The sequence below is a fragment of the Gopherus flavomarginatus genome, chromosome 1, assembly GCF_025201925.1.
Source record: "Gopherus flavomarginatus isolate rGopFla2 chromosome 1, rGopFla2.mat.asm, whole genome shotgun sequence".
NCBI lineage: Eukaryota > Metazoa > Chordata > Testudines > Testudinidae > Gopherus > Gopherus flavomarginatus.
The window spans coordinates 20,899,147-21,475,862 of record NC_066617.1 but is presented as its reverse complement, the minus strand read 5'-3'; the positions used below and the strand labels follow the sequence as shown (position 1 = coordinate 21,475,862).

The 576,716-nt window shown below is 41.6% G+C and overlaps 2 protein-coding genes across 4 annotated transcripts in view; both read right to left on the bottom strand.

Moving 5' to 3' along the window:
• The window catches only part of PCLO (piccolo presynaptic cytomatrix protein), a 544,942-nt gene extending 532,348 nt beyond the window's left edge, over positions 1–12,594 (bottom strand). Inside the window, exons 1-2 of the mRNA XM_050937044.1 lie at positions 12,356–12,594; positions 4,347–5,541 (exon numbers count right to left, since the gene is read on the bottom strand). Coding sequence (XP_050793001.1) covers positions 4,347–5,541; positions 12,356–12,594 — 1,434 coding nt within the window. The remainder of the gene's footprint in view (positions 1–4,346; positions 5,542–12,355) is intronic.
• Positions 12,595–189,714: 177,120 nt separating this feature from the next.
• On the bottom strand, positions 189,715–466,460 carry SEMA3E (semaphorin 3E). Of its 3 annotated transcripts, XM_050936862.1 has the most exons (18): positions 466,367–466,460; positions 417,200–417,993; positions 295,786–295,946; positions 288,785–288,844; positions 284,308–284,427; positions 241,933–242,026; positions 226,582–226,701; positions 224,524–224,666; positions 222,406–222,520; positions 221,953–222,022; positions 220,827–220,971; positions 212,206–212,428; positions 209,722–209,813; positions 207,261–207,302; positions 204,223–204,389; positions 196,216–196,283; positions 193,511–193,650; positions 189,715–190,833 (listed from the first exon to the last, which is right to left on the bottom strand). In XM_050936862.1, exons 2-18 carry the CDS (start codon positions 417,312–417,314, stop codon positions 190,381–190,383), a joined length of 2,328 nt encoding a protein of 775 aa, XP_050792819.1. In that variant the 5' UTR covers positions 417,315–417,993; positions 466,367–466,460; the 3' UTR covers positions 189,715–190,380. The 3 variants fall into 3 exon arrangements, with proteins under 3 accessions (XP_050792819.1, XP_050792821.1, XP_050792820.1); XM_050936864.1 differs by lacking the exon at positions 417,200–417,993 and having other exon boundaries at positions 466,367–466,453; XM_050936863.1 differs by lacking the exons at positions 417,200–417,993; positions 466,367–466,460 and adding an exon at positions 416,824–416,900.
• Positions 466,461–576,716: the final 110,256 nt, after the last annotated feature.

Genomic DNA, 576,716 nt, shown 5'->3' with positions numbered 1-576,716 from the left:
TTATGGTGGGCTTTCAGTCTCAAATGTGCTGCATAAAACAGAAGACAGCAATACCTTGTCCAAAGACTTGCAATGTAAGTTAGTTCAGTCACATGGTGCAAATGATGACCTGATCTCCTAGCAGAACAGTATCACTTTTGGGTCTTGGTTACAAAGTTCTCTATATTGAACTGAGGTGGACAGGCTTCATATAGGATGTGAATTTTAAGTAGCAATTTAAATGAAGAGAGAGTGAACTTTTGTACTTTCTTCCATGCTGTCCTGATTCATGCAATGCTCTTTTGGAGCTACTCTGCACGGCCACTACCCTGTCCTTATTCAACCCTCCTCTTCAGGAGCCACTTCTGTTGTGATGCCCAGAAGAAATTTGCCAACTAGAAATATAGAAATTTACAGACTGCCATACTGGATCAGACTAGTGGTTCAATCTCCCATCACTGACGGTGCCCAGAACCTGATACTCCAGACGAAGGTGCAAGAACCCCTGCAGAAGGCAGTTATAGTAGTTTACAAAGGAATAGTCATGGAACTAAACAATGAATATCCTCTGTTACATGCTGCAGCTCTTCCCCCTATCTTTTGTTCATCTGTCTCTTTTTCATTTAGAATTGTCATTTTGGGAGACAGGGACTGTGCCTGAATAAGAGAGAGTTCCAAATGAAAGAGGTATGAATGGAAGACACAGACATGAAGGGATATACAAAATGCACAGTAGGACAATGTAGTAGGAACATTGACTTGTAAGAGTGAGTAGGAGGAAATGAGAGCTTATGCAAGGAAAACTAAAGAGTCTTGAAGAGGAGCATGAGAAGCTTAACTGTTACGCAGCAGATGAGAAGAAGTCAAAAAAAGGATTTCATTAGGTAAATGGTGTAATCAGAGTGGTGAGAGGGAAGATTATTTTAGAAGCATTCTGGATGGACTGGAGAGGAACAAGGACAAACCAGGAAAAGAAAGTTTTCACAGTAGTCACAGCAACAGACAACCAAGGAACAAAGTATTGTTTTCAAGCAGTATGGTGAAAAGAATGTCTGAGATGTGGTATAGGAAGAAGCAGCAAGATTTGGCAACAGCTTGGGTACTGGATGAAAAGGGGGATAAGATGATTTTGAGCTATAAAATGGAGGGGAGAAGGGCTCAGAGAGAAAAAATCAGCACTTCAGGTTTTGTTATATTCCATTTCAGATGGTCACAGAACATCCAGAATGCGATTTCAGTAAGACTGGAGATGAGAGGCTGAGCAGAAGAGGGGAGGAAGATATGGGAGTCATCAGCATAGAGCTACTAGCTGACTAGATTTCAAGCACTTCTTCATTTATTGAAATGATTGCACTGTGAAATAAATGCCTTACCCATGTTTATTTCAAAGTATGATATGAAATTCAAATTTCCTTTTACATATGTATGCAATCAGATGGTCTTAAAGGCAGCTTTATTTATTGTCTCAATGCATTGAATTTCATACCCAGGCATAGTACCTACTTTAAAAGTTAGTGGAAAATCAAAGATTTTTCAAATACTTACAGCTCTCTCTAAACCAGTTTGGTTCAAATATATTGAAGGCTCTTGATTATCTTCATGGAAATCTGATATTTTAAACATAAGCCAACTTTTGAGCTATCAGAATCCCACTAAAGAACACACAAGAAAGAAAGAAAGAAAGAAAGAAAGAAAGAAAAAGCCAATGCTCTAATAACTGAACACAAAATGGGCCACCGAAATTTTATCAATTGGGAGTGCCGAACAAGCAGGAGAAACTTCACCTAAAGTGGTTTTTCTCTTTCCCCTCCGTACAAGAAAGCTGCAAAGGCTTGAAAACAAAGGTTTATAAGAATTTCATCTTCGAATACAGCTAACATCAATACTACAGAGATAAGGTGGGTGAGGTAATATCTTTTATTGGACCAACACCTGTTACTGAGAGAGACGAACTTCTGACCTTACACAGAGCTCTTCTTCAGGTCTGAGGAACTTACTCAGAGCGTCACAGCCAAATACAAGATGGAATAGTTTGTTTAGCATAAGTAGTTAGCACAGATTTCAATGGACCGTTCAAGGTGAAGTGGATGATCAAAAAGTGAAGTTGGTCCAATAAAGATATTAACTCACCCATCTTATCTTTCTAATATCCTGGGACCAACAAGGCTACAACAACACTGCATATAACATCACGACTGTCAGACTATAATATAGAGGTCAGCAACCTTTCAGAAGTGGTGTGCCAATCTTCATTTATTCACTCGGATTTAAAGTTTTGCGTGCCGGTAATACATTTTAACGTTTTTAGAAGGTCTCTTTCTATAAGTCTATAATATATAACTAAACTATTGTTGTATGTAAGGTAAATAAGGTTTTTAAAATGTTTAAGAAGCTTCATTTAAAATTATATTAAAATGCAGAACCCCCTGGACCAGTGGCCAGGACCCTGGTGTGTGAGTGCCACTGAAAATCAGCTCACATGCTGCCTTCAGCACACATGCCATAGGTTGCCTACCCGCTATAATATTTCCCATGGATGCTTAATGGTTTTTATTTCTAAACACACTGAGATCAATTCTCTTGAGATCAATTATTCCAAACCTGGACAATCATCCAATTATTTTCCTGTAATTTGATGCAGCACAAGGTCCCACCCAGCTTGCCAAACTCAAGGACGTGGGAGTGTGGCAGCAGAGGTTCAGGATACCAGTGTTTCTCCTTTGACCCCCATTCAAGAACACTCCTGCCTAAAAAGTCCCATGTAACATTCCTCAGTAGCAGTATTCTCTGGTCACTCCCCTTGAATGTGTCCTGCAACTGGCCCTGGAACCCACAGACTGTAAAACACAATTCACACCTCTACTAATCTTAGAATCTGCAAGCATCAATTCCGATGCAACCTTTGATATCCCAGGAATGGACTCAAATGGGCTCTGAACTCAAGTTTGTATCCTCTGCATAGAGGTGCAGAGAGTTACCACTGCATAACTACAATAAACCTTTATTTCCTTTCATTATTAAAAAGACTGCAAACCAATAAATAATGAAGGTTGACAGATGCAAACAATGTGCCATTTGTCACCAGGTACCATCCAAAAATGCCACTAATAAAAGATGTGCATGTAAATGAGATGTATCAATTATCAATGTTCTTTCTTATTGTTTATTGTAGTCTTTAGACAAAGCTAAGCACAACTGGTGACTTTCTCCAAATTCATGTTCAAGTTCTAGTTGTTACCCAGTTCAGGCTTCTTTCCATTAGCTTTCCTGCTCATCTCAACCAAAAACCGCAGTCCTCTCTAACTTCCTCTCTGGTTGCTTCATGACTGGTTTGTTGGGTTTTTCTTTGGTACTAGTTCTACTGTGCTCAAATTTCTGGGTTATGCCAAGAATGCAGGCATTGAAAATAACAAACCCAAACTGCAAAGCAATTTTGGGAAATTAGAGTAATGGAGGTTTAAAAGCAACAAGAAGGGTCCAGATACTAATGTGAATTCTCATGGAAAGGAGGCAAACAGCACAAATGTAGTATTGGAGTAGTTAATCAAGCCACCATACACATCAAATTAAAACAAGTTCATTTTAAAAAAATAATGTTTTAATATTATTTTTATGTACCCAGTACTACAATTACAGGAGTGGAGAAAAGTCTGAGAGATCCTTCTGTGAATTAAAGAATGGTCCACCTTATTGAAAAAAAAAAAAACCTGAAACCATCAAATTAAAAATCATCAACCAGATTCTTAACTGGTCTATACACCTGTGTAGCTCCAAAACTGTGCCAAATCTAGACCAATTGAGGAGCTGACCCTATATCCATTTCAAGCACAAATTTCCACATTTGTGTGACTACCTGCTCCAGATATTAAAATAGAAAGAATTTTTTACAATTCTAATTTATTTTTTCACCATCTGGACTACTTGTTTACTTTTGCACCTCCCTCAGCAGAGATACTAAACACAGGCTAGTCACTTTTATTGCTTAGTCATTTCCTATATCAGTTTATGTTTCTGGTTCACAGACATCAGCACAAGACTATGGCATCTGGGCTGCAAACACAGCAGAGGAGTGTTTAAATTCAAACAAAGGTAATTGTTTTAAAAAATGTTCATATTAGATTTTATTATTTATATTGCAGTCATGCTTAGCAGCCCCAGTCACAGACCAGGACCCCACTGTGTTAGACACTGTACGTACACGGAACTGTCATTTCCCTCCAAATGAAACATGAATTGTTTGCCTAAACAACCCTGACCTTCTCCCTCTTAACTTGCTATAATGGACCTACACAATGGATTACAAGCCATAGTGAATTTTAGCCCAATTTGGGAGTTTAGGATGAAAATCAATGTTAGACACTACTCACCTCTGTTATATGCGGATTGGGATTAAAGCCACACAGGCTGCAGACCACGGTTTGACACTGTGTGCATGTATTGTAATTGGCCTGTTCTGGAGTATGCAGAAGCAGTTCAGTGCTAGTGCAAAGAGGACAGAAAGTTTTCTTTGGGCCTGATTCACCAGGTGTGGCTGCAGTTACTTGTTGCTGTGAAGGTTTACCAGGCCCTGGTTGCTGGCCTGATAGTTTTGTAGGTCCTGGTTGTTGTGACGGTAGCTTTGCAGGCCCTGCTGGCTGCGGAGATGGTTTTGCAGGTCCTGGCTGCTGAGATGGTTGCTTAGCAGGTCCTGCTTGCTGAGGGGATGGCTTCCCGGGTCCAGGCTGCTGAGATGGTTGTTTAGTAGGCCCAGCTTGTTGAGGCGATGGCTTTGCAGGACCTGCTTGCTGTCCTGGTTGCTGAGATGGTTGTTTTGTAGGACCTGGCTGCTGTGCTGATGGCTTTGCGGGAGCTGGTGCATGGGATGGTCCTCTAGCAGCATCTGGTAGCTGTGGTAATGTTTTGGTTGGGCCTGGTTGCTGTGGCGAAGGTTTTGCAGGACTCTGTTGTTGAGGTACCTGCTTTGTGGGTTCTGATTGCTGGGGCTGAGTTCTCTGTGGCCCTCGTTGTTGAGATGGTTGTTTTGCTTGTTCTGATAGAGGGCCTGTTGGCTGACCAGGCCCCGGTTTCGGAGCTTGCTTAGATGCCCCTGGTTGCTGCTGTTGGGATGGCAGTCTGGAAGGTCCTGCTTGCTGGGGTGCAGATTTGACAGGCTCTTTTTGCTGAACTGTTGGCTTTGGAGATTGTTGCTGAGTTGGATGCTTTGCAAGTCCCTTTTGCTCCTCAGGCTTTCCCTGGTCCTTCTGAACTGCTTTTTGTTTCCTGTTGGCTTCTTCCTGGGCTGCATCTGAGTCTGATATCAAATCAAAAGGATTGAACTTGTTTACAACTGAAGTGACTGCACTTAATGGATTGGCCTCAGAGAGGAAGCTAGGCATCATACTTGGCTTCTGATCTTCTTTAAAATCAGTCCTGGATTTAGATTCTCTCAGACTAGTGGAAGAAGGGCTCCTTCCAGGTGACCGTTGTTCTGTCTTCAACACATCTACTGTTCTGCTTTTGCTTAAACTGGATGGAGACTTACTTGGCTGCCTTGCATAGTGGTTTATATCAAGCTCAGGGTATCTGTGGGGAGAGAAATATAGTAAAATAAAAATAGTGAAAGACTAACTATAAATTAGTTGCAATTATTGAACTGTTCGGAAGAAAATGTAAAGAAAAAATAAGGTAGGAAAAGTTAAAGATTATGGCCCCTGAATCTTCGACTGCTTAACTTCAAGCATGTGAATAATCCTCAATGGGACTATTCAGATGAGTAAAATTACTCATGTGCTTTAGTGTTTGCAGGATCAGGGCTTATTACAAGGATTATCATATTTTTTTTGTTCCAGAAACATTTATCTGAATATTTAGTAGATGTCTGATTTAGTATTTAGAAACTAATCTAACAGAACCATCTTTATCCAGAGAATTTTCTTTCAGAAGTCTGAAGCACTACAAAATTAAGCTGTGATTTTTCCACTTCATCTAAACCCAGATGACTAACTGTTCACAGTATCTCTTGGGGTGTACAATTCAAACATGGAGACAAAAAGAACAGTAAAAGAGAGAGGTGTTCCATGATCAGCAGATCAAACCATGTCCATCCAGGAAAAAATACTCATGTTACAAAATGCTTATATAATTGTGCTCTGGCTATTTGTACCTACTTTTAATGGTGTATTTACAACGGAATATGCAGCAGTGATTCAGGCATCTAAAATCTCGGTAGATCAAAATGTAGAGATGTCTTTTATTATAGTATTTACACTGACATTCATGAATAATAAAGAAAAAGTATCTCTTCGTTCAGGCGAAGCACAAGCTAGCTAAGAGAACCACTTCTTTTTAGCTTTTTCATTAATAGCACTGAAACTATCCCTCTTTCCCCCACCTAAAAGAAAAAACAACAGAATTTATCTGACAACAAAAATATATCTGTCTTATTCTGCAGGGGTTTTAACTTTGACAGGTCTCATTTTCCTTTGTTTTATAATATAGAAGGTTAAGCTAGGGAAAGAAGGGAGCCAAATCCAGAGAATACCTCTAGGTGTAGTATGGTGTTTTAATTGTTGGTCTGTTGGTTTGTACCTGGAGGGGATGATATTCTATTCAGTGCTATTGTATTTTAGCTAAAGGGTGACGGTGATGTTCTGTTTTGTGCAATCATTTAGTCTTTCCTGAAGGATATGATATTCTCTCCTGCGCCCCCATTGTGATCAGTTTTCAGACATCTCAAATTAAATACAGTTCCACATTTCCAAACACGTTATTTCTTAATGTACATTCATGAAAATCAGGCAGTCATTAATTAGCCTATTAAAGAATCTGAGGTCCATGACTACAATAAAAACAAACTAGCAGTAGGATGATTTTTAATTAAGGGTTACATCAGAACACTGCCATAGTTATAAATAGTAGTAACATGCTACACTGGATTTCAAACAGCTAATGTTACTATAAACACACTACTTTAATTCATGAATATTTTGAGCTTTCATTAAATCCCTGATAACCATGAACCACTCTAAGAAAATCTTTATGTTAGCCATTTTGGTTCTCAAGATTCTAGCAATTCGCAATTTCACATCAGTCCTGACTTGTCCTTTTTAAAAAGTTAATTGCAATTATCCAAAACAAGGATGTAGGGAACAGGATTCCCATGTATGGCTAATTGCTTTTATTGTCATCACATTAACTAGGGTTGCCAGTTTTGGTTGGATGTATTCCTGGAGATTTCATCACATGACATAATAATTAAAGATTAATCTTTAATTCCTGGAGACTCCAGGCCTATCTTGGAAGGTTGGCAACCCTAACATTAACTCTGACTTGCAAGCTGCTTTCAGTGCTACACTTTTCATTTTTTCCCCTCAGGATAGCCACATGGATAACTGGGAGCTTTATTACATTAATGCATGTCCCACTGAAGTCAATAAGAGTTGTTTCATTGACTTCAATGAGTACTTGAGTGGGCCCTTACTTACCAGGAAGAAATGTATATCCAGCATGGCTCAACCATAAACTGAGTCCACACAATGTTTGCAAATGTACTATAAAGCTGCCAGTCAGGCCTATCTGGTTTTAGTTCCATGCCACTTTGTGGTACAAATTAGATTCATCCAAAGATGTAGTGCTTGCTTAGCGAAAATGTATCAGCTTTTGTACTAGAAAAGGCTGAATATGATTCTGGTTTTAATGCTTGCAACTGTTCAAGAACTTTGAAAGTTTAGGTTCAAAATAGCAAGACCCTAAGAGAAAAAATGGGGGCATGACCATTAACAATGTATGGACATAAATACTGCCTAATGGCTGAAAATATTGAATACCAATGCTTTGAGAAACAGAATTCAAAGTTCAGGTCAGGAAATACGAGGTTAATTACAATTCCTCATTTATGAAGTCAGACGAAATTAAGATTTAAAAAAAAAAATCAACTAATGATGATGTTTCCAGGGCTAACTAATTGTGAACTTTTTTAAGTGGTGTACTCATGAGAGAAGCAGTCAGCCTTTGCCACTCTTATCTCTGGAACATGGATCTCTTAGAACAAGGAATACGGTAACAAAATTGGCTCAGATTTCCAATGCCCTACCCAATTTTCAGTGTACCAAAATCTTGTTACCCAGATTATTAGTGTTTTGCATAGTTAACTATTTTTAAAATAAGACAAAAAACATGAATTGAACAATTAATGCTTGATGCTGCCAGACTGCATGTTCAGTGTGCAGACCAGATTTGGTTTGCCATTCTCCATAAATCAATGTTTCTATATGAAGGAAACAGACTGTACCTAAAATGTGGAAGAAAATGACTTCAGAGGACAAATTTATTGAAGACTTTTACTTCTCTAGTAATAAACCTGGATTTAGGCTTTTTATTTTTGGGCAGATGATTGTAGGAGCACAGTTTTTCTAATCTTTTCTACATCCATGTGACAACTGAGTTTTAAGAACAATCCGTTATTGTAGTCACATATTGCATTTATAGTTGTTGATACTTCTGTAAATCGCAGAACTTAATCTTCATTTTTGTCTGGCAGGGAATTTCCTGTTGCCAAACATTTTTAAATGGGGAGAGGAACTCCTTCATTTTTAAAGGGAGGCTGTTTTTGAGTTGTTAGGCCAAAAACAAACTTCCTTTCTTCACTCCCCAATGCCTTGATTCTTTTGTTTCTCTTCCTCATTTAGGCCCTGATTCAACAAAGCACTCAGTTTCAATTATGTAATTAATAAGGCCTGATCCAAAGCCCATGGAAATCAATTGGAGTTTTACTATTGATATCAGCAGACTTTGGCTCAGGTCTTTAATAGCCTGAAAACCTTCACGATAAAATTAGTTCAACCAAACTGTTTATACCATCAATTAAAATTAATTCTTTTAAAGCCAAAAATAAATTAACAACAATGAACACTAATTAAATGATCCTTCATATTTACAGAAAATACATGTATACAAAAGCAGATATTTCCTGCTGGTCAGTGTTTACTTTCTTAGAGTCAGTATAATCACAGTATTGACAAAAGACTGTATTTATTCTGGAAGAATAAAGGCAATATTTAGGAAGTGTGGGTCTCAGACTGGGCTACTTTTATAGCATATACTCTCAAAATACAACAGCACTTTTTTTTGCCAGTGACAAGCAGTGGCTAAACTATTTAATCACATACATAAAATCACATAAAATTTAATCACATGCATCTGACGAAGTGGGTATTCACCCACGAAAGCTCATGCTCCAAAACGTCTGTTAGTCTATAAGGTGCCACAGGATTCTTTGCTGCTGTTACAGATCCAGACTAACATGGCTACCCCTCTGATAAAAATTAAGTTTACCTAAAAACGAAGTGGCTGTGCTAGAAAGAGGTTTGATCATCTAGTCCTTTCCGATGATATGGAACAGATCCTCTGCTCATATAAACTGGCATAGTGCTACTAACATTCTATGGAGCTAAACTAATATCCACTAGCTGAGGATATGGTTCTTTGTGATTCAGTCACAGTCTGCAGACTACTAACTAAAAGTTGTCTGATTTTCTTCAGAGATGCTGGGCACCTGACTCTCCCATTGAAATTAACCTGTGCTACAGTTGTTCAACACCTCTGAAAAATCAGGTCAATTTTATTTAGGTAGCTCATTTTAAGTACTCAGATTTGGAAAAATATGGTCTTAGTGCTTATAATAAAATGGTTAAAGTGTCATAACATGCATTACTTGCTCTTATACCAGCTGCTGCATTTCCAATTACTTGAAAGCACGAAGCCTCTGAAAATAGACATAACTACAGCACTTATTTTATGCAAATGAAGGGGCAACTCTGTATCCTACTTCTTATATTGCTTGCTATTAAAAAGTCAGTAGTTTCCAAGATGTGTCATACAATGGTATATGGAATATCAGTTTCCTGTTACATTTAGTTCAGTTCACTGTACACTGAAAACGAAACTCATTTTTATAAAACAAAAATTTAAAAGCCAGTGCAGTAAGGGCACCACCTGAATCATTTCAAAATGAAACTGGAATAAGCCAGCTATGAACGTATTGTTGGGAACAATTCTGCACTGGAAAATAGATGGACTGGATGACTTAAAAGCTCTTTCCCATATCTAATTTCTTTGCTCACATAGTATTACTCTTCAAAGCAACAGACTCTGAAAAAGCAAAGAAGTTTGAAGCTAAGGAATCTCAGGATCACTAATCTAGTCACTTGCTTAAGTCAAAGTCATTGTGTGCCTGATCCAAAGAACATGGTAGTCAACTGAAGGACTCCCACTGAGATCCATAGACTTTGGATTAGGCCCTCAAAAATCTGGCTTCCCACCTTTGCCAGAGAATCCCAGCAGCAGCAAAGAGCAAGTAAAGCTACTGAGCAAGAATGGATACTTGATAATACCGACAGGCATGCAGATATTGTGGTGATGAGCACCAGTGCAAAATTCTGAGATAGTGTAGATGAGAACATAAATCATCTTTTTACTCAGCATAGCAAAGCACACTGTACTATTATAAATGTCAATTTTACCAAATACAGACAGGCTTTATTTTAATGAAAAGTGAAGTTAAGTTATACAGCTATAACAATCATCTAATTATTCCAGTTATCCCAAAACATAATTTTAGGGTAACAACTGTCTGCAGATATAAAGATGTGGCCAAATAAAATCATTTTTAGACATCCCAACAATGTAATGAGAATGTTTATCTTCCTTTCCCTAGATATGGGAAAGAGCTTTTAAGTCATCCAGTCCATCTATTTTCCAGTGCAGAATTGTTCCCAACAATACATTCATAGCTGGCTTATTCCAGTTTCATTCTGAAATGATTCAGGTGGTGCCCTTACTGCACTGGCTTTTAGATTTTTGTTTTATAAAAATGAGTTTCATTTTCAGTGTACAGTGAACTGAACTAAATGTAACAGGAAACTGATATTCCATATACCATTGTATGACACATCTTGGAGACTACTGACTTCCTTTAACTGGCAAGTTAACTTGAAAACAAACTTTTAAAACCTGTGTGTCTTTGTGGTATCCCAAACTGCTACGCAAAAGGAAATTTTGAGCTTGATTATGCACCCCTAGAGAAATCCCTATTGGTTTCAGTGGGAGCCAGGGCAGGCCCCAAATTAGCTATAGACTCATATTCCACATAAACTTTCATTATTTGTTCATTCTTAACAAGCATGAAGAGATATAGGATGAAACCTCAGTTTCAAGCAAAATGGAGACAAATTCATCCCAGGTGTAATTCCACTGACCTCTGTGGAGTTCCTCTAAGGGTGGATTTGGTCCAATCCTACTTTTTTGTGTTCTCTTAGCATTCACTTAAACAAGCCTGACGTTATTTAAACTGAATTGGCATTTATCTGGGATCAGGTCAGTACACCACAAGAACCTGTGGAACAGGCAGTCAAAGGATGTTCCTTTTTGAAGCCTGGTTGAGACAAACACCACACCCAGCCCCTGGAAATTGTAGGCTCCAAACTAGCCATACCTGTATTGTGTCCTGAGAAACGGGCAACTTCAGGACCCTGGACAAGGGAAAGGGAAACCTCTATCTTCGCCTGACCATAATGTGAGTTAACGGTACTACTGTATTACCAGCACACAAAGGTAACTAATACTCCCTGTGGGGGCAAGCAGTGGATTGTGGACAGGAGGGAGAATAAGGAAGTAAATTGTCTTAGCTTTTAGATATACATGAATAGGTGAAGTCAACCCCACACAAGATACAGAATCGCTATTTGACAATACAGCCCATGCTCCCTGTTGGTCTTCACCTTCCCCCCTCCATGAGAAAAGACATAAGGGAGGACTATATAGGTGAAAACACAGAGCCTTTGGTCTTTGATTTTCTATATAAATCAATGGTGACTCGCCGAGGCAGATTAAGGACTTTCAGATAAAATAATGCCCTAGAGTTTGGGAAGATTCAGAGAGACTCCATCGGTTCAGTAGCAGCCGCTACAGAACTGCTCGGTGTGGGCAAAGCTCTCCTGGCTCCTATTCTAGCTGGGGGGGAAGCATCCCAAGCCCCTTTACACCCAAAAAAAGAACAAAAACAAAAAACCCACCCAATTGTTCTTATCTGCAAACCACCCGCTCCCTTGCCACCGAAGCTAGCCAGCCCCTGGGTCTGGTCCAGGAAAGGGGGTGGGGGAGAGGAGGCAGCCCACTGGAAGGGAGGACGATTATTCGTGATGATTAGAAATCCTCGCCGTGGAGGGAGCAGACGCTCCACCCCAGGGTCCCTACTCATGCTACCTCCCCATCCACACCCCGTCTGCACCATGCACCGCCTGCTCCTGATGCAATGCACCCGGCTCGCAGGGCTCGGGCAGCGGGAGCAGCCCCACACCCGCCGGGAAGGGGGCCGGAAGAGAGCGGTTTCTCGCCGTGCCTTTGCAGGGGAGGGGACTCCGCGCTGGTCGTGCCGGGGAGGTTTCCTTTGGGCAGCTCCTGCGCCCTTGACATGACAGCGGCGATCTGTCTCCGCTCCTCCTCGCTGAGCCGGCTCAGATCCGCCTCCACGCCGGCTGCCAGCCCTTGCCCTCCGCCGTCCCCGGCCGCGGCGGCCGCCACCCCGTCGGGCAGCCCGGCCAGCGCCTCTCCTCCCTCCAGGCTCGCTTCGTTGCCCATGGCTGGCGGGCTGGCTCCCTACAGGCGAGCTCTCGCCGCTCCTAGGCGGGCTGGGCGGCTCCGGCCCCTGCTCGCCTCGGCTCTGCCCCGATGGGGAGCGGGGCAGCTAGTCCTGGGCGGCGGGCGCCGCTGCCTGCATGGCTCCGGGGCGCTGCTGCTGCTGCTGCTGCTGCTGCCGGGGCGACAGAGAGCGCGGGCACCCGGGCGCTGCCAGCCTCGCTCTGCTGCCGCCGCCTCCCGCCGAGCGCATGCGCCGTGCGGAGCGCAGGTGGCTTCCTCCCCTCCCCGCGCACACATCAGCGGCCCCTCCTCGCCAGGGCATTTAAAGGAGACGCGGAGTACCAGTGCAGACACCCCCCCCACACACACACACACACAGGAGGCACCCACGCACCCCACCCCACCTCATTACCAGGCATAAGTGCCGCAAAAAAGCTGCAACTGAAGCCTGGATCCAGCCACTTTGCCCCCCTCCCCTCCAAAAACCCCTGATTCATAGACAGACAAGTGTAAATGAGATGCTCCAAATACATCCCAAGCCACAGACCTGGAGGTAGCTCCAGCCCCGGTATACGGGTGCTGCCACACCCACTGGCTTGAAGAGGTTTTTCCATCCTATATAGAGTTTACCGTTTGGTTCAATGGCTCTAGCACCCCATTATAAAAAATTGTCCCAGTGCCTCTGAGTGCAGCAGCTCAAAATCCCAAATCCACCCTTAGGGGTTCTGCCAAAGTTTGGCCCCATCTTAGAAATTCTCTGCTGAGAAAGGGTTCAAATGTTGCAGCTCCTACTGTACTTTCAACACCTGGACCCTATAGCACCCCAGCTTTTTTTGCAGAGCTGTTACAGTAGGTTACGTCAGGGTCTAGTTTTCATGGTGCTCTATGAATGGCTAATTCCTCCCTCCAAATTCTTCAACATAAAGAAAGGAGGGGCAAAAACTTGGCTGGATAGAGCTGCTGACTCCATATCATAATGGCACTTTTGCATGATGAGTTACAGTCTGGGTTTATTTTACTTTATTTTGATGCACTGGGGAAGCTAGACTTTCTCACCCTTATGGCATTTTAGGGTCTGAACCCCCAAAAAATGGCAGGATTTAGCTTTTACCTTTTTCCTCCAAAGCAGAAGTTTGTGCACTGCACCTTAAAAAAGCTCAGTGCAAAACATCAGAAGAAGCAGAGTAGAAGCCATGACAGGGAAGAATAAAGGTGTGCCATAAGTGCAAGGGATACCTATCTGTCCAATGTGGTGGACTGGGGTAAGGCGTGGTGGTTGCATACAGAAGCAAATATAACTGATAGGAAAGCAAAGAGTGAAATCGGTTTTGCCCCCTTGAATCCAATGAGAATTTTGCTGCTGACTTCAATGCGGCCTTGATTTCACCCTAAGTATTCATGAATCTAAAAAATTACATGAATAGTTGTGGAAACTGGCTTTCTTCAAAACGTTGTGACATGTACCTTCACTTATGAATGGCAACTGTCCATCTTAAAAGATGATGGTGTAAGTGCCAAAGCCACTCAGTTACTGTGTGTCATAATGCAGCATCATGAGTGGCTAACAAGTCTAATTCTCAAGCAAAAGTCCTTGCCATGGATAATGCAGGAGTAAATTTCAGGGCCAGAGGATGAAGCCAGCACATTACTTGAGCCTGATGCCTGTTGTGCTTTTCTCTTCATACTCTTCACTTTCTTCTTTCTCAACCACTTCTCTTCAGGGTCTTTGACTCCTTTGTGCAGCACAGCCCTTCATTGCAACCTATTGCTACATCTTTCCAGCCTGTTGATGTTGAAAGTTGCCAAGTCCTTTTTGCAAATGTCCTTAAACCTGAGCTTAGGTTGGCCCAGTGGCCTTGGAGCATCCATAAGTTCTCTATTCAGGAGCTCCATTAGAATGTATCCATCTTCCATCTAGTACAGATGACCAACCCAATGGAGACATTTGTGGCTGAGAATAGAGATTAAAATAGGTAATTTCACTTTCTCAAGTACTTTGGTGTCAGGGTCTTTGTCTTCCACTTGATATTTAGAATATGGCAGAGACAATGGTGTTTAGCCTTCTCTCATGCCTGTTGTAGATAGTCCACGTCTCACCATTGTACATCAGCATGCTCAAAACACATGTCTGGTAGACTCATATCTTGGTGTTCAGTGTCAGTTTCCTGTTATCCCACACACACTTGGTCAATTGGTCAAATATGGTGACTGCCTTTCCAATGCAAGAATTAAGTTAATCATATAGAGAGGGTATCTGATACCAATGATCCTAGATAACAGAACTTGTGCATAACTTTTAATGTAGTGCTAGCTATTAAACTTTGTGTGTAGCCAACACACCTTTACCATATTGTCTTCTTCAAAATTTCTTCTTCTTCCTTGGTCTTTTGTGTGGCTAATATTAATATGTGGGCAACAACTTTGTTTGGTACAATGGAATTTCCAAGCACACAGTCTGTGTCACAGTCTATACTGTGACCACTGCAAGTATGGAGAACATCCTGTAGGCGTTTTCTACAGATTACAATTAAATCCAGTTGGTGCCAGGTCATGAGTGTCTCCATAAAACCTTTTGGCAGTGACTGCTTTGGAAGTATGTGTTGGTAATGCACAGCCCTTGGGCGCAGAACTTCAGTAATCTTTGCCCATTGTCATTCATTTTTCCTTCTCCATGGTGGCCAATGCATAGTGGCCAGGTCTTGTAATCTGAGCCAACTTTAGCTTGCAGTCTTCCAGTAGCAGTGGTAGCTTACTAATGACACAGCTGAGTTGCTGAGAAAGTCCTTCTCTTCAGAGACAGAACGAAGTGTTGGGGTATATAAAGTGATGTTGTTAGCAAAGTCTCCTGTGGTAGATATTCTTAGTAATATAATATATTCTGATGTTGCAACGGGACATTTAACCATGTGTGCTAATGAGTTTTTGATTGGTAAACCCAGCTGATGTTCACGGTGGTCTTGTTTACTTTTTCCATTTCCAGAGAAAGCTATAATGCACCTCATAGAAACAGCCCATGCCAGTGAGACTGGTTTCAGAGACAATGGCTACATCAATGTCAAGCTTCCTCAGCTCCTTCATCAACAATGATGGTGGACTTTCTAGGGTGGTTGACCTCCTCTAGATCCTTTGACACACCAGTGCTCATTGTCCATCCTTTCCAACAAGCAAGTTTGAAGAGGGCAACCGTTGTACCTGAATGTTCATTGTGTATCCCTAGGCAGAAAAAAGATAAGGAGGTTTGCCTCAGGACCAAAGCCCACCCTCTTGGCAGTACTGACTAAGCCCAAAGGCTTGGAAACCAACATGTTCAGAAGCCAGAAAAGCTGCAGGAGATATTGGAGGGCAAACCCAAGTTGCTTTGCCAATGACATAACATTTTATCCACCACAGGTTTAATTCAGTGTTTTCTCCCTTCTTTGTTTACCTAAGAAGTAGCTTTATATATATTATTTTTTCCATCCTATGGGTATCTGACATATCCTCCTCATTCTAAGTGGTGGGGTTCTCGGTTTAGCTGCTGAGCACTCAACCTGTGGCAGGTTGTACTGCGTTACATGGTGGTACCAGTAGCAGGCCTTATGTGCCTGCCCTGACTTTCCTTTACTTATGAACCATACATCAACAGAAATCTGGCCCAGAAGTCCTATGGTATGTCTACTTTCTCCTACACTTTGTCCCATAATTTCCACACATCTTTTTTTGTGCTAACAGTTTCTTATGCTTTCTGAAAGTAACACTAACTCACCGGTTTTGCTCTTACTGACAGTGTCACAAGATAATGAGGCACAACACTCTGTTGTTGCAAATACATAACAGCTATTAAATGAATCAGCTTTTTTATCAAAAGTTATCATTTCCATCATTGTTAGTCAGTGGCTGGTATGAGACAAGTGAGTGGTCGTTGGCTAAATACCATTCTTGACAAAGGCAAAAGGAGCCTTGTCATTGACATGAATGAGTGTTTCATTGAGCCCCTACTGGACACATAGCCACATATTGAAAAACTCCATCATGGTTGAATGCTAATTGGCACCTTTACCAGTGAACAGAAAAACTAGGATTTAAATAGACTATAGATAAAATATTTATTTGCTGATATGGTTCTATAAGTAAGCATGGCAATTAACAGGCAGAAATATAAAAACATGTTGCTAGCTCCAAGGTGTTATCTAAAGAGTAGTTATGAATAAAGATTGTACCTTGAGTGCTAAAATTGACACTCAAAATTAATTCACTTACTAGTAACATTGCAACATTCCAGAGGCCTCGTTAATATAAAAGTACCCTACTAAATTTAAGTAAAAACAATACCATAAATGCTTGTTGGAGCGGGAAAAGGTAACAATAAGAGTATCACTAAAAAGGGAGGAAGGAGCAGAAGGAGAGTACAGCAGAACCAGGGCACTTGGTGAAGAAAAGAACACTCCTGAGGCTTGGTAATATGCCTGGCTATATATAAAAATGAAAAACAAAGGAGAAGAAAAGCCGATATATTAATCAGTTGGACTCCTGGAGGTTGTGCTGGGCCACAGAAAAGAAGGCTAAGTTAAAGGGTATGAAGTAGAAGAAAAAACATACACATAATACTTCATGAATAGTATTCATATTATTTGTATCTTCAAAATGCTGTACAAATACGTATTTAAATTCACAAAAGCCTTATCAGTATTTCTATGCCCATTTTGCAGATACAGAAACTGTGGCAAAAAATTAAGTGACTTTCCCTACGCTACTCAGTAAGTATGAGCGTCTACATGAAAACTCAGGAATTTCTGGCTTCCGTTCAATGTCCTAAGCCATGTTGCCGCCATATATTTTGTTTCTCAGAACTGTTATCTTCGTTTTGTTGCTGTTGCATGCTATTCTTAAAGTGACAAAGGAAGAATCAGAATTGTGGAAGATGTAATGTGCAAACTGGTTGCAATTAATGACTGGATGAAATGTCAACCAAGAATTTTCTATTTAGACCAGGAACTTGATAAAAACCAATGGAAACAAAGCACCTTACTCCCAAAAGAAGGCTTTGACTTACTTCAGAAACCTACATTAGCATAAAATCAAAAGGTATACAAGAGATAACTATTAGGATAAATGGAGGACCAGAGACACTTGAATGAAAGCTGTGAAGTCACCTAGAAAGCTACGACTGAAAGAAGTCATTGACACATTTTATAGAAATCAGCAATACGTGCTACCATATGCAAGATTTTTAGGAGAAGACTTGCAGTCACAGAAGAATGCCAGGGAGTTGAAGAACCAGAAAACCACTAAGGTGCCATGGGAAAGACAGTGCAGAACCATGAACTTCGAGAACAAAACTTCTGAGGAATGAATCTAGATAAGTAGAAGTTGAAGACTTGAGAGCAATGAAGCCAGACTGGACACTTCAGAAGCAAGTTAAGTTGGTGAGAATGCCAGACTGGAACGCTGCAGAAGAAGAAAGAAAACTGAGTTAATCATATTTGTCTTATATATTTTAAAAATAGCATATAACCCTAATCTTCTACATAGCTGGGAAAATGAATTAAGCAATGTCACAAAAATGAGGAGAATTGAATAAACAAGGGGTAAAAAATGAAAATATTTAATGTACATTTGGTAAGTGCTTTATCGAACACAGAACTAGTGAAGGAATTGTGGCTTGTGTTATAAGCCTGGGAAGCATATTCAGACAGAAAAGGAAAACGGAATGTTTTAGGGCCTGATACTACAGTTTTGTATTCAGGCAAAATTCCCATTCATCTCTACGGAGTGATAGGCTTGTAATGGCTTCAGGACTGAGCCCTTGATTTGTGCATGCTGTAACTTCTTACTAAGAGAACTTTTTTTGAGTTATCTATGTGGAGAGGTGGAAAGATGGCATGGAAATATTTAGACAGAGAAAGACTACAGACTTCAACATTTTGACTGCTTCTAAAGAAACAATGACTTGCACACATATCTATCTATCCTAGCCTGGAACTTCTGAACCGGGAGGAACAAGACCAAAGGAAGGCTTAAAAGTATCATTTACACTAAGATTACTATATTTTGTGTTTTTCAGCATTGGATACAATTAAGCAGTTGTCACTCAGGCAATTCTGCAAGACTGAGTCCATGAGTAGTGAAATAAAAACACTTACCTGTCATTGCCGTGCAGAGTATATCTCATTTCCCTGGGATAATCCAACTGCTCATACTGATATTAACAGACATTAGTTCCACATCTCAGTAAGTCACTTATCAAGCTGTTCATGTGATGGTGCTTTTTCAGCTAGCAGTTGCATTCAGGACAAGCCAAAAGGCTGATGGTCACCATCCATGCAGAGAATCTGGAGTCTGAAAGGTGAAGCTAAGAAATCTGTGCCCATCTGAGTTGCTTCTTATAGCACATTGCAAAATAGTTCTTTGGACTAACATGCTGGAGTATTTTCTAGCCACAGATCAAAGTGCTTTTCAAAAGTGGGTTTGTTTTATTGTCCCAACTTTTCCAAATTGGGAAAATAAGAAATAGGGATGTTAAGTCAATTGCCCAAGTATTCCAAATGTGTCAATGGCACACCAGGAAATAGGACTGCCTCCCTGTTTTATGAACAATTCACTGGACCACACAAAATAAAAGGGAGCATGCTGTATCAGACATATTCGTTTTAATATAACTGGGAAAATGTCAAAACCTATTTAACCAAAGCATACTGAACAGAGTCCATTCAATATTATGAAAAGATGTAATTTTTAATGGATGAAATAAAATAACATTGATTCCATCATCTGGAAAAATGATATGTGACACGAGAGGAGGAGACATTTTCAAACCTGCCACATAAACGGTGACTACTAAAGCACCTCATCCACTTATAAACCAGAGGTTTGCATGTGCATACACAGAGAGGTCACACAGAGAGGTCACTTATGTATCCAAGTCCTTGGCAAAGTACTTGACAAATGCCCAAACCACAGGGACATACTTGCTTGGCAGGATAAATGAAGATATCCATATATTTTGGGCTAAATCATTGCTTGCTCTAAAACAGGCTCACAGGGGAGTTTAGGGGAGTTATAATTCCTCCCATGAATACCAGTTCTGTGTTAAGGTACTCAGATCTCAGCTCCAGGTGTCAAAGGGAACATAGGAGCTAAATGAAGAGTGCCCTCCACAAACAGAGTGAGCTGTGGTTACCTCCTACACACTGGCTAGCCATGTGATGGGAGTAAGTTGCAACTTGTAGAGGGCCAAAGTAAATTACACATCCCCAGGTTGAAATAACATCTCCCTGGGACAAAACAGCTATATATCATCCTTTACTCAGGATTGTGCATAATATACATGTTTTAGCTCTTTGTGAGCACAGGTTGAGAAGCTGAAGGGATGCTAAGCCATTGCTCCTCTCTCTGGAGGTTCCTGCAAAGTTCTAGTCTACCTAAATTTAGGCAAAATGGCTTGAAAATTTAGCACAGGAAGACTAAGACCCTTAGATATCTGTGCCAGTTTAAATATAAATTCAAACAGTGAACACAGTTTTCTTTGTCCAGACCTAGTTACATAGAGATCAGATAGAGATAATCAAGAGAGTAAAGAACCTACCACAACCCTAGTCACATCACTGCACCCTATTTTTTTAGCTAAATCATTGTTTTGCACAGCCACAGCAGCTATATAAATCCACTTTCCAACAATCTAATCACAATAGCCCATCAGCTGCCTACAGCGTAGCAATAATATTGTACCCGTTCACCTTATGGACACCCCTAGTGGATGAGTCATATTTGTGGTCAATGGATTGAATACACAAATAACAATCTTTTCCTATTCTTCCATTACGGATGCAAAATCCCTCATCTTCCAACATCCATTCTGAGCCTCTGTCAATGGAAATACTGTAACTAGTAATCTCCCTGCTTTTCTCCTATTGCTTGAGCTTATCCAATTGTCTCAACTGAGTATTATCCAGTGCCTGTTGCTGACATCATCACCGAGTGCTCTCTGCTGATTTGCTTCTCTGCTAAGCACTCACAGTTGAATTCACTGCAAAACAGCAGCAACTGCAATCAGTTAGGAAGAAGCTTGGGAAAGGTTGGAATGCCTGTGAATATTTCAGAGTGCCAAATCAAACAGATCGCAACAAAACAAATAGGCCAAATCCTGATGCCCTTTATTTCACCTAAATCAACAGGAGTTTGCCTCAGTAGAAAAAAAATTGAGGACCTAAGATGTCTCTCTAAAGATTATTATTATTCTTTACATGGTAGGATTTTCAACCATCCTATTTCCCCATTGGATGCTTTTGAAAATCCACTTCAGTGTCCAGAATGTATTAGGGGCTTTACAGATAAATAAGAACATGAAATCTCCTTGATGAGAAGCGTAGAATGTAAATAGAGGAAATAGGAAGATGGGTCTTGTGGTTATGGCTCAGAATTGGCATTCGGGAGATCTGTGTGTTATAGCTGGATTTTCAAAAGAGCTCAGTCCCCTCTATCAGGGCCAGACATTCAAGAGCGCCCAGGTCCTTTCAAATAAATGACAAGAGGTTGGGAAGTGTTCAGTACTTGGGGTGATGGGGAGCACTTTTAAAAATCTGGCCAGATGCAAGAAAACGGGGGCTGCTGAGCACCCTGGGAAATCTGGTCACACATTTAGGTCACTAAATGTGAATGGTGATATAGAAAATCTTACCTCCATTGTGGATGCTAAGCTCTTCTGGGAAATGTAATTCTAGATGTGTCTGTGTTCCATTTTCCCATTTGAACGATGGGGATAATTTTTCTTCCTCTGACCCTGTGTCTGTCTTTTCTACTTAGGTTTGGCACAGATCAACTGTTACCATGTGTACAAAATGCACATAGCACAATAGGGTCCCAGTCTTGGTTGGGACCTTAAGTGCTATTTTAGTACCAATTCTTACTTACATTACATTTTATATTAATTATTCATTATTACAGAAAAAATGGGTAGGGCAATGTGACAGTATTTCTGCAGAAAAGCTGCCTTCAAGCTTCTTTGGAGATCCTGGTAGGGAACATAACAGGACTGTACAAAATTGAGAGGTTTCTCTGCACTGGGGTTGGTGTAACCCATTACTGCAGTTGGGGTTATATAGGTTCACATCCCTCTGACCTTTTATTTTAAGTTTCAGAGTTTGAACACAAAAGCTCAGCCAAGAGTTGCCTGTTTTTTAGTGGAAGCCATGTGAAACCAACAGTTTTCATGTGGGGTCCCATTAAAACAATGTACTGAGCCAAATTCACTTGAAACATGGCCAACTCACCTGAAAAGAGCACCAACATCAATCAGCCTTTAGGTACATTACAGTGCATGCTCCTTTCAGTTGTGCGTAGCGCACATACTTGCATAGTCCCTCAGCACAGGTATAAATAACAAGCTTAGATGAGTATAAGACATAGATAGGTGTGGGTACACACTCATGTACGTATCCTACACAGCTCTCTACTCACCCAAGCCATGTAGGGTGCTATTTTTAATCCACGTAACACCCCACTGTCTCACCACTGCTGGTGCCTTTCTCACCCATAGTGGGGAACTCCAGGAGCAGGGAATGGCTCCAGCTGCCTCCCTCCCCCCTTCCAGAGCTTTCCTTATCGGAGTGAAAGGCTTCAGCATCAGGGAGCTGATGAAACCTTTCCCCTGCTGCCGCCCCTCTGCCAGAGCCTTTCACTTCTTCTTAGAATATGCACAACGTGCCTCAGGTGGCATGTGACCAGGATTCATCATCAAGTTTGGGCCGCTGGTTGCAGCATTAGCTTCCCCAGTTTGGGCTGGGTACTGACAAGGAGTGCAGTGTGATTGCTGATCCATGCTGCCTTTCACTGACACACACAGCTACATACCGCAGTGTGGATGCAACCTGCTTTTCACTCTGGCGTGTAGCTACATGTACCCTACATGCTGCCAGCAACCGTGTGTATAGTATAGATGTTGCCTTAGTTAAATTTAGTCCAAATCATTGAGAAAGTTTTTAACAGAACTTTTTTTGCAAAGCTCTTAGCTGTGACAGATCTGAACTTCCAAGTCTGGATGCAAACTTATGGGCTGTTTGGATACAAGATTTTGGCTTAGGCCCCCATTTCTGCAGTAAACACAACATTATATTCCCTTCTCCTCAGTTGGCTAAACCACTGTTATATGCAGTCCACTCCACTTAAGTGGTGCATTGTGGAGACAGCACATTACACCTGTACTACATAATCTGCACTGGCTGGAAGTTGATTTGCTAGTGAAATTTAAGATGTTCATTTTGATCTATAAAGCCCTAAATAATGTGGATCCTGGCTTCTTGCAAGTTACTTCTCTGCTTATGTAATACTGTAACAGGGATGGTCCTTATTCAGGAAAGCATCTCTACTTAGGAAGGGTCCTTAAGCACATGCTTGTACTTAATTACTTTCCCGAATCAGAGCCTACCATTATTATTGTCCAGGGCACAGAGCAATTTAGTAACAGAACTAGAACCCAGGAGCTTTCGCTCTCAATCTCCTGTTTCAAATAATATAAATGCATTTCTCTTTCTCTCTCTCTTTTATCATCATCATCATGTACTGTAACTAATAGTGATATACTTAAAATATGGTTAGAGTCTAATAACTATATTTCACCACAAGGGCTGCATGCCCAGTTATTTAGTCTTATCAAATTTATGCAGTGATATTTTTGTGTATGTTATGATCTCCTCTCCAGAAGGGGGATTTCTGATAAATACACCTCTATCTCAATATAATGTGACCTGATATAACAAAAAATCGGATATAACGCGGTAAAGCAGTGCTCCAGGGGGGCGGGGCTGCGCACTCTGGCGGATCAAAGCAAGTTAAGTATAACGTAGTTTCGCCTACAATGCGGTAAGATTTTTTGGCTCCCGAGAACAGTGTTATATCAAGGTAAAGGTGTAATATACATAAAGTAACTTCATGAAATACTCTTTTATAGTACACTAAATCATGCACTAAGTCAATCCTCACTATAATGTAATATATTACTATTAATTGGGTGCCACTTTTTGTATCCTGGTATTTTCTAGATTCACTAAAACTCACATTGACTTAAACAAGGCAGGATTTAACCCAGAGACTTTGCTGTGCATGTGTAGCATTTTTGTGACTGCATATACACGCATATGCAGATTGCACTTCAACAAGGAGGACAGGAAAAGAACTGTGCTAAACTTGCTGATTTTGGTTCATGTAGACCACTAAGAATTTCTACAACAAACACTATAAACTGTTCCAAGTCCACTTAAAACTCACCTACTTGGGATCCATCAAACTTTTTTGTCCATTTCAGTATATATCCATTACATTTAGTTTTAAGACATGGATTCATTCCTAACATGGCAAAGACAGAACTCTCACCACAGTCCAGTCAGCCTTGTTAAGCTATAAGCAATTGCATATAGAATTACAGAATCATAGAATAATAGGATTTGAAGGGACCACTAGGGTCATCTAGTCTAATATTCTGCCAAAATTCAGAATTTGTTGTGTCTAAACCATCCAATACAAATGGCTATCCAGCCTCCTTTTGAAAAACTCCAGTGAAGAAGCTTCTACAATCTCTCAAAGGAGCCAGTTCCATTGTCCTATTGTTCTTACAGTTAGGAAGTTTTTCCTGAGATTTAATCTAAAGCTGCTATGCTGCAGTTTGAACCCATTGCCTCTTGTCCTGCCCTTTATGGCAAAATGAGAACAACTTTTCTCCATCATTCTTATAGAAGCCTTTTATGTATCTGAAGATGACTATTATATCCCCCTTTAATCTCCTCTTTTCCAAGCTAAGCATACCCAGTTCCTTCAGCCTTTGCACATATGGCTTGCATTCCATCCCTTTGATCATCTTTGTTGCTTGCCTCTAGATCCTCTACAGTTTCTCTACATCCTTTCTATATACTGGTGACCAAAATGGGACACTGAAGCCTAACCAGTGCCAAGTAGAGTGGTACTATCACTCCCATGACTGGCATGCTATGCCTGTTAACACAACCCAAAATTGCATTTACTTTTTTTTTTTTTTTTTGCAACAGCATCACATTGCTGACTCATGTTGAGGTTGTGATCCACCACAACTCCCATATCCTTCTGCCAAGCCAGTTTTCCTCTATTCTGTATTTGTGCATTCGGGTTTTCTTTCCTAAGTGAAGTATCTGACATTTGTTCTTTGCTGAATTTCATTTTGTTGTGTATTGCCCAGTTTTCAATTTATCAAGATCCCTCTGAATTTTAGCTCTATCCACCAAAGTATTGGAAACATCCCCTTGCTTTGTGTCATCTACAGACTTGATCAGTATGCTCTCTATACCTACATCCAGATCATTAATAAAAATGTTAAACAACACCGGACTCACAACAGATCCTTATGGAACCCCACTTGAGACCTCCCTCCAGTCTGACATTTTTATGTTTAGCCATATTAAAATGCATATTGATTGTTGGTGCCCAGTTTACCAAGCAACCTAGATTCATTATTTACCTCTCCCCCCAGTTTTTGCATCATCTGCAAACTTGATCAGCGATAATTTTATGTTTTCTTCCAGGTCATTAATAAAAATGTTAAATACCATACGGCCAAGGACAAAATACCTCATTGGAAACACACTCGCTCAATGACAGTTTCCCATTTACAAACACACTTGAGACCTATCAGTTAGCCAGATTTTAATCCATTTAATGTGTGCCATGTTAATTTTACATTGTTCTAGTTATTTTAATCAAAATATCATGCAGTATCAAGTCAAAGTATATTAACACTATTACAATTATCAACAAACCTTGGAATCTCACCAAAAAAAAGAAATATAGAGAAAGATCTATTTTCTAGAAAACTATGTTGATTCATTAATTATATTTACTCTGTTTTAATTCTTTATTAATCAAGTCCCATACCAGCCACTCCATTATCTTGCCAGGGATCAATGTCAGATTGACAGGCCTACACTTATCCAGAAAATTTTTTTTTACCCTTTTAAAAAAAGTGGCACAACATTAGCTTTCTTGCAGTTTTCTGGCACTTTGCTAGCACCCCAAGATGTATTGAAAATTAACATTAAAAGTCCATTGAGCTCCTCAGCCAGATTTTTAAAACTCTTGGATGTTAGTTATCCAGACATGCTGATTTAAAAATGTTTGACTTTAATAGCTTCTGTTTAGCATCCTCCAGAGATACTAGTGGGATGGAAAGTGAATGGGAGTTAGGTGCCTAGCTCCCATTTCTGCCTTCCCCTGAGAAAAAAATTAAATAAAATATTGTAAGTACCTTAAGATTTGGAGCGTGGGGATGGGTTATGAACAATTTTTAGTTTGCAGAAGAACCTCACTACTTAATTGACACACCTGAGGCTAAATGAAGTGCTTCTTTACTAGACATTTTTGAAGTTTCCAGCAATGTTTTTACATCAGCTAAATAAATAACTTCTAGCAATGACACATGCTGTACTTCCCACACCTCACAGTGCTGTACACAACAGCTCACTTAGTTATTTTTTATTAAGAGCATCTTTTAAAAAAAGATTTTATGATCTTTCTCACCTGCACCATACCGGCACTGTAAAATTTTGCTGTTTGCTGATCAGCCTACTGACATGGTGTGCGTCACTGATCCACTTGCACAGCGCATCACACACCACTTACGATCTCAACAGCACATTTGATTTGTTACTTCTCCTGACAATGGTGTTGAGATTTTGAAAAGTATTTAGTAGTTTTGGGTGCTTTAAGGGGCCAGATTTTCAGAAAGTGGGTGCTCAGCACTGTCTCAAAATCAGGCTCGTTTCAGGGAAATCAGGTTAGGCATCCAAAATCACCCTTTCACTCTGGTTTCCCTTAACCAGAATGCATTGTTTCTACACATAGCAAAGATATCCTGAACTAATCTCTTCATAGTGCAAAATTGCATGTCATTACTGTGGACATGTGGGTACCCATGTAGGCCTCCTGCTCTCCAACTCGCCACAGAGCTGCTGACATCTCTGGCAGGGCATGGATTCTGCGGGTGCATCCCTCAGGAGAGCAATATTGACTGCTGGAAGGACAGAACTTGACACAATCCCAGAAGCTCATCATGCAGTTAAATTCCTCGAACACTAGTACTTACTTGTCTTTGGGTACTAGGGAGATGAGGTTATCCATTTATTCACTAATGTTTTGGATAGACACTAATGAAAAATGCTGCATAAGTGAAATGTTTAATTATGAATTACTATTACCTATTATTATTATTATTAACTTAATTTATAAGTCACTATCTCTAAAGAGATAATATATAGTACATCCATTTATGCTTAGGTTTAGTGAATTACATATTGTTACAGAAAAGAAAAGGATCCAAAACACATATAATCTTTATTGCCACATATGAGTTGTCTGCTACTATTCCTATCACAGTTTATGTTTTCAAGGAATAAGCTCTTGCTAATGGCACATTATTTTCAGTGCGTTATTTGGTAAAAACATTTATAATAGTTCTTAATATTGCTGGGAAATCTTACAGGATCAAAAATATTGCTATTGCAGAACTCTGTTAAAAATTCCTAGAATTAAGAATTAATTATTTACTAATGAACTGTTGGGCTAGTAAGATTTAATATTTCTAATACATTATGCCTGCATTCATAATTTCAAATGAGAAAGGTCCAGTTTAACATATAAAGTTGTAACTAATAAAATGCATACCTTAGATTTCAGCTATCCTTGCGATCTTCATGTTTTTGTCAGGGTAGCTAGCTGCTCGCAGTAGCAGTAGGAAGAATAACAAGAGCTTGTCTTGCTGTGAATGTCCAGTGCAGAGAGGTTAGTCTGAGATATATTGGGCTCTCTAATCTCTTCATATCCTCCTTGGAACAACTGAGTGCTTTGTGTAACCCTTAATATTGAACAGGGATTGCGATTTCAGTGATCCCAATTCAAGGTAGCAAGAAAAAAATATTGAATCCACACAGTTCTTTATAATGTAACCCTCTTATGTAAGGTTCATGAAATTCAAGCTATATTTTACAAAAGCAAGCAATTATTTTTAGTGCAAGCGTGCACTATAGATGTATTCACTTTGATGGTTTCCTTGCTTGCTTTATTATCTAAAGCTCACAAAAAATCCATTTTAGTTTAATCTGCAAAAGCAACAGTAATACACTTAATGTACATATATGCACACAGGCATACACAGAGATTAAGACCGTATTTGACCCATATCCAAAAAGCTTTGGCACATGACCTATCCTCACACACACAAGCACATCTCTGGATGGCTGCCAGCGCCTACCATCCTTACCTCCTCAATTGGAGTCACACGCTTTCCTCTCCCCGCTTACTGTCACATCACTCAAGTGAACTGAGAGGTACGGGGAGGAAGGCCTGGAAGCTTTATTTAAGCTAATGTTTTTCTAACAATTGGTTAAAAAAATTATTCACACCCAATTTTTGTCCCCTGTCTTGCCACTTCCATACGTAGACAGTAACTCTTTACCAAGTGAGTTTGCAAATCTTATTTGGCAATGAGCAAAATAATTTGTTCATAATATTTCCCCTTGTTATGGTTGCTGATTTCTGCATGTTTTGGAATTCACTAAGGAGGGAGACATTTTATTAGGGCATTAATTGTCCTGGGTTGTTGATTTTTTTGCACACCATGGAAAGTAAACAAAAGGAATGAAATCTAAGGGCAGATCCTCAACTGATGTAAATTGACATCACTCCATTAACTTGACCAGAGCCAGGCCTATTTACTTCCACTGAGGATTGTGCCCTATGTATATGTCTAGGCTTCACTGTGGTATCTAAAGCATCTTACAATTTTTGAAAGAATCAGTAAGGATCTCAGATTCTCTTTCTTCCCCACCCCCACTCATTTCCTCCTTCCTGTTATCTGTAACACTTTTTAGAGGCTTACTAATAATTTGTTTCTACGTTTATTTTGCTCTGTCCATTTTTCAAGTATTGAAGTTATCCTGTGTTTTCAGCAGAGCAGAATTAAGTATGTCTGTTTGTATTTTAATGACTCATATTGAACCTCCTCCTGCAAAGCCATAATGGGTATTTTTGAATGGGGCCCAAAGCAAAATCTTGGAGTGGGTTATCACCTCCTGCTACAAATCTTTGAAATCCCCCATATCCAAAATAAGATAAACAAAGAGGCAGATAAACAAAAAAAAATTGCCATCATTGTGACACTGTAATCAAGTATCAGCTCCGGCCAAGGCCATAGGCGTTAGCTAAGAACTGACAAACTCAGAGCTAGAAACCAAATCAGTTCATCTGTATGTTAGTTTTGTTCAAAATAGGTATTATTCTTATAAGATTGTATTCAGTCTTCAGAGCCTATGAAATGCTTGTAAGTTACTGCCCACATTAACTTTACGTGTAATGTCTGTATTCATTGCAACAAGGTAAAATATAAGGGTTTTTTTGTCATTGTAAAAATGCTTGTGAACTCAGATGGGAAGGGTGACTCCTCTCCCTCTGCCCGGCCCATCCAGGAGGACTATCAGAAAGTGGTCCATTGTGGGACAACAGCTTTGTTGATTGTCCCATCCACATATGGATAAATACGTGCAGAAGGCCTCATCCCATTGGTTTGAGCGCTGGAAAAGGAAAATAAAAATAGCCAGCATGAAGATTTTTCAGCTCTTTGCTGTTTGTACTCTCACAGGATTAGCGATTCTGAGCTAAAGAAGAGATCCCCAGGGTTCCCCTGGGTCTGCTCAGAAAGATATTTTGAATTGACAGAATGCTACATACACTTCTGTGCCTTTCAGGATATAGATCATAACTCATTTATGTGTTTGTGTTTACTCCCTTTAACCTGTAAATAACTCAATTTTTCTTAGTTAATAAAGCTTTGCTTCGTTTATTAGAAGATTGGCTACAGATGTTGTCTTTGGTGTGAGATGTAAGGTACAAATTGATCTGGAGTAAGTGACTGCTCTCCTCAGACTAGGAGCAACCTGAATACTTTGTGAGATTTTTGGTGTAAGTGACCTTTTATCACTAAGGCCATGGCTACACTGGCGCTTTACAGCGCTGCAACTTTCGCACTCAGGGGTGTGAAAAAACACCCCCCTGAGCGCTGCAAGATACAGCGCTGTAAAGCCTCAGTGTAAACAGTGCCGCAGTGCTGGAAGCACGGCTCCCAGCGCTGCAAACTACACCCGTAGAGGATGTGGAGTACGTGCAGTGCTGGGAGAGCTCTCTCCCTGCGCTGGCACTGCGACCACATGCGAAACTTTAAAGCACTGCCGCGGCAGCGCTTTGAAGTGCAAGTGTAGCCATACCCTAAGTCCAGTTTGTCTGGGTGGCAAGAGAGGCTGGAAAGCCTAAGGGGACTTTAGGAGGAAGGGAGAGATAGCTCAGTGGTTTGAGCATTGGCCTGCTAAACCCAGAATTGAGAGTTCAATCCTTGAGGGGTGCACTTAGGGATCTGGGGCAAAAATCAGTACTTAGTCCTGCTAGTGAAGGCAGGAGGCTGGACTCGATGACCTTTCAGGGTCCCTTCCAGTTCTAGGAGGTAGGCATATATCTTATTTTAAGAGGGCTCAGAGACTCCATGGTAAGATTGTTATAGTGATCCAGGACTTCACGTTTGTTATTGGGATAGTGAAATCTAATTATAGAGCATACCCACCAGTTTGGGGTGTCTGCCCTGGTTTTCTGACAGTCTGCCCTGCGGTAGGCACTCCTGGTTGTGAGTCACTCCAGACAGTTTGACAATCACCATATCCAGAGAAGGGTAGAGTAGGATTCAGATGAGGCAGTTTCTAATCTTGGCTCTGCCCCATATGACCATAGGCCAGTCACTTAGCATCAGATTTTTAAACATATTTAGGCATCTATTAGGATTTTCAAAAGTGCCAAGGCACCTGTCTGCACCTAACTAAATGCTATTAAAAATCTAAATGTAACTAAATGCTATTAAAAATCTAACCCTTAGTTCTTTATCTGTAAAAATGAAAATAATAAGAATTTACACAGATGTTGCAAAGATAATATTCACTAATGTAAATGAGTCACTTAGATACCATGATGATGAAGCCTATAAATAAATCTAGTAGGTTATGTTGTTTTCCATGCTCGGATGCATGTCTAGTCAATATGCTAAGTCCTTGGAGGCTATTTGGCCCATTGTGCCATAAAGATAGCATTTTATCATTTTAAATTTTGACAATGATCTTTCAGCACTTGCTATGGTCACAGGGAGGGCAGAGGATATTAATACAGCTGTACACACATCTGAAACACTGGGAGTAATGGCATTGTTCTCTACAAGCTGCAGCCCTGCCAAATCCTTCACTCCGGGTTTCTTAGCAATACCATGTCTCGACACACTTCAGAAACGGAGCAATTGTTTGGAAAATGTTGTGGAAAGGTCATCATTATACTGGATAGGTGATTAATTAGCTGTGTGTATGTGTCAGCATCAGTTGGTGTAATCAGCATCATTTGAGTTAGAAAGCTGGATCTTTGTACCACACTTTTCAGTCCCACCAATCAGTTTGTTACATCTAAGTTTATGTTGGAAATAGCAACTTGGAATTGTTTTTCCAGGAATTGTTCTGCAATTTTTACAGTGTGTTGAAGAGTTTTTGTCTATGTATTTTCCTGACTTCAGGTTTTGGATCAATACTGTAGCTCAAGTGAAAGGGCAGTCATCTTGGCATGTTCAAATTGTTTTTGGTAAGCTATCGTGTCTACTGTCACAATTTGCAGAGTATAGGCAGTTTCCCTTAGGTCTATATCTTCTGACTGTAATAGCAGTGACAGTACATTTACACGACTAAGGCTCTTTGACTGCAAGAACACACGAAAAAAATACACACTGAAGCATTTTCTATTTTCAGACCAAGAAGCTTCTTTACTAACTTCAGTATTTTTAATTTTAAGAACGATCTGAGTTTGTGCTTTCAGCATGTTCACATAATAGAAGCAGTCGGCCATCATATTGAGATAATAGGCATAGCAGCCATCATTTTTTCAAGCTGAGATAGAATTCATAATAAATGAAGATGAAAGTCCTCAGTCTACGACTGTGTCCAAAAAAGCATAGAGCTGTTTTTTTTTAAATAATGTTGCATACTTAGCAGTATCATTTCATGCTAGATATATGTAGCACAGTATATAAATACAGAATGATTGGCATCTGTTCTATCAGCCTAATTTAGACACCGGAGTAAACAAACACCATCATATGCCTGGCCTCAACATTTTAACTCTTTCAAACTCTTTTAATAAATTAACTTCAAAATTTCAGCCTCTCCCCCAGCAGCATTTTGGGCCTTAGTTTCATAGAAAGCTAAAATCCTTTTATTTATTCTCACTTTGGTAGGTCGTGCCTTGGACCTCTCTGACATTACTTAGGGTACAATCTGGATTGATGGACATCTATGTGCCCTCAATTCACCAATTTGGGGTGCCTCTTACACTGCTTCGCTATGACAGCAACCATGCCTGGTCTGCTCACAAAGAGCCTCAAGCATGTCAATCACTCCTATCTACATTGTATGTGTGCTATAGCCAGCCACTCATGAATTACATTGCAGGGTAACACCAGTAAATTCCCAGTCCCAGACTTTCCCCAGAAAGTCTTGTCTTGTACTGCCCAGCACCCTCCTGGATGATACAAGCTCATATAAAGGCTGTAATTTCATTAATAGAAAATGATATGCACAAACCTTGTTATCTCAAATGGAGTTTCCCAGACACTTTAATCCAACCACACACTGGTTTAGATAAAACAATAAAGCAAGTTTATTAACTACAGAAAGATAGATTTTAAGTGTTTACAAGTAACGAGGCATAAAAGTCAGAATTGGTTACAAAGTAAATACAAGCTAAATGCATCCAATATCTAACTTAACAAGCTAAGTGAATTCAAAGCAAAGGTTTCTCTCACCACATGCTTTAGCAGTTCTACTGGCTGGAATCATTTCAGCCAGGACCCCTTTCTCTGTTCAGAATTAATTTTCTTGCCCTTCAGGTGTTGTTGATGCCGTGAGTAGAGATGATGGGAGAGATGATTTGGGGCATCTGTTCCCCATTTTTATATCTTTTCCGCACTCACACATTTCTAAACTTGGACTATATCTCAATAATGTTATACAGTAGAATCCTGTGACTTTACATACAGTGTTGCCACATGTATTTTACCGGGACATTAGGATCATAATAATGATCAGCACATTAGGAGTTTTCAAATGATACCTCACAAGGCATCACTCACTCACTCACTCATGCCCGTCACCCCAAATCGGGGTATGGGCCGCCAACCACAGATCTCCAGAGTCCTCTATCCTGGGCCATTCGCTCTAGCTGGTTCCAGGTATAGCCCATTTTTTTGCTATCAGCCTGAAGGTCACGTCGCCAGGTGTTTCTTGGACGGCCTCTTTTCTGCTTGCCTTGGGGGTTCCACCGCGGTGCCTGTCTGGTGGTGATAGTTGGCTGCTTACGTAGTGTATGTCCTATCCAACCCCACCTTCTCCTTCTGATTTCTTCCTCTGCTGGGAGTTGACAGGTCCTCTCCAAGAGGTTGATGTTACTGATGGCGTCTGGCCAGCGGATCTGAAAAATCCTTCTGAGGCAGCTATTAATGAAGGTCTGGATCTTCCTGATGGTTGTTTTGGTTGTCCTCCAGGTTTCAGCTCTATACAATAGGACTGATTTCACATTGGAGTTGAACAGTCGAAATTTTATTGCCAAAGACAGCTCTCTGGAGCTCCAGATGTTCTTGAGCTGTAAGAAGGCTGCTCTTGCCTTACCAATCCTTACTTTGATGTCTGCGTCTGTGCCACCCTGCTGGTCGATGATTCTACCTAGGTAGGTGAAGGACTTCACTTCTTCCAGGGGGCTTCCATTCAGTGTAACTGGGTCATTGCTGATGGAGTTAATCCTAAGGATCTTGGTCTTGTCCTTGTGAATGTTGAGGCCAACCTGTGATGACGTGGCTGCCACTACGTTGGTCTTCTCTTGCATCTACTGTTTACTGTGCGAAAGGAGCGCAAGGTTGTCAGCAAAGTCCAGGTCATCAAGCTGGGTCCACAACATCCACTGGATTCCGTTCCTACGCTCATAAGTGGATGTCTTCATAATCCAATCGATGACGAGGAGAAAGAGAAGTGGTGACAACAAGCATCCTTGCCTGACTCCAGTTTGCACCTGGAAGCTGTTAGTAAGCTGCCCTCCATGGATCACTCTACAGTGTATACCATCATATGAGTTCTTGATCAGGTTGACCACCTTTGCTGGGATGCCGTAGTGCCGAAGGAGCTTCCAGAGGGTCTCTCGATCCACGCTATCAAACACTTTCTCATAATCAACAAAGTTGATGTACAACGAGGAGTTCCACTCCATAGACTGCTCGACTATGATGCGAAGCGTTGCTATCTGGTCCATGCATGATCTATTCTGCCAGAAACCTGCCTGTTCATCTCGTAGCTGGGATCGACGGCATCCTTCATTCTCTCTAAGAGGACTTGGTTGAAGACCTTCCCTGGCACCGACAGGAGTGTGATTCATCTATAATTGGCACAGTTGCTAAGATCTCCTTTCTTGGGGATTTTGATGAGATATCCCTCTTTCCAGTCTACCGGAATCACTACTTCTTCCCATATCTTCTCAAAGAGGGGATACAGCATTTCCACTGAAGCATCCAGGTCTGCTTTCAGGGCCCCTGCTGGGATGTCATCAGGTCCAGCCACCTTCCTATTCTTCATCATGGTGATGGCTTTTCTGATCTCATCTCTGGTTGGTTTATTGCAATTAATTGGGAGGTCCTCGTTGGCTGGGTTGATATCTGGTGGATTTGGTGGTGCTGGTCTGTTCAGGAGTTCTTCAAAGTGCTCCGCCCATCTGCTCATCTGTTGTTCTATTCCTGTTATAGACTTTCCCTGCTTGTCTTTAACGGGACGTTCTGGCTTGCTGAACTTTCCAGACAGTCGCTTGGTAGTATCATACGGCTGTTTCATATTACCGCTGTATGCTGCCTGCTCCGTTTCTGCTGCCAGTTCATCCACATACTCTCTCTTGTCCTTCCTGATATTCCTCTTCACTGCTCTATGGGCTTCAGCATACTCTTTTTGAGCTTTGGCCTTTGCTGCTCTAGTCCTGCTGTTATTGACTGCTGCCTTCTTCTTCTTTCTGTCTTCTATCTTGATCAAGGTCTCTGCTGTGATCCACTCTATCTGCTGGTGTTTCTTAATGCCAAGCACTTCCTGGCATACTGACCTAAGTGTCTCTCTCACTTTCTGCCATCTGTTTAGTACACTGTCTTCCTCTTCCTCAGACCGATCCTGTAATACTGAAAACTTATTCTTCAGCGTCATTCCAAAATCTTCCTTGGTCTTATGGTCCTTCAGAAGGCTGACGTTGTACTTCACTCTTCTGTCTGACGCGTCTATCCAGTTCTTTTTCAGCTTCAGCTTCAATTTGGCCACCACTAAGTGATGGTCGGACGCCGCGTCTGCTCCTCTTCTAACTCTAACCTCCTGCAAGGATCTTCTAAACTTCTTGCTAATGCAGATATGATCAATCTGATTTTCTGTCATGCCTGCTGGTGATACCCAGGTACTCTTGTGGATCCGCTTGTGAGGAAAGATGCTACCTCCTATGACCAGGTTGTTAAGTGCACACAGATCCACAAATCTCTCTCCATTCTCACTCATCTCTCCCAGAGCGTGGGTCCCCATGACTTGTTCGTATCCTGTGTTGTCAGGTCCAATTTTGGCATTAAAGTCTCCCATAAGGATGATGATGTCTTTGTCTAGGAGAATCTCTAATATTTTCTGGAGTCTGTTGTAAAAATAATCTTTGTCCTCCTCTTCACTGTCATTAGTTGGAGCGCAGCACTGAACAACATTCATCTTAATCCTCTTCATTTTAGTTCTGAAGGATGCTGTGATGATCCTGGGACCATGTGCCTCCCAACCAATCAGTGCTCTCTGTGCCTGCTTGGACAACATGAAGCCTACTCCCTGTGTGGGGGGTGCGTCGCTCTCTTCATGTCCTGAATACAGCAACAGCTCTCCTGTCAACAGTCGTCTCTGCCCCGCTTGCGTCCATCTTGTCTCGCTAATGCCTAATAGGGTCAGGTTGTTGCTCCTCATCTCTGCTGCAACCTGCGCCGTCTTTCCTGACTCGTACATAGTCCTCACGTTCCATGTGCCTATGGTAATCCTCCTGGTTGCAAGAAGGGTAATCGGCTTAGTGGCTTCCTTACGGCTTTTACCACCCAGTGTCATGCATCTTCAAATTGAAGACCCTTCTTTTTCCAGGGTAAAAGTCTGTTGTCTCTATTGTTGGCGTTTCTGTAGCAGGTTGATTTTTTACGAGGTGGAGTTGCTAGCCCCATGCCCAACCCTCCTCCTTTATCCTGACTTGGGACAGGCAGATGGCCCCAAAGGACCTCTTTGGTGGAGTTCTCACAAGGCATACTTTGTACAAAATCTGTCTGGGCAAAAATCACATTGGCAAAGCTAGAGCCTCCCCTGAGATAGTGCTCGGGGTGTGCTATAGATTGCTGGGATCCGATTCGGATATAGACAGAGACGTCTTTAATGTTTTTAATGAAGTAAACACTAATGGGAATTGTGTGATCAAGTGAGACTTTAACTTCTCAAATATAGTCTGGAGGACAAGTGCTAGTAATAATAATAGGGCTCAGATTTTTCTGGATGCAATAGCTGATGGATTCCTTCATCAAGTAGTTGAAGAACCAACAAGAGGGGATGCCATTTTTTATTTGGTTTTGGTGAGTAGTGAGGACCTCATAAAAGAAATGGTGGTAGGGGACAACCTTGGTTTGAGTGATCATGAGCTAATTCAGTTCAAACTAGATGGAAGGATAAACAAAAACAGATCTGGGACTAGGGTTTTTGATTTCAAAAGGGCTAACTTTAAAGAATTAAGGCAATTAGTTAGGGAAGTGGATTGGACTGAAGAACTTGTGGATTTAAAGGTGGAGGAGGCCTGGAATTATTTCAAGTCAAAGTTGCAGAAACTATTAGAAGCCTGCATCCCAAGAAAGGGGGAAAAATTCATAGGCAGGAGTTGTAGACCAAGCTGGATGGGCAAGCATCTCAGAGAGGTGATTAAGAAAAAGCAGACAGTCTACAAGGAGTGAAAAATGGGAGGCATTAGCAAGGAAAGCTACCTTATTGAGGTCAGAACATGTAGGGATGAAGTGAGAAAGGCCAAAAGCCATGTAGAGTTGGACCTTGCAAAGGGAATTAAAACCAATAGTAAAAGGTTCTATAGTCATATAAATAAGAAGAAAACAAAGAGAGAAGAAGTGGGACCGCTAAACACTGAGGATGGAGTGGAGGTTAAGGATAATCTAGGCATGGCCCAATATCTAAACAAATACCTTGCCTCAGTCTTTAATGAGGAGCTTAGAGATAATGGTAGGATGACAAATGGGAATGAGGATATGGAGGTAGATATTACCACATCCGAGGTAGAAGCCAAATTCGAACAGCTTAATGGGACTAAATCGGGGGGCTCAGATAATCTTCATCCAAGAATATTAAAGGAACTGGCACATGAAATTGGAAGCCCATTAGCAAGAATTTTTAATGACTCAGTAAACTCAGGGGTTGTACCGTCACTCACTCACTCACTCATCTACCGTATGACTGGAGAATTGCTAACATAGTTCCTATTTTTAAGAAAGGAAAAAAAAGTGATCAGAGTAACTAAAGGCCTGTTAGTTTGACATCTGTAGTATGCAAGGTCTTGAAAAAAATTTTAAAGGAGAAAGTAGTTAAGGACATAGAGGTCAATGGTAATTGGGACAAAATACAACATGGTTTTACAAAAGGTAGATCACGCCAAACCAACCTGATCTCCTTCTTTGAGAAGGTAACAGATTATTTTAGACAAAGGAAATGCAGTGGATCTAATTTACCTCGATTTCAGTAAGGCATTTGATATGGTTCCACGCAGGGAATTATTAGTTAAATTGGAAAAGATGGGAATCAATATGAAAATTGAAAGGTGGATAAGGAACTGGTTAAAGGGGAGACTACAACGGGTCATAGTGAAAGGTGAACTGTCAGGCTGGAAGGAGGTTACTAGTGAAGTTCCTCAGGGATCGGTTTTGGGACCAATCTTATTTAATCTTTTTATTACTGACCTTGGCACAAAAGGTGAGAATGTGCTAATAAAGTTTGCGGATGACACAAAGCTTCAGCTCCTCATGTGCCACTGGCTACCTAGACTCCCCTTTTAAATTGAGGATCTCTCAGCAGCTGCTCCCTAACCCCATCTCAGACTTCCTCGAACTTCCATTTCCTATTCCAGTTGAAGCCTTCAGGGCTCTGCGAGGAGTAGTCTTCAAAGGAAAAGTGCAGGGAGGCTTCTGAGCAGGAATTTATCCATTGGCTTATGCTTCATCATTGCTTCTGGAAATACTGTTAGTTCACTTCTGTGAAAGATCAAGAAGAGGGAACACAAGTCCTGTTTTGCAGGCCTCAATTATTTTGTTCTAGCTGCTCATTATTGATGGAATGAGAGGTTTTCTAACACCCAATATATTTCTTATTGGGGAGGTTCTCTCCATCAGATCATAAATATTTTATGACAGGTCAAAACTGATTTACAATCTCTCTTCAAAATGCCAGCCTTGACAATAGCTTGGCCCTTCCATTTAAAAGTGTGTCCTCTCCCTGCCAAATTGTGTGTTAATAGAAAGGGCTGGCGTTTTCCAAATTTTAATTTTGCAAACAAGTTACTCAACATTTCAAATTTCAAAAAAGTTTAGAAGAAAATTTGTCAATTTAAACAATAAGTAATTTTTTCCCATTTTTTTTAAATCTTTGTTCAACAAGATCTAATTATTAACATTAATATGAATCAGCAAGAGAGCATGTGCACCACTCCATTCTACCAGATAGAGTCAGAAACGCTCAGCTGTGTGTCACACATACTATGTTACTTCATAATTCATTGGTTATATGGTATCTAAAAGGGATAGGGACTCTACATTCATAGTTGTTTTGTGCAGTGTCTTTTAAACTGATGACATTATACAGATTAGATAATGGGTGAGATCCTGATCTTACTGACATTAAGTGTAATTTTGCCATTTACTTCCATGAGCCCAGAATTCAGTCCAATAGCTCTGTGCACTTAATGCAGCCCTTCCTCTTGCTTCACTTTTTGAGAACATTTAAGGCATACGTGTGCAGCATGCAAAAGTGAAACTGTCCTTCACAGCAGCATGCAGCTATACGTACCCTTCATGCCACAAGTATAGACAAGGTCTCAGTGATTGATCTCTGATGGTAAACAAAGTGCTATGTTTTCCACTATAGGAATCTGCTCTTCCTATATCACGATTAACCATCTCAGTGTGTATATTTATTGGCAATTTTTTTTCCTGCTTTAAGGGTGAGTGATGGCAGGGGGGAGGTGGCAGAGCCGAGTGAGTGGTGGGTGAAGCCTCAGGGGAAGATATGGAGCAGGCAGAGGTGGAGCAAGGGCAGGTCTCCGGGGAAGAAGGCAGAAGGGGGCGGGAAGAGGTGGAGTGAGGGCGAGGTCTCAGAGAAGAGCAGGGGAGGAGTCTGGGCAGAGCCTTGAGGGAGGGGAGAACTGGGGGCAAAGCCATGGTGCCCCCCCACACTTCTAGGGTGCTTCCAGCTCTCCTGAATGGGTGGAGTGTTTGTATGTATAAACACACCACTCTCTACCTTTAAGAAGGCTCCCAATTAACTATGAAAAAGGAATACTTACCATGCTGATCTGTAGTAACATAACAAGTTTTACTAAATATAGTCAAACCCCCAGTAAAAGTAGTGAGCTTCTCACCTGCTAACTGGATTGACGTAGTTTTAAAAAGATACATTGGTACGGAGCATCTGACAGCCCATCCATTTTGGGCCTGACCCAATGCCTACTGAAATCAATGGCAAGACTCCCAAGCCATATATTATCAAACTAATATCATTTAGTCAGCTTTCGCATACAACTACCTTGGTTTCCATGGAGTTCCCAATGTAGCAAAACAGTAAATCATAGTAATAGTAATAAATTATACAGTGTCACCATCAAATCATTCCAGGTAAGGGGAAAAAATCAAAACTATCCCCTCAAACAGACAAAGGCCCAGAGCCTGCTAGTTGCTCCACAGCCTCAGCCCCCATGGGAATTCAGCAACTCGCAGGAGATACTCAGCACCTTGCAATCAGGGCTGGCTCTACAGTTTTTGCCGCCCCAAGCAGCGCAATGACTGATGCCGCGGCGGGGGCAGTCCGTGTGCCCTTAGGATGGCAGGTGTGTTTCCACCGCGGCGGCAATTTGGCAGCAGCTTCTGTGTTTAGCTGAAGCTGCTGCAGACAGCTAAACATAGAAGCTCCTTCCGAATTGCCGCCACCTCGGAAACGCGCCTGCCGCCCTAAGGGCACACGGACTGCCCCCGCCACCCGGGGTGGCAATTCGGCACGCTGTTTGAGGGCAAAACAACAGGGACTGCTGCCCCTTGCAGATTGGTGCCCCAAGCACCAGCTTGGAATGCTGTTGCCTGGAGCCAGCCCTGCTTGCAATGCTGAGCTGTGGATCAACTTCTGCCTTCATCTACAGCCATGCAGCCCCACTGAAGGCAGTGGAGTTGCACAGGTGGAAATGAGTACCAAACCCATTAATATTTGCTCCCCTTAAGCTTGGGCTTTACTTTTTACATCTACTGACTGATAAATCACGGAGCTTCCACACTGCCTCATCACATGCCACCTATAAACTAGAGGTTTCCAGAAACGTGAGCAGAGTCAGACCGAGAAGAATGGTCATGCAGTTAGTACAAATGTTGTTCCTTCTCTCCAACCATGTGCCTACTGAGCTTCACAAAAGGATTTCTCCCTTTCCCCTGCTTCCCAATGCCCTGGACATAAATACAACTTATTATGATACAGACATGAATAAAGACTTCCTCCAATGTTTAAATCTGTCCTGTCATGGCAAATAATATATTTCCTCTCCCTACTTTGGGCAGATCCTTTTATCACTGGCTGCCACATTCAATAATCTTTCCTGAACATTTTAAGCAGATCAGTGGGAAATTATGACTCTAATATACAAATCAGGGTAAGATCTGTTAATTGCATGGTTTCCCCCATTTTACTATAAAATCAGGCTGCAAGGAGTCCAAGGATTTGTTCACCCAAATAGAGAAAGATTAACTTGTTATGAAAAAAAGAATGAATGCCAGCACTGGATGGCAAGTGCTCCAGAAAATATATTACTCCCTTTGCATACAGAGACATGGCTATTTCTAAACTCAAAGCAATTAATTGGTTTATGGTTCCAAATGATAGGAAAAGCAATTCCATTTCTAGGGCAGTAGGGTCACTCTCTAGAACACTGTGTTCAGTTTCTTAGTACAAAAGAGAGGAACAATTAAGGGAAAACCTAGAGAAAAGGACACATCTATACTCTGAAGAAAACAGCACTGTGGATCTGAGGCACTCTCTGGAGGTTTGTCTGTATTGCTAGAATTTTTTTGTTCTCAATTCTCTGCATGTACTTTCATTTGATGAAAGGTAACAAAATACTATAAACTGTAATCACTGGATGCAATATACTGGCAGCAAAATTGCTGATAGTTATGCATTGCTGTAGAAAGCCATCTAATGTGCTCTTACTTCTGCAACAATCAAGGCACAATAGCATGAAAAATGTTATAGTGTTCTAGACAGAGAAAATGAAGTCCACAGGAAACACTGAAGAATGAAGGTTATTTTAAAAGGAGACTTACTCTTTCTATTCCAAACACCATTTAAAGGTCATATCCATTTAGTTAAATTAATCTCTGTCTTCTTAAAGGCACAAGTATGAAATGAACATAGAGAAAAAGCAGGAATTTAATAAATATGAACTCCATTTTTATAAAGGAGCAAGGCCAATCAGAGTGGGGTGGGGGGAGCAGGCGGGCCATTTGGCCTGGTTCTCAAGTTCAAAGGGGGCCTCAAATTTAGACACTCGTTAATTTTTTGGCATTTGCTAAGTTTCACAACTTGTTTTTATGTGCATTCCTATCAGACCAAAATGTGAAGAACTCTCAGCTTAGAGCTGCAAATTTAAGCAAATAAGAGATGTGATTTGGTAAAAGACAATTTTTTTTGTTAACCAATATAGATTTTGTCATATTAAAGAGTTTAAAATGTTCATAAATATTAATAAAAATATATCGGTTCTGATGGCACAAGATTAGATCATGATGAATGTGTCCTCTCACATCAGCTGATTATATAAACAAACCACTACTAGTGGCTGGTGCTGGATCATCTGCGTGTTGAAAGGTAGGGAATTGTTACATTTTAGTAATTGTTACATTACAGTTTTACATCTAGTTGACTAAGGAATTATTTATGTGTGAGAATTACTCATTATTATCTTCATATGGTAGCTAAAAGAGGTGACTGGTTGGTTGGTTGACACCTAGTTTGGTAGCTTGGCCATCATCATAGGCTTTCATAGTCTATAGGCCCAGATTCAAGGTGAAAATCTGTGAGGACAATCTTGTACAGTGAGTTTCATGAGGACACATGCTTGAAATTTGTACGTTATCCCTCTGTCTGTATTTACTATATATATATATATATATATATAGTAGTGGTTTGTTCTGTATAAATAAGTTATCTACACTTAATCTTCTACTGTAAACATGTACACATATGCTGAATGGTACACAAATGCTGAAAAGACTTAAAACAGAGAACACCAAATGAAACAGACAGTTTATTATCCTTATCAATGAATCAAAACTCAAGCACGCAAGGTATAATAAAACAGGCTGAGCTGAAGACAAAGGGATGACTTTATATATATATAAAGGATAATAAACTGTCTGTTTCATTTGGTGTTCTCTGTTTTAAGTCTTTTCAGCATTTGTGTACCATTCAGCATATGTGTACATGTTTACAGTAGAAGATTAAGTGTAGATAACTTATTTATACAGAACAAACCACTACTATATATATATATATATATATATATAGTAAATACAGACAGAGGGATAACGTACAAATTTCAAGCATGTGTCCTCATGAAACTCACTGTACAAGATTGTCCTCACAGATTTTCACCTTGAATCTACATCTTCCTGTTTCTGTTGAATTTCTTGATCCTACACAAGATCTTCTGCTGCATTTGTTACTGTTGGCACATCTCCTTTTTGACTACTGTCTTCATGTTCAGGTATTGGCATTGAAATATCACCTGTCGCAGTTGTGAAGTTTTTATTATCTGTAGCATTGTTTGTTTGTATTATCTGTAGCATTGTTTGTTTGTATTATCTGTAGCATTGTTTTACAGTGGTTTGAGAAATGAAGTTATTGGCTTTGAGCTCTTAGCTGCTGCTTCACTCAGTTGTTATTGCTGTCTCTTGTTTGCACCACTTTCAAATCTCCTCTTCATAGTGATCAGTCTGGTCAATATGTAGTCTATCCACACTTGAAATATTCTGTATAAATATATATATATATATATATATATATATATATATATATATATATATTTCTATATATATAAAGTCATCCCTTTGTCTTCAGCTCAGCCTGTTTTATTATACCTTGCGTGCTTGAGTTTTGATTCATTGATAAGGATAATAAACTGTCTGTTTCATTTGGTGTTCTCTGTTTTAAGACTTTTCAGCATTTGTGTACCATTCAGCATATGTGTACATGTTTACAGTAGAAGATTAAGTGTAGATAACTTATTTATACAGAATATTTCAAGTGTGGATAGGCTACATATTGACCAGACTGATCACTATGAAGAGGAGATTTGAAAGTGGTGCAAACAAGAGACAGCAATAACAACTGAGTGAAGCAGCAGCTAAGAGCTCAAAGCCAATAACTTCATTTCTCAAACCACTGTAAAACAATGCTACAGATAATACAAACAAACAATGCTACAGATAATAAAAACTTCACAACTGCGACAGGTGATATTTCAATGCCAATACCTGAACATGAAGACAGTAGTCAAAAAGGAGATGTGCCAACAGTAACAAATGCAGCAGAAGATCTTGTGTAGGATCAAGAAATTCAACAGAAACAGGAAGATGTAGATCTTACGCAGCAAGTGAAATTCATGAGTACTATAGCTTTGACTATGACTGATATTGGAATTATTGACAAGAGCAATGTTGCCCAAATGAAATTTTTCTTCAAATTAGTTGTTTTGAAATTCCAAGTAACATTCCACAAGATGTTAATAATCATGACTTCCCTACTCATCTGCTGACAAAAACTCTTCCAAATGCTGAAACCTGCACAAGAGACTGGTTATGCTGGAGTATGGAAATACAATATCTGTACTGTGCACTTTGCTTCATTTTGAACAAAAGTTCTGCAAATGCATCAGTTCTCTCTGATCAATCAGGATGGCCCATCAGCAGAGGTTGGAGGAAGTTGAAACACCGAATACCATCACATGAGAGTTCAAGGTCACACAAAGAAAACTATGTTGCATGGAAATTAACATTAAAAAGGTTGCAGAGCAGTTTTTAAACTAAGAGATGGGGGAAAGCCGATTGCTGCAGAGAAGCACGTGGATCGGACAGAGACTTCTCTTAGAGAAGAGTATATTAATAGAGATTCTCTACGTTTTAGTCAGGAGAAGAGGATGGAAGAGGATAAAGTATGGGCCAGACCAGATTAGAAACATTTACATAAAAAAGAATCTGACACATCAGAAAAGGGCAGACAAATAAACAGTGACAAGTTTTTAAAGTGCTTGTACGCAAATGCTAGAGGCCTAAATAATAAGAGGGGTGAACTAGAGTGCGTTGTGTTAAAGGAGGATATTGATATAATAGGCATCACAGAAACCTGGTAGAGTGAGGACAATCAATGGGACACAATCATTCCGGGGTGCAAAATGTATCGGAAGGACAGAACAGGTCCTGCCGGAGGCGAGGGGGAAGTGGCACTATATATGAAAGAAAATGTAGAATCAATTGAAGTAAAAATCTTAAATGAATCTACATGTTCCATAGAATCTCTATGGATAGTAATTCCATGCTCTCATAAGAATATAACAGTAGGGATCTGTTATCAACCACCTGACCAGGACAGTGATAGTGACTACAAAATGCTAATGGAGATTAGAGTGGCTACCAAAATAAAGAACTCAGTAACAGTGGGGGATTTCAATTATCTCCATATTGGCTGGGTACCTCAGGACAAAACGCAGAGACAAAATTTCTCAATACTTTAAATGACTGCTTCTTGGAGCAGCTAGTACAGGGACCCACAAGGGGAGAGGCAATTCTCGATTTAGTCCTGAGTGGAGGCAGAATCTGGTCCAAGAAGTAACTATAACAGGACTGCTTGGAAACAGTGACCATAATATAACAGTATTTAACATTCGTGTGATGGGAAGAACACCTCAGCAGCCCAACACTGTAGCATTTAATTTCAGAAAGGGGAACTATGCAAAAATGAGGAGGTTAGTTAAACAGAAATTAAAAGGTACAGTGACTAGAGTGAAATCCTTGCAAGCTGCATGGACACTTTTCAAAGACACCATAATAGAGGCCCAATTAAAACATACACCCCAACTTAAAAAACACCAGTAAAAACTAAAAAAGAGTCACCATGGCTTAAACAACCATGTAAAAGAAGCAGTGAGAGATAAAAAGGCATCTTTTAAAAAGTGGAAGTCAAATCCTAGTGAGGTAAATAGAAAGGAGCATAAACACTGTCAAAGTAAGTGTAAAAATGTAATAAGAAAAGCCAAAAATGAGTTTGAAGAGAAGCTAGCCAAAAACTCAAAAGGTAATAACAAAATGTTTTTTTAAGTACATCAGAAGCAGGAAGCCTGCTAAACAACCAGTGGGAACCTTAGACAATCAAGATACAAAAGGAGCACTTAAAGAAGATAAAGTCATTGTGGAGAAACTAAATGAATTCTTTGCTTCAGTCTTCACAGCTGAGGATGTTAGGGAGATTCCCAAACCTGAGCCATCCTTTGTAGGTGACAAAGCTAAGGAATTGTCACAGATTGAAGTGTTGTTAGAGTAGGTTTTGGAATTGATAAACTTAACAGTAATATGTCACTGGGACCAGATGGCATTTACCCAAGAGTTCTTAAAGAACTCAAATGTGAAATTGCAGAAATATTAACTATGTTTGTAACTTGTCCTTTAAATCGGCTTCTGTACCCAATGACTGGAAGACAGCTAATCTAACGCCAATATTTAAAAAGGGCTCTAGCGGTGATCCCAGCATTACAGACCAGTAAGTCTAACGTCAGTACCAGACAAATTAGTTGAAACAATAGTAAAGAATAAAATTGTCAGACACATATAAGAATATAAATTGTTGGGCAAAAGTCAACATGGTTTCTGTAAAGGGAAATCATGTCTTACTAATCTATTAGAGTTCTTTGAAGGGGTCAAACATGTGGACAAGGGGGATCCAGTGGAGATAATGTATTTAGATTTCCAGAAAGCTTTTGACAAGGTCCCTCACCAAAGGCTCTTACGTAAATTAAGTTGTTATGGGATAAGAGGGAAGATCCTTTCATGGATTGAGAACTGGTTAAAAGACAGGGAACAAAGGGTAGAAATAAATGGTAAATTTTCAGAATGGAGAGGGGTAACAATGAGTAGGAATAAATGGTAAATTTTTAGAATGGAGAGGGGTTCCCCAAGGGTCAGTCCTAGGACCAATCCTATTCAACTTTTTCATAAATGATCTGGAGAAAGGGGTAAACAGTGAGGTGGCAAAGTTTGCAGATGATACTAAACTGCTCAAGATAGTTAAGACCAAAGCACAATGTGAACTTCAAAGAGATCTTACAAAACTAAGTGACTGGGCAACAAAATGGCAAATGAAATTTAATGTGGATAAATGTAAAGTAATGCACATTGGAAAAAATAACCCCAACTATACATACAATATGATGAGGGCTAATTTAGCTACAACTAATCAGGAAAGAGAACTTGGAGTCACCATGGATAGTTCTCTGAAGACATCCATGCAGTGTGCGGCAGCAGTCAAAAAAACGAACAGGATGTTAGGAATAATTAAAATGGGGATAGAGAATAAGATGGGGAATATCCTATTGCCCTTATATAAATCGATGGTACGCTCACATCTTGAATACTGTGTACAGATGTGGTCTCCTCATCTCAAAAAAGATATACTGGCATTAGAAAAGGTTCAGAGAAGGGCAACTAAAATGGTTAGAGGTTTGGAATGGGTCCCATATGAGGAGAGATTAAAGAGGTTAGGACTTTTCAACTTGGAAAAAAGGAGACTAAGGGTGGATATGATAGAGGTATATAAAATCATAAGAGGTGTGGAGAATGTGAATAAGGAAATGTTATTTACTTGTTCCCATAATATAAGAACTAGGGGCCACCAAATGAAATTAATGGGCATCAGGTTTAAAACAAATAAAAGGAAGTTCTTCTTCATCCAGTGCACTCCTTGGAACTCCTTGCCTGAGGAGGTTGTGAAGGCTAGGACTATAACAGGGTTTAAAAGAGAACTAGATAAATTCATGGAGGTTAAGTCCATTAATGGCTATTAGCCATTAGGGTAAGAAATGGTGTCCCTAGCCTCTGTTTGTCAGAGGGTGGAGATGGATGGCAGGAGAGAGATCTCTTGATCATTATCTGTTAGGTTCACTCCCTCTGGGGCACCTGGCATTGGCCACTGTCAGCAGACAGGATACTGGGCTGGATGGACCTTTGGTCTGACCCAGTATGGCCATTCTTATGTTCTTACATAAATCAGCAGGTAGGGTAGCATCAGCTGAAGATCAGATGAGAATTTACTGTTGACTGAACTCTCTACAGAAACTAATAACTGGAAAAATCTTCCTGAGCACATCCTGAATGTCATCCTTTCTTTCTGAGCGGGGATTGGCTCTCTTTTTTTCCAGCCAATGTATCAGTGATCGTGCTCCTCAGCAAATATGACCGACTTTTACCAGAGCATGTTAAACATGTTCAAGAATCTCAAGAGAGTAAAAAGTGCATGCAAGTCCATTATCTCTCCACACGCATACAAAACGAGTTTATTGATCTAGGTGGCTCATTTGTACAAACAACAATTCTTGAGATTTGAAATGCCAACTATTTTTCAATCATTGTTGATGCCATTCCAGATGTTCTCACAAGGAACAGACTACTATGGTTATTTGATATGTTAAGATATGTTAAGTTCAAAATTTTCAACTGAAGAAAGATTTTGTTTGGTAATTTCACGACAAAAACTGGAAAAGAAATTGCTGGTCAAATACTAGCAGTTCTAGAAGGTTTTAAGTTAGATTTTTCAAGTCTGCATTGGTCAAGCCTATGACAATGGATCTAATATGGCTGGGAAGTACAAAGGTGTACAAGCAGTTCTGCTTGAGCATAATCCAAACTATTTTCTCCAGCTGTGGAAACCACACACTAAACCTTGTAGGTGCTGACTATGCTGAATTATGCAAGGAGGCAATTACTTACTTTGGAACCTTTCAGCAAACCTACAATCTCTTCGGTAGCAGTCCACAAAGGTGGGAAATTCTGACACATTATCTTCTTGTTTCACTGCACGGGATATCCAAAACTAGATGGTCTGCATGGATTGATGGTGTTCAAGCAGTTGCACAGCATTTTAATTCAGTGAGACAGGCTTTAAATGAACCTGAATCTCTATCTCACTGCACAAGCTCAAACTGAGCTTCAGTCTATTCAGAAGCACATGTCTAAATTTGAATACATTCTGATGTCTTCTTTGTGGATGAAGCTACTTATAATGATCCACCAAACTAATCTGGTAATTGAAGCATGCAATGCTACACTTGATGTTGAGAGGGATAACATTGAAAGTCTTATCAATAACATTCAACAGATTCATGAACAATGGGATGTGACCCTGACTGAGTCCAAATTAGTAGCATGGAATATGGGCATTTCATCTGAGTTCTCCTCCAATTGCAACTTACCTACTGAATCCAATGCCGAGCAGCATTAAATGGTCAATGTGTTCCTTGTCATCATTGACTCTATTCAATCAGGTCTTACATGTCGATTTGAGTATACACTTTTTCGATTTTGTTGGCAATTCAACAGACTGAATAATGAAGATCTACTTTCTGCAGCTGAACAATTTCAGCAACAGTACAACAAAGAAATCTCAAAAGATCACAGTGACGAGATCATCTTCCTCAAACGAATATATTCCATGAACTTCAAACTGGATTGCAAGACAAAGGAATTGCTTCAAGAAATACTTGAACTTGGACTCTCTGGGGTATTTCCTAATATCACAATTGCATTGCATATTTTTGTCAGTTTGCCTGCATCAGTGGCTTCAGGTGAATGCACCTTCAACGTGTTAAAGCAGGTAAAGAACTATCACCGTTCAACTATGGGACAAGAGCGTTTACATGGGCTTGCCACGCTTAATATCAACTGTGACATTGCATGAAAGCTAGATTTTTCTTCAATAATTAGTGCATTTTCACAGCAGAGCATTTGTTAAATAAAAAAATATTCAAATTATGTCTCACTTTTTGATGCGCTATTTTGTTTTCATGTGTTGTTATTTTTTATTTTTATTATGGCTAGGGGCCTCAAAAGCAGGAAGTGGCCTGGGCTTCTCTGGACCCCTGAGAGGGCCTGTAAAGGAGATTTTCTGAAGCTACATTCCAGCCATAGCAAACTATTTTTCTGCTATTTCAGGGTACAGAAAAATACGTCTATCAAGATTTTCATCATCCAAGGAAAGATTATTTCAATCATACATTTACTTTTTGCCTGGAGTATCTATTCTTTTTTCTTCTTCTTGTAAAGAAGTCAATTCTGACAAATTTGATGCACTTTTTCTAGGAGTTTAGTGTACAAAAGAATATGGGCATATCATCCACTTTACAGTTATTGTGAAGTCGTTTAAGCAATAAGGCAGGATATAGATACTGAATGTGGCTAAATTAGGTACATTTATACTCACCTGCATACATCTATCCTTGACACTTGGCCATGTTATCTGTTTCTGCCTTGCTGTATTCTTTCTCTCAGGCTGATTCCTCACAACATCTTATCCTTGTAAAATGAAATATTTGCATGCTGCACTTCTCAGCTTCTCATTCTGGAACACTACTGACTCAACAAGGTCCAAATTCTGTTCTGATGGGGAAAAAAGAATACATAAATGTTTGATTTATTTAAATGTATCTGAACTATCACACCATCCACTACTTCAAGGTATGTCAATGTGATGTTCTGTTCCTTTAAATGTTCAGGGGGCTCTGTATTCTCCCCCATGTCCAGTGCAAAGTCTCATTTTTCTGTTAGTTTCAGTTTTGGAGAAAGAACAATAAAATGAGCAAATCAGACAGCTGTGGTCCATCAGTTCCCACTGCATATTTCTGTCTAACTGCTAGCTCCAGAAATATAACATTTAATGATGAGGAATTTCCATCCCATGGATGTCCAGTCTTGCCTGACCAAGAAGAAGAAAAGCAAGCAAATAATACTATAAAAAATATTAAGCTTGCCTTGAGGCACTGGGTGACAGACTGCTGTTTTTGCTTCTGGGACAGTATGAACCAGCCAGCTAGAGAGAGTCAAGTAGAAAAATAAAGATAGAACAAAGGAATAGGATGCAGCCCAGAGCTTGTGCAAACAAAGAAGCAGTGAGTGTAAGTAGGCAGCCATATTGACTGACCACATACAAACAGATGGAAACAGCCTTAGCCTGCACTGAGGGTCTGCAGCCAGCAGAGAGGAGCCCAAGTACAGACAAAGAGGTATGTAAGCACACAGCCAGCAGAGGGTGATTGAGTGCAGATAGCACACAGTTCAGAAAAAAAGAAAAAGAAAAAAATATTCCGGGTGGAACAGGTGTCCAGGAGGCATGAAGTCCAAAAGGAAGAGAGAGAAATGACACCTTTTGTGGGTTACATTGGTCTGTTTGTGGGTTACATTTGGTGTATCTCAAATGTTTTGAGTAATCTGTAACCTTTGTCATTTGTAACCATTCCAACCTTGCTGACAGTGATGGATCCAAAGGTACATGGACTGTTGTGTGACCTACTGTCTCTAAATGTGCCTGGAACTGCAGTGTAAGCCACAAATACTGCAGGAGTGCAGGAACATTTTTCTCCTATCCCAGCAATCATAGCAAAATGATATCCGTTCCATCAGTGATATCAGGGAGGTAGAGAATCAGTAGCAAAATTTGCTGCTGCTTTAAGGAAGCTCTGAGCACTGTCAGTCTGGACAACTATTAAGTGATGCCTGTGTAGTCTCTGAATACACAATGTCCAGATCTGGAAGAAGTTATTGATCGTATCAGCACTTACATTCAAAAAGGCTGTTGAAGCAGGTTTTGCAATGGAGATTCTCTGGAATTTAGTGTGAGCTGAGTTTACCTCCTATATCAGCGAGACAGAGGACCACAGGAAGGTAAGGGATTTCCACATGGCTTTTGTGTGCAAACTATGCACTTTCAGTAGGACTGCTGGGCATGTCAGATTATTTGCAGAGAGTGCCAGAAAAAAGGACACATCACGGTGAACTGTCACACAGTTCAATTACCAGCAATAGAGTAACCGTACATCCAAGAAGGCTCCTATCCAGACTGAACTAAGAAAAGACAGAAGACAGGAATACATAATATGGAAAAAGACAAGAGCGCTAGTGAGATTGACCAAGATCAACTACTACACATGTTAACAGAGCAGGCATCTGGGATACACCTTTTACTGAAATAGTTCCTACAAGAATGGAGCTTGATGCTGGAGCTGCCATTTCACTGATTTCTGTATCTACCCATCACCAGACTTTGTCACAAGGTCACCTGGAAGACAGGGGTGGCTCTAGACATTTCGCTGCCCCAAGCACGGCAGCATGCCGCGGGGGGTGCTCTGCCGGTTGTCGGTCCTGCAGCTCCAGTGGACCTCCCGCAGGTGTGCCTGCAGAGGGTCCGCTGGTCCCACGGCTTTGGTGGACCTCCTGCAGGCCTGCCTGCAGAGGGTCCGCTGGTCCCGCGGCTCCACCGAAGCCGCTGGGACCAGCGGACCCTCTGCAGGCACGCTTGCGGGAGGTCCACCAGAGCCATGGGACCAGCAGACCCTCCGCAGGCACGCCGCCAAAGGCTGCCTGCCTGCCGCCCTCCCGGTGAGCGGCAGAGCATCCCCCGCGGCATGCCGCCCCAAGCACACACTTGGCATGCTGGGGCCTGGAGCTGCCCCTGCTGGAAGAAACCTCCATAGTTTTAAAGACTTACATCACTGAAAAGTTAGTCCCAAAAGGGATACTTTAGGTGAAATTTCAACTCGATGGGCAATCAATTCTTTTACCATTGTATGTGATTGAAGGGGAGTATCTAAGATTATTTGGCAGATTTTGGCTTGAGAAGCTCAAGGTGAATTGGACTGACATGAAGGCAATCACAAAGCACCTTGAAATCTTCAACAAATACTGGACTGGCACTATGAAGTTTCTGAACAAGAGGTTAGACAGATGAGCAACATGTCAATGAAGCTCACTGTTAAGACTGACAGTTTGATAGCTGAAATATTGCAAGCCCAGAGTTGTACCTTATGCACAGAAGCCTCTGGTAGAAGTTGATTTGGATCGTTTAGTGAACATTGGAATCTTGTCATCAGTTTCACACACAGTGAGAGCATTATACCCATCATACCAGTGATCAAGAAGGGTGGCTCAGTCTGAATTTGTGGATATTTCAATGTGACACAAATCCAGTTTTATGTGCATATCAGTATCCACTACCGCTTACTGAATATTTGTTTGCTACTCTTAGTGGTGGATAGTGTTTCAGTAAATTGGATTTGCTCAATGCATACCTACAAATGGAGGTTGACCCGTCATCTTGTAAATATCTCAAACACCACAAAAGGCTCATTTTGTTACAAGAGATTGCCTTTTGGTATCACATCAGCACCTGCTCTGTTCCAAAAAGCCACGGATGAGATTCTGAAGGGACTGATTGGAGTTCAAAGCTATTTGGATGGCATCTGTGTTACAGAAAAGGATCAAGAGGATCATCTTTGAAATTTGGACACAGACTTCCGAAGTTTGGAAGATCATGGTCTGAGATTACACGGAGACAAATGTGAATTTTTCAAACCTTCAACTGAATACCTTGTTCTTGTGTTATGAGAAGGAGTAAACAACATTGCCTTATTTACTTTCTCCATACCAGTCAGTCAACAGTGAGATGATTTTATAGACCTCAATCATATCCCCCCTTAGTTGTCTCTTTTCCAAGTTGAAAAGTCCCAGTTTTATTAATCTCTCCTCATACAGAAGCCGTTCCATACCCCTTTTCTGTTTCTGTTACCCTTTTCTGAACCCATTCCAATATATTTTTTGAGATGGGGTGACTACATCTGCATGCAGTATTCAAGATGTAGGCATATCATGGATATATAGAGAGGTAATATGATATTTTCTATCTTATCTTCTATCCCTTTCTTAATGATTCCCAACATTTTGCTTGCTTTTTTGACTGCCACTGCACATTAAGTAGATGTTTTCAGAGAACTATCCACAATGACTCCAAGATCTCTTTTTTGAGTGGTAACAGCTAACTTACACCCCATAATTTTATATGTACAGTTGGGATTATGTTTTCCAATGTGCATTACTTTGCGTTTATCAACACTGAATTTCATCTGCCATTTTGTTGCCCAGTCACCAATTTTTAGACATCCTTAGCTCTTCGCAGTCTGCCTGAGATTTAACTATCTTGAGTAATTTTGTATCATCTGCAAATTTTGCCACCTCACTGTTTACCCCTTTTTTCCAGATCATTTATGAATATGTTTAATAGGACTGGTCCCAGTACAGACCCTTGACCACTATTTACCTCTCCATTCTGAAAACTGACCATTTATTCCTACCCTTTCTTTTGTTTCCTATCTTTTAACCAGTTAGCAATCCATAAGAGGATCTTCTCTGTTACCGCATGACAGCTTACTTTGCTTATAAGCCTTTGATGAGGGACCTTATCAAAAGCTTTCTGAAAATCTACACGATATCCATTGGATCTCCCTTGTCCACATGCTTGTTGACCCCCTCAGAGAATTCTAGTAGATTGATGAGGCATGATTTCTCTTTACAAAACCATGTTGACTCTTCCCCAACAAGTTACGTTGACCTATGTGTCTGACAATTTTGTTCTTTACTATAATTTCAACCAGTTTGGCTGGTAATGAAGTCAAGATTACTGGCCTGTAATTACCAGGATCACCTCTGGAGTCCTTTTTAAAAACTGGTGTCACATTAGCTATCCTCCAGTCATTTCATATTAGTGGAACACTTTGTACAAACACACACCTAAGCATCCCTTAAAAGATAACAAGTGTATTTGGAGTCATCAGCAGAAATTGGACAATTTCTTGCTTGTCTACAGGAACATCCCACATGTTACTACCCATAGTCGCCTGCAACTAATTTCTTGAAGTGATATTTGCGTTTCTGTTTAGGCCTGCTACATCCTGATATTGCCTCACATGCAGCTAAATCGCAAACCTATGCAAACTGATCAATGACGTGAGACTTGTCATCCTACTTTGCAAGTCAGAGACGTAGTCTTTGGACTTGCAACTACGGTTCTGGAGTGAACTTGGTAGCTTCAGAACACAAAATGCATGGGACTTGTTTTGTTTGCAATGAAATTATCCCATGGTATATTATGGAAACAATAGTTGAACCAGTTGCAGCCTTGACTAGTACCCAAGTTAGGGAGATTTAAGTAGGACTTTGAGTTCCTCCAGTATAACCTCTTTTTGTTAAACCTCGTAATTTTGATGATTTGGCGGAAGAATCTTTAGTACCAAATCCAACTGATTCCTTACCACTAACTGTTCCTGTTGTTCAGGACATGGCTGAACTACCATTACCACATTATCCCCAGAAAGTGCAAAAACCATTTGTGCACCTGAACTTATAAACTGTCAGTTAGTGAGTTGCTATTCCAGGGCAGAATAATCCATTGCAACTGAAAAGTTTGCAGTAGTACACCCACAACTTGAAGTTAGGTTATATAGTGTTTCATGTTAACAGTGTACATGATAATGTACGGGTGTTTGGAAAGTTTTTTAAAGTAAGATGGAGGAATGTGAAGTCCTCGCCATTTAAATGTTTAGCAGGCTCTGTACTCTTTCCCCTTCCCATTGCAAAGCATCAGTTTTGTATTAGTTTCAGTTTTGCAGCCAGAACAAGAAAATGAGCACAGCAGACGGCTGTGTGTCCATTAGCTCTCTCTGCCTCCCTGTCTGTCTGTCTCCCCTGCGGGCTCCAGAATATAATAGTCAAGATTTTCATTGTAAGGGGTAAGAACTTCTCTATAAAATCCCCCATAATATACATTTTCATTTATGAAGTATCCATAAAACTAACCTGCAGCTAATTCACAAGACAGATATTCCTGCAACATCCAGTGGCTACCGAGAATACCATATTAGTCACAACACAACTTTTCCCAGTACAAATATGCCACACGAGAAAGACATTCTATCTCTTGGTGTTCTGAAACAGCTCATCACAGCAGTTTCTGAATGCCTTAGAGAGGTACCAATCAAACCGTCTGATCTGTCTTCTCTTCTCTCTTTCAAGCAGTTAGCTAAAAGGAAGATTTAATAAATGTTTCTCAACTTTCAACTGGCAAAATTAATATTTTGCTCATTATATATTTTGTAGGATATATGAATATAGTACCCAACACGGCTCTGTGAGGACTTTAATTTAGAAATTACTGCTACTGTTCACTTGAATTATGTTACATTTGCATATCTCCCTTAGGTCCTATTTCTATCACAGGAGGCATCTTAATCATATAGGTACAACAAGACAATGTTTTCACTTTCTGCAGTAGCAAATATGAGGTTTTGACAGGAGCCAGCGTGGTAAAAACAACACCCAGCTAAATATCCAGCCAGTGCCTGTCCCCGAAAGCAGCTGGCAATGAAGAACATGTGGAGTTGCACCCAATAGTGGATTTGGTGAAAGAAGAGGATTTATTTTTACTAACACAATTCATACTCCCTAAACCAACTCCGCTCCAGCTTTCCCACCTTTGTCCACTCCTTTGTCAGTCTCTTGAACAACTCATCTTTGCACCTCGTTCCATGAGGTCCTCTCTTCATGGACTGACCTTACTTAGTCCATCCAGAAGTTTATCCTTTTCCATTTCTAAGACTTGCCTTAAAAACCCACTTTTGCTGTGCTACCCATAGTGAATCTTGTTGATTTGTCCAGAAAAATCTCTTTTTGTGGTTCCTTTATCCTGAATGGTGTCTGCCCATCCTCAGGGCAGGGACTGTCCATTCTTGTATGCCTGGGAAGTGCTTAGCCCTTCCATCTTCAGTGTGAATCTTATCATGTTGAAGCATCAACCTCAATTAGTAATTTTCATTGTAAAGCTAAATTGCAGAGCTGAGGAAACTGGAAGGTAGGAAAAACACATACCTAATGAGGTTCTTAGATACATAAGCACATAGTATCAACCAAGTACAGTTTTCATTATTAAAATGTCAGCATTTGCCAACATTTAGCACTTCTGGAAGGTATTATATTGATAGCAGTGGAGAACAAAATTCTCTCTTTGGGATAGAAATGATCCAGTCTGGCCGCTGCCACTTCAGTTGTCTCTACACTGTCCCACCAATGTGCCTCAACAATGAAGGGATCACAAACAACAGAGGGGTTGTCTCCACATTGGATGCAAACCTCTATCACCCAACTAAAACTGCACTTGTTTACACTGGCACTTTACAGTGCTGAAACCTTCTCGCTCAGGAGTGTGAAAAAACACTCCCCCCCCCCACAAGCACTGCAAGTTTCAGCACTGTAACGTGACAATATAGACAGTGCACCAGCGCTTCGATCTGCGCTCCCAATGCTGGTAGCTACGCCCCTTGTGGAGGTGGTTTTTTTACGAGCTTTTCCATTGACTTCAGTGGCACCAGGATTTCACCCTACGTAATTTAGGTGACAAGTAACTCATAAAAACAACAAGTAGCAGACAACTAATGTAACTGAACTGTTTGCCAATGTAATTTAGTTTAATTTACAGATTAAACTAAGTTATCTACCAACAATTGCTAGTAATGTATTTGCAGAAATTGTGACTCCAGATCTGTTTGCAAACAGAGATTGGTTCACAATGATTCATGAACCAGAAAAAGCGCTAAATTCACAATGAATGTTATTTGCAAGTTTTGACCAGCTCTAATTAGGGATAAGATCTGTTTTGCAAACTGCTTTTGGCTCACAGAATTTTAGATCTAGGCGTACAGCTTTGGAAAGTACTTCTGAAGCAATTCTTGTATCAGTACTTCATAACAATCAGTCTGGGTACAATTGCTCAGTACTTCTTCAAAACTATGCAATCTGACATTTTGCTTCAGAAGCTTTACACACTTCTGTGTTGAGGAAATAATTATACAGCTGCAATAGCTAACCTTTTATGTGCTACAGACATAAGTATTTGCTAGGGGATGTCAGTTATTCATATAAGTAAATCCTTGATTTATTGGACTTGGTAAGAAACCTGAAAAGAGGATAGAATAATAGAATCTTCAGCTGGATATTGTATTTGTAATGGACTGGCTAGGTACTATGTCACTGACAAAGACCTGGAATTTGTGTGTGTAAAGCAATCTTCTTCTTTTGCACCTAAGCTTTAATCCTAGATAGTTTCTTGCTGAGAGTTTTCCATTAGGAAAAATCAAACAACAGTGAAACATCAATTATCCCAACAGGCAGAACCTGAACACAGATGTCAGAATCTGCTGAGCCGGATTCCCCAATTACAGACAAATTAGAGGGGTGGGGAAGTTTACATTGTGAGTGGCCAGACAGCTGCAGTTCAGAACAGAAAGACTTCTACACAGCAGTCTATGTACATTGAGTCTTTTTCTAAAGGAGAACCTTTCATTGTTCAAGCCATGTGGGGGTGGGAGTTATCATTTTAGTTTTAACCAAAGTTAATAGAAACTTTTTTTGGGGGAGGGATAGCTCAAGTGGTTTGAGCATTGGCCTGCTAAACCCATGGTTGTGCAGTTCAATCCTTGAGGAAGCCATTTAGGGATTGGTCCTGCTTTGAGCAGGGGATTGGACTAGATGACCTCCTGATATTGTATGATTCTATGAAAGGCTTCAATTAATCAGAATACCATACAGTTTCACAGGGAACCAGGACAATGGGTGGGGGGAGGACCTAGCATAACTTTCACAAACTTTTGATTCATTTTTTACAAACCTGGGGTGAAATCCTGGCCCAGCTGAAGTCAATGGCAAAATTCCTACTCCCTTAATAGGGCCAGGATTTTACCTCTTTGCTTTTTACTATGGCTGTGCCACTAGAATAAGCTATGAAACAAAAAGCAGATACGGCTTTTGTATAAGGCCTGTTCAGGGCAATAAAATTAAGTCTACTCACAGGACTGCAGGCTAGGAACTTGCTGCTTTATTTAACTGCATCACAACAGGGGAGGAAAAACTCCCACTCACTAAACAGGAAGTAAGGGAAGGATGGAGTGCATGGCTCCAACCCATAATACTCTGAATACTCCAGTTAACCCCTTGATAATCATGTAAGTGGAGGAAAGGAATAGCAAGAAAACATGTTGTGGAACAAAGTTTAAGATAAAGTTTGGAAAAGACACACCCATTGCAGCAAAATACTTAATCAGACAAGATGAACCATGATTACCTTGTAGATTGAAGAGCACAACAAAAATTGCAGGCAAAGTATGAAGCAGCCAATACAGACAGTTCACCCAACTTGTGAATTTTTCCAGGTGCATAGTCACCCTGCAGAATAGGAAACAAGGCCTGTTATAAAAACAGGTCTCCTAACTTTCAGTTTTCTGCATACATAAAAGTTGGAAGGAAATATTTGCAAACTAACCATTGGAATAAGACTGAAGTGTTTTCCTTGCATGAAAATAAAGCGTGTTCTTGTTAATTCATTTTTAAATATATTTATGCAGTGCATTCTGGGTTACTGCATTTGGTTTCTATCTATAATATTTACAATATCTATGTTAGGTAGGGTTACCAGCTAGCTGTTTTTCTAACTGGCCTGGCCAGTTCTTTTATTCCATGTGCCTTCCTCCCCATCTCCCCCCGACACACTTGTAAGCTGCTCTCACGCATGGGGTTGACATTGGTGGCTAGATAGCAATCTTGTAAGTATCACATGCAGGTCACAGGGCTGGGAGCACTGCTTTTGTGACACCTGGGTCCTGCTCTGTGTGCTAGGCCCTCAATGTGCTGAAACTGTGGTGGCTAAGGTTCTTGCTCCCCTTGGCACCAGGGACTGGGCAATGGGATGGATGGATCCAAGGCTTAGCAGCAGGGAGGGGTAAGGATCAAAGACCAGGGTGGAGAAAGAGGTCCTCCTGGGGACCTGGGAGGGGACAGTAGTGGGACTCCCTTGAGGGCTAAAGCTTCTTGGAGGGGATGGGTATAGTGGTTCATGGACCAGGCTAGTAAGGGTGGGGGCACCTGAGAAGGGAAGAGGAGGGTCAGACTGGTGAAGGAGGGGGAGTCTGAAAGGAAACAAGGTGGGTCAGGCTGGTGCGGAGGTGCAGTGGCTATTTTTTCTGAGTCTTGGAGATGGCAACCCTAAATTTAGGTACAGACATATCTAGGGTTAGGGCTAGGGATCGGGTAACAATAAAACAATTTTACCTATGACAAGGTATCTCAGAACTCTATGAAAGAGGAAACTAATGAGTTCTGAACCACTAAAATTAAACTCTGACTGGTACTGGAACATTCAACATGTATTTTTCTTCATTATCATTTTAAAGAAGGAATGGAAACAAAAAGCTTTTAACTTATTACTGCCTCAAGACTGAAAGGGATTCCAATTTCCATGGCTCCTGAGAAACTGATGCCCAAGTACTATGAATTACTTAAAGGACAACGGGGCAAGAATTTCAGACAGTATTAAAAAAATTAATGGGATGTTGATTTTTAGAGGCGCAAGAGTGGGAACATGGTGAAGCTCTGAATGAAACTTGTGGTTAAAATGACACTCAATTTTGATTTATCCATTGGATGTACATTTTAGCAGCACATCTTCCAAAGAATGGAACAGAGGTGCTGCCTATAAACATGGTAGAAAAAAGAAAAAAACAAACACTTCTTCACATACCATTCTGCCAGCTCTGGCAATTCCCTCACACAAATGTGAGAGAGTCAAATACTATATTGGGCTTTTAAAAGGGCTGGATCTTTACATGCAACATTTTTTGCCTGGAAATCTAGACCTGGAAGGGATCTTTAGAGGTCATCAAGTCCAGGCCTCTGCAGTGCACTGCACTGCCCAGTATAATATGTGACTCTCTCACATTTGTAAACCCAGTAAACCTAGACCACCCAACAAGTGTTTGTCTGACCTATTCTGAAAAACCTCCACTAATGGGGATTCCACAACTTCCCTTGGAATCCTATTGCAGAGTTTAATAATCCTTATAGTGAGAAAGCTTTTCCTAGTATCTAATCTAGTTCACTCTGATGGCAGATTACATCCATTACTTCTTGTCCTAACTTCAGTGCACCTTCACCATCCTCTTTGTAACAGTTCTTAACACACTTTAAGACTATCAGCCCACCCCACAGTCTTCTTTTCTCAAGACTTAACATACCTGTCTTTTGGTTTTTTTTTGTAACTTTTCCTCATAGGTCAGGTTTTCTAAACTTCTTATTTTTGTTCATCTCTTCAAAGTGTGGCACCCAGAATTGGATACAGTACTCCAGCTGAGCCCTCACCAGCTCCGAGAAGAGTGAGACAATTACCTCCCTCGTATTACATATGATAATCCTGTTAATATATCTCAGAATATTAGCCTTTTTTGCAACTGCATTGCAAAGTTTATAAGCATACTCTCTACTCCCTTATCCAAGCCATTAATGAAGATATTGAATAGTACTGGACCCCAGCCAGACCCCTGTGGTACTCCACTAGATATGGAGTGACTGTGATGGACTGCCTCCTGCTCTGGGGTTCGACTGAGCCCGCCTGTTCCACCAGCCTGGGCTCCCTCACCCTGTCCAGATGCGTGTGCACATCCATACGTGCTGTGACAAAGTTCCTCCTCTACCTTGGTGGGTCCTGCGCTTATTTGGCAGATTTGCTCACCTCAGTGATCTTCCCCACAATCTGGGTCAACTTCTTCTGTGTCTGAACAGGAGTTGGGAGGTTTGGGGGAAACCTGGGCCCGCCCTCTACTCCAGGTTCCAGCCCAGGGCCATGTGGATTGCAGCTGTCTATAGTGCCTCCTGTAACAGCTGCATGACAGCTACAGCTCCCTGGGCTACTTCCCCATGGCCTCCTCCAAACACCTTCTTTATCCTCACCACAGGACCTTCCTCCTGGTATCTGATAACGCTTGTACTCCTTAGTCCTCCAGCTGAACACCCTCTAACTCTCACTCTCAGCTCCTTGCGCCTCTTGCTCCCTGCAACTCAAAGCACTTCCTCTCCTCTAGCTTCCCCCTCCCTGACTGGAGTGAGCTCCTTTTTAAACCCAGGTGCCCTGATTAGCCTGCCCTGATTGGCTGCAGGTGTTCTAATCAGCTTGTCTGCCTTAACTGGTTCTAGCAGGTTCCTGATTACTCTAGTGCAGCCCCTGCTCTGGTCACTCAGGGAACAGAAAACTACTCACCCAGTGACCAGTATATTTGCCCTCTACCAGACTCCTGTACCCCACTGGTTTGGGTCTGTCAAAGTACACACACACACACACACACACACACACACACACACACACACACACACACACACACACACACACACACACACACCCAGAGGATTCAGGGGGCCTGAGGCAAAGCAATTTCAGGGTCCCCTTCCATAAAAAAAAGTTGCAATACTATAGAATACTATATTCTCATGAGGGCCGCAACCATCATTTTATAAGGATACCAATGAATGTATAAAGCTTGCCCGTTTTTAATATAATTTTAGTCTAGAATAGTTTAGCATAAGTATTTAATATGTGTATGCTTGAAGTGTGCATCTGCATATGCATTTTATTGTATCTTTCTTATGTAAAACTTAAAAGCAAACTTAAGATCTGCTGTCAGCGATTTGCTGCAAATTGGCCATTTGTAACACATCACTTCACTCAGAATCATTTGTTTGAATGCTCTTTAGCTTACAATAAGGGATTTATGTCAGGAATTGTGTTTTGTTTAGGATTTTAGGATACTGTATTAGGGATTATTAGTTACAGTAATAAAAAAATACTTTGCTTTGAAAAATAATATTGCCTGTGTCAATTACTTTATTGAAAGGTTATATCCGTGTCCTTTAATGTTTCCTTAACAACCCTAGAAACTTATACCTCAGGAAGAATAGACGGGTGGGTGGAGGAATAGGCAGACTATTATAGCAGTATCCCCAAATCCATTTTTCGGAGTAACAAGCTGACAGAATAAGAATGAATCAAAATCTTCACTCAGAAATCCAGATGTTTAAGTAAAATTCTACGTACATAATACATTTAAAAAACCTGAACCCCATTTTTTTTGTAAATTCAATTTTTGTTATTTACTTTTTTATTGAATTATTTTTCTTTTTCACATCTCTGAAATTCCTGCTTACAAATGGGACTGGATACAATAGCCATGCTATTCAGATTTACAGCAGATTTATGTCTGCATATTTGGGATGAGGTTCAGATAAGCATCTTGGGCCTACCTCACAGTCCCTACATAATATTTTGAAGTCAATGGAAGTTCTTATTTAAGGATTTCAGAATTGATTTGCTTCTTACTGCATTCTTCAGAGCAATATGATGCAGCTGTGTATTTTTATTTAGTCTTTTTTCAAATTAGTGGCCAAATTTTGCACTCAGTGACCTACATGCATCCCACATTGCTGGCCCAGGAGAGTTGGCTTACTATGAAGAGCATTTTATGTTCCATCCACCTAAGGCCTGGGGCAGTGGCTGACATCCCCAGGAGCTCTGGATGATGTTGTCTGAAGCACAATGCTTCTCACAGCCAAAGGTGCACCAGTGCAGCTTCATAGCACACTATGCTAGGCCTGCGCCTAATATATATAATCTGCCCTCCCTCCCCTGGGTAAGCAGCTTTAAATTGTAGAAGAGAACAATGGATGCGACTCTGAGATAAGTACCCTTGTTTTTTCAAACTAAATGCTACAGAGGAGATGTTGACTGCAACTAAGGAATTATCATTATGATGTTTGGGAATATTTTCAATATAGCTCCAAGATTAATCTGACATTCACAGGAGCAGCGTTAGCAGATATAGAGTCCTCTGAGTTAGCAGATATAGAAAAGATATAGAAAAGAAAAAAACTAACTGTCTGCAGCGTGTGTGTTTGTTTGTGTTTGGGGGTTATTTGCTGTGTGCTGAGCTTGTGTTTGTCAGTCTGTTTGTTTGTTTTGGTTGTTTGAAGGACTGTGTGCTGTAGCTGGCAGTTGGAGGCTGAGCTTCAAAGGAAGGTTTGAAAGCTAGAAGCCTCTCGTAATTGGCTGAGCCTTAACCATTGGCGGGGCATTCACTCAGGCCAGGGCTTTATAAAGCCGCGCACAAGAGACCAGGGGCTGCTAACAGGGAGTTTCGCAAGGGAGTTTGGAAGAGGAGTAGGAAGGGAGCGGGGTCCCTTGTTGGCCCTATCCGTGACCCATTAGTCCCTTGAAAACCTATAAACCAAACTACATCCAAAACCTTCTCTTTAAGACAGAGCACCAGAGCATGGATGCTTCTACTCAGATTCTTGTGTGGTTTTGCAAAGACTGTAACTTGCAATTTCCACTTACTGATATCCAGGCTGGGGCGGGAATCCAATGTGAAAGGTACCTACTGGTGGAATCTCTCAGGCAGCAGGTGGGAGAGCTACAGGAGGAGGTGGCTATGTTGAGGAGCATCTGTATCCACGAGCAATTCCTGGACAGTGTCCATGTGGAGACAGCTGAGGTAGCTGTCCCAGTTCACAGGACTGCTGACACACCACTGGTGGAGGAGGAGATGGCTCAGGGTGGGCACTGGCAGCTGGTTAGTTCTGGCAGCAGGCAGTGCTCCACCCCTGCTGCAAACCCTCCTGCCATGGTAACAGGTAACCGTTATGCTCTTCTTGATATAGGAGAGAAGGAATCACCCCCTACAGGAAAGGAGGAGAAGCCTAGTAGCCCAAAGGCTGGGAGGTCTGCTGCCACCACTGAAAATAGGAAACATAGGGTAATGGTAGTCAGAGACTCTCTGCTGAGGGGGATGGAGGCGCCCATCTGTCGCCCTGACATTTCATCTCGGGAGGTATGTATGCTGCCTGCCGGGGGCCCGTATCCGAAATGTTACAGAGGTATTGTCGAGGATTATCCGGCCTTCTGACTACTAACCCATGCTACTCATCCATGTGGGCACAAATGATACTGCGAGGTGTGATGCTGAGTGGATCAAGAGTGACTACAGGGCTCTGGGAGTACGGGTGAAGGAGTTTGGAGTGCAGGTGGTATTCTCTTGGATTCTTCCTGTCAAAGGTAGAGGCTCGGGCAGAGACAGATGCATCATGGAGGTGAATGCCTGGCTGCGAAGATGGTGTCGCCAGGAGGGCTTTGGCTTCCTTGACCACGGGATGCTATTCGAGGAAGGACTGCTAGGCAGAGACGGCGTTCACCTTTCGAGGAGGGGAAAGACCCTATTTGCACACAGACTGGCTAACCTAGTGAGGAGGGCTTTAAATTAGGTTCGACAGGGACAGGTCAGCAAAGCCCACAGGTAAGTGGGGAACATGAAGACCTGGGAGATGGGTTGGAAATAAGAGGGAGCATGGGCTATAATGGCAAACAGACAGGAGGGTCAGGGCAAAACTGGGAGGCAAGATCAAACCAGTATCTTAGATGCCTATATACAAATGCAAGATGTATGGGTAATAAGCAGGAAGAACTGGAAGTGCTAATAAATAAATACAACTATGACATTGTTGGCATCACTGAAACTTGATGGGACAATACACGATTGGAATGTTGGTGTGGATGGGTATAGTTTGCTCAGGAAGGATAGACAGGGAAAAAAGGGAGGAGGTGTTGCCTTATATATTAAAAATGTACACACTTGGACTGAGGTGGAGATGGACATAGGAGACGGAAGTGTTGAGAGTCTCTGGGTTAGGCTAAAAGGGGTAAAAAGAATGGGTGATGTCGTGCTTGGAATCTACTACAGGCCACCTAACCAAGTGGATGAGGTGGATGAGGCTTTTTTTAAACAACTAACAAAATCATCCAAAGCCCAAGATTTGGTGGTGATGGGGGACTTCAACTTTCCAGATATATGTTGGGAAAACAACACCGCGGGGCACAGACTATCCAATAAGTTCCTGGACTGCATTGCAGACAACTTTTTATTTCAGAAGGTTGAAAAAGCTGCTGGGGGGAAGCTGTTCTAGAATTGATTTTAACAAATAGGGAGGAACTCCCTGAGAATTTGAAGGTAGAAGGAAGCTTGGGTGAAAGTGATCATGAAATCATAGAGTTTGCAATTCTAAGGAAGGGTAGAAGGGAGTACAGCAAAATAGAGACAATGGATTTCAAGAAGGCGGATACTGGTAAGCTCAGAGAGCTGATAGGTAAGGTCCCATGGTAATCAAGACTGAGGGGGAAAAACAACTGAGGAGAGTTGGCAGTTTTTCAAAGGGACACTATTAAGGTCCCAAAAGCAAGCTATTCCGATGGGTAGGAATGACAGAAAATGTGGCAAAAGACCACCTTGGCTTAACCACAAGATCTTGCGTGACCTACAAAATAAAAAGGAGTCATATAAAAAATAGAAACTAGGTCAGATTACAAAGGATGAATATAGGCAAATAACAGAAGAATGCAGGGGCAAGATTAGAAAGGCAAAGGCACAAAATGTGCTCAAACTAGCTATGGGAATAAAGGGAAACATGAAGACTTTTTATCAAAACATTAGAAGCAAGAGGAAGGCCAAGGACAGGGTAGGCCCACTGCTCAGTGAGGAGGGAGAAACAGTAACAGGAAACTTGGAAATGGCAGAGATGCTTAATGACTTCTTTGTTTCGGTCTTCACTGAGAAGTCTGAAGGAATGTCTAACATAGTGAATGCTTATGGGAAGGGGATAGGTTTAGAAGATAAAATAAAAAAAGAGCAAGTTAAAAATCACTTAGAAAAGTTAAATCCCTGCAAGTCACCAGGGCCTGATGAAATGCATCCTAGAATACTCAAGGAGTTGATAGAGCAGGTATCTGAGCCTCTAGCTATTATCTTTGGAAAGTCATGGGAGACGGGAGAGATTCCAGAAGACTGGAAAAGAGCAAATATAGTGCCCATCTATAAAAAGGGAAATAAAAACAATCCAGGAAACTACAGACCAGTTAGTTTAACTTCTGTGCCATGGAAGATAATGGAGCAAGTAATTAAAGAAATCATCTGCAAACACTTGGTGGTAAGGTGATAGGGAATAGCCAGCATGGATTTGTAAAGAACAAATAGTGTCAAACCAATCTGATAGCTTTCTTTGATAGGATAACGAGCCTTGTGCATAAGGGAGAAGCGGTGGATGGGGTATACCTAGACTTTAGTAAGGCATTTGATACGGTCTCGCATGATATCCTTATCGATAAACTAGGCAAATACAATTTAGATGCGGCTACTATAAGGTGGGTGCATAACTGGCTGGATAACCATACTCAGAGAGTAGTTATTATTGGCTCCCAATCCTGCTGGAAAGGTATAACAAGTGGGGGTTCCGCAGGGGTCTGTTTTGGGACCGGCTCTGTTCAATATCTTCATCAACGACTTAGATGTTGGTATAGAAAGTACACTTATTAAGTTTGCAGATGATACCAAACTGGGAGGGATTGCAACTGCTTTGGAGGACAGGGTCAAAATTCAAAATGATCTGAACAAATTGGAGAAATGGTCTGAGGTAAACTGGATGAAGTTCAATAAAGACAAATGCAAAGTGCTCCACTTAGGAAGGAACAATCAGTTTCACACATACAGAATGGGAAGAGATTGTCTAGGAAGGAGTATGGCAGAAAGAGGTCTAGGAGTCATAGTGGACCACAAGCTAAATATGAGTCAACAGTGTGATACTGTTGCAAAAAAAGGAAACGTGATTCTGAGATGCATTAACAGGTGTGTTGTAAACAAGACACGAGAAGTCATTCTTCCTCTCTACTCTGCGCTGGTTAGGCCTCAACTGGAGTATTGTGTCCAGTTCTGGGCACCGCATTTCAAGAAAGATGTGGAGAAATTGGAGAGGGTCCAGAGAAGAGCAACAAGAATTATTAAAGGTCTTGAGAACATGACCTATGAAGGAAAGCTGAAAGAATTGGGTTTATTTAGTCTGGAAAAGAGAAGACTGAGAGGGGACATGATAGCAGTTTTCAGGTATCCAACAGGGTGTCATCAGGAGGAGGGAGAAAACTTGTTCACCTTAGGCTCTAATGATACAACAAGAAGGAATGGGCTTAAACTGCAGCAAGGGAGATTTAGGTTGGACATTAGGAAAAAGTTCCTAACTGTCAGGGTAGTTAAACACTGGAATAAATTGCCTAGGGAGGTTGTGGAATCTCCATCTTTTGAGATATTTAAGAGTAGGTTAGATAAATGTCTATCAGGGATGGTCTAGACAGTATTTGGTCCTGCCATGAGGGCAGGGGACTGGACTCGACCTCTCGAGGTCCCTTCCAATCCCAGAGTCTATGAATCTATGAACTGAGTTAACAGATATAGAAAAGAACTGTTTGCACAGAGTAAGAGGAGGAATAAAGCTAACAGAAATGAGCAGTACAGCTAAAGTGATAAACCTCTTTTAGCTGCTCAGAACCTTCCATACAAAACCAATCAGTGTAATTTATTGCTACATTCACCATTTGAGGATTTATCGTAAAATATCTTGCATTCACTTCACTTTCAAATGTCAGCTTTCAGAGAAAGCCAGTTTTCTAGGGCAGCTGCTCAAATATCAAGGATTAGCCACTATTTTTAATCACTGTCTTTTTACAGAAACGATTATAGTACTGTGAAATTGTTTACAATGGAAAGAAACCATTAAAAGAATCAGATTATGCTATAGCAAATGAATGATTTGCAGGAGGGAAACAGTCAAATACTGTTTAATAATTAGTTAACACCTTATTATTTTCCAAAATGGCATATGTACATTGGTGTCTACGTAGAAGTGAGGCTGCGCCATTATTCAGTTGCTTTGATGCTTTCTCTTTTCTTCTTGTTGGTGTTGGCCTTGGCCTTTTCTAAGAAATTGAAATGGGCCTGGAGAGTTTGTACAGGAACTCCACGCTTAATGTTGTAGTTATGTTCCTGAAAAATGCGACTTTAAGCGAAATGATGTTAAGTGAATCCAATTTCCCCATAAGAATTAATGTAAATGGGGGGGAGGGGAGGGGAGTTAGGTTCCAGGGAATTTTTTTTCACCAGACAAAAGACTATATAATATATCTATATATACACACACAGTATAAGTCTTAAGCAATTTAATAGTGGTACAGCTATGATGATTGTGAGGCTTGGTTGAGGTGGTGAAGTCAGCGGGTGGGACACTTCCCAGGGAATGCCTTACTGCTAAATGATGAACTAGCAATTGGCCAAGCGCTCAAGTGTTAACTCTTTGTTAATGTAGCCACACACTCCACAAGGTAGCACGAATGGAGGGAGGGGAGACCGCATGGCAGACAGAGACACACACGTGTGTGAGAGAGAGATGCGCATTGCTCCTTTAAGTATGCTGACCCCACTCTAAGTACGCTGCCTTTTTAAATAGATCATCAAGCTGAGACAGCAGCTGCTGCCAGGAAACTCCCTCCATTCTGAACCCTGTCTTGTCCCCCCGGCTCTATGTAAGATGGGGTAAGCGGGGGGGGAGGGGCAGGAGCAGGGGGAGGGGGGACATCCTGACATTAGCTACCCTCTTCTCCCCCCCTCCCCCGCAGAGCAAGCAAGAGGCTCTGGGGAGCAGCTCCAAGGCAGAGGGCAGGAGCAGCACATTGCAGTGCGGGGAGGGACAGCTGAACTGCCAGCAACTGATAGCCTGCTGGGCAGCTGTCGCCCAGGGAACTTAGGGGAGCGGGGAGCTGATAGGAGGAGCTGATGGGGGGCTGCTGGTCCACCTTGGTTCCAAGCCCCCACCAGCTAGCTGCATTGGGCTGCTCTTCCTGCAAGCAGTGGAGAAAGCAGGTGCCTGCCAAACAACATTATAAGGGAGCATTGCACAACTTTTAATGAGCATGTTCCCTAATTGATCAGCAACGTAAGAGTGAAACAATGTTAACCGGGATAGCTTTAAGTGAGGAGTTACTGTATAATAAGTTAGGCCCCAGGCCTGCAACAGGATCCATACAGGCAGACCCCAAGCTTCAGTGGGCTAGGAATTGTTGCTTTGTATGTATATATACAGGACCTAAATTTAATATCAAACATTGGCTCATATGACAAATCTCTCCCACTTAACTATTTTTGTAGTCAGCTTTAGATATTCAGGATGTGCTTCTAGCTCCCAGGGTCATAAAGACACCCTTCCAAAACTGAACTAAGTGTAAAGGGATGCTGTGACGTCTTCCTCAATCTGCAGGCATCTTAGAAACATATTAATATTCCTCCATAATTACTCTTATTGGAGTGTAACTCAAAAGCCTAACAACACTTTTATGCAAGTTATAGTTCATCACTGATCATTTCAGCAGATAGAATAGGGAACGGGATGGCAGTGTAGCCCACCAATGGCTGGAAATTAGGAGTTGTTGCATGGGATGAAATGCAGAGGGAAGAACAGAAGAGACACAGACAAGGAAGTTGCAGAGAAACAGAGAAAGAAAGATGTGCAAGAAAGAGAAACATAGGTGGTCCAAAAAGACACTAAGTGAATCTGACTGTGATAAGGCACTGAACAAATAATCAATAGTGATAACTAACAGTTTAGTTACAAACAAGTAAGTAAAGATCCTACCCTTGGTTTTTGTGCAAACATACCATTACTATTATCAAGAAACCAATGATGGCTTGAAGGGAAGATGGAGTCCTAAAATATATAAACTCAGTCCATTGATCATAATTAGAAACTGAGTGACTTTGACACCCTGGCCTGGCTCAATGAGGTCTGGATACTGATTCAGGCTTTGGGAGCTTCCAAAATACAAATATATAATAATAAAGTGAAAGCTGGGAACTTTGCACTTATGATACTCCATATTGCACTTATGATACTCCATTGCCACTTACAAAAGAGCCAAATAATGATTGTTTAGAAGGAACTGTACCCTTTCGATTCAGTGGTACAGATCCCCAGGTTAAAAGGCCAAGTCCCACTGCCAACAATAGCAGGTAAGTAGCACACAATCTTACGTACATTTTGGAAGCTTCATTTGCATTTCATATCAGCCTTCCAATCCTTACTTTAGGTCAAATTTAATGGCAGTTTTGTCTGAGTAAAGACGAAGGGAATGGAATATCAACCTCAAAGTTTGGCCTAGTGTTTAATATATGAATCTGATCTCAAATGTAAGTAGGACTTGCAGGCTATATCGTTGCTCTATTTCAGGGGTCAGCAACCTTTCAGAAGTGGTGTGCCAAGTCTTCATTTATTCATTCTAATTTAAGGTTTCGCGTGCCAGTAATACATTTCAACATTTTTAGAAGGTCTCTTTCTATAAGTCTATAATATATAACTAAACTATTGTTGTATGTAAAGTAAATAATATTTTTAAAATGTTTAAGAAGCTTAATTTAAAATTTAATTAAAATGCACAGCTGGACCGGTTGCCAAGACCTGGGCAGTGTTAGTGCCAGTGAAAATCAGCTCACGTGCCACCTTTGGCACCCGTGCCATAGGTTGCCTACCCTTGCTCTATTTCTTTTTCCTATTTAACCTAGAACATTGCACCCCAGATCTTACTACACTAAAATAAATATCTTGCATTCACTTCAAGGGGTGGGGGACATAAAGAAACAGAGCAAAGTATATTTGCCATCTCAGTCTGGTCCAGACATTCCTTCCACAATGAATCTAATGTGCTGTGCTTTGTCAAGGCACTGACAAAGAGACTTGAACCTTAAAGCAGTGGCAGTAGTTTAGCTAAATTATACTAAGCATATTGATTTATGCTTCTATCTGAAATCCTTGGGACCTTTTGAACCTGCATTTGAAAGCTCGGCTGTACAGAATGCATTAGATGCCAAAGAACAATCAAATTTTGCACTTGCTCAGGGGTCCAAGTGAATTACAAAATTAAAAAGATTGGTTTTAAAGGAACAGAACAATCCAAACTATAAATAGGCTGTATTTTCCAGATAGATGACTGAAACCAGGAGTTTACTGTGAGAAATAACTTCCATATATATGTATCAACAGACATCTATGTGCTAAGTCACATACACAGGAGTGTGCTTATAACCTGGGCTTCTAAACATCACTTGCCATATACACACATGGAAAATTTTCAAAGGCACAAGGGCAAGTTAGGCACCCAGCTCCCATAAAAGTCAATGCAAATCTCCCATATATGTATTGTATCCGGTAAATAAGATCGGACTGTTGAGAAAATGAAATTATTATGTGTATAATATATGCTATTTTTATGCTCCTTTCTGTGTGCAGTTTCACCAGTTTTGCATAGGTTTGTTTATGCCATATTTTTGTTTGCTTAGTTCTCTATGTTCTTTATGTGTTTGTTTTCTGTATTGTCTTTATTCTCTCCTCTCATATCATTGTGGACCATGTCTTGTGGACCATGTCTGGTGTGGGTCAGAGCTGAGAATGCCAAATTCAGACTGATGAAAACCAGGGCAGTTATCTCCTAAAACTAGTGGTTATTCTAACATTAGAGTTCCCCCAGTCAGTAACAAAAGTGACTCATGTATCACCACACTGGTTAGCAAGAAGCCAAAACACAGCCTCCTTAAGCAGTCCAGCCTCTAACAACATCCAGACATCTGGTCTTTTATGATGAGAGATTACTGAAAACCAGATTCATCATATATAACCTTCTTCTAATCCCAAAGGATTAGCCACCTCCCCAGGTCAATATATAATTCAGATTTTACCCCAAAAATCACACTTGTAGCAAATTCTTTACTAACTAACTAAAAACTAAAGGTTTATTAATCTAAAAGGAAAATATAATAATTATTAATTTGTTAAGGGAATAATATACATTAAAGTTGATTTCAGAGTTTACAAATCAGGATAATAGCCGTGATGTTAAACTGCTAGGTTGTAAAAAGTCTCTCTCTGGTTCGCTCATTAGATTGGGGGTCATCAGTCCATTGTTCAAAGCTCATCATGTCCAGAGATGTAGAGCAGGAATGAAGACAAAGATATGATGTCACAGTGTCCTTTTATATTTTCAGCCCAAGTGTATGGAAAGTTACTGGTAAAAGATGGAGTCTTAGATCACATGTCCTTACATACCTTGCTAAATCATGGGGCAGCCATTGTCTCAGTACACTTTGAAATGTCTTCGGGAGGGGTTCACTGGGTGATTTGAAGAACTTGTGGCACCTTAGAGACTAACAAATTTATTATAGCATAAGCTTTCGTGGGCTACAGCTCACTTCGTCGGATGCATGTAGTGGGAAATACAGAAGTACACACACACACACACACACACACACACACACAGAGTATATATATCTTTCTTCTGTATTTTCCACTACATGCATCCGATTAAGTGAGCTGTAGCCCACAAAAGCTTATGCTACAATAAATTTGTTAGTCTCTAAGGTGCCACAAGTACTCCTATTCTTTTTGTGAATACAAACTAACAAGACTACTACTCTGAAACCTGAGTGATTTGAGTCTCTTCAATGGCCCATCGGTGCATGGATGGCCCATCAATGCAGGGATGGTGATGTAGATGTAAATTTGTCTTGTGGGTGTAACCCAAGAACAAAACATATTTGAGATACAGACTATATTCATAACTTCAATTATGATACGTAGATTTAAACAGACACATCAAACACAACATATTATAGCTTTCCCATTGATACCTTACATCAGTGGTTTTCAAACTTTTCTCCTGGGGACCCAGTTGAAGAAAATTGTTGATGCCCATGGCCCAATGGAGCTGAGGATGAGGGGTGAGGGGTTTGGGGTGTGGGAGGGGCTCAGGGCTGAGGCATAGGGTTGGGGTGTGGGGTTGAGGGCTACGGGGTAGGGGCAGAGAGGTTCAGGGTGTGGGAGAGGGCTCTGGGCTGGGGCAGGGGGTTGGGTTGCAGGAGGGGTCAGGGCTCTGGGCTGGGACCAGGGATGAAGGGTTTGGGGTGCAGGAGGGGCTCTGGGTTTGGGGGTGCTCAGGGCTGGGGCAGGGAGTTGAAGTCTGGAAGGGGGTTAAGGTTCTGGGCTGGGGGTGCAGGCTGTAGGGTGCAGGAGGGTGTTCTAAGTTGTGGGGGCTCAGGGCTGAGGATTGGGGCATGGACTTACCTGCATCAGCTCCCAGTCAGCAGTGCAGCCGGTTGCAGAAGCAGACTTCTTGCCTGTTCTGTCCCCACGGATCGCGCTGCACCTGAAGTGGCCAGCAGCAAATCCGGCTCCTAGGCAGAGGCACGCAAGCGGCTCCGCATGGATCTCGCCTGCAGGCACCTCCCACCAGAGTGCGCAGCTGGTGCTCGGGGTGGGGACAGCGTGCGGAGCCCCATAGCCCTCCTGCCTAGAAGCTGGACCAACTGCTGGTTGCTCCTGGGGCATAGCACGGTGTTAGAACAGGTAGGCACTAGCCTGGCTTAGCCGGGCAGCACTGCTGATGGGACTTTTAATGTCCTGGTCGGTAGTGCTCACCAGAGCGACCTAGTGCCTTACATGCCATGACCCAGTACTGGGTTGAGACCGGAACTTTGAAAAACGCTGCTTTACATGACATTTTGTACAAGATTTATTACAATTTTGGTGACTATTAGTGTAACTAGCTATTTTCCTTTTTGTACAGTATCGCAATTATTTTAGATGATTAATATCAGATGTGTAAGTCTTACACACACATATACACAGATGATTACTGCCTAAACAATCTTTAATTAGCAGAGAGTAGCTTCTACTGAAAATGTCAGCATTTATTCAGCTATTACCACAGAGTTCTCTCTCAGATACAAGAGAACGATATGGTATTTTAAATGTCACTGTGTAATAAGTGTAGGCAAATATTGATTTTTAATTATGACCACTAGAGGCATTACATTTTGTACTGATACATTGCCGTGTTTTGTATATAGATTTTTGAATTATTTATACATGTGGCATAGTTTTAATATATTTTAAAGACTTTTTATTCTAAGAACACTGTAGACTACAAATTGGGTTTTCTGAAAAAATAAATTTTACAAAAATAAGGTGAAACAGTATGGTCTAGAATAAGAGCCTGAAAATATCAGTTTTGGCTTTCCCACTGACTCACTTTATAGCCATAGACAAGTTACTCACCCTCTCCATATCTCAATATGACCAACTTTATAGTAAGCATAACACTCACCTACCTCAGGGGCATGGGAATCTGAGTGCATTTTGGTAAAACTGTTGAAGGGCCTGATCCAAAGCCACACTAAGGTAATGGGAGTATTTCCATTGATTTAAATGATCATTCAAATTAAGCTTGACATGCTGAGCATTAAGTTTTCATTACATAATAAATAAATAAATAAATAAAAGGGAAAGATGTATTTGATTTTTAGCATTCCCCCATAATGCATGTACCCTAAACATTACAATATCTTGCTAATGCATGGCAACCAGAAGGTGACTAATTTTCAGTGTAGAAGCCTGTAGGAAGTAAGTATGAAGCACAAAGAGAAAGCAAACAAACACACAAACAAACAAGTTGCAAAAACCACAGTGAAATTTTTAAATCATTTTGTGTAATCAATGGTATTATTAATGGAGGTAAGTAATTTTATTTTCTAAAGGGAGAGCTCCAACCTGATAGTGTCTTTTTAAGTTCAATAATATTCAATAATATTTAACTCTAAAAAAGAAAAACTAAATGTTCTCGTCTTTCACAGATGTTTATAACTACTGGCTTAAAGACTGGTGGTAAATGTAGACAAGTAAACTAAATCCAGATATACTGAACAAATTGCAATCAGAGCTTATGATGCTTGATTATAGTCCAACCTCAATTATCCAAGAGTCTGGAGGGATGTTGAATAAGTTTAGATAATCAATGTTTTCGATAACAAGAGGGAATTTTCAATGTGATTAATAAGATGTCTGGAGACATGACTTTGTTTTGGTTACAAGAGAATTTCAGATAACTGAGATTCAGACAATCAAGGCTGAGAAATGCATGCCAGTTAATATTAAAAATACACATTTCTTCCATAATTCTTTATTAAACTGCATTACCTTAGTGGAAATGAGTAAGATCCTTGTGGGAAAAAGATTTAAACCCCCAAATGAAAGTTGATAGGCTCTAGATTGGTAAAAATAGACTCAAAAAAATGCCAGCAACAGTGAAGCACTGAGCAGATCTACAAAACAAAGTAAACTGGACTGGAGGATCCAATTGTCTTTTTGTCCTGATTATGTATTATTCAATTTCTGTAACTATTCAAGTGGTAATTACTTCGCCCGTCATCAGGCTTTTCGAAAACAGAGCTCCTAAACATTTCCTGGTCCCAAAATAATAGTCTTTTCAGCTAATAAAATATTAAGTCTTTTGTTCCAGAAAGTTTTTCTTAAAGGCATCCTTTTTCAAGTTCCCAAAGAAATCCGACTTTTCAGAATTACAATATTGATGCAGACAGTAAAGGCAAATTGCCCCGATTTGTAAAATGCCTGTTCAGCTATTGTTGATTTTGTATACTGTGGAACTGTGATCAGTGATGACTCTTAACTGAAAAATGCCTGTGTGTAAAGATGTTTCCAACAAGAAGAAATAATATCTTGTTAAGCTCTGAAACATTTCACCAGCTTTGGTAATGACTCACTGATGCATCTGGCATGAATTTAAGCACCTTTGAACCTTTTATGCACTGAGAATGTTGACACAGACTTCATTCTTTCTGGAGATGAAGACTTGAATACCATTCATTAGGGATTATGATGAGGAAGAAGAGATGCAACTACCAGAAAATGTAAACACCACATGAAATTTATCAGGCATAATGCATGCAAATGCAGCATTTGTCATTGAAAACATAACATCTGAACATATTTGCCGACATGACACGTTTTGTCAAAAAGGATGATGTTTGGAGGGACTGGATGGCTCAAGGAATTATACAGATGGTAGATATTATCACCTCTATATCACCAATTCAAAACTATACCAAGTTGTGAGTAACTAAATTTATTGCCATCTTATGGCTGTTTATTAGCCTACGTTAAGTGCAGCTCCTGCTGCACTGGTTTTCAAAGTATGGGTCATGACCCGGTACTGGATCATGAAATATTAGTCATTGGGTCACTTGCAAATTTAAAATGTCATGATCTCTTGGAATGTCTTTCATTAGAGTTTTAAAATAACATAACATTTAAATATTGGATATTTTATTTATTTCTGGTAAGTATTCATTTAAAGAGAGTTGGTGCTACACACTATATGTGTACACAACATAGCTGTTTTGAATGTAATCACTGAATGGGACAGCTGTGAAGATTCAAGTTGCAAGGCTTAATCAACAAACCTTTATCCTGAAAAAAATGGATCATTCCATAATACGAAAAAGTTCAGAAACAATCAAATCATCTACATCTAAAATGAAAATACAAGTGTAAGTACATCATTTTCAACAGAAAGTTCTAATATTATAGACAGACTTCTGCCATATCAACCTCATCTCAACCAGCTACGAAATTATTGACAAAGCAGTGTAGTGATGCTTTTTAAAAAAATATGATTTCATCAATTGTGCTAATGCAAGCCAATATCAAAATCCACAGTGTGTTATTTGCTGTGAGGTGTTTGTAAACAAAAGTTAAAAACAATTAAAGTTAAAAAAAGACATCTAGAAACAAAACATGGGGATGTCATTGATACCCCTTTTTGAAAATTTTCCAAGGAAGCAATGGAAATTAAAAGTTATCAGCATGAGTTCTTAGTTGGCCAGCTACTTCGAATGATAAGGCACAACAAGCAACATATTTCGTAGCATACCATGTAGCAAAAGTAGTTGACGAAAAACTTATTCTTCCAGCCAGGGGTGGCTCTAGGTATTTTGCCACCCCAAGCATGGCAGGCAGGCTGCCTTTGGCGGCTTGTCTGGGGGAGGTCCCCGGTCCCGCGGATTCAGATTACATAGTTATAGTTATTACATAGTTATAGTCAGCCAGGGATTTTGCTATCCAACAGAGTATTGATATTTCAGACTGTGCAACACTGTTACTTTATGTAAGGTATGTATGGCAAGATTTCCTGTGTTGTCCGACTTTATCTGTGCTCCTGTTGTATTTTGTTGGTAATCAAAGCATCGCATGACTGCATAGTTGGAAAATACAAATTAGACTGGGCTAATTGCAAAGGAATTACATGTGATGGTGCAGCATATGTGATGTGGAGCAATAGCAAAGTTGTGACAAAAAATATCTGAGGCAGCTGACTATGATGTTGTTTGGAATCACTGTTGTATTTGCTGTGAAGCTTTGGCATCCAAGGGTATTTCCCCTGAGTTTATGGCGATACTGAAGGAAGTAATGAAAATTGTTAATTTCATTAAAGGAAGTTCACCAAACAGCAGGCTTTTTGAAGCGGAGCACACTCATTTCACAATGAAGTATGGTGACTGTCATGGGGCAGGATGTTTACAAGGGTGTACAAATTCCAGAATGAGCTTCATATTTTTCTGGTAGAGAAAGTAATTTGGCAAATTTGTTTGAAGATGATGGTTAATAAAGTTGTCATATCTAGCTGACATTTTCTCAATTTTAAACAAAATGAATTTGAAATTACAAGGATGAGACACTGATTTGTTTCGACATCATGAACAGATAGAAGCATTGCAAAAGTCATTAGCACTGTGGCAAGCACAACTGAAAAGTAATCGTCCGAGCTACATGTTCCCAGTACTGTTACAACACACAGAGGAGAACAGCATCAGTGAAGAAAAAGTGAATGAAATGGAAAGTGTCATGTAGTTACATCTCGCTGCTTTGTCTGACAATTTTAGTCGCTACTTCCCTGCAAATGGGTTTCAAAGTTTGAAGGAAAAGTGCTGGATGAAAGATCCTTTAGCTTCTGAAAATCCTGGATCAATAATGGAGCTAAACTTGATGCCTGAAGAAGAAAAAAAACTGCTGCAACTAACCTGTGATAGCACACTCAAAACACAACATAAGTTATTGGGTGGGACAGATAGCTCAGTGGTTTGAGCATGGGCCAGCTAAACCCAGGGTTGTGAACTCAATCCCTGAGGGGGCCATTTGGGGAACTGGGGTAAAAATCTGGGCATTAGTCCTACTTTGAGCATCAGGTTGAATTAAATGACTTCCTGAGGTCCCTTCCAACCCTATGATTCTATTAAATTTGTTATCATTTTGGATAAGTGTTTTCAAAGACTATCCACTGTTTAGTAAGATTAGTGTTCTGTTGTTGCTATGATTCACAACACTCTGCATGTCAAAGTCGAAAATCCCAATTCACACATGGTTAAAACCAAAAGAAAGAAACCAACTCAACAGTGCTGCTCTCTGATGGCCCAGCTCTGACGGCAGTGCTGCTGTCAAAAGCAGAGGCGAGCTGCTGCTGGTGACGCTGTTCTCCACTCAGCCTTAAGGGCCGGGCGGCCAGAGAGCAGCAGCTGTTGGTCGGGCACCTGGAGGCTGGGGAGGGCATAAACTACTTCAGATACAAAGAAGGGGGGTGCGATCAAAGAAATTTGAGAACCACTGCTAATGCCCACATTAGAAACAACACCGTAGTTGACAGTGTCATCAGAAAGACAAATGATTGAATGGACCTGGAAATGAAACACACTAGCAAGGATCTGTGTGACAAGACTGCACTTCCTGTACTGTACATATATTGTGGATAAACAGTGAAATTAAGTTCCCAGCATTATCGGTATGAAACTTCTCATGAGCATTCAGCTAAATTAGTATTCAGGAATAATGATAATCAAAAATATTGCTAGAGGTGACATATTCTCTTTCATCCCAAAACCCCTTAATCCCCGCAAAAACCAAACATGACTAAGATTTGTTATAAATAATTCTGTATACATTGATAGGATCTTTTCTTGCAGAATAAAAATGCATTGGTCTATATGGTAAAGATCCATGACAGGAAAAGAAGCTAAATGAACCCCCACAGTCATAGAGACAGCTGATGCCTATTTTCCTCACATGTTGTTGTTATATTATTTGTTATGTGAAAATACTATGCTTTTATAGATTCCAAGGTCGGAAGGAACCACTGTGATCATCTAGTCTGACCTCCTGTATAATGCAGGCCATAAAACTTCCCCAAAACAATTCCTTTTAAACTACATCATATGTTAAGAAAAAAAGCCAATCCTAATTTAAATATTACCAGTGATGGAGATTCCATCACCACCTTTGGTAAACTGCTCGAATGGTTATTTACCCTATTAAAAATGTACACCTCATTTCCAGTCTGAAATTGTCTAACTTCAACTTTCAGGCTCTGGATCCTCTTATATCTTTCTCTACTAGATTGAAAAGCCCATTATTAAATATTTTTCCAGTGTAGGTACTGATAGATTGTAATCAAGTCACCATTAAAGCTTCTCTTTTTTAAGCTAAATAGATTGAGCTGCTTGAATCTATCCCTATAAGGCATATTTTCTAATCCTTTAATCATTCTTATGGCTCTCCTCTGAACTCTCTCCAATTAATCAAAATCCTTCCTGAATTAGCAACACCAGAACTGGACATCATATTCCAACAGCAGTTGCACTAGTGCCAAATGCAGAAGTAAAATAACTTCTCTACTCCTACTCAAGATTCCCATTTATGCATCCCAGGGTCACATTAGCACCAGAACTCATGTTCAGTTCATGATCCACCATGACCTCTGAATCTTTTTCAGAGTTACTGTTTCCCAGGATAGAGCACCCCCATATGGCCAACATTCTTTGTTCCCAGATGTATACATTTACATTTAGCGTGTTAAAACAAATTGTTTGCTTGCTCGCAGTTTGCAAGCAATCCAAATTGCTCTAAATATTTACCATATTTACCACTCCCCCACTTTTTGTGTCATCGGCCAACTTCATAATTGATGATGTTTATGTTTTCATCCAGGTCGTTGATGAAAATATTAAATAGTGTATGATCCAGAAGCAATGACTTCAGGACTTCACTGGATGACAATTCCCTGTTTACAGTTACATTTTGACACCTTATCAATTCACCGGTTTTTAATTCATTTAATGTGTGCCATGCTAATTTTAAATTGTTCTAGTATTTTAATCAAAATATCATGCAACACTAAGACATATGTCTTAGAAAACTCTAAGTATACATCAACATTATTATCTTTATCAACCAAACTTATATCATAAAAATATATCAAGTTAGTTTGTGAGGATTCGTTTTCCATAAACACATGTTGATTTTTATTAACTACACTGCTCTCCTTTAGTTCTTTATTAATTTAGCCCCATATCAGCCACTTCATTATCTTATCCAGTCTAACAGGCCTATAATTACCTGGATCATCCCATTTACCCTTTTAAAAAATTGGCACATTAGCTTTCTTCCAGTCTTCTGGAACTTTCTTAACACTCCAAAATTTATTGAAAATCAACATTAACAGTCCATTGAGCTCCTCACCCAGCTTTTTTTAAAAACTCTTGTATGTAAGTTATCTGGACCTGCTGACTTAAAAATATCTAACTTTAGTAGCTTCAACATCCATCAGAGATACTAGTGGAATGGAGAGAGCATTATCACCATATGATGAGACTAAATCATCTGCTTTTTCCACAAATACAGAACAAAAATATATATGGAATATTTCTGCCTTTTCTGCATTATTATTGATATTTCTGCCATTTCTGTCCAGTAATGGACCAATAGCATTGTCAGGATTCTTTTTGTTTCTAAGATTTTTTTTGTTAAATTCCTTATTGTGCTTAACTCTGCTGGCCATAGATTTCTCCTTGTGTCCCTTGGCTTCCCTTACGAATTTTCTACAATTCGTATCTCCTGATTTACATTCATTGCTATCAACTTCTCTTTTCTTCCATTTTTATTTATTGTTATTTTTTACACCTGCCCTACACACACCCCCAACCAGAGTCTGTATTTTAACCGACACAGCCTTCTCTTTCAATTGTGCCTTTTGGGGTAGAAGATGTTCTTAAATGATTCCCAATTATCATTCACATTTTTTTGTTTGAATTCTTCCTTCCAGCTGATTTGGCCAATACTTGTTTTCAGCTTGGTGGAGCTGGCCTCATTAAAGCACAAGCATATGTATTACGGTCTGGACTTTATCTTGTTTGCGCATTATAAATGTGATCGAGTCATGATCACTTGTAGCTAAGCTACCATTAATGTTTAGTTCTGTGATCACTTCCTCTTTATAAGTTAGAATAATGTCCAACATAGAATTCCCCGTGTTGACTGCAATAAATGATTGTCTATTACGTTAAGAAATTCTAAAGTCAATGGGCCTGATTCTGATCTCATTTACATCAGGAGTAACTTCATCATGCCCATTACCTCCTCTCTTTAGCATCAATAGTCTCTATAGTCATCATTGTTAGACTTCAGTACCTCAAGTTTGGTACCTACAACCATATTAAGGCACAATAATAAAGTGGCCTGATAGCCAGAGAATCAATTACAATTAAAGTCAATGGGAGCTCTAGCTGCTCAGTACTTCACAAAAAATCAAACCACTTATTTGCATGCTTTAAACAGCGTTTTATCTGCTGAACCTTATCTATCGATCTTAGTAATAATGAGGTCCCTAGTGCACTTCATAGAGTCTCTGCCTCTTTTCTAGTTTTGGGTTATAGAATTTCTGTTTTTGATAGGATTTTAAGTGCTCTACAGATGCCCCCTGGGTTATGCAAACCCAACTTACACAAATCTGCACTTACGGAAAAAGTTCCGTAAGCTAGAAATAGGGGTTTTTTTGCATGTAATGGTCAGGTATATGTTTCCAACTTACGCAAAATTTGAGTTACACAAGGTGTTCCGAAATGCTTGTGTAAGTCGGGAAGCATCTGTATTTTTAAAATTTTGCTAGATTTTCATTATAATCAACAATATATACATTATATTGAATGACTAAAAAAACCCAAGTTATCAGAGTGACACTGCATTACTAAAATCACAAAGCTTTCCTTCCTCACAGTATTGAAGCCGACAAAGAAAATAGCAGCAAAAGTGACCAAAGAGGAAAATGCCAGTAACTGACACAGTACATTATTTTGGAAGGGGAAAAAAAGATTTATATTACTGAAAAGACATTCCATCAGTGAAAACAAAATCAAATACACCCACTAATCTTTAAAGGCCTTCAACTGTGTTCCTTTCTCTCTTTCCCTTTGGCAAGGTAGCACATCTTTGAAGGAGGGAAAGTATAAAGTTCTAGTGACTCCAAAACAATTTTTTTTAATTGAGTATTTTATGTCTCTCGCTCCAAGGGAACCTAGCAGTACTTAGGATATGAATTTTTTTGAATAAAGACTCATCACAGACCCTGGGCCATAGAAGTACAACAATGCCTTTCTCACTGATCAATGTTAGCATTCAAAAAGCCTTTACTATATAAAAAACGGCTAAAGCCATTGACACTCTTCTGTTGGTCGTCCATAGAATGGCAATGCTCTGACTACAGGAAAAAAAATGCCAATATCCCAAAGTACTTGGTACACTCTCTATTATTTAGGAGATCACTCTTGCTGAGAAGAATGGTAGATAACTGAGTTGAAATGAAGAGAGCGCACTAAACATCAAAGTTAGGGAAAAGAAGGATCAGAAGCTAGGAAGTTAGTAGGTAATAAACTGAAAGGGAAAGAAAGAGCCAGATGTAGCAGACTTCGAAGTTAGAATCACTGGGAACATTCAAGGGCGTGATTCTCACTGGCAAGGCCACCTAATACACCTTTGATGGCATAAAGGGGCCTCCATGTAAATGAAAGTCAGAATCTTAAACAGAGGTAGCAGGAGATAAAGAGGTTCTGGATCATGGTAAATTTCTTAGAGAGGGAATAGGGATTTTAGTAAAAGGAAGGCAGGAGCAAAGCAGGCATATGGAAGACAGACCCAGTTTAAGAATTGCTGAGCAGGCCACAAAACAAGTATTTTCCTTCACCGCTACTGAAATTAACCTATGCTTCCCACACACAACCCGTTAACATAATTTTAAAAGTGTTCAACTGGGCCTATACTAGACATGAAGTGGTGTTTTAAACTAGGTTCCCAAACTCAGTTTAAAAAAGCATTATTTTTCCTAGTATAAACAGACCCAGTGAATAGGGTGACACCAGACCTAAACTGGGTGGTACAGTCCCGAAATGCAGAGTTCAAGTCCCAGTCCCGGAATGAATGACTCCAGGACAGCGTATGTCCCAGATTCCCTGTGGCTCCTCTCCATGCCTGATCGAGGCTCAGGAGTGGTGCCAGCCTATTCCTGGTGTGTGGGGGGCAAGATGGTCCTTAGCTCCCTTTCCCATGAGGTCCTGCCCCTGCTCCTTCTCTTCCCTCTCAAGAGCCCTCACCCCCCCCCACCTCAGCCAGGCAGGAAGCCAGAGCCAGGCAGTGGAAGAGCATTCAAGGAGTCCGGACCGCTGTGAGGAGCCCTGGAGTCTCAGACCCTCCACTTGCCTTGGGCGGTGCTCTCCAGGAGGCAAGGACACTGGCCAGGGGCTGATCTCGGGCACCCCAGTTAGCTGTGCAAGTCAGATGGAGGGTCAGGGACTCCCCACAGTGGTCCAGGCTCTCTGGCAGGCTCTTACCATGGACTGGCTCTGACTTCCAGCCTGGCCAGGGAACGGGGCCTCAGAGGAAAAGGAGGGGCAGGGCTCCTGCATGTGTCCCGCTTCTGCCTTTTGAAAAGGTGGCCATCCTACCAGAAAGCTTAATGCATTTGCACAAGATGAGAGAAAACCAGTCTCAGGAGCAAGATTAGAGCTCAATGGCTCCTGGTCCTATAATTATTAGTCTCTACACCATGCTCTCTCCTAAATATTTGAATATTTGGCATCACTGATTTTTGCTTTAATCAGACTCTAGTTACAAAACCAACCACCACAACCAGCTGCCAAATAAAATCTGAAAGATAAGACATTTAGATGCTGAATAAACAGAACAGTCTATGTAGACAGCCTTTTCATTCACCTAGGTAGAAATATAGACTGACACACTAAACATGGAGGTTTCAAAACAATGGAATTTCATATAAACTAAATCCATCCCATAAGTAGGAGCCGTTGAGCTTGTAAATCTCATTCTTCTTGAACAGCAATAGCATCGTTTCTTCCAGGAAAGAAGATCAGTTTCAGTGCAATGAGCTGATATGCCTTTAGTCATATTTGGCCAAATCCTTTAGTCATCATTTAGGAGCTAAGCATGTCTGGCCAGCAGTGCTGGGTTTGCCAACTTACACCCAAACACTTTGACACTCTTGCTATAGATCAGTATGTAAACTATATTTCATTACAATGTGCAGTAACACTAAGTTGCAGTTAGGGAGGGAGGCTGGTCCAATGGCTAGGGTACTAGCTTGAGATTCTTAAGATCTAAGTTCAATTTCCTGCTCTTCTGTGATCTTGGACAAGTCACTTCACCATGCTGCCCTACCTCACACGGATATTGTGAAAATTGGTACATTAAAGATTTTGAGCACTGGCGCTGGCTTTTTCTTCTAGAGGAGTCCCTCTCTTACTTTTCTTGTGTATAAAAATAGCCATAATGGATTTTATTTCAGCTTACACAGAGTAGGATACAGCAGCAGAAGATATTACTTTCTGTGTCTTAGAAATTTTTCATCAAAAAGGTCTATCGTATTGTTCGAGAAATAGCAAGTGGACATGTAACTGCATTACACTGCATAAGGACTGAGTGATGAGTGAACACTAACATTCTCATCTTGTTATTTAATTCTATTAGGTGGGTTTTTGTTTTTCTATTTAATAGAATTAAATAACCGTCCTGTTGAGTCTGTTTTCCAGAGTCTGCTCTAAACCAAGCTTAAGTATCTGGCCTGTATGCTGTTATCCACGCCGTCTGTCACAAATCCTCAGAAGTTTTGAGAGAGTCTGGCAATACGTAAGAGCAGTATAAATTAATCCAAGATGTATTCTGTTCTTCTACTCATATGGCAACACGAACCCTGGGCAAACAGATGGTTGAGGATTTCTCTGGGAGATTAAATGCTTCAATCTGAATGTTTCTAAAGCTGTAATTTAACATGCTACTTAGAGCCAGTTTTTGTAAACACTGAAGTGTCAGGGGACAGAAGCCAAATCATTGTGCTGTTGTATTAAAGCCCAATTCATTAATATTTAAAATGCAAACTATTTACCCGGAAAATGTTTTTAAAATTTAGTTACTTATTACACTGGCTAGTTACTAAGTTTCCTGAGACGTGTACTGCCTGCTTCTTGGCAGCTATCAAAAGGAAATGGCCAATGGGAGCTGCTGGAAGTGGCGGCCAGTACGTCCCTCGGCCTCTGCTGCTTCCAGCAGCTCCCATTGGCCTGAAGCGGCAAACCGCGGCCAGTAGGAGCTGCGATTGGCCGGACCTACGGACGGGGCAGGTAAACAAACCAGCCCGGCCTGCCAAGGACTTTCCCTGCGCAAGCAGTGTCCCAAGTTTGGGAAATACTGCTTTAACAGATTCATTTATGTCAAAACACAATTTTTATAATTAGATCTAAAAGGAAATCTCCAAAGGTTTATTAATTATAATTAGTATATTTCACTGATTTAATGCCCTTAAGAGCTGGTATAGAACAAAAAGCCTCTGGATAATAATAGTTCATGAGCAAAAGAAGTTGAGTAATAAAACACTCATTTCCATGAAAACTCCCCAGATATTCTGAACTATTCTGAGAGGGGACAGGGTAAATCAGAACCACACAAATTAAAGTCTAAGGCTAGAGCAATTGGCATGAGTGTGCATCACCGCAAAGCAGGTAAATAGACACGGGTCATGCACATCAGAGCTATATAAACATATTATATAAATATAAAGACAACAACATGGAAATATTTTCCAGATTAAAAAATACACACGAGTATAAAACTCACATTATGGGTCAAACCCTGAACCATCATCTGCTTCAATCCTTACTTTGGAATTACTCTTAAGTTTTCACAAATTATAAGAGAACAGAAGTTGGCCTTTTTAGTGTAAATTACATCAATAACACATTTGGCTGGGAACGTAAAATAGTAAAAAGAACATTAGTCCTCAAACACAAGCATTGTCAGTTACACTTTATAATACAGTGTCTGTCATTAAATGGTGGTTACACTCCCATTATAATGTAACTGCATTGTGGTTATGCTTTTTAAACTAGTGATCACTTACTCAGAGCTGGAAGGTTTGGAGAAGAAGCTTTGTTCAAGGAGACACTTGTCTGGGAATCTGGAGATCTGAGTTCTGTGTCGATTTACACTATAAATAGGGGCAGGGACTCATTGTATGTTTGTCTAGTATAATGGAGCTCCAATTTTTGTTGAGGGCTAAAAACCCGACCGTAATACAAATTGTAAATACTAATGCTAAGTTAAATGGCATCAGAGAACAACTTTTTGCCCTCCTTTAAGCTTCATACCCAACACAGAAATTTTTACAATTCAACTATTAGGCTAATTAGGAAATGGCTAAGACAAACGTGTTTCACCTAGCAAGGGACATAAAAGGTAGTAAAAACAGGTTCTTTAAACACACTGGGAGGAAGAGAAAGATAAAGGAAACTTTAGGTCCTCTATTTATCAGGAAAGGAGTGCTAATAACTGATGACATCAAGACGACTGTGGTGTTCAACACCTATTTTCTTCAGCCATCACTTAAAAGGTTAATGGTGACCAGGTACTCAAAACCATTAATATTAACAAGGCGGAGGGAATACATGTCAAAATGGGGAAGGAACCAGTTAAAGAATATTTAGATATGTTGATGAAATTCATCCTAGGGTACATAAGGAACTAACTGAAGCAATCTCAGAACTGTTAGCAATTATCTTCCAGAACTCACGTAGTCGGGGTGTGGGGGGGGGAAGGTTCCAGAGGAGCGGAGAAGGGCAAACACAGTAGCTATCTTTAAAAAGGGAACAAAGAGGACCCAGGAATTATAGACCAGTCAGCCTAGCTTCAATATCTGGAAAGATACAAAATATTAAACAATCATTTTGTAAGTATCTACAGGATAATAGGGTTATAAGGAATAGACAATATGGATTTGTTAAAAAACGAGTCATGCCATACCAACCTAATTTTCTTCTTTGTCAGGGTTACTGACCTAGTAGATGGAGGGAAGCAGGAGACATGATATATCTTGATTTTTAGTAAGGCTTTTGTTACAGTTCCACGATACTTTCGTAAGCAAGGTAGAGAAATGTGGTCTAGATGAAATTACTGTAGGGTTGGTGCTAAACTGGTTGAAGGACCACACTCAAAGAGCAGCTATCAATGGTTTGTGTACCTGCTGCTTCCAGCAGCTCCCATTGGCCTGGAACAGTGAACTGCGGCAACTGGGAGCTGCAATCGGCCAAATCTGTGGAAAGGGCAGGAATACAAATCGGACCGGCCTGCCAGGGGCTTTCCCTGCACAAGCGTCAGAACAAGTTTGGGAACCACTGTAATAGAGTCAACACGTTTTTTGTAAAGGAAAAGTATGCCTCACCAATCTACTAGAATTCTTTGAGGGAGTCAACAAGGATGTGGACAAGGGGGAATCCAGTAGATATAGTGTACTTAGATTTTCAGAAAGACTTTGACAAGGTCCCTCACTAAAGGCTCTTAAGCAAAGTAAGCTGTCATGGGATAAGAGGGAATAAATGGTCAGTTTTCAGAACGGAGAGAGGTAAATAGTGGTGTCCCCCAGGGGTATGTACAGGGACCAGTCCCATTCAACATATTCATAAATGATCTGGAAAAAGGGATAAACAGTGAGGTGGCAAAATTTGCAGATGATACAAATCTACTTGAGACACTTAAGTCCCAGGCAGACTTCGAAGCGCTATAAAAGGATCTCTCAAAACTGGGTGACTGGGCAACAAAATGGCAGATGAAATTCAATGTTGATAAATGCAAAGTAATGCAACATTGGAAAACATCATCCCAACTATACATATAAAATGATGGGGTGTAAATTAGCTGTTACCACTCAAGAAAGAGATCTTGGAGTCATTGTGGATAGTTCTCTGAAAACATCCACTCAATGTGCAGCAGCAGTCTAAAAAGTGAATAGAATGTTGGGAATCATTAAGAAAGGGATAGATAATACGATAGAAAATAGCATATTGCCTCTATATAAAGCCAGGGCACACTTACATCTTGAATACTGCATGCAGATGTGGTCGCCCATCTCAAGAAAGATGTATGGGAATTTGAAAAGGTTCAGAATAGGGCAATCAGCATGATGTTAGCTCCAAGATTATCCATTAGTCAAGCTGGTTTGTATGGCAGGCTACTGTTGCTGTGTGTGCGCTATTAACAAGAATGGGGAAAGAAGTCAAAGCAAAATCAATGTGACGATTCGGGAGGAACCTGCCCTTAAGCAATAACATGAGTCTCCTCATTCTGGGTTGACATAGCCAAATTTGTCTAAGTAAGGTACATGGCCCCATTATCTCATTATCTGAACACTTCACAGTCTCAAATTTCTCCTCACAACATTCTCATAAGTAGGGAAGTACTATTTATCCCCATTTTATAGATGGGAAACTGAAGCAGAAAGACTAAGTGACTTGCTCAAGGCCCCCCAAGAAGTCTGTGGCAGAATAGTGAATTGAAACTGGGTGTTCAATTCCAAAGGTAGCACTCAGACCACTGGACCATCCTTGTTCATCTGCACATTATGAAAACAAGAATCAATCTGGGAGCCTTGGGATCTGTATGCAGCAGGAACACTAGTACTTAAGGCAGTGGTTCTCAACCTATTTACTACTGTACACTGCATATGCAGCTCTCTCTGTGTTATGTGGCCAACATCCACACAATATATATATCATATATATATATATACACACACACACTCACTTCCTGTATGGCCCTGAGGATATCAGCAGCTGTGTGCAAGCTGCCCCACGGGCCATAGATTGAGAACCACTGACTTAAGGCAAAAAAAGAGCCATCCCCCAGACAGACAGGAGGAGCTGTTTTTGAGGGTTCTCAGAGTAGCCAGCACTGAAAGTCACCTTGTTAACCCTCTGCCTCCAGCATGTGGGAGACTTCCTTGTCTTACTTGAGTGTCAGCTCCCTGACACCACCAGCCTGTTAGCCACCCCAGCACTCTCCCTTGGGTTATGCCAGCCCTCACTTTGCCTTGCAGTTTAACAATTGGTGCACTCCAGTCCCCAAGACCCTTTGAGGAGTTCCCCTGTAGAACAGACCTTTATCCACTGAACACTCAGAGAAAACCTAGTCTGCAGTCCCCAAGGGAACTGAATACACACCAACTTGTATGATTCAGCTCAAGCTCAGCACTTTGTTTACTATCACAGCACCTAGATATATTTATAGTGAAAACATGGATAAATTTATTATCAAATATTCAAGTGATAGTGAGTAAGCATATTGGAAATAAATGGTGACATATTAAACACATTCATAACGCGTTGCCTAGAGACTAAAGTTAACTGACCGGTTATATTGCCCCCAAAATCCTCTGCAGCTTTTCAACCAAGGTCAGCTGAGATCCTGTTTTCATGAATTTAAATACACTTCCTATTTACATCCTGGGGAGCATGGGGGAGGTGTCTCCTTTGCCTTCTACTTATATCCTGAAAGTTCATTGTCTGTACCCAGAGGCACAATAACCCCACATGAATTGTTCCTATGTGCTGCTGACCTGTTGACTTTGCATTTCTTCACTGACTTTGTAGCCATTGTGTTAGCTTACAGTGCTGAACTGACACCCCAATAGAGAGACAGGTGAATCAACATCTTGTGTGTGACAGAAAACCTGTTTCTTCACCTCTATTAGTGACATACTTTGATGCAGAATCTAAGAACATAGTTTCAGTATATTATATACACACACACACAATTCTTTCCAGTGGTGGTTTTCAACCTGTAGTCCACAGACCATATCTAAGGGGCCTGAGAAAGGTTGTCGTTACCATAGAACAGTGGTTTTCAGCTGTGGCCCATTGACCCCTGGGGGTACACAGACTATCTCAGATTTCCAAAGAGGTCCACACCTCTGTTCAAAGTTTGTAGGGGTCCGCAAATGAAAAAAGTTGAAAATCACAGCCTTACACATATGTTTCACAATGATATTTATGACGATTGTGACCCTGGCTTTCAGTTAAAACCTCAAATGACATTCTTTGGTGAACAAGAATGCACATATCATAATCAGGATGTTCTTGTAAACCCGTTGCCAGTTGGCATTAGGAGTTTTTGGGTCACACTGCAGTCAGATTAAGTCTCCTTACATAGCTAGCCAAATCCTCCCAACTCAGAGCTGATTTTTTATTATGTGTAGGGCTACATTTATGTCATGGAGGTCATGAAAGTCATGGAATCTGTGACTTCCAGAGACCCCCATGACATTCTCTGCTTCAGCCCCAGGGGCTGCAGGACTTTGGAGCTGACAGCCAGTGGGAACTGGCGACAGCAGAGACAAGTGACAAGGGGCCCCCTGCAAAGTTCCAGCCACAGGTGACAGACTCCCGAGGGGCCCTTCTTAGAGTTCCAGTGACAGGTGACAGCCTTGCACTGGGGGAGGGGGACATGTCGGACAAGCAGGTGGGCTGTCCTATTTTCTCTTCAGGAAATATGGTCATCCTGCAGCTCCCACCATGGAGCCACAGCAGCAAAAGTCCCAGACAGGTCACAGCTTCTGTGAATTTTTGTTTATTGCCCGTGACCGTCCATGACTTTTACAAAAAATAACCATGACAAAATCTTAACCTTAATTATGTGTAGCACACTGTGCTTGAAGTTGATAGATTGTATATAATTTACAGCTATTAAGTGCTGATTTTATGGCACTGCACTCTGGGTACACTGGTTTCATTGTAAAACTGCTTTCTTGTGTTAATGTATGTTACATTCTGGATTGCACAAAATGGAGAATTGATGGTAACCTGTTTCATCAATGGTTGCTGTGTCATTGCTAGGTACATTCTCTACTTGTGATTAACTAGGAGTTTAATCACTAAACAAAACAGAGGCTTCTGTAATGCCTTTGAATTGTAGCCATGCTTGGATATGTGGCTGACTGCAAAAATACCAGACTTTTGTAAGACATTGCTAAGAAGAAAATGCTGCAAATTTTTCATTCTGAAGTGGTTTTATTTATTGAAGTTAGTGGGCTTCAGGAGAAGGATTTGCAGGGCCACTCCCCTGCAAGGGTTACACTGCGTGCCTATTGCATTCCTCATGCCTAAAGGGCCCTGCAGTTTCAACAGGATACAGAATTCACTTTACATTCTAAACTGCTGCATGATATTAATAGATGCTGTTTTCCATTCCATGGAGTAAATGCATTTAGCGGTAGATGAATTGATGTGCGTGTATGTGCAGAGAGAGAGAGAGAGAATATTATGATATGCTTTGTGAACCTCTGAGTTGCTTTGTCATGAAAATCACTATGCAATTACTTAGATTGTAAGCTCTTAAAGACAGTGACTGTCTTTATTATCAGAGGGGTAGCCGTGTTAGTCTGGATCTGTAAAAAGCGACAAAGAGTCCTGTGGCACTTTATAGACTAACAGAAGTACTGGAGCATAAGCTTTTGTGGGTCAATACCCACTTCATCAGACACATTCAAACTCTATCCCAAGCAGTGCTTTGACCCTGAAAAGGTCGATGTGCCAGAGACTCCATGAAGTCCACTAAGGACTTCATTATAGCTATTTCATTTGTCTGCCAGGCACTCAGACACTATGGTGATGGACAGTATAAAACACAAAGACAGATACAACACAGAATAATTTCATTTGTAATGTATACAAATCCTACCTAGGTTTGGGTTTACATTCTCAGCAGAAAGCATATTGCTCAGTATTCATTTAAACATTATTCCCCTTCCCTTTTAAATTAGTTTCACAGTAGTTTTAAATTCGACAGTATTGCAGGTTTTATGTTTCCACAGGGATTTTCCACCTCACTATATATTTAATTATCACCTTATTTAAGCAGTTTTATCATTTACAATCTTGGATCCTGAGAAATAACACATTGTTTTCTAAGGTGTTTTTCTGTGCTATTTATAATCCTTTATTTTCATTTTGCCCCAAAATATAGTTTAGTTAATTTTTAATTAAAATACTTTTTTTGGGGGGGAGAAGAGCTGGTATGTTGCCAGAAGGTATAAACCTAGAGAACTAAAACATAGTAGGAGAATACAGTGCACTGCATAAGTCAAATAGTTATAATAATAATAATAATAATTGTAAAGGAAATGATCCTCAGCGGTGTATATGTGCAAAGCTCCATCACAATCAATAGAGTTACACCAATTTACACCAGTTGAGGAAGCAGCCAGAAACATACTATAGGTTTTTACAGTACCTTCCAGATTTTTAGGTCTGCCCTTTACTCCATGCTCATCAGTTTATCTGTCCAATGTGAAGGAGACAGCAGTAATGGAAACAACACCAATGTGTACTGGAAGAAAAGGTGTTACCTTTGGTGCAGACAGCGTAAATATAAAGTGTATTATTACAGAACAGATGGCTATGGCTACATTTTAGTGGTGAATAAAGTGATGTTTGTATGTGTCTCTGTATATCTCTACAGAGACAATTCTGGGCTCATTGACTCACACTGAAAATTCACCAGTGCAAGATGCTGCATAGTGATTATACACTAGGCAATCAGCATGCCTCCAAATCTGCCAGTTGAATGAACATTATGTATATATGTATGTGGTAGGATACAGAGTAAGAGAGAAGCTTGGATTTGGAGGGTGGTTTACTAACAGTGGGCAAAATGACTGCTACCAAACCCAGAGCACTGCTGTGGTTTGCTATCCCCGAAGTCAGATTGGACCATAGGCAGAAAATCAGGGTGCTGGGTTGGCAGGTTGGCTGTTTGCATGTGGTGTCAAACCTAAATTATCAAAACCCCAGCAAGTACGGCTTTCAGTTATCTGAAGGACAGATATATTTGAATGCAAATTTGGGGTGCTTTAAACTCTGTAGGAATAGAACTAGAGATGAAGAGACTTGTAAACTGCTCATGCTGTTGCAGAAATAAGGGTTTTAAACTATGCAGGACAGAAGCTGCGCAAAGCTGGTCAGCCTTGATCTCACCGCTACCACAGCCTGTGGACCTGGCCAGCTGACACTCACGTCTGTCACTAGACAAAGAGGATCTAGTGAGCAGGGACACCATGATGAAGTCTTGATATTTAATCATGTCCAAAGAAGGGAGCCTAACACCTTGGAATCAGTAGAGTTGGGCCTTGAGCTGCAAAGCTCAGAGACTGAAAGCTGGATTTTACCAAAGTTTGCAGATAGAGGGTTTTAGTTTATGCCAAATTTCAGAAGGAGGAGGTTGTTCTAACAGAAAGAAAACAAATCAGATCACTAATGGAAACTGGCTGCCATTAAGAGTCTCATACAGATTATAGTACAATCAGGCAAAATAAGATCATCTGGATTCACATTAATGGCTATTTTTTCTTTTCCTTCCTTATGTTCTTAGTCTCTTCCGTCTTTATTTTTTCTCTTTTCTGTTTTCCTATCTTCTAACCCATTTTTATTTTACTAAAGTAGGCTAATATTCTAACCAGCAACACATATAAAGAAAACCATGCTATTAATAAGACAGGTGAGAGGGAAAACAACACTGGAGACTGTGCTCCACTTCACCTTGTGCTGCGATGCTGTCAAATCACACGGTATGTGCGGGTATCTGGATAGCAGATCACCATGAGTGCTTCACGAAGGAATGCTGATGATTTGGCAAGTAGCACTTGGCCCTCCTTAGTCAGTGCTGGAGCTACCACTTTCAGATGACTTGTCAAACCAACATACTGACCACCTGTGGTCACTACAAATCTCACAATAATTCTTGTAAGAATAGTTATATTAACCCCAATACTCGCAATTAATTCCAGCTCTGATGCTTGCATTCTGTCTACCCAAACAGCTTCTGCAGCTTCAGTTGGGTACTCTGTCCAGTTTTATTCTTACACTTTTGCATAATGTCACCATGTGCCGATAAAAAGTAGTTGTGTTTTGCATGTTCTGTATGAACTGTCCCTGCCTTCTTCATCAGGGATTCTGCTGCAGCCTGTAGTTTTGCAGGTTCCATGACTTAGTGATCCAAATGGATTGGCTGCAAGCAGGGACATGAGGAAAAATCCTGTCCTCAGGGGTCCTCTAGGCACCAGCAAAGCAAGCACCTGCTTGGAGCAGCCCATTTGCAGGGGCAGCAGGGAAGCTGAGAACCAACAGGGTCTCTGGGAGCTGTAGTTCCTTGGTTAGCGCCCTGCCTATGGAGCCAGCCCTGGAGCAGGGAAAGAACTACATTTCCCAGCATTCCCTTGGCCACTACCAACTGGAAAGGAAGGAGGGGGACCTCATGCGACAGCGGGCTGTGAGTGCTGTGAATGGTAGAGATATCATATTTTAACATTAAAAAAAAACAGGACACTCCACGGGGAGGGAGGGCAGCCCTACCCTGCCACCATCCACTCCCTCCGACTGCCCCTCACAGAAACCCCAACTCATCCAACCCCCCCCCTGCTCCCTGATCACCCCCTCTGGGACCCCTGCCCCTAACTGCCCCCCCAGGACCCCACCCCCTATCTAAGCGCTGTTGGTCCTTGTCCCCTGATTGCCCCCAACTTCCCCCCAGGACACCCCCTACCTGTCCCCTGACAACCCCCTGGGACTCCCATGCCTATCCAACTGCTGCCTGTCCCCTGACTGCCCCCTCGAACTCTGACCCATCTAACCCCCCCTTCTCCATGTCCCTCGACTCCCCCCCAAACCTCCGCCCCATCCAGCCCCCCCGCTCCCTGTCCCTTGACTGCCCCCCTGGAACACCCTACCCCTTCTCCACCCCCCTGGCCCCCTTACGTGCCACTCAGACCAGCTTATCTGGCTCCGCGCAACTCCAGACACGCTGCTGCATACATGCTGCCGTGCTCCCCCGCGGAGCCCACAGCCCTCTCCCCCACACACACCAAGCACCTGCCTTCCAGATTTGAACACCTCAAAATTCAGGGGTGCTCAAGCTCAATTTGGGCAGCTGTTACTTCATTTTTCCCAAATCAAATATACTGATCCACTGTAATTTGCTGTAGAAAAAGTAGGATAAAATTGAGCAAGAAATGCTTCTCAGTGGCTATTAGGACTGGAATTGCTATTTTCAACAGCCATTCCCTTTTTTTTTGTTTGTTTGTTTAAAAGGAAGACAGTGATATTGCATTGGCAAAGAAAGAGTGGAACAAAAGAATAATAAAGGCACTTCAGCTTTTTCATTTATGTAGGACAGTCTTATAATATGCATCCAGATATCCTCCAATCACACAAGCTGAAAATTGTTCCACGTTACTGCAGCTGTGTAACCATATGGGAACCAATCCTGTCTATGTTCTGTGCACATCCAAAATTCCTGCTGAATAACCCACCCTGGGAGCAAGTTACCAGTGACCCAGGGCTGAGGCGGAAGGAGGGTGCAGGTGGGGGCAGGGGGAAAGCCCAGGGCTGGGGCAGAAGGAGGTGTGTGTGTGGGGGGGCACTGGTGGGGAAGAAGGAGGGAGCCCAGGGCTGAGGCGGCAGGGGAGTGGGGAGAGGGCACTGGTGGGGGGGGAAAGGGGGAAGCCCAGCACTGGGGCGGCAGGGGCGTGGGGAGAGCCCAGGGCTGGGGCAGCAGGGGGAGGCCGGGGGGAGCCCAGGGCTGGGACAGGGAGCAGGCAAAATTTTTTTTGCTTGAGGCGGCAAAAAACGTAGAGCCGGCCCTGCCTGTCCTGACAGGAGAATCCATTTCTACAGACCTGCAGAGATGATACTGGCAGCATCCGGCACTTTGGAGGTGGGACATTGGTTTCCTTTTGCAAGAGGAAGGAAGACATGCTGATGAGACTAAAGAGATCATTTATCCAAAGAATAGTTAGGAAATAACAGAAATGATGGAAGTGAACAGGAATTATGGAGTGAGAAGGGACTAAAACAGCATGAGACAGAATATAAAAATAAAACTGCAAAGGAAGAGATGGAATAACAAAATGGGTAGACGCCCAATTACTGGGGTCTAAAGCATCTAAATTACTCAAAACTGTGATCAGTGAGGCACATGTTGACTATTTGTCCTGGAAGGGACATAGAATGTATTAAATAAGACTACTTAACCCATCCTTTCAACAGCTGAAACTGAAAAGGTATCTCTAGTGTTCTGCTGTAGATGCTTCTCTAAGAAAGGTTTCAGAGTGGTAGCCGTGTTAGTCTGTATCAGCAAAAAGAACAAGGAGTACTTAATTGATTAGTCTTGTTAAGAGTTGGTATGGCAACACCCATTTTTTCATGTTCTCTGTGTGTATATATGTCTTCCTACTGTATTTTCCACTGCATGTATCCGATGAAGTGGGTTTTAGCCCACAGAAGTTTATGCCCAAATAAATTTGTTAGTCTCTAAGGTCCCACAAGTACTCCTCCTCCTTTTTTCTCTAAGAAAGACTGCCAATTATAGACCTGTACACAGCACCATCTAGTGAGTATGGAAGGAACTGCTGTCAGTGTCCCCATTCAGATATGCTGTACTGAACCCGCGCTTTTCTTCCTTTTCAGAAAGGAGAAGGTAAGTGAAAGATGAGTGAGCTAAAAATAACATTTGCTATCTTCAACCCACAAGCACATTTTGGAGATCACCCAAGTCCTACTGAAGTATGAATTTAAGAGCATTTAAAAGATTATGACTTTACTAAGTGTAGTTCTCTTGTTCCAAGTCACCTCTGACAGCAATGTGGCCCTCAGGGTGTTTACAGGATATATCTAGGTATTCTATCTTGATCTAACATGGGCAAACTGCTACTTCTGACTGCCTGTGTTTCTCTTTCATTATTGTTATGGCTTAATTGCACCTATAGGTGTGGATGAGGCAATTTAAATCCAGAAAATGGATAAGATTTTTCTGTTTAATGTAGTTGTGTTTAGAAGACGCCACATTACTTACTTGTTTGTGTGTGTGTCCTAGTACCATGTGTGTCATCTTTGTGTTAATATGGTACTACCGTAATATTTTATTATAACACTTGTATTAGTAAAATAATAAATAATGAAACATTTTTTCTAAACATGCATGAATCATGTTTATTAAGGTAGTGTTCAAAGAGCAACCAAGAATTGCCCATTGTGCTAGGTGGTCTCCAAACACACAGTAGGAGGCAGTCCTTGCCCCAAAGAACACACTGAAATTCTTACTCTTCAATAACTAAAATTGGTTCTCAGCCCAGATGAGGGCTGGCTTACAAGACTTTTAAAGCTGGACTGCTATTCCATGAATGACATAAACGATTCTGTTTTTCAGCCAGATAGCCACTGCCAGCGGCAGACTCAAAAAAAAACCAGTTTACTTGTAAATAAATAATACACTACATTTATATTTTGTTTTTGACCCATAGATCCCGAAATGGCAGATACCCATTTTACTGAGCAGTGAATTGATTTGCCGCAAAGCTACACAACAAATCAATAGCACACTAGGAAACAGAACCCAAGAAAGGCTTCCTAGCACATTAATCAGAAATGCTAAAAAATATATTTCATTCTCTATAATATTGAGAAGCATCTCTCAAGAAAGCCTTGCACAAATTACATTGCAAATAGGACTACGCAAAATGACTGTTTCAACCATATGGGGCTCCCAAAGCTGGGCCAAACAGCTTCATGGACTCTGGAGTGCCTGCAAATCTGCACATGTGGCATTTTATCAAGCAGAGCACTGCAGCCACCTTTGGCAACATTCTATTGTCCACCTGCTGAAACTGATAGAAATATATATACACCATATAATGTTATGTTGGTATTGTGTGCTTAATGAATATTAATATATGTAATATGATTAATACATTATATATACACTATTAGCCCAGCATGTACTGGTCAATATCCCCAGTCTGTTTTATCTTTTTAGATTATAAACTCTTTGGGGCAAAGGGTCTCTCTTTCTCCCCTTATGCGTTTATACAGCACCCTAGCACACTGGGCCCTCAGCTGATTTTGAATGATACAGCAATACAAATGATAATCTATCTTTTCATTAACAAAGTAAAAAAAAAATTCTTAAATTCAACTGTTATTGCATTTGGTTATTTCAATGGCTTCATGGAGATTGGGGCAGAAAATTCAGATACACTGGCCTGTCATTTTAACACAGTACCAGCCATATACACTGGCCAATTCTCTGTATTAGCCTACACTGCAGTTCTTAATCACTACAACTTTCTTCACAGAGCTTGTTTATGCATTCCCATCAGTCATGACTTTCAACATACCTCTGATATCAATGTAACAAACTCATGGCCACCTAGGACTGCACATTTCTACTATGCTGCACATCCAAGACAGGAGACAGACCTCAGATCCTCCAGCTCCAGAAGGGTAGGAGTTGGCTGAACTAACAGTGACTCTCAAGTTCTAGCACAATAGGGCCTATGACACACAGTCCAGCTGTTCTTAGTCTATCCAGTAGAGGACAGAAAGATACATACACAGCCAGTTCATTGCAGTATTAATGGTTTTTAACTTTAATTTAGACAAATCACTCATTTTTAAAACCATAGTCTTACATATCCAACCCTTATACTGTAAGTTCCCCACTACACTCAATCTCCGTTGGCCCCCAGTTCTTTCTCATGCCTCTCTTTCAACCTAGCATCCACTAACTCCCCATAATGCATTCCTCTTCCCATTCTGAATCACTCCCCTGACTTCTGAAGAGTTAGTCAAAGTGCATGCCCTGTGCTAGACAGCTATGTCTTCTCTACTTTTCCTGGTGCCATCCCTCCATCCTTCCGCATTGACTGAGAGCAGAAAGGGAATGCATCCAGAAGGGAGAGAGGCAGAAAAACATCAGCGGCTTGCTGCAGACAGAATGTGGGACCGGCTTCAAGCATCCTGCTTCTGGGAAGAAGAAAAGGGGCAGGAAGGCTGTATTGTTGTTAGCATTTTCACCCAGCTCAATGCTGACAGTCTGGCACTCCCAGGTCTGCTTCCCTCTCACCAGCTCTGCTGGTGAGCATAGTGGAAGAACAAATTTTCTCATAGGTGAATCTTTCACTCCTTTCTAACATTCCGGGCTGGTCTTCACTACTGGGGTAAATCGACCTAAATCACGCTACTCCAGCTATGTATATAACATGGCTGGAGTCGACATAGTTGACATTGCCGGTGTCTTCACTGCCCTGCTTTGACAGGAGATGTTCTTCGGTTGACTTCCCTTACTCTTCTCGGGGAGCTGGAGTACCAGGGTTGACCAGAGAGCACTCTGCCATCGATTTAGCTGGTCTTCACTAGACCCTTGCCAAGGAGGCTTAGAACAAGCCAATTTCCATTTGTTTTAAGCGGACTTGGCTTGTAAGTTCTTTGAGTTGCTTGTTCTGGGGATTTTCTGGCTCTCTAAGTGGTTTGTGGCTTCTTGTTTTGGGCTTCCTGCTTTAAGTGGCTTATTGATTGTTGCTTGTTTTGGGCTTCCAAAGGAGTGGCTGCTGCCTTTTTTTAAAATTTTATTTCCCGCCGGAAACCATGATTGGCTCCTGGGTGCACAATCTCTCTAACCAAAGGAAAGGATCTGGAGGAGACTGATAGTCCCCAGGGCCAATGGGGAGAGGCCAACGCTCCAGGTCAGCCTGACTGACAGGACAGTACAGGCCAATGAGGGAATAGATTCAGGAACCAAGAGCCTGGGGAGTAGGAGAACTGAATCCTCTTACTCCATGAGCATTGGATGATCCCCCTCTTAGCATCAAGCTCCATGTACCCACTTTCTCCTCCATGCCCTCCTTTGACATGCATGTCTTCATCCAAACCCTGATCTTCCCACCATTCCTCTGACTTCCCTCCCAAAAAAATTAGGGAACTAACCAGACACTGTGCCTTACTTTGATGTTCAAGTATGTGGCTTTCTATTGCCTTCTTTCCATCTCCCCGCATTGGTATGTTACCCACCTATTGCAAACTCTTTGGGCTTGCGAGCAGGGGTCGGTTCTTATTACCCTTCCAAAGAGCCTGGCATGTTGTTGATTCTGTACTGACAACTTTCATGTGCCTTAGCATCTATGACTGGAGGACTGCACGCGGTGCAGAGGAAGGCTCAGAGTTCCCTTTCTGCTGTACTAAGGGAGGTTTAGTCCTTTCATAACCATTTCTTTCAAAGAAATCTAATCTGAGGAAAACTCTGATTAGTGCCTTTGGCAGGTTTCTAAATACTTAGTGCTCCTAGAGTGGCTGTGGGGGCGGAGCAGAGAGAGGAACGAGGTTGGGAGCCTGGACGGAGGAGCTGGAGAGGTGCGACGTGAGCGGTGGGGAACCTGAGGGGTGGGGCAGAGCGGACACTAGAAGAGGTAGAGGGACGGGGGAAGTGGAACCAGGAGCCAGGGAGTGGCCGGCCAGCCCGGGGAGAGCTCAAGTCACCTCTTACTGAGCTGCTTGTTTTGGGATGGCTTGGACTTGTTTTTGAAAGGCAAGGTCGCATATTTATCTCGTGACACTTGGCAAATTTTAGTGAAGAGAAGCACTCTGTGTGTGACTAGCTTACTACATTTCTGAAAGATGCCATGTTCAACAGGAGGCAACAGAGCAGAGGCAGCTGGAATTTTTTGTGAATAATGTGTGCAAACTAAAAAAAATAATAATGATAATCAGCAAAACACCCCAGTTCCTAATTCCAAACACATTCATGCCACTATGATAATCCATAGAGTCCTCAGCCCCCTTCAGAGCAGACTCTGTAAAGAACAAACAACAGAACCTCTTTAAGATGATTTATGTCAGGCCTCCTCAGCCATTCAAGAAGAATTTCTATATAGGATTGTCAGTTTAAGAAGAAAAAAAATCTGCCTGGATTTATGTACTACTTAAAAAAAAAGACCATAGGCTAAATACACCCTTCATAGTTTTCACATATTAGTGCTATTTAGTGGAGCCAGGCTTTCATGAAAGAGAGAATAAGCTGTATCTAAGGCCAATGCAGTAGAGGTTACGTTTAATCTCCAATCCTACTGTGCACTATTTATCCTATTTAAATACTATCTTCATACATTTGCTTTAAAAAGAGATTTTTCAACAGAGAGAAAAGTAAAGTGGCAAAATAATGACATATTAAAACATTGGTTCCAGGGCGGACTTAAAATTAGGTATTTGTAATACAATACAATAAAACAAAGCTAGCTGGGGTATAGTTGTGTGTGGCAGGGAAGGAAGGGTTTCAATTTAATTGAATGAATTTAGTACTTAAGAAATCAAGAGATTTATAACATTAGCTAAACCATCGTGCAAAAGGAGTGCTGCATCAATTCTCTTACATAGTTCTGCTTACCAGTAGCCCGTTAATCATGCCTAGAGGTGGGTGAATGGTGGTGTTGGCGCAGAGTGAGGCATCTGCACTTGTCTTGGGCAAATATAAATGTGAGTCAGAATTCCCAATGTTCACTTTATGTGCTATCTCTTCATGAACTTTCATACGAACAATGCTGGTTCACAGCTATGTCAACTGAAAGCAAATTGAGAACATAGCAACCATCCATTTAACCAAGGAAAAGAAATTCATTTTGTGATGAAATATTAATTTCAGGTGAATGACATTCATTCTATTTAGGTTTAGTTCTGTGCTCATAAACATGGTATCTGACTGTTTTTCGCTTATGTCTTCTAATCAGAGAAGTAGAACATCATAATGTGACTGACGACCAATCACACAGCTCGAATAGCAAACATTTACAGCAATGCTAAGTACGAACAGCTCATGACAATTCCAAGGCTGAAATTTATTCACATAAATTATTCCAGTAATTGGACTTAAGATCAAGACCAGAACTCCAATGCACTATGGAAACAGAAAAAATAAATAATTATGTAATTGTTATTTGTTCACAGAATTCGCTAACAGAAACTATCTAACAATATTTTCCTCAGCAAATAATTCGATCAGTTCTAAAGAATACTAAGGGCAGGTCTATACTACACTTTGGTATAACTACTTCACTCCAGAGTGTGAAAAATGCACACCCCAAGTAATGTAGTTATACCAAGCTTAACCACCCCCCACATGTAGACAGCTCTATTTCTGTGGGAAAGCTTCTGCACCGACATAGCTACCGCCTCTCACAAAGGCTTAGAGCACCTTCTTCAGAAGCACTCCAGCAGCACACTTACATCAGTGCAGCTGTGCCAATGCAAGTTTGTACTGTTGACCTACTCTAACATTATGACTGAACTTCTATTCAGTAATAAGTCAGCAGACTCTAAGCACACATTCATAACAAATAGTGTTCTTTTTAGAAGAGGCATTCTTACATAAGAAGGATTGCCATATTTCAGGTTTCCAAAAGGACCTGGGACGAGAGGAGGTACAGTTGGGAGTGCTGGAGGGGGTACCTGCAGCAGAGGCACTTACTGGAGGTGAGGGAGCCTGTCACAGTGGCAGGGTGGTTGGCACAAGCCCAACACGCATTGATAGCCATTAATCAGCACCTCCCAGAAGGACCCTATTCCCAGGGCTGAGAGCTGGGGCCCAGGTGGGTGGGAGCCAACAGCTGTGTCTTGCAGGGGAAGGATCAATCCAGAAGGGGACTAGTCAGGACTTTGAGCTGCAGCTTGTCTGCTTTGCAAAACCCCTGGACATTTCCTGTTATTTGAAAAAGAGAGAAAAAGGAAGCTCAGAAAAGAGGCAATGTACATGGAAAACAGACAATGGAAAACCAGATGAATGGTAACCCTATACATAAGAATTCCTTATCTTGCAATTTCTTGCTAAGGCACTTGGTAACTTGAGTACTTGACCCCAGAAGGTGCTGAGCACTCAGGCCTTGATACAGCAAAACACATAAGCATATGCATAACTTTAACCATATGAGAGACACAAGGTGGGTGAGGTATATCATTCATAGGATCAACTCCTGTTGGTGAAAGAGAAAAGCTTTGGAGCTTCAAAGAGCTCTTCTTCAGGTTTGGGTAAGGTAATCAGTCTCACAGCTAAATACAAGAGGGAACAGATTGTTAAACATAAGGAGTTCACACACATTGCAAGAAACTATTCAAAATGAAGTGGGCAATTAATACTTCTGCAGTCATGTGACAAAGTTAGTGGGTTACAAATTGTTGTAGTGAGACATAAAACCCATGTCTCTATTGACTTCATGATTTTTGGTATTTAGCAGAGTTATGAATTTAAACTCTCAGTCTCACCTTTTGAAGGTGTTGTGCAGAATTCCTTTGAGGACAAGGTCTGAGGGGTCAGATATGGAGTGATTGTTTTGCAAAAAGGGTTCATCCATGGGTGTGATAGGGCATTCTGTTTTTTTTTTTCTTCATTTTTCTTTGTGAGTTCATTCGAGAGTGTAGGGATTGTTTAATTTCATCCACATAGTTGTTGTTGGGGCATTTGATGCATGGGATGTGCATGATGTATATGACCCATGGATTCTGAAAGGTGTGTTGTCGGAAGTACCGATCATCATAGCAGTGGAGAGATGGCTGCAGGTTTTGCATCTGTTTTTCTGGCAAGGTGTTGTGTCAGTTTGAGTTGGTGGCTGGAGCTTGCTTCTGATGATGAGCTTGACAAGGTGAGGGGGTTGTTTGACAGACAGAAGAAGGGTCTCAGGAAAGATTTCTTTCAGGATGTGGTCCTCATCAACGATGACTATTTGATGATACCCCATATGGGTTCCAGTGTGGGATGGTAGGTAACAACTAGGAGTGTGCAATCAGTGATTCCTCACTCCCACCACCCTCCACCCCCGACCTGAAGAAGAGCTTGAAATCTTCTCTTTTGCACCAACAGAAGTTGGTCCAATAAAATGTATTAACTAACCCACTCTGTCTCTCTAATATCCTGGGCCCAACACTGCTACAACAACACTTAAAGCACATGAGCAGTCATTATTTTAGGGCCAAAGTGCTCAGCCGCCATAACAACTAGGAGTTGCAAAGGTAAAGCCTGATTCTCCAAGAATTAAGTTAATGGAGATACTGCTTAGCATTTTGTAGGATGGGCAGGAGAATATCTAGCATCAGTGAACAGGGTAGAGAAGTCAAATTGCTATATTGCAATAAAAGCAACAAACTGCAAAGCCATCTGTGTATATTTTGCTAACCCACTCAGACATCCCACCTTATTTTCCATTTTAGGTTTGACTAAAAGGGCAAACGCTCCAGATTCATATCCTCACTCCTCTTTGTATTGAATTTAAGCAGGACTATTTTACATACAGATATAGGCACTGTCTACATATGTTAGGGGCAAGAAAATTGACTATCAGGCAAATCCAACAGATATATGATAGCTATAAGCATCTTCAGGTAGCAATATATCATCACAGCTGAAGTTTACATATATACAAATAAAGCTATGCTCTACTGCCATATCTTAGGTCCAGGATACATTTTATATGTTCTCTCATGGTTTGAATATCATGGAGATGAACAGCACAAACTACATAGGGGGATGTAGCCAAGCAGCCTCTGCAATTGGAGTAAAGGAAGTTTATTTTCAGAACACTGTCCTAGTTTTCACATAACCAATAGTTACACATCGGAAGATGGTCCAGGAAAATATCTCCATTTCAAGAAGTACTCAACCACATGGGAAAAGTTTGACCTAAATAAAACCTTTGTTGCCAGATACAGTGAGCTGAAATATTCCAAAAAATTGACCAAAATGTAATTGAATTTTAAATTTCAATGAACAAGCAAAATTTTGCAATTCCCTTCTCCTGCTACCGTGACCCCTTTTTTCCAGTGATCATATCTAATAATGCAAACTTTGCCCCAATAAATGTGGACCTCAAAGGCAAATTTCTTCAATCACATAGCCCTAACCCACCAAGCCTCTGGAACCACTGCCATCCCTGGCACTGTCTCGGTTCACCTACAAGGGTGAACTTTAAACACTGTTCCAAACATGTCATGTAGAATCTTTTAAAAGCACCAGCTCTTGTGCCAAAGCCACAAACTGTGCACTTAGAAATGGCATTTGAAAAAAGGCAACAGAGTCAAGTGAAATGCTGTTAAATTTGCATAAATAACCTACAATTTTTAAACTAAAAATATTTCTTAAGCTTTCCTTACGACATGCATTTAGATGCTTTTAACCGTCTAGTGCCGATCTTTTTCTTCACTCCCACTGGGAGTATAAAAGCATTTAGGTTGTTGGAGGAGTGGTACAGATAAAGGTAAGAAGGCTATTTTAGTTTCTTTCAAAAATATAATCAAGTCATCCCATTCGTAAGACTGATTTTGCACTGATTACTTCTAACTGGATGAAATATCTGCTGGTGCCGGTATTATATTGTATGTTACCACCTACAAGCCATGTAGGAAGCAGAAAGTATTTCTTGCTCCACTTACAGCCTACATGGAGTAAAAATGTGTCACTCTTCATATACCAGCAGTAATGTGGGGGAAGGAAGCCACCTTTAATAAAATGATGAGACATGAGCAACAGAGATGCACCCAAACCAAAACCTCAGATCAGAACACTCCTGAAATCTAGTGAAGTTGCAGTGGATTCCCCTCTGTAAATTGGATTCATCCAAAACCCTGGATGCAGCCACCACCCAAACTTGGTAGAAGGTCAAGATCCAGCTCAAGATGCAAACTTTAAGCCTGACACTGCAAATGCACATGTGAGTAAGGTGTCCTGGGGGAAAAATGATATGTGATCATGGAAGTAAAAAGTGAATCAAAATGTGTATTCACAATGGGAAGAAAACAAATCAAGCATTTCCTAAATGTTGTGTACTTTGCAACCTAATTACCTCTTCTGATATAGGGTTTTATTTAACAAATATATAAAATTAATATGTTAGCAAATGCCAAATGCATTCCTGTTTTTTTCTGTTAATACGCCATCCATAAGTGCACACATGTATAATGATAACAGATGGCAGTCATTTGCCTGGCGTATTATGATGTGCAAGTTGGGCCTGATCCAGAGCCCTCTGAAGTCAAAGAAAAGAATGATGATAACTTCACTGGGCTTTGGATTAGGCCCTCATTGAGTGTTCCGGTTGTTTACAGTACATAGAAATATTTCTTCATAGAACATCATTTCCACTGCCATTTAGGAACATAAGAACGACCATACTGGGTCAGACCAAAGGTCCATTGATTTCATTTGGTGACCCCTAGTTCTTTTGTTATGAGGAGGAGTAAAAAACAACACTTCCTTATTTAACTTTCTCCACATCAGTCATTATTTTATTGACCTCAATCATATCTCCCCTTGTCTCTTTTCCATGGTGAAAAGTCACAGTCTTATTAATCTTTCCTCAGATGGAAACCATTCCATACCCCTAATCATTTCTGTTGAGAAGAACCAGAAGAACCAGAAAAAAGAACAATGGGAAAGATAATGTGACAGTGAATAATTTGAATGGAACCTATTTAATCATGTACAACAAGCTGAAATTGGGACATTTTCCCAAATTACATACTCAGAAACAAAGTGGGGAAATATGGTCTACATGAAATAACTATAAGGTGAGTGCAAAACTGGTTGAAAGACCATATCTAAAGAGTAATTATCAATAGTTCACTGTCAAACTGGGAGGACATATCTAGTGGAGGGTTTTATAATATTCATTAATGACTTGGATGATGGAGCGGAGAGTCTGCTTCTAAAATATGCAGACAAAATAAAACAAGGGATTGCAAGAATTGTGATGGATAGGATTAGAATTCAGAATGATCTTGATAAATTGGAAAACTGGTCTGAAATCAACGAGATTAAATTGAATAAACACAAATGCAAAGTACTACACTTTGAAAGGAAAATCAAATGCACAACTACAAAATGGGGAAAAACTTGCTAGGCAGTAGTACTGCTGAAAAAGATCCTGGGGTTACAGAGGATAGCAAATTGAATGAGTCAACAGTGTGACTTGCAGCACAAAAGGCAAACAACAGACTAGATGACCATGATGGTCCCTTCTGGCCTTAAACTCTAGGAGTCATTCTGGGATGTATTAACAGAAGTGTTGTATGTAAGACACTGGAAGTAACTGTTCCACTTTACTCATAAGGCCTTACCTGCAGCATTATGTCCAGGTTTAGGCACTAGACTTCAAGAATCAGAACAAATTGGCGAGAGTTCAGAAGAAAGCAACAAAAACGTTCAAAGATTTAGAAAACACGACCTATGAGGAAAGGCTGAAATTGGGCATGTTTAATCTAGAGAAGAGAAGGCTAAGGGGGGACATAAAATAACAATCTTTAAAAACATAAATAGTTGTTATAAAGAGGTCGGTGATCAATTGTTCTCCATGTCAACTGAGAGTAGGGCAAGAAGTAATCAACCTAGATTGAAGCAAGGGAGATTCAGGTTAGCTATTAGGAAGTCTTCTGTCAGGATAGTTAAGCACTGGAACAGGTTACCTAGGGAGGTTGTGAAATCCCAGTCACCAGCAGTTTTTAAGAACAGGTTGGACAAACATACTCAGGGCCGCCCAGAGAATTCAGGGGGCCTGGGGTCTTCGGCGGCAGGGGCCCCCACTGCCAAATTGCCACTGAAGACCCGGCACTTTGGCAGCAGGTTCCAGAGCGGAAGGACCCCCCGCCACGGGTCTTTGGGGCACTTGGGCAGCTGGTTCGGAGCGGAAGTACCCCTCGCTGCCAAATTGCCGCCAAAGACCCGGCACTTTGGCAGCGGGTCCCGGAGTGGAAGGACCTCCCGCTGCAGAAGACCTGGAGCGGAAGAAGCTCCAGGGGCTCCAGAGCGAGTGAAGGACCCTGCTCCAGGGGCCCTGAAAAACTCTCGTGGGGGCCCCTGCAGGGTCTGGGGCAAATTGCCCCACTTGCCCCCCTCTCTAGGCAGCCCTGAATATACTTGGTCCTGCCTCAGCACAGGGGGATGGACTGGATAACTGCTTGAGGTCTCTTCCAGCCCTACATTTCCATGATTCTATGTTGGTATTGGATAAGTCTGCACAAGTCTGAGTCTTCTTGACCCCAGGACCACTTGTTGAAATGCCTCCCCTCTCAGTCATATTCATGCAGAAGCTCCCTGCTCCCATAACATCCCTGTGGCAATTACAGCAGTTGCTTATGCTGAAAAGTAACATTAACAAGGCATTTAATGTGTTGTTAACTTCCTTAATGCAATTTAGCAGCTAGAAACCAGGAGGAGGAGCCATTCAGCAATGACCAATCAGCTCTCTGCAGAAAACCAGAAGGGCTGCACAGACCACAGCATGGGAACTTGTTTCCTAAGCAAATACATTTTCTGAATGTTATGTCTTTGATGCTGTTAATTGTATGACTCACATCCTAGTTCTTGAGCCGTAAGGATACAATATTCATATTTGATTAGAAATTTGATTGGGAGTGCAATCTCCCTACTTAAAAAAATTGGCCTGTGTTCTTGGCATTGACCTCTTGATGGGCAAATTAGACTTGTTTCTTTGCCAGCTGCCAAGAAATAACATAGCTGCCATATTTTTCCCAGTTCCACAATCAAGGGAATTGTGTGCACTAAACTGCGTCTGCAAAGTAGTGGGTACAAATATTCTGTGCCAGTATAGGATACTTAAATCCTAAATTCAAAGGTAAATTATCTTTATACAAGTACACTTAATTGCTTTAAAATCTCCAGTGACATTTGAGTATGAGTCATTAAAAAAAAAAAGCTTAATTTCTGCATAATGAAAATGCTTATACAGATTTTATCTAGCGCTTTGTGACCAGTTTACAATCAATCAAAGACAGGGAAGTGGAAGTACCCTCTAGTGCAGAGGTTCTCAAACTGTTGTCCACAAACTCCATTCAGGTGGTCCGGGGATAGTTCCGTCTAAGGTGCGCGCCTGGGCAGCCGCACACAAGAGAATGAAGGGCCACCCACCTAATTAGTGAAGCTGTGCAGGCGTGGCTCCATTAATTAGGTGCCTGGACCTTGGAGAAGATGCACATGTAAGGTGAGGTGGTGGTCTTGGGGGGCATAGGGGTAGGTGGGAGGGGGCAATGGGGTGAGAAGAGGGAGTGGAGGGGATTTGGGATGTGCAGGGCTGCGATGGCCAGAGAAAGAGGTGACTTTCCCCTGCTCCAGGGCTGTGGCTTCCAGGGAGAGACAACTCTCCTTCCCAGCCTCAGCTCTGTGGCTTCTGTGGTGGGAGAGAGGGCCACCTCTCCTTCCCAGCCCTAGCTCAGGGGCTGCCACGGCAGGGGAGAGAGGGCACATCCATCACATTAGAAAGGTAAGCACTTGTATTAAAATATGAGTTGTGTGCTTTTATTTGTAGAACAAAAAAACTGTTAATCCTTGGTTTTTTTATATAGCGCTTTTATCCAAAGCGCTTTACAATAGTTAGCTAACGGTACAAACAACATTTAGAAAGATCATTAAGTGGTCTGCCGAGACCCTCAGGAATTTTCAAGTGGTCCATGAAAAATAAAAGTTTGAGAACCACTGCTCTAGTGGATAAAATTCATATGTTCCTTTGGAGAGAACTAATTTTTCATCACAATGCAGCACTGCCTAGTGGTGACTCAAGTCTTCTTACAATTGATTCACTTTCTATTATAAACTGTCAAATGCTGGGTTATATGTTTTTAATTGTGCTTATTTTTTTAGATGCTGCCTACCCTAGCAGATAGCCAGATGTGTCAATATTTATTGATTCCCCATTCAGTGTATTCATACTACTATAAGTAATATTTGATATTTGGAGAACTAGGAACAAATAGGCTGTGTATGATATTTATACAAAAGGCATCCTTCCTACACCTTTAGGAAATACGTTATTAAAATTAAAACATGTTTTCATCTCATTTCCAAGAACAAACCAATTGGATTTTTGTTCAGCTAAATTGATCCAACCACAGTTGCTACACAGCTATACCTCAAGCAATATTGCAAACAAGTTTGGTGTTTTCTATTTACTCAACAGAAAGATGAAATATTATGATGAAAAAATATTTCACCTTTTATGGCCAAGCTTCTAATAAAATTGTCAAAGTCTCTTCCCAGGGTTTTATGACTGTGACTGTGAGTTTAAGGAACATTACTATAAAACTCACATTATAAAGACAAGGGATGAAGGTCCAATGAGGCCATGTCCATCATGAGTTGGCTTTCTGGATAATCATTCATTTGCCTGAAAAATCATGGTGATGGTGGGGCTCATGGTCAGGAGGAAGACAAACCCCAGCTGTGTGAAAACCTGAAACATCTACTTGAGTCATATGTAGCCTGTTGTTAGCTCTGTGCTCATTAGTAATAATTCAGTTGTCCAGGAGAGCTCCCCTAACAGAGTTCTGATAGCCAACTATCTTACATCACTGACATTTTATACACACACATTATTCTAAGGCCCTGAAAATATTCTGTACATGCTTAACTTTAGGCATGAGGGTAATTCCACTGAAGTCATGCTCTTAGAGTTAAGCCATGCATTAGTGTTTGTAGGACAGCAGCCAAAACATGTCAATCATTGATTTCAAATTGTGGGCAAAAAAGTCAATTTTTTTTTAATAAACAAGATTAGCGTCGTCTTCTGCTTGTGGGTTGTCTAATGATCATGGTTTTCTCAACATTAATTCATCACTCAATTATTTGCCAAATACTTCTAAGAATAATTGTTGGCCTGTAGATGAAATACTCATAACTAACCACTTGTGAATAATCTGTTTCAATTCTCAACCTGTGTTGATTGCACACAGACCACAAGGTACATCTTTCACCGATTGGCTTATGACTAAGGCTATGATCATGTCACGGGGTCACGGAATCCATTGACCTCCGTGACATTTTTGTCCTGCGGCTCCCAGCCCCCGCCCTGGTGGGGGGACCCCGTGGCTGCCCAGCGGTGGGAGGCAGCAGAGGGCTGGCGGACCCCACAGCTCTCTAGCCACAGCAGGCGGGTGGAGGACCCCATGCAACTGTCCAGCCATGGCGGAGGGAGAGGGGCTGCAACTGTCCAGCTGCGGCTGCCCAGCTACAGCGAGTCGTGGGGGACTGCCGCAGCTACCAGCTGCCTGGGGGAGAAGGAACGCACTGCAGTGATGGGGGACCCAGGAGCCCCAGCAGCATGGGTGCAGAACCCTCCTACCCCTTTTGTTAGGGATATTTTTAGTGAAAGTCAGAGACAGGCCAGGGGCTTCCATGAATTTTTGTTTATTGCCCGTGACCTGTCCACAACTTTTACTAAAAATATCTGTGACAAAATCTTAGCCTTATTCATGACGACAGTATGATTACTTGCAACTGGGGAATTTGAAATTCACTTTACACAAACATTCTACAATAAAAATTGGATGGTTACACAAAGGGTCATGAAATTAGCTGAAGCAAATAATTTCAATATAACGGAGTGAATATTTTTCAAAATGATTGTGTTTTTGCCTACCTACTTCTAGCAGCACATGAACAAATTCTCTTCTGTTTAGGATTGTATCCTAAGTCCATCAGTGTGGTATTAGAGCACCAAACAAAACATGCTAGACAATTATTTGAGAAGGCGGCCTAAGTAGTTCGTTATCTAATTGTGCTCTAATAAACTGCCACTTCTGAGTACATACTTTAATTTTACATGTTTTTTGTGAAAGAAAAATAAATACTTTAAAAGTGTAGAAAATAAACAGTTTAGACCAAAAGTATAATACAAAATTCAAGGGACAGAAATCTGACACAAACGTATCTTCATGCTCCCCAGGGGGGCAGAATGACTAACTTTCATACCAATCCACTTAGAAACAGTAAGGAAGTCCAAAAATTGTTTCAGAAGCAGGAGAAAATGACTTCAATTGTGCAGCAGCTGGTGATTTAGAGGCAACATGAATCATCCTTTGAGATAGCCAAAAACTGGAGATGAACCTAAACTGCAAAATGTAGTTCTAGATTTTGCAAAACCTCAGGCTCCACGGATGATCTACAGTGTTACTTTGGTCCCTTCTCTATCAGAAACCAAACAGTCAGATATTCGGTTATAAACTCAGGTCAGGAGGCTTTCCTGTAACAACACTGGAAAACCCACGGCAAATACAGAGAACAGCTGCTACTCCATTGTTTCCTGCCAATCCAATCGAACCCAGACGCAGCACAGAAGTTATCTTTAATGCAAGGATGAAGCCAATGAGAGAAACAACACAGAAAACTAAATCCAATACACCAGGGAGAGAATACTATTAATTTATTTTGCTGTTATCTTAATTTCTCTTCTTCCTCTGATGTCGTTTCCTAATCTCCACATATAAATCCTCAGCACCTTCCTATGAGGCAAAACATTCTTAAATTGAGCACAGCCTTTCCCTTTGCACATTAGGAGAAGCTCCAGAAGTGAGTTAAAGGGGAAAATCTATTCATTCTTCAGCGTCTGCCTGCCCTTTGGAATGTTACACACTTAGTGGTATATATTTCATTCTTCATGTATGACAGAAAGTAAACTGTGTTACAAATGATTATCCTGCTTCAGTTCACCCCTTAAGGGAAGGACAAATTCAGTGGTAAATTGGTGCAATTTATACTTTCTTCCAAACCTGTATGTTAAACTCCTTCTAGACTTACCCCCACTTAATACAGTGTAATGTAAACTTCACTTTATACATGACTTCTGAATTTTATGCTATGAGCCCAATTCTCTTTTCACTGAGCCCACCATAAATCCTTTGATTTAACTGGAACCACCACAATTCACGTCAGTGTAACAGATCAGAATCAAGTGCAACAAATCTGACTGCACAGGAGTCCAAGCTGGTATAACTGACATATCAAGCAGCCAAATTCAGAGATGAGTCTGGTTATATCTACTCTAGACTTTTGTACCGAGTTAATCCATTAACTCCAGGGTATTTAACTAAATGCTAGTGTGGAACCCATCATAGATGTTTGATTTAGGCTACAAACAATTGTTCTTTACCTTGTTCTTTTACTCTAGGACAGTGTTTCTCAAACTTGGGATGCCAATTGTTTAGGGAAAGCCTCTGGCGAGCCAGGCTGGTTTGTTTACCTGCCGCGTCCGCAGGTCCGGACGATTGCGGCTCCCACTGGCCACGGTTCACTGCTCCAGGCCAATGGGAGCTGCTGGAAGTGGCGCGGGCTGAGGGTCGTACTGGCCGCCACTTCCAGCAGCTCCCATTGGCCTAAAGCAGCAAACCACAACCAGTGGGAGCTGCACCAGGGGCTTTTCCTAAACAAGTGGCATCCCAAGTTTGGGAAACACTGCTCTAGAGTAAAAAAGTCTAATGAAGGCAAACTTTACAAGAGTGTAAATTGGTGTAACATACCCTTTTTTCCAGTCCCTTCAGCATGCCCATGACACCTTCCCTGATCCCCTCATTAGCCTTCTTAGACTGTGAAAGTAGAATGAATTATATTGTGAAAATAGAAAGGATTAAAGAAATGCTGTCTGTACCTTTAAGCAAAACTGTTGGAATGCTGCAATCCAGGTGTCAGGAATACAGACATTAACATAGAACAATTGCCCTGTTTAAGGGCAATTGGTGAAGTATTAGCCTTAGATCGATAAGAGTTAGTAAGGAAGTAGGATATGCATGCTGTGCCCCAGGTGAATTTTACTGTTTTGCTTTCTTTGTCCCTTTGTCTAATTCCTGCTCTTTTATCTGTATAAATAAGATTGTTTGGGTCTTGCATGGCCACTCACATTATCTGGGTGTTATTGGCGGAGCGCTGCGCTAATAAAACAGAGTGGTCTGACAAATTGTGAGTCCTGATTCTAACTTTGACAATTTGGAGGTTCCACCGAGATGGCAACCATCTTCACTGGGGCTGTGTGATTCCTGACCGTTTTTGTAGGATGACCGGGGCAGCCGGCACCTGGGCATTTAGCCCGAGCGGTCCTCCACTAGAGCGGAAAGGTGCACAGCCACTGTGAGGTCTATGCCATCGAACCTGTTGGTTCCCACTCTGTTCTGGTAGGGATCCCAGGATCTGTCATCAGGAATCTGGTCAGGTAATTATTTCTGTGTTTTGTCCAGACTGAGGACTGTCCTGTCTCTTTGTCTATCCGTCCTCTATGTGGAGTCTTTAAGTCTGGGTGCCATCTCTGTCCGGGGATTGGCCGACCAAAGGGTTCCTGTCCCCACGGTCTGAGTGAGTGGAATCTGCACAATCGCAGCCGCACCGCACGTTGGGTAAAACCCCTGGTGTGAAAGCAAGGGCAGTTGAGGCAGTAGCCTGTGGGCTCCTTTTGTGTGTTGCACAGGGCATCGCTCTGACGAATTCGAATTTCCTTCTTGTGTGATTGCTGTGTGAAGTCCTCCTGTATGGGTAACCAGACGTCTAAGTCGGGACAGTTCCCTAAATGAACGCCGGCTCATTTTATGTAGTTAGGATGGGTCCAGACTCCTGTAAAAAGGGTCCAGACTCCCGTAAATTTCTGGAAAAATGGTCTAGGCTAACTTAGGGCGATCCCAAAACTCAGTGGCCACTGTTAAAATCTTGGAATAAAGACTGAGTGGACATCTTAAAGGACAAACTCGGCCAACCTAAAACTAAATTGGCTAAAGGAGAGGTTAATTGTTTCATGCAGTGGTGGGAAGAGGCAAATCGTAGGTGGACAAAATCAAAACTCGCCTCTCTCAAATATTCAAATAATAAGTTAAAAGCTTTATTAAAAGGCTCCTCTCCCACCACCAGACTGAGCGCTCCCCTTTACCCCGTTCTCCAGCCCCCTTCATACTCCCCTTTACCCTGGATCGATCCAACTCCCTTCATACTCCCATCTCATTGTAAAAAGGACAAAAAGCCCCTTGTTCTGTTCCCCTTTGTTGTCTGCCTCAAAAACTGATTCTTCAGTGTTCCACTACCAATTCAGCAAGGAGAGTGGGCTCCTCAACTAGTCCCCACCCTTCCTGGTCCCTTTCCTTGAACATTTCTTTCAAAATTGTGAAATGACCACAATATCACTCACAAACGGTTCATTGGAAAAAAAAAAGCAGGATCGGGCCCAAACAAGCAGGCAAGCAACAGATAAACTGAAAAACAGGTTGAAAGCCCTAAGGGAATAGTGTCAGGAGTAAGAAAAGCAGTAAGCGCAGGCATGAACCCCTGGAACAATACTTAAAATGGTGAAATCTAAGGTGAATAAAGGTGTAATTTTGGGACATAAACAAGTGATTTAAAAAAAGAGTGAAAAGCTAACTCTACAGAGGCTGAAGAGAATTAAGCAGTTAAACTTTGTGGAAAATGTTAAAAAGGACTATGTTAAAGAGAAAGAATTCTTGGTTTCTTTGCAGCCATTCTGAAGGGAAAATGGACCCTTTTTCCAGAAGAATGCCTGTAAATAATCCAAATATATATACAGCTATGTAAAAACAAAGCAGTGTAAAGAAATGTTAAGGAAAAGAAAATGTGTATGTATCTATTTGTCTGTGAAAATATGTAACGTTCTAAGAATCTAAACCAACACATCTGGTTTGTAAAACTCCTGTTTTCTAGGTGTGAGATAAATTGGTTTTGTTTTTGTTTTTAATGCCGCTAAAAATTCATTTGACACTTTAATTCAAAGTTCCAAAACTGACAGACCTTTTTGCAAGACCCAGGTAATTAGTGCTGGTTGGCTTTGGGATTTAGCATTTAACCCTTAAGGGGTAACTTGATTCTTTACAAAAATTAAAATGTTTCTAAATAAAGACCAAGTCATGGCTGCAATAGGGCAGTCAAAATCAGGAGAATAGGGAGAGATTCTGAAGTCTTTTTGTTTGTTTGGGTTTTTTTTTGTAACAATAGCAGATAAAAGCTGTAATGAAAGAATAAGAAATTAACAGTGACCCTCTGAAGCAACAGCAGAGGTGAGGTGTGCAAAACAAAAAGAAGCAATGTTAAAAACACTGAGCCTTAAAATAGCTCTGTGAAATCAGACTGTCACTTTGATAAGGGTACATGAAAACTCTAAGAACAAAAGAAACAGTTACACCTTATGTAAAAATTAATATGGCTAATGTTTTTAAAAAGTTATAGTATAGAAAGAACGTGCATTTTCCCTAGGACATGTGCAGTGTATATTGTAGAAAGGGGTAAAAAAAAATGCAAATGAAACAGTGCTGCTGAATTAAAATCCTATCAGGGTTCCAAAAAGAGCCGCAATAGGCTGTTTTCTCTTTTTCAGACCCCCTGTGTGTTAAGATAGTCTCTGAGCTCTGCTGATGACTTTGAATCCAAAAGCCAAGCCTGTGCTGATGCAAATTACCTAACTGATAAAGAAAGGTGAGAACCGCCAGCACAAAAGAAGCTGCAAATAAAGAACACACCTGGTCAGCAAACAAACTGCCTACATAAAAGGCATGGTATAACAAGATACCTTTAATAGATTTGATGCTAATATTATTGTTAATATTAAACATTAAAATAAATTTAATGTTAGTAAGTACCCCTGTAACAACTTATAGTGTGTATGATTTTTGGAAAAAATCCTTTAAAGTAATATGGTAATGATGCTTCTCAGCTATTACCTGTGAATAAACTTCAAGCTTAACACAGCAGGAAAAACATTACAAACTTGGTCTGCTATATAAGAGGAAAAACTTGAGGTACACCACCTCATGAATTTAATAACTAAACAGTGGAATAATTTCCGCATAACCCTTAAAAAGTAGAAGCCATTAAAACCTGGCCTGCCTATAAAACAAACAACAACAACAAAAAACCACAAGAAAATATGGGGGTAATTCCTCTGTTTTGCCTGCAATCAGCAAGGGTATTTGTAAAAGAAAGAAATCCTTTAAGTAATAATCAATGCCACCCCAAAAGGGGTAGAAAAAATGTTATTTTTGTCTTTCAGATAATCCAAAGTACTGTATAATGGGCTATGTGTATGTGTTAATTCTTGGGGAAAAGTGTTTAAAAAGTGTTAGCAACCCACCAGAAGACAAATGTAAATGTAATGTAATGTACTGTGTTTACCAAAAATCACATTTACTATTCGCCACAAAACAACAACAAAAGAAGCTTAAGGAAATCAAGGCTCAGGTGATCTTCAGTGGGATTCTGCCAGTTCCTAGAGAAGGGTAACAAAGGTGTGTGATGCAGTAGGGACTGTCTGTGTGGGGAGTGGGAGAGCAGGGGAGGACTTTAGGGGATGGACGATGCCAGGGCCTGTAACCTGAGCTAGGTAAGGGAGGGGAAAGGTCAACACCTTTCCCCGGGAAGGGGACAAAGGAAGGGGGTGGCAGGAGGGAAGCAGTTTGAGTTTGGGCTTGGGGCTGGGTGGGCGAAATTCAGGGGATCCTAGCTAGGATCCAAGCACCCTGAAAGCCCAGAAGGACTTGGTGGAGGGGTCCTGACTGTGCCTGCAAGCTCTGCTGTAACCTGTGTTCCTGTTGTCCAATAAACCTTCTGTTTTACTGGCTGGCCGAGAGTCACTGTGGGTCCCAGGGGAAGGGGTGCAGGGCCGGACTCCCCCACACTCCGTGACAACTGGTGGCAGAGGTGGGATGATACTGCACCCCGTGGACGGCGCTTCCTGCAGTAAGTAACTGGGGAGCAGTAAAACGAAGGGGTGGTTAACCCCTGGAAGTGTGTGCCCAGTGAGAAGGACTTTGCAGTAACAGGGTCCCCGGGGGATTGCAGCGAGCGGTCCCAGGGGCGGAGGAGTCTGCAGCTCGACCCTGGCAGAGAGGTGGTGACCTCAAGAAGGGCTGGTGCACTAGGGGTCCCCCTGGAAACCGTGGGGAGCGGCGAGCACCCCGGCCTGTGAGTGGCCAGCAGGAAGATGTATGCCAAGCGGCGCAAGTCTGACCTGGTGAAGCTGTGCAAGCAGAGGGGGCTGCACCCAGGGAGGCTCAGCAAGGACCAGCTGATTGCTCAGCTGGAGGAGGGAGACCGCATGAATGAACAGAGCCCTGTCTCTGAGGGAAGCAGCCGGGCAGATGCAGCGCAGGCACCAGTGTCTGTCCCCGCTGGGAGTGGTCAGCCGGCGGATGAGGGCTTCCCGAGACCCCCCCTTCCTGTGCCTAGGGGAAGGGCGGGGAGGAGCCCAGTGTATACCGAGGGCACCGTGACACCCCCGGCCAGCAGAGGATCCTCCCGGCGAAGCCCACCCCCCAGCAGGGGGTCCTCCCGGCGAAGCTCACCCCCCAGCAGGGGGTCCTCCCGGCAACGCTTGGCATCCGTGAAGCGGATGTGGCTGGAATATGAAAGGGAGAAGCTCGAGTTAAAGAGGCAAAAGCTGAAGAAGAAGGCGAAACAGCGTAAACATGAGGAAAACCAGCGTAAACATGAGGAGAACCAGCGCCAGCGTGAGTGGGAGAAGGAGAAACAGCGTAAACATGAGCTGGACCTGGCCCGGCTGAGAAGCAGTGGGGCCCCGGCTGCGGTGAGTGAGAGGGGACCCAAGCCTACAAAAAGCTTTAATAAGCACTTGCTGCCCCGGCGTAAGGAGGGGGAGGACATAGATACCTTCCTGACGGCCTTTAAGAATGCCTGCAAGCTGCACAGGGTTGACCCTGCAGACAGGATCGCAGTTCTCTCCCCCTTACTGGACTCCACAGCCGTGGAGGTGTACAGCCGACTAAAAGGGGCGGAGGCAGGGGACTACGAACTGTTCAAACAGGCCCTGCTCCGCGAGTTTGGGCTGACTTCTGAGATGTACCGGAAAAAGTTCCGGAGCCAGCGTAAAACCCGTAAGGTCACATACCTACAACTGGTCAACTGGGCGCAGGGGTATGCCCGCAAGTGGACAGCTGGGGCCCAAACTAAAGAGGACCCGCTTAACCTATTCATACTGGAGCACCTGTACAAGCAGTGCTTGTCCGACCTGAGGCTGTGGTTAATGGACCAGAAGCCGGAGAACCCACAGCACGCAGGCCAGCTGGCCGACCAATTTGTGGACAGTCGGGCAGGGAATGGCAGGGAGAAGTCTCGAAGGAGCAAGCCTGCCTCAACGCAGAGAGAGAGTCACCATGTGACCTCCCAAAGGGGGCCTATGGAAAACCCCCCTGTCATAAACAGATAGCTAAGGGTTAATGTCTCTTTCACCTGAAAAAAAAGTAACCTGAAGCACCTGACCAGAGGACCAATCAGGAAACCGGATTTTTTCAACTCTGGGTGGAGGGAAGATTGTGTCTGAGTCTTTGTCTTCTGCCTGTCCCTCTCAGCTTTTGGAAGGATTTTCTATTTCCTGCTTTCTAATCTTCTGTTTCCAAGTTGTAAGTACAAAATTTAGTAAGGCAGTAAGGTTTCTATTGTTTTTCTTTTGTATTTACATGAATATAGTTGCTGAAGTGCTTTAATTTGTATTCTTTTTGAATAAGGCTGTTTATTCATATTTCTTTTAAGCAATTGACCCTGTATTTGTCACCTTAATACAGAGAGACCATTTTTATGTATTTTTCTTTCTTTTTATATAAAGCTTTCTTTTTAAGACCTGTTGGAGTTTTTCTTTACTGGGAAACTTCAGGGAAATTGAGTCTGTACTCACCAGGGAATTGGTGGGAGGAAGAAGTCAGAGGGAGATCTGTGTGTGTTAGATTTATTCGCCTGACTTTGCATTCCCTCTGGGTGAAGAGGGAGGTAATTCTGTTTTCCAGGACTGGGAACGGGGAGGGGGAGTCCCTCTGTTTAGACTCACGGAGTTTGCTTCTGTGTAGCTCTCCAGGAGCACCTGGAGGGGGGAAGGGAAAAAGGATTATTTCCCTTTGTTGTGAGACTCAAGGGATTTGGGTCTTGGGGTCCCCAGAAAAGGGTTTTGGGGGGACCAGAGTGCCCCAAAACACTCTAATTTTTTGGGTGGTGGCAGCCGTACCACGTCCAAGCTGGTAACTAAGCTTGGAGGTTTTCATGCTAACCCCCATATTTTGGATGCTAAGGTCCAAATCTGGGACTAAGTTATGACACCCCCCAAAAGGGGAACATCCAGCGGCAGGTCCCTCCGACCCACTCAAGGGGACCCACAAGACATGGGCTGCTATCGCTGTGGCCAACGAGGTCACATACGGGCCCAGTGCCCCAAGCTCAGGGACAGACCAAGCAGACCCAACCCGCAGAGGTGGACTGGGTAAAAACCCAATCGGAGGAGGGGCTACATTCCCAGGAAAGGGGGGCTGGCAACAAACCACTTGTGGATGCTCCAGGCTCCGGGTTTTTGGTTTACCGGGTGGGCGTGGGGCTGCCCCTCCGGAAAGAGTGCATTGTTTCCCTGGGGGTAGATGGGAGGAAGGTCACTGGGTACTGGGACACGGGCGCAGAGGTGACGCTGGCCCGGCCCGAGGTGGTGGCCTCAGATCGGATGGTGCCCGACACCTACCTGACCCTGATGGGCGTGGGCGGGACCCCATTCAAGGTGCCCGTGGCAAGGGTACACCTGAAATGGGGGGCCAAGGAGGGCCCCAAGGATGTGGGGGTACACCAATATTTGCCCACGGACATGTTAATGGAAGGGGACCTCAAGGACTGGCCTAGTAACACCCAGAGTGCCCTGGTCGTGACTCGTAGTCAGAGTCGGCAAAGGGCACTGCACCCCGACAACAGGAAAGGTACTCGACCCGAGGTGCAGGACCCTAACCCAGGAAGCGGGGAACGCCCAGGGGCACGGTCCAGAGAGGCTGTGGCCTCAGACCCAACCAGCAAGAGAGAGCCGTTCCCCATCCCTGTCCCAGCTGCTGAGTTCCAGGCCAAGTTGCAGAAAAATCTCTCCTTGCGGAAGCACAGGGACCGGGCTGACCTTAGTGCGGTACAGACCATGAGGAGAGGTTGCAAGAAGAGGTTCCTGTACCGAGAATGGGCTCCCCCAGGGGAAGTAGAGTCATGGGGGATCAGAAGGCAGCTGGTGGTTCCCCAAAGTTTCGTCACAAGCTGCTGTACCTGGCCCATGACCTCCCTCTCGCAGGGCACCAGGAAATCCGACGCACCAGGCAGAGGCTGCTACAAAACTTTTACTGGCCTGGGGTCTTTACCCATGTCCGACAGTACTGCCAATCCTGTGACCCCTGCCAGAGGGTGGGGAAGGCCCGGGACAAGGAGAAAGCGGCTTTAAGGCCTTTACCCATCATAGGAAAACCTTTCCAGAAGGTGGCCATGGACATAGTGGGACCCCTCAGCAAGATGACCCGGTCAGGAAAGAAATACATCCTGGTGGTGGTGGATTTTGCCACTCGCTACCCCGAGGCGGTGGCCTTGTCCTCTATCGAAGCAGACACAGTGGCAGATGCGCTGCTAACAATTTTCAGCCGGGTGCGGTTCCCCAAGGAGGTCTTAACGGACCAAGGGTCCAACTTCATGTCGGCCCTGCTCCGGTCCTTATGGCAGAAATGTGGGGTCCAGCACAACTGGGCCTCAGCGTATCACCCCCAGTCCAACGGGCTGGTAGAAAGGTTCAACAGGACGCTAAAGATAATGCTAAAAATATTTATGAACCAGCACCCGCAGGATTGGGACAAGTACTTACCTCACCAGCTGTTCGCGTACAGGGAGGTACCCCAGGAATCTACCGGGTTTTCACCTTTCAAACTGTTGTATGGAAGGCGGGTAAGGGGGCCCCTAGACCTGATAAGGAACGAATGGGAGGGGAAGGCCGATCCCGAGGGAGAGTCAGTGGTGGAGTATGTCCTAAACTTCCGGGAAAGACTGGCCGAGCTCATGGGCCTGGCCAGGGAGAATCTGGCCCGAGCCCAGAGGAGGCAGAAGGTCTGGTATAACCGCACGGCACGGGCCCGTGCCTTCGCTACCGGGGATCAGGTAATGGTTCTCATCCCCGTAAGGAAAAACAAACTCCAGGCCGCCTGGGAAGGGCCCTTCAAGGTTATCAAGCAACTGAATGAGGTAAACTATGTGGTGAAGCTGTCAAACCGGGCACATCACCGTCGGGTGTACCATGTGAACATAATGAAACCATACTATGACAGGGGGAATGTGGTGTTGGCCGTGTGTGGACATTGGGAGGGGCAGGGAAATGACCCCTTTGTAAATCTATTCCCTGGGACAAAAGCTGGTTCCCCCCTGGAGGCAATTCCCCTCTCTAATCAGCTGACCCCGGGACAGCATGCTAAAATCAGGGGGGTGCTGCATCTATACCGACAGCTGTTTTCCAACCAGCCTGGACGCACTAATTTGACTGTCCACCGGGTGGAGACCGGGTCACATCCCCCTATAAGATGCTCCCCTTTTCGGGTCACTGGTAAAACTGCCCAGAATCTTAAAAGAGAGGTCAGTGACATGCTGGCTTTGGGGTAATCCAGCCGTCTTCCAGCCCTTGGGCCTCGCCAGTGGTGCTGGTCCCCAAGAAGGATGGGTCAATCCGGTTCTGTGTGGACTATCAAAAGCTCAATGCCATCACCGTATCTGATGCCTACCCTATGCCCAGGCCTGACGAGCTCCTAGACAAGCTGGGAGGTGCTCGGTACCTCACCACTATGAATCTTACCAAAGGCTACTGGCAAGTGCCGCTGGACGCAGATGCCAGGCTGAAATCGGCCTTTATCACCCCTCTGGGGCTCTATGAGTTTCTGACCCTGCCCTTCGGCCTCAAGGGAGCACCGGCCACCTTCCAGCGCCTGGTGAATCAGCTACTGAGGGGAATGGAGAGTTTTGCCGTGGCGTATATTGACGACATCTGCGTCTTCAGCCAAACCTGGGAGAACCACATGTCCTAGGTTAAACAAGTCCTGGACTGACTCCGAAAGGCTGGGTTAACAGTAAAGGCTAAAAAGTGCAAGGTGGGAATGGCTGAAGTATCTTACCTGGGCCATCGGGTGGGGAGCAGCTGCCTGAAGCCGGAACCAGCCAAGGTGAAGGTGATCAAAGACTGGCCAGCTCCCCAAACCAAAAAGCAGGTCCAGGCCTTTATTGGGATGGCGGGGTACTATCGAAGGTTCGTGCCCCACTTTAGTGCCATAGCCAGCCCCATCACTAAACTGTGCAAAAAGGGGAAGCCAAACAAGGTAATCTGAACTAAGCAGTGCCAGAAGGCTTTCCGGGCGCTAAAGAAGGCTCTGGTTAGCGGCCCAGTTCTGGCAAACCCAAATTTTAACAAACCCTTTATGGTGTTCACTGATGCCTCAAACACGGGACTGGGGGCGGTGTTAATGCAGGAGGATGAAAAGGGGAAAAAACACCCCATCGTGTACCTGAGTAAGAAGCTGCTACCCCGAAAACAAAGCTACGCAGCCATCGAAAAGGAATGCCTGGCCATGGTGTGGGCCCTTAAAAAGCTAGAGCCATATCTCTTTGGGCAACACTTCACCGTGTACACCGACCACTCTCCCCTGACCTGGCTGCACCAGATGAAAGGAGCCAACGCCAAGCTCCTAAGGTGGAGCCTGCTCCTGCAGGACTATGACATGGACGTGGTCCATGTGAAGGGAAGTGCCATCCTGACAGCGGATGCGTTGTCCCGGAGAGGGGACCCTGAACTTCCCCAGGTCACTGGGCAAAGTGACCCTGCTCAGTTCAGTCTCGAAGGGGGGAGAGATGTGATGCAGTAGGGACTGTTTGTGTGGGAAGTGGGAGAGCAGGGGAGGACTTTAGGAGATGGACGATGCCAGGGCCTGTAACCTGAGCTAGGTAAGGGAGGGGAAAGGTCAACACCTTTGCCCAGGAAGGGGACAAAGGAAGGGGGTGGCAGGAGGGAAGCAGTTTGAGTTTGGGCTTGGGGCTGGGTGGGCGAAATTCAGGGGATCCTAGCTAGGATCCAAGCACCCTGAAAGCCCAGAAGGACTCGGTGGAGGGGTCCTGACTGTGCCTGCAAGCTCTGCTGTAACCTGTGTTCCTGTTGTCCAATAAACCTTCTGTTTTACTGGCTGGCCAAGAGTCACTTTGGGTCCCAGGAAGAGGGGTGCAGGGCCAGACTCCCCCACACTCCGTGACAAGGTGTGACAAGATTATGGTGATCAACAGATGGCTCAGGCAGTGGTGCTATAAGGAGGGCTTTGGGATGTACTGCCACTGGGAAGCATTTATGGACAGAAGACTGTTCTCTCGGGATGGACTTCACCTGAGTAAGGAGGGAAATAGACTTCTAGAATGGATGCTTTCCCAACTGATTAAGAGAGCTTTAAACTGGAATTTGGGGGAGATGGTTGGGAGATGTCCAGGTGATCTCCACGCCGGAATTTAACCTTGAAAGTGAAGAAAACAAAGTAAGAGGGGATACAGCCGTGGACAGAAGAATTGACATAAGGAGGAAGGGTAGTGTAGATACCAGTCTAACAGGTGATGCTGGTGGTAGAATGTCTGTGCTTAACCGGGTAAAGAAAGTCAGTGAAGCCAAAAACGGCAAAAATTAAGATGTCTGTACACTAATGCGAGGAGCCTAGGCAACAAAATGGAGGAACTAGAGCTACTGGTGCAGGAAGTGAAACCGGCTATTATAGGGATAACAGAAACATGGTGGAATAGTAGTCATGACTGGAGTACAGGTATTGAAGGCTATGTGCTGTTTAGGAAAGACAGAAATAAAGGCAAAGGTGGTGGAGTAGCATTGTATATCAATGATGAGGTTAACTGAAAAGAAATAAGAAGTGATGGAATGGATAAGACAGAGTCTGTCTGGGCAAAAATCACACTGGGAAAGAAAGCTACTAGAGCCTCCCCTGAGATAGTGCTTGGGATGTGCTACAGACCGCCGGGATCTGATTTGGATATGGATAGAGACCTCTTTAATGTCTTTAATGAAGTAAAGACTAATGGGAATTGTGTGCTCATGGGAGACTTTAACTTCCCAGATATAGACTGGAGGACAAGTGCTAGTAGTAATAATAGGGCTCGGATTTTTCTGGATGTGATAGCTGATGGATTTCTTCACCAAGTAGTTGAAGAACCAACAAGAGGGAATGCCATTTTAGATTTGGTTTTGGTGAGTAGTGAGGACCTCATAGAAGAAATGGTTGTAGGGGACAACCTTGGTTCGAGTGATCATGAGCTAATTCAGTTCAAACTAGTGGAAGGATAAACAAAAATAGATCTGGGACTAGGATTTTTGACTTCTCAAGAGCTAACTTTAAAGAATTAAGGAAATTAGTTAGGGAAGTGGATTGGATTGAAGAACTGTGGATCTAAATGCGGAGGAGGCCTGGATTTACTTTAGGTCGAAGCTGCAGAAACTATCAGAAGCCTGCATCACAAGAAAGGGGAAAAAAACCATAGGCAGGAGTTGTAGACCAAGCTGGATGAGCAAGTATCTCAGAGAAGTGATTAAGAAAAAGCAGAAAGCCTACAAGGAGTGGAAGAAGGGTGGGATTAGCAAGGAAAGCTACCTTAATGAGGTCAGAACACGTAGGGATAAAGTGAGAAAGGCTAAAAGCCATGTAGAGTTGGACCTTGCAAAGGGAATTAAAACCAATAGTAAAAGGTTCTATAGCCATATAAATAAAAAGAAAACAAAGAGAGAAGAAGTGGGACCGCTAAACACTGAGGATGGAATGGAGGTTAAGGATAACCTAGGCATGGCCCAATATCTAAATAAATACTTTGCCTCAGTCTTTAATAAGGCTAATGAGGAGCTTAGGGATAATGGAAAGATGACAAATGGGAATGAGGATATAGAGGTGGACATTACCACATCTGAGGTAGAAGCCAAACTGGAACAGCTTAATGGGATAAAATCGGAGGGCCCAGATAATCTTCATCCAAGAATATTAAAGGAACTGGCACACGAAATTGCAAGTCCATTAGCAAGAATTTTTAATGAATTGGTAAACTCAGGGGTTGTACCGTACGACTGGAGAATTGCTAATATAGTTCCTATTTTTAAGCTAGGGAAAAAAAGTGATCCGAGTAACTATAGGCCTGTTAGTTTGACATCTGTAGTATGTAAGGTCTTGGAAAAAATTTTGAAGGAGAAAGTAGTTAAGGACATTGAGGTCAATGGTAATTGGGACAAATTACAACATGGTTTTACTAAAGGTAGGTCGTGCCAAACCAACCTGATCTCCTTCTTTGAGAAGGTGACAGATTATTTAGACAACGGAAATGCAGTAGATCTAATTTACCTCAATTTCAGTAAGGCATTTGACATGGTTCGACATGGGGAATTATTAATTAAATTAGAAAAGATGGGGATCAATATGGAAATTGAAAGGTGGATAAGGAACTGGTTAAAGAGGAGACTCCAATGGGTCGTACTGAAGGGTGAACTGTCAGGCTGGAAGGAGGTTGCTAGTTGAGTCCCTCAAGGATCAGTTTTGGGACCAATCTTATTTAACCTTTTTATTACTGACCTTGGCACAAAAGCGGGAATGTGCTAATAAAGTTTGCGGATGACACAAAGCTGGGAGGTACTGCTAACACAGAGAAGGACCGGGATATCATACAGGAAGATCTGGATGACCTTGTAAACTGGAGTAATAGTAATAGGATGAAATTTAATAGTGAAAAGCACAGGGTCATGCATTTAGGGATTAATAATAAGAATTTTAGTTATAAATTGGGGACACACCAGTTGGAAGCAACAGAGGAGGAGAAGGACCTTGGAGTATTGGTTGACCACAGGATGACTATGAGCCGCCAATGTGATATGGCCGTTAAAAAAGCTAATGCGGTTTTAGGATGCATCAGGCGAGGTATTTCCAGTGAAGATAAGGAGGTGTTAGTACCGTTATATAAGGCACTGGTGAGACCTCATCTGGAATACTGTGTGCAGTTCTGGTCTCCCATGTTTAAGAAGGATGAATTCAAACTGGAACAGGTTCAGAGACGGGCTACTAGGATGATCCGAGGAATGGAAAACCTGTCTTATGAAAGGAGACTCAAAGAGCTTGGCTTGTTTAGCCTAACCAAAAGAAGGTGGAGGGGGGATATGCTTGCTCTTTATAAATATATCAGAGGGATTAATATTAGGGAGGGAGAGGAATTATTTAAGCTTAGTACCAATGTAGATACAAGAACAAACGGGTATAACTGGACACTAGGAAGTTTAGACTTGAAATTAGCCGAAGGTTTCTAACCATTAGAGGAGTGAAGTTCTGGAACAGCCTTCCAAGGGGAGTAGTGGGGGCAAAAGACATATCTGGCTTTAAGACTAAGCTTGATAAGTTTATGGAAGGGATGGTATGATGGGATAGCTTAATTTTGGCAATTGATCTTTGATTATCAGCAGGTAAGTATGCCCAGTGGTCTGTGATGGGATGTTAGATGGGATGGGATCTGAGTTACTGCAGAGTATTCTTTTCATGAGTGCTGGCTGGTGAGTCTTGCCCACATGCTCAGGGTTTAGCTGATCACCATATTTGGGGTCGGGAAGGAATTTTCCTCCGGGGCAGATTGGCAGAGGCCCTGGAGGTTTTTCGCCTTTTCTCTGCAGTGTGGGGCATGGGTCGCTTGCTGGTGGATTCTCTGCTGCTTGAGGTCTTCAAACCACAATTTGAAGACTTCAATAACTCGGGTTATAGGTTAGGGGTTTGTTATAGAAGTGGATGGCTAGGATTCTGTGGCCTGCTTTGTGCAGGAGGTCAGACTAGATGATCGTATTGGTCCCTTCTGACCTTAAAGTCTATGAGTCTAAAAGAGTCTCAGCTTACTGTAAGCACTGATTTAGCTGAGTTCTCTATCAAACTTGGCACTGAATGGCAAACAGTTACCAATCATCTGTTAAAAGGTAAAAAGGTAACATAGTTCCTAAAAAAAAAAGAAATGTGGAAAACTAGATCATTCATATTATACACACAAATGGGAACATGTTAAGAATTGCCACTACAGAAAAACATAACAGCTTACCATTGGTATAACATATTTTCTGGATGGTCTCCCACAACTACTGGCAAACTAATGTTACTACTCCTAATTGTGTTTTTGGTTTTAAATTATATGTGTTTAATTGAAATGTTTAAAATGTGCTGGTGGATAAAACAAATGTGTTCAAAGCTAAAGCCACAGGCCCAAATCACCTCCCAGTATTTTCTATTACGTGGACTAAATAAGTGACACTGGTGATTAATAATCTTAGTGTCAAAAGGGGGATATGTAGGAGCAGGATTTTATAATGTCCCATAAGAATTAAAGTGTAATTTGATTTTATCCTGCTAGACACTTTTTTTAAATAGCAGAAAGAAATGACCCCCTGGGACTATAAGATTCTGTTTTCCCATATGCATTACAAATTGGGCACCTCTCTTAACTCTTTGTTTTAAGATTTAGTTAGTAAGAGACAGGATTCTCTATTGTAGCCATGTTAAGTAAATTAGAGAAACATTAAAGGCCTGGGTCTCAATGTAAATTGTCTTGGTTATCAATTGTAAAACTTAGCAAGGTTTAATTTGCAATGCCTTTTTTTTTTTGCTCAATATTAAATACTACTGTTTGTATTCTCAATCTATTTGTGTGAATTAGGAATGTATGCATCAGGAAAAGACAAGGTGTGAAGGCCATTGTTATAGCCAGAGTCAAGGAAGAAGTAGTAAAGAGACTTAAAGAACATCAAAGAATCATCAGGCACTGCTTACTACCCCGACGGCTGTTAAACTGTCTGGCATCTCAGAGTGGATACATGCTTCGCCGTGTAAAAATGCACCACCCCCAGTGAAACAATCATCACCTCAGGACCACGCAGAGTCAATTTTGACTCCAGAAGATGACGTAGAGGAACAGCCTGCAATACCTTACAATCTATGCTCTCGTAAGGGTTGTCGGAAGCAGACAACTACATAAAGCAAGGCCCAAGAAGAAGCAGTAGTGAGCCTAGCGCCTGCTGCCTGGTGGACATAAAACTGTGACTGCAGTTCCCTCAGTTGAGGTTGTCAGAACCAGAAGGGCCCTGCCTCCAACATGCGCCTCTGGTGGTGCCTGTTCCTCGGCTGTTGGTGTCTTAAAGTTTGGGGAGTCCACAATGACAATTCTTTTATCCAGCAGCAAGTGTGGATAGCTCAGACCCTTATTATTTCTAAATGCTAGGTCTGCAGCCACATCCCAGTCCACTCTCAAACTGGTGTTCCTGTCCTGGCTACTCATTCAATTCCCCAGACCTCACTGGAGGACCTTGTCCGTTTAACACAATATAGAACAGTAATGACACCTGGACAGAGGCTATTGGCAGTTCCTTTATCCCACTTGGGGGAGTAATACACCAGGCAAAAAGGCTCCTGAGGTTACAAGCAGTAGTTGAAATATTGGCAAATGAAACCGGAGAAAGTTTAAAAACCCTGGCCAAAGAAACAGGGGCGATCCGACAGGTGGCCCTCCAAAACCGTCAGGCATTAGACATAGTGCTGGCAGCCAAAGGAGGGACCCGTGCTCTCACTGGAAAAGAATGTTGTGTGTTTATACCTGACAATACCAATGAGGTAATAGATTGCGCTAGCCACTTACAACAAATCACATATCTTCCCCATGAAGAGCCGAGTTCTTTATGGAAGTGGCTAAGTAACCTGTTCAATTTCTCTGGCATAGGAAACTGGTTGTTTCAGGGAGCCCTAACTATCCTGTTTGGAATCTTAGTGATTTTTGTATGCTTTCAGTTAATCTCCTGTTGTATCCAGAATTGTGTCACCCAGGTGATTGCCCTAAAACAGACTGCTAATATGATGATTTTGAATATCACTGACGAACAAAGAGATAAGGAACGGTTAATTTGTGGAACCCAGTAATTGTTGGTCATGGCGTACGCCTGACCAAAAGGAGGGATTGTGAAAGTAGAATGAATTATATTGTGAAAATAGAAAGGATTAAAGAAATGCTGTCTGTACCTTTAAGCAAAACTGTTGGAATGCTGCAATCCAGGTGTCAGGAATACAGACATTAACATAGAACAATTGCATCGTTTAAGGGCAATTGGTGAAGTATTAGCCTTAGATCGATAAGAGTTAGTAAGGAAGTAGGATATGCATGCTGTGCCCCAGGTGAATTTTACTGTTTTGCTTTCTTTGTCCCTTTGACTGTTTGGGTCTTGCATGGCCAGTCACATTATCTGGGTGTTATTGGCGGAGCGCTGCGCTAATAAAACAGAGTGGTCTGACAAATCGTGAGTCCTGATTCTAACTTTGACAAGACTTACACCAACATGTAATAGGCCCCTCTTACACTTCACTTTCTGAATTTCTCCCACTAAGCCTAAGGAAGTCTAAAATTCCCTACAATGATGCCCACTTCTTCCACCTTGCCAACAAGAAAGGAGTTCACAATTAAGAATAACTCAAACAAAATCATTTAAGTCAGCCCTCCATCTGGTTCTGGATGTGTCTGTTTTGCTGATCACAAGCTCTCTGCTGTTCATGTTAAAAAACTATAAAACTGTGATGTGTCTATGGGCTTGTTTACACTTACATTTTATAGGGATCTAACTTGCTGGCTCAGGGAGGTGAAAAATCACGCCCGAGTACAGCAAGTCTGAGCGCTTTAAAGCACTATTGTAGACAGGCTCCGAGCACTAGGACCCATGCTCCCAGAGCTTGGAGCTAATCCCCTCATGGAGGTGGATTACCAGCTGCACTGAGAGAGCTCTCTGCCAGTGCACTCACGTGTGTCCACACTTGCACTTCAAAGCTTCAAACCCGCGGAGGGTTCCCACAGAAACTTTATTTTGAATTTTCCAGTGTAGACATACCCTAAACTAGTGTAACTCATATGCTGAGTGGCCAGAACAGAAAAGCCTGGCAAAAATGCAATTAACTTGAGACCCTAACGACAGTCTATGCAAGGAATTTATATCGGTATATCTACATCTTTCAAGAGTGTGAAAAATCCATAGCTATATCAACCTAACTCCCAGTGTAGACACCACTAGGTCAACAGAAGAATTCTTCTGTCAACCTAGCTACTATCTCTCAGGGAGGTGGATTACTTACTCTGACAGGAGAACTCCTCCAGTTGTCATAGGCACTGTCTACACTGAAGCGCTACCTTGGCACAGCTGCAGCTTTTTAAGTGTAGGTATATCCTAAAACTGTGTAAATAGACGCCCTGCTTTAACTGACATTATTCTAAGCCCACAAGAGCCAGGAAAGTTAGTATTCAGCTGGAAATGCTGTCCTTAAGTCACCTGGCATTGCTTCTCAGTGATTTAAGAACAGATGGCAAATGTTAACTCTGAATTTTTTCTTTGTGTTTGTGGGTTTGCATCAGACCCTGTAATACATAAGTAATTTTTTATAACTAGTTTTAAACATATTTCAATGCAAGAGTGAGCTTTGATCTGCTTTCAGGACATTTTCATCTTTTGTATGGTAGCACTTGTACAAAATGTAAATTGATGTTACGTAAGGTTGGATATGGTAACGGTGATTACTGTAGACAGTTATGAAATGTGAACAAAGGAAAGTGAAAGTGTGGATTAGAAAGTAGGGCTGGATGAGACACCTCAGGCTCTAACACTAGGGAATGGCAAATTTGTGTTTGGATTATACAAGCATCCAATACTGCAGGCGCTTACCCAAGGCATGTGAAAATGGAGAAGAGGAAAAGAAAGGTGGCTTAAAGTAAAGCCCTTACTGATTTTAGAAGCCTCAATTTTTGGATGACAAATTTGATATACCTTAAAAGGGCCTGATTTGCAGAAAGTGGGTGCTTAGAGCTTTCTAAAAATCAAGTCCTTTGAGGCAGCTCAAGTTAGGCACCCAACAACGGAAGCACCCAGACTCACTAGTCATTTTGGAACTGTAGGCCAACTTATCCAAACACCTTCAGGCAGAGTCTGTGGTGATTAGCACCCTAGAAGTAAGAGACAGAGAGATTTTAGAACCTTTAACAAAAACATGTGCACTTGGATCTCAGGGTGATAGGGTTGCCAACTTTCTAATTGCAAAAAACCAAACACCCTTGTCCCACACCCTGCTCCCACGTCTTTGAGGCCCCACCTATGCTCTGCAGCTCTGCCCCCATCCCTCCAAACCCCCTCCCTCCATCACTTGCTCTGCCCCACCTTCGTACACTCGCTAATTTTTACTGGACTGGTGCAGGAAGGGGTGAGAGCTCTGGCTAGAGGTGTGGGTTCTGGGGTGGGACCTGGGATGATTGGTTTGGGGTGCAGGAGGGTGGAACCAAGGGGTTTGGAGTGTGGGAGGGGGCTCCAGGATGAGACAGGTGGTTGGTGTGTGGGAGGGGGTACAGGCTCTGCGCTGGGGCCAGGGATGAAGGGTTTGGGCTTCAGGAGGGGGCTCTGGGTTTGGGCCAAGAGGTTTGGAGTGCAGGATGGGGCTCCAGGCTGGGGAAGGAAGTTAGGGAGCAGGCTCTGGGATGTAATTTGGGTGCACTAGGGGGCTTGGAGGTGAGGAAAGAGGTTGGTGTGTGGGAGGGGGTGAGGGCCAATGGGTGCTGCAGAGCTGTTGCTCAGGGTGGGGGTAGCACGTGGAGCCCCCAGGGGTGCCCCTCTGCCTAGGAGCCAGACATTCTGGCTGCATCCTAGGAGCTGAATGAAGCCGGGCAGGGAGCCTGCCAGCCCTGCTATGCCAGCAATTGGACTTTTAATGGCCTGGTCAGCGGGGCTGACCAGAGCTGCCAGTGTCCCTTTTTGACTGGGTGTTCTGGTCAAAATACAGACACCTGGCAACCCTACAGGGTGGCCAGATGTTCAGGGAAGACTCCCCCATATCTCCAAACACCTTTAATAATTAGATTTTAAGGTCAGAAGGCACATGAGTGGTGCTGGGGGGGTGGGGTGCAGAGGCTATAGTAACTCCAAAATTTTCCTTTGGCTTCTCCTCCTCATAGCCACCTCTCCCAGTGCTGGATGTCCGGCAAGGCACCACCACTTTCCAGTCACCCAGCTCCCGCCACCATGGCAGTCCCCGCTTCTTTGGGAAGCCGATCCAGGCCTGGCAGGATGCTGCAGGAGCTTGTCCAATGCTAGAGGTGGCCATGCCCAAGTGAGACTCCGATGAGCTGGACTGGGGGGACATGGAATCTGTCTGTGCTGGTACCTCTGCTCAGAAGTGGGAGCTGCGGCTGCTGCTGTACTGAACAAACGTTCAGGCTCCTGAGTGCTCGGCTTAAAGACACAGCACACTGACACACTCAGGAACACACAGAGTCTCCCCCCACACACACCACACACACACTTTTATTATTGTTTTTATCTTGCTACTTCCTGTCAAAATGCACAATGCACCTATATTCGCTATACTTTTATTCTTTCAAAGTTCAGTAAGGATTACAGTAGTATTATACTGTTTTTTTGTCTGTGCATGTCATACTTCTATTTCTTTCTTATGCTTAAATTTAATTCTTCGAGTAGTGAGTTCTAAAATGCCTAAGCTGTCCTGGCTGGAGCATTCATCATTACTTTTATTACTATATGTGCTTTGTCATTCATTATTTAAAGTGGTACAATCAAACAATAGTATCCTTCTAGAATGTAAATTCAGCTTGTACTCATTTTAGCAGTGCCAGTTTAAAACAAACAACCCATTAGCTAAACACATAACTTTAGATACTTGTGTAGACGAAGGTTGTTTATTTTCAAATTGTATTTTAATTATATCTGGAAAATAACTTAAAATTCATACAAAAATAAATGTGCTTCTAAGTCTGATACTAATATAATGATGGAGTCAAATGTTAATGAGTCACATACATGATTGCGATCAGTAAACATAAATGCCAAAATAAGAAAAATAAATCATTCTTAATAAAAGAGAAAAAATGTAATTATATATATTAAAATTAAGTAAATGCAGTTTTAGTGGAGTGAAAAACAATTGACTAAAATACAGTAGATAATGGAAGTAACACAGAGTATGTCTGTTAGGGTAAGTAAGCAGATTTTATTTCTCTCTTCTAAAGATAGTGTACAAAGTATCAAACTTGTGTTTCTGATATGTATGTTAAGGTTCCAAAACTGATACCTCAAGGGTTGGGACTGGGAATATCTTGCTGTATTATCTCCTGATTGTTCTAAACTTAAAATATGGCTTTAATTGGTATTTGTATATTTTTCTCTCTTTCTTTTTACAGGCCGTCCTCGACTTTACATCCTTCAACTTACGATGAACAGCACTTACAACATTTCTGAATTGACCTCCTAATTCGATTTACAACAATTGGTTTCAACCTTAGAACACTTGGTCCCACAATGGTTACGATATTTCGATTTACGATGCAATTTTCAGGAACCAATTGTGTCATAAGTCCAAGGACTGCCGGTATAGGAATTAAATACAGTGCTCCTGTCAGCTAATTTCCAACCTGTCTGCAAAAAACCCTAGAGTTTTGAGGTGCCTAAGTAGCCCCAGGAATCAGAGTTAAAGTTGCCCCCTTTATCAAAATATGAAATGGCACTCCTGCTTCCTCCCTGACCGCTTCTAATCCCCAGCACGCGGCTCCCTGCCATGTGCCTGCTGCAACTGTATATGTTCTAGCCCAGGCTTAGGTTTGCAAACTGACTGGGGTTTAGGAGCAGTGCAGACCCAGCATCCATCCCTCTTCCCACCCACTGTCTCCTCCAGCTGCTGCAAAGGATGGGGGACAGAGCGGAAGGTGTCCAGGTAACACTTCCTACGGCACTTGTGTTCAGTTAACCTTCTCTAGCACTGAGGCCCCCTGCTCCAGAATGACTGCACTGTGAGTTGTATTATGGCTCTGAGTCTGCAAACCTTTCAGATATCCTACTTTGCCATGTGTAAATGGTTAAGTTTAAAATGTACATTCTCCGATTTAAAGTAATTAGCTATTAGTAGTATTTAACCAGTAATTTTCTTCCACAAGTTTGTATTTGTTTATTGGCATTATTTATTTATTTATTGGCTTAGTTTTTTTCCCCTATTGATTTTATGTGAATACATTTTGCACCAGTGAGCTGCCATAGATGAAGTTTAAAATCGATCTGTCTGTATGTATTTTTATTCTCCTTTTGAGGATAACATAGATAAAACACACATTTAAATGTGTATTGTTAAAAATAAATAATTATTATGTGCACCAACAAGATGTATAGCACAGCCCTCTCCCTTCCCCCATTTTCTGTCTAACCTACCTCAACACCCCCACCAGAAATAGGCTGAATCAATCTCTAAACATACATTAGTTACAGATGATCTAATGGTCCATTATTTTATATTTCTTCAAATGTTTTGGCTCTGTTTACATGTTCATCATTTGGAGCATTGCTTCTATGAGTAATTTTGATAAAAAATAGCATAATGATGCAGAATATGAATCTTTTTATTAGCCTATCTAGTTAAGACTATTTTATACTTTACAATTCTTCCATGTATGTTAAACAACATGCATTATAAAAAAAACTCTAATGAATTACTTAACTATTATTTTTTATCTTGGCTCCTGGGCCTTGATCTTGGTCAGATCATGAATCTGCAGGAATTAGTAAAGTCGCATGCTTAACTCAAGTCATAAATGCCATGAAAGTGATGGAAATCCCTCAAGTTTAGCTTGAGCACTGTAATGCAGGAGATAGAGCAGAATAAATGTAAATCATAATCCCTGCCTATTTACAAATGTTTTCTGGGTTAGCCAGCCTTAATTATTAGGAAATAATTTCCTATCTAAAAGCTCAAGTGAACTTCCAATACTAGAAAGAGAAAGCAGTAAACTACATTAAATTAAATAAAAGGGTCCATGTTTAGACTTATGTAGCAGGAAAATGCAGAGTCTGCCAAAGACTCTCTAATTCATCTCCTGGGATCATCATGTCTACATACTACATAGATCACAGCGTAGTGTGCAATGTGGGATGTGTTAGTGATGCATATAGTGAACTTGCAGGTCTTGTGTTTGTGACAGGTTCAGTCATAGAGATCACTTTGGGACTGTCACTTGACGTGTGGAAATTACTTCTGAGCCCATTTTTCCTGCCAGCCTGGGACTCCAGAACCCTGCCTTGTTAAGCCAGAAATGCTAGCTTGTTGCTACACAGACCCAGGGTCTGGTCCATGTCGCCAAAGCTGAAGACTTAACTGGAAACAGCACAGCAGGTTACCGGTCTCCAGCACCAAGACACCCAGTACCCAATGGGATCCAAACCCCACCTAAATCCGTTTTACTCTGTATAAAGCTTATACAGGGTAAATTCATTAATTTGGAGCATTGTTTCTATAAGTAATTTTGATAAAAAATTGTCCAACTTCTATAACACTGATAGATATGCACATCTGTTTGCTCCCCCAGGTATTAATCACTTAGTCTCGGTTTATTAACAAACAAAAGTGATTCTATTAAGTACAAAAAGTAGGATTTAAGTAGTTTCAAGTAATAACAGACAGAACAAAGTAAGTGACCAAGCAAAATAAAGCAAAAACACGCAAGTCTAAGCCTACTACATTAAAAAACTGATTAAAGGTAATATCTCACCCTCAGAGATGTTCCCTAAGCTTCTTTCACAGACTAGACTCCTTCCTCGTCTGGGCCCAATCCTTTCCCCTGATACAGTCATTGTTAGTTCTAGTAGACATCTCAAGTGGTAAGCAGGGGTTCTCTCATAACTGGCAGCCCCTTTTGGCCTGCTCCACCTCCTTTTAGAAGTTTGGAGCAAGGCGGGAATCTTTTGTCTCTCTGGGTCCCCACCCTTCCTTCATTATCAGGTGTCATGGTCACATGTCACTGTAAGATCCCTAGTTTCCATTTCCCATGGGCTGGCCTACACAAGAAGGCTTTCAAGTAACTAAGGCCATTTACAATTGATTGTTTCTGGAGCACCCTTAATGGCCTCCTCTTAATATGTTTACATCAGTGATACAAGTTTATATCTTATTCTCAGTCCTGTGGCACCTTATAGATTAACAGACGTTTTGGAGCATGAGCTGACGAAGTGGGTATTCACCCACGAAAGCTCATGCTCCAAAACGTCTGTTAGTCTATAAGGTGCCACAGGACTTTTTGCTGCTTTTACAGATCCAGACTAACACGGCTACTCCTCTGATACTATCTTATTCTCCTAACTCCAGATATAGAAACAAAAAGCATGAACACACTTAGTAGATTACAAGCTTTCTAATGACACCTTACAAGGGATATATAGCGTAAAGCATATTCCAGTTATGTCATATGCATAAAGTATATGGAGTGCAACGTCACAGTGTGTACCAATGGCTTCTACTGGAATCAGAACCACTTAACTCTGTATCATAGATCCTTTACTGCTAACAGAGATGTCTCCCTTAGCTCAGGTGGTAGATGCTTGTGTTTTTGGAGCAGGGGGATCCAAGATCTATTGACACTGTCTCTGCGGCATTTCAAATAACTATGGTGTGGAAGATAGTAACCACCATGAAGTTCCTAGATGGCCTGAATTTGTTATGCCCATATACTATGTTACCTTTAACATTTGGGTAATTTTGTATAACTCATGATAATTTTCCAGCAGGGACACAAAAAATCTGCACACCTAACCTTACCAGAATCATGATTATGATGTGGAAGAAAATAAAGGTGTCTGCTAAAACTCACTGAAAAAAGCAAAAAATAGCTCATCTCAGATAAGCAAAAACATTACAAGGATAAATTAGGGAACATCATATATTGTTATGAGATTATTACAGCCCCTAGACACTGAACTAGTTAAAGGTGGAGACCTCAGAATTTTAATTTTGCTTTTGTCACCTTAAATTAGGTTCTTACCCATGTTTTTCATGTGTTGCATAGGGATTTTGCTGTGCAACTCTCAATAAAGCCCAAATGATTATCTTACTCATGTGACTTCAACAGAGCTCCTTAGGCCGTGAGTCAGGAAAGCACTTGAGCACATACTTAAGTGCCATTCATTTCTATGGGCATGTCTACACTTATCGGGGATCGATGCTGCAGCAACCCATAAACCAGGGGTCGATTTAGCGGGGCTAATGAAGACCCGCTAAATCAACTGCGGATTGCTCTCCCATCGACTCTGGTATTTACTGGAACAAGAAGCGTAAGGTAAGTCTCCGTCGACCCAGCGTGGTGTAGACACTGCAGAAAGTCGACCTAAGGTACGTCGACTCCAGCTATGTTGTTCACACAGCTGGAGTTGCCTAACTTAGGTCGACTTACCTCTATAGTGTATACAAGGTCTATGGGTCACAAGCCTGTGCTTAAATGCTTTTTTCGGAATACAGGTGCTTTCCTGAAGCAGGACCTTCATGAGCAAGATAAGTATGATTTGGCCCTCTACCTTTAAGGGCAGCTGGTTGGGAAGGGCAAAAATCGCCCTGTGCTGCCTTAAAAACAGAGTCTATTAGGGATGGACTCCATCAACAGGGTCTGACACAAACAGCAATCGATAATCTGCCAGAGTGCATTAGTAGGATTTTGAGTTATGTTGTGATGTGTGCAGTACAGCCAAGGTTATGATCTAGCCCTTACTCTTAATTTAATGTAGTTTTTTAGAAATAAGCTTCCTATTACAAGCAAGAAAACAAAATAAACAAGATAATTTTATAGTTGAGCTCTATTTTTCATTCCCCCCTGAGGAGCCTCATTTCAATCCAAGATGTGGTCTGAATTTAGATATTAAAACAATTGTAACTGTAGCAATAATCTCTGCCAAAAATATTAGTAAGAGTGTAAAAAAGGTTTCAAAGACAGTCAAAATATTTTTACTCTTCTTTACTATTTTTTTTGCCATATTCCCTTGACAGAGCCCTAAGAACACATTTAATTGGCAGGTAATTGTGAAACAAGTTCATAAAGGTGGAGTTCATGGTAGGAATCTTAGCTGACAGATCATTAGATAGATTACCACAATTCTTTATATTAGAGTACCAATTAGATGTTGCAACTGAAGTCAAGGCCCCATTTATAGCAGGTGCTGCACAAACACATAGTCGGAGTTAAAGGCCAGATGGGATCACCAAATCATCCAGTCTGACCTGCTGTATATCACAGGACAGCACCACCATCCAGTACCCATGTACTAAATCCAACAACCAAGTGAGGGACAGTTCTTCCCCTGAAGAGCTAATAGACTAAAATGATGAGAGAAAGAATGGAGGAGTGGAATTGTCTTGCCCAAAATCAGAGTAAAAGTGAGTGGGCAGAGCCTGGATTAGAACCCCTGGCTCTTGATTTTCAAGGTCACTGGCCTATGCATTAAACCTCATGAATAAACCCTCCCATTAATTGTGAAATGTAACCAGTAATAAATTGTTTTGACTCCTTGGCACAGGCACTTGGGTGCTTTCACGGCTGGGAATGGATGTCACCTGAAATAATCCATCTGTCCGTGTCAGATCACCAGTACCACACTCAGACTCCTCCTGCTGCAGCCCTCAGTTTACAGCCAGTGGCTAAACTCAAATGCAACAGTGAACAATTTATACAGAAACCCTCCACTGTCAGTTCGAGTTCCAATTCCCTTAGCTCTGGTGACATGAGCAACACATCAGTTTTCTTTGTCGTTATCCCACACAGACGCCCATCTTTTGGAGATTTTAAAGAAGTCTCCATGCTCCTCCTGAGTCACTGTTATTGTAACTCTTGCCTACGTGTTCATGAGTCACGGGAACACAGCATGAAATCAAGAGAGCAGAGTACTTTGGGGATAGTGGAGGCGTGTGAGAACGTGCAAGGGAAATAATGACTCTCCAAGCAGATTCTTGATGTGAAAATATCCCTGCATAGGTACCTACTTCAGGATAGCCTATTTGCACAGAGAAAAACCTCCATGCATTCATTTGGTGAGGGAGGGGAAATTCAGAAATGCATTCAAATTAAATTTGTTCCAGACTGATCAAAATCACCTGGCACAACTGCTCTCTGCAATGTACAATAGGAAAATTGTGATCAGGAAAATAAACAAGTATGATGAAGTGATGCTACTGACCTAGACAGCATAGGAGAGTATATCACAGAAAACAATCGGTCATTGATGGGGATAGACCAAATGACCTAACAATCATTTTCCGTGTTTAATTTTTATTAAACAAATATCAGAGGACGAAGGGATGTGATACAGATTTTTTTTTGGTATGGAGGGAAGTGAGATGGTGGGGTAATGCCCTTCAGAATGTGACCCCCTATTGTGTCATTTTAATTCATCATGCAGGATACTGTAATGAAGTGACTACTCATGATGGATGCAATCTGAACTGTTCAACTGTGTGTCATGCGCCTCACAATGCAAAACAGCTAAATGAGACTCTGCGTGAGCGTATTTTTTAAGCTTTTTGAGCAGGAGGATCTGAATTCTATCCTTCCTGACACCACACACACCGACTTTCTATTGTGCCAGGGGAATAGGGGGTGCTCCCCCCGGCTCTGTCCCAGGCCCCTCCTCCATCCCGCCCCTACTCCCAAGACCCCACCCTGCCTCTTCCCGACCCATTCTTTCCCTTCCCCTGAGCACACCTGGCCCTTGCTCCTCCCCTCTCCCCCTCAGCGCCTCCCTGCATGCCACGGAACAGCTGATCCTCAGGGGGTGGGAAGTCCTGGGAGGGGAGGGGAAGTTGCTGACCAGTGGGCAGGAAGTGCTGGGGGGAGAGGAAGGACCTGATAGGGAGGCTGCTGGTGGGTGCTAAGCACCCACCATTTTTTTCCAGGGGTGCTCCAGCCCTGAAGCACCTGTAGAGTCAGCAGGTATGGCTGCCATAGTGATGTCCTAGGTTGTCATGGATTTAAAATGATACATTTGGGTTGTACTGGTAAAATGTGGCAGCTTTTCATGCAGCCTCAAAAGCTGATTGACATGATTAATTTTGCAATGCAAATGAGATGGGAGAAATTGTCCTCACTGGCCAGTTTCTCAGGGGAAAAAATATTCACATTTTACTCATTCTGGATTTCTTCTCACCTCTGCCAACTTCACTATACAGACAGGGCACTGGAATATCTTAAAGTCACTTAATCAATGTTGCCAACTCTTACAATTTTATCACAAGCATTGTAATATTTCTTAAACACCCAGCAACCGGAGTCAAGTGATTGTGACACTCTTAACTGTCCTTTAAAAAATATTTCTAGCACTCATATAATGAAGAAAAGCTTGCACATTTGAAACTAATGGCTCAAAAACCACAAGGCCAATTAAAAACCCCCAATGGTTATTTTTTGTTTTTAAAATCTCATGATTTTGGTGAGGGGGGAGATAAATTAAAGATTTTTGAAAAGTTTGCACTGGCAATACTGTAAAAGATTAACTCTGCAGACCTCAGCTTCATCTCAGACTATTTCTGAGCATCCAGAACTGTCTATAACATTTCACTGCAGCACACAGGGCTAAATCATACAGACAAGAATAAAGCACAACCAGTCTTCCCTCAAGGGACTGTCTCAAAGTATCAACAGCAGCAAAATCATCAACTAATTTGGGAACATCCCACAATTATAGCCTGCAAGTTGCTTCATAGTAATACAAACACGAAGTTAAAATCAGAACCATCAGAAAAATTCGTACTTCAGCTTTACAATACTCAGACTTCTTTGTGCATCTTACCTATTGGATCTCTTCCAAGATGATCATGTAAACTGTGTGTGTCTGGGTGACATTAATCTGTCAAGTGGATTTTCTGTGACAGCACGTAGTAAAGTTCAAAAGATATCATTTTTCTTGAATCAAGCTGATCATATTTATTGAAAGTATAAATGGTGAAAACTAATATAATCTCTCTATATATTCCCCTCACCCACTAATAAATTTTCACTAGTGGAATGACAGGAACAAAGAGACATAGATATTTCTGAATATAAACTTCATAGGCTTAATTATTTACAGTTTTGCTTTGATTACCAGAATAATGCCCAAGTAATAATGCAGCCCAGATTCTGCAACTGGCCTTGTTCAGACTACCTGGGATTAAAGAAGCAAGCAGGCAGAATTTAAATGGACCAAACAAGTTGATGCGGTTTTTGTACAGTAGAATAAAATGAATGCTAAAGAGACGTGTTTCCCACTTATAGGCTGCTTTTTCCTCAGTGTGTCTGTAATAACCAGTATGCTGTAACTGCTTTATTAGGATCTACAGACAGTACTGGTCTTGCATAATTATATAAGAAGAGTGAGAGAACTGCTTAGAGAGGTGCCTATTCCTTCAATCATTTCCCCCCAAAAGCTCAGCCAACCTTATCCATTCTCACTTCTTTTACCCTCATCGTTTTTATATTTAATAAAAGAAAAATATATGCTTCATTGCTCCTGCTCCCAGTCTCAGGACTGTGCACTATGAGACGGCACAATGTGCAAAGGCAAGACTTGCATGTCCCAGGACCAGGTCTTTCTGGGGACGAGGTTTAACGTGGAAGGCCTAATTGCATTCACCTTTGAGACAAAAGATGCCAAGGCGGCTAGTCTCAGAGTAGGTGACAAGAAGCATTTGACAGGGCAGCACGCACAAAGGCTGTAAAAACATCAAAAGCACTTCATACACTTATGAATTTGCATTAGGAATGGTTCCTGCTATGAGTGTCACTCATGAATATCCCTTATCTACCTGACTAGAGTCTAAACTAGGCATTTTCTTTACAGCCTAAAACCCACAAAAGGGTAGTTTGGCTTAACTGCAGTTCCATACTCATTAACTTTAGTTTGATGTGTACTAATCAGGAAGCTATATATACACATGTACAATTTTCTTGATGAACTGTTTTTGGCTCTCCTAGTTGGCAGCCCTCTCAAACACTTTACATGAGTTACTCAGAGACTAAACTTCTCAGCAGCTTATGCCTCCTAATTCTGCAGTCTTAATTGCATATTCCATCAAGACTTTCAAGGTCATCTCTGTCCCACAGCATTGGCCCCGGAGTGACAAGTCTTGCATTCACACTTTCCCTTGCCTTCTCACAATCCAAAGCCTGAGTCTGAGAGCAGTACCAACACAGTATAGAATTTCTTAATAAATAAATAAATAAATAAATAGAAAACTGGTGTTGAGAATATCTACTGATAAAAGGTAAAATCTCCAAGGGCATGTGTAATTACAGTATGTAACGTATTATTTTGTTTTGGGTTTACTGTGGACTTTTCTCTAGAAGCCTGCTGTCTGCAAAGCCAGCTGCCATTTTGCCAGGTAGAGTTGCTGAAGCATGTTATTAAGGAGACATACACTTCGCTTTCTCCTAGAGATTTGTTTTGTATTCCTTCTCAGTTGTTTTCCTTCTTCTAGGATGAAAGTCACTACTTGTCTGTATGGAAAAGTGTAACTTTGATTCTTGGATTTGCCAGGAACACACAGACTTGAGAGGGGAAACGGAAGGCCTGTACAAAGATGACATTTTACAACATTACTTGCTAGTGGCTGCCAATGAGAACTGCAGAAGGATTAGCAGCAGAAAAGGCTTCTAGCCTTTAAAATAAAACTGGTTTCCTGTCACAATGTATAGGAGCTGCTGGAGAGAGAGAGAAGGTGTCTAACTGTTGAAGAATATTTTGTGCAAATGCTACTGTGTACTGATTCTAGGAAGATTCTGCCACCATTCAGTTCCAAATCTCATTCCAAATATTTCTGGAAATTCAGCACACCCAAGGAGAATTCCTTCCTTTTCCCTCAACATTTATTTATAAGTAATGAGGACATTTTTAAATAAAATGGTTTCTGCTTAACTGACTTTCATGAACAAACATATGCAGACACAGCTACCAACACAAAAATAAAAGACAAAACACAGACAAGTAGTAGTAAAGTAGGGTGAATGCCTATATTTTAAAGAAATAAAGATTAGCTGATTGACAGCACAAAACTTACTTTTAAAGGGACACCACCCCATCATATTTTATTGCGGTGCAATGTTATACATTTGGTTTACAGTGTATAATACTTTGTACAGCTAGTACTGTACTGTAATGCTTGAAAACATTTTCTGCGATCAAAGTGGCTCTGAATAGTTCTGTCTTGGTAACGTATCACAGGACATTTAGGCACCACCTAATGGACAGTCATAGCGGGTCAGAAAAATAACCTGAGAAACCACAGAACAGCCAGAAACCGTGGCTGAACTAAAATAGAGAGAGTGCTTTGTTCTCTGGTGTGCACTTAAGTTGTTTTTATTGAATGGGCTGCCAGCTTGATGCACAGTTGTCTGAAGGAGCTCCAGCCATTAGTGCAGCTCCCTGTGCACTAGGTAAACAGCACACAGTAATGCCAACACCTCACCCACATTAGGAAGGCACAACCAGCAGTCCAGGGTTAGGTGCATTATAGCAAATTCATCTTGGGGACACACTGGTCAGATTCAAAGCCTGCTGAAATCAGTAGAAAGACTTCTACTGACTCCAATGAGGTGTGGATCAGACTTACGGCGATTCAAACACTGGACTGGATTTGGTAAGTGAGGGGATACAGCCTCAGAACAGTATAATACAATTTGAGTAGGCAAGGCTAAACAATGTACATTTACCTAGTTATAGCTTTCACTTTAAAAAGGAGCATGCACAGTTTGTACCAAAATACAAAGTGAAAGGTGCATTAAGAACACTTAGAAATATTTAAACACAAACACCTAAGTTGGATAAAAGGATATTTAAGTAGAATAGACAGCACTAACTTTAGCTAACTCCACTCATCTCAGTACAGAGGACTCCATCTGAAAACTGAAATATGTTGTAACCCATCACCCAAGTTAAGGGCACCAGTCCCCATCAGACTGCTACTTGACTGCCTCTAGAAACAGAGGACAGAATCTGTGCATCATCCAAGCGTTCTAATAAATCAAGATTAGATCTGCATCTGTTCTTCATTTTGCAGGGTTTGCAGGTCTAGCCTGGTCATTTCTTACCATCATCTGCACTAATTGTTGCCCATCAACACCTAATGTCCTGTCACTCATACCAATAATTAACTTCTTAGCTCAAAGTCATGTTGATAACTGTAGCAACATAGATTATGGTGATTTGAGAGAAATGCCAGGGGAAGAAACACTGACCTCAGAAAGTTATTTGTATGATGGTTCTTTGTATTCAGTAATCATTAGCTCAGTGCTCAGGGTGATTGGTTGTCGTGTCCCGCACCTTATCTGTTCTCTTCAACCTTATTACTTATATAAAATGTGGTTCCATTTCAACCTTCACTGCTTTCCCTGAACACACAGGAAGGCTTGTCATTTTAAAATACAGCACTTCAGTCCAGTAGCTGAATCTGATAAGAACTGATACGAGCTTTTTTGTTTATGGCTTGTCCAGAGTGGCTCTAGTCCATCAACCTCATGAAGAAACTTGCACAAATACAGACAGATATCATCTTCCTTTCCAAATGCAAACGGATGGACATCATACCAAATGGACTAAAGTTAAAAAATCCACTGCTATCTACATACCACACAGACCACAGTGAGAGACTATGCCATACTCTATCAAAAAAACTGAGGAACCACCTGATCAGCATCCTATACAGCAAACAGGAAAACATCAAAAAAGAGCTCTCCAACCTGGAGACTCTCATTAATAACCAAACTTCTATACAAACGGACTTCACTAGAATAAGACAGGAGATCTACATTACTCACTTCACCTCTCTACAAAGGAAAAAGGACTGTAAGCTGTCTAAACTCCTACCTGCCACATGGGGCCACAACCGTGGTACCCCTAACTCACCCAGCAATATCGTCAATCTATCCAACTACACACTCAGCCCAGAAGAAAAGTCTGTCCTATCTCTGGGACTCTCTTTCTGCCCTGCCACCCCCACCAACATGACACAGTTCTGTGGCAATCTGGAAGCCTACTTTCGCCATCTCCGACTCAAAGAATACTTCCAGGACAACACTGAACAGTGCACTGATACACAGGTGCCATCCCACCAACAGCACAAGAAGAAGAAGTCCACATGGACTCCTCCTGAGGGTCAAAATGACAGTCTGGACCTATACATTGAATGCTTCCGCGGGCGTGCACAGGCAGAAATCGTGGAACAACAACATCGCTTGCCTCACAACCTAAGTCGTGCAGAACGCAATGCCATCCACAGCCTCAGAAACCACCCTGACATTATCATCAAAGAGGCTGATAAAGGAGGTGCCGTTGTCATCATGAACAGCTCTGACTACCAAAAGGAGGCCGCCAGACAACTCTCCAATACCAAATTCTACAAGCCACTTCCCTCAGATCCCACTGAGGAATACACTAAGAAACTACAGCATCTACTCAGGACACTCCCTACATTAACACCAGAAGAAATCAACATACCCCTAGAGCCCTGACCAGGGTTATTCTATCTACTACCCAAGATCCACAAACCCGGAAATCCTGGACGCCCCATCATCTCGGGCACTGGCACTCTCACTGAAGGACTGTCTGGATATATGGACTGTCTACTCAGACCCTATGCCACCAGCACTCCCAGCTATCTCCGTGACACCACTGATTTCCTGAGGAAACTACAATGCATTGGTCACCTCCCAGAAAACACCATCCTAGCCACCATGGATGTAGAGGCTCTCTACACGAACATCCCACACACAGATGGAATACAAGCTGTCAGGAACACTATCCCTGATGATGTCACAGCACAACTGGCTGCTGAGCTCTGTGCCTTTATACTTACACACAACTATTTCAAATTTGATGACAATATATATCTCCAGATCAGTGGCACTGCTACGGGCACCCGCATGGCCCCACAATATGCCAATATCTTTATGGCCGACCTGGAACAACACTTCCTCAGCTCTCGTCCACTCATGCCCCTTCTCTACCTGCGCTACATTGATGACATCTTCATCATCTGGACCCATGGGAAGGAGACGCTGGAAAAATTCCACCACGATTTCAACAGCTTCCACCCCACCATCAACCTCAGCCTGGACCAATCTACGCGGGAGGTCCACTTTCTTGACACCACGGTGCAGATAAGTGATGGTCACATTAACACCACCCTATATCGAAAACCTACCGACTGCTATGCCTACCTTCATGCCTCCAGCTTCCATCCCGGACACATCACACGATCCATTGTCTACAGCCAAGCACTGAGGTACAACCGCATATGCTCTAACCCCTCAGACAGAGACCAACACCTACAAAATCTCCACCAAGCATTCTCAAAACTACAATACCCGCACGAGGAAATAAGGAAACAGATCAACAGAGCCAGACGTGTACCCAGAAGCCTCCTACTGCAAGACAAACCCAAGAAAGAAACCAACAGGACTCCACTGGCCATCACATACAGCCCCCAGCTAAAACCCCTCCAACGCATCATCAAGGATCTACAACCCATCCTGGACAATGATCCCACACTTTCACAGGCCTTGGGTGGCAGGCCAGTCCTTGCCCACAGACAACCTGCCAACCTGAAACATATTCTCACCAGTAACTGCACACCGCACCATAATAACTCTAGCTCAGGAACCAATCCATGCAACAAACCTCGATGCCAACTCTGCCCACATATCTACACCAGCGACACCATCACAGGACCTAACCAGATCAGCCACACCATCACTGGTTCATTCACCTGCACATCCACCAATGTAATATACGACATCATATGCCAGCAATGCCCCTCTGCTATGTACATCGACCAAACTGGACAGTCTCTACGGAAAAGAATAAATGGACACAAATCAGACATTAGGAATGGCAATATACAAAAACCTGTAGGAGAACACTTCAACCTCCCTGGCCACACTATAGCAGACCTTAAGGTGGCCATCCTGCAGCAAAAAAAACTTCAGGACCAGACTTCAAAGAGAAACTGCTGAGCTTCAGTTCATCTGCAAATTTGACATCATCAGCTCAGGATTGAACAAAGACTGTGAATGGCTTGCCAATTACAGAACCAGTTTCTCCTCTCTTGGTCTTCACACCTCAACTGCTAGAACAGGGCCTCATCCTCCCTGATTGAACTGACCTCGTTATCTCTAGCTTGCTTGCTAGCATATATATACCTGCCCCTGGAAATTTCCACTACATGCATCTGAAGAAGTGGGTATTCACCCACGAAAGCTCATGCTCCAAAACGTCTGTTAGTCTATAAGGTGCCACAGGAGTCTTTGCTGTTTCTAATCCAGTTGCTACTACTGCAACCCTAGGAAAGGCCTTGAATGTTTATTTGTAAGGATTTTGTCCTGCCACTAGCTGCATGGAGAACAAATTCTTGCTGATAGATAGAATCCATGTGGGAAGATAACACAAAAGAGGTGCAAACACAGCCTAAGTAAATTCGATTTTCAGTTGGTCTGAATATTTATGCAGTTTTTGGAGGTTTTTGATCAGCTCTAGTGATTAATATTTGAAATGATTTTTTGTCACATTAACACAGTAAATTTAAATTCTGCTCTGATCTAAGTACACACACGTTTATACAAGGGGAGAATTCGCCTAATTTCTGCTGTCCAGTAAATCAGTGTAAATGGACTAACTCCACTGATGTTTATGATATAACTCTGGATTTACAGCAGTCTGAGAGCAAAATTTGTCCTTAGTTTTTGATTGTAAAGCACCATATAGCATTTGGATCAGTAAGAGAGACCAGCATAATCTGAAAGCCTGAGCACAGGAACCAGAAATTCCTGAATTCCAATCTTGGTTCTGACTCCCAATGGGCAAATCATTTAGGACCCAACTTTTAAAAACAGCCACTAATTAAAAAAGTGCTGAACACTCATATCACCAGTTAAAGTAAATTGAGAACTGTAAAGATTAATTATTTATTAATTAATCTGCAAAGAGCTTTGAACATGAAAAGTATTCTATAAATGCAGAGGTTATTTGATGTGTAGCAATTCACTAACAGATCTGTATAAAATATAAACCAGCCTGAATATTAAGCTAAATGTTGCAATGAGCTTGATTTTCAAAAATGTAAAGTTTAATTTAAAAGAAAAAGTTCCTTTGGTATCTCTACAATTCCAGCCCAGATAATGGCTGATGTGACGCTGGCTGACTAGGTCATGCTAGAATGTATTTATGTCAGTCCAGAGCCACAGGCCAGTTTACTTGCTGCTAGGTTAGACCAAGGTAGCTGCCAAATGTGCAAGAGTATTGGGTGTTTAAACTTCATGAAAACTAAAGGATGGTTACTTGTATTGTTCTCACTTACCTGTATAATGCAATAGCAAACATTTACATTGTGTATTCTCCTGTAACCAAATTACTCATCAAAGAAATCTTATGAAGTGCTAATGAAGGACTTAAGGACTTTAACAGAAAATGCCAATTTCAAAGCAAGTGACCATTATGCATATGGTAGGAGGTCAAAAGTCTAAGTGCCTTCTTCACCCATCATCATCAAAGTAACAACCCACATGAATAAAGAGATTCTCTGCTTGTCTTCTGTGAGAAGATATAAATATGAATTCAAAGAAAGGTCCCTCATCTCTGGACAGTCTGGATTCTAATAGGGCATAAAAACTGAAGGAGTAGATGGAGACCCCCAGAGTTATTTTGTATAGCCCTCAAAGACTTTTGTGAAACTGACAGTTTATTAGATCACTGCCAACACTTGGAGTTACAAACTGTGATTTATCTGTTAATATATTTTATCTTCTTTAATCGCTCAATAACTTTTTTTTCATAGATTCATAGACTTAAGGTCAGAAGGGACCATTATGGTCATCTAGTCTGACCTCCTGCACAACACTGGCCACAGAATCTCACCCACCCACTCCTGTAACAAGTCCCTAACCTATGTCTGAGTTACTGAAGTCCTCAAATCGTGGTTTAAAGACCTCAAGGTGTAGAGAATCCTCTTTTTCTTAGCTCACAAACCTATAGTTAACTACAGAACTGGCTTCCAGCACTGTCTTTGGTGTAAGCAGCAAAGAATCCTGTGGCACCTTATAGACTAACAGACGTTTTGGAGCATGAGCTTTCGTGGGTGAATATCCACTTCCTCAGATGCATGTAATGGAAATTTCCAGGATTCTTTGCTGCTTTTACAGCTCCAGACTAACACGGCTACCCCTCTGGTCTTTGGTGTAAGATCTGAAGTACCAGTTGATCTGGGGTAAGTGGCTAGTCCTTTGGGACTGGGAGCAGCCTGATGTGGTGTGTCTTTTGGTTTATGCGACCATTATCACTAAGCTCATTTTGTCTGGATGGCAAGATAGGCTGGAGAGCCTAAGGGCACATGGTAAGACTGGTATAGTGATCCAGGAGTTCAAATTTATTACTGGCTTGGTGAAATGTAATTATAGAGCATACCATCGGTTTGGAGTGTTGGTCCTTCTTTTCTGACAGTCTACCCTGAGATAGGCACTCACAGTCGTGAGCCAATCCCGATAACGTAACAGGTGGAAATACTGAAAAATGGAAAGAGTCTATTTTTGCATTATTTTCAATCAAATAAAAATCAAGAAGTACAAGAAATAATGGTCTGTCTTAATGAGATTGCCTATCTGAATTCAAGACCAAACCAGTGTGGATAAATCTGGAGATGCTGTGAAGTTTGGATGATTATCCATAATGACATGAAATATGTAGTGGTTTCATCACCATTAAAAATAATGAAGTTGCGAAGAGCGTATCAGGTTGTGGATCTCTCCCTCTCCCACCCCCCAATTAACTTTTTGGTATGTACAATGCTTTGTGTACATTACTGAAAATTCCTCAACACGTTAAAACAAAGGATTGGGGTTTTTTTTGAGGGAGTAGGGATAGGAGCAAAGGCTGATTCTGCAAGTGGATCCATGTTCTGGTGCCAAAATTCAATGAAGTCAATAGGACATTCAGGGGCACAAAGGTCTGTCCATATAAATAGAGCCCTGCATGAATACAAAATTTGTTTCTGCATCCATCTGTGATCTGCATTTTACTTTTTGCATTTCTCACAGTTGAGAATAGTCTAGTCAGTTTCTAATTAATTTCACTTTCCATTTCCCCTGCACTAAGCAAATTGATGGAATGCGTGGGTTGCAAACACTGCAATGAAGTATTACATTTTAAAATATACTGCAGAATATTCATAGAAAGTACATTTTGAATTAATAATTGTCAGTTTTCAGACCAGAAACCTGATCCTCCAAGTTACTCTCCTTCAATCTAGGGCATGGCCAACCCCAAACACTGAAAAATCATTAGTCAAGTCCCGCACAAAAATAATGGAATTGTCTTAAAATCATGAGATGTTTAAAAATAGAATTATTTTATGTGCCCTGTGTTTTTTGAGTCTTAAGGTTCACATTTCAAGTTTCTCCAAAACCATAAGGGTGAGAAACTTTTAAAAAATGAAAGTTGAGACTCTTACATAATCACACATCACCTCAGGAGCTGGGATTTTAAGAAAAAATACTAAATACTGTGACAGTTGGCAACACTGCATTGAATCTGTGTATATAGTATGAATGTGAAATACTCATGATGAACTTCTCATAGATAAATTCTACACACAGGAATTAGTCTCCAAATAATTCAGAAAAATGACTAAATTCAAAATAGTGATCTGTTCAGGAACAGAAAATAGGTAAACTTCAAATACTTTCTTGCTACAAATTATTCACAGAGCTGTGAATAGATTCACAGTGCAAACTTGCCTAGAGTTTTTAGGTCTGTGCTTGTGTTTTAAAATGCTGTTGAGCGACTGGTAAAGAAATATATCTAATTCCTTCATGACTTGAGAATTATTGCAGACTCTCTCTCACTAGTTGGATCAGCATATCTTAATCTGAGTCATAATCTATCATCCATATAAGTATATATTACAGAATAGTTTATTTTAAATATGACACTTATTCCACACAGTGAAGTACGGCCTCCTAGCCCAGAAGAGAGAGATCAAGAAAGAAATAAGGGCGGGGCACAGAAACAGAAAAGGAGAATGAGGGACACAGAGTTAAGTGCCCTGGGCACCCACCTTACCCTTCCTCCCTTTACCTGACACAGTGAGAACAAGAATGGGAAGCCTAGAGCCCGCATCTTCCCCCCTTATGTCCTGTTGGTGACACAACTATTATATTATTAAACCAAACGTTCTTCAAACTGGCTCCACCTCCTCCCAAACGCCTGAGAAAAAGAAGGGAACTTACAATAAACCCAAATCGCCAAGTTACAGAGGCAACAACTCTTCAAAGTGACCAAACCAAAACAAGAGGTTTCCATTCTGAGCATCCTCCTCTGATTGCAACTGTATCAGTGTTGTCCTGGGAGTGAGATGACCCTTTATACAAATCAGTCCCAATTAAAACCACCACCTCCAACTCCACCCCAAGACCTACTGATAGCCAATACAAATCACAGGGCAATGGTGTCATACACTCTTTAATAGGCAGCTGGTCACATTCAGCAGTAGCTTCCAGACAGACTCAATGTGTGGTCCCATGTAGAGGACATTACAATAGCAAAGGATTCCTCTGAGAAAAAAAGGTCTCACTCTTCTCACCAGCACAGGGGAAGAAAGCACACTTGGCCACAGCTACTGCCTCAACTTCCAGGAATTGCTCGGGCTCTGATAAAACTTCCATATGGCAAACTCGTGGCTATTTCACCTCAATTGTCCCTCAATCTAGTCCTTCCAATTTAGAGAGGCTCTGAAAGGCACCAGATACCTTTGGCTTGCAAATATCCCAGCACACAAGAGATTGGAAGATGGCAGCTGGCCCAAAAGACACTACTGTAGCAGCTGGGATTGTGCTCTGGGTTATGAGAGAGAAAAGTATGAAGCCTTTTAGAGGCAAAAACACCTAGAATGTGTAGTGCAAGGACACAATACTTATCAATGCCTTTTAAGCAGTCTCTGTTTGTACAATGGATCACTCCTGAACTCAGGGAAAGAAGGACCAAGCAGAGCCACTGAAACAAAGGGTTAGCTCAAAGGAGTTCCAGATTTATCATGTCAATTGTCTGCATTCTAATATGCAGAAAGACATAAAGTTGCACCCTGTATTAAATAAGGAAGGAAAATCCAAAACTCTTTCTTACCTGGTGGAAGTAGCTCCTCTATTAGGGAACTGCTGCCAATATGAAGGATCTTTATTCTCACTAGAGAGCAAGCCAAGGTCTAGTTAGAACTAAGAGAAGCCCTCTTGAATCATGTGAGTGCTCTGGGAGCACTCCTGATTTATAGCCTCACACGGCCCCACACAGTGGTAGAAATGCAGTTCTGCAGTCTCATGTATGCAACTGCCTCAGCGAGGACAAACTTCCAACTACAGCTGTGCCACTGTAGTACTTCTGGTGAAGACAGATGTTCTAACCCAACAGGAGAGAGCTCTCACATCACTTCAATTACTCCAGTGGTTCTCAAAGTAGGGCCACCGCTTGTTCAGGGAAAGCCCCTGGAAGGCTGGGTCAATTTTGTTTACCGGCCATATCTGCAGGTTCAGCCGATCGCGGCGCCCACTGGCCATGGTTCGCTGCTCCAGGCCAATGGGGGCTGCAGAAAGTGGCAGGGGACGCCCTTCCTGCAGCCCCCATTAGCCTGGAGAGGCGAACCATGGCCAGTGAGAGCCGCGATTGGCCGAACCTGCGGATGTGGCTGGTAAACAAAACTGACTCAGCCTGCCAGGGGCTTTCCCTGAACAAGCAGTGGCCCTACTTTGAGAACCACTGAATTACTCCATCTCCCATGAGAGGTAGTAGCTATGTCAGCAGGAGAAGCTCTCCTACTGACATAGGGCTGTCCACACCAGCATTTAGGTCAGTATAATGTACATGGTTCAGGAGTGTGGATTATTCACACCCCTGAGCAACATAGATTACACCAAAGTAAGTTCTAGTGTAGACAAGGTCTCAGTAATTCTTTTGCCCTCCTCACAGCAATCTCTCCACATTCTTCTGTTCCTGATTAATTGCTCCAGGCCTTGTTTTGCTTTTGTTTGTCTTGTCTTGTCTCTCTCAGATTATGGCCACTTCCAAAAAAGGAACTGTGTCTGTTTATGTTTGTAAAATGTGGTATAAAGGGTTTTGAATAATTACACTGCTCTACAGTCAAAATGCTTCTGAAATAAATATAGTCCAACTTTACTAACTCTGGGTCACTGAGAACGAAAATGATGCTTAAAATTGTTGATTGGCTCTAGTTTTCAAGATATGCTATTGGGTCAGTATATACGACCCTTGACTTGGGAATGGCGGAGGATGAGTTATAAAGGGAAGGGATCTCAGTTTAAACCAGAAATGACTAAAATACATCTTTGACTGGATCTATGAATAAATCTATGACTGGGTTTAGACAGTACTTGCTTTTTAGGCAAAACAATGAATGATGCAATCTGAAGTTGGTATTGTGTCATACATGATATGAATTGCATCATGTTATGCCTAGATGTCATGGATGATGCAATCATAACAAAGCTTACATCACTCTGCTGAACAAATTGCCCTATATCAGCTCTAGAAATCATACAGTGTCATGCTTTCTTCTTTGTCAGTGTTTGATTTTGCAAAGGGACACATTTCAGTTTGGCCAAAGTGAGCAGAGATGCCTCGTACTTGTGTGAACAGTGCAGATAACTTCTGCTATGTTTGTGGTGAAGTGACTTTTGCATCACAAAAGCGCAGTATAACCATTATGGTTAAGAAAGCCTATCACCTTGATTTTGGCTGCAAAATTGGAGATCAGGACAAGAGGTGGGCCCCACACATATGCTGCAACACTTGTACAAGAAATCTTTGCCAGTGGTTGAACAGGAAAAGGAAATCTATGGCTTTTGCAGTGCCAATGATTTGGAGAGAGCCAACAGATCATACCAGCAATTGTTACTTCTGCATGGTGCCTCCAGTTGGGAAAGGTGTGTCAAAGAAGAAAAAGTGGACTGCGCATTATCCAAACATTCCATTAGCTATACGCCCAGTACCCCACGGAGAAGGACTGCCGGTTCCTGATGCACCAGAATCATTCTCACTTGAGTCAGACGAGGAAGAGGAAGAGGATGAAACTTCTGGTCCTGAACCATCAGTGTCACAGGACCCACATTTTCTCCCATCCTCCTCCTCTGAACCACACCTCATAACGCAAGGTGAACTGAATGACCTTGTCAGGGATTTGGAACTACCTAAGAGTAAGGCAGAGCTGTTGGGCTCCAGACTATAGCAGTGGAATCTCCTGGCAGGCTATCAGGGCAAATGGAGCCCATCAATGCTTGCAGACTATTGCTGGACAGTGACAAGAGATGCTCCATTTAATGAATACAAGAAACTAACCAAGAAGCGCAGAGTAGACACTGTATAAGACTAAACTATGTAAATAATAGCTTTTTGCCTTTTGTTTCATAATAAATTTTATTTATATAACCCTTTTGCTGATTTTTAAAGTGTTACATAAACAGGACAGGTGAAATATTATCATGTAAAGCAACCATAAACACATGAAAAGACCTAGGTTTGCAATTTATGATTAAAACTCTACTATCTACACAATATACATAGACATAAAATGTAAAATCTTAAATATCTTAGAAACAGTAGCCAATCAGTTGTTTTAATTGTCATATTTGAATTCAGCACATCAAAATACATAATAAATAGCACATTTTATCTCTGAAGCAGACGACTTCTCAAAAATTGTAGACCAGTGTTATATCCTCGTAGTTCCGATGCAAGAACTAGAGCAGCCAGCTCTTATTCAGGCTGCTCAACCATCGTCAATGTTCTAGGGACCCTTATTTACTTACCCTGGCTCAGCCCTAGCCAATCCTCATACAGTTCTAACATGCACCAGAGAACACAAATCAAATGTACATTTTAATGCAGAGACACTATCTTCCCTCAGTTAATTGATGTATTGGCTTCATTTGCAATCTCTCTGCTGTAACTGCCAGGTTAGGTGCCCAAGCCCCAGATTTTGACCCTTAAAAATGCACTCAGCTACCACCTAATCCTGTAGGCACCAACATTCCTGGTAGCAGGAAAATAAAAAGCTGCCTAAATCCTGACACCACCAAGCTGCTCAGTACCTAGTACCCAAACTAGGCATTCCCCACGTCAACCTTGCATGTGAGGTTCAATCCAGTAGGCATATTCTTAGATGGCCTCAGAGCACACTTACAGGATCCCCCTCCCCCATAAAAAAAGCAGCAGAGGAGGAGGTGGTGCCACCAATACTACTCCCTTATACTCCCCCAAGGTGGGAAACCCAGTTTCTAATCTCTACTCTGCCTGGTTCAGAGTAAGGACCTGAATCCAGTTTTCCCACTTCTGAGGTGCCTGCCCTAACTTCTAAACTAGATGGCAATAGCCAGTTCCTCTCAATCTCTCTTGTTGATGCTGTTCCACTTTGAATCAACAAATGATATTAACTGGGTCAGAGACAGTTAATGAGGGGTGTGTGACAGTCAGGTTCCAGTTGCTGCTCTGATGAGTATTTATTTATTTAACAATAAACACTGGAACAACTTCAACAGGAGAGAGTCTCACCCTAGAATACCCTACAAACCAGTGATTAAGGCACTGGCCTGAGAGGAGCAACCATGGAATATGAACCTAGGACTTCCACAGCCTAAGTGAGTCATCTAACCATTGGTCTACCTGGGGTGGGGAAACCTCTTCCTTCTCTTTTTTTTGCGGGGATCCCAGGCAGATGGAGGTGCCTAACTCCCTACAGTTTGGGCCACACCATCTTATCATTTCCTATTGACTAGCCTAGGCATCTCCTTGCTCAGCTTGCTGGCTTCCACAGCTCAGCTTGCTGTGAATTCCATTCTTAGGTGCCTTAATCTCCCCACGCATTGTACAGGGAGCCTGGGTGGCAGGAACCTAACTCAGGGCTGTGGATTCCACTGGGCAGCCTGCCACCCAAAGTTAGGCATTGCAACATGAGACTAAGGGCTTGTGTACAAGAACAATGGACCATGGCGAAGACCGTGTTGTCAGGAACCAAGACCTGCAGCTCAGCCTGGAACTAGCTAGCTCAAACTCCAGGCAGACTAATGAACACGGGTGAGCTACAGCAGAACCGACTGACTAGCCAATCCACCTGACTGGCTGAGGGGAACCAGCCGGCATGCTCTTAAGCCCAGCAGCAGATTCATTGCTTATGCTTGAAGCTGCCTTTGCTCCTGTGACTGCCTCGTTCCCAATCTGCTCTAGCCCTGCTCCCTGGCCTGGTTCTTGACTCTGGCTCTGACTTTTGGTTCTTGACTTTGGCTCTAATCTCCTGGTTCCCGACTGCCACAACTCTGACCACTAGGCATTACCATCCATACCCATTTATGACAGATGTAAGTCTAACCTGCATTAATCTACCATGGTCTAACTCTCTGTTGCACCCTGCCAATGCACATTAACAGTTTGTTAATGGGCTTTGAGGAAGCCATGTTTCAAAGATGACTCTAGAGCAGCGTTTCCCAAACTTGGGACGCCGCTCGTGTAGGGAAAGCCACTGGCTGTCCGGGCCGGTTTGTTTACCTGCCGCATCCCGCAGGTCTGGCCGATTGCTGCTCCCACTGGCTGCAGTTCGCTGCTCTAGGCCAATGGAAGCAGTGGCCAGTATGTCCCTCAGCCCGCACCGCTTCCAGCAGCTCCCATTGGCCTGGAGCAGTGAACTATGGCCAGTGGGAGCCGCGATCACCTGGACCTGCGGACGGGGCAGGTAAACAAATCAGCCTCGCCCGCCAGGGGCTTTCTCTGCGCAAGCAGTGTCCCCAGTTTGGGAAACTGCTCAAGAGCAAAGTGCTGTACCAAACCGTTAAGGCGCATCATTAGCGTGTACATAGGCAGTTAGCGCATGGGAGGTTAGTGCAGGGAAGAGTCACTGCCCAGCTTGCTGTTGTCTAACTGGGTGTGTAGACAACCCCCAAGTCCCCTTTGCAGATCTAACCCATACTCTATAATGTGAAAATGCATGTACTTTTTCATACTCAGGCAAAAGCATGCACAATACATTTTGTAGTGTGCATATATGCAAGCAGAGCCAGACAGGACTCCCATCTCCAACAAACAGTGTAAAGAAACTCAAGCTCCTTTTTCCAAGCTGTCTGGCAGTGGAGAGAGAGGCTACCCTCCAGGATATTGTTGTTGTATGTACAGTTAGAGGCCTTAAATGCTGAAAGCAAGAAATAGGTAAAACTAAAATACATAGTCATGCAGCTGGAATGCAGTTTTCCTGTTACCATGGGCAACAAGACTCCATCTATCTAATGGGTTGTTTTGTTACAAAAAGAAAAAAAAGCTTGTGTTGATCTGTACAGCATCTGCCCTCCCCCATCACTAATCTTCTGACTATGAAAGAAGAAGACTTTGAGAATGGGGAATCTCAGGGCTATTACAAGGATTATTCAATGTGTATTCCCTCCAGTTCTTGGCATCATCCCTTTCCCCAAAAATGGACACTTGTATTCTTCTTCTGGTATTTTAGCACCTTTCCCTACTATAGTGAATTGTCACGGACTGTTTAAATGGCTGGTATATTTTCCCATTATACTGTTTCTCCAAGAGAGACTGTAACGGGAGCAGAGAATGGCATAATATTAATTCCTTTGCATTACAAGCATGTGAACAAGAACAGAAAAGCATATAACACCTTCCAATTGTCTCGATAACGTGAAGGGTAGAATAAGGCTAAAAATAGCGTGAAATGTCTCATGACAGTTTGAGGAGTAGAATGGAAATGGAAAATTATGCATTATACTTCATGCCCCTCTCCAAGGCCAGCACACTCATTATTGTGAGGAGGAGATATAGACATGAAGGATCAATTGCAAACTCATTTGCACTTACTTTCTGTTCCTCTGATTGTGCACCAGTGTGGGCTACCAGTAAAATCCACATGTGACGTTACACTCCATATTCTTGATGGAAATATGTTTATGATATGGATATGACATAACTGAGATGTACTTTAGGCAAGATGGCTCATGTAAGGTATCATTGGAAAGGTTATGATTTTCTGAATGTGTTTATCCAATTTGTAAGCATGTATCATTTTGGTATCTGAAGCTGGGAATATTGACCACGCCTCTGTATTTCAAATGTGCTGTGCTGGATGAAGCCAAACAATGTCAGTGGATTATTGAAGAAATGCACACAAGCATAAGGATTACCCCAGGAAGTGTCCAATAGAAACCTCTCAGAGACAGCTCTACACAATGGGAACTGTTTGACCCAAGTCACAGCAAAAAAGCTTTCCAGCAAGTGAGGGGAAAACATAAAAGAGGGACAATGACAACATGAGGGAACCTCACTCTCCCTACAACATACCTGAAATCATCTGAGGAACAAAGACTGAACTGTGGGAAGTGACAGCCCCCCGCTGGAAGTATTTTTAGCCTGTGTAAGAAAATCTGGGAAAGCCAAGGCAACTTAACTTGTGCCTTAAGAATCTGCCAGCCTGTTCATCACTCAGGGTGAGAATTTGCTAATTCGTATCCTACCTATCTAGTGTGCTACGCTCAGTTTGCGGCTTTTGTTTATTTATTAAGGCAATCTGCTTTATTCTGTTTGCTATCCCTTTAACCACTTAAAATCTACTTTTTGTAGTTAATAAACTTAATTTGTTTATTAAATCCAGTTTATGTAATTTCTAATGGGGGGGAGAAGTCGTGCACATCTCTCTTTACATTGAGGAATTTTTATGAGCTTGTCCTGTGCAGATTTTTCTATACAGTGCAAAACAGTATTATTTTGAGTTTATCTCTCAAAAGGGATGTGCACATGAGTGCTAGGGGAGTCCTCTCACACAGAGCTCACTGACTTCCGTGGCCCTACCTGTGTGTGTGTGAACTGCAAGAGGCTGGAGAGCCTAATTCAACAAAGCAGGGAGAGGGAACCCCAGGGGTGAAAGTAACTTAAAGGACTTGCTGGTACTCCAGAGTCCTGTGGAAGGGGAGGGGCCTCAACTGGAAGAGGCGTGGCCTCTATCGGAAGAGGTGGGGCCTTTAAATCCCAGGGCTTTTAAATCAAGATTTAAAGGGCTCAGAGATTCAGCTGAAGCTAGGAGCTGGGCCCTTTAAATCTCCCCCAGAGCTACCAGCCACAGAGGCAGCTGAGAGCCCTGGGGTTTGGGCAGAGGTGAAAGTAATTTACATTTCTTACACATATGGTCCAATCGCAAGCAACCCACCTCTCCTATGTACTTCATGGATCCCTCCCATTGCATAACATAAATAGAGAAAATAAAGCTAATATTACTACTAACAGTACTGTCTATAATAAAACTTTACTATTGGAATAAGCCTGAAAAAGTGAAAACTCACTGCCACATTTTTCTCTGTATCATCCCTCCTCCTCCAGCCAGGCTGCGGACACTAGGCTCCATGCTTTCTCCCTGTTTGGCACTGAGCAGCAGCTGCAGGGGCTTCCCTCTAGCTTGCAGCAGGGAGCAGGGAGACTGACTGATGGAGGGAGAAGCCTGCCTCCTGCATAAGAACAGTTTAAACTCAGCTGTTCCCTGCGCGGTTCAGTAACATTTCAAAGAGGATCTGCAAGCAGTTTGGACATCACAACCATGATCCTCTGCTGGGGAGGGAATGGGATAGATTTGAACTTGGAAATGGTTCCTGATTTTGATTGTGTTTTTTGTGTATAGGAGATCCCCTCAACCCTGGGGCAGAAAAGAACTGTCCCTGTCATGGTCACCCCTCCCCCCCAACAACTGGGAGTGAAATTAACAAGGATGCCAGAAATGGCTTCTAACCCTGGGGGCTGAATTGCACAGAGAACAGCTGAGTTTAAACTGTTCTTATGCAGGCAGCAGCAGCAGGCATCTCAGCCAGTGTCCCTACTGCAAGCTAGAGCCTAGAGGAGAACCCCTGCTGGGGTGAGGGAGGAATGCAGGGCCTTGTCTGCAGCCTGGCTGGAGGAGGGGGAGGGAGGAGACGAGAAACCAATGTCACAGTGATTTTTCCCCTTCCACCTGCTTTTATTAGCTCTGGATTTAAGCTGTGCAGCTAAATGCTTGTATTTGTTTTGTATATTAGTATTGGAGAGAGATCACCTCATCCCCGGGGGCAGACAAGGACTGCCCCTGTCATGGTCGAATACACCCTTCCCACTGCCCCCAGCTACTGTGAGTGAAATTAACAGGGATGCCAGAAACCGCTCCTAACTCCAAGGGCTGAACCACACAGGGAACAGCTGAGTTTAAACTATTCTTATGCAGGGGGCAGGCTTCTCCCCCCCTCAACCAGTCTCCTTTTCTTACTGGTCCTCTGTACCAGCTTACTTTCACCTCTGGGGAACCCAGATTGGTTGAGCAGATGAGGCTCAGTGAAATTCCAGTACATCAGGTGGCATTCCACCCATCATACCCCACCAATATTAATTGCATTTCTTTTCCCTTCACTTCTATAATAAAAACCACATCAACAGCCATGCAAGTCTGAATGTCATCACATTCTCCACCAGGGATGATGAAGGTGGGGCTCTTACAAAGTCTTAGGGTATGCCTACACTGGAGCTGGAGGGATCGTTTCCAGCTTAGGGAGACATATCTGCACTAGCTCTAATTAGGCAAACACACTAAAAATAGAAGTGTAGCTATGGCAGCATGAGTGGTGGGGAGGAGCTAGTTGCCCCAGATATGATCCCATCCAAGACTCTAGGTACATACTTGCACTGGAATGTCTACTTAAGCTGGAAATTACACCTTCAGCTTTAGAGTAGATGTACCCAAAGAGAAAGTTTGTAGTGAACATATTTTTAATGATTTTGATGTGTGGAAGCTGAGACCAGTATTTGAGAGTGGGCACTCACTCATGCAAGGTCTTGCAAGCTACGCTAACTAACAAACTCAAGCCACAACATTCAGATTGATTTTATGAGGTAAACAGAGTTTCAAGTTTTCAGAGGTTTGAATTCAGGGTTATGGTTCCCCTCATTATAGAAGTTTGAAAAATTTGAATCTGGGTTTGGGTTCAGGATTCTAACACCCCAAAAGCATGGAATATGTGGAACAATGGATTTGGTTGGCCTTGTCTCTAATAATGACTAGTAGGGAGTTTTGATTCTGTAATTTCTTTCTTATCTTCGAGGATTATCCGGTCTTCTGACTACTACCCCATGCTACTCATCCATGTGGGCACAAATGATACTGCGAGGTGTGACACTGAGCGGATCAAGAGTGACTACAGGGCTCTGGGAGTACGGGTGAAGAAGTTTGGAACGCAGGTGGTATTCTCTTTCATTCTTCCTGTCAAATGTAGGGGCCTGGGCAGAGACAGATGCATCATGGAGATGAATGCCTGGCTGCGAAGATGGTGTCGCCAGGAGGGCTTTGGCTTCCTTGACCACGGGATGCTATTCGAGGAAGGACTGCTAGGCAGAGATGGCGTTCACCTTTCGAGGAGGGCTTTAAACTAGGTTCGACGGGGACAGGTGAGCAAAGCTCACAGGTAAGTGGGGAACATGAAGACCTGGGAGATGGGTCAGAAACAAGAGGCAGCGTGGGCTATAATGGCAGAGAGAAAGGAGGGTCAGGGCAAAACTGGGGGCAAGATCAAACCAGTATCTTAGATGCCTATATACAAATGCGTGAAGTATGGGTAATAAACAGGAAGAACTGGAAGTGCTAATAAATAAATACAACTATGACATTGTTGGCATCACTGAAACTTGGTGGGATAATACACATGATTGGAATGTTGGTGTGGATGGGTATAGTTTGGTCAGGAAGTATAGACAGGGGAAAAAGGGACGAGGTGTTGCCTTATATATTAAAAATGTACACACTTGGACTGAGGTGGAGATGGACATAGGAGACGGAAATGTTGAGAGTCTCTGGGTTAGGATAAAAGGGGTAAAAAACAAGGGTGATGTCATGCTAGGAATCTACTACAGGCCACCTAACCAGGCGGATGAGGTGGATGAGGCTTTTTTTAAACAACTAACACAATCATCCAAAGCCCAAGATTTGGTGGTGATGGGGGACTTCAACTATCCAGATATATGTTGGGAAAATAACACCGCGGGGCACAGACTATTCAATAAGTTCCTGGACTGCATTGCAGACAACTTTTTATTTCAGAAGGTTGAAAAAGCTACTAGGGGGGAAGCTGTTCTAGACTTGATTTTAACAAATAGGGAGGAACTCATTGAAAATTTGAAAGTAGAAGGAAGCTTGGGTGAAAGTGATCATGAAATCATAGAGTTTGCGATTCTAAGGAAGGGTAGAAGGGAGTACAGCAAAATAGAGACAATGGATTTCAGGAAGAGGATTTTGGTAAGCTCAGAGGGCTGATAGGTAAGGTCCCATGGGAATCAAGACTGAGGGGAAAAACAACTGAGGAGAGCTGGCAGTTTTTCAAAGGGACACTATTAAGGGCCCAAAAGCAAGCTCTACTGATGGGTAGGAAAGACAGAAAATGTGGCAAAAGACCACCTTGGCTTAACCACGAGATCTTGCATGACCTACAAAATAAAAAGGAGTCATATAAAAAATGGAAACTAGGTCAGATTACAAAGGATGAATATAGGCAAATAATACAGGAATGCAGGGGCAAGATTAGAAAGGCAAAGGCACAAAATGAGCTCAAACCAGCTATGGGAATAAAGGGAAACAAGAAGACTTTTTATCAATACATTAGAAGTAAGAGGAAGACCAAGGACAGGGTAGGCCCACTGCTCAATAAGGAAGGAGAAACAGTAACAGGAAACTTGGAAATGGCAGAGATGCTTAATGACTTCTTTGTTTCGGTCTTCACTGAGAAGTCTGAAGGAATGTCTAACATAGTGAATGCTTATGGGAAGGGGGTAGGTTTAGAAGATAAAATAAAAAAAGAGCAAGTTAAAAATCACTTAGAAAAGTTAAATGCCTGCAAGTCACCAGGGCCTGATGAAATGCATCTTAGAATACTCAAGGAGTAATAGAGGAGGTATCTGAGCCTCTAGCTATTATCTTTGGAAAGTCATGGGAGATGGGAGAGATTCCAGAAGACTGGAAAAGGGCAAATATAGTGCCCATCTATAAAAAGGGAAATAAAAACAACCCAGGAAACTACAGACCAGTTAGTTTAACTTCTGTGCCAGGGAAGATCATGGAGCAAGTAATTAAAGAAATCATCTGCAAACACTTGGAAGGTGGTAAGGTGATAGGGAATAGCCAGCATGGATTTGTAAAGAACAAACCATGTCAAACCAATCTGAGAGCTTTCTTTGATAGGATAACGAGTCTTGTGGATAAGGGAGAAGCGGTGGATGTGGTATGCCTAGACTTTAGTAAGGCATTTGATACAGTCTTGCATGATATCCTTATTGATAAACTAGGCAAATACAATTTAGATGGGGCTACTATAAGGTGGATGCATAACTAGCTGGATAACCGTACTCAGAGAGTAGTTATTAATGGCTCCCAATCCTGCTGGAAAGGTATAATAAGTGGGGTTCTGCAGGGGTCTGTTTTGGAACCAGCTCTGTTCAATATCTTCATCAACGACTTAGATATTGGCATAGAAAGTACGCTTACAAAGTTTGCAGATGATACCAAACTGGGAGGGTTTGCAACTGCTTTGGAAGACAGGGTCAAAATTCAAAATGATCTGGACAAATTGGAGAAATGGTCTGAGGTAAACCGGATGAAATTCAATAAAGACAAATGCAAAGTGCTCCATTTAGGAAGGAACAATCAGTTTCACACATAATGGGAAGAGACTGTCTAGGAAGGAGTATGGCAGAAAGAGATCTAGGGGTCATAGTGGACCACAAGCTAAATATGAGTCAACAGTGTGATACTGTTGCAAAAAAAGCAAACGTGATTCTGGGATGCATTAACAGGCATGTTGTAAACAAGACACGAGTTCCACTCTACTCTGCGCTGGTTAGGCCTCAGCTGGAGTATTGTGTCCAGTTCTGGGCACCGCATTTCAAGAAAGATGTGGAGAAATTGGAGAGGGTCCAGAGAAGAGCAACAAGAATGATTAAAGGTCTTGAGAATATGACCTATGAAGGAAGGCTGAAAGAATTGGGTTTATTTAGTTTGGAAAAGAGAAGACTGAGAGGGGACATGATAGCAGTTTTCAGGTATCTAAAAGGATATCATCAGGAGGAGGGAGAAAACTTGTTCACCTTAGCCTCTAATGATAGAACAAGAAGCAATGGGCTTAAACTGCAGCAAGGGAGATTTAGTTTGGACATTAGGAAAAAGTTCCTAACTGTCAGGGTAGTTGAACACTGGAATAAATTGCTTAGGGAGGTTGTGGAATCTCCATCTCTGGAGATATTTAAGAGTAGGTTAGATAAATGTCTATTACGGATGGTCTAGACAGTATTTGGTCCTGCCATGATGGCAGGGGACTGGACTCGATGACTTCTCGAGGTCCCTTCCAGTCCTAGAGTCTATGAGTCTTTGAGTCTATGATTCTTTTTGTTTCTGACAGAGCAATGAGTCATGGGTCATGAGAGCCATGAGTCATGAGAGCAATGAGTCATTCCCAACAGCACTTTAAGGCCCTGATTCAGGAAAGCACTAAGCAGTGCTTGAGTCCCATTGACTTCAAAATTGAACATATTCTTAAGTGCTTTCCTGAAATATGACTCTAATAATCTCACAAGCTACCTAGAAAAATAGAACATTAATAATTTTCTCTCTTCATTTTCTCAGTCCTACATTTATTGATAATATGATTTTGTAATTCTGTAATACCTACTGCTTTATGTCCTTAAAGTGCTTTACAAATATTAATTAAGCCTGTGAAGAAGGTAGGTGTTACTAATTATTTGTATCGAAAAACATGTAGGCATCCCAGTCATGAATCTGGGCCCTTGTGCTGGGCACTGTATAAGCACCATAAGAAAAAAAGAAGCTGATTTCAATCTAAATAAGGAAGATATACCTATTTTCCAATGCAGAACTGAAGCATAAAAATTAGGTGATTTGCTCAATTTCAGGAGATGAATCAGAAAGAGAAACCAATAGGACTCAAGATAGACTTAGGAGAAACAGTTTTAAATCAGAAGGATCAGACAAATGGTACCCAAGAGTCCTAAAAGAGTTGGCTGATGCAATCTTTAGCCTTTGATGTGAATTTTTAATAAATCTTGCCATACCAGGAAAATTGCAGAAGATTAATGCTAAAGTTGTGTACCAATATTCAAAGGGCAATTAGTATGACATGGGTAACTATATGCCAGTCAGACTATAATCCTCAGCAAAATAATGGAAAAGCTGACATGAGATTCAACTGATAAAGAATTAAAGGATAGAAATATAATTAATGGCAGTCAACATGGTTTTGTGGAAAACAGATCTTTTCAAACAAACCTGATTTCATTCTTTGATGAGATTACAATTGTGATTGATGAAGGTAATTGCATAGATGTACTATACTGAGGCTATGTCTGCACTGCACTATTGAATTTACTCTATATAAGCTTTATACAGAGTAAAATGGATTTATTTGGGGTTTGGCTCCCATTGGGAACTGGGTGCTGGAGACAGGTAACCCGCTGAGTTGTTTCCAGTTAAGTATGCAGTTTGGGGGCATGGACCAGATCCTGGGTCTGTGTTGCAGCAGGTGAGCGTGTCTGGCTCAACAAGACAGGGTTCTGGAAGTCCCAAGCTGGCAGGGAAAACAGACTCAGAAGTAATTTCACACATCAGGTGAAAGTCCCAAGGGGGTCTCTGTGACTGAGCCCGTCACACACACCCATAGTGGACTGATGGGGATGCCCCAGCTCCACCAGCAAGGCCCTGCCCGTCAAAAGGTGTTTTTATTGTTTTGGTGAATATATTGTATCTGACAACCATTTAAAAAGAGGGCACAGTAAAGGAGAAGATATATCAATATTTGTTTTGATTCTTCATTGAATTTTATTATTTGCATTCTTCTGTATACAGGATAATTTATTCTAGTGCTGATGTATTTCTGATATAGTTCACTTTTCTGAAAGGATGTCCATTTCCATTTCTTCTACCAACACGGCTCATTTGACAGGACTCCCTGATGTCTGTACGTGTTCTCATACCTTATTGAAGGCATCCAGACATTCCATTTACTCCCTCTTGTAGTCACGTGAATGAGTTCCAGGTTATGCTTGGTGTATTCATAAATTGTTGCTGCTCCTCTAGGTAGAGTCAGTGATTGACTGGTTGCTATGGGAAATAGAGTGAAGGAAAGAATAGTAATTCAGAGAACTGTTAAGATAAACTGAAGCGACAAACAAAAACCCATAAAGGAAAGCAAAGAAATTTTAAATTAAAATTCCACCTTCAAGTTAAATAAGAGTAAAACTCCTTTCTTCTTAAGTTGAAATTCCCTTATTCATTCAGGCATCAAGAAGATGGCGGCTGTATAACAACAGAGGATGAAGGCAATAGACTGAAGCTTCTAGGATTTCTGTTTGTTTAACATTTGCAGCATAAAAAAGCTCAAGTTTTGCCTGCTGAAACCAAACGATGCTGAGGCTACAAAGGATGGTGTAGCTAGTGTTTCACTGACACCATTACATGACAGCAGGTAAACAGCTCAAAAACAACCAGCTTAGCTGACCTCATCAAAAACAAAAGGAAGAGTTAAATACTTGTAGCCCTCGAATTCTGGAGCAGTCTGTGGACCAGCCTGGTTTCCAGCATAAGTTACAGCAGCCCAAACTCTGCTGTTATTTATGCCTGGCACCCCTAGGCCCTTGAGGAGCTACTCTAGAAATTGGAAAGATCTGAAGTGCAGATTCACCATAGCTCACATCTCTCTTTTTTCCTACCCACAAATCCTAAATCAGTTTCATTTCTAGACCTTATCAGCTTGCCACCCATGATTCTTCCTGTGCAATGGGAATTCACAGGCAGCAGTTAAGCTGGCTTTGCAGTTGTTTTTTAGAGAGCAGGGGCCGGAACAGTATTAATGATAAATTAAAAGGCAGCACCATACTCATTTGCTAAATCTAAAAATGCAACAGTTCGTACACACAAATTAGCACCTACCACTTATATATATAAAAATACTTTCTGGTATTATAATTAGAACTATTTTTATATAATTAGCAAGGCTGACGGATCCACAGTTTGGTGTGTGAAGTTACTTTTTTCGGTCAACTTTTCAGTGCAGATGAAAGCAGTCAGGAAAGGACAGACGTCTCCAGCAAAATCACTAGGAGAACCAAACCATTCCCACGGGTTTGTCACAAACTGTGACAAACTCAGGCAGCTCCAGGCCCCAGCACGCCAAGCGTGTGCTTGGGGCGGCAAGCCACGGGGGGCGCTCTGCCGGCGCCGCGAGGGTGGCAGGCAGGCTGCCTCTGAGTTTGCCTGCGGAGGGTCCACTGGTCCCATGGCTTCGGCAGGACCAGCGTACCGTCCACAGGCAAGCGGCGGAAGGCAGCCTGCCTGCCATTCTTGGGGTAGCAAAATTCCTAGAGCTGCGCCTGCACAAACTATTACTTGTGGCTTTCAAGTCACTTTTTCAGCACCTCAGTAATTTTTTTTTCTTTGTAAAACAGGGACAGGTACAGAGACCACAATTCTTTAGGCTTCAAGTGAACATGTGCAGGGCACTGCTATTTAAAATAGAAACATAGGAGTTCCATTAACAATGATACTGAAAGCTGTTTGCTGCCATTTTACAGGGTTCACAAATTGTTTCCCAGTGGATTTCTCCCTTTAGAACAGGGGTCTCAAACTCAGTTTACCATAGGGCCAGTGCCAGTCCTCAAATCCTTCTAGCAGGCCAATAATGTCACTCATGCCACCCAGAACCTGCCCCCCGAAACTCCGCCTCCCACCTGCCTAAGGCTCTGGGAGGGAGTTTGGGTGGGGGAGAAGGTCTGGGGATTGGGGTGCAGGCTCTGGTATTGAGTTGGGGTGCAGGCTGGGGGTGCAGGAGGAGGGGGTAGGAGTGCAGACTCTGAGAGAGAGGGATGCAGGCTCTGGGAGGGAGTTTGGGGGCTGGGATGTATGGGGAGGAGATGCAGGCTCTGGGAGGGAATTTGGGGGTGGGAGAGGGTATGTGGGAAGGGGGTGGGAGTGAGTGCAGACGCTGGGAGGGGGGAAGCGGGGTGCGGTGCTTACCTGGGACTCCAAGGCAGGGCAGACTGTGGGGCCTCCATGCACTGCTGCCCCCACGCACCACCCCCACAGCTTCCCATTGGCCACAGGGGCTGTCATAACATTTTTCCCAGATTTGGACCTTAGCATCCAAAATATGGGTGTTAGCATGAAAACCTCCAAGCTTAGTTACCAGCTTGGACCTGGTAAAGCTGCCAACACCCAAAAAATTAGAGTGTTTTGGGGCACTCTGGTCCCCCCAAAAACCTTCCCTGGGGACCCCAAGACCCAAATTCCTTGAGTCTCACAACAAAGGGGAATAAACCATTTCCCTTCCCCCTCCTCCTTCCAGGTGTTCCCTCCCTGGGTTCCTGGAGAGATACACAGAAGCAAGCTCCGTGAATCTAAACAGAGGGATTCCACCCTCCCTATTTCCAGTCCTGGAAACACAAGTACTTCCCTCTTCACCCAGAGGGTATGCAAAGTCAGGCTTAGTAAATCTAACACAAAGAGATTTTCCCCCTGACTTCTTCCTCCCACCAATTCCCTGGTGAGTTGCAGACTTAATTCCCTGGAATTCCCACTAAAGAAAAACTCCAACAGGTCTAAAAAGGAAAGCTTTATAAGAAGAAAGAAAAATACATAAAAATGGTCTCTCTGTATTAAGGTGACAAATACAGGGTCAATTGCTTAAAAGAAATATGAATAAACAGCCTTATCCACAAAGAATACTATTTAACACATTCCAGCAACTACACACATGTAAATACAAAAGAAAACAATATAAACCTATCTTTGTACTTACAACTTGGAAACAGAAGATTAGAAAGCTGGAGATAGAAAAATCACTCTCATAGCCGAGAGGGTCAGACCCAAGACAAAGAACAAAGAACTCACACACAAACTTCCCTCCACCCAGATTTGAAAAAGTCTTGTTTCCTGATTCGTCCTCTGGTCAGGTGTTTCAGGTTACTGGTGTTACCCCTTTACAGGTAAAGAACATTAACCCTTAGCTATCTGTTTATGACAGGGGCGCTTGGGGGCAGCTTCCCTGGGGCCACAGGGAGGGGCCGGCAGACACGTGGAGTGAGCAGGCAGATGCCGCTCTGCTCAAACACACCGCCAGGGCCCCGGGCCATTTTAAATCGCCTGGGGGAGGGGAGCACCCAGGGGTGGCAAGTGGGGCCAAGGGAGAGACCCGGCCCCAAAACTGCTGGGGTCTCATGGACCACATTAGGGAAGTTCACGGGCCCCAGATGGCCCGTGGGCCGTGAAATCGAGACTCTTGCTTTAGAAGTTACACAAAGCAACACTCATTTATCTGCATTAACCTGCTTCTGAATTATATTGAGCTTAGCTTGCGTAATTTGTTTTATTTGCTCAGTAATCTGCTTTGTGCTGTCTGTTATTTCTTATATTCACTTAAAATTCACTTTTTGTAGTTAATAAACTTATTTCTTGTTTATAATATAACCCCATTTGTACACTTCACAATGGAGGGGAGGGGTAAGAGGCTGTGAACAGCTTCCTCCACACTGAGGAAGGAGGCAGATTTTGTAATATATGTTTGGGTCTGCACTCCAAGGGAGGTGGACACCTGAGTGCTGGGGCAAATCCCTTAAGCTGAGCCTTTCTAGAACTGATCTCAGTGTCTGTTTCATTCTGCAGATGGGTTTGGACCTGCCAGTGAGTGTGCTGCAGGAGGTGTAATAGCTTGGCTCAGCAAGATTGGTAAAAATGGGGCCCAAGCTGGCATAACAGGCAGGCTCAGCAGTATCTCAGCGTGCTAAGGGGGCAATCCATCACAACTATAACCCCCAGATCCTCTTCAGCAGTACTACCACCTAGCCAGGTATTTCCCATTTTGTAGGTTTGCACTTGTCTTTACTGAATTTCATCTTTTTTGTTTGTTTGTTATTTTGATTGGGGCTTATATCTAGAAGGGGTGTGTCATAAACAGATAAGTAAGAGTTAATAGAACAGAAGTACTTCATATCTCTTTTGCCTGGAAAGGGTTAACAAGATCAGTGAGCCTGGCTGTCACCTGACCAGAGGACCAATCAGGGGACAGGATACTTTCAAATCTTGAGAGAGGGAAGTTTTTGTGTGTGCTGTTAGTGTTTGGTTGTTGTTCACTCTGGGTTCTGAGAGGGATCAGACGTGCAACCAGGTTTCTCTCCAATCTCTCCGATACAGGCTCTTATAAGTTCAGACTAGTGAGTACTAGGTAGATAAAGCGAGTTAGGCTTATGTTTGTTTTCTTTATTTGCAAAAGTGTATTTGGTTGGAAGGAGTTCAACTGTGTATTTGGCTGGAAGGAGTTCAAATTTGTATTTTGCTGAAAGGATTTTAATTTGCACTTGTATACTTAGGCTGGGAGGGTATTCCCAGTGTCTATAGCTGAAAGACCCTGTACTTATTCCATTTTAAATTTACAAGATAATTTTTACTGTTTTTCTTTCTTTAATTAAAAGCTTTTCTTGTTTAAGAACCTGATTGTTTTTTTATTCTGGTGTCAGATCCCAGGGGACGGGGTCTGGATCCACCAGGGAATTGGTGGGGAGAAAGGTTAATTTTCTCTCTGTGTTAGGATTACTTTCTCTCTCTGGGAGAGGGAGAGAGAAGGAGGTGGGAAAGTGAATTTTCCTCTCTGTGTTAAGATTCAAGGCATTTGAATCACAGTGATCTTCCAGGATAACCCACGGAGGGGAAGCCTGGGAGAGGCAATGGTGAGGGAAAGGGTTTAGTTTCCCTGAGTTAAGATCCAGAGGGACTGGGTATTGGGGGTCCCCGGACAAGATTTTGGGGAGACCAGAGTGTACCAGGCACTGGAATTCCTGGTTGGTGGCAGCGCTACAAGTACTAAGCTGGTAATTGAGCTTAGAGGAATTCATGCTGGTACCCCATCTGTTGGACGCTAAGGTTCAGAGTGGGGATTTATACCATGACAGGGTGTCCAGTGATGTGAGTGTCATTCTTATGATAGAAAGCCTTTGTTGAAGAGGCAAGTTCTTCTTTGAGTGCTTGCTCATGTCCATTCCATGTTAGGCGCATGCGCACTGCGTGCACCATTGCCGGAGATTTTTCCTTTAGTGGTATCCATCAGGCTGGCTCTAGTGTCCTTTGGATCTGCATGCTCATGTGCTGGGATAAGGGGAATTGCTGGCCACACACCTTTTTACCTTCTTGCTTCCGCAAGGTTTTCCTACCTCCAGCATGGATGAAGGGAATGCGCTGTGGCTCTGGCTTCCCTGTAGTGGTTTGGGGTTTCTAGGAAGTGTTGCCCGCAGCCCTATCCCCAGGTTTGTAAATCCCAGGCCCATTGGTACTCAGTTTAATTCTGTACTGGACCAGCTCAGGGAGTGGTTCCTTGGTGGTTAATAGTTTAATGAAATTGCAGCCTTCACCTGTAACATACTCTGGTGTGCATGTGTCACCATTCCAGTGTCTGCCTCGATATCACACATTCCCTCTATCCACTTCTGGCAATCATGCTTCAGCAGCTGTGGGCAATGGATCAGAAATGTTTCTGTCACCTAGCTGAATGCCTCTGATGTGAGTATAAGGGGCAGCAGCTTAGAGCACAGACTAAGCACGCTAACCTGCTGACTTAAGTCTGAGCAAAGTAGTGATGCCATTTGTTACCTGAAATTGGGTCAGCTAATAAGCTTAGGGAGGACTAATGACCCACCAGAGTTTGGCAGAAAGCAGCAGGTTTATTATATTGATAGCTAAGCTCAAAAGAAGGGCAGGGGAAGAGTGTCACACTCACACTTGCATACTTACGCTCCCAGGACAGGCATGGCACTGGGGATTTCAGGATCCTTCAAGGTAAGTGTTCCACAGCACAGTGATGGATGGTGCGATGAAGGTAAGTCTTCCTGGGGCATGATGGAATGCAATGCAGCAAACCACTGGCCAGGCGGTCCAAGCGAAGGGCCTCCACAGGAGGTACAAGCTTGTGAGTGCACTTTTCAGCACATGGCCCCTTCCCCTTTTAAGGACCTGCTCCTCATGGCCTGCGACTAGAGATGGCTTGGCTGTGTCTGGTTGGTCACACTCCACCTCAGCCAGTGTCCATGCAGTGTCCATGCATTGGGTGTATGAGTGCTGCCTAATTAGAGACCCAGACACCTTGTCTATCAAGGAGCTCTTCTGATCTTCCAGCTGTTTAAGCAGCCCATTCATCCACAAGCATTCCAGGAGGGACGGGTGGGGGAAAGCCACTTCACAGGTATTCAAAGAGGGAGAGGAGATGGGGAGCGGAGTGTAACAGACCTTTTGAGCATACAGGTTATACAGAGCATACCGATCACTGCTGCTCCTAGAACACCACTGACATATTTTTTTAAGTTTCTGAAGTCCTCTGCAATAAGCTCCTAAGGGATATTGTATAATCCCCCATATAAGAAGTCTTTCAGAACAGGATAGATGAAAACTTGTCAGGGATGGGCTAGGAACACATGGTCCTACCTCAGCAGAGGGGCCTAGATTGGATGACCTCTTGAGGTCCCTTCCAGCACTACATCTCTGTGATTCTATGGTTTTATATAGTTGTCTTAAAAGTAGCCTGGACATCTATCACCTTCTGGACTGCAATCCAGATTAGTGAGAGGTTGTATCACCACCTGCTCTGTAACCTGGGGTGCCTCACAAGGTTGCTGCTGTAGGTCCCAATCTGGGCCCCTCACAAACAGCATGCAGGTCATACCCTGAGTGTTGTTTATAGCTGCAGCTTGTCAGCAACACTCCAGTCAGCTCTCTGGTTTCCACCAGTCTTTGTTACCACATGCAGGGTGCCTAGAACACACTCCCAGTCCCAAATTTTCCCTCAAAATATGATCTCTGCACTGTCCAGCCCTCCTCTGGACAGTTCAGATATTAGAGATACATTGGCCCCGTAAGAGATCAATGTACAACACTCTGCTTCCCTAATTGTTGTTACCAAACAATTCATTTTAAGCACAACACTGGACTAGTTTTTATTAAAATATAAAACAAGTTTATTTAACTATATAGAGATAGATTTTAAGTGAGTACAAGTCTAAGGCACTAAAGTCAGAAAGGGTTACAAGATTAATAAAGATAAAATGCTTTCTAGTAACGAAACTTAAACTAGACTTGCTTCAAGGTAAAATCCTTACCACATGTTCCCAGCAATTCTCAGTCACAAAATCCAACAAGCTGGTTCTTTTGCTGTCTTAGATGAAAGAGGGAGAGATGGACAGGGCCATGCTTATATTATCTTCAATCTCCACCTCATCCTCAGTGCTTAGCAGTCTCACTTGTTTCCTTTTTATTTCTCATGATCCACTTGCTTCTTGTCCTGAGGGAACAGTGGTTTTGGGAGGAGGATGTGGTGTGGATATGCGGTACTTCCCTAGGTTGTTTACAGGAGGAAGGTCACATGCTATTCATCCTAGCTGAGAGACCACTTATTTGAGGAGGAGTCCTGGGACTATTACCTTGACTGTTTGTGTGAAGTGACTTCTAGGTGACTCTGGAAGGTTGAAAGGATGCCTGCTGGCTTCTCTGGCAACCTAGTATCCATTAAGAGAGACTTAATTCCACTCAGGATTTTCCTCAGTGCAGCAGGAGTCATTCTGAACATGAGATTTCTCCTACCCACCCAATGATGGTGCAGTTGTGGCTGCCTGAAGCAGTGGTGCAGAAACTAGGGATGCAGAAGCAACCCCTGGTTTGCAGTACAGGGACACTGTGCACTTGCCCGCCTCCCTGCTCCTGGAGCTGTGACCTGGCACACAGGGTCACAGTGATGCTCAGGTTTGGCCTATCCACCCATCTGTAGATTGAGATGGGACAAATTTGTTCCGTGTTGTGACCAAACGCGCCCCCTTTCAACACTCCCGCTATAAAAATTATTCCAGTGCACCTGGCCTGAAATGCTCCTTACACTTTAACATGAGACCAATATGTAAATGTGTAAATAGGGCTTAAACTGGGTATTCATAAAATGGCTTTCTGAATCTTCAGCATAACAGACAAGCTTCTTGACCTACCTTTTCCCAGACGCAAAACCTTGCTGAATTTCCCTAATGAGGCCCGGTCATGTACCAGTTAGACCTTCCAGTCTAGCCCAAACAATTGCTAGATATTTCCACTCCACTACATAAACTATAACTATTAATGTGTCATAGGGCCTACTTTATACAGTGCCTCACACAACCAAATGCTGGTCCTGCATATAGGGTCCAAAGGGTATAGATTCCCCACAGTCTTGCACCCCATGAAGTCATTTAGATCTCTGCAAAATGGATATAATACATTGCCATTCTGTACTGGTAGCATATTACACTTATGCACAGAAACATATGATTGCAAAGCAGTGGAGAATCATGCCCAGATCATCTGGCATCACAAAGTAGCTAGTACATATGATGAGTGCAAAACGTTGATTGCTAAAAACCAATTCAGGGAGTTTTGGAAAGGAAAATGAAATGACGCAGAAAACGAAAATCATTGCAACAGATGCATTTTCAAATGTAATAAAGGGGGGGAATTTAGTTCTAGGCTAACGCAGCACTTCATTACTGATACTCTGAGGCACCCATGTATGCATGCCTTGCTGCAGTAGGTGTTAAGCATCCTGGGCTAAATGTCTGCAATGTGTACCCAATGACACACACACAAAATTAGACATGTATTAGTTATTATGAGCAGGTAGGACATATGGTGCTCAGCCGCTGAGCAGCATGAATGCTTCTGTAGTGCTAGATCATAAATATCTAAAAGAATTGAACTGCATTTCAGAAATGAAACTCAAAAGCAGTTAGGCAGTAAATGAATTCTTCCCCTTATGGGGATTTTTGCATTTTTTTTCCAAATATTTTCAAGAGATCCATAAAAGACACCCATTCTATGCCCAGAAATCCAATTAAATACAAAATAGTGTATTAATATATTCTGTTATCATGTGGTGTATTTTAAAAAGGGACAAGGCTTAGATCTATGATTTAGCCTTGATAATCCCCAACGTCAGCTTTTCCAGAACTGGTTCACAGTTTGAGGTTATGTAAAAGTACATTTTCAGCCACTTTGCTGCTTAAATCTATTCGAATGAAAATGTCTCTTCTAAGAATATTAAGCTCTGTAGTGTATTGTTCCAGGATTGTTTCAGGCTGCTAGTGCTTAACCCCAATCTGAAAAAGAGTTAGTAGGCTGTGCTAAGAAGCAAAGGCTTCAATCTGTTTCAAGGTAGTGAGTGTGTGTGTGTGTGTGTGTGTGTGTGTGTGTGTGTGTGTGTGTGTTTTCCCCTTAATATTATTTTTAAATACAAACCCTTCAGATAACCGACTTTCTACTAGAAATGAAGGGAATCTACAAATTCTGCAATTGCTAGAAAAAAACCCTCATTAGACTAGCAAGTCATTTTGGAGTGCTAAAATTCTAAAGGTGGAACATGCAAAAAAACCCCAAACCAAAAAATATAAAAACACCTAGGGTGAAATCTTGGCCCTTTTGAAGCTAATGGGAACTTTATCATTGACTTCCATGGGGCCAGGATTTCTTTCTTAGGGTCCAAAATAGAGATTTGTTTTGATGGTACAATTAAGAGCTACAAATCGTTAATATAGATAGAAATTGTAGAAGACTATGAACTTAAAGCTAGTACAGTAATGCAAATCCCAGAAAGCAGCCACTAGGGGGCATAGAGCCTACTGTAAGTATTGCATGATGCTGTTCTCTGGGAGTCCATGTAATTGGTACATAACTGGTCCATTCAAAAGTATATCCATAGAGACCACCATTATGGGTTGTCACCAGAGATTGAACCCAGGACCTCTAGTACTAAAAGTATGACTCAGCACTATCTGAGTTTACAGCTGTAGCAGATTTATAAGCTCTGTGGATGAGACGCTAGAAAAGTACCATGTAATATACACTGGACAGTGGGTTACATGTACTGTATACAGTGGCCAATCTGCCTCTAGTAATGAGAGGAAACTGAGGATAACACCATGGCACAGAACACTCAGACATTTGTTAATTTACATGCCATAAAATGCGTTGGCTGAAAAGACTAACCATCTCAATGTTGGCACAAGAACCAAACACTTAAACAGAGCAGGGCTAAGTTTCAATCTCCGTTGTCGAAGAAGAACTTTCAGTACTGGAGTGCGTGTTCCATTCCATGGGAGTTGGTGAGTCTGCAGGATATCACAGAGGGGTCAGCTAGTCTAGATCAAAGGGACAACTGTTATTTATTAGTTCTTTTTCAGGCTGTAATTCTGGTATGGAGGTCGCGGAAGTCACAGATTCTGTGACTTTCCGTGACCTCTGTGACTTTCGCAGCTGTAATGGCTGGTGCGGATGATCCCGGGGCCAGCTGCTCGGACACCCCATGGGCCAGACGCACTGGGCACTGCTCGAGTGGGCACTGGCTGCTGCTCAGGTGGTCCTGGGGCAGCTGGCTCGGAGAAGCACCTGAGCAGTGGTCTCGGGGACAGCCTGAGGGAGTGCCTGAGCAGTGGTCCTGCTTGGGCTGTTGGCCCTGGCGAAGCACTCGAGCAGCGGTCCTGGCGATGGCCCTGGGGAGCACCTCAGCAGTCAGCCCCCGCGGCCAGTGCATGGGCTAGCTGTCAGCCCCCAGGCCCAGCTGTCAGCCCCTGGGCCCTCACAGCAGCAGTGTCCCAGGGCCCCCCAGAGCAGCAGCACTCAGGGCCCTAGGAGCTGCTAAGTTTTAGTCAGGGGTATATATATTAAAAGTCATGGACAGGTCACAGGCCATGAATTTTTGTTTATTGCCTGTGACCTATCCATGACTGTTACTAAATCTTAGCCTTAGTTATGATCCAAACTAGTATCATTTTATTAGCAGTTTAAATTATACCCAGTGCTTAGTGAATTTAAAATGAAATACATCACCTGTTAGACAACAGGTATTCCAGACCAGGAGTAACTGTTCCTCTAATTATTTGATCCTTACATGTGAGTGTTATTCTTGGGTAAAGACACCAAGCATTAGATGCCCCAGAGGCTCTGATAATTGGAGTGTCAATAGTGCTTGCCCTAGAGGTTGATAGCGTGATCAGGGCTACCAGATTTCCAAGCAGCCCTGCTCAGGCCTCAGATGAGTTTAGTTACAGTAACTTTTGGTGTTATAGGAATCAGGGCTGCCCAGAGGATTAAGGGGGCCTGAGGCAAAGCAATTTCAGGGGTCTCTTCCATAAGAAAAAGTTGCAATACTATAGAATACTATATTTTCATGGGGGCCCCTGCAGGGCCAGGGTCAAACTACCCCACTTGCCCGCCCCCCACCCACCCCGGGCGGCCCTGATAGGAATCCCTGGTGAAGCTAACAACCCATCATCAGTTCTCCAATTAGCCTCCATGAAAGGGCAAATGAGGCCATGTAGTTCACAGCTCAGCCTTCACTGACTAATTGTGGTGGACTCCTCAGGTGCATTATTGTTTTCATTAACCTCTGTGAAATAATTTGCTTCTATAAAAGCTTAGCACCATAATTCAAAGTCACCAAGCAAAATTTTATACCATTTGTTCCCCCTACCACTTTAAAGTTCAAAAATACTCAATTCCAATATTAAGTCACTGTGGAAATAAATGATCAAACAATGTCACGCAAGGGAGAAATAGCACTTCAGTTCTTCTGCCAATGTATCTTAACCTGGATGTCACTGAGCACAGACTACCATAGAATCAGAAATGTAGCACCAAAGGAACCGCAAGTGATCATCGAATCCATCCCCCTGCACTGAGGCAGGATTAAGTATACCTTAGCTGTCATTTTAACATATCTTTGCTCCATCTCTAAGAAGAAGTATCAATGTTTGTGGTTAAACTGTGTCTTTGGGGGACAGATGGCTGAAGTACTCACCCATGGGTAGGCTACACACCTTCTTTCTTTAGGTCACTAGTTCAAACTCAGCCCAGGTTAGAGGAGACCAATAAGCGGACATGCCAGTTGCCATCTATTTAGTAACTCATGTGTAATAAGTTTAGTATTTTCAGTAGGCGGATGTCCACAGGATAAAAATCTGTAGCACATATTTGCACCCTTGTTTTCAGTCAGCGAGAAATGCCATGTGTGGCATGAAACAAATGTAAGGAAAGGAGGCTGTATCTATACTCTGTGTACCGCTTCACAAAGTATACAGGAAACAATAACTTTGCTTGTAATATTAAGATGTTCAAGATGGGTCAAATCCTGCCCCAGCCTTGACAGCCACACAAGGTCCTCTCATATCGGTATGGTTCTTATGCACAAAGACCTGTGAGTCAAAATGTAGGGGGGCCCTTCTGTATGGTGTAGAATTCAACTCTGTGATAGCTGCATCCAGCACACATGCTCACAGGCAGGGGCTGGAAAATCTTCTGTTGCATGGGTCCTCCCCACGACAGAAGGTTGTAGAGCAGTTTTACTACCTTCCTCTTGGGCATCACCAGTTACCTGGGCTGGAAATGGAATTGCCCCCTCCTGCCCCTCTCTAACTGCTGACTGTTACAGGTATTGAGACCTTCACCTCCTATTGTAAGAACACGAGCATAAAGAGGATTTGTTTCAGTTTTTACAGCACTCAGGCAATATACCAGAAAACAGCACAAAGAGCAAACGGCTCAGAAATAAGCCTCCCATTCTTCACAATGCTACGATCCACACCAGTGCCCATTACTGTGTATCCTCAGCACATTCATGTAGGCAGACAGCCAACTCTCAGTTTGAAAGCATCAGAAGTTTGTGTCTCCAGTGAAAACAGAGACATGGGGCCTGACCCCGCTCCTTTTGAAGTCCATGGTGAAACTCTATTGATTTTCAATTGAGCAGGCCCTGGCTCACTTGCAACACTTTTCCTGATGAGGTGAAAGTCCCTCACGCACTAAAAAAAAATCCCCTGCACCCCAAACTTCACTGCCAGACATGAACTCTGTTACTAATCAGACCTGAAGCCAGTTTACTGTCTGTATAACAGGAGCAGACTTCACTGCCCAGATTATAAGAGAGTTCAGTTCTAGTTAGTACACAAAGGGCGGCCAGCGCATCCCTCGGCCCGTGCCACTTCCCACAGCCCCCATTGGCTTGAAGCGGCAAACCACGGCCAGTGGGAACCACGATCAGCTGAATCTATGGACACGGTAGGTAAACAAACTGGCCCGGGCTGCCAGGAGTTTCCCTGAACAAGCGGCGGACCGGCTTTGAGAACCACTGCTCTAGTAGATCTCTGTATTTGGAATACAATAACTCCTTGCTTAACATTGTAGTTATGTTCCCGAAAAAATGAGACTTTAAGCGAAATGATGTTAAGCGAATCCAATTTCCCCATAAGAATTAAGGTTAGGGTCCAGCGAAATTTTTTTCAACAGACAAAAACCTATAGATTATACAGATATAATCTATAATAACATTTTAAACAAACAATTTAATACTGTTCACAGCTATGATAATTATGAAGCTTGATTGAAGTGGTGAAGTTATAGGGTGGAAGAGGGAGGGATATTTCCCAGGGAATGCCTTAGTGCTAAATGAGGAACTAGCACTTGGCTGAGCCCTGAAGGGTTAACACACACCTTGTGTGTGGGAGAGAGAGAGATGCACATTGCCCCTTTTAGTAAGCTGACCCACTCTTAGGTGCATTGTCTTTTTAAGTGGATCAGGAAGTTGAGACAGCAGCTGCTGCCCCAGGCTCTCTCTCCCTCCGTGTACCTTCCCTGCTCTATATGGAGAAGGGTTAAGAGAGGTGCAGAAGCAGGGTACACCTTGACATTAGCCCCTCTCTTCCCCTGCTGCACAGCGAGCAGAAGTCTCTGGGAGCAGCTCCAAGGCAGAGGGCAGGAGCAACCCATGGCAGTGGAGGGAGGGACAGCTGACCTGCCCGGCAATTGCTAGCCTGCTGGGTGGCTGCGGCACAAGGAACTTAGGGGAGCAGGGGGCTGATAGGGGGAGCTGATAGGTGGGCTGCCGGTCCACCCTGGTTACAAGCCCCCACCAGCTAGCTGCAATGGGCTGCTCTTCCTGCAAGCAGTGGAGAAAGCAGGCAGCTGCCAAACATTAGATGGGATCGTTGCACAACTTTAAATGAGCATGTTCCTGAATTGATCAGCAACGTAACAACATTAACTGGGATGGTGAGGAGTTACTGTATTCCACTTAATAAATGTTCTCTGTGACTCTCTCTGAAACAGCTAGACCTGTGTATTATAGGAAGTTATTGTAAATGGTATTTTGCAGCCAATGTGTTACAATGATTTCAATGAGGTTTCTGTTTGTTTGCTTGTCTTGCTAGATCTAATAATGCAAGTCCCTGATCTTTTTCTGATTAAAAAAGAAGAAAGAAAAGAAAAAAAATAATTCCTTGGAGAACTATGAAGGTATAGTTTAGCTTTCTGGAAATCATATAGTCTGGGATTTGCAAAGATGCTGAAGAGAGTCAGGTACCCAAATCAGCACCTAACTCCATTAGCCACCATGAAAATCACCACCATAAAATTATTTTTATTTAAAATCCACCTCTGGCAAAGCCAAGTATATCCTCAGAATGAGCCCAATGGGAGTAGCTTACCTTTTGGCTGCTGCTCTCTTTTACAAAAGATGATCTTCCGGTGTCATGTATTTCATGTAGAATGCTCTCTTTCTAACGCACACAATTTGATCTCTCTTTAGGAAGTGACTGATCACAGGATGTTCCCCCTCTATTTGCTTTATAGTACTTCTAATATCTTGGGGGTTCGTGGGTTGTTCAAATTCCACACCAGGTTTGGATTCACAGCCAGAACCGCAGAGGAGTGTAAGTATCAGAGGGGTAGTCGTGTTAGTCTGGATCTGTAAAAGCAGCAAAGAATCCTGTGGCACCTTATAGACTAACAGACGTTTTGGAGCATGAGCTTTCGTGGGTGAATACCCACTTCTTCAGATGCAGAGGAGAATAAAACAGTCAAGCAGTAGCCATGAAGGTTGTGGAAATCATGTGGATGCACCAAGAAAATGACCTGAAAGTTGTTATGATCTAATGATTGTTTAGATGTATGGCAATTAGCACTTACACATCACAGTGTCAGGGCCCTGTCCCTGGTGTTCCTCTTCCAGGACCTCACTAGGCCCTGGACTAGGCCCCAACTCTCACATGGGCCTCTGCTCTGCAATGCGCTGGTGTTTCAGCAGTGCACATCAGTCCAGTCTTAAGAAGCTCAGCCCTCTTGCTGAGCCCCAGATAGTCTGCTCCACCCAAGGATTTTCAATAAACAAACACAAATCATCCCAGGATGTAGTCAAACTGTCTTCCCTCAGAGCTTCTGTAAAACTGGGGGTCCATCTATGCCCACTGGCAAAGGTATAATCCCATCACAAGTGGATCTGCAGTAGGTCTTCCCTGCTGAACATAAGAACATGAGAACGGCCGTACCGGGTCAGACCAAAAAGTCCATCTAGCCCAGTATCTGTCTACCGACTGTGGCCAATGCCAGGTGCCCCAGAGGGAGTGAACCTAACAGGCAATGATCAAGTGATCTCTGTCCTGCCATCCATCTCCATCCTCTGACAAACAGAGGCTAGGGACACCATTCTTTACCCATCCTGGCTAATAGCCATTTACGGACTTAACAACCATGAATTTATCCAGTTCTCTTTTAAACGCTGTTATAGTCCTAGCCTTCACAACCTCCTCAGGTAAGGAGTCCCACAAGTTGACTGGGCGCTGCGTGAAGAAGAACTTCCTTTTATTTGTTTTAAACCTGTTGCCTATTAATTTCATTTGGTGACCCCTAGTTCTTGTATTATGGGAATAAATAAATAACTTTTCCTTATCCACTTCCTCCACATCACTCATGATTTTATATGCCTCTATCATATCCCTTCTTAGTCTCCTCTTTTCCACGCTGAAGAGTCCTAGCCTCTTTAATCTTTCCTCATATGGGACCCTCTCCAAACCCGTGATCATTTTAGTTGCCTTTTTCTAAATCTTTTCTAGTGCCAGTATATCTTTTTTGAGGTGAGGAGACCACATCTGTACACAGTATTCGAGATGTGGGCGTACCATTAATTTATATAAGGGCAATAATATATTCTCAGTCTTCTTCTCTATACCCTTTTTAATGATTCCTAACATCCTGTTTGCTTTTTTGACCGCCTCTGCACACTGCATGGACATCTTCAGAGACCTGTCCACGATGACTTCAAGGTCTTTTTCCTGACTCGTTGTAGCTAAATTATCCGTCATCATATTGTATGTATAGTTGGGGTTATTTTTTCCAATGTGCATTACTTTACATTTATCCACATTAAATTTCATTTGCCATTTTGTTGCCCAGTCACTTAGTTTTGTGAGATCTTTTTGAAGTTCTTCACAGTCTGCTTTGGTCTTAACTATCTTGAGCAGTTTAGTATCGTCTGCAAACTTTGCCACCTCACGTTAACCCCTTTCTCCAGATCATGTATGAATAAATTGAATAGGATTGGTCCTAGGACTGATCCTTGGGGAACACCACTAGTTACCCCTCTCCATTCTGAGAATTTACCATTAATTCCTACTCTTTGTTCCCTGTCTTTTAACCAGTTCTCAATCCATGAAAGGACCTTCCCTTTTATCCCATGACAGCTTAATTTATGTAACAGCCTTTGGTGAGGGAACTTGTCAAAGGCTTTCTGGAAATCTAAGTGTACTATGTCCACTGGATCCCCCTTGTCCACGTTTGTAGACCCCTTCAAAGAACTCTAATAGATTAGTAAGACACAATTGCCCTTTACAGAAACGACGTTGACTATTGCTCAACAGTTTATGTTTTTCTATGTGTCTGACAATTTTATTCTCAACTATTGTTTCGACTAATTGTCCGATACTGATGTTAGACTTACTGGTCTGTAATTGCCGGGATCACCTCTAGAACCCTTTTTAAATATTGGCGTTACATTAGCTAACTTCCAGTCATTGGGTACCAAAGCCGATTTAAAGGACAGGTTACAAATCTTAGTTAATATTTCTGCAACTTCACATTTGAGTTCTTTCAGAACTCTTGGGTGAATGCCATCTGCTCCCAATGACTTGTTAATGTTGAGTTTGTCAATTAATTCCAAAACATCCTCTACTGACACTTCAATCTGTGACAGTTCCTCAGATTTGTCACCTACAAAATCCAGCTCAGGTTTGGGAATCTCCCTAACATCCTCAGTCATGAAGACTGAAGCAAAGAATCCATTTAGTTTCTCCGCAATGACTTTATCATCTTTAAGCGCTCCTTTTGTATCTCAATTGTCCAGGGGCCCCACTGGTTGTTTAGCAGGCTTCCTGTTTCTGATGTACTTAAAAAATATTTTATTACCTTTGGAGTTTTTGGCTAGCCGTTCTTCAAACTTCTCTTTGGCTTTTCTTATTATACTCTCGTACTTAATTTGGCAGTGTTTATGCTCCTTTCTATTTGCCTCACTAGGATTTGACCTCCACTTTTTAAAGAAAGTCTTTCTATCTCTCAGTGGGGAGCAAGCGGCTGAGTTCTTGCCTTTAGCCAGCCCTTACTCCAGGAGCTCAACACAGCTCACCTCACTAGTCTATCAGCAACTGAGCTGGGTTTCTCCCTTTTAAGCTCCTCCCTCCACTTTTGACATCTCTCACTGGTGCAGAGAGACAGGGCCCAAACTAGCTAGTTAACTCTGTTTTGCCAAGAGTGGAGTTGTTATACCCCATCCTAAGCACTCTATAAATATACAAATAGGCTTAATTAGATTATTAAATACATTCATGCAACATTTGGAAGAGGTGATACTCTGGGGTTTGGAACCCTTCCCAAATTTATTCCAGTCAGCAGTTTCCTACACTGAAGGTGGATTTGAGCTCTCATTGTTAAATTGGAGGTGGCGGAGGGGTTTGAGTACTTTCAGGTGTGAAGAAAACCTTCAGAATATGAATCAATGGAATGTTCTCTTAGTCTACAGCCAGAAGCAATAACTTTGAGTTAAAACACATAATGCATCCAGCAAAATGGGCTAACATTTCTCAAAACTGATGTGAGGTCTTAGGAAAGATGGCTCTTAATGTATACATAAACGGAAAGAAATTAAATAGAACAGTTAGCAAATATAGCCCTTTTTCAGCTGTAGTATTTAAAATAATGTTCAATAACACTATCAATAGTAGTGAAGTCTCCATTTGGAGCAGCCAGACTTCACAGCGAAAGGAACATTTTGCTTTGCCATAACTTGCTGAGCGCTGTAAATAAGAATATTTGCCTAAACAGCTTATTCATTATGGACATAATCCCAAAAGCTGCTCCAAACAGGCTGCCTTTGCTACTATGCAAAGCTCCATTGAACTCAGTGAGGCTCTGTAGCAAGGAGCTCTCATGTCCTCACAACAAATCAGCCAGAGACCTCTTCTGAGTGCAATCACCAGTGCCTTCTATTTATAGTGTCAGTTCCCACCACTTTCTATTTACAGGCTGCTGCCACATGCAACCTGGCAGACAAATAGCTTCTCCAGCCAGCAAGGATGCACAGCCCTTAGCTCTTTCTTGCTCTGCCTGCCTGCCCTATATAGCCCCCTGGCTAATAAGGCCCACAGGTGCTTCCCTTCTATCCAAATAGGCATGGCATACTCAGTCAGGTCCAATCAATGCTTCCTAATTGGAGCTGGGCTAACAGAGGGCTGGCTCAGGACCTCCTGGCCAGCACCCTGTTACATGCTCCCTGTAGATAAAAGGGAGCCCTGCTTGCAATACTAGTGCATATTGGAGCCTTAAAGCACTGGGCTTTAAGGTCCCAAACCTGCTGCTGGGTTCACATTGGCTGACCCCTGCACCTACGAACAGCCCCATTGACTTTAGAGACTTATGAATACATAAGGAAACAGAGGGTTAATGTTCTGTACATCTTTATATAACAATGTTTTGCAATCTCAGCTATAGTATTATATGCTGCATTGGTCTGGAGAGGCAATAATGTCTTCGCAGGCCACAGACTGTAACAGTGGTCCACGTGGACACAAGGGTTTGTGTGTGTGGGTCTAGTTGAAGGATTGGAGCCTGAGACACACTGATTAACTCTTTGTTTTAAACAATCATAGCTAGTAGTATTTGTACTTGATGCATCGTGATCCTGTCAGCTGTTCCAGTTTTGCAACATTACAGTATTATTCAGGCAAAGTATTTTATCAAAGAAAAAAAAATCATTTGCCAGTCACAGCTTGATTTGCACCAATTACCTGAGGTAATGAACAGGAATCCACCCTGTGGCTCTTTAAAATCTCAAAAGAAAACAGCAGTTTGGTGAATGGAAATGGATTCACAGGGCTGATGGGAATAACACACATCCTGCTAGGTCACCAATATAAAAAAGCTCACTTCCAATGCCTCTTATCTGGACAGTGCAGCTTTCAAGAGTATGTGTAACTTCTGGACCTAGAGACATGAGGTGGCATAAATAACTCCAACTTCGCTGCTCCTAGGTAGGCTGAGGGTATTCATGGATTTCCCCCCACCCCCCAAAAGAAACGGGTTCACTACTTTTTTCAAGGACAGAAAATTGATTTTTTCCCCAAAATTAATACTAATAAAAATGCAGCTCCACCAGTATATTAATTATGCTGGAAAATAATCTGTGTGTCATTTCAAAATGTGGTTACTGACTCATCTGTTCAACCAAATGAAGATCCACACATTTGTGCATATGTGCATGTGTTGTTTCTTTCACAATTCTGAGCTACATAAAAGAGACGTTTCTTTGCTACAAAAAAGTTAGGCAGAGTCTTAAGACCGATGTTGAGGTATACAAGACAGACGTCCCATAACAAAAACTTTTAGAGCAATAATAATTATTATTTGTATTGGAGTGGTGCCTAGAAGCCCTAAGATCAGGGCAACATCACGCTAGGAGCTGTACATACACATAGTGGGAGACAGCACCTGTTCCAAAGAGATTACTCTCTAAGTGCCTCTTGCAACAAATTGCAGGACCAGGGGCTCAGATGACAAGACAGAAAACCAGCAGGAGGGGAACAGAGACACAGAGCTGTGAAGTGACCTGTCAAGGTAACACAGCAGGTCAACATCAGAGCCCAGGCCTAATGACTCCTCAGGGCTGGAACATACTAGCGCTTACTTCGGTATAATTTAATTTGGACGGGGGGTGGAAAGTCACCCTCCCGAGCGACATAAGTTACACCGACCTAAGCGCCGGTGTGGACAGCGCTGTCAGCAGGAGACACTCTCCCACCAACATAGCTACGGCCGCTCAGGGAAGTGGAGTAATTATGCCAATGGGAGAGCTCTCTACAGTCAGCATAAAGCATCTGCACTAGCATCACTACAGCGGTGTGAATGTAGCAATTCTAGTGTAGACTAGCTCTCTAGTTCCGTGTCCACTAACTCATGTTACCTCTCAGTGAACTGCTACAGATTATAATCCGCCAGCCTTTTGTCACAAAATTCTGCCCTCAGAAACGTTCAATCCACACCAGAAATTGATGGGAGATAATATATCCATTGGATGATTAGTGAAAATAAATACTGCTCCACATGCTCTGAAATAAATAACAGGAAGCCATACAGATTATATCACCCAAATACTGTACTGTACTTCATTATATAATTAGACCACTTCATGCACATACAAAATACATCAAATCCATAATGAAAAGAAACACACAACGCCACCCTGTATATACACAAAGAAGCATTTTAAATAACGTTGCCTACTATAAAAGCACCTCTGTGCAGAAAAATGCATATCTAACTCAAATGCATTATTATCACACTTGCTCTTCTTCTGCAGTCGTCATAATATTTTTAAAGGAGATCTTGGTTTTAAGAATTGTTAAGGTCACTATTAATGATGAAAGTTTAAAGATCCTCAAACTGGCCCTGCACAAGCTAAGAATTTAAGATGATTCTCCAAATGTAACTAACATTGGGAAAGAAAACTATCAAAAATATATTGTGTTGAAACAGAAATTCTGGTTTGTGGATCATCTGATTTCCATCTATAATCTCGGACAATTCCATATACACATAATTGAGTTAGTTCCCTCAAAGTGACAGAGGATCTGTTATTTCTGTCACTACATGGTACTGCATCTGGCATGAGCCCTTAGCACTCAGCTGCATGACAACAAATTAATGAAAATGCCAACATCACCCTTAAAGAGCTGTGGATTCTATGATACCCCTGGAGTGGAGCAAACACATTCGATCATGATTCAGTTCAGAACAAGACTTGGGGAGATGTAGCATCCCTGGACTGGCTGTGTTTAGTTCTTCTGAGAGCTAGAGAGCTTGGGAGAACTCCAAAGGCTGTCCATGTCCAGTGGCCCTGAATAAAGAATCCCCATTATATTCCTGCAACACAAATTTATCTCTGCCGTGACAGACACCATGCATCTTCCCCAACCCCCAATCATTGAATTCCTTTAGAGATTATTTTTCAATTGGAAAACCCGAATGCCTTTATGTCTAGTAATGCCTGGAGGAGGAGAGAATTTATATTTCCTTTAGCCGAGGGGATCTCTCCTATTAGTATTCTTCATTTCTTTACCCACTACTCTTAAATGTCGAGCATCCTATAGGGTGACCAGACAGCAAGTGTGAAAAATTGGGACAGTAGGTTGGGGGTCATAGGAGCCTATATAAGAAAAGGTCCCAAATATTGGGACTGTCCCTATAAAATTGGGACATCTGGTCACCCTAGCAACCTACTACCTGCCTGCTGCAGGAGAACTTCTGTGGGGTTGCAATAGCATACCACTAGAGGGAGTCAGATGGTATGTATATGTCAGTCAGATTTTGCTTAGCTAATTAAGAGGAGGTAAGTAATAGGTAGGGATGCCTATGGGTATATATGTTCTCCTCCCCTACTTCGTAGACTTCAGTGCTCCAATTCTGTGTGAAGCTGTAGCAATATATATGATACTAACTGAAGTAAAGCCCCTCCAGCCCCAAACTGGCATTGCAGAATGAATTCATCTGATGCTTTCTGCACTGGGTGTTCACACCATACGCAGCATCAGCAACAGAGTGTGGCTACAAGATGTTCCCTCTCCGGAGATGCTCTTTCCATAATGTTCTCTGTTTCTCCTGGGCAAGGGAGCAGAGAGCTCTGATCTCCTCATGCCTTTGCCACTGGATCACTAAGCCAGTCCCTCCAACTATGTGCCATGCAAACTCTTAGATAAATTGCAGCCTACTTAAAATAACTAGATGCTAGAGAGGTTTATCTATCTGTGTGACTGATATAATATGAAATCTTGCTTCTCCTTTTGCTTCTGTTTACTGGCAAGTTGCACACAGCATCCCTCTGAGCACCAAGACACTCTCTGTTCCCAGCAAGTGATGCTTTTGAAGAGATAAGATCCTAGTTAAGCTCACTCCGATTCTAGCTTTAGACTCTGATCCCAGCAACTGCCTTCTCTCAGACACAGTGTTTTGTCAGTTCCACATACAGAGTATCTTAGAGACACTGGAGTGCACAGCAGTGACCTCCACTCCAGTATTAGGTTAATAACAGGATTGCTAGGTTAACAACAAATCTGTGTGCCCCAGATCGTTAATCCCGGACACCGTTTCTTGATTAGAAGTTGAAGGTGGAATGAGAGTTGTATATGAACCTGTTCACTGGAACAGCCCTGAAATATATGTTTAGTTACCTCAAAATTGTGAGACAGACCAATTTTATAGACTTGGGGCTATTCATTATGGTTGGGATCACGTTCTGACTGAAGCAGTTGATTTATCTAGTGGTGCAACACATTTGGGATGTAATCATTCACACACTAGAACCCATCTAAGCAGATGGGAAAGGATCCTGCAGAACTCACACTCAGCTAGAATTTTCCAGCTGTGCTATTTGTGATTCATATTTTTATATCACAACGGTAGCTTATATTTTCAGGTGTTTTTAGTTCCAATTCATATGTTCACATCCAATTTCTCATGTGACTCTTTGTGCTAAAATGTGTTATGTTTTTCAGAAAAATATGAAAATTAAACATAAATTAAAGCTTTGTATATTTTTAGTGATACTCTGAAAATTCTAGGTGGTAAGTGATTTCTTATTCTTTTGATCTCACATCCCTAGTGTTCACAAGTTCAGCAAAATAACTGTGCTAAGAAGAGATTCCATATCAGGTAAATCAGACCATGCAACTATACAAATACAGGTTGTTTTCACTACCTGTCTCTTTCACCAGTATTTACTACACCAAAAGCATATTACATTGAATGCCTTAATATGTTGCTCATTTCTTTAAACTCTGTTCCCCAGTACAAGTGATTTCTAACCTTGTATTTGAAATATTTGAGATTTCAGCACATGCAGCAGAAAGGCTGTAAAACTAACAGATAGGCTGCAAATCAGGAGAATGTGGATAACACTCAAGTACTGTATGCACATTTCTGGAGAAAATGTTTAACACCAATATAAGGAAATGCTCTCTTTTTCCACAAGAGGGCATTCTTATAAATCTTATATCTACTGAGCCAACTGTCCATTACCATAACCATGATTTACACTCTTGTCTTACAGCAAATTACACTGAAGAACTTCATTCTGTTTTTGTTCTCTGCATGCATTTGACTTACATCAGGTTACAAGGCAGTACTATTTAGTTGTGATAGTAGTACACTGTGCTTCACAAATTACTGGTAAACACAAGCAATGATGGGAAGTAAATAAGATTCCCTTTTAACGTCTTTAGAAATAAGAGTACACCACACTAACAAAACTTGTGGCTCTTACAAATACAGACAAACAGGCCACAAGTGAAAGCTAAGATCTTGCAATGTGCTGTTTTTAGAAGCACTAGGACATTTGTGAAAGCAACGGAAATTATACATCACATTTTTCTTCGCTCGTCAATGCTTAGCTATCTGAGTTTACTTTAGTATTCCCTTAATATGCAAGACTATACAGCAGAAGCATGGTCCACATGGGAAATTGACGAAAGCACTCAAAGTACAATGATTGTTATGTTCTCCTTAAATGGAAAACACTGAATGCAAATGACCTATTTAGAAACAGCTAGTATAAGCTATAACTTAACAACACTTTTCTGTTTTCAGTCCCATTATTTAATATATATATAAACCTGTTTCATTTACCAAACCCAAGACTGATTTCTCCCTATTCCTTAGGTCCAAATAAAAATTCTCCCAGAAAGAATGGATGGATTTTGTCCATCAAGAGTCAACTATGTTCCTGGGGAGGCGGTAATGCTCTGGCCTAATGCGTGCCTTCTTCTCCTGTGGGTTGGCGTATTTCCACTTGGACGGGGACATTTTCAGCTTTTTCCTCCTCTTATCCGTGCACCATACCTTTTCGCAATACTCCTCGACCCTCTGGAAGTTGCTGTACCCTATTAGCTGCAGAAATTCCTTGTACCATGGCTTCGATCCCTGAGGAATGCTGCTTTGTGCTGGGCATGGCATTTTATGAGGTATGTCCTCCTCATAGTCTTTGTTGAACATTTCATCCACGCGCCCTTCCTCTACCACCTCCAGGGTGATTTTTCTCACTGTATGAACAATGCTGTGTTCCACAGTCTGACAAAAATAAGTCCCTGCATCCAGCCTGTGCAACCTTAAGAATAAGAGGCCAAGGTCCATTTTGACGATTCTGTCATCTGTCTTCACCTGAGAAACGAGTCAATGATACACTGTATTATCAAGTATCAGAGGGGTAGCCGTGTTAGTCTGGATCTGTAAAAGCAGCAAAGAATCCTGTGGCACCTTATAGACTAACAGATGTTTTCGAGCATGAGCTGACGAAGTGGGTATTCACCCACGAAAGCTCATGCTCCAAAACGTCTGTTAGTCTGTAAGGTGCCACAGGATTCTTTGCTGTATTATCAATGCAGTCACAGTGAGTACAAGATTGTAGTACTACATTAGGAATATTGGTGCAATCATTTTTAAATGTACCGTAGGGACTTGGCTACAAATTCAGCAGTGAGTATTTAGACACAAATCTAAGATGCTGTAACATGCCCTTTTCAAGCACATACAGTGTTACATTTATGGCAGGAGGGAGGAGATTATGTGATGAGAGTGCCAGCATAGGACATCGGAAACCTGGGTTCAATTTACTGGCCTGCTATAGGCCTTCTGAGTGAGAATTGGCACGTCACTTAGTCTCTCTTGCCTTGGTTCCCTATGGGGAAAATGGCACTTCTCTACACTACAGAGGTATTGTGAGGATAAATACATTGTAACAAGGACCATATAAGTAACTAAGATAGATAGCACTGATCACATCCTGTAAGGCCGATATCTGATGGTGGAATACATTTTTGAACTAGTATCAGAGGGGTATCCAGAATCCAGAAAACACCATCCTAGCCACCATGGATGTAGAGGCTCTTTACACAAACATCCCTCACACAGATGGAATACAAGCAGTCAGGAACAGTATCCCTGATGATGCCACAGCACAACTGGCTGCTGAGCTCTGTGCCTTTATCCTCACACACAACTATTTCAAATTTGATGACAATATATATCTCCAGATCAGTGGCACCGCTATAGGCACCCGCATGGTCCCAAAATATGCCAATATTTTTATGGCCGACCTGGAACAACACTCCTCAGCTCTCGTCCATTCACTCCCCTTCTCTACCTAAGCTACATTGATGACATCTTCATCATCTGGACACATGGGAAGGAGACTCTGGAAAAATTCCACTATGATTTCAACAGCTTCCACCCCACCATCAACCTCAGCCTGGACCAATTTACACAGGAGGTCCACTTCCTAGACACCATGGTGCAAATAAGTGATGGTCACATTACCACCACCCTATACCGAAAACCTACCGACCGCTATGCCTACCTTCATGCCTCCAGCTTCCATCCTGGGCACATCACACGATCCATTGTCTACAGTCAAGCACTGAGGTACAACCGCATCTGCTCTAACCCCTCAGACAGAGACCAACACCTACAAAATCTCCACCAAGCATTCTCAAAACTACAATACCCGCATGAGGAAATAAGGAAACAGATCAACAGAGCCAGACGTGTACCCAGAAGCCTCCTACTGCAAGACAAACCCAAGAAAGAAACCAACAGGACTCCACTGGCCATTACATACAGTCCCCAGCTAAAACCTATCCAACGCATCATCAGGGATCTACAACCCATCCTGGACAATGACCTCACACTTTCACAGGCCTTGGGTGGCAGGCCAGTCCTCGCCCACAGACAACCTGCCAACCTGAAACATATTCTCACCAGTAACTGCACACCGCACCATAGTAACTCTAGCTCAGGAACCAATCCATGCAACAAACCTCGATGCCAATTCTGCCCACATATCTACACCAGCGACACCATCACAGGACCTAACCAGATCAGCCATACCATCACCGGTTCATTCACCTGCACGTCCACCAATGTAATATATGCCATCATATGCCAGCAATGCCCCTCTGCTATGTACATCGGCCAAACTGGACAGTCTCTACGGAAAAGGATAAATGGACACAAATCAGATATTAGGAATGGCAATATACAAAAACCTGTAAGAGAACACTTCAACCTCCCTGGCCACACTGTAGCAGACCTTAAGGTGGCCATCCTGCAGCAAAAAAACTTCAGGACCAGACTTCAAAGAGAAACTGCTGAGCTTCAGTTCATCTGCAAATTTGACACCATCAGCTCAGGATTAAACAAAGACTGTGAATGGCTTGCCAACTACAGAACCAGTTTCTCCTCCCTTGGTTTTCACACCTCAACTGCTAGAACAGGGCCTCATCCTCCCTGATTGAACTAACCTCATTATCTCTAGCTTGCTTGCATGTATATACCTGCCCCTGGAAATTTCCACTACATGCATCTGACGAAGTGGGTATTCACCCACGAAAGCTCATGCTCCAAAAGGTCTGTTAGTCTATAAGGTGCCACAGGATTCTTTGCCATTTTTGAACTACTATACAAAAGAATGACAAGAACTAATAGTTGTAAGTTGAAGCTAGAGAATTCAAATAAGATGCAAATTGTTAACAGTGATAGACATTCATCATTGGAATCATTTGCAAAGGGATGTGGTAGAGTCTCCATTAAGAGTGTAAGAGTGTAAGTGTAAGAAGCAGTGGGAGGCTAAGCCTCTCCAAAAAAGGCTGGCCATGCAGGAGGGCAAATGCTGTGGATGTGGCATGGGTCACCTCCGTTTGAGGCACACTGACCCACCACCTTTGGAGTGCTGGAAGCAAAGCTCCTCAGAATTAAGGGAAGGCTCATTTACCTGTAAGATCCCAAATATGACTGACCCTTTTTATAAACATGGTATAACTAGAATTACATGGGAAATTACCTCCTCCTTCCTGGCTTCATGGGCTCGCTGCACAAACCAGATCACTTTAGCTTGTAAAGTTCTAGGGGTACATTCCAGAAGAGTGCTGTTGTACTCTATTCCATATACTATCCGTTCTTCAGTCTTCTCCAGGGCTTCTCCTGTGAAGGAAAGTAAGATTCTTATTTATTTGCCAGCTGTGTAACTAAAATAAATGCTATCCTTTTCATTAAGCATGTTTCCTTTGATCTTTTTAAGGACTTCTTTGATCCATAGCCCTCCAGGTAATGACTGAAATTTAGTATCTACTATTGGCCTTATCCTGTGAACTGTGGAGCATCCTCTGCTCCCACTCTCTACAGGAATGGAAGGCATGGCTCACCTCAGCATCTAACAGAAGCCAGCCCTAAGCCTGCCAAAGTACTGCATGACGGGTGGTTGTGATTGTGCATGTGTCTATAGGGCTTGACCCTGCAAAGTGCTAAGCAAAGCACATATAAATGTGTTTAATTTGAAGTCAATGACACCAATAAGACTATTTACATGCTTGACAGTAAGCATGGGATAAATTATTTTTCAGGTTCGGGAACAGATTTCTTAGGATGTTACATGATCAAACCCTCAAAACCCATGAACATCTAAACTGTTTTGCATGGTGTGTCCAGAATTTGTATAGCTTAGAGCTGGTTGGGAACTTTTTGATGATGGGCTTTTTTTTTCTTTTTTAACCAAAAATGTTGATTCATCAAAACCAAACTGTTCACGAAACAAGGTCATGAGGAATAGAAACTTATGTTGTTTTTATTAAATGAAAGCTGGAATTTTGCCATAATCACATGACTTTTTCATCTTGTCATAGTGGTTCTTACTTGGACATAAAGATGGCAGCTGCACCTCTTGATATCCACAGTCAAGAGATTGAGAAGGATGAATAAAGTGTCCGCTAGCAAGGCATATTTAGGATCCCGGGCAGTGGGAGATATTTTTAAGGACTTGGATTCTCTAGTCCTAGGTGTGAATACACAAAGTGTTTCAGACATTGGCCTTGGCTGCAAACTCGTCTTATGAGCCCCATCAGTCTTGTCTGAGGCCTCTTTTTGGGTGAATAGGATACCAGCAGACATGAATTGTGCTCTGGCTCACAATAATCAGTGCATGGGCTAAAGGCTAAGGAAAGTCATGATCCTGCAGCACTTTCCTCTATTTGTTGCCTCATTCAAGAGGCAAATCCATCTGCTATTATGAGTGACAGCTGTGGTAAGAGAAACCTGGTCGGGTTTGATTAATGTTCTGTCAAGGAAAAAGCTTCCAATTGTCAAAATGTTTCATTTCAACATTTTCAAACAAAAAATTCTGATTCAAAGCAACTTTGTGTTTCAAAATACAGGCTAATTAGACTGAAAGGGGGAATCAAAATCAAAAGAAAACATTCCAAAATTATCAAAACAAACTGTTTCAGTTGATCCAAAATGCAAAACAAAAACACAATTTTTCAGATTGCAAACATTTTTGAGATGTCATTTTTCCCCTTAATTCAAGACAGGAAAACATTTAGAACTCTCAAAAATATTCATGGGATGGAAAAACCATTCCCAGCCCAGCTCTACTGCAGATCTCTACGACACATGCATAGAAAGTACAAGTGTCTAGCTTTGCCACCCAAATGTTACTAAAAAATTCATTTGAATGTGACTAATCAAGAGTCAGTTGCAGGCTCCTACATATAGTGAAATACATGGCAGAACAGACAAAGCAGGTGCTATAGTGAAACAAGGCAGCAGTCTTTCTAGTTCATTTTCTTATAGTACTATAAGAGGAGTGGAGTGCAGGGAAAATATTTTCCTGACACAAACTCATGATCAGTTTCTGTGAATTAATAACCATTATGATTTCTCTTTATCTCTTTATTTTCATTTGCTATGCTCTATTGTGAGGTTCCCAGTGTAGTTCGCAATCAAATCTACGATCTTCATTGCATGCAGTTTTGCAATTAAGTGTCACGGCGGACTATAGATGCCCTCTATTTTTTTCCAGCAGAAATCCCCATGGAATATATTATGCTATGCTGCTGGAAATGGATGGTATTAAATGACCCAGGGCAAATTTAACAAATATTTCATCTTGAAATATTTCCCTTTCAAATTCTAATCCATCCTGCAGAAAAATACAATTTCAGCAAAAAATTCTCTGGAGAAACATCTGTCACAGAGAATCCCCTGATTTTTGATTCTTTTTCTTTAAATTTATTGGGCCTGATCTGGCAAGGATCTCAGCACATCCTGGCAGCTGCTACCTACCTAAGTTTTTATACTGCACACAGTAGCACTGGTTGAAATTAATGGGATGTGAGGCCATTGAGCAAATTGCAGGACTCGTGCTGTGGTTCAGGAGAGCATTTAAGTATGAATGCAAGCCTATCCCTATTTAGGACAGCACTTAAGCATACTCCTAAGTCTCACTGAATCCAATGGGACTTAAGCACAGTACATGGTTAAGCACTGTCTTGAAAAGGAAAGCGTTCCTGCATTGGGATCTTGGTCCTCACAGTGTTCTTCTAATGTCTAGGGTGTAAATCAGGAATAATTCCACTGAAATCAAGAGAGTTACATCAGTATAAAAACTGTGTAACTGAGGTCAGACTCAGCCCTTGATGTTTCCCCTGCGTAAAATCCATGCTGTTTGCTCTAGGCATTCACTAGCATTCTGCTGTACTGTGTGTGGATTACCAATGAACTGCTGGCCAAAGCACTGCTGAGCTGCATTTCCATGTCGAACGTCTTGTCTGCGGAAACGTCTGGGGGGAAAAAATGGAATTGTTTTAAGAAATATATTTAACTTTTGGACTGTTGACCTTTTACACTTAAGTTGGATGCACTAGAAATTCAGAGAACTCGATCTTACTACTGAAACATTGGCTGCACTATCACTGTGTGGAATGAGGTTCATACATCAGTACTGTTTTTCATCACTTAAACTGAAGGTGCACAGATGCCTGAAGGAGGAGACTGTCTGTAGAAGTCTTATATGTCTAAAGGAAAGTCTCAGATATGTGCATTTGACTCAATCTATAGATACTGAAACCAGATATTCTAGACCAATTCGATGCTAGTTTAGGGGAAAGAAGACTGGAGGAGGCTGTAAGCTTTCTTTGTGTTCACCATTCTGATCCCTGGCAAAATCTGGAGCAGCATGAAAGCTGCTGTATATTGCAAACATTCTCCTCCTTTAACCATGCCCTGTACCCCAGAGCTGTAGAGGGCCTGTGATAGAAGCTGTTATAGCAACTCAACAGTAACTGAGCATTCCCATAGGCAGGGGAATTCCTAAGTGGTTGAATTTACTGGCTGCAAGATTGCTTTGAACTTTTACGCACGCACACACACACATAACACTATTTAGTAGAAAAGTTCTTTTGAGTCTTTCACAGTTTATAATCTGTGTGGAGGTTTTTTTTAATTCTTAGCTCTTGTATAACTCCTCTCATCGGAGGAACTTAAAACACTCTACAAACATTACTTTAGCCTCCCAATGCCCCTACATCATTAGTATTATCATTCTCATTTTACCAAAGGGGAAACTAGCCTATCTATTGAGTCACTACCAAAGCTGAGCCACGAATCCAAGAATCATTGCTCTAATCACTAGACAATACTCTCTCGGTTTTTGAAAAGAAGTTATTTACAAAACTATGGAAAATAAATGCAAATACCAAACTCTCCAACGAATACCAACAAGAATGATGTTTTTATTTTGAACACTTTGTTCTCTGACCATAACCATTAATAAGATTAAAGCTAGTTGCTAAGAAAGAAAATATCAGGAAGCTGAGTTTACCACCTTGAAAGTTGCAGTGTTTTGAATCCTAAAATTTACAGTTAGAACTCAGGATAATTTTCCTGTGTTTGCATAAAGAATAATTATACAGAACTATCAGTTTTGCATATGCAAGGCTGAACAGCTGATTAAAAGGACAATATGGTGAACCTCCTAGAGCACAATTATTTTCGTATGAATGTGTACCTACTATATACAATGTATAACAGAAATTAGCCAAGCTTAATGACTTTGTCCTTATTTAAATAATATCAGTAATTAACATAGCTCTTCCTGCCACCAGGACACAGGGGATCAAATCCTCAGTGGATGTAAATTAGCACAGGCACACGGACTTCATTAGAGCTCTGCTGCTATACACCAGCTGAGGATCTGGCCAATGGAATACCATACGTGTTGAAATTTTAAGTAGGGATGAGGAGGTGTTAGGGAGGTTGCTTTACGATGATGGACTTTAGGTAGGAGTTCTCATCCTATCATCACACACGGAAGAACCTGCTGTTGGAAGGTCTCAGAATTAACATCACATTAAGATATATGGGGCAGATCAACTATTGTTCCAGCCTCTCTGCAGACTCTTGGAAGACATCTTATCACTAATTATACTGGGTTTACATTTTCAAGTTCTTCTTCACAGTCATGAGGAATAGAAACTTATGTTGTTTTTATTAAATGAAAGCTGGAATTTTGCCATAATCACATGACTTTTTCATCTTGTCATAGTGGTTCTTACTTGGACATAAAGATGGCAGCTGCACCTCTTGATATCCACAGTCAAGAGATTGAGAAGGATGAATAAAGTGTCTGCTAGCAAGGCATATTTAGGATCCCGGGCAGTGGGAGATATTTTTAAGGACTTGGATTCTCTAGTCCTAGGTGTGAATACACAAAGTGTTTCAGACATTGGCCTTGGCTGCAAACTCATCTTATGAGCCCCATCAGTCTTGTCTGAGGCCTCTTTTTGGGTGAATAGGATACCAGCAGACATGAATTGTGCTCTGGCTCACAATAATCAGTGCATGGGCTAAAGGCTAAGGAAAGTCATGATCCTGCAGCACTTTCCTCTATTTGTTGCCTCATTCAAGAGGCAAATCCATCTGTTTGGTGACATTTTGCTATTATGAGTGACAGCTGTGGTAAGAGAAACCTGACTGAAAGGCTAGGAAAATGGTTCCGAAAAAAAAATGAACATGTTAAGATTAATTTCATTGGTTGATTGGTTCATTGGCTCCGATTCTTGTGTTATGTGAAGGACTAAATAATATTTCCTTATTCACTTTCTCCACACCATTCATGATTTTGTAGACTTCTGTCATATCCCTCCGTAGATGCCTTCTCTCCAAGCTGAATAGTCCCTGTATTTTTTGATGTGGAAGCTGTTCCAGAGCCTTAATCATTTTAATTACCCTTCTCTGTACCTTTTCCAATTCTAATATACCTTTTTTTGAGATGGGGCAACCAGAACTGCATACAGGATTGAAGGTGTGGGTGTACCATGGATTTATATAGTGGCATTATGATATTTTTTGTCTTATTATCTATCCATTTCCTAATGGTTCCTAACATTGTTAGCTTTTTTACAGCCATTGAATATTGTGCAGATGTTTTCAGAAAACTATCCATGATGACGTCAAGACCTCTTTCTTGAATGGTAACGGTTACTTTAGACCCCATCATTCTGTATGTATAGCTGGGATTATGTTTCCCATGTGTATTAATCTGCATTTATCAACAATGAATTTTGTGGCCCAGTCCCCTTGTTTTGTGGTATCCCCATGTAACTCTTTGCATTTACTTTGGACTTAACTATCTTGAGAAATTTTGTATCATCTGCAAACTTCGCCACCTGACTGCTTACCTCTTTTTCCAGATTATTTATTAATATGTTGAACAACAGAGGTCCCAGTATAAATCCCTGGGGACATCGTTATTTATCTTTTCCATTGTGAAAACTGACCATTTATTCCTACTCTTTGTTTGCTGTCTTTTTACCAATTATTGATCCATGATAAGACCTCCCCTCTTATCCCATAACTGCTTAGTTTTCTTAAGAGTCATTAGTGGTGGACCTTGTCAAAAGCTTTCTGAAAGTTCAAGAAGACTATCCATGTGATCACCCTTGCCAACATGCTTGTTGACCTCCTCAAAGAATTCTAATAGATTGGTGAGGCATGATTTCCCTTTACAAAAGCTATGTTGACTCCTTCCCAACAAATCATGTTCTTCTATGTGTTTGATAATTCTGTTCTTTACTGTAGTTTCAACCAATTTGTCTGGTGCTGAAGTTAGGCTTACTGGTCTGTAATTGCCAGGATCACCTTTGAGACCTTTTTTAAAAATTGCATCATGGTAGCCATCCTCATTAGGTCTCATTAGGTGGGTCTTCAATGGCTCAGCCCTCTGGCTAATTCACACTGTTGTAAAATGGATACATCCCTTCTTGGGTATTCAAGTCCAAAACAAATATGAAGTGAAGTCATCCAATTCCCTGGCTCAAGATGGAGTCAGCCTCTGCTTCCTGAGGATGCCTTCTCTCTTCTGCCCCTCTTGGGCTCCTTTAAGTCCAGACCTCTGCTTGGGCTTCCATGGGAAACTTATCCCCTTCTTAGAGTCCCACCAGAACTCTAAGTTAATCCTCACCAGGATCTCCAGCCATGTCTCTGGGCCTCTTTAAATCCCTTTTCTTGATCTTTTATATGAGTCATGTCTCCTTTTTGGGGCTTAGGCCACTCCAGCATTGGCTGGTGGGGGGACCTGGGCCTGCCCACTATTCTGGGTCCCAGACCAGGGACCGTATATACAACAGCCATGTACTGCTTCCTTCACTTTGCAGCTGTTATTCCCTGGGCCTTTTCACACATAGCCCCCTTTTCTTCACCCTGACCTCAGGGCTGAAGTTTTCAAATCCTCTTCCTCCTGGCTGCATGCAAGTACCACTCGAGTCCTTCTTCTGATTCTCTTCTTGATTGCCTGTGACCAATAACAAATACTCTTTCTTGCCCCTCTGGTCCAGCCAGGAACTGACCTGTTCAAGCCCTGCAACTCCTTTTATATAAGCCTGCCACACTCCAATTGGCTGTTTCCCTTAAGCCTTTCTAGCCTATCCTGGAAGACCCACCTTCAGTGCTCCCTTTCCTGGAAGGGAATGTGGTAGGACCATAAGGCCTCCAGCAGGGGGCCTCAAAAGGCTCGGTACACACTATCATAATTACGTACCACGGTTAGTAGTTCTTCAATTTCATATTTGAATTCCTTCAGAATATTGGGTGAATATCATCTAGTCCTTGTGACATACTACTGTTCAATTTATCAATTTGTTCCAAAACCTGCCCTACAGACATCTCCCTCTGGGACAGTTCCTCAGATTTGTCACCTAAAAAGAATGGTTCAGGTGCAGGAATCTCCCTCGCATCCTTTGGGCCTGCCTAATTATACTCTTATACTTGACATCCCAAAGTTTATGCTCCTTTCTATTTTCCTCAGTAGGATTTTACTTCCAATTTTTAAAGGATGCCTTGGTTATACATTTAATTTGAGCCTCTATTATCATGCTTTTAAAAAGTGTCCATGCAGTTTGCAGGCATTTCACTCTTGTGACTGCTCCTTTTAATTTCCATTTAACTAGCTTCCTCATTTTTGTGTTGTTTCCCCTTTCTGAAGTTAAATACTACTGTGGTGGGCTTCGTTGGTGTCCTTCTTACCCACCACAACAAGGATGTTAAATTTAGTCATATTATGGGCACTATTACTGAGAAGTTCAGCTATGATCACCTCTTGGACCAGATCTGTTGCTCTATTTAGGATTAAATCAAGAATCGCCTTTTCCCCTAGTGGGTTCCAGGACTAGCTGTTCTAAGAAGCAGAAATTAATGGTGTCTAGAGATTTTACTTGTGCATCCTGTCCTGAAGTGACATGTACCGAGTGAATAATGGGGATAGTTGAAATACCCCATTATTACTGAAATTTTTTATTTTTATAGGAGGACTAATCTCCACGAGCATTTCTCAATCACCATCGCCATCCTGGTCATGGAATTTATATCTAGAGAGATTCTATTGTACAGTTTGATTCATGTAAGATTGTTACAAATTTGATTCCATGTTTTCTTTCACATATAATGCCTCTCCCCCATCAGCATGATCTATTCTATCATTACTATATATTTTGTTCCCTTGAGTGTCACCATTCCACCAGGTTTCTGTGATGCCTATTATATCAATATCCTTATTTAGTACCAGCCACTCATGTTCACTCCTCTTAGTATTTAATACCATGCTGATTTTGGGGTTAGCACTTAGGTCCTTATTCTATAAATCACTTAAACATCAATTTAACTTTAAACATACGCTTAATCCCATTTTAGGACTTAAACACTTGCTTACAGTTAATCACATGTTTAAGCGTTTTCCACAGGCATGGACTTAAAAACAACTCTGCACTCTAGTACAATGTTGAATTGGAGTTACCATGTAGTTATCATGGTTGTGGGATTAGAACTCAGGACATTTATCTCTATAAACCTGGCTGAGTGCCTGTATCACCAAACAATACCTGTGGTCTTTATTTCTTGAAAACATCGAGGTCTGCTGAATTAGCAGGCTGCACTCTCTGCTAGTGCTGATAGCACTGGAGCTCCAAGAACAGAAGTATTGAGCAGCCAAAACAACCTGGCAGCAGTAACGACATTCTTTAGCAACCTACTTAACAACATGTAGTAGCCTGCAGATTTTCTATTTTATGTTTGTTTAAACACTTTTCACGTCTTACGCTCATTAAGTTTTAAAGGAAATAGTAGCTGATCTAAAGGAGGGGTGGAATTAACTACCCAGATGTGGTTCTGCTTGAGTTGCACTTTTAAGTATGACTGATTTTAAGATTTCAAACCCAACCCAAATATATTGTGTTCACTTCCATACAATTAGGGCTAAATTCAAGCTTCTGGGTTAGCATTAGGACCAAATCAAGGCAGGGGAGTGCGGCTTGGAAATGGTGGCAAGTGGTATGATGTCATTGGGGCTGCCGGAAAGAAACCAATGATTCCAGATGTGTTAGGTCATGAGTGTTTATAGGTAGTTTTTGCTGTGCCTTTGGTTACTCCCTAAGTTAGCTTGCCAGCCACAAGGCAGGGAGAAGTTGGAGAACAGAGACATGGCTAACCCTAACTCAAACACACATCTTCTGAGGTGTTGAGTGCTGGGCTGCTCAACATCTCTGTGTGAGTCCAGAATGCAGGCAGCCACAACAGACCTGCATCTTACCTAGAAGCACTGAAAGGTGGTGGTGGTGGTGCAGTATGAGGGGCTCCATTCGCTCTACGGAGACCTACTTTTTCCATCAGGCTCAGTCTCTCCACCCTGAACCAGGTGGATAGCAAAGCAAAGTTGTTACTATCGGATCAGTGACCTCCCGCATGTAAAGTAAGTTTGTGGTCTCAAGTCCAGTTAATAGTGGACATCACAAAGCCCCCATTACCATAGCTAGCTCTTAACAGCAGAGAAGCCAAGGAGTGAATGGAGAGATTGAACTACTCTCTTCTCTCCAGAAACAAACCCTCCAGAATCTTGTTGAGGTGCATTAGCAAGACAGCATGAGGCTATCTGCACCACACAGTTCCTAGTTAAATAGATTAATCAGGACTCTCCAGGGCATTTACATGATTAGACAAGTATCTAATTTGCAATATAATTATGATCATCCAATTCCTGCTTATGCTGTAGGGAACAATGCTTACTGACCCAGAATATAACGGATGATGTATCTGTTCCACCAGTACTTTCCAGGACTGTAACAATCTGCGCCAGATTCTTCTCATTATAGGCAAGTGAGTGGTCTCCATTTACGCCATTGGGACTGCTTCCATGAGTTATGCATGGAGGATCTGATACAATGTGTAGACATGTCATGGATTCTACTTAGCTTAACTTGGATCTTGCAAAGACAGAATGTTCTGATAGGTTCTTTCTTTAGCTGAATCTTTGGCTGTCTTGCTCACGTATGGTTTCTATGAGGCAGTCTATCCAGAAGACTGTGCTACCCAATTCTCTTCCCATTACCTTTTCAAAAGTTACAGAAGCATTCATTTTGCCTAGCTACAGTTAGCAATGGGTTTGAGACTACCAAGCTTCCAGAGTTATGGGAGGACAAGAATGAGGTATCGTGGGTGAAGCAAAAAAACAAACAAAAAACCATAGACCTGTGTTGTTTTTTAAGAGAGCATTGGTGGATTTGGAGACATCATGAACTGCCTCTGGAGTAATCATCATCACTTTTTTTTAAGCAGAATCTCAGTACAAAAGGAACACATCTTTGCATTAATTCAAAGTAAGCCTGTTGAAAATGGCCAAGTTGTAGTTCTAATGAATATGAACATGTTTTTGCAGAAGAAGTAATTAAAAGTAAATCATGGAAAGGACTGTATCATAAATAATATGCCCTTTTGCTGACTTCTGCAATAATCATTACAATGTATTGATAGAGAGCTAGGCACTGTCTGAATATGTCTTGCAATGATATTTGGCTGTTAATATATTTGCTTTCTTTCTTTTTATAGGCTGTTGAATTGTATAGTTCACCATATAATACAATCTAAATAAATTATTGCACATTGTAGAGAATGAAGTCGTGTCTTCAAGCTGTAGCATTGGGAACATCAGACATTTGTTTAACACTCAGTGTGTCTAGCTCCTAAGAAGTGTGTGCACTTAACATCTGTGCATGTCAGCATGTTCATTTATATCCTTCAGTATTTCCAAAGGCTGGGTTAATAAATCATTGGCTAAAGTATATCATTGTTCAGTTATTTATACGAGGGGGAGAAGGGAAATCATTTCTGTTGCAATAGGAAGTCTTTAGATAATTATTATGCAAAGAGGATTTTGAAGCAAAATACAGTTCTCACCTCTTTGCCTGCATTCCTGTGGGATAGTATCTAGAACAGGATATCCCATCCCAAGCACAATAAGGATCTCTTGCTAGGCAGCAGTCAGCGCAGGCTGTGCCATACATGTCACACTGATGGAACTTCACTTGTGCTACGGCAGACTCAGATCCAACATACAGTTGTTGCTGTAGAAAATGTAGCACACACTGTTATGGGCAGAGCATCTACTAGGAAAAGACAAGGTCATTTGCCACTTGAACTTTAGAAAATGTCAGCTTTACAGTTGTCCATGCAAGCTTAATTCCCTTCTGCCCTCTTGGCGAGCTATCTTGTGCATGGTCTGAGGCAGGTCATATAATGGTTTGTGGTCATACAATTAAAGGATGCACATAATGCATACGCAGAAAGAGCAGAATTAAGATTGTACATGCAAGCTCAATTCTGGCATTTCCTAACTTGACTTTGTAACCTTATTATAATTTTAACGTAGTTTTTCTGAGTGTAATTTTCTAAGTGTTTAAAAAAGCAAACTGAAAAACAGAAATTCCATCATGTGGAACCATAATAATCCCCTTGTGGGTTATCAGCAGGATATGGACCTATAGAGTCCCAGAACAGAGCTCTGGTGCTTGAGTCAACTGAAAAACTCACAGCAGATTTACACTGTTATTATCTCTGTGGGCCAGCACAAGATGCGGATGAGACAAACTTTGCCAGAGTGTTTCACAGCTGTTTGAGAGACAGCAAAGGAATGTTGAAACTCAGGACTCCTGGGTTCAGTTCTTGGCTCCGTAGGGGAGTGTGTTCTAGTGGTCATAAACCCTTCTGTCTCTCTCCCCTGTCCAACTCTGCTTCTACCCACCCTCTCCTTCTTCTTTTCCTGCTCCTATCCCCCCACTCTACTCCATTCCCCCCCACCTCTGTTCCTATATTTTCTCTTCCCTCCTAGCACTGGGTCCTGCCCCTCTTCCTCTTGCCTCTCTCCCACGTCTGGTCCAAGCTCATGCCTCAGTCCCACTCCTCTGCTCCTATCCCCTGGCCAGCTCTTAACCTTTTTACCTCATGCGCCTATCCCCTCCTCCCTTCTGCTCCTGAACCTGTCCCCATATATGCTCCTACCTCCTCACCCTCCCCCGTTACTACCCATTCCTTTCCCCAGATCTCTTCTCCTGATGAGACCACAGCTACCTTCATTTGCCCCTATCTCCCCTCCCACAACCCCTGCTCCTTCTCTCCCCCTTGCACCTCATCTCTCTGCACTCAAGACAGGCTGATTCCTCCTTCTTCTCCTTGCTGAAGGGTACCAGCAAGGTGTGTGTAGGAAGTGGCCCCGTGAGCACACACACACTCACAAACTATTTTCCTGCTTTAAGTTCCGGTGCCCGGCATGACAGTGGACCATAGTCGCTGGGAGGAGCAATAGCAGGGAAAGACCTGCTCAGCTCCTGCAGCTCTGGTGGAGCAGGTTCTCTTGCTCTGCAGGGTGGGACATTGTATGGGGCTGAAGCATGCTCAGTGCAGTGGAATTTTCAGAGAATTACCAGCCAAACTCTAACAAGTCGCTACTGGGCATGTGTGAACTGAGATTTTTTTCAAAGGCTCATAACTTGGCCATTTTGGGGTGTTTTTCATGGGATCTGCACAAGGCACATCCTTGATGCCAGGGTGACCTCTGTGCCCAATTTTATGTCCCTGCTCCAAAACATGAGATGCTAGAGCTTCTAAAAAAGAATTTCAAACCAATTGATTACCACGAGCGAAACAACGTATTTTCTCCTTATTTCATACTCAGAAATGGCTGAACCATTTTTGTGGAAACTCTAAAGCCCGAGGCAAACACCTTGGCATGGAAAATTTCAGCCAAAGAAGTTAAAGTTTGGCAAAGCTATAAGCAACTGAGAACAGGGTCTTATACTGGGAAGTACTGGGAAACTATAGGCGTTGCTACATGCATCACCTATAATATATACACACATGAGTGAGTGTGACAAATGTGAAATGCAAGAAGTGTATATAAAGGCGAGATCATCTAATAGTGTGTGATATTTAAATGTGAACTCATCTTAATCATGCTCTGTTTCATTATAATCTGTGCGGTTCATATTATCAAAGCAAATGGAAGATCAGTCTGACTCATGAATTGCTGGCACAATAATCACAGCAGGGAATAACTTGAGGGAAGCAGGGACTAAGGAAAAATCTGTTGCTGATCAATGTAAAGTGATTGGTCACAGGAGCATGCAGATTTCCGGGCAAGGAGAGCCTCCTTTGTGCTGCCCATGTCCACATTCAGTAGCCCCATGAGAGGAAGGGTTGGTCCTGATGTGGTTCAAACCCACCAGATTTCTGTTTATCAGTGAGAGAGGGGTCTCTCCCAACAGCCCTTTGTGGTGCTCGGCCCTTTCCGGCCCAGAAAGCCATAGACTCAGTTTCAAATTCCTGCCCTCGACCAGGCTGACTCCAGTCATTTGAACTAATATTCAGCCATCCTCTGTAAAATGAAGATCTGAGGCCAGCTTGGACTGATATGGAGATTCCCAGTTGCGTCTTTTGCTCCCTATGAGAGAAAGAGCTAGGAGCATCATGGAGACCGCTTGAGTTGTACCCGCTCTGGTGGACACTCAGAAACTATGATTTAAATCGTGCCCAACGCTCTCTGGGGCCACTGAATATGAAGGTGGAGAGTACAAAGGAGGCTCCCGTACACTGAAATCCCCATGCTCCCTTGCTCAATCGCTTCAAATTTATCAGCAACAAAGTCCCTGTCTCTCAAGCTATTCTCTGTGTGATTACTATGCCAGCAACTCATGAATTAGATTGATTTTCACTTGCTTTGAAATGGATGCTAATGTGAACGCCGCAGATTTATACAGCAAGGAAAAACCTAAACGTTTCATAAAAAGCAGAGCAAGATTAACTATGAGTTTATATTAAAACATTACCATATATTACTTGACCTAATCATTTTATATATGGTATCCAGCTATATGCAGTTTAGATCTTTGCCTCAGTTCAGTTATTGAATCATGTTATTTTAAACACAGAAAAATACTTGCCCTCTTTGAAGATATTTCCATAGAAATAATAGGAACTGGCACCTGAAAAAAAAAAGAGGTTGGTCTTTTGTTTTACATGGAAATCAAAAGAAATGCCTTGTTTATGATGAGTGTACATTTAACAGGAAGAGTTATAGTATTACTCAAGGTATGTGGCTCTCCTCTCTATACCAGGTGAAGTACCCTCATTTTCTCTAGGTCACTTTGTCAGAGTGAAGGAAATGAATGAAATTGAGAACTATTATTTTTATAAAAAGTGATTTTTTAAAACCCACGTATTTTTAATTCAGGGAATAATATCAAACCCAATGGGAACATAGCAGTTGCCATGCTGACCATAATGTCAGGTCCTGGTTTCACTGATCCCTTTTGTCCCACGTTAATATGACAAGCAGAGTGTTCTTTATAGATGGCAGGCTGACAATAGATAAATTAAATTTTCTGACATTGCATCTTGTGGCACTGTCCCCTTTGTCTTTTTCTCTGACTTCCTGTGATACTGGCAGAACAGAGTTCTCATGGACTACACTGAGAACTAGTCCCACTTAGTGGTCCAAGCCCTGTAGTCTTAGAACTGTAGTGACTCGGTGGATAGGATTTCATTATATCTAGTTTGCTACCCACCAAAAAACTGTGATTTTTATTCAGGAAACATTCTTATTGAGTGCAACAGAAATTTTTTCTAAGCAGGGAATCAAGATTTGGCCCACAGCACATACTGAATCTCTCCTTCTGGGCCTTGGTTTTTAGCTGGACCTTCACTAAATCTCCAGTAATCTGGGTGCCATGTTATGCTTGCAATTTAACCCATTTAGATGTGTAACTGACTATTTCGGGGAGGGATAAAATCAAGCAGTTAGTCTTCTACCTATAAATTAGCCTAAAATCTTACAGGCTCTGTTTGAACATAAAACATTCTCATAAGCAAATTAGGGAAATGTGGTCTAGATTAAACTGCACAACTGGTTGGAAAACCATGCTCAAATAGTTTGCTGTCAAACTGGGAGGACTTATCTATTGGGGTCCCACAGAGATCTGTCCTGGGTCCAGAACTATTCAACATTTTCATTAATAGTTTGGATAATGGAGTAGGGAGTGTGCTCATAAAATTTTGGATTGCACCAAACTTGGAGGGGTTGCAAGCACTTTGGAGGGCTGGATTAGAATCAGGGGCGGCTCTAGACATTTCGCTGCCCCAAGCACGGCGTCATGCCGTGGGGGGCGCTCTGCCAGTTGCCTGTCCCGCGGCTCTGGTGGACCTCCCACAGGTGTGCATGTGGAGGGTCCGCTGGTCCCGCGGCTTCGGTGGACCAGCGGACCCTCCGCAGGCATGCCACCAAAGGTGGCCTGCCTGCCGCCCTCCCGGAGATCAGCAGAGCGCCCCCCGCGGCATGCCGCCCCAAGCACGCACCATCCCTGTAGCCGCCCCTGATTAGAATTATAAATGACCTTTATAATTTGAAGTTGATGAAATTCAATAATTCAATAAAGACAAGTTCAAGGTACTACACTTAGGAAGGAAAAATCAAAAGCACAAATACAAAATGAGTAATAACTGTCTAGGCAGTAGTACTGCAGAAAAAGATCTGAGAGTTATAGTGGATCACAAATTGAATATGAGGCAACAATGCGATGCAGCTGCTAAAAAGGCTAATATAATTCTGCGGTGTATTAACAGAAGTATCATATGTAAGACCCAAGAGGTAATTGCCCTCTCTACTTTCCTTTGGTGATGCCTCAGCTGGAGTACTGAGTCCAGTTTTGGGCATCACATTTTAAGAAAGATGTGGACAAACAGGTGAATCCAGAGAAGACCAACAAAAATGATAAGTGGTTTAGAAAACCTGATCTCTGAGGAAAGATTTTTAAAAAATGAGTAAGTTTAATCTTGAGAAAAGAAGACTGAAGGGGGATCTGATAACTACCTTCAAATATGTTAAGGGCTGTTATAAACAGCCCTTAATCAACTGTTCTCCATGTTCACTGAAGATAGGACAAGAATCAATTGGCTTAATCTGCAGCAAGGGAGATTTAGGTTAGATGTTAGGAAAAACTCTCTAACTATAAGGGCAGTTAGGTGCTGGAATAGGTACCAAGGGAGGCTGTGGAATCCAATAAATCAACAGAGGTTTTTAAGAACAGGTTGGACAAACACCTCTTAGGGATGGTCTAGTTTTACCTGGGCCTGCCTTCGCATGAGACAATGGACTAGATGACTTCTTTAGAACATTGCAGCTCTACATTTCTGTGATTTAAACCACAGAGTGAAATTCCTGACTTGTTTCAGCTCTTTCAACTAAACTTCTGTTTATAATGAAAATTTCCTATGAAAAAACTAGAGTCTCATCAGAGAGTTTCACTGCACAGAGATATTGTATTTTCACTCATATTGATACACTATGGGCATTTTAATTTAAATTTGTGACAGTTGGATATATGTTTCTTACACAGGGCATTGTACCTTGAATACTTGCATCTCTTCAAGAATCACTTCTTCCATTGATTCTGTGTCCTGGTTGTAAATTGTAATGACTTTCAACACAATCCCATTATCTGGAAGCAAACAGAAAACACCCTGGAAGTCATAACATGTAGTAATATTAATTTGTCAGTTGACAAAGATCAAAATAACTTCTTTAAACTGATATTGAATAAAAACCAACAAACTTGCAAATGTATTGCATATTATTAGTTTTTTTTTTATCCACTTTTGTTTTGCATCTTGAACACAAAAATACATGTGACATCAAATCAGGAAGTGGAGGCCTAAATCTTCAAAGGTATTCAGGTGCCTAACTCCCACTGACTTCAGTAGGAGTTAGGTGCCAAAATATCTTTGAAGATTTGGACCTGAGATTTTTAAGGGTTATGTCACTTGATCAAGGCCACCCAGCAAGTAAGAGCAGAGTCAGGAACACAGTTGAGGTTGCTCTGTCTCTTGGTTCCGTGGTCAATCCACTAGACAATACTGCCTCTTACTGCAGTTGTGTTACAATAAATTCACACAATGGAACAACTGTTAGTCTCCCTCTGCTTCATTTTCATCTTGCTGCCCGTTATTAAAGATCCCTTATTTTCTCGAGAGTTTATTTTCTGAGAGTTTGTCATCATCAGCGGCAATTGCTGCTTCCTGTCTCCTGTTATTCTCATTCATCTCTGATTTACAGGAGAACAAAATTAACCAGAAAGGCACCAGGGGAAAAAAATTCAGGGAGAGATAAAACAGATGTACATAAAAAGGAACCATTTAAGTAGGCTCCAACACCTCTCCTCAAAGAAAAAATGGATCAAAGAGGTCCATTTTTTGAGGGAACAGTTAAAAAGAATTACTGTCCGGAGCTCAGATTTTCATAACTAAGTCCCTCTGTGAATCCTGCTGACAAGCATGTTGTGGAACGTTATCCCTGAAGTTTAGACTTCCTCTTTGATAAGCCATTCAAACTACTCCATTCATAGTTAGACTTCATGAACACTACAGGTGTTGGATCCAGATAGAGGAAGACAGACCCTTTCCTGCAAAATAATACCAAGGGCACCCCTGAATTTTTTGCCAGAGTAAAGACTGCATGATTGGGATCAAAGTTGCTGAACCCAAGATTGCTAGGCTGGAAATTCTTGTCGCCAAAGAACAAATTATAAAGTGAAGAATAAGTTGCAGTTAGGCGCCAGTCCCGCAGAGCACTTAAGCACATCTTTAACGATGGTGAGTGGCTCTGCTGGCTACATCTTTGTTTTTGCTTGATCAGGGACCTATTTGCTTTTCTGAGCATGCAAGTTTTACTATATATACACAAGTGTAGAGCATAAAATATACAGTCAACATTATGAAATCCAGCATAGAAGCATACATGACAAGGAACATGGCATGTGATTAATTTCACCACATATTGGAATCAAAATTTTAAAGTTTAGAAAATAGCATTAATTTAAAGCACGCCCTGCTATTCTGCAAGTACACTTCTTTTGTAGCCTTTGAACAGTGAAATGTGCTTGCCATCTAAATTTCATGAGTTAAAAGATAGCTTGCACTAAATGCTTTTTTTTTTTTTGGCAAACTGGCCATTACTGCCTGTGTCAAGTAATCCCTGTTGCTATGATGAAATTTAGAGGTATGAATCCTTAAATCATTTCCAGAACAGTTAGGCATTAAAGGATGTTACCATTCTGTGGGCCTGCCCAGACTTCGGAATATGAAAGCTTGTGACATATTTGACCTTTTCCAAAGTTTTCAAAGTTCTCAAAGTTGTTTTATGGGTGCTAAAAAAAAAAGGTATTTTGAGAAATCAAAATGTATTAGGAATGTCTGAAAACTTAGTAAAACTCTCGAACTTTTGGCAGCTTATTTTTGAATTGCTGGATGGACCAACCCCTTCTTCCAATGCCAAGTTCCTGGTACTGCCTCACAGTGTAGGTCTAAAACCGGACTGTTTCTGTTTAATACCAGCCACCAGACTTGTGGTCCCCAGTCACAAAGCCAGCAGCTTGCACTGACTTCTTTGAAAATCAGACCATTTATTTTAATTTCTCCTGAATCTGGGTCTCAGGCATGGCACTGAACTGTGATCAGTGGGAGCTGCACTTTTGAAAATTCAGGTCCCTTTGCAGGAGCTGTATTTTAGTCTCCCATTCTTAAAAATCTAGGCCCCAGTTTTTAATCCTTCTTTTCCAGCCCCTTTTATTTTTATTTCTGCCACCGGTCTGCTCAATGACCTCGGATAAACTGCTGCGTCAGATTCTCCAGTGGTGAAAGGGGGACTTCTAATCTCTCCTTGCATTTGGTGCTCTACTGATAAAATGTGCTATGAAAATGTCGAGTATGATTATTTATTAGGATTGTGGTTTCACCTTGATGCCTATCAAACAGAAAGAGCTTAATCTTGGAGAGGTGTCATAGATTGGTTGAAATTGGCAGGAAAAAAGATAAAATGCCATCTTTTTTATTTACCTGTGCCAATAAACAAGACGTCGTATTGCCCATCTTCAGCTTCCACTCTATCCACCGCTATTTGTTTCAGGTTGTACTTGCCATCGGTTTTCACAAGTATTGGCCTTTTATGGACAGGTTTGATGGGCTGATACATCAGTGGATGGCTCCTTGCAAAGCGGACAGCTTCGTCAGGATAGTCTTTGGTGGTACCATACAGACCGCCATTGATTTTGCTGGCACACTGCAAAAACATGTGATAGATTGGTTATACGCATGGATATTTTTTAATGCTGGCATAGATGATATATGGTATAGGCCTCATTCTCAAGGATGCTGACTCTCCACAGCTCCCAGGAGAAGAGAAAGCATGGACGTTTCAGGGATTAGTGAATAAACTGGGCATGAAAGAAGATGGAACTGCTGGTGGGCAAAGTCTGAGCAGTAGAGCAGTGAGTGACTAGCAATGAGAAGTAGTCAGGGGCAAAGATCTGCAAGTGGGCAGAGTCTTTGCTCAAACAGAATTCTCCCTGAAGTCAATAGGAGTTTATTTAGTTCTTATTCAGGAAAAGGCATTCTGGTTTGGTCCCAACTGTATACAGAGGACCAGATTCTGCTTTTAATTACAATGAGGGCTTGAATTTGACCACAGTATCTATCTATCTATCTATCTATCTACACACATGTAGCACACAATGCACACATACACACACATAGATGTGTGTATAAATATGTGTGCATGCACACATACACTCACATAAAGGAGTTTTCCAACTACTGTTAAGGCCTCTCATAATGTATTACAGAAATACATTAGCTCCAGGTCTCTAATACAGTAGAGCTGATCAGGTTTTTTTCAGATATAGGTAGGTGCGGCTCCAGGCACCAGCACGCCAAACGTGTGCTTGGGGCGGCAAGCAGCAGGGGGCACTCTGCCGGTCGCCATGAGGGCGGCAGACAGGTTGCCTTCGGCAGCATGCTTGCAGAGGGTCCGCTGGTTCTGCAGCTTCGGCAGACCTCCTGCAGGCTGCCGCCAAATCCGTGGGACCGGGGACCTCCCGCAGGCAAACTGCCGAAGGCAGCCTGCCTGCCGTGCTTGGGGCAGCAAAATGCCTAGAGCCGCCCCTGGACATAGAATATGTCTACACAGCAAAAGCTGGGCACAGGCTAGCCTACTTGGGCGAGCTTGATTCCAGCTAACATGGGTAACAACAGCAGAAATAAAGCAGCACAGGCTTCAGACTCTGCAGGCTAGTGAGCCGAATATATACCCAGGATCCATGCTGGGCTTCCACTGACTGTGCTGAGCTGTCTTCAATGCAGTTGTTACTGAGTTAGCTGGATTCAAACTAGCTCGGGCAGACTAGCCCATGCTCAGGCACACCCAGAGAGCTTTATTTTATTGGAAAAACAGCTTTTTTTTTGTAAAAAGATTTTTGATGAAAAATTTACATCATCAACATTTTCAGTTTTTCTCAAAAAGTGTAGTGCCTCCTTTCCCCTCATTTTTTTTTGGAAAAGGTTATCAGACTGGTTCTTGGCTTTTTTTCATTTTTCCTATTCAGTATAGCCAGCCACGTAAAATGAGCAAAACAGCAACATTTGGTATCAATCTATAGTTTATTTTACTTTGATTGCAGAATATACCATAATAGGAAATTAAGCACATTTAAAAAATGAACCCACTACACCAGCAGTAATTCTTAATCTCAAGATGCTTAGTGGCATTGCATTTAACTCTCATTTCTACCTCATAATGACAGTATTATATATCACAGGTTAGCCTGAAATACCAATGTTTCGCTTGATCAGTCTACCATTTTGCAAAGCAAATACACGGTAAGACAGTGATTGGAGCAAATTTACTGATTGGGTTAAATTTACTTATAGGGCTAAACGGTGGCATTATCCATAAAAGTTAATTTTTAAATATTATGTAAAGAATAGGATAATGTCCCCTAACTTAACATAGATTCTTCATTTCAAATTTGCCTCATGATCTCTAATTGAAAGCTTTTATGAGCAAGCTGGAAATATTTCAGTAACATCCACTTCCTTCCAATCTCCGCATGATCTTGTGGTTTTCAGATGCATTTCGAGCAAAGCCACAGTAGCAGGCTCTCCCTATTTAAATTGGATTTTCAATCAATAAAATGAAATAAAATCCTCTTAATGTTTACTGGAAATGGTCATTTGAAACTTGCAGCCAACTATAATTGACAATAACAAGCTCCTGCACTTGTCAAAGGGGGAGAAGTTTGTTTCCACTTTTGGGGTTGACTCCATGAATGCTCAGTGTTGACTTTGAAGTCATTGTCTAATCAGCCTAAGGATGGAGTTTCACCAGCTGTTTGTAATAAAAGGAAAAGGTTTGGGGTTTTCAGAGAAGCTGAACCTCTGCTTTCCCTGGACTGCACAGCATATCGAGTAGCATAGCCAAGTTCCATTGCAAAGTTCCAACTCAAGAGAGATTTAATAAAAACCATCCTTTGCAGGCTTTTATTTTTGAATTAAAAGCAATAAGGCACTCTAGAAAGGAATTGGTTGATACAGCTGCCTCTAAAATTTCCCTTCAACACCATTTCTGAGGAAGCTGGTGTTGTTTTCAGAAGCATCACAGTAAAAATACAATAGATGTGACAACGGAGTAGTAGCCTGATTACACACGTGACCACAGTAATGCTTCCATCAGACACAGACTGTAGAGTCTGCCAGAAGCAGTCTAGTTCTACCAAACATGTGAGCTCTGGGTTTGTGTGATTTAAAACTGCTCTTCTCCCCCAATTTATAGACTCCACCTAGTCTCATCTGACAGCCAACATCAATAGAAGTTGATTCACAGAGGTGAGCAAGGTTTGTCGCTTTCTTTTGTCACTGTTGCTCTCAGAATTAACTAAATATGGAGAAGGCACTAGGATCAATGCAACCAACATCCTTCCAAGAAGTGGCACCACCAACATGCCACTCCTGAGAGTCTGGTCCCCAGCTCAAACTCAGAGAGCCAGTGCCTGGTCCACGCAAAGGGCCCTTTGTGCTACTGGAGCAGCACTAAATGACCCTAACGCTGCCCTAAATCTCAGTCAAGGATGGCTTAATCTTCAGCTAGCATAAAGCGAGCATAGCCAGCTGATCCAGGTCCCACAACACGCATGAGCATAGGAAGGCAACGCGATTCAGTGAACTGGGACTCTGGGTTCAGTGAACTGGGACTCTGCCACTCACATGCTGGGTGACCTTGACCTCTCTGTCCCTCTCTTTCTGCTCCCACCCTTTGTCTATCTTCTCTATTTAAACTGTTAGCTCTTAAAGTCCAGGGACTGACCCTTGCTCTCTGTTTGCATAGTTTCTAACACAATGGAGTGACTCAGAGTCCCTGAGAAGATTGTGTCATTGATAGAAGAGTTCTAATGGAATTGAAATCTGTGCCTGAGTCAATGACAGATATATGGCATTGTTTCCTATCTCTCTGGGAGTTCAGCAAGGCTGCATTATGTCACCATTGTTCAACATCAACATTGATTGGTTGATAGATAAGCTTGAGGAGGCAGCCATTTGCGACAGTCACCTGAAGATCATTCTATTTTGAGATCTCGAATACACCAATGACATTGTCTTGTTCGCTCAGTTTAGTGAATTGCTGCAGCTGATGTCCAATCTGGTAGAGCAAAAAGCACCACACTTTGGTCAAAACAGATAAAAACTAAGTCTCTGGCATCCTCCAGTTCTAGATTATAGCCAGCTCAGTATTAACTTGTACAGATGGGATACTGAACAGCTGGAAACTGTCAAATACATGGGCAGAATCACAGACAGGGTTGGAGGGTGCTCAAAAGATGTGGACATACATAGAACAGCAGCTGCTGCCCTCTTTCAGGGCCTTCAGCTTGCTTTGTTTGCTGAGAAGCTGAGGATATATGGAACCAGAGTTATACCAACTTCATTGTATGGCAATGAAACATGCACACTGAGGAAGGCTAAAGAACCCCAGACTGATATTTTTGATTCCCATCATCTTCTTCAGCTGCTCCATATCAAGTGGCAAGAGAAGGTTAGAAATGAGGATATTCAAAGTCAAACCCCTCCATCAGCATTGATTTGGTTTGAACGACTTTCTTAATGTAGTCAAGTATCAGAGGGTAGCCGTGTTAGTCTGGATCTGTAAAAGCAGCAAAGAATCCTGTGGCACCTTATAGACTAACAGACGTTTTGGAGCATGAGCTTTCGTGGGTGAATACCCACTTCCTCAGATGCATCTGAGGAAGTGGATCTGAGGAAGTGGGTATTCACCCACGAAAGCTCATGCTCCAAAACGTCTGTTAGTCTATAAGGTGCCACAGGATTCTTTGCTGCTTTTTCTTAATGTAGGCATATTATTAGAACGGAAGACCAACAAATTCCAAAGCATGCATACCAAGGAATGCTGCTACACGTCCAACAATCACATGGGTGCCAAAAGCTTGGGTGGTGCGATAAGATTGCCAGAGATGGACATAAACTGAATATACAGCTAGACTACCCTAACCACCTTGCCAGAGACTGATCCAAGTGGCACTGAATCTACAAATTGTCGATGTCCCTTTGGTGATGATAATGACAGCACAATGGGGCCCTGATCTTGGTTGGGGCCTCTAGGTGCCACGAAGAATAGGGGCATGATATGGGTGTCAAGTTGGAATGGCACAGCTCCTTCGCCTGTCTCCCCATCAACTAGGCTGAAGTTGGTTCCCAGTAGCTGAGTATTTAGCACAGTATATTGTCCTTCTTACCAGAAAGTTCCATTTAATGGCTCAGTGCTAGTGACTTGCTCAGAAAAAAAGAAAACTCAGACATTCAGATTTGTTTAAAAAGATATCCTAATAGAAATGTAGAGACTAATGTGGAAATTCTCGTTCAGTTTTACTCAGTCCTTGCTCTGGGATATGAGGGTTTTACTCCATGAAAAAGGAATGAATACGGACTTGCAGAATAGTTGAGAAGAATCTAATCTTTGTAAAATAATCAACCATTCTGCAATCTGTTTATGGTGCATCCTCACTTCCTCTTATTTTGTCAGATAAAATAACTGGCATAGCGGTCTCATGGAAAGTATTAAATTGGGAGATGATTACTTCAGTTTCCTTCCACCACCTGGCTGAAAATTAGGCATTTTACTTGCCAGTCTTTTTATCCTGACTCAACACGAATAGCTGAAGTTTGTCCCCATGTCAACAAAGGAACAAAATACCCTGTGACATCAAGATGGTCAAGATGGTATAAATCTCATTTACAGTGTTCAAATCCCAGATAATCTCTTTAGGGGAACATATTCTGTTGTACTTTGGCTTGTGACTCTTATCCCAAAAAAAAGCTGCAGAAGCAACAGTCATTTTTTAATGAGACTGGATGGTGAATTTGAGATTATACTGTAGGGAACGAAGTTGCATTGGTATGGACTAGATAATCTAATCGGCGTGTCTACCTCTCATTTCTGTGATTTAACGATAAATGGATTGCACACAGTTTATTTTTGCATATGATTGCTTTTAGCATAAAGCTTAATACTGGTTCAGATAGCAAAGCAAAAGCAATACCATTAGTAATGAACCAGCAAACTGTTTACTTCACTGGTAAACTCAGGAGAACAAACCCTTAGCCAATTAGAAGATAAAAGGGCGACATTTCAAAGCAGCATATGTGTTTTAGCTAAACACGTTACATATGTAAATGGGTCTCACACAGCCAAAAATCTGCATGAGGCTGACATTTTACAGGAAAGGCTTGTTGAGCCTAACAAAATTGGAGCTGGTAATAATACCTTGTATAGCTAATGAGTTACACAAGACAACTGTAGGGAAGGAGCCATATGGGGAGGGGAAAAAATCTGTGGTCTAATTCTCCCCTCATTCACACCAGCTTTCCATGGTTCAATTCCATTGACTTCAACACAGTTACTCTTGATTTACATCAGAGGAAGTGAGAGGAGAATCAGGCCTTCTTGACCCTGGGCCTGATCCTGTGAGGTGCTGATAAACTCTTGGGAGGTATTGTGTACCTTTGGCTACCATTGATATCCATGGAATGTGAATGTGCTGAGAACCTTTTCAAACGCTCCGAAGCCCACCACCAAGAATAGTGGTGTTTAGATTCCATGGTGATGGGAGCCTTAGAGACATCGAAAATGAGAGACAGACAGACAGATAGAGGGCGCCTGAGAAAGGGATGCTGGTTCATGCTTGGGAAGAAGCATCATCATAAATATTCTTCCCCTCTTTCTATGCAAGGAATGTGTAAGTGATCCCCGTCACAAAGCTGGCAATACACCAAATAAAAACTTTTATGCCACACACAAACAACTGTGCAGATACCAGCTCCTGTATACTGGCAAAATATGCTATGGGAAAAAGGCCAGCTCTGTTGAATTTGCAGAGTATGCCCCAGGGTTTCCTTTTCACCTAGTATGCACTGGGACTAAGATCTATTTCTGGGAGAAGTCATAACAAAGTCAAGAATGAAACACATTTATATTCTTTCTGCAGCTCTGTTCTTTGCAAATTTGTAAAAAATAATCTTTATTTCTTTTCATCATGTTTGTAAAATTGGCAAATCATTGGAATAGATTGAAAAATGGAATGGAAAGCAGGATGCTCAGAAGAAGGGATAGAAAGTGGGAACTGGTTCAGATCAAAGCCATCCATCCATCTGTAGGGTCCTGGCACCATGGTACATAGCCATACATATTAAGGCCAGAAGGGACCATTGTGCTAGTCTGGTTTGACCTTCTGCATAACAGAAGCTGTGGAATTTCACCCCAGTAATCTCTGCACCAAAAATAAATTCTGGTTGAGCTACAGCATATCTTTTGGAAAGACATCCAATCCTGATTTAAAAACTTAAATTGATGGAGAATCCACCACATCCCTAGGTGAATAGTTCCAATGATTAATTACTCTTACTGTTTAAAATCTGCACCTTATTTCTAGTCTGAGCATTGACCTATATTATGGAATCAAGAACCATTTGATCCTTTGAGCAAAACCTGCATCAAATTGAATGAGAACTTTGAAGTAAGGTTCAAAACAGTGGATTAACTTTTCTTGATTTAACATTTTATATAGCCTAGATAATTCTACTACAAGATGGGTGCACAGCTGGTTGGAAAACTATACTCAGAGTAGTTATCAGCGGTTCACAGTCAATATGGAAGGGCGTATTGAGTGAGGTCACTCAGGGATCTGACCAGCCTCTGCTTCAATTAAATATCTTCATAAATTATTTGGAAAATGGCATAGAGAGTATGCTTATAAAGTTTGCAGATGGTACCAAGGAGGGATTGTAAGTGGTCTGGAAAACAAGATTAGAATTCAAAATGTTCTTGACAAAGTGGAGAAATGTTCTGAATTAAATAGGAGGAAATTCAATAAGGACAAATGCAAAGTACACTTAGGAAGGAATAATCAATTGTACAAATAAAAAATCGGAAATGACTGCCTAGGAAGGAGTATTGCAGAAAAGGATTTGAGGTTATAGTGGATCACAAACTATATATGAGTAAACAATGTAAAACTGTTGCAAAAAAAGCAAACATAATTATGGGATGTATTAGCAGGTCAGTTTTAAGCAAGAAACAAGAATTAATTATTTCATTCTACTCAGCACTAATAAGGCCTCGGCTGGAGTACTGTGTCCAGTTCTGAGCATCACACTTCAGGAAAGATGTGGACAAATTAGAGAGTCCAGAGGAGAGCAACAAAAATGATTAAAGGTCTAGAAAACATGACCTGTGAGGAAAGATTGAAACAATTGGATTTGTTTAATCTGGAAAAGTGAAGACTGAGGGGGACATAATATTAATGGGCTTAAATTGCAACAAAAGAGATTTAGGTTCAACACTGGGAAACGTTTCTTAATTGTTAGAGTAGTTAAGCACTGGAACAAATTACTTGGGAGGCTGAGGAATATCCATCATTGGAGGTTTTTAAGAACAGGTTAGACAAACACCTCTCAGGGACTGTCTAGATAATATTGAGTCCTGCCTCAGTACATGGGACTGGACTAGGTGACCTATCAAGCCCCTTTCAGTCCTGCTTTGAGCAGGGGGTTGAACTAGATGACTTCCTGAGGTCCCTTCCAACCCTGATATTCTATGATTCAGTCCTACATTTCTATACTATTTTTGTGCTAACATTTTCCTATTCCACTGCATATCCTGGTCCTGGCAGGGACCAGCAAAGAGGTAGTGAAATACCTTGAGAACTCCTGGTTTTATGCTATTTCCAAACTAGTAAAACCAGAAAACATTGGAGATATTGCAAAAAAGTCAATTACCACTTCCATTTATTTTTTGCCCCAAAACCGCCAAAACGTGTAATCGTTGTAGACACAGTCACGAGGTGATAACTAGGGTCTAACCCAAAGCCCTCTGAGTACCTCAGGATCTAACTCTCATTGTTTTATTTTGAGTAAAATATATTGTTGATTGTCTTAACAATGTATTGCTAGAGTCATTACATCCATTTTCAATGGCATCATATTGATATCAAATACTCATGATCACAATTCTGGACATTATGATATTTGTCCATCATGACCTGTTTATTTTATTTGCTTCCCAACTTGAATTAGACTGACATCACAATAGAAAATAGGGTTTCTCTTGGACCTACCGAACCAGGCCTGGGGTAAGGTACTTTTCCTTCATACAGAGACCAATGGTATTCAGGTCCTTCTTTATGAGCATAAGGTCCATTGAAGGCTGCTCGGATGCTAGCTATATGATAGACACATATAGCATATCCTCTAAAAATATTGCTGTAAAATAAAAATCAAAGATGTTAAAGCAAAGATTGTAACTGTAGTGTACAGTTTAGTGGTTGAATTAATGATACTAATAGAACTTATTACATAAATGTAATACCCTGTGAATGCATTAATAATGAGTACTCATGAAATCTAGATTTAGCAAGATATTTTAACAATATGTCTAAGTTTAAATATGTGATTGGTCCCATTGAGTTTAATGGGACAGATGACCTTACCTCAGATACTAACATGGCCTCCATCATTACCATAGTATCTTGATGCTTCACAATTTTTAATGTATTTAGTCTCCCAACACCTCTTTGAGGTAGAGAAGTGCTATTATCTCTATTTTACAGATGCAAAATTAGGTCATGGAGACAAGTGACTTGCTCAAAGTCACACAAGAAGTCCATGGAAGAACAGGGAACTGAACCTCAGTTTCCCACCTTCTAGACTAGGGCCCCTAAACTCTAGACCCTCCTTCTACTCATAGACTTTCTCTATTCATTTGTATAACTTCTTGCTGAATCAGGATATATGGGAATGATACACCGCCACATAAAGTCAATCTAAGTCCTTCTATTGACTTCAGTGGACAATAGATTAGGCTGGAGTCGGCAACCTTTGGCATACGGCCAATCAGGGTAATCTGCTGGAGGGCTATGAGACATCTCGTTTATGTTGACTATCCGCAGGTACGGCCCCCCACAGCTCCCAGTGGCCGGGTACAAACCACGGCCACTGGGAGCTGCAGGAGACCATGCCTGAGGACCGTCAATGTAAACAAAATGTCTCATGGCCCACCAGTGGATTATCCTGACGAGTCAAAGGTTTCTGACCTCTGGATTAGGCTCTAAGTGAAGCAGAATTAAATTGATCAGTTATACAATGTGTATCAGCTATACGATATTTATCACACAACTGACATCTTCCTTAATTATAGACTGGTCAAATATGCCTCTATTACCGTCGTATTTCCTAGCTGGTTACCTTGTAGTGTTAAAGAGTCCAAATATCACTGGATTTTTGTTATCCCGAGTTTGTAGCAAAAACACATCCTCTGTAAAAATGAAAATACAATGTTATTTATAACTCACCTACTTTTCCCAGGCCCAAAGGACATAGAGTTGACTGATTGTTAACAGTGTAAAGTTATTTCTCAGTACACAACTTAATTTCACACAGCTTTTAAAAACATGATATAAATAAATACAAGTGTAATGGAAGATAGCCTACTCTGTAAATCCATTTGATATATTATAATATATATTGAAACATAAGGAACATATGTATAGAAATATATGGAATATATATATTTGTTGTAATTCAAAGATTAGTAGTCACTTCCTGTTAATGTCCTACATTGAGGGTTAAAAGGGATTAGCAGGGAAATTCACATTCTGTACAGTGTGGTGTAACTTTATTTCTGTCCAAGATGTTTACCTAATTCATCGAAATGCGTATTGATTCCATTCATTCCTGGTACAGAGCAGATCAGTCTGGTTTTGAGGAAAGTGCTCCATTTATTTACCAACATTCGCTGTCCTCCCATATCATTCTGTGTGGAGAGAGAAACAAATGATAAATGTAATTTAGAGGAATATTCTATGTTGACTTGCGCTTTCATCATGCCTTTCAGTGTCTGAAGCATACAATTTCAAACCACATTTCTATTATTCCACTTGTAATTATTGTTTTGGGGCCAGTCTCTAGTAAAACTGTAGAGATGTATTCAATTTCTCATTAAAAGCTGTGGGTTTATAAGAATTTTTAATTAAATACCAGGGCTGCAACTAGTTTTACCTGTCCAGCTGTTGTAAACCCTTCACATTTATTTCTACAGTCTGTTAACTCAATAGTCCAAACATTTTAGTTGACCGTATATTTTTATATGAACTGAGTGCAGCGCTGGATCAACAGACTTGGAGACAGAAGCCCCAAATCTGTCTATGGAACAGGTACAGACAGGACTAATTCACTGCAACCTTCCACACAGTCTGCAAATATGTCCCAAGACCTATATTGGGGAGCTCCCAGAAATTTCTCATCAATCCCAGTCGAACTATCCTCACTGCGGCTGCTGGCCTCAGTGCCTCACATGCCAGACACTCAGACCCCATCTTCCCACCTGGCCTGCCCAGGTGCAGTGTCATTTCTCAACCTTGAGAGGGGACACGGGCTTCTGGATGCCAAGCATTGGTGATGTTGAGAATCTGGGTTTCAGTCTGATACCATCCCTATTTAGGATGTTTCATATACTTGACTCTCTTTTAACTAGGGGCTGCATAAGAAATTTTAACAAGCTGTTTGTTGGAGGCTAAGTGTAACATCCTGTGTCTTCTGCTAAGAAAGTAGTTTTGCAGGTTGTTCCATTTGTACATCTCTGTACATCCATCAGTCTTCCTTTAGTTATGAAGAATGAATGTGGCTGCCTTCAAAGGCAGACTAGACACTGGGAAATCTGCAGTCTATTCCTGGCTCTGCTACTGACTTGCTGCGTGACCTTGGCAAATCATTTCACCTCTTTTCCTCATTATCTTCATCTGTAAAATGGGCATTATGCTGCTTACTAGCTCACAGTGGTATTGCAAGGATTAATTAGTTCATATTTAAAAGTTGTTCGCCACATGTAAGACTGGATCTATTGTGATCTGGCTCATTTTTGGTCTTGGGGGGGATAGCTCAGTGGTTTGAGCATTGGCCTACTAAACACAGGGTTGTGAGCTCAATCTATGAGGAGACCATCAGGGGCAAAAATCTGTTTGGGGATTGACCCTGCTTTGAGCAGGGCTTTGGACTAGATGACCTCCCAAGGTCCCTTCAACCCAGATATTCTGTGATTTTTGCTATTCATACAAAGAAGCTAGAAACCAGCTGCAAACAAGCAGCAGAATATTCCAATCCAAGGACAGCTCCTTGTTGGTATCCACAGGGACCCCTGTGAATACTGTTCCTCCAATCCCTGATGTAGGTGGCACACTGGGGCCAGGAAGGTATGTGCTGGGCGCATGTGGCTGAGCTCCCATATCCTACCATGTATGTAGGGACCATAAAGCATTGTGTTACTTAGAATGGCCTGGCAGCAGCTGTAAGTGGCTTTGGGGCTGGAGCCAACCCCTCACACAGCCAGTTATTCCTCCTCCACCCCTTGTTCCAAGGAGAGCTCTGATGCAGGTTAGAATCTGGCTGGGGAAATGCTGTGCGAGCATTGAGTGCTAAGTATCATTATTATTTCCAAACTGTTACTTAAATGCAAAAGAACCTGAGATGGGCTTAAACCACAAAACTTGGATCCATGTCTGGATGTTGAACATCCTCACTAAAGAGTTCAATAGTGTTTGGATGTGGAGTTTCAGCTTCCAGCCCAAATGTGGGTTAGGATTTTGAATTTCCCAAAATTTGGAGGATGGTTAGATGCGGGATTTTTGTTCAGACCCATCTGACGCCTTTCCCCTCCACCCCCAATACTAACTGATGGTACATTTGGAGGTGGGAGAATGTATGAAAAAGTGAGCACACAGTAAGTTTTTCTAATAGACGATCAGGACAAAAGAATCTCACCGCACACACTCGTCCAACTCTGGCATAAATGGCATGAGCGCCTGTTTCTGCCTCTAACGCTTTTTCAGTAAAGAAGAAATAGACTTTGTTATCATCCCGGTCTTCATTGTCGGGAATCATGTATGAGCCAACAAACTTTGGTTCTTTAAAAAAGAAGGAAATAAAAAGGAGTTGGCTCAAGTTTATTAAAACATCATAAATATTTTAAAAATCAATTAACCATTTTAATAGAGAACAGGAAAATGTGATTAAGGAAGCAGAGATTTTCCAGGGAAAGATCTACCATTTTGGGTGAGGAAACAGAGTAGAAACCTATTTTATTTGGGTGGGTACCTACTGAACATGTGGAAAACATTAGCTTCCAAAATATTTTTATAGCTCCAATTCGCATATCAATATGCTTTTGTATATGTTCAAGGAAAAGATCTTTCCCGCCCTGTTCTCTGGGGCTTTTACATTTTAGCTTAAATTAGGCTGAAACCTGGCACTGAGTGTATGTAGCAATCTCTGGCCACATACAAAACAAGCCTAGGAATACCAATTTTGGCTTCAGACAAAGTGCTGTTTATCACTGAGATAAAGGACCAGCTCTGTTCAGCTAGAAGGAGCTGGGTGCACCTTTGTTAGGAAACGGTAACCACGTGGAACTTTTCTGGTTTGGGTTTTCATTACTAAACTGAAATTTGGGTTTACACATGTTGTGAACCTTTAACACAAACCTAGGCAGAGTTCTGAGTGATTCCTTTTCATCCCAAGTCATTCTGGGAAAGCATTTACAGCTTTCTTCAAAAGCAGGAACTGCATTCATTCCATTGACATGACCTCTTAAGGAGCTTAGGACCTGACATGATATCATTATAGGATGCTTTTTTAATGTAAACATTTCATACACTTCTGCTTTGATATTCTGGAGCCATATGTTGCTGTCATTGAGGACTAAGCTGAGGATAATCACAGTGTAAAAATCGTGGAAATTAAAAAACAAAACTGTAACCATACCACCATGATACCTAATTTTAAACAAACAGAGAACATCTCTTAGAGATAAGATCAATTTTGCCTATGTATTGAGTATCTTTTTAATTATCAAACTTTTAAATTATCTTGAACATCATTTATATCAGGGGTTCTCAAACTGGGGATCGGGACCCCTCAAGGGGTAACATGGCTCTTACATGAGGGGTCATAAGCTGTCAGCCTCCACCCCAAACCTCACTTTGCCTCCAGCATTTATAATGGTGTTCAATATATAAAAAAGTGTTTTTAATTTATAAGGGAGGGTCACACTCAGAGGCTTGCTATATGAAAGGGGTCACCAGTAAAAAAGTTTGAAAACCACTGATTCATATAGTACTTGCCATTGCAGTATTCAAGTCCGCGATTCAGCAAACTACTCAGGCATGTATTTAGTCTCATTGGAGTCAAGAGATTGAAACACTTGCTCAAAGTTAAGTACATATATAAGTGGTTTGGTGAAATGAGGCCTTGTATCTAGGTTGAAATCCCAACTCACTAAGTCAATGGCAAAATTCCCATTGATTTCAGTGGGAAAAGGATTTCACTTAGCATCTGAAAAAATCACCACTTTCAAGATGCCTCCAATCTACAATCACATTTTAAAGCCAATGAGTCAAATTCACTTGCACTGGCACAAATAGATCCAAACTGCACTTCCTTGCACTAACCTTCCTCTTTGTTCCCCAGGTCTGAGGCCCACTGGAAAAACCTCTGTCCTCTCTCAGGCTTAAGGTGGAGGCTCCTTAGCTGCTGCACTGAATCAGCACATCTAACCTCCCTAAGCATGCACTCTTCATAGGTGACCTACCAGTTGTGGAATCACATTGTCCACTGCTGTCTGCAAGCCTGTGTTGGTGCACTCTTTCAACCCCTTGGGAGAACCTTGTGCAGAAAGGAGCCCTCTCTAAAATTCTGTGCTGGATCCAGGGTAAATCTGGCTCATGACATTGTAGTTCTCATTTCTGATAAACAACAGATCTCCAAAGAAGATTTCCCTAACTTTATAAAGAAGAGGGGCCCTGTATCTTTCACTTTCTGTACCTTTCAATAAACGCTCATCATCAGGTTCAGTTCGAATATGTGGCATACGACCCATAGTACGTAAGACAGCAGCATCTCTCCCCCAGTAGTCATTGTAGAGCCCAGCAAACAGCTCACCCCCTGCGGACCAGACATATTAGTAAACAAGTTAGGGCAATACTGTACTTACTAGGTACTCTGGAAGTGGTGATGAAAAAAAACACGATAGATACAACTTGTTAATATTCTCTACAACTTTAGCCAAGAGATTGAGTCAGGCATTGAGTATGTGAGGTTGTGTATGAACTGAGAACATTAGGAAAAAAGCCAACCCATGGGAATGTTTAACGGATGCTGGCCTGTGGCACAAGTTTACCCCAAAGCCCATAATTTCAAGACATAGGAAAGTTGTAGTTAATACTTTGGACAAGACTGTGGTGTTAGAAGCCTGCTGGAAGCCAGCCTAGCTTTTGGAAGGTAGCGAGGAATTCTGTTTTCTCCAACATAGTGCAGGCTTCTCTTTTGTGAGAAAAACATTTTGTTAAAAACTGAAAAAACCTCAGGATTAAAAATACCTGATGGGTTTAAATTACAGGAGAAAAAGTTTCCATGCTGTCTATGTCTATACTGAGAGTTTAATACAGTATATTCATTAGTAAGATTAGCAAAACCAAAAGTTCCACCAGATTCACCCTTCCTCATGACACAGAACTCTTAAGCTACAATAAATAAGGAAGAGAAACTGGGTAAACTATTTGGGGTAGGAACTGTGTTTTTGTTCTGTGTTTGTACAGCACCTAGCACAATGGGATCCTGGTCTGTGACTGGAGCTCTGAGGTAGTATTGTAATACAAATGATAAATAAGAGAGAATAGCATGCTATAGATGGTACTATTTTATAAGGTGAAATTTCCTGTCTAAAAACAAATTGTGCTCCTCAAAAGGTACCTACACTTAATGGATCTAGGGCCTCATTCATGTCTCATTGAAGTTGATGAAAAGAGTCTTATTGACTTCAGTCCTTTAGAAAAGAAGGATGTTCTTGTGATTATGACATAGGACTAGGATCGGGAGATCTGGGTTTAATTCCTGATTCTACTACAGCCTTTCTGTGTGACCTATGGCATTCACTTAATCTGCCTCAGTGCCCCATTTGTACAATGGAGATGTTAATGTTTCTTTCTCCCAGCCACTGTCTGTCTTGTCAATTTAGACCAGTGGTGGGCATCCCTGCGGCCCGCCGCTTGCCACAGCTCCCATTGGCTGGGAATGGCAAACTGCAGCCACTGGCAGCTGCGGGGGGCCATGCCTGCAGATGGTCACCATCAACAAAATGTTGCGTGGCCTGAAATCAGATTACCATGATGGGCTGCATGCGGCTTGCGGGCCGCAGGTTTCCCACCACTGATTTAGACTAAAAGGTCTTCACGGCAGGGTCTGTCTTACTCTGTGTTGTATAGTGCTTAGAAGAATGGGACTCTCATTTCAGATGCAGCCGCTAGGCACTACATAATACACAGATAATATATAATTACAATAATAAATTTATAATAATAACTCTGATTCTGAGATACTGTGACTTCACTGGGAGCTGAGGCTTCAGTATCAGAGACTAATAAAATGCTTTACCTTATTGTAATCCTATTTCTTGTTCATGGTTGTTTATACCAACTATATTTCCAAGGAAAATGGCATTAATCTTTTCATTTGCATGCAGAATGTTATTTTAGAACAGTACTACCCAATGGAAAGACTAAGGTGGGGGAGTCCAGTGGTAGGATATTTTCTGAAAGACAGCTGTGAACAGAAATGGGGCCAGATTTTTCAGAAGTGCCCAGCGTGGTGAGTGCTGATCACTTTTGAAAATCTGTCCATAAGAGACTTAATGAGAACAGCTAGGTTCTGCTCACTTTGAAAAATCCAGCCCTTCTCTAGGTTCCTAAATGGAAGCTGAGCTGTTTTGAAAACTTTGCCCCTTATGTTTTTAGCCCATAGATTTCTACTTAATAACTACTAGTATATTAAAATGTAGCACATTGTCTTTTTCTAAAAGAAAACATATGCAAACATAAACTTGATTTCAAAGTTTTATAAAGGACAATATCCACCTCTTAATAAATAAATAATAGTCATAGTCGACATAAGAGAGTCAAGTTGTTTCCATCTGTGAGGGATCCACAGATGTGTCCACATGTCTGGCAGACGTGGCCACATGGTTTTTGCCACAGCCTGCTTTCTTCACTTGCTTCTCTTTGGCTTTTTCTGTTCAGCTGTTCTCAATGGCTTTAACTTCAGACCAACAGGTCTGCCACAATCCTGATCTTCCACCAGCAGCAGCAGCTTCCCATGTGTTTGGGTCGGCGTGGCCAGTTTTTAGGGGGGCTTTGAGAGTGTTATTCTATTGTTTTCACTGGCCTCTTAGCATATGTATTCCCATTTTCAACTTTCCAAAAAATATGGCTTTGGGGAGTCACATATCATCCATATGTAGGAGGTGACCAGTCCAGTGAAGTTGCAAGGATTAGGGATTCAACACTAGTCAGGCAGCACTGGACCAGACTTCAGTGTTTGATAACCTCTCCATCCACTTGCTGTTACAGATGAGATGCAGATAGCACATATGAAAATCCTAAAGTTACATCAAGTGCCTGTTTTAGGGTATTTTAATAATATACCACTTATGAATCTGAGATTATATTAGCATTTGGTTAGGTTTCATTAAAAAGTAACTTGTTATGACCACTAGATGGCAGACTTACATTATAAAATAAAACAGCTGCCACAAACTATACAAACAGACGGAAGTAAATTATTTCCAGTTCCAAGCTAATCTGTGTGGAGATTTCAGTAACACCATTTCTTGCTCCCTAATCAAAATAAACATACTGATCAATAACATTTGCTAGTGATTATGGACTTTAATGAAAGCACAAATTCTGCTTGCACATCCCCCGATAGGTGGGGATTTTGTTTCTGTTAAGAGTTATATGAGAACTTAATGGTACCGTAAGTCGAAATAATGATTCTGAAAAGTTTACAGCAGACTGGCAGCTGGGACTGGTTCAGAGACCACAGCTGATTCAGAACTGAGGGAAGTTTTCCCCTAGGCTTCTCTTCATCAAGAATGGGTATTACCTTATAACATAAACTGAGTCACCATCATGTAACGTATCAGCAAGTGAAATTAAAAAAAACCAACAACCCAGCACCCCAGTGGTGCTAAGACAGTAGAGTTTGTCAGTGTCTGAATAATATTCAAAACATTCTTTGCAACATGTTAATGAACTACACAACCAATATATCGCCCTGTCAAAAATTCCATCTGACAAATCACAGGCTGCTTCATAGCAGTAAAACTGGAAATTTATAATTCAAAACATGATGCTTCTCTGCTTTGAACAAGTTGATTAGCAGTACAGTTAAAACATGGAAAATACCATCAGCTGGAAGATGGATGCAAATAAGCATTTGCTGTACTTCTTTTTACCATTGTATTATTTCTATTGCAATAGCACCTAGAAGCCCCATGGACCAAATCCCCATTATAGTAGGTGCCAGACATACACAGAAATGATATACAGCCTCTGGCCTAAAAAGCTAACAATCTAAGTATAAGACAGTAGCTATCAGGGGAAGTACAAGGAAACAATGAGATTATGCTACGGTCAGCATGACAGGCAGTGGTCTCAGCATAAGAACTTTAACTTGATGCTGCAAACTTTTACCTTTTTGGTATTCGGGGATTTTCTATTTTCTCTCTTGTCCCACAATAGACTTTGGATCAAGCCTTTAAAATCATATTATGGCACCAAAATAAATGGCCAGGTTTTCATATGTACAAAATGCCCTCAGAAAATAGATTTAGGTACTGACCTGAGGACTCCCAGTTTGAAAATTATGGCACAAATTTCTACTTTTTTTATCCCCCTGTTGTGAAGATTCCGCTATCACAGTGCATATTAATGGAGTGCTCACCTATCTGTATCTCAGAGTTTTATATGGCCACCCAACTCCATTGTATGTGAGCACCTTCCATGTAAAATCAATAGCAAACTCTCTCCTGGACTTAGAATAATAGATTCCAAAGCCAAACGGGATCAGTATGGTAATCTAGTCTGACCTTTTGTTTAAAACAGGCATAGAACTTCCCCAAAATAATTCCCAGATCACATATTTTAGAAAAATATCCAGTCTTGATTTAAAAACTGCCAGTGATGAAAAATCCACCACTACCTTTGGTAAATTATTCCAACAGCTAATTACCCTCACTGTTAAAGATTTACTTCCTATTTCCCATCTGAATTTTTCTAGTTTCAACTTCCAGACACTGAGTAACGTTACACCTTTCTCTGCTAGCCTGAAGAGCCCACTATGAAATATTTGTTCCTCATGCAGCTACTTATAGACTGTGATCAAGTCACCCCCTAACCTTAACTTTGTTATGCTAAACAGATTGACCTCCTAGATTCTATCCCTGTAACACATGGGGCTCTTCTCTGAGCCCTCTCCAATTTATCAACAGTCTTCTTGAATTGTGGACACCAGAACTGGACACAGCAGTGATCGCACCAGTGCCAAATACGGAGGTAAAATAATCTCTCTAGTTCTACTCAAGATTCCCCATTTATGTATCCTAAAATCACATTAGCCCTTTTGGCCACAGCGTTGCACTGGGCGCTCATGTTCAGCTGATTATCCACCATGAACCCCACATATTTTTTCAGAGTCGCTGCTTCCCAGGATGGAGTCCCCCATTCTGCAAGTATGGCCTACATTCTTTGTTCCTACATGTATTCATTGACATTCAGCTGTGTTAAAACACTTCTTGTTTTCTTGCACCCAGCTTACCAACTGATCCAGATCTCTCAGTACCAGTGACTTGCCCTCTTCACTACTTACCATTCCCCCAATTTTTATGTCATCTGCAAACTTTATCAGTGATGATTTTATTTTTTCTTCTAGGTCATAGATATAAATGTTAAATAGTATAGGGCCAAGAACCAATCCCTGCGGTCTCCCACTAGAAACACATCTACTTGATGATGATTCCCCATTTACAATTACATTTTGAAGCCTATCAGTTGGTCAGCTTTTAATCGGTTTTCCCATTTTAATTTTATATAGTTCTAGTTATTTAATCAAAACATTGTGCAGTACCAGGTCAAACTATTCAGTGTCTGTCATTTTTCCTTTTTCTAGGTAAAATCTCTGCTTGGGGTAGGATTTGTGTTTTGAGAGAGAGAAAAAGAGAGAGAGAGGTTTTATTAATTAAAGAACTGTTAACACTGCCTGCCTTCCAGACAAAAAAATGGATCCAAGCCTGAAGCCTTTCCTTAGCTGAAGTCAATTCAGCAGATTTTGCTCAATAGGTTAGAACATTCCTCCCACATCCCATGAAGTTCAAAGAAAGGTGACCATCAAAGTTTAAGTGAGAGCACAAAAGACAATTCCATGTTTCTCTTTTCTAGAAAAAAAGAATTCAAGAAAATGAAATGCAAACTGTCCCTCCAAAAACAAACAAAAAAATCCCCCAAAACAAAACTTACCCAAATGCAACTTTAGGGTTATACAGAATGAATCACAGATGTCTGAAAATGCTGATAAATTTCCAGAGTTAATAATCCCTACTGTCATTTTGCGCTTATAATAAGTAGAAGTTTCCATTCTTATTTTTCAGTTAAGAATGTAGATTAATATATTCCCTGTTTATGTTACAGGATTTATATAACTGAAATATACAGGAGATGCAGGATGGTTGTTCCTTCTGTAACCCTAAGTTAAAAGTTTCTTATGGTTTTCTGATTTTGCTCTCCTCCTTCCTTACTAACAACATTCAGCTCTTTTAGGACCTGGTACAAAGGCCACTGAAGTCAATGGCAGATTTTGCATTGTCTTTGGATAAGCCTATACAGAGTTTTTCTTTTGTAGATCTCAAAGTGTTTTACAAAGGAAGGTAAGTATCATCAGGCATCCCATTTCAAACTGGAGGACAAAGAGTTACTTGCTCGTAGTTGCCACTAAATCAGGGCAGAACCCAAAATAGAACTTCAGATTCCCAGGTTAGTGCCCCGTCCACTGTCTTTCTGTAAATTTGCACAAACATAGTGTTTTTGTAAGCACAGTGATTATATAAAGTAGGGAACAGATTAAACAAATACATCTCTTCTCTTTTGACTATTTGCTTGTCTAATAGCTCAAACTAGTCACATGCAGCTCTTCAGAAGTTAATATGTGGCTCCTTGTATAGGCACCGACTTTGGGGCTGGAGCTGCAGGCGCCAACTATCCAGTGTGCCAAGGGGTGCTCACTGCTTAACCCCCAGGTCTGCCACAGGCCCTGCACCCTGTCCACCCCCTTCCTGCCCAGGGCTGCCCAGAGGATTCAGGGGGCCTGGGGCAAAGCAATTATGGGGGCCCCTTCCACAAAAAAAAGTTGCAATACTATAGAATACTATATTCTTGTGGGGGCCCCTGCAGGGCCTGGAGCAAATTGCCCCACTTGTCCCCCCAAGGCAGCCCTGTTCCTGCCCCTTCCCCTGCCATGCCCTTGTTCCCTTTCTCCCCACCCCCAAGCCTCCTGCATGCCATGAAACAGCTGATCAGGAGGTGCGGGGAAGGAGGGGGAGGTGCTGGGAGCTGGGGTGGAGGGGAAGATTGTGGGGAGGCTGCTGATGTATTACTGTGGCTCTTCGGCAATGTACATTGGTAAATTCTGGCTCCATCTCAGGCTCAGGTTGGCCACCCCTGCCTCAAACTATTGATTCCATAGCAAGAAGATTCATCAGAAAAATCAGGGAAAAGCAATAGGAGCTTGGATTAGTGGACTGTGATAGCTGGCTTCACAAGGAAAACATTTCAAAATATGTTAACACTGATGCAACTCACAGATTCATAGATTAAAATGCCAGAAGAACCACTGTGATTATCTAGTCCAGAGATCGGCAAACCTTTGGCACACTAAGCAGTCGCCAGCACATCCCTTGGCCCAAGCCACTTCCCACAGCCCTCATTGTCCTGGATCGGCGAATCGTGGCCAGTGGGAGCAGCGATCAGCCATACCTGTGGACGCTGCAGGTAAACAAACCGTCCCGGCCCACAAGCAGATTTCCCTGACGTGCTGTGTGCCAAAGGTTGCTGATCCCTGATCTAGTCTGACCTCCTGTATAACACTTCCCTGGATCCCTTGAATTAATTACTATTTGATCCTCGTACTATCAATTACCAGGCAGTATAGAGAAAGAGGGGGAGGGATAGCTCAGTGGTTCACGCACTGGCTTGCTAAACCCAGGGTTATGAGCTCAACCCTTGAGGGGGCCACCCAGGGATCTGGGGCAAAATTACTACTTGGTCCTGCTAATGAAAGCAGGGGGCAGAACTCAATGACTTTTCAGGGTCCCTTCCAGTTCTATGCAATAGGTATATCTCCATATTAAAAAAAACAACAACTAGGGAATATCTTTTAGGGGAAAAAAATAATGTTGATTTAAAAATTGCCTGTTATGGAGAATCCACAAACCTTAATAAGTTGCTCCAATGGTTAGGTAAAATGATTTTTGATTAAGAGTTTCATACATGGAAAGGAAATTCTGCTATTTGAAACAACAGGGCTGAATTCTGCATTCCTAGTACACTCAAAATTCCATAGGCATTTTAGATGCACTCAGAATGCAGGGTAACGCCAACATTGGCTGCTTCTCTAATGTATATTTTCCGAACGAGGAACAAATAGGTACCGCATTAGGATTCTTTAAACTTCAATAATGAGATTCTCATTGCTTTAAGGTCACATATACATTGCAGTCCATTACTGTAAACTTTTTAGGATGTGCCAGAGCAATTAATACACAAGATTAACATAACTACCTGTATAATGTTATAGTGTGTATAGGGAAATGACGCATTTTCTTGCTTGATTTTCTAAAATATTCACACTAATCTGTTTCTAATCAGCAGAACAAGATTTTGACAGCATATAGACTTTAGGTAGACTGTGTAACGAATATTTGAACCTGATTTTGGTGTGGTCGCAGTTGAGTGGGTATAGTTTATCTCTCTGGAGAAGACACATGCGTTGTGCACTATCTAATGTGTCTAATGTATCTTCTGTTTTTTAACTCATTAAAATCAAGTCAGGCTTTGCTTTGGAGTGCTTTTAATTAGATATAACAAATAAAGAGACAATTTCTGCAATCCTGAAAAGCAACTGGAATTGTGTCTGACAGCTCAGGACAATAGGATTTTGTGCATCTAAGCAAAAAAGTGTAAAAGTTGCAAAAATGTGCAAAGAAGAGGAAAATGCAGAACTGATTTTCTTTCAGGTGACAATGGTAAAGAAGTAGAAAATCCTTTATTTTCTAACACTGAACAAGAAACGTTATTAGATATCAGGAGTACCGTCTCCACAGCTACTCTCTCTCTGATTCCTTATAGAGATTTTACCTGGAAATGTCCCCAATCTCCCTCTTGCCTGGCTTTGTGCTACATTTTAAAAGAAACAACACAAGTATCCTCACAGTTATCAATAATGCAATATACCAGCAAATTAATAGGGGGCAGTATTGTGATGAAAATCTCTTCTTTGATGTGACATAAAACACATGCCGTATCACACGACAATTTTCCTAAGAATACAGGTATAAGCCAAGGTTAAAAGGGTGCCAAATTCCAGCACAAGGTTGCAACATTCCTTTTAGTTGAATCCTTTGTGTAATATCAAACAAATATTATTTCCCACTTCTCCTCTTAAAATTACTGCAAGTTTAGAATAGATTTCTACCTCAGAAATGGCTGTGCTTCAGTTGTTGGTGATGTTTTTAGTATGAGTAATTTGAAGTGAAAGTAGTAAAACAATGGAAATACTAAGAGTTACCATTAGTAGTCCTCCATTTTATGGAGCCGCTAAACTATAACTTTTGCAAAGCACCCCAATGGTACATATTCTATATTTTTAAAACATAATAATGAAGAGTACTAGTATGAGGCAGTTCTTCTACACAGGTGCAGCTCAGGCCCAGGTCCTCAATGATACTTACACACCGAACTCCCACTGATTTCAAGTATTTAGGTACCTAATTCCCCTTGGAGTTAGGTGCCTAAATATCTTTGAGATCTGGGGCTCAGTGACTCCAGTGGGGATATTCAGCTCAGAACTAGGCCCTTACAACAAAATAAGAGGAATTACTTTTAGCTATGTGATACAAGTTTAGAAATAGTTAAATCTGGAAGATCATTTGCTATATGTATGACTAAAATCAGATGTAAATCAGTTTACTTAGGTCAAAAGAAAAGTTTGTGTATTTCAGCACTTCAGTTACAAATCCTGGTTCAATAAAATGAGAGAGTTCCTGACTTGGCTTTAAAAGTGAATATCCCACATTTTAGTGAGTTTTATGACAGGTCATCTGACCTGATGGTAAAGTAGCTTGTGATGAAAATTCTGTTATGAATGATTAAACTTGTCACAATTTATTGCCAGAATAAGGAAACAGAATAGATGTTTAACTGCAGGATGTTGCATAAAATGTAAATGTAAAAAAACAAAACAAAAAACCCTCCTATCATCCCATATGCTTTCAATAGTCAAAGCAGCTCTGTAATAAATCACGTAGGCTGATTGACTAAGACCACAGTGGCTGATAAAACAGTTTAGGCATATAACTTTTGATATATCTAATACTTTAAGCAAGCTATGATAAATTTATATTAGGTTTTAATGTCTATTTTCTGTCTAGGAAAATCCATTCTGATAATGATTCCTCTGGTTTTTCATGCCTGTTCTTGGAATGGAAAAGAGAACAACTGAGTGAAAGAGACAGTGATCAAAGGATAGAATAAAGAAGTGAAGTTCTAAACAATTTAGCTCAACCTTAGACTATGGGAGAGAAAATAAAATTCAGGTCTTTCTTCAGAACAATAATATGGACTTAAATTTGTAAAGTATTCAGATACCACTGTGATGGGCACAAAAATAAATGGTCAGATATCACGGTGATGGGTTTGAACAGGACAGAACTGAAAAGGCATGCTTAGAGAGGTAGGTAGATAAAACTTTAAAGTAATTTTGTTCAGCTCATTGGGAAGGACGCTGGATTCCTGCTTAAAAACAAATTATAATTGGGAAGATGGTAATCAGTTAAACAAAAATGGGAGTAATATGAAATTTAGAGGGAGGTCTCAAAAGAATGGAGGGTTTGGTGGTGTCAGGAAGTCCTTAGGTTACAAGATGGAAACAGATTTCAAATCCTTCAAAAGAGATTTAAAACAAAACAAAAAAAGGAATTGGGTTAAACTTATGGTTTGTTAAAGGCCTTTGGGTAAATGTTCAAAAGCACCTAGGTCTCACTTTTAAAAGTGACTTATGTCCATCTTCTCCATGGTATTAGATGCCTAACTCCCATTGAAATCAATAGGAATTAGATTTCTAAATACCGTTGAGGATCTGGGCCCTAGTCAAATAGGAGCCTAACTCCCATTGACTTTTAATGAGACTTAGGCACTTAAGTCATTTAGGTGCTTTTGAAAATAATACTTATTTCCCTGTTTACAACTTCCTTTCCCTTGTTACAAAGCTATACGACAATAGGACCAATCCTATTCAACTTATTCATAAATGATCTGGAGAAAGGGGTAAAAAGTGAGGTGGTAAAGTTTGCAGATGATACTAAACTGCTCAAGATAGTTAAGACCAAAGCAGACTGTGAAGAACTTCAAAAAGATTTCACAAAACTAAGTGATTGGGCAACAAAATGGCAAATGAAATATAATGTGGATAAATGTAAAGTAATGCATATTGGAAGAAATAACCCCAGCTATACATACAATATGATGGGGGCTAATTTAGCTACAACAAATCAGGAAAAAGATCTTGGAGTCATTGTGGATAGTTCTCTGAAGGCGTCCATGCAGTGTGCAGAGGCGGTCAAAAATGCAAACAGGATGTTAGGAATCATTAAAAAGGGGATAGAAAATAAGATGGAGAGTATCTTATTGCCCTTATACAGAGGTGGCTCCAGGCCCCAGCACACCAAGCACGTGCTTGGGGTGGCATGCCGCGAGGGGCACTCTGCCGGTTGCCGGGAGGGCGGCAGGCAGGCCGCCTTCGGCAGCATGCCTGCGGAGGGTCTGCTAGTCCTGTGGCTCTGGTGGATCTCCCGCAGGCGTGCCACAAGCTGCGGGAGGTCCACCGGAGCCACGGGACTGGCGACCGGCAGAGCGCCCCCCGCTGCATGCTGCTATACTTGGGGCAGCGAAATGTCTAGAGCAGCTCCTGTCCTTATATAAATCCATGGTACGCCCACATCTTGAACACTGTGTACAGATGTGGTCTCCTCATCTCAAAAAAGATACACTGGCATTAGAAAAGGTTCAGAGAAGGGCAACTAAAATGATTAGGGGTTTGGAATGGGTCCCATATGAGGAGAGATTAAAGAGGCTAGGACTTTTCAGCTTGGAAAAGAGGAGACTAAGGGGGGATAAGATAGAGGTATATAAAATCATGAGTGATGTAGAGAAAGTAAATAAGGAAATGTTATTTACTTGTTCCCATAATACAAGAACTAGGGGCCAGAAAAGGAAATTAATGGGCATCAGGTTTAAAACAAATAAAAAGAAGTTCTTTACACAGTGCACTGTCAACTTGTGGAACTTCTTGCCTGAGGAGATTGTGATGCCTAGGACTATAACAGCGTTTAAAAGAGAACTGGATAAATTCATGGAGGTTAAGTTCATTTATGGATATTAGCCAGGATGGGTAAGTAAGGGTTCCCTAGCCTCTGTTTGTTAGAGGGCGGAGATGGATGGCAGGAGAGAGATCACTTGATCATTTCCTGTTGGGTTCACTCCTTCTGGGGCACCTGGCATTGACCACTGTCAGTAGACAGGATACTGGGCTAGATGGACCTTTGGTCTGACCCAGTACAGCTGTTCTTATGTTCTTATATTCGTTCTTCATCTGGGATGAATAAAAAAAAATCCTGGGTTTACACTCTTGCCAGCTAGTGTTGGTGTTGAGGACCAGCCCTTCTGCTGGGCAGATTGTTCTCCAAGCACACACTAGCTTGTCTAGTAAGGTGCCAAATCCAATATTAGATAAAGGGGCCAAGAAAGAAGGAATGGATAAGAAAAGGTCCTACTCTCACGTGGAATGAGCCAGAATCCCTTGGTCATGGTGCTCAGGTGCACAAGCCTCTTTGGCATATGTTTGGGTAAAGCTGGGTGCCAGCATAGAAATATGGAACTTGGATGCCTGTGGCTAGGCCCTCATTCATCCTCTTATTTTCTTAATCTCTTATCTCCTTTTATGGCTGAATGCTCCACGTATAGCTAAATGACTAAAGTCTTCTTAGGCTGAGTAAGTCTTAGCCTGTTTTCTCATACAATACTAATCTTCCTGTTGCCTTATCTCATCCAAAGATTAGCCTTCATTTCTTTTGCTTGGACCGAGCAAATAGTTCAGCCTTTCACTCTTGCTGCTTTGGTGTCATCCACACAAAGGTTATTTATTAACGGCTGTAATGCTTGTTTCTACGCTCTCATTGTCCTCCAGACAAATTCACCCCAAACTGTCAAACTATCTGCCACAAACCCAAACAGCTACACTGCATGGTCTCATAAGATGCCCTAAGAATTCATTCTGTTCATTTGCCAAGTGTTATGTCTTCTGTGGTTGCTCCACTGTAGGCCTCAAAGGGGTAAAAAAAAATCACTCTAAAACATACTCTTCTAGTGTTTCCGTTCACTATGAATATGAGAGCCCTTAAATATAAAAAATATATAAAAATATGTATACCTTTAAGAACTTTATACCCTCAGAAGAGTATTTTTTTTAAATAACATCAAGGATAGGTTCCTTGAGCTACTGTATGACCCTTTAAGAATACAGCATTTCCTCACAAAACAATTTGAATGTAGACAATCTGGCTATATTTGTATTTAAAGGATGACTTTTTCCTAGAAAATTTAATCTGATTCTTAACATAAAACAAATTCCTGGTGAACCTGAAGTTTTTGGGAAACTTTCATGCTGCTTAGTAGAAAACAGTGAGATCATTTGTCTACTGATACTAAAATATTATAGGTTCTTAGGAGTTAGATCCTATAAACCATGCATTTGTGGAACATTAATTGACTTCAGTGAAAATTCTGCACATGAAGAGCTTCTAGAATGGGACCTCTAAGAATACGTCCACACTGCATTTCAAAATCCACAGCACCAGACTCAGAGCCCAGATCTACAGACTAGGGCTTATGGGACTTGTGCTATGGTGCTAAAAAAAGCTGTGTAGATGCTGTCATTTGGGCTGGAGCTCAGTTTCTGAAACCCACCCCTCTCTCCAGATTTCAGAGTCTAAACTCAAGCCTGAGCGTAAGATCAAGCCTGTCTACACAGCTGTTTTTAGTGCCGTACTGGGAGCCCTAGTCTGTAGACCTGAGCTCTGAGACTCGTGGGTTTTAAAATGATGTGTAGATGTACCAAAAACTGCTTTTTCCAAGATCCAGGCATGAAGTGCAAATACCTTATGGCCAGGCATGAAGTGCTCAATTAGGACACAATCTGACTCCCATTTCAGACAATAATAAAACTCGCATTGACCTTGCAGTTAGAGCAGAATCAAATTTAATTTATTTTCTTAGTTTTGCCTGAGTAAAGACTGAGAATTGTAGGACCGTACTGCTAAGCTCCAGTCCTAAGTTAAGCTCTGTGCAGGTGGACCACCTATGCAGAGCTCACTGTGTGATCACGGTCTTGGTTATGAAATGGTTGAAACACAGAGAGATGAAGAGTGTGTGAAAGACCCATAATCAACTGTACTTCAGGGCATGTGTAAATCAATCAAAATATTTTTTTCTGGATCTTCCATGTCTATATAGCCACTAAATATGAAGTTATTTGAGCTGTGATGAACGATACTGCGAATGCATTACAGTATGTTAGATTTTGCTGAACAAAAGTAACTTCAAGGATTTTACATGTATTGGAGGGAAAACTCACCAAAATAATGTGTTGAAGTGAAAGGATACGTGAACATAGTATCTGAATATTATCCACTCATGGTACGCACCTTTGAAATACTAGGGGTAGGCTTTCTGATTTTAGTTCAAGATGATACAGTCTATTTGGTGTTTGAGGTAAACAACAAAAAAGCATTAAAATCCACAAATTTTGTGCCACTGCAATGTAAAGTGCAAACGTCAAGAAAAACAGGAGAACACAAAACTATCTCCAGAATGTTTCTTTCCAGAAAGATATCAAACCAAATCACTTTCCTCATCTTCATGTCTCTTCATAATGACTCCCTGATACATATCTCCTCATCCTTCCTCTAGATTCAGGTGTTCCCTCTACTCGCTATGTTCAAGCCTATTCTTACTCATAATATTTGCGCTTCTCCTCTACTGATAGTTTGTCCTTTCTTTGCAGTCCTTGTTAGCTTTGTGAATCAGCCTGCCCACCTCTCTATCTCACTGTTTCTTTCAAGAAAAGCTCAAAAATCATCTCATTTACACTTCCCACAACCACTAGTCGTTGGCCTGTTTCTTCTACCTGCAATTCTTATCGACACCTTTCCTTGTCTACTGTCCCTATCTAGTCTAACATCTTTGCACTGTAAGATTGGCAAGCTATGATATCCTACACTCTGCCCAAGAACACCACGTTAGAAATAAATACATACTGGATTGCATTGTATTTTAGATTCAAAGATCTTGATCCTGCAACAAGAGCCTCGTGGGCAGCAGTTAATGTTGTTCTGTGGTGGCCTGGTAATTTGCCCACATTAATTGTTATGTATGATTGGAGCCAAGTTCTGTTGCTGCAATGTTCAGTGTAAAACACACTTTTCTACTTATAAGCACCTTGTTTGTTTGGTTTACAAGAAGAGACAATTACAACTCCCCTACATTTGGCATCTTAAGAAAACTTATAGGTTGCATACACAACAGAAGCCCTCAGTTATAAAACCATTAGGCCTAATAGCATTTCTCTAAGATTCCTGTTGTCAAAATTAAGTCTTTGAAGCTCACAGTGCAAACTGTCATTTTGGGATACATGGTTCATTTGTGTAAATATTTTGAGCTGAATACATACTTTTGCTTTGAAAGAAAAGAAAACTGATGTTACCATTAATATTAAGTGACAATCAATTATCTTTGTAGAACAGCGCACGTAATATAACATTTGCTCGCTTGTCTGAGATACGCTTGCTCAAATTAACACTGTCTGGAATGTAATATTAATGTGGGCACCACTCACAGAAGTAAGTCTGACATGCCAAAGGCTGTAAAGAAATATTGACAACACCTCGGAGATCTGACGAAATAGACTCAGAAAGACAGTTTGACAGCTCCTTGAAGATTGAGACATGAAGTTCATTACCAATTAAAGTTGAGATGAAGGAGGAGCTGGGATCAAAAGGGCACCTGCCTCGTCCTCTCTCAAATTTGTGCCAGTCCAGTTGAAATAGATGATCCTTCAAAGAAAGTCACAGAAAATAGCATAAATACTACATTAAAATGAAAGAATAAAATATTAGCTTTAATATATTTGATATCTCTGAACCGAATTGATTTTTTCTGAGTGGAGAAAACAAGGTTACCATTGTTCACTAATAAATTTGTTATAAAGAGTCTTTGATTTCCACAAAACACCTTTGCATGCAGACTACACTGCAACATTCACTGAAATATGCATATATTAGAATCAGTGATTCATTTATACGGACATAGTGAGTGAAAATTTCCCTACCTCTTCTAAAATTATCTAAATATTCAATAACTATCTAGCAAAGAAATGTATTCATCCTCTCTAGATAGGATGGCATAATATATGTAGCACAGATTTGGGGCTTCTGTGTGTCTTCTTTGTATTAGAAAGTTTTAGGAATAAATCTTTGATTAAAACGTTCAGAGTATGTGATGTGATTTATGTTGCAGATGTACTCCAAAATTAGTCTTGGAAGAAGATGGGCAATCTAATTTAACTTTCTCAGTTTAAGACTTAACCTGAACTCTTGCTCCTGCAATGTTGCCTCTTTTATCGCCTGTATTTTTCTGGGTTCCCAAAAGAGCTTCAGAGAAATGCGATTATTTAACTAAAATATCAAGTGAGAGCACAGAAGAAAATATTTTTAAAACTATTTATTTATTTATGAAGTTTTAACAAATCTTTGCCATGTAAATATCAGAGCCAAAACAATGTTCATTACAACAGTGAGCTTTTGCTTAGAGAAACATTAAACAGTAATATAATCCCCAGCTCATTTAACAGGGTATTACCTTTATTACAAAGTGAGCACCTTTACATTACTCAAGACATGCTGTTTCTGGTGATTTTATAAATTGAGTGAAATTTCTGATTACACATATTTAACAAGCGAGGCATGTCTATCAAATGTTAATATTCAAAATTATTGGAGGGGTGTGCTGGTTTTTGGTGGGTGAGTGTGTTTTGTCCGAGTGTTGAATAAATGGTAGATAAATATCTAAGTATGTGATTAGTGCATTAATTGGAAACCTTTTTTTAAAATGTATATATTAAACTTTTCCCCTTCAAAAATAAGTGGGGAGAGGAGTAGAAAATACAGTTATGGCAATTAGATTGCAAAATATACGTAGTACAATAATCAAGAATTTGCATTATAAATATATGATACCATGTATTTCAGCAATGCCAGTTCTGTGTCACAGATTCACTCAAACAAATATATGAAACCATATTGTTTCTTTCAGCACACTGTATACATTCAATCCTTCTGCTTAGTGAACTGATCTCAGTTTCAGGTTGGTGGTACACATGTATGTCAAATGTTTGGGTAGACGTAAAACCACACAAAAAAGGGATCTAAAAAAGTAAAGGTTTTTAAAAAGGGACAGCAAGATAAAAGAATGGGAGGGCAGAAAACAGAGCTGTGGGAGGAGGAGAGGGAAGAGAGGGTAATGAGAGTGACATTTCAGTTCCCATCTGCTAGAGACCAATCAAGGCCTGTACAAAGTTAGAATAAATCTTTTCAAATTTCTCTAAGGCCCATCTTCTCTGAAATGTTACTCACTCTGTAGGTGCCAGCCAGCCAGACCTCTCTGCCAAGCTTCTATCCTGGAAGCAATCTGCTCTTCCATCAAAGCAATGTAAGCCATTTGGCTACAAGCACTGCACTATAGAAACAAGCTTTCCATGAGCTGAGAGTTTCCACGAAGTTGGGATATATCCCAAAACACAGTTTGTAAAGTAATTTCTAAGACTGTACCCATCATCATATTAATCCTCCTATCTTCTTCTAGCCTAAAAGACTGGATCTTGGGATTGTCCCAAGACACATGAGCCAGCATGGCTCCAGAAGACCCACATCTCCAGAAGCAGTCTGTGTTGGGAAAACCCAAGCATTGTAACTTATGTGGAGACCAGTGTGAATTAAACATAATTTTCTGCTGGATCAGCCTTAATCACATATCAAGAATAGAGTTTTTAATGTATTGCAAGGCATTTCCCCATTGGCTAGGGCTCAGGTTTATACACAATTTTTTGTTCCAGGCCCAGCACAGATAATCTAAATTAGGGACTGTCACTTGGGCCCGGAAACCTTAAGAGGCTACAGCTGGTCTGGTAAACCTGTGGAGCTCTTTTCACAACAACAGAAACTGTGGATTTCTGGCAGTCCCACTGCCTCTGGATTGAATACGTCCTGCAAAAGATGTTTAAGCTATAGGAAACACCATTTGCACTGGGTAGGTTATATGGTTGTTGAAGTGTTTACAATGGAAGAAACAGATCTTCTGAGGTCAATTGTGACTCCTAAAATTTCCCCTTATCCAGCTATATTCTCCACATTAATCATTTATTGTCCATTTTCAACTAATTGCCCCAGAAGAAAATATTTTTTACCCTGAACATCGTCCATCCAGCTAGGTTTATTTTAGGGCTCTTGATTAATCGCAGTTAACTCATGTGATTAACTCAAAAATTAATTGTGATTTAAAAATGAATCGCGATTAATCACAGTTTTAATCACACTGTTAAACAATATAATACCAACTGAAATTTATTAAAGATTTTTGGATGTTTTTCTACATTTTCAAATACATTCATTTCAATTGCAACACAGAATATAAAGTGTGCAGTGCTCACTTTATATTATTATTTTTATTACAAATATTAGCACTGCAAAAAAGAAACAAAAGAAATAGCATTTTTCAATTTACCTCATAAAAGTTCTGGAGTGCAATCTCTTTTATCACGAAATTGCAACTTATAACTGTAGACATTTTTTGTTAAATAACTGCACTCAAAAAAAAAAAACATGTAAAACTTTAGAGCCCACAAGTCCTACTTCTTGTTCAGCTAGTTGCTCAGACACAAACAAGTCTGTTTACATTTACGGGAGATAATGCTGCCTGCTCCTTATTTACAATGTCACCTGAAAGTGAGAACAGGCGTTTGCATGGCACTTTTGTAGCTGGCATTGCAAGGTATTTACGTGCCAGATAAGCTAAACATTTATATGTCCCTTCGTGCTTCAGTCACCATTCCAGAGGACATGCTTCCATGCTGATGAAACTTGTTAAAAAAATAATGTGTTAATTAAATTTGTGACTGAATTCCTTGAGGGAGAATTGTATGTCTCCTGCTCTGTATTTTTCCTGCATTCTGCCATATATTTTATGTTATAGCAGTCTCGGATGATGATGCAAATGTTATTCATTTTAAGAATACTTTCATTGCAGATTTGACAAAATGCAAAGTAGGTACTAATCTGAGATTTCTAAAAATAGCCACAGCACTCTACCCAAGGTTTAAGAATCTGAAGTGCCATCCAAAATCCGAGAGGGAAGAATTGTGGCGCATGCTCTCAGAAGTCTTAAAAAAGCAACGATTGATGCGGAAACTACAGAACTCGAACCACCAAAAAAGAAAATCAACCTTCTGCTGATGGCATCTGACTCAGATGATGAAAATGAACATGTGTTGGTCCATTCTGCTTTGGATCATTACTGAGCAGAACCTGTCATGAGCATGGATGCATGTCTTCTGGAATGGTGGTTGAACCATGAAGGGACATATGAATCTTCAGCACATCTGGCAAGCAAATATCTCGTGACACTGGCTACAACAGTGCCATGCGAACACTTGTTCTCACTTTCAGGTGACACTGTAAACAAGAAGTGGCAGCATTATCTCCTGCAAATGTAACCAAACTTGTTTGTCTGAGGGATTGGCTGCAGTAGGACAGAGTGGACTTGTAGGCTCTAAAGTTATACATTGTTTTATTTCTGAATGCAGTTATTTTTTGTACATAATTCTACACGTGTAAGTGCAACTTTCATGATAAAGAGATCGCACTACAGTACTTGTATTAGGTGAACTAAAAAATACTATTTCTTTTGTTTTTTACAGGTGCAAATATTTGTAATAAAAATAAATATATAGTGAGCACTGTACACTTTGTATTCTGTGTTGTAATTCAAATGAATATTTGAAAATGTAGAAAACATCCAAAAGTATGTAAATAAATGGTATCCTATTATTGTTTAACAGCACGATTAATCATGGTTAATTTTTTTAATCGCTTGACAGTCCGAGTTCATTTAGATGCGGGGGGAAATAATAACAAAGCTGCCCATCTAAGAATACTTTAAAGTTGAGATTCACCCAGTGACTAGTACACCAGTGTGACCTCTACCGAGGACATCTAGAATTGTGAATCACTGTTACTTTGCATCCGACGAAGTGAGTATTCACTCACGAAAGCTCATGCCCCAATATGTCTGTTAGTCTATAAGGTGCCACAGGACTCTTTGCTGCTTTTACAGATCCAGACTAACACGGCTACCCCTGTGATACTGTTAACTACTCTGCCTCAACAAGTGAGTGTGCAGCTGCTAAACTGTGTGTCAGCTCCCTGACACACCATTTTGTCTGCTTTGTCAGCAAACTCTTCAGGAATCTGCCAGTCCAAACCTTACTGTGCAGGTAACCATCAGTGATCCCTAATTCCCAAGTTCCCCAAAGACATCTCTCTGCAGTGTCCAGCCCTCTAATTGAACTCAAATACATTAAGTTTGTTGTTCCTTTAAAGAGACAACACACAACAGCTTATTAATGTAACTGGGATTGACACACCCTCCACTTCAATCAAAGTGCTGAGATGGTTTGTGTTAAAAGCAAAACAAGTTTATTAACAAAGAACCTAGGTTTAAGTGATAACAAGAGTAAGGAATAAGGACAGAAATGGGTATAAATAAGCAGAAGTAAAAATGTACTTCTAAGCCTAAAACTTAACAAAGCAGAGTCTTTTGTTCAGAGAAGTTCATTTATCGTAGACGTTTTTTCAGCATGGCTGACTGGACATTTAGCCAGGACCCAATACACAAAGTTCAAAGCATGGGGCTTCTTTGACTCCTCAGGAGAAATTAGAGATCCCCCCCTTTCTTTTTAGTCCAGTGAACCTTTGAAATGTATTCTTTGAAAAATAAGCCCAAAGTTTCTCCCTTCTTCTGGGGTGCAGACACCATGCTGTCTACTCTCTCACTTTCTAGCTTGATAACTTTGTTTATCTTATATGTAAATATTCCGTTATTGTCTCTCCATAACGACTAGCCTGGTCAGACAAGCAAATATACATTCCTTTGTCTAGGCAGATTGGGTTTGTGCATTGCTTACCAAACACATTTAAAGTACATAATTCTAGCACATATTTATAATTCTTTGAACACAGTTGGAACTTCCACTACTCAATGATTTTCTGGATTAGGGTGTTATCAGTTTGTATATGACACCTTACATGATACCTTTTAGTTACAGATTATGACAACAGTATGTTAGGTCTGGTGAGTATGTCAGGCATGACAAAAGTTGCTGACACACAGTAGTAAACCATCAATGGGCCTCTGTATCACACTTCTCCCTGAAATTAATGCAGTAGGATTAGCCTCTGGCTACTCTGCAGGCATCAGTTCAAAGACCCCCTTTACCCATAGACTTCCCCCCTTTAACATCCATACTTCACCAAGTGGTTGCTTCACACCCATCTGGATCACCCTGGTCAGTAAAGGGATCTGTCTGTCCCCCCATCCCCGAAGGTGTGAAACCAGATCTCTTACCCCCTGAGTGGCCTCTGCTCCCAGTAGTCTGTCTTGCTCTCAGTGGAGTACTGGCCCACTGTTATTTACCGAGCTGTACCAATGACTCACTGCACCCAGCAGTTTTTGGCCTCAGAACGATTCAGCTGTGCTTCAGTTTCCCTGATCTCAGTGGAGTGGTGGCCCATAACTTTCCTAACTGTGCCAGAGTCTAACCACTCCCAGTAGATCCTGGGTATGTTTTACCCCTGCCACAGACACACTGAGTACTGACTCAGTTTCTCCAGTGAGTGTTTACCCCCTCGCCACTGAGTCTGGCCATGGTAGGTCTCCCATCTACCTATATTTATTTAGGTGTGGGTAAAAAAATTACAAAACTGCTCATTTACGGATACTTTAAAATTGAGATTCATCTAACGACTAGAAACCAGTGAAGCTGGAGTCCTTGAAACAAACAACTTTGTTTCAATATAACTATTGACGAGTGCTTTCTTTTCTTTACCGGTATGTTTTAGTTAGATAAGAGACTGAACAAAAACCTATGCACAATTTAATTATCCCACTCCACAGGCACACACCGCTGATACTTGGAGGGAAGTTAAAGACTAGCCTTTCTGCTTTGAAACATGAGCTCTGATTGGTTCCTTCCTGGTGCTGTTTTGAAACATCCCCTTGTTGCTGGATGTGGTTTGAAGTTAATGGTAACTTGGCACCTCTTTAGTCCCCATCTCCTGCTGCCTGCTCCGTCACTAGATTTGAAGAGTGTTGTTTCTTTCCAAATCTTCAGTGACGCTCTTTGAAGCTCTAATTATATTTTGCTGCTCTGTGCAAGTTCCTCCATTTTCTTGTGCATCTTGTTCCTTCCACACTTGTATATGAAAAGCTATTTGGGTTGACATGTGCATGCAGAAGCTGGGGAGTGAGAACTCTGTTAGCCTACAGTAATATTGCCGATCAATTTAGAATACCAATAGTCCAATGTTAACATAGAAAAAGAGAGGGAAAGAGAGGAAGGCGGAGATGTGAGGAAAAGACAGAGGGAGACTTTACCACCTTATCCTGTGGCTTGGGTTATTCCATCCTGCTACTGGTCAATTTTCAAGCCACAAGGGAATAGGATTCTTGTGGAAACCTGAATTTCATCCCAAATTTCTTAAACATCAAACACCAGTTTGGGTTAAAAAAAAAATCAGGATGTTTTGGGTCGACAGTAGACAAGAACAATAAGGAGAACAAAACAAAGGGAAAATATACTACTGAAAACCATGAAGTATACACTAGAGAGTCATAACTGTCCAAAAATGTGATGTAAAGGAAATTCTTCTTAAGAGAATGTGCCTACCTGCTGTTATCTCTGTCTCAACCAGCTACTAAAAATAAAGGTACTAATGAAAAATATTGCCCCTCCCACACTTGAGTTTCCTCACTGAAGCATTTGTCAGTAAATCAGTTAAATAAAAACCAAAGAATGTGAACAATTCTAAAAGACAAAGGTGAAAAGTAATTAGAGAAATAACTTGTGAGTTCATAGATTTAACATGATCTCCTAATAGTTGTGCTGTCCATTTACCTTCTCATGATAAAAGAACAGTGAGATATTTAATGAAATCAATGACTGCAAATTTAAAACCGATAAAAGAAACATTCTTCAGTAAATAAGGTGAACAGAAAACAGGGGTGAACACAGAGTTGAAGCAAATTAACATAAACATTTCACACCAACAGTTGCAGAAAAGTTGTTTATGCTATTTACGCAGCACTAATGTTTTCTGCAATTGATGTGGTAGGGTCCATATCTCCTGTTGTGCCATTATTTTGCACACAGAACTGCAACTTAAACAAACTGGAGGGGGCGGTGTATTCATGACAAGAGATGGCCCTATTTACAAACCATAAACTGTAATTCTTGCTCAAATTTTACTTAGGTAAAATCCATTAAAAGCAGTAGCTTTTGATCAACTTGGGACAGTGAAACCTGGCAGAGAAAAATCTTATGTCATGCAAGGAAATAATGTAGGCCACTGCTCTATAATTATGGATATGTGAAATTTCGTAAGTAAACCCAAACCAGGCTAGTCTTATGGGAACATCTTATAGACTGGGGCCACTCTTAACTATTGGTGAATTATGCAGCTCACTAGAGCAGTAGATTTTGGGGCAGCTGCCTAAAGTGGCAGCTTGACAGTAGGCTGACTGGGCCAAATTTGAGTGGTGTTATAAGCCAGCAGGCCAGAGCATAATGCCGCTCACTCAAATTTGGCCCAGCTGCCCCTCCATCAAGCCAAATCAGGGGCAACTGGGCCAAATCTGCCAGCCTAGACCTATGAGGAGGGGGAACCATATTGAACTTCTGTCTAAGGTGGCAGATTGTCTAAAGCACCCTCTGCCTATAGAATTTGATAAAGACAAACTCAGTGGAGTCCCACAGAAATTTAAAATGGTTCTATAGAAATTATTGTTAAAATCTATAGAAATTAATAGAAAATTATCTCCTTTTATATCATTTTTCAAGCAGTCAATGGGAATGAAGAAAGAATTATTTATCTGCTATATAATTCCATTGGATGATATAAATATTCTATTCAAAAATTCACAGTTTCCATCAGGGAAAATTCACTTGCTATTCCAAATCTTAATTTTGAGCCACATTCTTCAAAAACTTGCCTTGGGTTTACGACCATTCTAGGAGTTGTGGAGGGATTCTGAGTGAACCTGAGACACATTATTGTTTCACGGTGAAATGAGACAAAACTCAGTGGTTTTTTCTACATTTCATTGTGCTGGTTCCCTGGACTCATTTAAACCCAAAGCTCAATGTGAAACTCGTGACCCAAACCAAAAAAACAGGTTCATGCAAAATGCTGTAAACTGTAACCATCCATTTCTCCTCAGCACTTTCTACAGTCATTTAGGCCTGGATCCTGCAATGAGACCTATGCAGACAGACCACAGTGCCTTCACAGATCTCACTGCAGAAATAAGGCCATAATACGTACGGTGCACATTACGCCATTTAATTTAAAATCAATGAGTGGTTTTACGGGAGTCCAGTGTAACCTGCATATGGTGAAGTTGTTTTTGCACACAGGACAACTTAGCTCACTGGGTTCTTCTTATTATTGCAGGCAACCAATTAAAAAAAACAACAACACAAAGATAAACTGACCCACTGAGCCAGGATGACAATCTGTAAACCAAAAACCATCTATTTTATGGTTCATGCACTGTGCAGTGTGCAGGTTTAACTGTAGTGAGAATGGTAGGCAGTATTTATACTGTCCTGTCATTATCTATGTTTTAACAGCTGGAATTTTTGACTGAGCAATATGGTTTAAATTTACAAGCCATCACTATCAATCAAGGTAGGCAAAAAATTGGATTTCAGTGTAACATGGAGACTTTTTCAGTGGGCCTTGCTAGTTTTGACAGAAAGCAGGACACGTACCACATTAAATACTAGCAGATGCATGAGCTCATCACAAAAAAGGCCTGCAACATGTAGACAATAACTTTTTCCAAGGGAGATTTTCCACCTTAGCCTTCTGGGACAGCACAACAAATATAGCATTTCTAACTGTGGAGGTTAGTCACTGAAGATGACTATGTGTTTGTTTCCACATGACGCCAATTTAAATGAAATAAGGGTGACACATTAATAACGTCAAGGGCTGATATTATCATCCTAGCCCTTCCTGCATGTGTGTGACACTGGAAACCTTTGAGACCATCAGACAAAAACTCACACCCTACAGGATAGTACATAGCAATTCAACTTTGTCATTTATTTCACAGGCATTTTCCAGTGGCTAGGGTAAAATTCACCCAACAACACAGATGGGTGGGTGGAGTTACTAATATCTAAGCATAGCTTGAAAAAAAACAGAGATCCAAGTTTTATGTATAATTTCTATGACTAAAGAAACCCAGTGCACACTTGGCTATTACTAAAATAATAATATTTTGCAAAAATATACTTGGTTTCCAAGAACTGCAGCCATTTTACTGTTAACTAACTCAATGGAAATTAATAACGTTAGAAAATAAAAATATAATGTAAGTTACAAATAATAATGTAAGAAAAGGAAAATCAGACCTATTGAAGTTGCAGGGCTACATTAAATTGCACAGTAGAGATTTGCTTTGTCACTTGCCTTTGGTTCTGATTCAACAAAGAATTTCAGGTTGTGCTTAATGCAAAGCATGTGCTTAAATCCATTCCCATTCAGCAAAGCACTTACGCACATGGTCAGCTTTAAACACTGGCTTAATAAAGGGGCTATGTATAGATGTCCCTATGAAAGTATATTTATGAGGTAAAATAATTTGATTTTCCTTGTTTGTTTTTCAGTTTTAAGACTCCTCAAGTGTTTTCCATGTAAGGGGAAAAATAGCAATGCCCCAACCCCCCCGAGATATTGATATGTGTGTTCCTTGAAGATACAGTAAAATGACCCAAACCATATCTCACAGAAGTCAATGGAGAGACTATTACTGATTCCACTGGGAATGGGCCTAAAATGAATAACTTGATCTATTAATGGTAATTATCAGCAAAGTTTGGGGTACAGTATTCTCCCATATAATACAGGACCTTCAAAATGTTCATGAAAAGGAATGGGAAAGGAATTGTCATTCCTCTGAAAAGAAGTTTGAGCCATTAGACAGACTGGGAAAGATATTGATTTTAGCACTTTTAGTTAAAAATATATGTATAAATATGTATCAAACAGTACAGATGAAGTCACGTATCAAGTTAGTAACTTGCAGGGGAATTATGCCTCTGTTTGAATAAGAACTCATGGTAATTTGTATTGCAGACCAGTAATTCCTCCTTGGGGGAAATTACACTTTTAGGCCACCATGACTGTAGGTAGCAATCTGTAACAATGGTTCTTGGCATTTCCTGAATCATTTCACGTTCAATCTGACATACTGGGCAAAGTTCACTTCTAGCATGAATGGTCACAACATTGTATTGTCTTTAATTAGCGAATGAAATCATATACAAGAAACGATTTGGTCCTTTGGCCTTCTTGTATCAGTGTTTACATATGGGAGGATATTTAAACAGCAGTGTGAGAAACATTGAATCATTTTCACCTGCAAAATCAGTCAAAGGGCAAAACTGTAACCTGGGATGTTGAGGTGAGAGATATTCATATATTTGCTTGTGAAAAAGCATGCAGTAACTTTCTGAGGGGACAAGCAATGGATAGGATGCTGGTGAGATCTGACTCACACTGCTCAAGCAGACTTGCTTTTTTTCTGTTCAAGTAACCTGGTAAAGCATGGGAAATCACATTCTATGATAGCATGTAGAAAGCAGCAAGTGTCTTCTGCTTAGCCCCTCAAACAACTCACATGCTGCTTCTTCCTCTCATAGTGCACAGACAGTCATCCACTGCCCGATCCAGAGCTCATTGAAGTCAATGGGAAGACCTTAATTAGTCTTCAGATCAAGATCACAACGTACAAGGCCTTTGGCCTTATCTCCATTAACTTCAAATATCTTCAGTATCGAGCTTGTGCACTTAAAATAATAATGTGGCCACGTCAGCACTGGCAGCAGTCCAGGCTAGCCACCTGAGTATGTATCTAGGGACTCAGGCAGGTTTATATTTGGGAGACTAGCTCATGCCACTGCCTGTGCCGCTGCGACCATACCACAGGCACCGACTCCGTGGGTGCTCCAGGGCTCAAGCACCAGGCACACATATGTTCAGCGGCACAGCAGAACCAATCAGCTGTTCAGCGGCACCATCGGTCACCTATTTGGTGGCTGGTGGGAGGTGCTTGGGGGAGGGCAGAGAGCAGCAACTGGCAGGCAGGCAAGAGCCTCGGGGAGAGGGTGGATTGGGGGCAGGAAGAGGTGGAGAGAGGGTGGAGCCTCAGGGGAAGGGGTGGAGTGGGGGGTGGATCCTCAGGGTGAAGTGGGTGGATCACTCCTGGGGAAAAATAAAAGTCAGTACTATGGGCCATACTGCTATTTTTAGCTTGCTAGTGCATTTCTGCCTGCACATGCTGGGAAGCAGGCTCCTAGCTGCAGCATAGACATACCCCTTATGTTCTTTTTGGCCTTATTTATCTTTAAGATTTCTATTAACTGAAGCAGGGTCTTGCAAAAACCCCTTGATTCATGGCATAAGGTGTGCACCAGTTCAACTTGCATTGAAGTCAATAGTAATCCTTCCAATGCAACGGAAGTTGTATTTGGCCCACTACGCAGGACACAGCATTTTAGGGGGACTCAGCAAGTAGCTCCACATATTGAATTTCTTTTCCTCTAAAATTTATCTTTAAACAAAAACCCAGATAAGACATTAGACAAGTGTGTTAAAAGAACATAAAGATTACAAAGACAAGCACTTACAAGTCAGGAAATGCCAAATGTCCCCTTGTAAGTATGCACTACCATACCGTCCTAATAACACGATCACATGCTGTTATTTCCACAGGCCCCCTGCATTTCTCATTTAACACAAAGGTTGGAGATCACAAACTGAATGATGGGGTCATTCACTGAACAGTGAGGATAAATATAATGGATGAAATTTCTCTTTATATATATTTACAATGTATATTTAAATTAATATTTTAATGTATTAAATATAATTAACATATTTAAAATAATTTTAGAGCAATTTCCATGGAGAGAATATAATTTTGTGTTGACAGAGAGCCATTATACTTTGCAATAGTTTATATAGAGAGCAGGTGTGTCTGTATCTGAGTGGATGCATAGGTATATAATACTCAGATTTATATGAGATGACAGTAGCACCTTGAAGATGCTGGTGCTGGTGCATTACAAAAACAGTGTGACCTAAAGCACCAAGGAACTTCTGTTGACATATATTATTTATAGTTCATCAAACATGGCAACTGGAAAGACCTTTTCCTTGTTGCAAATAGATATTGTTATGTGATAGGAAAAGTTAAAAGCTGGAGGACTCCAAAGAAAACTAGTGTCCAAACAGACAACTGAAGTGTTTTTGATGGAACCCATCTCCTTTGTGTTTTCTTTTTGTTTTCTTTCTGAGACTACAACAGAGTTATTAATGCAAATTGTCTGTGCCCACATGCCATGCTGATCTCTAAACCATCCTTCTTGCAAATATGCATCCTTTATATTGGCAAAATGATTTTCCCTGCTTTTTTTAAAACCTACATCCTAATATATACAGATGTTAAATACACTACGCAGAGGCTTCTTTCAGGATGGGTGTATTGAAAGAACTTTGACCCCCCACATTTTCTAAAAAAAAAATATTGAAAAATCACAGAGCACGTCTGTATATATCAGCACAGCACCTAGTTAGTGTTTTAATTCAAATACAAGGCTCTGAAATGAACTGGCAACTCTATGACCTTTCATAAGCTGAACATTCCACCTCATCAAGAAAGTATGTGGGGAAAGAGATATACTGTACTGGATGTAGGGAGAAAGAGGTTTATATTTTAGGTAGCATAACTGACAATAGGATCAGGTCTGAAAAGACACTTCAAATCATTTAGCTTTCAGTAATGTGCGGAACAATTAAGATTAAACAGTTTCCATATATACAATTATTATATTATACCCAAGAGTATTAGATAAGTTTCCTTTTTGTATAAACAAATGACTAAATCTGTACACTGGGTTAGAACAGTAAAATAAGTTTTCAGACACTGTCAATGCCTTTAATTAGGAAACCAAAGAACCAAACCATTTAAGATGCTGAAACCAATAGAGAATGAGCTGATGCTAAAAGAAAACCAGGCATACAGGAAGCTCGTATAGAGGGCACTTAGGTCCTCATCCTGCATGCACTTAAGCATGTGCATAATTTCACTCACTCCCATTGAAGCTACAGAATTACTACTCACTTGAGCAAAACGATAACCTAATATATAGTAAGCAATGCAAGTACTCAATCTGGTATTGAGCAACCTTATGTACACCTAGATACATGGAAAGCCACAATAGTTTTAGTTGCAGAAGTATTCTAGTTTCAAAATGTATCATCCGCTTATTGAGAGGGAAAAATACCCATCTGACCGCCTTGCCCAGGTGTCAATGGAATGGCAAGATCTGAAATTCAAAATTACTTTTACTGCCACCCAAGCAGACAACAATGTGAATTCACCATCTAACTTATGGCAAGAAACTTCCATAGAGTCATAGGACTGGAAGGGACCTTGAGAGGTCATCCACTCCAGTCCCCTGCACTCATGGCAGGGCTAAGTATTATCTAGACCTTTCCTGAAAGGTATTTGTCTAAACTGCTCTTAAAAATCTCCAATGATGGAGATTCCACAATCTCCCTAGGCAATTTATTCCAGTGCTTAACCACCCTCACAAGAATTTTTTCCTAATATTCAAACTAAACCTCCCTTGCTGCAATTTAAGTCCATTTCTTCTTGTCCTATCTTCAGATGTTAAGAACAACAATTTTTCTCCCTCCTCCTTGTAACAACCTTTTACGTACTTGAAAACTGTTATCATGTCCCCTCTCAGTCTTCTCTTTCCCAGACTAAACAAACCTATTTTTTCCATCGTCCCTCACAGACCATGTTTTATCATAAAATCATAGACTTTAAGGTCAGAAGGGACCATTATGATCATCTAGTCTGACCTCCTGCACAATGCAGGCCACAGAATCTCACCCACCCACTCTTGTATCAAACCCCTAACCTATGTCTGAGCTAAAGAAGTCCTCAAATCATGATTTAAAGACTTCAAGGTGCAGAGAATCTTCCAGCAAGTGACCTGCGCCCCACACTGCGAAGGAAGGCAAAGAAACCCCAGGGCTTCTGCCAATCTGCCCTGGAGGAAAATTCCTTCCCAACCCCAAATATGGTGATCAGCTGAACCCTGAGCATGTGGGCAAGACTCACCAGCCAGACACTCAGGAAAGAATTCTCTGCAGTAACTCAGATCCCATCCCATCTAACATCCCATCACAAGCCATTGGGCATATTTGCCACTAATAGTCAAAGATCAATTAATTGCCAAAATTAGGCTATCCCATTATACCATCCCCTCCATAAACTTATCAAGCTTAGTCATGAAGCCAGATATGTATTTTGCCCCCACTGCTCCCCTTGGAAGGCTGTTCCAGAACTTCACTCCTCTGATAGTTGGAAACTTTCATATAATTTCAAATTTAAACATCCTGATGGCCAGTTTATATCCATTTGTTCTTGTGTCCACATCCACATTGGTACTGAACTTAAATAATTCCTCTCTCTCCCTGGTATTTATTCCTCTGATATATTTATAGAGAGCAATCATATCTCCCCTCAGCCTTCTTTTGGTTACGCTAAACAAGCTAAGCTCTTTGAGTCTTCTTTCACAAGACAGGTTTTCCATTCCTCGGATCATCCTAGCAGTCCTTCTCTGTACCTGTTCCAGTTTGAATTCATCCTTCTTAAACATGGGACACCAGAACTGGACACAGTATTCCAGATAAGGTCTCACCAGTGCCTTGTATAACGGTACTAACATCTCCTTATCTTTACTGGAAATGCCTTGCCCAATGCATCCAAGAACGCATTAGGCCACATCAAATTGGTGGCTCATAGTCAACCTGTGATCAACCAATACTCTGAGGTCCTTCTCCTCCTCTGTTATTTCCAACTGATGCGTCCCTAGTTTATAACAAAAATTGCTGTTATTAATCCCTAAATGCATGACCTTGCACTTTTCACTACTAAATTTCATCCTATTACTATTACTCTAGTTTACAAGGTCATCCAGATCTTCCTGTAGGATATCCTGGTTCTTCTCTGTATTGGCAATACCTCCCAGCTTTGTGTCATCCGCAAACTCTATTAGCACATTCCCACTTTTTGTGCCAAGGTCAGTAATAAAAAGATTAAATAACATTGGTCCCCAAATCAATCTCTGAGGAACTCCACTAGTAACCTCCCTCCAGCCTGGCAGTTCACCTTTCAGTACAACCCATTGTAGTCTTCCCTTTAATCAGTTCCTTATCCATCTTTCAATTTTCATATTGATTCCCATCTTTTCCAATTCAGCTAATAATTCCCCATGTGGAACCGTATCAAATGTCTTACTGAAATCAAGGTAAATTAGATCCACTGCATTTACTTTAGTCTAAAAAATCTGCTACCCTCTTAAAGAAGATCAGTTTGGTTTGGCACAATCTATCTTTTGTTAAACCATGTTGTATTTTGTCCCAATTACCACTGACCTCAATGTCCTTAACTACTTTCTCCTTCAAATTTTTTTCCAAGACCTTGCATACTACAGATGTCAAACCAACAGGCCTGTAGTTACCCAGATCACTTTTTTTTCCCTTTAACCATTTTTGCTACTCTCCTCTGGACTTTCTCCTATTTGCCCACATCTTTCCTGAAATGTGGCTCCCAGAACTGGACACAATATTCTAGTTGAGACCTAATCAGCACGGAACAGAGCGGAAGAATTACTTCTCATCTCTAGTTTACAACACTCCTGCTAATACATCCCAGAATGATGTTCGCTTTTTTTTGCAACAGTGTTACACTGTTGACTCATATTTAGCTTATGGTCCACTGTGACATCCAGATCCCTTTCCACAGTACTCCTTCCTAGGCAGTCATTTCCCATTTTGTATGCGTGCAACTGATTGTTCCTTCCTAAATGGAGTACTTTGCATTTGTCCTTATTGAATTTCATCCTATTTACTTCAGACCATTTCTCCAGTTTGTCCAGATCATTTTGAATTTTAATCCTATCCTTCAAAGCAGTTGCAGCCCCTCCCAGTTTGGTATCATCCGCAAACTTTATAAGTGTACTCTCTATACCATTATCTAAATAATTGATGAAGATATTGAATAGAACCGGACCCAGAACTAGGACCCCACTTGTTATGCCCTTCCAGCATGACTGTGAACCAGATAACTACTCTCCGGGAATGGATTTCCAGCCAATTTTGCACCCACCTTATGGTAGATCCATCTAGGCTGCATTTCCCTAGTTTGTTTGAGAAGTCATGCAAGACAGTATCAAAAACTTTACTAAAGTCAAGATATACCATGTCTAGCACTTCACCTCTATCCACAAGGCTTATTACCCTGTCAGAGAAAGCTACCAGTTGGTTTGACACAATTTGTTCTTGACAAATCCATGCTGACTGTTACTTATCACCTTATTATCTTCTAGATGTTTGCAAATTGATTGCTTAATTATTTTCTCCATTATCTTTCCGGGTACAGAAGTTAAGCTGACTGGTCTGAATTCCCCAGGTTGTCCTTATTTCCCTTTTTATAGATTGGCACTATATTTGCCTTTTTCCAATCTTCTGGAATCTCTCCCATCTTCAGTGACTTTTCAAAGATAATCACTAATGCTCAGATATCTGCTCAGTCAGCTCCTTGAATATTTTAGGATGCATTTCATCAGGCCCTGGTGACGTGAAGACATCTAACTCATCTAAGTAATTTTTAACTTGTTCTGCAGTAATGCTCTCTGCAGAGCTCCAGCCAGCAAGGAAGAACCTCTGGAGTTGATGAGGTAACAGGCCACGCAACTCCCCAAGCCCTGACTTATTTGTTCTATAGTAAATTTGTTTCCCTTCTATAATACAAGGAAATCATTCTGTTAAGGCAGGTGTGGGTCCGACAACTCTGCCTCTGCTACTAGCCTCATTGTGTTGCCAAGCTCTCGCTCGCGTTCTTGTTTAAGGTTTTAGGCCACATTTTTCTGCTTTCCAGTATCCAATGCTTCCGATTGAAAGAAGGCCTGGGGTAATAGGAAAACACTTCTGGTGAAGTTAATCCCTATGAAAAGGTCTATGCACCAACTAAGTTCTAATTGTACTGACTCTCTGAACCGCTGCTAATTACTTCTCAGTAACTGAGCATTCCTTATAAATCACGGCTTTCTATAGAAAACGCCAGAAGAATATTAGCTCTAAACATATTATGTTTCAAAAAAGTTAAATGCTGGCCAAACTCTACTCTCACTGAAAGCAATGGGAGATTTACCATGAACTTCACTGGCTGCAAAGTTGGCCCAGTGCTGAGCACTTTGGAAAATCCTACCTTCCATGTTCATCTAACTTTATTTTCTCAGAGCAGAGATAGGTTTTGAATAAAAAGTAAAGTCCACATAGAACCAGCTGAAATTTTCTGTTCCTCCTCTATCCAGCAGGAAGAAGATTATTTTGGGGGTAGCATTTGTTCCTGAGATCTGTTTTCAATCACCTTTGCTATTCAGTGACAGTGAAAAGATCAATGAGAGTGCATTAAATATTATAGACATTAAATCCTGCTTGAAAACTCAGGTGTAATTTTCAGGTCCATTCATTTTATTCTATATTTAAATTGTGCAGACATATTGGGCTTCAATGTAAAAACATATTTAAAATCTGGAACTGAGTCAGGCTGCTGGCTGGCTTTGCTAAAGGATTAGAAATGTGTGGCTTCTGCCAATATTTGTGCCCTAAAGCAGCTGGAAAAAGCGCTCTATGATTTAATACATGTGGAAAACTATGGCAATAGTAACAATTACACACAGAGAGAGCACAGACATCATCTGATGATTTCAAAGCCCTTCATTACGCAATCGTGGATCCAGGCCAGACTTCTAGGAGGGACACGGGTGTGGTCAATAGCTGTACATATCCTCTGTAGGGACCAATGGTGTGGAGGGGCCCTGCTAATGGAAATTGTGCACTTAAAGGGCACAAATGTGATGGCTGCCATTTTGGCCAATACCAGAGACCTCCAGAGCTAAAAGGTCTTTACAGCTTGAGATACAGAGCCAGGTTCTCTAGCTGTAACAGACTCATATCTTCTGTGGACCAGGCCTTGACAGGGGAAACTAAATACACAGTAATCAGTGGTTACACAAGGAGGCAGGGCTGGCCTTACCATGAAGCGAACTGAGGCAGCCGCCTCAGATGTCACACTGTGTGTGTGTGTGTGGGGGGGGGGTGCCACTAGGACCCAGAGTGTAGAAAATTGTGTCTGCTGCTGGTGCGTATGTATTCTCTCAGCTCTAGATGCACAGAGATGGTGGAGTGCTGTGCTGGAGGAAGGAGGGCACAAAAGACATAACAGGCAGGCAGGAGAAAAGGTGAGAGGGAATAACAGAAAGCAGCAGAGCTGCAGGGAGAGAGAGGAGGAGGAGCCTCTTATGTACCTCTCTAACACCCCTAGGAGCCTGGACTGATTAACACCAGCTTCTCAGGGAGCTTCCTGTTTCCTGCTGCTTCGCTGAACCCACGTGAGAAGAATAGATAGTCAACTGAAGTAGTAGGAGCCAGTTAGGCTCTTAAGACGCTGATATCTTCCTGCACTCAGGCCCTGCTACCAGCCTGCTTTGTCCTCTTCAACTGAGTGTTGAGAGCCACTATAGCGGGCACAGAACAGCAGTCATGAGTGAAAGAAGAAAACGTCCCTCCGGGGAAGCATTCAGAAAAAGAAAGAAAGCAAAGGAAGATTTTCTATCTAAGCAGGAAGGAGCTCTCCTGAAATACATAGACACAAATGTTCACGGTGAGCCTTCCAGCCCCAGTGAGGATGTGAGTGGTGAGGAGATGCCTGATCTTCCAGTTAGTCAGAGTGACCTGGAAGCTACTGCAGCATCCATATCTCCATCTCAAATGGATGTAACCATGCGCATTCCTGAAGAAAAATGTAGATCGAAGAAGTGTGTGGTGGAGCCGCAAGAAAAAGCTGCTACTTAAGTCTAGATGATCCAGGACTGTGGACCTACTTGAGCAGTAGCCTGAGGGACTTTCTTGTACTGCATGGGTGCCAGCAAGTGAAAAACTTCATGTTCCCCAAAGATAATGAAAATAGACGTTTCCATCCAACACATTACTGGCGTGAAATCCCCAATGGTGACAAAGTGGAGAGGCCATGGCTTATGTACTCAAAAACCCAGAATGCTGCATACTGTTTTTGTTGCAGACTCTTCCAGTCTAATGTTCCAGCCGCATTGGGTTCTACAGGAACAAAGGATTGGAAAAATCTGGCTAGAAATCTGGCATGCCATGAGAAGGCAGCAAATCACCAGAGACCATTCCACAGATGGAGAGAGCTTGAGATGAGACTAAGATTAAAGGCCACCATAGATGATCAGCATCAAGAGAAGATTGCATCAGAGTCTCTTTACTGGCAAAATGTTCTGAGAAGGCTCATTGCCATTGTGAGAATGCTTGTTACCCAAAACCTAGCATTGTGTGGCACTTCAGATTAGCTGTATGTGCCAAACAATGGAAACTTCTTTAGAATTGTGGAACTAATGGCTGAGTTTGATGCTGTACTCCAGAAGCATCTAAGAAGAGTCACCACCCAAGAAATATACAGACACCACTACCTTGGAAAAACAATTCAAAATGAGATCATACAGTCACTGGCAACAAAAGTCAGACAAACAAAAGATTGTGGCAGATCTGAAGTCAGCAAGATTTTACTCTGTTATTCTGAACTGCACACCTGACATCAGCCATATGGAACAAATGACTTTAATGGAGCATTTTGTAACAACAACAGAACCTAGTGAAAATGTCCCTGCAATGGTGACTGTCAGAGAGCATTTTCTAGAATTTATTGACATTAATGATATTACAGGAGCTGGTATGACAAATGTGCTTCTTAAAAAGCTGGAAGATATGGGAATTGCAATAGCTGACATAAGAGGCCTGGGCTACGATAATGGTGCCAAAATTAGAGGAAAGAACAGAGGAGTGCAGACATGGATCCGAGGGTTAAACCCTGGAGGTTTTTTTGTCCCATGCAGTTGTCATTCATTGAACTTGGTGATGCAACATCAGCTTCTAGTGAGGCTGCTGAATTTTTTAATGTAATTCAAAGCATTTATGTAATTTTCTCTGCATCAAGTCAGCGATGGCAAATTTTGAAGCACCATCTGGGAACGTCCTCTCTGACATTGAAACCATTGAGTGCCACATGATGGGAAAGTCGAAAGGAGGCGATAAAGCCTATCAAACACCAAATTGGGAAGACAGATGATGCCATAGTTGTCATTATGGAGGATAATGCTATGGCAGGAACTATTCATGGGAGAATAGTGGCAGAGGGAAATGAAATCACCAGAAACGTTCATAACTTGAAATTTCTTTGTGGCTTAGCGTTGTGGCATGACATACTGTTTGAAATAAATGTTGTAAGCAAGAGACTCCAAAGTGTTGATCTTGATATATCTGGAGCAATGGAACAACTGGACAAAGCAAAGTCTTACTGGTCAGATGAAGGATTTCAAAATGTTCTGAAGAGTGCACAGAAGTTGGCAGAGGAACTTCACACTGAAGCTATTTACTCACCCATTCAAGAATACAAGATTCACCAAAGAAGAAGACATTTTGATTACGAGGCACGGGATACTCCCATAAGAGACCCCAAACAACAAAAAGTTGAATTCTTTAACCAGGTGCTAGATTGTGCAATACAGTCAGTTGAAGAATGTTTCATGCAGCTCAAGGAACACAGCAGTAATTTGGGATATTGGCTGATAGTCCAAAACTCCTCACTATACCTGAAGAAGACCTACACCAGCAATGCAGGGCACTAGAGAAGTGTTGACGCATAATGACATGCGCGATATTGATGCAAGTGATTTAGGTGATGAACTGAAAGCACTTTCAAGATACATTTCAGCAGGATCAATTCCAAAGGCTGCTCTGGAATATATGTGCACAAATAAGATGACCACCCTATTTCCAAATGCTTTTGTTGCTCTGCGCATACTTCTAACACTTCCTGTAACAGTTGCCAGTGGAGAACTCAGCTTCTCCAAGCTGAATTTAATAAAAATTTAATATCTATGCTCCACAGTGACACAGGAGAGGCTGGTCGGCATTGCAACCATCTCAACAGAGCATGAGCTGGCCCAGACTGTGGACCTTCAGGAAGCAGTTCAAATCTTTGCAACCAAGAAGGCATTGAAAGCACCACTTTATTATTCAAACAGATAAAGATGCTGGTGTTTACTATGCAGACAAGAAAAGTTACGTTTGCTATTCATGCATTTGAAAGTTAAGTGTTACTTAAAATTTTTGAACAAAGCATTTGAAGTTGTTATTTCTCCTAAGTAGCAGAACAGTACCATGAGAGGAGTAGAACAGGAAGAAGGCAGAATTGAGACCTTTCAAAGTTTTGGCCCAAATGAGGGGGCATGGAGGCATCATTTGAGCTCCCCAGTTCAGGTGCCAAAATGTTGTGGGTCGGCCCTGCAAGGAGGGGAAAAATCTGAAGGGAAAGTGCTCTTCTGCTCCATGGAGCAGGATCCAGACACCTGAGGGCTCTCTTTGCAGTTGCAGCAGCACACAAGGGGCACCTGGAACTGGGGAAGTTTGGAGGAAGGATGTGGACAGACCTAATGCCATGTAAATCCTCCAATAATTTCCCCTTTGTGAGGTGATATGTGAGGGCAGCAGAAACTACTTCACTCATTAAGCTGGAGTAGCCTCCTTGGAGGGCTCTGCTATCACACAGAAAATAACCAAAAGCAAAAGAAATATAGAAAAACGCTTGAGTCCATAGAAAGAGCAATGGCATCAGGTGAATTGGGAGAGGCTTGTCAAAGGAGATCAATAACGGGAACATCGTTACCTTAGGTATTATTGGAAATAAGTTCTAAGGCTGAAATTTGCCAGGTGCAGAGGTCCAGCACAAAGCCCTATTGCACCACTTTTAGAGCCTGCTTTTAGAGCTTAAGTGGGATTTAAGGTATAGGCCTTGTGCAGGTCCTCTACATAAGAGAGAATGTCAAACTAAGTGACCAACATATGATCCATTCCTGTTTCCACTGAAGTCAATAACAAAGTTCCCAAGATGAGGCCCTCTGATAACACTGGTCTACAATTTTTGAGAAGTCGTCTGCTTCAGAGATAAAATGTGCTATTTATTATGTATTTTGATGTGCTGAATTCAAATATGACAATTAAAACAACTGATTGGCTACTGTTTCTAAGATATTTAAGTTTTTACATTTTATGTCTATGTATATTGTGTAGATAGTAGAGTTTTAATCATAAATTGTAAACCTAGGTCTTTTCCTGTATTTATGGTTGCTTTACATGATAATATTTCACCTGTCCTGTTTATGTAACACTTTAAAAATCAGCAAAAGGGTTATATAAATAAAATTTATTAGGAAACAAAAGGCAAAAAACTATTATGTACATAGTTTAGTCCTATTCAGTGTCTACTGGGCGCTTCTTGGCTTGTCTCTTGTATTCATTAAATGGAGCAACTCTTGTCACTGTCCAGCAATAGTCTGCAAGCATTGATGGGCTCCATTTGCCCTGATAGCCTGCCAGGAGATTCCACTGCTGTAGTCTGGAGCCCAACAGCTCTGCCTTACTCTTGGGTAGTTCCAAATCCCTGACAAGGTCATTCAGTTCACCTTGTGTTATGAGATGTGGTTCAGAGGAGGAGGATGGGAGAAAATGTGGGTTCTGTGACATTGATGGCTCAGGACCAGAAGTTTCATCCTCTTCCTCTTCCTCGTCTGACTCAAGTGAGAATGATTCTGGTGCACCAGGAACTGGCAGTCCTTCTCCTTGGGGTACTGGGCGTATAGCTGATGGAATGTTTGGATAATGCACAGTCCACTTTTTCTTCTTTGACACACCTTTCCCAACTGGAGGCACCATGCAGAAGTAACAATTGCTGGTATGATCTGTTGGCTCTCTCCAAATCATTGGCACTGCAAAAGCCATAGATTTCCTTTTCCTGTTCAATCACTGGCAAAGATTTCTTGCACAAGTGTTGCAGCATATGTGTGGGGCCCACCTCTTGTCCTGATCTCCAATTTTGCAGCCAAAATCAAGGTGATAGGCTTTCTTAACCATAGTGGTTATACTGCGCTTTTGTGATGCAAAAGTCACTTCACCACAAACATAGCAGAAGTTATCTGCACTGTTCACACAGGTATGAGGCATCTCTGCTCACTTTGGCTAAACAGAAATGTGTCCCCTTGCAAAATCAAACACTGACAAATAAGAGAGCCCGACACTGTATGATTTCTAGAGCTGATATAGGGCAATTTGTTCAGCAGAGTGATGTAAGCTTCATTATGATTGCATCATCCATGACTTCTAGGAATAACATGATGCAATTCATATCATGTATGATGCAATACCAGCTTCAGATTGCATCATTCATTGTTTTGCCTAAAAAGCAAGCACTGTCCAAACCCAGTCATAGATTTATTCATAGATCCAAAGATGTATTTTAGTCATTTCTGGTTTAAATTGAGATCCTTTCCCTTTATAACTCACTTCTCCTCCGCCATTCCCAAGTCAAGGGTCGTATATACTGACCCAATAGCATATCTTGAAAACTAAAGCCAATCAACAATTTTAAGCATCATTTTCGTTCTCAGTGACCCAGAATTAGTAAAGTTGGACTACATTTATTTCAGAAGCATTTTGGCTGTAGAGCAGTGTGACATGAAGCATTTCCACCAAACAAAATCCCATTTTAAGTGAGATGGATGCAGAGGATGACAATCTCAGAGCCCCATCACTCTTGTTCTTGTTACTGAGGGTTGCATCTGAAGCAGGTGCTGTATCTGGAGAAAGGTAACAAACCATGGGGGTAGGGTTGGGCGAGGGATGGGGAAGGTGCATGTGTGTGAAATGAAAAGTAATTTTCCAGGAGCACCAAGGATTAAAACAGGTCTAGTCAATCTTTCGAACCATTGGCTGCTGGATGAATATGAGCAGAATGAAGAGCTTATACACTTGAAGATTGATAACTTCTGTGGGAAAAAAGAGGTCACTTCATAAAATTGCAAAAAGATCACCTAACATCAATGAAGCTTCCATACCTGCTGTTTTTAATTATTACAGCTGGGATTCTGCCACTCTTATGCCTGTTATGTAGCAACTTTACTCCACAACCAGTCCCATTGACTTCAATTGGAGTCCTCTCAGGGAAAGGCACTATTTACCTTAGGTAATGGTGGCAGAATCCAGCCATTCATATGATGAATTCTGTACATTGCAGAGTGTTTTACTTATTTCTGTCAAATTACAACACAGGTGGAATCTTCCTTACTCTTTTTGATAGCAACATTGTTTCTCTGTATTGATTTGTCCCCTTCTGATCACCTGTCTTTAATCATGCAAAGGGCTAAACCTAATGTGATAGAAAATTCAGTACATATGGCCGATCAATTCACACTCCTCACCTAAATAGCTTGGTTAACTTTAAACTTAGAATGTGGCCGCATTTAAGCAATGCACAATGATGATGCTTACCTGGCATCACTTTACATACATGAACTCATGGCATCAGATTAAAACATCCATACATTTAATGACTAGGTTTACATGAACTATGGATGGAAAAGACTGGAGAAAATAAACTATTTCATAGTATTTAGTGCTGCAGATTTGAGTCCATAACTGAATTTTCTTGATAAATACTCAAAGCCTTAATTGATGGCTTTCTGACTGGGTGGCTCCTTATCCAGGCAATGAGAGAGAGACGTTGTGTCTCTGAGAAAATATTTTCAGGGTAAGAATTTGACATACACTCTATCTAGTGAAGGGCTGACCACCACCCACTTCTGTTTGATCAGTGAAACCAGATGTTCCAGCTCCTTAATCCCTTGCATGTTGAGAATGGAGATGAGGTAAGAGGAAAAAGGCATACAGAAGAAATAACTGAGCCGAGCTATGTTTGTTTAGATTGCAAAATGATATGCCAGAAATGCTATCTGAATAATAAAAATAAATATTGATACAGTTTTATTTTTTTTAAATGAATAGATCAAGTTGAAAGGATGATGACAACAATGTGAAATACTATTCAGGAAGGCAAAAGACAATCCATTTAACATTAAAACTGAGACAAGTTTTAAACACACTTTCACAGCTCAAATGTCAGATCAATTCAGTTCATTCAAATGGGAAGAGGTGAACTTGTTTTGCCTAATTCTGAAACCATGCTAACTATGTTGGCTCAAAAGCACGGTAGATGGTTGAATGTTACTGTGTTCATGCTCCACTTATGAGAAAATGTGAATAAAGGAAAATGAGAGGGCAGAGAAAGAAATCCAGTGAAAACATTTAGGTGAAATATGGAGCAAAAAGTGGGCAAATACACATTCAGAGAGACTCCCACCTGGCTTCACTGACCCTCTTCCTCTACTGAGCCCGCCCACATTTCTTGCTTATGTAATGCTTGCTCCTTTCCAACAGGCCCCAAAGATTCATAATTTGGAATGGTTCTTCCTCCCCTAGAATTCTGACATGCAGAGTCCCTCAAAGCTAATTGTAAAGGCAATAGCTTAGTAACCTATGCATCAGGTATGAAGTACCAACCGTAGATTCCCTAGAACCACAGTTCATACTGCGGAAGGAAGGACTTACCCTTTCAGTCCTCTGAGGCTGATACATGCAGTTCCGTGTAGTTTACTGAGTTGAGGCTCTTTTATGGGAGGCATTTAAAGTGAGGTTCTGTCTGCTCAGTGTAAACATTAAAGTTTTTTCTTACAGAAAGTGCCACAAAGGGTTTAACCCATTGTCCCTGACCACAGTTTCCATTCTCCCTACATGCTATGACACCCAGTTGTTTGTCTGGCTGATGCTCTCTGCTCTAGATGTTGGCTGCATCTCACTGTAGCTATAGGTATATAATTTGTAAAGGGTCTGAGAGTAAGATTATGGTCCAGATTGTTTTCCCTTCCGTATTTCTCCTCACGCGGGTGGTTATATGTTGCCTTAGTAATTTACTACACCCCTATAGGGCAATGGACAGATTTAAAATAAAAATGAATACATATATTCTGACCAAGGACAACTGGTAGGGAGGCAAATCTGGGCATATCTATGCTACTTATTCTATAAGCCAGTAGAGGTGCCGTGGAACAACGCAAAACCTCTTCTGCCCTCCCCACATTTGCTGGCCCTGTGAATAGACCACTTTTGAGGACCAAAAATCATTATTTCACTTTCCCTTAACCAAATAATTAGGTTACCCCTTAATCAAATTATGAGCTCATCCCAATGAACCTGAAATATTCTGCATATATATATGGAGTGGTTGTTCACCTGTGGGTGGTATGGTGTTTTTGTCTTTTATCATTTTTCTGTGCGAGTTCATTTGAGAGTGTAGTGACTGTCTACTTTCACTCACAGAGTTGTTATTGGGGCTTTTAGTGCACTGGGTGAGACATGCCATATATTGTGATAGGCATGTATAGGATCCATGGATCATGAAAGGTGTATTATGGAGGGTGTTGATCATCCTAGCAGTGAAGATATTTCTGCAGGTTCTGGTGCCACTTGAGTTGGAGGGTCCTGGTCTGTGGGGAGCTTGTTTCAGATGATGAGATTGCAGGCATCCGAAACCAGAAAGCTTGAATGCAGAGGAGGGTGTGTGGGAAATATTTATTTAGAATGTGGTCCCCATCAAGTATGGATTGTAATTGTTTAATGATACTCTGTATGGGTTCCAGTGTGCGGTGGTAGGTGACAACTAAGGGTGTGCAGTTGGAGGTTTTTTAGTTCCACATTGAAGTATGGTCTCTCAGGGTACGTGGGTGCACTGTTCATGATGCAATCTACTTCTCTGGTGGAATACCTTTGTTTGATGAAGGTGGTTTAAAGCGTGTTAAGGTATGTATCTTGGACTTTCTCCTCAGAGCATATTCTATGGTATCTGGGTGCCTGGCTGAAGATAAAAGATTTCTTGGTTACTAGATCTGTGAAGGTAAGTGTGGTGATCCGTGGGTTTCTTGTAGGTCGTATTCCGTAAAATTCCATTGCTGAAGTTGATCATGATGTCCAGGAAGTTAATAGTCCTACAGGAGAGTTCTAGGGAGAATTTGATGGATGGGCAGTGGTTGTTGAAGTTGTGGTGAAAATCTATGAAGCAGTTTAGGTCGTCTGTCCACAAAGATGAAAATATCATTGATGTATCTCAAGAATATCATTGGTTTTGTAGTGCATTTGTCCTGAAATTCTTTCTTAAGGTGGCCCATGAAGAGGTTGGAATATTGGAGAGACATCCTAACACCCAGGGTTTGTATAAAATGTTTGTTGTTGAATGTAAAATTGTTATGGGTGAGGATGAAATGGATGAGTTTAGCAATGTGTTTGGGTTGGAGATCTGAGTGTTGTCCATTGTTTTGGAGATAATTGAAGCAGGCAGCTATGACATCATTATAAGGGATGCTGGTGTATAGGGAGACGACAGCAAAGGAAATTTTCTTCTCCTTCCCTCACCTTTTGAACCTGGTATTGAGTGAGGGCTTCTCTCAGGCTAACTGGAGAGCGGTGTCTGGGAGGTATGCCTGTTCAACTTTTCATAGAACCCTAGGGGAGCAGGGGAGTTCTCTGATTGCTCTTTCCTTGGAAGGAAAGAATTGATTTTAGGCACAATGGATCCTGTTCTTTTCTCTCCAGCAGCCAAGTAAAAATCTTCTTTGACTTGTTTGGCCCTTTTGACATTCAGAAGCATTTAACGAAGTCAGAAATAATTAGCTTTCTTATTATGTAACATATGTGTTGGAAGACAGCTAGTCGGAGCTTCCTTTGCAGATATCAGCTCATCCATTGTATCTCTTGAAAGGGACAGCTAAATCAGTATTCCAGCTTTTCTTTTTCTAATCCAGTCATTTGTTTTTTAAAAATCAGTTAATTTTAAGGCAATTTGTCTAAATATAAATTGGTTTTCCAATTTATATTTGGGACACCAACATGCATCAGAGCCAAAGTAATAAAGATATTCTAAAAAGGAAAAAAAAGCTGTATGTTCCTATTAATTAATGTAATTCTATGTTTTTGGAAAGGTAATTGCTGGTACCAGCTTTGCTAAGCAGCCTGGAATTATAAAGCACTGGCAATTAAACCATTATTATAATTAGATCACTACATTCATCTGTTATGTATTTCATCTTTGAATAGGGAATATGGCTTGTCCTTGAATTTATAATTAATTTGATTTAGAAAGAAATGCAATTGGTTTGACTTTGATGGTATAACCCAAGCTAGAGGCAGAGTCTAATAAATGTTGCCTATTACCTAACATGTTTCAGTGTGATTAAAGTTTATTATTTTATATTAAAACCATCAGAGCAGTATCATGATATACTATTTATTTAAATTCACAAAACTTTGATCAAAGAAACACTAGAGCATATGTATTACATCACTGGAGATTTCCTACGGAAGGATTCCAAAGCATTTTGCAATTATTACATAAGAAGTTACGACCAAGATTTTCTAAAGTGCATAAAGTTTTGAGTGTCCAGACTGAGCAACTTAAAGGGTCTCGATTATCAGAAAGTGCTGAAAAGCCATCCTCTGAAAAGCCATTTACAGTGTCTCAAGTTGGACAAATAAATCACTGATATTTTTGTATATGGAAATTTGCTTCTGACTTCACTAGGCATTGGAGGAGCTCAGTGCTCCACTTGATGCAGCCAAAAGCTGTTTTTGAATGGGAAAATTATGAATTTATATCTGGGTAAACATTCAGGATTTTTCCGAAGAGGCAGAATTTTGCCATTTTTTATCAGTATAAGATGGAGGGGGGAAGACATAAATTTGCCCTGAATGAAATCAGGGAGTTTTGGTACAAATAATGTAATTTAATGGAACAAGGTATATCACCCGACACAATAGGGAATTGATCCTGAATGATACCTTTGAAGACTACTGAAATACAAATTAATACTAATTAAATGGAAAAAAATATTTGTTAATGCAGAGTTAAGGTTGCCCACTATTTGCTCATGCCCTTCCAGAATGTCGAGATCAGCAAAACTCAAACTTCTGAAAACCAGGAAATACAGATATAAGGTAAACACCCACACACCTTTAATTCTGCCCTCTCATTGCTGGCAATAACCACTAGGAATTATCTGCATGCACTCCAGCTCCATTCACGGTGTTAGGTGGAGATGTATAGAATAGTGGATGAATGAATTGGAGAGCTTGGAATAACTGTCATTGTGACATGGGGAGATGTGTGTCTGAGTCCCCTCTCCCCTATGTATTATCAAGGAAGGAGGTGCATACGGAACTTGGGGTTCCACTCTGCATCATTTCAATACAGAATGGTGAAGGTTGTGTCCAAAGTAGGATACTGGTGTCTTCTTGTCAAGGATATTGTCAATAGGAAGGTGGGATATCAGAGCAGTCTGTATATTCAATGATGTGTAGGAGAATGTATAGGCTTATAGTGGTATCCTGTGTGCAAGGGTAAAGGGATTGTAAAAGGGTATGAAGTGGTTGTTGAATTTTACAAGTAAGGTATTCTGTTAGGACAGTTGGCTCAGTGTTGGAGCCTAAAGCAAGAGCAGTTGACACACAGTGAAAAGGCAGAGTGGGCATGTGTGTGTTATGGGCATTGTGGGGCACTATTCAAAGAGAGCAGAGTTAAAGTTGCATGCGTGTTTACCTTAACTCTGTATTTCCCATTTATCTGAAGTTGGAGTTTTGCTGAACTCAGCATTCTGGTAGGGCATGAGATACATTTGGACACCCTTAACTCTGTGTTAACAACATTTTTTCCATTTAATTCCTAGTTTTTTAAACAGAAAAAGAAATGTATGTTGGTAGTAGTCAATGGTCATTTAGGCAACTATAGTTCTCACCTAGGTTTGCAGATGACATGTTACTGTGGCTAAGTAATAATCAAAGGACCTAACTTTTACAGAGTGCTTTTCATCTGCAGATCTCAATGAACATTACAGATGGGAAACTGAAGCACAGAGAGGTTAAATGACTTGTACAAGGTCACCCAGCAGACCAGAGGAAGTGCTAAGAATGATCCCAGTCCAGTGATCTTTCCACTAGACCACAAGGTTGCTTATGATTCTGCTCCCCTCCCCCCTTGTACACTTTTGTTATAGTAGAATGGGGGAAATGGTCATGCTTTGAAATGTTTGCAATGTGTAGCTGCTAACAGGTCTGGTGAGATAAATCTCATCCATGTCCCCCAGATCTCCCATGATGAGGCATAGCAAATTTCGAGACAAAAGGTGTAAGACTGCAGATTTTAGAGCACTGAGAAGCGTCTTTCTTTATACAGAAAGCAGCTTTTATCCTTAACCATGAGGAGATGCCCTACACAGCCATCACCCCAGAATAGGATGGTATCCTTTCGTCTGTGAGAGATGGTGGGAATTGCAACCTATGATGTAGATGATTTGCCATGACTCACATGACTGAATAGTCCAATCTAAGATTTGCATGATCTTTGGCAGTTATTGCAAACGTATGTACCTTGGTTGGGAGCTGCTTGCTTCCTACTGGCTCTTTTCTCTTCGAGCTGGAGGAGCCAGATCCTGTCATGGAATTTTATGCCCTGATGGAGACAATGGTGCCACTTGTTACGATCACTTGCCAAGATTTCAAATGCATCAGGATGAATTACAAAGTCCTTCATATCTTGCTTATATGTGTTTTTATAGTGAAGCTTGGGATAGCTTCCTCTGGTCTGCTGGGTGACCTTGTACAAGTCATTTAACCTCTCTGTGCTTCAGTTTCCCATCTGTAATGTTCATTGAGATCTGCAGATGAAAAGCACTCTGTAAAAGTTAGGTCCTTTGATTATTACTTAGCCACAGTAACGTGTCATCTGCAAACCTAGGTGAGAACTATAGTTGCCTAAATGACCATTGACTACTACCAATATACATTTTAAAAAACTAGTTCCCTCTGATAGCTCCCCATATAGCATCTCATTGGGTAGATGTCCATCTTCCAGTCTACTCAGATGGCCCAGCCAGCACAGTCATCTTTGCTTGAGCAGTGCTGTCACACTTAGTTAATTTGCCCTCTGAAGAATCTCTGTGTTGGTGACTTTATCTTGCCATTTTGAGTATGCAGCGTAAACAGTGTAGGTGAAAACTGTTTAACCTTTTCTCCTGAAGAGCATAAGTTGCCCATGTTTCCCCAGCATATATGAGAGTGCTGAACATGCAAGTTTGGTACACTAGCATACACAGCCATCACCAGAATAGCAGGATCAGAAAAGTGAAGAGTGGCCCATTCATCTCAATGAGATGTTCTCAGCTAGATGAAAGTGAATACTCAATGGAGATGCATACAGCCTGAACAGTAGCTCTGAGATGTATGAATGGCTCCATTCATGTTAGCAGGTGTTCCCCTCTCCCCACTCAGTGCTGAAGTTTCTATGTGTCAGGCATACGCATTCTTAGCTCCTCACCCGAGTCTCAGCAGTGTGTTCTTGGTGCATGTGCTGAGCATGCCAGTTCTAAACTCACCACTCAGATGGGCAGGGCTTCTCCAGTTCCTGGCTCACGTGGGGGGGAGTAAAGAGATGGGCTCAGACCCCCTTAAAGGTACAAGGCATCCCCGAACCTCATGAGGGGGTATTGTGAGGAGCTCAGATACCCCCAACAAAGTAAACCTCCCCAGAACCTGGCTCACATGACGGGGGCAGGAATGGATGGGTCAGTCCCACCACAGGTGAGTAGGGAGCCTCAGATCATGCACAAACCTGGAGGAGTCAGGGACTGAGTGGGGCTCAGACATTCCCATAAATGCAAGCCCCCTCCAGAACCTAGCTCACATGAAAGGCAGGGTAGGGAAAGGGGACCACACCCTGACAGATGGTCAGGGACCCTACAGGGACTGCTACAGACACAGGTGTACAGGGAGTGTGGCTTGGACATCCCCAGAGGATGGGGACCCCCCAGATCCCAGCTCAAATGGGAGGGTAGATGGGCTCAGACCCTCTAGATAAGCAAGGAGGGCCATGAGGAGGAGGTCACTACCCTATTACTAACTATCACTAACTCCACATCCCCCTTCCCAGTATTCCACAGGTCCCCTCCCACTCCACTTAGTCCCCATTCCCTGAACCTCCAACTTGTCGCCCTGCTCACCAGAACAGCGTCCCTTTGACCTCATCAGGACAGTTATAAACCTTAAAGAAGCTTAATAACGAAACAGTTAAGGGGTGACTTGATTACAATCTATAAACATCTACATGAGGAACAAATATTTAATAAATGGCTCTTTAATCTAGCAGAGAAAGGTATAACTTGATCTAATGACTGCAAGTTGAAGCTAATCAAATTCAGGTTGGAAATAGGGTGTAAATTTTTAATGGTGATAGTAATTAATCATTGCAACAATTTACTAAGGGTCATGCTGGATTTTCATCACTGGCAATTTGAAAACCAAGATTGGCTGTTTCTCTAAAAGATATGCTCTGGGAATTTTTGGGGGGAGGTTCTGTGGCCCATGTTATATAGAAGGTCACACTAGATGATCACAATGGTTCCTTCTGACTGGAATCTATAATTCTTAAGGGGATGGGGTGTAGGAAAATTTAGCTAAGTCATTCCATCCAGTTTTTACATCAAAAAGTAGTTTTTATTTATGCTAGCATATATATTCTAATTTGTGAACGCTACAATTACTTGTTATGAATGAAATTCAGTCCTGTGCAGAGAGTCTACTCGCTACTTTGACCTTATTCTGAAGGTCAGACCCTCCGCTGGTGTAAATTGTCATATCACTGTTGGCTTTGATGAAACTATTAAAATTTACATCACTTGAGGATGTAGAGTTTAATTTTGGCTCAAAAGTAGTGCACATAGTGCAAGTAGTGCTGGTTCTGAGCATGATTTATCTGAGCACGATATATCAATAATTCCACACAGCACCAGATGAAAAATCTAACTTAGCTTTATATCATCCACCTGCCCCCACAGTATCTAGATGCTATTCGCACTGCTTCACTGCTATTTGGTTTGATTCTCTCTGATCCCACACCCACCAAATAACACCAGGCATTATCATACTTACACCCCCAACCAAATGAGGTACATGAGTTCAGATGGGCCCTAATCTCAGTTGTGGAGTTTCCTGTCAGATGCTGTGTTTCAAACCACAGCTACTATTTTTTTATTGAAGTGTCAACATTTTTAACGCAAAGTATCAGCAACTTCACAAAAACACTCCTTTCACCTATAACTAGACATATGAACTTCTGCTCTTATTACATTTCCTGCTCTCTCAATAAAACTTTGATTTTTATGAGCCTATTAAGAGACATGTTGTGTCTCCTATTTAAAAATTCAAGGATCAAAACATTTTTTGAAAAAAAATCTGGCACTGTATAAACATGGTCTAGTGACTTATTAACTCTGTCCTGGTTGTCACTTATTGCAAGTCACATCTCCTTTTCTTTTTCAGCTGTGGAGAGCGGCACAGTACAAAATGGTATTGCTTATGAGGGCAATTAATAAAAGGCTTTACCTTAATTCCCCAGCAGCAAAGTTGGTTGGGTGCTAATTATAATATTCATCCCACAGGAGATAGCCTCTGCACCTCAGTGGGGGAAATGATTGGGGGGTCTACACAGAAAAAAAAATAACCACTGATCATAACTATCTATTATAAAAGAAATTCTGAATCTTTTAGTGAATGAAACTTCCATGGATCTTTGAAAAATGACTAACATTCTCTGTAACTGTTGAGGGCAAAGGTTTCAGCTAAATGTTTCATTCCAAAGCGTATCTAACTGCCTTCTTGTTCTTGGACGCTTCAGTTGCTTGTAATTATGGTGTTAAAATCTTTTATAGTTCAGAAATTCCTGTTGAATGTTCATGTACTTTTTGCCCTCAGAGAATATGCAAATATTCAGAAATAAAAAGACAGTTCAAATCCCTACATGTAGTTTAAGGTTTATGCAAAGTTAAGTTGAGAAGTTTGGGGAGTTGAGAAGTTGAGTTTGGGGAGTCCAGTTGACTCTATGGCTCAGTCTCTCATGGTGACATGATGGGTAGTTTCTGGTGTGTGTGTGTAAGACTCAACAGTAGGAAATATGCAGGAGTAGATGAATTTTTTTAAGAAACAAAGATCTTTGTTTCATACAAATGTCTCTAGTAATAACAACAAGAGAAGAAAAATACAGCAAACACAGTTCGGTCACTGGGTTTAATGGTGAGCCTGGGTTTGAGCCATCTGAAGTGTAAAAGAAGTCACCATGCTCCCCTGCTATTTTCATTGCCAGACCCTATGCAATGGGGAGAGCAGTTGCCAGTGGGCTGGTACTCTTTCTCCCACACAGGTAAGCAGAGACAGGGGATTGGAGGAGGAAAGAAAGCTATTCCAGGTACCAGGCTGGTGCATCCCCAAAGAGGAAAGCAATAAGCTGGGTCCAAATTGTGATTTTTGAGCCACAATTTGGTCCGCACACTGCTCCTTGGGTAGTGCAGCTACTCCTTACTCAAATTGGACAGTAAGATAACAATCTAGCCTATTCAATAATGTATTATTTCTACCACACCACAGGTATGGCACTAAGCACCTTCTGAGACTGAGGGCCACTGAGCTACGCAGATTTACACTAGCTGGATCAGAATGTGGTTATGCACCCTTGGGACTTTATTCTGCCTCACTTGAGTTCATTGAGAAAATTCCCAGGTTGTCAACCGGTGTAACTTTAGGAACAAAATTTGGCATATCACAGCAAGGGACAACAATAAAGAAAGGAAGGAGAAGGAGGGATGGACAAATAAGGTGACAGCGGTGCATCAGTGATGGATCAAGAGCTATGCTTATTGCCATGAACACCTCTTTTCTTATTTTCTTGTTCGTTTTGTTTTCTGTTTTTATCAGCTGATTGTTTATTTTTTCCTAAACAGGGCTCCGAGGAGATGGTCACTGATTTTTTGCATCTGTAGCAGGAAGTGCTAATCAGGAGGGGATGGGAAAAGTTTGCAAGAGAAGCAATGAGGAAACGAGAGGTATACAGAATGGTTTTAGAAACAACACAATTTTCCTCTTTCTAAAGAAGTTCCTTAGTCAATGTTAGAAGACAGTGACTCTCTGTGATTCATATGACTTTAACTTAGGGACTTAACTTCTTAGGTGCTCAGAACCCTTACTGTCATTGTCTTCAGGGTCGGAATGGGTCCTTGAAAATAGTTCTTTGCTATGTTGGTTCTAGTCGAACATTGACTATGTCAAAAGTAATGTCTCCATTCTCAACACAGGCCTGAATCCACAAAATCTCATGCAGGTGAGTAGTCCCATTAACTTATGGGAGTAAATTTTGTAGAACTTGGCTCTAGGTCTGCTGTTTATGTTTATGTGAGCCAATTGCTTAATTTAAAGATTAAACAAAAATACCCATCAATTTTGCTACTGTTCCTACCATGGAGTCAATGTGTTCAGAATTCTCACGGCCTCAGTCATTATGAACAAAACTGTCATTTTGACTGAAAAATCTTAATCATTCGTGTTGATGTAAGACACAGAAAGAAAACAGCTGGATGTTGCAGCTCCTAAATTGAGACTGTAATGTAAGAAGTTAGAAAAAAAAATCATCTTTTTCTGCCTGGCAAACTGAGAAAATCTGACATTGAGTAGTTGAGAGAGAATAAATATGGATGTTATTTTTGTAGTCACATTCCTAACTAGAACCAAACTTTCAAAACAAAAGTAATACATGCAATGTGAACAATGTTTCTTACACTAATGTAAATAACCCCCTAAAATTTTATTTCAAATAACTAGAAAGGCTAATTTCAATGTTGTACTGTAACCCATGTGCCTACTAGAGAGATATCTCTTTAAGAGATCTCCAGTAGAACCGAAGAGTTACAAACTGACCAGTATACAACACACTTCATTTGGATCCAGAAGCACAAAATCAGAAAGAACAGAAACAAACAAACAAGAGCAAATACAATACAGTACTGTGTTAAATATAAACTACTAAAAAAATAAGGGGAAAGCAGCAATTTTCTTCTGCATAGTAAAGTTTGAAAACTGTGATAAGTTAATGTTACGTTGTAAACTTTTGAAGGAACAATCACAACCTTTTGTTCAGAGTTACAAACAACCTTCATTCCTGAGGTGTTTGTAACTCTGAGGTTCCACTGTATAGAGAAGCTGGGGGCTGGGATGGGAGGGAACAGGAGTCAGTTGTGTCTGACTCATTGTTGCTAGATGCACAGACACACAATTAGCACTCCACACCCTGAAATTTCTCAAATTGGGTGTGGTAGTTTTGGGTATGTTCAATAGGTTCCCTGAAGCTGAACTTCATGAAGGCAGCTTCTCAGGGCAGCTGATTTACAAAAGGTCATGTGTTTGTCTGGGTTGGGAGAAGCTGAGCCATAGAAGCAGAAAGCAGGCTGTTTTCCCCTAACTCTGAAGCATTTTGCAGCAGGACTTTTTAAATCTATATGCTTAAATGAGTGGTGGTCAATTAATTAGTTAGCTGACTAGCTAACTGAGTGATTTCAGCCGAGGAGGAGGAAGCGTCTGCATGGATTCCTGCTGAAGATTTCTACAAGCAAGCAAAGGGAAGATGGTGTTGCAATGCTTTTTACTAAGTAGATTGATCACCAACATCTATACAAAGGCTGCAAATGAGACTTAGCCTTAGCTTTTGAAACTCTTGGGTTTCTTCTCACTAAGTTTCTGTGGAGACTGAACTGTTTAGATTTAATTTATTTTCTTTCTTTCTTTGTGCTACGCTCTGACTCTGCTGTCCCTACCTGTTGGCAGGCTGGCGGAGGTTGTGTGCAGTTTGCACTGGGCATCTTCCTCGCTGCACATGTGCAGAGTGAATCAGGACAACCAATCAGCAGCACTGGTGGGAAATTTTTAAGAAAAAGTGGGGAAGTGGAAGAAGCCCCTGGCCCCTCCCCTTCACCCACTGCTCACTCCCTTCAGACCACCCACTGGCCGGAGGGCTTCTCTCCGCCCCCTGGGAGATCAACAAGGTAGGAGCTGGCGTGGGGCTGTGGGTGCCAGGAGGGAGCCGTGCGCACTGGAGAGTGGAATCTCAGCTCAAAACTGGATGTGCGGGGGGGGACCCTGGGCCACAGCTTCTATCACCCCCACCCATGTGTGCGGGCAGGCAGTAGAGGGAAGCCCTGAGCTGCATCAGAAGCTGCGCCGGGTGGGTGGTCAGTGGCTGGAAGCCCCAAGTTCCAGCAGAAGCTGCGTCGGGTGGGCAGCAGTGGGATGGGTGGCACCGGGCGTGGGTGGGTTCTGGGGTCCATGAGCGGGGGTGGAGGCTGGGCCCCCTTGACACACTGCTATCAGGGGCACCGACTGGGGACTGCCTTCAGTGGAGCCCCCGCCTTCCCCTCCCATCCCTCAATATTCCCCCTCAGGTAACTTGCGTAGGGCCCCAGAAATCCTAAGGACAGCCCTGATTCTGGGTCTCCACATGCTTTTATACGGGAGCTGTTCTTTGGCACTAGGAGAAAGGTGGTGAAGTAAACTCTAGCCCACCAACAGTTACACCAGGAAACAGCAGTGCTGTTTCAGTTCTTTGAGTCCAACCCCAGAAAACATTCAATAATGCTTTGTATTTTTTGCTTGGAATTATGGTTACAATCTTTAAATATACACACTGATTGATTGTTTACAGCAGAGCTTGAGTTACTTTGGCAACCAGTCTGAAGTGTTTGGACAGCATTTGGAAATGAAAAGAAGAGCACTTGTAACTTCATTTCTAAGCTTTTTCTCCCCTATGGGTGAAAGGATATTAATAGCTAAGCTTTTATTGGTTCAATGTATATCTAATGAAGATGCTAAATTAGAAGTGCCCATTTCGAGTGTGGGCTTCCCTTACTGGTACTCAGTTCCAAACTCGCACTGCTTGCCTTGGGATTGAGACCCATATAACAGCCTTTGGGAAGGAAAGACTTCACCCAGAAATCCCTCCAACGCTGTTATCAGTAACAGACACTCAACTTGATCAGCAGCAGTCACCTTGATCAGCAACAAACAAGTCCCAGTTCCCCCCTGGCATCAGTCGCCAATAAGGGCCCTGCTTGCCTTTGGGCTCTGGCCAGTTCTCGTGCAGGTGTAACACTGACAGACCCCAGTCATTGGTGAGCAGGATCAAACCTGGGCCCTCTGGAGCTTAGTTCAGGAGCCTCTACCACATGAGCTAAAAGCCAACTGGCTGTCAGCTAAGGCTGTAGAGCAGAGTCATTTAACTCTCTGTAAGTGGTCTCGGTGACACTAGATGGGACAGAACACCACGCCCTAGAGGTGTGTGGGTTACATAGGACCAGCTCAATGAGGACATGTATTTACGTTGTTCCTGCCCGAAGCCTGGAGCTCTGACTCTCAGCCTTCTGTGGTCTTAGCAGCAGTATCATTTAGTTCTCCATCAGCCCATGCAGTTCTTGCTCCAATCCCAGCAGAGCTGGCCACCGGAAGTAGGGGTGGATTACCTACCAGCTCTCTAGCCAATCAGAGATCTTCACGTATGCACACTGTCCAGGCGCCTCTGCATATGCAGCCCTAGGGAGGGAAGGGGGGCCCAGGAGCAAGAGACAGAGAGCAGAGCAGTTGCCCTGCAGGCAGGGTGAGTGGCAGAGCTCCTGGTTCAGACGGCTGGGAAAGGGATGATCCCCAACATCCTGACAGCTGGGAGTTGCCTCCCGCCTGTCAGCTTTGCTCCCTGCTCTGGGCAAGCTTTGCACCACAGCAAGGAGTAGCTGGAGCTGCTGCTGTGGGAGGCTACAGGGAAGTCTGGGGGCTGGTTCCCACTCACCGCCCTGACAATGCACACTGCCCAGGTGTCTCTGCACACACAGCCCCGGGGCGGGGGGGGCAGGAGGGCCTGGGTTCAAGGGCCAGACAGCGAAGTGGGGACTAAGCAGCTGCCCTACAGGTAGGGGAAGCAGCAGAGCTCCTGGCTGAGCAGAGCCGGGGAAGGGATGACCCTCTACATCCTGGCCACTCCCCCTCCCTGCAGGCCAGTTGCTTGGTTCCTGCTCTGCTCTCTGCCCCCCCGGGTCCTCCCTGAGGCAGTGTGTGCTAGGGCGCCTGGGTGGCATGCGCTGTCAGGGCCGCAAGTGGGAGCCAGCCGTAAAACTTCCCTGCAGCGAGGAGGAGTCAGAGCCGCTGCCAGAGGAGGCTGTGGGAAAGTTTTGGAGCTGGCTCCCACTTGCTGCCCTGGTGGTGCAGGCAGCCTGAGTGCCGCGGCACACTCAGCCCCAAGGAGGGCAGGGGCATGCAGGAGCAAGGGCAAGAGAGCGGCGTCTGACCAAGTGGCTGCCTTGCAGGATGTGGGAGCAGCAGGGCTCCTGGCTCAGCACAGCCGGGGAAGGATGACCCCCAACATCTCAGTGGCTGGAAGCCACCTCCTGCTTGTCAGCTTTGCTCCCTGCTCCCGGCACGCTCCACGCAGCAATGAGGAGGAGCTAGATCTGCTGCCATGGCAAGCAGAGCAGGAACAGGGAACACGCTCATCCAGGCAGTAATGACGCTTCTGGCCTCAGCACTGGCTGCTGCAACACTGCTCCTCTGTCGCCAGGAACTCTGGGATACATCTGGAGGACTGCTGGGACCCAAGTCAAGCTGGGGCTGCATGCACACAGGAAAACAATAGGGCTTGGACCCTTGGTCCCAGCTTAAGATGGGCTTGGACCTTCCAGCCCTGCAGGGTGTTGGGACCCTAGGTCCAAGCCCTAGTTAGCACAATTGGTGTGTGGACACAAGTGTGGGGGGGTTACGCCTGGGGTTATATTGCTGTGTAGACATACCCAGAGAGGCTGGCTTTGACTGCTCATTCCCAGCCATCCTACTAACCAAGGCTCTAGGATCAGGGCCTGCTTTGACAGCACTGCTGCTGATCTGTGGAGTGGTGGCTCCATGTGAGCTTTATAATGTGGGCCCTTCTCTTTCAATTCTTCTCAACGGGTGGGGAACGATTAGATCTGTGCAGAACTTTCATGAAGAGTCTTAAAATAAAACTCAACTAGTTTTGTTTCTTATCACAGACTCAAAACTACTCCCAGCTTTTCTGGAAAGTTTGAGATATGGCTCCTCCTCACTGCCTTATGGATTTACACACACCCACATACACACACACAAACATGGGTTCAAATTTTCACATGGAAACCTAGATAATAGCCCACCTTAACTGATTACTCTCTTTATAGTTAGTATGGCACCACTCATTTTTTTCATGTCTTCTGTGTATATATATCTTCCTACTGTATTTTCCACTGCATGCATCCGATGAAGTGGGTTTTAGCCCACAAAAGCTTATGCTCAAATAAATTTGTTAGTCTCCAAGGTGCCACAAGTACTCCTCATTCTTTTTAGAGGAACTTGCTGATTTTGAGTGAGCTTGCTAGCCAAGAGCCTGATTCTGCAATATGCCGAACAGCCTCAGCGTCCAGTTGAAGGCACTAAGGTCCTCAAAGAGCTGTTCAAGTTTAGGGGATTTCAAAAACAGAGCTTGAGATCAATGGTTATTTTAGGTGGGCAATGAATGCAGGATCAGTGCTTATGTGAGTAAATCAAGCCACCCAACTAATTGGGATCACATGGAGCTGCAGGTAAGTTGCACACAGATACTCAGAACCAGATCCAAAATCCATTGAGGTCAACGTGCTCTGAATTCAGCCGTTAAATACTATATGAAATGGATAGTTAACAGTCCTGGTCCATTCCTTGGACTGATTTTAACTCTGAGCTAAAAAGCTTGAAATTGCAGGGTTCTAGATTCCTGCAGACTGCAAGAAATCCTTTTTCTTGCATGAGAATGTTGACATTATAGACTTAGGACGAAACTCCACATCGACTGACACCCTCTGCAGTCCCATTAGCCCTGACTATACCCCCTCACACCAACGTAAACCATAAGTAACTCCAATATACTCCTTGAAGATCTGCTGATGTAAGAGAGATCAGAATCAGTGCTATTGCCTTCAGTGTGGTAGCAAAGGTTGCAAGTCAGCAGAGAGTAGAGCCATAGCACTCTGTGGAAAGATGAAATCTTACAAAAGGCATTAAGATGTTTAAGTGCACCAGCTGTGTTTGATCAAAACTAAAACACTGAAAAAGAAACAAAAAATTTTATCAATCCTGGAATGAGAGCTTGCATCTCCTGGCACATCAAAAAGCATATTATTATTCAGTTTATAAATGCCCAGGGGGGAAAGACTAAGGATGCAAACTTTGATACACCTTTATCTCAAAAAGTGCTATATAATTCATTTAAACAAATTCCAAGGTGACAGTAATGTGCAATCTTATGTGTAATTTTCCAAAATATGTTTTCAGTTAGATTAGCTATTTACATAATTACATAAGGCTGGAAATCACTCCGCAATTCATCACTCATTCGTGACATCAGGATGACACTTTGTCAGTGAGGCATTTGGCTGCAATTAAATGGTCATTTTGTAACTGCTTAATAACGGTGATGTCTGGTGACCAAATCCTGCTCACTTTACTCACATGAACAGTCCCACAGAAATCAATGTGTGCTCTCCTCTGTGGCCTGCCAGGTCTCACAGTTCCCCAACCAACTTTTATGTCAGGGTCCTATAGAATTTAAGAGGTTTCTATAGAAATCAATGTGATTCTATAATAACTGCTCTCAAGCCCTATCTACAGGTTTTTGAACTATCCTGTAGAAAGATCATTCTCTAATTCAATAGGATGGTTTAAAAAAGAAACCTATAGCAAGGTTATTACGCTTATTACATTCTATAGGACTTCTTAGAATTCTGTAGAACTTCTTTCTTTAGGGGTGGCTGCCTATGAAAACATTATTAGGGACCAGTCTTTGCACTTATAACCACAATTGTGAGTGGTCGTTGCACATGGGGTGGTATATAGGGAACGTCACTTCTCCACTGTGCTTAAATGTGTATGCTTATATATAAACATAGGTGGGGTTTGCTACAGTGCAGAATAGTGTCCTGGCTCTAGAATATATTTCTTACCTCTGATGGATGTCCAACTCTGATAAAAGTGCAGAGGGGATCAAAAGCCCCTGTACCACAGGCCAGGAGATGTGTTCTGTTGTACCGGTGAAGGACACGGATGTAATTTGCACATTCGTCCTATTTTTAAAAGAAGAGGAAAAACTTAATATTCAGGATAATTTGAAAACAACCCCACTTCCTCTGAGCCATGGGAATCTCTTTGCTTCCCTTGTCTAAGTACTTATGTGGCCGGTCTACGTATGGATGGATTACAAGATATATATATATATACATACATATACATATCTCCTCACTATATGTTCCATTCCATCCAATGAAGTGGGATGTAGCCCACGAAAGCTTATGCTCAAATAAATTTGTTAGTCTCTAAGTGCCACAAGTACTCCTGTTCTTTTTGCGGATACAGAGTAACACGGCTGCGACTCTGAAACCCATCAGAAAAAGAAGCAACAAGCTGCAACAAGCTACCAGCCAAAAACTAGCCAACAAGCAATTCAGAAGCCAATTAAGAAATAAACAAGCCCCATTTCTGTATTTGGCATGTCTGCAGCAGACACACAGGATTTAAAGCAATAGAGTTTTATTTTGGCTTGAGTCAAATCAGTAAAGCATAGCTCAAGTTTAAGGTTGTGCACGTGTTGTCAAGAATAAGGTTTCCCAATTCAATTATCCTATTTAGTCTCTTACAAGCTTTCTTCAATGGTGTTTATGACTACAATACTTAAAGTTTTACTGCTACAAGATGAACTGATAACCTCTTAAGAGCCCGTAAGAGGGCCTGTAGTGTTACAGTATAAGAGGTGGTGAAGAAAAGTGTTAGATACTGAGACGGTTATTAAAACTTTTTACACATCTTATCATGTATAATATGCTTCGTTCAGAGTGAAGTAGGAAAGGTGGCAGCAAAGACAAAAAGCAGAGGCAGTGAAAGGTAAGGGGTCTAAGAATTTATTTTTAAGGACATTTTATAAAAGGATTTATCTTGCAGAAAGTGGTATTAGAAAACAAAAAAAGATGGCATAGAAGGAGGACGTAGGGAAGGTCTAAAATAAGCAATAGAATAATGTGGTCACTTGAACTGATTATGAAAACAATGAAAATAAAACGTAGAAAGTGTTTGGAGTCTGTTCTGTTCCAGTTGAGGTTCAGTTGATAGTTGAGCAACTTCAGTTGTTGAAAATTGAATAGACCAATATTTTAGTTCTACGAGTTCCCTGTAATTACTAGCATTATATATCCTCATGATCCAAGGCTCAATCTGATCTCTAGATAGGACCAGGAATGATTTTTTGTGTTGTTAGTGTTCTATGGGACAATATTGCTAAATCTAACATTGTGACTCTTATGGTAGTTGATGTCTTTCTAAGGGTATGTCTACACAGCCCTGGGAGTGTGCTTCCCAGTCCAGGTAGACAGATATTCAAGCTAGCACACTAAAAATAGGAATAAGGACATTGTGGCACAGGCAGAGTGTATGAACCGAAGAGGTCGGGTGGACTTGTACTCATGTGGCTAGTCCACGCTGCTGCCCATCTCAAAATATATGCTTTGCTCTTTTTGGCATGCTAGCTCTTGTCTGTCTATCTGGGCTGGGAGGCATGCTTCCAGCTGCAGTGTAGTCATACTCTTAAAGTCTTAGCTCCTTGAGTCATGTGATTAGGTTAGAATCTTAAGCTTTCATTTAAAAAAATGTAATTTACTAGCCCTCATGGTTGCAGAGAAGAGCTGGAAAACAGAAACACTAAAGACTCAAAACACCACAATCAAATAAAAAGACCCATAACTTAACTTAAAAAATATCTTATGGAGTGTGAAGTCAATCCCATAATTATGGAGGGGCCTGACTCATGATTTTTGACTGTTTGGGGTTGGCAATACTGATGATAGAGCATTTCATAATCAATCATGGATTCCTGTGAGAAAAAAACATTGCAGTGTTCCACGGTAATGGCCTCAGTGATTGCAGTAACATTATCGTAAACTTCAGGGGATTTGAACAATTATAGCAGAAGAACAATGTATATTTTTATAAGAGAATGAATATTTAACTTCCCTAGAAACCTGGAAGACTGCAGCTGGGGACAAAACATCGTAAACTATAATCTGTAAAAGCACTGTGAGCAAAGGGAAATGGGGCTTTGATTGTAATACCAACCTCTCCTGAGAAGGAGTAATAGATAAACCTCAAGTGCTTCAAGAATCAGACTAAGTTAGATAAATTCCAAAAGTTTGGGTAATATTGAGAACATCTTGATTCTGTCCAGTCAGGTTGGAAATCTGAAGACGATAGTCCTTATCCTATGATTTCATGGTACTCCCTGCTTCTTATTGGGAAGAAATCACCACAAGGAATGTCCTTCTCATGTTTTTCCCCTTCCATTTCTGCTTCCAGACTGATTTTAAAAGCACAAAAAACTGAAAATGAGAACATCCACACTGGGTAATACCAAAGGCCCATCCAGCCCAATATCTCATCCTCCAACAGTGGCCAATGCCAGGTGCCCCAGAGGGAATGAACAGAACAGGTAATCATCAAGCGATCCATCCCCTGTCGCCCATTCCCAGCTTCTGGCAAACAGAGGCTAGGGATACCATCCCTGCCTATCCTGGATAATAGCCATTGATGGACCTATACTCCATGAACTATCTAGTTCTTTTTTGAACCATGTTATAGTCTTGGCCTTCACAACATCCTCTGGCAAGGATTTCCACAGGTTGACTGAGTGTTGTGTGAAAAAATACTTCCTTTTGTTTGTTTTAAACCTGCTGCCTATTAATTTCACTTGGTGACCCCTAGTTCTTGTGTTATGAGAAGGAATAAATAACACTTCCTTATTTACTTTCTCCACACCAGTCATGATTTTATAGACCTCTATCATGTCCCCCCTTAGTTGTCTTTTTTTCCAATCTGAAAAGGTCCCATTCTTATTAATCTCATATATATATTGACATAGGAGTGGAGGAGATATCCTGGGTCATCGAGTCCAGTCTCTTGCTATTGCAGTAACCTCAGTGAAATGAGGGCTGAGAAAAGTCTATCAAACATTTTAGAAACTTCAGCAAGATTCACTTCAGCTTCAGATGTGTATGGCGTGAGATAGCTTGGTTGTTCATTTCTCAGAACTGGTGCTTCCATGCCCTCAAGGTAGATGAGTAGTATGTTTTTCATGCTATTGTTGACTATTGATGTTTACAACTTCCTAGGCGTCACTGACAATATTTGTTGTGGCTCTGTTTGCGCTTGACTCTTTGCTGTATTTTCACACATCAAAAGCATCTCTGGCCTTTTGAAATCCTCTCGTCCAGTGTTAGCTAGCTCAGTGGCAGGTGCATTCATTAGGTGCTGACAATGAACCTGATGCTGTACTAAATAAATATCAATTGTGCCCCAAGAATTTTCAGTCTATGGTGCCAAATGGGAACTCTGTACGGGTGTGAGCCCCGGCATCCTTGCACTGATCCCTATTGAAGTCCCACAGATCTTTGTGTGGGGATAGCAGACCACGGGGTGGATGTAACTTGCAGTGCATTTTATATATTACTATTAATTTAACTTGCTTCTTGTGGGTATGCTGTAAGAAGTAGTCTAGTCTTTAGGAGAGATTACAATCAAGAGAGGCTGCGGCTTGGTGAACCAGGATAGGATGATATTCCATGCACATGGCAATATGAACAAAGGCAGGGAGATAGGCATGTAAGAAGAAAAATCAATAGGGTGTCTAGACTGGCATTACTGGCAACCAACAGTGGGTGAAGAGGGAAGATATGATAGGAGACAAGGCCATTATTCAAGCTACTGCAGAACTTGAAGGGAAGGCTAGAGATGATATGTTCAGAATGACAGATGAGATGAGGGAAATAATTTTAACAGTCACATTGTGCAGGGGGTGGCGATGGCTAAGTTAGTATCAGAGAGGCCTAAAATTAAGAGGTTGTAATACTCAAAATAGATGTTAATATGGAATTGGATGAGAGTTTCAGCATGTGGGACAGAAAGTAAGGAATGGATTGTTGTGGTAGGAAAATGGCGAGATTTGGTTGAAATGGATTTGTGAGGATAAGAAAGTTCTGATTTCCTCAATCTTGAGTAAATGAGATCTTGCATGAGAAAAAGAAGAAACAGAATTATCAACATCTGTTAGCAAATGGCTTTCATTCTGATGCCAGTCCTATCACATCTCATGAACTAAGCAGTGCTGGGCCTGGCCATTACTAGGTGTGAAACCTCCAAAGAAAACCCACCTGTGGTAGTAGGAGCCAGTGTGTTTGTTGCTTAGCTATTGCTTGGTCTTGAAAGCAATTAAACTAGTGGCTTAATATGCTAACAACAGTCATGCTATAGATCCACATTGCAACATTCAGAATTGGATCCTGATTCTGAACACTCGAAAATTAAAGGATGCTTTGATCCAAGTTTCTGATTCAACCCCATTTCTAATTAAAAGGTAATTAATTTGCAATTAATCATACTTACAGCATCTCTTCCTTTAATTGTGCATTCTTCTGCCTGCTGGGGTGTACTGGGCCAATGTATCTGAAATAACACAAGATCATTCAAGTGGGGATATAAATGTGTATAATTCACAGCCAATCCAGCTTTTCCTCTATGGATGAGGTTAAAAGATTCACAACTTTCAATGTACAGTTTTCATTGCTACAGTCTATACAGAAATATTTTATAATGTTTTGCAATATTCCAGTTTTCAGAACAGTTATTAAGCTAAATATTCCAATTTTTCCAAAAGGTTTCTGACTATACAAGTTAACTATATCAGTCTATAAGGAGGCATTTAATTTCTCCTGGCGGTCTTCTCCATCAGATAGTGGAGGAAACTCAATATTGGTTCTCTGAACTGAAGGGAAATCCATGCACCAAAGCATTTTGTACTAATTCAGTACAACTGTGTCCACTTAATATCCAAAGACTTTAAACACTTTCCCATTGAACACCAATTTGAAAATCACTTGTTTCCTGCTCTAAACATCACTTAGGACAGATTTACTCCCACTGAAGTAAATGAGAATTTTCTCCCACTGAAGTAAATGAGAATTTAGCTATTAATCTCACTAAAGGCAGGATCAGCCGCTTAGTGTCAATTATTGCAAGCAAGGCCAAATGTCACAAATGGCTTTTCAGTTAACCTATGCTATAGAATTTTGTTTCATTCCACTTTGTATGGATGAAAAATATGTGAAACAATGACCTGGGTGACTAGCCTGATAATTTCGCTTCTTAGCATTTTAAGAACTGAAAACAAAAATGTCTCCACTTTGGGTGATACCATTTTCAGCTCAACGAAAATAAGATTTCTGCTTGGAAATTCACAGATAAACAGTGGGAAGTGACTGTTGACATTAAGGTTTGTTCGTATTCCACTCGGAGATTATTATTTTATCTGCAAAATGTTTTTAAATGAAACCTTTTATATTTTAGCTGCCTAAATCCCTTTGTGAATCTAGACCTGTCACATTAAATACCTCCATCCAAAATGACATGCATCTGACGAAGTGGGTATTCACCCACGAAAGCTCATGCTCCAAAACATCTGTTAGTCTATAAGGTGCCACAGGACTCTCTGCTGCTTCCATCCAAAATGTAAGTCCTCAAAATCCCTTCTCAAGTGCTGCTAAGACAGCCAAATTTCCACCAGCAAAACCTCCTGTATCTGCTGATGGGCATGCTCAAAGCTGCGTAAGTTCTGATACCCACACTTAAGTCCTAGTGGGATCTCCAAACTAAGCATTTCCAAGTCTATCTTGCCTGCTGGGCCCAATCTGGGAGGCATTCCAAAACAAAGCCAGAGGCAGTAGCACTCTGGTAAGAGCATTCACCTAGAGTGTAAATAAGATGAGTTCAAATCCCTACTCTGCCTGATTTAGAGCAATAATTTAAACATAGGGTCTCTGACCTCCCAGGTTGATGTCCTAACCACTAAGCTACAGAATATTAAATAGTTGCCAGGCAAGAGTGAGAATGAGTCTATAGTCCAATGGTTAGGGCACTCACCTGGGATGTAGGACAGACAGATTCTAGGCGCTGTTAGAATAACTATACATAGACATATCAAATCTGTAAGAATTTTACCACTGTATATCCATTTGCCTATGCTGAATTTTCTTTAACAGTGCTAATGTAGGCTGCATTTGCATTGCATACTAAGCCAGATACTAACTGGCTGTAAATGGTAGCCTTTAACCCTCTGCATGTTATTTTTCTGGGTGTTTAAATTTTTATCTTTATATATGATGATGACGGCCTTAACTCTGCATTGGGGCTATGCCAGGATTGCAATCACTTGGCATGCTGGCATTAGCTGTAATTGGGAGATTTCTCCAGAGCATCTGAGCTGGAATAACATTACACTAACACACTTTATTGGGCTTCATGCTTGACCTTCTGTTTGGACAGAATTATTCAATAACTGTCATTACTCTGAGTCACCATCTGAAGCACATTTGTACATTGCATCTTCAGTAATGTTTTACTTCTACAACATTATTTTCATCTCTAAGGAACCCATGGCACATGATCCTTCCTGCTAACAATGAACTGAAAAGGTAGGAAAAGGCTACTTAAAAATATACTTTTCAAAGGACTAAGCATGTGGAATGGTAAGATTGCACTGATAGCTGGGCTAAACTCACACCTGGTTTAACTCTATATAAAGCAACCACTCTGAGCAAATTCAGGCAGAGGAAATGTTTTAATCAGAGCTGGAACGATGCTTAGTGTCTCTGAATAACACCAGACTTCAGTCTGGAGAAGTGTTATGAGCTACAGATTCATGCAGTTTAAGGTCAGAAGATCACATAGTTTGATCTCCTGTATATCACAAGCCAATTAAGTTTCATCCAATTACCTCTGTATTGAACCCAATAACTGGTGTTTGACTGAGACATACCATCCAGAAAGGCAACCAGTCTTCAAACCTTGATTTGAAGACTTGAAGAGATGGAGACTCCACCACAGTGATATGAATAATACACACCACCACACAGGCCTCCTCTCCTAAGAGTTGTTAGATAATGATAGTCTTGTGGGTTTTGTCTCAGGCCTCAAACGTGTGCAGAGCCAGATGCAAAAAGTGGTATCAAGGGGAATAAGAAATCCCAGGACAGTGAGGGTCATACGAAGGAGGCCTCACAAGGTATACAGAAGTATCTGAACATTTGTATGGTTTTGTGAACTAGTCCTGTGAACCTATTGAAATGCACCTTCCACTTCTCAGATCACTGTTTCTCTTCCCCCCTCCAATCACTCCCCAACCTCCACACAATACCACAGCATTCTCCAGACAAGGTCCAGAACACTACAGTATCACCACTGGAAGCTGTAGTGTTCAGAACTATTTCTGTAGAATACATTAACAATTTTATAAGTTATAAAACTACTGTGTGTGATCTGGAGGTAAAACTCACTCCTGAAATCAAGGCCTCATTATGCTAGGTGTTGCACATACCTTAAGAAGAGAAACACCTTATCCAGTGACTTTACAATCCAAATAGGCAGTGGCGTATTATCGCCCATGCCAACAAGGCCTAGGCCTAGGCCGGCAAATTTGCAGGGGTGGCAAATTTGCTTGTGCCCCCTCCCCAATTCCGCCCCTTCCCCAAATCCCCAGCCCGCCTCCTCCCCCAGGTGCGCTGCGCTTCCCTCCTTCCACCTCCTTTCCAGGCTTGCCATGCGAAAGCGCTGGGAGGGAGAGAGAAGCGAGTAGCGGTGTGCTAGGAGGAGGCAGAGCAGAGGTGAGCTGGGCCCCGTGGGCGTGGGGAGTAACTCGGCGCGGTGGTGTGGGCCGGGAACCGTTCCCTGTTCCAGCTCACCTCCGCTCCACCACTGCCATCCTCTGAGCGCACTGCAACTCCCCTTCTCCCCCCTCCCTCCCAGGCTTGTCACGGGGGAGCAGAGGTGAGCTGGCGCAGGGGGTGGGGAGGAGGGACAGCAATTTTTTGAGGGCCTAGAGGTGACAAATTTGTTAATCCGCCACTGCAAATAGGTAAGACAGTCACAGGTAAGAGAAAGGAAGTATCATTATCCGCATTTTATAGATGCGGAACTGAGGTACAGAGAGATTAAATGATTTGACTAAGGTCACATGGGAAGTCTACAGCCTGCTGGGGTTGAACCAAGGTCTCCTAAATACCTAATCCAATGCTTTAGCCACAAGACTGCTTCCTGAGAGCTTGTTATTGGTTTTAATTGTATTGATTCTTAAAATGATGTAAAAGGTGCCCAGGACAATAAATGAAGTTATTTTAATGTTGTTAGGGTACGTCTATACTACCTGCTGGATTGGCAGGTAGTGTTTGATGTATCAGGGATTCATTTATTGTGTCTTGTCTGGATGCGATAAATCGATCGGTGAATTGACACCAGTACTCCACCTCGGCAGGAGGAGTAAGCGGAGTTGACAGAGGAACCATGGCAGTCGACTCGCCACCATGAGGAAGGCCAGGTAATTCCAACTAAGATACTTCGACTTCAGCTATGTGAATAGCGTAGCTGAAGTTGCATATCTTAGTTCGAACCCCCCTGCAAGTGTAGCTCAGGCCTTAGAAAGAGAAATACTTTCATATTTAGTCACCTACAGGTACAAATGTACTCAATATTCTAAATTTGGTGGTGTTAGGGAATCAAACTCTGGGAAACAGAATAGATATCTTTAACATGTAGACTCCACACAGTGCACACCTCAAATTTTCCACCAATTAAGTTATTTTAGATTTGCTGGATTATTTTGGCAGTCAAACACAAAAATCATTTTACATCCACCCAGTACTTTATTGCTTTTCTCAGAGGAGCTCCTAACGAACTCATCATAGCCAGGGCCAGCTCCAGGCACCAGCATCCCAAGAAGGTTCTTGGGGCGGCAATCTGCAAGGGGTGGCAGTCCATGTGTTTTTGTCCCCAAGCAGTGAGCCGAATTGCTACCGTGGATGGCAGGGGCAGTCCATGTGCCACTAGGGTGGAACACGCGTTTCCATGGTGGCGGCAATTTGACGGCAGCTTCTATGTTCAGCTGTCTGCAGCAGCCCAGCTTCTGTCTGTCTGTCTGAAGACAGAAGCTGCCGCTGAATTGCTGCCACTGAGGAAACACGCGTGCCACCCTAACGGCACACGGACTGCCCCTGCCGTCCGCGGTGGGAATTCGGCGTGCTGCTTGGGGTGGCGAAAACAGTAGAGCCGGCCCTGATCATATCTGAATATTGTAAGGAATTCTTGGCCTGTTTTCTGACAGAGGGGATACATCTGTAATGAGACGGGTTTTTGTTTTGTTTTGTTTTTTCTAGATAATCTCCAGGTCTCAGATTTAAGGCCAGAGGCAATAAAAACTCTTTTCATATTCTATGGCATGGAGACATGGGGAACACTGCAACAAAATTCTTTCACCATTTTTTAAGGATACCAAAGACAAAAGGAGATTTATAAAATATGGTCCAGAGTCATTAGCTTTACAACATTTCCCTGCTGCTTCTGGAAACTTGTCTCTTTTACCAAAGATAGGACTGAAATAGATACATTTGCCTTTTCTCTTTTATTTCCTCCTTCACAGTATCAGTTTGGAATGGTAATTATACTCTCTTTGGTTTATAACTGTGTCTTAGATTAATCCAATGAGTGTTTGCAACATGAAAGAAAAGTTCAAATGGCTAATTAATATACCATTAATTACAGCTTGATGAGGTCCTTAGGTAGAAATGCATGAACCGGATCACTCAAACTTCACTCTAAATTTATAATGTGAAAACATCCAATGAAGTGCCTTCCGTCTACATCTTTACTGATAAAATTGTTGGACCTAGCAGCAGTCAAAGTCTCTCTACTCTGCCCTCTTGACTTTGGAGTGGATATCTGCAATGCACTCTAGGACAACCAACAGGAAAAGCCAAAGAGCTTATGAAAGTTTAATTCTGAGGCGCCAAGCTCAGTGAGGTCATGTTTTCAAATATGTTCAGTCAGGCTGAACATTTATTTCAGTTTCTGATCTTTTGCATATCATTAAAAAAAAGTTGCCACAAATTTGATATACTCTGTGCACAAGCCTCCAGACAGAGGGTGGAGTTTCAGAATAAATGGCTAATCTTTCTTTTAAAGTCACTGGAATGAGAGCCTGAAGAGTGTGTCCAGATGGGCCAAGATGTTTAAGATGGTTGGACAGAAGCATAAAATGTTCTATGCTGTCATCTCTTCTTATGCTGATTTGCTCTTAATTGAAAGATTGGTTACTTTATAGAAACAGACACTTAAATGTTTTTGTATCTCTGGATGCTACTCTCCTCACGGGATACGAGCAATTTCTACCAAATGCAAGGGCAGTTAACGCCCATCTTACAGTGGAAGAGTAAGGCCCTGTGTGTATCACTGTGCTTTGTGGAGTCCTAACATTTAATTTCCTACATAGCCTAGTTAATACACTTGTCTCCTGAGTATTTGCATAAGCTACTTATTGTCCAAGGGTTGGTACACCATGGAAATCAGTTAAAGATATTTTTCTAACAGTGTTTTATTTATTTATTTATTCTGAAGTGAATTTGATGCTGTTGGAAAGGGCCAGAATTAAAAATCCTTTATCCACAGAGCAGGCGAGCACAGTGCGTACTGTGGACCTGTCCTTACACTGCTCTGTCAATGTGCTTCCAGTCTGAACCTCAGGGGTCAGAAAAGAGTTCAGTCTCCATCCCCATTCATTGGAGGTCTCTCCACTTAGACTTCCACTTAGACTATAAGCAATGATTTTGTAACATGCAAACCTTTCCAGTAGAAACCACCAAGTCTTCTCCCATAAACAGTTGAACAGGCTACAAATGATATCAGCTTTCAGCCACTGCTCACCTAGATTGGCTTTGAGTTAGTGACTTAAAGGGACACAGTCAACTTGAAATCTAGGTCCCTTCCAATTTGTGTACTTCTTTGGTTTTCTAAATGCATTCCCTTCCCCCCATTGCTGTGGGAAAGACTATACGAGGGAAACAGTTCAATCAACTGCAAACAAAATGCTGTTGAATGCACAAAATAAACAAGCTGAAATAGTGTGAGAAATATTTATTTATACCAATCTCTTGCAGGTCAAGTGATCGTGGGTATTAATTTAGTTTAAAAAAAAAAGAGAGAAATTTCATTTTTAACTGTAAACATGAAAACATCCAATATCCCATTTCCAGTCACCTGACCCATCCAAGTCCCCCAGCCCTGGGAAGTTATTCTCATGCATCAGAGGGGTAGCCGTGTTAGTCTGGATCTGTAAAAGCAGCAAAGAGTCCTGTGGCACCTTATAGACTAACAGACGTTTTGGAGCATGAGCTTTCGTGGGTGACTACCCACTTCGTCAGATGCACATCTGACGAAGTGGGTATTCACCCACGAAAGCTCATGCTCCAAAACGTCTGTTAGTCTATAAGGTGCCACAGGACTCTTTGCTGCTTTTACATTCTCATGCAGAATCACATGCCATGCACTATTTTATGTTACCGCACCTCTCTGTAGTTCTCGCTGACGCGGTCCAAGCTGAGAGAATACACAAGATCCCTTCCTCCTACAAACAGTCGCTCTTGATATTCATCCAGCAGCATTGTGTGAAGACCAAGGTATCCAGATGGGCTATGAAAGACTGATGTCCTGTTTAAGTCCCAGAGCTCTGAAATACAACCAGTGTGCATGATCAATACCCAACAACTTAGTTCCACGACTTTGTTTTCATGTTTTTTCTAGGGAACGAGGTAAAAGGTTTTTGGAACATTAAGGTATTCTTAATCTTATAAATGCCTAGTAAGAGAGAGAGACAGAACACCTGAGAACAATTTTCAAAACTGTCCAAATGTCCTGGAGACCTGGAAGTGGATTTGGACATTGTAAGCTTTGTGCTCAATCTATCATGTGACAGAAAAACAAAATGCCTCCTCTTTAGTGTTTCAGAAAAGGGAAACAACTCTTTAGAACATTAACTGCAAATGAGAAAAGGAAGATGAATAAATGGAAAGTCATTTGCCAGAAATTCAGACTCTGGTGGATAATTCTCCCAGCCTTTGCTTCCCTCTACCAAGCTACATGTCTGTTAAGCCCCCAATGATAAGTAAGTGTATTCTCAGTCACTTCACAATAACATTGCTTCCTTTCATCCCTTTCATATGTTGTTTTTTCTATTGAAGGACCAGCTCAGCTCCCATCGAATTCAATGGAAATTTTGCCACTGAAATCAATGAGAGTAGCACACATCCTGTACCTGGTATGTCCACATTTTCAAAGGCAACTAGGGATTTGGGGTAGCTGCCACATGGCGAGTTGATCTTTCAGGAGGGCTGGGGCTCACCTGCACCCTGTCCCAGGCTCATCCTCCCTCTCCCTACTGAAGGGAATATGTCCTGGGGTCAGATGGTAGAAGCTTGGTGACTCACGGTACATCTACATTGCAAAAAATAAAAATAAAAACAAAACAAAAAAACACCCATGGTCATGAGTCCCGGATCCCTGGTCAACTCGATGCACAAGGGTCTCACACTCTGAGGTTAAAAATAGCAATGTAGACATTCCCACTTGGGCCTGAAACGCAGTGACAGGAGCGGATTTCAGATCCCACATTCCAGCACAAGCAGGAACATCTACACTGCTATTTTTAGCCCCATAGGTTGAACCTGAGTCAGTTGACTCAGTCTCAGACCGTCTGCTGCAGGGTTTTTTGTTTGCCTGTTTTTTCAGTATAGAGGTACCCTCATTACCAGATCTGCTGGGTTAAAGGGCAGCCTGAATTCAGGGAGAGAAGGGAGCAGAGAGGCCCTCCTTAGATCCCAGACAGATGGCCTGGGGAGTGTAATCCTGCAAGGAGCAGGCCAGAAAGCCTGAAAGCCAGGCTGCTGGAGGAAAGGCTCAGCAAAAGGGAGAAGAGAGACTTGTTTTAATGTCCAGAAAGAACGCCTTGGAAACGACACCTTTAGAGAGCAGCTCAGGCTCTTTCTGTGGACCCAGCATTAGGGAAAGGGACCTGTTTATTGGTGAACATTGTGGTGAATTGGTTTATTTTGAAAAAGTAAAACTCAAGCCTGAAAAAAGGGACTAAAATCCTTATGATGGACAATTAAACTACAGCACACTAATGCCACATTACTTGGGAGCATCCACATGGGCGTTAACACACTTTAACTTATGTGCATTAACTTAACATCTTTAGTTAATTGGTTGTAACTTTCCTGTGTAGAAGAGCATTTTCACCACTGCTAGTATTATATTAAGATCAGAAATGGGATATTTTGGTGGTGAAATGTCAGAAAAGCTGTGCTGCATTGTACCTGTTCTGCATGGTCAGAAAATTTCTTTCTCCAAATGAAATCTTTCAGATATATGTTTGTATTTATATAAGAAACTGGATCAAAACAGAACTGCAAATACAATTTTTGTCTCAAATAACACTTCCTTCTATTCCCTTTCAAGTGTAAAAACCCTATATAGTTTATTTTTGACTCAGCCTTGGGGTGAGAAAAATGGTTTGGAAAGTTCTGTTTATACACTGGTCAGAAGAACATCCAGAGATATCTCTGTAACACTCCTCTGGTTTACCTGCACCTTGTCCTGGGAGCAAAATTCTCATAATGGAGACAATATTTCACTTGACAGATATGCCTCTTGGTTAGGTCTGCACAAGAAATCAGAGTGGACTTGTTTTCAAATGTGAGTGCTGAAATAGGATGAGCAATCTGCATTTAGGCATTTAAATCGACAGACTGGTACATAAAACTCAGTCGTGCCAGGTGCATCCTCATCTCCCATTGAGATGTTGAGAGAGTTTAGCAACTTTCGAGATCAGGCTAATGAGAAGGGAAATATATGCACCTCCTATAATATTAATCTGGATGTCTAACTAAGAGAGGTTTGTCCTATATAGGGATCCATATTTAAAATTAGTATTCCTGTGCCAAATTCATCCCTACTGTAACTTTATTGACTTTATTGAACAGTACTAGGAAAATTTGTTCCCAGTGTCTAAATGTGTTTATAGTGGACATCCAGAAGACACGTATGCTCCTCCAGGTCAGGTACCATTCTCACTGATTAAAACAGCCCTAAAGCAATAATGGACTCCAAAAAGCAAAAGGTGAGAGTGCAAAAACGTTGTAAAATAACCTGGAGGAAACTGGTGTGAAGTCAATACAGGGCCATCCTTAGCCAAAGGCAGAATAGGCAGCCGCCTAGGGCACCACTAGGTCTGGGGGCACCGCTCTGCTGGGAGCCCGGACAGACGGGAAGCAGTGGAGCATGTAAGAGCAAGGCTGCTGGTCCTAAAGAAAGCCGAATGCAGCACAGTCTGAGGGAGTGGATTGGCTGCTGTGGTCTCTGGGAAGGGGTGGGGAAAGGAACTCACCTGTAGGGTGACCAGATGTCCCAATTTTATAGGGACAGTTCTGATTTTTGAGTTTTTTTCTTATATAGACTCCTATTCCCCCCACCCCCGTCCCGATTTTTCACACTTGCTGTCTGGTCATCCTCGGTGGGGGTAATTGGTACCTATATGAGACAAAGCCCCAAATATCAGGACTGGCCCTATAAAATCAGGACATCTGGATCTGGTCACCCTAGCTAGGGAGTGCGTCTTTCCCCCGGGCTGGCAGCAATCCATCTCATCCGGGGGGGGGTGGGGGGTGAGCTGTACAGGGCAGGATGAGCTGCTGTGACTCTATGGGTGCCCCGTCCCAGAGATCAGATGCTGTGCTAACTTCACCATGGTCTGTTGGGCTGGCGGTGGTGCCCATTGGCGTGTGATCAGACCTGAGGGTTTGCTGCTGCTGTTGCCACTCTGCACCCAAAGAGGTGGATTTTGCGGTCCTGCAGTTTTCCACCTATCTTCTCCTCTACTGCAGCTGTTGGACCAGCAGGCTGGGGGGTGAGCCAAGCATGAAAGCAGTACTGCGTTGCCATTTAACAAATTTGTTTGCCAAAAATGCTACCAATCCTGAATTCAATTTCAAATTTTTTTGTTAAAAAAAATCAATATCTTAGCCAAAAACAGAAAATTAAGTTGTTGACAATTATTTGTGATAAGTTTGGTATGGGGAAGGGAGCGGGCCAGTTTTCATCAGAGAAACAAAAAATGTTGACTGACTTTCCTATAGCCCTGTTACTGCTAAATAGAGCCCTCCAACAACTGTAATATGCTCATCTCCTTACTAATGTATAAAGCAGGGGTCAGCAACCTACAGCACATGTGCCAAAGATGGCACGCGAGCTGATTTTTGGTGGCACGTAGTGGTGGGCTGAGTGGCTCAGGCCGCCACTGCTCTGGGGTTCCGGCTGCTGCCCCATTGCCACCCGGGGTCCCGGCCACCGGCCCCATTCAGCAGCCACTGCTGGCCTGGGGACCCCCAAGGAACCCCAGGCTGGCAGCGGGCTGAGCAGGCCGGCGGCTGATACCCTGGCTGAGCCACTCAACCCGCTATTGGCCTGGGGTTCCATTCACTCAGCTGGTAGGTGGGCTGAGCAGGACTAAATTCAACGAAATAGGAAAACAAGAGCAACTTATGACAAAGTGCAAGAACCTAGAGCAGTGATCCCCAATCTTTTTTCTCTGGCGGGCGCCAGATGAAGGACCGTGGGGGTGGACGAGCATCTGCCGAAATGCCACCGAAATTTGGTGGCATTTCGGCAGCAACACATCTGGATGACTCTGCTTGCCGCCAACAAGCATCATCATCTAGCGGGTGCCATAGCACTCTCGGGCACAGCGTTGGGGACCCCTGACCTAGAGAGCCTCCTGAAGCACGGCGATCATTTTGATTTAAATGGACTTGAACTGTATGAAGAATTGAGTACACTGTCATCAATGGTGCCACATGCAAAATCGATGATGGACATTGTACAGTTTACTCATACCAGCAAAGTTGTTGACATATATCCTATGTAATGTTTACATTGCCACTCGTATTCTACTGGCAATTCCTGTAACAGTAGCATCAGGAGAACGGAGTTTCTCAAAACTAAAGCTCATTAAAAACTATCTCCGCTCTACAAGGAGTCAGGAACACTTGATTGGTCTTGCTATTCTTGCAATCAAAAAAGACATCACTTTGTCTTTGTCATACAATGACATTATTACTGACCAGAAAGATTGCTTTTAATTAAAAACAAATCCTTGTTTCAATACCTCTTCATATAAATTTCCAATAAAATGTTGACAAATTAAAAAAATTATATTATTTGCATCATTCTGTCAAATCAGAATCTTTTCTATAGTGCTACTTCTTTAGTGCTAGTCCATCTTCATTATGGTGTGCTTAATTAAGTTAAACAGGTTTTAATAACATGCATGTGATAAGTTTTCCAATAGTGTAAGCTTATGTTTGTGTTGCTAGGAGCAAGACAGGCACAGGGACCAGCTTAATAATCCTGCCTAGGGCACCATAAATCCTAAGGATGGCCCTGAGTCAATAGAGACTACGTGAGTCTAAATGATGGCAAAAATTTCATCCGTAACCTTGTATTGTAGATGGACCACAGACTGGTAGCTCAACACCAGGTAATACTTAGCCAACTAGCAGAGCCTCCCATTTGGTGGCTGGACCTGCTCTATATGAGAATTCAATCAGGCTCCTTGTGTTGTATATGCAGAAGCTACTACATACCATGTGAGCTGAAGAGGAGCTTCCCCCCCCTTGATAAGCCAGTATAGATGCCAGAGCTAAAAGGCTTTTTCCATAAAGAACATCTCACATGGAGCTATAGAAATTTAAAAGATACCCCATTTGGAGAGGAAGAACCGTTTCAGGAGGCTGTATTGTTTAGTGTTTAGCACAGAGGACTGGAAAGTCCAGTTAGCTTCCATTCCCATCCTTAGGCAAGTCACAACCTCAATGTATCTCAGTTTAATTATCTGTAGGATTAGTAGAGTGCTACTTAGCTATGTCAGGCAGTGTAATTAGCTCCTTGAAAATTTTATCTTATAAATGCAAAGCATCATTACCGCAGGGACAGTATTTCTCTGCTTCCTCTGGGCACACAAAGAAATGGTTGTTTCAATATTTACACATTCCTAAACTGACTCTTTCAGTTTACTTACAAACCAAAGGCTTACAGCCACTATAGGATCTTAGAATATATTTCATAAAAGAATGACAGTATCTGAAATTGAACAAAACCTGCCAGTTCCGTGCTCACTGTTTTCCACGCCCTGTCCAATTCTGCAGGTCTGTCCTCTGCCATCCAGACACACATTGGCAGATATTCAAGGCAATCTCACTTGCCAAGTCCTTTCTTATAACAAACACACTTTTTATGAACTGATTCGGATTATTCTCCCTTCTGTGTGAGGATAATGAAAAATGATGAGCTGTGCTGGGCCTCCAGGAGCTCTCCTTTCTTGGACAGGACATTGTTGGCTATTTGCAGAGTCATACCAGGCTGTATTCACTATGGCTAATTTCTGCCCTGTTTTAATGCTCGTTTCTCAAATAGTGTCCATCTTTCCAAACTTCCAAGGATTGTGCTAGAGCAAATATTTCTCTTACTAGAAGAATGAATTTGGGAACTATTTGATTATGACATCTCGAGTTTTTAAATTACCTCCCCCCTTTTTTTTTCTTTCAGCAAAATATGCTTAGTGTTCTAAATACAGAAAGCTTTTTAAAAGTGGTGAATTTTGAGTGCATCACCAACAACATGCTGCTGCCTACACTAATCATTTACTCTGATAACCAACTCTCAAAAGCCAACACCTCCCCGCCCCAGTTTAGACCCTCTATATAGGCTTCTGTTGTTAACCATAAATACTGATTGTTCCTTGTTCCAGTTTGTACTTTGTTAAGGAGTAAGGAGGGTGACAAAGCTACACAGGCACATGGCTTTGTGTAACATTACATCACAAACACACAAGTCTATCGCTCACCTCTTTTGCATCTCAAAAAAATCTTCAGTTCCCTCTTTAAATTTTTACAGAAATACAATCTTACCTCCCACATTACTTAATTCTGCAGCACATTCTTCTAGTGAAGATGCTTTCCAGATGTGGGACACTGACAAATGATTCTGACATGCTGAACAAGCGGAGTATGCAAGGTGAACCTCTCAGGCCTGCTTCATAACAAGAGGTAGCACTTGGGCTTGCCATGTGTCTCAAACAATAACGTAATCGATTCTCTAATTTAATCTGTGATGTCCATGTAATGTGAGCAGACAATCTGAATGACATTTTATTTCTTTAATTATCAGTTTAGCTGTGGACTACAAATATTAGAGCTAGCCAGCTTTGGCAAAAACCCGGCAAAACACAAAGGAGTATTAATTAATTCAGATTTTTGCTACAAGTGAATTTCAAAATCTGCTCACTCCTCTTGCCAAAAAGAGATGTATGAAAAGGAGAGAAACCAAGACAGAGAGATAAAGATCCTGAGAGACTTGTATCACAAATAATTACAGGATAAATCAAAAAGTCCTTCTGGATGACTCATTAGACAACCTTCAAATTTGAGGACAACCACCTACCAGTGGTTTTACGAATAAAATTCAGCCTGTTCTCAAGCCTACAAAAGTCAGTTTCATTTCTCTGGACATGTCATTCTTCCCAATTGGATGGTAACAGTAAAACCAGCCTTCGTCCTCAACCCATCAGTACTTTAGAGCAGATGATTATACACAGGAACCACAACTAGTAATCCATCACCAAAATAAAAATATCATCTTACAAGGGCTTGGATCAGTCTGACAAGGTTGGGACCCTGAACTGGCAATATTCCATATAAAATTGATAACAGGAGGCACAGTCCTTTCTCCCTGGGAAACAAGGAATCTTTGCCACTGAACATGAGCTAGTACACTAGTAATGTCATTCTGCCTCCCTGACCTACCCATAATCTTCAAAGCAATCCTGCTTTTAAACACTGCAGATGAACACTTGAAGCTACATCTCAATGATATTTATTGGGCTCAGAATATCTATACTGTTGCCTAAATAGTATATCAAAGGGGGAAAAGATCCTTCATTTCTTCCCCAACCTCTACGCTTTCACCTCAACCCATTGTACTAAAAAGACAGAATGAATCACACCAAAAAAAGAGAGAACTTATGAAGTCGCAGATAGTGACAACGCTGAAAGTAATCACTCCGTTTTTCCATGCACAAAAAGAATCCATATACTTTTTAGTCTGCGATACTTAAATTTTCAGTTAATGTTAAAAGTAGAAGTAAAAGTCATTGTGAGAGACTGCAGTGCGGAACTCTGCTATAATATGCAGCCACTTTAACCCACAATATGGCAGCCAGGCCGACTCCTCAGAAATTTGATAGAGCAATAAACAGAAAGCAATATTGTAATAGCTGCAAGAAACATCCTCTTCTGTTACACTCAATAACTGGGGTAATATAAGCTCACTTTCATAGCATCAAGAATTTAACTCTTCCTATTTAGGAATGCTAATCAGGAATTAATAGTCAGCTAATATGCAAAATGGGGAAGATATTTCACCTTTTATAAACATGGGGTGAGTGTGTGTGTGTGAAATCCTGGCCCCACTGAAGTCAGTGTGTGTTTTGCCTATGACTTCAATGGAGCTAGATCTGTTATGTTCCCATTGATCTGTTATGACCAATACAGCTAAAGACAGTAGCAAACTAAAGGAATTGAGTCAATTGTGGACATTCACAATTTGTCACTATTCCTGGTTATCACAGTGCTACAACATTCAAATATTCTAGCAGAAACAGTCACTACATTGCCTGTCACATCAGATGCTTGTAAACCTACAGTCCTTGTAGACTACAAGGAGGCACATGACTCAATCCTGTCTTTTTAACAGCAGATGATCCTGGCTAAGAAGCTCCATTTGGAGAATATATTTGTCCCAGTCATAAAGGATAGATCATTGATGTCCATGGATGATTCTTCCCATGGAGGAATCAACTTTCTTCTAGATGCTTCTTTGGGATTTGTGGATTTGAGTGCAGCAAACATCAAAGTGAAACATAAATTCCACAAACACAACTCTAAATACAGACCTTCCCTTATTTGTCTTTACAAACTACATTTCATAAAATTCTTTGAAATTAAATAAAGTGATTATTGTACTTTTGGGTGGTCTAAGTGCCTTATGAAGCACAGAACTTTCTCCTTATCTTTTTACATTATTGGACAAGATTATTACTGGTGCAATCCTATTCATGTAACAGATTGCTGGGTACATTTTGAGTTTTTCCCCCTCCTAATTTGGTTTAGTTGCAAATATTCAATAGAATTCAAACCTTTAAAAACATGAGATGCATTTACATAGATAAGCTTCTTAGATTGTGCTCTGATCTCATTATGTAGCTGTTCGTGCTTAAAATTAATCTCTCACTTTTTTCTGTCTTCTAAGGGCTGGTCTACACTAGGGGGGGAATCGATCTAAGATATGCAACTTCAGCTATGTGAATAGCGTAGCTGAAGTCAAAGTATCTTAGATTGAGTTACCTACCATCCTCACGGTGCAGGACCGACATTCGCGGCTCCCCCTGTCGACTCTGCTACCGCTGTTCGCATTGGTGGAGTTCCGGAGTCGACAGGAGCTCGTTCGTGGATTGATATATCGCGTCTAGATGAGACGTGATATATCGATCCCCGAGAAATCGATTGCTACCCGCCGATATGGCCGGTAGTGAAGACGTAGTCTAAGTATTTAATTTATGTTTCTTAGTGATTATAGATCATATTCAGCAGGTGGCACTGTAACTGATCTATTTTTATGTCTTATGCAACGGAAACATAAAACATTACAAACCTGCCAAGATATGTAGTATGGCTACTAAATCCACTCCTACAGAAACCAAAGTGTATGCTCATGTAGAATTCTGGAGTAAAGTTCCCCTTCCCACACTGAAGCTGTAGCTCCCATTAAAAATAACAACATAAAACCATTAAACAGGCTGTAAACATAGAAATTTTAAAATTTAATCAAAGGAATATGTGTCAGTCCAATAAATATTCTCTAGTCTTCAATTTTATTTCTTTCTTTTTTGAAAAGAAATTGAATGTTGATATTTTGCTACTTAACATCAACTCACTGTAATGATGGAAACTTAATTTTAAAAAGGGGGTGAGGGTGAGGGGTTCTTTTCAAACCAGTGGAAAGCATTTTCAGTATCTGTTTCTTCAATGGATGATAATGACATGGAACTAATGCATATTTTAAACAAGTGACAATATAACACATTTGGGATAAATTTTTGACATGCGCCCATTTTCCTCCTCACTTTATTAATTGTTAAAGTTAGATTGTCTTGAGCGACCATACTGATGTTTTAGAATGATAAAACAGTATGCTCGAAAAAAGACCAAATATGCTCTCTTTCAATGCACAGAATGGAAGGCATTGGTCTGATTCTGATCGCCTTGGTTTTGGTGCAAATCAGGAGTAATTACACCAAAGTAAACTGAGTTACACTGGTGCAGAACTGGTGTAAGTGAGGCTAGAGCCACATCGTGATCTTAACAAAAAATAAGGAAAACCAGGAGCAAAGGCATGTTTTGTCAAACTATTTGTACAACATGCAAAACACATGGTTCCAATTTGATACTGTCAGTGAAATGTTTGTGAAAGAGCAAAAACTTGGAAATTGTGTACCTAACTGAGTAGGTGGATAGATACAGCTGGTGAAAAGATGTAAAATAAAACAAAAATATAGTCATCATGGGGGAAATTGTGAGTTTCGCAAGTGATTTCAGTGGGGCTTGGATTTCCCCTTCCCTTACCCCCCCCGAATTTTGGTAATTTAAAAGAAAGAAAAATGACAAGTGTGTATACTGTAACAAGAAAAACCACCATTATATATGCAAATGGATGGGCATAGGGCCAGATCCTTAGCTAGTGTAAATCAGTACAAGTCCATTGAGTTCACCAGCTCTTAAGCTTGCCCTATAGCTTTATATTTCATTGACCAGAGCAATGGTTCTCAACTAGGGTTACCAACTTTCTACTTCCATAAAAAAGAACACTCTTGCCATGTTCCTGCCCACCCTTGTCCTGCCCATCCTATGAGGCCCTGCCAATGCCCTGCGTCTTCTCTGAGGACCCCCCCCCCACTCCATCCCCTCTCCCTTTGTCGGTCGCTCTCCCCACCCTCACTCGCTCATTTTCACTGAGCTGGCTCAGGGGGTAGGGGTACATAAGTGGGTGAGGGCGCCGGCTGGGGATGCGGGCTTCTGAATGGGGCCTGAAATGAGGAGTTCAGAGTGTGGGAGGAGGCTCCAGGCTGAGGCAGTGGGTTGGGATGTGAGAGGGAGTGAGGGCTCTGGCTCTGGGCTCTGGGGTGGGGCCAGGGATGAGGGATTTGGGGTGGGCCTGAGGTGTTCAGAGAGTGGGAGGGGGATCAGGGCTGGAGCAGTGGCTTGGGGGGCTGAAGCAGGGAGTTTGGGCATGGGGGGGTCAAGAGTGCAGGCTCTGGGCAGTGCTTACTTCAAGCAGCTCCTGGAAGCAGCGGCATGTCCCCTGTCCAGCTCCTATGTGGAGGCGTGGCCAGGAGGCTCTGTGTGCTGCCCCGTCTGCAAGTGCCGCCCCCGCAACTCCCATTGGCTGTGGTTCCTGGCCAATGGAAGCTGTGGAGGCAGCGCTTGGGGCAGGGGCAGTGTGCAGAGCCCCCTTCTGCCCCTACATGTAGGAGCCAGAGGGGGGACATGCTAGCTGCTTCCTGGGAGCCCCACAGTGTGGAGGCTAGCAGGGAGCCTACCAGCCCTGCTGCGCACCACTGCCAACTGCACAGTCAATGGCCTGGTCAGTGGTGCTGACTGGAGCCTCCAGGATCCCTTTCAACCAGGTGTTCTGGTCAAAAACTGGACACCTGGTTACCCTATTCTGTATCAGGGTTGGGGGCCCCCTGGGAGGCCACGAGCAGGTTTCTGGGGGTTTGCCAAGCAAGACCAGCATTAGATTTGCTGGGGCCCAGGGCAGAAAGCTGAAGCCACACCAAATGGGGCTGAAACCCAGGGCCCTGAGACCCGCCACCTAGGGCTGAAGCCGAAGCCTAAGCAACTTACCTGTTCCGAGCAATGCCACCTGGTGTGTGGGGTCGCAGTGCCACTCAGGTTTGGTCTGGTCACCCCTCTGTCAAGGAGTAGGGGCCACTGGGCCAAACCTGAGTGGTACTGTGACACCATGTGCCAGGTTACAGCTTGATTTGGGTGCCCTCTCAAAGACTGGCCAAAGGCAAACTGTCCCTCCCTCACCTAAGCTCTTCTTTCTCTTTCCTTACTCAGGAAAATTCACACTGACTTCAATATTTAATGATACTTATCTCTTTTGTAAAACAGTTTCACGTGTACAGATGACAAACATTATATAACATCTAGGTATGTATTTATTATTCGTATTATTAGTAGCAGTTGTAGTAGGACTTTTCCCTGAGCAAAAAGTGCAAAATAGGGAGTTAAATACCATTAGTTCCTCCATGGTTATTCCGAAAAAGAGTTTTAATACACATATAAAAGTGAAAATATTAGTATTTTATTGTTACACTCTGGTGGTGTACAACCTGAAATAGTCCTGAAGAACATTACCTAACTGTCCTATCAAGGAAAAGCCAATTTTGTTATTTATAAATATTATATGGCACTGTTTCTATTGAGTGAATCTACTAAAAATAAGTTAAAATGTCTTAAATTATATTTAATTTCTTAATAGTTTAACTGTTGAAAGAGATTTATAAATCTCCATGTTTTAGAAGGTACATATGGTTCAAATAAGTACAACACTTTTGTGATCAAACACAGATTGGACTCTTGAGGTCTTGATTTATTAATGTGCACCACTCACTACATGCTTATTACCAATCAAGCAGTAGTAGAATTCTTCCTATGGAGAACTCCAGTGTTTTGACAGGAAGAGAATCCGGTGTTTTCATTTAAAATAAAGATGCCAAATAAGTTAGTGTTTTATGCTATTCAAAATGACTGTTAAATTGAATTTCCTTTGAAAGGATTGATAAAAATAATCTATCCCAAGTGATTTTCATGGGGCATACATTCTTCGACAGGATGGCATGTGAATGACAGCATAAGCAAGGCTATCTGGAACCATCAACACGATAAAAAACAGAAGGAAAGAGAAAAGAGGCATTGTAGGGAAAGCAAAAAAAGAGGGAAAACTGAGAAGTAAAGAAATGAAAGATGAAAGGAAATTTTCAGCTTAGCTTCTCTGCCAAATCAATTATTCACAGCAGATGCAGAGTACGATATAATATTCCGTAGGTGAGTTAAAAAAATCCTTCTACACCACAGACCCCAAGTTTAAGCCTAAGTGTTCATAAGGCTGAGCACAGTATCTGTAAATATAAAGTAAAGAAATGGCACCATTTGCAATCAATATTTTGGTGCCTCTGGAATCTGCTCTTCCTAATTCAACAAAGTAACTGTGTTTGAATGATCTGGTTTAGAGTAACATGAAATAGGCCAGAACCTCAGCTGCTGCAAATAATAGACTTCAATGAAGCTACACTGATTTTTACCAACTGCGGCTTGGCCCCATGTTTTCATCTCTTTGGCTGCCCTTTTTGGCTTGATTCTGTTTTCCTGACACACCCAGAACTCCTATGCATTTTAATGGGAATCTGGGTGCCTAAGAAATACATAACTCAAGGCTTGTTTCTTAGGTCCAATTAAATTAAATAGTTTTCCATGTTAAATAGCGCCAGATGAAGGTGCTTACATCATGCACTATTTTAAGGAAAAATCTATATCAAGGTACATTTAAATACAGACTAAAGGTATACGCCGATATAGGATAAATGTTTGTAATTACAAATCTCTTTTTAAAGCCATCATAAGAAAAGTAGTATATAGCAAACACCTTCCTTAAGAAACCATTTCTTGTCTGATTTGTTTTCCCAGATCTTCGCCATATATACCTAATTTTCTGCAAAGTATTAGGAAAGTTAAATATCTTGGGAGAGAGAGAGAAAAAAAAAACCCTTTATGTGAATAACTAGGGACAACTTTGAAGCCTTTCAAAATGTCGATAATGCTATGCAAATATTAGCAGTCAAGAGAACTGAGACATTTAAAATACTTCTGCCATTTGACTTTGACACTGCAGATCTTGACAAAATTAATGTTAGCTAAAGTAACTGGAGAAGGTATGTCAACATTAGGCAGCTATTACTGGTCATATAACAATTATGAATTATATAAAGCACTGCACAGGTACCCTAAGCCTTCACAGATGATTACACACGTTTTTATTCACATATTTTCTATTCCTCTGTTACTGGTGTGCATGGAAAAAAAGGGAACAAAGGCTACAATTTGTTCAAAGAATGCCTAGCCATGCTTTAGTTGCTGAAGGGTCAAATACAGTTAAAAACAGTTTGGGCTCCCTTACACAATATTTAAGGGTTCATCCCAAAGCTGGGCTTCCACTAGTAGCTTTCAGTGTAATCATCATAATAAATTTGGGGCAACATTTTTCTAAAACATCAAAGAGAAAACAAGTCCCGTTGCATTTCAATGGAATTTGTGTTCCTAAATCCCTTAAATGCTTTTGAACTCACCTCTGCCCCAAACCAATAAAATGAAAGGCCTTCTAGTCAACACAGAAACATGTCATCTAAATTACAAGTACATGTTTGTATACCCTCATCCCATCTGATAGTAACCATAGAGAAAGAGAAACACAGATTCAGAATTACCCTCTCCTGTTTAATTTCGCAGTTTGTGTATAAACACCATGCACCTTCAATATTTCCCTCTTTATTGTGTCTGTATACAAAGGCATCTTTGTTTTAAAATATTTGTGTTTTATTTTAACAGCAGAGATGCAATGATTTTCTTGGGTCACTATGCCTTCTGTTGTTACAGATGACTTTCTGCTAGATAGAGCATGAAATATTTACCTGGGTGACCTTTAAAATAATCATTTCTCATAAAGACTCTTGTTTTACATCCCACAGTGGCTACAGAAACAGAGCAGCAGCATTGCAGCTTCATTATTATCATTTATATTGCAGTAGTGCCTAGAGACCCCCAACTATTCGACATTGGTGAGGCCTCATCTGGAGTACTGTGTCCAGTTTTGGGCCCCACACTACAAGAAGGATGTGGAAAAATTGGAAAGAGTCCAGCAGAAGGCAACAAAAATGATTAGGGCGCTGGAGCACATGACTTGTGAGGAGAGGCTGAGGGAACTGGGATTGTTTAGTCTGCAGAAGAGAAGAGTGAAGGAGGATTTGATAGCTGCTTTCAGCTACCTGAAAGAGTGTTTCAAAGAGGATGGATCTACACTGTTCTCAGTACCTGATGAAGAACAAGGAGCAATGGTCTCAAGTTGCAGCGGGGGAGGTTTAGGTTAGATATTAGGAAAAACTTTTTCATTAGGAAGGTGGTGAAGCACTGGAATGGGTTACCTAGGGAGGTGGTGGAATCTCCTTCCTTAGGGGTTTTTAAGGTCAGGCTTGACAAAGCCCCGGCTGGGATGATTTAGTTGGGGATTGGTCCTGTTTTGAGCAGGGGGTTGGACTAGATGAGCTCCTGAGGTCCCTTTCAACCCTGATATTCTATGATTCTATGAACTAAGGTCTGGTTAGATTCCACTGTGCTAGGTGCTGCACAAATATAGTAAAGGGCAGTCCCTCCCTTGGAGAGTTTACAATCTGAATAGAGGAGATGAAAAGAAAGTGGTGAAAAAGAAGTGTTGTCTCCATTATCTAGATGGGGCATTGAGGCACAGAGAGAAAAAGGGTCTGATGTAAAACTCACTAAAGTCAATGGAGTCTTTCCATTATCTTCAATGGGCTATGGATCAGGTTAAAAGTAACTTGCCCAAGATCACTCTGGAAATCTATGGAAGAGTAGGAAATTGGAACCCACCCCAAGTTTCTCTTCAGTGTCTTAACAACAAGACCAACTACTTGCCATCAGAACTTGTTTTTAAGCAAACACTCACAGCCTGATATGCAGTCAGTACATGCAAAACATTCTTCAAAGTTCTAGAGATCTTACTGGTTGTAGTGCTATTCTCCCATGTTAAAAATAGGGAATATGTCTGAAAGCATAACTATCTCTAAAACCAGAATCAACTCTTGAAATGTGCCCACTGTACCACTACAGGTTTCAGAAAGGTAGCTGTGTCATCTTCCCTCTGTTGATATTCACCCCTTCTTGTCAACTGTTGTGAATGGGCCACATCCACCCTAATTGAATTGGCCTTATTAGCACTGACCCCCCCTTAGTAAGGGAACTCCCATCTTTTCATGTGCTATATATTTATACCTGCATACCTTTTTTCACTCCATGCATCGGATGAAATGGGTCATAGCCCACGAAAGCTTATGCCCAAATAAATTTGTTAGTCTCTAAGGTGCCACAAGGACTCCTCATTGTTTTTGTACTACTACATTTAGCTAATATATATGTGTTTGATAAAAGTATTAGTATGCTAAGATGGGGGTAGGATGGGGAATGGGACACACTATGAAAGAACAACTTATACAAATGAGTGTTTTTTCTCATTATTATAAACTGGATAGACTACATGACGCCTTCCAAACACGCTCACTGAAACTGACAAAATGCCTGAGTCTGTCCCCATTAGCTTCAGGGTGAATAGGAAACAGTTCCACAGTAAAATTAGAGTTAATTGTATTAGGCTTATATTTGCCAAAAGCTGTTATACACTGATCTTCCAGCAACATTTGACACAGGAGGTAAACTGAAACTCATATTTTGCACAGATTTATAATCACTGGATTATCTGAGGGTCTATTAAATTTATATTCATGATGCATACTGCTCCAGTATTTATACTGTGAGATGCAATTATTCATCCATTATGTTATGAAACAGATGCAAAATATACATCATGTATTGTATGAAATAACTTGACATTGAATAATATATTTATCCAAACTGTCACAAGTAGGAATCCTTAACTCGGGGATGAACAGTTCATATGCATGCATTATTTAACTGAAAGCTATTTAATTGTTTATATTGTACTCCATTAATATTTTAGAGGAAAATGTTGAATTCAAGTAGTTCTGCCATTTGTTAGGGGAGATTTTCCCCTTATTTAAGGACTTAGGAATTAGGAACATTATTCTGTTTTTGGGCGTGAGGTTGCTGGCAATATTCTGCACATTAAAGTACGATGTGAAGGGGGCTAGAAATAATTTCACTACAGAGGCTAATTAAAAAAAACAATAAAAGCAGAGGTTTATGTCCATTTGTGTGAAATGAAATCATTTCCCCCAGTGCATTAGGTCCTATTTGTGAAACCCTTATCCACACTGGTGAGTACGTACTCATGGGAACAGTTGCTGACTTCAGTAAGATCATTTGTCTTAGGAGACAGGCAGAATTTGGTTTTACCTGCTAAGAACTATAAAGAGTGGAATAGATAGTGCTGTTATCTGTGCTTCATCTCCCCTTGACAGGGTGAGTCCATGGCCTCCCACTTGATATGTTAGTGAGTGCTTGCAAGGTAGTGCCAAAGTGGGGGAAGTACATCAGACCTTTCTAAAGCAAAAGAGTTACCTTCTGTTCTGGTAAAATCAAGGTTTAGCAACCTAGGTGCAGTCATCAGCTATGTGACTGCTATTACTTGTCACATAAGGACTATAGGGAGAGGGTCTATATCATTTTAGCTAATGGGAGAGTTGAATCACTATCTCTACAAAGTCAAAGTTCCCCTGAGCCAATGGCTCATCGGGCTGACACGCTTCAATTTCAGAACCAATAGTACACAAGGGAGTGATATGGCCAGAATCACATCTAACTGCCTTTGATGGCCCTAACCCATTAGTAGGGTACTCATTTTTCAGCTGGGTCAACTGGAGGGGGCTTTTCAGTGTGAAACTGAGCAAAATCCAAACCCACAACCTTGCCCACACCACAGCCATCTGCACAACCTCACCATAACTGCAGCCTATTAGTGCTTCATGAATTTTTCCCTCTTTCCACGGCACTGGAGCCCTTTACCCATGGCAGCAAGCCCTTCCATCTATTAGATGGCCAGCTCTTGAGCGATCTGAAAGACAGATGCTATATAAGTATAGTAGTTCATCCTTAATGTATACCATGATCCTGGAGATCATTTTTGAATAAGGGGAACCCATTTAGGGAAGAAACTTTGGCCTGCAGTGATTTATAGCACCATAAGAGTCTCTTTGCATTGCTTTGGTACAGCCAGCCTTTTTCACAAGTTCCTCTGCTCAGCTTTCCTGCTCCACTTTAATTTAAATAACATCACTAAGGGTGGACTGCCCAAGCATTGCAACCACTGATATAAGCTGATTATTCTAGGCTTCCCAATACAGTTTCCTGGATGAACAGATGCCTATTTCCCCTAGACGCACTGTGCATACTTAAGTCTGGCAATCGACTTATCCTTCTGGACAATCCCAACCAATTTTTTCCTGATTCATGTTGCAGCTTAAAACCTGCATTGCTGCTGCTCAGAAGATGGCATCTGGGCTCAGAGGCAAGAGGGTGCTGTTCCCATGAGGGAGCATTTACAGTTGTAGAAGAAATTTACTGTTCCACCACAGTGCACAGTGGCTACAGTTCTGACTTGGCATGTTCTGGACTTACTTTGCACTGGGGAAGTCAATGGAGAATCAGGCCTGATGTAACATTAAGGGTGGCCACGATAGCCCTCTACAAATATCTGCATAAGGCAAATGATGCATCCGGGAATGAGACGAAGTGTTTAGGGTGGTCTAAGGCAGGATAATTAGTAATAAAGACTAGGAATAATTGTCCTGACAGTCAGACCTATTAGTTGTGATATAGTCTCCAAATGCAAGTAGTAGATGCCTTATTAGGAGAGAGAATGAAAACTGGATGAGATGAAGCACAAGAAAATATCCTGTAGGTAATAGCCATGCACTGGCAGAGAAAGGATCAGATGACCTAGCAGGCCATTTCCAGCTTTAATTTCCGTGATAAAATTTACTCTTTACACACTAATGTGGATATCTGGAAGTGGTGTTCAGGGTATTGATCTTGCATTACTGGCTGGATTTATCACCTTTACAACAAACAGCGGTGAGGCCAGAGTGATACCTACACACAGCACACACTCCATTTCCCTAGGCAGTTCAAACAGAGATCTGAAGAACCCCCCCCCCAAAGCCCACAGAATGTGTAGGTTTGTAGTAAAATTTGTGTATGTATATTATAATAACTGATGTCAGTATTTTAAAATAAGGCTCTGTTTTACAAACAGGGCTACTTGCCATCTCAAACAACACTATCAAAAACCAAAAACAAATTATCAATGAGAATATAAATATAGTCCCTGTAGTAAAGGTCTAGTTTTTCAAAGGATCATGAGACAAATTTTGATCTGGGGTAAGCGAGTGCTGCTCAGTTGACTCTAACCACACCACAGTGGAGTTCTGCCCTTGAAGTAGCCCTAGTGGCTCCATGTTGCAGAAAAGAAAGAAGATCTTTTTAAAAAGTTGTCACATTTTCTGTGTGACTCCAGCCCCAGTGCAGGTGTTACCACAAATATGGCCACAATCAATTGTGCTATATAGTTACCACCTCTTCTGTTCCTGATAGAGTCACATATTCACTCCACCCATGGCAACTACCAGCTATCTAGATTCTTACATGGACTTCAGTACTATCTGAACATCTCTCAATAATTAAAAATAGTCAGTTATATCCATCTCTCTCTTTCTTCTCTAGCAGCCGGTAGGGCTATGTTAAGCGATTTAATTACAGATATTAGTATCTCCTGCATCAATAATGCAGCTATCTTACAATATCTAACAGTTTGAAATGTTCATCTCAATTAGTCTGAAATAGCCATAATTTGACAATGTCCAGGACAAGCTGCAAAATTGCTTCTATCCTGCACGTTTTGGGAGAGTGAAAAGGTTGGAGGAGTGCTGGGAGAGATGTCCTTTGGGAGAATAGCTTAATTTTTCTTTATATTTATTTTCTGATGGGTTAATATTATTTTGGAGGTGGATTTACAGCAGGACAGCAATGTTATGGATTGGTTCATTGTTACATTGTCTTGGATTATAGCACTTAGAGTTTTGGATAGTGCTTTGAAATAATCAATGCAGCTAAAGTTTCAAGTAATTCTACCTGACACTGTGCCATTTCCCACCCCTCCTCCTCTTCTGTATCACATTCCAATGATAAGCATTTATATATCCACATACTGCAATATAAGCAACAGCCCTTTAAAGCAAATTATGCCTCTTGAAATACCCATCCTCTATGTCAAGCGAGTTCTAGCAAAGACATGCAAGGAATCTCTTTTTGTTAAATATTTACTTTATCTCCCTTTTTACATTCTCATGTCAAAGGGTTTTTTTAAACCTTAAGTAGCATTCAAAAAATATTAGGATCCTATCTCCAGATTATTGCTGTAAAGAACTCAAAAGCTTTGCTACACAAGGATTCCTGTGAATATTTTCTTTAAGGTTGATCCTTGCGGACTCATCCTCATCTATCTCCCACCCGCATCCAATTTTGGCTTTGAGATTGAATCCCAGAACTCCAAGTGAAACACAGTTGAAACGAGTGAATATCACCATCATGCCACACATTTTTTAAGATTGCATTTGTGATGCAAAACAATCCATTAATCCAGGTACACTTCAATCTTTACCTGAATTCTCTTGAAGTCAATGGGACTTTATGGGAAGAAAAAAATGCATGATCAAGTTTGAGTGTCTATACCAAATCCAGAAAACAAGTGAGCTTGGCAGGGTGGTGTCTATGGTTCATTGTGAGCTTTTCATACAGTTCTACTCTCACCTCTGTAGGGAAGTGATTACAGTTGCTGAGGATGGTGGCAGGAAAATTGTATAGCCACAATAAATAGCATAAATTGCATCTCACTATAATCTGCTGAATTAAAAAAAAGAGGCCAGATCTTCAGCTGGAGTAAACTGGCACAGCTCTGTTGGCATGAATGCAGTTACACTGATTTCCACCAGCTGAGAATCTGACCCTGATGCACTGTCTATTTCTGTTCTGTTTTTATGATCTTCTCAGTATAAATTACATGAAGTGTTCTCCAGCGTCAAGAACCGGAGGATGCAATGCCAACAGCCATTCCAGCCTCTTGTGCAGCCATTAGAGCTAATCAAACAATTTTGTAATGAATTAAAATATTATTTATGCATAATCCAGCCTTACTCAGTTTGGCATGAGCAAAATGGGAATTATGAGTGTGTCAAAGCCTTTTTTTTTTAAATCACAGAGCATGGTGAAGGGGATCACATGTTGAACCAAGGATCCCAGGTTCAAGCCCTGCTGTATTACATATGTATTAAGGCCCCAAACCTACAAAAATATCAGTACAGGCAGACCTGGACTTGAGCTAAACGCTACTGAAGTCAATATGCCCCAGGCAAGCACAGGAGTTTGCCTGCATGGATGCTGGAGCACAGTAAGAACTTTAGAGCAATAGAACTACCCAAATCACAGAACGATTAAAGAGAGGGAAAATATTTGAGGAAATCAAGGTCCTTTTTGTCATGTCACGTTAAAAAAAAATCAAATATGGACAAGGCACATGGGCATTTGAAAGAATAAAGTCTTTTAAGAAAGAATGTTTTAAGAGCATTATTTCTGCAGGAATATTTCTGCTGAGACTATAGAAATCATCAAATGTGCCTCAGTTTTAAATCTTGCCCAGATGTAAACTGTGCTTGCTTCTAATGTCCATAATTTAATTTATTGCTTGGAATGCTGCAGTTGTGTAGAGTAACTGATATACTCTTTGACTGAGAAATAACCAGGTCAAGTGGCTTATAAAATTTTCTTTCCTTCATAGTCTTCTGATTGTAAAGAAAGGATCAGCATCTTGCATGAGGCTTTATTACTGTATCTTTATAAGAAATGTTATACAGAAAGAAAAGGTTTGCCTTTTGTCTGTTCTTGTTAAGTGGAAGTTCCCTTGCAGTAGACTTATAGACTTTATTTATTATTAATTATGAACAATACTTTGCTAATGTGCATTACATTCAAATGTGGACTGAATGAAAAGCTTATGGCACTGTGGAGATTTTTTCCTTCTATTTTTATCACATAGTATTTAATACTATTACTATTATTCTGAGTAGGATATTGATCTGAACGTTGAGATTCTTGAAATTGCACTTGAGATACTTTTTTTGCTATAAATAATATTTATGCAGGAAATAAAGTAGTTCTTTGTTTAAAAAATAGCACATACCATGCAATGCAATAGCAACAAAGTTTTGCAGAATGTCATCCTTGTTCATGCATCTGACGAAGTGGGTATTCGCCCACGAAAGCGCATGCTCCAAAACGTCAGTTAGTCTATAAGGTGCCACAGGACTCTTTGATCCTTGTTCAAAGTAAGTAGCATTTTTCTCCTTGAGTAGTTCCATTGGCTCTAATTGGACTACTTGAGGAATAAGGCTGTATTTGGTATAAGTAAGATGACATGAGCTAGCCTATTATCAGAGCTGGCTGAAAATTTTTTGACTGAACAGTTTCCCATCTGAAAATGTAGCTTTCTCAAAATCTAAATGTTTTGAGGGAATGCATCAATTTTGATGACTGTTTCAACAGGAAAAAAGTCAAGCTGCCTATGTTATTTTGATAATGTTGAAACATTTCATTTCAATAATATCAAAATGTTTAGTTTCAATAAGGTAAAACATTTCATTTCAATTTTATTGTTTTGATTCATGTAAACTTGTATATAATATTAATATTTATACATGTAAAAATGAAATGGTTCCTTAATTACATGAATTTTAATATTATATATATTATAAGGGCAAAAATTAAACATTTGACACTGTCAACATGAAATATTTTGATGGTTCTGAATCAAAATTTTTCAGAATTTTTGTTCCATGGGAAATTGCAGCTTCTTCTCACTCAAAATATTTTTTTCCCCTGAGATGTTGGAATTTCCTGGGGAATAAAAAATTCTCATTTCCAACCAGTTCTACCCATTACAATTAGCACTTTTCGGTGCAGTTCCTGGAGTTATGTGATTGTTAGATTCTGTACTTTAATTAAAAAAGTAACTTTCTACCCCTCACAGCTACAGACCAAAGCTTGAAAAAATCTGGCGAAGTGAATCTTAAAGGCTTAAATGCCAGAAAACAAATGAAAAGACCCTCCATTTTATTTTTTATGTTTTTTTTTAAATCTCATGATTTTTAGAGTCTGATCTGTGATTTCTTTTAATATGTGGAGCTGACAAATTTCGAGGATGTAAATTGTGTATTTGCCTTGTGTTGGTCCTCTTTCAATCTGAGAAGCTGTATTCATCAAAATATGACTGTGAGGATATTTTTAGAGTCTGTTTAAAACTGTAGCTGGAAGGCTGGGTGGGAGGGGCTGGGAAAGGCTGCAGGCAGAAGCTTGGGTGGAGAGTTAAAGTAGCTCCAGGAATAATATTGTTTTCCCCATTCTGCTAAAGTTCCTTGTTCAGTCTTAGAAGAAAATCTCTTTTCCTATGGCTCTTTCTACTACTGTCATGTGACAGTTTCTAGTGAACATTGGGGCTTGTTTTTATGTATTTTAATTAATAAACTACATTCCCGTTCATTACATTCTGGGCTGTAAAGAACCACAATATTCCCAGTGCTCAGTTTTTCAGCCAAACCAGCAAATATGAACTTCAGAGCAAAGTCCAACATACACCTCTACCCCATAATGCTGTCCTCGGGAGCCAAAAAATCTTACCGCGTTATAGGTGAAACCACGTTATATTGAACTTGCTTTGATCTGTCGGCGCGCGCAGCCCTGCCCCCACAGAGTGCTGCTTTACTGCGTTATATCTGAATTTGTGTTATATCAGGTTGCGTTATATCAGGGTAGAGGTGTATTTATAAATCTCTGTTTAATGCTATTTGGTACAATATCAACAATTCATTCTGGTAGCACCAGAATGATTAGTTATTTATTGACTTAAAGCTTTAATCAATAGGAATGGAATGCTATTTATTCATTAACATTTGAATATACAGTAACTCCTCACTTTACGTTGTCCCACTTTACGTTGTTTTGTTGTTATGTTGCTCATCTATTAGGGAACATACTCCTTAAAAGTTGTGCAATGTTCACTTATAACGTTGTTTTGCGGGTGGGGGCTTGGAACTAGGGTGGGCTGGCAGCCCTCCTATTAACTCCCTTCCCCCACCCCCAGTGCCTCCCACCCACAGGCCCTGCGGATCAGCGCCTTCCCCTTCCTGAACACAGCGAAGTTGCTGTTTTGCCGCATTCAGGAGGCACAGAGAGGGCGGGGGAAGGCGCTTATCTGCGATGTCTGCCAGCAGTTGGGAGGTGCAGGGAAGCTGATGGGGGGCTGCTGGCCCACCCTGATTCCAAGCCCCCACCTGCTAGCCCTGACAGGCTGCTCTTCCAGAGAATCCTGCAAGTAGCAGAAAAAGTACTCTTCTAGCAGACAGGGAAAAAAATTCCCTGGCCCCTAACCCCTCCATTTACATTAATCCTTATGGGGAAATTAGATTCACTGAACATCGTTTTGCTTAAAGTCGCATTTTTCAAGAACATAACTACAGCGTTAAGTGAGGAGCTACTGTAATCTGCCTCCTCCTTGTGAATAACTCGAACTGATATATGTTGAAACACTTGTTCATTGGGATACATTTTAAATATATATGTTTGCCTTCCTGGGAGAAGATTGCTCTCCTCAAGAGCACGGGGTGACTTGACCTTAGGCCTCATGCCTTGCCGTATACTTATGATTTGTAGTTATCTCAAAACAGCCACACACTCCGCAGTACTGATAAGTTATGTATGTGTGAATTTACATTAATCCTTATGGGGAAATTAGATTCACTGAACATCGTTTTGCTTAAAGTCGCATTTTTCAAGAACATAACTACAGCGTTAAGTGAGGAGCTACTGTAATCTGCCTCCTCCTTGTGAATAACTCGAACTGATATATGTTGAAACACTTGTTCATTGGGATACATTTTAAATATATATGTTTGCCTTCCTGGGAGAAGATTGCTCTCCTCAGGAGCACGGGGTGACTTGACCTTAGGCCTCATGCCTTGCCGTATACTTATGATTTGTAGTTATCTCAAAACAGCCACACACTCCGCAGTACTGATAAGTTATGTATGTGTGAATGGTTGTGTAGGGCTGAGTGTGATCTAAGCCTAGTTTCACTAAGGAAATGTAATGTTATATTAAAAGAATGTACCACTGTAACTTCTGTAATGTTGCTTAAAAGTGTACTCCATCTGAGTATGATACCATCCTATACCTTAGGTATGTACTCAGGGCAGCTAGCCCATCCTGCTGCTTGCACAGCGGTGGCTACACTTCTATTTTCAGTAGGCAAGTTCAATCAGAGCTAGAGCAGGTATATGTACTCAAGCTGGAAATTCTACCTTTTATCTTCATTGCAGACATACTCTTAATTAGCTCTACTTCATTACTTGTTAAATGTACAGACAATGGTTTAATTACTACCGCTGTTGGTAGTGGCCCTTGAACAACATCCTCTGATTAATTACGTAAAGTTCAACATCTTAGTGCTCCAGGCAATGAAGTTACTATGTTCACATCTGGGCATTTCAACCCATAATTTGTACTAAATTAAATGCCTCATTTTCAGAGGTGCTGAGAACCCACAATTCCCACTGGCTTCATTGAGGGGAGAGCAAGATAGCAAGAAAAGTTGCTTATTCTTAAAATAGTATTTAGATGAAATTGGCTGAAAAGTTGCCTGCAGCAGCATTGCAGAGAAGTTCATTGAATTATATGGCAATGGAGGATAGCTACAGTGAATGCACAGGATAATGCAACATTTATATATATCTGCTTAAGTTTGCACCACTTATGTACACAGCGTCCATATCCGGTGTGTTGAAAAGTATAGCAATTTGCTGAAAATCTGCTGTGAAATCACAAGCACAAACCAAGAGCGATTTTTGGTAGATTATCAGACTATTTTTCTCTCACCTAGAAGATCTTCAAAAGATAAGAACTTGATCATTTCTATGCTCCGGGGGGGAAGGGGAGGGTGGCCTATGGAAATCCAGGCGGAATAAGAGAAGAACTGGACTAAAACGTATGAGACATGTGTCTTACTACAGCAGTAGCATAAATTTTTACTAGTCTGAGCATCAATTACTTACTATTGGCAGATATCCATACTTCTGTAGAGGATGACGTATGCTTCAAGGATTCCTAGGCAATATAGGGTCCCATCTGCAAATGAGCTTCATCTCAGGCTGCAAGGGGCTTGAATGAACTCATTCCATACTTACAGACACCTTGTCATCCCCTAATACCATATACGCAGCACTGTGGTGCTTGACATTTTCCTCCGGCTACTTGTTCAAACATTTTAGTTCTCTTCAGTTTCTGCTTGCAGCCCTACCCGTTGCTATACATTTTGTTTCAGATCCCCTCTTCTCCTCAGGACTAAAGAAAGAGCTATGTATTAATCTGTGGAGCGCAGTTCTGTAGTAGACTTCTAGGCATCTTAGCTCTGACTACTCATAGCACAACAAAGGAGAGCATACGGCAGCCTGCTGTGCCATGCAGATCTTGATTGCACACTGCAGGCCACACATGGCTGCCCCTTCACATTATGTCAAATCCAGGAGAGTTACTGCAGTAACTGCACTGTAAATTACACTGCCCCTAGAAGATTACATATGGGTAAAGCTGGAATGCTCCCTCCCCTATAAATTGTTGTTTTGAAGAGTCCTACAGAGAGGTAATGGCTGTACTGATGACCATTGACACTCCTGTGTGATTGTATTGGATAGTCTAGTCCCCTGTGTAAGAATTGTTCTCCTGTGTATGTTAGCCACAAATCATTATGAAGGAATAAATTAACAGCCTTTTGGAGGGCACCTTGATATTACCATAGTTACGTATGGCCTGATAGTGCTCCCCCTTCACCAGTGTAACCATTTGATTTTTTTCCTGACTTACTCCAGAAATATAATCGAGGCCACGTCTTCTGGTACTGAACATAGAATGCATTTGCAAGCAAAACTGCAGGCTTCCAGCTACTGACTCATCTTGTTTCTTTCTACAGAAGTCCCACTGGTACATGTGTGTCAACTCAAAGGCCATGAAGTTTTATTTTTGATGTGGAAAATGTGTTATTAATGCCTTTTTATATTTGAATAATGTGCTAAACACTGCACCACTTGAAGCTGTGGAATGTGAAATCATTTCCCCAACAGAGAAAGAGAGATATAAAGACTGATGAATGTGTGGTGAAGTAATCCAGTGTTATGGCTGGGATGCCAAATCCCTGCGGTGGGTAAGTGACAAAGAGATGACTAAGTTGAAGTATGATTAACTTTTGTACATAAGTGAAATAAAAAGAATGCCCATAAAAGAAGCAGCTCACTACAAATGTCAAGTATGAGATTTTAAGAATGTGCAAAGATTAATGAAGCTAAGTTGCATCCCATTCATCACATATCTCAGAGTGGCATACAAATTTGGCTTTAATTTATACCTTCATCTACACTGTTGATGGACTCTGTACATTTTTGTGTGGTAGCCAATATGTCAGCTTGATAAATGGATTCACTTGGTCAAAAAACTCAACTAGTGTTATTTTTTCTGTATGCTGACAAATGTAGGAAACAAAAGTTTAATCCATTACAAAGGCAGGAATCAAATATGACTTTGATCATCTTGGCAAAAGATTCTGTGACGTTTAATAAGTATTCATAGACAAGAAAGTTACTTTGAATGATACTTCTTATCTCCAAGGTTCTGTGTTCTATTATATTATGAAACTTTAAAGGAACAAACTAAGGGCTTGTCTGCACACAAACGTTCACCAAAATAACAAAAATGTGTGATTTCAATCACTTTAAGTTACTCTGGGACAAGTTTCTGTGTGGACAATTGTTTTGGAACAAAAGATGCAAAACTGATGTAAATTAAAGGTTGATAAACCAACTTTAGCTAAATCAATTTAAGCCACTTTTATTCCAAAATAAGATTATTTGCACAGAGATTTGCAGCCAAATAACTGAGTCTGTTTTAATTCACACCTTCTGTTATTTGGGTGCAACTCTGCATGTAGACCAGCCCTAAAACTCGGTATGAAGGTAACATTAGTATTTATCTTTTGAATTACAGCAGTACCTAGCAGCCCCAACCAAAATCAGGGCCCCACTGTGCTTGGCATTGGGCATATCTATAATTAGAGACAGTCTTTTCCCTGAGGACCTTAAAGTCCAAGTAGAAAAGACAGACAAAGAGTGGGAGAAAGTAAGTAAAGGATTATTTTCTACATTTTTCATTTGAGGTACGGACGCATAGTTGCTTCCCTATGGCCACACAAGAAGACTATGGTATAGCTGAGAACTGAACAAAGAACTCTTAAGTCTCAGTCCAGTGCCTTAACCACAAACTCATTCCTTCCTCGAGGATATTTGCCCTGATAGGAGGTCTTAGTCTGTTAATTAAAACCCAACTGGATGTAGTTTTTTTTAATGTGTCCAATGGGGAACTGATCTAAGTAGTATTAAGGCCTAGTTCGACAAGCACTGAAGTGCTGCAGAAACATGGGATGGATTCTTCAGAAGTTTTTTCTACTTTGACTGATCCAAAATCCTAGTCTACAGCCAAAATGCTTCTGAAATAAATGTAGTCCAACTTTACTAATTCTGGGTCACTGAGAATGAAAATGATGCTTAAAATTGTTGATTGGTTCTAGTTTTCAAGATATACTATTGGGTCAGTATATATGACCCTTGACTTGGGAATGGCGGAGGATAAGTGAGTTATAAAGGGAAGGGATCTCAATTTAAACCAGAAATGACTAAAATACATCTTTGACTGGATCTATAAATAAATCTATGACTGGGTTTGGATAGTACTTGCTTTTTAGGCAAAACAATGAATGATGCAATCTGAAGCTGGTATTGCGTCATACAATGATATGAATTGCATCATGTTATCCCTAGAAGTCATGGATGATGCAATCATAATGAAGCTTACATCACTCTGCTGAACAAATTGCCCTCTATCAGCTCTAGAAATCATACAGTGTCGGGCTCTCTTATTTGTCAGTGTTTGATTTTGCAAAGGGACACATTTCTGTTTAGCCAAAGTGAGCAGAGATGCCTCCTACTTGTGTGAACAGTGCAGATAACTTCTGCTATGTTTGTGATGAAGTGACTTTTGCATCACAAAAGCGCAGTATAACCACTATGGTTAAGAAAGCCTATCACCTTGATTTTGGCTGCAAAATTGGAGATCAGGACAAGAGGTGGGCCCCACACATATGCTGCAACACTTGTGATTTGGAGAGAGCCAACAGATCATACCAGCAATTGTTACTTCTGCATGGTGCCTCCAGTTGGGAAAGGTGTGTCAAAGAAGAAAAAGTGGACTGTGCATTATCCAAACATTCCATCAGCTATACGCCCAGTAGCCCATGGAGAAGGGCTGCCGGTTCCTGATGCACCAGAATCACTCTCACTTGAGTCAGATGAGGAGGATGAAACTTCTGATCCTGAACCATCAATGCCACAGGACCCACATTTTCTCCCATCCTCCTCCTCTGAACCACACCTCATAACACAAGGTGAACTGAATGACCTTGTCAGGGATTTGGAACTACCCAAGAGTAAGGCAGAGCTGTTGGGCTCCAGACTACAGCAGTGGAATCTCCTGGCAGGCTATCAGGGCAAATGGAGCCCATCAATGCTTGCAGACTATTGCTGGACAGTGACAAGAGATGCTCCGTTTAATGAATACAAGAGACAAGCCAAGAAGCGCCAAGGAGACACTGAATAGGACTAAACTATGGCCATAATAGTTTTTTGCCTTTTGTTTCATAATAAATTTTATTTATATAACCCTTTTGCTGATTTTTAAAGTGTTACATAAACAGGACAGGTGAAATATTATCATGTAAAGCAACCATAAACACAGGAAAAGACCTAGGTTTACAATTTATGATTAAAACTCTACTATCTACACAATATATAGAGAGATAAAATGTAAAAACTTAAATATCTTAGAAACAGTAGCCAATCAGTTGTTTTAATTGTCATATTTGAATTCAGCACATCAAAATACATAATAAATAGCACATTTTATCTCTGAAGCAGACGACTTCTCAAAAATTGTAGACCAGTGTTACAGATCCAACTCCCAAAAGATACTTTGCAATCCTCAGGACTTCATCCACAGTAATGTCCCTTCCAGAAGTTTACAAAGAGAGCCTCAGATTACTCGAAATATATCAGGTTAAGTTCTTCTTTCAATTGCTTCTGTACAACCCCATTGATCAGTGGCCTACCACTGATAAATTTGGTCTATGTCTCCTCTATAAAGGGATCAATGTGTTCTCCTCGACACAAACACGTTTGTCCCACTTGTGGGAGCTAATATGCACGAAGGGTTAAATTTTGCACAGACTCACACTCTATGAATCCCTACTTATTTAAGTGGAGTTTCAAGAGAATTATATTAATTGTTTGCAGAATCTGGTCATTGTGACATGCCCAAGATCACAGAGAAACTCTGTGAATAGCCAGGAATGAAATCTAAGTGTGCTGTCTCACAGTTCTGTGCCTTAAATACTTCACTGTCTTTGTTTACACACTACTGTACAGCACTTGAATCCATAAGCAGTTATGGGTTTTTGAAATCACAGGTTCAGTGTGGAATTAGTACCAATACTGATTGTCCGGCTGTTTTAAAAGGAAAACTTTTGCTGTTTGATGAATACACCCCAACGAATACACCCCAAATGACTGATAAGATCACAGCAGACCTTAAATGAATAATATATGAATATATGAATCATTATAATTTAAATATTTTCCTCATTTTTTCATTTCCCCCTTTTTTTTTCAATGGGAAAAAAGAAGAAAAATGAAAAACTATGAGTAAAAGTGTGTAGAGGGAAATATTGTCTCTTCTCTTTTTTTTTCTAGTGGAAAAAAAAGTTTAAAGTTTTCCTTTTGTTTGAAATTATAATTATTATTATTATTTAAAGGAAGAGAAAAAATCACAAAAGTTTCAAATAACTTTTTTTCACAAATAATTTTCTGGAAACCTCTGCTCCAGAACATTTTGACCTACCTTAGTTTCCAATTAAATCAATGTATCAGATTTTCCTATAAGATGCAAGTGACATATCAGTGGGAGTATCACCGTCTCTGATCTGTTATTGACTTGTCACATGAGAAGTTATTACTCTCATACATAAGCAGTCATTCTGACATCAATGGGACTACTTACTCTGATGGATGAATCAGGATCTGGCCCTGGGACCCAAAGAGCATCTTGCATAATCATATTACACATGAGAGATCCTATTTAAATGTATGTTATGCAGTAATTATAACAGTATATATATAAAATCATATAACATAATCTCTGCCAAGCTGTTATTCAACTGTAAGCTGTAATAAGAAATTCAGTTTCCATGTGCTCTTGCTAAATTTATCGAATAATGCTAGATTATTGCAAAGTATCGCTAATACCACTGCCTGTTAAGTTGGCATTTTGTGTGCAAGTTATTCAAAATCAAAGAGCCTTTTTAGTTTTCAAAACGAATAAACTTGACTGTACTACAGTATCAGCTGTGGCATGCCAGCACCACCTCACCCCATCAAAATGTAGGTTAACTCACTGCTCCATTCACTCTGAAAATTTAGGCCACATTTCAAGCTGCATAATCCAAAATTAAATAAACTAAACCACAAAAACATGTTAAAATAATGCTAAGGGGCTAATTAGCTACTTACAAGAAAATCAGAGGTAAGGTTTGCACTGCCTCAACTTTGCTCAGTTCATTGTTCCTAAGAGTTATGGCACAGACTGAACAGGAACATAAGATTAGCCTTAACTACTCAGATCATTGGTTCTTCTGGTCTGGTATCCTTCCTCTGATGTTGGTCCATCCTTGATGCTTCAGAAGAAGTTGAAAAATCCCCATAAAACTGCAGCGTGATACGTGTGGTGAAAAAATGCGTTAAGAACCTTGTGGTGATCAGTACACACCCTGAAGCGTGAGAATGGACTATTCTTCTCTCACATAAATAAGTACAATGGTCAATAAAATTAATTATTCTTAGTCAATTCCATTAGTCAGTAAAATATCCCTTCCAATGTGTCATAAACTCAACCAATCTCTTTAAATGTGCAGCCACATTATTTAACCTTATAAATGTAGGACCAACCTGGTGTGTAGACATTGCCGTAATTTTAAGCACTTGTGAGTTAAGGGACTGAAGGTTAACTTTACTCTGATTGAATTTTCTTGCTGTTGTAATAATTTGCTGGCCAACAAATTTACATTAACATAGTAGTATATCTTACCAATATATATATTATGTATCTCTCTATATATCTATACATCAGTTGTTCCCAAACTTGTTCCTCCGATTGTGCAGGGAAAGTCCCTGGCAGGCAGGGCCATTTGTTTACCTGACCCATCTACAGGTTCAGCCAATTGTGGCTCCCAGTGGCTGCAGTTCGCTGATCCAGGCCAATGGGAGCTGCTGAAAGCAGTGCGGGCCAAGGGACATACTGGCTGCCACTTCCAGCAGCTCCCATTGGCCTGGAGTAGCGAATCGTGGCCACTGGGAGCCGTGATTGGCCAAACCTGTGGATGCGGCAGGTAAACAAAGTGGCCCGACCCGCCAGGGGCTTTCCCTGCACAAGTAGCGGAACAAGTTTGGGAACCACTACTATACATAAACTGCTCTATAATATTTCAGCTCATAGAAGTCTTTCCTAACTTTCTGCTAGGAATTGTCTTTAAATGTTCTCTTTGCTCAGTATATCCAGTATAGGTAACTCTTTAATACAACAGTACCTTAAGGAATGTTAATCAGGACTCACACTTGATTATTACCCTATGAGTTACTGTGACATTCCCCTCTGGTGTTATCCGGACCAGTGATCTGCTAGGTCACTCCAATCCTTGACTCTAGGAGCCAGCCTTACTCTGCTCTGCTGTGAGAACTCCTACTCTTGGGCTGTTCACATACAGCCTCTGGGATGTAAGCTGCTCCTTGGATTGTGCAACTGAATAACACTAGCCAATATCTCTGGTCCCAGACACAACCCTAGGAACTTCCATCTCGCAGTGTGCAGTTATGACCTCTAGACACTGCAAGCTTATATGAGTTCATCAATTTAACAAAGAAATTGATATGTGCCAATCTTGTTATCCCAAGGGGAGTCTCTGACATTCTTCAAACCAAACATACTACTTCAGGTAGAACAAACAAACACGTTTATTAACTGCAAGGATAGATTTTAAGTGATTATAAGTCAAAGCACAAGATTTGATCAAATGAAATAAAGGCAAAATGCATTCTAAGGTAATCTTAGCACTTTCAGTGCCCTTACAAACTTAGATGCTTCTCACCACAGGCTGGCTGGTTGCCCTTCAGCCAGCCTCTCCCCTTTGATCAGTGCTTCAGTCGCTTGGTGGTGATGTCTTTAGATGGAGGTGGATGAGAGAGGAGGATCATGGCAAACATCTTTCCCTTTATTATGTTCTTTCTTCTCTCTTCGTTTCGCCTCCCCCCCCCCGCTTCAGAGTCAGGTGAGCATTACCTCATTGTAGTCCCAAACTGATCAAAGAAAGGGGGGTGACTCACTTGAGTGTCCAACAGATCCTTTGTTGCTGCCTAGGCCAATCATCTGAAGGGGAGCTGTGTTAGTCTGTATCCACAAAAACAAGGAAGAGTCCAGTAGCACCTTAAAGACTAATGGATTTATTTGGGCATAAGCTTCCATGGGTAAAAACCCCACTTCTTCAGATGCTTATGCCAGAATAAATCTGTTAGTCTTTAAGGTGCCACCAGACTCCTTGTTGCCTAGGCCACTGTCCTTTGTTCCTGTGAGTCTGGGCTGGGTTTGTCCCATACATGCCCTGATGAGGTGTGAACTGCCCCTCTGCTCTTGGAGAGCTTTTTGCCATGAGGACACATTTTCAGCCTCATAACTATATACATGAAATTACAACCCATAATATTACAACAACACTTACTATAACAAGAATGATCAGTGCAGCATGAGCCTTATGAAGACACCTGACATGACAAACTTTGCATTGGGTACCACACAATCATTTTTATAAGGATGAACATGGGAGCGGGTAGGGTATTCCCCCAAAGTACAGAGTGTCACAGTTACCCATTGCTGGCAGTAGGATAGCATTGTCCTTGTTATATTTTAACTGTCAACAAGTTTTGGTCACTCCCAACACAAACTCCCAATGGTCAGTGTTAAAATACTGCTCTGTGCAGAATGAATCTTCTCTCTTTTTCCTCATTTATATACTGGAAAAGTTTCCTCATTTCCTGCATATATATTTGTCCAGGATAACTCCATCAAAAAATGCATCTGCAAGTCAAACGTTAAAATCTATACAGAAAAATTGGAACTAATGATATCTTAGATAGATGGATAGATAGATAGATCTCATAAATCCATTTAAGTTAACAAAGAATTATATCTGTGTTATCTGAATAACAGACCTTTTGGGAAACCCCAGGACATGGGGCCAGGTTTTCAATGGAAATTAGGCACCTAATGATGCAGATAGGCACTTAGGGGCATTTTCAAAAGTGCCTAACTCCCATTGATTTCAACAAGACTTAGATGCCTAACCTGCTTAGGTACTTTTGGAAACTTCACTGGGAGCCTATTAGCATCTTTAGGCATCTACATTCCTTTGAAATGCTAGCTCTTGGTGATATAAATCGCAAACCTGACTTAGCTCAATACACACAGACCCCTCATTCCCTCATGAAGCTACACCCAAGCACAGGGTGGACAAAAATCTATTGTTTAAATTAAATTAAATTAAATAAATAAATACGATTATTTAAAAATAAAATTGAATATGAAATTATGACAACCTATGCTAAGGCCTGAACGTATGTCTTTTATTTAAATTAAATAAAAATAATAATATTAAGCACTATCTATTTGCTGCCCAGTTTTAAAGACAGTTAAGTCACTGGCTAAGCATCTGGAACATTTTTGACAGCGGTAGCCACATCTGCAGAAGAAAAGAGGATATTTTCTTCATTTTAGTTTATTTAAGTAGTTCAGTTCAATGACTAATTCCTTCAAACTTAGGAAACCTGTTGGAGATAACAAAAGAAGAAATCTTGCTTTCTTTTTTCCAACCTATGTATGTAATCCAGCTGTGAGAGGAAGAACATCTATTAGTTCTAAAACCCTGAAAGATCAGAAACAATTAGCTCAGTTCTCTAACTACAGATAATACTCCTTGTTTAATAATCAATTAATTTTGCAAAATGTTTTGATAAACTTTTTTTCTTGAGTATCCAGTACATTCAAGGATGTTTTATTTAACTAAAGAAATGTTGTGGGTTTTTAAAAATTCTAGTTAAAATCATGATTAACATTGGGGATTTAAATCAAAGGGATCCTCTCTGTCCAAGTGCATGCACCCAAGAGCATCATTTGCCGCAATAAATGGAGAAGTCTCCTTTTCTGCCATCCTTTGCAGTAGCATTGCACTGGATCCCCATCCTTTGCATAGTCAAAATGCAGAATTTCTTGTGACTTTTAAAGATTTTAATCTCATTTATTGATGGGATTTTAAATAAATATTTTCAGAATTGCTCCTTTTTTGCTTTGTCCTCTCAGGCTGTGTATACAGTACCCACACCTTTTGGCAGCGTGCAGTGTATGGGTAGCTAAAAACTGCCGTTGCAGTTGTATCAAGCTACATCCACACTGCGGTATATAGCTACATGTGTCAATGAACAGCTCCGGCAGTGGGAGGCAGCTCCTGCTGGAGCTCTTCCTTGCTGCCTCCTCCTTCCAGAGCCTTTCCCCGCTGTTGGAGTCTTTTCCTGTGGTCGGGAATGGCTCCAGTAGCTGGGAGGTAGCGGGACACAACGTGGCTAAAAATAGCAGTGTAGGCAGGAAGGCAGGGGTTGGGTGAGCAGAGAGACATGTAGAGAAAGTACTCAGGTAGGTTCCCACATCTTTCAGACATGTCTGTACTCTAGTCACCTAAGCTGTGCTTCACTGTCTACACTGCTACTTAAACTCGTGCTTTTGGGGCTACCCAAGTACATATATTACGTGCCGCTGAAAGAAGTGTGCAGTGTAGATGTAACCTATGTTGCTCTGGGTATTTGTTTTAGTACCATATACAATTAAATACATTTGTTGGTGGCTTATAATTTAAAATGCCTGCACATGTTTCAAGAGTTCTATCTTGGCAATGAAGTTACTTTGCTTAGTAAAACTTAGCTTTACGTCTCAGTGAAATTTATGGATATTTTGGAAACTTTGGACTGATATTATTCTCATTTATTTTAATGTCTTTGAACGCTATTTTCTCAGGAAATATTATAAGTGAAATTCAATACAGTAATAGTACATTGCAAATGAAAATCACATGGCTCTGTTGCAGTCTACTGTCCAACATTTGTCTTCTTCTGAGACTTTTCTTTGTATTAATTTCTAAACCTGTTCCAAGTGCTACAGAATGAGGCAAAATTAAATACATCATGTCTAGCAGTGTAACACATATTCTTCTTCAGCATATTATTTCTTCCCTTAGAGACCATATATATATGATTCCATGAGTCAGAAGGGAAAAAAATGTAGTCATTTCAAAAAAGCACTTCCTATGGAACCTGTTACATTTACCATCAGTCAGACACTAGGAAAATATCTCTAGGGGTTAAGGATACTAAATATGAAGATACAAAGAAAAATAAACATAGGATCTAACACCTCTGCTCAATAGCGTGTATTAAAACACAACTTACAGCCTAGATAAACATATGAATGGGCTCCCTACTGTTTATGACTAACAATTATTTAGATGAAAATGTGACATACCAGCATGAACACTGCTCTAGTTCATTTCGGTCACGCCATAGTGGTATGCTCACTCTGTTACAATTTCAAGACCTGCTGATCCTGCATGTGTGACTTTCAAAAATGGCCTATGTAAAGCAATCTCTGCTGCTACAGCACATAGGTCCTGTTTTATTTTTCTTCCATTTTTATGACTGAAGACATTTGTATGAAAATAGGCATTTTGTTTCCTTACAGTTCATCCATTCCTGCTGCTTATTCCTCAGCTGAAGTCATATTTCTTTGATTATGACTAAGGTTAAGATTTTGTCAGGATTATTTTTAGTAAAATTCAGGGACAGGGCACGGGCAATAAACAGAAATTCACAGAAGCCTGTGACCTGTCTGTGATTTTTAGTAAAAATAATGGCAAGGAGGAAGGGACTGTCAGGTGAGAGGCTGATGGGGGGATTGACTCACAGCTCTGGGACACTCGGGGGAGCTCAGACCTTTGAGGCCCCAGTACGCAGTGGCTCACAGTTCCGGGGCTCCCGCTACCTCTGGTGGCTCAGCGCTCTGGGGCCAGCACTGTGGTGGCTGAGAGCTGCCAAACCCACACTGCTAGTGGCGGCTGACAGCTTTGGCCCCATCACCCTGGGGCATAAGGCTGAAGCTGAGGTTGAACCCGTGATCACTTTGAACTCAATGACAAAATCTTATCTTATGACTTCACAGTTGGTTGCTGCTGAGGTGATCATGCTGGCTTCCATACAACAGAGCTCAGTCTGTCATATCGCCACAATGTGGGTTGTGGCAGGGAGGAGACAACTTGTCTGGGAGGGAAGAGGAAGTACTGAGAGAACATTCTGTCCCACACTGGAACAAGAATCTATGGAGCCTTCATTATTGCTAACCTAAGCTGCATTTCAGACCACATGGCCCCTTTTAACTTTTTTCTCTTGGCTGACACTTCAATAGAATAGCAGAATAGAACCTGCTCCCTATATTAGGATGCTTTCAGATAGGTGAGCAACCTTTCTATTCACAAAAATGCCAGAAATATGGAGGTCTGTGGATCCATCTTAGAGAATGGAGAGGCTTTGGTTGCTTTTCATTGCTGGTATATATATAAAGGACGAGATAAAGAGTCCACTGAGGTCAATGGAAATACAATAATCAATTTCAACGGGCTGTGGATCAGGCCTTTACAAACCACTTTGGGGAGGGGGAATGAGGAGGGACAACAGAAGAGCAGCAGCTGTTGAGTTTAATTTGCAATGCTTAATGCCAAAAAATAATCTATCTTCAAAAAAGGAAATTCTCTTTGCACAACATACCCCATAATACAGAGCACAAATTCTATAAGTATTTTGTTTGCCACTGGACACTTAAGGACCTTCATAAAATTAACTAAAACTGTTTGGTTATTCACACTCATCTACAGGATACCAAAATAATTTGGGAAATGTTTCTTTAAAAAGATACATTGGGCATGATCCAATGCCCATTACAGTTGATGGAAAGACACTCATTGACTTTAATGGACATTGGGATTATGTTAGAGAATGAAGTCTTGACGCAGCCATTAGAATTATGGCCCCCTGGCATATCTGGGGGAAATCTCCTAATGCCTGATCTCACAGTCCTCTCACATGGAAACCTCCCATTGGGCTCAGTGGAAGTGACTCATTCAGAGTGCTACAAGGATTGCAAAACTGACAGCTTTCTCATTTTGTAGGCCTGTGGGAACGCATTTCAGCATGCCTATTTCTGGTATTTTTGTTCCATAAGGCAATGACGTGTGCCAGTCCAAAGGATGCTACTTTGAAAAGAAAAGAAAAATCCGCTCCTGTAAGGATAAACATAACTATATCCTTGTGTCAATGTTTTTGTTTTGTTTTGTTTTTTGTACTTTTTGATGTCAAATTGGAGAGCAGTGACTTAAATCCCATGATATGAGATTAAATAAATTCCAGATGGGTTGCCGCAGGTAGTTATTTCAGTGGTGTGCGGAATATGGTATTTTTATTAAAAATTGTGGTTTAGAAACAAGGCTTCAATGGTCCAACTCAATGGTGAAACAAATAAATGAAAAATACTCACCTTTTTAAAAGGGAAAGCTCTAAACTTTAATTTTCAAAGGTTTTAATAATGACAGACAATCTGATGTTCTACCACACACATGATGTGGCAGCCTTACTTGTGGCTTTCACCAGATTTTTATTTTAATTAAAAATTAAGGTCAAGTATCACACAGTAAATTCTAAAAATATAACCTACACTCACCTCCAGTTTTCCCTTATTCTGCTAAGGCACTTTAACTAACTTTTAATTAGAAGAGTATGAGATGAGGAGGAACAAGTATCGCCGCCCTTAAGGGTCTGCTTTCTTCAAGGACCTACACTCAACACTATCCTCTACCGTCTTCCCCTCTGGCTTCAGTGTAACCTGCTGTCGATACTCACCTGTCTTCCTCCTGGTCTAGTGATGCTTCTATTTTCATTGATTAGCTGAATACTTTTGTGATCAGAAAAAAGGGAAGAAAGGCAGGCAGAAGATGGGTCACGAGTGGGATATTCCTAGGGATTAAAGCTGCGCATTATTCCATATCTGGCCCCATAAAACAGAGGGCTGGTTGAGAAATGAGGAAGCAACCATTGTATTCCACCACAAAGTTAATGGGACAACTCAAGCATTTAAAGTTAAGCATGGGTTTATGTAGTTTACTGGACTGGGGCTAGTTTTTTTAATTGCAAGATCTCATAACAATTTAAAATTTTTGAAAGGCAAGGAGGAGGGGGTGGGAATTGCAAATCCCTTTTGCCGATCAGCTCTCTTCAGTAACTTGTACGATCAAGCCCTAATTCAATCCTAAGCACCCTTATTATTATTGTTGTTTTCCTTTGAAATCCCATCAATAATTTTCTGTTAATGTGGTACCCAAAATTTAATACAATGACCTACATGTAGTTATGATCTTACATGATACCTTTTCATATGCAGCCCCAAAATTGCACTGGCCTTTTTTTTTCTTTGTTTGAAACCACCTCACAACATTTGTGTGAAAGATGCTGGTGCCCAAGTCTTGGAGGCAGAGAAAATTTCTACTTAACCAGAAAACAGGCACAAATGTGGATAGCAGCAATGAACATTTCCCCTGCCATCCCCACCAGTTTGCCTCAAACCTGGCCTGGAGAAACCCCACATAGAGCTGCAAGAATAGCTGAATCCCTGTGCCATCCAAGTGTCTCTGCAAATGCTGAAACCACCAAGAAGGATCCAAACATCTGAGCTGCTGATTGTTTATCTCCACTAATCTCCAAACCTAAGGTTTGCGAAATGCTAAATACAAGCTAATCAAACAATTGGATGCTCCATTGGTTGTGTTAATAGAGCCATGCAACCCAATTTAATTCAGTTACAAAAATTAAAGCTCTGGTACTTAATTTTCTAATTTATAATGCAATCAGTATATTTAAGACTGTTTGGTCATGGGCCAAAGGAGATTACAAGCTCCCCTATTATTTCTACTAATTGCAGCAAAAGCTCAGAACTTCAGTGAGTGCCAAAGAAATCACAAGCAGAATTTGCTGTTAGACTGATACTTTGTTTACCTTTAAGCTTCTAGCAGGCACAGAAAATCTACAGCATCACTTGCATCAGAGGTGGGTGAAAAAGCAGCAATATTTTTTGCAGAAATACAAATATTGCAAAGTATTTCATCATTTTGTTTCCCATCAATTTGCAGCCCTGAAATTCTAATTATTCTCAACAAAGAAAAACTGATAAAGCCACTCTTGCAGAAAAATATGCTCCTGCAAATGAGATTGGTGCAGTGGGCAGTTCAGTAGTGTTAGCAAAGCGAGAGGAACCTATGCGGTCTGAATTCTACTCCCATTTCTGCAACAGATCAGCCTCATAATATTTGTGCATGCATGTTGCACTTTCCAACCATTATTTAACTGGACCTTATAACCCTTTTAACGGCTATGTAAAGCTCAAGACAATAAGGGCCAGATTTTTAACAGTATTTATTTAGATACCTAAAAATGCAGAGGAATGCTCAGTGGGATTTTCAATAGAACTTAGGTGAATAATCTCCACTGAAATCGATGGCAATTAGGTGCTAGGTGATTTTGAAAGTTCTATTAGGCACCTATATACATCTTTAGGCTCTAAATGACTTGCCCAAGGTCACAAAGTAAGTCAGCATCAAAACCAGCTATTAAGATTAAGGTCTCACACCTAATAAACACTTCTCTAATACACTAGTGCTCTCAAGCAAGCCACCTGACCTCTACCTCTGTATTCCAGGTCCTAGCTAATTAAGGGTACCCTCTGAACCACTTATAACTGCTACGGGTGCCAGCCCATCAGCTTCTAACATATTTAGATTTCAGAATCCTTTCATCACCCAATCATGGATCATTTATCACCTCTAAATGCAAGAGAACAAATAGACATCCTGTGATTTTGACTGGCTGTTAGAGCACTTTGGTTTCTCTTTGTTGGTGGGGAGGTGCCAGAGCCTTTCCCCACCACAGTGAGAGAACCCTGCCAGAGCCTTTCCCCTCTACCTCCCCACTGCCGGAACCTTTTACTGCCACTTGAAACACCACAGTGTTGATGCAGCCTTCTTATGATGGTGGCATGTAGCTACATGTACGCAACGTGCCATCACCAGAGCGGACATACTCTTCCTAACCTCTAACTGAATTTCCATTGTATTTCTTACATCCTCAAGTAACAGAAAAAGGTTTTCTGGCTCACTTATATCTTAGCAACTTGAGAAAGATAAAGAGCTCAAAGCATTTCAGGTTAACAAAGCTACATAAAACTGTTACATCACATATAACCTTCCAGTCTTAAGGTTCCATTTCACTTAATCAAAGTATATATGCTCTGCAGTGCTATCTATTGATGCTAAGGAGTGTGCACTGAGAACCAGGCTTCCAGACTCTTCTCAGTAAGACTGTTACAATACTTAGCACAGTCTCTGCATATACGAATAATCTTTTGCTTTCATGCCATCATGGAGAGGTAGCTTAGGTCTAATGGGTTATCGGGTCCTAGAAATTTAAAAGATCTGGAAGCATGGGAGAGATTAAAAGAAAATATTACTCAACAAAGTGTTGGTGCACGAAACAGGCCTTTGGGGGATGCAGTTTTAGACTCTCTCTCTCTCTCTCTCTTTCTCTTTTGTACTTTTTGATTCCCCGCTCCCCGGAGGGAAGAAAGTTTCCTACAGTAAAGCTGGGACAGAAATTACTTGCTCAGTACTTTCTTAGCTCTTGGTCAGACTTCATGGTAGTCTTACAAGGAGAGTATTTAAAAAAGGATGATCCAAACTGACTGCCTGGCTTTTTTATACAGCTCGTAGCCCAAATATCCTAGACACAGTATCTGGTGTGTGAACACATGGATTAAAGCTCAAGTTCAGCTGTCTGTTACCTCTGCTAGGCAAACCCAGGAATACATTAGTGGGCAGGCCAAGCATATACCACAGTGTTGCCTAGTGGATAAAGCACTAGACTCAGACTCAAAACTGAGTTCTATTCCTGACCCTGTCACTAGCCTGCTGGGTGATGGGCAAGTCACGTCCCCACTCTGTGCCTCAGTTTTCCGGTCTGTAAAATGGGAGCAATGATAATAACCTCCTTTGTGAAGTACTTCGAGATCTACTGATGAAAACAGTTTTATAAAGAGCTAGATATTATTCACTATATAATATAATAAAATAGTGAATATAGTATTATATAACAATAATATATATGTGAAGTTATAATAGTGAATATAGTATTGTTATATAATACTATATTCACTATTATAACTTTACAATCTGTGCTTAGTAAGGGATAGTGTATAGCTGCTCTGTCCTAGAATAGACTACAGAACAACCCATGATTTAGAGAGACACCTTCCCCCACTCTTCCATACCCTTGTTCTGGGGAGGGTTAATTTATTCCTTTTTGTGAAGCATTTTTTATTCCCAGTGCACCCAGTCAGCTACTGTGTCTGGCAAAGACAAGGGTCAAAGCCAGAGCTCTTCCCACTCTCCTCACCTCTCTGCTCCTTTCCCATATATTTGTTCACAGATTTGCCAGCCTCTGCTCTCCTCATAGAGTCACAATCTAAGAAGGACAGTAACAGGGGCTTACTCTGCTTTACACCCCAGGCAGCCATGCTAGACTCTGACAATCTGCCCCTAAGGATTGAAATGGCTGCTGCAAGGACATTCTTCCTGTACCAAAACCTATTTGCCCTGTTTTCAGCTAGTAATCTGCGTGGTCTGAATACTAATTTTACAGATAGTTAATATTCACTAACTGGATTCTCACATCTGTCACTTCATACAGTCTAGGATTACGTACTGGCCATGCTGTTTGTAAACTGACTTCACGTTGGATCACTGGAAGACAGGTAACCATTTGGAAATGCACTGTTACCAAATAAAACTTGACTTGGTATCTGACGGAGGCAGTCTTTATTAACACTGCAAATATGCATACTTTAATGGTCTTAATTCTTTTCTCTTTCAACACTTCACTTTCTTAACTAAGTGCCCCGGAGATTAATAATTAAATCTTCTAAAACATCCTGGCACTGCTTTCAAATACTTCTAGCTCCTATTTCAACTGCAAACCATCCTCAGATGGGATTTTTGTTTCCCAGAGGGCAGCCTGGAAGGATATATTTAACGCTTGCCAGAACTTTCGCTAGCCTGAAGTTAGGTAGCTTTTCATCAACACCAGGGGATTTGCAGGGAAGCTTTGTTATTCAGGTGCTGCCAAAAGAAGCAAGTGAGAGCAGGAGAGTTTTTGCATATTTTCCTGTGACCTTGCATTGTAAGCTTAAATCTAAAATCTTTGCCAGCTCTTCAGCTTCACTTTAGCTTCTCACATACAACCATAGTAAATAAGAAAAAATTCTGTTGGTTTAACAAGTACCAGGAGAAATTTTGCCACAGAAAAGTTATGGCCATACAGTTCCATCAGTCTGAAAGCTGTGATTCTGTTGATATCAATAGGAGTTCCACACCTAACTGAAGAGAAGTACATAGTTTAGGGTGCCCAGATGTTCCGATTTTATAGAGACAGTCCTGATTTGTGGGTCTTTTTCTTATATAGGTTCCTATTACCCTTCACCCTTGTCCCAATTTTTTTACATTTGCTGTCTGGTCGCCCTAACATAGTTAGAATTTTGACCCTCGACTGACAGGACTGGGGTCCCCTGGGTGTGGATTGCGTTATGACCGAACACCTAAAAGGCTATAACGGTCTGGAAGTTACTATCCTGAAAAACATCCCATTTCAGCCAGCACACACTGCTGGCTTCACAAAACACAAGCATCAAGTAGCATAAATAAACTCTCTATAAAACTGAAAAGGAAATGTATTCAGATTATTATCTTATGTTCCACACAGTTGGACTGTATGCACCTATGTACATTTTAAAATAATGAGACCCGGATTGGATGAAGAAAATCAATGGATGCAGAATCTTAAAAAAAATAATTGCAATCAACAATGCCATGACCTCTGTAATATCAGCTTCTTGAAACCCACCTGAACCGTACACAGAACATTAAAACAGCAGCATGCAGCCATTCCTATTATCAAACAGGATCTCTTAGCAGTGTCCCAATAAAACGGATTTTATTTTGTATTAACTACAATGAAACCGGTATTCATAGCAACCTGATACTCTACTGCAGCTTGCATTAGCGGCCAGAAAAATCTCATTCTGCAAACAGATACCCTCTGTGCATCCACACTAGCTCCTAATGCTCCCCACCCCACATCCACCCACGTGCAATACCACTAGAGCTATGCTACTAGGAACTCCAGCTGTCTGCACTTGCCCTGGAACTATCAAGGCGGTTGGGGCATATTTGCAGTGGAAGAGTAGCATAAGTTTCAAGGGGTTAGGAAAACAACGTATATCTCCTTGGCTTGCCAACTACTCTTGTGGTTGGTCTAGTCTGCCAGCCTCTCCCACCCTAAGTTCTGGAACCATGGAGTGCTTTCTAGAGGGTCTGTGGAAAAAATGGGTCTGGAGCCTGCTGAACAGCAATCTTCCATGCATAAGGGTGAAGAAGATGTGGAAATGGAGGGTACTCCTTGGGCAGATCATGAAGAGCTGATATAGACCCCAGTAGGTACATTCTGTCTCCCTAAACTTCCCCTCCCAATTTCAATTTTCACTTTCGTGATCTTCCCATTTAAAAATGTTTGCATAGAATGCTATTGAAGCAAGGGCTGCATCCCACTCTTGAGAGGGCTGCCTTAGGGCTGGTCTACAGACAGTTTTTATATCAACCATAGCCAGATTGACACCAATTTTGTTAAAGTGGTATAATCCCCTAGTGTGGATGCAGTTATATGAGCATAAAAGTGCTTATATCAGTAAACCAATAGAATTATTGTGGTGCAAATACTATATGTAGACAAGATGTTACATGCTATTTCTTCACTGCAAAAATTAGGTGTGTTCTTACACTGAGATAGCTAACACAATGTAAAATCCTATTGGACACAAGGCACACATGATTTTTAGCTCAATTTAGAGCATTTAGATCAAAGAAAGGTGAGAATATAGTGCTGCTCTCAACTAGCTAAATTGAGATAAAACCCATGCATGCCTGGTCTCCGCTTGGATTTTACTTTAAGATAGTTATCTTGAATCAGTTATCTCAGTATAAAAATACGCCTGAAGCCACAGTGGTGGTGTTGAAGTTATCCCCATGAATCCCTTACCCAGCTCACATTAGCTATTGGAAGGCTTAATCAGTTAATGATTGCCAACTGCTTTTGAGATCCTTGTATGAGAGGGAGAAAGACATGATAAGCAGTAGCGTATATTTAAATTATTTTTCCTTACTTTTAGTTAAGGAAAGTGTCAAAAACATGGCATTTTACTGAAGTGCATCATCTCTGAGCAACACCGAATAAACTACATAATTCCCAGAGTTAAAACGATATCTAAATATTATTACATGAAGTGACTACAGTCTAGATGAGCAAGTTCTCTCCATCTTTCTTGGAAGACTTTACAAATTGTGAATGCTTTTAACAGAAACATCTAGCAATATCCCTCCCTGGAGCGGCGGAACTGGTGGGAGAGATGTATTTCACTGAAATATTACAATACTTTCTTCTTTGCCCTGAGGCAATTTCTTCCCTTCCTGACATATATCTCAGATTTAAAATGCCTGCTTTGTGCTAAAACTGCCATGACATTAATCTTTTTCTTGACTGTTCAAGTTATTAAAAGATATAATCAACATCTTTGATGGATTAAGTAACAGCTCAATAAAAATGTGCATTCAACCAGAAGACATACCGGTGGAATCATCGTTCCTAACTTGAAGAGTAACTTTTTGGTGAAAAATAAATAAATAAACAAACAGCCTCTCCCATTGGTTCCAATTATTCTGTATCTGTTCCAAGGTGCAGAGTGAAATATTTTCTCTTTATTAATAGATGATGCCTATTCAGCTTTGTAGGCAAATGAAGGTATGGTAATAAAAAGCAGATGGCTATGGGGGAAAAATCATATTCCCAAATTTAATTAAATATAGACATAACAAAGGCGAGTTTATAAAAATATTTGCTTTCTTTGGATTCCAGATTTGCAGGTACTAAAATTACAGAAGCAGTCATGTTGGATATACAGTAATTCTTTGCTACTCTAAATTGAATTTGTGAGGAAAATTGTGAGTTATGCAACAAGTGCCATATTTAAAATCTCAGCACACCTACAGGACTGTGTGTGGCTAACTGAGCTATGACGATATAAAAGAATTCTCTGAAATAAATCTAACAATTTCTCATATTTTCTAATATAATTTAGCAAAATGTTATCTATTATAAGTGTACTTATCCACACAGAAGCCACCACAATTAAGAAAAATAGTTTATTTAATATGCAGGAGTGCAAAGTCTAATGGTGACTGAACCTTATTGAAAATGTTCATGGAATAAAAAGAAGATTGTACTAAAGATGATTTAAATTGCATGTGAACGCTTTGTTAGTTTCTACTAGCCACTGTTAAATTCTTTGTATTTGCTTGTATTTGAAAATAATGAAGGTTCTAGTAAAATAACCTTAGATGAGTTTAATTTGGGAGAAGGCACAGAATAGCCCTATATATTATACCTGATCTAATCACATACCAGCACAGAAGTTTGGGTGCAAATTCAGCTGGAATTACAGTATTTTGCTTGTTTATTGGTGAAAAACAAGCCTGATTTGGGAGTTTCTAATGTTCATCACCCACGCCGCTCCATCTTCCATAGCCCAAAAGATTCCCCACTTCCATAGCCCAAAATTACAACACAGTAACTTTATCTGAAGTCCACAAGGGATGGTGACTTGCAACCTCATCTCTCACTTCCTACTTCTTTGGGGGTAGGCAGCTGTCCCCTCTTATTCCTTAGGGAATGATCAACTGATCTTCTCCCAGCCCAAGAGTTTCAGTGTAGAGGATACATGGGCCTATAAACTTCTTTAAACAACCCATTCCAGGAGACAGGTTTCAGAGTAGCAGCCGTGTTAGTCTGTATCTGCAAAAAGAACAGCAGTACTTGTGGCACCTTAGAGACTAACAAATTTATTTGAGCATAAGCTTTTAAAGAGTATGTCCACTCTGTGCAAAAGCTAATCTATCCGCGCTAGCTTGCATCCAGCTGGTGTGGGTAACAACAGGAGTGAAGAAGACAGTACAGTGTGGTAGTACACACTCATCATGGACCTTGGGTACATACTCTGTCTGCTAGCCCAGGTCAGGGGCGGCTCCAGGCCACAGCACACCAAGCACATACTTGTGGTGGCATGCCATGGGGGGCGCTCTGCTGGTCGCCAGGAGGGCGGCAGGCAGGCCGCTTTCGGCGGCATGCCTGCAGAGGGTCTGCTGGTCCCGCGGCTCCACTGAAGCTGCGGGACCAGCGGACCCGCTGCGGGCACACCTGTGGGAGGCCCACCAGAGCCGTGGGACGGCGACCGGCAGAGCGCCCCCTGCAGCATGTCACCGTGCTTGGAGCGGCGAAATGCCTAGAGCCGCCCCTGGCCCAGGAAAAATGGCTATATCCTGTGCTGTTGTAAAAAACCAGCCCAAAGTCTGGTGGGAACATTTTCTATCAGCCACTCATTCAAATACAACCATCTCCTTAGGTAAGAGAGCCCTTTTATAGGCTTGCAAACTTCTTGGTGCCATAGGCTGGACATTTCTCTAGTGAGATGAAAATGTATAATTAAAGAGAAGAGAATTAAAAGAAATCTCTTTGCTCGCAGCCTTGACAGCAGCTTTAGGTGTATTCAGCCTGTTTAGTATCTTCAGACTCCTATTAGACTTCATACTGATCTACACCATTTTTTGGTCCTCTGCAAATCTTAGTCACATCTCTAGCATCCACTCATCATCTTTGCGTTATGGACTTCCAACTAGGGTTCATCTAGTAGTCTGAAAAAACCCTAACCAGGATTAATCATATGCATGCTAAACCAATAGCCATGCTTCCCTGAACTCTGCCTCTCTCTCCTACAAGGTCTATACACTCATCATTATACTCTAATATCATCTCTTAGTCAGCTTTTAACTGAGATGTTTTTGTTAGGAGTGTTTCACAGCTGTCATCGACATGCTCTGCTTTTCAAAGTCAAAGCCTTTCCTATTATGCTATTGCAAAATTCTTACGCTTTGCTTTAAATATGATTAATAAAACACATCCTGTGTTTTGTGGGTGGAAAATTATGGTATTCAATATCCAGGCAAAGATCCATTTTTCCAGTAAAGTGTCACTCTTTTTTCCTTATTTCTGAACAATTTTAAATGTGTAGGGCCAAGTTCTCTGACTACTGTGATGTTGTATAAGGATGTAAATAAAAAAAAGAATTTGGTCGATCATATTTAACGACTACTGTGGTTTAGGATGACAAATACTATAACTTCTCCTATCCATCACTAGAGCAGATTCTAACTGGTCTCTGCTTTGATTGAGACTATTATCTAACAAATTGGCCATTAATTGCTGTTGAAAATCAATTCACTGGAATAATGGTTTAAATGTTTTGCTGAATGGTTTGTCACAAAGTATATGTAGCAAGTGATGATAAAATGCTTCAATTTTAGCTGCAGTTCAGCAGTTATGTTTGGGCTGCCAATCACACCTAATAATCAGGGCCCTTTTTGCAGTGGTAGGAAATCCAGCTGACGTTTTCACAAGTGGAAAATAATTGAATTAACTGCAAAATGCTAACATTATCCCTTTTCATGTGCCTTGAAAAGAAACAGAATTACACATCTTAGAAGTACTGAAATGTTTTAAGACAGGAGCAACTAGGGGTCATAACAGCAGACCTTTCGTGTCTTAATCGCAGAATACTCAATACTTCATTATCGGAAGCAGCGGAAAATGTAGACAATACTTGCATGCAAAATAAAGCAACAGGGACCAAATCGTGGTCCCACTGGAATCAACAGGAAGCTTTCCATTGACTTTAAGAGGATCAAGATCTGGTCCTCAATGTGTATCAATGTAGCGTGCACTGTAGCTATTATTAATAACAACGAGCGTTGCAATCCCATATGACTCTCATTGGAGTCAATAGAGAGACACAAATAGATATATTTGGGAGTAGGGTTGGGTCCTTGACGAGTTGTGAAAAGCACCAATAGGTAAAAGTTAAACTTCCATGTGGATTAATGTTACAAATGGGATATTTAGATTTCTGCTGTCTCTGTTACCTGAGTCTTAGGGTATGTCTATGCGGCAAAGAAAAAGAGGGCAGGTCTACACAACAAAATTAAATCGACCTAAATTACGTCAACGTACTGCCACTGAAATAATTAAATCACTTTTGCATGTCCACACTATGCTCTTTGTGTCAGCAATGCAGATCCTCACCAGGAGCGCTTGCACCGATTTAATCATCAGTGTGGGGCATTGTGAGACGGCTTCTGAAAGGCAGTAACACAGTGTCTACACTGATTCTGCATCGACCTAACTACATCAACCTAAGTGCTATGCCTCTCACGGAAGTGGAGTTATTAAATTGGTGTAGTGGGTGAGTTACATCGATGGGAACTACATTTTAGAGTAGATGCTTACCTTATAGCCATCTAACTCTGTAGTGTAGACCAGTCCAGAAACACTTGGGACTACAGACGTGGGCTCACAAGACTTGCTCTATGGTTCTAAAAATAGCTATGTAGAAGTTCAGGCTCGAGCTGGAGCTTGGATTTTGCAACTGATCCCCTTCCCTCAGCTTCAGAGCCTGCACCTGAAGGTTTACATGACTATTTTTAGGGCCACAGAGTGATTACTAGTCTGTAGACTCGAGCTCTGAAACTTGCTAACACAAGGTTTCTTGTTCCCGTGTACATATACCCATTGAGGCTAGAGAGGGAAAAGATTTTTTAGGTCTCCAGGCCTTCTCTCCAGAGTCAAATGCAGGATTATTGCTGAAGGTAGTTATAATACATATTTTGTCAAAGACCTGCTGTTACACAACTATCACATTCAGCATCAGTGAAATTAATAACTCAGCTTCAGATTACCCCTAAATATATTGTAATTATGGAACTTGTTTATGTAGAGTCTTTAATTTTTCTAGATAACTCTTAGTCAGGATGGCTTACATTTTGAAAAATGTTTAGGAACTTTGAATGCACAACTTGAGAAGACTTGACATTGTGAATACTGGCCCTCTAAAAATCAGGCTGCCCTCAGGATGTCTCATGTTGGGCACTCAAAAACGGAGGCATCCAAAATTCAATAATTACGACTGAAAATTTAATTCAATAGTGCTTTAGGTAACTAGAAATAGAATACTTTCTGGAAAACATGACAGCACAGCACTCTTATTATCTAGTTCATACAGAGGCTTAGAAGTTTAGTAACTTCCATACTAATATTACATCATCTCAGTTGCATGACTGCTCTTATACTAGAAATTTAACACCTACTTTACAGGACTATAAGATGAAAGTACAAGAAAGATGCTTGCAGATATTCCAGCTCAGTTGGGTTCTGGCTGAAGTATAATTTTTCATTTAAACTGGAGAACACATTTTCCAATAGAAATTCAGCTACAGAACTGTTGCTAAAGGTAACAGAGCATCAGAAGGCACACTCTGAATATTACATGTAATACTGGACTTTTTTGAGGTGTTTCATAGTTGTTGCTGACATGCTCCACTGTTTATACTGAAAGGTTCTCATACTATTGCAAAATTCTTATCATTCACTTTTTAAATAGTTAATAAAATACATCCTGTACTTTTATGGGTGGAAATTACTTTTTTCCAACACCCAGGCAATGATCCACTTTCCAATTATTCTTCACGCATAAGCCTATGCATACAATAAAAACAGCAATGTATAAAACTAGTCGAAACAAAACAGCTTCACCTCAGGGGCAGCTTTATTTCAGTGGTAAATGAAATGATCCACTTTGATGATTAGTGTAAAGCTCTTTGCAATCCCTTGGGATGAAGGGACTAAAAAGGAAGGTAAGAAATTATTGCCACAGTACAAAAACAGCCGATAAACTCTACACCAATATATTCAGATCTTGTATTCATTTTGTAACAAATACTTATAAGAGACCTAAAAATAAATGTACCTAAAGTGTTTTCCATGGTTTTCCTCTAACACGACTAGAAAATTTGTTCACAGACTTATAGAATGGAATCCTGTCCCTATTTAAATCAATGGGAGTTTTGCAACTGATTTAAAGTGGTCATGAATTAACCCATAGATTTTAAAGCCAAAAGAGACCATTATGATCCTCTTGTCTGACCTGTTGCACATTACAGGCTGTAGAATTTTACTCAGTAATACCTGTGTCAAGCACATTCCTGTTGAGCTAGAGTATATATGACTTAGAAAGCTATCCAATCTTGATTTAAAGACTTATTGGAGAGTCTTCCATTTCCCTTGGTTAGCTGTTCCAAAGATTAATTACCCTCATTGGTAAAAATGTGCACCCGTTTCCAGTCTGAATTTCTCTACCTTTCCCTTCCATTCATCCAATGTTACTATGCATTAGTTTTCTGGATTATTGCTGGCTAAAAAATGAATTACTGAATGCTAATATTTTGGAAGGATAATGTGAGGAATTCAAGAGAGCTAGCTTTGTTAGATTCTTTTTTCTTTACATGTTCACTCAAGCAAAATGATGGGCATAATGCCATTAGATATTTTACTGATTAACACAATTTATTCTCATTGACACACAGGTGTTCTATGAAGTGGCGATACTAGAAGTCTCGAGCAAATTAATTCTTTGTGTGCATGTAGAGTGTTCTCAGAGTGCTACGTTTCAATGAAGAGGACCTTCAAATACATTTATTTGCCCATGCTGCAGCTACCAAGCAGAGTCTGGCTGACTCTGTTCTTGGATGTCTTAAATATATCATGGGCAGATAGAAAAGTTGAGTTTGAAAATGTGTGTTCTTAAAAACAGGATTAACAAATTATTCAGAAACTTTAAACACTGAGTCAAAATATGATTTTAGGGATTATCTTCAAACGTGTCAGAATTCATCTCAAAATACAGTGGACCAAATTCTTCACTGATTTACATCCCCAAATGATGTTGCACACAGTGTAAATCAATGAAGCAAGAACCCACATGTGGTACGTTCAGCTTAAGTAAGCTCTGTAAAAAGAGGAGAAAAATCATAAAAGAAGTTGAAGAGGGGACTTATCCTACTCTCAAGTTCATTCAACTGGAGTAATGCCAATGACTTCCATGGCATCAGAACTGGGAAATAGTCTATATCTATACTCAGTATAGGCTAAAGATGTCAAACATTTCTAATGAATGTTACTAATAACATCTCACTAATATCTTCTTAAATCATAAAGTAGAGTTTTAGAACTGTGCTCACACATATTTCATGGCAATTTGTCCTTTTAATCTATTCTAATTTTGCTCAAAATAACTCTTTATAAAGCTGTTTTAGAAAGAAGCAATTAGGGCTCTGTTTGCAGGTTTATAATCAGCAGCATATGAACTTTACAATGGGGATGAAGTTTCACATTGTAACCTCTTGCCTCATTCACTAAGATCTGAAGTCTATGCCCGTGATTTAAAACTCTCAGCCGAATAACCCTGGCTGTCATAATTAAAATTCCTAGCAACAAAGGTTTTTGAAATATTTAATAGCTTGCAGCAATGGAATAGGAAGTCTAGCACATGCTGTTAGGCTGTAGTACTGTTTAACAATGCAAATTTTCTTATAATAAGATGAGGATCAGATGACGAGATTGTGCAGCCTTGTGGTGTAGGGCCATGTCTACACTACAAATTGTGTTTGAAACAAGCTGACACAAGTTATATCAGCATACAACCACTGAAGTTTGTATGTTGCTCAGATGAGTGCACAACTGGCTGCTTGCATCAGTGCTGTGTGCACTTACTAGGAGTGCTTGTGTTGATGTAAAGTGTGGTGTACCATAGGTAAGAATACTAGTGTGCCACATGACAACATCTGGTGAAATGCCTTTTCCTTAATTTTTCACAATGTGTTGTGGGATAAAAACAACTCACCCAGGGATCTCTAAGAGTTCCCTGTATGCAACTTTCTCCATCGCATAATACCACCTGTATCCAATAATTTTTGGATCTTTTTAGTTGAACCCACAAACTTACACAGTACTTTTCAGGGTCTGCCAGCTCTGACAGAAGCCTGGAATCTGCAGAGATCTGCACTCTTGTTATGGAGGGTTACAAATACATTATGCATGATTCTCCTGTATTCACAGACCCTTAGGGAGTACCACAAGATCAGGGGACATGACACTTTCTTCGAGGACAGTTTTCTGAGAGACATAATGAAAATAGGTTGTCGGTGGCATTTACGGAGCAGCTTCAGACAGTGGAATCTGCTTCTGGGCCTGAGAAAACAAGCACCAGCTGGCGGGATTAGATCATAATGAAGGTTTGGGATGATGGGCCATGGCTGCAGAGCTGTCAGATGTGAAAGGCTACATTCTTGGATCTGCATGCCAGACTCACCCCTGCTCTCCAGATCATGGACACCAGAGTTAGAGCTGCATCAACAGTGGAGAAGAAAGTGGCAACCACACTCTGGACGCTTGCAATGTTGGATTGCTACAGGTCAGTCGGAAATCATTAAGGAGTTGCAAAATCCACAGTGGAAGCCATTGTCATTCAAGTGCATAGGGCCATTAATCATCTCCTGCTACACAGGACTGTGACTTTTGGTAACATTTAGGAAATAGCAGGTAGATTTGCTCAAATGGGGCAGCACCAGCCCACATTGCCATAGAATAAATCAACAAAAAGAGTTACTTTTCTGTGGTTGGTATGTTGGGGATATCAGTGTGGGTTGGTCAGGGAAGGTGTATGATGCTTGCATCTTTAAGAACACAGGATTGTTCAGAGAGCTGCAAGCAGGGCATTCTTCCCTGCCCAGCAGATTACTATTGGCAACAGTACAGAAAATCAATGTGCAAAAATACCCTCAGCCTATGTTATACAAACCCACAGGCTATGTTATACAAATCTTTAACAAAATGGAGTGATAATTTTAAATTAGGAAGTAAACATTTATGTCCATTTGAGTGCACAAAAATAGTCTGTTGTGGCTATACATACAGAAACCATGCTTCTCACAGATCTGTGTATCTGAAGCTGGGGTATTCCTTGCTGTCTCCCAGCAAGGAATGGTAGGGGTTCTGATGAGCCCCAGGATGCCACGTGGTACATTGGGGGGTGTAGGAAGCAGCAACCATGGAGTTCTCCAAGAACTACTAAGGGTGGAAAATCCAGGATTTTGAGACCTGTAAGTCAACCATAGCCTGCAGCATTTGGGTTTCCGGCCTAAGGAGAAACATTATGTCCTGGTATATCTCCCTATCCTTGTCCTGCTGGGATTCCTGGGCCTGTTTCCTGTCCTCTACCTTTCTCTATGCTGTCATTCATATTGCTCCCCAAGCGCTTTGTCCATCATCTGATGCAGCACTGGGTTTCAGGATCTCACAGAACATAGTCGTCTTCCTTCTCATCCTTATCAGAGCCAGGCATGCTGTGGGTGTGGAGGGGGCATCTTTCAGGGCCACCACACTAGAAGCTGCTGATAACAATCAAACAGCTGTACCATTGGATTTACAGACACTTAATACAACATGCTTATTGACACGTCAGATTTGGAGTGCTTCTACACAGAACGATTCTACAGCCCCAGCCATAGTGAGTATGGCCCGCCAAGGATGGGAGGAGGGATATTCTGTGGTAGGAAGCTATAAAATTTTGATCTCTATTCCATGGGTATGAGTATAGGGCAATAGCACTGAATAGTAGCACAATTTACCACAAGTGATGGTGGTTTTAGCTGCAGGGTGCTGTTGGGGTCTGCACCATGTATGGCATGCATCAACTTGTAGAAGTGGCAGGCCTGTGGTGCAGCACTGGATCTATTGTTGTGCTCCCTGGCTTTGCGATATCCCTGCCTGCATCCCTGATACAATCTCCTTCTACATATGCACATTTCTATGACTGGTTCATAAATGTGCTTATATAGATAGCTTTTTCTCCCCGCAGGCCCAGGAGATCCAATACTTCCAGTCTGCTCTGGCAGAAGTGTGTCTACTGTGTGGAGCTGGCATGATCACACAAAGAAGGTTTAGCTGCTAAGTGTATTCACCAAAGTGCCCAATCAGTAAAAGGCATTTTAAAAAACACCTAGGCAGGCTGGTCTAAAGGGAGGTGTGACTTCCACTCTCTGTGACCCCTGGGCAACAGAGGTTAAAACAGTGACCAGAACGATCACTGTCGTAGGGAATGGAACATTGTTGAACAGCTGCTAGAGGACAGTTAGGGCTGATACAGGTCATGCAGTGTCCACACTCACACTGTGTTGACCTCAGTAGCTCAATCATGCCCTGGCCCATGCCGGTTCCCACAGCTCCCATTGGCAGGGAACGGCAAATTGCGGCCACTGGGAGCTGTGAGTGGCCATACCTGCGTATGCTCAGGTAAACAATGCATCTTGTGGCCCGCCAGGGGCTTACCGTGGACAAGCAGTGAATCAAGTCTATGCCATTCAGGGATGTGGTTTTACTGTGTCACTGTAACGGGATGCTTAAAGCAGCCAAAGACAAATTTAAGTGTAGACATGTGAACACATAGGTCGATGCAAGGCAACTTACATCAACCTAAGCCTAGTGTAGACCAGGCCTGAGAAACAAAAAACACTGCCCTTACTTTTAGGGCCCGCATTCCTCATTTACAATAAGGCCAATTTATACCAAGCAATGCAAAGGGCAGTAAAGTGGGATGTAAATACAATTCCACTTTAAGACCCTTTATACCAACTAGGAAGATATACAGTCACGGAAGTATAACTGAGACTTGGGCACAGGAAATTTTGCTTGAGTAAATAAGAAATGATGAGACTGCAGGAATTAATCCTGAAAGGTAGAGGCAATGCTTGAAACAATTTCAGGTAAGATGAAAAGTCTTCTTTGTCTGGATCTTTTTTGTATACTTAGACCACAGATTCAAAGGGACTTTAGTGTTTTGGGAAAGCTGCATTTTGAACTTGACTGATAGCCCATGCACAGAACTCTGAAAAAAGTAAAGGAAATGATAATCTCTATTTCAAGCTGCAATATTTCACGCACACAATATCTATCTAGCTATATAAAACTGTATGTGTGAGTGAGAGAGGTTAAGGTAGTGAGCTGGGATCCAGGAAATCTCACATTCCAGTCCCAGCTCTACCTTCAAGTATGGGCTTGAGGAATTCATCTCATTTTTGTGCCTCCATATGTAAGATAGGGATAATTATATTTATTTTGTAAGTTTAAACTGTTTAGTGATTCCATACATTTGGAAATAGTAAATGAAATTAGTTTATATACAGTTCTGTGTTTTTTTATTGTTAGTAATATAGCTGATCAGGACCTGGAAAATATCTTTCGTGACTTTATTTTTCCTGGTTTTTGTCAAAATGTGGTTTCAACAGAAATTTCCAACCAGCTCTAGTTAGCAACACACACATCTGACTATAGACTGACTTGTTCAAGAATTCTTATAGCTATGGGAGTATTCAGAGAGGTGATACATATGAGGTAATGAAAGAGTTACATGCAATAGAGCTTTCCTTCCTGATTAGAGCCGGGCAAAATTTGAGACAAATAGTTTATCTGAGGAAAAATGAAGTTTGTCTGACCCAAAACTATTTGCAAACTTGACATGAATAGTTTCAGCCCTTCACAAAAAGGCCAGAAGAGAAAGTGGTGGTGGGATTCCTGGCTCCTTTTCTCCTTCCACCCTTTTGCTCAGCAGTGAAGGTGTGGGAAACCCAGGTTTGAATCCCCACTCTGAAATAGACCTCAAAGAGACTTTTTCAAGTCACCAAAAAGTCTGCAAAATTTAAGATTTGGTTCAACCTGAACTGAATTTTTTTATTTATTTTGCAGATCTGCCACTGAATCAAAAAATAAAATCAATTATTTACCCAGCTCCATTTTTGACTCAGGGATCCTGAATCATTTCCTCTGGATGAAAACTTTGGTGCTATAATTATGTATCTGTTTTGGTACAGACATGCCACCAATTAACTGCCTTTATTATTAAAAAAGCAATCGCCCTCAAAAAACCACAACAAGAGAGGAGAGTCCGCTGAAAGTGTAACACTTGCTATTTACTGTCTCACTGGCAGAAAAATCCCTGAGGCTGTGTGAATAAGAGTATGATGATGTGCTACATGCAGTACACAGCGGGTACTCTTCCCATGAGCAACTACTGCAAGTGATGCTATGGAAGAGTGATGTTTAAAAGTTATTAGAGCTAAATATACTAAATCTAGAGCTTTGGGGCATGTGTTTCTGGGTTTGTTTTATTTTATTTATGTGCACACTTTTGATCTGCACAACAGTTTGTCATAAAAATATGAGATCAAAATTAAGTTAGATGCGTCTCCTTTATCTGACACTAAGTAACAGAGCACACCTTAGGCCGACGGCGAGTCCAGTACTAGCAAAGCTCCATCGGACAGGCACAGAATTGTCACCTAATGCCGGACTGTAGCAATTAGTTGATATTGTAAGGTTTGCTCCTTAACACAGTCTCATTGTTTAGTGGAAAGACGTAAGATAACTGAAGGTTGAGGAAACTTTGCACGTTTATCCAATTTAATGCTCAATGGCTAGAGAGTTACAGCCCTTACTCTGCCTGCTCAGATTGTGACTATCCCTGGGGAAGAGAGGCAGGGCTATTTTCCCCACTATACCTTTTCCCCCCCATCATGTTGGCCAGAGTAGCTGACCAGGCATGCAGGGGCAGGGTGAAGCAACGTACTCCCCTCCCACAGCAAGGATGAAACTGGAGGAATTTTGACGTAACATCACAATTTGTTCTCTGCTGTGCTCCTGGAGTGGGGCTGCTCCACTCCATACTAAGGGCAGACTGTAAGGTTAGAATATCTTCCTTAAAAACATAGGCTTTGATTCATATGCCTCTCTATATAGGACAGTATTTGGGCACATGCTTAAGTGCTCTCCTGAGCAGCGATGGACTTTATGATGTATTTAATTTTTTTTCCCAATTCAGGGTCTATATAGAAAGTTACAGAGCCTATCCGAGTGTACTTCCAGAGCGAAATATTATCCATATGTATTTGATTAGCTGAGAAAGGAAAATACAATAAATTTCAGCATATTTGATACACTGATCTTCTTAAAAGGTTGATCTATTAAGGTACAATGAAAAGCTACAGAAAGGTATCCTCTTCATACCCTTCTCCACTTCCCCAAAATACCATGTTACACTTTGTAGTGAATGTATGTTCCCAGTTTGCTTCAGATCATTTTATACTGGTATATTGGTATATCAATTAGATTGGAAACTCCTCAGGGAAAGGATCATGTCTCTTTATCTGTACTGTGAGGGATTATTTTTTTCCACACAATGCACAGTCAACCTGTGGAACTCCTTGCCAGAGGATGCTGTGAAGGCCAATACTATAACAGGGTTCAAAAAAAAAACTAGATAAGTTCATGGAGTATAGGTCCATCAATGGTTGTTAGCCAGGATTGACAGGGATGGTGTCCCTAACCTCTGTTTGTCAGAAGCTGGGAATGGGCAACAGGGAATAGATGACTTGATGACTACCTGTTCTGTTCATTCCCCCTGGGGCACCTGGCATTGGCCACTGTCAGAAGACAGGATATTGGGCTAGGTGGACCTTTGGTCGGACCCAGTATGGCTGTTCTTATGCACAGTATATTTTGTACTGTGAGACACGCAGCATTTTTAATTCTCACATAATATTAAATGCAATGGAAGAAGTGGACCAAATTCTGGGTCTCAACTACACAGGTGACTTCCACAGAGTTACTCTTGATTTATGCCAGTGGACTGCAATTGAGAAACAGAAAAAACCTGAGGACAAACTCCATTCTCAAGTCACTCTCTGCAAACACATTTTTCAACAAAAAAATGGTTTTCATTCTTTACTTTTTGTTAGAATAGATTGTGCCTTTGGATGCACCCTTCAGCAAGAGCTGATGTTTACACTGCACCACCCCAGGAACACCCCATGGAAACACTGACTCAGAGCCATCTGAGTCACCATTCCTCCCTCCTTGCTCCCAGAGAGGAAATAATTTACCAAACAGCCTACACCAGAAAGAAATTACTTACCCACCTCCATGCCAGCTCAGCTTCTCCAGCCAGCAAGTGGGGAAGTAGTGCCAAGGCTCTCGTTCTGCTAATTTCATGCCCCTTCCTGGCCACCTGCTTTGGGCAGGCAATGATTATTCCTATGTGTGGACCCAAGATCTGAGAAACCCCAGTAAGGGAAAGTATAAGGGTGGTGTTAGGGTTCTTACTCCCGTGTGTGGACATGTAGCCTAAGCCAGAACCTAGGTTTTTTTTAGCTGAAACCCTATCTAAAGAATCATGGCTAACCTCTTAGTTTTCAATGAACATCGGTTTCAGTGATTCAAGAAGAAAAATATTACGGCATTATATAAATAAATGAGAATAATTAGCTACTGGCAGTAGGTCTTCCAGGGTCTGTTATAAGCCAATGGAAACATGGATAAAAGAAAAACTTAAAAATAAAAACTCCAGACCGTTTGTTATGCTGCTATCTACACAGTATTGAATTTTCCCTGTTGCCACCAAAAGCAAACATTTTTTTCCCGAAAGGCCTCTGAAAGTTGACATGTTTTCAAAGCAATTAAAACTGACCTTATGAAGTGTGAATCTTATTTGAATCAATTAGCAGGCAATTAATTACTTCCCCTGGATTTGTTTTTCCCTCTTTTCATTATTAATGTAGATTTATTTATTTATTGAGGCCCATGGGCGTGACCTGCACAATCTGTAAATGTTCTTGTTTGTGTGACAGGTTCCTAATATACATTTAAGCAATGAGGCTCTTGATCAGAATTTAAACAAAGGCTTATACAGAAAGCAAAGAATTAACGCAGATGTCTTAAAGTAAGTTAAATTAAATGCTGCACCTGAGGTTATGTCTATACTGCAGAGTTTTGTCGCCAAAAGTTATGCCATTTTAATTAAAGCGTTTTAATTAACCTGCTGGTGCATGTCCCCATTATGCTCCTTGTGTCGGCAGAGTGCATCCACACTAGCAGGTCTTGCATCAACACACAGAACAATGCACTGTGGGTAGTTATCCCACTGTGTAAGTTGCCACTGGGTGCTTTGGGAACAGTTTGCAGTGCCTCATGGGGCAGGTATGGCCCCCATGATGCAGGTTTCTCAATCCCGTCATTCCACTGGCATCCTACTAGATTGCCAGATGCTTTTCAACTGAGTGTGTGGCGGGAAAGAGGGAGAGCAGGTGACAGGGAGTGTCTGTGTAGGGGGGAGGAACAAAGTCAGAGTGTGTGTTGGGGGAGAGTGTATGTTGGGGTGAGTGAGTGTGTCGGCTTGCTGTCTCTATATTCAGACAGCCACCAACAGCAACCAGTCCTCAGGCAGACACCCCAGATATCAGCCCCACCTCCTTCTCTGGCTCTGCCCAGCACAACAGTGTTTGTAGTATGGAGACAACAGCATTCCACGTTAATGATTTGTTCTTTGTTCCCAGAGCAGAGCAGCAGGCTCAGCTGTCAGAACTTCAGGGAGCTTTGAAACGGGAGGGGCGCATGCCTGCAGGGCAGCTGAGTTCAAAACCGTGAGCAGAGCGGTCATGGCGGTCATTGTGGGATACTGGGGGAGGCCTGTTCTGTTGATATAACGAACGGCAGCACCTACACTGACATGTTATCATTTTAACTTTGCTGCAAAAAGCTCTATGTCTCTCAATAAGGTGGTTTTATTTTGTTGCCAATACTGAAGTGTTTTGTCACTAAAAGTGGCATTGCAGTGTTTATACCTCCACTGTTTGCGAGCAAAACTCTGCAGTGTAGACGAGGCCTTAGATTACTCTGTGCAGCTTTTGCTAGCTGCGCAATAACATTCAATAAAGGCAATGCTACTCAAAACACTTCTTTACATTTTAACTGATTAATGTTGAGATTTTTCAAGGACGACTAGTGATTGAGGGGATCTGTTTCCGGAAGACCACTGTTGGACATTTTAAAAGGGGCTTGATTTTCAGGAGGTGGGTGCTCAACAATTTCTTAAAATCAGGCTGCTTTAAGATGTCTCAGCAATAAATACCCAACATTTGAGAAACAAAAAATCACTGTTCATCTCTGAAAATGTTGGCCCTACAGTTATTTGTTTGAAGTTAATGACCTTGGGCCAGACCTTTAAAGGTATTTAGGCACCTAAAGATGCAGAGAGTTGCCTACTGGGATTGTCAAAAGTGCCTAGGTGTCTATCTGCCATTAATTTCACATATGTACATTGACTGATTGATCTGAACAGGAGTTAGGCATCTAGATGCTTTTGAATATCCCACTAAGTGGCTATGTGCATCTTTAGGCACTTAAATACCTTTAAGAATCTGACCACTTTACTGGAGGCAAGATAAAAGCCAGTATTGCTAATTTGTCCAGTCAACAGGCACAGGAAAGATTTATGAAACTGAAAATGGTTCTACTTATTATAGTATGTACGTGTACTGTTTGCCCTCATTAACTACCAGTCTAATCTCTTTGTACCAGTTGCTCAATAGCTTTGTCATATTAGTTCCTTTGAATTACACTTTCTACATTTGGTCTCACTCCAACTGTGAATTGTTTTTGAAAGTTTGCACGAAATTGATGGGTGGGAAGTGGGGGGTAGGGGAATACATTTTCTGCATCTGTTCCAGCCAGCAATTTCACACTAAAAAATGTCTGATGTGATAAACTTCAAAAGAGATTTTATTTGTTTTTGTAAATTACATTGAAATTTAAGCTGCAAAATAAATCTGAGGAACATAGAGTTGAGTAGTTTTAAAATTATGAGTGTTGGCACAGGGCACTGGGACATTAGACTGTTTCTATTCAAAATTTTTAATGTGTTTGTTAAGGATGCGTCCGTTGGCAGAATTTGTGAACTCTGCAAACTGAAAATAAACTATGGCTCAATATATTTACAAGCTCTATTGGTGAATAATTCTATAACAAGAAACTTATGAGCATAGCTAAGGATGTTCCAGAGTCCCTGGAGCTTAGATAGCTCCATGGGGAGATAACTTCTAGCTTGAGAAGTTTTAGCATAGGTCCAGCATTGGGCTTCTGCTAAAGTGCTTTAGCTAGTAAGGACTGGGAGGTAAGACTCCTGGGCTTCAGTCACAGGTCTACCCCTGATTTAGGCAAGTCTTAATATTTGTTTTTTAAGAGTACCTTCTAATTTGGGGGTGCTAAACTTGAAACACATAGGGCCTGATTTTTCAGAGATGCTTTGCAGTGGTACCTCCCATTAACTCCAGATGGAGCAATGGACAGTAAGCATCTCTGAAAAAAATCAGGCCCTATGTTCTGACTTGGGCATGCAAAAACTGAGGCTTTCAAAATTAGATGACAATTTTGGGCTTTTACCTTATTGTGCCTCATTCTACTTTATCTTTAAAATGGTGTCGTATCTCATGATTAGTAGCAGACATGCAAAGTGCTCTGAGATCCTCAGAAGAAAAAGAGTCTAAGTGCAAAGAATTATCATTCAGAAGTTAAAGCCTAGCATCAGACAATCTTCACTAGAAGATCAAATAATAAATTCTCCAGCATGGTATTAGCAAGATGTTAGACTTCAGTTAATCTAGTAGGAGAAACAGATTTATGAATTTGCTACATCTTTGCTACCTGGAATCCTGTTCTTTAGTGCATGCAATAGAGGTCTCATGTTCAATCCCAATTGCTGCCAACCCATCCAGGAGCATCATGGTACTCTAAGATAAACAAGTTGATGTATCCTATATCTGTTGCACATTCTGAAATCCAGTGTAACTATAAACCTAAAGCCATAAGCATCTTTGTCATCCTTGAGAACTTTAAAGTGGCTTCCCAAATTTTTCCTCCTGCTCAAAGACTTATTATTTATAATCCTACACTTCCCTTTTATATCTCTACTTGTCCTACCAACTGCATTTCTGTTACGAACAGCACCTTGTCACCTCAGCAGACATTACTGCTCGCTACATCCCTTCAACCTTTATATCTTCTACTCAAATTTTGCTTTTTAATAAGCTCTTTTTCTTCCAGAGATGGGCTAAAAGGCTTGAAAACCTTCTCAGGTGGGAGCTGGATTTTTAGCTCCTTCAGCATGGTTTTATATTCTTAACTAAGTTCCAGCATAACCTCCTAAGAAATAAATAAAGAGGATTGAAAAACAGAACCTGTTTTAAGCTTTAAAAAGTAAAAATGCTAGCGACTGTGTGTTTGATGGCTATATTAGTTAACTTGGGCAGCATCTTTGACTCAGACCTCTTGTCTGTCTCTCTCTATTGTCTGTCTGTAAATTCTTTGGGGTATACATCATCTTCTTGTTTTTCATTTGGACAGTGCCCAGCGCAATGGAGTCCCGGTTCATGACTGGGCTCCCAGGCACTGTGATAATCCAATAATTAATATTACTGATCATAGGCGACGGCTCCGTGGGTGTTCTGGGGCTCAAGCACAACAAGCTCAAGCTCAGAACAAGGAGTAATGGTCTCAAGTTGCAGTGGGGGAGGTTTAGACTGGATATTAGGGAAAAAATTTTTAACTCAGAGAGTGGTGAAGCACTGGAACGGGTTACCTAGGGAGGTGGTGGAATCTCCTTCCTTAAAGGTTTTTAAGGTCAAGCTTGACAAAGCCATGGCTGGGATGATTTACTTGGGGATTGGTCCTGCTTTGAGCCGGGGGTTGGACTAGATGACCTCCTGAGGTCCCTTCCAACCCTGATATTCTGTGATTCTAGCACCCACAGAAAAAAAATAGTGGATGCTCAGCAACCCCCAGCCCCAGCTGTTCTGCCATGCCACCGATCAGCTGTTAGGTGGCCAGTTGTTTGGTGGCTGGGGGAGGGATTTGAGGGAGGTTGGAAATGCAGCGAGGAATGGGCGAGCAGGGGCATCTGGGGAGGAGTTGGAGCAGGGGCGGGAAGAGTCAGAGCAAGGGCAGGGCCTCAGGAGAGTGGGTGGAGTGGGACAGGAAGAGGCAGAGTGAGGGCAGGGCATCGGGGGGAGTGGGGGTGGGAAGAGGTGGAGCAAGGGCAAGCCCTTGATGGCCCTTGAGTGGTGGAGCACCCCTGGGGAAAACTAAAGGTCAGCGCTTATGCTACTAATCCTGTATCAGGTGAGCTACCATATCTATTTCACTGGTGGCCGGACAGCGGTGCAGTGGCTCCCTGAGGCTGCTTGAAGCAGCAGCATGCCCCCTCTCCAGCTCCTAGGTTTAGGGGCAACCAAGGGCTCTGCACACTGCCTCACCCCAAGTGCCGGTTCTGCAGCTCCCATTGGCTACATTACCTGGCCAATGGGAACTGCGGAGGGCGGTGCCTGTGGATGGGGCAGCACTCAGATCTGCCAGACCCTGCCTCTGCCTAGCAACCAGAGTGGAGACATGCCACTGCGTCCAGGAATTGCCTGAGGTAAGCACCACCCAGAGCCTGCGCCCCTCACTCACTCCCATGCCCCAATCCCCTGCTCCAGTCCTGATCCCCCTCCCTCTCTCCGAACCCCTCAGCCACAACCCAGAACCCACTCTTGCACACCAAATTCCTCATCTCTGGCCCCACACAATAGCCCACACCCCCTGTCAGAGCCTTCACCACCTTCTTCCACACTCTAACTCCCTTGGCCCCAGTATGGAGACCCCCTCCTGCACCCCAAATCCCTCAATCCCAGCTCCACACCAAAAAACTGCATCCCCAGCCAGAGCCCTCACCCCCCCACTCACCAACCCCAGCCCCAGCCCACTGAAAATGAGCAAGTGAGCGAGGGTGGAGGAGAGCAAGTGACAGAGAGAGGGGATGGAGGGAGCACGGGTGGTGCCTTGGAGAAGGGGCAGGGCAGGGCAGAGCCTAGGGGTGGGGCATGGGTGTTCGATTTTCTGCAATCGAAAAGTTGGCAACCCTATGCCAAAGCTAAGCAGAGCCATAAACTGTGATGTTCATTAACTGCCAGAAAACACCCAGCTCAGAGTTTACAACAATCCTAAATAGAGTCTACAAATCTAAGAAAACCCCCAGAAATTATATGTTTCTGTATGGGAAGGTTACAAAAGGAGCTGCAATTTGCCATGCATATGGTGTGCTGGTTATAAATTAATACTGGTCTTTCTTTAGCAAACACCACACATTAATCAATACTTAAGAACTTCATTCTCAGCTAATCATTTAGGCTAAGATTTCCAAAAATTGGTACCCAAATCGATATTGAGGCAGATAAATAATTGGCCTGATTTTCACATGGTTGAGCACCCAGCTGACCCCAGGGGAGTCACTGCAGGCAGCTGGGTGAATAAGGAGTTCTGGGTATGTATGGAAAACAGTGCTGACAAAAAGAGGAACCTAAAAGTCTGAGGTCTTGAGTAGCTCTACACTTGGCACGTGTCTTAAGGCTGGCCCTCAAGGTACATGAATTTGAGATGTTGGCGTTAAGTGTTGTGGTTGAAAAAAAAGCAGCCAACTCAGGCCAATAGAAAGTGTAAAAAAAAAATAGAAATGTTCACATGAATTCCTTCATTTGTATGAACAACGCACCAAGTCTATTAACATCTTGTTAAGGACTCTAGATTGTTATCACAAAACCTCACTAACCTTAACCATGTTTAGGAATAGATTATGTTCCTTGGTAGCCAAAGAAGTTTAAGGGGAAATTTGCCCTTGGTTGAGTATGGTGCTCTTAGTCAATTTCTAAGAAAATAAAAAAGTTATTTTAATAAGAACCTCACAGATTTTGGCCCTGAGACTGAAAACAACATGATCTATCCTGTTTAAAAATAAATGGTTTGCCTGCCTAATGATGATGATGGGGCAATTTGCCGCAGGCCCTGGGCCCCACAGGGGCCCCCATAAGAATATAGTATTGCAACTTTTTTTTATGGAAGGGGCCCCCTAAATGGTTTTGCCACAGGCCCCCTGAATCCTCTGGGCAGCCCTGCCTCCAGTAATTCCAGCATGTCTATTGCACCTAATATTCTGTAATTTTAAAATAATGGACCAGTGTAGAAGAGCGGACTCACCCCTGTGGTGTCTCCTGCTGGTGTCTTCCGGGAATTAGCTCGATTCAGTTCTGGAGCACCCTCTGCAGGCTGGTGATCCACATGTCCTCTGGCTCCCATGTCCCTCCCTGGGCCCAGTGCCCTTCTTCCTGGGGTGCTGCCCCTGGCAGTAACCCTTTAGTCTTAGGGTCTCCCCTCCCCAGGGAACCCCCACACACTATCCCCACCTTGCCTCAGTATATGGCTACTGCCAGCCATTGTCTAACTCCTGCACCCTTGGGCAGACTGCAGTATCAGCCTACTCATCACTGGCAAGGTTGGGTTTGGACCTACTGCTTTGCCCTCTGCAGCCCCCAGTACCTTTTAGCCCAATGCTAGGCCACAGCTTGGGGCTTTCCAGGCTGGAGCTCCCCAGCTCTTCAGCCAGTCCCCAGCATTGCCCTCAGGTACCTTATGTCTTGCTCCCTGCAGCCAGGCCCTTCTCCCTCTACAGGCAGAGGAAGACTTCTGAGCGCCTGGCTCCCAGCCTCTTTATATGGGCCTGATTGGAGCATGGCCACAGCTAGTCTACTTTCCCAATCAGCCCAGGCTTCTTGCCCCAGCCCCCTTCTGGGCTGTTTTCACCCCTTCAGGGCAGGAGCAGGGGACTACCCTTGCTACACCCAGATTTTGATCGCTGTAACATCTGTGTAAATTTAAAGTAACACTACTGATGCCACTATGTATCCAGAGACTTCAGTGGAGTGTTTGAATTTACACTGGTATAAATGAGATCAGAATTTGGTGAAGGACATGTGTCAGAACATTTTTATATAACACAATTACTTATTATATGTTTGCTCAGCATCTAGGACAATGGGGCCACAATCTTGATGCGGGGCCTTTAGGTGCTACCATAATACACATAAATAATAATAATATTCTTTATTATCATTATAACACATGGAATTAAGCACAGATGGATTAATAAAAATCCTGTGCACAGTCTGTGAGCTCGTCATGCTGCAATATTTGAATGAAACATTTGATAATGACTCAACAATCCTAACTTTGAGAAGTGGTTTCAATACTGGATAATTTGCTGTCTTTATGAAAACCTACATGTGGCTGTGATAACCATGTGGTGATAGGCCAGGAGGCCCAGTGGTTAGCACACCCAACTTCCAGCCCCTTGCCCCTCTGTCAGGGCTGTAGAGATATCTGTTCCTAACCTTAAGCCAGGAATCATCACCTTTCCATCCACATCTGGGCCTTGGCCCTTAACAGGGTGTGGGAGGTGGACCTGGGCCATCCCTCTCCACTGGGTTCCTGCCTGTCCAGGCCCTAGGGAAAGCAACACCAGCAAGGTGCTCTCTGTAGTAAGTCCAATGTCACCTCCTTGGGCTACCTCCTACCAGTAGATCCCTTCAGTGGTCCCTATAGTCCAAATAGCGAGTCTTTCTCTTTCTAAGAAAAGAAAAGTCCACAGGAGCAGGGTTCTGCTCTCAAATGGGGATGAGGGGGAGCAAAGCCTCTGCCTGTGGGCCTTACCAGCTTTATGGTCCCCTCTCAAGCTCAACCTTCCCTCTGGCTCCCTGGAGATTGGATTCCACTTTCCCGCAGCCAGCCTGTCCACCACCCTTTGCCTGCAGTCCCTTTCTACCTGCTCCTCCAGTCAGAGCACGCTCAGCCGATTCAGTGGGGCAGGCCAACCACAGCCCAGCAAAAACCAGGAGAAAAATAGGCGGATGTACACTGGTGTAGAACACAATGGAGTGAGAGTGACTGAAGTTTTTCCCCTGTATGTGAGGACAAACTCAGTAAAACCTTTTTGCAAGTAACCCTAATCTGAATAGACACCTTAATGCAAATTCTGTGCTTGGATATGCACATTTGGATGAATGGGGCTTTTGTAATAGACTCTTCTAATCATGTGTGCTTTGCCAACTTGTGATTCTTTAAATATATATTTTTGTCCTCTTTCCTCATGGAGTATTTTTGCCTTGATTTTTCAAAGAGAGCTCTTAGTGTACTTACTAAGTGACTTTTTTTGCATGTGTGGATAATTTTGATTTTGCAGAACTGCATTTTCCATCAAAATGTAATGTTGACATGTAATTCCCAACCGGCTCTAATTAGTATACATTCAATTATTACAAAGCAATGTTTAAATAGGCCCAAGTGTCCTAATGCATTAACCATTTAGTTATAGGCAGTGCAAATATATGTACTAACATGTCTGTGGGTTTCCAGACACGTCACAACAGCATTTTGGCTATATTTTAAACACTCCAACTGCACTTATGTTCCCATATATGTAGAGTGTAACTTAAGAGTATATTTTCAAAGGATGATAAAAAATGTTTAGTTGTTATACGCAATATCAAGCCATACTGATATTTTTATGAAAGTTGAGTGCATGCAGAATCTTCATAAGCATCCAAAATATTAAACCGACAACTGCCCCTTTAAGTCGTAGAGTAATCACCCATTGCTGAAAATATGCAGTCACTGGGAATCTGTATTTATTTCATTTCTTACAAAGAATTTATCCTTTTAAATTATCTTTTTTAAAACTGAAGATGTTGAAACTATTTGCTACTTTGATCACTGCTTCTCTTTTCCTACGGGTTAAAGGTAGCATTTAATGAAAACAACGTGATGTAATTTTAGTCATTAGTGTTTAAAATTTTCCATTACCAGCCTTTAATATTTTAGAAAAGTCCATTAAAATGAGAGAAAACTTTAGATTACACATAACACAGTATCCCTTTCAACCAATATTATGTTTTCCCTAAAGGATGGAAAAATATGCTGTGGTTAAGCAGTATAAAACTTCCTATGAGATTTTTTTTTCTGATTCAGGGAGGCAGTAGTGACCAAAAATATACTAACGTCGTGTATTTTGTGAGTTTGCTCAAATTCAAGCAAACCAAACTTTTTTGATATGTACCTTGAACTTTAATCATGAAAGGCTTTCAGAATATCCTTTATAAAACTTAGGTGTCCTCTGACACAGAAATTGACACAATTCCATTGACTACTTAGTCAAGATTTGAAGGTGTACACTGCTATCGGTTCACAGGCTTCAGTTGAACTTGACGATTTACACCAGCTTTCAATTACTTTCACAATTACCTATAGCCAAACTATCAGCATGAAAATTAAAAGCTCAATATCCTACTGACAGATCCTTGAGTAGGATGACCAGACAGCAAATGTGAAAAATTGGGACAGGAGGTGGGGGGTAATAGGAGCCTATATAAGAAAAAGATCCAAAAATCAGGACTGTCCCTATAAAAACAGGACATCTGGTCACCCTACCCTTGAGTCATGCAGTTATCCCAATAAATATTAATATTTAATATATTGCCTAGCTGTCTGCATATAGGTACAACAAGGAGTCTGTTGAAGAGGAGGTGTCAATACCAAGAGAGGGAAAATTGCTTTTGTTGTGAGCCAGCCACTCCCAGTACTTATTCAAGTCCAAATTAATGGTGTTAAGTTTGCAAATGAATTGTAGTTCTGCAGTTTCTCTTTCAAGTTTTTTTATTGTTCAAGGATGGCTACTTTTAAATCTGTTATTGAACATCCAGGGAGACTGAAGTGTTCTCCTACTGGCTTTTGTATGTTATCATTCTTGATGTCTGATTTGTGTCCATTTGTTCTTTTATGTAGACATTGTCTGCGCTGGCCAATGTACATGGCAGAAGGGCATTGCTGGCACATAGAATACCACAGTTGGAAGGGACCTGAGGAAGTCATCTAAGTCCAACCCCCTGTTCAAAGCAGGACCAACACCAACTAAATCCCCAAATGGCCCCCTCAAGGATTGGACTCACAACCCTGGGTTTAGCAGACTAGCACTCAAACCACTAAGCTATCCTAGCATATATCACATTAGTGGATCTGCAGGTGAATGAGCCCCTGATGGTCTGGCTGATGTGGTTGGGTCATATGATGGTGTCGCTAGAATAGATATGAGGACAGAATAGGCAGCGGGGTTTGTTACAGGAATTGGTTCCTGGGTTAGTGTTTCTGTGGTGTGGTGGGTAGTTGCTGGTGAGTATTTGCTTCATTGGGGGGCTCTCTGTAAGTGATGCCTGGCCTGCTTCCCAAGGTCTGTGAGAAAGAGGGATCGTTTTCCAGAAAAGGTTGTAGATCGTTGATGATGTGCTGGAGAGGTTTTAGCTGGGGGCTGTACATGATGGCCAGTGGCATTCTGTTATTTTCCTTGTTGGGCCTGTCCTGTAGTAGGTGACTTCTGGGTACCCGTCTCGTTCTGTCAATCTGTTTCCTCACTTCCCCAGGTGGGTATTATAGTTTTAAGAATCATTGATAAAGATCTTGTAGGTGTTTGTCTCTGTCTGAGGGAATGGAACAAATGTGATTGTATCTTAGGGCTTGGCTGTGGACAATGGATCATGTGATGTGTGGCTGGAAGCTGGAGGCATGTAGTTAAGTATAGCGGTTAGTGGGCTTCCGGTATAGAGTGGTGTTTATGTGAGCATCACTAGCAGTTTTTCCTCTCTTAGTATTGACACCTCCTCATCGTTTACTGGGAGTTGACCACATGCACAGTGACTTAATTGGCCTTGTCAACACGGGTTCTCCACTTATAAGGTAACTCCCTTCTCTTCATGTGCCAATACATTTATGCCTGTATCTGTAATTTTCACTCCATGCATCTGAAGAAGTGTTTTTTTTACCCACGAAAGCTTATGCCCAAATAAATCTTTAGTCTTTAAGGTGCCACCGGACTCCTCATTGTTTTTGTGGATACAGACTAACATGACTACCCCTCTGATACTCTGCATATAGGTAGACTCTCAAAGTCAGTCATGCCAATAGATATGCTTTATAAGCAGAGGCCTATTAGGCTGTTGCATTACTGTGGTAGAGATGACAATTTCTGTGCCATATCACATTATTAGCCAATCCCATAAGATGGACCTAGGCCATCATTCTGTTCTATCTATCTCAGGGTCCCCATAGGGTACCTATATCAGTGGCATGCAGTGACCTAATTCAGATAATATTAATTATTATTATTATTATTATTATTATTATTATTATTTTAAGATTGTCTACATACATGCACATCTAAACATCCGTGTTTCTAGAGATACCTTTAGCACAGAATTTCCATTCAGCCTGTCTCTGACAGAAATAAGGATTCTTTTGCATCTGTGATGGTATTGGCCTATAGTATGCAACATTATGTTATCATAAAATACCTTCTCTTTAAAATCTCTGGGCCAAGTTACCATCCTATGTAAAATAAGTTGGCAATATTAGTCCCACCTGTGGGCTTGTCTACACTTGAAATGCTACAACAGAACAACTGCAGCACTGCAGTTGCACTGCTGTAAAGCTTCAGTGTAGACACTATCTAGGCTGACAGAGGAGTTCTTCCCACAGCAAAGGTAATCCACCTCCTCAAGAGGGGTAGCTAGGTCGATGGAAGCGCTGTCAAAATGGGGACTTGGGTCCGCTTAACTACATCACTCAGAGGTATGGATTTTTCACACCCCAGGTGATGTAGCTGGGTTGATCCAATCGTGTAGATCAGCCCTTAGACTGAAGGATCAGCATCTGCATCCCAAAATGACACTATTCTGAATTATTAGCTCTTTGGGACAAGAGCTCTTTTGACTAGAAGTGTGTACATCACCTTACACAATGGAGCCCTGATTCTGCCCCAAACTGCTGCTTCAATATAATTATAATCAGAGGTGGCTTCAGGCCCCAGCACGCCAAGCGCGGAGGTCCACCAGAGCCGTGAGACCAGAGGACCTCCGCAGGCACGCCTGCGGGAGGTCCACCGGAGCCGTGGGACCAGTGACCGGCAGAGCGCCCCCCCACAGCATGAAGCCGTGCTTGGGGCGGCGAAATGTCCACAGCCACCACTGATTATAATGACAATTCTAGTTAGTATCTTGTCAACCTAATCAGACAGGGAAAAGATTGAATGGGGATGGAGATATAATTAATCTCTACAGCAAGGTTTATGATGGACAGTGACAGAATAGTGTGGGGAACTTGATTTCCTATAGACTGGCCTTCTTATTCCTGCTCAGAGGTTAAACAGACTCTTCAATGATGCCTATCAGGCATTTTTCTTGAGCACTACATGTTTTTTTTAGAAGAGAAAAATACCTGCCATGCTAATTAAAAATGGATATGGATTGAAGACTTTTTATTTTATTATTATTATAATAATAATTTGGGACTTATCTAGATTAGGGAAATTTGGAACAATCTAATTCATATTTTTGTATCCTTTCTTATGCAAATTACTAGAGTCCACAATTAATACCTGTTCAAAATGGGACTAGCCTGGTAGCTTACCTACACTGGTGCAAAGAAACTGCAGAGAAAAGACTATGGAAGCAGCAGCTCTAAAGATCCCAAGCCTCAGCTGGTGTAAATGAGGGTATCTCTGCATTGGAGCTGGAATTTCCAGCTTGTGTAGAAACACCCATACTAGGTTTGCTTAAGTTAGTATGCTAAAAATAACCGCATAGCGGCAGCAACATTGATGGCAGGAAGGGCTAGCCACTCTCAGTACATACCCCACTGTTCCAGATGGTGCTGTACTGGGGGAAGCTAGTCCCGCCCATCACCTGTGAAGCTGGGGCTACACTGCTATTTTTATCATGCTGGCTTTATCAAAGCTGGCATGGGTAACTGGAAATTACCCCTCTACCTCTGGCAAAGACATACCCTCAGTGATGTCATTGGAGCTACACCAACTCACGCTGAGTGAAGATCAGTCCCTCACTCTGACCCTTAGTCTGTTTTACATCAGTGCTGAGATCTGGGAAACCCCATGGCCTGGCATTGATGGGGAGATAGCAGTTCTTTTTGTGTTGTGCCCATGTAGCAGGAATAGCAAGGGTTTAATCCAAATGATCACTTTGCATTGCAAATACAGAGAGATTCCTTTAAAAAAAAAAGTAGGTAAAATCTGCTATGCTTTAAATGTTTGCTTTGCCAACAGGTAAGATGGCACTCAACATATAAAGCTGATGGAACTTTGATGACTGAATTACCCACTGTAAGTTGGACACTGTTATTTAAAATGTGCATGAAAAAATAAAAGAAGACAAAACACTTCCAAACACAAAAGCCTGCACTTCCTATTTCCATTGGTTTCTGCTAAAATGCTATAATCTCTACATTCTCCTACTTCATAGAGCCCTCTGAGTTGTACGTTGCCTACTCATATGCACCAGTTCTTAAAACAAGTAGTTAAGCCAATTCCCATAAATTGCCTCAGATTCCTTAGGTTTATCTTGTGTAGGTAGGTTATAAAAGCAGCCAGGTGCAAGCAAAATTTGCTAAAGGTTTTACAAGGTTCACCTGCTCACCCCTCTCCTGATAGACTATCACTTCAGGAACTACAGGTTCAGAGCAGATATATTCCTGTTGAAACAGCTCCCATAACAAAGCTAATTATGTAATGTTCTGAGTAGACAGCTGAGAGGTGTTATTCAACTCCTCCCTAGACAGCAGCTAAACGAACTTTTGCCCCACATCCACAAAGGGACTTTGGCACTGCAATGCTGAGCATCACAATGCCTAACGTTTAGGCACCTAGAAAATCTGAGGGCTGGTCTACACTACGGGGGAAAATCGATCTTAGATACCCAACTTCAGCTACGTGAATAACGTAGCTGAAGTCGAAGTATCTAAGATCGAATTACTCATCGTCCTCATGGCGCGGCATCAATGTCCGCAGCTCCCCCTGTGGATTCCGCAACTCCGTTCGGGTTGGTGGAGTTAAGGAATCGATATAAGCGCATTCGGGGATCGATATATCGCATCTAGATGAGAAGCGATATATCGATCCCCGAGCAATCGATTGCTATCCGCCGATACGGAGGGTAGTGAAGATGTACCCACAGGGACAACACTGTGATGCACAAAGCCTGAATTAGGCACCTAGGCTCCCTGTGCAATGAACAGGGAGAGACAGACCCATTGAGTGTGACCCACAAAAGCCCGCATGTGAGGTGAGGGCCACCTAAACTGGTCAATGGCAGATGCTGACAAGAGGGGTATGTGCTACACCCAACTCCTCTCACAGAGACAGGCACCTAAGTCCAGGCTGCAGGGAGGTGCCTATTTCTGCTTAGTGATCCATGAATGGGGACAGGACTCAGGCAGCATAGGCACTTTAGGCATTTGTTGCAGGGATGAGGTGGCGGTACTGCTGCCTACCTTATAATTTTTAGCCCATTGGTTAAAGCACTCACCTGGGATATGGGAGATCAGGTTCAATTCCCCCCACACCACCAGAAGGAGAGAAAGGATTTAAACAGAGATCTCTCATCTTTCAGGAGAGTGTTCTAACTACTCATTTATGGGGTATTCCAATGTGGTATCTCTCCTGTAAAGCTGTTTCACTGTCAATAAATAATGAAAATGATTGGAGCAGAGGAACTGGACCTTGGATTTCCTACCTCTCAAGTGGGTGCCCTAACCACTGGCCTACAGAATCTCTTTCTCTCTCTCTCCTCCACACCCCCCTAAATACATAGTCATTTAGAGAATACAATGAATAGGAAAGAGGGAGAGCAGGTCTCCTTGTCTTCATTTATTTTCTACATGAGCATGTTTTCCCATTCAAACTGCCTATCACTGCAAATGAATTGGTCACAGACACACTTTGTTACATACAAGTTGATCTATTATTACACTTGTCCCAGAGATGCAGACAAATGATCTCTTGCAATATGGAAGAAATGAGAATTCTCTAACTAGCCTATAATGAAATAAAGAGCACGATCCTTGACTTAATTAATAGGGCAGGAAACTGGTGCGTACTGCACAGTACTACTCCCTTGTAAGCTGAAACACTGGGAATCCCAGCTTCTCAATTACCCCACAGCGAACAGCAATTGTTACACGATGTGGAAGCCTTCAGTATCCTGCAGGCAACTCAGAGATAAAGTCTTGATGAGAAAATTGAAAACATGAAACCTGCTGGTTGGGCTGCAGTGTAGGTTACACCATCTTTTGAAAGTCTAGATTTACTGAGCGGGGAGAACAAAGTGGTTAATGACTCTTCCTGTCATGGTAAACTACAAAGGCTATTCAAATGAAGATTTGTTAGCCTTAATATTATAGCAGTTCATCCATTTTCTGGGCAGTCTCCTAGGATTAAAGCAACAGGCTTTGAGAACTTCAAGTGCTATTAAAACAATTAAGAAGCCGTCTTTAAATAACAAGGTCTGCTGTTGAAATATTGAATTTGGAGGGGTTTGGCCAAAGTTAGGATTACAGCACAAAAGAGGCAATATAACAATGTTAAAGGAAAAATATGAGGGATATGTATCAGTTAACACACTCGTGAATTCAATATACTGTATCTACATTTGATGCATCTATTCTTTTGGTGGGGTTAGGAAAGCTATTAGTGTCCTTTCTGATTTTATATAAAACACTTGTGACATACACTCTATTCTCTTTGCTCCCCATCTTACTGCATGTTGTAGGTTAAATAATAATTAAATATTTCATAATGATAAAATTAAATTGGTTCAGCTAATTAAACCAAAAATAATACATGACATTAATAAAATTAAAAATAAATAATTGCCTTGTGGTATCCATAGGGCCGGTTGTGGCGCCCCCTAGAGTGCCAAGCTCACGCCGTGTATATCAGGCACCGCTGGCCCTATGCCGTCTCAGTTCCTTCTTGCCGACAACCCCAACAGAAGAGTAGGAGGGCGGGTAATGGAATGGACATGAGCAACACATCTTGAGGAACAACAGTTATGAAAGGTAGGTAACCGTTTTTCTTCCTCTAGTGCTTGCTCAGATCGAAAGGTAGGTGACCATTTTTTGCTTCTTCTAGTGCTTGCTCAGGTCGATTCCCATTCTAGGTGACTCACAAGCAGAATCCTTAGAAGTGAGCTCAGAGTTCACAAACTCGCAGGTTGGAGCACTGCTCTAACAAAACCAGCATCATCTTAAGCTTGCTGGGTCAGCGCATAGTGTAAAGCAAATGTGTGAACGGACAAGTGAGCCATCACAATCGCCAGCAGGAGTGCCTTCACTAGCTCATAACCGTAGTGGATGCAGGCTGCAATCCATGATGATATTTTCTGGGCAGACACTGGGCAATCCTTCATTCTGTCTGCGACTGCAACAAACAACCGTGTCGACTTACTGAATGGCCTTGCTCTATCTATGTAGACAGTCAGGGCCTTTCTGATGTCCAGGGGATGCAACCTGCGTTCCTCATGTGTCGCATGAGGCTTAGGACAAAGGACCGGCAAGTATATGTCCTGACCAGTACTGAACTGGGAGATGACCTTGAGTAGAAAAGGGTGTGGATGCAGCTGGACCTTGTCCTTATAGAAGCCCCTGGAGGTGGTTCGGATGTTAGCACTCTGATTTTGGACACTTTGATGGGCCAGAGTTATAGTGACTAGGAAGGAGACCTTCCAGGAGAGAGCAGGAGGCTAGGGGCTTGAAGGGGGGAACTATGAGCTTTGAGAGCACAAGATTAGGGTTCCAAGGGGGTGCCGGGTCTCAAACATGCGGGAAAAGGCACTCTAAGCCTTTCAGAAACCACGCCATCATAGGGTGGGCAAATATCAACCTGCCTTGAAACGGAGGTTAGAACGCCAAAATGGCCACCAGGTGCACCTTGACCGAGGACAGGGATAGGCCTGGAGCTTAAGGTGCAGCAAATAATCCAAGATGTGCTGCAGTGGGGCCTCTTCTGCACAGATGTGATAATCTGAGGCCCAACACATAAATCACTTCCACTTAGCCACATAGGTAGCTCTGGTGGAGGGATTTCTGCTGCCCAGAAGGACTTTCTGGATACTGGTGGAACATTGCCGTTCATCTCCACTTAGCCACGCAGCAGCCAAGCTGTCAAGTACAGCGCTGCCAGGTACAGGTGCAGCAGATTGCTGTGGTTCTGGGACAGCAGATCCAGGCCAAGAGGCAGCTGCAGGGAGGTGGCTGCTGACAGACTAAGGAGCATGCCCAACCAGCATTGACAGGGCCATGCTGGGGCCACAAGGATGACCATGGCTTTGTTTTGCCTCATCTTTAGCAGTGACCTATGGATCAAGGGCACTGGTGGGAAGGGGTACCTGAGTGCTCCTGACCACGAAATCTGGAAGACATCCCTTGTCCCTGCCCTGCAGAGAGCAGAACACATGGCATTTCCTGTTCTGCCGTGACACAAACAAGTCCACCTGAGGAGTCCCCCACCTGCTGACCATCTGTGATGAGATGAGAAGGTCCTGCTGAGGCAATCAGCTAGGACATTCTTGGTTCCTGGAAGGTGGACAGCCACCAGGTGAATGTCGTGCCGCACATAAAAGTCCCAGAGGCTAAGTGCTTCCCGACAAAGGGCCGAAGACCTGGTGCCACCCTGCCTGTTTATGTAATACATTGCGGCAGTATTGTCCATCAGGACCTGCACCACCTTGCCCTTCAGGTGGGGCAAGAAAGTCTGACAGGCCAAGCGAACCGCCCTGAGCTCCCTAATATTGATGTGAAGGGTCAGGTTGGGCTGTAGCCAATGGCCCCGGGTGTTGAGTTCACCCAGGTGGGCTCCCCAGCCCAGATCCAAAGCGACCCCATCACCAGGTGAGTGATAGGGTTGGGGACACAAAAGAAACTCCTTGGAGCACCTACTTGGGGTCCCACTACTGTCAAATGACAGTAGGATATGGCTCGGTACTGTGACCGCTCAGTCTAGGGGGTGCCTGCTGGGAATGTAGACTGAGGCCATCCACGTTTGCAGAGGCCTCAGATAAAGTCAGGTATGCCTGACCATGTACATGCACGCAGCCATGTGGCCCAACAGCCAGAGACACGTGTGGGCCATGGTGAGCGGATGGACTTTTATGTAGGAGGTTAAGTCTGCCATGGCCTGGAAACTCACTTCAGGAACGAAGGCCCTGGCCTGCGTGGAGTCAAGAACCGCCTCGATAAACTTTTTGCGTTGGACTGGCGTTAGTGTGGACCCTGCTGTGTTTATTAACAGGCCCAAGTTGCTGCAGGTGGAAAGCACTAGATTGAGGCTCCTTTGCACCTGTTTCAGAGACCTGCCCTTGATAAGCCAGTCACCAAGATACAGAAATATCTGGACCCACGACATCTGAGGCAAGCCGCCACTGGCACCACACATTTGATGAATACCCTGGGGGCCGAAGACAGGGTAGTGTCGTGAACTGTAAGTGATGCCCAGCCACTATGAAGTGCAGGAACTGTCTGTGTCCCAAGAATACGGTGACATGGAAGTAACTGTACTTTAAGTCAAGAGTGGCGTACCAGTCCCCCGGATCCAGGGAAGGGGATGTAGATGGAGATGGAGGCCAGGGGAACCATGGGGAACTTCAACTTCTTGAGAGACTTGCTGAGGCTACGCAGGTCCAGAATGGGTCTGAGGCCCCCTTTTGCCTTTGGGATTAGGAAGTAGAGGGAACAGAATCCTCTTATTTCCATATCCCGAGGAACTCCTCCACAGCCCTCAAGCCAAGGAGCTTCTCGACCTCCTGGACAAGGAATTGCTCTTGAGAAGGATCCTGTAACCATGCCTCAGTGGGTCATAACTGATGATGCCAAATTCAGGACCGAATGCTGAAAAACAGTGCAATCACAACCCAAAACTGGTGGCTATTCTTCTATAAGATATATCAAACCAGCAACAAAAGTAAACTTGTTTCACCATACTGGCTAATAAGAAGTCATAAAAGCAGTTTCCTTAGGCATTCCAGTTCTTACGTCACAACCAAAACCACTGGATTTAGAGATGAGTGTTTCTTTACAAACAGTCTCATCAAATAAAAGGTTCTTCTGATCCCAAAGGACCAGCCACATACCCAGGTCAATATATAACTCAGATCTTACCCAAAAATCACACTGATGCCAATCCTTTAGTATATAAAAACTAACGATTTATATATAGAAAGAAAGAAAGAAAGAAAGAAAGAAAGGTGAGAGTTAAAATTGGTTCAGGCATGCAGCAGTGATGGAATAAACTTCTAGCTTAAGTCAAGTCTCTGGTTGCTTCCAAATCATTGGAAGATCCTCAGGCCATTGGTTAGAATGCTCCGATTAGTATAAATTCATATTCTAGAGGCTTGAGCAATATAGAGGCTGGAGCAGGATAGAGGCAAAATGGAGATGTTTCCAGGGCCTTTTATATCATCTGCCATGTGGAGAGAATCGAATTATTATTGCTGAGGAAAAGTACAGTAGCAAGATTGTGGTTGCAGTCACATGGACAAGTCACATGTCCATGCATTTCACCTAGTCACAGCAGGAAATTTCATTAAGTGTAGATAGGCTTCTCCCATGGCTCATTGTCAGTCAAATGTTCTTTTGATGGGCCACTCAATTTGAGTAGTCCCTCCAAGATGTGCTGGCTAACTACCTTGCGGGCATTACCCCAGGAACAAACATTTGAAATCCAGGTACAGAGCCAATATTCATAACTTAAAATAGAAAAATGATGCATGGATACAAATAGCATAATCATAACTAGCAAATCATAACCTTTCCACAGACACCTCACATGCCACATTTTGTACAAGATTTGTTGCAAATATATTACAGTGGTTGCAACAATGATCTATATGGTTGTATTTTAATCAGATAACATCACAGGTCCCTGCAGGGCCAGTGCTACCATTAAGGCGAACTATGCGGTTGCCTAAGGCGCCAAGATTTGGGGGCGCCAAAAAGTGGTGCCTCCAATTTTTTTTCACAGCATTCCTCCCTGAGCGTGCAGTCACTGCTCCACTTCTCCTGCCTCCCAGGCTAGCGGCGCCAAACAGCTGATTGGCGCTGCAAGCCTGGCAGGAGAATTAGAGCCGGGGCGGTGTGCTCAGGGAGGAGGCGGAGCAGAGGTGAGCTGGGGTGGGGAGGTGCCGCAAGGCTCCCTGAGGGGGGGAGCTGCCATAGGGGGGTGCCTCAGGGTGGAGTGGGGGTGGAGAGCTGCCGCAGGGCTGGGGCGGAGGGGGCGCAAGGTGGAAGTTTTTCCTAGGGCACAAAACTTCCTTGCACTGACCCTGTGTCCCTGAAGAGGGATGGGGAAATGGGAGGGCCAAAAATTGCAGAGTTTAGCCCTGAGCAACTATGTCCAGGACTCAAGTCCAACATCACCCTGGACCAAGCTGAATGGTAAGAGAAAAGGTGGTCAAGGAAAAGGCGAGAAGAATTCAGGCAGATGGCTGGTGTGTCACCCCCAGGCACACCCTCAAAATGAGCATTCCTTGCCCCCTTGGTGCTTCACCGGCAAGGCTGCACAGGAGAGCAGGATGATGATGGGCGGTGGTGGCTAAATCCGGTGTCCTGTTTCTTTGCAGGGCCTTGACAAGGCTGCCACTGTCGAGGTGGCAAAGGAGGCAGGAACGGCTGCCTCAACACCTGAGGAATGTGCATCCCCAGATAGCGGAGAGTCGCTTGTGTGTCCTTAAGTCCGTGCGGCCGCACATCCATCTGGTCAGAGAAAAGGTAGACACCATCAAATGGGAGGTCCTGAATAGAGGCCTGCATCTCCTGGGACAGGCCTGCAATCTGTAGCCAGAAACTGTGCCTCATAACCACAACAGAGACGACCACATGGACTCTGAAATGGACACATCCCAGGCCATTTGGAGGGAGCACCGAGGCGCCATAGTACCCTCCTCCACCAGGGTTGCAGACTCTTGGGCCACTTCCTAGGACATGGAGTTTTTGAACCTGAGGAGGGAGTCCCACAAGTTAAAATTATAGTGGTCCAAAAGGGCCTTGTTGTTTGTCACCCAAAACTGGAGGCTGGCCGTAGAATAAATTTTGTGACCAAATAAGTCCAGCCTCTTGGCCTCTTTAGTTTTAGGGGTCGAACTGTTGGGGTCCTGCTTATTCCTCTCATTGGCTGCAGACACGACCAACGATCCCTGTGGCAGGTGAGTGTATAATTACTCAAACGCTTTCACGGGGACAAAGTACTTTTTCTCTGCTCTGTTGGACTTGAGTGGAATAAAGGACAGGGTTTGCTACATGGACTTGGCAATGTTCAGGACCACCTCGTGCACCAGGAATGCAACATGGGCTGGGATAGCTGCCAAGAGCACATTAAACAATGTGTCCATTTGCTCCTCCATCTCCTCTGCCTTGAGGCCTAAATTCAAAGCCACCCTACGGAGCAGCACCTGATGTTCCTTGAAATCATTGCTCTGGAGAGGCCCGCCACTGCCTTATCTGGTCAGGAGTAGGATGATTGGACCACCAAGGGGCGGGTCCAATGGTGTCCTCACCTGCTGGGGAGGGTGGCCTTGCTGTGAGTACCAGTTCCCCACCCGCGATGGCCATCGGAGCATCCTGCACCAAATCTTGTGCCGATGGTGCTGCAGCTGTCCAATCTGGCCTGTTTGACGTGGCGACTGCGGTCTGGTGGGAGTGGGGTAATGGCATGACAGGAACCCCACAGGTTGGCCACTGGCCCAGCTGCCAGGCCAACGCCGATACTGCAGATGCACCCTCCAGAGCCCAGTCCCATTGCTTCTTGGGCAAGGGGCTGAACTGTGCCTCTGATCCAGAGAACTTGTCACCCTCCGGTGACCACAGCGGGACTGTCGAGGCCTGGGTCTGGCGGCTAACTGTTGCCACCGGTGACTGGGGTTGGGAGTGTTCCGACTGGTGCTTGGAGTAGGGAGAGCGGTGCCATGTCAAGGAGAGGCCTCGAGATCTTGGCATTGGCGACAGATGACATGCTGAGGACCAGCACTGGGGAGATCGTCTATGCTTGAAAGAGCTTCGGCGCGAAGACAGGGACTGGGAGTGCAATACCAATGCATGGTAATGACGGGCCGGAGACCTAGGCTGATGTGGAGACCAAGAGTGTGGCAACCTAGGGCTCTGTCTTGGCTCCAGAGACTGCTAGCACTCGCTTATCTTCTGCAAGGCCTTACTGGTGGGCTTGCCCTTGCAGGGAGCCTTAGCCAGTTCTGTTGTTGAATGCGGTGCCAGCTGTGGTGGGAGTTCTCTTGGCTCTGCAGGCGCCGAAAGCTGAAAGGGCATCAGCTGCATTGTTGACTTGGACCCTGTATCACTCCCTGGAGTCAGTGGTGGGTCTTTTCAGGGGGAGGAGCTCCGCAGGTGGAGCCCTTCTGCTGGTCTGGAGTGGATGTAAGGCTCAAACAGAGTCCTTTGCCCAGAGTGCCTTTAGCGGGATTGCTCGGTGCCATCTTCTTTGGCACCAGTGGCAGGGATCGATGCTGGGAGGAGCCCAGTGCCAGGGGTGCGCTAGGCACCAAAGCCAAAGTGCTGGGTGCCGTTTCGAGCCGAGCCGGCTCCAAAGCTGGGTGCAAGGCAGCCTGCGCCAGGAAGGCCCTGAGTCATGTCCCTCTGTGTCCGAGGATGAAAGTTCTGACAGATGCGACAGTGCTCCATCACACAGGTTTCCCTGAGGCACTGCAGACAACTATTGTGCAGGTTACTAACAGGTATAGGCCTGTAACACATGGATCAGGGCTTAAAACCCGGAGCCTGGGGTATGCCCCGCCTCGGGCAAAGTCCCAGCTGGGATCCTAACTAACTGAACCATTAATGGCTACTTAACTACTAACTAACAAACAATAAAACCATTTACAAACTACAAGCAAAAGGCTGAAAAAAGGAACTGCTGGCCCCTTGGGAAGCAAGGGACAGAGGCGCTCCGACTGACTACCAAGAGTAATAACAAGGAACTGAGAGGGTGTAGGGCCGGCGGCACCTGATACACCGTGGCATGAGCGAGGCACTCTAGGGGGCACCAAAGCCAGCCCTATGGATACCGCAGAGGCAAAAATCTCCAACAACCATGCATGTGAATGTGCACTCACCTAGAATGGAATCGACATGAGCAAGACTTAAAGAACACTTAGTTCATGGCAAGCTAGGGTGTAAATCTAGCCTGCACTGGCCTGCCATGCACTCAGTGTCTGTGCGGACCCTGATGCTGAGAATAAAAGTTCTGTACCACACTTTGATCTATTCTGCTTTGAAACAGGAGTAACATTTGGTGTGTGGCATCAGGGTTCACACGTATGTGGAGATATAAACACTGCTCTACAGCATCAGCAGTTTCTGTTAATAGCGTATGACCTTTTTTTCCAAATGGCCAGAGGTCGCAGCAGATAGTACAAGTAATCTATGATCAGCTGAAGGAGTGGTTCTCTACGTGGGGTTATCCCCACAGAATAATTACTGATAATGGACTGCAGTTAGTTCCTACTTGTTCTACCCAATTCCTAGTAGATAAAGTGATCTGGCCTGTCTGTACTCTGAGATAACATCCTCAGCCTAACAGGAGTGTAGAGAGATTCAATCTCACATTGAAGAACAGGCTTCAGGCTCACCTGTCCCAGGGGTTTGCCTGTTCTGTAAGATCTTCACTCAGTACTACATCATTACTGGGCTGTTCCTCAGAGAGATACAGGTCACTCACCAGCTTTGCTGCTGCTGGGACAATAATTGTGCTTATCACTACGCTCATGGCACCCCTTTCTTAAAGATCCCAGGAACATAGATCTGCAAGAGGTTCACACCCATGTACAGAAGTATCAGGCATACTCCAAAGCTTACACCGATGAAAAACAGAGGGCTAGGTGAAGACCCTGGTGGTGAAGCAATGGGTACATGTATGCATATCATGGAGGGGATCCAAGTTTGGGTCACAGCTTTCATTTCCAGTGTAGGTTATACAGCATCGAGGAGCGATAACATATGAATTGCATGATGGATCTCACTGGCATATCAATAATTTAGTTCAGGTATGGGAGCCCATCACAGGTGAAGCAGGTCTGGAAATTTCCACTGCACCTTCTGCAGCTGGAGGGGTAGTGCCTGCCCCAACAGAGGTTTTGCTTGCTCTAGCAGTGGCTCTGAATTCACATCTAACTCTGCCTCTGCTGGTTCTGTTGTCCTGAGGGTGACACATAGACCTTTACACTCCTGTGGGGCCCATCACTGGCTGAAGCACTTTGTGGTGTAACATCCAGAGGAATTACTGGAATTTTGAAGGTTTAAATTGTGTAATTTGTTATTGTACAGCTGTAAAAAGAAAAGCGTTTGCAGGGGGAAAATGTAGTATTTGGGAACAGCGGCTTATGAGGCCCAGCTCCTTTTAGAATCTAAGAAGTGGAGCCAGGAGGAGGGGCTGCAGTGGGGGTCATGTGGAAGAAAAATTTAGAGTGGGTGCTAGTAAGTCCCCTGGAATAAAGTTTGATCTTAAACCTGAGCGATCTTCAAGTTATGGTTGTATTACAGTGCATCAAGACAAGAAGACATGCATGATTTGATATAATGCAACATATGTTGAGTTTAAATCGCTGTTTGATATGGAGGTTAATGCCAATAGTAAATGGAAAATATACTGGGCTGGCTAGTGTCAACTGACTCAGGCTCAGAGGTCTCAGGCTACGGGGCTATAAAATTGCAGAGTAGAAATTCAGGCTGGGGCTGGAATTCAGGCTCTGAGACCCCGTGAGGGAGAAGAGTCCCATAATACAGGCTCCAGACCAAATGCAAACATCCGTACTGCAATTTTATAGCCCTGCAGCCCAAGTCCATGACTGTCAGCTCACGCAGAAGTACCCACGCTAGCTCTGCTCAACCTAGCACTTAAAAATGCCATTATGCTGCAGCGGCATGGGCAGAAGCTTGCTCTAACCTCCCAAGTAAGTAGCCTGGGGTTAGGCAAAATTGTTCTTGGGACAGTTAGCCCAGGGGTTCTCAAACTGGGGGTCATGACCTCTTAGGGAGTCACAAGTCGGCCTACATCCCAAATTCCGTTTCACCTCCAGCATTTATAGTATTAAATATAAAGTGTTTTTAATTTATAAGGGGGAGGTCGCACCCAGGGGATTGCTGTTTGAAAGGGGTCACCAGTATAAAAGTTTGAGAACCACTGGGCTAGCCTGAGTAGTTACTTGCGGTGCTACAGACACACTACTATTTTTAAGTGTTAGCTTGAACAGAGCTAGTGTGGGTGTATCTATGTGAGCTGGCAATCAGACCTCCCAGCTCAAAGTAGATGTACCCTTAGGCACTTAACTGAAAAATGTTGACCCTTGAGTTTATGTGCAAACTGCCTAATCCCAGTTTGCCTTCCTGGGCCCTTAACCTTCTCCTTGTTGAACTGAAAAAAAAAATCAGAAATGTCAATCTGAATCCAAATTTTGTTTAAAAAATAGATTCAAATTGGCATTTTGTTAAGAAAAAGTCAGTTGGAGTTGGCATTTGAAATGCTATGTTTGACTCATAATAATTTTTTTTTCATTTTTTGTTTTCTCATGAAACACCAGAAAAATTCAGTTTCATTTCAAAACTAACAAAAATTGTGGGGGGCAACTGTTTTATTTGGCCAGTGAACCGTTAAAATAAATCATTAGTTCAGTTCTAATGAAATGTTTGGGTAACTTTTTTTCCCATTGCTGTCCTTTTCTGGGAGGTTCTACCCTTGTGGGTTCTGAAAAAAAAACAGAACTCCTTCAGCTGAAGTACATGAAGTACCAAAAAGTCATTAGAAATGCTGTTTTGATTGATTTCCCTTTACAATTTTGCTGACTCAAGAGTAGAGACCAAGCTGCAAAATTCTGATCTAGATTCAGATCTGGATTTGGATTTTTAAAAGCTCAAAGATTAGAAATTTTCAGGTGCAAGGCTTGGCATATTATAGAGGTAAGAAACAATTGCAAAATTGTTGTATCTATATATATCTTGGTAAGGATACTAACCCTAATGCCTGGACCCAAGACCATTCAGTTGTTATCAACTCCTTTCTTCTCTAGAAGCATCTGAACTTTTGAGTGCTCATCCAAACCTAACTCAAAGTACTAAAGACCAGATCCTCTATAAACCAGCATCACTTAACAGACTTCAGCAAAACAATACCTATTTATACTAATGACAGTCTGGCCCTGAACTGCTTTCCACTCATTCATCAAGATTTCTTTTTTTTTTCCTTGCTGATAAATTCCACAAAAAATCTGATTGAGACACAATTTATGCACAATATAAACCTGGCATCAAAGCTTATCTGAGTTTCAAAAGTCAATGAAAGTTAATTAAAACCAACAACTAATGTATCCTCTGTGAGGGCTTCCAGTATTGCCATCAAAATATTACCTAAATGACTCCGAAAATTCTGAGGAAATCTGAATTTTTTATTAGTTTACCTTCTCTGTGACTGAGTTCATTTGTGGAACAGCCCGAAGTAAGGCTTATGTCAGTTCTAGTTAAACTAAAGCTTTAATCAGAATGTGGCTGCAACATGTTAAAATGAAACAAGTGAAATGTTTGCCTCAACCAGGCTTGACCTGACAGTATGACTATAAGCAGCAAAGGGAAAAGAATAGTCTAGTTCCAGAAAGTATTAGCACTCAAGGAAAAAAATGGTTTCTGGGACAGCTGTCTACTCTTTGTAAGGGTGTTCCAAATACACACATGGATAAAGGACAGATATGTTTATAAGATGATATGAAACTAAAGATTCCAGATATGTATATATGGAAAGTTGACAAGCATAACTCCCGACCCCTACCTTCTTCAAGAGAGAGTTTTTGAATTAGACACAGTGATGGGGGAAGGAAAAAAACCCCAACAACCTGTCTCCAATGTATTAAAGCCAATAGGTCTCACATGCATCCAAGCTGTATTTCATCATGTATGGGATTTGTAAACCCAAATGAGATAATGTTTTTATGCTTATGTAGTGCCTTTCATCGGGATGACAACTGAACACTTGAGAAACTCATATAGAAACTATATACAGGGATCAACTCATCCACCCTGTGACTGTTGTGTTCATAGCATATACCCTGAGAAGTTAGATCTAAACATAAAATACTTTTGCTGAAAGGTAGAAAAATAACCACTTTATTTTGTAGAAGTCAGAATGATAACAGAGAAAAGCAAAGCAGGCTGCTCCTGAAAACAACTCACATCACCAACTGTAGGCGCGCTTAGTACAAATTGACGGCTGCTAGGCCGAGATCATGAGCTTCCCGACAAAGTTCCACGGCTGCAAGCAGGACCAGAAAACTTCCTGAGAATTTTAAGTCTTTATTAGTAATAGGTGATTGCTACAGGTATAATGTTTGGGGCCTCAGATAGAGAACTGTGAAGATCTCTAAGGGTATGTCTACACTATGGGATTATTCCAATTTTACATAAACCGATTTTGTAAAACAGATTGTATAAAGTCGAGGGCACGCAGCCACACTAAGCACATTAATTTGGTGGTGTGCGTCCATGGTCCGAGGCTAGCGTCGATTTCTGGAGCATTGCACTGTGGGTAGCTATCGTAGCTATCCCATAGTTCCCGCAGTCTCCCCCGCCCATTGGAATTCTGGGTTGAGACCCCAATGCATGATGGTGCAAAAACAGTGTCGCGGGTGATTCTGGGTAAATGTCATCACTCATTCCTTCCTCCGTGAAAGCAACGGCAGACAATCATTTCTCACCCTTTTTCCCTGGATTGCCCTGGCAGACGCCATAGCACGGCAACCATGGAGCCCGTTCAGCTTTTTTTTACTGTCACCGTATATCTACTGGATGTTGCTAACAGATGTGGTACTGCAGCGCTACACAGCAGCATTCATTTGCCTTTGCAAGATAGCAGAGACGGTTATCAGTTGTTCTGTACCATCTGCCATGCCATTGTAAATTGGCGATGAGATGACGGTTATCAGTTGTTCTGTACCTTCTGCTGCTGTCATGGGTGCCCCTGGATGAGGTCAGCCGGGGGCACAAAGACAAAAAAAGGGAATGATTCCCCAAGTCAATCCCTCCTTTATGGTATCTAAAAATAGAGTTAGTCCTGCCTAGAATATGGTGCAAGTGTACTAGAGAACCAGTGTACCAAAGAACCAGTGAGCACAGCCGCTCCATGTCAGATCCCGCAGAAATGATGAGCTACATGCCATTCTAGGGGGTGCCCCTGCAACAATCCCACCATTGCAGTGTCCCTCCATTTGTGTGATGAAGTAATAAAGAATGCAGGAATAAGAAACACTGACTTGTTAGTGAGATAAAATGAGGGGGAGGCAGCCTCCAGCTGTTATGATAGTCCAGGCAGGACATTAAACGGTGCGGGGGAGAGGAGCGCAGCATCCCGCTGCTCTGATAGTCCAGGCAGTACAGAATCTTTTCTTTACACATGAAAGGGAGGGGGCTGATGGAGCTCAGCCCCAAGTTGCTATGATGAAGACGATTACCAGCCTTTCTGTACCATCTACTGGGAAAGACCGGGAATCATTCCTATTTTTACCCAGGCGCCCCCGGCCGGCCTCACCTGAGGCCAGCCAGGAGCACTCATAGGCTGCTGCTGATGACGGATAGCAGTCATATTGTACCGTCTGCCACGAGGGAGGGGAGGGGAGAGGATACTGCTGTTTACTGCCGCAGCATCGTGTCTACCAGCAGCATGCAGTAGACATAGGGTGACATTGAAAAAAGTCAAGAAACGATTTTTTCCCCTTTTCTTTCACGGGGGGGGAGGGGGTAAATTAACGAGCTATACTCTGAACCACCCTTGACAATGTGTTTGACCCTACAGGCATTGGGAGCTCAGCCAAGAATGCAAATCGTTTTCGGAGACTGCTGTGGACTGTGGGATAGCTGGAGTCCTCAGTACCCCCTCCCTCCCTCCATGAGTGTCTATTTGATTCTTTGGCTTTCCATTACGCTTGTCACACAGCACTGTGCTGTGGACTCTGTATCATAGCCTGGAGATTTTTTCAAATGCTTTGGCATTTCGTCTCTGGAATGGAGCTCTGATAGAACAGATTTGCCTCCCCATACAGCGATCAGATCCAGTATTTCCCTTACAGTCCATGCTGGAGCTCTTTTTGGATTTGGGACTGCATCGCCACCCGTGCTGATCAGAGCTCCATGCTGGGCAAACAGGAAATGAAATTCAAAAGTTATCGCAGCTTTTCCTGTCTACCTGGCCACTGCCTCCGAGTTCAGATTGCTGTCCAGAGTGGTCACAATGGTGCACTGTGGGATACCGCCCGGAGGCCAACACTGTCGATTTGTGGCCACACTAACCCTAATCCGACATGGCAATACCGATTTCAGCGCTACTCCTCTCGTTAGGGAGGAGTATAGAAACCAGTTTAAAGAGCCCTTTATATTGATATAAAGGGCCTCTGTGTGTGGACGGGTGCAGCATTAAATTGGTTTAACGCTGCTAAAATTGATTTAAACTCGTAGTGTAGACCAGACCTAAGTTTCACCTGGTGTTCCCGGGTGTCAAGTGTGTATTTTTGGACTTCTTATTGTTTGTATGTGTAGGGAGGCATCCTGGCTCCCCGCCGCGCCTGAGAAGGCTGGGCCAGAACTGACGCCGGAGTGGGCAGAGCCACCGCTGCCTGTCCCCGCCCCCCGGAAGTCCAGGAGTGGGACAGGAAGTGTAAAGGCTCGGCCCCAGCGCTCAGTTAGGCGCAGGCTGCCGGAGAGGACAGACGTTGGTGCTCGAGCTCCCGCCAGGCACAACCTGCCCCGTGCTTGCTACCCTGAGGAGCACTGGCCGAGCCTGCCCCGTGCCCGGTACCCAGAGGAGCGGCTTGAGCTTCCCTATGCCTGGTATCCAGAGGAGCGGCCTGAGCTTCCCTACGCCCGGTACCCAGAGGAGCAGCCTGAGCTTCCCTACGCCCGGTATCCAGAGGAGTGGCCTGAGCTTCCCTACGCCCGGTATCCAGAGGAGCGGCCTGAGCTTTCCTATGCCCGGTATCCAGAGGAGCGGCCTGAGCTTTCCTATGCCCGGTATCCAGAGGAGCGGCCTGAGCTTTCCTATGCCCGGTATCCAGAGGAGCGGCCTGAGCTTCCCTATGCCCGGTAGCCAGAGGAGCGGCCTGAGCTTCCCTATGCCCGGTAGCCAGAGGAGCGGCCTGAGCTTCCCTGCGCCCGGTATCCAGAGGAGCGGCCTGAGCTTTCCTATGCCCGGTATCCAGAGGAGCAGCCTGAGCTTCCCTATGCCCGGTATCCAGAGGAGCGGCCTGAGCTTCCCTACGCCCGGTATCCAGAGGAGCGGCCTGAGTTTCCCTACGCCCGGTACCCAGAGGAGCGGCCTGAGTTTCCCTACGCCCGGTACCCAGAGGAGCGGCCTGAGCTTTCCTATGCCCGGTATCCAGAGGAGCAGCCTGAGCTTCCCTCCGCCCGGTACCCAGAGGAGCGGCCTGAGCTTCCCTGCGCCCGGTATCCCAAGGAGCGGCCTGAGCTTCCCCGCGCCCAGTATCCAGAGGAGTGGCCTGAGCTTCCCTACGACAGGTATCCTGAGGAGCCCATGGTCTGGGACCCACCAGACGACGCCGGCGAGAGACAGGTACCCAGAGAGGGGGAGGTCAGAAGTGGCCCGGGGGTAGCCGACCCTGGTTTGGCTCCCGAAGAGCCTGAACCCATGTCAGTGTGTTGCGGCCAGGATCCCCACTGGCAGCAGCGAGTCTTGGCCACTGCCAGGGCCCCGGGCTGGAACGCAGTGGAGTGGGAGGGCCTGCGTTCCCCCTGCCACCCTCCCAAGGGTGGCAGACTCCCCCTCTCGCTGGCCTGAGGAGGCCTTCTTTATAGACTTACTGTGGGAATTGCTGCTCAGCCTTTGCCTGAAGGTCTGAGCCCTGTACCTGTTTATTGCCCCGTCCTGAACCAGGGCTTGGGGCTTTATAGACTTCCTCGTGGAACTGCTGCTCAGCCCCCTTACTGAAGGAGCTGAGCCTGAACTGCTTACTTCCCCGCCCTGCCCAAGGGCCTGGGCTTATATGCTGCGCTTGCTCAGCCCTGCTGAAAGGCCTGAGTCTGACTGCTTACTGCCCCGCCCTGCTTCAGGGTCGGCTTATAGACTCCGCGTTTACCTGGCCTCTACTGAAGGGCCAGGACTCTGCCTTGTTTAGAGACCATTTGTTTGCTCAGCTCCTGCTGAGGGGTCTAGGCCCTGGACAGATTGCTGCCGGTTAGGAGGCACCCTGGCTCCCCGCCGCGCCTGAGAAGGATGAGCCCCAGCACCGGACTCTTACAGTATGGTATCAATGTGTATTTCTCTCTCCGCTATCATTTCTGTTTTGTTTTTTCATGTATTTAATTCCTCTTTCTGTCTCCCTTCCAATACCATCCAACACCAGGAATTTCCTTCTCACTCATGTAGAATAGGTACTGGGAAGCAACAACCTACCCCTGGATTATATAACTTTTGCTGCTTAAATATGCAAGAACTGTATGCTGCTCAGGAAAAATTGCAATTTCCCATTTATTCACAAAGCAACTTCATATTGTATAGAGTATATATAAACAATGATGTCTGCAATAATTAAATGTCACACACACACACACACACACCGTAAAAAAACAGAATGTTGACATTGCCATGCTCCAGGAGAAACACCTAACATAATTTGAAGCTCATAAACTGAATATAGATTAGGTAGACCTCTGAGTTTCTAGCTGCTTTAATTCTCATGCGAGGAGCACTGCTATACTAACCCATCAGTTGAATGTAAATATTTTGAGCACCAGCTCTGACAATGCGGGCAGATTTACTGTGCTCAGTAAATCTTTGTTAACTCTTTGTTAACCTCAAAAATTTTTCATCAATTTTTTCCCCATTTTTTTACCTAATATTTTTACAAGTATAAATAACGTGGGTCACCATCCTGTTGTTATAGCTGCAGATTTTAATGCAACTCTAGACCCAGTCCTTGATAAATCTTTTCCATCTCTGTTTAAAAGTACTAATACCCATACATACATGGCAGATTTAGGCCTACAGGATGTGCAGAAATTGGGAAATACTATGGCCAGAGACATTAGGATTTTTTTCCTTACACTCATTCAATGTCATCAAGATTGGACTATTTCTTAGTGTCCTACGATTTGATAAATTCTATCACTGATTGTGGCATTGGTTCTATTGTTATATCCACTATGCTCCGATACATATATCTTTTAGCCCCCCAGGCATGTCCCTCCCCACTCAAATAAATTGTGGAGATTAAATACCTCTCTGCTGTTTGATACATCATTATTATTTTGCTTTTTAAAAATGTCCCCACTGCTTCATCACCTGCCACACATTGGAAAGCCTTTAAAGCCTTCAGCAAAGGTCTTATCTCTTATGCCTCCTTTAAAAAGAAGTAGAAAGAACATAGAATTGATACCCTTATGAAGGAAATTAAGACCTTGGATGTGGAGTATCCTTCTGCCTCCTCTCCAGAGAAACTCAGAACCCTCATCAATCTAAGATATGAAATCAACAAACTTCTGTCCCAAAAGGCAGAGTTTGCTTTATTCTATTTGAAGGAAAATTATTGGGAATCTGGCGTGGAGAAAATACACAAGGAAATGTTTACTTCTTCTCATAACACAAGAACTAGGGGTCACCGAATGAAATGCATAGGCAGCAGTTTAAAACAAACAAAAAGAAGTATTTCTTCACACAATGCACAGTCAACCTGTGGACCTCCTTGCCAGAGGATGTTGTGAAGGCCAAGACTAGAACAGGGTTCAAAAAAGAACTAGATAAGTTAATGGAGGATAGGTCCATCAATGGCTATTAGCCAGAATGGGCAGGGATCGTGTCCCTAGCCTCTCTTTGCCAGAAGCAGGGAATGGGCAAGAGGGTATGGATCACTTGATGATTACCTGTTCTGTTCATTCCTTCTGGGGCACCTGGCATTGGCCACTGTCGGAAGACAGGATACTGGGCTAGATGGACCTTTGGTCTGACCCAGAATGGCTGCTCTTTATGTTTTTATGATACACAGACTTAAGCAAAAAGGCTAACAGAAATAAGACTGCTGCTATTCACAATAGTAGCAATAAATTATATACAACACAGTAAGATATTAGTAAATAATGCCAACGGTTTTATACTAAACTATATTTAGCTGAAGAAGGAATCAGTAAAACATGCCCTATATAAGTTTTTTTAGTGGATTGTCTCTACTGCAGATCTCTGGATTTCAGGAGGAACTTTTAGATGCCCTCTAGAAATCACAGAACTGACATGAGTTATAAAAGAAATTAAAGTTGGACAGACTCCAATGCAGACTGGTTCCCTACTGAATTTTACAAAAAGTACTCTGAAACTTTAACACCTATATTGTTGAACATGTTCAATGAGAGCAAGAATGAGCAAACTCTCCCGCCTACTCTAAGAGAAGTTGTAATTTCAGTCATTTCTAACCTTATATAGTAATTATAGGCCAATTTCTTTAATCAATTGTGAGGCTAATATTTTAGCTACAGCTCTTGCCATACAATTGTACACACGTTATACACACAGATCAGGTGGGCTTTCTTTATAACACACATGGATCAGATGATTTGTGTCAATTAACTGATATTATTGCTGCTTCGAGAGATTGTAAAGAACCCTTAGCTGTCATTTCTTTAGATGCCAAAAAATCCTTTGACCACATTGCCTGGGACTATCTTTTAGATGTGTTAGCAAAAAAAAAATATTTATTGCTTGGACTAAGCTTTTATACTTCCAGGATAGTTACCAGTGCTATTATTTCTGCTCCATTTCCGTTACAGAAAGGTACAACGCAGGACTGCCCCCTTTCCACTCTTTGGTTGTTTTAGCTCTAGAACCTGTAGCAATTACCATCCGAGCAAATCAACATATTCATAGTTTTGAGTGGGCCAAACAGAGCACAAAATTATGCTCTATGCAGATGATTCTCTTTTATATGTATCTAAGCCCAAGGTTACCAGTCCTAACCTTCTAATCACTGTTTATAAACGTGCGCATTCTCAGGACATAAAATTAATTGGGGTAAATGAGAAATCTTATGCATTAAAAATTATGCCCATAATTGTCTTTTCCCAAATTGGGATTTTCCAATAGTAATCCTTTTACATTAAATATTTAGGAATACAGATTCTCAATAATATTCAAGGCATACCTAAGATAAATGTAAAACCAATGGCTAACGATTTGGGGAGATGGAGTTAGTAACATCTCAGTTTGTGGGTAAAATTAATATACTGAAAATGAATGTTCTTCTGAGAATTTTCTAAGTTCTGAGGGAGTCCCTCTAGTTCTATTCCACAAACTTCTTTTAAGGAATTCAATAATATTTTCAGAATGTTCCTTTGGCGGTGCAAGTAAGGAAACTAGTCTGGCTCTGAACAAATTACAGCTCCCTTTGTCTCTGAAGGGATTTTGTTTTCCCAACTTGAAAAATTATCAAATTTCCTTTTTGTTAAGCCATGCATCTTCATGGCTGTTAGATATGTCTGCATTGATCCCACCTTGAGTTCAGACCAAACAACAATTAATATACCCTCTTTTCTTTTCATGCAGTCTACAATCAAATTGTTATAGATTTGGTGGCTCCAGAGAGTCCACAATAACAGCTGGGAGGGCAAGCTTGGTCAGATTTGGCTAGAAAATTCTGCTTCCATCCATTTTTCCATGTGGAGGCAGTCCTATGGAGAAATCCTATCCTTAAAATTGGTGGCAATACTTAGATGTGGAGAGATTAGATGGAGAGAGGAATTATGACTGTGTCACAACCAATAGACAATGATACATTTAAATCATTTGTAGATCTTCAACAACAATTTGGTTGTTGTTGGATCCGGAGCATGGAAATATCTCCAGTGAAAGCATTTACTTATGAATGTGCTAGATGCATTGAAAGCTCCAGAACCTCCCGAACTTCTATTATTTTGAGGAAACTTTCTGGATTTACTTGGCCAGGAGTATCCTTTTGTGATTTCCTGAAAACTCTGCCAAAGATTGATAATTTGAGAGGCGCTTGAAACAGTGAGTTGGATATTCAACTATCTCCTAACCAAAGTGAATAATATTGTATCAAATGTTAAAAAAAAACAAACTATAGACCTGAGACTAAAGCTTATTTAACAAAAGACACTTTTTTGAATATATGTAAATAGCAATGGGCCTCTGATGTTGATCACTGTTGGAAATGTAACTCTTGGTGCTACATTAGCTCATCTGTTTTCAGAGTGCCCCTGTATCAAGAATTTTTGAATTTGTCTAGCTTCAACTTCCAGCCCCTGGATTTTGTTATACCTTTCTCCGCTAGATTGAAGACCCATTATTGAATATTTGTTCCCCATGTGCATACTTACAGACTGTAATCAAGTCACACCTTAACCTTCTCTTTGTTAAGTTAACTAGATCAGGTTCCTTGTGTCCATCATTATAAGGTCTGTTTTCCAATCCTTTAATCATTCTTCTGCCTCTTCTATGTACTCCCTTCAATTTGTGTACATCTTTCTCCTAATTAGCTGTGATAATTCCTCTTCCAATCTCTCCATATCAAGGCAGCTTCAAAGCAAGAGAGGAATAAAGAAAATAATTTGGAAGCAAAAAGAACAAGAAGGTTGGAAAGAGAAAAGGAGAGGAGAGAGAAAATGGATAAAACCCTGGCCCAGTGTGCCAGGCATGACAATGAGAGGACCTGGGGACATAAATCATAAATGAGGACATAAAATCAGCCTTTTCACATTCTGCAACACTTGGAATTTCCTCTCAAGGTCTCCCTTCCATGTATTAACCTAACCCTATTTAGCTTGTTTATTTTAACAAAAATCAGAGCAATGGATAAATTCATTAATAAAACACTTAAGGATTATAATGTATTTGCTAGTAAGGAAATGGCTGTATTTTCAGTGTAATCTGTTCTTCTAAAGTTATCTGGCCATAGGCTGCAGGTTAACAATGAGTTAATCTTCTTGAAGCAAATCCTGAAAATATAGAGAGCATTATGCATTATTCAGCAGATATTTACCAAATTCATTATGCACGTTATTTAAGAACTCAGAACATATAATCATATGCCAGCTATCATTTTTTATTAACTCTTGAACCCACAGTAATGTGGCTAACATGGAGGATATTATTTTAAGTAGTGCTTTGCTCTGGAAAAAGAGAAACATAGCTCAGACATCACTTATCATTTTGTGGCCATGATTTTGTTATTGTTCTATCTGCTATGATGTCATTCTAAGTTTTTATAGAGAAACAATTTTTTTATCTGCTGCAATATGCAGAATGGTATAGACAATAAATCAGAGACCACTGACTTTTTATGGTGTCAGATTCACCCACAGAAGTTCATCCTTAGACCTTTTGCTGGTTGAAAGTCCCTAATTGTCTTAGGTCATAAGTTTAGTGGAGTTAACCTAGGCTCCAGTAGACATTTATTGACATCACAGAATTACCACCCAACTTGCTGCAGCTGGAAATCCTTTAACTTTAACTAAATTTTCTGGAATGTAAAGGAGTTGAAAGAAAATAAAGCTGACTCTCAGTAAGACTGAAACCAGCTATATGATCTGATTGAAAGATCAACTTTTCCTCTTTTTCAGAACATGGTTTCTTATTGGATTTGATGGTTCAAGAGACTGGTAATGGACCAGAGTGTCTTTTCCCATTTAGGTCATTTCTATTTGGAAGCTGGACCAGTTAAGTATTGATTAGAAGTTGCTACCATCTGATGGTTGTTTGTTGGCTTCTGTCTAGATGCCTAAGGACAAACTTTTACAATTGATACTACTTCAGTAGTCCTGATGGCACTTACTGCAGGTAGACAAAGAATTTAATAGATGCAGAGAATGATAAATCTTGTCAACACTAGAGGTCCTTCTAAGTCAGGGTTAAGGTACAGTGATGTAATACTTTCCACTACTCCATGCTGTAAAAAGTGTAGATCATAAGGATCTCAGGAGGTCTTCTAGTCCAATCGCCTACTCAAAACAGGACCAATTCCCAGACAGATTTTTGCCCCATATTCCTAAATGGCCCCCTCAAGGATTGAACTCACAACCCTGGGTTTAACAGACCAATGCTCAAACCACTGAATAAAGAACTTCAGTCTGCAGTGTGGTCAACATTTTCCATGAACACTAAAGTCAACATTTTTCCAAACTAGTTGTCTAAAACTAGACTTCTAACGTACTGAGCATCTAAAACATTGTCATGGGTAGCAATGATTATATTGACATTAAACCAATATAACAAGTTAAGGTGGAGAAGCAAGCCTAAAGCCAGGTCTACACTAAAAAGTTAGGCTGATCCAATTCCATTGCTCAGAGGTGTGAAAAATCCACACGAGTGATTTAGCTGAATTGACTTAATCCCCAGGGTAGACAGTACTAGGGCAATGGAAGAATTCTGTTGATTTAGCTACTGCCTCTAGGAAAGGTGGGCAGGAGGGATAGCTCAGTGGTTTGTAGTGAGTGTCTATACTGATTCAGGACAGAGTGTAGCCTGAATCTGGATATTCTCTAGTCCAAATTCAGATACAATGGAAGAGAGATCCAATTAAGACCATTAGAAATGAGGCCTTTCTTAGGCAATTCTCTTTCTGAAACAGAAAAGAGAGAGAGATGGAATCTTATCTTCAACCAGACCAAAAAATTTAGGGATGAGATAGATACAACAAATTGGTGTGCTAAAAATCAGCACATCATTATCCACCACAGATAACAATATGTGCTTAATAAATAGAATCCCCTGTAGTTAAAATCAAAGATATTTTAAACCATTCAGGGATTTATTTATATTTTCAGCTGTGGAAGTACCACAAACTCACAGCTGCAAAGTTTTTCTTGTTCCCTTTAATGGTCTCCAGTGATGTTTAAACAAGTGTCTTGTAGTATGTAGTGCTATAAATATCACAATTCAGGGCAACTACACTTATATTTTCCTGTTGTGGTCCAAAAAAAGAACCCACTCTCAGGCTTCTGGCTCCCCAGCCACCACGTCTCTTGGGCGGAGACCCACATCTCTCTTTTTGCTGACTGGGGCTTTTCCCAGGCTTCACAGTTCCCACATTACATTGAGAATTCCCTGGCAAGACATACAATCTCATCAGGCCTGCTTTGCTTTCTCCTCACAGGCTATAAACAACATAACTACTGTCAGTGAAGTTGCTACTCACCTCTTTCTAAGTAAGCACCTTTATTCTTAAGATAAAAGCATTATACAGAAAACATATTAAAACAATAGAAGAACCTACACATATGTTAATAAGCTTACTAGAGATCATCCCCTGACTCCAACCAGAGTTTTGGTAAGGAGTCCTTTAAACCCCACAAACGAGGTTTTCTATGGTCACAACTTCATAACAGATATTAGCTCAGAACAAACATGCCCTTGAATCTGTGAGTCCCTCTTGTGTCCAGTTGTGCGTGTGATCTGCAGAGACTGTGAATAGGTAATCAGCCAGGCAATGGGTTTCTCCTCAAGACATAGCTTCAGAAGTTCAAACTTGTCTGGCCCATAGTTTTAAAAGAGTCCTTTGAATCTCATTGCACTCCTCTGGGTTTACATTAGCCTTCTCTTCCCCTTAAAGAAGTTACATACAATTCCACAATAATACATAAATATTTGCATTTTTAAATACAATGAATTCCTAAGATACTTAAACTTAGTTCAATAAGGTTTATCCAGGACATTTCAGGAAGTAGTCATTGTGTCATAACAACATTTTGTAATGACACGAAGAATGCATTCAAAATTGTCTGGATACAAATCTGAAGTCATATATAAGTAAGCTTTGTACCATTGCTACTGGAAAAGGATACTGAGTACACAATGGTGAGAGATCAAAGAGGCACCAAATCTAAAGACTGTTATAGGTAACTTTAACAACTCATACATAAACTGACCATATGTCATAATGGGGCTGGTTTTGAGGGAAGCAATTTCTTGACACCTCAGACAATTGCTTCTGGAACACACAAGAGGGAATATTATTCTTAACCTCGTCATAAGTTACACACTGGAGTTGATTCAAGAAGTAGCTATACTTGAGCCACTGACTAATAGTGGCCACAATATAATTAAGTTTAACATTCTTGGGGGAGGAATCATACCAAAAATATAGTACTGTGATGTGAAACATTAGAAAGAGGGCTTTAAAAACAAAAACAAAATCAGCCAAAAAGCTAGTAAAAAAAAAAGGCCCTACAGCCAAAAGTGAGGAAATTAAAATCCTTAGACTCAGCATGGAGGCTACTTAAGAATAGCAGAACAGAGTCAGAACAGGCCCAAATGAAAAGGAATATGGAAAGTAAGTAAAACAAAACAATATGGTTAAATAGCAAGCTTCAAGATGCTACTGGAGCCAAACAGGTATCCTTCCAAAAATTGAAAACCAGCCCAATTAAACTCAACAGAAAGAAACAAATTATGACACAAATTGCAACCGGTGATTAGGAAAGCTACGAAGGAATATGAAGTTCAAATAGACATAAAAGCAAATAGATTATTTATGGAGCCTACAAAAGGATTGGTGGATCCATGAGGCTTTAAGGGAGTAAATGATTTCTTTGAATTCTTCTTCCTCAAAGAAAATTGGGCAAACATCTATCCCAGACCTATATTTTTCAAGTACACCTCTACCCCGCTATAACGCGGTCATGGGGAGCTGAAACCCCATTATATCGGGGTAGGGGCGGCAGGGCTCCGGCGGTGATTTAAAGAGCTCCGGGCTCCAGCCGCTGGGGGGAACCCCAGGCCCTTTAAATCGCTGGTGGAGCTCCACTGCCACAGCCCCAGGGTAGGGGTAGCAGGGCTCCAGAGGTGATTTAAAGGGCCCATGGCACCCCACAGCAGCCGGAGCCCCAGGCCCTTTAAATCATCAGCAAGCCCTGCTGCCGCAGCCCCAGGGTAGTAGTGACAGGGCTCCAGCAATAATTTAAAGAGCTCCAGGCTCCAGCCACTGTGGGGAGCCTGGGCCCTTTAAATCACCAGCGAGCCCTGCTGCCGCAGCCCTGGGGCAGCGGCGGCAGGGCTCCAGTGAGATTTAAAGGGCTACTGCTGCTACTGTACTGTACACGAACCCGTGCTATATCGTGTTATATCGGGACCCGTTACAGTGGGGTAGAGGTGTAATATACACAAGGCCCAGTCAGAGAATAGGATGACAAAAGTAGGAGTACTAGAACTAATTAATAATAATAAATTAAGGAAGAACTCACTAGAACTTTTTGGCACTCATCTAAGTCTTGCCGACCACACACATGGCTCAGGCTTCCATGTTTAAAGTATCTAATGCTGTTTTAAAAATCATGAGATGCAGGGTTTTTTTATTTCCCTTCTGTTTTTTGACTCTTATTTATATTTTCCAGATTTTCTCTGCAACTGTGAGGGCTACACACTTTTTTCTTTTTAAACTAAAATTGAGATTCTCAAGCTGAGATTGTCTTTCACTCTGAGAGTTAGGCCTTTAAGAAAAAATTCCAAAATATCACTAGGTTCTAAATAAAAATACAAGTCAGTGGCATTTCAAGAGTTCTGAGGACACTTTAGAATTAAATGCCTAAGCCACTGATAAAAATAAGCAATCTCTCATGAAAATCCGGATCGGAATAGCACAATATTGTACAATCTAAAAAGAGATGGTAAAGGTGATCCTGGGAATTACAGAACAATAAGCCTTATTTCAATATCGAGCTAGTATTTCAGCTAATTTATCGAACAGAGAATTATAAAATACCAAGATCAGCATGACATAAGAATAAAGATGTTGTGTTTCCCAATCTATTAGAATTTTTTGAAAATATTAATGAATTCCAAGATCTATAGTCATCAGAGAAAAATCGACAGAAGGAAACAACTGACATTCATAGATCATACTGTGAATTACTCGCAAGTTCTAACTTTACATTCTCCAGTGAGTCAGTTTCAGAAGAGAGTGAAAATTGCCACATATGAAAGCAATAATATAGTGGATATTAAAACTAATCCATTTGTCACCTATACTGTACTCTGGGCTCCAGCAACTGAGACTCTGCAATCTTCCTGGATTATGAAAGGACCTCGATTGTGTCAAAATAAAAATTGAGATTTTTCAGCAATTAAAAAAAGTTACAAGAAATCAGAAGCAATGCTTATCAAAAATGCCTTTCACGTACTTTCTGAAAAATGGAGAATCTGCCTCTTGAGTAGCTTTCTTATTCACCATTGACAGGACAGTTTTTGTTTTGTATGCTGATTATTTAGGGATTCTTGTGTACCTGCACTTAATACTGCTGGATTTAATGACTGGAAACATGCTGCAGTTCCCATTTTAGAGCATGAGACCAGAGTTTATCATCAAAAGACAATGCTTACTTGCATTTCCCAGACACAAGTAAAAGGCCAAGTACAATGAGCTGAAAAAACAGCTTGAAAATAAGTGAACGTATTGGAGACAGGTGCTTAGACATGGTTGTTACAGATGTAAAATTTCTTGTTGAGTGTGATCTTCACTGTAGAGGTGATAATGAAAGTGAGCGCTCCCCCAAATAACAGTAAATATTTGGGTATCTTGACATTGTTGAGTCAGTTCATTTCTCTCCTTTATGAACATATAAAAAACACGGTAATGTTGGTAAAGGAAAGCCTTCATCCCTATCACTGTCAAGGTCTGTAACAGGGGCTGTCTGACCTTGTGGTTAGAACCAGGAGTAGTGTCAGGGTCATGGTCATACCGAGGATGAAAGCCAGGGTTAGAGGCAGAAGTCACACCAAGGATCAAAGCCAGTGTCAGCAACTGAGGTCAGGGTGAGGAAGCAGGAACAAGGTATGGCAGCAGAAACAGGGATGATGCCTGTTAGGTAGCAGTAACAGGGACAATGCAAGGAAGCAGGATCCAGGCAAGGAAGCAGGGACTTGTTCTCATCAGTCTATGCAACAACAGGCCTACAACAACAGTCTGCTTGTTAGTCATCTGACCCTGCTGAGTCAGTGGGTGTAGCTTCTAGTGGTGGGGTATGAGCAACAGCTCCCTCATCAGCCCCTGCAGCTCAGTAGTGCAGCAGATAAGGCTCAACCTCCCAGGTCTAGGTTTGAGATCTGAGGCACCTGAGAATTACTGACTATTTGCAAAGCATTTATGTATTTAAAGGGGTAAAAAGTACTTTTGAAATAATCCGTCAGCTGCAGATAGCAAAAGTACATTTCAATTATTAGACTCCACTCCAGACATATTCCATGTTGATCAGCTTACATTCACTGTGCGCTATGTATCACTAGGCAGGCAGATTCAAGAGCATTTTCTGAAATTTCTGCCTCGAATGAGTCGTCTTGGAGAACTACTTTTCCATTCCATTTGTCCAGTTTTCCAGGAGATGAACCTTGGCATATCTAATTGCAGAGGTCAGTGTTACGATAATGCCAGGAACATGTCCGGAACATATGAAGGTTTCCAAATATGAATTTAGGAGATTAATCCACTAGTAGTGGGCTCTGAGTGCAGCTCATTCCCTCAGTTTAGTTGTGGTTCCTAGCATAAACTGCTGCTTAGAGGTAAATATTTTTTTTTGTTTTGTTTCTTCAATCTCCTTTTAATTTCTGCTCCATTGGAACAATTTACCAAAAGTCATGGCTGATTCTCCATCGCTGACCATTTTAAAATCAAGATGGATTTTTTTTTAAAAAAGATATGCCCTAAGAATTATTTTGGGGAAGTTATAAGGCCTGTGTGATATAAGAAGTCAAACTAGATGATCATTATGGTCACATCTGGCCCTGGAATCTATTAATCAACCCATTGCTGGCATGTTGTTACATCAGGATTAGATCCTAGCGACAATAAAAGAACTAAAACACTGAAGGATTGGCTAGTACTAGATGGTTTGCCCATGGCCAGGCTACAAAAGCACTATGTCTTCATGTTGGCAATAATCAGGATTCTCTGAGAAGTCTAGCTGATGATTTAAAACAGAAATCGAGCACGCACAGTGACGCTCAATCTCCGCAAAGCAAAATGGACAAGCTGGAAGCTGCTTTTCTTTACAGCTCTTGAAACACAGTTCTACAGAGATTTCAGTCACCAGGTAACACTCTTCAGGCTGCTGAGCTAGACCTCATTACTGCTGTAAAATTGGTGGGCTTCCTGAAGGAATCTGTGGCAGAGCTACAGGAACAATTTGACAGCTATGAAACAGCAGATAAAATAATGAAAAATTGAGTTTCTGAATGTAAGAGTAAAAAGAGCTAAAGTGGAAAAAAAATAACCTCAGTGAATCTGAGGAGCTGAACTACATATTGGCAGGACAAGATAAATTTTGAATTGAGGTTTTTAACATTGTGACTGAAAAATTTGTCACAAAGCTGCAGCATAGGGCTGAGCTACACTACCACTTAGGTCTATGTAACTTATGTCACTATGGGGTGTGAATAAGATACCTCCTGTGCAATGTAAGTTACCACAACTTAAACGTTGTTCACACATGTTGTCGGTGGGTGATGCTCTCTTGCCGACATAGCTTCAGCCTCTTGTGGAGGTGAAGTTATATCAATGGGAGAGCACTTTCCTGTCAACCTAGCATGTCTTCATCAGACGCACTACAGCGGTGCAGCTGCACTGGTGTAACTGCATCAACGCGGCATGGTAGTGTAGACTTGCCCATAGTTATGAAGCATATAATGGAGTGTGTGCCCACTTTGGATTTTTTACTAATTTTAGTGGGCTGTCTGCATGCAAGATAAGTGCTTCTGCTGCTAAACTACAAGAGAAATATCACATGAATTTATAGGAGGATTCTGCAGATGAATTGGTCCAATTTAGACTGTATGTAAGAGAGAAGAAAAACAAATCTCCAAATAACTTGCTTCATCTTTTGTGACAAAAGATTGTGCAGTTTGCATTTCCCAATGCAGACACTGCATTATGAATTTTTTGGACACTGCCAGTAACTAATGCTGGAGGCGAATGCTCATTTACAAAATTGGCCCTAATCAAATATTGATTCAGGTCAAGTATGGACCAGCTAAGATTGAATAATTTGACATCAATGTGAATTGAGTGTGATTTGTTTCACCAGCTGCATTTCAGTGACCTCACTGAAGACTTTTCGGCCACAAAGAGTAGGAAGAAAATGATTTAACAGCGATTCTAAGGTAATAATTAGGGCTGTCGATTAATCGCAGTTAACATGTGATTAACTCAAAAATTAATTGTGATTAATCGCAGTTTTAATCGCACTGTTAAATGGTATCTCTCTGTGATTGGAATGGAAAATGCCAAAATGCTGTGGAAAAGGCTGGAGAGGTAATTCCATACCATCTAAAAACAGCAAGTGTCTGCTGGGGGAAATCTGTTTGCAGGAGAAAATCCCTCTCTGCAGGGTTTTATTCATTTACTATATTGTCCGTGACCACTGCCTTATTGTAAAGATACAACAAGAAATCCATAGATACTCATTTTTAGTTTTCACAAAATAGGCATGATGCTTAAAACTAACATATAAGAAAATATCTTCAGCCTAATGCATATTAGTCAGTGATAAACTGGATTCACTAAGTATGTCTGCTGCACTATGCCCTACCTGTGAAACAGATTATATGGTTTGTGATTTACATGGGAACTTGGGCAGAGGTGAAAGCCCTGTTAGAGCACTGATGACAGATTATCTATCTGGCTCCTACCACAACAGTCAAACCTTGGATGAAATTTATGCACCGGAGCAAGTTTCCCAGTAGTGCATAGGGGAGAAGTAAGGACAGGAATGAAGAAGATGAATACCTGCCAAAAGTAAAGGTGGCTTGGTTTTTTTGTGAGCCAAAGCAAGCTCTGCTCTTATTTATTTAATTTTTAATGACGGTCTCCTGTTGGTGCCTTAGTAATCTCTCTTGAAGCCTATGTGTTCTATTTGCTGTGCCTGAATGAATCAGGGTCACTTTTAGCAGCACCTTCTATTAAATTGTAAATAGCTTTGACATCCTTGGATGAAAGAAGTGGTGACCCATGCCTTTCTGCAACTGCTATCATCCCAGATAAGAGAGTAGATGTGTAAATAACAACACTTTACACTTAACATGGCTCCTTTCATCCAAGGATTTCAAAGCAATTGACAAGTTTAAGTCTCAGGAGACCCATGTGAGGTATTACACCTATTTTACAAATGAATAAACTAAGCCACTCATGCTATGTTTCTACACTTAAACTGAGGCCTAGGGTGGGAGTTGAGGAGAGAGTGTTAACCCATCACTAATTCACCTCCCCAAGAGGCAGTAGCTAGGTCAGCCAAATAATTCTTCCACTGACCTAGCACAGTCTACAGTGGGGATTAGATCGGTTTAACTACGTTGCTCAGGGATGTGGGTCTTTTTAGCGTAGGCTTGGCACTAATTTTGACTTAGTCTTAATAGCTACTTTGTAGCAGAGCTGAGAATGTAACTAGGGAAGTCTCGACAATCTATGTAAGGTACTTGAATTATCATAGTATCTGAACACCTCACAATTTTTAAATGTATTTAATTTCACAATGCCCCCTGTGAAGTAGGGAAGTTCCGAGAGCTAGTCTACACTTGAAACACTACAGCTGCAGCACTGCAGCTACACTGCCATAGCACTTCAGTGCAGACATTCACTACTGTGATGGGAGGGATTCTTCCATCGGTGTAGTTAATCCACCCTAAGAGGCAGTAGCTAGGTCCACAGAAGAATTCTTCCATCAACCTAGTGCTGCATACATCAGGAGTTTGGTCGGGTTAACTGCCTTGCTCAGGGTGTGTGGATGTTTAACATGGCTGAGCAATGTAGCTGGGTTGACTTAACTTTTCAGTGTAAATCTGGCCTGAGTAACTTGCCTACTGTTACACACAGGAAGCCTGAGGAACAGCAAGGAAATGAGCAAGGTCTTGCAAGTCCCAGGCCAGGACCCTAACCACTGGACCATCCCAACTCTCAGGTCACTGCTCCAATCTCTAGACTACACTGCTTCATCTGTACAAGCAGGATGGGGTCAATCCAGCAAGATATTGAACAAGATGCACAGTAGTGCAGAGGTACTGAGTATATTTGGTCAAATTCCAGCAGTGGCTCAGCAGGCTGTAAATCTGGCTGTACGCTACTGAATGGGGCTTGCTGTTGCTTAGTATCCTACCTAAAGCCATAGGACTGATTAGCACCCAAATGGACATTCCTATGGGTAGAGTTGGGAAGAGTGTTAGAAGTTGGATAAGCATTAAGTCATATTGACCTAAAAAGAGCCCACTCTTCCTCCGACTGGAGTTCAATGGAAGTTGTTGTCTCTGAAAACAGTGGTGGTAGGGCTAAGATTCAAAGGGTCCACATAATATTTTCATGGATTTCAGTGGTTGTAAAATGAAGACCAGAGATACTACAAGTCCAGCATTTAGTGATTCCTTTAGTAAGCATGGTAAGTAAGAGGCCGATATAGCCATCCTGAAGCTGCAAATGTTCGATAATTCTTTATACTGCTATATATTCATAAATGTTACCAATAAATACACTGATATCTGATGTGCCACTTAACTATATAGTTTTGATAGTAAGTAATTAATTAAGCAAGCTGCCCCTGTGAAAATCCCAACCCAAAGTCATACTGGAATTTTATTGTAAAACCAGGAATCAAACCTCAATTTCCCTAATTCCAGTCTAGTTTCTATATACGGGGAAAACGTCATGGGTGAAATCCTGGCCCTGTTGAAATCAGTGGCAAAACTCCCACTGATTTCAATAAGGCTAGGATTTCACCCCTTGCAAGTAATATCTTGATGTAAGTAATTTATTTATAACTGCACTCAGCAGTGTTACAGTGATATCCCAACTTCTGGGACTGTCAGTTCAGTTCTCTGGTGTTCATCCCCATCCTCAACATAGTTATATATCACTACAAGGTGTTGCTCTTCAAAAGCAAAACAGAGAGGTGTTGCAGTTACAACAACATGCATGGAACCTCCTCTGAATATGGTAACAACTAATCTCTGTCATCCAAATCACAATGCCTGGTGACCCCAGACCTTATAGACTGAAGAGCAACATTCTAATTAAAAACAAACCTCTGGGACAAAGTGAATATGAGAATCTAAGCTCTGGTCTACACTACAGAGTTAGGTTGAGATAAGGCAGCTTACATTGACTCTGTAGGTGTCTACACTAAAATGCAGCTCCGAACGATGTAACTCACCCACTACACCGACTTAATAACTCCACCTCTGTGAGAAGTGTAGCACTTAAGTTGATGTAGTTTGGTTGACACAGTGTCAGTGTAGACACTGCATTGCTTACGTTGATTATTGCTGCCTTTCAGAAACCATCCCAAAATGCCCCACCGTGACAATTAATTTGGTGCAAACGCTCCTGTTGTGGATGCGCACCACCAACACAAGGAGTGTAGCGTGGACATGCAAAAGCATTTTAATCACTGCTGTGGTTGTAAGTCGATATAACTTAGGTCGATTTAATTTTGTAGTGTAGACTTGCCCGACGTCTGAGGAAACTTGCCATCCTTTTGCAAACTAAATACTCACACACGCCAGCAAAATACCTTGACCAAGCCGTAGGACTACAGTCATCAATATAATTTGTGACTAACTTGAAAAACAAACTCCAAACAAATGTTCATCATAGGCTTGAGATCTACTTTCTCCGAGTTACTTTATAGCTGTGTTTGTGTAACCCTAGACACAAGATATGCTGAGACATGATGTCTTCAAACAAACCCTTCGGCATTCCCTTTGTATCCTGCAACATACCCAGTCATCATTGTGGGGCACCAATATATGCCAATTGGTTCACTATCTCATAACAGTTCTAATTTACACGATATTTCCATATCATTACAAAATTCTTGGCACACTATATGAACAGTCTTGCAAGCATGTATATACACTATCAGTTATTACTTTCAAATCCTCATAAGGCCTCAGATGTGCTTTCAGATAAGTATTTGTCATTAACCAGGCATATGATACACTTCTAAGAGCAGAATGGCTTGATTTGACAGCTTACATGTTGTCCCACAGTATGTACCCTCCAGCAGTGTGCAAAAAGCCCAGTTATTTGCTGCATTTTTGTAACATTGAAAAGAGCTATTCCATTGTAGTTGAAAGGGGCTCTTCCAGTGTTAGAAAAGTAAAGAGCACATGTTTAAACAGCACAATAATAAAATAATTCAAAATAATAAATCACAAGTCTAGCTCCTTGCACCCACAGACCTTGGAACACTCCAAAGTAATCTGAGACGCATGTCCAGTGAGGTCTGCCTTTCCTATGATAAAGAGGCATAGGGGGCATGGAGAAATGTTGCTCTTAGGGCCTTGCAGGATCAGACTCTAAATGAGTAAGCCAGGTTTATATTCAGGGAAGGACAGAAGCAAGGGAACGCGTTGGCTGTTCCTCCTCTCATGGGAACTCACAGGAATTTTGCCATCGCTATTAATGGCAGCAGAATGAGGCCTCAGCACTATTTCTAGATTAAATGTTTGATATATCACATGGCTAGATTATAAAAAGGTAAGCTCTGTACTCAAAGCCACTTTTAGAGAAACAATCAGCCTTTTTTGCAATTGTTTATCTGTTATTCTCAACATGAACCATTTTAAACCCAAAGAATGCAAGCATTTAAGAAATGCTTGAAAGAAATACAAGTTGTCAGGGTGTAGCATTGTTCCAGTACAACTGCAAACATTCATTTACTGGGAACCACTTTTCAAAAAACTGCACTTTGGAATTAGTAAAACACTGTCTGTATTGCAATGTGTCATTGTGCAAAATAATAGACTAATCAACAGGTTACTGCAACCAGTCACCCTGTGATGGGGTGTTCACCCCACAGCATCCCTGCAGGGATTATGTAGGACAGGAGTAGGCAGGGCTGGTAGGAAGAGGTGGAGGTCTGCAGTCACTCTCTGGGCATAATGAGGAGAGAAGGAAGAAACTGGGGCTGGGACCCTGAGCCCAAAGGAAGGGATTTACATAGATAGGTGGTGGAGAAAAAAGCCTGCAGAGGGCAAAGTAGGAAGAATCTCATGGAAATGGTAGACTTTGGTTGTTGATTTTAGGATCCCTGGGCTAGCAGGTGGATGTGAGATCCCCACCGGCCACTGGGTCAGTGCTATTGACTTGAATCAGAAGACTGCCAGAGACCACAGTTAGACAGTTTGTCCAGCGGGACTTTGATGCCCCAGAAGGGAAGGACTATAGTGACCTGGCCAAAGGGACCAAGCCAGGAAGAAGGAGCGTCCTGAGTCCATAGACACCAAGGGGGTGAGCAGCCGAAGGAGGTGATGCCAACTAATCCTTCCAATCATGAGTGAGCTTGTTACACACCCTCTTTACACCTGTAGTGTTTCCTGAAAATGGGTACTCGTCCAGACTTCTGTGTAACCTGAAAATATGCAGAAGGACTTTGTAAGGCCTGAAATGAGGGAGCAGAGAAAGAGAAGACAGTGAAGAGACTGAATGACATAAAGAGGCACAGGACATCTCTGCAACAAGGACTTGTAATAGGCATGAGAAACCTAAAAGGCAAGCATATTACTTACCAGCTTACATCTTTCTGTGCTCAGAGAGAACAGATATTTCCAAGCTTTGCATCATAACATTCTCGATCAGCTGAGCTGAATCATTTAATACACAAATGAGCAAGCTTATTTTCTTTTACTCTTGCTTATGCCACACACCCACCCACAGTAAAATACTTGACTTAGTTGTAAATAAGAGTTGGAGGAGTTCTTGACAACACTCACCAGCCTCTAGCTTTCCAGCTGCAAAGTGACTTAAGTGATGATTTATCTTCAAGATAAGTACAGAATGGCCAGAAAGAGTACTGATATTAAATTTTGGTAATACTGTGTTGAGGACTAATAGCTGGGGAAAAAACCTCAATTTATTGATACTGAAGTTTCGAGGATTACAATATTTTGCATTCATTTTAAATCATTCTCTTCAGCGAAGGTCAGCAAGATCAGAGTAAGAAATGGTCAGTCCTTCTGTGGCACTTATTGTACTTCAACAAGTAAAATACGTTTACAGTTGCTCTCGCTATTTTATTAAGCCTATTAAACAAATATTTTGTATGTTACAAGTACAAGCTATATCCTTCCCCCCCTTATAAAACAAATTTAGCACCCGTAAGGACCCCATTGTTCAACTTCCTTGGGAAGCCTAAATCCCTTCACAGTTTGACATCAACAGCCCTTTAAATAAAAATAAACACAAAAGAGGTAAGTATAGACTAGGTACATATAGAATCATGAGTCTTCCTACACTTACATGACTTTCTTCCAAACATTAATTCTTTGGCTTAAAAATTGTTTTATTAGCAGCTTGCCAAAAAAATCATTAGCATACCAGAGAGTTCCCCTCCTAAATCTGTGAGTAAATATTCTATTTGAGGATAAAGAAACAGAGACAAAGGATGAGACTCAGAAGCTTCATTGAAGGAGTATACTGCCTGAAAACGGAAACATTTCAGTGCTGATGACATTGAAATGTCAGCAACATAATTTCATAAGAATCACATACTCTATTCTTTTTTTCTCTGCAGCTGGATCAGACTCCAAAGTGAACTATATATTGCCCTCCTCAGGATGCTGGCATATAATAAACCTATTATTACAGTTGAGTGAATAAGTCCCATCAAATACTTTATTTCACTACATTTTCCCTGTTGTCTGCTACAGATCAGGATTTTCTTGAATATATCAGTTTTCTAACCTTGCATTTACTCCATGGTTTGCTGTTAAATACTCAGTCCAATAATTCAAACTATGCTGAGTTACAACTGGTCACATAAGTCATATAATATTGTTTCAAGTCCCCTGACTGAAAGTGTGTAACTCATAGCTAGGTTTCTGGTGTGAATGTTAACATAAAATAAACTTATAATGTCACTTAAAACCTGTACTAACATAAGGTGCCTATGAAAAATAGGGTTTTTTGCACTTAGCAAACTCCAGAGTTTCCTCCAAGTTGAATGGTTAATAGGCTGATTCAGGCTTTACCTCATATGTCTTCTTACCTGTTGTCTTCCAGAAGCATTGAAAGTAGTTTCCCAACTAACATGTGCAGCCTGTGATAACTATCTTGAATATTCTTCTTGATACTGGAGGTCCAAGTGTCACCATACAATCTATCTATAACCAATGGTGGTCACATGTTAATCATGAAGTTCTTTGGAGATAAATAATACAGCAACTTTAGTATCTCAAAACAGTTTTTTTTTATAATATACCATAGTGTAAGGTTTTGTTTCACACTGACAGCCTTCCCCAATAGGTCTAAAACATGGAACACAAGCAGGTGACATTCCTGCACACTGACTAACATTTCAGTTTGAAAAACAGCTTCACTGTACTCAAGGCCTAATCCAAAATCCATTAATGTCAACACTAAGACTCCTATTGACTTTAAATGGGCTTTAGATCAGAGTCCTAATTGACTTAATACGTAGCAAAGGATGTTGCGTGTTGTATCGTTCAGACAGGCAGCAAGGTGGATGAACTAGATCTCCAGCAAGTATCTATTTTCACCTGAGCCTAATAAAGAGTAATTTAAGGATGAGTTAAAGTTTTCAGTCTATTTAGATTTCTCTTCTAGCTGTATGAGCCATGCAAACTTTACAGCTACTGGCTGCTATTCATAGTGAGTGCATCACACCAGCACCAGGAGAGGTTTGGCAGGAATTCGATGTTGTCATGTCTGAGGGTTACAGACCACCTGCATATACTTGTACAGAAACCGTAAACAAATCTTTCACATCTAATCATATCTGTGAGGACCTACACACAGCCCATTAGTAAAAAACCCACAAATCTCTGGTAGATTGTAAAAGAAACAACAGGATGGGCGAATCATGTTGAGGTGATTTACTCGCTCCGTGTAGTGAGCTTGAGCATTGTATCCAGATGCCTCACTGATATGGTGTAATTTAAATGACTTCTGAAAAGACCTAGTGGCAAAGGATCTTAAGGCAGAAGGATTCCTGAAGTGCACAAAGAGAGAACCTCCTCTCTCCTCTCTTAACCAACTCCATGACAAGAAATCATCGATTTCATGGCAAGTATTTTTGTTCAGATTTTTGATGATGGTAACGAAGATCAAAGATTTTCCTGAAAAGCAATCATCTGGTGGTATATTTCTGTGCTCCTTTTTTCTGTAAGGGCAAAATTCACTGTGAGTACTATAGAGCTGCTGGACAGAGAGATCTATCATGGTGAAATCTTATCACCTTATAGCTTCATTTTAACTACAGAAGATCTTGAGGGGGGGAAATTCGATTATGTTAGCCCACAACTGACTTGGTTAACAAGTTGAACTGCTCACAACTTTCCTCCTCCACAGTGAGAATGTGTAACACTGAGGCAGATTGAAACAAGTGAGAGAGGGGAGAAAGGCATTTTCCAGAGTTAAATGCCAAAGGCATGGACAGGCTGCTAACATTTCTGTTACTGAAACTCTGCACTAAGTGAATTATTAATTTTCAGAAAAGGGAATAATATTTTAATAAGTCAGTGTATATAGAAGATCTGCTCAGTTCCCAAAGCTCAATATTTATGCTGGTAACTTAAATGTCCATTTCTTTAAAACAAACACAGATCCATTTACTCTATTTTACAGAAACTTTGAACTGAAACCAAGCTCATAATGTAGTTAGTGTTTTTTTGCAACAGCACAAAATTTTCATCAGCTTTCTTCATCAACTTTTTCTTTCATGTTGCCATCTTGTATCCTTAACTGGCTATTTAAGTGCAGAACAGATTATCTAATAAATACAACATTAAGAATAATGTATTCAAGCTAAATGGGTTTTAGCTGTAAAATAAAGATTTGCACCTTTTTCCTTGCAGGGTCTGTGTTTTTTTTTAAAATGAATATTTTGTAATTAATGATGGCTGCACTTTGTGGTTTCATGATCTTTGACTGACTACATGAAGAAAACCAGGACACTAGATTTAATAATATTTAGTATTCCCACCGCACAGTTTTACAATATTTATTGACCCAAAAGTTTCTCAAAAGGTTTGAAACAGATGCATGGCCCTGCACAACATACTGTAAATCACATAAATAATATTAATCCTGCATGTATTTAACTAAAATACAGCTTTCTTTTCCAGAGGAATAATAACTCAGGCAATGTGTTTAAAAAAGTTTACAACAACAGATGGTGTTAGCTCTTTGAAAGCAGCAAGATAACTGATTAGAAACTTCAGATGACACCCAGTTCTCTAAAACAAAATCAGCAAGCCAATTGAAGTTATACTGCAAGCTGTCTGCTTCAAGACAAACACCAATACAGTGTATCCCTTCAGAATTTTGCTGCAACAAAACCCACAAAAGCCTTTGTTAATAAGATGTAGTTATGAGAGGAGCTGGTGAGTTCTTTGCCAGAAATTCCAGCTCTAGTGAACAAGCCCCTTTAGGCTCAGTTGGAAAAACGTAAAAACTGCTATGGTTTCAGTGTAAGTAATCAGTTGTCTGATCAGTGGGAGACAGCAAAAAAGGAGAGAAAAAACAGAAGTGAACCTAAAACAAAAGAGCTCCTATCTGTATTTTTCCCCCCCTAGGACATTTCTGCACTGACACTGAGTCCTATCTAGCGTCAAGAATTTGGGTAAAGAGAAAAATAGAGAAAGACAGAGACACAGATTGTTTCTAAACACTCATAATTCTGGTTATTAGTCTTTATTCGCAGCCACATTCCATAGAACTACAGCCATAATATAGTTCTTAATTTCCCAAACACTCAGAATTGCAGTGCCCTACATACATCATGTGTGGCGAAGAATCCAAGTGCAAAAAAGTCATGGATACCAATTCATGTCATATACCACTAAAGAACCAGATCCTCATCCAATTGTAGCTCAGATCTGACCCAGAGCCTGAATAGGTAACTCTCTCATTGAGCCCTCTGAATAATTTCCATTTACTGTGATATTGAGAGAATAGGCCTCCATAGCACATTGTAAGCAAACTGAGTTGGTTAGGATTAAGGCTACAATTTTGTCATGAAGGTCGCAGAAGTCACAAAATCCGTGACTCCCAGCAACCACCATGAATTCAGCCCTGTCAGCCAGGAGTTGCAGGGTCTCCGTGGCCAGAGATGCCAGGGGCTCTGCGGAGTTCCCAGATGCCATGGGCGGTGGGGCTGCAGCTCCTGGTCACTCAGGCACCTGGGTCCCCCTGCAGCTCCCAGCTGCCGCAGGGGACAGGGGCCCCCTGCACTTCCTGGCTGCCACAGGGGGCAGGGGACCTAGGAGCTCCAAACTGCCACATGTGGCAGGGGTACCCCAAAGCTCCCAGCTGCCACGGGCGGTGGGGGTACCCCAGAGCTCTGAGCTGCCAAAGGCAGTGGGGCCCCAGAGTTCTGAGGTCCCACGGGAGCCCGGAGTCTTTCAAAGGTCCCAGCCGCCATGGGTGGCAGGATACCCCGGAACTCTGAACCAGGGGACACTGGAGCTCCAAGTCCCCATAGGCATGGTGGTGGGGGCCCCAGAGCTCTGAGCAGCCCCTGCAGGTGCCCATCCTCCACAGGCAGCATGGGGACCCTGCAGCTGGGCTCCTCATTTTGTCAGGGATATTTTCAGTAAAAGTCAGGGACAGGTCATGGGCTTCCATGAATTTTGCTTTGTTGCCTGTGACCTGTCCCTGACTTTTACTAAAAATGTCTGTGACAAAATCTTAGCCTTAATTAGGATTCATGTGGCTCTACAATCATTTATTTGGAGTATTGAGATGACCACTGTGCATTCATAAAGCAATTGGCATACTTACAATCATTAATGATCATTTAGCTAAAAATTCTCTCCCAGAAATTTGCTCTTCATTTTGCTGTATTCATTATTCTTCAGCTAAAAAGTTGCATCCATCCAGTCAGGAATCAGAAACAATACCATGTGATTCAGGTGTTCAGTCGCACACATACAACATAAGTAGTCAACCGTGAACAGCAAAGTTTATGAGCAACCTATTCATCAAACTTGTTTGGTGAATGCTTGCAAATCCATTCTCAGAAATCAGGATTGTTTTTTCAAGTGAATCTCTGATAAAAGAATGCAATGCATTCTGTGCAGCAGCAGCAGTCTTTGTGTCCGGGTTCATGACTGGGGCTCCGAGACAATTCCTAGATAATTCAAAGAACCATCACAACAACTAACGAGATTTGAAATGAACAGTTTGAATGGTCCTAGCTTAGTACAATGTTAAAGTTAAAAGTTTGATCATGCTTAGTAAAAAAAAATAAATAAATAAATTCAAAGCTGAGGTCACCTAGGAAGTTATAGTTGAAAATTGTTGCAGTGGCGATGCCGCCTCAATTTTAACTACAATGACAGCGAACCAAATTTCTTAACAAATTACAACAGCCCTCAATGGTGATTAAACAAATCTAAAACCCAGAAATTAATCATATACATTAAAATTCACATTCAGATATGGATGACATTCAAGTTTTCTGCCTCTCTTCAGCCCTCTCTCCTGTCCTTATTTGAAATTGTTCCTCCTTAGAGAAGAGCTCACTTCTTTTTTAGTCCAACTTTCTCCTTCTGCTTGCCTACAGCTTCACTAAACTGCAGGAGGAATTAAGAACAGAAAAAGGAAATAGACATATAAATTAGGAAAAGAAGATGGGCTGAGGTGGAGGACGCCTTCAAATGCACATATACCCTCCACAGATATGATTTATCAGAAGGGTAAAACCCACATATTGGATGAGTTCAGAGTAAAGCAAGAAAAAGATCCAGGGATTGAGACGTGATTACGAGGAAAGATTAAAGGGGTAAATTTGTACAGCTTGGCTAAGGAGTGGCAAAGGAGCAACATAAATACAAATATCTGAGAGGAGTTAGGTGATATAAGTAGATGTAATAAGATGAAACCGAGAAGGAAATTTGGATGAAAATTTGGATGATAATATCAGCGAAGTTTCCTGACAGAGATGCAGTAGGTTGTCAAACAGCTTCCCAAGGGAAGAGATGAAAGGTTCACCACTCGGCACATTTAATACCCAACCTGACAGTCTGTTAATAATGTAAGGAGGAAACCTACATTTGCAGGGAAATGGACTAATGAGATCTTATCTTTTTTCTCTGCTCATCTCTAATTTCTGAGATTTCTTGAATTAGCTAGTGAAAATAAGTAATGGGATGGATTCATGCACTGAACTCAGTCAGATACAAAAACAATCTTTTTATTATTATTATACCAAAGCCTTTGTTTACTCTGGCTAATTTTTATTGGGTGGATTTCTGTACTTTTTTCTCTTTGCCAAACACAAAAATGCATTACCACATAGCATAGTTTAAAATGCATTGTAAATTGAATTTGTAAGGGGTATCAAACATTTTCATGAAAGTTTTTGATCCAGATCCTGTTAACACGGCTGTGCTAGCTTTTAAATATAGACCTACTGTCCTCTGCAAAACCAGTTCTACTTCAACATGTAATGTAAATAGTTTCTGTTTAACATACAGTGTCTATTGATTCCACCTTAATTATGTGTTTCCCAGGCTGAGAATGCTAACTGTGGGATATTGGGAAAGAATTTTACCATCAGCCGATAAAGACTATTAGCTGAAACTTGGCTTCCATTATCACCTCATTAGGCAGAGTCTGTATTATACATAAAATGAGCTAATGATTTTTTATATCTTTTTAAATGTAGCTGTCAACTTGTAACATACTAATGTAGAAACTTTATTTCTCTATAATAGTGAACACAGCAGTAATATATCTGTAACTCTACAAATCAGCATGAATCAATAGTTTGATGTAATAATGCACCCTAAGATGTTTATTGTTCATCATCAGATGATGACCTTTAGACAAAACTGTGCACTAAATGAACATGAAACCAAGAACATTTTTCTAAATCCTAGTATAAATCTCCTGATAACTGAAAGGTGAATGGATGGCTCAAGGAAATCATAATGGAAGAGGGAACACATTGTCACTGGTTCAAATTGGTTCAGACAATTAGTAACCAAAAGCTGCAACCATCCAATGGCTGTTGAGTTAACTATAACTCTGATTCTGTTCCCACTTAAGTCAGTGGTGAAACTCTCATTGACTCTAGTGGAAGCAAGAGCAGATTCTGGGTAAACTGAACTGGAAGCCCGTTTCTTGCAGACAGGTGTCCACCTTACTAAAAATCACCAATACAGTTTATGTGAGGCTTAACAAATTTATTGGTAATTCAAGAATGTACTGCTACTGATGAACTGCCATGGAAGCTAATTAAGTGAGTAGGTGCTGATACACATGAGTAAGGGTTACACAGTCTGTCCCTTTAGCATGGCGACTGTGCTAGTCTCATCCATAAAGGTTACTCTAGTGCATCAGGAACTTGATATTGCTGCTCATGGGTGTGAAAAGTGTGCACTGCTATTGGCCAGTCCTTGCCTACTCTGCAGAAAAAGGATCTCCTGCTTCACAGCTATTTCAAATGAGCCCATTTCTGAAATTAAACTAAATATTAATAAGTTAAACTCCTTCCCTAATTTCTAGCTCATGGAAAATGTTTTACATATTTTGAAATACAAATCTTTTTAATCAGATGAGTTAAAAATCCTTTTGATTCTTGGGCATATACCTCCTTGTACTACCAGTCACACAGTCCTCCAAACTATCTATCATATAATCTTCCAAGTCCTGATTAGCCATGAACATACACAGCCACAAACCGGAGGAGTGTAAATAGCAAATGCAGTTCTATTAATCAGTGTTTGTTATAAATTTGTCTCTGTGCAGATTTTATGGCTATTCTATACTATAACTACCTATATGGACTTTGTCACCTATCTCAAAATGGCAACTTACTCCAAAGCATAACTTGGCTTTGTAAAGAGGACAAGTTATAATTTCATTATAATTACTCTATTGCCTGTTTGGTACACAGAGCAACAGCCCTCTGGAACTATAAAGTTAGGATGGGAGACCCTCCTGCTATTCATATTTGGTTAGTGAACAGAGCAAGGACATTTAGTCATTGTCTTGCTCTTGAATGCTACATTCTTTTAGCTGGGAGAATTACAATAGGTGTTCCCAGGATGCAAACAGGTATGCCACTTCTAACTTTTGACTTTGAATATGCACGCAGGAACCCAGCACAGTGTAACTTGTAAAAGCAGTTGCAATACATATATGAACCAAATATAAGGTAGTGATAAGTGTGCTCATATCAGGGAGCAGAGTCAATGCATTAGGGCCAAATCTTTGTCACAGTAAAGTCATTGGAATCAGTGACAGCTGGCTTCAATGGGGTCAAAATTTGGCCCTGAGTGAGAAACTGGTATTTTATAATCTATTTAAAAGCATCACAGAATTATGATGTGTTATGACCAAATTATTAGCTCTCTGAAAATGAAAGCAGCATGCAGTGAAATGCACATTGACTCTAACCAGTGGAAAAACAATTTACCCTACTAAGTGAGAGTAGAAACATTTAATACCTACAGAACCACCATGGGAAGCTTGCCAAAAGTGGCAGCTAATCCAGCACCCTGTATTAACACAACAGTAGGACTATTTATCTCATTCATTATGTCTTTTTCCTCTCTCCCACCCCATTACCACCAAGTAATATCTATGATACTTACAGTATTTCTAAAAGCAGCAAAGAATCCTGTGGCACCTTATAGACTAACAGACGTTTTGGAGCATGAGCTTTCGTGGGTGAATACCCACTTCTTCAGATGCATGTGGTGGAAATTTCCAGGGGCAGTATATATATGCTAGCAAGCAAGCTAAAGATAACGAGGTCAGTTCAATCAGGGAGGATGAGGCCCTGTTCTAGCAGTTGAGGTGTGAAAACCAAGAGAGGAGAAACTGGTTCTGTAGTTGGCAAGCCATTCACAGTCTTTGTTCCATCCTGAGCTGATGGTGTCAAATTTGCAGATGAACTGAAGCTCAGCAGTTTCTCTTTGAAATCTGGTCCTGAAGTTTTTTTGCTGCAGGATGGCCACCTTAAGGTCTGCAATAGTGTGGCCAGGGAGGCTGAAGTGCTGCCCTACAGGTTTTTGTATATTGCCATTCCTAATGTCTGATTTGTGTCCATTTATCCTTTTCCGTAGAGACTGTCCAGTTTGGCCAATGTACATAGCAGAGGGGCATTGCTGGCATATGATGGCGTATATTACATTGGTGGATGTGCAGGTGAATGAACCAGTGATGGTGTGGCTGATCTGGTTAGGTCCTGTGATGGTGTCGCTGGTGTAGATATGTGGGCAGAGTTGGCATCGAGGTTTGTTGCATGGATTGGTTCCTGAGCTAGAGTTATTATGGTGCGATGTGCAGTCACTGGTGAGAATATGTTTCAGGTTGGCAGGTTGTCTGTGGGCAAGGACTGGCCTGCCACCCAAGGCCACACTTTCACAGGCCTTGGGTGGCAGGCCAGTCCTTGCCCACAGACAACCTGCCAACCTGAAACATATTCTCACCAGTGACTGCACATCGCACCATAATAACTCTAGCTCAGGAACCAATCCATGCAACAAACCTCGATGCCAACTCTGCCCACATATCTACACCAGCGACACCATCACAGGACCTAACCTGATCAGCCACACCATCACTGGTTCATTCACCTGCACATCCACCAATGTAATATACGCCATCATATGCCAGCAATGCCCCTCTGCTATGTACATTGGCCAGACTGGACAGTCTCTACGGAAAAGGATAAATGGACACAAATCAGACATTAGGAATGGCAATATACAAAAACCTGTAGGGGAGCACTTCAACCTCCCTGGCCACATTATTGCAGACCTTAAGGTGGCCATCCTGCAGCAAAAAAACTTCAGGACCAGACTTCAAAGAGAAACTGCTGAGCTTCAGTTCATCTGCAAATTTGACACCATCAGCTCAGGATTGAACAAAGACTGTGAATGGCTTGCCAACTACAGAACCAGTTTCTCCTCTCTTGGTTTTCACACCTCAAGTGCTAGAACAGGTCCTCATCCTCCCTGATTGAACTGACCTCGTTATCTCTAGCTTGCTTGCTAGCATATATATACTGCCCCTGGAAATTTCCACCACATGCATCTGAAGAAGTGGGTATTCACCCATGAAAGCTCATGGTCCAAAACGTCTGTTAGTCTATAAGGTGCCACAGGATTCTTTGCTGCTTTTACATATCCAGACTAACACGGCTACCCCTCTGATACTTGACAGTATTTCTAATTACACCTAATAAGAAATTGACACTCAAATATGTTGTTTCCAGAAGAGACGGATTCCATAGAGCAGGATAAAGTCAACACTTATCAATAGCTTCTACTATTTTTGAAAACCATATGTCAAAAAAAGTAAGGTCTGCTGTATAAAACTAAGATCAATTCATTTCATTCATTGATGTTAATCACTGGTTCAATTACAAAACAGTTCCTTAAGACTAATCTTTCTTCCACTAAAAAGTGTTCCAAATGGTCTATAAAAGCAAAATCCACTTCTATTAGCCCTCTAACAAGACATTCAGACCAATTATCCCATTCAGCTTTTCCTTTCTTTCTCCCATAACTGGTAATTCAGATTGCTATATAAAGGACAATTAAATCCTGTTTAGTCTCATGCTAGTTTACACTCTGCACAATGTGTACTTGTAGTCTGATGCCAATACATTTTTAAAAAATTGCTATTATAACATATTTCATATTGATGAAGCTTAATTGACTGTTTTAATAACGACAGTAATTTTTCTCAAGTATCGGAGTAGTAGCCGTGTTAGTCTGTATCCGCAAAAAGATCATCCATCCGATGAAGTGAGCTGCAGCCCACAAAAGCTCATGCTATAATAAATTTGTTAGTCTCTAAGGTACCACAAGTACTCCTATTCTTTTTTCTCAGATATTTTTCCCTCTTCCTTCCCTCCTGCCTCCCCATCCTTGTTAGGTAAGCAAAGAAGGGAGTCACTTTATTATAATCTTTGTACAATAGATAATATAAAAACATTTCTTAGTGACAGATTATGGGCATATGATGCACACTCTGTCCTTTTAACTTCCTCTGCAACAACAATCTGCTGCATATTTTCTAGTTATGTCATCTGTTAATGTGTGTGCTGCTGCAGAGAACTACAATTGCATGGAACTGCACAAGTGTTTATGTAAAAAAGGCTTAAGCTGAAATAAAGAAACCTGGGAATGAATTTAAATCTATTCAACCCTACTACCCAGGTGCAAATGAGGGCATAGGTTGACTCATAGGATTTTATTTGGAATTAAGGAGGAGGGATTCAAACTTCAGGTAAACTGCAACTAAAATAAAGAGTCAAGAGTTCTATACCCACCCACCTATTTCATAGCAAAATGACATTTATCTTTGGGCAATTCAGTCAAACTGAAAGCAGACTTATATTGGCAGTCATTTTAATTATAGTGTGATGACATTTGCTAGTTTACAAGATGAGTCACCAGGCTGCACATGAATTCACTATATACATAAGTTGTATCCACAGCAAAATGTATAAAACAGGCATTTAACTGCTTAGGACTTACCTGGTAGACGATAGCATATCATAAACTATTGACGTGTTATCTATTGCATTTCATCCTTGTTAGAGAACAATCTTCACAGAAGATGGAGAATAATGACAGAGTGACTAGCTAGTTTAATGCACTCTAAGGTGTAAAAGGCTATTGTAGTAGCCACTATAAATCAGTAGAAATGCTTTAAAATAAATATTGCTGTCTACAGCAAACTAAATTGCACCCTTTATTAAGCACAGGAAAAATCATTCATATTAATTTCTGAATAGGAATATTTCATTCTGTCAAGTGTCCAAATTCATCCATGGTGTAGTAATTCCACTGAAGTGGTGGAGTTACAGCAAGATTGAATTTGTCACAAAACCTAGCTGACATACTGACCTACCTTTATGTGAGAGACGTAATCTTGGCAGCCTTGTATCTGTTGTATGACATGAGGTCGGTAACTCTAGTAACAAGCCATAGAGTGCCAGGATTAAAAGGTCCTTAGTAGATGCCATGCTGCCCAAGATCAAATTCTTGTGCTTCTTCACTTAGTTGTTTTGTTTTTAAAAGCTTCAAGTTCCACTCTTGACTTTCCCAATGCAGCTAAGTCTTTTTCTGTACAGTTTGTGAGGATCTCTATGGGAAGTGCAGTTCTCATCAGAACAGCATACAGCTCCACATTGTCAGGCTGTGCAAATGTCATGTAAAAATATTCTCTCCCTGCGACAACTGTTTATAAACTGAGAGGACATTCCAAGGCGTTACTCTGCAGTGTTGTGTCTTGAGCTCTCTTCAGTAACTCTGCCAGTGGATTCAGGAAGAAGCTGTATTTTCAGTCCCTCCTGCTCAGCAATTCATGGGGGGGGGGGGAACTCTCCTCCTTGGTGCTCTTCAGAACTCAGTCCCTTGCTCAGACTTGCCAAACAGCTAGTTTTAATTCACCTTTCACCTTTGCTAATTAAAAACAAGAAGTGCCATTCCCTCCTGGAGTTGCAGGATCCACCCAGCAGGGATGCCAGGCTGTCAGCATGCTGTATTTACTGGGAAAGTTCAGTAAGGGTTGAGGTAATATACACTACTTGCTGCTTCTATGAATATTTCTGATCCATGTGCTGTGCACTGATCCTTCCAGTTGCTTAATGATCTCTCATTCTCAGGCACCAGGATGGGGTCCAGGATTCCCTCTTCCCCTCCCTTTGGAAAAATATGTTTTAGAAAGTCATTTTAGTTGTTGTTCCCAGAATAATTAAAAAGCAGGATTCACTGTATCATTAACTGTTTAAATATATCATAATTTAAACTAATTAAACAGCACATTAATACACAGATCAGTAAACAAATAAATATCAGTCTTGCATACTACTTATTTATTTATTTATTTATTGTTTTACCTTGCTTTTAAAGATACCTTGGTGAATTCAGTTTCCCTTCAGATTATAATTTCTGTACAGTAAAATCCCTCCATTATACTTACTTTACATAAGATCTGTGGTTCTGATCTCAATGACATGTTTATATGTGAATAAAGCTGCTTATGCAAATAAGTGTTCGCAGGGTCAGACACATATATTACATGTATAAACAAAGGGAATGTATTGTTTAGATGGTATGATAAAGCAATATCAGGTCTTCAACTGCCCATCAGCCACCTCTTAAACTGTAATCGAGAAAGCAGAGAAAACTTTCACAATCTATAATTAGAAAATATACCTGTGTCAAAACCAAAGCATTGGTAACTAATGTGTGTCGGTTTACATCTGGTATACATTTATGAGGGAGTGTGCCTAGAGTGTGCCTTAGAGCAGAACATTGACCTCAATGTGCTTGAGTTTACCATTTGCAAGATGGGTATTAAAATACCTACCTCACCGAAGTATTAGGAGGCTCAGTCAATGGGTCGTGTGCTTTAACTAACAAGGTGTTGTATATAGCCTGATCCAATGACCAAGATTAATGGAGAGACTCCAGTTAATTTCAACGGGCTTTGGCTGAGGTTCTGTACATTTGTATTAACTGTATTTGCATATTTCCTAATTAAAATAATATCCTTAACTGAGTTTAAAATACTAGAGGACTCATTTTTCTCTCAAGTATAAGCTTAAGCCTAAAATTGCTGAAACATTGCAAATTTGGGATGATCAAAACAGCATTTTTACTCCTAGGCTTTTGAGGATCCCTGTATGGACAATGGAGCAGCCTTTAACTTAATGTATTACAATAAGTGCCCATCCAAAGTTCTGGGTGCAGGTGTACAATATGAAAAACATATCCATATAGTATGAGCCTCAAAACTTCCAAATTATCTTGCCGTACTCTGTTCTGTTCTTCAGATTCTTATACCACATCCACTACTGTAAATGCTCAGCACCTCTGAAAAACTCAGGCCTCAGGAGTCCCAGGTAGTACAGCCAAAAGTTAATGCACCAAATTAGGTTCACTTTTGAAAATGTTATGGCTACACCCCTTTGTGCTTCTATTGCTTTAAACCTTAGTTGATAGAAACTGTGGGGAAGATGCTGCATTAGCCCCAAATGGAGGGAGATGCACATCTGAGCCAAGATAAGATGTGTACCTGAGCAAATTGCAATTCCTCTGCCACCCAAAACTGTTCGTACTGTACACTGTAGATATAGACGTATAAGAGTAGTATTTGTTTTTAAATATATAATGGCAATTATCAGAGTTTTGGTTCCAATAGAATCAGCAAGACCTGCCCAGCGAGCCTAATTTTTGCCTTTTGGCCAGAGGATGAGGCTTTTTGATCTGAAATGAGACTCTTTAGCCTCTCAACAGAGTGGGCAGGGTCATTGCTCGAGGCCCTGCCCCCGTTCCCTTCCTGTCACTGCCCTCAGAGCCTCTCATGAGAAACTCTGAGGGAGCTGTGGAAGGTGTCCGGCAACGGGAGCTTTGAGTAGACTGAGCCCCTAGCCAGGGAAGGAGACACAGCATTAGGCTCCCCAGTACCAGAAGCTATGGCTGCTGTGAGGAGAAAAGCTCCTCAGGGGATAACTGAAGCCAGGGTGGATTTGATTTAAATCAAACTGATTTAAATCACTAGTCAGGAAGACTCGATTTAATCATGGATTTGTACATAAAAGTGCATTCTTGTAGGTTCTTATACCCTTAATACATATTCTTCACGACACAGAAATTGATGTAGGTTTCATTTTTAGAAGGTACACACTATACGTTTTTAAACAGTGATTTATTTTGAAAACGTTTCAGATTAGTTTTACAGCTATATCAGAAAAAGACTGAATGTTTGGTTATTTCATTTATCATAAGTAATTGAAGCAGATATTTATGAAGTCATTGGGAGGTGAACTATCTTCAGTTCAACAGGTTAATCATTAATATTTGGAGGATTTTCTTGCCATGCTGTATTAGGAGGAGAACATCACCAGATAGGCATTTAAATTGTTTTATTTAACTAAAACAACAACATTAAATATTCTGGATTTTCCTCTTCAAAAGCAAACATATAATATTTTAATAAAACAAGCATATGTCCCTTGCTTCTCATATTTATCTCCAGACTTCTTCTCCGTGTCCAGATCTATTCCGCCTCCAACAATCTTCTTCTATTCGTTGAACTTTTTAAAACTTCACTTTTAGAGAGAGATCAGGGATTGACTCTGTGTACACAAATTTGCAGAGGGACAATAGGGTTGAGGTCTTTTATTTTTCATCTCTATATATTATTTATTTATTTAAAAACATTTCTACTGTTAACAAGCACGTTAGCTCTGGAGACACAAATCCACAGTTTGAGAACTGCAAAACTAAGCATCTCTGATGGTATCCTCTAGACTGAGCACTGAGTCCCACTGGGATAGATAGAAAGATTAATTTAAATAATCTATACAGAAGTCTATGGAACCCCATAAGATTGGGTCCCTAATCCATGAACTACTGGAACTCATTTACAAAACTTTTCTTAAACATGACATGAATATATTGTCTGATACTATAGAATTAGAATTTATAATCCCTATTCAATGATGAGATATCTTTAAGCTATAATGTATCTTTAGATAGTTTTTTTCTTCAAAAAGCATTTTATCAAAAAAAATCTGAATTTAAAAAAATCTGAGTTTTTTTTTAAATCATTGATTATTATCCACCCTGACTGAGAGACTGGTGTGCGGGATGAATAGATTGGAAGGGTGACTAAGGGACCACGAGAAAAGGGACAATTGCATATTTGTATGAGGCAATTGATTTATTTGGAGGGAGTCGCTGGGGACTGAGGTGGCGGGGTTGTGGAGAGGAATTCCTATTCTGGACCGTTTCTCTGGCTTTTTTCTACATCAGTGTAGGAAGGTGGTCTTTGTTACACTGGATCTGTTTTTCTCTTACATGCCATTGCCCAAACTTGAAGTGCAGAATGTGCAATGTGAGTCATGGAGGGACAGCTACACATCTGCAAGTCTGGCCACCTGAGGCAAGACAGATAACCTTTCTGTGCCCTTTTGTCCCCTCAGTTAAATGGGCATACTAACATACCTACCCCACAGGAGTGTAGTACGGCATGTTTGTAAAGGGTTTTGAACTCTTTGGATAGAAGAAAAACGATATAAATTTTCAAATATTAGGATTTAATCTCAGATGAGTGTGAGTACCTGGCTGGGATCCTGAGAGACTGCGATATATAACCAAGGCAAGTGTAACTCTAATATTTGAGTTAATAAACTAAATGCAATGGTTCATCTTGGTCAACTTTGAATCAGTCTCAGAAACTTAATCCCAGTAAAGCAGATGCTGGCAGGGGAATAAGTGATTTCATGATTGGAAAGTGCAGAATTTTTAAGAATATAGGGACAAACTGCATTCAGTGACACTAGTACAAATCCAATAACCACCATAGTCTTGCTCTGGATTTACACTAGTGTAATATATAAGGTATATACTCCAGATGGCAGAACAGTTCTGTGATTACAGCTTCCTAAAGAACAAGACTTAAGTACGTCTGTAAGAAAAGGAAAGCACAACAAATTGTTACATAAAGTCTGAGTAATATTTCTGTAGGTATAATTTAAAACTGCATCTATTGGACTATTAATTATATTGTGCATTGCATACTTAAATACTGTAGCCAGGCTCTGTTCTCATTTGGACGATTGTAAATCCAGAACAATTCCAATGAAATCACCAAGCCTGTAAATCTAAACATTCTTAACAAAACACTTCTAACATATTATGCAAACTGATTTAAGTGCAGTGTGTACAGTGACATGTAAACATGGCATGATATAAGTAAGCAGACTCTCAGCTACTAGCAACAGTAACAAATTCTAAATGTTATAACAATAAAACAAAATGAAGTGTTTACAGCTTTTAAACAGAGGTGGTCCAAGTATAGCCTTAACATATTTTAATAACCAGCCTGGAGTTCTGGCTCACAGTCCGATTTTGAACATGATACACTTTACTGTCCTGGGAATCTCCTCTCTTTCTTAAATGATACTGTGAGAATAAAAAGCACACAACTTTTATATTGACTGGATCAGATTCTCAGCTGGTGTACATCAGCAAGCTCCCATCCATCAGGTGCTGATGTTATTTCTGCCATTTCAGCTTTTAGATACTACTATGAAGAAATATCTAGAATAGGCAGATAAAATAAAGACGAAATTTACTAGTCTATGATCATTCTCTCTCTTATCTCAGTCAGCCTCATTCCCATATCCTGTTAAGCACTGGTAAATAGCTCCACTTCATTGGTAGGGTCAGAAAAGGTAGCAATATAAATCTGTATTTCATTAATATACTGGAAGCACCACAAACCAAAATTCCTCACTGACCCTATAACACCCTCTCCCCGCCAAATGCTCAATAAACCAGAGGGTTGACAAGATAGAACATGCAGATGACAGAGCAGTAGTAGCAGGTAAGCAATTACCCGATACTACCCTCTGGGATGTCTCAGAAAGAAAGGCACAGATCCACTTGGATGACCCCATTGACCCCTGCTATTATGTGTTAACTGATGGTGAAACAGTATTCCCAGAGACTGTCAATACAGAGGAACAACAGCGTAATAATACCTAGCTCTTATATAACACTTTTCATCCCGACATCAGGTAAAGTATGGTGCAGGAGGTCTTTGCTTTTGTCCGCTGAAGTCAGACCCTAATGTTATATTAATGTATTTAATGTTCTTGTGGAGCATTACTTCTCTATTGTGTGAGGGCTGGTCTACACTACACGTTTAAACCAAATTTAGCAGCATTAAACTGATTTAACTCTGCACCCGTCGACACAATGAGGCCCTTTATATCAATATAAAGGGCTCTTTAAACCTGTTTCTGTACTCCTCCCCGTTGAGAGGAGTAACGCTGAAATCGGTATTGCCATGTTGGATCAGGGTTAGTGTGGCCACAAATTGACGGTATTGGCCTACAGGCCGTATCCCACAGTGCACCATTGTGAGCGCTCTGGAAAGCAATCTGAACTCGGATGCACTGGCCAGGTAGAGAGGAAAAGCCCCGTGAACTTTTGAATTTCATTTTCTGTTTCCCCAGCGTGGAGCTCTGATCAGCATGGGTGGCGATGCAGTTCCAAATCCAAAAAGAGCTCCAGCATGGACCGTACGGGAGATACTGGATCTGATTGCTGTATGGGGAGACAAATCTGTTCTATCAGAGCTCCGTTACAGAAGACGAAATGGCAAAGCATTTGAAAAAATCTCCAGGCTATGATAGAAAGGGGCCACAGCAGTGACTCAGCACAGTGCTGCGTGACAAGCGTAACGGAAAGCCAAAGATACAAATGGACGATCATGAAGGGAGGGAGGGGAGACTAAGGACTCCAGCTATCTCACAGTCCCCGCAATCTCCAAAAAGCATTTGCATTCTTGGCTGAGCTCCCAATGCCTGAAGGGTCAAAAACATTGTCCGGAGTGGTTCAGGGTATATCTCAATTTACCCCTCCCACCCCCCATGAAAGAAAAGGGAAAACAATAGTTTCTTGCCATTTTTCAATGTCACTGTATGTGTACTGCATGCTGCTGGTAGACGTGGTGCTGAACAGCAGCATCCCCTGCCCTTCTTTTCCTGATGGCAGACGATACAAAATGGTGGAAAACCATCATTATCTGTGAGTGCTCCTGGCTGGCCTCGGTGAGGTCGGCTGGGGGCGCCTGGATAAAAATGGGAATGACTCCCTGTCATTTCCGTTAGAAGGTACAGAACGGCTGGTAACTGTCCTCATCATAGCAACTGGAGGCTGAGCTCTATCAGCCTCCCACTTTCATGTCTAAAGAAAAGATTCTGTACTGCCTGGACTATCATAGCAGTGGGAGGCTTCCTCCCTCTCATTTTATCTCACTAACAAGTCAGTGTTTCTTACTCCTGTATTCTTTATTACTTCATCACACAAATGGGGGGACACTGCCACAGTAGCCCCGGAGGGTTGGGGGAGGAGGGAAGCAATGGGTGGGGTTGTTGCAGGGGAACCCCCTAGAATGGCATGCAGCTCATCATTTCTGCAGGATCTCTGGGGCTCTAACCTGGAGTGGCTGTGCTCTCCAGTAAACTTGCCCCATATTCTAGGCAGGACTGACTCTATTTTTAGAGAAAACATAAAGAAGTGAATGACCCGGGGAGTCATTCCCATTTTTGTCCATGTGCCCCCGGCCGACCTCAGGGAGGATGGCCAGGAGCACCCAGCTGCAGACGGTACAAAATGATTGATAACCGTCATCGCCAATTTCCAATTGCAAACAGTACAAAATGATTGATAACCGTCATCTCATCGCCAATTTTCAATGGCAGACGGTGCAATAGGGATGGTAACCGTCTCTGCTACCTTGCCAAGGCAAATGAATGCTGCTGTGGAGCACTGCAGTACCGCTTCTGTCAGCAGCATCCAGTACACATACGGTGACAGTGACAAAAGGCTAAACAGACTCCATGATTGCCATGCTATGGCGTCTGCCAGGGCAATCCAGGGAAAAAGGGTGTGAAATGATTGTCTGCCATTGCTTTCAAGGAGGAAGGATCGAGTGATGACATTTACCCAGAATCACCCGCGACACTGTTTTTGCACCATCATGCATTGGGATCTCAAACAAGAATTCCAATGGGCAGGGGAGACTGTGGGAACTATGGGATAGCTACCCACAGTGCAATGCTCCAAAAATCGACGCTAGCCTCGGTACATGGACACACACCATCAAATTAATGTGCTTAGTGTGGCCGCATGCACTCGACTTTATACAATCTGTTTTACAAAACCAGTTTCTGTAAAATCGGAATAATCCCGTAGTGTACACATACCCTTAGAGATGGTGCATTCTCACTTTGATTCAGGATCTACTTTGGACAAGAGGCAATAAACATAAGCATTTGATGATCAGGAACCTATATTTTAAGCTGACCACAACATTTTATTTAAAGTCAATGCTATGGAGAAAAAAGAATTCTCAATTAAATTACGCTTTTTTTAATTCCAAAAAGATTAGGTTTTGAGAAGTAACTGTTGGAATTTATTGTCCTTTGAGAATTGCTGTTTGCAGTAATGCCATTTCTAAAATTAATGACAGGTGAATGCCAATAAGCTTCCTAGTATTCTTGAGGTAGATCACTTACTCTAGTTAACCTTTTTGGGGGGGAAGCGGGGACAAGGTAAAATACACGAGTGTCCTTCAAATGCTGTTGTTTTCACAGATATTTTACCAGTTTACAATAAAAGAAAGTCAAATCAGAATATCTTATTCCTGAAATCAGATGTATATACCCAGTTCATGATTAGTACATGGGTCACTGAATTGTATGGTTATTCTTGGATGAAAATCAAATTACTGATTTTTCTACTGGAATGTGAGGTTTGACGACTTTTGTTGTTGTTGTTAACAAATTCTATGGTCTCTAAATGGGGAAAAAAACCAACAACACTTATTTGTTGACGATCAAGGAAAACTGAAATGTCATATTTTTCTTCTGATCACAGGGCAGCAAATAATAGCAGGGTGGTTAAAAGTTCAGTACTAAGTGTTTACGTGTACCAGCTATTTCCTATTAACTCAGCAGGAAGAATATACATTAAAAAAACCCAGTCAAAGCTAATGATGCCTTTTTTTGGCCTGAACGAACAATAAAAGTAATGTGTTTGTCCCTTTAAGCTCTCTAATGATCTTACCTCCAATTGATTGTTCCTTGGTTCTTCAATGGCACTGTATTTAGGAAATAATTGGTTATATGTAGGTAATATTATTTGCTTCAAAAGGTACTTTGTAGTCATTTGAATCCAGTTATTAGCCTCTCTCTGCACATGAATGCTATGGTTTGAGTGACAACAGAAACACTTGTTAACAAAGTTAACGTTGGTTGTTTAGACACAAAACAACCATAACATACAAATTTTCTGTCTGAAACTTTAGGCCATGTTTTATTTTGATAATCATATTAAAGGTGAAATTAAAAAGCAGTTATAAATAATGAATTGATTTCACTACAAATCGGTTGCAGGTTTTAAAATTACATATGCATTGTAATACAAATTATTTGAAAATCAGTTCCAGTTTTATTGCCACTTAATGGATTCCACATTCCCATTGCAACAAACATGGCATCACATCCCTGGCTACACGCTGGATTTGTCCCATTTACAGTTGTCGGAGGCCAGCTTCCAGTGCAACTGCACCAGCAGCAATCCCCACTGCAGACACAGTAAGCTGCTATATGCGGCGATTTGCACCAGTGCAACCAACCCTGACTTCAAGCATAGGTAAGTTTTGCCTGTTAGTACTAGAGGTTTTGAATTAGTGCAGCTAAACTGGTGGCTGGCCAGTGCTGGCTGCAATCACAGCAAATCCTCTGTGTAGCCAAGCCCGCAAACAATTTCAGGTAGTACCTGGAGATATAGAACTTTAGGGGAATTAGGCACCAAAATCCCATAAACTCTTCTGAAATCCCAGCCTTAACCATGTCATCACTCTTTCAGGAAAAACCCAGAATATCCAATCCACATTTTTCTCTGTATTAGAACAGGATTTAAAAACTACTGTATCAGCTACATCATAGGCAAAATTACAATTGTTTTAAAAAAATAGAACATCTCATCACTTCTCTTTATCATTCACAACTTGAAACAAAGAAAGTTCCAGATTTACACTCTGAATTTGGGTTTTTCTTACACCAGGAATAGTGAATGATTGTTTTTTACCATCTGCCCTGTAATGACGATGGATGCACTTATTACCATTCGATTACATGCTGGACATCAGTCTAGACACATATTTATTTGGCCCACTAGCAATCAGACTGGACCACTTGAAAATTCTATGTTTCTAGTGCACTCTCATTTTTGAAGAGCCAACAACTTCATATTTTAGCAAGATGGGTGACCAGGCATCAAAAAGCATTAAGGTAATCATTTAAATTATGACCCTGTGGAGATGCAATTGGAGTGTCAGTCCTGTTTTACTGCTAGATATTTGATGGCTTTTATCCCAAAGAAATCTGTTTTCTCCCTGCTGAGATCACACATATCATTAGTAAGGATGGATGAGTATTGTGTTACCCCATACCTACACCTACTCAGGTATCCAAATCTCTCCAGTCATTTCACATTATTCCAGTAATAAAAATCAGTGACTGTGGTAATTAAACTTAAAGAATCCAATTTTACAGCTCTGCAATGCCAAAGTTCAGTAGCATTTTCAGGTATAATTTATTTGTAGATATTTAATCCTACTGTTTGGGCTGGTGCAGATGTTCCATACATGCAGGTGCCCACAGGTCTGTGGGAATAATTAACTGCTTAACTGACAGCAGTGCAAATGGGGTACAAGAGATGTAGGTTCTATTTCTCTCTACCACTGACTTGCCGTGGTACTTATCCCCAAAGTGTTGACTCATTTTGGGTGCCTTAATTTTTCAGTGGGCAGCTTGAGACAACTGTCGTTAGAAGCCTGATTTTCAGTGGTACTGAGCACCTGTAGCTCAATTAAAGTCAATAAGAACATGAGGTTCTCAGCACTTCTGAAAAGTATGGGCTTAGGGGTCTTAAATTAGACACCCAAGAACTGAGGCATCCTAAATCAGTGGCAGCTTTTGAAATTTTAACACAAACCTACACATACCACTGTTTCCCCAGATCTACAATGGGCATAAAAAAGTTATATTCCTTTGTAAAGTCTTTTGGAATCTTTGGATGAAAAGAACCTTGTAAGTGGTAGGTATAATTGTTTTATTTAATTATAACAATACAATGATAAATTTCTGTCCTGTTAAGAATCAGAGGACTTTTTGTCACTGGTAACATCACATACTTTTAGTAAGACTGTATGGGAGTGAAAAACTCTGTTTGTGTGAAAAATAAGTACAAATATTAGTAAGACTGTTACCCTTCTATACTGATAGGTTTCTATTTGGTGAGAAATAAATTCCAAACACACTGGATATAGTATTTGGAATCCAGCCTTGAATCCAAATCTGATTTTTTCAGCTGGTCTTCCCAATTATGAAAAAAATCAAATGCCAGATCGAAAACACCTTTGACTTTTGAAATCGGGATCCAAAATTATGTGCTAATATTATGGGCCAAATCCTGAAAGTTACTCCATGCCATTAGCACTCCTATGCCCACACAGAGTAGCTTGTGGAATCTGGGGCTAAGAGTGGATACGTTAACTATCTACACAAATCTGGAACCCACAAAGGAGTGGGCTTATTTCGGTGTAATACAAAAATATAAAATCTGAAGTAACAGGATAAAACTAAGAAAGGGAATATTTAGGCTGAATCTTGGGAAAAAAAACCTCTTGGCAGTGAGATGTATTAGGATGTGGAATAGTCTCCCAAGGGATGTGGTGGAAGCCCCATCATTTATAAATAGACAGCCATGCCCTGGAAGACACATGTACTGGATGATACATTAGGTCTTTTCCTAACTTCTATGATCCTATAAAATTTGTGGTTCAGACTCACATCTATTTTGAATTGAACAAAACCAATGTGTGTGCAATGGGGAAGCCAGCAATTAAAAGTTTGATCAATTAGACAAACACAACAGTCTTTATATAGGAGCTTTGCGTAGTTTGTGAGGAGCGAATGAAAACCATACTTCTCTGCAGGGATTCTCTGAATCATGAATTGTTTTTGTATAAGTGGCCATCTTCCTCCAACACCAAAGGAGGGCATGACCCCTCAAAAAGCAGCCTAGTCTACAGTTTAGTCTACTATGATTTCCCCACTCTAACAAAAAGCACATGTGTATTCACTAAAATAGAAACATTAGAGTACGCAAAATCAGAGGGACGCACAAATTATGGCTGCCTAAGGAAACCCCGATTAACACTACAATAAGTTATGTGGTTTTGCTTCAAGCTACACTTTAATACTCATTGTAATTACCAGAACAGTTGTTATGATAAAAGTTTGAAAGAGTAATAATTAAAATGTTCACTAGATGTTAATTCATTTTGGGATATCTATTGCGGCAGGTTGGAAAATATCCATACCCTCATGTTTTGGTTGCAGTATAGCACAGTAGCAGTCTGTGCAACTCTCACTCCTTAGGTTTTGTTTTTCTAATATTTCAGACCCAAAATACTTAATTACTATTAGTACAGAAGCAAAAGGCAAAGGACCAGATTCTCTGCTGATGTAAACTGACACAACTCCATTGAAGTTAGCAGAACTGTGCCAATTTATACCAGGAATGCAGTGTTGTTGGAGCTGTGTTGGTCCCAGGATATCAGAGAGAGAAGATGAGTGAGGTAATATCTTTTATTGGACCAACTTCTGTTGGTGGGAGAGACAAGCTTTCAAGCTTACACAGTGCTCTTCTTCAGATCTGGGAAACATACTCAGCGTCACTTGTCTCTCTCACCAACAAAAGTTGGTCCAATAAAGATACTACCTGATCAACCTTGTCTCTCCAATTTACACTTGCAGATAATTTGGTCCACAGAGCTCACTTCAGCTACACTGAATTTTATTCTCTATTAAAATACTGAAAACAAATCTGAATATATTAAATCTATATATTCAATACAAGTTATTTTCTAGGTGAGGTATAATCCCTAAATTAGACATAAATTGAGTGGTATGTGGTTTTACAAACATTAAAAAACATAATATACCATATAAACAGCAGCTGCATTACAGTACATTTCCTTTGTTAGTACCAACAGTCTGAACCAGCAAAGCACTTAAGCACATGCTTATCTTATACATCCAAGTAATCCTATTGACTCAAGTGTTTTGCTGGATCAGAGATTAAGTCTGAATTCTAATTACTAAAAACTAAGAACTATAATCTTTCCTTCCTGACCATGCAATTCATGGTGGACAGCTTATTATCCCATTCTATTACATTTTTCCTTCTCACAAATTGTCCATAAACAGACTGAAATTTCTACTACTCTATTTACAATTAAAAATTGTTTAATTATTTGGTGAGAACAAATTCTGGTTGATAGCTTATCCGCAAACTGTTTGCTGTGCTGCTAATGTATCAAGTATTCAATATTCAAAAGGTTTAATGAGTCATTTGTGTCACATCTTAGTATTGTTTCTGTTCCCTGACTGGACTTAATGGACCACTGGTCTCTTGCTATATGACAATTTCTCTGTTTCAATATTCATTAGAACTCAGGAGTTCCTGGCTCAATACTGCACTCAGACCATTTGACAAAAGCGCTCAGTAGAGCAGATGGCCATTTGTGAAAGATGAATATTTCTTGTCACACTCATTGAAATTTGGAATGTCCTTGCAAGACAAGGGATATAGTTTATAGTGACCCTAATGCTCCCATAAGCATTTATATATATGTACACACAAAACTTGATCAACAGTAGTAGATAACATCTATCATTATGAGCTGAACAGCCAGCAGCTGACCAACAAGCTTTATTGTAGTAACAGCCTTTAACTGTTAAATAGCTATGGGCTGGGAGCAATTACGTCTTACTGAAGATCATTTTTTCCCAGCTCAAGAGACAGTGATTTTCCACAGTTAATATCTTGGTTGGTTTAAAACATTTCTCTAAAAGGTTTTCCTAAAAATAAAATTAAATAGTCACACCTGTCTTTACTTCATATTTAATTTTTGGAAAAACTGCTGATTAGGTTAACTTCACTGAACTTATTCCTTCCACAGATACTTTTAGAGGTTAGTCTTCTGATGAAGATCTCTCTGTTCTATATATTTAGGCTTGGAAGGATACATTTTTATTAGTAAACATCAGAGAACATCAATTTCACCATACACTCACAAACAGGTGAAAAATGTTTTCTGTCTATAATAATAATCGAAATTTACAGATAGGAAAAGTAAAAAAAATGCTGCTTGAGAACTTATTAGAGTTTGATTTAAGGCTATTTCCTTCGTACATTTTGACATGTGATGCTGACAATTTGTATTTTAACTGTTATAAAGCTTTAGCTTTTTGAATCTCCGTGTCTACTGTCTTTAAACAGTTATTGTCTGAACCCTCTATAATTTCCTGCAACTTTGAAAATTCAGATAGATAATTAAAAATGCTTAAAAACAAACATTTGTCAACATTATAAAAAATAAAAATTGAATTCTGCCAAGTATATATATATATATATATATATACACACACAGAGAGAGAGAGAGTTTTTAATGCTATCAGGATCTTATGATGATAAATATCAGATCAACATAGCAGATTATCTACCACTTTGCAGGTGAATTCCTCTCACATGGGAGGTGAAGGTGCCAGAGAGGATGTTTTCATTCACTAATTTCCAAGTCTAAGTAGGAAATTAGACTTTTTTTTCTTATTTGTGTGTGAATTTAATGCTCACAAAAGGTGCTAGCATAGTCAAAATCCTGAAAATGGAGGCAGAGCCTACCAGAACTAAAAGCCCACTCCGTCAAACAAGAGAAGGGGCACAGAGCTCACAAGTTAACAGATTGTTTGAGACAACAAATGGTAAAACAGGAATAGGCATGAGAATCAACAATGCAAAAGGAGGGAACACTGAGCAGAGAACACTGGATAGCTCCCACTACTCTGTGAAGAAGTCCAAGGAGTCAGTAGACACTGCCCAGAGTAATTGCCCCCATATGTGAGATAATCAGGAATTGGAAATAGGACCCACAGTGGCTCTATCAAGCCTCCTTCTCCTAGACTGATAGATGGCCACTTTGGCTAGTGCTAGGATGAGGCTGACTTTGTGGGTCCATGGTAGGGTTGCCAATTTTCTAATCACAGAACACCCTTGCCTCACTCCCTTCCACAGCCCTTTCCCTAAGCCCCACTCCTTCCTGCCCCTTCTTTAAGGCTCTGCCCCACTCACTCCATCCCCTCTTCGTCACTTGCTTTCCCTCACCCTCATTCACTTTAACTGGGCTGGAGCAGGGGGCTGGGGTGCGGGAGGAGATGAGGGCTCCAGCTGGGGGTGTGGGCCCTGGGATGGGGCCTGAGATGAAGGGTTTGGGGTGCAGGAGGGGGCTCAGGACTGTGGCAGGGGAAGGCGGTGCAGGCTTTGGGAGGGAGTTTGGGTGTGTGAGGGGACGCAGGACTGGGGCACGGGGTGAGTGCGAGAGGGGATCAGGGGTGTTTGCTCTGAGAGGGAATTAGGGTGCGGGAGGGGTTTCCAACCTGGGGCAGGGGGTTGGGGTGTGGGAGGGTGTTTGGGGTGCAGGCTCTGGTGGGGTGGCCCTTACCTCCGGCTCCTAGGCGGAGGTGCCAGGGGGCTCTGCACACTGACCGTGATCACAGGCAGCACCTCCACAGCTCGCACTGGCCATGGTTCCTGGCCAATGGGAGCTGCGAAGCCAGCGCTCGGGGGGAGACAGGGCAGTGCGTGGAGCCCCTGTGTCCATCCTGAACCTAGGAGCCAGACATGCCAGTAGCTTCTGGGAGCTGCACAGAGCCCGGGCAGGCAAAGAGCCCTGCTGTGCCACCGAATGGACTTTTTCTGGCCCTGTCAGCGGTGCAGCCCGGAACCACCAGGGTCCCTTTTCAACCGGGCATTTTGGTCAAAAACCGGATGCCTGGCAACCCTTGTCCATGGATTGGGGTGTATTTAAAAGGCGTATGTGGGGAAAGGTGCACCCAGAAACTCTACAGGAGATTCTGGAAAAGCCAGAAAAAGGGTTGCAGCCTTGTTCTTGCCTATCTCCCGTATGCCAGGGTCTCCCTCTTGCTGCATGCAGAAAGGACAGGTGTCAGAGAAGTCTGTAAATCATGCCAGTCACAACATCATGCTCAGGGCTCCAGGCAGGAGACATCAGCTTATGAAAGGTGCTGGAATGACACTTTGGGACCAAAGTTCTCTATTTATTCATAGAACAGCTACAGCACAAGCATGAACAGCACAGCCTTCCATCTTCAGGTATGCCTCAACCCTGTCCTAGAGATAACACCTCTAGTGGTGAGACAACAAGTTCACTCTAAATGGCCTGTTCTGTCCTTGGCCACTCTGCTGAGGCTATTAAGAACTGTCAGTTGAGGTTATTAAATGACCTATGCCTAGTGGCAAATTGACTGACATCACATAGTTTTCACAGGCCATTGCAAGGTTATCAGATGGTAACAACATTCAGTCACTAACGACCTGGACTGGATTTGAATTGGAACCAATCCATGAGCCATCTGGTAACCCAAAGTTGTAAATGTTATTCAAAGGTTTATTCTATTAATTTTAGAACTGCATTCTCCATAAAATATTAATATGTATTTCTCAGGATATACAAAATATAAAGAATTTTTAAAAATCTGAAATCAGAAACAGATTTGAGTCCTAGTTTTAAATCTGGATCTGCACACTATCACATACTGCCCTTTGCATTTGCAAAGTTCACATAATTATGTCACACTGAATTGTGTGAGAAGACCCCTTGATGGCAGAGATCTCATCTGAGTCTCCTGGTCTCGATCCTATTGTACAGAAATGTTCAGAATAATAAATGATTAATCATGAGACACCATTAGTCTTACTTTAAATGAAGTGTCTCTAGGATGCTAACCCTATCACATTTTAGGACTGAAACTCCACTGATCTCTCCCACCTTATAAAGAATGTGCAACGCCTGGTTCAAAATATCTTCAATTACTAATAATACTTCTTTTACCACCAGACACTGAAATATGATCCTGTCTCTCCAGCACTTTGCTGGATATTACAGATAAAATTTCCTTATTTTTTTAAAAAAAGACAGAAAAGCTAAAATGTGCAATGTAAGCTTAATTAATTATTCCTTCCCTTTTACAGCAAATCAACATTTTCTAAGTATCCAGCCCTCTCTCATCCAGTCCTCCTCTCTTCATTCTCCTAATTCTTTACCCCATCTCTGTATAATTCACCACATGGATTTTTACCCTGCTCCTTGTCAATAAATTTCAGTAGGGTTTATGAACTTTTTGTTTAATTTGTCAAGTTAATTTCTGTTTTGAAATACAGCACATCAGACCTGCAGTGGCTATTAATATTCTGGCATTAAGATGCTGAAATACTGTGTTGGGGTGAAATCTAAATGTGTTATTCCAGACTGTTTACCCTAAAAACAAAAATTAGTAATTGGAGAAATACCTATCTCCTAGAACAAGAAGAAACTTTGAAAGGTCATTGAGTCCAGCCCCCCACTTTCACTAGCAGGACCAAGTACTGATGTTTGCCCCAGATCTCTAAATGGCCTCCCTTAAGGATTGAACTCATAACCCAGGGTTTAGTAGGCTGATGCACAAACCACTGAGCCATCCCTCCCCACTACAAGATCTACAACCTGTCCATGGACAATTTTGAGCAGATAAAGAGGCAACCTTTGTCAAATGATTATTATTAGTATAACATTAGTCAAGTTTGAGGCCCTTGTGTGCTCAGCTCTGTGCAAATGCATAGTAATCTTACTCAGCTCTACAAAAGAGTATGAACTTCCTTCCCTAAAATATGGATAATTCTTTCTTTAAGAATTATTTTCTTGTGCCTCCTAAATATAAATCTATTTGGCAGATACTGTGGCAAGTTAGTCTACATCTGATGGAGGAGGAAATATATGGCAGAAATTTTAAGAGCATCTGAACATGCTTGGGATATCATCCTAAATCAAGCAACTCCCTTCTCTGGTCTCCACCACCTGTCTGTATAACTGAGGACAAGTCTACACTACCATGCTACATAGGCACAGGTGCACCAATGCAGCTGCACTGCTATAGCATGTCTGGTGAAGACACAGTATGCCACTGACATAATTACTCCATCTCAGCAAAATGTGGAAGCTATGTTGTCAGGAAAGCATCTCTCATTGACATAGCATGGTGTGGACAGTGCTTAAGTGATGTAAGTTATATTGACTTAGTGGTAGTATAGACCTGCCCTGAGTCTCAACCACCAGCAGGTGTAATTTGCTTTTATAATAGTTATTCCACCTGATTCTTTTCCTAACAAGAGCTCCCTGAGATGAATATGCAGTCTTTTTCATGACCATAGAAACCTCAAGAATGCTCCATGAAGAGCCACTAAAATGACAACAAAAAAGTCAAATGAAATATGTGGAACAAAGATGCAGACATCTGGGGAAGGAAGGGTGGTCTTAGAGGTGAAACACTAGACTAAGATTCAGAAGATCTGGATTCAGTTCTGGCTTCTGCCACAGACTTCTGTGGTCTTGGATAAGTTGTTGCATTATGTGCCTCAGATTCTCCATCTATAAAATGGGGATAATACTCTTCTATAACAGAGAGGCATACCAAGGATATGTTTCTGACATGCTCAGGAGCGGCACATAAGTATCTATTAGATAGACAATCATCCTGCAAACACTTACAAGCATGCTTAACTTCAATCACCTGACTAATGCCATTAACAGTTTGAGGATCCCTTCTATTTTAATCAAACTAATTCTTCCTTTCCAAGTACTAATTGGTTAATGACATCAATGATGTCAGGATATGCTTCAGACAGTCAACAGCATTGTAGATCCAACAGTCACAAGGCAGTTTTAATCCCCAGATATTTGAACTCATTCATGGTGCTGCAAAAAACAAGGTATTCTTTAGCATTACCTTAACAGTCCCATGTAAAAACTATGGAAATGGTCTACTTTTATGTAGAAGACATCACTTGCCATTTAAGGGAGTCAGATGTTATGGATTAGGAAAATACATAGTTTGCTTATACCACACGAAAGCATAAAAAGAAGTTGAATAGTAGCATTTTTAAGTGAACCATAACATTATAATGTGTTATTTTTGCAAGAGGTGGTAAAACTACAGTGATATTCTAGAATGAGGAATGTTTCCATCTAATTTAAAACAGATGTTACAGGAAGAAATCTGCATATATTTCTACATCTATCAGTATTATTAATCTTCAAGAGTTTTATTTGCATTTTTTTGTACTGCACTTTGCAATGGTACAAAGAGTGTGCAATCTATCCTAGAGCTAACTGGATAAATCATAATTAATAGAGTGATGCACTGATAGAGCACTGGACTGTAGTTCAGGAAACCTGTTCCTTCTGCTTGGCCTGCTGTGTAACCCATGGAAACTGACTTTATAAATAGACAAGACAGAAGGACAGAGATAGTGTGAGCTTGTCAGCGCAGGACTAGGGTGACCAGATGTCCTGATTTTATAGGGACAGTCTCGATATTTGGGTTTTTTTTTTAAATATGGGCTCCTATTACTCCCCTTCCCTATCCCAATTTTTCACACTTGCTATCTGGTCACCCTAGGCAGGACTCACTCTTACTATGTATTTGCACAGAGCTGAGCACACAAGGGCCTCAAACTTGGCTACTGTAATACTAATAATAATAATTTGACAAACGTTGCCTCTTTTTCTGCTCAAAATTGACCACGGGCAGATTGTAAAAGTTGTAGCGTAAACAATCTGGAATATTTGCATTTGAGAACTTCAGGCACCTGTATGGCTCTGTAGTCAAAGGAATTGCACCCATATGCATGAGTGGTGAATTAGAGCTGTCACTTAGCATAAGGTGAAATGAACACCTGCGCAGATGAGCCGCACAGTGCTTGCACACCATTTAAATCCTCAAATTACATATGTGTGAAATTCACCTGTAAAGAGTAATAGTCATAGTACTGCCTTGTTATATCATTATTTATATTTCCAAACTTCAGTACAGAAAGGTATGGGCCTTTGCAAGTACAAAAGTACAGTGTGGAAACAGCAAAATATGAAAAAGTCGAGCTGGTGTTAAGTTTTTGGCTACTGGACTTGCTTTTGAAGTGTCACCAAATGTACACCCCAGAACTGGAGACCGTGGTACTATAGCCAAAAGCTATTATTTTTATTTAGAGTATATTATATCATCATATGTTTTAATTATTCTTAATGCTTCTCCCATCACTGTATTGTACCAGAGCATTCAGTTTCTAAGTTGATCTTCATGATTTGATATTTCAGACTAAAGATGCAAACTTGCAGTCCCTTGTTAACATGAGTAATTCACATGAATAGACTCACTTCATTAGGGTTACTCACCTGTATGCAGGTCTTTGTGTTGCATCCTTTGCTAAATGCTAATTCTGTTTAGTATTTTCAATTGTTTTATGGGTGGGTAAGAAATTAAACATTAATGTAAATGAGCTATTTGTTGCATTCAAAAAGGAAATATGAAAATTCTAATCTTATGAAAATGCCAACAACTCAATTACTTAACTCAAATTATACCACTGATAGATAAAAGGTGCTGCTTTTGTCCATCTCTGGTTTAAGCTGCTTGTACTTACTATGTAATCCATCAACCTTTGGTGGGTTCAGATGAAATGCCTCAGGTCTCAGTTAACCCCAGTCTGGTCTAACAAACCTAATACATGATCTTTCCAATCTTCCTCTATTCCTGTACAGACTTAAGACCCACCCCTTACAGGTTACTCATAGCAACCAGTCTGCTCAGATAAATGAATACAAGTGGCTAAACTAGAAACAATTCCTAAATGTATCTTTAATATTAGTTGAGATACTTAACATAATCGACTTTAGAAATGCTCTACTCTATATCCTTAAAAATCTCTATTTATAAAAATAAATGGTAAGCTGTAAAGAAAGATAGATCTTTCCCTTGAAATGAACCATCTGTTCTCATGTGGTCAGTTTCCTCAAATAATAAATCATCTTGGGGATCCCACTGTCTAGAAAGATCAGTGTGGACTAGTCTACGCCTCTCAATAATACATCTAATCCAGTGGTGCTCAAACTTTAAATCAGGACCCCAAAGTTGGTCAAGACCCTGTTTTAATAGAGTCACCAGGGCTGGTGTTAGACTTCATAAAATATCAGGGGTGGAAGGGACACAATCTAGTCCAACCCCTGTTAAAGCAGGGCCAATCCTCAGACAGATTTTTACCCCTGTTCCCTCAGTGGCCCCCTCAAGGATTGAGCTCACAACCGTGGGTTTAGCAGGCTAATGCTCAAACCACTGAGCTACCCCTCCTTCCTAGGGTGTAGGGACAAAGCCTGAGCCTCACTGCCCGGGGCCAAAGTCAAAATCTGAGGGCATCAGCCCTGAGTGGCAGAGTTCAGGTTACAGGCACCCCGCCTGGGGCTGAAGCCCTTGGGCTTTGCCCCCTGCTCAGGGAGACAGGTCTCAGTGGGGGCTTGGGCTTTGGTCCCCCTTCCTGGGGTTATATAGTAATTTTTGTTCTCAGAAGGGGGTCGCAGTGCAATGAAGTTTGAGAACCCCTGCCCTAATCCTTTAACAATACCAGCCAGCGTGTTAAAGCTGTTAGTGGGGATGCTGTTTAATTAGATCAGTGCCAATCCAGTATGTGTTTCCAAATACAAACACTTCATTTTTTTATAAAGATACACTGTTCTAAAGAGGAGATTACCTTTACCAGATACCTTTACCTCTGGGAGGCTACCTAACCATAGGAGCAGGTGTTTGGGGCCACCCACCCATACCACCTCCTATTCAATAGGTGCGGTGAGTTTGCCCTCTGCACTCAGCACACTGACCGGTGCTGGATACTGAATCTCACCAAGAGAGGGCGGCAGTAAGATTCCCCTGAAGAGGCTTTCCTCACAGAGAGGTTCCTACCAGTTATCAGACAGGTCATAATGAGAAAGTAGAGGAAGTTGCAGATCTTATGGAACTGAGTAGACTCCCCGAGATTTTTGTCTCGGCTCCATGCGCCAATTACCCAGTACCTGCCCTCCTCCTGGGCATCTATATGGAGGCTGCAACTCACACAGTCATCCAACCTGACATCTGAATAGGGTCCAGAGGCACACATGCGACCTTTTATGGCATTGCCCTATGTGGTGGCATGGAGACTAAATGCCTACTAGTGCCCCACGGAGCATGACTTCTGTGCTACTCTTTACAAAGATGCTATCAGATTTCCTGCATGTGGGGCCAGCTCTACAGACTGGTAAAAAGGGGAGGTAGGACCAGGGCTCCTCTCCTCCTACTTTGGAAAAGCTAATGGCATATTGGGCTGTATTAGTAGTAGTATTACCAGCAGATCCCCTCTATTCGGCACTGGTGAGGCCACATCTGCAGTACTGTGTCCAGTTTTGGGCCCCTCACTACAGAAAGTATGTGAACAAATTGGAGAGAGTCCAATGGAGGGCAACGAAAATGATTAGGGGGCTGGGGCACATGACTTATGAGGAGAGGCTGAGAAAACTGGGCTTATTTAGTCTGCAGAAGAGAAGAGTGAGGGGGAATTTGATAGCAGCCTTCAACGACCTGAAGAGGGTTCCAAAGAATATGGAGCTAGGCTGTTCTCAGTGGTGGCAGATGACAGAACAAGGAGCAATGATCTCAAGTTACAGTGGGGGAGGTCGAGGCTGGATATTAGGAAAAACTATTTCACTAGAAGGGTGGTGAAGCACTGGAATGGGTTACCTAGGAAGGTGATGGAATCTCCATCCTTGTGGTTTTTAAGGCCTGGCTTAACAAAGCTCTGGCTGGGATGATTTAATTGGGGTTGGTCCTGTTTTGAGCAGGGGGTTGGACTAGACGACTTCCTGAGATCTCTTCCAACCCTGATCTTCTATGATAATGCTACCCTCAGGCCTTACTAGCCTTGCAGAGTTCTACTGCTAAAAGACCAGAACCAGCAATCCCAACTCAAGGGAATGGAGATTCTTCTACTCTTTCTTCTCTTCCCCTAAGTACAGTTGGACGTAGTCCAGCTTTCACTATGAGTCTATTTGCTTTGATGAGTTTTAGACAGATGTTAATTTAAACCATAACAGCATATTCAAAAACAAGGAATTAAAATAAATTTAATTTTAACATTAAAAATACATTCCAGGCTGTGATAATGTTTGGATTTTACTGAGTCATATTAAGTGTTATTTACTTGCATATTTCCCCACATTTAAAACTCTGTGTGAATCAGGAAGAGAATAAATTATCATGAATATACAGCAAGTGAACTGTTGGAATTTTAACATTGGGGTTAGACAACTCTGTGTTAATTAGTCTCTTAATTAATCAATGGCAAACCCACACGAGTGTATGATCACCACCATTAATAATCTATTGTTTATAACCAAAACAAGGCTTTCTTTAGAATATAAAAAATGGTTACCTTTTGACCTTACATCTTTAATAGTAGCCTAGTCTTTGAAATCAGAATCTTCAATAGAAAAGCAACACACAGGGGAGATACATTAATAACTAGAGTAGAAATGTGAAGTTGAATAGAAAAATCTAAGAACAAACACCCAACTATGAAAGATGTTCCAAAACAGATTATTCTTATTTATGAACTACTGGTAATTATGGTAGCAAACCAGTGAGTTGGTAGTAATTCTGGATAATTTCCACACTAAAGTAGTTGAAAAAAACAGTTTTCAGGCAGCCAGTAAATTTCAACATAGTCATCAAATTTCTCATTCTTCTCCAATGAACACCATAAAACCAGAATCCTCACCTTCATTTCTGGTCTTGCTGCACTGTCTCTTTGGAGTCCAGGTTTCTGTTCTACATATCTTTAAATTAATGTGAAACTGTAGCCCTACATTTTAGTATGTAATTGGAATATATTGTCAAATAATTATTTACAGCAATATGGAATATGCAATCATTCTTGCTATACATAACTGGCAACGGGTTACTTATTCAAAGATTATAAACTGTTCGCTATAGGTCAAATTTATAATTTAAAATATTGTGTATTCTCCTCTGGCACAACATTGATGATTACTTAGTCCTGTTTGTACAGTAGCATTTAATTTTACTGGATTCATCTCTCATTTTATACATGGAATACAAAGCCCAACCAGTAATGCCCATTCCCTTACCCTCTCTCATCTTGGGGTGGAGATTTAATCAGATAGGAAGAGGGATAGTCACCTCCTGGGATCTATTATGTCAGAGGGAAGAGGCTTCCTTCTGAGGTCTGGTTTCCCCCTAACTTCTCCATCACCCTGTCTGAAATCCACATGGAGAAGCAGAAGAGGTCAAGGGTAGGTTCCACTTTCTGTGCCCATCTATTGGCCAATTCATGAGAGGCAGGGGAGATGATTGTCTCCTGTTGGCCTTCCTTACCATCACTTAAGGCCCCCTTAGCCTGGAACATCATCTTAAATCTTTGGTCCAGATTCTAATCTAGGATGCATGGTTTCTCAAAAACAGGGTACCCCTGCTTTGCACAAAGGAAGGCCTCAGTCTTACACATTAGCAGAGTAGGATCAGATCAGTTAAGGTCATAAACACTTACCAATATCCCCAAATCTACTGAGGAATAATAAATTTTTGCATTCGTGCACAAACAAGTGTGGAGCTTCCCTAGAACTAGTTCATAGCCCAATAAAAATGAGTGGTATTCATTGCTCTTGCTTTTACCTGACGAAGGCTGGCCGCTTCTACGACTCTAAACTTTTCTCCCATGTTTGAACAAGGTTGACCTTTCCCTTGCAGAGAGTACATTAGCAAGAGTACCTTCAGCTTTTAGGGGTTCCCCAACTGAAGCAGGAGTTAAACGTTTCCCCATGTTATTATGGAAAGATTGTTAGTAACTGTATGAACGGGACCTCACATGTGTTCTTCTTGAAGCATGAGCATCTTGGGTTTGATTCTCCACTCACATAATTCAATTTAACATTGGTGAAACTGCACTGACTTCACATGAGTTATACTGGAGTAAGAAAGAGGAGAATCCATCTGTCACACCTTAAGTTCAATCTCTTATTCCTAATACATATGCATTTAAAATAAACATCTCAGGAGCTGCAGAGTTTCAGGTAAAGTGTGGGTGTGTCTACACTAATGGAGAGTGAGTTGTGGCCTCTGTAGAAAACGCTTGCATGCTTATCTGGTACTACTCAGAGAACCATCTGACTGCAGACCAACCCTGCCTGAGAAACCTCCAAATAAGTCCAACGCACGATACTAGTGTCCAACAGTAAACTGTACTTGTATCCCTGGTGAGGTGCTTTAGTGGTCAAGTTATATTAAGCTAGAGCACAGAAACCTGAGAGAGAGGTGAAGATGGAGATTATGGAGTAAATTGGTAAGTAACAGCATCAAATGGCTTTTGTTTGACTTTTTGACTGAGGATTGAAAAATTGGTGTTAGATATGGTCAGGTTTGTGATGAGCCAAAATATGGTGAATGCTCCATTTAAACTAGGCTATTGCAGAACAGCCTGTGCATACAAGACAACATAATCTTTTGCTTCAGCAAGAGAAGAAAGTGGAGAAACTTTTAAAAAGGAAATGGTTAGTCAGACACACCTGTGCCCCTTGCACACACAGCCTCAATGTTGTGATGTTGGTGCTTCAGGATGACAGAGGGTTCCTCATAACCCCTTGATAGAGGGAATAATCTCACCATTTTATCTGGGAATTAATAGAATTTACAAAGGGAGAGTGCCCCCCTAGTATAAACCACTGTCTAGGGAAAAATTAATCCCCATTCTTCCACAAAGACTACCATGTTTCCAAACACCATAGAAGAATATATATGGTATAGGAATGGCCATACTCAATTAAACCATACAGTCTAATTGCTATTCTCTAATAGTCATAATACCAAATGCATCAAAGGAAAATGCAAGAAAACCCTTAGAGGATAATTATGGAATATCCTTCCCACAGGAAAAAATGTCTTACTGTGGAAAGGGTTAGCACCAGATTCTGATCACAGTTACTTTAGAGAGGACAAAAACTTACAAGGGATATAAAGGGCAAAAGTCAACTCCAGTAACTGATGGTCCTTTATATATACATATTTTATCATATTGAAAGATAAAAGATGGTAAAATAGGATAACATAATATTATGGATCTACAATAGACCACCAAATCAGGAAGAGGAGTGGATGAAGGATTTCTAAAAACAGAAATATCCAAAACACAAGATCTGGTAGTAATGGGGGACTTTAACTACCCAGATTTCTGTAGTAAAAGTAATATGGCAAAACAGTACATTCCCAATAAGCTCTTGAATGTACTGGGGACAACTTTTTGTTTCTGAAAGTGGAGGAAGTAACCAGGGAGACAGCTGTTTTAGAACTGATTCTGACTAACAGGGAGGAATTGGTTCTGAATCTGAAGGTAGAAGAAGGAAATTTGAGTGAAAGTGATCATTAAATGACAGATTTCATTATTCTAAGGAAAAAAAGGAGTGAAAGCATTAGAATAATGACAGCAGACTTCAGAAAAAACAGACATTGACAAACTCAGAGAACTTGTAGGTAAGGTTCCAGGAAGAAAATCTAAGAGATAAAGGAGTTCAGAAGAGCTGGAAGTTTCTTGAGGAGACAATATTAAACTATCCCAATGTGAAGAGAAGCTAGGAAGAACAGAAAGAGGCCATTATCAGGAGCTCTTTAATGACCTGAAAATTGAAAAGGAATCCTACAAAAAGATGAAACAGAGATGAATTTCTAAAGAGGAATTCAAAAGAACAGCACAAGCACATAAGGACAAAATCAGAAAGGCTAAGGCACAAAATGAGTTACACTGACAAGGGAACATAAAAGGCAATAGGAAGATACTCTTTAAATACATTAGGAACAAGAGAAGAGAAAGATGAAGGGAAAAGTGTATGTCTACTTAGTGGGGAAGGAGATCTAACAACTGATGACATCAAGAAGACTGAGCTGTTTAAGACCAATTTTGCTTCAGTCATCACTAGGTTAATGGTGACTGGACACCCCAAACAATTAATATTAACAACAAAGGAAAAGGAATACAAGCCAAAATAGGGAACACACAGGTAAAGGGATATTTAGATACATTACATATATTCAAATCAGCAAGACCTGTTGAAATTCACCCTAAGATACTTAAGGAATTAGCTGAAGCAAACTTGGAACTACATCAGAACCCCATTTATCCAATCTAATTGGGACCAGGACCATATCGGATAATGAAAAATTTGGATGAGCTGGAGAATGGGAATGTGCTAGTCAGCAGTGCCTTCCACAGGAAAGATGGCCGCTTCTGGATCTGTGTGCACTCGTTGCTTGGTTAATATGGAGAACTGGATAATGGAGGGTCAGATAAACAGGGTTCTCCCATCTTAGTAATTATCTTTGAGAACTCATAGAGGACAGTAAAGGGCAAACATAGTACCTATTTAAAAAAAAGAGGAACAAAGAGAACCCAGGGAATTATAGACCAGTCAACTTAGCTTCAATACCTGGAAAGATACTGGAACAAATTATTAAATAATTAATTTGTAAGCACCTAGAAGATAATAGGGTTATAAGGTATAGCCAGCATGGATTTGTCAAGAACAAATCATGCCAAACCAACCCAATTTCCTTCTTTGACATGGTAACTGGTCTAGTGGATGGAGGAAGCTGTAGATATTATATATCCTGATTTTAGAAAGGTTTTGACACAGTCTGTAGCAAGGTGGACCTTTGCTCCTGTCCTGAAGGGCTTAAAACAGCTCAGGAGAGGGTTGTGGCTGGGGCAAGAAGCCTGGGCTGACTGAGGGAAGTAGGCTCAGCTGTGGCCATGCCCCAATCAGGCCCAGCTGGCCCCTATAAGAGGCTGTGAACCAGAGGCCCAGACAGTCTCTTTCTAGCCATAGAGGGAGCTGGGCCTCGCTGCAGGGATCTGGACACAGGGTACCTGAGTGAAGCAGGGCTGGGGAAAGGCAGAGGAACTGGGGGAGCTCCAGCCTGAAAAGCCCCAGGCTGCGGCCTATCAGAAGGCCAAGAGGTACTGGGAGTTGCAGAGGGCAGCCCAGGGGTAGGCCAAGGCAGCAGGTCCAAACCCAGCCTTGCCAGTGATGAGTAAGTGGATACTGCAGTCTGCCCCAGGGTGCAGGGGCTAAACAATGACTGGCATAGCCGTATACTGAGGCAAGGTGGGGACAGAGGGTGGGGGTTTCCTGCGGAGGGGAGACCCTGAGAGAAAGGGGTTACTGCCAGGGGGCAGCATCCCATGTAAAAGGGAGGGACACGGGGGCCAGAGGACAGGAGGATCACCGGCCTGCAGAGGGCGCTCTGGATCTGGAAAGAGCTAATTCCTGGAAGTCACCAGCAGGAGGTGCCGCAGGGGTGAGTCCGCACATCTACACAGTCCCACATGAAATTCTCATAAGCAAACTAGGGAAATATGGCCAATATGGCGCTACTATACGGTGAGTTCACTACTGGTTGAAAGAATATTCAAAGCATAGTTAACAATGGTTCACAGTCAAACTGGGGTATGTAGTAGGGTCCCACAGAAGTCATTCCTGGCTCTGGTGCTATTCAATACTTTCATTAATGACTTGGATAATGGAGTGAAGACTATGCTTATAACATTTGCAGACGACATCAAGCTGGAAGGGGGTGCAAGTACTTTGGAGTGCAGGATTAGAATTCAAAATGGCCTTGACAAATTGAAGAATTGGTCTGAAATCAACAAGATGAAATTCAATAAAGAGAAGTGTGAAGTACTTCACTTAGGAAGGAAAACTGCACAACTGGCTAGTGCAGAAAAGGACCTGGAGTATTATAGTTAAGTCTGCGAGTCTGTCATGGAGGTCACAGAAATCACAGATTCTGTGACTTTCCATGACCTCTGTGATGTCTGCAGTGGCTGGAGCTGGCCCAGGGGCTGCCTGAGCCGACCAGCCCCTGGGCCAGCAGCAGCAGTTTGAGTGTGTTGGAGGGGGATCAGGACCTTGGGGTATTGGTAGATCGCAGGATGACTATGAGCCACCAATGTGATATGGCCGTTAAAAAAGCTAATGCGGTTTTAGGATGCATCAGGCGAGGTATTTCCAGCAAAGATAAGGAGATGTTAGTACCGTTATATAAGGCGCTGGTGAGACCCCACCTGGAATACTGTGTGCAGTTCTGGTCTCCCATATTTAAGAAGGATGAATTCAAACTGGAACAGGTTCAGAGACGGGCTACTAGGATGATCCGAGGAATGGAAAACCTGCCTTATGAAAGGAGACTCAAAGAGCTTGGCTTGTTTAGCTTAGCCAAAAGAAGGCTGAGGGGGGATATGCTTGCTCTTTATAAATATATCAGAGGGATTAATATTAGAGAGGGAGAGGAATTATTTAAGCTTAGTACCAATGTAGATACAAGAACAAATGGGTATAAACTGGACACTAGGAAGTTTAGACTTGAAATTAGACGAAGGTTTCTAACCATTAGAGGAGTGAAGTTCTGGAACAGCCTTTCAAGGGGAGTAGCGGGGGCAAAAGACATATCTGGCTTTAAGATTAAGCTTGATAAGTTTATGGAAGGGATGGTATGACAGGAGAGCCTAATTTTGGCAATTGATCTTTGACTATCGCCAGATAAGTATGCCCAGTGGTTGGTGATGGGATGTTGGACGAGATGGGATCTGAGTTACTGCACAGAATTCTTTTTTGAGTGCTGGCTGGTGAGTCTTGCCCACATTCTCAGGGTTTAGCTGATCGCCATATTTGGGGTCGGGAAGGAATTTTCCTCCAGGGCAGATTGGCAGAGGCCCTGGAGGTTTTTCGCCTTCCCCTGCAGTGTGGGGCATGGGTCACTTGCTGGTGGATTCTCTGCAGCTTGAGGTCTTCAAATCACAATTTGAAGACTTCAATAACTCAGACATAGGTTAGGGGTTTGTTATAGAAGTGGATGGGTAGGGTTCTGTGGCCTGCTTTGTGCAGGGGGTCGGAATAGATGATCACATTGGTCCCTTCTGACCCTAGAATCTGTGAATCTAGGCTAATGGCAAGGGTTTGGCGGGTGTGGGGGGCACTTACCTGGGGAGGGGCCCCCTGCAACTCCTAAGTGGAGAAGGGTCTCCGCATTGTGCACTGCTGGCACCCACAGGTCCCGCCCCCGCAGCACCCCTTGGCTACAGTTCCCGGCCAATTGGAGCTGCATCAGCCAGCATTTGCAGTAGGAGCAGTGGAGGAACTCCTGCCCTGGCCCCTGCTTCCGCCACCTAGGGGCTTCAGGGATGTGGAGCAAGGTAGGAAGCCCCTGCCAGCTCCACCAACCCTCCTTCCCCAATACCAATGGGGATACTGGGTCACCTCCCCCATCACCCCCGGAGCATCTGCGCCCCCCCCCAAGTTTTAGGGTGGGTATTTTTAGTAAAAGTCATGGACAGGTCATGGGCCTGTGAATTTTTGTTTACTGCCCGTGACCTGTCCATGACTTTTACTAAAAATACCCATGATTAAAACATAGCCTTAGTTATAGTGAATCTCAAACTAAATATGAGTCAACAAAATGATGCAGTTGTAAAAAAGGCTAATGTTATTCTGGAATGTATGAACTGAAGTGGTGTATGTAAGATACAGGTGGTAATTTTCCCTGCACTACTCGGCACTGTTAAAGCCTCACCTGTAACACTATGTCCAGTTCTGGATGCCACACTATAGGAAAAATGTGAACAAACTGGAGAGACTCCAGAGGAAAGCAACAAAAAATGATTAAAGGTTTAGAAAACCTGACCTATGAGGAAAGATTAAAAAAAAGTGGGCATGTTCAGTCTTGAAAGAGAGGACCAATGGGAGACATGATAACAGTTTTCAAATATGTTAATGACTGTTATAAAGGGGACAGTGATCAATTGTTCTCCATGCCCACTGAAGGTTGGACAATTAACAGGTTTAATCTAGAACTAGGGATATTTAGGTTAGATACTAGGAAAAGCTCTCACTATAAAAGGTAAAGCTCTGGTTGTGGAATTGAGGTCTTTTAAGAACGGATTGGACAAACACCTGTCAGAATTGGTCTAGGTTTACTTGGTCCTGCCTCAGTGCAGGGGACTGGACTAGAAGACCTCTCAAGATAACTTCCAGCCCTACACATCTAGGTTTCATAACTGAGATCAGAATCCAAAGCTACTTCATGAAGGTGTGGTACTGCTTTTGCTTTATAGTACTGTACTATTCAGCTGTAAGCCCAAACATACCAGATCTTCTTATTCTGTTATTAGTTGGCAAGAGATGTTAGAGAAATTGGGAAGGAAGGAAAAGCTAAACTAATCACTGCCAAGAAATTATTTTCTTGTATATATCAGTGATTCCACCCCACCATGAGATCAGATTGCTTCTCAGAACTGTTGATCAGACTGTGCAGTTTTTAGAAAGCAGATAGAAATAGAAGCTTTTAAACCTTCCAAACAGTTCCAAGTATGCTATCTGCTACAAATGACAAAGTAAGACTCAGATTCTGTCACCCACACTCACATAAAACTGTACGTCGATCAACAAGCAGTCACACTGATTTCATTCTGACTATTCATGGAGCAAGGTGCTATCCAGTGAGAGTAAGGGTATCAGAATGTGGCCCTAGGAAAATAAAAAATTATTAACATACCCAAAAAACCAAGAGCCTGAGAGACATACAATGAGAAGCTACACCTTATTCCAGAGCAGATATATCTTATTAAGAAGATTCTTATTAGATGAAGACTCTTTTCAATTTAAATTATCAGCCCCTGATAAGGCACCTGATTTAAAGGTCATTCAAGTTAGTGGAAATACTTTGATTGGCTTCCAAGATCTTTGGATCAGGCTCTTATAGCCTGCCCCAAATCATCATGTCAACTCAAGTAGCATGTCAAAGGAGATAGGAAGTGCTATTGCCTCTTGTCTAACAAGGAATCTTGGTTGTTTCCAATGAAATGCCCAGCAGTCCTAGTAATCATTTGTAACAAGAGGAGAAAATACCACGTACTAAAGGGCTTTTTAGTCTACCAACAAAAGGCATAACAAGAACCAGTAGCTGTAAGCTGAAGCCAGACAAATTCAAATTAAAAACAAAGCTTGGATTTTTAACAGTGAGGGTAACTAACCATCAGACTAAACTACCACGGGATATTCAAATCCTTGAAATCTTCAAATGAAGACTGGATGCTGTTCTAGAAGATGTGCTTTAGTGAAACACATGTTATTGGACTCAATACAAGAATACTTGGATGGATTTTGTATTCTGTTGTTACACAGGAAGTCCGAATAGATGATCAAATGGTCCCTTCTGGTCTTAAAATTTATGAACCACAAGCACATTAAAAAGGTATTTGGATAGCACAGTAAACAAATTTTGTTCCTTCTTTCAGCTATATCTCCATATTGCCCAAACTGGAAATAAAATAAAATATTATCCATATACGTTGATCACACGCCCTCTATCCTTGATCTTTTCCAGGATGCAAACTGTGTGTACTGAGGATAATAGGTGGAGATGCAACCAGTTCATTCAGACTTGCTGACATTTTTTCATTATTGTCACCAGATGAGGTGAAATTATATACAGCTTTTCCACAGATGCTACAGAGTATCCACAGCCTCTAAAGTTCCTGGTGTTTGTATGGATGGACATTGGCATAGTAGATGCCTGCATTCACTGCTGTAACTAATTCTCAAAAAATCTGGGTGCACTTGGCAAGCATCCTACATTGAATTATGTGACCCACCCACAGATAGTTGCCAAGGCACTAAAGAACACGCCAACTCTTTCTTGTAGATGGTGAGCAGGAAGAAAATGAGAATCTTTGGTAACATTTGTTGTCAACACCAGAACTCAAACAAAACTGGAATTATAACAGTTCCCTTCAATATGCCCATCATGTACTAACAAAATCTGACTTTTGCAACAGCCATCATTCTTAAAAGCTTAGCTTTCAAAGGGATTGTGGGACTCAACAAAGCCATTCTTTGGCTTCAAGGTTGCTACCAGCAACATGAAATAGACCAAGTCATAAAGAAAAATCAATCATTTGAGTACACACTCTAGGCACATGTCTGCTCTGCACCAATATACTAAGGCAAATCATTTCAGAACAAGGATCCTCAGTCAGCCCTAAATCTGCTGGCACTAAATCTGTTGACAATGTCCGTAATAATCCCCAAACTGTTAAAATAAAAAAAATGAGAACCTTCAGGGCCTAAAAAATGAGCGTGGATGCACATTGGCACAGCGAATGTTTCAAGATTGATTTATTTTTAGGATTATGCAAATTGAGCTTTAAACAAATTCCAAAGTTACCAGTGCTGTTGCTGCTGAGAACCAGTAGTTCACTCTCTATTAAATGCAGTGACATGTGACATTTCAGATTTTTCATAGCCCCTGCCACTCCCCCACATTTTAAAAACTCTTTAGCCGCTTGCTCCTTTAGTCAAAACAAAAATCATGGGGGGAAAATATGTAGGAATATAAGATTCCTTGTGACACTCAACTTGCCACAATTCTCATCAACTTGATACATAAGCAGATCTCTATAAAAAGGTCCCTGATGTCTCTGTTCAGCATCGTTAGATTACATTAGACATGAGCAGAGGTTCTAGTAGAACAGTGGTGTAGCAGAGAAACAGTTCTATTTATTTTGTACTTAGGTGCCTTATTCCCCTTCTGCAGGGGAGGCTCCAGGCACCAGCACACCAAGCGCGCACTTGGGGCGGCACGCCACTAGGGGCGCTCTGCCATTCGCCGCAAAGGTGGCAGGCAGTCTGCCTTCGGTGGCTTGCCTGTGGAGGGTCCGCTGATCCCTCGGCTTCGGCAGACCCTCCGCAGGCAAGCCACTGAAGGCAGTCTGTCTGCCGTGCTTGGGGCGGCAAAATGCCTAGAGCCGCCCCTGCCCTCCTGAAATAATTTATATATGATATCTATATATAGAGAGAGAGGGAGAGAGATACAGTGTCTTTTCTTCACAGCTGCTGAAAAAATGCTAATCTGCGGCTCTTAGACCAAGGCCAAACTACTGATTAAATGGCTGTAGATATTTCAAAATGATATTCAGACTCAAAGCTACGTGTGTTAGAAGACAGCCAAGGACATCTAGCTCATCTGCAAGGATTGAGAGTCTTCAGGCCCTTAGATTCATCTTAGTGCTTAAAATGTATATTAGCGATTGGGTCAGGTCCACTAGTTATCTTTGTCCAAGAGGACTCAGATTTCACTAGTAGTTAGCCAAAGATCTTGGTGTGTGAAGATATTTATTGAGTCCAGAAAGAGAAAATCTCCTCAGTGAATGAAGTCTGAAATGAGAATAGATAGCCAAGACCTATAAAAAGTCCCGTTCATTTATGTTCTCTAAAACTATTAGAAAAATTAAGTCTTGAATCTGGGGAGGAAATGCTGCATTACATCAGAGAAAAAAATGTGCCCCTTTGTTTCTACCTAATCTTGACTCCCTTCATGTTTTTAGGCACTAATTTTTGCTTGTCAGTGTTAATCTGTGATTGTTCCTACCTAAAAGCCATTTGATTAAACTTCTTCCTCAGTCGCCATCAAACAATTGCATTGATTCAGTGTATTCATTCAAAGAAGATGAGAAGAGACATGCTTAGAGGAGGAATAACAGATGTTCTTTCTCATAAGCATTTCAGAGCAATGCAGCAAGTCATTTCAGAAATTAAATTTAAAGGGCTCTGTTCTGTCATCTTTGGCATGGCATGCAACATCAGTTTTCATACACTTTAATGAGAGGGTGTGCAAAGTGTCTCCTGTCTAAATGCAGCGTAATGGTTTCCATGCTCATATTTGTTACAGACCCAGCTATAGAGCCTGTATCTTCATAGCTTAAGCTTTAGCTGCTTATGCTTTTAGCTATAGAAATCCCTGCTTCATTTCCTAGTGTGTCAGCCAAAATGGTAATTGTTATATAAGCACCATCATTGTGTCTGGCCTCATGCTCGGGCACAAGCAGGAAAGACCTTGTGCCTTTTTCACTTGGTGCAGCTGAACCCTTAGTTTTTCAAAATCAAGAAGGGAAGCTCTAACTAATGTTCCAAAAGTGGGCCTCACAATTTAATTACAAATTCATGCCTCAGATTTTCAATGAATACTAGCAAGGTCTCTGTACAGGAAAATACATTTTCACTGTAAATTAAGTAAAATCATGATAATTTTAGCAGCGAAAAGTGCAAATTTTTTTGCAGAAAATCAACATAACTGAAGGCAATTTCTTGTGCAGGCCAGTGACACCCCTCACATATGCAGTTAATCATGACTAAAGATAAGAACATTCAAAAGTGAACTAGAATTCTTTAGCTCACTATATTGTTGTTCATTCAGAGTCAGTTTTCCTCCACAATTTTTTTTCAGACTTTTAATGATTTACAATATTATCTAATGTACATAGAATTTAACAGAGGCAAAATTCTTTAGAAATTATTGTACATATGTATAAAAGTTTAGAGAATGGTTGAAAGAGACCCTAGAAAGGAAATCAATCCATAAAGTTCTATGGGCTACAGATGAGATCTATAATTTGATATTGTATAAGTTCTATATGCTATTATTATTATTTGGCTTAGAAGCCCCCAACCAAGATGTGGGGCTCATTGTGCCTTGTGCTCTACAAATACTTATGGAGAGAGTCCCTGCTGTGAACAATTAACAATCTAAAGCTGAGATTTTCTAAGGAACCTCCAATCATTTGGAGTCAGGCCTCCAAATACAAATGAAATTCACATTTAGTTCCCTTAGGCGCCTTTGAAAATCCCACCCGACCAAGGCAAGGAAACACAAAGGTTGGGAACAGAGGACAGAGGCACAGAGACATAGCACATATTAACACAGCTAGGAATAGATCCCAGGTCTCCAGAGTCCCAGTCCACTGCTCTAACCATTGGATCACATTGCTAAAGTTCAAAAAGGATAGCTAAACACTTATAAGATTATTATACTTTTCCATTAAGTTCTGAAGGACTTTTCCTGAAAAATCAATATTGTTAGACCTGGAAAATTATATTTGTATTATCTAGCAGTTTACACACCAGTAAACCACAATTTTTATAGCATACTGCATGATCATTCTAAATCTGATATTGTTATTAAATACAGCTATGTGTGAGACACATTTTGAAAGATATTTCTTAGGACTAACTTTTGAAGGGGCCCAATTCAACCTTCAGTTTGGGGAAAAAAGCAATGCCATTTATATATATGATTTGCAGGAACAATGAGATAGTTATGCCATCTAAATACTATGGTCATGCCCCCCATTAAGTGCAACTGAAAAATTAGAGGCTGTTTAAAAAAAAACAAAATACAAAAAGCTTAACACCTTAATGTCTTAACATCTTAAAGAAGTTTACTATAGGCTGAAAGACATGTAGGTGTGATTCTATCAATATTAAACTGTGATTAATCTTACAGCACATAACAGGACTACATGCAGATTAGGGGACAGTAAGGTCCTAGTCAACATAGATAAAGCCACCTGAATATGGCTGTTAACATACAAAAAATACAGACACAACAACATAGTGATTTCAGCTTCATGCTTTTAAATACTAAACTTTCTTAATCATATACTTATTGACATGAGAGAAAATCTCAGTGAAATTAGAGCTTTGTAATAATGTACACGGTACACTTTAGTCTCTATGTCCTAAATCAAAAACACTATTTCTACATCTTAGGGACCAAAGCAGTTCCCATGAAACAGTTAAGTGTTAAAACAAAAGCTACATTAACAGCTTAAACTGTATCAATGGTTAAATGTATTTCTTCCACAATAAAAACTATCAGGAAACTAAGCCAGTACACTTCGTCACAACCCCACAGCTACAAATATTGTACTCTTAACACTGCTACAAAGCTAAGCATTTGTTGCCCTGAAAAGCTTGATTTGATGAACAGCCAGTAAAAGTTCAAAGAACTTTCTTTTTGCAACTGAACAGGGCTGGCTATACTGAGCTATGTGTTTGTTCCAGACTCCCTTCACTTTTGCCAATTAGTACCTGCCTGCCACACAAAGACAGATGGTGATTGCCAATGAAGGCTTTGTGTCAAGAATATTCCCTAAGCACTCAAGGGAAAAAAAAAGTTGTATAAAACCCACTTTGTGTTTTATAGAAAATGACTCAACAAGAAACTTTATAATGTTATAACAGCTATTTCAGAATTAAGAATCCTGTTTAAATGGAATAAGAGCCTCATTCATCTTCTTTTTAAATACTGTATATTATAGGAGCCTAAATGGAATCACCGCAGGTACCTTGGAAAAGGAAGAGATCTACCTCAATGCTTCTGAACACGTTACCAAAACAAAAATGAAAAACAAACAAAAATGAGAGCTGTCAACCTTGCAAAACAAACAAACAAACAAACAAAAAAACCCACTTCCCAAATCCATACAGGTGGGGTAAAATCCTAGTCAAGTCACTAGAGAGTAATGTGCTGGAATTCACCCTCAGTGTTTCCTTCAAGGAAAGGTGCTATATGAATCAGAAGCATTTTATAATAGAAAAGTTAAATATAATGTATTATTATAGGAGCCAGCATATTCATAGGGGTGCTGTTCTTCAGATAAGATATATAGCTGTGGTCCTGACCTAATGGCATTTCTTACAAGAACCTTATTCCCTGTATCCTGATTAAAATCCAATAGGTTTATTCCTTTCTGCTACATTTCTCAAGGAGTATCCATTGATTCAAATATTCCTCACTTTCTGTCCTGATTCCTTACATAATCTTGATTTACACTCTTAAATCTGCCATTCTCTATCCCTAGAGGTGGCTATATTTCAGTGATCTCTTTAAAGCGCTTAATAGGCTGCTGTGCAGCCGAGTAGCTTGGAGGGAACTTAGCTCTCTATCTTTGTCTTACCTGTGACACACAGTTAGTTTGCCAGGTAATACTTAGTGAGAATTAAAGTCTGCTGAGTGCTATAGGATCACTAGATAAGAGGTGCTGTGCCTGTCATCATTATAACACCTCTCCGATAGCACCTACCATTTTTACTCCTGAATAGCAGGTCTCTCTACCAGTGTTCTTTCTAATTTTTACCATACCTGTACAGAATGAATTTTGTTATGTGCACCAATATGGAGGTGATGTGTGACACATCACTCCCATACTGGTGCACATAAAAAAATTAATGTGGTGGGACTGAGGGGTTTGGAGTGTGAGAGGGGGCTCAGGACTGGAGCAGAGGGTTGGGATGCAGGGGTTGAGTGCTTCAGCTAGGGGTGCGGGCTTTGGGGTAGGGCCAGGGATGAGGGGTTTCGGGTGCAGGCTGCCCTGGAGCTATGGAAGAAAGAAAGAGAGAGAGAGAGAACTCCCCCAAGCTCTCTCTACCTGCAGCAGCACGTGGACTGGGGGGAGGGGCACCTCTTCCCCATCCACGGCAGGTCCAGGCCATGCTGGGGCCAGGGGAGGGCCGCCTCTCTCCAAGCTGCGGCAGGTCCAGGGCTGGGGGAGAGGCATCATAAGGCTGCTACGCAGCTGCACAGCTTAGAGGGAACTTAGCTTTCTACCTTTGTCTTACCTGAAACACACAGTTAGTTTGCCAGGTAATATTTAATCAGAATTAAAAGCTTGATTGAGTGTGTGCAATCACCATCTAGATAAGGTGGCAGAGATGTATAGGACAGGAAACAAGTCAGTGGCAGTGTGTCTGGGGGATGTATCAGGTTGAATGGGTGTGTATGGTTTTAGTCTCTCTCTTCTTTTGCTGGTTAGAAAACTCCTTTGCTTTGAAGTAACCAGAATCACATGGGGGTTAAGCTGATGAGGAAGTATATTAGGGAAAAGAGGGATGTTTGCAAAGGGCTACACCAGGGATCAGCAACCTTTGGCACACGGCCTGTCAAGGAAATCTGCTGGCAGGCCGGGACAGTTTGTTTACCTGCAGCATCTGCAGGTTTGGCCAATCACAGCTCCCACTGGCTGCGGTTCACAGTTCCAGGCCAACGGGGACTGTGAGAAGTGGCAGCCAACACATCCCTCGGCCCGCACCGTGCCGCTTCCCGCAGCCCCCATTGGCCTGGAACAGCGAAGCGCGGCCAGTGGGAGCTATGATCACCCGAATCTGCGGAAGCGGCAGGTAAACAAACCATCCCGGCCCACCAGCGGATTTCCCTGACAGGCCGCGTGCCAAAGGTTGCTGATCCCTGGACTACACTGTTAGGGTCATCAAAGTATTTTCGGGTTAGATAGAGGCATGGCTCAGGCCACACTCTGGTATTTTATGCTCAACTGAAATGCAACCGACAGAAAAATCCTTCTACTGGTTTGTGATTTTGTTTGTTTGTTTGTTTCCTGTTGTTGTCTTTACTCTTTGTATTTTACTCATCCTACCCACTTATTTTTTTAGAAAGCTGACATAGTTCTTCACTGAAAATTTCCAGCCTTGAAAATTTGATCTCTTATATGTGTATCTAAGAGAGGAAGTGGATTCATACACTTCAAGCCCAAAAGGGTCCATTAAATCACCAAATATGACCTCCTATAAAACCCAGGCCGAACCCATGTATTGAGCCCAATAAGTCACGTGTAAAACATTCAGTAAGATAATTCACTACATTATATTTTAAGATTATTTAAAAACTTCATAGAACTCATTTTACTTTTTCACCAGTTTTTTTGGATTATTAAAGGAAAACTAATAATTACAACACAGAGAATATCTGAGTGACTATTTCTAAGACTAGGAATATTTTTTGAATAGTGACAGCATATAATCATAAGACTTAGTTTAATTTAGAAGTCTTCCCATTACTGAAGCATCTGTTACTTTAAATTTCAGTGGTTAGAAACATGAGTCTTAAAGTCGTCTAGTTCATGAGTTGTAGAGTCATTAAACTAAATTATTTCATCTCGTTTACAGGCATCTACTTGTATCCACATGAATTATTAAGTCTAAATTCAAGGCTGATTTGTTAGTTATGAACACTGCAGACTTTCTGCCAGACTCCATGCTCAAAGTCCCACACATTTATGGAAAATGAAAGGGTAATATTGTATTGCCAAGTCACACATATTTACATCACATATAGTAACCTTCATCCCAGCTTAACTCAATTCTGACTTCTCAGACAGCAGGTTTACAGGCTGATGGAATGCAAAAACTGAAACACATAGTCAGGAAACATAAGCACAACAAAGATCAGGAAAAAGAACTGTGTTCATCTTGTAAAATACAAAACAATACACACAAATTGGTACATTGCATTACAACACAAACCGGCCTCCTGGGGAAGAGCAAGGTAAAATGTTCTCACTGAGCTCCTCAGTCTGACTCACTACCTCTCTAAACAAATCCCAGCCAGGGACAGGAAGGAAGTGTGGGCCTCCCCACACATGACCTCTATGAGGCAGATAGACTTTTCTGTTCCAGACTTGCAGACTAATACCTGCAATCATTGAGGGCAGTGTTTCACAAACTTGCAACACTTGCATACCCCCTTTGAGACATTCGTCTTACCGGTCTGGGTGAACAGGTTCTCCCTGCCAGCCCGGCTGAGACCATTGCCGGCCTGGGTGAACGGGACCCCCGGCCGGCAGAAAGCTGAGTGGGACTGGCAGACGGAACCCCTGGCCGGCGTTGGGCTGAGCCACTCAGCCCGCCACGGGTCTGGGGTCCCGGCCACTGGCCCCGCTCAGCCCACTGCCAGCCCCTTGCCACCTGGGGTCCTGGTCTCTGGTCCAGCTCAGCCTGCTGCCGGCCCCTTGCCAGCTGGGGTGAACAGGCTGCGTACCACTTGAAACCCTTTCATGTACCACCAGGGATACGTGTACCATGCTTTGGGAAACACTGATTGAGGGCATAGACTGAATTTTCAGAGCATAAGGGAAAATGGACATATAGCTATGTCACTAGCTTCCTAATGGTACTCTACCCTATATTTAGAAATGATCTCAGCAAGTGACCTTGTATGTATGTTGAACAACATGGGAGACAGAAGAGATGCCAGAGGGATGCAATATCAACCTTGTCAGTGGCGACACACAATTAACCATCACCATTAACAGACTGCTGTCTTCTGAGTATGACTTGAATCAGGGCAGGTCAGTTCCAGACACACTTACAGCAACCCTTAGTCAGCAAAGAACAACTCACTATCATCTCAGAAGCTGCTGAGAGGCCCATTGTATTCATTAGAAGATAATAAGGTGATAAGTAAGAGTCAGCATGGATTTGTCAAAAACTAATTTTGTCAAACCTACCTGATCACTTTGACAGGGTAAGAAGCCTTGTGGATGGGGGGGAAATGGTAGACGTGGTATATCTTGATTTTAGTAAAGCCTTTGATACTGTCTCACATGACCTGCTCATAAACTAGGGAAATGCAACCTAGATGGAGCTACTATAAGGTGCAAAACTGGTTGAAAACCATTCCCAGAGAGCAGTTATCAGTGGTTCACAGTCATGCTGGAAGGGCATAACGAGTGGGATCCCACAGGTATCAGTTCTGAGTCCAGTTCTGCTCAATATCTTCATCAATGATTTAGATAATGGCATACAGAGTACACTTATAAAGTTTGTGGACGATACCAATCTGGGAGGAGTTGCAAGTGCTTTGGAGGATAGGATTAAAATTCAAAATGAGCTGGACAAACTGGAGAAATGGTCTGAAGTAAATAGGATGAAATTCGATAATAACAAATGCAAAGTACTCCATTTAGGAAAGAATAAACAGTTGCACAGATACAAAATGGGAAATGACTGCCTAGAAAGGAGTAATTGCGGAAAAGGATCTGGGAGTCACAGTGGATCACAAGCTAAATATGAGTCAACAGTGTAATGCTGTTGCAAAAAAAGGGAACATCATTCTGAGATGTATACGCAAAACACAAGAAGTAATTCTTCTGCTCTACTCCATGCTGATTAGGCCTCAGCTGGAGTATTGTGTCCAGTTTTGGGTGCCACATTTCAGGAAAGATATGGATAAATTGGAGAAAGTCCATGGAAGGGTGACAAACATGATTAAAGGTCTAGAAAATATGACCTATGAGGGAAGATTGAAAAAAATGAGTTTGTTTAATTTGGAAAAGAGAAGACTGAGAGGAGACATGATAACATTTACAAAAATGTAAAGGTTGTTATAAGGAGGAAGAAGAAATATTGTTTTTCTTAATTTCTGAGAACAGGACAAAAAGCAATGGGCTTAAATTGCAGCAAGGGAGGTTAGGTTGGACATCAGGAAAAACTTCCTAAGTGCCAGGGGGTTAAGAACTGGATAAATTGCCTAGGGAGGCTGTGGAATCTCCATCATTGGAGATTTTTAAGAACAGGTTAGACGAACACCTGTCAGGAATAGCTTTGGGGACCACACTATATTGAAGTTATGAATGTTTTCTATATGATTGCATTCTACTCTACAGGGGAAGGTCTAGATAATACAGGGAAGTCTTATCATACGCGGGGATTCCATTCTGTGGTTATCGCGTAAAGTGAAAACCGTGTATACTGAAAATTATACCTCCAAGCCCTTTAAATCCCACCCACAGCTCCGGCAGCAGGGCCGGGGCAGCATTTAAAGGGCTCCTCTGGGCTCTCTGCCATGGCGGGAAGCCCAGAGGAGCCCTTTAAATGCCGCCCCGGCCCGGCCGCTGGAGCTGCGGGTAGGATTTAAAGGGTTCCACGGGCTTCCTGCCACAGTGGGGAGCCTGGAGGAGCCCTTTAAATCCCACCAGCAGCTTTGGCAGCCGGGTTGGGGCTGGCATTTAAAGGGGCTGAAGCTCCACCGTGGCTGGAGCCTTGGGCCCTTTAGTTCGCCCCAGGGACTACCAGCCACCTCTGCAGCTGGGAGCCCCCGGGCGATTTAAAGGCCCTGGGACTCCCAGCCACAGCTGGTGCCCCAGGAACTTTAAATCTTGAGGTCACGCTTCTTTCACTTGAGGCCAAGCCCCCCCGGACTCTGGGCAGCATAAAACTGAAATTGCGCATGTTAAATGCATGTAAGTTGCGACAGACCTGTACTTAGTCCTGCCACAAATGCAGGGGATTGGACAAGATGACATCTCGAGGTCCCTTCCAGTTCTATGATTCTATGATTTCTATAAAAAGCAACAAAGAGTCTTGTCGCACCTTACAGACTAACAGATGTATTGGAGCATAAGCTTTTGTGGGTGAATACCCACTTCATCGGACGCATTCTATGATTTTTTGCCAGAGACTGAGAAAATGACCAAAGCACCATGTGACTCCAAACTAAAATCTACAAGGTTTATTCATGTGACCCTTAAAAGCATCTACATTTAGAGGAAGGCTGTAATCTTTCAGGAAGTTACTGGTGTCCAAATATAAGTGTAATGAATAGCCACCATTTTCCTAACTATAATCTCCAAGAAGAAGTAGTTTCAGCCTTGCAAGACCACCAACATTAAGAGAAGATTTTCTGAGGATGGTAGGGATCTCTGCATGTTTAAGAGTGGTCATTATCTTACCTTTGTTATCTGAGCAACTAGTAATGCCTGATTATGTCATCGCAGCATCACTGTTAACTTAAAGCTCTCAAGATGGACAAGGACTAGAACAGCAAGTAGCCGGGCACAAAGAATTCTGAAGGCCACAGAAATCCTTACCAGAAGCCAAGTTGAATTCAATCAAGGAGTGAGACCCATCTGAAAGCACACAGTCAAAAGGTTCAGGGAGACCAGCCAAGACATGGTCTGCCTTCTCCACAAACAGTATAAACATCTGACATTGATCAAAGTAGCCACTAATGGGGAAAAAGAGTCTGGATTGACTGGACTATGCCCTATCCAAAAGAGTGCAACTGAACAGATCTTCATGGTATCAATGTCCATTGCCAAGTTGCATCTCTTGTCCTCAGTCACAGCTCTTCTGTATGACAGCACAGAAATGTTGTACAAACTCCAAGACTACCTGGCATCAAGATTTCTCCTATCCAGAGGTGGCTGTATCCTCCTAATTAAATGGGTGCACTTTACTAAACTCTAGTATAATTACAGTAAATCAGATAGCATCTTTGTGACAGACACTTCAATCCCATACAATATCTTTGGGTATCATACTGTACTGCATTTATGAATATTTTCGATATGACTGCATTCTACTCTACGGGGAAGGTTACACAGCTCCTACAGGAACTAAAATACAGTGGGGGTGATTAAGATGAAGTACTTAGGTTGTAAACGCTTCCAGAGAAGTACTACTCCCTGGGGAATCTAGCTGCTCATACAAGTTCAGCATCTGTTTCTTCCATGGGTCCTAAATCCTATTCCTGTGTCTCTTTTTGCTATTCTTTCCCCCAAAAGAATGATACACTTTTCTCTGTGCTTTTTTCCTTCTACAATACTTGATTCTTCTGCTGTTAGTAATTTATTGGCAATTCCTAAGTGTCATAGATCCCATCCACACAGTCACCATATTGTCCCCGTTTCAGGGTAACTGCACCTGTTCCCCTCTCTCTTGGCTCTTGAGGGCACCCACTTAAGTTTTCCAGCTCCCAGCTGTCACCTCTCTTTGGTGGAGACCCACATCTCTCTCCCTCCTGACCGAGGTTGTAAGGCTGCATAGCAAACAGCCTTATACTGATGATATACTGACAGCAAGCCAGTCTGCCTAAATGCCAGCACCTGAGCATATCTCTTCCTTCCAAGGGCTATGAACAGTGTTTTGCCAGAAGTTACAAGTTACTACACAGCTCTTGTAAAGCAAATATATGGAGTATATGCAAGCAAATACATAACCAGCATATGCAAGCCTCCCAGGGAGTGGTATCCAAATGAAAGCTGGGGCTGAGGATATACCATACATTAACTCAAAGTACAATATGGAAATAGGAAGCAAACAAATATAGAGTTGTATATAGTAAGGAATAGAGCACCAATTATAATAGATTTTTAAGAATACTGTGCAAAGATCTAAAGGACCACTGTTGTAGTATTACAGTGCAATAATACTAATTCACACTAAATATTACTAAATTGCTGAAAATACAACAAAGAACTAGAATTGGTATAAAGGGGGCATCAATAACAGAGACAGAAAAAGCAAATTTATGTTTTCTAAGATTACAAACCCCTTCTTAGCTTGTAAAGTCTTTGGGGGCAGAACTACCTATGTCTATGTAGAAACCGAATGTAGCACAACCCCTCTGGGTGTTAGGGTAATATAAATAGTAACAAGAGGAAGAAAAGGGGATTTAAAAGGGAATAGAGGTTACATAAAACTCTGAGGAGTATAGAAGACAGGAAGAGAAATTAACAAGGTCAAAAAAGAAAATTCCAGGCTCTGTGGCAATCAGGAGAAGGGGAAGGGATAATTAACATGTAGAATGGATCAATTGAGATGGCACCAGAAACCACAGCTGTGATCATTCAAAAGTGTTAGAGAAGCACTCTGAAGCAGAGAAAAAAAATAAAAAAAAATTCAGAGGGTAAGTACTACAGAGAAAGATTGCATGGAGCCACACGGCCTCTTTCTGTCCTGAAGCATTACTGTAAATCTGCTAGTAAAATAGGGGGAGGGAGAACAAAGTTGGTGACATTAGCACCACAAACTTTTAATCCTAGAGAAAATACACTAAATGGAAGAACAGTTACACTCATGGGGGCATATACTTCATATTTTTAATTAGTTAACTAAGTGGCAGAGTGGCCTGGGGAACTGAGCACAGGTCTGGAAGCCAGGAAATCCTCAGTGCTAAGCCTGGCTTTGCCATGGATTTATTTGCTGTGTGGCCTTGGGAAAAATCACAACTTCTCTGACTCAGTTTTCTTCTGTAAAATGTATGAAATAAGATTACCCACCTTGAAGGATTGCTATGGGGATAAGTTAGGTAATGCTTTGTGCTTTGAAAATGTGAGGTGCTCTACAAGTACTAGATATTATTATTGCACCAAATGCATAGGCAAAACTTTCATAGAATTCTGTATTGAAGTCTTGCACTGAATTGACTTAATTGAGCATAATCAAGGTTTATCATTATCATTTGCTCAGTTACTCCTACTGAGTCTCATATTGCTAACTTTTAGTATTAGTTACCATACTGGTCGTATGGTACCATTTTACTGATACTATAGTATGGTAGTGCCAAGGGACACCATACTGGGATTGGGACTTCTTTGTGCTTCCCTAACCTGTGTTTGCCAGAAGCTGGGAATGGGTGACAGGGGATGAATCATTTGATGAAGACAAGATACTGGTCTAGATGGGAGTTAGGTACCTAAATACCTTTGAGGATCAGAGCTGTAGTTCCTAAGAACCCTAGTCATGGATCATGACCCCATTGTCTAGGCACTGTACAAACAGTGAACAAAAAACAGTCTCCAGCCCCAAAAGCTTACAACCTAAGGGATGGGGAAGTACAAGGAACCAATGAGACCAATATTGGTCAGCATGATAGACAATAGTTTCAAAATTACTTAGCTAAAATCAAAACATTAAAAGCTTGAGCTAATATGCAATCAAAATAGAGAAGGTAAAACTATCAGGAGACAATTCTCCTGGTACTGCAGGAAAACAGGGCCTAATCTTTCATTTAAACAGTGGAGAGACACACTACTGATTTTAATGGAAGCTGGACTGGGTTCATATTACACAAACAGAGCACAAGTACGTACCTAGTTTACAGCTACATTAGAAATGCCTTTAATAACATTGTAGCCTGTGATTCATACTCAAAATATTTATTTGTACAATTATATCTAGAAATATGCACTGCAAATATTAAATGTGTGGGGATCCCTTTACAGAATACATCTTTGGGCTAGGCTTGGGGGAAAATTATGTGTGGAATGTCATTTTAATCAATAAACAAGTAAGTTTAAGCTTTGTTACAAAGAGATGTATTCCCCCTTATTTGAATTTTTTGGCATCTATGAGTTTCAGTGTTCCACGTTAGTCTGTTCTGTATTTGTACAGTATCTAGCACAGGGGCAGGTAACCTATGGCATGTGTGCCAAAGGCGGCACGTGAGCTGATTTTCAGTGGCACTCACACTGCCTGGGTCCTGGTCACCGGTCCAGGAGGCTCTGCATTTTAATTTAATTTTAAATGAAGCTTCTTAAACATTTTAAAAACATTATTTACTTCACATACAGCAATAGTTTAGTTATATATTCTAGACTCATAGAAAGAGACCTTCTAAAAACATTAAAATGTATTACTGGCATGCAAAACCTTAAATTAGAGTGAATAAATGAAAACTCAGCACACTACTTCTGAAAGGCTGCCGACCCCTGATCTAGCACAATTGGACACTGGTCATGAATGGGTCCTTTTGGCATTGCTGTGGTACAAATAATAATTTATAGTAGGCTATATGCCTTATTCACTGGGAGATATTGTTTTGAGAGGCAGTAGGGCCTAGTGGATAGAACACTGAACTCAGGGGATCTGGGTTCTATTCCCAACTCTACTACTGGCCTGATGGGTGACCTTGGGCAGGTCACTTCACTTCTCTATCCTCAGTTTTCCCATCTGTAAAATGGAGATAATACTGAATTCCTTTGTATAGCATTTTGACATTCACTGATGAAAAGTCCTATATGAAAGCTAGGTGTTATTTATCATTATTATTACATCTAAATCACTAGATATTTAGAGAGCTGATCTAATTATTGATTTCCAATCATTTTAACTGCACAAGCAATGATTTGACCATTAACACTTAGGTTTTAGAAGAGTTTAAATTTTGGTACTTTTGCTACATAAGTACTCTACAACCCATCAAATAACAGACTTTGTGTGTAGAACAGCAATTGTGTGTCTAAAGTATTTTCCTCAATAACACACTTAAAGAAGATAGCTTGAAAGATGGACAAAAACAGTTTTCATATTATCAGTGACTGCATAAAGAAAGTGGACTAATATATTTTCAGGGGAAATATGCAGTGCAAAAATCGCCCCAATGATTCATTTAAAAGAAAAATGTTGAAACTGTTCATTTGAAATTATATACTATATGATAAAAAAATTGCAGATGTGCAAGCCTATATGTGATGCGGATTCAGGAGGTGGCACTCCTCCTTCTAGTATTATTATTATATTTTCCATATAGTGCCAACAGTGTGTTTCAACCCTGTGATTAGAGTGTCCACACATTCCTGAAAAGGGGGATGAGCTTTGGCAGACGTGGTGTGGAAAGGAATTATACTGTCATGGTAGGAGCAATAAGAAGTTCTACAAGTGGTAGGTTTGGCAGGGATTTTCTCACCCCAACCCATAATAGTAGGATTGAATCCACCCCACTGCCTCTCCCCCCTTGTGTGTATCCATTTAAGAGCCAAATTCTATGAAATCATTGGGAGTCTACATTTGTAAAGCACTTTGATCCTCAGAGATGGAGGATGCTACTTAAAAATGTAAGATGTTATTATACCTTTAATATGTTTTAAGATTTTGACCTGCTTAATAGTTTTTCCTTTGTAACTGCTCCAACAAATTTACTTTTTATAGCAGGGCACTGTAGAAAAATTGCAGTAAAATAAGACTCAATTGATGGAACTGGAAGGATTTTGCTGAATAAGGACAGCTAATAGGTGCCTGAGAGTCTAGAAGTCACTCATAAAGACGATTTGGGGAACTCAGTTCCATCTGATGCTTTCATGCAACGTAAATGTAACCTGCTATACAATTAACAGTGACTTGTTCCAAGCAATTCGTTCTAAAACAAATGAATTAGTAATAAGGCATCGGATAATGATATCTTGTCAACAGCACATTCTATTTTTACATATTGCTAAGCACAGTTCAATCTTTGGCGTTATAATTAAAAGGAAGGGGTGATGTTTTAGAATTGGTTTGCCTGGAGTTTAGCTTTTGTGGAATCAGAAGGAGTTATATGCAGTCTCTGTAACAGAAAAGTTCTTTACCTTCTCTCACCAGCCTATACCCTCAGTCCTAGCGTTTGCACTATGCAGGCCAGACCTATGCACTCACATAGAACACCACTGAAGTAAATAAGGCTCCATACAGAGTCATGGCATAACTGAGGCCTATATTTGTTAGTGTTCTTGTATAGAAGTAACTCAAAGGACATGTGGCTGAATATTATACCAGAGGACTGATTTCTCCTCTTCTGGAGCACCTGGCATAGGCAGGAGTGTATTCCACGGCCTACATAATGAACCACTCTCCCCAAAATTCGTGATGGAAACTCCACCCTGTTGTAGCTGCTACTGCAATAATGAGTGCAAATGCTGGACAGCAGCTACCTAATGGAGATCTAGCTAGTTCATTCCCAGCCTCTGGGAGGGCTACAGATGTTAACAAGCAGAGATGGGGATTTTTGTCCACTATGCTCACACTCCTACCTGTAGGCCAGCGTATGGATTTGAGCGAAAGCACTAAGATTATTCTATGAGATAAACCCAAATATAACTGATTATTTTTACATAAAATATGAATATGTCTCCTTATAGCTCTCTGCCACATTTTCTGCTTCAGAAGGAGAGCCCAGCTGAATATTGCTTTTAACTCTAACGGTAGCTTACATTCATTTGTATCAATTTATATTTTCAAGGCATCTCTGCAAGGAAACAAGGTAAAAAAACATACCTGCTATGTTCCGTTTCTTTTAATGGAAAGGTGCGATTCTCCCTTGCGAGCCCTAAAAGCCAGCCCCACTATCCAGAGGCTCAGAAAGCATCCTTCCAACTCAAGGGCGGTGCAGTGTGATCAGTGATGAGTCACTCAGCACAGATCAGGTATCTAATGAGCTCCACTGTAGGAGCATATGGGGGTTGGAGTCACTCTTTCACAGGCTGAAGGATCTAGAAGAAAAATAGGTAAGCCTTAGCAAAAGCTAACCCTGGGGAGAAAGCACAGGCTGAGTTATACAGACTGAGACTGTTATCTGAGTTACTCATAGAGCAAGGGGATCCACTTGGATTTTACAAACCTGGTTCTTCACTGCCTTGCATCTGGTCCATTAATTTCTATCAGTGCAGAGTAGGAGTAAAATGCTACCAAGTCTGATAGAATAGTAGCATTTTACAGCCAGTTTGCACTAGTGCAAGTTACTACGCACGGTACAAGGCAGTGAAGAATTAGACTTTAAGTAAGACTCAGTCCTACTCACAATGAAGTCAATTGCAAAATTCCCATTAACTTTAATGGAGCAGAATCAGACCCACAGTGCATGTATGCTCAGCTCAGAGCAGGGTAGAACTCCACCTGTGTATGTATACTCTTCCATGCAAATCCATATATTCTACCATGTAAATCCAATGGATTTGCTCTAAATATACACCACTGTAAGTGAGAGCAGAAGTTGGTCCCTTGTATTTATAGTTTGACTGTCATAATATTACTGGGTGCATAGCCCAGCACCTTAAGAACCTCCAGCTTTTGTTTGGATTTTGCATAATTCTGAGCTGAAAGCTTAATTATCACAATTGGAAATTGGGACTATTCCTAAAATAGAGAATGAGTCACTGGGTCATGCAGATGTAATTGAAGGCATTTCAGTCTCTTCTTTTGCACAGTGAAATACATTGTATTTTTTGCTGACAGCAAAACATACAAACTGCAATCAAGACCCATATACTCTGTTACAGTGGGAAGAGCACATGTGTACTGAAAACAAATGTGAACTGATTTTAGAGGGGTTTGCCATGAATATAAAGTTTGCCCACTTGTGTAATTCTCATAGAATATAATCCATGTCTCTCAAATACTGTATTTGCAGGATCTTAGGTGCTTATGTATGGGTGCAAGGTGAGAAAACACAATGGGCCTGATTCTCCTTTCTCTTCCACCAGGTCCACTCAAATGGAGTTATACCAGATCTACACCAGTGTTATGCAGTCCCTGCTTTGGTGTTGGCCATGGAAACAGCTACCATCAGCGTCCCTGCCCCAAAAAGCTTACAATCTAAGTATAAGACAAGACACAACTGGTGGATGCTGACGCACAGATGGAAGGAGCACAAGGAAACAATGAGACTATATTAATCAGCATGATCATCAGTAGTATCAGCACACCAGCGGCCTAACTATTATCAAGTTTTTTGTAAGCACCCTGGCAGAGGAGTATTTCTAAGGAGGGTTTTGAAAGAGGATAATGAGATAGTTTTTTGGGTGTTTATGGGGAATGCCTCCCAAGGGTGAGAGGCTGGCTGGGAAAAAGAATTAAGGTGATGTTTGCAAATTTAACAAGTGGTATATGAAGGCTGGTGTCATGGGCTGATCAGAGGCAGGAGTAGACATTTTGATAGGCTATGAGACTTGATAGATGGGGTAGGGATAGGTTGTGAAGCGCCTTGAAAGTGAAGAGTGATATTATTATTCATGTATCAGAGGGGTAGCTGTGTTAGTCTGGATCTGTAAAAGCAGCAAAGAATCCTGTGGCACCTTATAGACTAACAGACTTTTGGAGCATGAGCTTTCGTGGGTGAATACATGCATCTGACGAAGTGGGTATTCACCCACGAAAGCTCATGCCCCAAAACGTCTGTTAGTCTATAAGGTGCCACAGGATTCTTAGCTACTATTATTATTCATACTGGTCCAAATTCTGCTTTTGGACACACTGATATAAGCCAGTCAGAAGGGGACATGACTATCATATGATAGAAGGCAGGGTCGCAGGTAGCATGATGCACATTTTGAAACCACCAGTATATACTGCTTCTGAGTGGGCTCTTTCTACAACCCCCTGAGGCACTGTGCTGCTATAGCTTCATACATCCCTAGTGCCACATCCAGTAGGAAATGGTCCAGAGATTTTACCAGTATGAAATGAAATGCTTTTTATTTTATTATTACACAAGCAGGACTTGCCTGCAGTGTTTTTAGAGAGTGGCACTGATCCGTTTGTCAGGAAAGAATGATAGCCACCAGAGTTATAAACATGCTTTCATCAAAATTAGGCTTGTTATATTCTGATGATAAAAAACCTCACAAACATGCTTCTTACCGAAAATAACGACTATCAACAGTCATTGACCTGCCCTTTTAGAACCCACACAACTGGATTACAAAAGTTTTAAGGAGGAGGAGATTTATAAATGATTATGCTGGTGTCATGACCCGACTCTAGTGATGGACTTTGAAACGTCTCAGTTTCTGCTGCTCCTCTGCCTCACTCTCTTCAGATGCATGATTTAGAAAGCCTAGCTCCCCACAAATCAAAAAACACAAGACAGGTGGGAGTAGTAATTTAAAAGCCACAGCAACCATATTAAAGGAGAGCAGCTGCTTTAAAGAAAGATGCTGAAGGATTGCTGACATTTTTTTTCCCCTGTCCACAAGTTAGTTTATTAGGTGTAATTATACTCTCTTCAAAAAGCATTGCCCCAAATGCTGTCTGTAATAGCACCACGCTAACGATAATGAATAGTGATGGCTAATTGGCAGAGCTCCAAAGGCTTGCACTTTACATTCAGAGTGGATAAATATCCCAGAATCTGGATGCTTATCTGAACTAGCCAAAGACCTGGAGTCTGCAAAATTTGTCAGGAAATCAGAATCTTCCACAAGACTTTGGTTCCTGTTTGTTCCAGCCAGAATGAAAATACTTTGGCTGCAGTCTTCAGTGTATTATTCTGGGGATTTTTTGGTTCCAGGCCCAGTTGGCAATCAGATGTGCAGATGTAACATTGATGTATTGTGATTAAAGAATTAGTCTAGGACTCAGGACTCCATTTTTTGACTCTGCTGCGTTCTTCCTGTGAGACCTCAAGCATGTCACTTAACCTATGTGTAAAATGGGGATGTAATACTTCTTCCCTGCCATACTTAGACTTGTCTACTTATATTGTAAATTCTTCAGGTCAGGGACGGTGTTCACTATGTGTTTTCAAAACACCTAGCATTGTGTTTCTCAAACTCGCGGTCCTGACCCAAAAGGGGGTCACAAGACAATTGGGGAGAGGGGTTGCGAAAGTGGTGGCTGGTCACCCAGTCTGAAGGTAGTGCTGCCATCAGCAGTAGTGCAGAAGTAAGAGCTATTTGGTATGGGGGAGGGGGGTTGTCACAGCCTGACATTTTCAAAGAGGTTATCAGCAAAAAAAGATTGAGAACCCCTGATGTAGCACAATGGAGTCATGATTTTGTTTGAAAGCATCACTGTAATACAAATAAAAGAAAATTAATAATAAATATTAAGTCTTCTTCTCTTGGGTCACTCACATGGATAAAAGCCTTGTATTGCTGCCAGCTAAAGGCATATCCATACTCAGATATTATGAAGTATGCACATGTAGTATCCAGTCAATAGATGTGGTAAAGGCCTGTGATTTTGATACTGATAGTCCTACATTCTATTCCTGCAGACAGCTTGCAATATTAAAAAGTGGTGATCCCTCTGTAGATCTAATGTATGCCATGGAATCATCAGCACTTGAAGCACAGGCCTCTAGCGCTGAGCTAAAGGAAAATATCCAGAGCATTTTCAAAGTCTTAAATTTTCACTTACAGCCCCAAAATCTCTCTAGGCTGATCCTTGTTACAATATGGTAACTTGTTAATACTAATACCTAGCTCTTATATAGTATTTTTCATTTGTAGAATTCTAAGAGCTTTACAAAGCATCATAATATCCATCTTACAGCTGGGGAAACTGAGGCACAGGGCAGTGACAAGAATTTGAAAGGTCACCCAACAATTCAGGAGCAGAGCTGGGAATAACTTGCTTCTTGCATCCCACTCCAGTGCTCTATCCATTATGACACACACTCTCACTACATGTGGCGACACATGAAAATGAACTCGTACAGCAGGGATTTGCAACCTTTGGAACGCAGCCCATCAGGGCTATCCTCTGGCGGGCTGGGATGGTTTGTTTACCTGCTGCGTCCAAAGATTTGGCCAATTGCAGCTCCCACTGGCCACGGTTTGCTGCTCCAATGGGGGCTGCAGGAAGCGGTGTTCAGAATATCCCTTGGCCTGTGCCGCTTCCCGCAGCCCCCATTGGCCTGGAGCAGCAAACCGCAGCTAGTGGGAGCTGTGATTGGCCAAACCTGTGGACACTGCAGGTAAACAAACCATCCCAGCCCGCCAGCGGATTTCCCTGATGGGCTGTGTGTCAAAAGTTACTGATCCTGTCCTACAGTAACTTCTGAGGGAGGAATCTGTTCTCCAGTAAAGTGGCTCATAGAGGTGCAGTGTAAAAAGAGTAAGACTACTCAGTATGTAAATGAAGCATGCATAATATGCACAGTTTCACAATCGGTGTATTTACTTACACAGTATATCACAAACCACTGACAGGATTGACAAATGGTATGTTTTCCTAGAGCAAAAAATAGCCTCTTCATAGTATTTTTGTAAGCCCAGATTTCTAATACAGCATCCAGAATGGATCAAGTTTCCTCAGATTCAAAAGCAAGTAAATGGAAAATGGCACCAGGAGAGAGGACAACTCATGACCAAAGCCCTCCTACGGCAGCCTCTCATGCCATTCCAAGATGGCCAAAGCAGTGAGACCAGACAGGAAGCCCGTCACATACCAAGATGCTATTGCTTGTGGAAAAATACATTCCAGAATTTGGCATCAGATTCTTGCAGCTATAAATCTCAACTCTTTGTGTGTGGTCATAGGGTACTAGCAGTGATATTAGCATGCTTTGGGAAGGAAGGTGAAAGAAAGCATATACAGTAGAACTCTATCAAGAATAAGAAGGGGCAATGTCAGAACTGGACTGAGCTGAAATGAGCTGGATGGCAAAGTTAGTTAGTGAAAGGCAATTCAAGGGGAGCACACCACCAAATTATGTATGCAGCACATGTATTTTCTTCATAGATGGGGGCTGGTAGCATTGCCTATTATTAAGGGTGCCCAACACTTCCCAATTTAAGACCCTGTTCTCAGTGGCTAATAACTTTGCCAAACTTTAACCATTTGGGCTGAAGTTTTCCATGCCAGGTGTCTGGCTCAGGCTGATTTTTTGGATGACTTCAGCCATTTCCAAGAACGAGGCTGGAGAAAAATGTGATTTTTTTGCCCATATTTTAACATAGTTAAAATAGTCCTGGTGCCTTTTTTTCTTTTCTTTGACAAGCTCTAGACCCATGCTTTGGAGAAGGAATTAGAAATTTGGCAGGGGAGTGGCCTTTGTGTCAAGGATTTGCCTTTGACGGCCTCTGTGAAAATCCAGTCCAATTTGGTCAAGTTATAAGCCTCAGAAAAATCACAGTTTGCACATGCTCAGCAAAGTGCTGAATGAGGCAGAGTCCTGTGGAAAAAATCAGTATGTGATCACATAATTAAAAATTGTATCATAACGCATATGCATAAGGGGCCCAAATTAAGCTTATTCAGGTAATCTTAGTTCTGGTATTTCCTAACTTTTGTGACCTTAATAAAGTTCTTTTAACACAATAATCATATGAGTTTTTTCATGATTTTACTTTGTAATATAACCAGACATGGCTTCTTTGTGCATTGAAAGCAGACCCTCTAGCAGAAGATGGTACTGAGTCACACTTTACCAGTGAGAACTCCAGGAGACCTCAGGCAGGAAAAATGCCTCCCAGAGCTTCCGGGGAGTGGCAGGAAACTGTGCCATCCTTTTAGAAGGTGCAAAAGCCTGGTAAACTTTGTGCCCTCCTCAAGCTAAGAGCAGTTCGTACAATCAGGGAAGTGTAAAGCCCACAACTGTGAACACTGTGTGTGGCGGTGAGCTTCCTTGCTCCTTCCCCAGCACCTCACATAAAGCATGGGAAAAAAAAAAGTGCCTAAATGGCTTAGGAGCCTTAAGAGCTTACGTCTCTTCTGAAAATAGGACTTTGGGGCTTTTGAAAATATGTTATCCTTGGGCACAATCTATCCAAAAGAAACAATTCTGATACCAACCATTCAACCAAAACTTTTCTGAGTAGTACTCCTCCTCATAACCACATATTTTCTGCACATGCAGTTTGACCTCTAATACAGCAATTATGTCCTTTGTAAGATGGGATAAATGAGAGTGTGTCGGCTACTAGAAAAGGACTGTTCTTTGATCATCACATTATTCAAACATGTATGTCCTGTAGGATTCTTATTTTGGAAACCATCCATTATTACTAGAGATGGGAGAAACTGCTCAGCAAGATTAAGATCCCTTCCTCCTCAAACCTTTGCCCTTTCCTAGAACTACATATGAAAGGAAACCTTTTGAATACTCCCTCTGCAATATGGATCCAGTCTCCACTCCCCAACAAACCTTGCAAAAGTCTGGATCTGGATCCAAACTTCATGACACCAGTTCATAGCTAGTTTTGAACTCTTTGAATAACTTTATTTTTAATACATTTAAATATATATTTTGATATATTTAATAAGTGGAAATCCATCAACTTTATTTTTAATATATTGTCTCATTTTGGGGGGGAGATGGGGATTTGCACACCTTTGTGCAATACCATGGCTAAGCCTGTGTCAGCATGTTTCCTTCTAAGTAATAAGGGCTACCAGTCCTTTCAGCAAAAAATAACCAAGAATATAATAAACATATTTTTCATAAATAAAAATATTCTACAGAAGGGCCCAAACTTTAAAGTTCAGATTCACATTCAAACATTTTCAGAGTTTGATGCATTTGGATCAGTCTCATGTGGCGGTAAGGGGGCTATTGCTAAGTTTAGACCTGGATCCTGATTTGAACTTTCCTAGATTTCATGAGTGCTCAAATTTCAACTGCAGATCTTGGTCAAAGACCTTTCACATTTGTTGGTATCTTATGAGATATATGAAAACCATACGCAGTACTGTATCAAACTTTGTTTAGCTGAAAAGCTCCCAGGGTATTTTTGTTTCTTCACAATATACTTTGGTCTTTAATGTCTATTCCAGGGATTCTCCAATTCCCAAGACCAATTACTATCTTTTCTTGTTCTGTTTACTCTCCCAAATTATTTGAGCTTCTAGGCCTTTACCACGTAGTGTTACTGCCTCACTCATTCTCAATCAGATATTTCTTGACTCCTGTAAACACTTTTTTGTCCATGACATTCTAAGCATATCTGTCTCCTCTCCTCCTTTTGAGGCCTCTCCAGTCCTCTTGTTTGTCCGTCCTTTGTCTTCTCCAAAATTATTTAGTTCTCTGCACCAAGCCCATGTTTCACAAGATGCCTTACTTTATCTTATTCAAGCCCTATAGTTTATAGTTACAAATGGTCCCTAATCCTTTCTCTGCCTATATTATTTGCCTCTCTTCTCCTAGACACAGGTCTTTTGCCTCCCTCTCAGCTTCTTCCTATACCACAAACCCATTCGTTTGTCCTTTGCATCAGGCTCCATATTTCTGTGTCCATCTCCAAAACAATTTCTCTTGCTTAGCCATGTCTGTCTGAATGTGAAGGCCAGAACTATGAACTTACATTTTTCAACAATGGTTTCATAAGTAGGGGCAATTCTTGCAATTGGCAGTACTTTCATAAGTAATGCAAGAAAGATTTGTCTCACAGATACCTGCTACATAGATGTATCCCTAGCCATCAGTATCACTGAGATATCTGTGATATGGATTTCATGTTATTATTATTAACCAAAGGCCATCTGTGTTATCAATGTTGTACATAACAGACTGGAAGTGGACAAGATGTCTACCCTAAAAAGCTTAGCAACTTAGGGCCTGATCGTGCAACACTTACTCACTTTTGATGAGCATTTACTCACGCAGTTAGTCTGACTGGCCTCAGCTGCATCGCTCACATTAATCCTACACAGTGTAAAGCCTGCAGAATTGTGTTCTAAACTAGCAATAACAGAACAATTATCGGTAAATGATGGTCAAGTCAGAGGTGCTGCCGTTTTATTTTCTTTCCACAGTAGGTCAGCAGTGAAGGACTTCCTGGAAAGAGTGTTTCTTAAGAAAGAATTTCAATAAAGAAGAAAATGGTTATTTGGCACACAAGAGATGGGATTGCAAAACTACAAATTCTGGAATGAACCTTGATTTAACATCAAAATTCTATGCCATCTATGAAGACACTTATCTTCTATCTCACAAAATAAGGATGTCTCAAGGAAGCCTAGGGACTCAGTACTTTTTCTAGGAAAATATCAAATAGCACATATTTGAAAATACTTCATCACTTCAACAATCTATTTACACCCATCTCTGGATTTGCTCAAGATCAGTTTGTAGGCCTCAAAGTCAAATTACATCAGTCAATGGCATTTTTTAGTAGAGATCAGTGTCCTTACATATTTTCTTTGTTAGCAGCTTATAAATTTAAATCTAACTTAACCTTCAACCACTTTCTGCTGTTGTTCGTATGTGAGAAGGTGCAGCTTATTGTTTCTAGTACTGAAATTTCTCCAGAGTTGCTACTACCCCTGCTTACTTGTGTAACCCGCACACCTTCTGGGTGTGGTGTTCTGTCCCATCTAGTGGCACCAAGACCACTTAAAGAGAGAGAGAAAATGAGTCTGCGCTACGGCCTTAGCTAAGAGGTACTGGCTTTTTAGTTCATGCTGTAGAGGCTCATGCACTAAGCTCCAGAGGTCCCTGGTTCAATCCCGCCAACAACTGGGGTCTGTTGGCCTTACACTTGCACACTCATTCTCACTAATTTCTTAGTCTTTGAACACACATATTGGATCATATTCTCTCATAAACCAAGATAAACTCTGGGCAGGAAAAGGGCATTCAGGGAGACAAATTTTGATTCACCGATTCTCAATCTGCACCAGCCCCACTTATCACAGTCTATGGGATTTATATCAATAGAGAATTTTGTTAATGAAGTTCTTATATTCTCCCCAAAAGCATCTGGGTTGTGTAACAATGTCTGTTTCCCAAATTTATGAGGTGCTGTTAGGGATACAATTTGTGTTCTGGCACACAAAGTACTGTAATCATATATATTTTAAATGAAACACATGCATTATATAATGTAATACATAGACTGTACATTGTATAGTGATAATAGTCAATGCCCAAATCATTAATTCTTTACAGTATATTTAAATTATTACAGTATTTAGTGATGTGCTACTTCTAACTATACACTACTGTATACTAAAAATGCTAATATTCCACATTAGCCTCTGACATACATGAGAAACTATTCTCCACATAAATATATAGTGGGCACAGAAATAAATAAGACTATGTTGAAAAGTAAGTGGATACTGTCAAATCAATTTAGAACCATATTTCAGGTTTGGTGAAATGAGTTTTATAAGATATAAGCTCAAAAAATGCTTATATTATTTTTAAAGACTTTTGCAACTTAAGTTCCATAGAAAGTAGCAAAGAAGGAAGGCCAGAAAACAGTAATTCTGTTTTATGAAAAGTTTGGGACGAGGTTGGAAAAAATTTAATGAAAATTAGAAAGAGACAGCCATCACCTGGGGACAGCCAATAGCCTACTAGTTAGGGCACTAGGGTGAGATTTGCAAACTCTGGCTTCCAGTCCCTGCTTTTGAGCCTAAACCTCCTGCATTATTAGTTATCCTGGGTTCTCCTGCATTATTAGTTATCCTGGGTTCTCTCTTTCTCATGTACTCTAACCTAAAACTGACAAACCTTCCCAATGGAATTTTCATTAAAACTGACACATTTTTGCAAAAACAAAATTGCTTTAGTCAAAATGGCATTTTTTTACCGAAAAAGGTTTTGCTGAAATTTTTTTGCCAACCTCTAAAGATTAGCTTTCATCCTCCCACATTCACAAAGGAAACTCTTCTGAACAGTAGCCATGCTTGCACTAAAACAGTCTGTGAAGCCAACCTGTAACTATTGGAGGGAACTGAGAAGAAAATTTGTGTGTGGGAGGTAGCCCAAATATTTCTACCATAGGTTTTCTTCCGATGAAGCACTTGGTAATGGTACCTGATGAAGACAGGATGCTGGTGTCAATGGAACACTGTTCTGATCCAATATGGCAGTTACTGTGTTCCCAAATTCCATTTGATCTTGAATGAGATCACAGTTTCCAAGTAGAATAATTCCCATTGCATTCAAGTGGGTTATTAGAGATGGGCCCAAACCAGAACATCTGTTCTGAACCCCCAGATAAAAAGCCACTCTGGATCTGCACTTTGTGACTGAAGTCCATCTCTGTTCATTATTCAAGGTGGATAGGGTGGAAATTAGGGAGGAACAAACCCAGGGATGTTCAGATTCTGATTCTAATCACAAAGGTTGGTACACCATAATTAAAATGAGAGACGACTCTACCCTCTAGGGAAAGAACCCCCAAAGGACAAGGCATTTTGCATCACCATGGACATGACACAAATGTCAACTGGACATAAAGCCCTCAGCAAATTTCAGATAGAATTCAATGTCACAGTGCATCTCCTCAGCAACATGAGTTACCATGAGCAAATCAAGCCTGTCCTCTACTTTCTACATGGGCTTCACAGAGAATTGAATCAAGTTTAAGGCTTAGTCCCTATCTTCAAGATGCTCAATGACCTGAAACAAGCACCAAATGGTACAGGATCAAGACCGATCAACCACTCCACTCATCAGACAGAATGGAACTTTTTACCTCAAGGGCAAAGCTCAAATTCTTTGGGGGAAAGAGGTTTCTCCGGGGCTGGTCTGAGACTGTAGGACAAGCCAGGAACCAAGTGCCATCACAGAGCCTCTTCTCCAAGAGCAATGCACACTTTTCAAACTGCGTTCTCTAACATGAACACTGAGGACCTTGTACATAAAAAATAACATAAAATAAAAATCCCTGTCAAACCAAAAAACAGTTTTTTCCCAGGAAGAGGAGGAGAGAAAGAACAAACCACACATGACATCTTAATCATGTTGTTTAATGCACTACTGGAAGATGCTCAGATACTACGGTGATGACTGCTGCATACAAACCTATGTAAAACTGAATAGAATTGATTAGTATCGGTCAATTATATATATTTGCCAAAGTTTCACTGCATAGGCAAAGTTATAGTTTAATATATCCAAACCATCTCAATGCCAACTGAAATACCTGTAACAAACAATTAGGATTAAATTCTGCCAATAAACATCCTGTGGGTTTTGGAATTTCTATTAATTATGATGCCAGGAACAGAAGACATTTTGTTTACACAGAAGCTATATTTAAATCACAATAAAATATTTTCCAATAACAGTAGCATAAAGCAATGCAAGTTTCCTGGTACTATATTTCTGGTAAATTCACATGAAGTATCATACACATTAGAGACTAAAAGAGTCACAAAACCCCTGCTCCCCCAACAGAACAATTTTATTTTAAAAGGCCCCTCTCCCACAAACACTGGGGGACTCCTGTCTCTTCCTTTGGGAGACTGTTCCATAGCCTAACACGGCAGATCTTCCTGTCAGGATGGGTGAGTTTGATTTTCCAGCATTGTACTAAAAGGGATAGTAGGGGAGAAGTCCAGGCTGTTGGTAGTGGCAGTAGTTTGGAGTGGGTATTCCTACTGAGGCAAAGTCAAGGTTGTGGTGTATGGTCTGTGGGACATGGTGGTTGCATTAGTGATGAAGGGTGCCTTTCCAGGTAAAGAGAGATGTTAAGTACTGTTAGACATCTTAGTTTTTCATTTCTTTGCTTTTGTGGTTTAGGGTAGGTGTATAATCTATAAACAAACAAACTTTGTAACACTGACACACAATATAGTGTGTTTTATATTAACATCACAGAAAGTATTCTTCAGCTTCTATTGATAAATGTGACTGTCCTGATATCAGATGTGACCATAAAAATGTTCAATATTTTTTTGTTTGTTTTAAATTTCCTAAGACTTACACCTAAAATGCCAAGTTTCAACTCAGGATGATCACATATTTGCCAGCCAAATACTCCTTCAGTAGAGAAGTTAGCAAAACCCTTAACTATAGTCACTAGATGGCTCCACTATTGCTTGTAGAACTGTGACTAATGTTTTGAAAGAGGAGTAGATCAGAGCACACTAGGGAACTTTTAGTGAGCACTAGTAGAGTCCATGTGAACAATTAGTGTGGAGCACACTAGTGCATGGTAGATTTACACCCCAGCTTGCCACAAACTGTTTTTCTAGATAAGCTCTTGTCCTGGCTGGTAGGAGCTCCCAAAATGTCTGGGAATTTCCAAAACATAGCAGTAGTCAGTCCCTATCCTACCAAGGAGGGTGATAGAATACGGTTGCGTCGAATAATTTTATTACACTCAGAGATCTCTCCATGCCAGGGGAAACCTCAGATGCCAGGTAGGAGAGTTAAACAGCCGTTTTGTATTGCCAAAGCCAAAAAAGGAGGCCATACTGAAGGCTAGGTTATACTTCTATGTGCATGATAATCAATTAAAGATCAGCCTAACAAAACATTATCACCAGTGCCAAGAAGGGTGCAAATTAGTCTTAACCCACATATTTCTGGGGACTAGATCTTTTTTAAAATAAAAAAATGTAATAATCACAGAATCATAGAACTGGAAGGGACCTAGTCATCTAGTCCAGTCCTCTGCACTCAAGGCAGGACTAAGTATAATCTAGATCATCCCTGACAGGTGTTTGTCCAACCTGGTCTTTAAAATCTCCAATGATGGAGATTCCACCACCTCCCTACGTAAGTTATTCCAGTGCTTAAGCACTCTGACACTTAGGAAGTTTTTCCTAATGTCCAACCTAAACCACCCTTACTGCAATTTAAGGCCATTGCTTCTTGTCCTGTCCTCAGAGGTTAAGAACAACATTTTTTCTCCCTTCTCCTTGTGACAATCTTTTATGTACTTGAAAACTGTTATCATAGCCCCATCAATCTTCCCTTCTCCAGACTAAACAAACCCAATTTTTTTCAATCTTCTCTCATAGGTCATGTTTTCTAGACCTTTAATCATTTTTGTTGCTCTTCTCTGGACTTTCTCCACTATGTCCACATCTTTCATGAAATGTGGCACCCAGAACTGGACGCAATGCTCCAGTTGAGGCCTAATCAGTGCGGCGTAGAGCGGAAGAATTACTTTTCGTGTCTTGCTTACAACACTCCAGCTAATACATCTCAGAACCATGTTCACTTTTTTTGCAACGGTATGACACTGTTGACTCATTTAGCTTATGGTCCACTATGACATCAAGATCCCTTTCCGCAGTACTCCTTCCTATGCAGTTGTCATAAACAGAGTGTTAAGGGTTAATGTCTCTTATACCTGTAAAGGGTTACAAACAGGAAACTGGACACCTGACCAGAAGACCAATCAGAAGACAAGATACTTTTAAATTCGGGTGGAGGGAAGTTTGGGTGTGAGTTCTTTGTTCTTTGTTCTTCTCTCGGAGAGTCTGAGAAAGACCAGACAGTACTACAGGCTCTCTTAAGTTTCTTTTCAAATAGAAGGTAAAAACCAGGCGGTTTAGGCTTTTTAATCATTTTACTCTATTTGCAATTGTGGATCTGGCTGGTTAACTTTTATATGTGTAGTTACTGGGAATATTTTGATTTGTATTGGTACTGGGGGGAAAGTCTCTCTCTGGTATCTGTAAGCTATAGGACCCTGTATATTTACATCTTGAAGTTACAGAGATAATTCTTTACTTTTTCTTTCTTTTATTAAAAGATTTCTTTTTAGAGAACCTGATTGATTTTTTTCTTGTTTTATCCCAGGGGATTGGGATAACTCACCAGAACTGGTGCGGGAGACGGGAGGAGGGAGAGATAAAATCTCTCTCTGTTTTCCTTGAATCTGTTTGCCTCTTTGTGAGAGGGAAGGGAGATGCTTCTCTGTATGGTGATTTAAGAGGTTGGATCAGTATCTCTCAAAATAGCCCAGGGAGGGAAATTCTGGGAGGGGGAGAGGTGGAGGAATGGCTTATTTCTCCTTGTTTTAAGAACCCAAGGGATCTGGGTTCTTGGGGTCCCCAGCGAAGGTTTTGGTGGGACCAGAGGGTATCAGGCCCTGGAAAATTCCTGATTGGTGGCAGCATATCAGACCTAAGCTGGTAATTAAGCTTAGGGAAACTCATGCTAGTATCTCATTCCTGGACTCTAAGGTTCAGATTTGAGAAAGAATGCTATGACAGCAGTCATTTCCCATTTTGTATGTATTCCTTCTTAAGTGGAGTTCTTTGCATTTGTCCTTATTGAATTTCATCCTATTTACTTCAGACCATTTCTCCTGTTTGTCCAGACCTTTCTGAATTTTAATCCTATCCTCCAAAGCACTTGCAACCCCTCCGAGCTTGGTATCGTCCGCAAACTTCATAAGTATACTCTCTATGCAATTTTCTAAATCATTGATGAAGATAGTGAACAGAACCAGACCCAGAATTGATCCCTGTGGGACCCCACTCATTATGCCCTTCCAGCATGATTGTGAACCACTGATAACTACTCTCTGGGAATGATTTTCCAACCAGTTATGCACCCACCTTATAGTAACTCCTTCTAGGTTGTATTTCCCTTGTTTGTTTATGAGAAGGACATGCAAGAGAGTATCAAAAGCCTTACTAAAGTCAAGATATACCACATCAGCTGCTTCTCCTGCCCATCCACAAGGCTTGTTACCCTGTCAAAGAAAGCTATCAGCTTGGTTTGACATGATTTGTTCTTGACATATCCATGCTGACAGTTATTTATCATCTTATTATCTTCTAGGTGTTTGCAAATTGATTGCTTAATTATTTGCTCTATTATCTTTGCGGGTACAGAAGTTAAGCTGACTGGTTTGTAATTCCCCAGGTTGTCTTTATTTCTTATCAGTAATGACTGACAAGTTTCAGAAACTCTTCTGGTTCCAAAATAGCCCCCACAAGTAGCCCTATGAAATTCTTAGTAAAGCCTGCAGTAGTTACTACAACTCTTTAGTACTAGACTAACCACACCTCTACAGAGCCAGGAAGGAAAACATATGACTACATATTCAAATGTGCATTTTAAAAATTCTCTCTCCTCTTGAAAGAAAAAAACTATTAATGCAACATTCTGATTGAGATTACCAACAAAACAGACATGAAATTCTAAGTTATATTTCCCACCTCCACATTGCACAAGTATATTAAAGGTAATGTCACATTCAGTAATATTCTAAAGTACTAAATATGCATTCAAGGGCTAAGTTACAATTGCTGTAGGAACCATCATTCTGAATACCTTAACTTTTATGCATATAAAATCTCAGTCATAATTTGATATTAGCATTTTTAAATGTAGTTCATACAGTTGATTGCATGTTCATGTGTCTTTGTTTTAAGACTACTGTGCTATAATTTCACTATCAATAACACTCTAGAATTGAAATATTACTGCTGCAGAATCCATTCAGGCTTGCACACTATGATAGGAAAGGCACATATTATGGAGTTAATGCAGGCCAAATAGCGGATTAAAAGGTAGACAGCATGATGCTGTCCTATTTTTATTATGGAGGCACTTGATGTGAAAATTAAGATGAGTTTTGCACTTAAAGCAGGGACTAAAAAGTTTTCTATGTACTAATAACTCCAACTTGTGAATGAAACTTTAAGCAAAAAGTTTCTATTCATCCACAGAAAAAACCAGATCACAATAACTATAGAATCCAAGTGATATTTCTTACTGAATTATTTTTCACCTTTTGCAAATAACACAATATAAAGAAAGAGAAAAGAGACACTTTCTGTTGAGCCAAATCCATCTGAAATCCATCTGAACACCATCTGAACACCTTCAAAAAAGTTTGGAAGGGTTGGGGAGTTTGAAGGCAGAGTTATTTCTGAACTTTGCAGGCCATGTCCATTTCTAATCATGTATTGAGGCTTATATAATACCCTGTCTCAAATTGCATGTAATCATGTCTCCCCACTAGCAGTTGCCCCCATAACTTACTCACATTACAGCTAGTAAAATTCTTTCCTTAGCTCAAATGGTAGGGCCTTGTGCTTTTTTGGCCCTGAAGGTCCAAGGTTCAATCTCTGCTGACAACCATGGTTTCTTTATGCAGCCACAGTTCATTAAACTTTGTGAGAGAACTATGAAATCCATTAGGGATTTTGCTATTGTTACTGAGTTTATGTGCAAGGCACTTAGGTACTACACTAATGAGTGGAAACATAAAACCCTCAGATAGACAATGATAGGTAGATATTGTAGAATATTTTAATGCTAGTATTACTTTATACTCTAGTCAGGTGTGGAATAATTATTAACTGCAACTGTAAAAAGTCAGTGAAATATGATTAAATCCAGGTCCTCTACTTAGCCCTTCTACATTTCAAAGCCAGAGTAGCCATTTCACTGTTTGAGTGAGTTATGTTAGCTGCCAAAAAGAAGATAAGTTCAACAATCAATGGAATAGCATCAAAAGAAGAATCGTTGCCAGGGCAAATAATAAACTACTTGAAAACACATTACAGTAATGTTGGGTTGGCAAAGAATCATGGAGAGTCTGTGTACAAAGAGATTTCTTTATTTTTATAATAACTCAAATATGATTGAAAGCAGAAACTTATTGAGAAGCAGATATACACTGAAATAGGTACAGTACTTCCCTCAGAAAGGTGTAGCAAAACAAGAAAGGGTTATTTCTCCGCTGCTTTTGATGAATTTTATTGTAACATTTATTGAAATCAATTGCATTGTTCCAGGTCTATATCACAAACTATTTAAAATATTGCTAGCATTACAATATCAAGAAGCTTAAAGAAAAAACATAATTAATTCAACTAAACTACTTTGGTGGGGAGGTTTAATAAAGCAACAGCTCAGATTGTGGAACTGCAAAGCAGGAAAAAATTCAGAGAAGTGATTAAATAAAAAATTATTGGCTTCCAGAAACAGAAAACACTGGGACTCAGACAGGTTATTCTATGCAGTGTAGTTATCACCATGTCAAGCCCAGGATATTAGAGAGACAAGGTGGGTGGGGTATATCTTTTATTGGACCAACTTCTGTTGGTGAGAGAGACACGTTTTCAAGCCACACAGAGCTCTTCTTCAGGTCCCAGAAAGCTTCTCTCTCACCAACAGAAGTTGGTCCAATAAAAGATTTTACCTCATCCACCTTGTATCTCCAATAGGTGATTCCAGTAATTATGGGAATTTAGCCCAAGGAAAACTGTGAGAATGGACCCATAATGTACCACGTTCCTAGATTCTTTAGTCCAGAATCTAGCAAAGCCCACAGGTAAGTGGGGAACAAGACCTAGGAGATGGGTTGGAAACAGGAGGGAGCACGGGCTATAATGGCAGAGAGGAAGGAGGGTCAGGGCAAAGCTGGGAGGCAAGATCAAACCAGTATCTTAGATGCCTATATACAAATGCAAGAAGTATGGGTAATAAGCAGGAAGAACTGGAAGTGCTAATAAATAAATACAACTATGACATTATTGGCATTACTGAAACTTGGTGGGATAATACACACGACTGGAATGTTGGTGTGGATGGGTATAGTTTGCTCAGGAAGGATAGACGGGGAAAAAAGGGAGGAGGTGTTGCCTTATATATTAAAAATGTACACACTTGGACTGAGGTGGAGATGGACATAGGAGACGGACGTGTGGAGTGTCTCTGGGTAAGGCTAAAAGGGGTAAAAAACACAGGTGATGTCGTGCTGGGAGTCTACTACAGGCCACCTAATCAGGTGGAAGAGGTGGATGAGGCTTTTTTCAAACAACTAACAAAATCATCCAAAGCCCAAGATTTGGTGGTGATGGGGGACTTCAACTATCCAGATATATGTTGGGAAAATAACACCGCGGGGCACAGACTATCCAATAAGTTCCTGGACTGCATTGCAGACAACTTTTTATTTCAGAAAGTTGAAAAAGCTACTAGGAGGAAAGCTGTTCTAGACTTGATTTTAACAAATAGGGAGGAACTTGTTGAGAATTTGAAAGTAGAAGGAAGCTTGGGTGAAAGTGATCATGAAATCATAGAATTTGCAATTCTAAGGAAGGGAATTAAGACTGAGGGGAAAAACAACTGAGGAAAGTTGGCAGTTTTTCAAAGGGACACTATTAAGGGCCCAAAAGCAAGTTATTCCGATGGTTAGGAAAGATAGAAAATGTGGCAAAAGACCACCTTGGCTTACCCTTGAGATCTAGCGTGACCTACAAAATAAAAAGGCGTCATATAAAAAATGAAAACTAGGTCAGATCACGAAGGATGAATATAGGCAAATGACACAGGAATGCAGAGGCAAGATTAGAAAAGCAAAGGCACAAAATGAACTCAGACTAGCTATGGGAATAAAGGGAAACAAGAAGACTTTTTATCAATACATTAGAAGCAAGAGGAAGACTAAGGACAGGGTAGGCCCACTGCTCAATGAGGAGGGGGAAACAGTAATGGGAAACTTGGAAATGGCAGAGATGCTTAATGACTTCTTTGTTTCAGTCTTCACTGAGAAGTCTGAAGGAATGTCTAGTATAGTGAATGCTTATGGGAAGAGGGTAGGTTTAGAAGAGAAAATAAGAAAAGAGCAAGTAAAAAATCACTTAGAAAAGTTAGATGCCTGCAAGTCACCAGGGCCTGATGAAATGCATCCTAGAATACTCAAGGAGTTAATAGAAGAGGTATCTAAGCCTCTAGCTATTATCTTCGGGAAATCATGGGAGACGGGGGAGATTCCAGAAGACTGGAAGGGGGCAAATATAGTGCCCATCTATAAAAAGGGAAATAAAAACAACCCAGGAAACTACAGACCAGTTAGTTTAACTTCTGTGCCAGGGAAGATAATGGAGCAGGTAATCAAAGAAATCATCTGCAAACACTTGGAAGGTGGTAAGGTGATAGAGAATAGCCAGCATGGATTTGTAAAGAACAAATCGGGCAAACTAATCTGATAGCGTTCTTTGATAGGATAACGAGTCTTGTGGATAAGGGAGAAGCTGTGGATGTGATATACCTAGACTTTAGTAAGGTATTTGATACAGTCTCGCATGATATTCTTATAGATAAACTAGGAAAGAACAATTTAGATGGGGCTACTATAAGGTGGGTGCATAACTGGCTGGATAACCATACTCAGAGAGTAGTTGTTAATGGCTCCCAATCCTGCTGGAAAGGTATAACAAATGAGGTTCCGCAGGGTTCTGTTTTGGGACCGGTTCTGTTCAATATCTTCATCAACGATTTAGATGTTGGCATAGAAAGTACGCTTATTAAGTTTGCGGACGATACCAAACTGGGAGGGATTGCAACTGCTTTGGAGGACAGGGTCAAAATTCAAAATGATCTGGACAAATTGGAGAAATGGTCTGAGGTAAACAGGATGAAGTTCAATAAAGATAAATGCAAAGTGCTCCACCTAGGAAGGAACAATCAGTTTCACACATACAGAATGGGAAGAGACTGTCTACGAAGGAGTATGGCAGAAAGAGATCTAGGGGTCATAGTAGACCACAAGCTTAATATGAGTCAACAGTGTGATACTGTTGCAAAAAAAGCAAACATGATTCTGGGATGCATTAACAGGTGTGTTGTAAACAAGACACGAGAAGTCATTCTTCCTCTCTACTCTGCGCTGGTTAGGCCTCAACTGGAGTATTGTGTCCAGTTCTGGGCACCGCATTTCAAGAAAGATGTGGAGAAACTGGAGAGGGTCCAGAGAAGAGCAACAAGAATGATTAAAGGCCTTGAGAACATAACCTATGAAGGAAGGCTGAAGGAATTGGGTTTGTTTAGTTTGGAAAAGAGAGGACTGAGAGGGGACATGATAGCAGTTTTCAGGTATCTAAAAGGGTGTCATCAGGAGGAGGGAGAAAACTTGTTCACCTTAGCCTCCAATGATAGAACAAGAAGCAATGGGCTTAAACTGCAGCAAGGGAGATTTAGGTTGGACATTAGGAAAAAGTTCCTAACTGTCAGGGTAGTTAAACACTGGAATAGATTGCCTAGGGAAGCTGTGGAATCTCCATCTCTGGAGATATTTAAGAGTAGGTTAGATAAATGTCTATTAGGGATGGTCTAGACAGTATTTGGTCCTGCCATGAGGGCAGGGGACTGGACTCGATGACCTCTCGAGGTCCCTTCCAGTCCTAGAGTCTATGAGTCTATGAGATCCTTGGCTGCAGCTAAGAAGCATACAGCTCAAAAGGGTGGGGAGCAAAGGTGATGTAAACATTGAGGGGCCAGTGAAGCAGAGGGGTTCATGTCAGTCTCACTCCTTTGTCCAGCAGCTACTGGTGCAATAGGAGCCCAAACACCACCAGAGGATCCCCTGGAATTGGGTTGATTCTCCCAGAGCTGGTTCTGCTGGCTTTGTGACCAGAATCTGCAGGTGATGCAGCCACATGACTCTGAAGGATCTGGCCGTTTATCTTTGCAGCTTTCTGTCTGTGTAAACTATACTATCCACTTTGTTTTACCCTTTTTTGATGTCTGTCATCATCTCAAGAGAGAACACTGCCTTTTCAAGGAGAGAAAGTTTCCACTGTTACAAAAATTCTAATCCAATATCCTTGCTATTAGAATTCCTAAGTCCCAACCAACCAACATATAGACATTTACTGTTTTGAGGGATAAATTCTTAGATCAATTATTCTTGTATAAATGTCCTAAAATTTGTGGTCACATCCTGCTTCAGAATTTTATATAATATGAACAAATTTCAGCCCCATCATTTTGGTAAAAACTTGGAGCTATTCTAATGTTTAATTAGGGCTGTAGTGGAGAGTAAAAATTTAAATAAAATGGAAGATGGCTACTGATCCATCCTTAGAAGTTTTTAAGGGCCGGCTTGACAAAGCCCTGGCTGGGATGATTTAGTTGGTGCTGGTTCTGCTTGGAGCAGGGGACTGGAGTAGATGAGAGAATTCTTTCCTGGGTGCTGGCTGGTGAGTCTTGCCCACATGCTCAGGGTTTAGTTGATCGCCATATTTGGGGTGGGGAAGGAATTTTCCTCCAGGGCAGATTGGCAGAGGCCCTGGAGGTTTTTCTCCTTCTTCTGCAGCATGGGGCACAGGTCACTTGCTGGAGGATTCTCTGCACTTTGAGGTCTTTAAGCCATGATTTGAGCACTTCAATAACTCAGACATACGTTAGGGCAGTGGTTCCCAAACTGGGGTTCATGAACTCATGGGGGTTCACGAAATGTTACAGAGAGTTCTCAGGGAAAAATTCCCTAATGGCGGACAGAGCTTCCCTAGGGACCCCGGGTAGCAAGGGACCAGCAGCTAAGCAGATCAAAGCAAGCATATCTATCACACTGAGGAGATTTAAACTTCAAGACTCCTTATGAGAAATGGAAACGGAGGTGGATATTTTTTGCTGTTTTTTAAATTAAATAGGCAGCTAGTATTGTTTTAAAAATTATTACGAAGAACAAGTTTAAGCTTTCTCGTAACGTCCGTTGTTTGCCTGGACTGCTCAAGCCCTGAATGCTTGTGTAGGAGAAACTCTTTGAGTTGGCTTCTTAAATATCTTCATGCTGTTTCACATCTGATACTCTTTGACGAAACATAGGAGCCTTGTCTTATAACAGGTTTATTTAAAGTGATACAAGCTACAAAAGGGAGAAGAATGTTGCCATTTTCATAATGTAATAAAAATACTGTAATGATAAATACTGTGTAATAAGCATGTACTTCCAAGATCACTGCTTTTATAATTTATACTCAGGTAAAGGAGAAAATACCTAGAAATATTCATTTTTAGGAGGGGGTTCACGAGACTTGACATTTTATTGAAAATGGACTCACAATTTGTCAGACCACTCTGTTTATTAGCGCAGCGCTCCGCCAATAACATTCAGAATATGTGAGTGGCCATGCAAGGCCCAAACAGTCTTATATATACAGATAAAAGAGCGGGAATTTAGACAAAGGGACAAAGAAATCAAAACAGTAAAATTCACCTGGGGCGCAGCATGCATATCCTATTTCCTTACTAACTGTTATCGATCTAAGGCTAATGCTTCACCAATTGCCCTTAAACGGTGCAATTGTTCTATGTTAATGTCTGTATTCCTGACACCTGGCTGCAACATTCCAACAACTTTGCTTAAAGGTACAGACAACATTTCTTTAATCCTTTCTATTCTTACTATATAATTCATTCTACTTTCACAGCATGTACTTCAAAGATCACTGCTTTTATAATTTATACTCAGGTAAAGGAGAAAATACCTAGAAATATTCATTTTTAGGAGGGGGTTCATGAGACTTGACATTTTATTGAAAATGGTTCACAGGTTGTTAAAGTTTGGGAACCACTGGGTTAGGGGTTTGTTATAGGAGTGGATGAGTGAGATTCTGTGGCCTGAGTTGTGCAGGAGGTCAGACTAGATCAGTGGCCTGAGCCTCTCTTACCTGAGCAAAAATTATAAAAGCACTGATCCTGGAAATATAAAATTTGTTTTTATGATGTGTTTATTACACACTATTTATTATTAAGTATGTATCATTACAGTATTTTATTACATTATGAAAACGGTAACACTCTTCCAAGATCTCACTTTCGTAGCTTGTATCTCTTTAAATAAGCCTGTCATAAGACAAGGCTCCTATGTTTCATTCAGGAGTATCAAATGTATTGAAGGTATGAACATGAAGGTATTTAAGAAGCCAACTCAAAAAGTTCCTCGTACACAAGCATTCAGGTCTCAAGCAGTCCAGGCAAACAATGGACGTTAAAAGAAAGCTTAAACTTGTTCTTCATAATAGTTTTAAAAACAATACTAGCTGCCTATTTAATTTTAAAAACAGCAAAAAATATCCAACGTCCTTTTTATTTCTTATAAGGAGTCTTGAAGTTTAAACATTCCACAAAACAACTGATTTGTACCAGATTTCAGTTTTTATGTGTAATAAAAACAAAGCACTACGTTAAATAACTTGACTAACATCACACAGTGAATCAGTTCTAGAATGAGGAATATTAGCCAGATGGTCTGATTAACCAGTCCATTGCAGTATCAGGCACTAGGAGTCAACTCTCTGTCTCACCAGACCACACACTATAGACTACACACCAAGGAAATTTAGTAAATCACAGTAGAAGCTTATCTCTGAAGGAATTAAGAGAAATCCAGGGGTAACTATTACCTGTGAAACTATGAAAATAAAACAAAAGGGGGTGCCATACTCTGTCAGAAGTTTGATATACCTAACAATCCTGAATTCATACTCTACAGACCACTGTAATAATCTTTGTACAAAATAAGGTATTATTTGAAAACTAATAACTTGCCGGTCAATAATGGAATGTTGCTACATACGTTTTACCATTCTGTTGAAGTTATGAATATAAGCTGAAATCATAACTGAAGTGTGCTTTCCAGACAAGTCTGGGGAGTAGGTAAATCTGTTTCTCAAAGACAAAAGACAAGATGACGCTGCACTCAGGTGTCATCAAAACTGATAGGCAATCAAGTGGCCATTCCTTGCCAAGGAAGTGTGATGGGGTAGGAACAAACAGATCTGTGTCTTAGCAGAGGTGAGAAGATATAGCATGGAATTTCTTTCACCTCCAGACACCATGTTGCCTTCTTTACTGTTTGAATAAACTTTAACTAGGAGTAACCCTCAGGCAAATTCATTTCATAGGGTGAATGAACTATAATAGTGAGGAGCAAAAATATCCCAAGTTCTTTTTAAACTTGTCCAAGAGTTTTTTTAAAATCCCTCTTTGCACCTAAGAAGACAAAAGAAACAGCTGTTGGACTTTGGAGAAAGGATCCTGTCCCGGAGATTTTGGTCAGTAATGCTGTTGGAAGGATGTGGTAAGAACTTTACTTTGAATCAAATAAAGTTTATTACATTAGGCACTAGAAAGCAGTTTATCTTTATTTTTCTTGTAACTATTTCTGATTTTTATGCCTCATTGCTTGTACTCACTTAAAATCCTATCTTTTGTTAATAAAACTTGCTGTCTTGTATGTCTCAGTATGTTTACGTTAAAATGTCCGGGTAACTCCATTTAAGGTGGCAAGTTATTATGTATTGTTCCTTTAGAGGGACAATAGATCAAATATTTCTGGACTGTCCACAAGAGGACTGGACAGTACAGAACATACATGGAGGGGTAGGAATCTGGGACTGGGAGTATATTGGAGTAACCCATTAAATAGTAACCAAGGCTGGTGAAAGCCAGAGTGTGGCTGGTGTTTGCTGACAGGCTGCTGGGATTAGAACTGTTGGACCAGAACTGTGGTTTTACACAGACATTCAGGATGTGACCTGCATGCTGGCAGGCTGTTTGTGAGTGGCCCAGGTGGGAGATTCTGCAGCAAGTCACTGTGGGGTACCAAGATTGCAGGCCAAACAGTGTTCCCTCACTGATCTGGATAACATCCCAGAATGTCACAGGCATCATACTATGTCAGAAGTCTGGTATAGATGGTAAATAATAGAGGATCTGTTTCACTGAGGGACTGACTGACTGTCATCACTTTTGGACATCTCAGATCAGCAGGATTGGAATATGTGACTTTCTAGTGAAATAACTATTTAAGTATTAATCAATAAACTAATTATTCCAAATAGGCAGCATCTTTGCTGTTGTAGATCTTTGTCTCTGGCAATCTCTTCTCCTGGATGTCTGCCATAGTGCAGCTATGGCGCCTTCCATGCCCAACTGAAGACTTTTTGGTTTTGATCTTATTTTCGAGTTGTTTCATACACTGACAAATGTTTTAATGTTTTGGAGGGGGACAATGTGTGATGGTTGGACAATTTTATTGCTATTTTCTGTTTCAGATGTATCAGTTATTTATGTGGGCATTTTGCCCTGTTTAAACACTCTTTTATTAGAGTTTTTGATGCTGCAGTGGACTTTGAATATATAATACCAAGATATGTAGAGAGAGGAGGATGCAGGTGACAAACTGCAGGATTTTGTTGGGTTTAGGCCACCAGTTTTGCATTACCTTTTTGAAAGGAGAAAATTCTCACAGCTGCTTTATCAGCTTTGTCATAGTTTCAGCATGCCCAATAACTGCAATTCCTCAAACAGGCATGCTGAAACTTGAACGAAGCATTTTTGCTGCCTGAGAAGCAGGACCAGGAACATTCTTCAGACAGAGAGAATCTTAGGTGACAGTCACAAGGCAAGGAACGCAAGCGGGCCCTTGTAATATTATGGCAATGTGAGATGGTAGTTCCCTATACTTTTAAGGTGGTAAATTGGGATTGGCAAACTATTTACAGCCAATAATTTATTAGAATAAGTTAACTGGTGAACAGAAAATGAGCTATCTGTGCATAGCATTCAATTTGTATGAAATTGTTCATTAATCACAGTGATTACACCAATGGTTTATCGACGTCTATTTTAGCCTAGGGGCAGCAGAGACATGCCAGTCTCTTCCGGGAGCCACACCAAGCCAAGGCTTTTAACCAGACTTTTAACAGCCCAGTCAGCAGTGCTGAACAGAGCCACCAGGATCCCTTTTCAACTGGGCGTTCCGGTTGGAAACCGGACACCTGGTAACCCTAGGGTTGGGCACTGCAGCTCTCATTGCAGGATTAATCCTTCCCTTAGTGAAATCTTACTAATTTTATTGTGTGTTTCTAGTCAGTTTCACTTTCTGGTTTCATGCAAGAGCATGTGGCTGTCTTGCCTCTGTTCACAATTCGGAAAGAAAATGTTGCATTTGGGTTTTTTTGTTTGAAAACAAAGGCCAGGTCTACATTATAAACATACATCAGTATAACTATATTGCTCATGTGTGTGAAAAATCCACACCACTGAGCGACACAGTTATCCCGAAGTAGCCCCTGTGTAGACAGCGTCATGTCAGCAGAACAGCTTCTTCTGCTGACATAGCTACCACTTCTTGCAGAGGTGGATTGACTACACTAACAGAAGAAGTGCTCCCATCGGCATAGTAGCGTCTTCACAGAAGTCTTGCCTTAAGCATTCTTAGATTTTCAGGTCTTATGTGGATGTTTTTGGTTACACTGGATAGTCAGACGAGAGACTGTGCAAAAAATGCGAAGCAATTTTATATAGAGAAAAGTGATGAAAAGTTTATTTTTTGTCTGATGAACCTTGTGTGCCCACTAACACAAGAGATATCCAGTAATAGCACTCCCTGCATCGCAGTTAAAAGAAACACTAAATCAGCTTTAAAACATTACTTGCTTCTTATTGTTCCTTATGACTAAGGCTAAGATTTTGTCATGGTAATTTTAAGTAAAAGTCACAGACAGGTCAAAGGCAATAAGCAAAAATTCACAGAAGCCCTTAACCTGTCTGTGACTTTTACTAAAAATAAATCTGACAAAATGGGGAATAGGGGTGGAGGGGTCCAGCACCCACTGCTGATGCCACTCACAGTGGCTGGGACCTGTGGGTCCCCGCTGCCAGGGGAGGCTCAGAGCTCCAGAACTAGTGGTTGGGGGGGTGCCCATGGCAGCCGGGAGCTGTGGAGTCCCCCCCACCCACACCCACACACACACACACAGTGGCTGGGAGCTCTGGGGGCTGCCCACAACAGATGGGAACTCCGGGGTCCCTGCAGGACCCCTGCGGTGGCTCAGAGCTCTGGCGCTTGCAGCTGGGACCCCAGCTGAGAGCTCCTGTGCCCCTTCTGGGTGACAGCTCCAGCCTCACAGCCATGGGGCTGAAGAAGAAAATGTCACGGAGGTCTCTGGAAGTCACAGATTCTGTGACTTCTGGGACATAATCGTAGCCTTACTTATGACAATTAATTCATGAAGAGTGATGAATATTCTTCAGAGGAATTGGCTTGATTCATACAAAAAGGGTTTCAGGACTGGGCCTACAAAACCATAGGTTTATCTTGAACATCACTTTTGTTATTGCAACTTATCTGCTTTGTTACCTTCTAGGAAGCAGTTTATTTCCTAATTCTGTCCAGTACCATATCATTGCTTCTACTTGTTCTATTTGTTGTAAAGTAAAATATATAAGCTTGCCTCACCCTGTTGGATCCATTTCCATGTGTCACTTTCCTGTGAGGCAGAGTTTGCTTCAAGTGAAAGGTAGCAAATTTGCACTCCTGCTTTCTGTTGGCATTTCTGCCAGCTTTAAATTGCACTACGGCTGGTAGACACTGCCAGGAACATCTTCCTGTGGCGTAAGCATGCCCTTTTTGCAAAGGCTATGCTAACCAGCTGTTCACCCTGTGGCGGAGAAGAAGTTGTGGATGTCTCATGCTGCCTCAACCCTCTACCAGACAGCTATTCTGTAGCCTGCCTATAGAGCACATTCACCATTCTACCTCTGCTTGGCAATATGGCTTAACTTCAACAACACACTGAAACATGGGCTGATCTTCAAGCATATGTAAAGTCCGACTGATCTGTGCTTAAGTCTCAAGCTTGTGCTAAGGTTAAACATGCGATTAAGTGGTTTGCTGGCTCAGTCTAAACGAAGAATAAGGATAAACGATAAAGTGTAAAAGCTAAAACAATTCTCGTTAATTTAAAATATACAGGGAGATAAGAATGTCTCAAGATTTTATGATACCAGGTTATACTGTAGAAAGTCAAAAGGTGAACTTTTCACATCATGTATCATCCTCACTTGGATTTTCATTAGCTCCTTAATGCTGAATTAGCCATTACCTACTGTGTCAACAGATGTTAAGAATCACCATTAAATGACATTTTATTTATTTTACTACAGTTTTGAGAAGTCATGCTTTACTGAAGGCTTTCTTATGAAGAATGTTAGAGAATATTTTAAAAATGTTACACCTGCTGCAGGGCAAAATATCTGGTCTGTGCCTGGTATAGAAACCAAAATATTTTCCTCTAGTGAATTTTTGCAAAATTCCAATGTATTTAGCCAATACAGATACTTAGCCATGTTCTATTTTATCTGAGTTTCTGCCCTCTACTCCACAATCCTAAATAGAGTACTATAAAATTGCTCATTTTTTTCTGAATTACTTTAAACAAAATAGGACCAAATCTGAAAGAATTTAAAACAATAAAACAAGAGAGAGAGAGAGATTAGATACACCTATTAGTCTTTGTTTCAGCTGGAAACAGTATTATTTTGTGTACACGTTTCTTGAACTGAGTTCTAGTTCTAGTGTGCCACAAACTTTCTGGGTCACCCTGGGAAAATCTCTTGAAGCATAATTCTACGGACATCTACTGAATAAAAATACATCTTCTATGGCTATGTCTACACTTATGCGTAAAGTACAGGCACTACACATGTGGCTGTACAGACAGCAGTGACAAACTCCAGCAGCAGTGAGGAAAGGCTCTGGCAGAATGGTGCCGCTGGAGCCTTTCCTTGCTGCCTCCTTGCAGCAGAGCCTTTCCCCACTGCTGGAGCCTTTCACTGTGGTGGAGAAAGGCTCTGGGAGCAGGGAGGCAGCGGGACACTGTTGATGTGGGAGGCACTGCTTTGGCATGCAGACAAATCATGTAGGGTATATAAATGGGAGGTTCAGGAGTTAGGGCACTTTACTCAACTTGCCTCAGCCAGGTCTCCCCATCTACACTGCTATTTATACCCAGGCTAGCTAAGCCTGCAGCATCTGTACTCCATGCTGCCATAAGTGTAGATGTAGCCTTATTCAACAGATCTGCTCATTGGGCTGGATCATGAGAACTGTTAAATAAACAAGCTGGATTCAGAGGCATTGTGTTTTTTTAATTACTAATAATGGTACATGCCTGAGAAATAACTTGTCCTGATTTAAAGATATGGTCCTTTTTACTCTTAAAAAACCTTTTTAATATGGAAGTCCTTAAGAGGTAATAGATGTAGAACACATATTTTTAGTCACTTTTTAGGAAGAACCACTCACCTCTCTGATCCCTCTTTCACCTAATTATAAAATAGGAATATTACTTTCCTATTGCCAAGGATGTTGCATGAATTAATTCATTAATGGTGTACAGTACTGCAAGGTAATGATGTGAAAGATGCTCTTTTGCAAATGAATAATTCAAAAACAGATATCAATGCAGTGCACTGAAAAGAACCAGTACAGCGATTAATGCTACTTTAGTAAAATATACACTTTACTCGGAGTTTAGTCTGAGTGCTCTTACCCCAGTCCTGCAAAGCTCTTAAGCATGTGAAAAGTCCTTTGAAGTCAACAAGATGGCTTATTTGCTAATAATTAAGCAGGTACTTAAGTACTTGCTATTCTGGGGCCAGACTGCTCAATACCTTTCAGGATCAAGCCATAATTCCTGAAGCAACCTCAGCAAAACTATGTCATTCAGGTGGGCACCAGATCCTGCAGTCAGCCTGAACAATTTCACCCTGCAGGAGTTATCACCACCCAACACAATCCAACCTATAGCATGTTCAAATAAAGATTTCAAGAGGAGGGCTGACTTTACTGAGATTTGAAGCCACTGAGCTCACTACTGGATAAACTTGGCACCTCTTAAGATCAGGCCACAAATCTGTCAGTGCTTACACAATACATGTATTATTTTAAAGATGGCTGTCCACAGCCTTCTATAAATAGGGGGTCACACACTTCATTGCTTCTGTACGACAAGCTGTTAGGGTGACCAGATGTCCCGATTTTATGGGACAGCCCCGATAGTTGGGTCTTTTTCTTATATTGGCTCCTATTACCCCTCACCCTCTGTCCTGATTTTTCACACTTGCTGTCAGGTAACCCCACAAGCTGTACACCCAATGAGAGAGCAGCATGTTACGCTGCCTCTTGAGATATGTTCAGGCAGCAGCAGGGGTTCCAGCAAGATGCCTCTGCCTGCAGCAATTTGGTGAAGGGGGGGAGAGAAAGATGTGTAGGAAGTGGGGTAGCACTGCAGGGGAAAGGTGTAGAGGATTACAGACATCACACAACCTGCCCGCAGAGCTGCTTTGTCTTTTACCTTCCAGTTACTCATCACAACCACTCCCCCACTCCTCCTCCAGATCCCAGCTTTCCCACCCCATACCGCTCCCCTACTCCTCTCTGGGTCTCTGCTTCCCCTTGACCTTTCTCCCCAGCCCCTTCCCCACCACACACACTCCTGCGGGTCCCTGATGCTTCACCTCCCCTCGCCGTGCTGCCCTGTACTCCAGATTGCTGCTTCCTCCATCATGACCTTGCCCCCTACCGAGTGCTCTCCAGGTCCATTCCCCACATTAGCAGTGCCCCATCCCTCTAATCCTCGCTGCTTCCCTCTCATCCCCATTCTTCCCCCTCCAGGTCCCCTCAATTACCCTCCTTATATAGCTCACTTAGTTTTCTTAGACTCCAGGCTAAAGACACCCTTCCCACACAGCAAGTGATGGCTGTAGGTGCCAGAGTGATTCCATAGCCTGCAGCATTAGGAAGCCCATGGGCCTATTTTCCTCTAAATGAGGCTTTTTGATCAATAGGGTTCTACCCACTTATGCCTAGAACCACCCTTGAAATTTTGGAATGGATGAGATGCAATGTTCAAAAGTTATCATGTTACAGACAAGGAGGGTGAGGTAATATCATTTAGTGGACCAACTTCTGTGATTATGTCACAGAGAGATAAGTGCCATGAAGTTGATTGTAGGGCCTTGCTTACTCAGCCAATAATTAGCACTGCATTCAGGCTCTATTTACAGCATAGGTCTTGATTCAGAAAGATGCTTTAGCATGTGCCAACTCCAATCACGTGAGTAGTTCCACTGATGTCACGAGAAGTCCTATGGAAGTCACTGGGACTACATGCGCTTAAAGTTAGGTATTTAAGCATGTGCCTTTCTGAATCACGGCCAAACTCTGGACAAAAGCTTAAAGGTTTTACGAACTATTATGAAGTGTTATAGCTACAACATGCATCGGCTCAAGGCTTCAGCTATTTGCTCCCGCTACATTTTTTCACCACCTGACTAAACTTTGGCATAACTCAAAAAATGAAAGAAAGAAAACGAAAAAGGAAAGTCTGCTTGTACTTGACAATACTCAAGGGAAACTTAATCTCTCTATCAACACTGGCATGTGCATTGGACTGAATGTTATCATGCCTGTTCTGAAGTAGCACTTTCATTCCATCAGGACAGCTTCTTTACGAGCATCTGAGTATTGAATGGAGCACACATAACCTGACTGGCAGATGTTTTTAGTAAATCATTGAGATGTCAGCATTAAAAATTAGCCACCTGAGTATTTGTCTGTTCCTTTCTGAGTACTAATAAATTATTTAGAACAGTGAAATGTCTGTTTTAATTTATCAGTTATTCTTGTTTGAAGCCATCTCTCCTCGACTTTCCCAGGAATAAAAAAATATGTGCTTCCTCCTAACCTGATTGCTAATTTAGAGAAGATAGTGTAATCTCTGGTGGCAAAACAGTAAATTAAATCTACGTGTCCGGGATCTCATAAGATTATACTGCTGATCAGTGTCTTTGTTCAAAACAACAGATGCCATTTGTCAAACATAAAGTCCAAAATACTAATTCTAATACATTTCTTTTCTTTGGGGACAGGTTGCTGATAACATTACCTATGACTCCTCATAAATTCATTTATGCTTAAAAAAAGGCAGTATATTAATAATATTGGGCTCATTCCTTACTTATGCCAAACTTCAGTGGGAACTTTACATGATCTAATACAAAAGAATTTAATCTATAGTTATTATAGCTGAAATTCATTAAAGACCATATTCTACAATCCCTTCTTTGTACTTCCAATTCTTGTATCACTCACCAGCAGCGTTCAGCAGCATTAGAGTGCAACTCTTATGTGACAAACTGAAAATGGTTTTCTGCTGTCAAAGAAACAGGGCATATATTGGACAGCTATGCAGTTAGATAAAGGCAGGGATGGCTCTAGGCACCAGCAAACCAAGCACATGCTTGGGGTGGCACATGTGTGGGGGGGGACTCCGGCCACTTTTTTTTTCCTTCGGGTGGCAAAAGCCTAGAGCCGGCCCTAGTCCTATGCAGGAGCGCCTTGGGGCCGCTGCGGTTTGCGCCACGGGGGAGCAGTACTCACACCTTGTGGCTGGGCCAGGCAGGCTCCGAGCAGGGGACACTCAGGCTGGGGGCTGCCCCACGGGGCACATGGACCTGTGTGCAGGTGCCGCAGGGCGGCTGCCCCTCAGTGTCGCAGCCAGGGCTGGGCAAAGTGGCCGGAGCCACCCAGGGACTGTGGCAGGGCAGCCAGAAACAGCAGCAGCAGCAGGGCCATAGAGGGCGGGGCGCTGCTGTGCGGGGCCCGCATCCCGCTCTCCAGGGCTCCGCTCCCTCTGAGGCTACCCTGCCCCAGCTCCTCAGTCCCCTGCCAGGGCAGTCCCCCGGCTCTGCCCTTCTGGGTCCCGGCCGGTCCTGGAAGTGTGAGCCCTGGCTGGAAGGACCCTGGGCTGAGGCACAGCCCAGGAGCCCCGCTGCTTACCCCGACCCTGCCAAAGCTGGACCGGCTGGAGGCGAGGGGGGAGCAGGTGGAGTCAGCACTGGTGGGGGGAAGCCCAGGGCTGGAGCAGCAGAGGGTGCAGGTGCAGGAAGAGCCCAGAGCTGGGGTGGCAGGGGGTATGGGTGGGGGAGGGCACTGGTGGGAGGCGAGGTGAGAGCCTAGGACTGGGGTGAGGGGCAGCCAAAAAATTTTTTGCTTGGGGCAGCAAAAAACCTAGAGCCAGTCCTGGATAAAGGAAAACATGCATGCACACATGAACCTACAAGAGGCTGGGAAGTAGGCAGAAGTGGCAAATAAGCAACTTTTGAATATCTGGCTCATCTGAGAAGCAAACAAACGGCCACAATTCCAGCATTTTGGTCAAAGCTCACATTTAGTAACCTTACAACATGGCTGGCCCTTTAGGAAGTGTTGGGCCTGCCCCACCTGTGATTAATCAGCTGCCCCCCCTAGCTGAGGTTAAGGCCAAGGATCAGGCGATAGCTTGATGATCACCTGGTGTTCATAAAGGCTATTAAGCAACAGAGCTGAGGGAGAAATGAAGGGAGTAGATAGGCTCTGGCAGAAACCCTAGGGTCTGAGGAAAAGGAAGTAACTGATATGTTAAACAGTTTTATTATGAAGAATGAAAACTGAGCTCCTGAAGCAAAAGGACTGGAATCTTGTGGCTGGAGAGTGTTCTCTGTTACACAGGCCAATGAGTTAGCCCATTGGCTCATCTTGTTGGATTTTGATTCCCTCATGCACTGATTCTCAACTAAGTCACAATCTCCACGATAAATGCATGCACCTGGTTCTTTATACTGTCAATAAGATTAAAAATATATATATGACATTTCAATATATTTTGCATTTATTGGTATAGTGCCATAAATCTGCATGATGCTTGAAAGATAAGTGACAACGGTCGAAATGGCAATTACGGTAAAATCAATGGAGTTACTTTAGATTTACACTGGTGTAACCAAGATGGAATTTTTGTCTAAAGTGCCTGCTCTGAACAAAGTGCCATCTAAGTTAAGACATAAATTGATGAATGAAGAGTACAAACAACTAGGGGAATGGAAGGAAGCAAGAGGACAGCAGCAGTAAGATCATGCATTAGCTTCAGTTTGATGATTCATTAATTTTGTTTTATACTATTCCTTGGTATATACTGTTCTGAGGATGCGATCTGATTTTTGGTAATTTTGCAGTTAGAGTGACATAATTTCTAGTAAAAGCATGTACGGTGTATCGCATTACATAGCTATCTTAATATAAAATGTAACCACTGCCAACTCAACTCTACTAGTAAGTTCTGCCAAGGACAACTTCAAGACCCAGAAAGAGTACCCAATCAGAGAAGATACCATCCTGGAGGAAATGACTGAGAATACAAAGATATTAAGACCCAGCCCCACGGGATTTCTTTGTTTCCAATAGATCTGCCAAATTGACAGTAGCAGAGAGAATTGCCCTCTAGGAACACAGTAGGATGCTGGATGGGAGAAATCAAATACATCTTTATAAATTAGTTTAATCTAATCTGGACTCACAAATATTAAAATGTCTTAAATATGATTGTATAGTTACCAAATTGTGTCGCAAAGGCTGTTAGGGTGTCCAAACTGAGCATTTCCATACCTTAACATGTTTGAATTCCTTTCAGATTTAAAGTGAACTCTGAATTTCCTGGGATTATAATGCTTTGTTTGGGGGATAGCTGCAAAATCTCTAATGTAATTTATTCTAAATTGCCGATTATTTTTTATCTCAGCTTTAACTCCATCTTAACAGTTTTTGTCTGAGAATATTTCTAAAAAGGTAAGGCTAACTGGAGAAGACTAGGCAACAGTAAATAACTAGGATGGGTCTAGGGCAGAGATCCTCTAGCCGCCACAACTGGCCTGCAGGACCCTCCTGTCTGGCCCTGGCCTGGGAGGCTAGCACCCGGCCCCTGCCCTGCTGTTCCCACTCCCCCACAGCCTCAGCTCACCGTGTCACCAGTGCCATGCTCTGGGAAGCGGGGCTGTGAGCTCCTGCGGCAGAGCAGCTGCAGAGCCACGGCCTGGCCCGGTGCACTGTGCTGCACGGTGGCGTGGCAGGCTCCGGCTGCCTGTCCTGGTGCTCTAGGTGGCACAGCTGTAGTGCCGCCAGCCACCGGTGCTTCAGGCAGCGTAAGGGGGCAGGGAGTGGGGTGGGGGGGTTTGGACAGAGGGCAGAGTGTGGCTAGGGGTTGGGGCGTTCAGAGGGAAGAGAACGGTGGGTTGAATGAGGGCAGGGGCCCCAGGGGGCAATCAGGAAGGAGTGGGGGGTTGGATGGGGTGGCAGGGGACAGTCAGGGGGAGGGGTTCTGGGGGTGGTCAGAGAGAAGGGGTGGTTAAATGGGGCAGGGGTCCTGGGCGGGGGGGACAGTCAGGAATGAGAGTTGGTGTTGGATGGGGAAGCGGAGGGCAGTTGAGGCAGAGGGGGCCAGAGGTGGTCAGAGGACAGGGAGAGGTGGATGGGACAGAGAGCCCAGGGGGCCATCGGGGGTGAGAAGCAGGGGGGGCCAGATAGGGGGCAGGGGCCAGGCCATGCCTGGCTGTTTGGGGAGGCACAGACTCCCCTAACCAGCCCTCCACACAATTTCAGAAACCAGATGTGGCCCTCAGGCCAAAAAGTTTGCTCTCCCCTGGTCTAGGGTCAAATGTGAAATAAGACCATTATCTATGTTGTGTGAACTCCAACTAGTTACTCTCTAGTGCCCTGGTCAGACCAGCACTAACAGTCTTTAAAGCAGAAAATCAATGAATACCAGATGTTATATCAGGTTTTACTACCTTGAACATATTTGGAATCTACTAAAAATGAGTCACTTAGCGTGGCATTGCATCCTATACAGAGCAGAAAATATTCTTTGCATGGTATAATTTTTAATGAGTCTAAAATGAGACAGTAACACTACTGAGTTTTCATAATTCAGCTGTTTCATATGCTATGCTTAAATCCAGTTGTCAATCCAGATCAACTACTAAGGGTCAGAGCTAAATGACCAATAAATATGACCATTTATTGAAGAATTCAAAGTGTTATTGCCCAGAAAATCTGAAAGCTCATCGTCTCTCCATGCTGAATACAAGAAAAATGCCCAAAAGGAAATGTGCAGCTGAATCCACAGTCTTTAAAAAAAGCACACTCAATGAAGTAAACAAATGATCGCAGCGTTACTCTTCCTTCTGATACTTCGTTTATGCTCCTGCTCCAATAATATCAAGGCAGCATTGCATTTCTATGCTGCCTCCCACACTAGAGCCCCTGAAGAATCCTAGGAGCTGCTGTTAGCTAAGGAATCCTTGACATCATGGCTACAATGGAACTGTGCTGTCAGGAATTTGGTCAGGGACGCCGGAATAGGTGGGGCTAGAAAGCCATGATCCCATCACTTTTTAGCAGCAGTAAGGGCGAGCAACTGGGGGTGGAGAGGAGCAAGCGGGGAATGGGGGAGGCGGGAGGTGGTGCGGGACCGGGCCTCAGGGGGAATGGGTGGCACGAGGGTGGGGCGTCACGGAGATGGGGTGATGTGAGGACGGAGCCCCAAGAAGGGGTGGCATGGGGGGGCAGGGGCATGGTTCGAGCGCTGGTGGCCCTCCACTTTTATGGAGCTTCCGCCGCTCCTGAGTCAGGTGATAGGACTTAGGGATGCTCCAGCTGATCCAGAGTTGGCAAAGAGGCATATACTCACCGTAATGTTAGAGCTAAAGGCTCAGTGCAGCAATGGCAGTTTAAGATCCGTATTTGGGCTAGAATGTGGCTCAAGGCAGAGAGTTCTGAGCAAGGGATGGTGGTGCAGAAGATACAGCACGGCAGGAGTAGCACCAGAAATCACTGTGGCTGAGATGCCTCTATTTGCTCCCTGCTCCTCTCCCTTGCTGGGGAGATAGAAGGTAGTGATTTGCTGCAGAGCATATACTGGCAACAAATCAGAAGGCCTCTGCCATGTGGCTTAGCCAAGGCTACCTGCTACCCGGCTCTCTTTTCCCATCTGCTCTGAGGTGCATTCACTTACTCCTGGGCACCTGGACCCAAGGTCCATGTCGCTGCTCTCCTTTTTATGCACATCTTGTAAGCGTGGGTGACCCTTAAACCTGACTGAAGGTTGGGAGGTTCCAGGCCGAAGCTAGAGGTCATCACTATTACCTCAACTGTGGTAGCACCCAAGAGCCTCAATCAAAGACCAGGACGGTGCTTGGCACTGTACAAACAGGACAAAAAGACAGTCCCTGCCCCCAAAAAACTTTCAATTCTCAGTATGAGATGTAGAAACAGAGAGAGGAGCACAAGGAAACAATGAGACAACACAGGTCAGCATAGAAGGCTGCAGGCTCAGCACACTGTATCACGTTTGTTACCCATATTACTGTAGCATTTGAAAGCCCAAATCAGGGTCTGTGTCCTTATTATGCTAGACCTAAACGCACATAACAAAAACATGGTCACTGTCCCGAAGAGTTCACAATCTATGAGACACACGAAGGTAGCAGACTGGTCTTTTCCTCTTCGTTGGGAACTGGGTTCTCTTTAATTGAAATGAAGAACAATTACACTCAGTAACAATATTGCCAATCCCAAATGTGAATTAGGCCTGCAAATGATGAGATTAGATTACAAAATTAGATTTTTGAAAATCACAACAAATTTGCGGTACTTTTTAATGTGCTTTTGTGTTTTGAGACTTTAGGATTCACTCAAGTCAAGTTTTCAAGGTTTTCAATGAGGGTTAGAAACTTTTGTAAAAAATGAAATCTCATGTAATTACTGATGCCAGGAGCTGATGTTTTAAGGAAAATAGCTATCACAAGGCTCATAATAAAGTCATGATAGTTGGTAAGGTGACTTTCTAATATTCTGGGGCCCACATGGCTACAATACTACTTATGACAGTAAGCAAGATTGCTACAGCATCTAGCATAATGTAGACAGTTCCTCTGAGAATTTTTTTCAGTACCAAAGAAGTGTGAGGGCCTGCCTTTCATACAAAGTTATTGCATTGCTGAAAGGCAGCTGCAGCTCAGTAGGTTGCATTGTTTCAAGTAACCTATCAAATACTGGCCTCATTCAAACCTTAGTTCATTCCAAAACAAACAAAAACAAACACAACTTACAGAACCCACAGCTGCCACTGCACACGCATTCCAATCAGTATCTTTCTCTTTCTGGCTCTTACCCTAAGAGCCTAATGGCAATAGCCATAACATGGTAAATCTCTCCTTTAAGTACCGCACAATCTGGGAACTCTGGAGACATTCTTGAAAACACATATTTGGACCATCAGACATCAACATCTATCTGTCGAGCTAATTAGTCTTAACGTGAAACAATTAACTGGGAGTTCTGTACTTTGGGAGAGTTTAGATTAGAGCCAACATTTCCCAGCGTTTTTAAAATTAAGTCTTTGTTATGCACAGAATGATTACTAGGTCCACTCTTCTCCATAAAGTGCATATGAACGGGCTTTGCATAGGGGAGGTGTCATAACTTTCCTACTCAGATTTGAACCTTAGAGTTCAGAACATGAGAAGCTAGCATGAAACCTCCAAACTTAATTACCAGCTTGGATCTGATATCGCTGCCACCAGCCAGAAAAATTCCAGTGTCTGGCTCACTCTGGTCTCCCCAAAACCTTCCCTGGAGAACCCCCAAGACTCAGATGCCCTGAGTCTCACCACAAAGGGAAATAACCCACTTCCCTTCTCCCTCTTCCCCTCCAGGTGTTCCCTCCCTGGGTTCCTGGAGAGATATACAGATTCAAGCTCCATGAATCTAAACAAAGGGATTCCACCCTCTTTACCTCCTCCCAGATTTCCCCGCCCTGGGTATTCTGGGAGATTCCCTGCTTCAAGTCCTTGAAACACAAGTACCGAGAGATCTAATCTCTCTCACCCAGAGAGTACGCATAGTCAGGCTTAGTAAATCTAACACAAAGAGATTTTCCCCCTCCCTTCGTTTCTTAGCCTTAATCAGTGAAAAACACTCAAACAGGTCTTAAAAAGAAAGCTTTATATAAAAAGAAAGAAAAAGGACATAAAATGGTCTCTGTATCAAGGTGACAATATACAGGGTCAATTGCTTAAAAGAAAAAATGAATAAACAGCCTTATTCAAAAAGAATACATTCCAGCAACTACACATATGTAAATACAAAAAAACAATATAAACCTATTGTCTTACTATCCTTGTACTTACAATTTGGAAACAGAAGATTAGAAAGCCTGGAGATAGAAAGATCACTCTCAGAGCCGAGAGGGTCACTGAACTAAGACAAAGAACAAAGAACTCACACCCAAAACTTCCCTCCACCCAGATTTGAAAAAGTCTTGTTTCCTGATTGGTCCTCTGGTCAGGTGTTTGGTTCCCTTTGTTAACCCTTTACAGGTAAAAGAACATTAACCCTTAGCTATCTGTTTATGACAGGAGGTCTGCATGAATCATGAGGAAAGTGGAATCCTCTCAGATTCTAAGTGGGCTATTAAATGGCAGCTAGAACCCTCTGCCCACACAACTGCTCAGGAGTACATTGGCAAGTGGGCTGACTTAATATGTGAGGGGAGGGATAGCTCAGTGGTTCAAGCATTGACCTGCTAAACTCAGGGTTATGAGTTCAATCCTTGTGGGACCCATTTAGGAAACTGGGGTAAAAATCTGGGGATTGGTCCTGTTTTGAGCAGGGGGTTGGACTAGATGACCTCCTGAGGTCCCTTCCAACCTTGATGATCTATGAAATCACAAATCAACTAGCTATATTCTACACCGCTCCCAGTTCACCCCCAGAATGTAAACATTTTTCATTTATGCATGTGTTACAGACCTCATATGTTAGTCCACTGCACCCTAACTTAATAGAGTATTATCTGCTGGTCATAATCTAGTTTGTATAACGACATTCTACCCGCTGAGACTTCAACATGAGCATGCACAAGTGAGGGCAGAACTTGGCCCTGAAATGGTTTGCTATGTTACCACTGCATGTTACAGTGTCTTAGCCACAAAAATAAAGGCTGGATTTCTTTCAAACCAGTAGCAGCTGAACTTCATTACACTTTTGTCAACTGTTTATTTAGTTTGATCTTATGGCTGCTTCCATTAGAAATAAGCAACCTATAATTTTTAAGTATATTTTCCATTCTTATCATATTTTCCCCAGTATGGAAATATATATAACATCATCAAAGAAATTCATGGTTGCAAGCAAAATAGGTGGATTTCATACTTCCAGAAAGAGTTCATTCAATCAATTCCTGCAGTTACCTTCTATACAACACACATTTTAAGGTGGTCTCTTTTTATTAGGGGGGGGGGAAACTGTTTGTAAAAATGATTAAGTGAATTGAAAATTGGTTGTTTCTTTGTGATTAATTAACTGCTTCCTAGCCAAGAAAAAAGAACTTTGTTTAGCTAAAATCCAATATTTTCCTTAAAAAAAAGAAGTAGCTTAAGTAGTATTATTCTAGATAAGGTTCTTTCAGATGTGGAGAAATTGGAGAGGGTCCAGAGAAGAGCAACAAGAATGATTAAAGGTCTTGAGAACATGACCTATGAAGGAAGGCTGAAGGAATTGGGTTTGTTTAGTTTGGAAAAGAGAAGACTGAGAGGGGACATGATAGCAGTTTTCAGGTATCTAAAAGGGTGTCATCAGGAGGAGGGAGAAAACTTGTTCACCTTAGCCTCCAATGATAGAACAAGAAGCAATGGGCTTAAACTGCAGCAAGGGAGATTTAGGTTGGACATTAGGAAAAAGTTCCTAACTGTCAGGGTAGTTAAACACTGGAATAGATTGCCTAGGGAAGTTGTGGAATCTCCATCTCTGGAGATATTTAAGAGTAGGTTAGATAAATGTCTATTAGGGATGGTCTAGACAGTATTTGGTCCTGCCATGAGGGCAGGGGACTGGACTCGATGACCTCTCGAGGTCCCTTCCAGTCCTAGAGTCTATGAGTCTATGAGTCTATGAGCATCTTAGGCACTAGCAAGATAATGGCGAACATCTCCCTACAATGCGCAGCTGTCATGCATATCGGGATAGAGAGATTTTGTTGTGAGATGGAATACAACTTTTTTAAGTGTCTGAAGCTATTTAAATATCAATCATGAATGACTTCTGAGTGGATTACCCCCTGACCTTTAACTTCTGTCACATTATTCACATCTACAACTGACTATTGTCCTATTCAGATAGCTTTAGAATGTCCAATTGTCCTATTCAGTTGTCCACTTTGACTTCCTATTGACATCCGATTTATTGAAAAGGGATTCACAATTATAGATTGATGCTGCAGAAGGTTTCAATGAGACTAATAGATGGAAGTAATTTTTATAAAAGAGAAAAAACACAACAGAAGATGTATCCCAAAATGCTACAAATAATAAAAGACAAATGTGACAGAAATGCTTATTTTCCCTTGAAACCTATAAAAGTATTTCATCCCAAGCCTCTAAAGGAAACCATTCACTACTTAAAAAAAAAAATCTAAAAATGAAGTTGTAACATCAAAGACCCAAGGATCAAAGTAGACTCAGACTGAACGTGAGAGTCAGGACTAAGATGATGCCAGGGTATTTTATTTCTCAGGGATGAACTATGAGAATTTGGTAAAATGCCCTTGCTATAGGACTGTCTGTGCAGTTTCTGTAAACAAAATAATGAGAATGATGGTTTTAGACATCAGACAAGGATATAATTAGCAAATGAAGGGTAGTATCTTTCAGTCTACTCAAGGCCCAAATGCATAAGCTGGCTATTGACTTCTGAAGGATCAAGATTGTGCTCAAAATTCTCATTTAAGTTTATGGGCCAGATTCTCTTCTCAGTGAACTCTGTATTTCACTGAAATGAGACCAGAAACTGTAGCCTGAGGATTTTATTTTATTGAATACTGAGCAAGGAATAAAAGATTTGATCCAAACTTACCACATAGTCTATACTTAGGGATATATATTTCTCCTACCCTCCTTCACAGAAAAGAATATAGTATTAAATCTAGTAGCTTGCCTCTAGCATAGATCTCATTTAGAATAAAAAGTTGTAGCATTACACTATTAGTTCTTGGTCTATCCTAAGCAAGGTCACAACCACCACCAAACACTTTTTTATTTCGATATTTTACAAAAAATATATTTTACAAAACTTTGCTACTGGATTATAGCAAAATACTACAAAAAGAACACATAGGTCAAATATGCAGTTTATCTGCGGAGGAGGGGGTAATGTAAGCCCATTATCACTGGGTTCTAAAGTCCAAAGATGTCCTGAAAGCAAAGCACAACCAGCCCATCCAACTTCTGAGGACTGAAAGCCAGGCGAGTTTGGCAACTAGAGCATGGGATTCATTGAATTGGATAAAACTTGAGGCTTTGCTTTTGAGTTTCTGTGTCAATTTCAGCATCTTAGACCAAAATTTTTGAGAGCATTCATTGATTTTGAGAGCATTCTGTCAGGCTGGAAGTCAATGGCCATCTGCAGGTATTCGGCACTCTGAAAAAGCAGGCTCAAGATGTTTCTAATTGGGCACACAAAACACAGCATAAATTAGAGGCCATCTTTGAAAAAATAGGTTTTAACCTCTTTGACCCCTCCCCAATATCCTCATCTGTTGAGTGGGGATAACACCACATCCTCTATTTGTCTGGAGTTTGGTAGGCCCAACTAATTCAAATTTTTCAAGCAGGTTGAGTTTGCTGGATGAAAAACATTCCTGAAGAGAGAATAATTATCATTCTCTTCTGGTGTGTAGAGAAAGAATTAAAACAGTAAGAGTATTCCTATTCCACCACATCATCAACTCCTTTATTTCATGGCACCCACACCACAGAAACAGACAGGGTGTTAAAACCTGGAGAGAAAGAATCTCAAGTGAATATATATAATGGGGGCCTGGTTTTGATATCACTTACACCTGACTTACACTGCTGTAACTTCATTAGCCTCAGTGGAGTTACTCTGAGATTGTATCAGAGGGGATCAGACTCATGGTATGTATTCTCCCTTGCCTGCTATTCAGTTCTCTTTCTCCATCTGTGTAGGAACATCTCCCAATGTGCTGTAGAACAAAGTCAAAAACTCTCCCCCTACACAAATTAACAATAGCATACAGTCCAACTCATGCCTTTCTTCAGGTTTGACTGTTCCTAGGGTTCCTCAGCAACTGCTCAGCCCACATTCTAGAGCCTCTCTCTCGCTCTCCGAAAAACCACTTCCATCTCCCTTATAACTGGCTGGGGTAATGCACCGCCTACCTCAGTAAGTCATCAGAACTCATTTGCTAGCAAGGTCAGGATCAATGTTTGCTAACAAGGTCCTCAGCTGGTTGTAAATCAGCAAAGTTCTACTGAATTCAATGAAGCTATGTCAATTTATACCAGCTGAGGATCTGGCACAGGATGGAGCGTATCAGGTAAATGCTGCCAGACTACTACATTCCACTAACAATTATTTAACTGTTAAGCCCTGCGGCCATAAGCCTACAAGGAAAGATAGGAATCTGAGTAAGCTCTCTGCTGGCATCTGCTGGAGAGCAAGAGGAACTGATTGAGCAAGGCAATGCCTCATTTATTAACTGTGGATAGTTTGGGGGCAATGGGGTATAAATTGGCTTAGTTTGGTACATGGGGATGATACTTTGGTGATTACCCTGCTGGGACCGTCTGAACAAAGCCTGGACAATGACTCAGTATGGGGTTGTCAAGATATTTTTCCCATTTTGAACTTTAGCTTCCAAAAGGTGGGGACCTGCATGTACCCTTCTAAGCTTAATTCCTAGCTTAGATCTGACAGCGCTGCCACCAGCCAAAATATAGTGTTTGGCACACTTTCTGTTCCCCCAAAACCTTCTCTGGGGAATCCAAGACCCAAACCCCTTGGTCTTAAAACCAGGAGAAATAAACCATCCCCCCTCCATTCCCCCTCCCAGATTTCCCCTCCCTGGGTTACCCTGAGAGGCTACACTGATCCAAACTCCTTGGATCTTAAAACAGAGAGGAATTAACCTTCCTCCTCTCCCTTCCCTCCACCAATCCCTGGTGAGTTCAGACCCAATCCCCTTGGGTCTTAGACAAGGGGAAAAAAATCAACCAGGTTCTTAAAAAAGAAAGCTTTTAAGTAAAGAAAGAAAAAGTAAAAAATATCTCTGTAAAATCAGAATGGAAAATGTTTACAGGGTATTTAGCTCATATAGACTAGAGGGACTTCCCCTCCTCCCAGCCTGAGATTCAAGTTACAGCAAACAGAGGTAAAAATCCTTCCAGCAAAATACACATTCACAAGTTAAGAAAACAAACATAAGACTAATTCGCCTTTTCTAGCTAGTACTTACTATTTTGAACATGAAAGACTGTTTCAGAAAGATTGAAGAAACCTGGGGTGCACTTCTGGTCCCTCTTAGCCCCAAGAGTGAACAACAAACAAAACAAAAAGCACAAACAAAGACTTCCCTCCACCAAGATTTGAAAGTATCTTGTCCCCCGATTGGTCCTCTGGTCAGGTGTCAGCCAGGTTTACTGAGCTTCTTAACCCTTTACAGGTAAAAGAGACATTAACCCTTAACTATCTGTTTATGACAGTGGTCACCCTAACAAAACTGATATTTTCTAAGGTTGGGTAAGAAGCCCTGGAAAGAAGCAACATTCAAGAGAAGAAGACACACATTCATGACTTATTCCTGGGAATACCTCTCTGAGTGGTAGGGACTGTGGTGGATCCCTCAGACCACCAATCTCCTGGTCCCTGAAAGACTTGAGTTGAGAGCCACGGTGGCCTTGCATGAACAGAGCTCTTTGAAGTGATTATAAGTCATCTGGTCAGTAGCAAACAAAGAACAGAGCCCTGCAGCAGGCAGAGCAAAGGGTAGCTGGGCCCACCCCATCACCCAGCAAGGGAGTAGCAGACTCATAGACTCATAGGCTCTAGGACTGGAAGGGACCTTGAGAGGTCATCGAGTCCAGTCCCTTGCCCTCATGGCAGGACCAAATACTGTCTAGACCATCCCTAATAGATATTTATCTAACCTACTCTTAAATATCTCCAGAGATGGGGATTCCACAACTTCCCTAGGCAATCTATTCCAGTTGTGTGTGCTACGGTAGGGGCAGAGGAGTATGCAGAATCCATCTACATCAGCTTAAAGACTTTGGTAAGTCTTCCCTGTCCTAGCTGCTAAAATCATTATAGCAGCACAGGAGGTAGAGTCACAGGCCTGCCTAAGAAACAGAGACCCTGATTTTACCTGGAGCGCCTGGACCTACTAACTGAGATACTTGGTTCTTGCACCCTGAGATACTTGGTTCTAGAAAGTGTTACCTAGAAAATGTTAAATTGCAATGTTTATTAAAGTTCATCCTGTCCTTTCCCCTTCCTTCCCTCAATAAAATTATTTAACCCCCTAGTTGAGTGTGCTTACAAGTAGGTACAGATTTGCCTGCTTAAAGGCATCTAGAATGAATACAGGGGACCTGACCCTTATTGCTGTTGATGCTGTTAGCAGAAAGGTTACATGACTAATATGTACGGAAACTCTAAAGCATTTTATACAGTTTTTGCTATATATATTAAGGACCTGATTCTCTGCTGCCTTACACTTGTGTAACAACTGTCAGTCTAGGGTGACCAGATGTCCCGCTATTATCAAGACCACCCTAATATTAGTGGCTTTGTCTTATGAACACAACTCTGCTCCCTGCCCCAGAAAAAAATGTCGTGTTTTTCATATTTGCTATATGGTCACCCTAAATGCCACCTGTGCAGAACTGTTGCAAAACACTATCATACTGCTTTGGTATTGGGGCACTCTTGTCCATAACTATTCTAAGATGTAAAATTAACAATCAAGAGGAAAAAGAAAATCCACAGGATATGAAAGATTTTTCAAGATTGAACTTGTTGAATAAAAGAGGAGACTCCGTGGTTATAATCAGAACCAATTACTGTCCATCAATATCACTGTAAGGAAGTAAGTGACACTGTAGTGCTGAAAGTTTCTTCCAGAAGCCTACAATGGTGGTGTATTTCATTACTAATGAAATGTGAAAACAACAGAGAAGTAAAATATTTTCCAATCTGTATTATATTAGGAAGTCATATTTCTTCAATACAATATTTTAAAATACTGAATACATATGGCATTTCACCAGTGCCATATCAACATTTTTAATATACACCAAGATGAAACTAATACCGCTATACTTCATCTAGCAGGGTATGAAAACTGACTTCAGCAATATGTTGCAGTGTTTAGTTAATAGGACACAGAAACCACCAATATGTTAAGAAATGAATATCTGCATGAAATTGGGCCAATAAATACAGAACACGCCAAATCTGTTGAGTGTTATGTGCTAGGGTCTAAATTCTAACTAGATTCTAGACCTTTCATTGTTTATAAAGAGGTAAGTAAAAACCACAACAAAAAGAAGAGCATGGATGAGGGAATAAATATTGAGATAAGGTTTAAGGTCTATCATCAGGACTCTCAGTACAGATGAACAGACAGAGACAGATTTACGACAGAGTTTTCAAAGCTACCTAAGGCACATTTTCAAAAGCATTTGTTGCTTCAGAATCAAAGTCAATAGTTCTTAGGCTCTTTAAATGCATATCTACATGGCAAAAATAAACATGGCAGCGAGTCTCAGAGCCCAGGTCAGAAGCCTTTGGGCTCATGCTATGGGTCTAAAAATAGCAACGTATTCCTTTGGGCTGGAGCCCAGGTTCTGCAACTTGATATGGTGGTTGAGTCTTGAAGCCAGGCTCCAGCCTAAGCGAGAACATCTACCCTGATATTTTTAGCCTCATAGCGTGAAATGCAAGAGCTGAGTCAGTTGACTTGGACTCTGAGACTCACTGTTGCAAGGCTGTTTCTCCCCTTCCCCCAGGTAGAAAGACAGATAGCATGGTCCTATGGACTGGGCACTGATTTGGGCCTCAGGAGAGCTGTGGGTCTATTCCCTGCTCTGTCAGTAGCTTCCTGTGTGACGTTTGGCAAGTCACCTCAGCTATCTATGCCTCAGTACTGTATTCCCCTTGTGTGAAATGAAGATAATGATACTTACGTGCTTTGCTCTGAGATTTACAGGTGAAAATCCCTATATAAAACTAAGTATTATTGAACTCCAGTAGAAGCAGCCCATGCTCTTGGATAAGAAGGTTCCAGATTCAGATCCTCTCTTGGATAAGAAGGTTCCAGATCCTCTCTGACAACGGGTCACACTACACAGAGAGATGACCCGGGACTGCTGAGAGTGGTGGGGCAGATGTTACTGGGCATGGTCAGTCTGTGTGACCATGCTCACTACAAGCCAAGCAGCTTGGGCGGGGGGGGAGCGATGCCTGACCCACTGCCATGCATCACCTCTGACCGCACATGATATTGTTTCTGTTTCCCAACAAGAGAAGAATCATGGTATAATGCTTAAGTTACAAACAGAGAAAAAGAAGGATCTCCGGATGACATAGTTTGGTCCAAAAGTTCCCTGTTACCTAAATTGTGTTTAGGCCCCCTGGCTGTAAGGTGTTGTACACAGATACAAACTAAATCAGAAAGCAAATTCTGTTTGGTTGGGAAGAAGAAATAATGATGGAATGAAGTCTCCACAAAGAGAAAATGTAAAGAATGATTTAATGAAAAAAATGAGAAATTAAGTTTTCTACATCTATGAATGCTAATATAATAATTAAAATATTAGAAAGAGAAGACAAAACTCTTTGGAACTTACATTGTTTCATGCACTCAAAATCTGGTGTAATATTTTATAGTTTTCATATGTATTTATTTCATTGAAATATTACAGATTAAATTATTTCATAAAAGCCCAAAGGCAAAACATTTTTTCTGCACAAGAATCTGTAAAGTTACTCATTCTAGAAGGTGCTTTGATCCACTTAAGGATCTCTTGATCAGCTGTTCTAATCCCCTGTCAAATCCTGGTATCACATTTTTGGTCATTTCATAAACTCATTCACAACAACAACATAAAATGGGCCTCTCAGTTCTGGTCCAAAGAAATATCAACTCAGATCTTGACAATGAATTGTGGACAAATTGAAATGAGGATTAGAGAAAGCCAAAGGTGTCACTGCAGTGGTAATTCATTGGTGCGACCTCTGCACTTGTTTGTTTAACTCAAAACTTCAAAGCAAGGCATAGCATGGGAGGAAACAGCATAAAAGACGCGAAACACTAAATATCACTGTCCTACTATGAAAGACTGGACATATCTTGTTGCTAAAACAATCTTTCCATTATAAACTTCAGTTTTTATTCCCTGCATTTCCCAGATTTTGTCACATTCTCAAGAGAGTTTGTAGCTTTTACAAGTTTAATTAAGTGGAGCAAGGAGTCAGCTTCATATCAGCATCTTGGAAGTTTTTCTACCCTCCATGTAAACAAGACTTTTTGGCATATTTTCATTTGCTGTCTGAATCAGGCTTTTTACTTGGTAGCTTTTAGGAAAGAGTAATCACTAAAATACTGGAATAAATATTAGTGGAAAGAGTTACTTGTAAAGTCTGATTGGAATATTTCCCAGTCATCGACACTTATTTTAAATAAGCAAATTTAATATTTTTAGGGCTTTCTATATTCTCCTTTTAAAAGTTGACAGAACCTATTGCCTAGGCAGTTCTATTGCAAATTGGGCTAGTTACTCACAAATTAATATAATTTATAGCATTGCTAATGCCTTTTGTTCTAGCCCTATTTTAGAATCTTTCCTTTCAACGACTTATGAAGTGTTAGCACCAGGACATAATGCTGAGCACGTGCTTAGTCTTTGAAAATACCATTTCAGAAACAATAAATACAGAGCTGTGCTAACAATTGATTTTTCAGTTTGATGGCTGTTCTCCTCTTCCAGCAGAGTGCCCTAACCACTAGGCTACTGTGACTCATTTTCTCTCTCTCTCTCTCTCTCTGGTCCAATGATTATTCAAGTATTTTATATAATGTGGAATAGCATCAACAGGAAAGAATGAAACAGCCACACCTCAGAATACCCACTATCCCCATGGTTAGGGATCCCCTCTGGAAGGTGGAAGACCAGAATTCAAATGCTAGCACCAGGTGGAGCTTTGAACCTGGTTCTCACATTCCAGGTGAGTGTCGTCCTACCCACTAGGGTGTAAGGGAGGTGATAATGGCCCCATCTTCTCATCACTTTTGTGAATGGCATTTAAATTCCCTTGTGAATCTAGACGCCTCCCCCCGATCAAAGCATTTTATTTTGATAATGTTGAAATTATTTGTTTAGACACTTCCAAACATTTACTGTTTTCATTTCAGCTGAAACAATTTGCCAAATATCAGAGGGGTAGCCATGTTAGTCTGGATCTGTAAAAGCAGCAAAGAATCCTGTGGCACCTTATAGACTAACAGACGTTTTGAAGCATGAGCTTTCGTGGGTGAATACCCTCTTCGTCAGATGCATGTAGTGGAAATTTCCAGGGGCAGGTATATATGTGCAGGCAAGCTAGAGATAATGAGGTTAGTTCAATCAGGGAGGATGAGGCCCTGTTCTAGCAGTTGAGGTGTGAAAACCAAGGGAGGAGAAACTGGTTTTGTAGTTGGCAAGCCATTCACAGTCTTTGTTTAATCCTGAGCTGATGGCGTCAAATTTGCAGATGAACTGAAGCTCAGCAGTTTCTCTCTGAAGTCTGGTCCTGAAGTTTTTTTGCTGCAGGATGGCCACCTTAAGGTCTGCTATAGTGTGGCCAGGGAGGTTGAAGTGTTCTCCTACAGGTTTTTGTATATTGCCATTCCTAATATCTGATTTGTGTCCGTTTATCCTTTTCCGTAGCGACTGTCCAGTTTGGTCGATGTACATAGCAGAGGGGCATTGCTGGCATATGATGGCATATATTACATTGGTGACGTGCAGGTGAATGAACTGGTGATGGTTTGGCTGATCTGGTTATGTCCTGTGTCGCTGGTGTAGATATGTGGGCAGAGCTGGCATCGAGGTTTGTTGCATGGATTGGTTCCTGAGCTAGAATTACTATGGTGCGGTGTGCAATTACTGGTGAGAATATGTTTCAGGTTGGCAGGTTGCCTGCGGGCGAGGACTGGCCTGCCACCCAAGGCCTGTGAAAGTGTGGGATCGTTGTCCAGGATGGGTTGTAGATCCCTGATGATGCGTTGGAGGAGTTTTAGCTGGAGCCTGTATGTGATGGCCAGTGGAGTCCTGTTGGTTTCTTTCTTGGGTTTGTCTTGCAGTAGGAGGCTTCTGGGTACATGTCTGGCTCTGTTGATCTGTTTCCTTATTTCCTCATGCGGGTATTGTAGTTTTAAGAATGCTTGGTGGAGATTTTGTAGGTATTGGTATCTGTCTGAGGGGTTAGAGCAGATACGGTTGTACCTCAGTGCTTGGCTGTAGACAATGGATCGTGTGATGTGCCCGGGATGGAAGCTGGAGGCATGAAGGTAGGCATAGTGGTCAGTAGGTTTTCGGTATAGGGTGGTGTTAATGTGACCATCCCTTATTTGCACCGTGGTGTCCAGGAAGTGGACCTCCCGTGTAGATTGGTCCAGGCTGAGGTTGATGGTGGGGTGGAAGCTGTTGAAATCGTGGTGGAATTTTTCCAGAGTCTCCTTCTCATGGGTCCAGATGATGAAGATGTCATCGATGTAACGTAGGTAGAGAAGGGGCGTGATTAGACGAGAGTCAAGGAAGCGTTGTTCCAGGTCGGCCATAAAAATATTAGCATATTGTGGGGTCATGCGGGTGCCCATAGCGGTGCCACTGATCTGGAGATACATATTGTCATCAAATTTGAAATCGTTGTATGTGAGGATAAAGGCACAGAGCTCAGCAGCCAGTTGTGCTGTGGCATCATCAGGGATACTGTTCCTGACCGTTTGTATTCCATCTGTGTGTGGGATGTTTGTGTAAAGAGCCTCTACATCCATAGTGGCTAGGATGGTGTTTTCTGGAAGGTCACCAATGCATTGTAGTTTCCTCAGGAAATCAGTGGTGTCACGGAGATAGCTGGGAGTGCTGATGGCATAGGGTCTGAGTAGAGAGTCCACATATCCAGACAGTCCTTCAGTGAGAGTGCCAATGCCCGAGATGATGGGACATCCCGGATTTGTGGGTTTGTGGATCTTGGGTAGTAGATAGAATAACCCTGGTCGGGGCTCTAAGGGTATGTTGATTTGTTCCGGTGTTAGTGTAGGGAGCGTCCTGAGTAGATGTTGCAGTTTCTTAGTGTATTCCTCAGTGGGATCTGAGGGAAGTGGCCTGTAGAATTTGATGTTGGAGAATTGTTTGGCAGCCTCCTTTTGGTAGTCAGACCTGTTCATGATGACAACGGCACCTCCTTTATCAGCCTCTTTGATGATAATGTCACGGTGGTTTCTGAGGCTGTGGATGGCATTGCGTTCTGCACGACTTAGGTTATGAGGCAAGCGATGTTGTTTTTTCACAATTTCTGCCTGTGCACATCGGCGGAAGCATTCAATGTATAGGTCCAGACTGTCATTTCGACAGTCAGGAGGAGTCCATGTGGAGTTCTTCTTCTTGTGCTGATGGTGGGAGGGTACCTGTGTATCAGTGCGCTGTTCAGTGTTGTCCTGAAAGTATTCTTTGAGTTGGAGACGGCGAAAGTAGGCTTCCAGATCGCCGCAGAACTGTATCATGTTGGTGGGGGTGGCAGGGCAGAAAGAGAGTCCCCGAGATAGGACAGACTTTTCTTCTGGGCTGAGTGTGTAGTTGGATAGATTGACAATATTGCTGGGTGGGTTGGGGGTACCACGGTTATGGCCCCATGAGGCAGGTAGGAGTTTAATACCTGAGTTTAATGCCAAAATAAACTCAAATTTGTGAAATATTTCATCAACCCGAATCTGCATATTTTTGGTGAACAAAAAGTTTTGCCTGCCAAATTTCAGCTCTAATGATGACTAAGATTGGACATACCTTTCATCTTTACAAAGACAAAACTCCCACTGCACTGATAAGGGCTTTGCCTGAGTACAGATGACAGGATTTGGCCCCTAAACACTTGACGTTTCCTAAATTCCTCAAGAAGCCATGAAAAGTGGATGTTCCATCTTGTGATGTAACCAAAACTGGATTTTTGTTCACAGAAAAATCTAGAGCTTAAATCCTGCCCTTTCCCGCTGGAGTCTCAGATAGGGTGACCAGACAGCAAATGTGAAAAATTGGGATGAGGGTGGGGGTAATAGGAGCCTATATAAGAAAAAGATCCAAAAATCGGGACTGTCCCTATAAAATCGGGACATCTGGTCACCCTAGTCTCAGAGGAAGAGAAGGGTTGGGAGAAGGGAAGTGTAGCCATGCACCCAACAACAGAACTAGCCTCAAGTCCAAAGTACGTTGACTCCCATTAGGGGAGGTGGGGAAGGATAAGTGATAAGATGCACATGGTTACTCCTGTTTTCCGGTGTATAATACACAATAGAGCATATGCGCCATACAGCTGGAGGCCTGTCCACACGATGCTCCTTTCAAGAGGGGGAGCAATGATAGCTGCAGTAGCTGAGTTGCTCTCAACCACCCAGTACGAGCACTGCATGAGTGCACTAATGAGGTGAGGAACAGAAACTCCATATCTCCTCCATTTAGTTCCCACCATTCAGAGTCAGTATGGGCCAGAATGATACCAGAAAAGCAAGGCAAAATCACACATTAATTTCTGCAAATTAAGACAATCTTCCTAGCTGTTCGTCTCCCATATTTTTCTGGTCAAAGAATTTAAAAAAAAAGGGGGACACATGAAAAGCAGGATATGTTTTCATCTCTTTCCCTTTGGCTATAATTAAATTTGTTGTCACTTCAGTTTTTACACTCTGATATTTCATGTGCAATATATTTCTACTTTTAAAAGAGTTCATCTTATTTCTACTAAACACTGGCAACTTTAAAACAGCTTTAAAGGCAGGACAAGATGATTTATGGTCACAGTCACAAACCTATAATTTGAACTTAAATCCATTCATCTTTAAATGGCCAAGTTGGTATATGTCTGGGTTTAGTTTTATCCCTAATAAGGGGATAAAGGGCAAAAATGAGGCTTAGAGGGCAAAAATAAAGACTAGCTTACAAAAAATGTACATAACAAAGCTACTGTTTTATAGAATAATTTATTAGTAAGGGAGGTAAAATTTCTTCATATTTAAATGCTTAAAAGGGATTATTCTATGTGCAGTTAGTGACATTATGGGTTTAAATAACTTACCCAGCATTATTTTCAGTGGTAATGTAATTTCTCTCCCATGTCTTTTAGTTAATTACATTTTTAATAACCCCTTTGCTCTATTTTGTGCTTTCCTAAGCTTTTCCTCAATTCAGCACGTGCTGTCATTAACAGCTCACCATTATTTCTGCAATAGAATTATTGCATTTGATGTTTCTGGACTTAAGTAATTTCGTATGAAAAATCCAGGGGTACAGGGTTACTCGCTTTGCATGTAACCTCTGGAAAAGGTAGTGGAATACTTTATGTCCAGGGCCTCATATACAGACTGGAAGGACAGAAGTGAAAAAGTTGTGCTCTGCAGACCATGCTGAGCAAAACCTCAAGAGTTTTTCTGAGCACCAGTTAGGGGGAAAAGACTGCATTCTAGAAGTAGCAATGGGAACAACATCTCAAAGAATCCATGAGACACTTCTTAAGTGAGAAAGCAGTTCAACACATGGAGTAGTCTGCAGAAACCAAGGAGATACAGATCCAACACAGAACCGAGATCTACACATCCCCTACATTTGGGTAAATTCAATAAGAGTCAAAATTTGTGGCTCAGGCCCCTTCCTATTATTAAATCACCAGGAACCTGATGCAAAGCCATTGAACTCAATGACCTCAGGCCAAATGACAGAAGATCACATCTACTAGCCTAATCCATCTGTGTAGTAACATAAGAAAAGAATTTACAGAAAAAATACCTTATTGCAGTTATCTCATGTTATTCGCTTACACAGGAAATAAAATTTTGCATGTTAGAGCATAAATTTAAAAGTCTAAAAATTCCAGCTATGCCATCCCCCTTAAATATTATCTTTATAAAAAAATTACCTGTTCAAGTATGTCAAACCACAACTGAATCAGAATCCCATTTCTAACACACCTGGACATTGTCGCCCATGTCACTCTAATCATGCCATTCCTCTACTCCACTTCCTCCACTGTCCTTCTATCTCTTTCCACATCAAGATACAAATTCTCATCCTTACCTTCAAGGCCACTGAGAAACTACTACATCAACTCAAATCAGTAAAGGGCATGCCATTTTATAAATTAATACAATTAATAGGCCTTTACACAGGCAAAATTCCCAAGGAATTCTTTGGGACTTTTGCCTGAGTAAGGACTGCAGAATCATGCCCATTCATGCCCAAATGCGTAAGAGATGTCATTAATCATACATACACAGTTGCCTGCCATCTGACAATTCCTGGTCCCTTTACCTCACATTCATCTCCTCTCAATTGAGTTTCTTCTTGATATTAGAAGATTGCTTGTAGGAATCATAAAAACAGGATGGATGGAGGGAAATGAAGAGGCTTTTCTGCTAAACACAAAAGGATTGATATGGAAAAAATCCCCAGACAACGAGAAGTTTCTCAGTTCATTGCTTAGGAAGGAAGGAGGGACAGATACAGTTTTAGAAAAATCAGGCAAGATTTTCCACGTTAGCATTTCTGAAATACTTCAAAAATGCCATATGTTGCATTCAACATATTCCAGTTTTTTTAAGTAAAAGAGGTCAGCTTAAATGCTTTCTCGAATAAGGATATTTTCCTAAACTGGGACCACTCAGACCTGCACATCTTACATATTTCTCTAACCTTCCCTACACTGATTTCTCTACACAGCTTCCCATCTTGAACCTTTATGGAAGAAAAGTCATATAGAATTTAATTTTATTGAAGCCTATAAGCTTCTTTACTCATTTAAAAAAATACAGAATTTACCAGACAAGGAGATCAATTCATAGGTATTTTGTAACCATCCTGTAGAATTCTGTATCAGGGACAGAATTCTCTATAAAAGTCTATGGGATGGTTAAAAATTCTATAGAAAAATTAACAATTATTAGTTGTTAATAGAATATTTTCTATTAAATGCTATGGGACTTTCCATAAGGAATATATAATGAACCTAAACACTTCTCATAGTAAAGAAACAACTACCACCAGTTCTGTTTAAGAGTATGGGGAAATGAATATGCAGATACATACTGCTCACCATATGCCTGTACCCCTATATTTCACAGCATACATCCAATGCCAAGTCTACAAGATTTGTAGCAGCCTCCAACAGGCAGCGTGTGCTACTGCTAACTCTAGACACTTTTTTGCCCAGCAGCAAGGTGCTGTCGTCTCTACTCCCTTTTCCCCGATCATGGAAAAGACTCTGCTGCCCAATCCTGCCCTATGTATACATATTACATCTTGTGCCTGCTATTGCTTCAGCTGCAAGTCCATCTCAGGTTGTTACAGTAGTGAAATACAATTTACAGGGGATTCTAGAGAGAATAATAAGATGTTAAAGGGAATGTTTTCTCAAATGGCTTCTCCTGGATCAGAGACTAGATGTTTATTTGTTGTACCAACTGTAAAAATGCATCCTTGTAGGATTAAGTCCATGAATATTTGCAGAGCTAACTACTAATTACGTGGTCATATGGTGCTTGTTCCATTCTATATAAAGACAGAGGAAGTTCTTCAGTATGCTTTTGCAACCCACATCATTTGGTTTATACACGGAATAATTAATACAGTTAAAAGAAAAAAAGCCACTTCAGTGAGTCGTCTTCATTTAGATGGTAAATTTAGTTGCAAGAACTACATGTCTCTCAATTTATTAGCGGCTAAGAGATTTAAAAATCACATTAATTGTACTATAAAACTCAAACTTATTATGGCTTGCATGATATCTCTATTTTCCCCAAAATGTGATTCTGAAATAAATGGTCACTTAATTGCAACACTGAATATGTGATTTTGATCAAACATCTAAGAATGACAAACACAAGTTTTCCTTTATAATCAATCAAATCAAAGATTTTTAGTATGGTTCTAAACTCTCGTGCTTCAGACCATATGCCAACCCATTAACTGTTGCGGTAGTTTCCTAATGGGCCATAACTATCTACTGAAGAGTTTCTTGCAACTAGGCACTGTCACAAACAGGATACTGGACTAGAGGGACCATTAGTATCAATGGTATGACAACTCCTATGCTCCCTGTTTAGTTGGTCACAAAACTGAGTTCTCATGTAATAATATGCCATACAATATCATGCAATATTGCACAGTATTTCCAATATGTAAAAATGTGTTGTTTGGGATCCCGTCTTATATACCAGAAGAGTAACCTTGATGTGACTCACATCACCATTAGAATCAATGACATTTTAATATTTAATATTTAATATTTAACATTTTTCATTAAATTTTATCACTTTTCTAACAGATATAGCCCGGAATGAAAAAACTTTATTAAAACAAAGTTGATGAAAATATAAAACATTATCATGTGGGAGAGAAGGGATTTGGAAAATACCTCACTGAAGCTGGTGGATGTAACAGCTGCCTTTCAAGAAGGCTAAATGAGGGAATAGTTAAATGTTCCTTTGTTTAGAGATAGCAAAAATGATAGGAGCCACCACCCAAAACACAGACTACATAGATGTAAGGCTGCTTAGGAATCCGAACTACGCAGGCTGAACACAAACCACCAGCTTCAACATTTGGCACTAGAGCTGTTATAATTTTTCTAACAAAAATATGACAAAATGTTTAAAAAGTCATTGACTGCCCATGGTGACATGAGTCACTTTGAAGATACTCTTCTGGAATATTAGAAAGCATCCCACACAACACATTTTTACATATTGGAAATACTGTGCAATGTGCCATGATTGTGTGTGTGTGTGTGTGTGTTTGTTTTATAATATAAAAATAGAATGAGAATTACATCTTCCCACCCCCAACTTCCAACCAGCTGTACTAACCACAGGCCACAAGCAGCACATATTCAAAGTCAACAGTTCACAAACATCTTGCAAGATGAAAATTGTTCATCCAAACTATTATACTATTGAAACATTCTCAGAACTCAGGATCACTTTGTGAACAATGAAAATGCAGAGAGACAAATAGCTAAATTCACTCTAAATATTATTTGTAATGAATAACAAGACTGGTTCTAATCAGAAATTACTCCCCAATTCTTAGATATCTGATCTGACATACTTCCAGCTAAGATATCTAAACACACATGCTTATTTAAACTGGTATCCTGCCTGGCTCAGGTCAGAGCAGTAGGATACATTTCTCTATTGCTTTCTTCTGGTGGAAGTTAACCTCTGGAGAACCGCCACTATTAATGTTATTTATCATATCAGTGACCCAGGAATTGACACCTGATAAACTGTACACACCACCTTCTTTAACATGTCATTTATGTAAAGTAATGCAAAGACTAAAATCGCTAGTAATACATACTAGCAGCCACAGGTTATCTGCAATGACTAATTCTCTTGATCAATGCTTGTTGCATTAATTACCATTCATAGCTATTTCTTCTGACAGTTGCCAGTACTAAGGCACAAATCTCATGCCCAGTGCCCAGCTGAATTAACTGGGCTAAGCAATGGAGATCACTGCAGATAGAAGAATTCTCTCCCTGGGTACAGAGTAGAAGCAGACGCCATATATTCTCTGGAGTAGTCTCCGTAACCTTTGCGCTCACCAACTCTGCAGGAAGAGAGTGGAGGGATGGTCACAGATGCAAACAGTGTGGGATTCTCCAAGCCCCATCAATCCACATGCCAAACCTCCAGAACCTCAACACACATTCACATAGAGTGCTGCACTGCCAAAATTTACCGTTCATTACATCTGGGCAATGACCATCACAATGTCGCACAGGTATACCTGAGAGCACAATTTCAATCTTTGTGTTTTATTTATTATCCTGGTTTTTCAATGTCTTTAAAATCATGCTTCACAACAATTGCATTTTAACTATCCAGTACTACAAGCCCTTTTGTGGAGAAGTGTACACTTTGTCAACAATGGGCCTGATTCTCCGCTCCATTACAGCAGGTAACCATTCAAGCTGAGCCAGAGTAATCCATGTTCTTCAACAGAACGGAGAATCAGGCTTAATAACTTCAAATGCAAGAATCAACATTTAAAGAAACAGAAACATATGAGTAGTTGACGGCACATTTAAACTGGTTGTTTCATTTTGACACAGTACTGTTTTAGAGGCACATGACTAAATGACTATGTCTACAAAAGTGTCATATTCTCTTAAAAATGCATAATGCACAAAGTTAATTCCTCAGGTGGTGTAAATCACTGTGCCACTACTAATATCAATGGAATGTCACTGATTTACACTTGTTGTGGATCTGGTGCAGCGTCTTGTTGCTTACAACCAAAGACAGAGAAAACAAGCAGATCTGTGCATTTACTGAGAAGAGAATATGGTAAGCTGATTCAGTCCTGCTAATGTAATGTACAGGGAATGGGGTTAGGGATAAGGGAATGTTGGTTCTGGATCTGGTTTGCCACTGACCTTCTGTGTTTCCTTGGGAAAGCCATTTCATTTCTCTGTTTCTCCTCTTGCCCTTTGTCTGTCTGTCTATTTAGAAAGAAGGCTCTTTAGAGCAGAGACTGTCTTGCTATGCATCTGTACAGCACCCAACAGGTGCCCAGATTTCAGCTGGAGGTTCTCAGTGATACTGGAACACAAAATAATAATCAATCAATCAAGTGCAAGTTAGAATTTTTTTTAATCCATATTTTATCACTGGGAAAAGATTTAGATAAAGCCTATATGAGAAAATGCATTTCCTTGAGTCTATGTCCACAGTACACGATTAAAGGGTTGCCACAGAAATGATTTTATATGAATGTTTACTCTGATTCAGTAAATACTCATGTGTAAACACTAAATATCAAGTTCCAAATATGAATTGGTCCATGCAGGTTTGGATTATTCATTAATGATTCAGAGAGAATGTATATTGATAAAGGTGCCAATTTTGCTCAGGCTGAAGAGGTTATTATAATTAATGTTTAAAAGAGTTTTAATTACTCAGATGTTGCACATTGCACACTTGTACTAAACAAACTCCATCGAAAGCCCTTGTGAAGTGTGGAATGCTTTTGTAAATGTAGCCTGCATATATGTTAAGGACCCTTATCTAGTTTTGTCTTCTATGCTGCGGTTTGCTTTCCTAATTTCATTATGTAATGCTCCAATCTTGCAAATATTTATGCGAATGCTTAGTTTTATTCATATGAGTAATCCCATTGATTTCAATGGGACTACTCATATGAGTAAAATTTAGCAGGTGCCTAAGTGTTTGCAAGAAAGGGACCTGAATAGCTTACTGAAAAGCTTTTATTCTTCTAGTACCCCAAAACTTCTCTCACATTTTGTATTTCATCATTAGAAATTTATTCAAGTAATATTTCACCTAAATGCTACGTACCTAGATTACAAAAACTGCCATTGCTGTAATTCATTATTACTTTGTACTGTTAATGGAAATGTACTTGCACCAAGTAAAAGCTATGATATTTAGGTCCAAACATTCTCCAAATTTGGAGGTGTTCAAGTTTGGGCTATCAGTTCAGGCCCATTTCTAAAACAGTAAACAAATTAACCAGGTGTTGGCTTATGTTGGACTAAATGTGGATATCACAGGAAACTTGATACACGACTAACCAATATCTATTCATTGGCCACCACAGGAGACACGGTAAAAGTCTATTGGAGGTATGACGTTTGCTAGCTAAGACACTGTTATATTATAATGCACAAAAGAAAGTATACAGTATGTAATGGTATGGTATAATCCATTTGTAGACACCAGGCAAGAAATGTATGTGTATCAAAAAATTCTTTTTATCAAATAGACATTCACAAAAGAGCACAAATCAATAGAGGCCTTAACATTTTGTGCTGTAAAATATACTCCATGCAGAAGCTATTACTTCTCCCATATTTCATTAAGCTCTTAGTCTTCAGAGCTATTCAACCGACTTGTCCTTAAATTACTATAGCATAAGCCACAGAAAGCTAAAAGTCTATTCTATATTTCCTGTCTCTTCAATGTAATTGATGACTGTTGGCCAAATTGTGGGAAATTGTTCCCATTTGTTCTCCTAACAGCAAATACAATTCTTTCTAATGGTTCACAGGTTATTAGATCACATTACCAATTCCTTCAGAAAGCACTTTTTAATCTATTCCAACTCTCCACTCTTTGCTATTGCTTGGGCAACATTCAAGACCTTTGTTTTAATAACAGTTCTGTTATCTCTCTAACCTCTAAATTGTTCCGCAAGCTAATTAATGGGCCCTAGGGGATAGTATATATTCCACAGTCATAACTATTGCTTGGGACGAACATATGAGACTATACGGGTAAAAGTGATTCCAAGCCAGATGGTAAAAGCATTATTCTTTTGTTTTACATTTTGACAGTGTGAGTCTCTCAGTTTATCACTATGATTAATCAAATACCACCACAGCCAGGCTACTTGTATTATTCTTTACGTTTTGAATGGAACAGATGTTTTTACAGGAATAACAATATCTGGTTATTAAACTTCTCTTTTGTTTGCTTTACAGACAAAAAGTTTCCATCTTTTTAGCTGTTTGCAGTGTAATATATCCCCATTCTCTGTGGCGGATTTGTTATCTTTCAGCCAGCCTGGTGGGTTTGGATGTGTCTATAGAGATGATGCTGGTGGGACAGACATTATTTCATGCACTCTTCTGTAAAATCCTTGAACATTGTACATTAATTAGCTTGTGGAACAATTGTATATCACTAAAATGTGCATCCTTGAACATTAAAACACTGTAGTTAGTATGAGTTTGGAGCCTGTCTGGATACATACATACATTTAGTATGGCAAGTTACTTATTGCTATGAGGAGGTAATTCAGGAAGGAAAAGGAGACAGAGAGGGACTAATAACACTCCAGAAGACCAAAAGCTTTCTCCTGCTGCCAAAAGGCATCCCAATCTTTACAAGTCAGTTGTGCCCTAATTTACTGCACATATTCTTTTATTTTCTTTCCCCTCCTTCTGCTTTGCTCCTCTCTCTCTGTCTGTTTGATTCTGTAACAGCTCTCTTCTTTTGTCCCAGTCTCGCCTTGAATATGAATCAAACTTTCCAACCCACAGTGTAGGTTTACTCCTCCTTCATACTAAACAAATAATCACCAAAGCGGGGCGATCTGGCCATGATACATACATTTTTTTCCACAACTCCACCCTGGTCCGTTTCCCACCCACAAAATAAAACAAAACAAAAACCACTATTTACGGGGGCAGCACATCTTCATATATGGTCCCTCTGTTATGCATTCTCCCCCTTCCTCCCCAGGCTAATTTCATACCTTTTCCTGGACCATCACATACACATTATCCCCATCAGGCACTGTTTAAATTTCCCTTAAGTATGTTGATTGATTATACTTTTAAAATGACTTAGAGTGGATATTAAGGCCATTTATTTCTCCAAAATTTGCCCAAGTCAGCTTTCCAGTACGTGAGGAAAGCGCCTTTAGCTGTGATACATTTGTCATTTGGAAGCTTTTTTAAATTAGATATGTATTGTGTTCTGTGAGATAAGGCAAATGACTGCTTTTATTTCAACATTTGTTAGCCACCTAGTGGACCCAAAAGAGAACTCTCATGACATGAGTGAAGGAAGCTATTGTAAGTAATTTCCATTACAATTCTGGAATATTGAGAAGTTGTTAGATAATATATGGCGCGCTTTTGAAGATCTGGGTTTATGTGGCAAATTTAAAGAACTGTTACATTTAAGTTCACCAGCCCCTTCTTATGTCCAGGAAGACACAGTTCCCCAAAGAAGCTTGTTTAAGTATAAGGAGGTAAAGGAAAATCAGGTTCCACCATATAGTTCAGGGGTGGGCAAATTACAGCCCGCAGGCCATTTTAAGGCGGGGAATTTTCAGCTTAGAAAAGAGATGACTAATGGGGTTATGATAGAGGTCTACAAAATCTTGACTGGTGCAAAGAAAGTGAATAAGGAAATTTTATTTAATCCTTCACATTACAGAAGAACTAGCAGTCACCCAATGAAATTAATAGGCAGCAGGTTTTAAAAAAACAAAAGGAAGTATTTCTTCACACAATATAAAGTCAACCCAGGGAACTCTTTGCCAGGGGATTCTGTGAAGACCAAAACTATAACAGGATTATAAAAAGAACTAGATAAATTCCTGGAGAACAGGTCCATCTGTGGCTATTAGCCAGGATGGGGAGGGATGCAATACCATGCTCTGAGTGTCCCTAGCCTGTTTGCCAGAAGCTGGGAATGGGCAACAGGGGATGGTCAATTGATGATTACTTGTTCTGTTTATTCCCTCTGAAGCACCTGGCCTTGACCACTGTTGCAAGACAGGATACTCGGCTATATGGACCATTGGTCTGACCCAGTATGACCATTCTTATGTAAAAATTAATTATAATAATAAAAATGTTTAGTATAGAAACTCCCCAATATAATGACCTCCCAAGATAGCAACAATGTGAGATAACAACCTTGGCAAATAATGCATTTTAAAAATCTTGGCCTACTAGGAAACATATTTATATAAGTTTCCATTCCCAGTCACAAATCCAGCATTCTGGAGCAAAGTGACTAAAATATAGTCCAACAAACAAATGTTTATTCAACATGCCCCTCACTTTTCCCTCCACCGCACTCCACTAACTGGTGTTGTCCTTGGTCAGTGGAGACTCAGAGTTCAGAGGTGCTTTCACGTGAGTACATCTTCCAGGTAGGGGACAAGAAGGCACCCTGCTCATTCCTCCACCTGCTCACTGTTTGCTCTGGCTATGGCTGCTCGTCGTGCCACCGTTCACTCCACCGCTGTGTTGCCAATGGCCCTGCGCAGTCACCTTCTGCTGCCACCTGCCCCTGTGACCTCTGCGAGTTGGTCTCTTGTGGTTCCACCAGCTCTCAGTCATTTCAGCTGAGCTCTCATTGGGGGAACCTCGGTGCTAATGCAGTCTGGGCTGTCTCTTCCACAAAAACGCTGTCCCACAGGAACACTGTCCCCACAACAGGACTAAGCACTTAGACTTGATTGTCAGTGATTTCAGCTGCAGTGGTCACTTAGAACAAAAGACTGTCTATGGAGCCTAATCAGCTCTGTCTTTAAACAGTGGAGAGGGACAGATCCCCACCCTCTCTCTTGATGCCTTCAAATCATCACAGGCTAAGTACAGTTCTACTGCCCTTTACTCATAGAATAAGAACAACATTTCATCCCCTCCGTCCCACATTCAAGTGATTTGTAACCCAACCCCAGCCAAAATCTATCACTTGGACAACACAGCTCTGTTTGCTGGATACCTAGGTAGATTAGGTGTGAATGTAAATATAATCTGGCCCCACAGCCCCAGCTCATCACTAGCTGTCAGGGAGAGCTCATTTAGACTTTGCTTACAAATCAACATTTGATATTATTAGGTTGGCCAACATCATGAATGCACTGACATCAAAAAAAACAACAGCTGTATAAGGAAGCAAGGAAGCTAGTTTATGTTCATACTTTTCAAATCTAGTATACTTTTTCAGATACACATATTTTATCATACACTGTATAAGCTTTTGAGTGTGTATTAATGTTTCAGTTTAAATTCAGATTTCCAAACAGTCACTAAATTGGTATATAACTAGCTCACAAAACTAGGGGGGGTGTTGAGGAAATTCAGGGGGGTTTCCCCCTCCCGGGGGGGGTCTAGGGAAATCACTGCCTGTACCCCTGGGCCTCTCCCCATGCCCCAACCCACTGCACCAGTCCTAATTCCCCTCCTGCCTTCTGAACCCCTCGGTCCCAGCCCAGAGCACCCTCCTACACCCCAAACTCCTCATCCCCAGCCCTACCCCAGAGCCCATCCACCCAGCTGGAATCCTCACCCCCCCCCACACCCACTCCCCCACCTCAGCCCTGATCCCCCTCCCACCCTCCAAGCCCCTCAATCCCAGCCCAGAGCACCCTCCTACACCTCAAACTCCTCATCCGCAGCCCCACCCTGGAGCCCGCACCCCCAACCAGAGCCCTCACCCCCTTCTGCACCCCAACCCCAATTTTGTCAGCATTCATGGCTTGCCATACAATTTCTATTCCCAGATGTGTCCCTTGGGCTAACAAGTTTGCCCACCCCTGATACAGTTGTTAGAAAAAGCAGGTGGTATTTCCTGCGCATATTCACATCATGACTATTTCTTATCAACAGCTGTCAGCAAATAAACCTTATTACTGATGGAAGCACAGTACAGAAAGACCAATCACAGAGTTTCACGAAGAACTGCAGTCAGGGAAAAGCTGAAAAACAAAAATAATTGGTTTACACATTCCCAAACGATTGAGCTTTTCTACGAAGAGCAAACATCTGTTACTCTAATTTGATTTAATCATTCTGCCACTGCTTCACTTTTACAACGAAATCTGACATAGCATATTATTATACTCAGACAAGCATGATGAAGGAAGCCCTCCAGAGCAGAAAGCAACAAGCCAAACACCACCACACACACACACACACACACACACACACACACACACACACACACACACACACACACACCTCTACTTTCTGATGGAAGGCACTGGAGAAGTGCAAAGTGCTTTACAATCATTAACAAATTAGCCCTTACAGCATCCCAAAATAAATATTTTTCTGGTTTATAAATATGACTATGACATCCCAAGGTCACAAAGGAAAACTGTGAAAGAGCCACTAATAGAACCCACATCCCTTATGTCTCAGAGCAGGGTTTTAAGAACATGATTCTCCATCTTTTGACCAAAGTTTTGATATCATGTGTGAACAACCAGCAGTGTTAATAACAGGGCCGTACTCTGGCTGTGAACAGGTGTCAGAGGGTCAGAACCATGTTGCCCATCCCACGTTGCTAAATGGGAGGTGGTGATTCCCAGTATAAAGTTGAGACCCACTGACTGATATGAAAATAAGAGAGGGTTTTTTGTTTTGTTTTAAATAATGAGAACTAAAACCAGAAACTCAGAAATGGCCACTAAAACCCAACTGGCTTCTTGCAGAAATCCAAAAGTCTCTGGCAAGGAAATGAACCTAGCACTACCAGATGTCCATATTTAAACAATGCATGCCAATCTTCAGTTCTAAACCTCTAAGATTAGCTGAGAAGTGGAGCTAATTTCTCAAAAATTGAGGGTATTTCAATCTAGGGGTTTGGTTCCGCACTTTAGGGTGTATCTAAAGTGTAAAAAAAGATCTGCAGCAGCGAATCTTGGGGCTGACATCATGGTGCTAAAAACAGCTGTCGGGGTGGAACTTGGGCTGAAGTTCAAGCTATTTTTAGCACTGTAATGCAAGCCCCCGCAACCTCTGCATGTAGACTTGGGCTCTGAGACTTGCTGCCAACAGGATTTTTGTTTGTTTGTTTGTTTTTCCAGTGTAGATGTACCCTTACAGACATAAAGGCATGTAATAAACTTCAATCTGGATCTGAATTCCCTCTAAGTTCAAATGTGTGCAGATCTGGTTGGGTTAATTTCTAACTAAAAGTATATGAATTTAGCTACTTAGTGACCTTGGGCAAGTCACTTGCCCCTCTGTACTTCAGTTTCCCAATCTGTAAAATGGGGATGATTGAGATCTATGTACAAAAAGCATCATGTTGGTGCTAAATATTATTATTACTTAACTGTAGTTCTTCTTTCTAATCATGGTAATACAGTACTACCTAGTTTTCTGAGTCTTCATATCCAGGAAATTGCATGATCAGAAACTGTGTTATAATCATTGCAAATTCCCCCATTAATATATAAAAAAATTCTATGTTCTGTATGCATACATGAGACCCCGCCTTAATTATAAGTATTATAGAATCTACCTCTTGCAGAATAATCGTGGTACAAAATCTAAGCCTTCATTTTTTTAAATTTATGTTTTGTAACACCTTTCAAAAACAAACAAAGCATAAATAATGAAATGATGTAAAGAATCAGAGGGGTAGCCGTGTTAGTCTGGATCTGTAAAAGCAGCAAAGAGTCCTGTGGCACCTTATAGACTAACAGATGGTTTGAAGCATGAGCTTTCGTGGGTGAATACCTACTTTGGGTATTCACCCATGAAAGCTCATGCTCCAAAATGTCTGTTAGTCTATAAGGTGCCACAGGACGAAATGATGTAAGTATCTGAAACAATAGCTCTGAGAGATTTTCGAACAAGTGACTTGCCCAAGGTCACTAAGTAGCTACATTCATATACTTTTAGTTAGAAATGAACCCAACCAGATCTGCACACCTTTGAACTTAGAGGGAATTCAGATCCAGATTGAACTTTTCTGAAACCGGCAAGCGGGGGTGAGTCTCAGTGAGCAGGAACATCTACACAACTATTTTAGAGCTGTAGTGCAAGCCCCCTCATTGGTTGTTAACAGGGCCAGTGCAACTATTAGGCAAACTAGGCGGCTGCCTAGGGCGCCAGATTTGAGGGCGCCAAAAAGCAGTGCCCAGAATGTATAGGATGCTCACCCGGCGCTGCGGCTTTAATCAGCTCCAGCTGGCCAGGAAGTGATGTCCTTCCTCCTCCAGCCACCGATGCTGTGCTGCTCCCTGCTGCTCTGGCTCTTCTTCAGGGCCTCCGCCCCTGCTCAGCCCCACCACACCCCCACTCCCCTGAGCTCTGCAGCAGGGCCAGGCCTACACTCACCGGCAGGGGGAAGTGCAGAGACCCGGCCCCAGCCACGGTGCGGGTGAGTGCTGGGCGGTGGTTCCTCCCTGCTCTCAAAGCCAGCCCCTCCCCGAGGCCTGCTCCCCACACAGAAGCATAGGGCACCCCTGTGCCCCCCCGCAGAGAGGCGGGCATAGGGCCCCAGAATATCTAGGGACGGCCCTGGTACCTGCTACCCTGCCCCACCCCCCCTGCCTCCAGCCAGCACCATACCCCCTGCCCTGCCCGAAGCCAGCCCCACACCTCCATCTCCAGCCAGCCCACGCCTGCTGCACCCCCTCCCCTGCCTCCAGCCAGCCTCACATTCCCTGCCCTGCCCGCAGCCAGCCCCACACCCTGTCTCCAGCCAACCCCTGCCGCACCCCCTGCCCTGCCCACAGACAGCCCTGCACCCTGTCTCCAGCCAACCCCACACCCCCTGCCCTGTCCCCAGCCAACCCCACAGCCTCTGTCCGGTCCGCAGACAGCCCCGCACCCCATCTCCAGCCAACCCCAGACCCCCTGCCCTGTCTCCAGCCAACCCCACAGCCCCTGTCCTTCCCGCAGCCAGCCCCACACCCCCTGTCTCCAGCCAACCCCTGCCACACACCCCTGCGCTGCCCACAGACAGCCCCGCACCCCATCTCCAACCAACCCTTGCCGCACCCCCTGCCCTGCCCACAGTTAGCCCCGCACCCCCTGCCCTGCCTCCAGCCCCGCACCCCCTGTCTCCAGCCAACCCCTGCCACACCCTCTCCCCTGCCTCCAGCCAGCCCTGCACCCCCTGTCTCCAGCCAACCCCTGCCGCACCTCCCTGCCCAAAGCCAGCCAGCCCCACACCCTGTCAGGTTATTCATTTATTTTCATTAAATATGTAGACTAAATAATGAAATTAATAAATTTTCAAGTCGAACGTGTATTAATTCTAATAAACAATGCCATATTATGCAGTATTCATTTTTGAAAGTTTATAATCGATGCTCTGGGGGGGAGTGGTGGGGTTGAGGGGCGCAAGGTGGAAGTTTTGCCTCAGATGCAAAGTATCCTTGCACCGGCCCTGGTTGTTAAGCCTGATCATGATAACTTTGAAGCTAATATCAACTATTTTGCTATTACAATAATGCCAGCTAATGCGTTTGCCCCTCCGCCCCCAGTCACCTCCACAGTCTTCCCATGTGCCAAATTAAAAGCACCAATTATATCCCTATCCAGCTACCAAAAATGTCCCGCTCCCCCCGACATGCCCAATGCATATTACATGCAGCTGTGTGTGGATATACACACTTTAGCACCTTGAGCGTAAAACATTTAAAGGACAAAATATAACATTGACTTTAATATAAAAACAAAGACCACAAGGTCTGTTGTACTGACTGGATTGTTTACGATCCTATTTAATTGAATAAAAATCTAAAGCTGTCATAGAATATCCGATATGGTCAACACAGTGCCTGAGAACCCTGGGGACCTTGCTGCAGAACCTACATAAAGCTTGCTGCAGAGTACTTGTAACCTTGATTTAAGGTCCCAGATGCCAAGCAGTAAAAAAAAAAATTCTACCAGTGATGCAAAGTTTTTATCCTTCTTTGGTGCATACCATTGACTGCTTGGGAGTTATTGCCTCTGGGTCTTCTATGGGACTTTTGACTAGTTATATCATCTCCTCTGGATGCTGTTTTCTTATATTAACCTTCGGTTCTCAAAAGATCATGTTGTTATTCATTTTCTGAATCAACCCCCATCGCATTCTCTTAGGAAATCCCACATAGTCCTTGGTATTAAACAAAGGAAATTGTTCACGTCTTCTGCATGAGCTTTCCTTTCCGAATATATGAGCTGACCACATAGCACAATCTGGCCTGAACACAGTTTTCATTGACAAATACACGTGAACGGCAAGAGGTGCTCTTCAGTTGTAAATCAAAAAATTAGGAGCTTCATGAGCTCTCTTAGTCAGCAGGACTGCATTTTCAGTTCATTTATAACAGATATGGGTTTAATTATAGGACCACATGTCTAGGATTTGCATGTTAGTGAAACTGGCCATGCAGTAAACATCAAATGATTTCTTTTTTTTTTTATTCCCCAGAGAGGAATTCTTCCCAATCTTTCCAGAAAGTCTCAAACTAGAAATCCTCTTGCTATCCAGTCCAGAGTAAATGAATAAGAAGATAACAAGTATGGGTCACTAAGAGAGACTAGAGACTCTTTGCTCTTATACAGATGCCAGTCATTTCTCAGGAGGTTTGGATTTTAATGTTTCATGGAGAAATGCTCCCTCCTCTCTCTTTTCCTGAGAGGGAACACCCTTTTGAAGGGGATTAGCTGCCCTGATTTACTCAGAAATCCAAGTTAAATCAATTTTAAACAAACAGAAACCTCAATTAGTTTTATTATTAAACCAACAGGACAGGGCCACACAGAGGATTCAGGGGGCCTAGGGTCCTCGGCAGTGGGGGGCCCCTGCTTCAGCGGTAAATCGGCAGCGGAGGTCCTTCCGCTCTGGGACGTGCCGCCGAAGTGCTCTGAAGACCCATGGCAGGGGGTCCCTGCCGCTGAATTACCGCCGAAGACCCAGAGCGGAAGAAGCTCCGGGGGCCTGGGCCCTATGAGAGTTTTCCGGGGCCCCCAGAGCAAGTAAAGGACCCTGCTCCAGGGGCCCCAAAAAACTCTCGTGGGGGCCCCTGCAGGGCCCAGGGCAAATTGCCCCACCTGCCCCGCCCCCGAGTGGCCCTGCAAGAGGAAAGCAAAAAGGACCTGCTCATCATTCAACAAAAAACAGTCTTCTGATGTGAAAATCTGCCTTCTGGTTTAACCTGCTCAATTCTATTCTATCTTTTGCTACTGGGGTTGAACTGTTGTAATAAAGCTCTGGTGCTGATCCTGATAGGTTCTCTGCACACAGATCTGTAGAAGCTGAACAGGCAGTGTGGCCTACGGTTGCCAACTTTCTAATTGCACAAAACCAAACACCCTAGCCCCAGCCCTTTCCTGAGGCCCACCCACTGCTCACTACATTCCCCCTCCCTCAGTGGCTCACTGTTGCCCACCATCACTCACTTTCACTGGGCTGGGGCAGGGGGTTGGCGTGTGGGAGGGAGGGAGGGCTCTAACTGAGGGTGCGGGCTCTGGGATAGGGCCAGAAATGAGGGTTTCAGGGTGCGGGAGGGGGCTCCAGGCTGGGGCAGGGAGTTGGGGTGCAGGAGGGAGTGAGGGCTCTGACTGAAGATGAAGGCTCTGGGATGGGGCTGGGGATGAGGGTTTTGGGGTGCAGGAGGGGGCTGAGGGTTGAGGCAGGGGGCTGGGGTGCAGATGGGTGTACAGGCTCTGGGTTGGGGGTGCTGGCTCTGGGATGAGGAGAGAGATGAGGGGTTCAGAGTGTGGGAGGGGCTCTGGGCTGGGGCAGGGGGTTGGGGTGCAGGGGAGGTGAGGGTTCTGGCTGGGGGTGAAGGCTCTGGGGTAGGCTCAGGGATGAGGGATTTGGGGTGCAGGAGGGGGCTCTGGGTTTGGAGGGGTAATCGGGACAGAGGCAGGAGGTTGGGGCTCGGGGCTGGTGAACAGTTTTACCTCGGGCGGCTCCTGGTCAGCAGTGCTAAGGCTGACTGGCTCTGCACTGTGCCCCAGAAGCAGCCAGCAGGTCCGACTCCTAGGCGAGGGGGCCAGGAGGCGCCATGCACTGCTCTCACATGCAGGCACCACCCTCCCCCCACTCCCAGCTCCATTGGCTGCCGTTCCTGTCCAGTGGGAGTGCGGAGCCAGTGCTCAGGGAGGGGACAGCGCATGGAGCCTCGTGGCCCCCACCTAAGGGCTGAACCTGCTCGCCACTTCTGGGGCACAGTGTAGTGCCAGGACAGGTAGGGACTAGCCTGCCTTAGCTCCACAGCACCGCCTCCTGTACTTTTAATGGCCTGGTCGGCGGTGCTGAATGGAGCTGCCAAAGTCTTTTTACGACCAGGCGTTCCCGTCGGAAATCAGACACCTGGCAACCCTAGTGTGGCCTAATCAATAAAATTCTGGACTGGGATTTAGAAGGCCCAGGATCTATTTCCAGTTTTGGCCCTGGCCTCCTGTGTGACCTTGGGCAGTTCACCTCAATTATCTGTGCCTCAGTTTCCCCATCTGTATAATGCTATTGCCATACTTTGGACAGCACTTTGAGACCTACTGTTGAAAAGCACATAAGACCTTGAGTATGTGTTATTATTAGTTAGTTAAATGGTGCAAACCATGGTTTGGATATCCTTATTTTGATTTGAATGGCTTATATTGGTTTAGCTCAGAGGTCCCCAAACTGTGGAAAGTGTCCCCTTAGGGGAGCATGGAGGACTGTTTGGGGGAAGGAGGAAGGGTGCTGCTGAGGTCTGGGCCAACCCGCATGGGGAGCTGGGAGGAAGCACCAACCAGCTCCACTCCTGACCCGGATGCCAGCCCCACACCCGGGACCTCGGCTGCTGGCCCTGTGCCCAGGGCTCCACTCCCAGCCCTGCACTCAGTGCCCTGGCTCCCCTCTCCTCAGCTATGGCCCCAGCCTCAGCCCCCTAACCTCTGTCTGTGTTTCCCCCCGCCCCAGCCCAGCTCGAGGGGGGAGACGGACAGGAGTAAGAGGGGCACAATCCTGAAAAGTTTAGGGACCACTGACTTAGCTTAAGCCAGTTCCTAATTGACTTAAGCTAAACGGAAAGAAGCTTGATTTAAACTGAAATAAGAGAGTTCACGCAGTCTTTGGCATCTGTTGAACTCAATTCGTTTGAAATCACACAGTTACAGTTGAAGCAGTGCAACTCTGTGGGTATGTCGACACTTACCATTTAAAGTGCACAAAGTCCCTTTTTTGCACTAAAACCACAGGAGTGTCTACACTTGTTAATGACTTTTGCAGTGTTTTTTTTTTCCAGAAGTTTCACCACAAAAAGAAAACCACAAGAGGCATACAGCTCTTACCTCTGTTCTTTTTGCGCTGCTGTGAAAGTGAAGACACGTTCTGGCACTGTAAACACCTTTTGGCCTCTGGAGGATATCCCACAGTTCCAAAAGTGACTACTCTGGCCAGCATCTCTGCTGCTCTGACACGTGGATATCTGTGCCCCTCCCCACCCTAAGGGTACGTCCAGACTACCCGCCGGATCGGTGGGTAGCGATCGATCTATCGGGGATCGATATATCGTGCCTTGTCTAGACGCGATATATCAATCCGCGAACGCACTCTCGCCAACTCCAGAACTCCACCAGGGCAAGCGGCAGAAGCGGAGTCGACGGGGGAGCCGCAGCTGTCGATCCCGTCCCATGAGGACGGGAGGTAAGTCAAAATAAAATACGTATACTTCAGCTATGCTATTCCCGTAGCTGAAGTTGCGTATCTTACATCAACCTCCCTCCCTGCCAGTGTAAACCAGGCCTAAGCCCCGGGAAGTTTGAAGCTCCCTTTCCCTTTGTTTGTAGATGTGGCAGAGAAAGCAGCCAGACAGCAGGGGGTTTTAAAAAAATGTCACAGAAGAAACAAGGAAGTAATGGTGCTCCTGAGACAAGAAGCAGGGCAGCACGGGGCACTGAGCAGAGACCCAGAATGCCTTCTGCTCACCCCCACTTCCCACAAGACCTTTCGAGAGAGCTGCACTGTGGGATAGCTGCCCTACAGCACTGCTCTCATCAGCAATGGAAGTGCTGGTAGTGTAAACACTTTCTGACACCTGAGGAGTTGAGTGAGTACACAAACCAGCACTTTCACCAGTTCCCTATCACCGGTGAAACTTACAGCACAAAAACTCTGTAAGTGCAGATACACCCTGTGTGTAGACCAGCCCTGAGACCCCTAATGCCTTCATTCAGGAGCCTTGACTAATTAACTCCTCCCTCTTTCATCTTATGTGGATATGGGCTGCCAGACATTGCCATAAGGGAGTTAACTCCCTGTATGTCAGATCGAGTGTAAAATCTCTGCACCATGTCATGGAAACATGCCAAAGCTGCAATGTATGTTTTTTTTAAAGAACAGTTTTGAAGGAAACAGAAAAACTGAGCTTGGCACAGAATAACCAGGAAGCTGTTCCAGACATGGGGGAACGGCATCATAAAAAGGTGCAAATTTTGCAGAGGATGAAGGAGACAAAGGGAGCAGTCAGAAGAGAAGCACTGGTGCCTTCAGAGAGCATAAAGAGGTGACTGAGGCAGAAATGTAACTGGGATGGACTTGTGAAATTATTTGAAAGTGAGGAGGACAAGCTTGAAGCTAATGTGCAAGGAGATAGGAACAAGCAAGACAGGAAGAAAATCTTTGCAGCTGCATTAGGGATGGATTGAAAGGAAGGAAGAACAGAGAACAACTGAACACACTGGATAATGCTCAGTCAAGCGGATTGGGAATTTTATCTGAATTGTTCCCCAGTCATAGTCCAAGATCCTTTGATCTTTATCTTTGTAAAGTGCTCTCCTTTGGTCAAGCCTCCTAGAAACAGCACTGGTGTTGGAATGACATTCCATTCCATTCTGAAGTATTAAAAGTAACTTTCTTTCACTTGGTTTTGTCAAATCCACGAAACATCGACACAAACTATTCTCCTTCAGCATATGCAATTGAGTAAATCTGTTTTGAATCTTTATGCACTGCTGTGGGTTCTTTCACTATTAATGACAAATGTAAAGTGATAGAGTCATGGCACTGGGCTACACAATTTCTGTACACTCTAAGTTAAGTCTAAGAACATTCTCTTTGCCCCTTTCTGTGTTCTGTGCCCAATTAGTGAGACCCATCCCAACCCACTACACTGTTTTTCTATTGGGAATTTCCTGTTGATGTGTTATATCTCTCCACATACCTCCCACTACACAGAATAACTATGTAAGTGAAATACACAAGAGACAACCCAATCCTGCAGTGCAGTAAGTGTTTTCTACAAGACATGAAAGAATTCCATTGAAGTCAATGACTTTCCTGGGATTTTGCCTGAGCTAGAACTAAGTAAAATATGAATAGAGGCTTCAGGATTTGTATATATGTTAATATTTCTCCTTAACTGCATTACTAACAACCTATGCCCTGATCCTGCAAACATATACGCATGGAATACTCAAATTGAAGTTAATAGGGCTACTCATGTATGTAAAGCTAAGCACATGTATAAATTTTTGCAAGCTTAGACATTAGATTAATAAATGTGAACATTTTAAAAATGAAATTTAGTTTCATTCATTAAAAAGACTTTGAGTAAAAAATATTTACTATACAATCAAATCTACTGGACTTTGAGACTCTGGTGGAAAGTGAAACACAGAGAAATGAATGCCTAAGACTCAAAAGAAAACATTGTGCTGGCATATACCAGTGGATTCCTCTCTCTATTAACTACATGCATTAAAACAATTTCTTTAAAAAAATAAACAAAAAAACCCACAATCTTTTAAGGTGAGTTTGACTCTTCCAAATGCACTAGTAGAGGAAGGAAGTAGGATGAAATGAAGACCAGGACATACACTGCTCCACTTACACTGGCAAACACCAGCTCACAACTATTAACTCCTGTGAATGGGAACAGCTTTGCAGGTAACACCAAGTGCAGGACTGAAACAGAACAGGATGTCCGTTATCACTGAAATGTATTGCACTGAATTTGTTCCCTGCAGTTCAGAGTAGGGTGACCAGACAGCAAGTGTGAAAAATTAGGACAGGAGGTGGGGGGATAATAGGAACCTATATAAGACAAAGCCCCAAATATGGGAAGTGTCCCTATAAAATGGGACATCTGGTCACCCTAGTTCAGGGGAAGAGATTACTTGAAATCTGGGGGGAAAGGGGAGCTTGCACTCCCCTACACACGGTCACTAATTATTTCATACTGCACCCAAAGGGCTGACGACAGCTTCTCTTTCCCTCAAATCCTAGCCTTATCTTAGGCCCCACATGAGTTTCCTGCAGAGAAGCACATTGGCGGACTCCCTCAGTAGGTCTGCTAAGATCACAGCAGTGAATCCTTCCCTGCCATGCCTTTCCCCAAACAGTTGCAGTACACCCTCTCCCCGGTGGTTGCCTTTTGTGCTACAATGAATGGGGTAATAGTGAGAAGGAGGAGGATGAGAGGTGACTGATGAAACCAACACAAGATTGACATCTAGTGGCTGGAGGGCAAAATAGCAACAAAAAAATCGCCCCTCCCACACTCCTACCCCCGCTTCTTCCAGGTCAAAGAGCAGAGAAGCATAGCAGGGGTTAATTTCTCTGTCCCCCTCTTTTCATATGCCCCCATTGCAGGGGACAAGGAATTCAGCTGGAGGGAGAGTTCCAAGCACTAAGATCCCAGAAGAAAAAGGATAGCAAAGTATGGCTTTAGCACTTGAACACGTGCTAGTCCACAGACCATGCCTAAGGGGTCCATGAAAGGTTGTTGTTACCACAGAATAGTGGTCAGTAGAACCCTGGGGGTCCACAGACTATGTCTAAGATTTCCAAAGGAGTCTGCACCTCCATTCAAAATCTTTTAGGAGTCCGCAAATGAAAAAAAGGTTGAAAACCACAAGCTTAGACAAATAAAAATAGATTATTTTAACAGTATAAATACAGATAAAACAGACTACTTCTGCAGCTTAGATAGACAGATACATGGATTGCACTGCAAGAGTTTGTTTTAAGGTTGGTGTCAATTCCTAAATTGTTAAAGTATATTAAAATATAACAAGCTTAAAGAAGTTAAACTCCAGAATGCACTATATAAATATCTGAAAGTACTAAAGGGGCATTTGGAGTCTGGGCAAGAGGAATATCTTTGGACATGTCATCAATAAGTTGCCTCCATGAAAATGAATTTCTAGTGACAGCTATATCACACAACCCCTGTGAGCAAAATATTCTCCAAATTTCATTCTTCTTTCTTGATCAGTTCAAGACAAGATATTTATCCCCTTAGCCTTCATCATAGACATATAGACACAGTAAATATATGGTGCACATCTGCTATTGCTTCAAATTCCTCAAACAAATAGCAAAACATTGGCAATCTCTACCTCATGCCAAAAACAAAACACATTACTCTTCAGTCAAAATTGGTAAAGCTTCCATAGATATTGAGGGGATTCTGCACAGAGAATGAGGGCGGTATGTGTTACATGTGTTGAAAGGTTGTCTTTGGGGGGGGCCATTAACTTGGCCCCTTGTAATTCGCTATGGACTGATATGGAGCAGACACAAGTTCTCTTCTTAAGAATGATATTTTGAAAAATGTTTTTCAAACTTTCCTTCAATTGATTCATCATCCTTTTAAACTGAAATACAAAGTTCTTGAGCTGTTAAGTCCAAAACCTTGGAGTCCAGTAATTTCAGAATACTGGTGTAAGTTTTGATTCCTTTGCCAGGTACTCTTTTAAGTTTATTGCCACTATACACCCCACAACTCACCTAGGTTGGTGCATTTTAGATACGTTATTTGAATCAAATCATCCTACTCTCTTAACAAGAGCGATTATTCTTCTGTTTGTGAAAGAGCATAATTTGCACTTCTCTTGTTTATAAAATAAATAAAATAAAATAAAAAATTGGAGATACACCAATCTCCTAGAATTGGAAGGGACCTTGAAAGGTTATTGAGTCCAGCCCCCTGCCTTCACTAGCAGGACCAATTTTTGCCCTAGATCCCTAAGTAACCCCTTCAAGGATTGAACTCACAAGCCTGGGTTTAGCAGGCCAATGCTCAAACCACTGAGCTATCCCTCCCCCATTACCACTTCATTAAATATTAATTTTGTGAACTTCATTCTAGGTAAGTTCCTCTCTCTTCCTCTTTGAACAGTGCCAACTAAAACCAACAGTTAGCTCAGTGCATTATGTTGCTTTGTATCTATGCCTGCACATGTAATATCAGCTTTAAAAAAAAAAGAATGTAGCCTAAAGCATCAGATTCTGATTTGTGGTATAATGGGTACTGACTGGAACAGTATTATAGTAATTCAAACCAACCATATTGTTGGGATCTGGTTGCCACAGTGGGTAATAAAGCAGTTTGGGCTATACATTTAATTTATAAAACAGCAAGTGTTCTACTTGAGAACACATTCAGTACATGTTTTAAATAAATCATGTACATGAATATAATTTGATGTATGTATGAAAAGTTACAGTTACCATGGTGAGCCTCTGGTATATTGTCATTCCGACGTGCTAGGATTTTTGCACGCAATTTACATTAGCATCTCAAGAAGTAATCAAGTCCAGCCCACTGCGCTGAGGCAGGGCCAGGAAAACCTTGATCATCCCTAGCAGATCTTTGTCCAACCTGTTCTTTAAAACCTCCAGTGATAGGGATCCCACAAGCCTTTTGTCTCTGGAACACTTTTCCAGAGATTAACTTTTCTTATAGAAAGATTTTTGTCACATCTAACCTAAATCTCCATTACTGCAGATTAAGCCAATTGCTTCTTGTCCTAACTTCAGTGGATATGGAGCACAATTGATCACCATCCTCTTTATAATAGCCGTTAACATATTTGAGGACTGTTATCAGGTCCTCCCTCAGTTTTCCTTTCTCAGTACTAACACACCCAACTTTTTTAACCTTTCCTTATACATCAGGTTTTCTAAATCTGTTATTTTGGTTGCTGTACTTTGGATTCTCCATCTTTCTCAAAGTGTGGCACCAAGAGCTGAACACGGTATTCCAGCTGAGGCTTCACCAGTACTGAGTAAAGCGAGACAGTTACCTCACATGTTTGACATCCAGCACTCCTGTTAATACACCCCAGAATGATATTAGCATTTTTTGCAGCTGCATCACACTGTTGACTCATATTCAATTTGTGATCCACTATAACCCTTACATCCTTTTCAACAGTACTACCACCTAGCCAGCTGTTCCCCTTTTTATAGTTGTGCATTTGATTTTTTTACTTTGTATTACGTATAGTGTATTATTTTGCACTTGTCTGTATTGAATTTCATCTTGTTGAGTCAGTCCAGTCCAATTCTCCAGTTTGTTAAGGTTGTTTTGAATTCTAATTCCTGTCATCCAAAATTCTTGCAACCTCTCTCCTCTTGGTGTAATCTGCAAATGTTACAGGCATATTCTCCACTCCATTATCCAGGTCATTAATAAAAATATTGAATACTACCAGACTCAGGACTGACCTCTACAGATCCTCACTAGATGCACCCTACCAGTCTGACAGAACCATTGATAAGTACTATTTGCATATGATCTTTCAAGCAGTTGTGCTCCCACCTTATAGTAATTTCATGTAGAAGGCTAACGAGTGACTGATTTCAGTGTATCGGTACCTACATGGGAACAAATATCTACTAATGGGCTCTTCAGTCTAGCAGAGAAATATAATATGATCCAATGGCTGGAAGTTCAAGCTAGACAAATTCAGACTGGAAATAAGTGTAATTTTTTAACTGTCAGAATAATTAACCATTGAAACAATTTATTAAGGTCTATAGTGGATTGTCCATCACTTTCAATTTTTAAATCAAGATTGAATGTTTTTCTAAAGGATATGCTCTTGGAATTATTTTGGGAAAGTTCTATCGTCTCTGTTATACTGGAGGTCAGACTAAATGATCACCATGGTCCTTTCTGGCCTTGTAATCTATGAATAAAGGTGGATGTGGTCAAAAAGAACACCATGAGAATGATAAGAGTAGATGTCTTGATATTCTGTTCCTTAAACATTTGTCATGATCAAATCGCTTGTTTGAAAATATAACACATATCGAGATGGCTATTTTGTAGCTCTACACACACTCTTGAGGGGAAAGCATGGCTACTTGGCTGTATTATTTCCCCTCACCTAACAACTTCACAGAAAATTTCCCCAATTCTTGTCTCTGGCAAAGCTATGGACAGGACCCAAGCCAAGCACAGGACCCAAAGCAATGGGAGGGAGAAATGTGATTTTTCACCATGTTAACATTCCCCTGATTCTGGGGCAAGTTCAATTGCCATCATAAGTTAGCACAGCCATAACGCGGCTCTCTCCTATGCTGAGCTGTCTGTTGCCCCAGCTGTTCCTTGGGTAAGGTGAATCGAGGTGACGGCCCTGGATCCCGCACTTTGGGGGGCCCCTTGGGCCAATGAGATTGGCTGGCGTGATCAGTCTCGGAAGAGCCGAATCTGTCACTTCCACCCCTGGCCCTACACCTCCTTAGGGACAGCACCGGCCCCAGCCATTTGTCCTATGCCTGGTGTCACACTGCCATAGACGACTCGTGCCTCCTGATATTGGGGGGACACAATCTAAAGGGGAGGACATGTGCCTCCTCTGCCTAGCAACCCCTGTGCCCAGACTGGGGCTACTGCACTCTCCTTGCCCCACCAGAGTTACCTGGTGGGGGACTCTGCCCTTCTCCTGCTGTGGTTCCTCCTCCTCCTGGCACATTCAGCTGTTCTCCCTGGCAGCCAGGGCCAGCTGGGTAGCGGGAGAGAACCGCTTCTCACATGGCTGAAGCTGGCCGCTTCGGGTTGCTGCTCTGTGCAGTGCAGCAACTGCCTGAGAGAGATCCTGGCTGGAGAAGTGGTGACAGCAGCCCACTCCCCACCCAGGCCCAGCAGCCAGGGACAAAGGCCAAGCAAGCTGTAAACATGTCAGCGGGGAGAGGGGACTCTGGTTCACTCAGCCCCTGTCCTTGGGCCCAGACCCAGCTGGGGCCAGATAGGAGGGTGGTCTGCTGCCACCACCTCCCCAGCTGGGCTCTCTTTCAGGCAGCACAGAATAGCAACCCAGAGTGCTGGCATGATAAGGGGCTGGTCCCACCCCTTCTGCTCTCCTCCTGGGCCCTGCTGCTAGGGACAGGGGCTAAGCGTGCTGGGAAGGTGCAGCGGGAGAAGGACAGAGCCCCTATCCCTCCCCCGTGGCAGGTCAAGCAGAAATCTTAAGGGGCACTTGACCCCATATGTCCCCCTATGCATTGCCTGTGCACACTACCTTGTATGGGTCACAACTGAGAATGCCAAATTCAGGACAAACTGCTAGGAACAGGGCAGACATACCCCAAACTGGTGGTATATTCTATAACTAGATATCCCCAAGCCACTAACAAAAGTGAGATCTTGTATCACCACACTGGTTAACAAGAAGCCAAAACCAGTCCCCTTAGGCAATCTAGTCCCTGTCTTACCACCTAGACAACTGGACTTCTGCGATAACTTATTATTAAAACCAGAAATCACAAATAATAGGTTCCTGCAACTCCAAGGAGCTGGCCGCTCACCCCAGGTCAATATATGCTTTAGATCTTACCCCAAAGCCATGCTGCAATCAGTTCCTTTAGTAACTAAACTAAAAGTTTATTAATAAAAAAAGAAAAGAAAAGAAGAGAGTTATGAAATGGTTAAAGGAATCAGATACATTACAATCGATTTTCAGAGTCAGTAGGTCAGGATAATAACAGTGATGGTAAGTCTGCCAGATTGCAATAAGTCTCTCTGGGTCACCCAAAATATTCGGGGTCATCAGTCCTTTGTTCAAAGTTTCCCCGTTGTTGGAAATCACAGTCCAGAGAAGTAGAGCAGGACTAAAGATAAAGCATGATTTCATAGTGTGCAATTTATACCTTTAAGTCCAGGTGCACGGAAAGTCACGGGAACTAAGATGGAGTCCTGGCTCACATGTGCATTGCTGAGTCCTGAGGCATTCATTGCCTACCTGGTGCCTGAAGAGACCTTGGGAGAGGTCCCTGGAAGACCTGATTGTCCTTAAGGGACCATCGAGCAGTCTGGCTAGCCTTGATGCAAATCTCTTTTTGGGGCATCACTGAAGAAAACATCATATTTAAGATACAAACACATAGCAAATATTCATAACTTCATATACAAAGATGATACATAGATTTAAACAGGATAATAATACTTAGCAGTTTATAACTTTTCCATTAATACCTTACAAGGCATTCTTTATACAAGATTTATCATAGCTGTACAACAGTGGTGATACATGAGTGATGATACATTAGTGTAAACATGGTCACCTTTCTTCTATACAGAATCACACCAGGGACTGTGGGTTGGGGTACTATAGGAGCAAAATGCTATCTCTAGACCACATAGTAATTTCCACTATGTAAGGGGAATTGCCAGCTGGCCAGATGTGCTAGCTTTACAGACCTTTTGCCTAGCAGTAGAGTGTAAGGAAGCTATATTGGAATAGATAATAGGGCCCCCATAATTTTATAGTTAAAAGAGCAGGAAGCAATCAACCTTCTAGTATTATTTCATGATATAGCCTAGATGGTGTCCAGACAGGAACTCATATTTAAAAAATTAGTACCATTCAACTATGAAATGTATTTATCCAACAGTTTTTTCATACTACTTTCTATGGAGCTTAGCAGCCAACACTCAGATAAAAGCATTAGTGCAGGAGCGGGCAAACGTTTTGGCCCGAGGGCCACATCTGGGTATAGAAAAAGCAAAAAGCCTACAAGGAGTGGAAGAAGGGTGGGATTAGCAAGGAAAGCTATCTTAGTGAGGTCAGAACATGTAGGGATAAAGTGAGAAAGGCTAAAAGCCAAGTAGAGTTGAACCTTGCAAAGGGCATTAAAACCAATAGTAAAAGGTTTTATAGCCATATAAATAAGAAGAAAACAAAGAAAGAAGAAGTGGGACCACTAAACACTGAGGATGGAAAGGAGGTTAAGGATAACCTAGGCATGGCCCAATATCTAAATAAGTACTTTGCCTCAGTCTTTATTAAGGCTAATGGGGAGCTTAGGGGTAATGGAAGGATGACAAACAGGAATGAGGATATGGAGGTGGATATTACCACATCTGAGGTAGAAGCCATACTTGAACAGCTTAATGGGACAAAATCGGAGGGCCCGGACAATCTTCATCCGAGAATATTAAAGGAACTGGAGCATGAAATTGCAAGCCCGTTAGCGAGAATTTTTAATGAATTGGTAAACTCAGGGGTTGTACCGTACGATTGGAGAATTGCTAACATAGTTCCTATCTTTAAGAAAGGGAGAAAGAGTGATCCGAGTAACTATAGGCCTGTTAGTTTGACATCTGTAGTATGTAAGATCTTGGAAAAAATTTTGAAGGAGAAAGTAGTTAAGGACATTGAGGTCAATGGTAATTGGGACAAAGTACAACATGGTTTTACTAAAGGTAGATTGCGCCAAACCAATCTGATCTTCTTTGAGAAGGTGACAGACTATTTAGACAAAGGAAATGCGGTAGACCTAATTTACCTAGATTTCAGTAAGGCATTTGACACGGTTCCACATGCGGAATTATTAGCCAAATTGGAAAAGATAGGGATCAATATGAGAATTGAAAGGTGGATAAGGAACTGGTTAAAGGGGAGACTACAACGGGTTATACTGAAGAGTGAACTGTCAGGCTGGAAGGAGGTTACTAGTGGAGTTCCTCAAGGATCGGTTCTGGGACCAATCTTATTTAACCTTTTTATTACCGACCTTGGCACAAAAAGCGGGAATGTGCTAATAAAGTTAGCGGATGACACAAAGCTGGGGGGTATTGCTAACACAGAGAAGGACCGGGATATCATACAGGAAGATCTGGACGACCTTGTAAACTGGAGTAATAGTAATAGGATGAAATTTAATAGTGAAAAGTGCAAGGTCATGCACTTAGGGATTAATAATAAGAACTTTAGATATAGATTGGGGACGCATCAGCTGGAAGCAACAGAGGAGGAGAAGGACCTTGGGGTACTGGTAGATCACAGGATGACTATGAGCCGCCAATGTGATATGGCCGTTAAAAAAGCTAATGAGGTTTTAGGATGCATTAGGCGAGGTATTTCTAGCAAAGATAAGGAGGTATTAGTACCGTTATATAAGGCACTGGTGAGACCCCACCTGGAATACTGTGTGCAGTTCTGGTCTCCCATGTTTAAGAAGGATGAATTCAAACTGGAACAGGTTCAGAGACGGGCTACTAGGATGATCCGAGGAATGGAAAACCTGTCATATGAAAGGAGACTCAAAGAGCTTGGCTTGTTTAGTCTAGCCAAAAGAAGGCTGAGGGGGGATATGCTTGCTCTTTATAAATATATCAGAGGGATTAATATTAGGGAGGGAGAGGAATTATTTAAGATTAGTTCCAATGTAGATACAAGAACGAATGGGTATAAACTGGACACTAGGAAGTTTAGACTTGAAATTAGACGAAGGTTTCTAACCTTTTGAGGAGTGAAGTTCTGGAACAGCCTTCCAAGGGGAGTAGTGGGGGCAAAAGACATATCTGGCTTTAAGATTAAGCTTGATAAGTTTATGGAAGGGATGGTATGACGGGAGAGCCTAATTTTGGCAATTGATCTTTGATTATCACCAGATAAGTATGCCCAGTGGTTGGTGATGGGATGGGATCTGAGTTACTGCAGAGAATTCTTTTTTGAGTGCTGGCTGGTGAGTCTTGCCCACATGCTCAGGGTTTGGCTGATCGCCATATTTGGGGTCAGGAAGGAATTTTCCTCCAGGGCAGATTGGCAGAGGCCCTGGAGGTTTTTCACCTTCCCCTGCAGTGTGGGGCATGGGTCACTTGCTGGTGGATTCTCTGCAGCTTGAGGTCTTCAGACCACAATTTGAAGACTTCAATAACTCAGGCATAGGTTAGGGGTTTGTTATTGAAGTGGATGGGTGGGGTTCTGTGGCCTGCTTTGTGCAGGGGGTTGGACTAGATGATCACATTGGTCCCTTCTGACCCTAGAATCTATGAATCTATGAAATTGTATGGCGGGCCATGAATGCTCACAAAATTGGAGTTGGGGTGTGGGAGGGGATGAGGGATCTAGCTCATGGTGTGGGCTCCAGGGTGGGGCCAGAAATGAAGAGTTCAGGGTGAGTGAAGGGGCTCTGGGATGGGGTGGAGGGGAGGTGCAGGATGGGTGAGGACTCTGGCTTTGGCTGAGGGGCTGAGGATGAGGAGTTTGGGGTGTAGGAGGGAGGGAGGCAGGGAGGGAGGGGGATCAGGGCTGGGGCAGGGGGTTGGTGCGCAGGCGGGGCAAGGGCTCTGGCTGGGGGTGCAGGATCTGGGGTGGGGCTGAGGATGAGGGGTTTGGAAGGTAGGAGGGGGATCAGGGCTGGGGAAGGGGGTTGGGGCATAGGGGGGGATGGCTCAGAGATGCAGGCTCGGGGAGGTGCTTACCTCAAGTGGCTCCCTGAAGCAGCAGCATGTCCCTCCCTCTGGCTCCTACATGGAGGCGGGGCCAGGCAGCTCTGCTGAGCAATGCTCTGTCCACAGGCTCTGCCCCTGCAGCTCCCCTGGTTCCTGGCCAATGGGAGCTGCAGGGGCAGCGCTTGGGGTGGGGGAAGCATGTGGAGTGGAGCCACCTGGCTTCCCCTACACATAGGAGCTGGAGCGGGGACATGCCATGACCCTGGACCCTGCTCCCCGGATGGAGAGCTGGAGCGGGGCAAGCCCCAGACCTCATTCCCCAGCAGAAGCTTGAGGCTGGATTAAAACAAATGGTAGGCCAGATGTGGCCCTTAGTTTGCCCACCTCTGCATTAAAGCATCCAGAGATCAGCCATTATTTGGTCAGATATTAGAGGCCTATTTTTAAGAGTGTGAATATGTGTTAGGTCCTGACATAGAACAGCCTTTGTGACTGTACTTTTGATGCTCCTGGACCGGAACAGAGAAAGAGCATTTAGTTCTTTTAGGGCCTGATTCAAAGCCCATTATTCCCATTGACTTCAATGTGTTTAGCATTAGACCCTTCATAGTTTATGCCCCGCTTCCTGCCCCTCTTCCTCCATTGTCATTCAAAGTGAGTTTACATCAAACATAGAAATGAAAAAAACCCATATGCAAATATAGTGTAATTAAATCCCATTAGTGTTTTGTCTATGAAAAATGTCCCCAAACCTATCTTGGGAAGATCATTTAAACTGCAGACCTCCTGGATATGCAATATAAATCTTACATAACTTTGGACTTTACTGTGAATAATGTAACAAGCTACATTAAGCAGAATGCAAAGCTACAATGAAATCTTTCAAAACTTCAGTAGGAAAGACTCAGCTAAATCAATGGCATAACCACATTGAAGCCAGGAAAGATCATTCTTAATGTGGGATGCCACAAAATGCTTCCCATCATCACAATGGCAGCCTATGTGTTGCTTTTGATCTTGAAGTAATCTTTACTTTGCAGGGGAAAGGATGGAGGAAGAAAAGCCTAAAGCAACAAACTATGCCTTCAGCTAAAGCAACTTCTTCCACTTCTGGCAACAGCAGCATTCTAAATGTCTAGAACTATTTTTTTGTGAAGCTTTAGTAAATGAGATTTATTTCTTTTCTCCAGACAACTTTAGTAACTCATTCCTTTCTGTGGATATACACAGCTCCTAGTGCTCTGAGAGGAGGAATGGGAAGAGCATGACGGAATGTTTTTTTTAAATGGATTTGTCATGAATGAGTGCTAGATGAAATAGCACTGAACAATGTGAAACAAGTAAAACCTGGAACCAAACTCAACCCCTTTTTAAAGGGGTTCAGATTTGAAGCTGGAAGTTGAATTGGCTAAGCTGAATTTGAGTGCTTATGTGAACTGAACTGATGAAATATTTGAGGTCTCCATCACTAGCTGAGATCAGTTCATAAAATTACCTTTACCACAAACACATAGACAACCCTAACCAAATGACTAATCCCGACAGGCCACATACAGTACATTAGCTATTATCACTCTTGGCATTTAAGCAGGTTTGACATAGATGGTTATTATCTTAAGACTTTATGAATCAGATCCTCACATAGTGTAAGCTGGGATGGGTCCTTTGAACTGAGTGGAGCTACACCAGTTTATGTCAGCTGAGGCTGTGGACCTCTGAATTAGAAGGTGGATGTGGCTGGCTTATGCCTCCAGGGTCATGGATATTTGTATATCTGCATATAGTACAGTAAATTGCTAACCATCAAACTGATTTTACATCAATGTTAAAGACCAAGCTTAAGGGTATTGCAATAGGCCTGCAGATTATTTCACATTCCTTGAATTGGCTCTGATGGGCTACAAAGTAGCAGAAAACTGAAGCCTAGGAAGCCCCCAGAATAAATATAACTATATGAAAAAATGCTTCTCTTTAGCAGAGTGGTATTTCTTTCATGATATCCTGGTATGACTTCATTTCGGTTCAGTGCAAATTGTGATTGCTACTGGTTATGACCATGAAAGTAATATTACAGCCTAAGGTGACCTTAAAAAGTTAAATACAGAGCTTGAGGTTCCAAACTCTTTGAATGCTATGACAGAACACAGACTAACACGGCTGCTACTCTGTAACCTGTCATGATAGAACAGGAATGTCATGTTTACAGTTGTGGCCAAGTGTGTTGTATTACATATTTTCTCTTCTGTTGTAGTTTAGTAGAGAGATATCTATTAAATACAATGCAAGTTAAGTTATGTGATTTCTTTTTCTTAACACATGACCCAGATCTTTCACGTTCATACCAAGCAGCGTGCCATGTATATTCTCTCAATGCTATAACAGGAAGACACTAACATGCACAGTGAGCCTGGTGTATAACTGAATGTCAATCTTTCTACTGATTTCAGTGGGCTTTGGATCAGGCCCAGCATACACAGATACAAGTACAGGGAGAAGAATCCTTGTGTAGACTATAAAGCAATTGGACTCTGGGGAGAGAAAGTGGCCAGGGATAAAGCAGTCTGCAGAAAAGATTTACATAACGCTTATCAAATATGAGTGGCTAAATTCCCATTTGTCGGAAGGCAAAAGCCCTTTGGTCAGACAGTGGATGCTCTGCCTCGCTCAGGATCAGGCTCTTTGTGAGCATTGCTGGTTTGAATCATTCCTTTTTTTGTTTCCCAAACCTATCAGAAGGCATTAAAGTTAAGATTTATCACTCCAATGAACTTTTTTTCTTCCCTTTCTCCATAGATATAAACATTGGCTCAACAAAATATATTGATGTTTGCCATGGCAATAGGGCAAACTGCACTTCAGAATCTTTCAGTCCCTCTCTAAAGCAATTTTCAAGTGAAAATTTACAGGTGGCCTGTGAAAAACACAATTGCTAAGGTTTTAGAATGTCTAATGTGAAGTTTTCAAGACAGCACTAGTTGTAAGATTTCCTGTATCCATGTGACACATTCTTACTTTCCCACTTCTATGTTTCATTACACATAGAGTGGAAGAGATTCCTTTATAATTTCTATCTTCCTAGCAGTGAGTATATCTCGATGGGGTAATTTCTTTCCTTAGCTCTGAAGCAGACATTTGGAAGGAGCTCAGATTCAGTATTTCTGATTAAAGGTGATTCCTTGTATGCACCACTGTCCATGCAGGATGTAGTATATGACTGAAACCTAACTGGTGCTTGTGATAATGAGGTGTAAGTGCTAAAAGATTATTGCAACCATTAGCACAGTAGTCAAAAGATTTTGATACAAATACTATACTGTAATTAGAGCCAACATGGCACATTTTTGTGTCAGGAGTTTTGTCTCAAGATTTTCACTGGAGCATAATTAATAGACATTCCAATGTAACATCTTGGCAACTATCATGTAAAGTAACAGAAGAATTGGAATCACTAGGTAGTGTGGTGCTCAGGAGGGCCTGATTAAACTCAGTGTGAGTAATTACAGGAGGCAGTTAATACAGGAAAACAGAAGTGTGCACTGGTTGGGACTGAAAACAAATGTCTGCTGCCCATCAAACATAAATGCTGTTCAGTCCATTATATTGACCAAGACAACATTGCTCTGGGTTAGGAGAACAGAGAAAGGAGTTTTCAGAGGACACACTGCAGAAGGAAATCTGGCAGAAGGGCTCGAAATAACTCCATGTGAACTAACAGAACTGCAGGCGTATAGAGCAGCAAGGGAGGGGTATGTTTCCTTCCCTCAGAAACGATTTTGAAGCCCTGCCATGAATTTATGTGCAGAACAAATTAGTTTGGCTTTAATATGTTAGCCAAAGTGTGTTTTGAGACGGACATTGCCTGAAATAGTTAAAAATATCTTAGTTTCCAGGATCTTGAAAGGTTTCCCCACAAAATGTGCAGCATTCTCAACAAAATGTTGAGACTAGTTTTCTAAATGAAATGTGAGCTGAGTTTGCTTTTTGTTAACTTCCAGGACCCCCATAGTGTCTGAGCCATTATAACGCTGTAAGAACAGAATAAACTTTCAGCCTAATGAATGGTCACATTGTGGGGAACCAAATGTTTCTGCGTTTCACATATGGCGGAAAAAAACCTATTGAAACATGGCATCTACATTTTCAGCCACAAGGAAGTGAGTCAGGACTGTGAGTGGCAGTTAGAATATAACCAATTTAGAGGTGACTGGTCACTTCATAGGCTTTAGCCACAATGAAACAACATAAGCAGCAATAGGCAATATTTTTCTCTCTCTGAAGATGATATTGAGTCACATACTGGATTTAGGCTTTGTGGAAAGCATTTTTTCCCCTAACATCAAGGAATGACAATATGTTGTTATAGCTAAATAAGTGCATGGAATTTATAACTAAGGTTTATTTTAGAGATGGGCATGAATAGGAAAACTCTGGTCCAACTCCCATTCCGAATGTCAGTGTCTCATCTGTTAGAAAGGCAGCATCATTTCAGCCTTGACAGTGTTCTGCATAGTGCATTTACAATAGCTAATCAATCCAATGAAGAAGAAACCAGTAGTATTGCTTATCAAACAATATTTCTTTCTTTGTGCTACATTAAATGTTTTAGTCCAGAAGCTGGAGCCAATCTTTTAAGATTAATGAAAGCTGATTTATTTCTGAGGATTGAACAACACTGTTCCCTTGAACAGCAAACACTAGCAATTATAAGGATGATAAAGATTTTGTGGAAAATGTTACCCAGCCAAGGCACATTTTCGCGGCAGATATTTTGAGACATTTACTTATAGCTTTTGTAAACAAGACCAGGCTCACACTGCTTTCTCATAGAATTGAGATATAATTGCTATTCATTATTTATACTATAGTAGCACCTAGAGGCTTCAGGAGCGGCATGCTGGCACATACCCAACCACCTGTGCATTGTCCAGCTCATGGCCTGTGGGCTGGATCTGTTCCATGGGCTGAGTCCGTCCAGCCCCTGTGGAGGTCACAGTATGACCTTGTGTGCATTGTATGAGTGAGGTCACGCTGCATGGAGGATGCCATTTTTGGACGGCCTAAAGCATACAAGTGTGTTGTTGTATGCCTTACTAAAACTGTTACTGTACACCACTGCACTTCAGAGAGGGATCAAGGTACTGTCTCACTAAACACACATAATAAATACACAGCCTCAGTCCCAAAGAGCTGATAGTCTGAACATCAGAAAGGACCGAGTTTTCTTTCAGCTTAGAGAAGCATCCAAAAGCTCAGATTCTTATCAGAAGCAAAATGGTCTTGAAATCTTTTGAGAATAGGCGCTTAGGAGAGTTCTAGAATCCCTTGTGTTTGGACTGGTTTTGAGTATTAGAAGAATATTTTTTCTCATTGTGTTTCTGCTTCTTGTCAGACTCAGGGGAGGCAAAAGCAAATAGATGTTGAGAAATAATATTTTGTTTACAAGTGTCAGTGTAATCCACATGCCTAATAGGGAGATATCTCTTTAAGAGGTCTATAGTGAAGCGGGGACGGGGGAGAGGGAGAAATGAGTTGTGTCTGGGCCACTGTTGCTAGGCAGCAAATGCACAATTAGCACTCCATGCCCAGAAGTTTCTAGAATTGGGTGTGGTAGTTTTGGGCACGCTCAGTAGGTTCTCTGTAGCTGGACTCTGTCTCCATTGAGGGCAACCAGTCCAGGCAGATGCTTTAGAAAGGAACATGTGACCTGGGTGGGTTGGGAGAAGCTGAGCTACTGGAGCAGAAAACAGCAGCTGTTTTGCCCTTAGTGGTAAAGCATTTTGTAGCAGGTTAGTGCTATTGTTAACCTTCCAGTGGGGAAGCCCTTGTGGTGTTAATGACAGAAACGGTAACTTGGGAGGAGAAACTAATTTTTCATTTTAATTGGATACTCTGAATGTTATTTGATTTTAGCCAAACTGTTTTATTTAAACTGTCTCAACCAGTCTGATTCACCAGTTCTTTTCATATTTACATGTGATGATGGGGAAAGAGTCAGATATTTTGCTGTTCTCGGTTTTGTATTTTTATTGCATCAGGGTTTTTTATTGGTTAGTTGACTAGCTGAGTGGTTTCAGCAGAGGATCCCAAAAAGAACCTTTTATCACAGGAAGAACAGTACAAAGAGTGAATAGTGCTCCCACACTAAAAAATAATCATAATAAAAATTGTAAGATAACTGAAGTTTTAATTAACTTTCTCCTTATTTTTGAATATTAAACACAGAATACTCATTCAATGAGAGTCACAAACTCTAATAGCAATTAGCTATCTTTACCTATTTTGCAGTCTCAGTACATGAAGATGCAGCTCCTGTCTATAGCACTCAAACACTGACATGAAACTTGAAGGCTGGTGGGAGAACTTCCAGTGTTCCCCTTTATTCTTGCCATAATCTGGTCAAGTTACAGGCAGAAGTGTTTGTGGGGTTACCTGAAGGAGTGATGCCCCCCACTTCCTTCACGTAAATAGATGGGAGCAAAAGAGGGTGTAACAAGGGAGGGAGTCATGGAAGGAGACAGCAGTAACTCTGTAGCATGCTGTCTATTGTTTGGATGCTACAGAAGACCCTCTAGAGCAAATACATACACTTGAATAGGGGTTCTCAAACTGGGGGTTGTGAGCTGTCAGCCTCCACCCCAAACCCAACTTTGCCTCCAGCATTCATAATGGTGTTAAGTATGTAAAGAAGTGTTTTTAATTTAAAAGAGGGGGGTCGCACACAGGCTTGCTATGTAAAAGGAGTCACCAGTACAAAAGTTTGAGAACCACTGCACTTGGGTCTCTGTAGATCATAAAGGGTATGTTGGGATGGAAGTAAGTGTGTAAAAGTGCTGTTCTCTGTATCCTGCTCTCCTCGTAACTTGGACACCGATCCATTTCTCCCTAAAGTCAAGTGGAGTTTATACATTGGGTCCAGTGGGACCAGGATCAAGCCCTCTGATATAGAATCATAGAATCATAGACTATTAGGGTTGGAAGGGACCTCAGGAGGTCATCTAGTCCAACCCCCTGCTCCAAGCAGGACCAATCCCCAGATTTTTACCCCAGTTCCCTTAATGGCCCCCTCAGGGATTGAACTCACAACCCTGGGTTTAGTAGGCCAATGCTCAAACCCCTGAGCTATCCCTCCCCCCCTATAGTTAGTTACTGCCCTCTGACATGGCTAGTTATTACCCATCTCCTTGTACATGTTGGTGCGATTAAAACATTTCTATTAATCACTCTGTCATCCTGATTTTATCTTTCAGGAGGAGTCAGTGTACTCCTGTTATCCTTGGGGAATGTTTTTGTACCATCTTTGATATTGAGATGTTCTGGTACTACTTGATATTGGGTGTGTTTGCTGAGTACTCTGTGCCTAGCACTTCTTAGAATGTGTTTCTGCAATATCAGCCCTGTTCTTGCCAGATTCTGTGAACTTGTAAGCAGGCAGACACTGATGTTTGCTCACAGCCTGATATTTGCTGACTTAAATATCAGCAAAGCTTGCCCACTACTTTAGCTCAGGCCTCATACCAGGCCTCTAATACAAGGGCTTATAACTCAAGCTCTCTTCCTACTACATGAGTGCCTCATTCTTTAATGTCCTTATTATCACAGCATTCTTTTAGGATAGGGAAGTGCTATTCTCACCATTCTATAAGTGGGGAGCAGAGGCACAGAGCCACTAATGGACTTGCCCACCATAAAACAAGAAGTCTTTGGCAGAGTAGGAAATTCAACCTGGATCTCCCAAGTCCTAGGCTAGTGCCCCTAAACATTGGACCATCCTTCCTGTTTAAGAACACAGTAAAAAGAACATGCTTTGGCACAGAGTAGCTGTTTTGAAACTATTAAAGCCATTATTCAAGTAAAACTGTATATATAAAACGTTAAATTATCCTTAATGATCTTAATGTTTTCTTTTGAAATGTAAAGTATTTTTTTTAAATAGAGAGAATGCATCATTTATAATATTGTTCTACAATAAGCCATAAAAAATTGTCATCTCCTGAAAAATGGAAGTACAGTACAGAAAGCAAAGAACGGTGCCTGGAATTGGCCTGTGTGGGCATTTATATTAACTAGCATTGGTTAATGTGGATGGAACCAAACCATTTCAAGAACAGAGAGGTTCAATGACTATTCTGTTAAGCTATAGTGTAGGCCAGCCAACAACTACATGCCCCCATCCCATGTCCTTGGCAATCTAATTGATGTGTTCCTGCATGTAAAATAATATAAATAGAACTCATTCACTAAAAATTAATTGAAGTTTCTTGAAAATTCAAAAAAGGTTTGGCAAGACCTACAACAAGTGAGAAAATTGCCCAAGGTCATGTAGCAGGTCAGTGCCAGAGCTAGGAATAGAATATCCAGATCTCCCAGACCAGTGTCTTATTTACTAGACTTCTCCAACTTTGTAGGATGTAAGAAAAATATTAGGTTGGAATAGATTTTGCAAGGCAAGGCTCTGATTTTCTATATAAAGGCAGTAACTCTGGGACCAATAGAAAAAAACTCTACCTCCCTCCTTGTTTGGCATAACTGTTGGTTAATTGGCTATTTGCAAGTCAACCATCACCACATGGATCAGGCAGGACTTGTGAGCTAATTCTGATGACAGACTCTTTGACAGAGGTGTCGAAATATGAGGCAGTGAAAAGTTAGATTTTAAAAAAAGGAATAAACAGAACAGACATCATGACTATCGTAGCTGCTGGAGACTATGTTCTGTCAAACTCCACTTTGATTATGGTAAATTATACAACATCTGATATGCGCACAAATTACATTTTCTGGTAAGATTAAATCCATATGTAGTTATTTCTCTACCACTCAAGCAATGCAGAGAGCTACCTAAATTGGTCCATACGAATGAGAAGGCTTCCCTTCCCTTTGACTGCATTAAAGCTAATTATACCCACTCATAAGGGGTTGCCTCTACTAAAAGTAACTGATCTCTTGGGAGGTCAACTGTGAACTACTGTCTGTCCTGCTCCTGCAAGAGCTACCACTGGATATTGTTTCATTTCTGGCCTCTGTGCTATTCTGATCTGACATGCAATTCCTTGTGATTTTATTTCTATTTTAAAAATAAAGGATTTATATTTTCCAAAGTGACTAGCCATTTTGGGTTCCATTTTTTAGCTGCCCAACTTGAGACACTTTAACGGGGGTCTGATTTTGAGAGGGTAGATATTCAGCCCTTTCTGAAAATCAGGCCCATTTAAGGACTCTTAAGTTGGACACCTTAAAATGAACGCAATAAAAAAACATTAGTCACGCTGGGAAATTTAGGCCCAATCACAGGAGCATTAGGAGCCTAATCCCTGTTACAGAAATTAGCCAGTCAAGGACAGTCAATTTCTGCTTCCATGGCTCAGAAGTGGAAATCCTCCTACATGCCTGGTACTGTATCTAAAGCTGCCCAGGTCAAGTAGTAAAGCCTCCCCTCCCTTACTTATCATTTTAACTTCTGGTGGGATCCATGTGCCTCCCTTGCTAGGCTTCAGATAGAGAGGTGCACTGTCCATTTAGTTCACCCAATTAGCCAGTGGCAGGGGCTGGACACCACTGCTGAATGCTTCCAAGTGTCTCTAGGATTCAGGTGCACCGATTGTTAACCTGCAAAGCACAGAGAGGGCTGGTATTGCCCTGAGGATATTGTTTGGGTGGCTAACAGAATGGTGGTGTCAGAGAGCTAACGCCCAATTAAACACAAGTAATTCTTCAGGGGGGGTTGGATGTGGCGGAGGTTTAGGTGGGCAGTCAGGGCAGCTAGAAGGGGGGTTAGATGGGTCAGGGGTTTTGGGGGGGAAGTCACGGGACAGGCAACGGTTGGATAGGCATGGGAGTCCCGGGGGTTTGTCAGGGGACAAGTAGGGGGTGGGGTTCTACGGAGGAAGTTGGAGGGGTCTCAGGAGGGGGCAGTTGGGGACAAGGAGAAGGGAGGTTTAGATAGGGGGTGGGGTCCCAAGAGGTAGTTAGGGGCAGGGGTCCCAGGAGGGGGCAATCAGGAGACAAGGAGCAGCGGCGCTTAGATAGGGGGTGGGGTCCCAGGAGGGGGTGATCAGCGGTCAGAGAGCAGGGGGGATTGGATGGGTTGGGGTTTCTGTGAGGGGCAGTCAGAGGGAGTGGATGGTGGCAGGGTGGGACTACCCTCCCTCCCCATGAAGTGTCCTATGTTTTGAATGTTAAAATATGGTATCCCTGCCCTTCACAGCGCAGCTCTCCATTCACAGCAGACTGCAGAATGAGGTCTCAGTTACCTCCCTCCCTCCCCCTCCCTTTCCTTTTGATCATGCCAGAGAGAATGCTGGGAAATGTAGTTCTTTCCCTGATCCAGGGCTGGCTCCATAGGCAAGGAGCTAACCAAGGAACTACAGCTCCCAGGGCACCCTGTTGGTTCTCAGCACCCATGCTGGATCCCTAGTGCCCCTGTAAATGGGCTGCCCCAAACAGGTGCTTGCTTTGCTGGTGCCTAGAGCTTCCCCTGAGTGTCATCAGGCAGCTTCTTAAAATATATGGTCTTCAGATATAGAATCTAAAAAAAGAGAACAGGTGGTATATACCCTGTGATGGTTTCTCAGTGTGCCGAGAACTGTCAGTCACGTTGTTATCCTCCTACCTCCACCAAAAAGAAGAATTACTTGCGTTTAATTGGGTGTTAGCTCTCTGACACCACCATTCTGTTAGCCACCCAAACAATATCCTCAGGGCAATACCAGCCCTCTCTATGCTTTGCAGGTTAACAATCGGTGCACCTGAGTCCTAGAGACACTTTGAAGCATTCAGCTGTAGTGTCCAGCTCCTGCCACTGACTACTCCCAGAAATACCAGGTTTGCTATACTGAAGGGAACAGTAGCTTGTCTGAGTCAAATGGGGACCAGCTGCTCTATAACATCACAGCCCTGAGATATACTCATAGTGAAAACAATAATAAGTTTGTTATCTAAGGCTAAGATTTAAGAGCTACTGAGCAAGGACAATAATAGAAACAGAAAGGTTACATATAAAACAAAATCAATACCTGCCTCCTACAGACTAAATTTAACGTTAACATGCTAACCATCTGTCTAAAGGCAGTCTTAACTCACCAAAATGTCCTTCACAGCAATTCCAGCTAGGGCAGGTTGAGGTCCTGTTTTCACTAATGTAATCACACTGTTTGATTACTTCCTGTGGTGTGGGAAAAGAAGGCTTTTGCCTTCTTCTTTATATCCCTCAGTGTTCACTGCTGGTCTCTAGAGTCAGTATGACCCCTTGGGGTTTGTTTTCTGGTGTGCTTACTTCATGTTGTTTTCACATCCTCATGTTGACTTTGTATGCAAACATGGCTTAGATTGTGTTGGCTTACGAAGCTTAAATTATATGTGAACTGACAACCTGATTGTCAACCCTGGATTGATTCAGATGTTTTTAGGGACATATTTTCAGTATAACTTCTTACTGTATTTATTCATACATTTCACTATGATATTAATGGACAGTATGACCCTGGCTTTTATTGGAGACCTCACATGACATTCTTTATGGATAAATACTATGAAAGCAGTATGTTAAATGTAGTGAGTTTGTCAAGTCGGTCAGGAATTACTGTGACAGAACAATGTACAATCTGTCAATTGGCATTCAGAGGTTCTTAGGAGCACAGACCATAAACCAGCTGGCTGCCGGATTATATTGAGTACAGGTAATTAAGGCGGGAGGGGGAGGGCCTTAAAGCCCCTGGCTTTGCTTGGGTGCACAGCAAGAGTCACAATTTGACTCCACTTGAGTAAGGCTCCCACTGGAGGAAGGAGTGAGTTAATAACACAACAGAAGCTAAAGATTCTGAAGCAGTACCCATCATACTGTGTTGTACATGAGCCCATCCTCATGCTGCGAATTTCTCATAAAGTTGTCTTTAATAATAATACAAAGCCCTTATCCTTTTTAATATAGCAGAGCAATATGAATCTTCCAAAGCAAATAGAAAAAAAACAACCCTTCAAGTATGAATGAAAAATGTTTTCTAATAAAAATAAGGCCTCCAGCTAGTGAACAGTACTCTCCAGATACCTCTACAGAAATCTGAGCATTTGCATTGTTTCATCTATGTTAGGGCAGAAAATCCAACCCATAAAGTGAAACCATACCATGCAAGTAACTTCATGTTGTTAGCAGAGAGAATTTGGAAGTTAGATGAAGGAAGGAGCTGGGTAATGAATTGGATCACCTGGTTCTAAGTTCCACTAAAGGGCTATCAACCCACATTCCTTTTTGAGTGTAAACAAATCTCTAATTGACAGGAATTAGAAAGAAGCTTGCATCTTCATCTGAAGTAACTAGTTGTGGTCACTGTCAAAGACAGGATACTGGATTAGGTGGACCATTGGTCTAACCCAGCATTACTATTATTGTTTATTAGTTGAATTGTGGTAGCCCCTCGGAGCCCTAGTTATGGACCAGAACCCTCACTGTGGTAGGTACAAACACAAACACCAAGCAATGACAACAGATAATATGGAAATGTCTATGGTCCTTATTCATGAACCAGAAAACCCAATTCAGAACTCATGTTTTGTGTGGACAGCTTTGCTTTTCAGTACTGCCATTGTGATACCAACAACACAATATAATTCTGAACACAAACAAATGAAAAAAGGGTTTTGTCCTCATAATTACTCAAAGGGAAAAGTGCAGAAATAACATAATATACTGATGAGAAAAAAAGAGAGCAGTATGCCATAATATCTTTCAGAAGATATGCTGGGGATTATACACAACTAATTACTTTACCACTACAGCTGAGAACACTGCTAAATTATTTGTGGTCTTTAATGGAAGCATTGCTTTGTGATTTCTAGAAATGATAATATCAGTTCATGGCCACCTGGCTAATTATATGACATCATTCCTGGATGTTACGTCTGTTAGAATCTTATCAGAACATAATACCTTATTTTTTAAAAAGTACCCTGCAGGATCACAAAGCACTTTGCCAATTATTTTATATATATTGAATGCATCATCTCTTCTCTGCCATCAATATTACACAACTATGTTTAGGAGATGAAACTAAAGGTACTTCTAAGCAGCGAGCAGCAGCCCGTGCCATGGGATCTTTTATGATGGCATGTAGTCAAAACCTTGACTTACATGTATTCTAAGAGCTGACATCTCAGAAGCAGTGCCTCCTTCAATCGTGTTGTCACATTGGCTCAGTGCTGACTCAAAAGGAAAAGTGTTACTGACCTACCTTGCACACCTGGGTTTTACATAGAGGTCTTATCAAAGTTTCAACCGAGCTATAACCCATGCTTATTTTAACATATCTGCCCTGATGACAACTCAAAGTGGCATGGCTGCAAAGTGTGCCTGTGCTGTGCCGTACAGAGTCTCTAGCCATGTATTCAGGCTGTTCTGTGCTGTTCCAGGGGCAAAATGGTTCCAATACCCCCTCACTGCTGGTACAGGGGACATGTCTGGGGAAAGGGAGATGGCTAAAGTGTTCATGTGCACAGACAATCACTGTGTCTCAAAATGGCCCCTTTTGGGCTCTGGGTAACTGACATAAGCTACAGGAGCCTTCCAGTTACTCTAATTTGCAATGGTAATCTGGCCCAAAGGTCTCAGTCACCTTTGCACCTTCGTCCCTGAACTGCCTTGGATGCATCACACATGGACCGAAGGATCTGGCTTTCTGTGCGTAGCCTCCTGCAGCAATTAGTCAACTTGGGCATTTCCATCTCAAGTAGGAAAGCATTTAGACAATTAAGACACCATCATATAGCTTTAATTAGCTCTCCTACATCACATTATGATATAGCACGGTTTCTAGCTCTCACATTAACCCTGCCTGATGTAATTAAGGTAGAAGATGAAATTTTAATCAAATCAGAACTAGATTTTATGCACTTTATAAACACTAGCCTGACCGCTGAAGAGCAGCCAGTGCCAGGGAGCTATAATTATAGCTTAGAGTTGAGTTTGGAGATGACTAACTCATTCGTTACAGTGATGGTAATTGTTATTTTAAATTATTCATACAAAATTAAGTCTTTTCAGCTCTTAAATCTTTTGAAAATCTTGGCCAATGTTTTGATATACAACATGCTGAGTACATAGAATCATAGAAACGTAGGGCTGAAAGGCACCTTGAGAGTTCATTAAGGCACGACCAAGTATACATAGACCATCCCAAACAGGTGTTTGTTTAACTTATTCTCAAAAACCTCCAATGAAAAGAATTCCATAAACGCCTTTGGAATCCTTTTCCAGTGCAGAACTACTCTTATAGTTACAAAGTTTTTCGTAATTCTAACCTAAATCTTCCTTGCTGCAATCAATTACTTCTTGTCCTACCTTCAGTGGACCTGGAGAACAATTAGAGAGACAAGGTGTGTGAGGTAATAGCTTTTATTGGACCAACTTCTGTTGGTGAGAGAGACAAGGAACAAATATCCTGGGACCAACATGGCTACAACAACACTGCATACATGGAGAACAAATGATCATTGTACTTATTATATCAGCCATTAACATATCTGAAGACTGTTATCAGAAACCTCTCTAGCTTCTTTTCTCAAGATTAAACATGCCCAGTATTTTTAACCTCTCCTCATAGGTCAGGTTTTCTAAACCTTTTATCATTTTTGTTGCTCTTCTCTTGACTCTTTCCTATTTGTCCACATCTTTCTTCAAGTGTGAGGCTCAGAACTGGACACAGTACTCAAGATGTGGCTTAACCAGTTCCGAATAGATTGGGATGGTTACCTCCTGTGTTCGATATACAACGCTCCTGTGACTACCTTCCTGAACGATGTTAGCTTTTTTTGCAACTACATCACATTGTTGGTTCATATGGAGTGTGTAATCCACTATAACTCCCAAATTCTTTTCAGCAATACTATTGCCTAGCCAGTTATTCCCCATTTTGTAGTTGTGCATTTGATTTTTCTTTCTGAAGTGTATTATTTTGTACTTGTCTTTTTTTAATGTCATCCTGTTGAATTCAGACCATTTCTTCAATTTGTCACCGTTGTTTTAAAATCCTGAATGGAAAATCATGATAACTACTCTTAGAATATGGTCTTTCAACAAGTTTCCCACCCAGTTTATAGCCATTTAATCTAGATCACATTTCCTTAGGTTGCTTATGAGAATGTTATGTGGATTTATCTAAAAAGCCATATAGAATCGAGATATAGCACATATATATGACATGACAATGATGAAGTACAATTCCCATGATTTAGACACATAGACTTTAAGATGAGAAAGATTTAATCATTATGATCATCCAGTCCAGAGGTCCCCAATCTGTGGGGTGCGCCCCCCTTTGGGGGGGTGGGGATGAACATTTGGGGGGGGTCTGGGGCCTGGGCCAGCCCCCATGGAGGGGAGGAGGAAGTACCACCTGGTTTTGCTTCTTGCCCCAGCCCTTGCTGTCAGCCCCGTGCCCAGGGTCCTGGCTGCTGGCCCCACTCCCGGGGCTCTGCTCCTGGCTGTGGCTTCTGGTCTTGCGCCCAGGGATCTGGCTGACAGCCCTGTTCCCCCGGGCTCTACTTCTGGCCATGGCTACGGGCCCCGTGCCTGGGACACCAGCTACTGGCCTCGGTCCCTGGCTGAGGCTCCACTCTCACCCCCCAGCTATGGTCCCAAGTTCGGCCCCCTTACATCTGTCCATGTCCTCTGCTCCCAGAGCCATGGCCCCGGCTCCAGGGGCTGGGGGGCATGGACAGCGGTAAGGGGGGTCAGGTGCAAGGTAAAAAGTTTGAGGATCACTGATCTAGTCTGATCTCCTGTACACTGATCTCCTGCACACAGAACCTGACCCGCCCACTCTTGTAATAGACCCATAACCTCTGGCTGAGTTACTGAAGTTCTCATATAATTTAAAGACTTCAAGTTACAGAGAATCTGCCATCTATACTAGTTTCAATCTGCAAATGACCCATGCCCATGCTGCAGATGTAACTGGAAATGCCAGCTACATTCTGAATGCAGGTTTGGAGTTTATGGGCTGGAATCCCTAGTTGGCTAATGCCAATTTGTGCTGCATATTCTATTCTACGTATTTGTATGCCCCCAACTACCATATTATCTAAGCACTTTGCAATATTTAATGTATTTCTCCTCTCAACATCCCTGTGAGGTAAGGAAGTGCTACTCTCCCCCATTTTACAGATGGGGAACAGAGTTACAGAGAATATATCAAAGGTGCACAGGAACCTTGTGACAGATCAAGGGATTGAACGCTGTTCTCTCAAGTCCTAGGCTAGTGTCCATGGGTCTGTTCTCCCTCATTAAGTGCTACAAAGCACCTTTAAACCAGTTGGAGTTAGAGGAGAATTCCTCCTGCACAGGGGAACCCTCCACCATTATAAAGCTGGTGAATGTGGCTCTGTTCCTTCCTGTGCCAGCTGGCCTAAGGTGAAGGAGTGGGAGTGCTGCAAGTAGGTTGTCTGTGCAGTTTTAATTTTGCCAGGGCCATGTTGCTCTGAATTGGAGCCCCAGTTTCTCTGAGTGGCACTGGCCCAGAGTGGAAAATCAGAGCCTATATTTCTAGAAATATGAATGACTGTTCTAAAATTGGCACTAACTTTCACTGAGTTGCTTTCACAAGGTTTTATTTTTAAAATGTTTCATACTGCCTGCTGAGCTGGCTATAAATCCTTAGTATAAAAAATGTTTATCTTTCTAAGCAGCATGGAGAAGTAATGATATATAGAATGCTATGGACATACAGCCTTTTGTGCTCACTAAGGTGAATGGAATGTAGCAGCTGAAAACCCCAGGTCAAACTGTACGTGAGCTGCTCAGGTACGCATGGGTCAGTGACAAGAACAAAACTTCACATTGCATCAGTCTCCCTCCAATGTTTAAAGGAGAACCAAGGTTCCCTGGGTGCCTAGAAGTGTTTATATTAATTTCTGTTTCATCAGCTTTCATGTCACATAGATAAATGTTTCAGCTTGCCTTATAAACTTTAACAAGCCGTGTTCTCCATTCTCAGTGGAAAATGACTGGCTTTCCATCACAGAATCTGAGACATTAGAGAGGGGAAGGCCCTAGGAAGTTATCCAGTCCATCTCTCAGGATTACACCCTGGAGAGTATGTTCTAATGCTTATTTTAAAAGTGGTGGCTTTTCCACCACTTCTCTTGGGAGACTATCCTTCACGTTAATTCATCGTGCTGCCAGGAGGTTTTTCCTGATATTCAACCTATATTTTCCTTTTCTTAATTTAATCCCATTACTCATTTGACTCAAACTTGAGTTTTATTGGGGAGATAACATTGTAAAAGGGAGCAGAAAGGAGGCTGAGTAAAAATGAAAACAGTGGAAAACAATAGATACAGCATAAAGACACATGCAGCTAGAGATGGGCAGGAAATAGTTTTACTGTCCTGAGAAATATTGAGATTTCAAAAAATGTCCTTTTCCACCTTGGGATGAAAGCGAGACCTTTCAGAGATTTTCATGGAAATGCAGTGTCTTTGGAATAGCGAACAAAGTGGTGGGTAGTGCACTTGCCTAGGATATAGGAACCCATCTTCAAGTCCGTTCTTTGGAGGAGGAACTTGAACCTGGATCTTCTGCATCCTAGTTGAGGGCCCTAACCACCAGGTTTATATAGTCAGTCTTGCTGTGGTCCATATTGGAACAGCTCCAACAGGAGAGATTGAGAGCCCTTCCAAATAACCTCTTGCTCACTGATTTGGGCACTTACCTGGGACGTGGGAGATCCAAGTTCACATTCCTGCTCTGAATCAGCCAGTGCTTGTGCATGCTTTCATTCTGACCAGAAGTTTCATACTATTTGGAAATCTGTTTTAATAAAAGTTTCATTTAAACTGGTACATTTCCATAAAAAAGATTTGAATTTGATTAATCATTTTCTGATGAAAATAATGTGCAAAAAATTCATGTCCAGCTTTATTTGCAGGGTAATCTCTGTATCTATTCAGGTACTTCTATGGCCCTCATCTGCATCGTAGCTACAAGCATGTTCCTGTTCAGGAGTAGCTTTATTTAGGAGATGGGGAGATTTCCAATCCTACATTCCTACCTCAAGATGTTTGGCTAGCTCGGATACCTCTCCAAACTTTTGGATTCATACCTAAATCAAATCCAAACTCCAGAACCTTTTGAGAATCATTCTTTCCTGGTGCAACTCCAGGATTGATGGGGACATCTCATGCTCTTTTTTAGTGAAAGCACAGACAGATTTTTCCAGTCTATAAAGCTCAGTTATCATTTGAATGTAGGATGATTCAAGCTGATACATCACAGCCTGTGAAAGAAAGCATCATATAATGCAATGTGAGAGGTAGAATGCAAAGTGACAGGTATGAAGAAAGGTCTCTGTGAATCAGGAAGGCTGTTTATACACTATGAAGATTATATCCTCGGTATCATCAACAAAACAATTGGACATTAAATTGTATTTCTAAGACATCTATTGATTCCAATCTAAAAACGCTTTGGAAGTCAATGATATGCAATGCACATTCCTTGCAGAATGACTTTAGCTGATGTATACCAAATGGTTGTCACCAGAAATGTACATCAGTGTCAGACAATATTCAGTAATGATTAGGAAAAGGGCCATTAAGCAGGACAACAAGCATTTCTAAATCCTTGTGATCACTGCCCTAGAGACTTTCACATCTTCCCAGACCATTGGAGTCTCATTGGGTGAAGTTTCCTCAACAAAACTGAAAAATGCCAAAGCATTCTGTGACTGTATACCCCTAAAAGCAGTCCAGTTCAACCCCAAATTCCAGTCAATAAGGGCTTGTCTACACTTACTGGGGATCAACACGTAGTGATTGATGCATCAATGGTCAATTTAGCGGGTCTTGTGAAGACCCGCTAAATTGACCACAGATTGCTCGCCTGTTGACTCCTGTACTCCACTGGAACAAGAAGAGTAAGGGGAGATGACAGGAGACAATCTCCCATTGACATAGCATAGTGTGGACCCCCATGGTAAGTAGATCTAAGCTATGTTGACTTGAATTACGCTACTAACGTAACTCAAATTATGTAGCTTAGATCAATTTACCCCCGTACTGTAGACAAGGCTTAAGTCAATTTTACTATACTTTAGTGAAAATTCCAAATATATATTAGCATGGTTGGGAGAGCATACTGAATGTTTCAAAGGTGTTACTCAAACAGGACTCCCCTAAACCTCATGATAGCTTGTGCCTCAGTTTCTCCATCTGTAAAATGGAAAGAGGAAAGAAAGGCGAGAACTGAAAGATGCTCACTGCATTGCAACTGTGACAGTGCTTTTAAGTGCCTCTACTTAGGCGGCCCCTTTGCTTGAATTTGGGAGGCATCTTAGTCTTTCTTTCTTTCTTTCCAAAAGGACAAGAAAACTAGAATTCTCTCCCCAAACAAAACACAGAAATAGAATTTAAGGTCCTGCCCCTGCTTCTTAACAAAGAGCCCAAACTAAACAAATATTAGTATAACAGAGCTGGTTTCTCTTCCGCTGTGGCTTTAAGAGAAAGCTGGATTTTATTACAAGTTTTGGCTCAGAGAGGTAAATTAGTTTCTCCAGCTAGTTTAATATCCAGTTGCTGTGGCTGTGGCTGTGAAGAAACCTTGAGAGAAAGATTTGGCTTCTCCAGCTAGTTTAAACCTAAAGTAAAGAATTTCCATAGGATGTGGGAGAGGGGAAGAGGGCAGATGGGAAAGGATTGGAATAAAGATCTCAGATAATTAGAGTAAATTATTATTACAATAATTAATACAGCCCTGTGGTTTGCTCTTAGCGTGGACTTTGCAGGATACTATGTAAAATGTGACAACAGCAGCAGAACCTTGGAGTCAGCAGAGGCCTCTTTAGACCCTATCTGTACTAGGAAAATGATCCCTGCCTGACAATAATTGTCAGCCATGGGCCATTTTCCTAGTGGAGATGGGGATGGATTCTCTACTCCACAAAGTTTACTTTGTACTGTGTACTGTGTGATCCAGGTGGAAATTTCCCATGGAGAAGTACAGCCATATAGAAGGATTTCCCCAGCCAATGTAAAGCTGATGGAGGCAGCTCTGCCATCTCCTTCTGCTGCAACGGGATGGAGTGTAGAAAACACTACCAGAAGGGATCAGAAGGAGCCTGAGACTGTCTGTTCTGGGATGCCTGTGTCAACCCCACTATTCCACAGAAACCCAGCTGTAGTAAACTGATCATCAAGGAGTTAATTGGGATAGGCAGAGTATTACAGATTGGAGCCATGATTAGGGTGACCATACATCCCATCTTGGCTGGGACAGTCCCTTTTTTAAGCCCTGTCCTAGCCGTCCCAACTTTTTTGGCAAAAGTGGGCATTCGTCCCATTTACTCTTGCCGATGGGGCATCAGCTGGCAAGAGCAAACTGGACAAATGCAGAGTTTTGCCAAAAAGGTGGGCTGTGACCCCTAGCAGGGGACAGAGGAATGTGCAGGGAGGAGGGGGAGGCAAACTTCAAAGCCAGTCCTGTGTGGGCGGGAGGGCTCAGGAGAGTGGCTCTGTCATAAACAGATAAGTAAGAGTTAATAGAACAGAAGTGCTTCATATCTCTTTTGCCTGTAAAGGGTTAACAAGATCTGTGAGCCTGGCTGTCACCTGACCAGAGGACCAATCAGGGGACAGGATACTTTCAAATCTTGAGGGAGGGAAGTTTTTGTGTGTGCTGTTAGTTTTTGGTTGTTGTTCATTCTGGGAGCTCAGAGGGACCAGACATGCAAGTAGGTTTCTCTCCAATCTCTCCAATACAGGCTCTTATAAGTTCAGAATAGTGAGTGATAGGTAGATAAGGTGAGTTAGGCTTATGGTTGTTTTCTTTATTTGCAAATGTGAATTTGGCTGGAAGAAGTTCAAATTTATATTTTGCTGAAAAGATTTTAATTTGTACTTGTATACTTAGGCTGGGAGGGTGTTCCCAGTGTCTATAGCTGAAAGACCCTGTACCTATTCCATTTTAAATTTACAAAGCTAATTTTTACTGTTTTTCTCTCTTTAATTAAATGTTTCTTGTTTAAGAGCCTGATTTTTTTTTTATTCTGGTGTGAGACCCCAGGGGACGGGGTCTGGATTCACCAGGGAACTGGTGGGGAGAAAGGAGGGAAGGGGGAGAGAGAGGTTAATTTCTCTCTGTGCCAGGATTACTGTCTCTCTCGGGGAGAGTCTGGGAGGGGGAGAGAGAAGGAGGGGGGAAGGTGCATTTTCCTCTCTGTTTCAGATTTAAGGAGTTTGAATCACAGTGATCTTCCAGGATAACCCAGGGAGGGGAAGCCTGGGAGAGGCAACGGTGAGGGAAAGGGTTTACTTTCCTTGTGTTAAGATCCAGAGGGTCTGGGTCTTGGGGGTCCCCGGGCAAGGTTTTGTGGGGACCAGAGTGTACCAGGCACTGGAATTCCTGGTTGGTGGCAGCGCTACAGGTTCTAAGCTGGTAATTAGCTTAGAGGAATTCATGCTGGTACCCCATCTTTTGGACGCTAAGGTTCAGAGTGGGGAATTATACCATGACAGGCTCAGGGTCAGGCTGGGTCAGCCCCACACAAGTGAGTGGCGGGGAGTCTTGGGATGGCCCCATGTGCAGGGGGTAGATGAGGTCTTGGGCTGGCCCAGTGTGGGCGGGTGGCAGGGGGCCTTGGGCTGGCCCCACAGGCGGTGGGGGATGGGGGAATTTGAGCTGGCCTCATAGGTGGGCAGCAGGGTGGCTCAAGCTGGCCTCTGTGCATGAGCAGGGGGCTCAGGCCAGCCCCGTGCTGTGTCCCATTTTCCCTTTGGAAAAATATACTCACCTTATGCTCCACCCCCTCCTTCTGTTTATTTAGTGGGCATTTCCACCCACATTGGAAGTGATTCTGTAATATAGCAGCATGTTCGCAGCCTGCATCCCTCTAAGTGGAGTGTGTTTCTTATGCACTGAGTGGTCCCTTTATAAAACTGTCAATGAGGAAAATATAGGAATGGCTATTTGTGGGAAAACTGAGGTGTTTATTGTAGAAAATGAAGATTGGCAGCAATACATTGAAAGATTGGGTCACTATTTTCTGGTATTTGAGATTATAGATATGATTTTGTTACATCCACAGATAGAACTATCTACAGTAGACTGGGAGAGGACAGAAGGAAGGCACAGCAGGAAGTTAAAACACAGTTTAGTTCAGTGGTCTGCATATGATGATATTTGTGCTAATTTCATTCCCTATGTAGATGCCATAGTGTTTGGTGCTTTATAGTTGTCTCTGAGCTTTAGGTAGGTTCTTATATGGTCCCCATCATCTTAGTAACTGAGATCCTCAGAAACAATAATAAATGTATTTTCACAATACACCTGCAGGGTATAACCAACTCCATTTTACAGATAGGTAATTTAGGCCCAGAGAGATTATGGGGGAGATTTTCAAAGATACAAAGAGCAGATAGGTGCTTGAGACCCATTGGAAGTCAATGGTCATTGTGCATCCAATTCTCATTTGTGCCTTTGAAAATGTTCCCCCTAAGTGACTCGCCCAAGGTCACACAGGAAGTCTGTGGCAAAGCTAGATCTTTTGAGTCCCACTTCACAAGACCATTCCTGCCTAAAACAGATTCATAGATTCTAAGGCCAGAAGGGACTATTATGAACATTTAGTCTGAGTTCTTGTATAACACAGATTATAGAACTTCCCCAAAATAATTCTTGGAGCAGATCTTTTAGAAAAGCCATCCAATCTTGGTTTAAAATTTGTCAGTAATGGAGAATCTGGGTAAATTGTTTTAATGGCTAATTACTCTCAGCGTTAAAATATGGCACCTTATTTCCAATTTGAATTTGTCTAGCTTCAACTTCCAGCCATTGGACTGTGTTATATCTGTCCCTGCTAATACATAGGTAGATGCAATAGAAAGATAAGGAAGCACAAATCTAGGATTATACCTTTGCTCATAAAGAGGGTATTTTCTGGATACAATATACCGAGTATAACTGCCTTAGGGACTTCTGCATAATCAGTGAGGTAGAACACGAAAACTGATCTTTCCTAGCTACTTGTTTTTATTGAGCATTTGGTTATAAATTGCCCTTCATTCCACATGTGGTTTCTATTAGTCTCTGATTATTATTGTTTGGCGCAAGTAGACCTCAGAGCCTCCTGCAAGCAGGTAGATTCAAGTTTGCTAATGTTTCTCTTTTTCAGTAATAGATAAATACAACCTGCGAACAGCTATTTAGAGCCAAATTTTGAGAGATAAGGTTTCTGAGGGGAAATGGCCCATCATTCTTTTGACTTGTGCTTCTCAGTTTATGTTCCATTTCATTTAAAGCACTAATTGAACTGTAAAAGAATATGTCTCATAAAAAGCTTTCAGAGGATTAAGAAATAATACCCCCATGATGCCATATGTCCTGTGTTAGTAGTCTTACACTAGGAGTCAGTCAGTCAGCTATTTAGGAAGGAGGACAGCCCAGTTGAAAAAAAATGCACTTTTAATAGACAAGAAAACAGAAGCATAAGCTGTGAAAACTTCAGATAGCTAAACAATATCCTTGTACTGAATGGAACAGTCCAACAGATCAAAGTCTTTTTTTAATGTCATGAGAATGATGTCAAGGTGTGAGTCATTAAATGTCATGCTTTATTGTCTTTTGCCAAGTGGCTGAATGATGCTTATCATGTAACATATGCAGGATAACGGACTAGTCACCTAAGTGGGGGTAGGTGATTTTCTGAATGCCCCAGCATTGTTGAGCCAGGGCAGCCCACAATCTGGCTTTAAGTCTGTACCTGCGAACAACTGGAACTCCCCTGTATGTCTGCATCCCATTCTTGTCTCTTATACTTAGATTGAAAGCTCTTTGCGGGCAGGGACTGACTTTTTGTTCTGTGTGTGAACAGCACCTAGCACACCCTAGGGTCCTAGGCCATGACTAGAGCTCCCAGGCATGATGACAATGTGAAAATCAATAACAATTGTAGATAAATGATGGCTGTTTCTAGCCTTTCAAAGTGAAAAGCTGTCTCCATTTTACTAGCTGACTTTTACAAATGTAACACTGAAATAACACAAAAAAAATCTGCAAATTCAACAGCTGTAATACTGCTTTCAAAAGCTTTTGATATTAAAAAGCGCAACTGATATTCTGTCTGAACAATTGCAGCAGTGAATCTGAAAGGCTAACTTATCAATAAGAGGCACAGACACATTTAATAACTGCTAAATACAGCTGCTGCTGGTCAGCTGAAGGGAACTCCATTTGTGCAATTTGTTTTTCTCACTCTTCTCGGTGACACTGGGATTTCATTTTTCAACTTTATAAGCTGTTAAGTCATAAAGATGTTATTGCCTTCCTGGTAAAATGAAACATATCCAAACCACTATAATGTCACTAAGTGCTCCACATAGATTCTATTTACTCACTTCTGTTGGAGAAATCAATCACTTATTTTTTCCCTTCCATAAAAATTAGTGTAGGCAACCCCAATGTCTGACTATGGACCAATGGGAACATCTCTGATCCATGGAATGCTGTTAATCCCCATCCCCAGACTGATTAGTGTCAGAATCTTAACAATGGAATACAGGAGTGCTGGAACATTTTTGTAGTGGAGGTGCTGAGAGTCACTGAACCAAACTGTAAACCCTGTACATAATGGAAACCACTTCAAACCAGGAGGTGCTGCAGCACCACTACTTCCAGCACCTATGATGGAAGATGCATTTTGGATGTGCATTATTGGAAGGCTCTGTGAAATTTCATTTAAAACCAATATCATCTTTCAAGGTTTTTAAATACATTTTCCATTGAAGAATTGTTGAACACAGAGGACTGAATCATCACAGCCTGCAATTTTTGCAGTCATATGCATCTATGCAAAAGGCTCCCAAATCAGCATTTTACCCCCTTATTGGACAAATGTTAACAATTACACAAGGTGCAAAGCAGTGGAGAGTGAGGACCATGGAACTGTTCATTTTATATTGCCAGTGCCTTAGCTGGTGCAGGGCCACTGACTTCAATGGACTTGTGCTGATTTGCATAAGTTGACACTCTGACCAGTCATTCTAATTCAATATCATTTGACACTCACTTTGCATAAGTATAAATGACTACACCAGGTCCAGCATGGGAAAACTGGCCCCACTATTAATTATTATCAACAATCCATGCAAATACATTGTTTTAATTCAAGGTGACGAATTTAATCCTGGTGTAACTGAATATACTTCCCAATGACTTCAGTGGGAGTTGCTTATTCTAGGACTTCATTTTGTCAGTTTTTTTTAAATGCAGACCATTTCCCCCATATTTTTAACTTTCTGTTTTCCACAAAATGTTCTTGACATGTTATCCATGGGAATTATTTGTTTACCAACAAATCCAATTTTTAGTAAGCAAAAACATTCTGATGACATTATTAAAAAATCTAAAAGTTGTTAATGAAAAACAAAATATTTTGGCAATTTGACGACTGTTCATAATTTTGTTTGAAATGGTCATTTTCCAATGAATAGGCTTTTCAGTTTAAAAATGCTGACCAGTTCTAGAAATGCATTCAAAGTTATAAGAAATACTCCAATTCAGGTATTAAAGCTTTCGCAATCGTATCTGAACTGATATAAGAATATGCACTCTAAGCCAGTCACAATGTTAGCACCTTCTAAATCTCATCTTCCAAAGAATTGCTGGCTTTCTTGACATTCAGTTGATAGAAGGGAAATAAGTAAAATAAACTTCCTCAAGTAGTGGTAGGTATTTATTTAAATTAAGATGCCACGGTAGCCACAATAAATTTCCCAATGCAACTATTCCAGGAGGGAATTAAATATATTTCTGGGGATAGATTTATAATTTTTATAGTAGAGATTCATCTTTGGGTTTCTGAAGCATTCTCAGAATCAGCATGTGAGGCGTTGACCACCTAAATATTCAACATTAATTTTAAACTGCCTGTGAACTTTCACTGATGAAAGCATGCACATCTTCCTTCTCCACATTAAATATGAAGAGTTTGTTTTCTAAACTGACTGGGCCTCCATCAAGGGATGATATTGGCTACTCTTGGGCCTCCATCAAGGGATGATATCGTCTAGTCTAGTCTACTTGTATTATAAGCTCTTTGAGGCAGGGACTCTCTTTCTGTGTTAGAACAATGGTGTCTTGATCCCTGGCTGGAGCCTCCACAGGCTACAGAAACACAAATATTAAACAACAACCACCTGGGCTCTGTAAACTGCTTTGCTCTTGGCACATAAAATGAATGTAAAATGCAACCATTCCAATGCTCACTTTGAACTCACGTAAATGACTATACAAGGTGGAGGACAATAATGAATAAGGTCCAATGTGTCACTGCTGTCTCTATCGTGTTGAATTAAAATAGCTAATCTACCTCCTTGAAAATCTAGTGAGGCTGACTCCCTTCTCATGCCAGTTTTACACCAATATAACTCAGCGGATGTCAGTTATTTCTGCTTTATGAGAGTGTAAGGGCTTGTCTAGATAGAGACTTAATGCACAGCAAGATAGAACCTAAATCTGTAGTACACTAATTTGCAGCACACTACCTAGCTGTGTGGACTGTACTACTTTGCACTAAAAGGAAGTTTCTTGCCCTATCTATTAATGTAAACTGCTTTAGCTTTCAGGAACACTATGAAATATACAGCATGTTTGCTACAGATTAATGTTTGATATTCAAACCAGGATTCTGCATAGCCATATTGAAAATTAATATTCCATCCTATCATTATCGCATGCATTCAGTATCTGGTTGTACTTTACATAAATTAAAGACAAAAATGTTTCCAAAGTACAGTAATAAAATACCCCACAAATCTCTGTAGCACCAAAACTTTAAAGCATGGTTCTACTTTGAAAAGTATGTCTGTAAAAATAGCATCATGAGATTCCATATATAATGTCTTCCAATGATTTCCACATTGAATGCAGACAGTTTACATTTTAAACAGTTATTTCCAAATGCTCGCCTTGTTTTCTCAATCTGGGATCTGAAAGTCAAGATGGTTCTTTCCTTCTCAGATGTGATCACCAGC

What these genes read in the sequence shown, in the direction of transcription:
- SEMA3E (XM_050936862.1), bottom strand. Translation starts at nt 417,314, where the DNA reads ATGGCATCTACTAAGGACCTTTTAATCCTGGCACTCTATGGCTTGTTA. An exon ending in GGACTCTTTAACACTACAAG is followed by an intron (nt 220,972 to 221,952) that starts GTAACCAGCTAG and finishes TTTATTTTACAG; the next exon opens with CAATATTTTTAGAGGATATG. An exon ending in ATGAAGCCAGGAAGGAGGAG is followed by an intron (nt 190,834 to 193,510) that starts GTAATTTCCCAT and finishes CTCGTTTCTCAG; the next exon opens with GTGAAGACAGATGACAGAAT.